Below are 428944 nucleotides of genomic sequence, written 5' to 3' on the forward strand. Positions count from 1 at the left end.
TTTTCTGATTATTTTCAGGATTTCTTTTTCCACATTTCCACCCGTACCACATAGGGATCATGGAAAGAATTCTTATCAGAATTTCAGATTTGTTTGAGGGGTCTGAAAAGCAACATTTTTGTTTTGTGGACCCCCTGAGATATTCTTGACCCCCTCCCCAGGAAAAACTCCTAGCACCGCCAGTGAGACGAAAATAATGTTTTGGAAAGCAGCACTGTTGACCCTTCATATGATTTTGCAGAGGGAGTCAAATATGTCATGAACATATAGCAGTTTGGAAAAAAAACGTTCTTTGTGATCACAGAACAACGACAGCAACAGGGTATGATAATTTAACTTTAGAAATCAAAGAACGCTCCCACAATACAACCTAATGAGCGATTTCGAGCGTTCCACCAAAAGAGGAAAACCTCACCTGGCTGTAAGCCAAGTGGGCCGCCATGGCTTGTTTTTGGCTTGGTTGTTAAAAAAAAAAAAGACTGGAAACGGGAAGCGGCTTGACTGGTTTAGGAACACACATGCTTCCTTTGGCTGGGACGCCCTAAAGAAATTGAACTTATGTTTGTGGTCCGTACTAAATTTCCTTTAAATAGTATTACGACATGGCCCTCATGGGTAAAAAGTCCCTTCCCAACAGAATCGGCTTCTTCACTGCAACCTGATTGATTTCTTTTTTTTGTTTGTTTTTTTTTTTTTTTGGGGGGGGGTTGAGATTGTTGCCTTTCAAAAGAGAGTTTGCTATGATGTATCATAGAGTTGATATTTGCACTTGAATTGTTATTGCTCATGTAAATGTCTGGATTTTGTATTGTCTTTTTAAATGAATGGAATTGGTGTTCTTATTTCCTTGTAACTTGTTTGTTCATGAATGCTCACTAGCAGCTTAGCCCATAGATGATGATACACATGGCGTTATCGACAGTAAAAAGGGAAAAAAAATGTATAGAGGTGAACGCAACAAGTTTGTACTCATTCTCGCCCAAAAACACTTATTGAAATAAACACCCTGTATGTCAGCTTCATTTTAAAAACATGTTTAATGTGTGTAAGGCAGAGAAGTCTTGAAGTCCAAAGCTAATTTTCCATCTTCTGTTTGCTTCTATTATGCTGGTCTTGGACTGACTAATGTAGCATCACGTATCAGACACCATATCGGCTCTGCCATTTAGTGCGCCGTGCTAATAAAAAAAAAAAAAAGGGGGGAGAAAAGACGAGTTAATTGTGTTAAGAAAAGGATTTACGATAATAATCCTGTGATCGATTCCACCAGAGTTGTTGTCTTACACGTGCGTCTACATTTGGGAAGGCTGGGACTCCACTGACCGTCGTCACCACAGGTGACTGTGCTCGCACCCACCGCTGTGTAACCATGGCGACAGTCAATGTCGATCGTGTCCCGGTGTTGATAAAGCCTGGTGTGAGCTCGCGTCCAGGAGGCGTTGGGCACTTTTGGAGATGGACATGTGATTTCTGTGGAGAAACTCCCAACTTTAATTCACTTTTCTTCATGGCAAATTGTAAATAAATTTGTGTAAAGATGACCGTGTGGACTATTTGTGTGGCAGACCTCTGCATGAAGGCGGTGTGCTCCATGTGCTGTTCTCCATGCACCATATGACCTTGTTCCCCAGGAGGGTCCCCGTGCGACATTCATACACAATCACACTTTTGTACTTGTACGATGCTTCCTCGTTGCCGTTTCGCTCTGCGTTGGCCACCTCTGGAGGCTCGTCGCACTCCACCGCTGGAACGGAGAGTAAATGTCGTAAGCACTGTGGAAAGCGCAAGAAATGTCATCGCTGCACCTTCACAAGAGGGAGGGTGACCATCCCAGCCGAAACTCATGCATTTCCTGGTTCGCCGTCCGAAAAGCTGAAACCTGGTGACAGAGTGAACACTCACAACCTGTCCAGCGGTGCTAAGGGGAGATTGTTTGAATGTCTCACCCATCATCACAATGAGCTGTAGCAATGTCTCCAAATTCTATGCCGGTATACGAAAAGCGTCCGTTGCGAATCTCCCCAGCAGAGCCACACAGCATCCCTTTACAGAATTGAAAAGAGGAAAACTATTTCATGACGCCAAAACCTTTCCATCCTGTGATTGGGTAGTAGTCAAAACTACAGCCAAGCAATGCAAAGTAGAGATTTGCTCATTAATACATTTCATTTCACCTATCAAATAAGAGACCATTGTAATGTTTATCCTTTGCTGCTTCTCTTCAACTTGAACTTTTTGTCTCCATGTAGTAAAGGGAATCACAATAGGGTGTGGATTTAAAACTAGGGTTAAGGTTTCAAACTAGTGTTAGGTTTTAAAATTCGGGTTTCAAATTAAAGAATAAATAAAGGGTTCATTGCACAATACTTTACATTCTCGCATCTGGGATCGAACCAAGTTCTTTCTGAGCGAGAACCCGTGGCACTACCGAGTCAGCTATTTCGACACAGCAGCTTCAGGCCGTCTGCACTGTTTTGTACAAGTGATGTGCATTCCAGTTTAGTGAACTCAATCTTTAGAATCGGCTCACTCACAATATTTGTTCAAAAGAATCGTTCACCGAATCGTTCACTACACTTTCTTATTTATTATTTTTTCTTTTTTTTACCTCATGTAGTGTACCTATTGTAGTGTCCATGAGGTGTACCTAATCACGGGCCACTTCAATAGGGAAAAAGCTTAAGTGAAAAGTGCCACACCCGCCCTCACCGCCACCTCCTGATTGGCTGTTTGATCTGTGACATCACTTGGACGCTCCATCGTTAAGTGCACCTGCGTGAAAAGTTTTTGGTCATTTTCACGTTCTGCAGGAGCTAAAACTTTTCACGCAGGTGCACTTAACGAGGGAATCACACAGACACTCCATTAGGTACACCGCCATTTTTAAGTGTACCTAATAACAGGCCACTTTATTAGGGAAATATCATGGTCAAAGGTCACAGGTGTCAAGCTTTAGTCCTTGGGGCCGCATTCCAACATGTTTTCCAAGAGTCCCTCGTTAAGTGCACCTGCGTGAAAAGTTTTTGGTCATTTTCACGTTCTACAGGAGCTAAAACTTTTCACGCAGGTGCACTTAACGAGGGAATCACACGGACATTCCATTAGGTACACCGCCATTTTTAAGTGTACCTAATAACAGGCCAATTTATTAGGGAAATATCATGGTCAAAGGTCACAGGTGTCAAGCTCTAGTCCTCGGGCCGCATTCCAACACGTTTTCCAAGATTCCCTTGTTAAGTGCACCTGCGTGAAAATACTTTGTTCATTTTCACGTTCTGCAGGAGACAAAACTTTTCACGCAGGTGCACCTTATGTATTTACACATAAATGCTTGCATTTCCAAAAGTGGCACACTTACGTATAGGCTCAGAGCTGGGATCGAACCAAGTTCTTTCCGAGCGAGAGCCCGTGTCACTAACAAGTCAGCTATTTCGACCTGGCAGACCTTGGCTGTTTGCACTGTTTTATACTAGTGCATTCCAGTTCTTTTAAGTGAACTGAATCTTTAGAATCGGTTTGCTCAAACTATTTGTTCAAAAGAATCGTTCACCGAATCTTTCGCTACACATTTTTATTTATTTATTTTTTTTATCATAAAATAAAATGATGTGGCGGGCCGTATCTGACCCCCGGGCTTTGGGTTTGACACCTGTGAGGTAGATAATCAACATCACTACAATATCTATTGAAAACAGGCAGAGTAGATTAAAGACAAAATAAAATAATCATATCTTGTTTTCCAGTTAAATAGAAATTGAGCATTTATGAGGGGGGAAAAAAACCCTAACGTGCAGACGTCCTCCCGTGGCCAAACGTGGAAACGACAACTGTCTTGAATTAAATCACACTAGAAAAGAGGCCACTTCTGGCACAACCGTCACATTCTTACTGTTGCATTTGAGTGTCAACGTGGTCCAGGTTCCATTGACGCACATCACTGACAGGCTCCCCGCGGATGCGACCAAGTTCTCGGCGCACTTGTAGTAAACTTTCTCCCCACTGTCGAACTTGCTTCTGGTGCTGAATTTGTTGTGGAGTCTGGTGGATGGATACTTGGGCGGTGCTGCGCATCGCTTTGGAACCTCGGCTATGTATTTTAAGATTAAACGCCATCCGACTGTCGGGTCCAATGACTGGAATGTGTTACATAAATAAGAAAAATACACTTACCTGTGTCAAATAATAAAAAGAATAAACAGAGAATAATGCACACAATGGTCCTCATGATGTTGATTGCATTCAGGTAGACTGAGGATAACAAGTAGACATGGGAGGATGATGGCAGTATTTATAGAGGGCTGACCCCTCACCACCCACATGCGAGAACGGGCACACGCACACACAAACTCGGGCCGGCCAGGCTACAATTACATAAACACAACATACTCAAATGGTTCAGCAGCATCTTGATGTATTTGGCTATTATAGTATTTATCAGACAGCATCTTTGAATAATAGAATGAAAATTAAAAAAAAAAGAATCAATAAAACAAAAAATGTGTGAAATGCATGCAAATTTAAAAAATACTGTACAGTACACAAAGATGAAACTTGATCCTTATACTTTTCCCGTGAGCTTATAGTTTTAGATGACACTGAAGTTGTGTGCTTAACATCAAAACAAGTAAATTTGAGTTCCCAGACAGTTTTCAGACACTGCAGGAACAATACATCATCGCATGCCCTTGTCACTGTTAATCAAAGTCAAAGTCTGACAGTCAAGCAAACAAATGGCTTCGACACAGTTGTAGCTCATTCAAAACGGTGGTGATTCTTAAAAGCAAATTTGAAAACAAACAGCAACCAAACCAAATGAATCATGCAAAGGGAACACATTTACACTGCACATCTGAAAATAAATATTTCATTGATTCAAGTAGATTTATCATTGATTGCCTGTAAAATACACAGTTGCTGGTGTGATGCCAGCATGTGTGATACTTTAGAAGTAACATGAAACCAACCATAGGTTAGATGTGTATAAACTTCAAACAACTAAAACCAAAGTGTAAAATGTTGACTACCGTGATTTTTGGACTATAAGTCGTGTTTTTTTTCATAGTTTGGGGGGGGGGGGGGGGTTATCGACTTATACTCAGGAGCGACTTATATACATATATATATATATGGTTTTTTTTTACTTTTTTGGGCATTTTATGGCTGGTGCGACTTATAGTCCGAAAATTACAGTAGTCATTATTTTATCATGGTCATTTTAAGGACACTACTTCAAAATACACCTTGGAGTGATAGGAAAATGAAGCTTCAAATTAGCTCCAGTTGTTATTTTTCTTTTACCTCCCTAGATGGCACTCTGTTCAAAATTGGACTGAAAGCACATCAACTTATCAATTCTTAAACCTATTTTTGAAACCAACAGTGCCATCTAGAGCAGTTAAAAAATACAACTGGTTCATAAAGCAATTTTGAAGCTGAATTTTCCTATTATACAAAGGCACGAGGTGCGATCTATTCCTGACAATGCAGAAGGTAATTCAAACAATCATATTTAAACGCGTGTCCCTTATCTTTAAGACAACATTTCTACTATTTGGTAGACTTGATTACACTTGATTTTAGGGTGCACCATCTAAAAAGTTTAGACACCTATAGGACAGTCTTAAAATAATTTATATTTAACAGCAATAGTGATCATGAAGCCTCATGAAGTACTCAAAACTTTTCCTTAAATCAGCATATCTACATTCACGGCTGCCATTCCATTCTGGTGTGTTGTTTCCTATTCTATGTAATGAAAAGTTAAAAAGAGGGATAGATGCGGTGAGCATTAATTTACATCATCCGTTCTTAAGAACAAGGGGAAGTGGCAGACAAAGGGACAACAAAGATACAGAATAGCAGGGGACAAAAACAACACTCTAATTGCATGCTTGACGGATTTTGCCATGTTTGATCAATTACATGAAAATGAATGGCCCTTGCATTCTTCCATTTTTATGTGTGCGTCCCTAAATCAAAACAATAGTTAGCTGTTTGTAAACTACTGGATGGACACTTAGTTTATATAACAGACCTGTACAGTGATTTTGTTGAGGTTGCATGTGGCAAAGAAACATTATTGGGGAGGTGCAAAAGCAGAAAGTACAAGGGGCCAGACATTTGATCAGTGATGAACAAACGTCAAGACTAAATTCAAGAAACCTTTCTTTACGTGCCAGCACTGTCCTCTGTGTCTCCTGCACTGAAGCCGTTCAGGGAGTCCTGCATGAGGCAAAACGGGAGAGCTGAGGATTTAGCGAAAACACCGCAGCAAGAGTCACACAAGCATAACTTGTTCTAATTTTGACATGTGAGCTCACTAGCCAGGGTTAAACACTCCCTGTCTGGACGGCAGTGACAAACATTTCATTTTCAGTTTCGCCTCCCTCCCAAATTCAACACTGACCTCACATTCTCGCTGTTCTACGCCCTCCGATGCCTCAGGAAACGGCATGCTGGATAAAACGAGAGTCTGGGACGAGCGAGGCTGCGGTGGGTTGCCGACGCTGTAGAGGCGAGGCCGTTTGATCTGGTCGTGGCTGGACAGCGGCGTGAAGCTATTGCGCCGGTAGAAAGCTGCCGGGACATCTTTCCTTATGCGGTCCTACTCGGCGATGGCAGACACACACCACAGGAACTTAGTAACATGTTTTACTATTATGTCAAATGATTTGGATCTCCCATAGTGACCCAAAAAAGCACACTGAGTGTTTTCTCTGCTGTTATGACATTGCACCAAAAATACAAGCGAAGATGACAGTCAGCTTTGAAAAGTGAGGGGGGGGGGGGACATCAAGCTGCAGTGTTCGGCAGGTTACGCGGCTACAAAGTGCCAATATCCAAAAGACATTGAGAAACAAACCAAAACTTCTAACACCTCCCCAAAGTCTGAAACATTTGTGTGCTTTGGAAGCCCGGAAGCCATTGTTAAGGTTGCTCTTGGCTAAACGTCCCTCAATATGTTCATGTAGAGCACTCACTCTGTCTAGGACTCCAGGCTGAACGTCTCACTGCAAATAACAAACAATTATGACCAGAAAACAAATTTGGAGTTGTTCCCAAAAAAGGTAGCAGGCGCAGGCTGTTGTGAGCTTGCACAAGTAAATAAACAGAAATACAATGCGGCAAGTATGTCAAACCTGCATCAACAGGAACATCTTTTGGACTCCAAAACCAAATAGTGATCCAGAGGTGGCCTCTGTTCATTTTTGATTAGGAATGTTTTCAGGTGACACACAAATAATCCTCATAAGACATAATGGAAAGCTTACTAATGGTCTGTCCCTGTGAGTGTTGACAGCCTCCACCTTTAGGTCAAACATATCCACTTTACAACCTAGCGGCGGGGGGCAAGAAAAGACATCTTAATACCACAAATGGATACGACGGATGTCAGGTTCAACTGACTCGAGAATGGTGGGGGGGGCTTACCATAAGCCACAGGGGTGAGCTTGAGGACAGTGTGCAGGGGACACTTCAAATATGGAAGATCATCTGTGGCCACAGAAGTACAAATCATTCATTTTGTGCAGAGAAGAAAATCACTTTCTGTGCCTCTTTTTGTGTATATCAACCCCCACCCAGAAAGATCATGTTAACTGGAATGGCTTCATTTCATGTTCAGCAGCAAAAAATAAAAGAACTCAGACGATGAATTTGCGATGCTTGTGAAAATCCCCGCAAGGATTCGTGGAATGTAAACTAAAAAGTCCGGCTCGACTCAATATGATAGTTATTTTTTTCGACCTGCGCTCTTGTCCAGAAAGTAAGCAAGCAGGCAGCGCATGACGGCTTGATGACAGATAACCAGCACGTTGCCCTGCCGCTCCAGCTCCATGATAACCGGCTCCAGACGCTGCACCAGGTCCTGATAAGACTAAAGCCAAAAGAAACACAGGTGAGTTAAAAGCAACAGAGGTGAATTTATGAAATGGAATATTACCTCTCCTCCAGGATAGCGGTAGTGATACTTGTCCTGGTACCTCATGGCGTACTCATCTGGGTGCGTTTCCTCAATGGTTTTGTATGTCATTTCTTCACAAACTCCCTGAAAAGCAAGGCCATTAAAGATGACTGACTCGCGGTAGGTTATGCCCGTCGGACATACAGCATCTATCTCGTTCAGGATCTTCCACTGCTCGTAGGGAACGCCAAGCTCCTCTGCAGTTTGAATGGTGCGCCGCAGTTGACTGGTCCAAACTTTTAGGTCTGACAGACGATGTTCTTCTACAAAACCCTTTAGTGCCACAGAAAACTAAAAAAAAAAAAAGATTTAGTGAATTTTTAAAATTTACATGTCAAAGCAAATTCTCCAGATTATTATATATATATATATGATATTTTTAGAATGGATTATCCAATCTATTATTCCTACTATTAATTGAATCATTTTATTTTGCACGAAAGAGTATTACAAAACCATTTTTGCAATTTACTGTTTATTTGTTATTGCTTAGTGATGAAAACAAGTAAATAATATCAAACAAGCGAGATTAACGTTGTCCTCACCAAACTTCTTGAAACTGAGTCAGTGAGTGGCGTGGTTATTGATTTCCGTTTGCAAATGTCTTGTTTTGATAAAAGACAAAAGATGATCTCATGAATTAATACAAAAAATAATGAATAATTGCTATTGAGAAGGACATTAGAGGATTTGGACCATTCTAAAGTAAAAAATTCCTCTAAACGATTACTCGATTATTAAAATAGTCGATTAATTTAATAATCGATTACGTGTCAATTAATCGATTAATGTTGACAACTCTAAAATCATGTTTCGCTGAAACACAAGAGTGAGCTCAGCACCTGTTTTCCTCGGTCTGACAGCTCAGAGTCGCCGCCAATGCGTCCCTCCAGATTGTGATGGCTCTCTCCGTGTCGACAGAGGTAGATGGAGTGGGAGTGCACGTGGATGTTCATGAGGTAGTAGACTATTTTGCTCTGAATGTAATCCTGCACTCTGTTGACCAGGAAACGACGGCCGACGTTGATGACCTGAATAAAGGACAGGCTCCTACAAACACAAAATGACTATTTGAGTCTCGTAGAAACGTACAATAACTGAATAATAGTTTTAATTATTATCAGATAGCTCAGGGCTTAAAAAGGTATCCTGGAAGTGTGTGAATACCAGAATTCTCATAAGTAACTAACTATAAAAGTGTACACAAATGACAACCTAATACTATAGGAATCTGTCTCCCTCTGCTGGCCATCTTTAGCAAAATCCAATGCCATGTAAAACATCTTACCTGTCATGTTCGTCTGGATCCAAAGGCTGGTAAGTTACTTTATAACACTCTATCCTCTTGAGAAAATCGCCCATGACACTTTCTCTGTCTCTCTCTGGGTAGTCTGGACTGGACACCTTCACGTCCTATAATTAAAAAATATATATGTATATATATATTTTTTAAAGCAAGCCAAAAAAAAAATTAACAGATCATTATGTTGCCAGAATGTAACTTGAAGGTCGCAATACAAATTTAGTTAGTTTTTTTTTTCACCCAGTCTAATAAAAATATGATTTTGTTTATTTAATCACCAGGATGTTTGCAGCAATGACATCTGGATCATCACAAATGGATTCCACAAAAAACACCTGAAAGGAAAAAAATAGATATTGTAAAATGATATAATACCGTACAATTACAATTAATCATCAGTCGGGTTTTGACCTTATATGAATTATCCTTCGCAAATTTAAGAATGAGTTCCCTCCTCTCCCTGATGGTGTTGGTAGCATCAAACACCTGCACAACAAAATAAAGCATTCAGCCCAAATACAGAAAAACCTCAGACATAGTGTGTTTTTGGATGGTGAAGAGAAAATGAAGCTTCAAATTTGCATCACGAACCAGCTACTGTATTTTTGACACCTCTAGATGGCACTGTTGGTTTGAATAAAGTGGTTTAGGAAAGCATACATAAATACACAACTAGTTCATGAAGCAGATTTGAAGCTTCATTTTCCCATCACCAGTTTTTAATATTCTTACCGCAATCTGCCCTCCTTCCTCATTCAAGTAGGACTTGACATCTTGTAGTGCCACCAGAGCGCATTTTCTGTTCAAACAAAGACGATATGAATATTTTGGAAACACACAACCTGTCTTGTTTGTTTAACGTTTGTTCAAGAGCTTGCCGGGCGGGTTAGTCTTACGCACTTTCTTATTTGCATGGCTTCTTCGTTGTCATGTCTGAAAAAGTCATAGGACTTGTACGACTTCACGGCTTGTCTCCTATAGACTCCAAGGTTGAATACTGTGTGGAAACCATACGAGAGTGTAAAAAGACAAAAAGCATTCAATGCGGTCACCTTCATGTTGACTGCCTAACCCTACTAACCCGTTCACCTGCATTCCAACTGTGTTGACATAAGACACTATCACATAACCTCTTATGCTGTACAAGATGTGAGTGAAGGAACGTCTCTGAAGATAGCAATACTTGACAATTCATAACAAGCAAGTCACAGCATGTGAGTTCATGGAGGCTTTGTATTTACTCATCATGACTTGATACCAACCTTTAGTTGGCACTCCAATCCAATTGAGGTAGCGCGTCAGCTTCTTGGACATGTAGGTTTTCCCCCGAGCAGGCAACCCGATCATCACGATCACAGTTGGAGAATTGGTCATGTAGGAGGCCCAAGCTGCAAAATAATTTTAAGAACAAACTAGCTTTAATTGTTTAGCTGTGGCCTGAGAATAAAGGTGCCGCTGTACTTACTCCCCTTTGATTTTTTTTTTATTCTGTTCTACAAGTGATTTTATTTACATAAGGTAATGTTCCATCTTGCACATTTGTGTGGTGCTACTGCTAATATAAAAAAATAACTCGATCCTAAATTAACCCCTTTTATTGGATTTTTCTTTTTTTATGAGAACAAACATATCGGCATGCTGGGGAATAACACAAGTCAATGCAGCGTATCACATTTAGATTAATGTTTCACTGCATGTTTGTTGATTAACTTTTTAGCCACCATGAGTAACCTAGTGGCACTTTATTGAAATGAATAACAAATTGTTTCTACCCAAACACGATTTACCTGTTTCCATAAAAGCAAGACAAATGTGTATCAAAAATTGCCTGACAAGACCAGACTTGACCCTAATCCTTAAGGCTGTCAAGATGAAATCATTCAGAAAAATTATTCAAGGAATAATTTTCACTCCATCTTGACAATCGCATTTCTTCTGGTTCTGAATGACTCACCAGTGGTAATTCGCTTGGGTTATTATTCAACGTTGAATAGTTAATACTTGAGAACCTCAACTGATTTCACCTTTAAGGCCTAGAGGTACAGAGGGGAAACTTACAGCACTTTTTCTCAGTCCGTTTGGACTCCATCAAGCCGTCTGTCATGTCTGTAGGTCTCTGATGGCGGGCAGCCATGGCGAGTCAGTTTGCTGATGTTCCCGAGTCACTGTCACGATGAAGTCAGCATCTTTCTGTGAAGGATCCGATAATATGGCCATACAAGGATAGATCAGTGCAGCCAGAAGCAAGATGTTAATAAGCAGCATGTTATTATGGAAACATTTGAAACATTACAATAAAAGATAACGACACATTATGAACGATAATAAGCAATACAATGTTACAGGACATTAATTGCAAGATTAAAATGACCACTGTTAACAGCAATATTTGTGAAAGTTTTAAGTATGTGCATGACGATCAAATGCGCAATAAAAGATACGAGCAGACATCAAATCTGCTCGAGAGACTTTAACTGTCCTAAGGAAACCGGATTTCAGTTTTATACAACATTATAGTGACAGAACAAAAGCGCTTGACAGCACGGAAAGAGCAGACGTTTTAAAACTGACCAGATCTATGGCAAGTGTCCCGGAAAGGTTCGTTTTTTTTCTTTGTTAAAGTGTCCGCATCAGTTGGCGACACCTTCCTCTCGTCGGATGTTTTCCTGCTCCTCCTCCTGGCGTCTTACAGGAAGTTCAGCGCGCTCAAATTCACCTACACAACAACTACAAAATCCGGCAAAAGCGTCAAGTTAAAAAAAATTATATCCTCCAAATCTAAGATAACACTTATTTGACTTATTCTAATGCAGGGGGCATTCGAGGGCGGCTTTTTTTTTTTTTTTAAGGTGCCGTCTGTGGTGTTTAAGATGCACAGTATACTGCACAGTACACTAAATGTATACAATATATTATATACAATATATATTGCATATATTTTGTATATTTCTCTTCACTCGCCTCTCTGACCAATTGGGGTTCCATTCAACCAGAGCAAAACATACATGCAATATGAATTACTTCATGTTGGAAAAATGCTAAACATGAAGTATTCCTGTTTTTTTTTAATATAATCAATTATAATTATGTCAGAGGTGATTAAGTTGCTTTACCCCGCTGAGAATGGCGACTTAATTACAATAAAATTAATTCACCATTTATTTTTATTGAATGCTAAATTTATATTTAAAAAAAATAATTTTATAAATGTTTTGACCTACTAATAACAAGTAATTTAATGAATCGAATGACAAACAAACACACACATACAAACACATTCAACGTATACTGCACAGCATAAATACAAATTCATGTGTATGTGTGTGTGCACCACACAGAGAATAGGAATTAAAATTGTCAACCATAAAATTCTGAGGGTGAAGACATAACGTCTCACTTTTATTGTGAAGGCTACTCGGCGCTTCTTATACCGTAGCATACAGTACGTACTTTGTTTATACATCTTTGTCAATGACGAAAGATTCACAATGCAACCAGAAGGAGGCGCTATGGCCTTTATTTATGACGGAAGGGGCCCGATCATTGGTTCTCCTGTTGGCAACCTCAGTCAAAGGAGAATTATGCCCATTCTACTTTAGCTACAGGCGCCCTTGATTTCTTAGTTGAGCATGATTCGGATATAAATTCACTTACTTGAAAAGGTAATTAGAGTGTAGCTGTCAGAATGGAAATATGTACATCTTGGCTACTTCACGGATTTATTTTTATTTTTATTTTTTAGACATTCAAAAGTCTCACGCCTCTGGTGAGGGCATTATTTTCTGCTAATTTTGCATTGCTTTGCAACAACAGTGCACTCTTCTCATTTAGACCGCACGTATGATTTTTATATATTTAGCAGAAATGTAATTTATATTCCAGACTCAGTATTTAGTAGAAATATGGTATTTTGTCTCAACGTACAAAGAAGGCAAAAGGGGGGAAAAAAAACAACCTCAAACAGTTAGTGGCATGTTCCACTTTAATTCGACAAGTCAATTTCTGAATGGAATTATGTCCGGTTGCGATCAAAACGTTTTATGCTCGCAGAAACCAACCTTATAATGTCAAACTAATACACCATAACATTAACCAAACCACCATCTCTAACATATGTGCTTAGTTTGTATAAATATACGCATTTGCCAAAGTTTTTGCTCACTTCATGTTGCGCAATCACCGTGCCGATAAGTCCAAGGTGAATTTGCAGCTACTATGGACGTCGATTAGCCAGCCCAAATTTGATTTACCACGTTGCATTTAAGAAATGGTGGCGAAACGGCACATTGAAAAAAAATCTGACTCTAGAGTTGTGCCTTCGCAACATGTGCCCATTTTGTAGCCCTTGGAAACTTGGCAAATACAGGTAAACAAATTGCCCGTACTCTCATGACCATAATGAAAATGAATAAAGGGATCCGTCTTTTACGCACGTTTCCAGGACACTTCACAGCAGTCCACATTTACAAAACACATCGAAAGGAATACTCGTTCGAAATGTATTTTTACACGTATGAAAGCCATGCGTTGCGATTACAGTCAGGATAAAGGGACTATAGCTTATGATTATATTAATGGGAGCAGCTAATACTTTAATTAAAAAAACAAAAGACCCAGAATGATGACCAGGACATGTAGCAAAGGGATGTTTAATGATTTCTTCGGACAATGAAACGCACATGTCCGCTGTTGATGTAATACAAATTAAAAAATAAAATAAAATCAACAAGAATGAGATGCATTGCCAACATTGACAAATCAATGTTACTGGGCAGGACGTGGACATTGAAGTGTAACGCGGGGACTGACCAGTAGGGGGCGAGTCACATCTGATTAGTGGCTCGATCCTTCGAATGGGCTTCGTGTCAGATTCCACGCGTACCATTGGAAAATTTGCAAACAACCTTTGCTAAGACTCAGAAGTACATTAAATAAAAACATATTCAAATGACACAGATGTTGGTGACCACTACTTCCTTGGCACAAAAGGAAATCGCTTGCAGCACCGTAAGTGATTATAATTACACACCTCGTTTGAGCTAGAAGTCATAAGATGTGTCATACTAGGAAGGGGAAACCACAGTTATTCATATTCTTAACACGGGTGGGAGTGAAAAGTGGTAGGAAAAAATGTCTGCAAAATCTATGCATGAACCATCTTGTCGGTTAAAAACATTTTTATAATTTACTTGGTTCGCATTTGCGATTGTTAAAAATTTCCATTTGATTCATAGTGGTTCTTACTGCTGACTTTAAGCTTTCAACCTGAGATTCAAGTGAATAAAGATGTGAAAGGAAACATTCATCCTTCATGCCAAGAAAGCCTCACATGGCCAAGAGTTAAAGCACTTAAAACTGGGCATGTCCTGCACTGCATGCACTGATGAAACTCCATTTTGTTATTGCTTTTCCATTTCCTTCCCAGTGGTCTGAAAACTCCCACACACTTGTCTGGTTGAATGGGAATGACTTATCAAATGGGTGGGTGGCTTGGTCCCCCTACGTCACATGTTGCAGCTAAAGTCATAATGATTGGGCGAACAAAATAAAGACAAGGAAAACTTGATCTGAGGTGAAAGTGCAGTGATCAAGTTGGAATGAGCTGCAAAATGCATCCGTGCTATACATTCATTACCCCAAAGCTCATTGGCTGAGCAATGCTCCCAAAAATACCACCTAAGAAACAAACCCAAGGAATGTGAAGACTTAAATGACGATAATCACAAACACAAAATGTGTAGAGTGCGTTTGTGAGAGAAGGTATGGGGGGAGTGAAGTCAAAAATCATTGCTTTGGGTGCTAATATATCCTGACAGTACATGGACTTCATCTATATAAAAAAAAAAAAAAAAAAACTACCTTGGTACTGAACACGCAGCTCGTTCTACCAAATAATCAGGTATACAACATTTACAAAATGAACATCTCATCTTAATAGTGTTGTTATACATATATATATACATATATATACACATATATATATACATATATATACATATATATACATATATATACATATATACACATATATACATATATATATACATATATATATACATACATATACATATATATATACATACATACATATATATATATATATATACATACATATATATATATATATATATATACATATACATATATATATATATATGCGCTACTGCCTTCCTCTGGTTCTCTGCATTCCAAACCTCATCGCATAACTTTTACACGTACAGCCAAAGAGTGGCAGCCATATACAAATAGAGAACAGGAAGACTCTGTGGTCAGTGAGTACGCCTGCAAGTGTATCCTGAGTGTATGGAGATGGTAGCTCACGTCGTAAACCAGGCAGCCACAACTTGTCGGTCCACTCCCGAGAGTTGAGAGACGGTAAACTTCTGCGATACCAAGATTCTTCACCGTGTCCTTGTCTGGAAGGTACTCGCACATTTCAGACGGGCTTGATATATTTGGGGAGAATATCACGATCATAATGTCAATAATCATCCTATGAAACATCTTGCATGGTTATTTCTCTGTCCAATGTTCGGATCCCCATATAGAACCGATGCATCAGTTCGGTCTGGGATTGAGTCGCTGGAGTCAGTGGAGACGTGGATGACGAGTGACGGCCCGCTCAAAGGCGAGTCTGTGCCTCCGGGACATAGATTTCGATGCTGTCGGCGCTCTCCGTCGCCGAGTTCTGCCGCACAGACGCGGCGCGCTTGGCTGCCATCAAGCGTTTTCTGGCTTCCTGTCGCTGCTTGTCCACAGCGGAGTCCACGCTTCTGTCCTTGCCGGCCGACAGCCTGAGCTTCGATTGCTTCTTTGGCACGAATGCTGGGAGCCGCTTGTTTTCAACCTGAGGAGACTTAGAATTAACGTCCCCCTTTTTTTTTTTTTAGGGGAGGGGTCCAATTTCGCCGACAAAATTCACCTCTGATTTCTCAGGAAGTTGCCAGTTGTTGGTTTTCAATTGGTAGAGGTCATCAAATTTCAGACTGATGTCTTCTATTGAGAGCTGCAGTAGATCCCAGAACCCGGCGAGGTCCTGCGCCGTTGGCCGTGGGTTGGCATTCACGTTCTGATGGGAGATACACGACTAGAATCAATGAATTGGCGGCTTTGAGCAGAGCGGCGCAGGCATGCATGCGTCCCATTTCAAGGCAGTAGAAGAAAAACGACAAGTCAGCCATGAGGTAGTTTCAGTCTCTCACCAGATTTTCATTACATAGTCCCCTGAATTGCTCAAACTTTTGTGATATGAGGAGCTGGGCACTGCCGACTGCGCTGCGGATCGTCCCCAATACTACAAAGGAGAGAAAAAAATCGTTAGAACAAACAGCTTGTCATGAAAAGGCCTAAATATGGAGATGGGTAGAGTTGGCGGGCTGCATCAAGAGCAAGGAGAACGTGAATGCACACTAAATATTGTTGCAGAAAAGTAAGGAAATATATATGAGCACTTAACATTCTGTGATGGTAAAAGGATAATTTAGAAGACGTTTATTAACTCAGGAAGGGTGGCAAATCTCTATTCTGCTGTTTGCCACCTAATATTAGCATGGAAATAGAAATGCATCGTTCAGGTCTGCGGAGAGCTGGGACGCCTGATAATCTGATGGAGGCTCTCAAGTGAGTCGGCTCTCAACTCATTCATATTTCACAAAGTGCAATAATAGATCTGCCTAATGGCCCGAGTGGTATGCTGGGAGTGTTTCTCCCACCTTTTTTTAAGGGGGGGGGGGGGGGGGGGGGGACATGAAAGTGAGCAAACAACAGTAATCCATTCCTCAACATGTTGCTGAATTAGTGACCTTATCACATCTCCTACCTTCCTCTGACAGCTTGTTGTCTTTGGTCTCCTGCTCCATTTGTTGACACCAGCCCTCCATGCGACCCGTTTCCGCCTGCAGCAGCTTCAGGAACCAGTTCCCGTCTCGGAGACAAGCCGGCGTGCCGCCTTGTGCCGTGTCTCCTTGGGCGTTGCAGTTTCCGCTCGCCAAGCTAGCATCTGGTGGCGGCAGTGACGAAGGATCCAAAGCCGGGTCCAGCGTCAGAGAGGGTGGGGCGGACGTTTGGGATGGAACTGAGCTTTGTTTAAAAGACGTCTGTTCCGTGGCTTTGTCCTTTGCATTGCAATTTGTGGTTTTGGGGCCGGTGCCGTTGGCTATGCTGCTTTCGGAGGGTGCGACTTCGTGGTGCTCCTGAGGCTCAGTCTCTGTGTTTTGTCTGGAGGCCATGCTGCTGTCCCGGCTAAGGCTACACAGACACACAAACATCATCAGTCTCTGACAGGCACAAAAAAAAACAAGACAATGACATCATGCCTCCAAAACGGACTCCTCACTACCACTTTGAGGCTTCTCAGAATACCACAAAGCTGACTTGCACGATCCTCTACTCTACTACACAGAAGCGCTAACATCAAGGTCAGCGGAAAGTGTTAAAATCTGGGTCATTTCGGATTTTCTTAAACATGGCACCACAAATGCAGGTTCCACAAAAGTCAAACTATTTTTTGAAACTGAAGTGGCCGTTTATGCCAACCTCTACAACCGCTACATGATGCTATGAAATAACTCCATTTCGCAAGGAGGCTGAATGAACTATTTCAAGTCTCATCAAAACGTTTTACATTCAAAAAAACAATTTTGCATTGCAGAACTATCCTGTCATATCTGATCATTTTGCATCTGCACTTACGGCCTGCCGTTCTCCACTTGAACTCCAATCGACTGGAATTTTAGGGGGGCGGTCAAGGCTAAGATTTCCTCTCTTGGAACAGGTTGAAGGCAATCCACCTAATAATTAAATACAACAAATTATTTTTACCACACCCTCTGGAAGTAATAGATTGGCAATCTAACTTGCAAAACTCCCAATATACAAAACTGAAGCAAGAAATCTGACCTGAATTCCAATAGAAGATAGCTTTCGCTTGGGTGCAGTGGGGAGCTGCTCCAAAGTGACGCAGAGGCTCAGGGTGTCATTTTGGGGCTGAATAAATGTTGAAGCAGTGGAAGAGGTGGTGGGTGGAAGGTCACGAGGAGCTGGAACCGGGGCCACAGAGGCTGCGGTGGGTGCAGGGGCGGCAGCAGCAGGCTCAGAAGTAGGAGCCTGCTTCCTCTTAACCAGATCGCTAGTGAGGATGCTACAGAGACTCTCGGAGGAATTGCTGCGTTCGGATTGGCTGATGGCTTCACTGACGTGGTCTTGTTGCTCAAGGTATGTGTCTTGGGCCGACTCTGTGCTGCTCTGAAGTGTCACTGAGATGAGAGGCTTGGAGGTGGTGCGGGGTGGGACTGGAGGTGGAGCTTTCCTATTGTTGACTGCAGAGGGGGAGAAGAAAAAGATAGATAAAAGTGTTTAAAATGACTTATTCTTGCTTACAGAGACCTGCCATAGGTTGAATGGCTCAACGTTTGCAATGGTTTGGGTAAAATATACTGCAAGCTATAAGGCATTGGATTCAAGCAAAAAATAAAACCATATCTGAAATTCTACATATCTGAATGAAAACCTTCACTTTGTCCTTATTGCTGGCTGCCTCTATCAAGTGCAGCAAAAGCTGCCACTATTTGTCTTGTCAATCTGCTGCGGGTTAGGTTCCACTGACGTCAGTCCTACTCTCAGGGGATCGTCCTTTGCATGCTACTCCTTCACACTCCATTAACATCTCTGCTCAAAGTTATTTTCAAACAAGTCTCATGACCCCGAATAATGACAATTTAAAAACTTATTAGGCAGGTGAAATAGCTAGCAAGACTTTAGAATCAATAATGATGCTTGTTGAAATAACCTGTGTTCCTCTAGTCAAAACAATAGTGACTGTCGGCCCTATTCTCAAAGTACAAGGCTAAACAAAAAGCTAGCAACACACCGACCGAGTGCACAGATTAAAATGCCAGTCAAGGTATATAACCTCAAGAAAATTGCATTCATTTGTGCACAGATTAAAACGTCACTCAAGCTATATAACCTCAAGAAAATTGCATTCATGCCATTTCCCAATCTTCAATAGATGGGCAGGTGTTTGGAACATGGGAGGAAGTCGAAAATAAAACACATGTAATTAGGTCGAGAACATGCAAACACTACACAGGAAGGCTGAAACAGAAAAGTCAAGTCGATCCATAAAAAGGATTAAAACTGTAATTTGGGTAGTGCAACTCAACACTATGTACCGCTACCATTTCCATTGACAGTTGGAAGATTTAATTAGGGTGTTAAACAAACATCCAAGCAACGGCACGGATTGTTAAGCATTTCCAAATGGACTCAGATCAATGTACACAAACAACCAACTCACAATCCCATTGTGGCAGAAATTTATAAAACTATAGATATGAGCCAAGCATTGTATTAAAAGATGATAAAATATATAATGTCAGCAGTCCTTTGCTAAAATACAATGGCTTGCTTCCAAGTGTAGATTGAAAGGTCAAAACATTGCTGAGTAAAGTATCTGAAAAACAAAACTAATCATTGCTTCAGAACAACTGCAGCATAAATAATGCACAACGAGAACATTATAAAACTGAACAAGCCCCCCCCCCCCCCAAAAAAAGCACACTTGATGCTGTTTCAGAGTTTTCTTTCCCACCCCCAGTCAATTCTCATGACAAGCAAACCAACACTTACTGGTAAATCCTGTTGAACTGAAGATAACACAATAATCTGATCATGGATATCAATTTCAGGATGTGAAAACAGGCTGCAGGCGTGCACCTGGATGACCTGGTATTATTTACATACAGTTATTAAACAGGTATATGGCATTGTGTTATTATAAACTAGGGATCTTTGATACCATTTTGATACCGGTACGAGTACTCAAATCTTGAATCAGATACGATACCACCAGTATTTTTAGACATAAAAGTTCCCCCCAAGAAGCAATGACAACTCCACAAGTATTTGCTTTGGAGTTTACTGTGAAACTAGTGATGCGGTCTCCCATTCAGTTGAAAGATGACCTCATCAATGAGAGAGAGGAAGTGTGTGTAATAGTTCTGGATGACTCATTGTCTCACCATGGTGATAACTCAGACAAACTGGGATCAACCCGGCCAATACAAGAAACACACCTTAATTGAAGTTTAAAACATAATACCAAAGTGGACGATAACAAAAGCTGCACTTCCCAAAACAGGTTAAACAATCTTCATCAAGCTAACAGTTTGCTATTATTAAGTTTTGAGTGCACATCCCTCTCGGGCGGTCAGGCAAGGTTTTTTTTTGATTGTTTTTTTAAAGAGCACTTATGAATTGAAATTGCACTTTCACTTTCAGTGTACACAAAGCAGGGAGCTGGACATTATTAATTCAGTATGTAACGTTAATAACCACGAAACTGCGATTGAAAGTACTCCGTTCAATTCACCGGTTTGCAAGATGAATCTGGCTATCTGAAATATGATTTATTTTATCCCCACGGCAAACGCCAAAGTTTACTGAAAGAAAGAATGAAATTCTTAATAACATACAATATCTGAAAGTTCGGGTTAAATCTTGTCGTCGCATTTGGAGACCGAGCCAAAATTATGATAGTAGTCACGATGGATTGCAAATATTAGGCAAAATATTACGATCGTGACGATTTCAACAGTTTTTTTACCTTCTATTGACGCCTGATTGTCTCGTTAGCTTGCGATGTGCTAGCTTTAGCTCGCCCCTGTCACGGTGTGCTGTTGCCACGCAGCCTGCAGGGCATTTAACTTGGAGTAGCGTAACCGGGGCCATTCTACGCCGGTTGCTAAACGCACCCACAAAAGTGTCAGCGTTCGCCACGTTCACGCCACGCTGACAAGGGCGGCCCATTACTGCCAGCATCCTCGTTCCTTTCTTCACCCATGAAAAGCTAAGCTACGTCAACCCCACAATACAATTTGTGTTAACCCAGGATAGCGTGTTTCAGCTAACGCGCGGGTTTCGTCTAATACAATGCACATCTCGAGTGAGGAAAATACAATGAAATGACCTACGGTTTCATCGGCGGGTCGAAAAGCATGACTCTATGTCCATTCTTGAAACAGAGACGAGGAGAAGCAGATGGTGAAACGAGCGCTGCCATTAGATACACGGCGACGATGTGAAAGAGGATTTTGTAGTTCACGCCCTACGACAAAGATTGGCATACACGTCTCGTCTGGATTTATTTCCTGAACAGCGATTGGACGCTTTCATCAACGACGTCACCGATGTCCACAGCCATTGGTTCATATGTCATCGTAGCGCGCTCTCAACCATCGGTGAGCTGTCGCGGGAATGGAACCGATATTTCACGTGCGGTGAATATCGAGCGTCAGATTTAGATTTTTTGTTGTTGCTTATGTATTATTTTGCTTTTTCGGTACACGATTCGACACAAAGAAATAATGACAATTCCTGTAACCTCTCAGAACCTCTCACAAAAACACAAGTCTCCTGGTAACACAAAGCATACAGTAGCAACATGTTGCGGGCTTCTGCAAGCCAAAGGGGAAGCGTTACCACGGTTACAAAAATAAAGGACATTCTGCTAATCATTTTAGACAAAACCCTTACATTCTGATTTCCTTTATGACTGCGGAGGCTATCTGAAAATGTTTTTTTTCTGCCATCTTGAGTGAGATTTATTTATATTATCTATATAAGTACACTGAATTTTTGTTGAAGAAGTTAAAATGATTTGGTAAATTCACACACTGACTCAAAACAGGCAAAGCACTCACGTACATGGATGACAAATATAGTGTGTAGTAATTTCATACTGGGCTAAAGGCTTGTGAAATGTGATGATGCTTCACATCCCATTCAGATTTATGTCAATGGCCTTGTTGCCTTTTCAACAACCACAAAACGGAGTACTCCACAACATAATTAGGAAGAGAAAATTGAAACCTGCCTTGAAATCAAACAAGACAGTCACTGTTTGAAAAGAGCATAAGGGATCTTAACTCATGAACGCAATCGTCAAAACGCCAAAGTCCTTCCAGATGAGCTGGAAAAAGTATTTGACACCTAAAAAGTATGTTATTGTAATCCATTGCGACATTATCCACAGTTTGAGTATTAACTTAAATAGAATTTAGTTTCTAAAAATGTAAATGATTAAGTGAAAACTGTACTGGATATAACAGTTAAATAAAAAAATGTACTTCAAGCACATGATTTTATTGGATTCATTACAATGGTATAATATAAATAATCAATATACAATTTTCAGTATTGCATTTTTCATAATGTGGTGATTGAATGATTTTCTCTCTTTCTCTGTTGTATCAATGTTGATCAATGTTATCAATGGGTTGAAAAATACTCACTGGTGTTTGAGTTGTAGCTTTTGGCGGTGGGCGGTGGTGAGTCGGAGTCTACAGAGGTCGTATCTTCATCCTGGGAGCAACCAGCCTGGATGGCCCTCAGATAGCTGTGACTTCTTGACCTGAAGCAGCTAGGTGCAGGAAGGTCCAAGGCGTCTACTGCCTGTGATTCCCCCTCACAGTGCGGAACGGAGTGCCCAAAGCCACGCCCGCATACCTGAAAGATCGTGTGCAGATTCACACGCTATGGACAGAAGGTGGACAAACTAAGAAACATACTAGTTACACCTTTAAATGCTTTCTGCTTGGGTTTCAAGTATGCATTGATGAAAACGAGCATTTTGCTTTTTTAAAGTCCTTCAGTATAAGCACTGATTGTACACTGTTGTTGGGAGGGAAAAAAATATTTTTGTTACTAAAAATAATAGTGGGATGGATTAAACTGGAGGCGGTGAGTCATTTGATGATGTATTATTCTGTCTCTATAGAGACATCATGGAGATTAATAATTAAAAACAAACAATCCTCCTCACTATCGTTATCTCACAACAATGTATTATATTGAAAATGAGTTTTTTTTTATTCTTATGTATAATGTGTGCCTTAAATGGCTTAATGAAGGTTGTGAAACACTGGTGTAAAGTTCCGTCAGACATTCATACCTGAGCGGAGGGTCCTCTGGCCAAAGTAGCGGGATAATAGCTGAAATCTTTATGTCCCGGCGATGTCTCGAGTGGGCTCACCAGGCAGTCTAAGTTGTCCAGGCTCCGATTTGTGGACAGCTCTTTTAGAGAGGGCAGAGAGCTGTGAAAGAGAGTGCAGTGCGCCAGTCAGCTTCAGAGAGGGCATCCAGAGTGCAGTGCAGAAAAGTCTTTAATATCCAGGAGAAACTTAAAATCCTACTCCAAAGTTCCCCTGGGTATTTTTAGATTAAAAACTGAGATGTGTGAAGAGTGACTCTTGGGTTTAAAATAGCAGCACAGAGGAAACATTCATTTATGAGAAAATATGCTTTCATAATTTGAATTGTCACAACTATTTATGGCACGTTTCCTCTGTTCTGGACAGCAAAACTGGCACCAGGGAAGTTTGTGTGCACCAAGCAGTGGCGGGACTTGAGGGGCTGCCATGGTCACTTTGCATGATATACAGAGGAAAAAAAAGGAGGGAATTCTTGTGGAAAAAATACATTGCAGAGTGAAGGTTCAAGAAGGCAGAGACAAAAAAAGGCTGGGGGGGAATGTTTGACCAAAAATGATGCTGGATAGTGGGGGTGGGGTGGGCAAGTGAGGTGGGCTTGACTCATTGGTCATACAACCTGCCCATGGATGGCACTGACCTCAGATGCTGCATAGAGCATGCACTCTGTAGTGGAGCCCAAAGAAAATCCTCCCGCATGAGAGTGTAGCAACGAGGCCTGTCGGTGTGGATGAAGGGGTAAATCACATGGCAAATAATCGCCTATCCTCGTTTTATTTCATCGTAATATGAATACCTAGTTAAACCAGGATCAGACGTCCAGGGGGCCCTCGCAAAAATATGTCAAGCCCCCCACGCTACGCTGCTGCAAGCAATACAGCGCTACTAGTTTAGACAAGTTACAACACGTGACAGAATGATGATGTCACGCGAGGCCTAACGCTAACTGCATAAAGGGGGCGCCGGTACTGACCATGATGCTGCTATACGGCCAGATTTTTCATTTTTGGCTAAGTGTTCCCCCCTGCTGTCTAGTTTTGGAAACGTGAGGAATGCCACGCTAACGAGTTCTTTTCTGCTGGACTGTAAGAGAGGGCTACGTAAAAATAAAGCGTAATTATAAACATGGCTCTTGTACTGTGAGACTGACTCACTTGCGTGCAGGTGGAGGAGGCTGTTGTTCACTGAAGGACTGCTGAGTGGCCTTCAGATAGCTCTGGCGACGAGCTGCAGATTTGGGTGAAGGTTTGGGGCTACCCTCTGACTCATCGCTGTCCTCCGTGTCTCCCATTGCTTTTACGTAGCTGCCACTGCGCATCCTCCGACACGGGATTTCTGTTCCCTTTGCCCGGCCGGGTCCTAAAGTGCAAGACCAGTCCCCAAGAGGAACCTGAATTTAAGAAACACATTTTTAGTTGTCAATGTAATCCCGATAATGGCACTCATTGTTCGGTTGAATAAAGATTTTGAATTTGTTTTGTGAAATATGATTATGGAGGCTGTGAAATGAAAGACTTGCAACCAAAATAAGCATGTAAAACAAAAACAGCGCATTGACGAGTATGGTAAACACAAGTTTTCAAACTCAAATTTACCAAGAATAATGATGAAGATGAATACTCACTGGTACTCCTACCTGAAGGAACTGGTTAGCCAAATCTTGGTGACACGACTTTGTTTTTAAAAGTGTCCTGTTCACTGTAGCGGAGCCTTTCTGCAACACTTGCCGGGCCTGATTGAGGGTGAGATTAGACCAGGATCCCCTCTTCACCGATGTATCATCTTTGCTTCGAGCTCGTTCCTCCGCTTCCTTTGATCCAACTTGTGATACCGGACAGCCCAGGAGCTTGAGGTCACTGCTGCTTTTCGACGACTTGAGAGAATGTGCAGAAATGGTGTTGTAGCCATGTGGGATATGTCTCGGGTGGGCCTGGCTGTCCGATACTGCTCGACCGAGTGTCATCATGCACAAGGGGTTTCGGTACCCGACAGCAATGGTGCCAGCTTTGCTCGTATCGCTGTCAAGAGCGTTGTCGGAGCTCCACAGGCCTAATGCATTTGGCCTTGATTTCTGCTTTGATCCTTCAGTCTTAGCCCTATCTTTACTCTTGCTCCTGTGGGTCGCTCGACCACCGTCCTCGCTGGCTCCGGTGATTGCGTTTCCTTTAACCGAAGAGTTTTCCAGGGATTGAGATTTGGCAAAGAGCTTCTGCACAGAATGCATCAGGTGGCGTATCCGTCCTGGACTCTCGCTACGTTGTTTGGACATGCGTCCTCTGTGAAACTGCAAAGTGCTGAATCCGTCCCGCTGCTGTGGCAGATGCCTTTCGAGTTGATCCAAGATGTTGGATGGTAATCGATTCATTTTGGCCGCCGCAGCAGAGGAGATGGTGGCCGATCCGCTCGTGATCATGGGAGCACCGGTGAGACCCAAGCCGAGGCCCATACCCAGCGATAAAGAAGTGGAGAGCGTACCTGCCCGGCTGCCCTGCCCGCCTCCAGCACAGCCCTGGGGACAGTCCGACTGCTCTGTCTGCGGGATGAAGCTCAGACGAGGGAAGGTGCCACTATTGGACATCTGGTTGAAAGGCAGCAGGCAGTCTGAAGCCAAGGTGGTCGGGCTAGTTGGAGGATACTGGTGGAGGTGAGGATCCAGGGTCCCATAGTGGTTTATGGTTGGGCTCAACATAAAGGAGCAGTGAGGGTCAGAGGTCAAAGGGCAGAGAGGTTTCTGCGGGCACCCTGCCGGCTCACACGAGTCAGAGAGATGTCGACTGCGGTTGGCTCCTAACCCTTTCATGATGGCTGCTGGGTTGTCTTCAGCGCATGTCGCTAGTCAGTGCAGCAGAGCTGGAGTGCTCATCCTGCAAACAAAACAATACACGTAAATACCACCAGAGGGCGTTTGAGTGGAGAGGCCAGGGTTTTGATGTGACATAGCCACTATATTTAATGCATACACACATTTAGAAAGAGCCAGGAAGGGATGGAGAAGGGGATTCTAAGATGGAGGGCAGGTTAAGCATTAAAACACTGTGACAACAATTAGATTAGGATAAGACTTTCTGTCATGAGCCCTTTTCCGATCATCACATCTACTATAATACTGTATCATGCTAAGAAAAACACACCAAACCAGAAGGTTAGAGACCACAAGCACAGAAAATCAGAGGGCAAAGAAAACGAGAGGTCCTCCTCAAGGACATTCATATTTTTAAAGCCGAGCGAGAGTCACATTTTATCTTATCTTATAAAGCTTCCTAATTCACCCAGCACATGCATTTGATTCCCTCTAAGAGATGCTGTCTGTATCATAGTGGAGTGAGTCACTGATCAGTCAATGGCGAGAGCCCTGTTGCCACCGCCGGCATGAAATCTTGCCCGGGAGCTAAATGTGAGGCGCACACATTTTCCCGACACTGTTGCTTTTGCCACCTCTCACAACTCTTTGACCTCGCATACAATTGCCCTTGCTCGGGAGCAGCCACTTATCTGAGTCAGTGTTCCTGGATGGACACAGCAGTGTGCTGACAAATGCACCAGCGTTTTACAACATGGTCACATGCTGTATCTCATCCGCCCCGTGTCCTGCAGGCGCCACCGCTGACACACTGACACACACCTACCTACACACTGACGCGACGCAGACATTTCTAACCTTACGCCCACCAACCTACTGCACTGATGAACCCACGTCAACATCACAGAGCCAAGATGAAATAATGTTCAATGTCGGCGGCATTTTCTCACAGGTTCAAAAGATTTTTTGCAAGATGGACGTCAGCAGGCTTCTGTGTGACGACATGGCGAGTGGAATGGATTCGTTTTTTTGGGTAACTGCCCCTTGTAAAGCATGTATGCACACAAAAGGAAGCAATCGTTGATGGTTGGAGTTTACTCAGTCACTCTTGCTTGTTCACCGAATAGGATTCACTTGTCGATGCGCATGCAATTCATTGAAGCTCAAATGACAGAAATGTTCAAAACATGCTGATAAAGGTTCACTATGTTCCCTTTGGGAGAAGGGTTGGAATGTGGAGGAAAATTCCTGGAAAAATAGGAAAATACCCAAAAGTCAATTATCTGGCCTGGCACGGGAGGTCCAAGCATGTTTTATAGGAGGCACTGCCCCTACGGCCCCCCCCCTAGCTCTACCAGTGCTGTCTTTGCAAATGAAGAGTGATGAATGACTAAAATGATTGATACCATTGACTGTGATAAGAGCTAATACTAATATTACAGAAATATCACAGTATGTCACGTGTAGGCTAAACATGAGAATCGGATTTATTTTTCTAGTGTCTTTAGTTTTAATTTCTGAATATAACTCTCTATTTCAAGGAGCACGTCTGTAAATTATTATAATTGGTCTACACATCACGCTGATACATACACTTATTTGAACAGATGCAAAGTGGACCGTTACATTTATTTTTATTTGGCATCCAGCACAATACTGTTGCTAACCAATTTGTATATTAATATAAAATGATTTCTAATCATTTATAGAGGACAAGTGGTAGGACTAGTTGATAACATAATACATTCTGGACCCTGACACCTGAATTTGCATTAAGATTTAAAATGAGCAATTTTATGTAATTATACAATAAATCCTGATTATTTTAATAAGAAACAATTTGTGGCAAATGGAATACGTAGGCCTTTTCTTTTTCCTTTTAGCTCTAAAGCAAGAAAAAGACAAATGACAAAGACAAAGAAAAAAATGAATCCCAATGAGATTTATTTTTCCTCAGAGGTTTACCATGTAACAAATGCGCTTTGACACAACAATGATCCTCACAGGGTCGGTGAAATTACTACTACTTTATCACATTCACCATCATTGGCCCACTGGGAAGTACATAAGGCCAAGCAGACTCTTGGTGACATATAGCTTCAGTTGGCTTCATGCAACGCCTGATAACAAGCAGAATCACAACTATCGGACTGTCAATTGCCAAAGCAGCCGTGTAATATATGTCTCTTGTAGTCATGTACACCCCCCCCCCCAACCCTCACCTCTAGTAATGAGCAGAGGAGGGGAAATTTAAGTATCGATTTGGGTCTTGCTCCTTGTACAAAGGGTGAATATACAGCTGCTGTGTATTGAATTGGCTTGTCTATGTCTCAGACAGAGCCGACACGACATCCTTTTTCCTTATTTCACATCCGTCTGGTTTTCGAACATTTTTTATTTGTCTTTATTTTTATCTTATGTCATAAGACTTATGACATCAAATCATTCGTGTCATCTTTTTTTTTTTTTTGCACCTTATTCGACAGCCTGTGAATAGATGGCTGCTTCCCACCAATCGTGTAAGGACATGGTCCACATCTATGGTAACTGACACTTGAGATGAGCCATGCGTTTCCCCGCTGTGCTTTGAGAACCTTCTAGTAGCCTGTTAGTGATGTCATCTGTGCTTCCTGCTAATCAAATCAAGTGTTGTTCTTTGCAGCCTTTCCAAACCACAGACAATTTTAATGCCCAATCTGCGGCTTGTTCACTTAACATGTGACCAAACTGCCTTTTCAATTATTGGTCGGCGGGCTTTATATTTTAAGTATATTTAATGTATAGTGGTCACAATACATTCTTTCGAGGTGCAGTCTACATGTTTCATGAAACATTCAAATTTAAAGTGAAAAAGCCACAGATTTGCTTTCATCATTGTTGTAATCTGACCTATTCTTTTTTTATATCATAATTATTTGGGAGAATTTTGTAAAGATGTCAACAAATGCTTAAAAGAGTTAACTGTAATTGAACTCCATAAATAGTCTTCATATTAATTCATGATTTATTTGCCTTTATTTCAAGGTGATCTTAACCTATAAAACCAAAACTTCAAAAATCTGACATTTTGAACTAGAGATTAGATGAATTATACATTTGAAGAGGACTTTGAAAAAATAACCGCAATACAAATCACAATACGATATGCCTGGAGAAAAAAAAAAATGCAAAGAGAAGTTTGTGACTAAGATGCACAGCTCAATACCCGTAAATTCAAACATGGTTCATTTTGCCAAAAGGTATATAAACAGCACTGGGCTGCTTTTTCTTGCAGTGGGAATTAAACTGCCGAATGTTGGTCAGTCACATTGATCGAGGAGACCCCTACTGTTAAAAGGTTGGGGAAAAAAAACAAACAGAAGAAGCGGGTACCGCACGACTAATTCCTCTCACTAATGAGGTAATCAGTCGAAAAAGAGGACGACCGTTCGGATGTCATGATATGATAATGTTGCTCTGAATGCCAAAAATGCTGAAATATTCCGAGGTAAGTGCATTTGGCAGTTATTGGATGTTCATCAGTGCTTTGGCCATTAAAGCAATCCCCTCTTTTCACCTCTTGCACGCACTGAAGTGTAATTAGAGAGAGAGCTTGTGCTTTTCCCTCAGGACATTTGCCAATCTGACTTCACTGCTTCTGCTTTCTTTCGACATGCTTCTGCTCGCTTTTGTGTTTTTGCATTGGCTGGCCACACGGGGACATGGAGGTCTCGATTTCAGGCCAAGCACACAGCAACGGTCGATTAAGTAACCATGCACATCTATGTTTTTGTGGCCCCAGAAAGCATAGAGCAGAAAATGCACGTGTGCCTGTTGTGATCTGTGATTAAATGAAATTTGCCTGGACACTGGGCCCCCGGGGAGTTATTGCATGCCATCGGTTATAGCTGGCAGAGTGAATCTCCGCCAGTGCTCGTTTAAAAGCCTGTCATAGCTTTAATGGTCTTGGGGGGCTTGGTCTTAAATAGGAAATGCTTCGGTCTATTCTAGAAAGAGGCAGGGGAGACAATGGTGTTCCATAGCGAGCAGCACAATTTGCTTTTTTTTTTTTTTTTGCTTCCAAACTGTTGGGGCTAAAGCTTTGCAAGCTGGATTAAATTAGATCAGTTTTATGTTGAGCTGTTGGGGTTTATCCTTCTCAATGCATGCTGTGCCCCCTATTTCAACCGGCCCTAAATTGTCTGATGACATGCACGTTATATTAACACGCAGCAATATCACCGTTAGCATTGTTTCTACATTTCTATGGCTTGCATTTTCTCTGGCGACAAATTATCATGCTGAAAACGTTCTCCGAACTCAACATTACAACCGCAACTAATGACGCCACATCTAGAACAAAACGCTCTAATTTAATTGAGCGACATCAAAGGTATCCACTTCTATTAGCATAATCTCAAGACTTTTGGCTCCATCGTATTCCAATCTGGGGTCTCATATTAAACGGATTTCTTGGAGATTGTCACACACAAATCCCATGGGAGAGATCGAGCTAGCTGTCTCCAGCTGCTTAAATTGGCTCCAGCACCGAAGACAAGAAGAACTTAATATTCAGCTTTGCTCTCGCTATAGCATGAGTGGGATTAGAGCATCATCAGCAGGCTGCAGGATTTAGGACTGGGTGTGTACGCAGTACGGCCACCATGACTAGTACCTCTGCAGGAGCCACAAGCTGTGTTCGAAATGACCTCCTTTCCACTATATAGTGGTCAACAGTATATATGTTTATATACCTACGGGATATGTTGATAACACCCCCAGAAATCTTGAAAAAGATTTTAAAAAAATTACAAAAAAGAGAGTTTGACTCCTTCCTCAAAAAAATTGAACATTTTAAAGAATATATATGTTGGAATAAATCTGCAAGTAGGTAAATCCACTTCCATAAAATCAATAAACATAAAAAAGAAATGCTCATTGAATAATAATTCAGCTCTTTGAATCTTGGCTGTCTTGTTTTGCTTTTGCTGTTTTGCTCTTATTGGTGACTACAAGCAAGACCAGCACGAAAGCACAACAAAATCATTTTGGTCCATGCAGAGTTGTCTAATTATGGTGACTCAAAGCTGGCACAGTGAGGGATGGACATAATGGGATCAGAGAGAAAGCTATGGGATCACGTTTATAAAGCAGTATACTGTCAGGTATTAAAAAGGATAGGATGTGATGTTCTGGATGAGCCTGTGTGCTATTTGATTGGGGGTGACGGTTGATGCCAAAAACATGTTGACATTATTCCAATATTTATGAAAACATTTCGATGGATTAGAGAATTTACTAAATCAATTGCAAATTCTGAAATGAAGATTAAGGGAATGTCTAATGGCTCATGGTGGGGGGTTGTTTTCATGAGAGATTCATCAGGCGCGAGAAATTAGCAATTCCCCGTTTACCTATTATGACAGTGATGTAACCTATGTATCAAAATTTTCAATATATATTTTTTTATGGTAGTCTGTGTGAGTGTGCACTGTATCAAGAAACAGACATGATGAAAAGTCTTATGGATCTGAGGACAGCGGGTGGGCAGCGCCTTAGCGCCCTCTATTGACAATTGGCGTTCCTGCTGCTAAAGTGTTAATATTGCACAAATGACTGGGGCTTATTATTACTAATTACCCATAATTCAAAGTTGCACTTGGGGCGACAAATTGTAGAGAAACGTGGCCGTAGACATTGCATTGTTTCATTTAGTGTAATTAAAAGATTATTTGATTATAACAATCAATCATGTGGGACGAAAGCAAAGTTGTTTGTGTCATTACAATTGACAGCAAAGTCAAAGGTGTGCTTGAGCAGACAGCGGTTTTTCAGGGGAAAAAAAAAATTGTGAGCATCCATCCTTACAGGATTGTAAAATGCTGTAGGACGGTGTGTAAAACTGGGTCTGTCTCCTGGGTCTCCTGGGTTTTCTCGTCACCCTGAGTCATTCTGCTGTTAGGCACTCAAAATTTTGTGAAAATGGGCAAGCAACCGCTGAGGTCTGGTCTTCAGTGCAGCCCTGACGTTTGTGCTAGCAGCTACTCCATTTGCTCTTGGCTGAAAAACTAGACTACAGTATCAATGAGAATTACAGTATAGTGTCACTTTGCTTGCAAATTTGTCTTTTGTTTCCCCAGAAAACATGAAAAAAAACAATGAACGACTAGTCATATTTTAATTTCATGGGTCGAAGTCAATGTTCTGTTTAAGGATGTAGGCAATTTTAGCAACTCAGATGTCATCATGAGTTTTTGCTGTCAAATGTTTAGCAACTAACTCATCTTGGGCAATTAAATGAATGCGATTACTCAGTACGTTAAAGGAATTAAATCTCTATTGTAGATTATTTTAGCTCTTGAATTCAATGTACTGAGTGAAAAGAAGAGTATAATAAAATAAGATGGAGAAAAAATTCTTTGTATGTGTGCAGTAATTATGACATGAAACTACAGTAAATAGAAACTGTGGATTTTACATTTCACAGCTTCATTAGATTTTTTTTTCATCTTTCACTGTGCGTGACACTGATATTGAATAGTTGACATGATGGCGTGAACACAGACATTCCTTCTCACGCTGTTGGCAGCTCAGATTGTGTAGTCAAGTCACAATGCTCGTGACAACAATGGTACAAGCGTCGTGTCATCACATTGCCATTCCACCAACTGGGTGATATCGTGCTCCTGGATAAACAAAAATAAGATCCAAATGGTGGAGTGTTTTATTTAGAAAGATTGAGAAAAAACTGTGCATGTAAAGCTCCTCAGAGATTTAAGTTATTATGAAGGTTATCCATCTGTGGCCATTTTTATGAGCCTTCTGTTCTTTACTTAGAAGGCCGCCTTGTGTTGACAAAGAGCCGTATTGTCCTAGTGGCGCGTAAGTCCTCTTTAAGAGCCCAGATTTGTCTACCTTTTCATTTACGGGGATTCTCTTGCCGCTCCTACGCAGAGACACCGAAAAGACGACCTATATTCCTTTTTCCCCCTCACCATTTTTGTGAGCAACAAATCGTTGATTTTTGACCACATCACCGTTTGGGCCCCAGCGGAGCTCCGTAGCTGCTCGATTGCCGTCGTTCACCGGGCACGTAAGTATGGCTTTGACCACATTAAACTCGGCTGCGTGCTAAACCTGTGACTGATGAACGCGGAGTAGGCTACGTTTCCCAAAGTAGTGTCGGGCGGGAAGGACACTCATTTACCAGATTGATGGGCCACTTTATTGCCTGCCACCTCTCTTCCGTCTCTCTTGCCATCCCATCCTTGCCCCTCTCCCAGACCTATTTACCTCTCTTGCCTTGCTGGCATACAAACACACACAATGTAGATTCATGAAGTAGCCCTTGCTGTCTTTTACAATGTCAACACATCGACACACAAACGGTCACTTTAGGTATTTTAAGTGCGTTTCCAGTGCAGTCCCACACAATAGTTCCATCCATCTATCCATTTTCTATACCGGGGGTCGCGGGCGTGCTGGAGCCTAGCCCAGCAGTCATCGGGCAGTAGGCGGGGGACACCCTGAACCGGTTGCCAGCCGATTGCAGGGCACACAGAGACGAACAACCACCCGCACTCACACCTAGGGACAATTTGGAGTCTTCAATCGGCCTACCAAGCATGTTTTTGGAATGTGGGAGGAAACCGGAGAATAAATAAAATAAATATGATAATTATGATTATGAATAGATCAAGTTTTGGTTGAAATTGTCACACGGAGAGAAGCCATTTTATTAATCATAGAACTTTTCTGGTAATATATAAAGTAAAACATGGAAAACCAGATCCCAGCAGCAATCTCACATGGCAAATCAGATCAGTGATCAGCTGGAAAAGTGCTGCCTCATCCATAAGTAAACGTTGCCTCTCTGTACACTTGAGCTCATCCACACGCAAAGATATGACACGCGAGTATCTGAAGAACACATATGATAACTTATTAATAAGAATAAGTAGACCATAAATTGCAGATGACATATGGCTTTTGATTCCCCTAAGCTTAGTAACAGGAGGAATAACACATGGCGGCACAGATGTGGCAGCCAATGCCACTGAGCTCACTGCACCTCAATGACCTGAGAGAGATCAAGGACACTAAATAAATCAAAACAACACACACTAAAAAGGTTACTTTGGAACCCTTCCTTCTCTTTCGACTCACCAGAAGCACTCACACCAATGTCAAAAGCTGGATATGACAATGTAAGTCTTGTTCTCTTTTTTGCAAACTCTCCTCTGAGGTGTTTGGGGGCCCTCGGCAACGAATGACTTTTTAAGGTTGCAGCTCTGATGCTGAATCGTGCCAGTACTGTATTCTGTTTAGACGGATGCTGCTTTTTCAAGGTCCACATTAATAAGGTGGTGATCATTATCAATTTCCCACAGGTAATCATCAATTGTCACATTGCAGGCATCAGCAGGCTTAATGCGGCATAGCAAATTGCCCTGTGATGAATGAAAACAAAATCTAGTCTGTACCCACGGCCTCTGTGCTCGCTGTCAGTATAATGTAGTGGTGCAACACACCAAAATAAAGAACATTTGATCCATTTTTAACACAGTCCTCAGGGATGTACAAGTTTAGCAAATTTAGCTGTGTTGAAGATCTTAAAAATTAAAGAGGTCAACCCCAACATTTTCTTGATGATAAAATGTTGTATGTGGCCCTACTTGTCTAAACACAGATTTCGTGGAATATGGGTTAAGCAGGAGAATTCACCCCTTTTTACGCGTACATCTCAGTGGGTGGCCATTTTGCCACTTGCTATTGACTGAAAATGACGGCACAGTTGCCAGGTTTTAGGTAACAACCAATCACGGCTCACCACCAGAAGCTGTTTAATTATTGTTCTTGTAAAAAAAATATGTATATACAATAAATGTTTATAATGATGGACTTCATCCGAGCTAAGCTAAACTCACTTGAAATCAGTATTGTGTGCTTTGACCTGCCTTGAGGGGATTTTGGGAAGGCGCGAGTTCAATGTCGCCCACCAGAAGAGATCAGCACCACGGACAGTTCCACCAAGACAGGCCGCTCTCCCTGCCAGTCAAGTCAAAGACGGCCCGGCCGGCTGTCAGCTTAGTACCAGGCAGCATTAGCAGTTCGGATCTCTTGACACTCTATGGAGACTTAACCTCAGCTTGAACTTCATCATGTTACATCCTCTCCAGCTGTATCTCATTTGTGCCTTTGGTCTCGTGTGTCAAAGGTCACATTGTTATTACTGAATTGCTTTTTAATAAATGTCTGCCCAATTGTAAAACATGAAGCCAACCCTAAACACCATTTAACGATAACATTTCAATTGAAATTAGGGGAAATGTGATTGTATGTATATCAATATAAGAAACGCTAATTTTACAAAGGTGAGCTATCAAACATTTCAACATTAAAACACATCATGGATAATAACAAGCTGTAATTTAAAAGCTCCATGAGGTCTACTCAAATTGAGAAGATTATACGCACATGACCTAGAAAGCCTTCTTATTCTTTGCACCGCCAGATTCATCTGAATTGACAACTTTCAAGGCAGCAGCGGGACGAAAATGGGAAAATAAAGAATGCAAGCACGAGAGAAACAGACTGACAGCCATAGAAGATTTTAGTGTGAAAGATTTAGTGGGTGGGAATGAAAATGCATACAGGAAAAGAATGCTCATCTCCTCGACAAGATTCTTTTGGCTACTTCACCGTGTTTAAAACTAAATTAAATGGGTAAAAGCCACAAAAACACAAGGCCAAGTTACAAGAAGCACAAAAAGATATTTTCTCAACTGCAGAGCCACAGATTTATTACGTGTGGTATTTGAGAATCCTATTTATTGCACAAATCTTCATTCAAGATTGTACAACTGTAAAGACTTGCAGAAGTGGATTTTGTTTCCATCATCTAGCACAGGTATTTTAATTTGCGTCTTTTATGCGTTTAGACGGTTCCTGGCACACTTACACTTGTTGCAGCCATTATATTAGCCACAAATTCTGCAAATAATTGTCATAAAATTGAGTTTGAATGACATAATGCAATGAAAAGCAATGATTCGTTGATGATCCATCTCCAAGGAGACGCGAACGAGCCATCTTTTACAAAATCGCTCCACTGAGCCACATCCAATATGGCGGCAGCGGCCTTGATGTACTCAACGCAATAGTATACAGTAACAACAAATATATTTGAGCAACGTAAGTACTGCTGAAAGGGTCATAATAATAATAATTGCCCCCCGTCGCCACCATTTCATGTCCCTTAATTAAGTCTCATAAATCAGCCTTCTGGATGGACATGCATGTTGATATAGCGCAAAGGTGCTTAAAAGATAAAATAAAAGCTCCGGACAGATGACTTAGGTTAATTCGACACAAGCGCCCACCTCAATTGAATCATGCAACAAATATTCACACGTCAGTACACGCTGACCTCTTTCTACAGGCACTGCCAAGTAGGCTACATTGTAGCTCTTTGTGGACTGGTGTGTCATGAAATATAGCCTCCAAAAACTCATTAAGCAGAAGATGACTCACTTGACTTTGGAAAAGGCATGTGCCATATTAACCCGTTCATTGCCGTTTATGACTATAGATGTCAAACATCCATTTGAACTAGGCTGGCATTAAATGAGTGAATTTAGCTCAGACAAGTGTAAACTCAGCTTGCTAGTCACTTTCTAAAGATGCTTAGAATGTAAAAACTCGGCAAATTGTTTTGGCGCAAACAAATTTCCTGTTTTATTGTGGTAACATTGTTAGCATAAATGTAAATCATTTACATTTTAATGACTGTTTTACCCGTTTTAGTTGTGCTCCAATGTAGCTTGTAAAATATTTACTAAACAGGCTTTTTTCTTAATGTTCTCCCAAAATATTGACAACCAAAAATATCTGGGGATATTTGAATCAGAGTAGAAGGACATCAGAGTGCAAGGCCTGCGACCATTATGGTTTTAATCTAAGTGCACAATTGCGTCAGCTCAGGTTTCGATAGCTGAGTGTGCAATACAACTGGACACATTTTGCTCCTTTCTAATATGTTTCTGGCGCCCAGAGGAGAGAAAGTAATAGAAACAGGTATTATCTTCTCCTATTTCATCCTCCTCAATTGCACCATTATTTTTTACCAAGATTCCATGTTGTGGTGAGTCTGTCACTTGCATTTGGTTTAAGCTAGCAAAAAACAACAACTTGTCACCAATTAGGGCAAGGAAACTGAATGACTGAGAATACAGTCACGCAAAGTCACATCTTGTTAATGATTCAAAATGTCTTATTCCATCAGCTTTCACTTTTCTTGATGAATATTCCAAAATCTATAATTGGCATTGGTTTTTTGGGATCAATGCTGATATTGGCACAGATTGTTCTACACGTATTGATGGTAGTTGGACAATGTGTTCAGATCACTTCATCAACTTGTCAAACTGCGACTGTGTTTTCACAAATATTGCCGGTTAGCTCCTTAACGTTCCCATTTGCAAAATAAGATTCTGCAACGGTTACATTTTTCTCTTCATCCTTTGTCAATAATTTGTCGAGCAACAAACAAGTGTCACCAGTAAGCACAATTGCTGCATTTGCTGAAACAGCAATAACTTGACAATTGTCCCGACTCTAAATAAGACCATATTTCGCTGATGGTGTTCGTATGACTTTCTGACAAAACACTCTATTAAAATTATGTTACAGAACGTTAGTTGTATTTACATTTCATGCCTTAATGCCCAAATCTGATTTAATGTCCATAATTTTTTTATACTAATAGAATTGCCGCACATTCGCTATTACTGCGCACATGCCCAAAATAGGAATTAAAAAAATGTACAGCGGTACAAAAACAGAAGCAATAACATCTAGCTGCAACAACATAATAAACAGATATTAATATAAAGACAATAATAATCTGTCCAACATATTTATTTCTAGCAACGATTCAGAGCATTTGTCATAAATTAATATATTGCCATAGCTCTTCCCCTCTTTATGTCAAAATATTAGTGAATTAATCGCTATAAGGTGGAACGGTGACACACTGGTTAGCACGTCCACCTCACAGTTTGAAGGGTGCGGGTTCGATAGCAACTCCGGCCTTCACTTTGTGGGGTTTGCATGTTCTCCCCGTGCCTGCGTGAGTTTTGTCCGGGCACTCCGGTTTCCTTCCACATCGCATAAACATGCTTGGTAAGCCGATCCAGAACTCCAAATTGCACATAGGTGTGAGTGCGGATGGTTGTTTGTTTCTGTGTGCCCTGCGATTGGCTGGCGACCGGTTCAGGGTGTCCCCCGCCTACTGCCCGATGACTGCTGGGATAGGCTCCAGCACACCCGCGACCCCCGTGGGGACAAGAAAATGGATGGATGTTTGTAATAGTTCACTTGGAACTTCCGGCAATCTGTATTACTTTTCAACAAGTTGTTTTCGTGATCTAAAGCTCCAACACATTCAAATTGCTCCGGCTCAAGTCAATCTGAGTGCAGGCTCACGAGGCTGCTTGCCTGCACGACCGTCGTCGTTACATAATATGAACATTGTCGTCATTTCGGATTTGCAACAGGAATGGGAAAAGGAAGTGATCCGACGCTTCGTATGCCTACTCAGACAAGTCACCTACCGCTCCATGCCAAAAGGGAGGAAATTAATGGGATGTACAGTGTGCAAACCACTTTTAACAAAAAAGAGCAAACGTCTAATTAAAATGTGCAAAGACCTCATGCTTGCTTCACCATCTTCCATTGAAAGGTGTCCTTCAGACACTCAGGAGACTTGCTCGTCCAGTCCATCACATTGATCCTCTGCTTCTTTCGCAAGGCGGCGGTCGCCTTGGAGGTGTGTTCGTCATGTTGAAAATACTGTTGGGAATAGCTAATTAAGGCCAATGCAGGTATGTCATGCTATACTGGACTAACATCAGTTGCTGTGTAAATTTACACCGCACTTTCATTGACCGCTAGTCACTGTAGCAAAGTGCCATTTCTTCATTGTTGTCTCAATGTACTATATCATTTATACTTATATACATATTCATATAATATATGATATCATCATTTTGTTAAGATAACATAAATGCAAGCCTTCAAACAATGGTGAAAATAAATGGCTGACTCTGAAGCGCGCAGGTTGATTCTGCATGGCCTTTAAAATAGTGAGAGGAGGATAAAAGTCACTAGTCACTGCAGAACACAGCATACAGTTGTTTCTTCTGCCTGAATTCACAAGTGGCCAGGCTGCTCTTTCCTTTGCTCCGGCTGCATTCAAACACGCTAAGATGCTCAACACAGGACTGTATTGTACATTTATGAGAACACAGGAGAGACTGAAGGTTTACTGGAGCGTTAGACACCAAGGGGGGTGGGGACTAACTAAAAAGACTATGACAAGCAGCCCTTAACTGCTGAGCCACTATATGCACCACTAGAAATACACTTGCCGCTTTGTGGGCCTTATCTATTTTTACTGCCTTTATCACGGGTCATTTAAGGATTATTAATGCTTAAAAAGTAATTGTGTGAAAATAGTCTGACACCTTCAAGATTCAAATGTACAGTCTTGCGTAACGCTTGAATATTACAGGGTCAAAACCTTCCAAATGAAAGTATTAAAATATGTTGCGTGAGACAGACAGGTAATTCCTGTATCATTTCCTGTTTGTTTGAAGAGGTCAAGCCTGATAGACATGAGTATCAGTTAACTGTAAACTGTATTTGAGTTGAGCGGCACCATCCTGGCAGACAACAATTTTTGCGGCAAATAGGGCTTCACTAGCGTGTGAAATGCAAATGTATTTGTAGCTACACTATTCTTATGTAACTATCTTTGAGGAAATAGTTATTGCATAATTTTATTTAGACAAGTGCAAATAAAATTGAAAGTAGAGGGATCAAGACTAATCAAACTGTTAACCAAATTGGGTGGACAGAGCTCTGAAGGGAAGCGCGTGTCAGCTCCAGTGGTGCCGTTTCAAAAGCCCTCAAGTCGCACACACAGCAGAACTGCGATGCAAACAACACTTTGAAATGACAAACTTGTACTTAAGCATTCGGGCGATGGTTGAGGCAACCTCCTTGCTGTCATGCTGCTGCAGCGGCGCAGTCTCCGCTTTATCGTTTGTCATGTGACAGCATCTGAATCATTTGGCCGAAAGGGGAAAAAGCCCACAGTTGCTGCTAAACTCACATGACAAGTAAAGCAAAAGCAAAAATCTCTATTTATTGGATAGGAATTTTTGGTCACACTCCATGGGCTTTATTTTCCACAGACTGTGGGTCCTGTAGTTCACATCTTGAATGTGATCCACGTTATGCTGACTTTGCTCTGGAGTTTTTCAACAAGAATACAGATTTTTAATTCTGCTGCTTGCAATCTGGTCCGAGAGCTCTGCCAAGGCAAAATGAAATCGAAAATCGCAATGGTGCAGCAGTCTCGTCTAAAATCAGCTCATTCACATCAAGGCTATCATGGTGATCAATGACACCACCAACCAAAATGCACAGCACGGACTTCGATCCTTCAATGTGAACATGAAGCAGGAATGCAGAGCCAAGTGCTGCAGGAGGAAATAAAAGCATGTGGCAATTTGTTAACCTGCCCAATTTTATCCCGTGGCCTTTGTTGGGAATTGTGTGATGATACACTTCCATTTGGATCAAGTGTGACAGCATGAACAGCTATTAGATCACGCAGAGAAGAAAACAGTACAGAGGTGAATTGTCAGCGCTCTCAAATGATTCAGCACGCCTCTCAAGTCTCACCTGCAATACAAACCGATCGCAGACAGTAACGCTCACGCTTGCATGTGCACTCCATCATTATTATTACACACAGTGCGCACTACATATACAATAAATATTTCTTTTTGCCACCAAAGGCTCATTTTCCCGCAGTCATTTTGACACAATATCTTTTGATCCTCAAAAACACATTTTCCCAAAGGTTCATTCATAATCAGCTTCACGTGTTGCGTAAGTCTGGAAGAATTTCACTTTGAGACAACACGCAGGAGCAGAAGAACACTTAATGGCTTTTTATGGCACCATGTCAGACATGAAAATTGTTTTGAGCCACACTGTTGGTGTGATTAGAACATTTTCAGAACCCGAGGGGCTGTTTAGGTTTGCTGAAGTGTGCAGCTTAACTAAAATCTAGGTGCAGTGCTGCTAAGAAGTCTCTGGTGTATTTCACTTTCAGCAAATTCCAGTACAGAGCCCAGAGCAATCCTCTGTGCGCACTTACATTGCTGAATGTCTCACATAATGTCATGCGTGCATTCAAACAGAGAAGTCCGTACAAGCACAAGGTTGGCTGCTAAAAGTTAAGGTCAGACAAAATGATGGCTCCCCGCACGATGCGACGGGCACACTGAGTCTTTGTGCTCGCTAAGCTGTCGCTCATTCAGTTGGATGAGGAAGTTACTATATATAGCTTCGTCTTACTTGCCCGTCAAGTCCTTTCTCTAATAATCAAGCTGTTTTCTGGAAAACGTCTATTTGCGGTTCCAATTGTGCTGTCACGTACCGGCTGCACAATTGGCTTAGTAATACGGGGATGATCTTCACATCAAATTCTGCAAGCCGTTCTCAAGAATAGCATTCACCATTTCGGCCATTCTTTATTAAGCTAATGCAGCCAATGAGATGACACTTTTTAAATGTTATTCGGCCATCATGTACATATGTGGCCCATTTGCTAAATGTGATTAGGTGAATCAACTCTGGCTTCCAGTCATTTATTTAGTTCCAAGCAGCAACTTTGTTGACAGAATTTGGGTATGTTAACCAGTACAAAGTCAAGGCCCGTATGTTTGTGTGGCATGTCCCCGCACTCGAAGGCGGAGGGAGGCTACCCTTTCGTTCACCGGGGTGAACCCCAATGTGCAGGCACCCAGCCGGGGGTCAACAAGTATGCCCACACCTGCTCGACGCCTCTCACTGTGGGCAACTCCAGAGTGGAAGAGAGTCCAGCCCCTCTCAAGAGGGCTTGTACCAGAACCCAAACTGTGTGTGGAAGCAAGTTCGACTATGTCTAGTCGGAACCTTTCTGCCTCTCACACCAGCTTGGGCTCCTTTCCACCCTGAGATGTGACATTCCATGTCCCAAGACCCAGCTTCTGCAGATGGGGATCAGACCGCCAAGGTCCTCGCCTATGGCCGCCGCCCAGCTCACTTTGCACCCGACCCCTTTGGCCCCTCCCACAGTGAGCCCATGGGAAGGGGCACCCACCTTTCCTTTTCGGGCTGTGCCCGGCCGGGCCGCATGGGTGAAGCTCGGGCCATCAGACGCTTGCCTTCAAGCCCCACCTCCAGGTCTGACTCCAGAGGGGAGCCGCGGTGACCCACGTCCGGGCGAAGGAAAACCAAATCCAATTTTGTTAATCGTCATAAGGGGCTGTTGTGAGCGGTGCTTTGTTTGGCCCCTCACCTAGGACCCTTTTGCCATGGGTGACCCTGCCAGAGGCATGAAGCCCCAGACAACATAACTCCTCGAATCATTCGGAAACGCAAACCCGTCCACGACGATAAGGTGACGACTCACGGAGGGGTGATGTCAACATTCCAGTTGAATTTGCAAACACACTATAAACACTTGTGCAGCTAATGAGCAGCTAAGATGCCTCTAGTGCGTGCTTTTATGAAGCTCGACTAGCAATTTAAGACTTCTCCCAATAAATGAAGTACTAATATGACATATGGTGTGGAGAACAGGGATATGTTTTATGTTTTACTGCGATATGTTAGTTGATTCATGACTGCAAATTGATTGGATGGCATTAAAAATAAATGCAGTGACCTAAAGTATTCAGTGTACAAGAGGGACCCAATTAGTTTAGCGCTTTCAGAGGCCTGCGTCTTACTGGACATTATGACTGCAGAGTGGTGTCTTTTCATCATTATAGAGATGACATTTTTAAAGCCACATTAGAAAAGAAATCCATAATGAGAAAGCAATTTCATATAGTCAAACACAATTATGTACTGTATGACATTTTTGTTTACAATTACATGTTTGAAGTATCATTTGCGAAAAATGTTTTCATCCAGCAGTTGAATGTAAATTACTTGGTTTATGTACGTGTTCCCCGCAATGTAATAATCTGGAGAATAAATTATATGATGATTTTGGGTGCAATGCTTCTCTGAGAGTGCGATTCTGGTTTGATTTTTCTTTCCAGAGAGACGCAGCATCACCAGATTTGAAGGTGACATTCTGCTTGCTCAAAGCTGCTCGTACCTCTTTGGTCATCAAAGGTTTGTTGTTAGCCCCTGATGTGGCGATCGTGGTGACGTCATCGTCTGCGTACATTAGGATGGACGCCCACGTGGTAGTCTGTGTGTCCATTCTATTTTTTTTAAACATGTTCCTTCAAAGCAGTCTTGTAGCGACGACATCCCTCACGCTATTCTTGATATTGTTTGCAAAATATTATTGTATTGTCAGCTACTTTATAACTTCCCACCCTAACCTTTTTATTCCGAGCTACAAACAGGAGCCACCTTCCCCCCATCCTGGCCCCTAAAACTGACCCACTGAACTGGACCTATCATTTTTTTGTCTGACACTCACTGTGCCAAGATTGAGTCTGAGAATTTAAATACACAAACAGAAAGTGCTAATGAAGCAAAGACAAAAAAATGGATGGATGGATGGATGGATGGATGGATGGATGGATGGATGGATGGATGGATGGATGGATGGATGGATGGATGGATGGATGGATGGATGGATGGATGGACGGATGGACGGATGGACGGATGGATGCAGGACTCGGAATAACAAACTGCCAGCACAATGTAACATAACTGCCAGTCAGCAAACCAATATGACAAATAAATTGCCAAAAATAAATGTAAGAGTTGAATGAGAGAATATAAATGACAAGGCGACGCCGCGGTTTGATTTATAGGCCTCTTCTAGCAAGCAGCAAACGCATTACCAAGAGAACTTGGAGGATAATATGTCAATATGTCTCACTGTGAGCACATGACGAACAAAATAGGTGCGTGTCAGTGTCTCTGAGTCATGCCGGGAAAAATTCCCAGCCCTGCTGCGAGTGTAACATGGAGCAGGTGGGAGGTGGAGGAGGGAGGCTGCGAAACCACAATGATGTGATGTCTTGAAGTCAGATTTAGCAGGAGAGGGCAAACTACGCAGCGGGGGTCTCAGCGATCACAGCTCGGCAAAGCCCGGCTTGCCGGACGTGTTTATTACATCAATTCCTTTGGTAGTTTCACGCCCCCGACCCCTCTTTGTGCTGCGTGGCCTTCGGAAGCGAGCAAAGCATGACTCGGGGAGCTGATGCTGTGAAAGCTAAAAAGGGAACATTGCATAATCAGGTGACTTTGCAAAGGCAGTGAGGTTTCATCTTCCTGTCATGTGGCTGATGGCTGAATGAATGAAAGCCAAGAGCGATGACTCGGCAAGATATTGTCCGGGGTTTATCCTTGGGCCAAAAGGGATGGACAAAAGCTGATGTCCTTGAATGTGCAGCGTAACAATATCGTCTTGCGTATTATTGACCCCTTTACTCAGATGCTTTGAATATCAATCAAGAAAAAAGTTGAATTTACTTTTTGAATCATTTTTGTGACCGCACTAGTACTGACCTAATCGACACTTTTTTTTTTATAGACAGCCTGATACTTAACACACACGTAGAGTCGCTATGGTTATTCATTAAAGGGCGCAAATGAATTTTGTGACAGTTGCTCAAACAAAAGATTTAAAAATAGACAAAGGTTTTAACATCATCTTGTGACAATGATATTATCCTTACTGTAGCAGACAGGTTACAGAAAAGTGGACAACAATTACGATGTGAGACATCAGTCTGTCCGTTCATCCATCCAGCCAGCCAGCCAGCCGTTCTTTCATCCGGCATAGGTAAATCCCTTCTCTGTAGAAACATTTGAGGGTGCTAAAAATGCTATAGCATAGAAATGATTACATGACTTGAAGAAACTGCCAGACTATTAAATCTAAAATTAAATCTAAAAGGCAGACTTGACTTACTTACAGTGACAGAGCCACAACGACAAGCCATTTTTAACGTTCGAGAACAGAACAAGATAGAATAAAGAAAATCGTGTGTTGGCTCTATTGAAACTCAGCAGGCCGTTGGCGGAATAATGGCCAGCCACTGCGGCGCAGTGTCACCCTCGAGGGAACTTTGTTTTTTGTCGTTTTTGTCGACGTCTACCTCCATGGTGAAATTGTGTGACCTCACAGCCGACTCGCAAGCCCTTGGAGGCCAACTGAAAAGCGTCCCCGGCTGTTTTAAAGCTGTTTGCTACTTTCATCACTGGAAGAGCTAGGATTTTTTTCTTGGGGTCCATGAGTGGGCCAAGAATATCTCAGGGGTTTGCAAAATTTTTTTTTTTTTTTTAAACAAAAAAGTCTTCAAAAAATGCTGACCAGCCATTCGGACACTACACTAAATCAAGACTTGCCTTTATACTGTAAAAATCCATGAAAGCAAATAATGGGAGTGAAAGATAAACCACATAAATGGGAGGGGGGGGGGGCTTCACTGTATAGCCATAAGAATCATGAGTTATCCTCCTTCAGGTCATGTCACTCATTCTTGGGAGGAAACAGCAGCGGCGGTCTCTAATCAGCCATCCGGGGAAGAATGCGGCAGTTAGGCAAGCAGCTTGACTACAGTAGTGGCATGGCAGGTTCAGCTGAAGGAGAGATGCTAACACCCATACTAATGAGACCCTACGCCGCTCACTGAATGGAGGGGGATCACACATACGCACACACTTTCATAACTACCGGAGGGACTTTTATTTTACAGATGCCCCTTCAGAAAACTCAAAAAGCATATGTCCTCTCAGAAGTTCTTTGAGATAGGCAGTGGTGGGGAATGAAGTGCAAATACAGTCAGCTTATTTTTTTTAGCCAGCTTGTCATGCATGACTATGAATTACTAGATATGACTGCAGCTGCTTAAGAGTCAAGTCAGGTTAAAGATGGCCCCTAGTCATGGATATACACTCAGGCCTTTTTGCATTATGTCTGCAAGTCATCCAGGATGCCCAAATCTCCAGGATGCCCAAATCTCCCGAGATGGAAAGGAGCATCTCAGTGCCACATGGCTTGCAGATCTTACACAACAGCTGCCGCCCTCCTGCTGTGAATTATGCAACGCTTGTGTGTTCAGGTGCGCTTTCCCAAGAAACGGAAACAAGGACATATGAGGTCAGCGGGGTGAAGGATGGCTAAGGAATGAATTCCCTCCCTGAATATAGCAAACTGACAGCTTGTATGAGCTGCTTGCTGACGAACACTCCCCGGGGAGGTGGGACATTGTGATCTAAGGAGGAAATCTGCGTGTTCCTCGAACTTTACGTGTACACCAATGAAAGGAGTCCGTTATTTTGCAGGCTTCATTCAGTTGCGGCAGAATAACTTGCAACTGCTTCCCCACAGGACAGGGCACATGCTCGCAATGCCCTGAGCGCCAATCCTGGAACTTCTCTGACACACCAGTATGTATGGTTAACACTTTTCCAATAATTATTGAATGTTATATTTGAAAAGAAGGTTCCAGTCTGACAATATACTGTGGTCTATCACAGGCATAGGCAGCTGCCATTATTGTATACTGAGATATGGAGGTTTTTTTTAATTGTCTGTAATTATTCATGCCATTTTGAGTGCTTCTTAGCGTCATTCTAAATAATAAAACTGATATAAGGACGAGTTGAGAAAGGCAGTCATCGTACTGTATCTGCTAATGCAATTGTTCACTTTAAGAATGTGAGAATGTCAACTCATTGTCATGCAAAGCTCATCGTTAAAATCAAGCGGGCCAGATACAGTACTTGTGGATTAAAGAAACAGGGATTACCAAAGAATGAATACATTGTTTGACAAACTGAAACTCTCCTTAAAAGCAGACAGAATGAGTTCCGAAAGTACGAACGTGTAGTATTTGTCAAATTTTCTGGGAATGCTAACCAAACAGGAGCACTGTTTTTTTAACTACAGTAAATTATTGTACAATTATTTCACACCCTGACAGCACGTGCGATCATATATCACCGGGCTATAATGAATCTCCCCCATTTCACAAATCAAAAACCACATAGAGGTGCAGAGGGGGCAATAAACCCTAGATTGAGTGGTGTCTCACAGACCAGTCCTTGTTTTAATCAGCAGAAACTATGGGCGGGCATCACCATGGCAACCGTTTCAACTGCAGTTAAACCCCTCCTGATAAACACACTGAATACGTCCAGCATTCCTACATTTCAAATTTATGTAGCCCTAAAAGCTATAGTGCACAATAATGTTTCCAGTACTTTAACTATTATTTTTTTTGTCACACACACACATTACCACCGTCATATGTGGGCATCGAACTCACGGTGTCGGCAAACAGGATAAGCAAGCCCCCCCCCTACACCATCAGCCACTCTGGTACTTTAACTATTGATTCCCTCATACTACAAAGTAACATTTAGTTTTAGGAGAATGTTTTTTTTAATAGTTTGACACGCTACAAAAGTAATTAAAATAGATATCCCAGACCATTGCTGCTGTTATCTTAAACTAACACAGAGCACTCTGTTATTATGCAAGACCTATGCAAGACAATTTGCACATGCAGGATTAAGACAAAAACAAGTCTTAGTGTGTGTGCGCGAGTGCATGTGTGTGTGTGTGTTTCTCCCTCCTGTCTCCAAACGAAAGTTTAGTCTAAGGAGCAATTCACAAAGAGCTACAATATTTTTCCCTGAGTTCGTCCAGACGGATGTTTACATCCGCAGTACGTCTGGGTCAAAGTCAATAAATGTGGAAAATAATGCAAGTAGAATTTGGCTTTGTGTGTGATTATTAGTTGTCTTACACCACAGGTGTCAAAGTCAAGGCCCGGTGGCCAGATACGGCCCGCCACATCTTTTTAGGTGGCCCGCAAAGACAAATTGTGCATCAAATTCATATGTCAATTTCTAATTATTTTCACTTTTAAAAAATAGAGATATTGTTAAGAATTTTCATTACCATTCTTTTTTTTTAAATACTTTTCTTTTTAAATATTTGATTTGATTTCAATATTTCATTTTTAAATATTTGAACAGTTTTTATTAGTCTCTGTTTTGACAACTACTTATTCATCAGTTTGTTGTGTAGCCTATACTATATATAGTAAATATATATATTGTATATATTATATACAATATGAGACGTTAACACATTTATTTGGGTTGACAATTTTAATAATAAATAAAACATGTAAAAATAAGTTTGACATGTCTGTCTTACACTATTCACAAAAAAGTTAGGGATGAATTTAAAATGCAATAATATATTGACAGGTGAAGTTATTTTGTCCTGCGCCAAAGCTTTGACTCCACATGGACAGTACATTTTTTTTCTTCACGTCTTGCTCTCTAATAAGTAACCAAAAATAGATGTTTGCTCTATGAATTGACCATTATGCTTGCTGGTTCAATGAATTCTATGGTCGTACTGTAAATGGCACAGCCCCCCAAAGATGTAAAAACGGGCTCATTTGGATTTACGTGAGAATGAGGCGCCTTCTTTAATCATTTGGTTCATCACTCTGCGCTATGTTACGAGTTCAAACTTTACGTCATCTGGCCGTGGATGAATTCTGGTTGCTTCTAAATGCACTTAACAGTTTCTCCTTCCACCATGTCAAGGACTGTGGGCCTCTCAGGTGCCAATTCTAAAGGGAATGAGAGGTAAGGCTTCGACTGGCAGTGAATCAAGTCGATGGTGTTCACGCCCATAACGGCGCAAAACTGCCTTTGTGAAAATACCAAAACTTGGTCTAACCTGCCTCTGCGGAGATTTAGACCACGCCTCATGCTAGATTGGCACTAGGCATGAAAATAGCGCTCAAAGTGTCACATGGTCTTATCAGCAGGTTGCAGCAGAGACTGTAAGAATCACAGAAGGGCATAGAAGTGGATGACCTTGAAAATGATATTTTTATTGGATTAAAACACATGCTGTGTATTTTGCTGTTTGGCTTGTTTAGAGAACAACGAGTTGTGCAAAAATGACAACATGCTGAAATGTTATGCCAAAGGCAAATTTCCTTTACTTTTAGGGAGTAGTGTATGCAGATCCATCCTTTGTTTTGTTTTTTAATTCAAGCAGAACAATGTCGTGAAGTATATGAAGGGTAATGTTTCACTAGCCATTGGTATTGTGTACAAACACAACGTGGATAACTAGCATGGTCAACATATCAAAAATAATTTAAGACTAATTTAGGACACAGTACTGTAGAAGTGAATAGAAACAAGCAAACCTGACAGCAAGTGGAGACTGTGAGATATTTGTGATTTGAAAATATAAATGAAATAAATAAATGAAAATGCCAATTAAAAGGTGTGAGAAACAAAGCAGCGTAGATGTGAGACTCCATATGACATATTTTTCCAAGAAAAACATGTTTTTACTCCCTCAATGGACATCTTTTCACTCTTTCAAATTGTGCTTTGAGCTGTTAGGGCATCCATATTTGCTTTGGTAGCTACATAACGTGATTTATATTCATCACCAAATAAAGCACAAGTGATAACATGGATGATTTTTCAAACATACTCATTTCAACTCATTTACTGCCAGCCTAGTACAAATGGATCATCTATAGCCGTCAAAGTCAGTGAATGAGTTAATATGATGCAACCAGGCTTAATTTTTACTTAAGAGGGCCTCATTGATCAAATGTCAGCGTCTGTATCCACCACGTTCATGATGCATTAGTCATCTCTATTGACAACTATTCCAATTTCATATCATGTTCGGCGTGCAAGTTAAGGACACCCACAATGTCAACATGACCGATGACATGAAATGTGGTGTCCATATGGCACCGTGTCACAGGCGCACCCGGGGTCAAGTCTTGCTTTGAGTGAATGTAATGAATGATGGTGGCAGAAGGCGATGTCCTGTGGTGTTAATCTTCAGCAAGCTCAGATCTGATCTCTGACTGACCATCAAGGCTCATGTCTATGCAACGTGACTCCATATTGTTATCGTGAGACTATCACAACTTGCAAATAAGACTCCTTTTTTATATACACAAACACCCACAGACACAATCAGCAAGTACTGCCCAGGAAATCCAAGTGAGGGTTACACAAATTCTCTTTGTAGTCGCAAAATAAAATATCCCCAAGCTTTAAGGATCACCCTGCATCCTTTAGCGTTGCTTATCTTTTTCTTTGACACAACAATTGCCCCTCAGTCATGTTGCGCAACTTCTCCCTCAAGCCTGTTTTGCCCGTTGGTTATATAATAAAATCATTTTAGGGCTACTTATTTGTAAACTGCAAGCGGAGCAAATAGCTACATTTCCCATTCATCTGTTTTCATATTTGCGTTTAATTTGTATTTCTGTTTTTCTGCAGCACATTACCGACTGAGGAAACGATTATCATTTGGAGCGCCACAGAGAAAGTGAAATGAATAAACATCTGTTACTCGGAGCTCCCTCTCAATGGACACACGAGACATAATTAATCACCGAGGGACAGAATTTCACAATTGCAGCACACTGATGTATTTGTCCCTAGCGAGGAGCATTTGATTTAACATGCAAATTTGTGTCAGAGGATCTGTACAGTGAGGCAGCTCACGAAGTGGCTTAAAATGACAAACACAGTGTGTGTGTGTGTGTGTGTGCGTTTGCGCGTGTGTGTGTGCGTGTGTGTGTGTGTGTGTGTAGGGCGTAATAAACCAGGTGCATTTCATTGATCTATTCTTAAAAAACATTGTCGCTATATTCTGACTGTCTGCTGTATGCACACTTGCTCCATTTTTGCTCCTCTTATTTATTATGTTATTTGTTTATTTATTATTTATTCATCACTCTTATTTATTTATTGTTTGTGCCTTCTTGTTTTTATTTTTTGTGTTGTTTACTTGTATATATATTGTGTAGTATGTCTTGTCACCGTGGGATAGTGGGAATGTAATTTCGATTTCTTTGTGATGAAATTGACAATAAAGCAGACTTTGACTTTGAATTATTTTCGTGTTTAATTTTGTACAGTTACTACACAAAAGAGAACCATTAGCACAGGTGCTAATGCTAACATCACAGGGAGTGATTGCTTTTCCTCTATTATAGACCGCAAAATAAGGTGATCACTTTGGGGGGGTGGTCACTTTGTCAATGACAGTTTTCTCTTTATCAGCAACTTGTTTTGAAGCACTTATTTTAAAAGTCAAAGTGTTGTATAATGTTACATAAGGGTGCCTTTGTATGCTTTTATTTGTCCTTGGTCCACTGTTATTGTTCTCATACACGCTCAAATGAAGGAAGTTAGCCGAGCATGGTGATCTGTTGGCAGGAAAGCGGGAAAGGTCATTGGCTCTGCAATGACATCAGACTTTAGTTACCGCCGGGCAGTGGCACACACAAAAGCAGGGCTGTGAGAAAGTATTTGTAAGGTACTCAAAATAATAGTAATAATAGTTTTGAATGGTAATTTTAGCTACCAGGCCCTGTGCAAATAAGTACCCCTAAATGTTCTGTAAGAAGTGGTTGCTTCAACCTCAGCAGCAACAACGGAAATATATTCTATACCTGGTGAAAAGTATTTCACAACTCTGTGGAGATATTTTTGACCCACTCTTTCTTCCAGAATTGCTTCTGTCCAACGACACTGGAGGGTTTTCCAGCCCGTATGGCCTTTTTATGGACAGAAGTTGACTTACAGGTGTTGTTTGTATCGTTCACCTGCTGCAGCACTTCATCTTAAGCTCATGAACAGATAACCAAATAGCCTCCCTCAGGATTTTCTGGTAAAGAGCAAGATTGATGGTTCTGTCAATCACAGTATGTCATCCAGGTCCTGAAGTAGCAAAGTAGCCCCAGTCCATCACACTACTGTTGGTATGATGGTCTTTTTCCTAATACAACAAGAGGCCAAGTGTTTTTTTTCCCACAATTGGCCAGGTAGCTTTGATTATTTTTAATTATTAGATCAATTCATCATTTAACACTTGCATTTTATATTCAATTGGGTTAACTTTAGGAGTTTACCCAGGCTAGCCCTGTTAGGTTACACAAACTACCATGTCAGTAATTCTATGTATATATCACTTTAACTTTGTTTACATTTACTGTCTCGTGACTGTGTTCATGGTGACACTCAACATATCAGGAAGTACTTGTTGATTCAAAAGAAAGTTTTAAGCTTGGATAACTGCTTGGTTTTAAATGCAATAATTAAAAAAATGTTTACTTGACTTGCACAATGAAACCGACCGGTCAAGATGTATACAACAAAAAATGCCACCCTCTTTAAAAGATGAGACCACACCATTTGGTTCTCCACTTCAAGCCTCTCAACTATAAAATTGAGAGGGTGACAATGAGACAATAGCTGAACAGATGGAGCAGTAAGACACTTCTAACAGTGGTAAGGAGGAAGTGTACACACAAGTCTACGCACAAGACTGAACTCAAGTTACACCGAGGCCTTGTTGCTATGGTAAATGTGGAGGAACAACAGCTTGACATGATACATCGAATGTATTTGAACTGTTTTATATCTAAGTCAGGACTTAACATGCAGCAAACGCATCAGTCATAGATATTCAACTGAAATTCCCAATACGGCTCTTGCGTGCGATTGCACACTACTATAAAGCTCCACAGAGAATTTTGCATTGCATTGCACCACCTATGGTTTAACAGGTATAACCTGGCTGAAATATTGAACACAAGGTACAACAGAGGCTTCTCTCTGTTGTGTGTGTCGTGGCGTTACACCCACCAAACACAGCCAAGAGAGAAGACAAGATAAGGGGGAAAGATATGCAAATAAGACAGTTAGCTTTAGCGACATTCTTCTGCATCTCATGATGCGATTAATGTGCCCCAGCATGGGCAGTCACAAAGTGTATGAGAAGGCCTTATAATGTTCTAAGACAGTAGACAATATTCTAACACTCTGTTAAAAAAAATCCTCTGCTCTTATGAGACACACTTTTGCTTTCAGGGGGAAAAGGGTCAAAAGTAGAGCATCTGTGCCTTTCTAGTGACTGTTGTATGTTCTCCTCATCATCAGGATTATTTCAATAGACTGTATGATGCCTTTTCTGACAGCATTTTTTTTCTTTTCTCCTCTATGCTTGACTGACAGCCTGTAGCTATATGTCCCACCCAAGGTCATCTGGGATAGGTTGGCCCTGCACAGTCTGAGTGTGGACGATTTACTTACAGTAGATGCAAAAGTGGCTACCTCTTGTTATTTTGACAACTTCTTTCTTGGCCAGGAACCTGGCACACCTCAACAACAACATCCATGCATAAACCTAGAGCATAGAAAAGTATACAGAGTCCATCTTGGTTTGCTTTTCTGAATATCAGCGTGTCCGCCATATTTGATGTGGCAAACTAATGCATGTGTAATTGACTGAACTTCAAAAAGCCACATACAACAAAGTGGACAAAGGTATCTTATTCATTCATTTACACACGCAAATAAATTTGGGAAACAGATTGGCACCCAAAACAACATAACTGTAGTTTTTAAATCTGGTCATTCATAAAGTTAACTTGTCAAAATGTATCATCACAGTGTTGATACATTTGTACTAGCTGTAAACAAAAATAACAAAATAACACAGAAAATAATACATACAATAATTTCAATCACAACTATCATTTATTGCAAATGCATCTTGCCCCCATGTATAGATTCTGAAACCAGACCAGGTTATATTTGTCAGAAAGAACAAATCTTCAGCTGCCAATCATTCAAGGTGTCTCAGAGGCTGATTACCCCCCCCCCCCCTCCCCCCCTCCCCCCCTCTGTGCGCCATCCACAGGTTTGCGGTCCCATCCTGCCGATGAATTATTAATCAATCTTCCACTAACAAACGAGCTTTTAATTGTCGAGATTGCTGTTTGACAACAAGTAAAACACAGGCCTCGATCCAAACAGGCTATCGATCAACACAATGCAGCCTCGTCAACAACAGCAGAGGAGGCGAGTGGTGATATAAATCAACCCAGGCATGCAGGACCAGGCAAACTAAAAATAAATCTAATCTCCCCAGGAAATAAACTTTGAAAGGCAAGTTAATTCATTTTATTATTTCAAATTCTGCATCAAGTTGTGCAATCACAGAAACCTGCATCACTGCGCCTTTCCAAAACTTGCCTCGAGGCCACACACGCATGTTGCGAACGTCTCCCATGCAGATATTTGCCTCAATCCACAGACTGGGCTGAGGTTCCGAGGAGCATATTTGTACTCCATAGGCATCCTGAGCTGAACCTTACTTGCCAGGATCATGCAAACAGGCTGTCGGCGTCACACGCACCTACAAGTCTCTGCATCTTGCGCGCTCCTACACTCGAAGACGGTGACTTATTCGAAACGGGAAATCGGCCGGTCGACGTAACATTGCAGCCTGCTGAGCTCCCATCGATCATCGGGGGCTTGTTTGAAATGACCGAAAGGCGCAACGCCTGGCGTGAAATCAGCAAGCGTACCTTGCTTACCTTTTATTGCGATGAGCTGCAGATGTTGCTGCCTGTCACACGCCAATAGTTATCCTCCTCTTGCATGTCGAGCAAATCTCCGCCAAGCGACTCTTTCTATCTCTACAAGGTAAACAACACGCCCCAGTATCACGGCGTGGAAAAACGCAAGAGTCACTCTATCGAGCCGCCCTCCGCTGGATGCGGCTCAGCGGCGCACAAGCTCCATGGCGGCACGGGGAGCTCTGTTGGGAGGCTGCCGCTGATGCAGCAGCCTTTTACTCCGACGAGACGTGGGATGAGTGCGCTGCGGGTGGGGGTGGGGTGGGGGCGTCCGAGGGCCCACGACTCGGCCCCCGAAATCAACCCAACGGAGTCATAATGACGGTTTCACAGTGGATGAATCACACCACGCGTGCGTGTTTTATCAGCAAGTCGATCAGAGAGATCTCATCTTGGATGATTCAGCCACACCAACAAAGTGCCAGTATGGACAATGTAGAAGCACTCTAAACATTCCGGAGGAAGAAAAGCTCTCATATTTGACTGTGTTCTCTGTCTTTGTTAAGAAGAGATGCTCAAGTCACTTTTTGCAAGTTCAAGTGCTGCATAAAATTCATTTGAAATCTTTTTAATTGGCCTTTTAAAATGAGTGAATGCATTATTCCCCCCAAAAATACATGACATGAAATGGTTTCATATTTATTCCACAAAGTTAGTGATCACAACATGATGAATGTATGATGTTGTCAAGTTATGTCTAATTATACACGTTTACGTTACACGCATCTCAATTAGCGCTTACTTGAGTTCCTCTTTGACCAAATATTGGTTGCTGAGCACAACACCAAAGCAACTCATGACCTATCGTCAGTTTACACAAGTTGTACTGTGTTGAACTCCCTTTATAAATCCTTATCTTTGGTACCCTTGAGTGAATCCACGCCAGTCAAATGTTTCAAAGGCATGAATGCATGCAGCATCAAGTACATAAATCGGACAATTTTTTTGAATAGCGGAGTAAAATCCAGGAACAAAGGGTGGCTTGGATGATTGGATAACACCATGACTAATACTGTAATAGTGTATCTGATCCAAGAGTGCATATCCTAAGGGGTGTAAAAAGCCGGCCAATGGCTTTCATCTTTCAAAAAATAAAATAAAATAAATCCACGTCACTACGGCAAAGTTACCAGTCTGATGAAAACATGGAGGCTTCCCCCAGTGTCAACAGCACATCTTAGCAAACCAAGTTTCAGTGTGTGTGTGTGTGTGTGTGTATTATTCCCATGGCATGTAATTTCTCTTCTTCCAGGATTGACATAATTGACGTTAAAATCCAGGCGGTTCCTCATCCTCGTGCCCCCGAGATACCATACCAATTATTTGTCTCTGCGGGAGAAACCTATTTGTGAAAGTCCTTCATCCCATTGCCGCGGTGCGTCACGGTGCTGCTGCATCTTTTCTGCTTTCCGTCTGGACAGTTGACGGAGAAAACATTGCCCTCATCACTGTGACCCTCTGGGGATTCTATGGCTGTGGGAGGGTTGTGACATCGCAGTTGCCCCCCTGCAGAGAGAATTCATTCTAATTTGGGGGCGTTAACAAGTCTGTAGATATGCCCACGGCTCGAGCAAAAACACAAACTCCATCCTACTGCACACACAAGTGGAAAACATCTTCACTGTGTAGTGTGAACAATTTGTGTTAAATTATGAGTTATATTACGAGTTAAGTTAATCCTCCTTAGTGCATCTATTTTTTGGGAGACCTTTCATCTTTAAAGCAATATTCTCCATGTTCATTTATGAGGTGACTAATTGGAAACATTTCTGGCTTTGAGTTTGTCATCCACTTTCTCACTCATTGCTTGAACAGATGAAAAAAAATGGAGCCAAAGAGAATAGCACTTGATCTCAGAGGTGTTTTCTGTAGTCTTATATGACACTGGATCATTTGCCCATCTCTTTTCACACGACAATATTACCCTGAACATGCCATTTGGAATACACAGAGAGAGTGGGTTGTCAGGGGCCACTGACAAGAGGATGTTAGGTGGGCGAGTGGCATTTCATCATACATTTCATGTGCTCTAATCAATGAGCACTCAGTAGTAGAAGAAAGAAGGGAGAGGAGAGCCAGTAAGAGCGCTAGGCAGCATTGAGGATAAAAGAAGCCAAGGAGAAAAACAGGAAACCCAAGGAGGTTACATTGTTGTGGGAGTATAACAGAGTATGGGCAAGTGTAATGGAAAAATAAAAAACTGTGATATAAGTACGCAGACAGTTATTTAAGAACAGGCACACGCTATGAAGACGCACATAAAAGGCAAAGCAAAACAATGGAAAAACTGAAGAGCCTCCATTATTCTATTGCACCCATCAATTAAAAACTGCTCCCCATTTATCTGAGAAGTGAGCAAACACATTTCTTTAGTTGGGACCAATCTGTATATGAATCCACTGACAACAGAAGGCAGGCAACAATCATGCAGCTCCGCAGATGGTTTAGCAAAAATAATCTCTAGCAACTACTGCCTTGGTTTTGCAAATGGGAAAAAATAAAAATGTAAACATTAGAGTGAAATGGAGGCATATAGAAATGTTTGCTTTACCTTATACAAAAGTGTGATTATAAGGAATCTTTTTTCTTTTAATAGGCTGGCCATTGACTGATTGCATTGTGGGTCCTCTGATGTGCACCAGATTAATGAACATGTGCTGAGCGCAGTCAGGCAGAATATATGGCAAGCAGACCATGAAAACATGGTCACAGGGCTAGACTGTTCCATTTGGAAATCCCTTTTTTTTTTCAAAGTTCATAAATAGCTTGATACGACAATGTGGTTCAGCAGATTTTACTATGGAGCCCTGTGTTTCTATTCTTCTGATTCAAGTTAGCATCATCTGACAATCAATTTCCTTCATTACAGCGGAATGCCAAACAAGAGGGAAACAAGAGGGAAATGACCAAAAACAATGGCCGACAAAGCAAAACAATCTATCATGAATTCTAAAGTCATCAATCAAGAAATGAATAGGAAAGCAGATTGTATTATTTGCAGGCCAAAGGTCGAATATCGAGAGACTGGTTGTTTCCGCATAAGCAAAACTACTTTTGAATGACGACAAATAGCATCGATGACCAGAGCCTGAAGGGACATTTTGCCTAATTCATATTTAAAATACCCCAGTCCCTCTGACCATGAGTACAGAGAAGGCCAATTGAATAGAGATTGGTCACGCAACTGCCTATTATATGGCAAATATGACTCCCTGCCTATTGGTATAATTCTGCCATCTAGTGGCTTCATATTTACCTTTAGCAAGGACAAAATTGAACTGCAATTATGGAAGTCGCCATTTCTAATGTATTATTTACGGGTGTTAATTTTTTATTGGAAAACTATTTGTGTAAAATACGTGCACTGGTTTCCAACTCACGTTTATGTACACCGGTCACGAATGCGTTGATCGGTGTTTTAAAAAATATATAGGTTTATCATAATGGTTGTGGTTAAAGTGCTGTAAAAATGTTACTGTATAACAGTAATTTAAATACAATTTAGCAGAAATATGAAAAAACTAACTTCCTGTGTATTATTATTTTTTGTTGCGGCGACCTGAGAGGTGCGCAACTGTCTGCGGGTACATGTGACCACAAGGGGTCACTGCAGGTGTACGACGTGAACGCGCAGCGCGCAGACAGAGCGCCTCAACGTCTGAGCGTAATTTATCCTTATTGGGAACGTGCACACACCAGAGTTCATAAGCTGAAAACAACCCAAACTAAGCTGCATTGTGTTATTTGGGAAAATATTGTACCTTTTAATTTAAATTCATCAATTTTTGTATGTTGTAAAGGTTTTTCACCTTGATTGTTTCGCTCAATAAAAACCCGAACAAAGAGTGAAATCCCAGTCTGGTCAAGTCTTTCCTTTTCAAGTGTGGAAACCCATGAATTTAAAATACACTTTCTATTTTTATTTATTTACTTTTTAAATACCAACTATTCATTGTACCCGTCTTTTCAGTTTGGAGAAAAATAGCGAAGTTGTTTCTTTTTTCTGTCAGTGGAAGTAGCGCACGCGAGGGGCGCGGCCGTCGAGAGGTCAAAGTTGAATTCAATCTGGCTTTTGTGCAAAGCGGAAGAGTGGAGTCCCATCGAAGCACGGCGTCTTTTCCCTCTTCCCCGGATCCTTTTCAAAGTCCCTCCCGAACCTCTCCCCCTTCTTCCCTTGTCACCCTACCCACCCCCTGGACATACGTCGACGGACGGTTCGGGTAAGCGATCCAAACGCGGCGGCAGGGTGTGCGTTTGGGCGCTCTTTTCCCTTTAGCTTTGCTAGGTAGACTGAAGGACAGCGAGAAGTCGCTGCTCCCCATTGCTTTTGAAGGCCGCGGGTTGTGACTATTTCCTGGATGAGGCAACGATTAAGCTAGCAAGCCGGATGGAAAATTACCGGTTATGCTAACTAGCCGATCGAGCGTGCAGCTTGTCGCTGCCGCTCGTGATGTTTTGTTGGTATATTGTCAAAAAAGCCAAATAATTATTTGTGAAATAAGGCATAATTTTAATTGGAATCCAGTTTGTATAGTCTGGTGTCGAACTTCCATCTGCCGTCTGCTTGCGTGACAGACAGATTGTGATGTAGACTTACCTTTTAAGTGGAGGTGTTACCTTCCCATTCGAAGCCGCCTGCTAAGAAGCTCTTGGCACGAACGCACTCGAATCCCAGGTGATAAAACAATCGTTGACACTTGCAATAACCGGATAGTACTAGTAGCATATGTCGCTTCTGCTTCTCGGTACCATGAAATAGCCGGCGCCCCACGTAGACAGCGGGTCATTGTACTGCCGTGAATGGGTGGACTCGCGCCAGTCGAATGCGAAATACAGTACAGCAGTCAAATGTGTCTATCTCCGTCATTCGCGGTTGGAAAGTGCTGCAGAAGTACTTTGTCACGACTATGCAGCATCGCACATCTACACCTCTTCGTAAAGAAACACTTCAACTTTTTACACAGCTTCAGTTGCTTGAATTGTCTTTGACATTGCTGTTTTCCACGCTCTTGCAGGCACTTGGCCTGTGACCAAAGATTCACTCGTGTATATCATATCCAGCTGCATCAATGGACTCAAGTCTCGTTGAAGGAGGACTTAATGTCACCTTAACTATCAGGTTACTCATGCATGGAAAGGTGAGTTGTGGCTGCAGACTTTTAAGAGCTACCCATTGTCCCATTTGTGCACTTATAATTTACTTTTTGTCTGTTTGTTCCGTAGGAGGTTGGAAGTATCATTGGCAAGGTATGTTTTGCGCATTTAAATTAATCTTATGTACTTCTCACACTCCTGTTTGTTATGTAAATGGTTTTTGTCTCCTCAACAGAAAGGAGAGTCAGTGAAGAAAATGAGAGAAGAGGTAAGATGCAAAAAAGCAATCATATGATTCCACTTGTGCTTCATCATTTGCTACATGGCTTGTCTGTACGTGCAGAGTGGTGCCCGCATCAACATCTCTGAGGGGAACTGTCCAGAGAGGATCATAACCCTGGCAGGACCCACCACCTCCATTTTCAAAGCGTTCTCCATGATCATAGAGAAACTGGAGGAGGTTTGGATGCGTGAACTACGTTTGATGATGAGGCGAGATTCCGCCGGTGAACTTCAAGCTGAACAACTTGCGTGTGGCTTTCTCCCTCAGGACATCAGCACCTCCATGACTAACAGTACAGCCACCAGCAAACCACCAGTCACCATGCGCCTCGTTGTACCTGCCAGCCAGTGCGGCTCGCTCATCGGCAAAGGGGGCTGCAAGATCAAAGAAATCAGAGAAGTGCGTCTTCATAATCTGACAACTCCTATTGCATTTGGTCCGCTCAAGTGTCCTCTACCAATCACAGTGCACTTTGCAATTGTTTTGCATAAGAGGCAAATGACCATTGAGAGGATTCAAACAAATGTCCTCTGAAGTAATACATTTAAATTGTGATAACACCAGATTTTCTCAAATCGACACCGTGCCTCAATTCATTCATGTTGTACATGGGAATAAATAGCTGCAGCAGCTTTAATGAGGTATTTTACTCCCTCAGCCAAAACTAGCATAATCCAAGTCGCCCGTGTCAAGTTTTTTATTCCATGTGGTTGTTGGTGTCCACCCACAGTCAGCAGGAGCTCAGGTACAAGTAGCAGGGGACATGCTGCCCAACTCAACAGAACGTGCCATCACTGTTGCAGGGACTCCGCAGTCCATCATTGAGTGTGTCAAGCAGATCTGCGTTGTCATGCTTGAGGTAACACCTCTTGAGGGTGAAACCACATTTTAGATCTGCCATGTTTTACTGATGTACGTATATATTTTTAATCATTTTAATTGTGTCCGTTTCCTCAGTCCCCTCCAAAGGGAGTGACCATCCCATACCGACCTAAACCCTCAGGCTCTCCAGTCATCTTTGCAGGTGGTCAGGTAGGAATGTCTCTGTTTGGCTCTCTACAGTAGTGGTTCTCCAACTCGGGATCCGAAATGCTCATCTCGTAGTACAGATGAAGCGAGACAATATTTGCAAACTTCACACAGCCAATAAGGTTTGACAATTTGGATGTGTGGTGACGTCAGCACAAAAGCGGCAACACTTCCTTCCACTCGTGCCTAAAGCACTTAACTTTACCCACAGGACAGCCAGTCGGCTTCGAATGTAATCGACTCAAATTATTTTATTGTTGGGTTTGCAGTCCTGTCCGCCCGTTAGTCCCGTTTGTTTTGTGGGGAAAGTTGCCTTTATAGCACTTTTGTATTGGGCATGTGAGGACCTCAAGGACAGAACCCTGATGGATATTGAAGTACACTGCGTGTGACACCGTCCCAACCTCCTAAGTGCTTTTCTCTCCTTGCAGGCATATGCTGTCCAAGGACAGCACGCCATTCCTCAGCCTGATGTAAGTGAAGGGCCCTCTGTAAGTGATCCAATATATTTGCAAGTTTGCGCCCGAGATGCTTCATCCTAGTTTTCCAATCACCTCACGTTGCCACGTCCCATTTAACGTCTTCAAACAATATCAATCCGTGTCACGACCCAGGGAGAGATAATCCATTTCATTTGTTCCTGTCATTGACGCCGGGCTGTAATCACCAACATGATATGAGTAGTCTGTTTTCTGTCCGTCTGTCCCTCTGTTGGCTCCGTAGCTCACCAAACTTCACCAGCTGGCCATGCAGCAGAGTCCCTTTCCCATTGCGCACGGCAACCAGGGCTTCCAGGGTAGGCGGGCAGCCGCTGCTTACGATTGGTCCTAATGCGTTCCGCTTTGTGACCGTCTTTCTTTGCAATTCCGCAGCTGGGATGGACGCCTCTGCGCAGACTGGCTCACATGAGCTCACCATTCCAAACGACGTAAAGTCCCAGTTGTTTTCAGTCGCACAATCCTCAAACCATGTCTTTCCCGGGTTTCGCTCTGTGCTCACATTACTCTTATTTCTCCCAGCTCATCGGCTGCATCATTGGGCGTCAGGGCGCCAAGATCAACGAGATCCGTCAGATGTCGGGCGCTCAGATAAAAATTGCCAATCCTGTGGAGGGTTCCACAGACAGACAGGTCACCATCACCGGCTCCCACGCCAGCATCAATCTTGCAGAGTACCTGATCAATGCTCGGTAAAGTTTGCCTCGAGCGTTCTTGTGCTTAAACAGTTCAAAATGGTGAGTTTGCAGCTTTCTGTTTTTGTTTTAACAGGCTGACCTCGGAAGCCACCGGACTCGCAGCCAACTGACATGGAGGAGCCTCATTCGCATCTGATGTTGCCCCCGCCCCGACTTTTTACCAAGAGGTCCCTTATTGAACTTCATGCAAAAATACTACGAACTCACTGTCTCCTCTGTTTGGGTTCAATACGCCTCGGTTGTAACTATGGCGTCATCACGATCACGGTATGCTATTTATTTATAAACTTTGAAATTCCCATTACAATAATTTCGAAAGACTTTTTTTTTTTTTTTTATGTATATCTTTATGGTATCGATAAATGTTCAAATGTTTTAGAAAAATCTGAAAATGCATAAACGTTTTTTTATGTCAGATTTTTCTTAGAAAATGTAAAAATGAAGAAAAAAAAACACTAAACATTATAGATGGACTGTTCTTTCCCTTCCCTTTTGAATATATTTATTTTTATTTAAGACGGCTCCTTGTAAGAAGAGAATCTATTGATGATATTTGGAGCTGTGCTTCTTGAGCAATGCATTGAGTTTGACGGGTTTTTAACGGGTCAAGGCCTCAGTTGAAGTCTATTGCAGGAATAATTTGGAAAGTTTGCCATTGTATGAATTTGAAATTGTTCGGTCTCACCTCACCACCGTAATTGTCATTCCTGTGTTTCATCAGTTTTAGTTCTTGATCATCAAATTTTAACTTTTGTTTTGTATTGCATTCTGATGTGGGCAGGTGGGTCTGAATAAGAATTTTTTTTTTTTTCTCTTTTCCAAATTTACTAAAGACCATACTAATTATGAGGATAACGTTTGCAATGTTTGTTTTAAATAGAGAAAATATTTTTTTTAACTGCTGGGCTGGGGAATGCTGCAAGACTACAAAAGATGTTGGTCTTTCAAAATATATTATGCTATGGTAATAAATTATGATAAACTAGAAGGATAATAGAATAACAAACACTAGTTTTCTCAGATTTTTTTTTTTTTTGCCTGGGTCAGATTTGTATTTTTATTCTTTGCAGGATGAAGAAACTCACGTTTTGTGCACGATTTCAAACTATTGTAGATCTGGGTGCATTTAAATTGTTGAAGGCTTAAAAATGCAGAAATAAAAAAAACAAACATGTGAGATGCTTAACACATTGTTTTACTTACCTTCTTATACAGAAAAACACTGGCCTTATACTAAGCTTAGGTTGGAAGCTTGGATATATTGATCATGGCAAGAATCAAAAAGCACAAACCTTGTTAACCAATACATTATTTATTGTAGCTCATATTTTTTTTCTTTTGATATACTTCCTATATTACAGGTAAAATGTGCAATGCAGTATAAAAACAAAACATTTCTATTCAAAGGATACTTAACATTTCAACGAGTGACCACAAAGTGCTCTACGTGTATATACTTGACCAGGCAGGCTACTCCTGCAGAAATCTTAAAGGGTCGTGGGGGACCGTGGAGGTTTTTATGAAGGCGACCAGTCCTTGAAATTCATTACAAAAACACATTCACGTTTATTAGCACCTGCACCAGTAGCGTTGCTATTTAGAGAGAGTTGAAATAAATGTTGTCCTGGTTCAGTGCATGTCAGAGGAAGGTGTTGCCGTGAGTGCAGGCATGACTTGACACTCACCAAAGACAACACTTGGGACTTATTACTGCACAATCACAACCTTTTCATTCCACGTGAACCAAAAGGACTCCATTCCACCACAAATCCGACAACCTTTGTAAAAACCTCACGCAAGTCTTGTGTGCTAGAATTATGTTTTACAACTCAGACCTCCTAAATCTTCCATCCGTTTTCCCCTCCTTTATAGTGCTAACATTTATTAACATAAGGAACAGAGGAAATACTTTCAGGATTAAAAAAGTGTAAACTTCCACAAAATATAAAACTGATACATTCAAATCATAAATTATAAACATAATCATGCATTTGTTCACAGGGCTGCAAACCATTTATTCTTTTCTTTTTTTTTTATAAATAAAATATTTCATGGTTATTTACATTATTAGTATTTTAATGCAGTAGTGTATGGGGGTGTTCCCAGAGTGGGGATGGGGGTGTGAATGAAAGGTACCTATTTTGACTACAAAGAGTAGATGTCTCTATCAGAATATCACCCAAGCTGACAAAAGAAAATCAAAAGAATGTCAGTCAGGTTTGACAAATGTGTCACGTGCCAGCCAGTGCGCTGGGTAGCCCTCGTAACTTTGTGTAAAACGTGTCATAGCTGTGACCCCTCGTGACATGCCGCACTGGCCGACCCGGTGCACTGTGACGGTGACGGTTTAATGTATGCAAGTTAGAGGTATTTAAGTCCAGGTGTCTATGGGGGTCCTGTGTGAGACGCCTGTGGTGACCCTTGATGGGCTTGAGGGGGCGGCATCCATGCTCCAGCACTGGGAGGTCGGCTCGGCTCCCCGCTGCCCGACTGGTCCAGCTCGGCACTGTCGCAGTCGGAATCGTCACAAAGGACTCGACCCTGAGAAGAGCGTGGAAGACGTTTGTTAGACTTCTCAGGAAGAAAACATGGCACTCCTTCCTTTGGGGCCTGTGGGGGAGTCAAGGATTTCTCAGGGATCCACAAACCCTCAAAATTCTTCAGAAAATGTTTCATTATACAGTATGTTTCTTAGCGAAGACGTGTACAAATTTAGAAAAAAGAATTAAATCAATCATCTGGTCTGGCACCTGGGGGGTCAGCTCCCCCACGGGCCCCCCCCTCTAGGTCCGCCAAAGATGCAGAGCTCAAGCGTACCTCATTTGGATTCTGCTCGCTTTCCAGCTTTGCTTTGGCCTGACCCAGCATTCCGTCTTTCTCTGACAGGCCATCGGAAGCCTGCGCGGGATCCGTGATGTCTGCCGGGATCTCTGAGCCCTGAGAGAGGAGGTCGTCACTGCGGTAGTCCAACTTGTCATCCGTGTTGGTGCTGACCACATCGGGGGTGCCGCTGTGGGAGTGATCTGTAGTATGGCCCTCCTCGCCATCCGAAACTGACAGGTTCTCCGAGCTGAAGGTTGACACCGACTGACACTTGGTGATACTCGTCGGACGTCTGAGGAATGTGACGCGGTTCAGGTTCAAAATGATTATTTGAGCTCAAAACGTGTGTCCGAAAAATGAGTAGATTACTCACCGTCTCCGTGGTAACTCGACCTCACTGTCAACCTCCCCCTCCTCTTCTTCTGATGACACCCCACGTCTCTGTAGTGGCCATAAATTGTTAAACAGAAAAGCATTTTCTGGGCAATTCCGGGACCAAATTTTGTCCTCTTACCTGTTTTCGTGTAATAGCTGCCCTGTACAGAATGGCCGAAGGTGTGAGGTGCTGACTCCCAATTCCCCCTGAAGCCCCCCGGGGCAACCTCACAGCGCCTGCTCCGTCCTCTTTATCCTCGCCTCCGTCATGAGGCAGACGGGGAGATCCGAGAGATCCGCGTCGGGCCGCCGCCCCCCGCCCACAAGGTGAGTCGGGGCTACTCGAGAAGGGGAACGATGCTGCATCCTCGCTAGGAGTGTCGCTGCGCGGGGGAGTTTCAGTGAGATCATCCAGACCGGCGACCCCCACCTCCGATTCCCCTAATCCCGCAGAAGCGCCTCCTCTTTGGAGCGCACCCACAGGGGGATCCTCTTTTCCCTGGCCGCCCACCTCTAGCGTGGTGCAGATCAGGTCAGGGCCGGAGGAGGATATCTGCCTTTGCTGTTGCTCGGGGCCGTGGCCCCGCAAGGCTGCAGAGGGCTCCAGCAGCTTCTTGGCGGAATCAGCGGGCAAGCTGTTAACCTGGGCCGCCGTCGTCTCTCTATTGGGAGACGACTGATTGGCTTTGAGTCCTGCCAGATCTCCACTGCTGCCTTTGCCAGGCTTACGGTGGCGTGTTTTTACCCTCCGAGACCGACTGGGAGAAGTGGAGGTTCTCGCGGGGCAGTTTGGGATGGTGACTTGCATTACGGAGGAATCCATTTTGGGAATGATTACCTCAGACTTAAGGATGTCTGGCCTGAAAGAATAGGGAGGGAAACAGCAAATCAAATATATAATCCTCACTGCAGAGAATGAGTGTTTGGTTTGTTAACTGAAATGAGATCGCACCGCTTTCCTGAGGGCAGTTTCTGTGGGACATTTCTCTTCTTGATGAGCTTGTCCATGCTGTTGGAAGAGCTGCTCTGCCTGGAGGTGTGGTGTTTAAAAAACCCCGGATACTTTTTATCCAAAGACTGCTCCCTCCTGCAGATAAACATACGGCAAGTGACTTTGTACAAATTCCGTTCACGAGCCAAAGACAAAACGTTTGAATTCGGTCGAACCTCTGCAGCTCTTTTTCTTTGAGCTCCAGCTGCAGCATGACGGCACTGAGCTCCATGTAAAGGTTGTTAGCTCTCTCCAGTTTCCTCTCATAGTGTTCACGAATGTCTAAAGCATGTCTGACACAAGGGGGGAAAGCTGGGTGATGTCATCGTGCATCCGCATGAGAGACTTCCAATCCTCAGCAACTGGCATGCACTCAAGTCACTTTCATTCGCCCGCGGGCATGGACAAAGGAGTGACATCAAGAAATGGCACAGACTCCGTGACAAGGGGCCTCGTTCGTGATGTGTGCGCAAACACGGTACGAGCACAACTTTCCAAATGGAAAAAAAAAAAAAGCCCCAAACCTGAGCTCCTCTCTGCGTCGGTTGATCAACTCCTCATCGAGTCGGTGCAAACAAGTACCCTCGGATTTAATCTTCTCAAAGTGCTGTTTCACCTCCTCTCGCCATTCAGCCTGATGTGAGCAGATTTTGTTTTGTTTTGTTGATCAGCTGCATATAGTTAGAGGCTGACTTGAGAGGTGGTTCTCTTTTGTTGGCACACAACAAATCAGATGACTAAGCAAGACCGTGTGGGTGATTGGCTGCGTGCATCCACATATACTGTAGACTGGATGTACATTATACAGAAGCAAGCCTGGGTTCTTTGCAATATCCAACCCATAGCCAAAAATTCAGACACGCCCTTCAAAATCAAAGTCTTCTTAGAAGAGAAACATTCGACCAGGTTTGTCAACGATACCTGCGACTTGAAGTACGTCTCCTGAGGAGTAGACAGAACGTCAGCCGACGCTATGTCAAGATGGAGAAGGATCTGACGGAACGAAGGCCGGTTCCTGGGTTTGCAGTTCCTGCATAAATCCAGATTGAACACAATAACCATCGTTTCAGCTTTTACTGTATCTATTTATTTATGCCTCTAATCCTCTGCTCTGCCTCACTTCCAATATCCACTAATTGCCCACCAGCATTGTCTGAGGAGGACCTTGAAACCATCGGGGCAGCTCTCAGGTACGGGCAGCTGCAGGCTGTTGTTTCCCACGCCCCAGATGATGGCTGATGAATCTACATCTTTGTAAGGGATCTCTCCGGTGAGCATCTCCCACAGCACCACTCCAAATGACCTTAAAGTCAGGTTCAAGCTCCAATAAACAGTCTCACGAGAAAATCATAGAGAATGCAAAATCAAAAATAAATGCTAGTAGCAACACTGACTAGACGATTTGGAACGTTATCCTCACTAGAAAGATAGTCGGTTACAAAGATGGCACCTACCAGATATCGACCTTTTCTGACACGGGCTCATTCCGGATGACCTCAGGAGCCATCCAGGCTACGGTGCCTGCAAAAGACATCTTTGTGCTCTTGTCACTGAGCTCCTTTGAGGTTCCAAAGTCCGAGATCTTTACCAGGTCATCGTGTGTGATCAGCATGCTGGAAAAAAAAGAATATTAAAGTGCTTTTACTGTCAAATATCCTGTTCTTGATGATACGGTGCAGAAACATGTGTTTCTTGTAATGCTACTTTTTACCCAAAAGTACAAAAAAGCTACGTCTCCATGCGTAAGCGTCAAATATTAGCTAGCAAGTTAAAAAAGTGAACATTTTCTTTGTATTGATAAATTTGGACAACCAATTGTAGCACAATGCTACCTCTGCTGGTTTGGAGTGTGACAAACGGATGACAGAAAAAAAGCAGCCTTATAAAATGTAATGGGGTGAACTTACTTTGGGGACTTGAGATCTCGGTGTATGATTTTATGAAGGTGTAGGTAGTTCATGCCTCCTGCAATGCCCATGGACCAGTCAACCAGGAGGGAGGGGGTGATTTTACGACCTGCCCTCAGCACCTCGTATAATTGCCCTTGGGCACAGTATTCCATCAAGATACAGTAACAAGGAGCCTGGGTACACACGCCCCTAGACAAAAACACGGCAATTCCATGATGATCTGGTAAACAAATTGAATGTAGGAGAACTGGAGGAGAACCTACTTGAAAGTGATGATGTTGGGGTGCTTGAGCTTGCGAAGATGTTTGATTTCAGTCTCCTTGATGTCTCGTACTTTCTTCACAGCCACATCGTCTCCGTGGAACTTGCCGAGGAAGACGGCACCCTGCGCCCCGCTGCCCACCCACTGCAGGTCGGAGATCTCCTCAAATGGAACCTCCCAGCTTTCTGAACAGAGACCGGCAAATAGAAACAAACTAAGAAGAAACATTCCGTTCGTTTCAGACCCTCCAATATGAGTCAATGGGTTCGGAACGTGCTTCACCACAGAATGGGCATCTTGCAACGCGCAGGCTGACAAATTATAGCGATTAATTAAACAATTAATCAAATTAATTAAACAGACAAACAATACTGTGATTAGCATAATTAGCAGTGTTGTTCTTGTTGAAAGAAAATGAATGGATCTGTCTTCCACACCTTAAATAACAGAGTTCTTGGCCACTAAAGAGAAATGCAGCAGGCAGAGCCAAAGAGAGAAGCGAATCTATTCTTCATGAGGTCCACTGAAGTGTGAAGCTCTCTGGAGGCCCGTTTTAGCATTCAGTCGGGCCTATTTGGAAATGTTCTTACTTCATTTTAGCTGGTCGACGAGTCTAAGAGTGATGATGATGATGTAACCCTGACAAAACTGAGGAAATATGTTTTTGGCAACGAAGAAAACAGGACTGCTGTTAGCATACACTTGGAGTCACTATATTTAAAAAACAAAGGCCATGTCCAAAATCTTGAAATGCTACTAGATTGAGACCTGACTTTCAGCTGTCACATCAAATGACTCCATACTGAAAGGGTTGCATGCTCCAAGCAGACCAGAAGAAGCTTTGCCATGCTTTTATTTCCAGGGTCAATTAATGCAGCCCAGGTTTCCAAGCAAACACGGTGAAGCGGCATTTAGCTGTTATGCTACACGCAAATCGAATAAGTGATATAAGCTCCAAGTATGAATGCTTTTAAATCCAGGTTAAATACAAAAATTTATTTTTCGCATTCCATCCTTTGATTTTTTAAAAATTTTTTGAAATTCAATTTTGTTTTTTCTTCGCTCTTTTGGTTTTGAATGTCTTTAAATCTTTGGTTTGTAAATATATTTAAACATCAATCTTCATTCTTTTAGTATTTTAACAAAATATGAACTTTTGTTCTCTTTGCTCTGCCTTTGAATATCTTTGGCTGTTCACATTAAATTGGCTTGTGTATAACATGTGCCAATATGAATTGCTTTGCCTTACAAACTATTTGTCACGTGGTGCCAAGCATCCCGAAGCACAAAATTTACAATATCACGTACCTTCATGGCTATGCTTGTGCTCAGTGGAGTAGGCCTTCCCGATCATGGTCCACACAGGTTTTAGGCATCCAAACAGACCCTCCAAAAACCCTCCACTACCCGATTGAAACCGAATATTCTCCGAATGGCTCCGGACGGCGCCGGCCTCCGGACTGTGGCCCGCCTCTGCCCCACTGCCACACTGGCAGGCGTCATGTTCGTGTAGTTTCAGCACACTGTTGTCAAAATGGCCTGAAGGTCCATCACTGGGCGTGGGACTGCTGCCTCCCGGTGCCCCCGACCCACCAGTGTCAATTGACAGCACGTTTCGGAGGACACACTGTGTGGGGGTCAGGTCCGTTTCCGGGGTGCAGGCTGGGGTGTCACCATCAAGTCTTCGATAAGGGGTTTCTGATACCGGGGTACTGAAGCCTGACAGGGAGGGGGAGGGGGCACGGGGCTCATGGATACAGGTCCCACTCATCAGGGGTTTTCCCAACCCAGCAGGTTAGGGTGGATGGTGGATGGACAGTGGAGAATATGACCTAAAGGTAAAGATAATGAAATGCATTGTTATTAGTGAAACACATCTCTAATTCAAACAACAGGAAATTAAATCTTGGTAGCCCAGTGGTAGTACCATGGCAGTTAGCATGTCTACATCACAGTTTGGTTTAGTCGGCCTTCTCGTGTGTGGAGTTTGCCTGTCCTCTTCATGCTTGCTTAGATGTTTTCTTACAGCTACCTCCTTCCACATTCCAACAACATACATAAGGATAAGCATATAAAATGGATGGATGAAAAAAAGGATCACACATTTCCAAAAAGTAAACCATGTCTGAGTCGTGCAGAAAATCCTCATTCTGCTGCCTATGAATGGAAACTCGTGCAACCTGCCCAGTGGAGCTATCAACCAGAGTGGAAATGGGCTTTATGAATGAGTCGACGAAAGCATGGTGCTGCTGCTGCTGCTCTGTTACCTGCACTTCTTTGCGGAGATGACGGCACACAAACCCCCACCACCCCTAACCATGATTCCATGCATTAAGTATGTGCATGCCTGGGAAATGATGAATTGCATAATCGTCCCCGTGAGGTTGTTTGTGTGTAGGAAAAGAGGGGGGGGTGGGGCTTATGCCCATTTCACACAGTAAATCCCACAGCGGCTCCATGACTTGGACTGCACCGTCGCATAAGAAGAACCACGGCGAAAAACAGAACGTAGAAATCAGGGAATAAACAATCAGTGGGCCTTTGAGATGCGCGTACTCGCGCGCGCGGCCATGCATGATGCATGCATGCATGCATGCAGTAAACTCAATCTTAAAATAACCGACGATGTGATGTTGACAGTCAGTAGTCGAGGTGCAGCGTGCATTGCAAGCCACTACGCTGCGTGCCAAGTCAAAGTGCCGCAGCGTCGGTACATTTACTCAATGTTGGCACCGGCGCAAATGATACGGAATGTGCGCTTCCTCGTCACACACATACGATCTTCAAGCATGCAAGCAAGCATCGTCGATGGTTCTTCGTTCGTCTATAAACGGCATCGTTTATTGGTGTAGCGTGAGCGGCGCCGCACTGAACCTCACGCGTGAAAGCACGCACTGTGATTCCAGACCTGGCGTTTCGTTAGCATTTAAGCGGTCAGGACGACATTCCCATACCTTTCAGCTCGCTTGTTGTCGCGTTGTCAAGTGAAAGGCTGGGCTCGGCTTCCTCTTATCCTCACGATGAGCAACCAATCGTCCCCCCCCCACCCCCCTCTCGCGTCCGTCTCTTCTATTTCTCGTCCTGTAATCCAGCAGTTTTATGTCGCCGGGACGGTTCCCAGCGGGCAAATGTGTATCGATAGCTGGGGACCCATGCAACGTGCAGGCGCGCTGGGTTTCGTAGGGGAGGAGGGAACTGTCTCACTCCCAGTGCTGAATTGACGTCACGTAAGTGACGGGATGCGCCGCGAGAGGGCGCTGCATCACCCCCAAAAAACTGTATTGCTGCATTTGGTTTACCTCATGGCAGCGGAGGTGGCAAAAGTACTCGCACTTTGTACCTAAGTAGAAGAACAAACTTTACAGTTAAAATACAAGAGTATGTACATTTACTTGTTTAAAGAAAAAAAAAAAGGGTTAGGTTCTTGCTTCTCATAATCTGTTGCTGTTGTCATTAATAGTCCCTGGTTGACATTTCTCTCTACTGTCACTGTTTCTTTGTACTAAAATCTTAATCAATCAATTTAACTTTTCTTTTATTGCTTATGTAACTTCATTTATTACTGGTTATACTTTTTATTTATGTCTATGTCGTTTGGAAAGGTAACCAACCTTTTTTGTGAAGGTAAGGATTTGAAAGTACATATATCTGCTTTCAAATGTCGCAATTATGTGTAAAACATGGGCAAAGAAAAGTAAATACTTGAGCCATGACATTGTTTGTATCAGTCTTTATGCACTGCTAACATTTGTCCTCTAGAGGGTGTTGTTTAAATTTACAAGAAGGAAAACATTACGTCCTGTTTGTTTGTTCCTCCTGAGGACCCGTACGCCTTTACGGATACCAGCATTTCAAGTACTAAAAGTAAGTGTGCAAAGACTTTGTTTTGTATTCATCAGAAACATAGCAAGCGTCATTTGACCTGGCATATGGTTATTTAGATTTCTTATGAATCAAAACACAAATAATATGAGCCGTACTGTCATCTTTGTCATTTGGCTGCTAAAGTGTTAGCGTGGCGTAGCAATAGCATAAGCACTTCGATGGTGTGGAACGGTTGTAACAAACAGTTGCGCTTCATTTGTACTTCAGGATTTGTTCCAACTCCTTCCAAAAGATGTGTTCTCTGGCATTGTTTAACCCTCCGCTTCCCCCTGGACAAACGACTCTGTGCGAGACCAACAACGAGCTTCTGACGGGGAGCAACGCGGAGGAGTGGCTGCAGCAGGTCTAACCTAAAAAAAAACTTTAGACATATCTTTTTTCCTCAGAGCTAAAAAGTATTATGATTATATACAAACTCAGACATTGTTCACTTGTCTACTAAAATAAAATCATGATATTTGCACATGTTGACAATTTTGCCACATATGCCCATTAAACTTGTTTACAAAACAAGTAAACAACAATAGAACCACTGTGTCGACAACTTACTGCCACGTGCTTTTTCAAATTTCACGTCAAGCTTTAATGGGGCAACATTTTCACGTTCGGGCAGACGCACCACACATCACTATGAAACTGTTTTTAATTTTTCTTCAACCACCCTTCAAGTGAGTGAAATAGAGTCAAATGTCACTTGTGATTACGTTTGATTGGTGAACAGCGCCTGAGCGAGAAGTCTCACATGAGACACAAACAAATTATTGTATTAATTATTATATTATTATATGTATTAAATTGCAATAAAATAACATGGATAAAAATAAAAGCAGCTAATTAAATGTAGCTCTATGTCGAGTAAAACACGTGCATCAAAACTACTCTGCCAAGTACATTTTACTTTCCGTTTTTATATAATACATTGTGAACTGCTGCTAGATGTATAAATATCTCATGGTGACATTGTATGCTCTCGCCAGGACTCAAGTCCTCTGAGTTTGTACTTTCCCCGAGACTCCCTCAAGCTGCACAGTCGCACTGAGAGCAGCAGCAAGGCGGCCTTCTTGGACCACTCCGAGACCTTGTGGATGAGGAGTGCAGCAGCTTGGTATGCGCATTGCACCCTAAATGCTGACATGACGCAAACAAGATTTCAGTCAGAGTGAAGGTTTTATTCCTGTTGTTTTTTTCTTCTGAAGAAGTTGAGTAGATATTGTACAAGTTCGGTCAGGGTTGTTTTGGAGTGTTTTGTAGGGGAGGAATAAACTATTTGAAACTGTGACAATTGTTATGGATGTTAGAAAAGGTTTCTTTGTCTTTCAGGCGTGATGGTGGTTTTACAGGGCTGTTAAATGAAATCGCTAACTCCCACGAAGAGGGTACGTGAGTCATGATGAGTGAGGCGGGACATATTCAGTCATGTATATCTTCTACTCCTTTTTCCACAGTGCCGAAATGGTTGTCTGTGAGTTCTGGGTGCATCCTGGCATTGCTGCAGAAAATCTCCTCTTTTCACAACTCCTTGTTCCCTCATCTCACAGTAAGTGAGATCTTGGATCAATGGATCTTACTGATGTTCGCTGCAAAGCTGAAGTTTGTATCTGTCTTGTGGTCCGTAGTTGAGCAGCGAGGACATGATTGCAGAATTTTCACAAGCGCTTCACTGGTGAGTGAGATGTATGAAGACTCTAGACTTTAGGTCGAGTCCAAAGCATCTCGAATGGACGGATGGGTCACATCAAATTTTTAAGCTTTAGTTGATTTAGAAAACGAGTTTAAAAAAAAAAAAAAATCACTCTGTACAAATGTGTAACTGTGTGTAATCGGTACGGTTTGTCAGGTCAGACTGTGTGGTGCGAGCCTTTGCTTGGCATCCTCACACAGATAAATTTGCCGTTGCCCTGCTGGATGACTCAATAAAGATCTACAATCCACAAAGGTGACAAATCTCCAATGTTTGAAAGATCCTGAGAGACGATGAAGCTTTTCTTCATAAAACCATGCCTTTTGTTTGTTTTAGCGGCACGACTCCAACCCTGAAGCACCGTCTCCAGAGGAGTGTCGCGGCAGTGCAGTGGAAGCCGCTGTGTGCGTCTGGACTCGCTGTGGCGTGCCAGAACTGTTTACTGGTCTGGAATGTGGACCCTTGCTCGCTGGCCACCAGGCATGTAAATGCGGGTATCGCATTTATCGCATCTACTAATGGCAAATAGCACATTGCTTGTTTTTCTTTGTGGTGAAATGCCCCATATGTCTCTGTGAAACAGGCCTTCGTCCGGATGCGCACAGGTGTTGTCTCATCCCGGCCACTCGCCAGTCACTTCCATTGCTTGGTCACCCAACGGTTCTCTCCTGGTCTCGGCCTCGCCGAAGGACACAGCGATGATGGTACAAGGTTTCACCGTAGTTCACAATCATTTGGTGGAAGTGCTAAATTGTCAGTGTGACTTGTTTCAGGTATGGGATGTCGCGGCCGAGAGCTGTGTGCCTCTCCAGCGCGTTGGAGGTGGAGGGGTCAGCTTTCTGTCCTGGTCCACAGATGGGAGCCATCTTCTTGCCTCAACATCATCTGCGCTCTTCAGGTTCAAAATTCGAATCAGTCTCATTTGTAGACTGTCGAGGGTTAATCAGAGTTACTTTAAATGTTGATAAGTTATTGGTCACATTAATGGTTGAAAAAGTTTACATGTATTTATCGTGGTTCAGTTTTTTTTCTACTTGCTAAAATCTGCAATTGAACAAGCGTGTGTAGACTTTTTATATTCTCATCAAATGGCTTCTGGTTATTCTTTAGGGTGTGGGAGACCAAGAGGTGGACGTGTGAGCGTTGGCCATATGAGAAAGGCCGCTGCCAGGTAAGCATTAGCGCCACATTTTAATCACTCTCATTTCTAGTTTCATTACAGCAAAGCAAATTTTCTTTTATGCTTTAGTCCGGCTGTTGGAGTCCAGATGGGAGTAGACTTCTATTCACCGTACAGGGAGAAACTGTTATCTACGCTCTCACCTTCACTGAAACACCAGGTTGCTACATACTATGTACAAAATTGGGATAGTGCCACACAATTTGTCTTTCTAAATCAAATGGAGTACTAAATGTTGGTCCAGAGTCTCGGCTTAAGAAAAATGCAAAGTAGCCAAACAAAGTGTGTTTTGGCTCGACTGTGATTTTATGATTGTTTAATAGGGGTCCTCACAGGCACAACCAAAGGGTCACCAGTGGCATCAGTGGTGGCCGACCTATCGCAGACAACCTTTAACACATCCCAGGGAGATGTCACGTAAGAGCTGTCATTTGAAGCAAAAGACCCCAAAAAAAACGGGTATGAAAAATATGATAATGGGAGTCTCTTTGTGCAGTGTCGGTGGAGAGATCCAGTCTCTGACTTGGGATCCGAGAGGAGAAAGACTCGCTGTGCTTCTCAAAGGTTTGCTTATCTTCACATTGACTAATTTACAGTACATTCTGGATTTTCATTTTTTTTCTTTCACTTTATTTTTTATTGATTCAGGCCACATAACACAGAAAGTCAAGACGATTAGGAAACGGGAGTTTGGGGTTTCAGTCTGAACAGTAATTTTAATCGATGCAAGTTGCGCCTGAGTTCTCGACAAGCTATGAAAAAAGTGACTTTTAGTCACAAATATGCTAATGAGAAAACTGGAGTATTGTTGACACTACGTACAGCAGTTGCTCATTTTTATTGGCCTTCCAGGTGATCCACAACTAGACCGACCTGCAGTCATTCCCGTCTTTAAAACCAGAACAAAGCCCATTTTCGAACTTTTGCCATGGTAGGTGTTTCCATCCGTGGTTGCCTTTCATACTTGTGCGCTGGAGTTTCTTCAAAGGAAATTTATCCAAATGGTAAAATGGGTTTCTGTTTTCTATCCGTAGCGGTTTTGTTCAAGGGGAGCTTGGTGCCCAACCGAGACTGCTGCAGTTCCACCCGAATTTTCAACACGGAGCTCTGCTCACTGTGGTCAGTAGTCCCCTCGATTCGACTCCTTTTTAGAAAACAATGTGGTGTTTTCTCACCCCAACTGGCTAATGTATGGTATCAAATGTTTGGCTCCATAGTGTTGGTCCACTGGAAGAATTACCCACGTGCCTTTCTACTTCCAAAGTGACATCCGTCCATTTAGGATCAATGGCGGTCCGTCGCTACCACGCCCTCAGGAACATTCTGCCGACCTCATCAATCAGTCGCTCTTTACTGAGCTCTTGTCATGACCATCAATCGCATCATGTCACAAATATTTTCCATCAAATTAGCGTCAATAAAATGTATTGAATTCATTTTTCAACTGATTCCTGAAGTCAGTTTTTTTTTAAATTAGACAAAACTATGGAAAATTCCATTCTGCTATCATAACTTGGGATAAAATGACAAAAGACTATTTGTAACGCTTTTCATTTACCTAGTTCCTATATGGACGCCTCTCACAATTATATCTCTATATTACATATGATTCTTTAGAGACAACAATCCTTAGCCACGCACTGAAAGCGCTTAAATTCAAATTTGTCGCAATATAAATGTTTCACTTTATAGCTAATGTTAGCTAGTATGATCTAAAGAAAGAGAAAACTTTCCCACGCCTGTGATATTTTTATTGAAAACTCAAAGCAAAAATCAACTTCTTCATTCTGTTTTCCTTTTATTTCCAATTTACATCAATGAGAAGTGTAACAAAATAAAAACAAAACGGATCATAATAAAATTAATTTAAAAAATGTACACACCCTCACGCACACAGAGGCGTCCCACCCTGGTTGTTATTGAGCCACTTGGTTCAGCTTTGGTGTGTGTGGACTTCAGCAGAGGTCTCGAAGTGTCCCCGGTCGCCACCTGTCTTACCCGACGGCCCCCACTTTCTGCAGGGAAGGGGGGGGGGGGTTGTGTGAGCGTGGTGTGAGGCTAGTGGGAAATCGGGCTGGGGTAGAGAAGCATTTGCTACCGACTATTACAGAACTCATAGCACCTTCTGAAGAGAGAGCCACCTGAAGCAAAGGCAGGCGTTTGGATTTGAGATGTGTTTGTAGTCATCTCTACATTTTTGTTTTTCAGCGTGAGGTAGCTTCAAACCATCTGGGTGACTACAAGAAATGGCGAAATTGCTTCGGATTTTTGCAGAGCAAATTTTGCACTAGAGTAATGGGCTGTGAAGGGGTACAAGACTTTGGAACATACACCCCAAATGTGACCTCACTCTCCAAAAAGTGTTAGTGTGCATATAAACACATGTACACACATAATGTGGAAATACACATCAAACCATCTGGTTGCTTATAAACACAGACCTTTACAACAATAGAACCAAGGCTTTATAATACACAGTAAAGGTTTTGCTCCTGCTCACGATGGACAGGCGTGGAGTACCTGGAATATTTTCAGAATATTTTATTGGTCTACACGGATTCAAAATGCCATATTAGTGTGACAGGAGGGAACAGGGAGGGAGGTGGAGTAGGACTGGGACAGAGGTTGTGCGGCTGTTCTGTAGTGGAAAGGGGCTTGTCGTACTTACAAAGTGAAACCCCTCCAGTCCTACCTCATCTCTGCCCGTTCAAGTGAGACAATAAATAAGTGACATCAAGTCATGTTTCAGTTCTCCACAACTTTTGCTCAGTCCCTCTTCCTCCGGACTCATACCCGTCAACAGTGGGCCATGACTGGAAACATGACTGGATCTCAGGAAGCGTGTTGACAAAGATGTACACTTATTGCCGATGCCCTTCAGTGCTAGCATCCAACTTGGAGAGCACTTTGTTGTGAGATCAATTTTCTTTTCGAATTCCAGTCTTCTTTATTGTGGAATTGTGTGTAGTGTTTCATGGTTGAGTTTACTTCGTTCCTGTTATTCTGGGGGGTTGGGGTCACTGTGATATTCCACTTTACAAGAAGCAGACTGGGCCTACATCCACGCCAAACTCCTGATCCGCTCCTCCGATATCCATAGGAGCAATGTCCACGATAGGCAGACGGGAGGTTTTCTGTGTTTTGTACTCAAAGACAGTTTTGCCCCACCGGCCTGTGTGTTTCTGTTGCCGCAAACGAAAAAAAAACAAAAAACATGTCACCTTCACTCTCGTTTACACTTCACGGAAGGTTGTTTTCTATCTGGCATCTGCACTCACCTTGCAGCCATCTTCCAACACGCTGTATGTGAAACGGCTGTTGCCTTCTGCGCGGACCTCCACATCGTTGGAGCCCTGCAGCAGCAAAGCCTTCTTCAGGTTGCCTGTGGCCTGATCCATGTAGGCGATGCTGTTCTTGCAGTGGTACGTGAGGTTCTGGGAAGCCTCATTGGAAAGAAGCCTCAAGAAGGTCAGTTGAACACTGGCGGCGTTGGCAGCAGGGCCATCCTGGGCGTAGCTGAACTGTAAACAAACAACCAGGGGAGATGATTAGCTACTGTCATGAAATGCTAAAATGATCGCGAGGTTGTTCAGGTGCACTCACGTGGAATCCTCCATTCATGGTCTCTCCAAACCAGATGTGCTTGCGATCATTGCTCTTGCTGGTCCACCAGGACTTCTTTGGTATCTTGGCAATAGTTGGGTAGACGCAGGTCTCGCCAGTCTCCATGTTGCAAAAGACCTTGATGGCATCAGCTATGCTTCCAATGTTGGGGTCAACCCAGTAGTCACCTTGAGAAATGGAAGAAAGCCGTAGAGTTGAATTTATAAATTTCGCTATTACTTCGGGTACACGTGGCTAAGAAGAATTTGGCCTGTTTTTTTGGTATGAGTCACTGACAATTTGTATCTTCCTTTATTATGAGAACCATAACCCTTAATCCGACCTATCCACCTTTGTTTGTTTCGATTATTATTTGACTTGTCACTGAGGCTGAGAACAGATCCTTGTGGCACTCCAACATATAGGTGTGTATTTCCCAGAGTGGATCAGATAGAAGCACTGACTAATGCTTGAGTCCTCACAAGTTAGACTTTACCTTTATATGCGATTCGTTTTTATTTCTGTCGTATATTTATTCTTCTACGACAGCAAATATACTTACCGCTCTTCCATTCAGGGTGGCATAGTTTGAGGTCTCTGCAAGAGCGAGCGGGGTTCTTCTGGGAGCCATCGGGGCTGCGCAGGTTCTCAATCTGGTTGTTGAGCGACTTGAGTGTGGAATCAACCTCAACATCGTGCTGTCTCAGGGAACTGGAGGCCTCATCAGCCCTCATGTATCTCAGTGGATCGGGAGACTTTTCAGTCTGACCCAAACCAGCGAAGGCAGACATGTCAATGCCAGGGCCTGGGGGCCCAGGAGGACCAGGGGGTCCAGCGTTTCCAGGAGGACCCTAAAGAATACCCAAAACAGCAAATGAACGGGAAATACTATGTAGAAGAAATAACATGAAATGAAACTGAGATCTGATTCACGTACGGCTGGGCCGCCCTCTCCAGAGCGTCCACGAGGTCCAGGTGGTCCAATGGGGCCAGGCTGTCCGTTAGATCCATCTTTGCCAGCGGGTCCAGTTGGTCCAGGTGGTCCCTAAAGAAACAGTGTTAAGCCAAATGGAAAAGTGGATGATGTAAATGTGATTTCTAAACTTTGCATATTGAGTATAAAACCTTCCTTGGTTCAGTGACGACACCCAAAAATTCCAAAGTATTCCAAATGTACTTTCAGCTTCCCTGTATTACTCCAATCACTTCCAGACCACTTCCCTTATTATGCATGAAGATAATTGATGTGGTGACATTTCCCTTCATTCCTCTTATCATAACCCTTCTGCTTATCTCATCTACAAGAGATACTACAGCCTATTCTGCCCCCCAGGCCCCCCGCCCCCCCATGAGTGGTTACCCCCTGTCTGTCAACCTCTTTTCCTAATTACAAAATGCCTCCAGTGCTCATCTTATCACATGGACGGGGAATTAAGTCCTCGCACTTTCCTGTCCCCATCTTTGCCAAGAATTGCTCAGAGTGCACCCTGTGACCCTCATTACCATCAAATAGCACACGATGGAAAAATGTACGTGACTCATTTTTCACACCTTAGCTCCGTTTGGTCCTGCGGGTCCAGAAGCGCCAGCATCGCCAGCGGGACCCTGTTGGAACAAATGAAACAGATTAAGCAACAAAGTGAATGCAAATTAAAGATGCTTAATGGTTATGAGTTCCTTACGGGAGGTCCAGGAAGACCCTGCAAACCAGTGAAGCCACGGTGACCTTTCTGTCCTCTCTCGCCAGACTCACCACTCTCTCCCTTATCTCCACGTGGTCCTTGGGGTCCCTGGATTATAGGAGTGATGTCTCAAAATTCACAACTTAAATGAAGGCATCATCTTCACTCTAAAGTAGATTTTCATTTTAGATACTCACAGCCATTCCTCGTGCGCCTGCGAGTCCGGGAGGTCCAGCAGGTCCTTGTGAACCCTAAAGAGGGATGTTCTTTCTTGTTCACATTCAATGTAGTGCATTTCTCCTCTGCTCCTATGTTAGCTTTTTAGAAGTGTCCGTTTTTCCTGTGTTACTCACAGCTTCTCCTCTATCTCCTTGCTTGCCAAGAGGTCCAACAGGGCCAGGGGCACCAGGAGCACCGGGAGCTCCAGGGGCACCAGAAGGACCAGTGTTACCTCGCTCTCCCTATCGGAAGAAGAGCTCATTGACTTAGCTGTTCTTGCCATAAAGTTTCCCTTTTTTCTCTCAGATTTGAAGAGCTTGTACTATTTTCTCTCACCTTGATTCCAACAGATCCATCTCTACCAGGTGGACCATCTGATCCAGGAGTACCCTGAAACACAGACGGATATAATGAATACAGTATTACCTTTTGTGTATCCATATAGATCCACGTAAATTATGTGATTGATATGTCCATCTGTCTCTGTATTAAAGTTCACCTCTCTTCCAGTCTCTCCAGCAGGTCCAGTAAGTCCAGGGGGTCCTACAGGTCCAGGAGGTCCACGGTCACCACCGGAGCCAGGAGATCCTTGTTTACCAGGCTCACCCTTGACACAAATTCATTTTATACTTATTGTTCTTCTTTGGTGCCCCATCGGTGTCCCAGAATCATGGTCTCTCTCATGACTTGAGAATATTCATAATTATAAGAGCGATATGATTTATAAGATGCAAATCAAAAGAAGAAAAAAATTGGGGCAGTGGATGTTGAATAGTTTTCAAATGCAACTACAGTATGTAACAAAAAAATCCAGAAGGAATCAATAACTTACAGAAGGTCCAGGAAGACCAGGGAAGCCTCTCTCTCCACGCTGGCCAGGCAAACCAACAATACCACGAGATCCAGCCAAACCCTGAGGCCCTGAAGGTCCATCAGCACCCTATACAGAGAGACAGCATATGAATCTAGTACAGATCCTCTCCTGGCAGTAAGAGTCAGTCGGAAAGGGCAACCCACAGGGGGTCCATCTTCTCCGGGCTCTCCCTTTTCTCCTTGCGCACCAGCAGGTCCTCGAAGACCAGCATCTCCTTGTCTTCCCGGGGCCCCTGCATCACCACGGGTACCCTTTGGTCCGTCTTTACCAGCGGGTCCAGCAGGTCCAACGGAACCAGGGTTGCCCTGTGACAGAGAAAACAGCGTTGGTCAAGAGGAGTCATAAACAGAACTTTTGAGATCATTTGGAGATACTTACATTAGGTCCAGGAGCGCCTACTCTACCAGCAGCACCAGGGAAACCAGTGGCACCCTGTCAAAGACGGAACCGCTTGTAAATATAACACATTTTTACATTGCACTATCACAACTGGTTATTCTGTTCATCCTGCCCTTGTAAAATTTTCTTGAGATGACTTACAGGAGCTCCCTGAGCACCACGTGCTCCTTTAGGACCAGAAACACCAGTTGGGCCCTGACAAAGAGAAACACCACACATAAGTACTGTACTTATATCTCATATAGAATCACCTTCTGTGGAATCAGATTCAATCTGGGGCTAATTCTGAGTACCCACCACAGGTCCGGGGGCTCCTGATGGTCCCTGAGGCCCTGAAGCACCAGCCTCTCCCTTCTGTCCGCTCTCACCAAGCTCTCCCTTGACTCCAGGCTGACCATCTGCACCCTGTATGTATCACACATGGCAGCAATATTGCTACGTTTGATAAAGACGACTTTAAGATGAATGTTTTGTGAGATCAAATGTAAAGTAAATATAAATATACATATACATACAGGAGGTCCAGCAAAACCAGCAGGCCCAGGAGGACCTCCCTCACCACGGTCACCCTGTAAAAGGTTAGAAGAAACTCAATCAAATCAGGCTGAATTGTAACAGGATAATACAAAGCTCACTGATCAAAACAAACATCTAATGACAACAAGTACAAGCTTACAGGTGCACCACGAACGCCAGGAGCACCAGAAGGTCCTGCAGGTCCATTCTCACCCTGGGTAGAAGAAAAACAGTCAGGCCGATCATAATAACTTACAACTTGGATAGTGTACTATACAAAAGGGTGTATTTAAAATGGTGTCCTATTAGCATAGCAGAAATAGCACCTTGGCACCATTTGGTCCAGCAGGTCCAGGAGGACCAATAGGACCGGTCAAACCCTGAGGAGGAAGGGAAAGGACCCGAGTTATTGATGTTCATTAATGTTTAGGACTAAAAAAAATAATAATTAAAAAGCACAGCATCGTTGTGGACTCACTCTAGAACCATCCTTTCCAGGAGCTCCTTCAGGTCCCTTTGCTCCATTATCACCCTGTTGGACAAAGATAAAAAAATGTTCATCATACATATTGCCATAAGATAAATGTGAAAGGATTTTTGAACAAGAAGTAACGACGCACTCTGTCTCCTTTGGCTCCTGGGATTCCACCGGCTCCTCTCTCTCCGGGCATACCCTGCAGGCCAGGGGGTCCCTGGGGTCCTGCAGCTCCAGCAGGTCCAATGGCTCCCTAAATGACGATCAAGGTAATTTTGATGATGAACAAAAATGTTGGTGGTACAGACTGAGGACACTATTTTAGGTTGTATTCAATAAAAATGTTTTGGATCCTTACTGACCTTGGGTCCATCACTTCCAGGTGTTCCGGGAAGTCCGCGTGGTCCTTGCAGACCCTGAGGACCAGCGCCACCCCTCTCTCCAGGGAAACCCCGTTCACCCTGTTTGGAAACAGGTAAACTGAATTAGCAGGAGCAACACAATCGTTATCATGCCATTTATGTACGATGAAGAGGTAAAGGTGTTGAAATTGTATTTCTCCTTTAAATAAGAGAAAAGGAAGATTAAAACGTACTCTGGGTCCAACAGCACCAGGAGCTCCACCTTCTCCAGGAACACCCTGCAGAGAGAAACCAAAAAAAGTTGCAATTACCACTCTGACAACAACATCACACTTTGTAGTATGGAGATGTTGAACTGAAAAAGTATTCACCTGGTCTCCAGGTTTTCCAGCCTCCCCAGGGGAACCAGTTGGTCCAGGCAGACCCTGTTTGACAAAAAAGGGACATTTTTTAATATATTGTGATTATCCATCTTTGTGAGAATAAATATAGTGTTAACTTTTTGAAAACTAAGGTTTTGCAGCAATTTGGGATTGACTGGTACACCTGTACTTGGTTACTATGAAAACACTGTGAGGTTTTGCATCTAGATCTCCATGTGTATTTCCCTAATGGGTCAACCATACATGTGTAGGATAATAAGCAGAGATACATTCTTAGCTGGGAGGGACATTCATTGTGTTGGTCCTCAATATGATTGTAGGGTTTGATGAAGGAACTAACCTGGAAGCCAGAAGGTCCAGGTGAACCTTGCTCTCCTCTCTCCCCAGCGGGTCCCTGAGAAAGAAATTGGTGTTAGAAAAATAATAATTAAAAAAAGTTAATATAAAAGACTTTGAAATCCAATCTTGTTCCAATAAGTTCCGCTATTTCATTGATTTTATTGTTGTTGTGAGACATGTAAAATGTTTGATAATGCCACTGCTGGCCATAAGATGGCGGCACTATTTTACACTTTGTAAGTTTGAAAGAAGAAGATGGAACAGGAACTAGGTCACCAGTACTTCAACATCAGCCTAGTTTATTCTGAAAATGAAAATTAAAAAAATAACATTTAAAGTAATCATTTGAAATCCTCTGTAATCCTGCTTTTTTCATCTAAAGAAATGTACATCTTTGGGCAAGATTATTGATGTTTATCGTGAGATGACAAGTTAAACGTGTTAGCTGGAATAGTCTTGAAGAGATAAGCAATCTAGTAAAGTGAGAGAGAATGACACTTACAGCGGGGCCTGGCGGTCCGGCTGATCCAGTCTCACCATCTTTTCCGGGCAGGCCCTGTTCAAAGAGGAACACTTCAGTTAGCATTTCACTAATAGAATTTGATAAATCCATCACTGTGCATGAAAGGCAGGTAGAAAACATTAGCAGTAGAGAAGGAACACTTACTCTCAGACCAGTACGGCCAATAAGACCTTTCTCTCCAGATTTCCCAGGCTCACCCTGTTGAACACAAATCAGACAGCCTTAGAAACATTCTCAATGATGAAACACAAAAGTAACTGGGATTTTTCTAATTCTATCCTAACAAATTTACATTGGCTCCTTTTGGTCCAGGGAATCCCATCACTCCCGGCTGTCCACGGGCTCCCTGAGGACCAGGGGGGCCGGGGCGACCATCCTCACCAGCGGCGCCCTGTCATGATCAAATACACAGATGAAAACTGAGAAACAGATTTTGCTGCAGATGTAAAAAAAACATTAAAGTGTTCTGGCTGGTCAACCATTTTAATTATTTATTCATTATATTGATGATCATGCCTCAAGGAGGAATTCCACTTAGTACTCACAGAAGGTCCAACTTTGCCCTGAGGACCAGTATCTCCAGGACGGCCAGTAAGACCCTGCAAAATGCAAAGCAGTTAGTCAGAGCATTTCAAATATTTCACTAATTTGTACTGTTGATGTGAGGCAGCACTCACTCTTGCTCCAGGAAGACCAGACTCTCCTGTGCGTCCGGGGTCCCCGCTAGCACCTTTAGGCCCAGCGGCACCAGCAACTCCACGGTCACCTGGGGCACCCTGAAGAACACCAAAAGTCACAGTTAATTACAAGTGTCACCAGTCCAGCAGCCAATGCAGCTCAACAACGGACCCACCTTAGCACCAGCAAGACCATCTTGACCAGGGAAACCACGGTTCCCAGGAGCTCCCTGGAAGGATTAGCGACAAAAAGCATCATCAGAATTAGAACAACATAACTATATCAGGTTTTCTTGCGAGATGGAGGCAAAGCCTACTCTCTCTCCGGGAGGTCCGAGTGGTCCGGCAGCTCCGGGCTCTCCTCTTGCACCTCTCTTTCCTTCCTCACCAGCTGGGCCAGGTGCACCTAGGGGACCAGCGGGGCCCTGGAAGCATCAGGTTATATTACTATAGCAATTCAATCATGTTGCAATATTTAGTCAAATATAAATCCAAAACCACTTACAAGTTCGCCCTTAGGTCCTGCTTCACCTTTGAATCCAGGGAGACCAGGGTCACCCTAAGCCAGACATGAAAAGGAAGAAGATGAGTAATGGTCAACAACTTTCAAAGCTTTACAAATCAAGTGACTCACAGATTGTCCTTTGGGTCCCAGGGGGCCTGTTGCTCCCTGTGGTCCAGGGGGGCCTCGGGGGCCAGGGAAACCAGGGGCACCAGCAATACCAGGACCACCCTTGATAATAAAATGAAAAAAAAAACAGGACACAGCAAAAGTCAAAACTGAGCCAACACACGTGCTTCACAATGTATTCAAATTGAGGAGCGTGGACTTACAGCAGATCCTTTGGCTCCAGGAATACCATCAGTTCCGGGGTTACCCTGTTAGGCAGTGATAAAGGACAACATGTCATAATCAGATCATGAGGACAGTTTGAGGTCATTACTGGTGTGGACGATAATAATGACAAACCGATGCTCCGGCAGGTCCAGGAGATCCTGGAGTACCGGCCTCTCCACGGGGACCCTGTTGGCCTTCAGCTCCGCGGGCTCCAGTAGGACCAGCTTCACCCTGCCAGGATACGATGACAACATTTGTACCTCCACAACAAGCTGTTTTTTAAAACATAAAGTCCACTGGAGGTCTGTACACACCTTGGCTCCTGGAGATCCTGGGAAACCTGGAGCTCCAGCAGGACCAACAGGGCCCTAGAGACAGAAGGGCAACCTTCAGGTTAGTGCTGTGTCATTTAGAATTGAAATAATTTGAATGAGTTAAAAATATGACATACAGGTGGACCAGCAGGACCGGGCAAGCCATCATTTCCACGAGCGCCCTGTGGAGTTGGAACAGGAAAGTCAGGGAAGAGAAAGGAAATGATGCTTGGACAAAATAAAATAGAGACGAAAGCTCACTGCGGCTCCAGAAGCACCGGTTCGTCCCCTCTCGCCTGGCAGACCGCGTGGACCCTGAAATGTTGGAAAATCAAGTTGAGTTGAGAATCAACCAAAAAGCAATGAATGATAATTATCACTAGTGAGAAGCACTCACCATGGGTCCAGGGGCACCGTTCTCTCCAGAAGAACCAGACTCTCCCTATTAAAAACAGCCACAAGATTAAAAATCAATCAAATGCAGGGACTGAACGATGAATACGATTTTGAAGCATTGTACTCACCTTTGCTCCTGCAGCACCGTTCTCTCCTTTCGCTCCATCTAGTCCAGGGTGTCCCTACAGTGAACAGTGACAAGATTGCTCAGACCTCAATGAGGAGCGTCACATTGCGTCATAATGCCCTTTTCACGAGGATGTTTTTGATATCAAGGAGTGATGCCCACTTACTCTGTGTCCTTTGATTCCAGGAAGGCCAGGAGTTCCGGGGAATCCACGAGCTCCCTGAAATGAAAGAATCGAAATTAGATCTCGCTCCAGTTTCCTCGCATGATGTCACCAAGTGATTGAAGTTCATCTCCAACCTGAGGTCCGGCAGGTCCACGCTCACCAGCTTTGCCAGGTTTGCCACTCTCACCCTACAGTGAAACAAGTTGAAGGGTTACAATTGAATGGCAGCAACTGGTAACGACTGTGGTTGAAGGATGAGAATCCACAATGGAATAATAGGGAGCGCAATTTTCTGTCCTGCCATATTATGACTGCTGTCTCAAATTTTGAAGATCCTTACATCACTTCCTGGTTTTCCTGAAGGTCCAGGTGGCCCACGGGGTCCCACTGCTCCCTGTTTTGAAATAAATGGGCAGTGAGCGTCATCTACGAAACAAACTTTTAAAAAAATACAAGCATTGCTGACGTAATATTCATCAACCGCTAAACATAAACGTTGGTTATCTCAATTATTAGAGCAATTGTGAGTACTTACAGCTGGACCGGGCTCTCCAGCCTCGCCAGGGGCACCCTGAAAACCTTGTGGCCCCTATGTGAAATATAACGTATATATCAGGAAATGTACTTAAGTAAAAGCACATATAGAAGATTATTTTTTCCATGATTTGATTTTTGTGCGATGATAAATGCACTTACAGGGGCTCCGCTTGGTCCAGGAGGACCACGGGGACCCATTGGACCCTGCAAGGGAAACATTCAATGGTAAATTAATTTTGTAAAAACATGGATATAACAGTATTAATGTATTTCTCAAGCACCGTGAGAAGGATGTCTTTTCACACTTAAATTAAGTCGCAAAAAATATTGTATGTAATTGTGTGGAATGAATTATGTGTAAAATTCATAATTGTACATTAATACCAAAAAAATAGACAAGAATCTGTGTATGATTATGACGTTGACCGCAAGAGGGCAGCATTTCAAACATTTCATTCAGCATGTCGACTTGACGTCGGAACTGAGCGCAAAACAGGATGCACATGTACCATTGGTCCCTGCATCACTCCCATCTGAGCACCTCCAGCCTTCTCATCAAAGCCTGTAGACATCTGTGCAGCAAAGTTCTGAAAAAAAAAAAAGTTTTACACTAAAGGTACACTCACTGTGGCTTTATTCCAAGTAACACATACCTGCTCCAAGTTAAACAACAACACCCTTTGAAAAGACATTTTCTTCCCATTTGCACAGAAAACAGTCATGGGATTGAAATATTGGCAACATAGATTAAGACTCACCCCTCCAAGTCCAGGGGGTCCAGCTGGGCCAGCTGGGCCAGGGGGTCCAGGGTTTCCGGGAATCCCAGGCTCTCCATCCCTTCCACGAGGTCCAGCGTTTCCCTTGGGGGGGAAAGGATTACATTAGCCTTCAGTCACAAGTCATGTATTGAAGAAAAGACAAAGCTAGTGCTAAATTAGTATTTCTGTTGTTTTCTGAAGTCACAAAAAATGAACCAAAATTTGAATAAATTATATTATTTTAATCATTTTATTTCAGGGGTAGAATTGAATGATCTGTTCAACTAAGTATGTAGTCGATTTTAGCAAAGGAGAAAAAAAAATCAATATACTTATCTGTAGTGCGTCAGTATTTGCGTGAACAAGATAATAATAGTACACTTGATTTATTATTATTTTTTTATCTCCTACCTTGTCACCCTTTGCACCAGCCGGTCCACGTCCTCCCTGGTCACCTGGGGGGCCCTGCAAGAACAAAATAGTTCGACTCAGCAGCTTTCCAAGTTTGGCCAACACTTGCTCAGGCCAGCAAGAAAGAGCTTTTAGCGACCTAAAAGAAGGCCAAAAGATGATGATATTTACCATAGGGCCTGCTGGTCCTCTTGGTCCTACAACCTGCAGACAGAAAAATAAAATGTTACAAATGGACAGTAAGCAGTCCTTTGTCCAACAGCAACAACTTGATGGAGATTTGATTGGACAGGCCAAGTTTGGCTAAAAACATCACCTTTGCATGACCTCTGCTTGAACTGACTTCACCTGACGTGTGTGCGTGTGTGCTATGAAGCTGCTGAGAGGATCTAAGAGGATTTGATGGGGTTCACTGCATTCAAAGAATGTTGGATTTTGCTCATTTATAGAGTAACAAGGCCCCCATGTAGATAACCCGTAATGATCATAAGCCCCTTTAGGGGGGCTTATTGAGCACTACAGGGATAAAGAAAGGGACTTTATGTGGATGATGAAATGAAAGGGCATAATGGGACATTAAGGTGAGTCACTTTGAAATCTTTAAGAGGTGCAGGATCCATTGTTAGTCCAAACAATTGTTCTTTCGTGTGCTATTATCCTGTTTTATAAATTGCATTTCAGCCTCCAAAAGGATTTACTTACATCTGCAATATCACCTGGTTCACCTTTTTGACCCTGGTTGATAGAAAAAACAATGTTAGTAAGCTAAAACTCAACTTTAGAGAAATAAGAAAACTTCATATTGAATTTTCCCAGTGGCTCACCCTAGCGCTGATCGTCTCTGTCGCCGATGGGTGGGTGATGGGAAAGAAAAATCAACATATTTAAAAGCATTTCAAGACATTTTCTGGGTTATTTTAAAATTAAATTCTACTGTTGAATTTGAAGGGAGGAGAAATCATCAAATATATCATGATGTAATAGTGACCAAAAATCCATCTTAGTTAGTGGAGCTGAAGCAAAAGCAAGCATGCAATGTGATGTGAGGATGATAAAGATGAACTATGATGGTGGATTTAGCTTCTTTAAGATAAAAGATGCCAACAAATGGCATCACTTCACTCCAACCTTTCAATCATGGTCTGGTTCTATTAGAACCTTGGCAGAATACCTCCTAGCTTTGTTTGGGTTTTGTATAAATCTAGACCACTTTGACGTCACACTGCAGAATTAATACAGTGTGGAACACGACTGTAGTGATTAATTTGGACTTTAACTCATATTCCAGTTAGAATCGACGTGTATGTCCGTCAATGACAGTGAATGTATGTGGATCCAATTTAAGTGAACTGTTCAAAACGAGTGATTAAAAAATGACACGAGTGCTAATCACGCAGCCAGTTTGGATCATGCAGCATTCTCCATTCGGTAGCGTTAGCAAGGGTGAGACAAGCGGAAAGAGTAATTTATTTATTTATGGCTAGGTGAATAAATAAATTACAACCAAAGGGGGCACTGGCATCAGCAGGGCACACGGGGCAGCACTCTCCAGGTGGGATGACAGGGTAGGCACACTCCTTCATCTCATCGCAGATTATCTCATCACACAGAACCGCGCCGCTGTCACACACACAGATTCGGCACGGCTCTGGCTTCCACACATCCTTATCGTGATACAGATGGCCGTCCAGGATGCAGCCGTCTCCCGCCTCTGTTGTGACCAGCAGGGCGTGTGTGGAAGGGGTGAGAGGGGAGGGAGGGGGGTAGGCAACGAAACAGTTCCAGAGAAAGTTAGGAGAAGTTTTAGCTTTTTAGATGAGCATTTGTTGTTTAGAAATTGCTTGGGAAAAGGAGGATGTGAGGTGGCGGGGGCATCATCAGGGTGAGATGGAAGGTGCGTGGTTTGTAAGTCACACAGGTAGTCCCTGAGTCTGTAACAATTCAAAGCATTGCAAGGTGTACAAAGTTAAAACAGTAAAAGAGATTCAATTGTGTGACTGAATGGTTTGAATGACATTTGCTTCAACTAGTGCTGCTGTGACCCACAAACACAAGTTTGAATTTTATTTCACAAACTTACAAAAGCTAAAACTTGGCATTTAAGTTGCTGTGTCCAAAGCTGGAGTGATTTTTTTTTTTTTTACTGTGTACAGTACCCAACGTGTTGGGCCTCTACTGCAGCTATGAATGAAACGCTCTTTCAGGAACACTGTGCCCAATTGACAAGCTGCTGCCTTAGGTAAACAGCGAGGTCTCCAAAAATTCTCCATCTGGACCACATAGTGGCGTCAAGCACCCGGACAAACACGCCGGCAACTTAAGAAAGCCTGATTTGTTTGTCTGGCCAACTGCTAACTGCTGCTATTTGCTTTTTAGGAGTATTTGAGGTGTTGAAGCACAGCATGAAAGTTGCCATCTACTCCCCAGCCAAGATTTAGAATGGAGAAAAATACACTGAGCTATAAATTGTGTCTTTTATCCGTCGGCTTCCCACTCAATTCATAACCGCCACTGACTTGCTGCTCCCCTTTGAGCCTGCTAGGCTGAGGTCACACACACTGTTGAACCCTGACATTTCCCATCACGACAACAATCATTTTTGCCTCCAAGCTGAACCTTCCTGACTCTCCAATTACATTCATAGCCAAGCATCCTTGCTGTAACTTTGAAACCCAACAGACAGGTGTCCCCCTCTGAGGCAGCAAAGTACAACCTTGAAGAATTTTGGAAAAACCTTTGTCTGTACAGTCGGCACTGGGCGAGTACAAATGAGCACTTGTTCACCTGCTTGGCCATCCCGCACAGACAGACCTTGACATCCTCACCGAAGCTACAGAAGGAAAAACGGAATACCCCACTCCCTTACAAATTCACAGTATTTCATATCGTACTGCAGACTTCAATCGTCTCGTAACTCTTTGTCCAAAAGAGATGCTCGTCATCATGTTTTTTCTCTGTAAAAACAAAAGTTACAAAAAGAAGAACGAAAAGTGGACTACTTACGGCCCTCCTCTTGCTGACATCTGACAGCAGCCAGTAAAATAAGTTGGGATGCTACAAGTAGCAGAAGAGTCCTTGAATCCACAAAGCTGAACATGTCTAAATGTTAGACATGCAATAGCTCGGGTGAGAAATGAAGGGATGGAGGAGACGTTGAGTCACTTGTGTGTTGAATGTGTGTTCCCGGAGACGAAAGGCACCATGCAGTCAAACCCTCCAAAGACTAAGTGGAATCCAACGCGGGGCCCCAGCTGGCACTCTGCACCCACCGCGTCAGGGCAAGCACCGCGGTTTTATGTCCACGCTGTCTTGCATGGATCTTCGTATATTCCAAAATGCCAGTCCTTCCCCCAGACCCCCTGTCGAGCTGAAACCCGAACCTCATATCCCTCCCTCAATTCAGCACCGTCTACTCTCCCAGGGATTTCTTTTTTTTCTGCAATTCCTTCTTCCCTTGACCCGTTTGGCCTGGCCAAGAGATGCACCTTCACTTGCAGCCGATGTGGACGGCAGAGTGCAGACCTTTTGCGATATCAACTCCAGTACAACAAACTTGAAGGATGGGTATTCTCAAATTTGTTAGTAACTATGAAATATCGAGTACATCGAATAAAATTGAATTTCTGGCTTGAGCCAAGCCGTGGGTCGGCAGGGTTGATTGTTACGTCTGTGGATTCAACTTTTAGACAATGTGTTCAACTGGTCATTGTGTTATGTTCACAGTCCAGTCCAACTTTCTGTGACGTTGCTATGTTTGGACAGAGGCAATTAACAGGAAGTTGTGATGAACAGTAAAACATTCGATGAGGAACTCATTGATGAGGTTTGACCACATCTTGCGGAAACATTTTGCTTCATTTTTTTCGAAGATTTGAATCAGATTTGAATTTGAATCAGCAGGCGCATGATTTAGCATCTTGCCTCATACATTTCTGTCACTATTGTATTTTGCGAAGCTGCAAGGTGATGAAACGTCCGCGTCATCGTTATCGCAAAGCGCCGTGTTAGCTCGGGCCAGGTGAGCAAGCTTGAAAGCGGGTCTTTGTCAGGCAGAGAGGCCGCGTAATTCCAGGGTTGTGACCTTCTGGCATGCGCCGTCATTCCACATGAAGCAAAGAAAGATTTGGACTGGATATCCTCGCTTTGGTTAATCACTTTTATGGGACACCGTAGCCTGGTTCACAGCTTACAAATCCACAACAACTAATGTGCTTTAGCTATGTGGTTTAATTAATTCAAAAATGATAATGAGGTGCGCTTGGGTTCAGGAGTTTCTCAGCTGAATTGGTAATCATAAACTGTGTCATGTAAAAAAAAAAAAATACGTCAGTTTAAATCGCCGTATCGACCAAGCAGTAAACTCATCGCACAAATGTAATATCGCAAAGAACGGAGAGCATCGACTTATGACTGCAACCCTAATGCAACAACAGCCATGATGCTAAATGCGAATCATATGCAACCTAAAGAGGGAGCATTATAATAATGTAGTATTAAAAGTTAATTTTTTTATTTCATTTCTCCACATCCCTTCTCTGTGCTGCTCTGACTGTACACTGCCGTCTGCCATCCCCCAGCATGCACAATAGGCCTCTGTGTGCACGGCGGCCCGCGGAATGCTGCGAGATGGCAAGGCGGTGGGATAGCTGCATGGTGAGGATGGGGGTTGGTGGGTGGATGGGTGTGCAAGCGGAATGGATTTAGAAGAAGGGAGGGGGGCCTTCTTAGGAGGTAGGGGAAGAGATGGCGGCGGCCTGAGGGTGGGGTGACGAGGATGTGATGGTGGGTGGGTGGTGATCTTTCACGACTGTACTGCTGCACACAGGCTCCAGGGGTCTACAGGGTGTCTAGGTTTCGGCATAACGGCCACAGAGCAATGAGGTGCTGCGCATCGGAGCTATTGGCTCATGCACTATACACATGGCCGTGGGGGTGTATCATGATAAATGTGACCAATAGACTCTCATGTGAATTATTGAAGGATTTTCGGAGTGTCGCTGATGCTCTATGAAATTCTGTATTCATCACACATATGTATTCGAATGGAACATACGTTTTTCGAAGGCCAAGTTGATGTATGCATAGACTACAGTCTGAACTAAGTGTCAATCAATCACAGGCAGACGGACAGTTACACTCACATTAACACACACATGGACTTCAGCCTTGAGTACCACGGCATTATGTGACTGCTCCGTTAAGGTAACTGAGTGGCCAGCATGTAAGATGGTTCAGTAGGTAGGTAAGAAGATAGCTTGTACTTCAAACAACAAAGAGATACATTACGTAAACTATAATACAAAATGTTATCTGTTTGTAAATGAGTAAATATGGTATAATGTACACGGTATCGTGCTGACCGACTGTAATCTTTAGCTAATGCCCAACGTTGGGCTGAGGCCACTAAAGCAACTCCTCAGCCAGTCTTCACTTTCCTGAGCCTGAATCAAAGCCGCGGGTCCGGTATGCTCCTTTTCCTGTGTGAGGTGTAGGGGGAAGAGGTTAAGTTTGTGCAGTCTCGGTGAGTGTAGCGAGGGGGGCTTTCTCACACAAGATGCAGGATGAAGGGACAAAGGTAGTATTCATTGGCCCAGGAATGGAAAACATTTTGGGCTGAAAACAGAGAGGGTACAACCGGCTGACATAGGACGCAGAGGCTGCGGGAGCCGCTCACCCCCTTGGACAAGTCGCAGGTCCAAAAGTGCTCGATAGACCTCCGGATGCCTAATTAGGGCCTGAACATTTGGGGATAGATGAGTGTAACTCAGCTCCCAAATGACATTGGTCACTGTCAACATGCTTCAAAAGTGATGACGATACGCTGATGATCATGATAACCATTTTCATCGACAATTTTTTCTATTCCAAAGTGTGAGTTGCTATAATTTGTCATCCTAAGAAATGACTTCACTTATGATCAAGCTACTTGTGGCCTAAATCTTACATAGCCCGTTGGCCTATTCTAAAAATAGGTCATCAGGACATTGTGATTTTCTAGGAATGCTGTGAAAGTGATCATTTGAAAATGAAGTTTCTTGCAATGATTTACAGAAATTACGTGATACATATTAATTTTCATCTGTTTGTGTAAAATCGTTATGATCACTGTCTTCACATTAACAGATAACATTAATTATTAATAATATCATCAGGTCATTTGCGCACATCTGTTATTTCAAAAGTGTGGATCAAATTGGTAGCCCTTCACATCCAAGAAGTAGCGTTCGCTTTGCAAACGGTTGGTGACCCCTGCACTAGAGGAAGCGTCTCAGACACATAAATGTGAAGTGTCCTCTCAGGAAGCCAGCCCAGAGAGCGCTTCTGGAGTGAGGGCGCTGCCTAGAGGAGGAACATATTAATGTTCAGTAAAGTGATCTCACCATGAGGTGTCACTACAGGATCTGAGCAGCACCACTCGAGCACTGCAGTAAACTACTTGCTCATTCCACTTATGATGATGATGATAATGATAATGATGCCCATTACAAGAGCTGTGTGTTGAAATGTGCCTTTGCAAAGGTATATATGTGACTAACACTGTCAGAGTTAGGAAGAAGAAGAAGGAAGTCAGGAAAAGCCTACAAGAACTCAAGAACTTCATTTTCGGGGTTAATCTATGGCACTTTAAATGGTGGGAAGTGCTGGAGAGTTATAAGAGTTTTCATGATTGGTAGTTCTCAATTTTCGTGAGTTTTTTATTTAATTCAGTTCGTTTTTATTAGTTTTTAGAGAAAGTTTGCATGTTTTTATGAGTTTTATTTGTTTTTATATATATTAATATATATATATGACTATATAGTCATAGTATAGAGTGGCGGTGTGTCCTATATATATATATAATATATTTTATATACTATAGTATGGAGCACAACAAGAAAAAAAATGGTCTCAGTGTTATGTAATAAATTGAAGTATTAGCGACAATTCAGTTGACCTTCCTTAATCAGTAGCTGCGGATGTACAGCAATATCAAAATAAATATGTTTATAATAAAACTTGAATGCTCGTGTATTATATTAATTGACAAACTTGAGAAAGGGGCTCTTTTTTGCAATAGTTATAGCTAGTTTTAGTTACTTTTATTGACTTACTATGTAGTTTCACGTCGTTTCGTTTTTTATCTTATTTTGTGAATTTTTAAAATTTTGTTTCATTAGTTTTTGTAAATTATAATAACCTTAGTGTGCTGATTTTCATTGAACAATAATGTTTAGACATGGATCATCTGATTACAAAACCAAAATAGAATACGTGCAAATATTTGCAACCCACATCTAAAATTGAGATTGCGTAATCATGACTCAAAATACTTCCCATTTTAGTCTGTTGTCAAACCTCATGTGTATTTTGCAGTAGATAAAACTGCTGCTATAATATTTGACCAATCCGGATAATGAACGGTAGCTCAAAGTATATCCATTTAGTCTCTGCAGCTGCTGTTGATTATTTACCCTGGCATCTCAACCATCACGCTGCGTGGCCCTGCCCCCTTACAGCAGCATGGAGTTGAAATAGCAGCTGCTTAGAACAACCCAGAGCACTGGGTAAAGTAGTCTGGATCAAGCACTTGATGGGAGGGGGGAGGGAAATCGACTCCTTTCAATTATCAAGAATTAAGGCCTACTTATCACAATGCATTGTCTGAAAGCTCTGAGGACAGCCAACTTCCAACTATTTAAAAATGCTGGACTCACTACCAGAGTTGGAGCTGACAGCAGTGTTTTGTCCAAGACGCAGCAAGCTGCTTTTCTGCCCTGTCGGGTCACGGCATCACCGCACACCCACAGAGCCCTTCATCAGCACACCGGTCCTGATGTGGACCCAGGACATACCAAGTAGGTCATCACAGGCCACACTTATGTTGTTATAAATGAACACTTTTTGGTGAAAGTAATTTCACCATCTGGAAAAGTCATATACTATACATACTATACTATATATACTACAATAGGCCATTCCTTTAATGCTCATACTGTTCAGGGTGTACTGCATAAGTCACTGTCTAATTTTTTTTGTGTAAATAGGTTGATGTCCAGTATGGAGGACCTTCTTTTCTACACCATCACCGACGGTAGGGAGATGATCCCCCTGTCGCAGTTCATATCAGTGAGTAAACAGCAACCACACATCGCCTGTGTCACATTGGTTTGACTTTTCCGTCACGGACATTCTGTTAATGTACACAAGCACATGTTCCCCTGCTGCCACTTGTGTTTCCTAAACACACCTCTGACATGTGTGCCAACTAACTTCAGGAGACATTCAACAGCCCAGTATAAAAATACATCGGCAGTTCAGCCAAAAGTCATGTGGTGTCTAAGTTTTTTTTTTTTTTTCTTTTCATGTGATAGATATAGTGGTGTTGACACAGTGGTAAAGGACACTACAGCCAAATGAATTGAGCTAATTTCTAATTATACTGAAAGAAATTATACTGAAAGTATTTTTCCAAAGTGTCCAGTTTATTGATCACATTATGTAAAATCAGATCTGGTGAACTTTGTGTCGACTTTCTTCCTTAATGGAACATTCTGGGTACCTTGGAGAAGAGATCCTTATGTACACAGTTGGTTTGCTTGCGCTCTTCGGATGACTGGATGTGTTTGTAGAAGTGATGCAAGTCGAAATAGTTAGTTCAACTAAGTGAGATTGCGCACAGACAGCAAACAACTGGCATCAGTAGTTGCAAAGACGCACGTTTGTTCTTGTCCTTTTGTATAAAATATGTTGCTGCAAGAGTTTACAGTTTACACAGTAGAGGAACAGCTGAGATGATAATGTGAATAAATAAATTGTGTAACTTCATATAATCTTAAACCATGGAAAAAATATTTATATTTTGCCGTTCTTTAAAATCATGTCACATGTCACATATCATTGAATTGTTATTTTAGTATTTACAAACACAAAACTAGCTAACTAAAAAAAATGCAATGTTTTACAAAGTCATTATTTTGAAATTTTGACCTTCCATCCCATTCCCCCACCTCCTGAAATTTCTTTTTTTGCCATCCATGACAACTAATGCCCCTTGACCCCTCCACTCACTATGCCAGCTGAGCGAATCTCACGGCACACTATAACTAACTAACTAACTAACTAACTAACTAACTGACTGACTGACTGACTGACTGACTGACTGACTGACTGACTGAATACATACATACATACATACATACATACATACATACATACATACATACATACATACATACATACATACATACATACATACATACATACATACATACATACATACATACATACATACATACATACATACATACATACATACATACATACATACATACATACATACATAATGATGATATTTCTGTATGTATATGTAACACATATAACAAGACAACCCTTCTTTTTTGGTCTGTACAGGCTTTGCGAAAAACAGGTCTGTGGACCTCTGACCCTCGACTACGTGACTGCATGCGTCAGATTCGCAAGTTCACACTTGACTCCCTGGAACCAGCCATGATGGACAAAACGTTCTTTAGAAGGTATTTAAAGTGTCTTGGCTCTACTGCAATGCGCTCACGTGCTTCTATCACTTTGAACCTGTCGGTCATTCCGTGAATATGAAAGGATGAGTAACGTTGCTGGGCTTTCTAGGTTTTGAAGGTGATATTTAGGAAATGTTTTGGCGCTTGTGATATTTGAGGAGCAGAGACTGACAGAGACAAGCGTTTCGAGGCGACAGCTCTCACCAGAAACTTTTCACATGCTCAAGGGCCTCACGGAAAGGCTGAGATCCATTACGTAACCACGCTCAACACTTCCATGTGCTAACCGATTGCTTCCCAACAAATGGAGAGAGAGAGCGAGAGAGCGAGAGAGAGAGAGAGAGAGAGAGCGAGAGAGAGAGAGAGCGAGAGAGAGAGAGAGAGAGAGAGAGAGAGAGAGAGAGAGAGAGAGAGAGAGAGAGAGAGAGAGAGAGAGAGAGAGAGAGAGAGAGAGAGAGAGAGAGAGAGAGAGAGAGAGAGAGAGAGAGAGAGAGAGAGAGAGAGAGAGAGAGAGAGAGAGCGAGAGAGCGAGAGAGCGAGAGAGAGAGAGAGAGAGAGAGAGAGAGAGAGAGAGAGAGAGAGAGAGATGGAAGACAAACTGGTTTTATGTGTGCTTTATTGTGTGTTCGTTTTTTTAAATGTCTTTACATTTTCTAGCAACTCAGGTTTGGAAGCGTTTGAAATATAGATTTTACCATGTGTTGTAAAATCAACTTGATGGTGAACCTAACCCATAATTCATAAGTATTAAACATAACATATTATATTAACATAAAATATTGGCATATTCTATTATTGTTTTGTTATTAGTAATGATATTATGATATTATAAAAAATCAGGGCAGATTTGGAATTAGCACTGGGAAATTCTAGATGCATCTCTGATTGAAAAAAAAAATTAAATACGATTGCGCAATTCTTTTTTTCCGTGTTCTTGTTTTTTAACTTCAACTCTCTAATACTTCTGCAGGTGTGTGGGTAACAACATTATGCTGCTGACTAAGGCTTTCCGAAAAATGTTCATCATCCCAGACTTTCAAGTGTTCACTCAGAAGATCAATGAAATGTATGACAGTGCACAGCGTCAAGATGGAGGACAAGTAAGTAATAGATGAAATTTTTACTACAGCTATCATTAAGAAAATTGTACATGTGTATCTAATGTAGCTAACATGCTACCTAACAGGAAGAATGCACGTCATTGCTCATGTCTTCACACAGGTCGCTAATTATATTCCTCAACTTGCAAAATTCAGCCCTGACCTTTGGGGAGCATCTCTGTGCACCATCGATGGACAAAGGTAACCATCTCCTTTCATCAAATACATGAATCTATTTGAAAATTATTCAGCACATGCTTAATTCTTCCGTGTACAGGCACTCAGTTGGTGACACCAAGGTTCCCTTCTGTCTACAGTCGTGTGTCAAGCCACTGGAGTATGCCATTGCTGTGCATGAACTGGGCAGCGAACACGTCCACCGGTTTGTGGGCAAAGAGCCCAGTGGATTCGGGTTCAACAAACTGTCGCTGAATAAGGAGGGTAAACCAGATTTTATGCTCATTATTCTTTTTTACTTGAAAAACTGAAGCTGTATATGCAACCATATTCAGTTTAGTGCACCATCTGGCGCTGGTTTCCACTGTGGAGAGTATTTGCCATCTCGTCAAATTCTTACTCTTTGTGCATAATTTTCAAGATTTAATATCAAGGATCATCATACAAATGTACAAGTATTTTGCTTTTTTGTTATAAATCATCATCTAGAAACTGCCTTTTATTTGTTCATTTCTTCACATTATCTTTGTCTGATTTTGATATTTGTTTGATGATCTAAAATATTACAGAGGAAAAACTATGCAACATTAGTCTGTATTCCCTGACAATTTATGACAATGTAAACATGCTCTAAAATTTACTACCAAACAGTACACCCGCCCTAAAAAAAAAATGAAACCAGGTCCTACAACTTTTGTTTTGCTAGATCCTGACCCATTACAACACTTCTTGTGATAAGTGGTTACAAAGTAAATCTTTGAGGACGAACTGATAACATGCTGCCATTTGTTGTGCAGATAGACCACACAATCCAATGGTGAATGCTGGAGCTATCGTTATCAGTTCTTTAATAAAGGTAAACACTGCATGCCTGTCACCAGTAGGTTAAGTTTTTTTTTTTTTTTTTTTAGAAAATGCACCCTGGCCTTAACTTCTACTGTGCGATTTAACATTTTCAATTACAGGCATTGATATGATTATCTATTTATCTTTGGTGCAATGGCGATCTGATTTCTTATGAAAGATGAGTAATTTTGGTGACTATTTTTCTAACCCGGAAGTAAGACCTGGGCATGTATTTAGTCTGCAGTAAAGCAGGAGCTCCTCACATTATGACGTCATACAGTGAGGTTCCGGTCATTTCTTTGGATTGGGCGGGGCTGTTGCTTACAAAGCGAGCAAGAATGCTTCAAGATGAGTGAAGGGAGAGAAACGACCCTGGTGGTGGTTTTGGTGAGGAATAGATCAGACAGATTTCTTAACCAAAAACTGTCCGCAAAGCCATCTTATTTGTATTTGTCTTGGCAAAGTGTCAGCAAACACCCAACAAGCTCTTCTGGCCAGTCAGTTGTTGCAGATGCTGGACTTTGACCATCACCGTTTAACTTGATGGACAACAAACTTACCTGTGGGCACGGAAAAACATTGTGTGTATTTGTTCCACCATTTCATGAACTTTACGTTCACAGCTGACGAAAGTTAACTTTGGGTCAGTTGTGAGGTCTGTGTGGGAGGGGGGGGGGGGGGCGTGGTGCTGCAGACCAATCGGAGCATCCACAGCAGTCGCGCCCTTGTCAGTTATGTAGATTTTAGTGGTTGTATAAAGTGTCATATAAGGTAGAAAAAATGTGTTTAACTTATGCACTATGTACTGAATATTTAACTGAGGTGTACCAGGCAGCAGTTAATAAATATGACATGGAAATTATGACGTCATGTCACCAGTCAAAGTACGCAAACACTGCCATCTTGCTTGGTAAGAACTTGGTTCAATCCCAGGTGTGAAAATATGCAATTATTTAATTAATATTTTTTCAAAAACTGTCACTGTCATTTACAAAAGAAATACAATTTAAAGAATATTTAGTATTTATTTTTATTCAATTATTTGACTCTCCATACATATATAGGAATAGAACTTTACGTCTTTTGTTGTAATAGAACTGATTTTAATATAGAAGCTGGTGTAACACTTTAATGATTTTTGTTGGTGGTGTGGCTCGAGATTTTTTTCCAATGAAAAGGTGTGTCGTGAATGAAAAAAGGTTGGGAAACACTCCACTAGAACATAACATTTTTACGTTTGTCTTTTTTTGTTTGTTTTTTTACAGCCTGATTCCAAGACAGCAGAGAGATTCGACTATGTGAGTAAAGTGTTTTTAGTTTCATTCCCTGTGTTTCCACTTCCCGCAATGGCATCTGCTCACATCGTTTGCAGGTAATGGACTTTTTGAAGCGTACAGCGGGATCAGAGTATGTTGGCTTCAGCAATGCAACGTGAGTATCAGGAGTACCTGCTAGCATTTTATTATTATTAAAATTATGATTAATTATTATTATTACTATTATCGCTGTAATGTGCTCACAGGTTCCAATCAGAACGGGTGACGGGCGATCGGAATTATGCAATTGGTTATTACCTCAAGGAAAAAAAGGTAAGTTTGTTAAGTTTGTTGCTTTTATTTCCGAATGAATTACTCATTTTTTTATACTTGTAGTGCTTTCCCGAGAACGCTGACATGATCGATGCCCTCGATTTCTACTTTCAGGTGAACGTATTTCTGACTCTGTTGTGACTGTTGCCATATTAAATCAAATGTATTGATTTTGAAGAGCTAAGTCTCAATGGACCGATACATACTGTATGAGTTCTTTGCATCCCAGCTGTGCTCCATCGAGATGACGTGCGAGTCGGGCAGCGTCATGGCGGCCACGCTGGCCAACGGCGGCATTTGTCCAATCACTGGCGAGCGCGTGCTGAGTACAGATGCGGTTCGGAACACGCTGAGTCTCATGCATTCCTGCGGGATGTACGACTTCTCCGGACAGTTTGCCTTCCATGTGAGACTCTCTTTCAAAGGGCTCACCCAACAAGAGTTGTTTCTTTTCCATAGATGGGGCTTGTTTGTTGTTCTTTGCAGGTGGGCTTGCCCGCTAAATCTGGGGTTTCGGGTGCCGTGCTCCTGGTGGTCCCCAATGTCATGGGTATGATGTGTTGGTCTCCCTCGTTGGATCGTCTGGGGAACAGCGTGCGAGGCATTCATTTCTGCCAGGTACGTTGCAGATTTATCGATGGTCCTCAAAAAAAGTGATTGATTCAAATATTTGTTTCGTAAGGAGCTGGTGTCTTATTTTAACTTCCACAATTACGACAACCTGAGACACTTCACCAAGAAGCACGACCCCAGAAAAGGCTTAGGTGACGAGCCGGTGAGTTCGCAGCCAGGTTGCATCTGGTCTCAAGATCAAAACGTCTTCATCTTCATTTCCCTGTCCATCCTTTAGAACCAGTCCATTGTAAACTTGATGTTTGCGGCCTACAGCTGCGATGTCTCTGCTCTAAGGAGGTACCAGAAGGGTTCTTAATTTTTCCTTCCAAAAAAAACCCAAAACGTATTGGAACCGTTTTATTTCAGGAATAAATGTGTTTTGTTTTGTTTCTCAATTTCATCTTGACCTAAAATAAGCTTTCTTTTGAGTTTTTCCTGGCAAACAAAGTCAGTGTTTGTGTCCCATCTTTTCTTGACCTGCAGGTTTGCTCTTTCTACTTTGGACATGAATCAGAGAGACTACGACTCTCGAACAGCGCTCCACGTTGCTGCCTCAGAAGGTGGCTCACTTTTAGTCTATCCATCCATTTTCTATACTACTTGCCCTCAGGTCAAGGGTAACTAACAGCTTACTAGTCTGCGCAGGGTACACCCCTTAACTAGTCTCTTATCTGACACTTCCACAAACCTTCTTCTTCTAGGTCACATAGAAGCTGTGATCTTCCTCACTGATGAATGTAAAGTGGATCCTTACATCAAAGACAGGTAGATGCAATTTATAATGTACCGTGCATTAATTGGTGTGATATTCAATAAAAGCCATCACCCAAAGTTTTATGGTCTTATGGCATGGTGCTCATTGGCAGATGGGGGAACACACCTCTGGATGACGCCAGGCAGTTTGATCATCACGTCATCGCCACCATTCTGCAGCAGTACCAGCTTGCGTACAGTGGCGGGGAGCCGGCCAGCTTCAAGGAGGAGCGGAAGTCCACCATGGACACACTGAACATCATCAACTGAGGGACCAGACCAGGATCAAAAGTAAAGCACTTGAAAGGAAGATACGGGATGAATGTTGGATTTTAGATGTAATTTGGGCAATCTATGCACATTTCCCGGTCAGAAAATTAGGTACACTTGGGCATACAAAAGATCCATGAAAGCGCTGTGGATCATGGAAAGTGTAGTATAGAGTAACGTTGCACAATATTTTATGGTACTGTACTGTGGAAGAAGATTTAATTTCATTTGTGATATAACATGTATAGGTTTATGTGCTGTATATACTAATTGTAGGAGTTGAGCTTGTTTAAATAGCGATAAAAAGCCAATTCCATTCCGGTAGTTTTATTTGTCCTCCCTGAACAGATAATGTAAATCTCAATTTGACAACATTTGTGATTTTCTGTAAGAGCTATTACATGTAAAGAAGCTCAGGATAAGGAATAATATTCTGAACTTCTGTTACGCACACATTGTTACTTCAAACATTTTTAGTAGCTTTGTTCAGGCTAAGTTTCATTGAAGTGTGGCAGAAGACAATATCCTTCATGTTGTTCTCTTGTATAAAAATGACACGATGATGTGAAGAAAACAAAATTGAAGTGATGCTCTTTTAATAAACAATATACAATATTAACATAACCGTGTGTGTGTGTGTGTAGCACCGGAAAAGTTGATCAATGCATGGCCTGATCAACATTAACAAGCTGCGTCAAAATTGATTTGACAAGCCTCACTTGTGAACACTATTATATGAGACAGTATTAGATAATTACAAAGTTAATTTATGGACACAAGTAAGGAATTAACAAAATTGGCTCTTGAAAGGAGACTTAATAATGTTGGATGTTATATTGACTAACAATCCTATTTCATGCAAGCAGAGCGCTCTTGACTCCCAAGTGCCCAAAGTTACTATTTTATTTTATTGTTTTACTTATTGGCAGAGCTAGAGGGGGGCCGTGAGGGCACCGTCACCCCCCCCCCCCTTAAAATACACTTGGACCAGAGTAGATAATCGGCTTTTGAGTGTTTCCCAATTCTTCCAGTAATTCTTTTCGGCATTTCCACTCATCCCACAAAAGGAACATCTAATGAATCTTAATCAGGGTTTTCTGAATAATATTGCGGACCATCTGAGATAACCTCGCCCCCCTAAGGAAAAAAATCTTAGCCCCATCAGTGCTTACAAGCAGTTTCTTCGTCAATGATACATAACCCAGAAATTGAATGAGCAAGCTTATGATCTGCTGACTAAGTGAACTGAGAAGCAAAATTGGACGATTAAGGCACTATAATGTCTTTGCGTGTCAGCGAGGTGAGCTATCAAGTTAGCATGCATGTCAGATTAACACACAGCAAAATGCTTGAACGGGACACTTTTTGTTGAAATCACCCAAATCAGTCCTTTGCAGGCCTAATTGCGCTATCCCTCGAGACCCTCCGGCTCTGTCAAACCCGAGTGCGTGAGCAGCTCCCCATCCCAAAGTCCAAACGCAGGGCAGAGGGGAATCTTGAAGCGCCCCCTAATGGAATGAACGATCTTTTGTTTCTCAATGTCGACCAGGCCCAGAGTACCCGTTTCGAAGTCCAGCAAGATTCCCACACGGTCCGCTTTGCCCACCAAGGTGACGGGAACGATCTTATTGTTGGTCATGGCAAACCACTTGCGCTGAGCATAGCCAAACACCCATGAGGAGCTGCTGGTACCCACGCAGTCGTCGCGGGACATCAGCGCTTCGGCCACGCCCACGCGAAACTCCTGGGACCTTTTGACCGTCACCTCCCAGTAGTGGCGCCCGGCGGTGATCTTCTCGTCGCCAAACACCACGGCCCAGTCACGAAAACGCTCGGGGTTGTCTTGCGTGTGGCTGGGGTCCAGACCCAGCATGCGATAAATGACGCCTGTGTCTTTCTTAAAGAGGTCCAGACTGCTGTGAGCTGTCTTCTCATCAAGGCGGAACTGCAGGTCTGCAAATGAGCCAAATTTGCTTTTACTCTGCATGTTAATAAATTAAACCCCGAATCAAAATATATTCATTATTATTATCATTACTATTATCATCATCTTCATTATTATCATAATTATAACTATTAACCTGGTGAAGATAACCTTAGGCACATGAGAAAATACGAGGGCATATTCTGACTCAACGCTACAAATCACCTAGAAAATTTTATTTGCATCTGCGATTAAAAACAAAATCCTAATAATCTGTTGACCAGTGTAAGTCTCTCTTTTTTGTATTAGAACGACTAATATACTCATCTGAATTCACAATCCACGTAAATTTGCTTTCTAATCTACAGTACTAACCAATAAACAACAGGAAAAGATATTTGAAATGCGTCGTTTTGAATCAGAATAAAAATTTTACGCATCAGGTTGGGATTAAAAATTTGCAAAATTATCCAAGGCGCTGTGCAGTCTCCTACCACTTCCGGCGCGTTCGAGCGAGAGAAACATGAGCGCCTCCTGACCTCCGAGCAGCTTTCCAAGTTAACGTATGTTTTTTTGTGTGTGCAATTTTGAAATGTTCACTTACTGTTCGCAGGCGACGTAATGAATAGTCTTCTCGCCGTCCAGAGAACAATTTTTGGTCTTTGTCTCGCTGAAATAAAGTTGACAGTTCGTCCGGCCAGACAACACAATCGAGCAACGCTGCCCGGTAACGCCATGTTTACTTGCTCATTGCTCAAGCGCTCTCTTCGCTTCCGTTTTTCTTGTTTACCAAGACTAACTGACGTTATCGCCCTCTGCAGGCACGGGGGAGAATAATCAACAGCACCATGGACAGCGACATTGCAAAATCTGTGGCGTCAATTTTGCAGTCCGGAAGTTCCAAAACATAAGAACGGAAGTGCACTAAATAATAAAATTCGTCGTATAAATAAATAAATAAATAAATAAATAAATAAATAAATAAATAAATAAATAAATAAATAAATAAATAAATAAATAAATAAATAAATAAATAAATAAATAAATAAATAAACAGTCAAGAGTTCATTGCTAAAACAATACCAGTGTTGACATGTCAACATGATGAAATGTACTATAATGAGTGAGTTATTATGACTGATAAATAAATAAATAAATAAATAAATAAATAAATAAATAAATGAATGAATGAATGAATGAATGAATGAATGAATGAATGAATGAATGAATAAATAAATAAATAAATAAATAAATAAATAAATAAATAAATAAACAAACAGTCAAGAGTTCATTGCTAAAACAATACCAGTGTTGACATGTCAACATGATGAAATGTACTATTATGAGTGAGTTATTATGACTGCATCTGCTTATAATTATGTCTAATATTCCAAGCTTGGGCCAGTGCCCCAGATAAAAAGACCACATTGCAATATCTGAAACTTGGATTATAAAGACTCTTATGTACTTTCAAAAATCCTGATTATTCGGACACTTGCACACAAAAAATAATCACCACGTTGTTGTTGTATACAACTTACAATGTCACTCTTGGTTTTTTTTTGTGGTAGCAAAAGTCACATATAGAAGTGTAATTATGGAGCTATGTGACGTAGATTTCTGGTTTAAAATATCTGGCTATTATTAGTCTGTTCAAGACCTCCGCCACTGCTGCTATTGCTGTTTACTCAAACACACAAGAACGCGTACACGCAACCTCTTGCGCACACACGAAACCTCCCGACTCAGCAGCGACCGCAACAAGCAAGCATCTCACACGCACGTCCGGGAGGAGAGAATCCGGACGTGAAAATGTTCTCCACCAAAGAGACACTGGTGGTTTTAACTCTTCTCAAATGAGCTGAATTGTCTGGAAGGATTTGCAAGTGTCTTGGTTATTTTTTTTTTCGTGACGCGCAGACACCACGCGCGCTCCACTGCACACAGAATCGACGATCAAATGTGCAGCCCAATTTCGTGCTGCGTTCGCTGCACTTGACACTGACTCTTTGTGCTTATCGGGACTTTTCTGTCTGGTCATACCCATGTTGGTTGAAAATGGCGAGACGGCTCCGTGAGTGGTTTTCTGCGTGTCTGCACCTGCGCAGGTGGACGGTCGGCGCCACAGGTGAATGAATGAGTGAACGGAGGAGTGGGTTGACGCTCTCGCTGGCATCGAACGTTTGACCTGCACCGCGGCGCGACGATGGACCTCAAGGTGGAACGGGAGGAAATGGACGGCGATCACCCCGCACCGATTGAAGTTTTCGCCCATAGGTCCACCCTGCACGGCATCTCGCACATTTTCACCTACGAGCGCTTCTGCTTCCGACGCTGCCTGTGGCTCGTCGTCTTTTTCGCCTCTCTCGCCGTGCTGCTTTTCGTGTGTGTGGACCGGATCCATTTCTACTTGGAGTATCCACACGTCACTAAACTGGACGAGGTCGTCAGCCCGATCTTGACGTTCCCCGCGGTGACTTTGTGCAACCTGAACGCCTTCCGCTTTAGTCGCGTGACACGCAACGACTTGTATCACGCAGGGGAGCTGCTGGCGCTGCTGAACCACAGGTAGCCTTCACTTACTTTGCAGTACGGGCGGCTCGCTGGGCAGCTCCTTGAATTCAAAGCTCATAAAATAAGTTTTTTTGTGTGTGTCTCTGGTGACATAATTCCAAACATAACAATTGGGTCACTGTCACATTTCTACCACACATCAAGTATCATGCCTATTATTTACCAACGAGCTTAGGCTTAGTTGTTGATGCAGTGGGGGCGGGGTGAGGCTTTGGGGGGGCTTGCGCGTGCTTCAGTTGGCAGTAGCCCCCCCCCCCCCAACCCCAAATATTTGGGACTTAAACTGTGGAGTCCGCCATGGTGATGCAATCCAATTGAGACACTTAAAATGGCTAATTTCAGCAAAACAAAATGGGGGTGTAATGTGTTTTATAATTGTTTATCCTTGGGATATTAGGCAATTTTTAAATGACACCTGGGTTGTTTTGTTAGTGTGGCTGGGCTCACAGGAGCGAACATAGAAAACTCTTGTTTTCTCTGATCACAAAAGGTGGCAAAAGCCGTGAGTTAAACGTTCATGCATTTAAAATCACCATGTTTGCAAAACCTGAAGAACAGATCTCAGGAAGGAAAAAAAATGTCCTCTTGTTTCTGGGATGTTCAAGATGCAGCTTACCTGCTAAATAAAAGAAGAGTTTGAGTTGAATATTGTTCGAGCAATCATTTCAGTGTGTGAGATCATGCACAGAGGGCTGCCTGAACACACAAAGTGGGAGAATGCAAAAGTAGCGAGGCAGCTTGCGAGACTCGGAGTTGTAAACTCCATTTGCGTGTCGAGATCATACCACTGAATCAGGACCAGAGCAGCTTTTTTTTAAGGTGTTATTATTTGGAATGAATGTTTGAAATTAGACTGTGACATCGCTGCCAGCCACCACAGGGAAGGTATTGTTCACTGTTCCGAGAAGACTTTCATATGAAGGAATTTAATGAGCTCAAATTTGACCCGACCCTGTCAAACCCTTTCAAGATCAACCTGAACAGAAATTTAGTTCTTCCAACCTCAGTGACCTTTTGACTTTACAATGATTTTCTGCATGAATGGACAAGACGGCGCACTTGAAGAGAAATCTCTCCCAGAATAGCGAATGATGTTACGGCTGTGTTTTACTTTTCCATGCCGCCAGTTATCGCAAACAACAATGAAGGTTAAATATATTAGAAAGAGAAACGTAGCTCGGAGCTTGAGGTGACGTCATCCTCTGATGAGCTGCCGCTGCAGTGATGTTGACAGTCTGGTGGCGGGCGGCAGATTCAACTTGTATCACCAATCTTTGAAGGTCTGGATGCACCCCACCATTGCACATTTCCTGGGAGGAAAAAAAAACCACTAGGCTCAGAAGCATAGCTAACACTAGCTCATTCTCCTGCTTAAGAAGTGAGGCAATTCAAATGCAGGTGGAATCCGAGTAATTCAAGTCTGTTTGAATGTCGTATTTGCACGAAGGTCCGCAGCCGATGCATGCGCGGCTATTCAACTCGCTTTTGATGCGAGGCGCTGCGGCCAGAAATTTATGAGCTCCATTTGATGAAAGGAAACCTTCCCGGGGCGAAGTATAATGCCGAGGGTGATGTGGGATATTTGGCTTCCTCGCTCAGTTACTCGGCTGGCATTTAACACGGACCAATGACGCCTGGTGGCATGCACAAGACAAATATCAAGACATTTCACTGAATGCCAAATTCCTGAATCCATACTGTGATTATGTGGATGACTGATTACGATTACCTCTCAAATATATAATAGGGCAGGAAACCACGTAGGCTAAAGCCGAGAGCTACTGTTATTAAAAGAAAAAAAACAAACGATCGCGACATACAGAATGTTTCTATGAGGGGCCGTTAGGGATTAACTTCTATTTCCTGAAAGCTATTGATCTTAAGTTTTTAAAACAACAATGCATACGCAGTGTATATTCTTTTAATCATTGGGCTGATTAATCAGTCTTTTTTCTGCCAAAATCCACCATCGGCCTCAAAAATAAAATAAATCAGTTTGGTTTTGACAGAAAAATTTAGCTTAACAAAATTCATGTTTTTTTTTGTTTTTTTCCTCAAGCTGTTTGACAACTGAAATGTCAGTACTGGAATAAAATTAGATTTTTATGACTCCTTACTGCTACTTGGGTTGAATTTCACACAGTTGACTTCTAATCAGGCAAAATGATATCATTTCCATCTCTAAACGATGGTCTACTTTAGGTATGAGATCCGAGACGTGCATCTTGTGGAGGAGAGCGTTTTGGAGAGTCTGAAGGTCAAATCGGACTTCCACAACTTCAAGCCGCGACCTTTCAACATGTTGGAGTTCTTCGACCGCACCGGCCACGACATCAATGACATGTTGCTCTCCTGCCACTTCCACGGCACCGAGTGCAGAGCCGACGACTTCAAAGTGGTACGTTTGGATATCATGTGATCTTTATTTTATTCTTGTGAGTATAAATATAACTTTGTTGATACTGTCATGGGAACAATGAAAATCAGGTCGTAACATTTTTCATTTGAAATCCCACAGTCTGAAAGTTGTATTGATGGTATTGATGAAGAGATAGCTGGATTACAAAATGGTTTGCTGAAGTGTGTTTTGAAGATTTTACTCTGTTGTATTTCATCACACAACAAATACATTTACATTTCTGGAATTATAATTCACGGAGTCCTTTTAAGTTCTGTTGATCTGTCGTATTTTGCTGCACAGTTTAGTCAACCCCTCCGGTCCTAAGCAAATGTTTACACCTGTCTTTTTCATCTTTTTAGTGTTTGCCTCCTCTGTTTGAGAGTGAAGTTCTGTATAATTAAACAATTGTGGAGAGTAAATGAAGTGAGTAGCCTGTCTACTGCGATCATGACTGAAGAGAGACATGCCTGTACTCGGGTGAAATTGCAAGGCTAAACGGCAACAATAAGACAGAAAAGCCCTTTTTGTTGTGCAACAATCCAGACTAGGTAGATCCACTTGTAAAATTACTCACTGAGCTCAAGCTGGGGAAATGGTTGTTGTTGCTTAGAGCTGTGAAAATTAAATTGATTAATCGGCAACTATTCGATTATCAAATTAATCAACAACTATTTTAAGAATCGGGTAATTGTTCCGAGCCATTTTTAAATCACTAAACAATATCAAATAAACAATAATCGGTTAATAGACAGTAAAAGGGGGCCTAAAAGATTGTTTCTATTTCCATGCAAAATAAATTTTTAGCCGATTAATCGATAGTATAATCGATTCTAAAAATATTCAGTAGTGACAACCTGATAGTTGTTTTTGAATATGAGCAAACTGACACAACATCTCTTCTTGGGCTGCGCCCCGAAGTGGTTGAGTGAGTGGATGAACATTCCCCTCATAAAATTTTAAATTAAGGGATGAAACTGTTTTTTTTTTTGGGGGGGGGGGGTTCAATACAGTAAGCTCAGCTCACAACACAGACAGGACTCTCCAGTAATTAAAAAAAAAAATCCTAAACTGAGTGAGGATTTTTCCCCAGCTTGTATATAAGTTCCTTCATTTGTTATCAGCATGACTCAAAAACTACTCTACCAATTTTTAAGTAACTAAAGCAGTGTCAAGATGAAAAGATTTTTTTTTATTTAGAGAATAAAGGAATTGAGACTTATTTCCCTGTTCGCTCGGGGCTCAAAAACGAACGTTCGTGCCATGCCAGACTCGTTTAAGAAAGAAAACTCCAGTCATGCGCGCAGGTAGACTGCACTTCCTGCTAGACTTGCACTTGCAACAAAATAGGGACTATGATGTTACTAATTAGTACAAATTGTAAGATTAGTGATTAGTAGTATCAGTAATCAGTGACTGGGTATCAACGTACACCAGCTCCACCACACTTGAAAGTGATGAAACCATCAAATTGAGCCGAAGAGCAGATGTGAGGTTTGGGCTGCTGCCGTGCTGAGTTTCCCCTTCGATGTGGTTCACTGATCAAAAGTCTTGAAACTTTAAGACTCCTTAACCTTTTCTTCTCATTTGAGACCAATGTATAATTGATGTGAAGAATGTGAAGGTACACTGGCAGCCTGTCGACTGTGATCAAGCCATTCCGGTGGGCTTTGAAGAAAACGCTGCTCGATAGGAAATTACATCTGTCCACAACGCAGGGGGAGAGGGGAGGGGCTTCCCCCCAGAGCATTATGGGGCCTTTATTTCCCTCCGTAACTACCCTTTGTTGCCTCAATCTGTGCAGAGTTCTCTCCAACATGGACTCTCTTTGAAGACGCCTTAGATGCAATGCATTGGTAATCTGTTCATTGTTTTGTTGGCGCGGCACTGGATGAATGAAGAAAGACGGGCGCCCCGATTGATTTTTGGTGTCGAGATCAAAGGAGGTGGGGGCAAAGACGCTGATAGAACATTCTGAAACATTTGCATCGAGAATGCTGAGTCCAAGCGAGATGGTCGACTTGCATGTTAAGCTTTTTCACCTTGAAGCTAGAAACTGTCACGTTTCACAATGTGTAGAGCAGGAAGAGGGTAAAGTTGAGAATATGCAGTGGATGGATTTGAAATGTTTTTGGAGCATGATGGAATATCAAATCGCAAGGCCAAGACAAGTCGGTCGTTTGTGAGTTTTGTCTTTGTTCCTACTGCCAGTTCCAACTTCTCTTTTTTGTCAAGTTGTATACAGATGTAGCGCCAACAGCAGAATGAACTAAATTCCATATTTGCAAATCAGATCCCAACCGCATGCGGGGGTGGGCATGAAATAAGATTAATTCCAGACGATATCAGATCCATTTGTATTCATTCTCTCACTTCCCCGTTTAAGTTCGCAATTGCTATCTCCCCGGAATTGCTTACAGCAATAATGTCGTAACCGCAGGCAGCGAGACACGTTGCTATTTTTCCCATTTGGTTTTTCAGCTGTATTAGCATGAGGTGAATCCAATAGACTTGTCAACAGAAACAAATGTCAAATGCTGCTCGCTGCAAAGCGGTAATGAAAAATATAGTCTTTAGGGATGAAATAGAACCACAAAGGTTGCATTGATGTTTTTGCACATACTCAGCATGACGCGCAGGTCTGGTTTTCAGTTTGAGTGCTCTTAAGCTCAAAGTGTTTGGCCCCAGTCGGAATCATCTTATAACAAGCCCGTAGCACCCGCCGGCAATCTCTGCCGTTGCTTGGAGATGGAAGTGAAGCACAATCCTTGGAGAGGGAGCCTTCCACTTCCTTGATGGTTTGAAGGGACAGATTTGAAAAACTGCCCAGCGGCTTGTGGGTCAGCAAAGCTCCTGAACATGCTAGCATCGTCCAAGTCATGTTACCGCTTGTGTCCCCTGGTGCCCTCTCGCCAGCTTCACTTGCATTCCTACTTAGTCGAAAGCCCTGTGCAGCGAATCCCTCACGTCAGCCCCCATGGGCATGACAATCCTCATTATGTTTTCATGTCAGGCTCTTTACTCCCTTCCTTCCTTCCTCCCTCCCTCGCTGACTCTCATGCTTTCCCCTTTGTTCTGCTTATTCGGGTGATGTCCCCATTTTCAATTAGGAGTTAAGGGCTTTGCAGGCAGATAAATAATTCGGAATGAGTCCAGCTATTTTCTTTTTTGGTACCGCTTAATATGTAGCTCAGCAGAACGCACGTGAAAAGCTACATTGTGGACTGGTCCACCGTTGAGTCCCTGTGACAGACCACCATTCAAACTCACATCCCTGACACTCCGCCTGCAACAAAATCAAGCTTGTAACTTTTTACTCACAGTGAAGATATTAAGCAGCAAATCTTTGAAACGACCTCGTTAATGTTAATTTCTCAGCACGCACTTTGGTGATAAACAAACACAGGTGGCGGATTAAAGTCATATTTGCCACACATGCTGAACTTGGACTATTTAGTGCTGACCACCAGCAAAAAGTCATCAGGAGCTGAAGTAACCACATTTCCTAAATCAGCAGGTGAATAGTTTACTCAGGGCTCATAAAGGAGACTAATCTTATGCGCAAAAGACATTCGTCAGCGGTGGGACTATTACATGCAGCAGGAGTTGAAATTTGACTTCACCAAGCGTCTTTTAAAAAAGGACCTTGAGAAAGACTGACAGTGCTTGTTTCATTGATTTCTTTGTGTTTGTTAATGAAACAAATACAACAAAGTCTTTAGGGGAAGATTAGAAAGTGTTCTTGGTGACAGTTTAAAGATTAATAACAAAAAAGTAGCGGAATACGACAATACAAAGTAGGACAGCTGCATTTAGTCCAACGCCAATCTGCAAGTCAGCAGGCAGGTTACCTCTGTTAGTTCAAAGTCACAGTGTGTTTTTAACTCATTCACTACCGTTGACGGGAATAGACGTCAAACATCACTTTGGCTGGCGGTGACTGAGTTAAGTTAGTCGTACCGATTATGCTCAACTTGAAGGTCCTGGAGATCATTCCGTGTTGTTAAAAGGCGGACAGCCACGCAACTCCGGCTGGTTTTCTAGACTGATCAGTAGTGCCGCTTCATCACGCTCTATTTGCCCAAGCCGGTGAGGGGATGGCGGGGGGACGAGAGGGGGGGGGGTTGCTTTTTATGAAAGCATTTTGGACCGAGTGATGCTGAAAATAGCTCAAGTGGTCTGCATTGCTCTACCCATGGTTTATTCATCTTGAAGTTTAGTGCAGGTGACTCTGCAAGTCCAGGCTCTGTTTGCTAGCTTCAGTGACATGCTGACTGAAGGAAAGCAGGCAGACGCCCAGATCCCACCTCGCGTCACCTCACCTCAAATTCAGCTCGATAGTTCTGGATGAAATCAGCTACAGGGTGACAGCGTGGAAGATTCCAGTGGCCGGCATGATGAGCTTTTCCTGTTTATCCCCGCTGAGCGTTGCCAAGGTCACCACGTCAGTCTGAATCGCAATCATGTGTTTCAATATTTCACTCTGTGTGAATGGGAGATCACTTTGATGGCATGCAGTAACAAGCCGCTGGGTAAGAGAGTGGAAGGAATGAAGCTTTGTAGCGGGAATTTAAGGGAGAGAGGAACAACATCTGTGTGGTTAAAATGGGTTACCCAGGCACGCATGTTGTTTTTCTTCTGTTTAGACTTTGGGAGAGGGAATTACAGCTTGTTTTGTTTTGATTACAATCACTGTACAAAAGCTCCCCGTGTGGGAAGGTGGATTTAGTGACGACAGACATTTGGAGGAATAGGTACGGCGAATTTGGTGCAAAAAAACTGAAGGCCAAATGGAGGCAAGGAAAGAAAGAAGATTTAGCTGCAGGCGAAAATTAAAAGTTATAATTAGGGTGAGAATAGGAGGAGAAAGCATCGGGAAATAAGGACAAGGCCGGCTCTGCGCGCTCATCTGACTCGGGGATAATGAGCGGCTTATTTTATAATTCAGGAAGCGCCATCCCAAAACGCTGGCTTACATTAAACGATCTTTAAATGTTAATGCGGAGCTCGGCGATGTCAATAATTTGCCGAGAGCTGCTACAGCGCACACACGGAAAACAAAAAACACACAAGATAAAATGCGGCGGGGAGCGGTGGCATTCGGCAAGAACAACAACTGCCTCGTGAGAGATTATCTGACACACTGATTAGTATTTCTTCGATGTGCCCTTTCACTTTTCTATGGGCTTCGGTCTGGCAGCTCCTCTGCAATTACTGAGCGAATCTATTCACTGACTTGGCCTGTAGCCTGAGTTTGGCCTACTGTTATTTTGAATCTTGTCTCTGGGAAAACTTCAGACGTGCCCACGGAAATCCATCTTCAGAAGTCAAATGATGAATGTATGCTCCACAACCACATGGGAAATGAAAAACATCATTTCCTCTCACTTCGGGGCGATATGAGGCAAAATAGGCATTAGCGGCTAATGAGTGATGCTATGACTGCCACCTAGAGCAGAGGACATCAATCACTGCAGCAGGCAGCCACGCTTAGCAGCGGCAGGTCCAATTGGCCGTCACGAAGATGAAGGTGGAACCAAGATCACGTCGTCTTTTTTCTAAGTGCGTCCTTTGAACGCACCTGTTTAAGGTAGCTGAATCTCGCTTACTATGCACCTCCAGTCTTCAGTCACCGCTCCACCTCATTTACGCCCTTGTGCTTGAGTAAAAAGGAAATGGCATTGCACTTTGCCACAGAAACTGAAAGAACAAGGTTGAGGGAAATGTACGTGGGTTTTGCTCTGATGATTCAGTTCCTTTATTCGTTTTATGTCCCCGCGAAGCTTTTTACTACCGTGGTGAGTCAGATTGAAAATGATGCGACCCAATGCTGCTCAGCTGTAACCAGCTGTGATCTCCTCACTATCCAGGGACAACGGGGACAAGATATCAGTCCTGACATATTGCAGTCCATAAAGTTTATGGGGTGAATTTGAAAGCAAACAGACACATCAAGAAAATGATGGTGAACATTTGGAGAAGAGGAAGAGGTCGCAGAGGTTCAGAACGTGGCGGCTGAGTGATTGCTATGGCAAAGGTCAAAGTTCACTAGTTCAGATTCACGGTCAAATCAAGTGAACATCTTCAAGTGCTCTGATGAGTTCTGTCACGGAGAGAAATTATGCGCCGGGGCTAGAAGGTTAATTGAAATATGAATAACTTTAGACAACAACCTGCTTGGTAGGTCATTTTGTAATCACAATTACCCCTTTTACTTGCAAATGAGCTCCTCATTATAACGTTATTGTTGCCTAGCAGCTTTGTGTGGTCACCTCGCTGCGACTCATTAATGTTGGTCTTGTTTTAATCATACGTTGATGGAAAGGGAACGAATTACGTTTGAGTGGCATTCACCGTGGAGATCATTAGCATGAAAAGACACACAAATGAGCTCCACTGCAAATGTTCATATTTAGATATACAAAGAGCGACTCTCACTTTTATTATAATAAGGATAGAATTTCATTTTTTCAAACATAGAATTATTCAGATGAAAACATCCTGCTATTAAGACATCCTGGCACTGTTTTAACTTGTTTCTTCTTTAAAACATATTCTTTCTGCTGAAAAATATGTACAATAGCCAAAAATATAACCACAGACTATGAACATGGAATGAAATTAATTGATGAATAGATTTATCATTCTGTTACTCGAGGGAAAAAGAGCCAAAAAACGGGAGTGGCACAAGAAAAGTGAACGTTCCCATGATCGATTGAAACACTGGAATACTGGCTCACTGTGAAAATGCTTTTGCGCAAAGCAAAGAGAGACAAAGAGCCAAAATTATAAAGGAGTTTATTCACAAGGAAACAAAAAAAGACACAGAGGGGGAAGGAACGTGCTAGAAGGTGACCTAAGACTCAGCGGGAAGTTGCACCTGGGTCTCTTTTACACGGCACACGATTCCTCTTGCCCCGAAGCTTGTTTTCATTTTAATTAATTCATCTATTTTCATTCAGAAACAGTATGTGAGTAGCTTGGCGGTCCTAGGTTTTTTTCCTCTGCAGAATGTGAAACTCATTTGTTAGTTTTATTTTTGCTTTTATTAATTAAATACAAATAATCCTAAATCAGAGTGATTTATGTTTTATTTTTAAATTGAGGTCATTCTTGCAGACTTTTCAACCCCCACATTAAATTTAAATGAATGAATGAATGAATGAATGAATGAATGAATGAATGAATGAATGAATGAATAAATGAATAAATGAATAGATGAATAGATAAATAGATAAATAGATAAATAGATAAATAGATAAATAGATAAATAAATAAATAAATAAATAAATAAATAAATAAATAAATAAAACATTGGTTTCATAGAAATTGTATGTATCTAGAGTATGAGTGGTATCATACTCGTATTGGTATCAATCTGAAAAAAGTGGTATCGACCATCCCTAATAATGCACAACTAATTTGGTCTGTGAGCCTGGTTCCTGCATTTGCTGTTGGACTGGTTTGTTCTACAAAATGGCCAAAAGATCGAATAGTTGTACCCTGCTACCAATACGTCTCTGGAGGGACAAACAATATTTGAAAACCAGCATTGCTTGGAAGGTCCAATGTATGAAACCAGTCCCATCCCAACCCACACAGAGCTAAATAGTTTTAATACTGCCACCCAGGTGATGAATCATAGAGGTATGCCAAAAATACACCAAAGAGTACTCCAATGCTCAAGTACGCTACGCTAGAGTGTTGCACGCAAGTTGAGGGTGAGTATATTTGAAACACATCTGTGTTCACCTTGTGCATCTATGCGCATCTTCAGTTCTGTGCCATGCTGCCATATGTCCGTATTTTCATCTCACCGTTGGGCAAACTGCCTGTGACTTATTCACACGGCTTTCTCTTAGAATGCGGTCACGCTCGCACACAACACCCTGAGCCACAACAAAGTCCACAGAGTGCTCAAGAAATTAGATTGCGGCTCATATATTCTGTGCACTTCAAAGATGACCCGGAAAAAATAATTGCTATAAAGTGATGTAAGCATTCTAAATCATTTCATTATGTGACTATTGAATGAAGTCAGGGTAAATTATAAGAAGAGCTGCGCTGTCTCAAGGAAGTGATCTCTGAGAATCTTTGCTGAGGTCAAGTAAGGGAAATTAATACATACATCTAAATCGTAATCCATTTCGGGCTACTCTTCCCACCTCTGGCTTTTAAATCATCAACATGGAATTGAAAGACATAAAGAGAGAGAGAGAGAGAGATTTGCTGTCTACATCTCTCCATCACTTTTGAGAAAATCATCTTTAATCCTAGTTAACCCCACTGTCTGCCACCTAGAATGTTGTCAGATGTAATCACGGAATGTCTTGCCTCTGTGACTGGCCTCAAGGCTGTTTATGTCTCCATGTTTACTCAGATATGCCTGACGAGGGGTTGGTGCACAGTGAAATCGCAGCGCAAAGAGCTGTTGCTGTGCCTGGGCCTGTTTCCAGCAGAGCTGGAGCATCTATACATGTCTGTAGATCACGAATGGACGTGCAGGAGATTAGTGGGTGGGGATTCAAACATGCATGTCGAAAAACCAACAAGTTAAGGCATCCTAGAGGAAATGTGAAGAAGTATGACGTATGGTTGTTTTTATAAAACTGCTTTACAATTCAGAATTAATTAGCAAAACTCTGGCCGATTGTGATTAACTTGAAAAGATTGATCGGTGAGATTTAATTTTACCGTGTTATTCATCTTTTATACATTTAGTTGTCATCTTCATGCTTTTTTTTAGGTTGCTTTTTGGATGCGTCGAAAGAGATGAGCACTTTATTTATATGTGTTCATTCATTTGACTCCTGGATCGTTTTCAGTTTGTAAAATATACCTATACATTGAGTGACTTTTTATGAGGAATGAATTGACATAAAATATTCAAGAAAATAGTTTTAACCAATACTGCAGCTTGACAATAAATGGCGTACTGCTATAAATTACACTTGGGGGGAAAGAAAACACTCATTTAAATGTGTTTTAAATTAAAGCTGATAATTTGCCTTGGACAACCTCTGAAGTCCCTAACGTGATTTCATTTCTCCCTACATCGTCCGCCATTACTTCAAACATCATTCTAATTTATTGCATTTCTCACGGGCCAGATGGTTTATAGTGTTGGAAGCAAAGACAGCTGCTCTCCTAAACAACTCCCTACGGATTAAAAGGAGCCATCTCAACATTAGCCATGAACATATTAGATGTCGACTCAGCGACTTTTCCTTACAACCTCAACCTTTTTAGCCCCTTGTTGGAATATTGCCTTGCTTTAAATGATAACATCTATCAAACGCCACAAATGTACGTGCGAGTAAGTTGTGGATGAGCCCAATTGATGAATGGATGGATTGACTATAACTACCATAGCATACCGTAACATTGTTTTTAACAAGAAAGGAAACAATTTAGTAAATGTGTTACAGTATTTCTAATGACTTACTCGATTGACTCTAAAGAAAAACACACGCACAAAAAAACGTGGGATTTAATAAGCCGTCCTCATATTTCAAGAAGAGTAACGCTCATCCGTACACCCACCTAGTCCCCTCAAGTGCCCCTATCGTCTCTGAGGGTGATAGGTAGTGAGAGGCTGGACAGAGCCTGGGAATAGGATGAGAGAGGCAGAGCGTCTCTACTGGCCTGTGAAATATTCATCAAATGAAGCAGAGGTGGGTGGGGAAGTGCGGCAGGAGATAGAGACTACTCCACAAGGCTAAAGCACGTCAGACTTTTCAGATGAGGTGAGGCAGGCGAAAAAAACATGACCAAAGAGAGGGAGGAAATTAGTATTTTTATCACTCGACATGAGCAGCTTCTTAAAACCCAGAATTGTCGTAGCCAAACTTAAAGGAGGGTTTTAATTGATGTTTTGTTGGAGCAACTGGCATAAATTTCACATCATGGCCTCAAAGTCAGGAGCGAGTTTAAAAGTCTTGTCACAAACCGCAAGATCAATCGTTAGCCTTAATTTTGACTTTGAGCAAGGTTTTACCCCTTATATTATGATGCAAACAAACTAAGATATGTCCATCCAGTCTGGCTAGACTCAGCTGAATTTTGACTCTTATGAGTATACCAAAGTAGAAAAAGTAAATGTATATTTTGCCACTTGCATTCGACTGAAAAGGACATCACTCTTGCCAAGTCTCAGGTCACAACCAATCACAGCTTAGCTTCAGAAAACCGCTGAGCCGTGATTGGTTGTGAGCTGAGACCTGGCAACTGTGATGTCATTTTCAGTTGACAGCAAGTGGCAAAATGGCCGCCCCTGAGGTGGATGAAAGCAGAAGGATTTTGCCTCTTTAATTAATATTCCACGAACAAAACTTTAATCAGAAGATTGTGTTCGACTAGTTGGACTGCACAGAACATACTATTACAAACAAAAGCCGCAGGGTTCAAAACTTGAGCAAAAAGTAGCGGTTTATAATCCAGAGATTACGGTATTTATAATTACTGCAAATTTATGGTCAAAATGATATGCTTATATCTCTATGGACGTGTATAAATGCTGAATGTGTAAAGTGTACATATGTGCTTATGTTTGCATGGATTATATATAGTATATATAGTAATCGTAATGAACATATATATGGATGAATGTGTGCATGCATTGTTTAGTGTTTGTGTGGGTGTCTCATGACTGTATGTATGAACTTCAATGTTGACTACGCCAATTTGCCTTTTATTTTGGGTGTCTTTTTTTTTGTTAATATCCTTTTGCCCACCAAAAGGGCAGACAATATAAGACCAGGCTTCATTCAGCCTTAAGTCTGTACCCCTTTTGCTTTTAGTGTGATCTTTAAATAAGATATTTGACTGACTATTGCTGTGTGGAAATAGCAGAGCCAAATTAAACTACCGTGTGTTTGAGCACACCGTGTCTTCAGTCCATGAAGGCGTATTTAACATTAGCAATGTCTCCTTGGAGATGCTTGATTTTGACTTCTGGGTCTGAGAAGGGCATGTTGAAAGCATCATTAAGTCATTTGCATTTTCAGTCTCACTGAGCCTCTGGCGTTGATTCTCTTACCTATGATTTATTTTTTCAATGGGGTGTCGCGCTCTCTTCCAGCCAAGAATGATTATCACCTTGGCCAGTCAGCAGGGTAATCAAACATTTCAGAGTATTGGGTTGCTGGGTTGCCGTGGAGCTGTTTTAATTGTTAGTAAGTGGCATGGACTGTACATTGATGTGGAGTTTGATATTACAAAATCAGGGCGCATAATATAGGCAAAACTGTCTGTCTTCACCAACATGCTTTAAATCAGGGGTGTCAAACTCATTTTTTTGGCGGGCCGCATTGTAGTCATAGCTTCTTTCGGAGGGCCATTATGACTGTCAACCCAAATAAATGTATGAGCACCTCATATTATATACAGTCAAAGCTACAAAAAAAACTGACAAATAACTTGTTTTCAAATCAGACGAGTAAAAACTCATCAAATATTTAAAAATATACATTATTAAAAGTGAAGACAATTTGCAATTCTAGTAATGACACACGCATTTGATGCACAATTTGTCTTCGCGGGCCACATAAAATGATGTGGCGGGCCGTATCTGACCCCCAGGCCTTGAGTTTGACACCTGTGCTTTAAATCTTCCAATAATACGAAAGTGTTTCCATAAACGCGAGAGCGCTAATGGAATGAAGTTACCCTGGCGGGACCTCTTTTAACAGCTGTAGAAAATACCTTGTTAACTGGATGGGAAAATGCAAATCTAATCTAATGATCTAAGTAAGACATGCATATTGATGGGCAGTATGTTTAATAACAATAGTGCTGTACTGTGTGTTTTTAAAGGCACTCAACCGGCAAAAATGCTCATGAGGGATAACTTCATTTATCCGAGCCCTCCGATGGGTCCTTTGTAAATGAAGTGCCGAAAATTGTGGGGGGAACCAACTGTAAAGTACTATAACAAATTACAAGTAAAGTTTATCGTAATTATTTATAATCACCCATGACTACAATGATCTGTGATGTCAATTTTTAACACTTGCCTCATACAGTATGCATGATGTGCAATGCACATGTGCTTTGTGATTTATTCATTCCTCTGAACAAGCATTTGCAGGCTGCGCACGTGTTGGATGCTTTTTCACATATCCCATCTCTGCTGTCACACGACCGACCATTACGCAAGACATGACGCGCCCTCACCGTAATCAATTGTGATGATGCTGAACATCATGCACCTGTCATGCCCGTTCAATTTACGTTTATGCATGGCTGACTTGTTTATGAGTAACAGAACATGCAGGAAGTGTTTGCAGCGTGCAGCGTAGCCTACAGTGATGGGCTGAAGCTGTTCTGACAGCAGATTAGTTTCAAACAGGATATCGGTTTCCTTTTTAGGTAATTAAACAAAAAATTCAAAATACATCACAAGTTTCATCAAATGTCCACACTTCTAAGTATGATTGCATTATGTGAACAAGCCCACATTTTGAAAAATACCTGATGCATGATGTTACGGGGTTTCAGGAATTGTTGTTCATTATCCATAGCAAGCTCAATGGACACTTCCGCAAATGTCAGCGTCCTTGAACTTGTTTTTTTCATCCTAATTAGGTTAAGCGTGTATCTTTCCACCCCTTTCACTTTAACTCTTGCTCACATTGCATTGCTGCCCTCCCATATTCGCCAACATAACAACCCCCCCCTTTGATATGTCACATTGCTTCTAACGTTTGTAAATAGTGCAGCCTTTCTTAAACATCAAGGCATCAATCTTCCTGGCAGGTAAGCTTGGTCACCATGGTAACATAAGGGCGATGAAAAGGAATGCTCAATCACCAGCCTGCAGGTCTCTATAACCTCACTGAGATGAGTTTTCTTCACAAATGCAAGAGTAGGGGAGTTCAACCCAATTTCCCCCCTCTTTCCGAGTCTTCAACGTTTTTTACTTCGAAAGGTTATTTTCCTATACTACACGTTGAGCCACGAATGGAGACAAACAGTGCCCTCTAGCGGAACTACTACTTAAATAAAAAAATAAAAAATTAAAAAATTTAAAAAATAAATAAATAAATAAATAAATAAATAAATAAATAAATAAATAAATAAATAAATAAATAAATAAATAAATAAATAAATAAATAAATAAATAAATAAATAAATAAATAAATAAATAAATAAATAAATATCTATCTCTGCCCTGGTGTATCTTTCAGATCTTCACTCGCTATGGCAAATGTTACACCTTCAACGCCGGGGGTAATGATCGCCCTCCCCTTATTACCACCAAGGGGGGGATGGGGAATGGGCTTGAGCTCATGTTGGACATTCAGCAGGACGAGTACCTGCCTGTCTGGGGAGAATCGGGTGAGTTGGAACACTTTTTGGGGAAGGCATACTGGTATGGTGGCTGTGTTGCAATGACGTCACATTCTTTCTCAGATGAGACATCATTTGAAGCCGGAATCAAAGTGCAGATCCACAGTCAAGATGAACCTTCTTTCATCGATCAGCTCGGTTTCGGTGTGGCTCCCGGATTCCAAACTTTTGTCTCTTGTCAAGAACAGAGGGTAGGAACCTTTTCTGCTTTTATTAAGTAAATCCATCCAGGGTCGCTGCACTGGAGCCTATGTTAAATAAATGTATTGTTTATTCCATTTTTTTTTTTTTTTAAATGATCAAGTTGGAAAAAAACATTTTATGCATGGTTTCAGCTGATATATCTTCCACCACCATGGGGTGACTGCAAGGTGACACCCATGGACTCCGACTTCTTTGATACTTACAGCATCACAGCCTGTCGCATTGATTGTGAAACGCGCTACCTAGTGGACAACTGCAACTGCCGCATGGTGCACATGCCAGGTAGGAAATCTTCCATCGATTACTACACGCTAAAAAAATTTAATCTATGTGTTGTGGATTTCTTTATTAAGCGGTCATAAAAAAAAACAAAAATCCATGCAGTAGGCCTGTCAACAACAAAAATAATCACTATATATCCTTGTGCACCTAATTCATGGAAATAATGATTATAAAGTGCATTTTCTGCAAGACCTAAGCGACTTCTCTTTGTTCATGTGTTGCAGGCGATGCACCCTACTGCACCCCGGAGCTATACAAAGAATGTGCTGATCCTGCTCTTGGTAAGAAAGAGGCTTTGTTCAACTCTCCCATACACCCATTCTTGTAAATGATATCATGACATTACCTAATTGGACCAAAAAAAAATCTATTCGTCTATGATGCATTTTTTTTTTGCCCTCTAGATTTCTTGGTGCAGAGAGATAATGATTTCTGTGTGTGCGAAACACCTTGCAACATGACCAGATACAGTAAAGAGCTGTCCTTTGTGAAAATCCCCAGCAAGGCCTCTGCTAAATATCTTGCCAAGAAATATAACAAATCTGAGCAGTACATTAAGTAAGTATCAACAGTGAACAATGAGTCATTCAGATTCGAAGATTATTGACTTTTTAAATGTGGAGCCGGTGCCTCCCCACCCGTCAAGCATAAAACTAAGTTATTAAAAAAAAAATGCTTTAAATTATAAATATGAATTCTTCAGGGAAAATCTCCTGGTTTTGGACATCTTTTTTGAGGCTCTCAACTATGAAACCATTGAACAGAAAAAGGCCTATGAAGTGGCCGGACTATTAGGTAACAGTATTATGTGAATAATCTATTAATGAGTATATAGTCAATGTGTACTTAATGTTTTTAACTTAATTATCATGCACGGCTTGATTGAACTATTCCAGGTGATATTGGTGGTCAAATGGGACTTTTCATTGGCGCAAGTATACTCACCATTCTGGAGATATTTGACTACCTTTATGAGGTGAGTCATCTTTGAAGGTGTTCAGTGGATATAAAACGTTTACACACCCCAAATGCCAGTTCCAACAATTTTAAAGCGGTCTAATCTATGAATGTGGCCTTAACTCAGAAACAAAAACAAAATTATGAAAATGGAATTATAAATAGACAACTGAGATAACAAAGTTGCACAAGTGTGCACACTTTATAACAGGGGATTATTTATTCTATAATAATTATCGAAATAATCTATATTCTATATTTATTCTAGATTATTCAATCTATTTATTTTTAAACTAAATATGGCATACTTGGCACATTAAGATACTATGTGTACCAGGCAGAGTTTAAATGAACGAATGATGCATGAATATTACAATTCTGCCTCTTTTTTAGTTCATCTCAGAAGTCACATCACTGGTGGGCTATTTTTAGAACAGACCAGAAGGTTAATCACAATGTTCTTGTGAGCTTGTACCCTCTGGCACCATGTGTTGTCGTTGCTGTTGTTCTTAGGACAATGCACATTAATCAACATTGCCGAAAGGTATCTGCTCATCTTTGTCCGTCCTCCAACCCTCGTAACTGCTCACCCATTCCCAGTTCAAGTTATAAGTCACATTAATGGTAAAAAATGTTGCAATAATTTTGGGCTCGTTCTTTTCCAAAGGGGTTGTCGACTTTTTATATCCACGGCAGTTGAGTCTGGTTTCTTTAGTCACTGACCATTCTGTTTTTATCGTCTCAGGTGATAAAGTACAAACTGTGTCGCTGCTCTGATAAAAAGCACAAACACAACAATGGTCAAGGCACTGTGCTCAGCCTTGATGATGTCAAGTGTCACGTCAGTAACTTCCATTAAGTGTCCAGAGTCTCAAAGCTTCTTCATGGACTTTGCTCAGTGCTCCGCTCCCAAACTTGTGGCAGAAGCGAAGAAAACAACGTTCTTGGCTCAGCCTCACAAAACATTAGCATGAACAAAAGTGATGCGTTTGGGTTATTGGCTTCAAGAGATTTTGGTTCGTGGTTAATTAATTGTGGTAAATCAACATTTTTTTAAGCCATCCTTACTTGATGACTTGCATGTAATTTGCATTGGTAACATTTCATTTTTATTATCATGCTATCAAAGATCATATCTTCCCCTGTGAAGCTCCTGAAAACATCTTGATGTTATACCGTTATTCTTACGGTTTTCTACCTCATTGGCCAAATTGATTGCAAGTGCGATTGGTAAAAATGGGCAAAAATTCCTAAATTGGCACAGTCAACATTTTGCAGCATGGCAAAGTAGTATGCTTTCATCAGGACTTCCGAACGGAAGGAGATGCGTGTGTCGCACTGTGCTGCAGTTTCAAACGTGACAGGTTCACCTGCAAGTGAGGTTGCACCCAAGTATGTTGGTGGTTGAAAAATGCAAGTGCCGAAGGCTGACGCTGATATCGGAAGAGCAAAGGTTGTTTTCCAGCAGTGCCTGTTTGAAAGTTTCTCTCTTGCAACATTCCCTTTGCATATTATTTATATTGTATATAAGTCATCAATCATTCCCATTGAGCTCAATGCAAAGGTCCGACTTTGAGACCATCAGCTGACATGAAAACACGAAGCAGTTCTTTTGGATCGTAATGCCGTTGCATTTGTCTAAATTGTATATGACTGTGTACTCCATTTGCTATTTGCGTCTCTGTTTTCTATATGATGTCATCTGTAAACAATATGAATATTAAGATTTCCTTTTCAGTTTGGTGGATCTGGTCAGAGCGTTTTACTCACTTATTTATTTATTAATATTAATCAGATACTCTCTTTGCTTTTAAGTCTACGAATACTGTACGCAACTCACATAACTTGGAGATACATGCTTTCATGGAACAGTTGTTATGATGACATGATGAATACAAATGATGGAATTGAAAAAATTGTTTCATTAAAGTTCAAGTCGTAATGTTATCTTTTAGTCAACCTTCTGTCTTCTGTCTATTTGTTACTTCCAAATTTTGTTTGCACTTCCTGTTTATCTTCCTCCCTTCCTCCACTCCAAGTTTTTCTCAATTCAGAAAAATAAGAGGTTACAGAGAGGGTGTTTATTTTTCTGAAGTTTAACAGATGTCTCTTTATAGAAAAGTATTTACACTAACTCCAAGGTCTCAGCAGCCGTACTTGAAATAGTGCCACCATGTTAATAAGCAGTCTGCTATACAATAAAATCACTGTAAGCATGTCAGAGTAAATGCAGAAATCACCGTAAGCATTTCAAAATAAATGAGGATCATTTTTATTACTCACCTTTTAACCTTTTGTGTTGAGTTTGACACTCAGATTTCATTTTTCTAAACTAAGCTGGTTTCTTTTTAAACCCCACAGAACACCAGCAGACTGCTGAATCTGTACTTAACAGTTCTTCCACAACTCTCTGCCCTCTTGTTCAAGTCTTGCGCAACAAGGTTCTCTTTATCCGAGTCCTGCAACACTGAAGTTTGGATGCTACACTTTGTGACTTTCAATGTGCTGCTTATATTTAAGCAAGAATTAATACACACGACTGAGGGATTAAATACAATATTATAATTCTAAAGTTCTAAAAGCACCATTAAATTGACCAACTAAAGGCAAAGTCATGCAAATAATTTTAAAGCCATCATTAGTAGTCCATGTATTATAAAATACTGTCAACTTGGTAAACAACATGTATAAGTCAGAAAATGATATCAATCTCAATTGGACGCACACAATTTAAAATCATGCAGATTTTCAATTTTTGATTTCAAGTGCAGAAGAGAATGAAAAGATTGAATTAATGATTAATTCAAAAACGGAATTAAATTGGCGGGGAAAATCCATCTTATTTAAAGACTTTAAATCTATGTTTAACACTGCTGTCTTAATGATCTCAAAGGGTAGGTTGCTTGTGTAAAGATCCGTTTTTGTGACTAGTTATTGGAAATAAACGTCTAAAGGTTGCGTCGAAATCAATGTAAATAATTTGGAACATAAGATGATGTGCCAGGCCAGATCTGGCCCATGGGCCTTGACTTTGACACCTTATCGTTTTATTATTATTTGACATTTTCATGATGACGGGTTGATAAAGACGGTACTATTTCCTGTCATATTTTTGTTTTAACCCGGATAATAAAGACAAGCGAGCTGAGACTTTTGTCCGAGTTACTTTGAGCCCACTAACCTCACGTCGGACTCGATGGATGAATGAATGACCAAGCGGGGTTGGAGCGTCGATAGCAATGGGCGGTCCATGCGAAGTGCACGGCTAGTGGACATCGGCACATTTGGCAGGCTGGCAACTGCTTGACTGTTGTTGCATAACCTCACGAAGAGTTCTCTCACTCACGCACTTACTCATCGATTTGCTTTTTCACCATGGCAGCCGCGAAGAAAGTCTGCATCATCGGATCTGGAAATTGGCAAGTAGTAGCGGCGATGCTTCAATGTCTACCGAGCGAGGGAAGGAGGTGCTAGATCGGGCTGACTTCAAAACGCGTGGCAGTCTCCACTGTATTCCCCGGTGCTACTTTTGTTAGCCCAATTAGCATCACCGGTCGACCGGGTGTCAACAGCTAGCTAACCAGCAGCTTTTCTCATAGCATTTGCTTCGCTAAAATCTCTGTGGTACTTCGCCATTCATTTGACCGTGTCGTTCAAAAAAGGATTTTTATTTTGCACGCTGCCTTTTTGCTGACTGTTGGTAGTTTTTTTGACACCTGACTCGACCACTGTGTGACGTCATACATCACAGACCGTTCGTCCAGTCACACAACTTAGCTCTCAATTATATATTCAAATATGCAACTGAGGTGTCATTTTAAAATGTTTTTTGTTCATGGTTAGACAAGTGATCGTGTATATTGATTTGATAACGCTGATCATTTTTACTAAGTTTTGTAAATCAGAGATGCAAATTAACCCTTTTTCTGCCCTGAAATCTGCCCTCATTTTTTTCTGGAAACTTAACTAAAAATCTATGATGTGCAACCTGTAATAATTGTAAAAAAAAAAAACATGATCAGTGTCTTCACATGGATGAATATCATTATTTCTAGGTTGAGCAAATTTGGTATTTCAGACGTGTGTCTCCAATTGCTGGCCCTTAATATTAATCAGTGCTCAAGACGTAGCTCTGTTTTAAAAAAGCTGGTCAACCATGCACGAGGTGAACAGCTTTAATCTCCATCAAGGACCTTCACACCAACAGAATTTTAATGTGACTAACTAAATATTTTGGGGTCAAGTCAAAAACTAACCATACATTATGAACAACACAGGGGCTCTGCCATTGCCAAGATAGTCGGCGCCAATGCCGCTCGGAATTCCAAATTTGACAGCACGGTAAAAATGTGGGTGTTTGAGGAGTTGGTGAATGGGCGCAAACTGACTGAAATTATCAACACTGACCATGAGAATGTGAAGTACCTTCCTGGGCACAAGCTACCTGCAAATGTGGTAAGACCATGTTGGTTTCTTATCATTTACCAAAACATTTGTGGGGATGTTGGTTTGGCCTTTTTGCTATTGCATGAACGCTTGTTAGAATGCACATTTTACTTCCTACTATGTAGATGATTTCTGTCTGTCTCTCATAGAATTTGATAGCGCATCACATAAATGCCTCAATGTCATTTGTCTTCAGCTGGCAGTTCCAGACTTGGTGGAGGCAGCCGGTGATGCAGACATTCTGGTGTTTGTCATCCCGCATCAGTTCATTGCCAAAGCCTGCGACGCCATGAAGGGCAAGATAAAGAGTGACGCACTTGGCATATCTCTAATCAAGGTTTGACTTTGCGGTATTACTGCTTACCTGAACACGACTTCTCGATTGGATACGCAACAACTTTTTTTTGTAGGGTGTTGACGAGGGGCCCAATGGACTGAAGCTCATCTCTGATGTGATCCAAGAGAAGCTTGGCATTGCAATGAGTGTGCTGATGGGGGCCAACATTGCCAACGAAGTAGCGGATGAAAAGTTTTGTGAGACCACCATCGGTTTGTGTTTATTTATTGCTTGGGCTTGTTTTGTAGGCCTCACTCTCACCGTGTTTGCTTGCCCAGTCTTATTGAATTTTCATACCACATATTTGAACATTATGTATAAGACTTAACTCCTTTTTGAAGGTTAATTATTTTTATATGCTTCCTTTTTCTGTTATCAGAATAAGACAAGAGATGGCTATTGGGCATGTAATTAATTTCAGTTTGGAATGTCTTACAGAGTTGATAAGCCTTGTGGAGAGAAATCAAAGTTCAGATGTAGTAACAGTCTCAAGCTGCAATTTTAAAGCAGCCATTCATGCATCAGAGAGCTGTGTTTAACATTGAAAGTAACTTGAAGAAAATGTTCTTGCCGGTGTAGGTTCTAAATTGCACTTTTAAGCATAGGTTGTTGAATCCGCCGTCTATTTTCTTGTAAAACGAAAGAGCAGGCTTGTTTGGATTCACATGTCTGCAGTTTGAGTAACATTTAACACAGCCTGCTTCTTCTTTAAGCCAAACCATAACTGAAGGCAACATTAGCTCTGGTAATCATTCTTTTCAGAACTTGGTTGGGTTTTTATCTTTCAGGATGCAAGAACGAAAACCACGGGGCTTTGCTGAAGGAACTCATGCAGACCGACAACTTCCGCGTGACTGTCGTGCCAGAGCATGATGTGGTGGAAATCTGTGGCGCTTTAAAGGTGAGCTTTCGGCACAAAATGTCAGCTGACATTATTAGCATTTACCACATTACTAGTTTTTAACTCGTATATATTGTGAATGTGGAATCGTTACATTAAATATCCATTGAATTCATGAGAATTGAGTATTGTGTAATATTGAATAACATTGGAGCTTTTCTCCTCTCCATATGGTATAGAACATTGTTGCCGTGGGAGCAGGTTTCTGTGACGGTCTGGGTTTCGGGGACAACACAAAAGCGGCAGTAATCCGGTTGGGTCTAATGGAGATGATCGCGTTTGCCCGTATTTTCTGCACTGCCGGGCCTGTGTCTTCTGCAACCTTTCTGGAAAGCTGCGGCGTCGCCGATCTCATCACCACCTGCTACGGTGGGCGCAATCGCAAAGTGGCCGAGGCCTTTGCAAAGACGGGCAAGGTGAGTGGGAGGAATACACCTCAAGTGTGTCTGAGTTTTTATCAAGACGTCATTTTCTCTCTGTCAGTCCATTGAAGAGCTTGAGAAAGAGATGTTGAACGGTCAGAAGCTGCAAGGACCGGCGACTGCGGCTGAGGTTTATCTCATCCTCAAGCATAAAAATTTGGTGGACAAGTAAGCCAAGCATCAAACACGCAACCCAACTTGGGACAACCAAATGGCTAATTTTTTTACACTCATTGCCCTCCATCAGGTTCCCACTATTCAATGCTGTCTATCAGATCTGCTACCAAGGCCATCCAGTCGCAGAGTTCATCAGCTGCTTGCAAAACCATCCAGAGCACATGTAAAATGGAAAAACACTGACCAAGTGCCTTCTACATGAAAAGCGTTACCACTTCCGTCATCTGTTACTCATCCAAAACGTGAGGCGACCAGTCACTCCGCAGCCGCGACGCAACGCAGTGGCCCTCGTGTTCACTCCATGGAGACGCTACATAACATTTGTCAACCGCTTCGGCCTTAATTCAAGTGCTTTTCATTTCACGAAATCATGCTGAAGCTTGAAAGATTTTGCCCTACCCTGTATTAAGTCCTGATAGACCTTGACCAAATCCAGGCTCTTAATGTCATACTTGACTTCTACCACTAGGAGGCTGTCACCGGTGACTTGGCCAGATTTATGGGACATAAACGCATGCATTCAAATTCAAACTTCCAACAGATATGGACAAGATCGATGAAACTAGTTGGGAATGAGGGGGAATGATGATGATAATAATAATAATGCCGTCCAGTGGACACCTGTCCCATTACCTGAAGTTATTGCATCATCATGTAACCCTGCTTCATGTCTTTGTAGCTTTTAGTGTCCGCAAATCATTTCCTGTCTTGTATTTTATATTAATCACGCCCGGCAACTGATTTGACTAAACGCAAGTGCCTTTGAATACACGGTTGCTACATTAAGTCTCGGATAGTGCACCTATTTGTGCAAAGCAAATACTTGCTTCTGAAATGTCCATCCATTTGTTAACATGACTGCCTAAGCGCGTGCATTTTTAAATGTTATGTCAACATTTGTCTCTGAATAAATGACTATCTGGGAATTGGTGCAATCATATTTTATCCAAGTTACAACTACATACAGCACCAAAGTAAGAACTGCGGATGTTAAAACTTCCAAAATAGGAAATCAATCCAGAAACATTTTGGGTAAAATTAGATGCAAACGCCGTTTGGAAAATACTGCTGTCAGTTGAAATGATTTATAACTGAAATAAAACTTCTACTATGAAACCTGCTCATAAAGAAGCATAAGTAGTTTATTACGTAATACAGTTTTGCTAGCATGACATGACAGAAAAGAGCAGTGCACCACCGTAGGGCATTACAAGTACAATCAAAGCTGACGTGTAGACCTGCTTCATGATTTGTAGAATATGGAAAACATGGAATGAACTTCAGTAAGTGTGAATATGTAAACTGCTGTAAATGCTGCAAAGATAAAATGATCAGCACTCTCCTGTGTGTCTATTTACAAGAGCCATTGGGTTTTTTTGGCCACAGGCAGAGAAGGCAAAAAAGCTCCACTAAATGTGATCAACAAAATGCAATCAAAGCTTTGTGGTATTACAATCACAATGATAGGTTTTTGCTTGTGCACAGTCCTTCCTGTGTTCCACTCTACTGCAGTTACCATCGTTTTTGGTTTGGTATAAGACTTAAGTGAATGTGTTAGTTGCCTCGTTAATGAATGATAGGGAGCATGTTTATCAGACTAGGTCCCAAAAAAAAAAAAATGGTTTTGTTTCCAAAGTGAAGTGAATTTAAATGTTCCCCACAACCAATCACATAGCGGGATAAAGTCCTGATTGTCAGCTTTGTTAAATTGCTCACACTTCTAATAAAGTGGCTCAGAGGAAAAACCTATTTACCTGAGATAAAATAACCAGAGCCACCGAGTGGAAGTGCGTCACTCTGTAAAGCGCTTCGGGACACACTAACTCACCAAATATGGCGCACCCCTCAAACTATCGAATTTCTAACTCAAAGTTTGTTGGGGTTCACCCATACGTAAGTGCCTTCATAGCGGAATCCAACTCGCTTTACGAGGTCATCTGCTTCTGCCGGGCCCCGGCTAAAAGAAGAGGGAGGGGTGACTCTCAAAAGGTGTTTTACTTCCAATTGAAGACATAAAAACTGTGACTAACCTTCCATATTTGTAAGGGATAGGTTCTGGCTTCTCCTTGTCTATTTGATGAAGGAGTGGAGTGAAGATCCTCCAGGCTTCCTTTAATTCATCACTGTAGAGGCATTAGAATCTTTCATTGTACTACTTTTTTAAAGGAAAAGGCACGCAAACTGCTTCAATGCCGCCAAACGTCTCTAAAAACAGTTTTCAGGTGGTAGCGCCGACTACAGACCTGCGTACAAAGTGCATCTGACTTCCGCAGAAGACATCCAGAATGAGACGTTCATAGGCATCTGGTAGCTTCACATCCTACAAAAAAAAACAACAATTATTTTGTTTTGCGAGGCCGAGCGCTTATTTGCAACGCGCGGTAGGTAGCACGAATGAAACCCGTCAACGCATGCCTTGTATCTGCTCTTGTAGGTGAGGTCCAGCTCAGTTTCCTCAGGGCAAAAGTACACGCCGGGTTTCTTGCTCATCATCTTGGCGTAGACGGCTTCATTGGGTTGCACGCGGACCACCAGCTCGTTCCGGCGACACTGATTTCCAAAAATGTCCCCTGGGACATCGGTGAATTGCAGCCGCACCTCGGCCTTCCTCTCGTTTAAAGCTTTTCCGCAGCGGAGGATGAAAGGAACGCCTGGGGAAGTAGCAGGCGTACAAATTTGGATCAGAATACGATAGATTTGTCAGTGTGGATGTTTTCTAAAGAGCCACACAACTTTACCATCCCAGCGCTCGTTGTGCACGTAGAGCACAGCTGTGGCAAATGTGGACTGAGTCGAGCCTATGGGAACGGTGGGATCATCGCGATAACCCAATTTGGCTTCTCCTTCCCCCTCTGGGTCACCCACATACTGACCCAGCACCACATCTGACATTACAATTGGATTGATGCATTTCAGCACTTTGACCTTTGAGAAGAACAAACATGAAAAGAATCAACCATGAAATTCTATATTGCGGGGCTAAGAACAACGAGTACCGCACTTTTTCGTCCCTGACATCATCAGAGCTGGTGGAGGCTGGCTTCTCCATGGCAACCAAAGAGAGCAGCTGGAGCAAGTGGTTTTGCATGACATCTCTAATCAGGACAAAGAAGAGAAGAGATTGCAGAAAGGAAGCTGCGATGCCTGCTGTGTGGCACGTGATCTTGCTGATTATTATGAGAGCTGATCATGTGACCTAATCACATCTCTTCATCGGTGAACGGCCAAGAGAATTGAAACGCGGCGCAATGGCATTCCGGCCTCTCACCGGATGATTCCAAAGTCGTCAAAGTAGCCTCCTCTTCCCTGAGTGCCAAACGGTTCTTTAAATGTGAGGACCACACAGGCCACACTGTCTCTATTCCAGATTGGTCCAAAGATGCGGTTTCCAAATCTGTAACATCATCACATCGAGGGTTTCGTCAAAGGCACGGCACGCAAAAAGCACAGCTGTTCATGACAGCAAGCTCCTTTTGCTGAATGAACGCTTTTGGTTCGCTGTGAGACATTAACCTGGTGGAGATGATTTGGAAATAAATGCCTTCATTTAAGAACAGGTAAACATGATCATGTCTTATGATGTCAGATCCAAAGTTTATAGTTTGCAGTGATGTCAAACTGCATTGCCTGAAAAACTAATTCAGATACTCTTGTGACCTTAATTAGTTACATAAGGAAGTCATTGTATGTATTTTTTATGGGAAATCCTAAATTGCAGAATTTTCTAATACACCCAAAAATGCAACATTTGTTATTTCTTACCTGAGCACCATAAGGTTCTGCACCATTTCCTTGCCAAGGTAGTGATCTATACGGTAGATCTGGTCTTCGGTGAAAAGGGAAGACAGGTGAGCGGACAGCTCTTCGGAGCTCTGAAGGTCGTGTCCAAACGGCTTCTCGACAATCACTCTGGTCCAGCCTCTACAAAAACCAGATGGGAGAACACATCTTTTTGCCTTTATTTCCTTCAAAACATCCAGTCGCACACAAATGATAAAGGAGGGGGAAAAAGTGCACACTGACTTTTCACTCATACAATGGTGCTTGATGTTCTTGGTAACGTCGTGGTAAACTGTGGGTGGCAGTGCCAAGTAGAAAAGCCGGTTTGCTTCGGCTCCTCCCGGCAAAGTGAGGATGTGTTTATTGAGATTGGCGAAGGAATCTTCATCTGCATACTTTCCGCTTATGTACGAGTTTCTGCTGAAGAAGACTGACAAGCGATCTGCTTCAGAGTCGGTCACCTAGGTCGGGAGATGGAATGCCGGTGAATCACAACCAGGTGACATTTCCGTTATTACCAAGAGCTTTGCTACCTTAAGGTACGGCATGCAGGATGCTCTGATGGCGTCTACCGTCAGGTCAGAGCGAGCAAAGCCGATAAAAAATGTTTTCTCCGGGAGGAGACCGTCTCTGAATAACCACCTGAAAGACAACTTTCAGAAGTTACTGAAAGCATAACAAAGTTATGGCATTGCAATTTTCAATATTACTGCATGTAAGGATTTTTCCAAGGTTATAAATTGACTTACCAGAGAGTTGGGTAGATTTTCTTCTTGGCCAGATCACCCTGCAGGTCCAAACACACAAATGTAATGTTGAATTTAAAATATTGTAAAGGTTGCCCGGCTGAACTAAGTCATGACTCAACAACACAAAGACGGCCTCTAGCGGAAACGTGTGCAAAAATAAATTCTTATGGCTAATGGGGAAAATGCTCAAACTGGGTTCAATGATTTATAGACTTTAGCGAACCTTGTGTTTACTTGTTAGTTATTAGTAGAACAAGCATCAATGAAATAAAAAGCATTTACACCAGTAAACAGGTTCAACTCGAGTGAAACAACACATGCTTTCCATTTATTTATTTATCTGCTAGTAGAGCGGCCTGAAAGGAAAATGCTGACAACCAATGACCTAGCAAAAAACACAAGTCAACTAAGAGCAAACAAAGCAAAAGAGTGAAGTGGTAACCCTGGAAGGCAATACTTAGATCCTTACGCGGCAGAGAAAGTGCTCTTTTGACTGGACAAACAAACAAAAAACAGAAGAAAAAAAACGGACCTTTAAAGTTTCACTTCATAAGGCCACAAACAATCTTAGTTAATTAAGTCGCTCCGCTTCCTCTTCGGGCCAGCAGGTGGCAGTAGTTTGAACGAATTCCGTGATACTCAAGTCCAGCACTCGAAAAGTAACTCAGTTTAGCCATTAGCCATAATAAATAGTGACATCACGAGATGTCAGCAAATATTATGAGACTTCAGCGAGTGTTTTTTTTCCTTTGCCTTTTTAGCAAAAGAGAACCAGTGGTGACAAAATGAAAATCATGATGATGAATGTAACTGCCATTTTGACAAATACATTTGACCGCACTTTCATTAATCTTTCATCCACAAATGAGACACAGATCAATTTTGCTCTTTTCTTTATCATTCTGAAATGGTAAGTCATTCCAACTTCCAGAGTTAAATTAGTCAACAATGCCTTCAAGGGTCTTCAAATGGCCGGTGCTATAGTGACATTGCAGAATGGACGACATCATCCAAATTCTGAGCTTAGAGGAACCTTGAGGTGTTGCTTTCGAAACCTTGGACTACTGAGCCACCCTTTTTATTTGGAGAAGCTCAGCGAAATCACTTTCAACATTTCCTCAATCAGGTCACGTGCAACTTTTTTGGTATTTTTGAATACTTACAACATACTCTTTCGAACATCTATCTATTTGTACAAATGGATTTATTCAATCCACTGTAGTTAAGTGGTTACCCAAGTGCACATCTGGAAAGCACTGGTTAATAGATAATTAAATTAGGATGCAGTATGTCCAAATTACGATATCAAAACCCAAGTAACATTTCAAATTCATCTTTCAGTATTACTCGTGAAAAAAAAATAGATTTTAGATTGCAAACAACCCAGGCTAAGTTTCACTTGTTTACAAAGCTGTCTCTCAGATGGGTTCTCCAACTCTGCTTTCCTATTAACTGGGGCTTTGGCGCCATCCTGTGGCCTTTTAGAGTGTTACAAGTCACACTTCAATTCTCACCGAAGCTCCCATGATGATAAATACATGAACGTCGGAATGTCGGAACTCATGATCGTTGTGCAGCTCCTTCCTCAGCTCTCCAAACACCTCAGAGCGAGACAGGGGAATGGCGCTCATTTTCACTATAAAAAGACAGCAAAGAGGACAAAGACATGTGAAACTGAGAATGGATGGATAGTTAAAAACTTCATGAAACAACAACCCTCTCTACATTTCAACACAGATAGATATCTGTACATTCTACTCTTGACATTAACTAAATTCGAGGGGTATCTTTCTATCTGTTGATGGAAAAAAACAGAAAGGGGTTAATTAAAAGAAAAACAGGAAACCCATGGAGGAATACACACTGGCAAGCATTGGCACAACAGATTTGGAGAAGCAAAACATTCAAAAATTTATTTTCTTGTTTAATTGTGCGTACTTTTTACCGGCTTTGAATAGATTGTATCATGCCATGGGAATGCTGTATTACTACAAGATTACTTCCTCGTCCATTAGAAAGAAAGTGGCTGTGTAGGAAATTCCTCCACTTTGAGTGATAAGTAAAAAGTTGGACAGTGCTTCCTGGTCTACTACGATTATTATTTGTTAAGTCGCTTCTGACAAATAGCAGGTACTAAACAACGGACAGCACGTGGGTTTGGGCTCAACTAACTAACAGTCACTACAACTTCTACAAATAGCCAAGACAAAGTATAATGATATTAGTCAAATCCTGCCCCAAATCCCCGTATTAAGCAGGGATCAACCTTTCCGCTGAGCACCTTTATAGGTGACGATTCTTGTCCATCATTCAGGTTCCCTCATTGAAATCAAACGCTAACACTGGTTCGTAAAAGTAAGACAATAGCATTTTTGGCTTCTGCGGTTTTGCTTTGCATGAGGTATTTTGCAGCTGACTGCCAACCGCGCTCACTAATAACAAAAATCGCCGTGTCATCAATGCTTAGCTTCACGTGCTCTTATGACAACACAAGCTGCTTTCTTCCAAGCTAGCATGTACAAGCTCGGCAAAAGCCCATTTCAACAAAAACAAAGTCTTACCTACGTGCCCGTTCTGGAGAAGACTAACAGAACACACGTTGTTGGCGGGTAATTAATAAACGCGAAAACGCCAGCGAACCGGGTCGGCGCTTTACTTCCCTGTTCTAGTGACAAGGCAGAATTGAGCGATATTATTGGTTTGTAGAAACTCACCAGCGCTCGCTCGAGTTCCCATTGCTGCCGGATGACGTCACGGCCTTGCTGGTGGGCGGGGCGACAGTGTACAGTGTAAGCCTACTTTGCTCGCTCACGCCACGTGCGCGTGCACGAATAGTCCTGCAAAACCATCAACTGTAATCTTTTTATGAACTATTTAATAATTGTATCATATGTTCCGCTGGGTTTGTATCAGCAGCCCACGAGTACTAGGTTGACAGAAAGACAACAACTGAAAAATAAGTAAAAATAATAGAATTTAAAAAAATTCACAGTGAAACAGTGTATTTTTGCATTGCTTTTCTAAAATATATCAAATACGCACTCACATCTGAGCTGTACTTAACTCGTGTTTGTTGCTATTTTTCTTCAAACGTACTAACATGAGTGCAATTGTGTAAACAACAATATTTGAAACTACAAAAAGAATAACCCCAAACAAATTCAGCAAATTTGTCATTTCAAGAGTGTGTAGGGATCTTATACACCTTTGCATTATGAGTACCCAATAAGTATCTCTCAGTTTCAATTTAATTCTAGTATGACTCTAATGACACCAACAGAATTGTCTCAAATCAATGCTAAATTTTGTTACATGCAACGTTTGATATATAATTAAAAAGAAAAACATTGATATTAAACATGTCTTTTGTTCACATGTGTTGTAATACTGTGCTTGAATAATCTTCCTAACTTGATTTATACAACATCAATACAATCATTGTGTTAAATGTGCATAGGTCACATTCAAATCCACAAGTATGCAAGTAAAATGAATCCGTCACACTCCAAGGAGGAGCCTAAAAACAAAAGTAGATTTGTCCAATGACTCTTTAAACGGGTCTAAGGTTCTTCCTTTTAGATATGGCAGAGCCAGTCTGACTAGTATGAGGAAATGAATTTCACAAAGTGTTTCATCATCTATAGGTGACTTAATAATGGTTGACTGTTGCTACAGCTTGTGTGCTTCCTCAGCAGCTCGCGATGGCTCTTAAATACCTCTTACAAGATACTTGTAAAGCCACGTGTTCGCGAAAATAATAGAACTTGTTAAAGATTGTCTGGAAAGTAAATGAAGGGTAGCAGCGGGGTGGGCAGTTCTTCGGTTTTGTGTTTTCACATTGCCACGGGTCAGTACAGTAAAAGCTGCCAAACCGGTAAATCACGTAGGGAATGTAACTGCTCATATATTGCACTGTCAAATACTGCACCTTTTATTGGTATATACTAATTCTTAAACCATTTAGTTATCTGGCCTAAAATGTCCTTACATTTCCCACCACTACATTTATGCAACACTTATCAGTAAAAAAAAAAAACATACAAATGAGCCATTGATCCCTGTTTTAATTTTCTTTCTTCAAGGGGGAATTTTATTTTTCTCTTTGTCATAGTCCTCAACTCTTGTCATGTGGCGCAAAACACGCCCAATCCCACTCAGGAAAAACACAAATAAAACAAGTACGGAAGGTTATTTATCAGGCCTGAGCAAAAATATTGTTTCAGTTGTGTGGGGAGAATATTCTTCTCCTGCTTCCGCAAAACATCCCAAGAGTTAACAATGAATAGAAGTCCGTGGACAGCCAATAGAAATAAATACATACGTACAATGCACATTTTTATAAACGCTTCTCCAATCTATCTGCTTCTATGACCCACTCTTTATTGGTCACACTTTAGTTGGTGTTCCCCATTACGTTGCTGTCTTCCGGCACTCGTGCAACACCTGATGAGCGACAAAGCAGAGACTGAAAGCACATGGCTGCACGAGCTGGCTTTAGTCCAAACTTTTTGTCGCTGTTGGAGTGGCAAAAGTCGAGTCAGGGCTTTCGCTTGTGGCCCAAAAAAAAACATGGGCGATGAGCTGTTGCACGGAGAATATTCTCAACAAGCCCTTTTTCTTTTCTCTCCATCAGCAGTCCAGAAAGGGCCAGCAGGCACAGTTCCAATATAGTGTCATTCTAATAAATGTCTTATATTAACTTAAGGCAATCAAACTCAGCCGACAGCACAACTGTTTCTGAAGGACTGGGAAAATAATACGTGAACTGAAGAATTTTTATCCTGAAAGAAATATGTGCAGCCTCCAATCCCCCCCATCCACTCACCACATAGTGGTATAATACCATGAAATATAGGTATCTTCTGTTCTCTGCTAAGTCGTGGAAAGGAGACATCACTTCAAAGCCTGACTGAGATTTACAATACTGCGGGAGTGTCATAAAAAAAAAAAAAAAAATCAAGAAGCACAGTGAATCCTTCAAAAATCTGTTCACTATATGTGAGCACACATCAGCCAGCAAGTTATTACTTGCCGTACATGATCGCACCAACGGCCAGCGGAAATACCGCGTCGTATATTAGGTCGGAAAAGCAAAATTCATTGGCTGCATGTTGAGCGGTTGCTTTCCGTGAGCTTGAGCTTTACCACTGGCGTTTAACAAGAAAGCGTGCTGGTCTTTGATCCTTTCACTGGAATGGAATCATCAGAATAAGCGTTATAATTAATCATCATCATCATAACATTAAGAATATACAAATGATGGATACAGAAGTGGTAGAAATTCCCCAAAGCAAAATGAACTGAAGATAGCACAATAAGACATGCTTCAAAGCGATTATGTTTGGCAAGAAAGCAGTTTTGCTGCAGAATAAAAACCTCACAGTGAAAATAGTTATGCCCCTCCAGGATTACAAAGCACAGTATTCAGTCAAAACAAGATATACTTCTTTCATTCTTCTCGTTTTTTAATCAGGCTGCGCCAAAATCTTAAACTTCTCTCCCCGATTCCTTCGCAACTGCCCGCTCGCAAAGTTCCCGCGTTTGCATCAAAAATCAAACCTCCAAAAAAGGGGAAAGGCTCCAACTCTGGAAAAAGCAACCAATGATGTTGTGAAACAGGAGCTTGAACCCGAAGCTGAAGCTACTTGCGCTCCTCAAAGAGCACAAATAAAATATTGAAAATAGAGCCATCTTTAAAAACATCCTCCGTCATCTAAAGGTTGAGGGCACGATGATAATTTAGACTTAATGCGCTTTGCTGCCAGAACGACAGACAGAAAATAAATATTTTTTTTTAAATATATTTTATGAAAACAATAAAGCAGTCTTTACCGCCAGCAGCTGGGCAAGAAGAAAAAAAGGTTCAGGCCGAGCAAACAGGCGGCGATCGTTGCTGACGTTTGCCAGAACATATCACAAAACATGTCTTGCCTTGCTTTTAGTAAATACTTTCGTCTTTGGTCAATATAGTCCTCCTCATTTCATCGTTATATTCATACACAAATATGCATGTACGTACACACTTATTATCGTGTGGTAAACTGGATATTTGTGCACGCACTTTATGTAGTCACACTTTTTCATAAAGGACCTTTTGCACGATACATTTGAAATTGAAATAAATAATTGATCCGGAACTAAAATACTATAGTACCTCTTCTTAATTCATGTAAAAACATAAACAAAGTCAAAGAATGTAGCCTTATGTACAGCATCACATCTTCTTTTTGACACAGGCTAAAAGGCGTTGATTTGAAATAAACAGACTTTGCATCTTTCAAGAAGCCCGACAGAGGCTCGACATGAGAAAATAAAACGGCTGTCCTTTGAGTTGTGCCGCGAAGGCTGTCACGTGAGACATTTTTTTCCTCTCTTCAAGGACGTGTTTTGTCCTACACTTTCCCCCCCTCCTGGCTTGGGATTCAAGTGATGGCGTTTGTGGTTGGTACAGCCATTTGCTCACCCAGTGAGTGCTCACTCAGCGGTGCTGTGTCCCTGCAGTATAGCAACCTGCTGTTGCCGTGGCTGCTAACTGTTGGGTGGCCCGTCATTGAGGAAGTAGGTGGTCATTTCCCCTTTACCTTTGACCTTAACCACCCCGCGACACTCCAGCACATAGCCTTTACTTGCCAGCACCTGGTGGAGGTCTGTTGTTACCTGACAACAGCACAAGACAAGACATGAAGCTGAAACCTTTTGTCAACTTTAAATGAACTTTTGTTCATTATTGTGTTAGATAGATAATGAAAGTCTTGTGCAATTCACATTAGCATCAAAGCTACTAGCGGCCTTATTCATGGTCCGACTTTATTATTGTTGCCTGCAAAAAGGCTCGTTGGTCAAATAAAGTAACTGTTAAAAACTTGTTTTGCTAAGTATTTGTTTTAAACTGTCCCATCAAAAGTGTTTCTAGACAATAAAATACAGTTTGCTGCTATGCACAAGGTACATTTAGGGAATTAGAAATTATATTAAAAATGTCTCTAAGATGGTACTGTAATGTCATGATAATACGGGGAGTGCGCCTTCTGCTGGGGATATGTGGTACAGCAACCCCTCCCACTCATTTTCAATGTGGAGGACGTCTTTTGTCTTTTTCAACTTTTGAACCCAATGGCCGTAACACTCAGACCCAACGTCGACTTCCTCATGTTGAGGATCCTCTTGAAAATGAGCAAGTTTCTCCTCAAATATAGTGCTTGATTAGCAAAATTGCTAGATGTTTTGGGCCTTGTCTTCATTCACGTCAGATGTGGGCTAAAGCCAATCCAGAGCGAGGAGATGACAAGCAGAGGCATGCAACCCACCTGTATGCAGTCCGGAACGCCTGTGCTGTCCATCCGGCTGGCCACATTGACAGTGTTTCCCCAAATGTCATATTGAGGCTTCCGTGCACCAATGACTCCTGCTACCACTGGTCCAATGTTCAGACCTGGATATTGAAGGGGGAAAAAAAGAGTGCACGACCCATTTTTTGCTATGTTGGATAGAGAGAAAAAAAAAGATACATCTCATCTCGTTACCTATCTTCATCTGGAAGTTGTTGAAGGAATGCTCATTGATGTATTTCATCTGCTCCCTCAGTCTCATGGCGTAGTCGGCCAGAGCTGTAATGTGGGTTCGACCTTCTTTGTCATAGGTGGAGTCATTGAGGCCGGAGGCGGCCATGTAGGTGGAGCCAATGGTCTTGATCTTCTCCAGCTGCCTGTATTTCTCCTCACTGATAATCTGCCGATAAACGACCCACAAAAGAGGTGAAATCTGTCGTGTCACTGCAGCCTCGCCGATATTCGTACCTCATCAAAGTCAGCAATGATCTCATTGAGCAGACGTAGACACTCCACCCCCTCATTGTTGGCCTCCAGTTCTACGTAGAACTCTGAGAAATTGCTTATGGAGGCAAACATGACGGCCACGCACTCGCAGGACTGGTAGTAGAGCTCATCGTTCCGCCGCTCACGTGCCAAGAAGTGAGCAGCCACGTCTTTAGGCAGAATATTGTGCAGGAGGCGACGGTTGTAAGCTTGGAGTTCCTCCATCTCCTCCTTTTCTTCAGTGGCCTGAGAGGGAAGGTTCTTTATTAGTGACATTTGTATTGAATGTTTCTAGTTCGCGTGTTTTGAGCACGCTTGTAAAACGAATCTGTCGTGTCAATAGTGTGTGGTGAAATAAAAACAAATTAAAGCTGAGATCAGGACCCCCCCATACACATCAGGGACATGGGATAAATTTGCCAGGCGGAGGACTAGATGTATGTACTTTGGGCTTGAAGGAAATCAGAACATCAGGACCACCTATGAGTCTCAAGGGTGGGACCTTCATCACACAAAAACATTTTGTTCAGTTCTGACTTTGTGGGGCCAAGCTTTTACGTTCTTTGAGGAATCAACAAATATAACTGTCTATTAGCTACGTGTGGTTCTAGTTTTGTTCCAGTGGGACGAAATATCTGGGACACTTTAATCTTAGAAGGAACACAGAAAGTTGAAGTTTTAGCATGACGCCCTCTTGTGGGCACAGAAGATACCTGTAATTTCCACAGGAAGTCGAGGCGTGCAGTCGATTCGACCTGCTGCGCGTGCAGGTACAGTGCCAGTACAAAGACTGTGAGGATCACCGGCGTCATGACCCTCAGGGACACTTTGGTCACAACAAATGGGCTGCGAAGAGGATGGACGACATGTAACAAGCCGGGAGATTAAGCTGACAATTGATAGAAATGCAAAATGGAGGCATCTCACCACTGGTTTGTAGTTTCATTGAAACTGGACCTAATTTACAAACACAAGGAAATTAGCTCTTGAATAGTTTTAAGAAAAAAAATACAATTTCAATAATATTAGAATGTTATTGCTTACCACTGAGTATTTGTTTCGTTTAGATCACTACAATGACAAGAGAAAACCAATATTAGAAATCCTAAAAAATGATATCTTCTACGAGAAATGAGTGACTTGCAAGAAGTTCTTGGTTGAGGTGAGTCGCACCGGTAACCCCACCACTACCCGCGTTGAGTTTTAAAATGAATGAATTCTGCCTTGATCCATGAACATGAAATTTGAGGAACAATTGGAAGAACATAATGAAACCCCATCCTGGTCATCCCAGGAGAGGCCCTCATGTGGCACTTACATGGCATTGGAGGTGACAAAGAGGTCTGCATTGTCGAAGAGTGCTACTTGTGGCCACTCGACCAGCAGCAGGAATGTGAGCTGGATGAGCAGCATCAGAGCCAACTTGCCAATGCTGCTGATCTGCAGGAACACTGAGCAGGCCAGCAGCGTCAGCAGCACACTGTAGCTGAAGTACTGCCGCAAAGAGAAGAGCATCTTCAACTACGGAGCTCGCAAATGCAAATGTGACATTTGCTCACTCGCTAGAACCAAAGCGGTTAATTGGAAGTGCACGACGGACTCGCCATGGAGTCACCGCTCACCTCGGGAAAGGGGCAGGAGGGGCCTTGACTGGGACAGATCTCCAGACCTCCTTCAACAGACACATTCAATCGGCGGATCACACAGGGCGTCACCATGGCTGCAGATGTGTTGGACTTCTCCGCAACACACTCCACTAAGCTCTTGGTGTCACATGCAAACTATAACAAAGCCAAAGACAAATACTTCCAGTGCCGTTTAATTTATTGTGTGTGTGTGTGTGTGTGTGTGTGTGTGTAGGAAGCGATTTGGATCGTACCATGTTGACAAAGGCAGAAATGAAGACGAGGATAATTGTGAACACTCCAACTAGAGTGCTGTTGGTGCGAGACTGGACAATCTTCTTTGAAACTGTCTGCATTGCAGCAGGAAAGAGCTGTGAGACAAACCAAAGGAATTGTGTCACCTCAAATCCACAGTGGAGAAAAATTGCCTTTTTTTTTTTTTTTTTACAAGCTCTTCTACCTTAATGCAAGAATATATGGCACAGATGAAAAGGATGTTGGCCAGGATGATGAAGATACTGATGTAAATTCCCAGCATGACCGGAGTGCTGCAAGAAAGAGTAGAGTTTGAGAAACATTGAGGATTATTTCTCTGCTTATTTACTCAACAGTGGAGAAGACACATTCATCGTTTAATTGCATCACACGCATCATTAAAGTGAAGGCCACTATTTAATTATTATTATTATTATTGTGAAAGCTGTCAATCATCTTGAGTTGTTCGACAAACACCACTCAAATATTTGTATTTGATTTGCCTTAAAAAAATTGTGTCGATTAAATGTTAGTCATAGAAGTACTATGTTTTCTTGCTGGTACAAATTGTGTGAAGGGGGATAAATGTTCTGGCAACAGTACAGTGCGTGTAAAGACTGACATTTGTGGAGGCGAGAGAGTTTTTTTTAGACTTTCAGTCACTCCCTCACTCTGCAGTGTCTGTGTACATTTCGTCAATAGAAAGTCTACCATATCAAACAAAAATGGGTTTAGTTTCCTTTTGAAGAAAAAAAAAAGAAACTGATAACTAATGTCATGAAAAATATTTTTGTAAACCTGGACTAAGATGGATGGGAGTGCAGTTAAATTATACTGTACTGAAAGTTTATTTTAGGAAGTTTCCTCTTGGCCTCAATTCCCTGTACTCCATTGCGTTTCTCTGAGTTAAGTGCATGGAAATAAACAAGGCTAGAGATTTATTTATTTTTTTCTTTCCAGAATTAACATATAATATACATTCAGAGTATGTGTAAGTTACTCACTGTGGAAAAATAACAATCTGTATGAAGGATATGAAGCAAAAGACTAGTAGCGTGCAAGCCACGTAGCCACCAAAACGATCATCCACTTTCTTGGAATACTGAAAAAGTGAAGAAGAAAAAAAGGTAAGTGGAGGTGAGCTTTATACAGCATCCGGTGATGTTTAAATTAAAAAAAAAAAATCGTCTCAGACCTTCTTTTCCAAACTCGAGGTTTGAAAAGTGAGTAGAAACTTTTTAACATGGTCTTTTCTTAGCTGGTCGATGCTGCGAGCATCAATAGCACGTCCCAGGAATTCATCCACCTCGTCCTCCGGATTCATTGTCTCCTGAACACAGCGGCTGAAAAAGGAACAGATGGTAAGAAGAAGAAGAAGAAGAAGAAAAGGGGATGCAAACAGTTCATCACATGTTTGTAAGACGTCTTACTTGTCTTTACTGGAGGTTTCATCGATGCCCTGAAGAAGACAAACACGGTACTTCAGAAACCATAACATCCGTCCTAGCTCTGTCCACACTGTTGGTGGAAACTCACCATTTGTCTGAATACTTTCGAGTCTTTGGTCCTGGAGAAAGTTCTGTCAGGGACCCAGCGCGGCATCAGTCCCTCGTTGGAGTTGGCTCTCGTCCTCTGCATCTTAGCCATCATCGCCTTTTCTTCCTTCTGTTCGGAGAGAAAAACATGAGGGCTTTACCAACTGCTCTCATGCTGAGAGCAGCGCAAGACATAATTGTCATAAGTGTTTCTCAGTTCATGTTCTTACTGACTTGTTCTAGTATCTCATTGACTTAGGAAGTGATGCTTGTCTTTATAGTTACTTGTTTTTATGGTAAAAGCTTGTTGGAACAATATTAATGAGAAAGAAGTCAGAATTTTCTTCTTCCCACTCCTTTTTAGCCATTAGTCTTTATCGTTCTTGTATTTCCTTATTAATTACGATAGGAAATAAGGATTGAGATTGTTTATCTCATTGTGTATTATTGTAACATGCTTTGGGCTGAAATAAATGCTGACATGTTAAAAAAAAAAAAAATCCTCATTGACCCGCTTTTGGCTGCAACCGAGGACCAGGAAGGTCTCGATGCTGTTCTCCTTCAGGTAAGCGTTCCGCTCGCCTCCGAAGCCTGGCTCCACTTCGTAATCTCCATTGAGATATTGCAGGGTGGCCTTGGTGATGTGGATCCGTCTAGATGGCGACATAAGGATCAGGTATCCCATAATAACCAAACTTGAGTCCACGCTTGCTGTCAAAAAGTGTGCGAATTCTGCCCACCCTGCTTTGCCTCCCGCTTCCATGTGATTGGCCAGCGTAACGTCGTTTGACCATACGTCAAACTGCCACTTCCGGAGTCCCAGAACGCCGCAGTGGACGCGTCCGCTGTGTATGCCGACACGCATGTTGACGTTGACTCCCGTTACCTCGCGCACTAACCTGAAGACACAATGGTGTGATATTTCCCCACTGCAAGACAAACAAAGTGTTTCATTTTGTCGTTCTACTCACGAGATGGCCTCGATCATGTCCACGCCCATCTCGACGCAGCAGTGGGCATGGTCCGCACGGGGTTCGGGGAGCCCAGACACACAGTAGTAACAATCACCCAAAATTTTAATACGCAGACAGTGGTTCTCCTGAAGAAGTGATGGGGCACAAGTGAAGAAACAAAATTTACTCAGAAGCATCTACCTGCTTTTCTTTCGTTTTTCAAACACAAAAATTTGCGTCATCATCGTTTTTTTTTTTTTTACCATTTATAGTTTCAAACTGTTGATATTATTTTTAATATATGTACATACACAATGTAATATAATATTTGGCAAAATGCAGAATTTTAACCCAAGTCTTGTATTACATTTTACGACATTATGCAGGAGTATCTAATGTTACATTTGTGAGGTAATAAAATAAAGATTAATAAACATGTGTCAAAATAAGACAGGTGAGTGCGGAGCATTACTGAGGCCAGTTTGTCGAAGCGGGCAAAGAGCTCATTGAGTGTCATGACCAACTCCTGAGCCGTGCACTGGGAGGCCAGGCTGGTAAAACCCTCGATGTCGGCAAAGAGAATACTGAGAAGGACACAAGCAAGAGTTTTATTGATAACATTTTGTTTTGGTGATTAGCAAAACATCCAACCATCCGTGCAGCACGAGTGTTTCTACTCTAACATCCCTTTAGTCAGCCACATAGCTTGGAATATTGAGGATGAAAATCAAATCACATCCAATCAATGCACATGACAGAATTACATTTCAGGATGAAGAATAAGTTTGTTTCAGATAGTGAATCTGCTCCTTGTGTTGGCTGAGTGCTGTAATTGAATGTGCGCCGAGGTTCTTAATCTTTGGGGATTATCTTTCCTTGGCTGCTGGTGATTAAGTATTCCCTCACTAGTGTTAATTATGCTGCACTCCACCAAGCCACACTAACCTGTGTCTGACTGTGTGTGTGTGTGTGTATATGCGAGTACTACGTTGTGACCTTGTTATTCATCATCGTTATCCACATGCTGCAGCTAACACCATCATACATGAAACCACCAGAGTGGAGATTTTAAATCAATTGAGCAAAATGAGATTAAAGTGTGTGACATTGTGTGTCCAGACTGACCTGACATTGTCGTGTTTCTGGATATAGATTTTATGAAACATCATGTCTTCCTTCTTGGCGTTGATGTCAGCCTTCATCTCCATGGCAACATGCCTTGGCAGCACTGAGAGCAACAGACGTTCCTGGGAAACATGCAAAAAAAAAAGCAGAGTGCATCACTTTCTAGCTGTCTATGATCTACGGTATGAGTGTGTCGGATGATTAAGAGAGTTAATTCATAGTTTAAAAGTGTGAAAAGACGCAATGCAGTAAAGGTGTGAATGCAGTAGAAAGAAAATAAACTCGCTTGAATTTTACCTGGTATTTACAAGGTCATTTTGTACTTGATAAAAAGAATGGAGTATTCAAGAATAAAGCATTCAACATGCAGGGATGAATAGGCTTGAGTGTACGATGGCAGTTTTGAGTAGTTGACTTTTGATAGTTGTTCAACATTTACAAAAAAGTGGGACAAAAATAAGAAATGCTGAAACACAATAAGATGATGAAGAAGGGAAATGTCACACATTTCCCGCCGATGTTATAGTACCTGTTGCTGATTCTCCCTCTGCAGATGCAGTCTGGCCTGGATGTATCCTCGAGTCTCTTGGAAGGCTTGTCTCTGGGAAACCTCAGCAGGGTAGTGGGTGCAGATTCCGATGATGTTGGTGCACAGGAAAATAAGGACGTTTGCACTCACCTATCAAGAAGGGTGTGGGTGGAGGATTATGTTTGAAAAACATCGTGAAAGAGTGCAGTTGCATTCTTTTTCTAAGCTGTTGGGGGGGGATTCCGAACATTTACACCAGAGGTAACTTACCAAATATTATGCTGTCATTAATTACATTTTCCCACATAACATGGAACAAAACATTAACTGGTGACACATTTACCCTGCTCTAAATTTGCAACCCTGTTTTTTTTAGGTTACGCCCATTTGAAATTGTAATTTATTCCTGTTCTTATTATGTCTTCAATGTTCATTCATATCTGCATAGGCTTTCTAGTAACATGTAACTGTAAAAAGTCTGATCATTTGCGGTCCATAATAAATAAAGCCGACAAAGACATATTCAACTTCTTTTTTTGTGGGATTTAGTTAATTACATGAAGAAAAAAAAAAGTTGTGTGACAAAAACAAACAGTGAAAATATGGTGTCGTCTGTGATATTATGTGGCCTGGTGTTCAAGTTTCCATTTCATCGTGGGAATTGCTATTGACCCATCACTTCCTTTAAACATCTTTATGTTTGAAGAGTGAACGTGACATTTGGACACTGATAAAGCGGAGGGGGGTGTCGGGGGCTTTGGGGGCTGGACGCCAAAGAAGCAGGATGGAGAAAATACATCCTGTATCAAACATTAATAAGAAGACCAGCTACATTGGACTGGATTGTGTCAACTGAAAGGGAAAGTGGAAACAGGCCAGAATCCGACTATTCTTTCGTAGGAAAATAAATAAACACTATTGTGATTTGAAAAGGTTTCACACTGACATCTCCTGGGTAGAGAGGGGAACACACAAAGGCCAAAAGCGCTACGCACGTTCACAAATAAAGATGAAAACAGATCTCTTTCTAAATACTTGTAGAATAATCAAGAGAAGGAGTTCCTCTACTGTAAACACCCGCACTACCTAAAAAAAAAAGACAGTCAGCTCTCTAGTACCTGATAATGAATAGAATAATAATTATAGTTAAAATACGAACGCAGTCATGACAAAACCATGACTTTGGTTTTAATTTGAAAAGTATAGTGATTACTGTAAGCCACAATTGAAAGATTCACTTAAATTTGGGGATTTTTTATTTGTTTTATTTTTCGACATTATAATGTAGGAAATGAAAAATGCATTGAATGAATCAATTAAAACGTATTGTCCATGTAAGTTAAATAAAAGTGTACTTCAATAAATTTTTAAAACATTAACATATAATTGTACTTAAAAGTTAAATATAACTGAACTGTACTTAAAACATACATTAATATATATTTTTTTGTATTTGATGTCTTCAGTGTTGTAATAAAGGACACAGGTGAGAATGAACGGTACCAAGAATGGATGATGAATAATCTGTCAAACACTCATTAGCAAAATAGCCATAATAAAAAAAAAAGTGAAGATTTGGACAAATCATTCGTGATTTTACATGTAAGGAAGATTACAACTTTTGTTAAACAAACATTCTAGCCAAACAGGATGACATTTTGTTACCTTGCGAAGTATCACAAGACAAACAATGTAAAATAAAGTTGACTCAAGACAACAGCTAGTGGAGAAGAGCACGGGGTTACAAAAAAAAAAAAAAAAAACGAACATAAATGACGAAGTTGAAGACATCAAGTGGCAATAAGCAGGACGAGGAAGGAAGAAGACGGAAAAAAAAGAAGTGTGTGAGTGAGTGATATCTGCAGCGGACAGATTTAGGCCGCGGTGACATGAGGCAGATGGCCCCGGGCGCTGACTTCTGTTTACATTTCACTTGCTATTCAAGCAAAAAACCAGCCAGGACACCAAAAGCGCTGCATGATGTTTGTCTGCAGCGACAGGTAAGTTGGTCTTAAAGTGCACAGGTAAAGACTTGAAAAAAAAATCCTTTCCTTCTGATAGGCTAAGCGCTATTTGATGCGATGAGATTCACCCCACATGCTTCTCATGTGTCGTGTGCTAATTGCTTGCTTTTCTCAAGAGGCTAAGGGCTTGTGCGTTTGCAGAGTACACAGGAAGCTCCCGTGTTTACGCAACAGCACCTCTTCAGGAGCTTAGCAGCGTTTACCTGCTACTTGTCTCTGCGAGTGCTGCGGCACCTGTGCACCTGCGCTCACACATCACTTTGGGCCAATACCATTTTAACGCAGCACCGTTTGGTTTATGTTTATTTCACAAGGTGAAACTAGATCAGTAATGACATAGTTCCATGTTGCGATGGCAGACGTCATTTCCACCGAGTACAGCCAGCCAGGACAGGACCACATCCTAATCCCCACATATCAAAATGGCATTATGTAAGAGATGTTCTCATTTACATAAAAAGGACAAGCAGCATAGATGAAATATAGATTAAAATCTTGTTGGGGTTTTTTTTTTCATAAAAAGCCTCCATCATATTAGGCAATGACTCAATAAATGATCAACTCATTACGAAGTGAAAATATTGAAAATACAACATAATCATCCAACAGGCATCCTCCAATTGTTTTTGTGCGCTAGAGTTGCCTGGTGAAACAACTTTAACATCTGTCAAATGGCAAAACATAATTTTTTAAAAATACATTGGTGTTTTGATTGGGTCTTTTCCCTTACTTGTTCACCCATCTGGTTGGAGTTACACTTGTGTCATACAGGGTGTTTTTTTGTTGTTGTTGTTACTGTTGTACTGCCACAAGTTCCGGCCTGACACACTTTTGGCACTTATAGAAAATGAAATATACATATATATATATGACTGATGATATGATGATATATATATATATATATATATATATATATATATATATATATATATATATATATATATATATATATACACACACATATATATATATATTAGTACATGGGAAAAAAATTAACGGTGCTCATAAAGAAAAACATTCCTGCAAATGCTGATCAGAGGAGGGAAGATAAGAAGTTGAATATCTCTCCATTCAAAATACATCTCTTTGGGGTGAACATCCCAATAAATGAAACTGCAGGATGTGCACGCTGCATCTAATACAACACTTCCTTTTGTTGCATCCGCAAGGATAAATCCATCACATGGTTTATCTTAGTAGACCTGCTCTCCGTCTCCTGCGATGTCCCTTTTCGAAGCTGGGCTCACACAGCAGAGTCATTAAAGATCTCCACAGCATGAGCGAGGGGGCCCGGGGTGCTGATTTCAAGTGCAATTCTCATTCGCTCCATGCGTGCGTATTTTTGCGCGAGGTTCTGCACAGTGTTGGTCCGAGACTCACACCCACGAAAACTGTGAATTATCATCCAGGCTGCACAGCTTTCACTTAGCAACTATCACCCACATTCCACGGCTTTCCTCTAAAGAGCTGCAGACCCCCCCCACCACCTGGGTTCAGGGCCGGTGGGACCATCCAAGGAGAAAAGGCCACTGATGACTCGCATGGGCTCATTAGAGCAGCATTCCACACTGCCTGCTTATAAAGGTTGGCACTGCTTTTCCACTTGGCTGAAAACAAATGTTTCTCATGATGTTACCGTAGCCACCATCAGTCATTAGCACCATCACAAGAATTTTGTCTTTTACTTTGGATGCAAATTGGGATGTCCGATACCACTTTTCTCAAATCGATACTGCTAAAAAAAAACTCACCAAGCAATAAACTGACAATCGATTAATCACCTAGCTCTTGTCTACTTTCTCAGATTTTTCGGAGAGCACAAATTAAATCGAATCATGTTGCATTAGCTTTTTGAATTCAAGCTTAAATGCAACTTGTCCAGTCATAACTTTTGCCTTTGAGAAGCATCTGGAACTCTTTTGAACATCTGCGTTAGATCAGGCCCTGTATACCACACCACAGAAGCCCAAACACAATGACAGCGCTCCAACCGGGCTTGAGCAGGTTGCAACTTATCTTTGCTTGAGAGGTTACTTAATTCAATATGCTTTCATTTCATTCATTGGATTCCCCACCTCCTCCCCATGCACACTTGTGTCACATGATCCTTGGTGAGCACACTGAGTGTGCCAAGCATCTGCCGGGTTTGTGTACGCAGCCCCGGCCTCGTGTCTACAAGCGGCGCTCACTAAGCCTTATCACAAATGACCAGAACCGCACTCGATAACAAGCCAGGCCCCGCCTTCACACTGACTCTGCAGCTGCAGGGTGTTTGTGCCTGCTTCAGCTGCAAAAAGTTGGGGAGTAAACAATTATGACTTATAAATCCAAAAATTGATCATTAAAATTTTCAAAAGATCTTCCAACTATAGTATTTAGTTGTGCTTTAATTTGACTGTGCGTGTGTTTAGTTTTGTTTTGCATTGCCTGCTATTTTGAAAGCAGCTATATTGTTAATAAAAATCCAATTCTGTTTCTTTTTTAGCCAAATGTGTTTTATATTCACATCATTCTCCTTGTGTTTCTTTTCCTTTTCCTTCCTTGGGACATGTGAAACATTATGAAACCTTGGCAAAATGCTCAAGAATACTTTATAGATGCTTATAGTAAATACCGGTACAGCGAGTGAGTAATTTAAATTGACATACAGTGTTCTTCAACTAGCGATCAGATCGGTGACGGGTATATTTAAGGTATATTTTATATTTATCTGATTGGTGATCAGCTCTAAAAATTATTCGTCACACTTGTACACAACAATTTCTTGTCCTTAATACACAAAGCGTATCCGTGGATTCGTTCAACATTATACACAAATACAGTGGCTGTGAAAATATATCTTTTTAACAATCGAAGCAATAATTACCAAAAGTTTAACAAAATACTCTTGTCTATTGTTGTACATTTAGTTCAGTTCAAAAGTCTTGACCCTTATCTTGATTTGTTGTTTTAGCTATGTGGCAATGAGCGTTTATGATTAGCATATTACTCAATTGAGCAGATCTGGGCAAAGTACACCGCAAGTTGGCAAAATCTTGTTCCTTTTCAAATGAGAATCTGTCCTTCTCAGCTATGCTTCTGTATATTTGAGCAGGGACATGCTGAGGGTCCTGGTAGTGCCAAAGTCTTCACCACATATTTCACTTGGCAATCATGCCGGTGTGACTTCTGTGGAGAGAGTGTGACTACTAAAGTGTTCTGTCACTGGACTTGCCAATGTGCTTTCATTTAAAGAACTGCAAAATATACTGGAAAAAAAACTAAAAAGCCTTATCAAACAAAAAGCTTGAGAAAGGATTTCATGTCAAGAAAACTTGCATTTTGAAGGTTTGCACGGCATTGAGGTTAAAACACGTGCCTACCAAAGATGAGCTTCAACTAACATCCAGTGTGTGGTTCTGTCTTTCTTGACTCCTGACAACCCCTACTCATATGACCCATGTTTAATTATGGACCGTGTCATTACGACAACAGTGGGGGTAGCAAAACAGCAGACAAGCTCAGAGCCCTCGCTCGTACGTTTTTGGCCTTCTGTATTCAAAGTGAAAAGCGGGAATATGTTTGGAAAATATTATTCATCAACTCGTGTGTTTGTCTTTTTTTCCTGGAAGGGGTTGAAATGACAATAACCAAACTGTACACCAGTCGAATGAACTGGGTCTCGGCAGCTTGAGTCATAACTGTTTCCATGGCAACCGCTGGACCAAGAGAGCACAAGCGCAGAGGGAGACACTTAGCAATGCTGTTTATTCCCCATCATTCTCAGAAGTGATGCTGAACTGGTACTTCATTTCCAGACTACTGTGTGAAATGTGTGTGTGTCTATATATATATATATATATATATATATATATAATATATATATAGAGAGAGAGGCGGTAGTCGTAGTAGTTGTAGTCAGCAGCAAAGATCATAGTTGTGAGCCATGTGTACCCGTGAAAGGTCTCCTAGTTAAAATGCCGTTGCCACGTTAAACGCACAAATTATTTATCAAGCAGCCAGTGGAGGAACTGCGTGCGGAGAATGTCAGATTCTTGCTGAGTCCTCCCGCCCACCTTAGAAGCTTATTGTACAGCTGTAGCTTTGCAGAGGTGATCACAGATTGGCACTTGCTCCGCTGGGATCTGCTAAGACTCCCATCTTGATGCATAATGCACACGGGCACATTTTCACACCACTTGCATCTGTGAGGCTGTGAACAGCTGATGGGATTGAGAAAGTGTAACGTTTCATTTTAATAGTTTAATCATTCGAGTCGGCTTTTTTAAAACTAAGCAAACAACATTGTGGAGAGTTTTTTTTGTAGACATATTTTGAAAGGAGACTGATAACCGATATTTGGAGATTTGGAGTAAAATTGATAGTATTGCCGTCAATTTTGAACTCCTGAGTCTTCCACTACGTGAGCATTAAAATTAAAATGAAAGCTCAGAATAGAATTCAATATTAATCAAGTTCTATTTTATCACAGTTGTACGTTTTCTTCTGAAACAAACGAACTAAAAAATGAACCAGGCAAAAGTTAAAAACACGACCAAATCAGATGTTTTCATTCAGCACATGTAGAATACAGTGATCCCTCGCTACTTCGCCTTTCGTTTCTCGCGGCTTCACTACAATGTGGATTTTTGTCCAAATTAGAAAAACATTTAAAAGTCAAAATAAATTTTCTAAATTGAGGAAACATGTGTCTAACCTTTAGGACAATGTAGTATTGCTCCAAATGTTCGTTTACATTCCTTTAGAAATCCGTTTCCGCGTGTTAGCACAATCTCGAATTAGATTTTTCCCGCTAACTCGTTAGCCTGCCCAGTACTTCTTGCTGGTGACCGTACTTTGCGGATTTCACTTATCGCAGGTGGTTTTTGGAACCAATTATCCGCGATAAACGAGGGATTACTGTAATACAATAATCCACATCGCATTAAGATATCAGATTGCAAGTGTGCAATTGCTGACTTGCACATTCCCATTCTGATAGCAGTAAGATATCATTTGTCGCCCCATATTGACAAGCGGACTCTTAGAAACATTGCATATCTTGTCCCAAAGTCTATGAGACTAGAGGAATGATGTCCCCCAAGCAGGGCGGGAATCTTCATACTACATATCTTGACACAAAGTCAACATAAGTGTAGCTAAACCTGAGAGAGTGACTTGTCTGTTCCTCTAACAAAAAAAAAAAAGCTCCATGTGACCCAACGGTTAGCTTGAAATGCCAATGACTTTGTTTCTTTGTTTTTAGCAAATCTCTCAGGCTCTTTTCATCAACAGCAGCTTCGTGACAAAGCATCCATTGTTTTGGGCTACAAAACAAACACAGGCTACAGGAAAATATTGTTTATCAAATGAAGCACCCACTAAGAATTTTCAGACTCTTGGAAATAACTTTGCAATACGAGCTTTTCCGACTAAGAAGCTTTTCCAAACAGCATACTTATTGTGAATCACAAAAATATCTGTGATTCACAATAGAAGCAAATGTCAGCTCACCTGTTCTTGAAAATAACCGAAATGAATCATTTCCAAGAATTCGAGCCTCAGATAGTCCTGTGAAGAGATAAGATTCACTTTTGCCTTGTGTGTGTGAATTAACCAAATTATATTTCTTGGTCCCAAATGGTGTACCACAATGATTAATTTTAGGTTCTCTTTGGAACCTAAATATCAACCAAGTACTCCAATTCTCGTTAAAAAGACAGAATCTTAATTCGTATCTCTACACATAGCCATGTTGTTTTTCAACTGTAATATGTGTGTGTGGAGTACAGTATGTGCTGGGTGTGTAAGAAGTGCACAACACTGGCTAATTTGTTTCAGATGTGAGGACTGAGGATCCGAAAAACGAGCAGAATGATGAACTCGATACGTCATTGTTACAAGTGGGTGCATGTTTGGTCGATTATATGCATGTGCAAGCCTCTCAAGTTAAACAAAGAGGGTTAAACTCGCCAAAAGTAGCCAAAGCCGATAGCAATATAGGTCATCAGTAAATGGGTTTGAGAGTTGACAGGAATTTAGGAGGTTCCATTTCAAGAGCCAACCTTGTAATACCAGTCATCAATGTAAAAAAAATAAAAATCATGTCACATTATTTCCAACAGCCAGTTAACACGTAAACAGCCAGTCTAATAGATTTGGATGAAATCCGCAAGAGGGATTGAGTATGGCTAAAAGAACACAATTTAATTTGGAAAAGAAATCCGCGATGCAGAGAAGGCGCGATAAACGAAACGCAAAGTAGCGAGGGATCACTGTATATTGTAGGCTAGCTAAAAAAATTAACTTTTATAACTGTAATGAAATTCTGACATTACGTGACACAAATATTTCAGACTTGAGCCTCGAAAAAAATACCATTATGTATTCATAGGATGCTTTTTCCATTTGTTATAATACATGGTTGTCATTGCATGACACAAACTTTGCAACAGCATAACCACACTTCTGAATCACAACATTAACAAAGCTTTCCTTCTTAGAAGTCCTTTTGTTTTAAAGTGCAGAAAGCAAAAAAAGAGGTATCTGGAACCATCACCACTGACGGAAACAAACCCAGTGGGGTTAATGAGTAAGTGGAGAAAGAGGAAATACACCCAAGTGAGAAGCGGTGATTAATGACACTGTAAAATTGTGCCTCATCGGACACAGGCGGCATCGCTGAGCCGCAGTTATCTCACAGCATTCATTCTCTTAACGAAGGCAAACATTGTTGAAGGGGTTGATGGATTGCACTAGCGTATATTGTGTGCCGGATGTGTACCCTCTAATTGCAGCGTTCCCACGAATGCGCCTCACGTGGCTTTACTTCATTTAAGGATTGCCAAACCTCACAGTTAAGATGGATATTCCTTTCTTTTTATCGCTATAAAAGTAGGGATGGGCAACTACCACGACCAGCCTTATTTCAGCGTAATGTTGAGGACTCGTACTGGTATCAGTTTGAAAGAAACAAGTGGTATTGAAAATCCATGACAGATCCATCGTACTCTAACCCCCAACCCGACTTGTCTCGTCGTCACCATGAGCCTTCCTATTGGGGAAATGCACAAAGCAACTCTTGTGTGTGGACACAGAGACCTGAGTGACCCTGCTTAATATCATAGTGCTCTCCCACTGGCAAGCACAGAGCCGTCCAGCCGAGGCAACTTCACTCGGCCGGCTGACCTTCAGCGAGCCCCCGGGCCCTTGGCGTGACGCACGAAAAACACGCTGTCCGAACAAAGCACCTCAGTCTGTGTCAGTTTGCGGATGTGACGTGGTGATAAACATGGAAGACATTTTGCAACAATGTCTCTTCACACAATATTAGCCCATAATAAATATTGTGGTGAGATTTGAAACCGACAAATACATATGTACGTTATGTGCATGTATGTGCATTAAAAAAATCGATTTAGGGCTACAACTATCAGTTTTGATTATTTTGTTGATTTGATTATTTTTTTTCAAGTGTTTTAATTTCTAACCCTTACTCAGAAAACTGATTTTATTGCAAAAAAATATACAAAAGTTTATTTACTTGGGATTCTATTAGAGATTTGGTCTGTAACAGACAAAATAAGCAAAAATGTTGATTACTGCTCTCCAAAGTAATATCAGATTTAGCAAACAGTGCCAAATGTCTGATTCTGAAAAAAATAAAAACACAAATATTATGTCTGATTTAATAGAGGACTACATAAGTCTGATTATATATATATTGCTGAAAGGCTAAAATTTCGAGGAGGATAAAATTCCGTAAATATCAAAATAATTATTCATTTAATAATATATTAGTGGTCAATTAAACACCACATTTCTATGTATGTATTTTAAAATAAATAAATAAACAAATTAATCTCACTCTGTGGAAATGCTAGTTTGATGCCAGAGTTATACAATATTTCATTTTTAACGAGAAATTGATCCTCCTATAGATGATTTGTTGTTCTTGAGACTCAATCAACAGCTCCTCTGCTGGTTACAGCCAAGTAGTACGCTTCATTTCGTAGCAAAATAAGCAGTTTGGATGATGAATGAATGAATGCTTCAGAATGTTATGAGTAAGCAATTAATTCCACACAATTGGTGGATTTTGTTATCATTTAAGCACTTGATTGATTGCACTACACATCCCTGTAAATTTCCCACTTGAAATGGCAGGATGACATCAAATGTGCTGCTGAGTCAATATTGGACTACTATAGTAGCTTAAATGTCCTCTCGGCTTGTTCCTCTTTGTTTTGTGTGCTCTAAGTTCAAATGTTTTTCATTTTTCACACATTTCACTCCCAACACCTTAGTATGGAAGGTCTTGAAGAACAACCGAGGAACTAAAAAAGTATCTCCAACTGTCGGGTGTGAAGCTTTCTTACCTGTTTCCAAAGGAATTTGTCCTCCTGGTTGATCTGCCAGGTGGTGACCACGTGTATGATGGACAGGACAGCTCCGCTCAGCACCGCCGCCCTCATCCTCACAGGCAAGAGGGTGTAGATGATGTAGATGAAAAACACAGACCACCAGATGCCCTCTGATGCGCTGCGGGGTGCCACCATGAGCACCCCAAACACTTGGACTGACACCAAGACGCCAATGACCAGGTAACTGACCATCCACATGTAGTCCTGATGGAAGCCGTTGCGGTTGCACACCACCATGAGAGCCATGAAAAGCGCCATTGCCACCGACAAGGCGGACGAATAGGCCACGTGAGGGGCGGCGTGGACACAGTGGAAGGTCAGCATGATCCCGCACACAATCACGAGGACCCCCATCAACATGGTCAAAGAGCTCTGGTTGAGCCTGAAGAAGTATCGCTGGTAAAGGCGCTCCAGTTTGCGGGACTGGAACTTTTTCGATTGGAATACCCGCACCACCCTGAGCCAGCAGTCGGCAGCTGTCACCACGCCGTTGGCGCCGTCGTCTCCCATGTCGCCACCTCCTCCGTTGCACCCGCCTTTCCGGCTCTTCAGCTCCCCGTCCTCAAAGTCCAAGTCCACGGATTTCAGCCCCACCCCTTCCCTAAGTGGCATGGCTCTCTTTCCGTAGTGGTCCTCCTGCCATCCGCAACGGGCGCCAAAGTTGCCCCCGCCCCCCATGGCCCCCGCCATCCCTCCACGGTGAGGCTGGTGGAGGGGGGCCCCGGAGGGAGGCTCCATAGCATCTGGATCCCGCAGACAGCTCATGTAACGTGGGTTGCAGAGAGATGAGCCTCCCCTCCGTTTGGACTTCTTGCCATTGCGCTCCCCCCACGCGGTCTTACGGTCATCCACTCTGGCGACTAGGAAACCACTGAACCAGGACATTCTGTTCCAACAGAGTGAGTGACACAAACAGGTCAAAATGGGGACAAATGCGGACATCTCCAGGTCATGCTGGAGTGCTTTGGCATCTCACCTGTTGGGGTTCTGGTACATGTCCCCGCCCTTTCCTTGGCAGCCGGCTCACTCATTTATACAAAGTTTCGAAGGGGTGACTGGGTTCTCGGAGCCACGCTACAGGGCTGAGAGTGACCGGATGGGGCCAGGATGTGTGCCACAAAGCTGCGGGTGTCGATGCCCGGTGACGAGACGGGTGACAATCAAAGCACAGAGGTTTGCGAGAGGACCGTTCTCTGCTGTCAAGTCTACCTCCACGGTTTTCTCAGGGTCTAAAGGACACATTTAAATATAGTACACAAACAGAGACAAAGAGTTACTCAAACATGTGACTGGCTACGACTTTACACGATTAGGATTTTTTAAAGGATCGGCAATCTGATCAGAAGATGTACCAATCTATCAATCCAGTCAAACAATTTATTTACTGTACTGCTGACCCCCACTGAGCATCATGTCATCAGAATTATGTTTACATTTGAAGCTGTCTCCGTTTCTCGAGGAGGTAATCGGTTTATTATTTTGGGCATAATCTGCTAAAACACTTAAGGCACAGCGAGTTATTTCATATTTTTCTACACTATTTGAACTGTTGAAGAGAATTTGTTCAAATCATTTTTCATGTTCATTTTTGGAAAAAAAATACTAAAAGGATGATTTGCTCCATACCAAGGGTGTTAAACTCATTTTTTTCACGGGCCGCATTGTAGTCAGAGCTTCTTTCGGAGGGCCATTGTGACTGTCAACCCAAATAAATGTATGAGCACCTCATATCATATACAGTAAAAGCTACAAAACAAACTGACAAATAAGTCATTTTCAAATCAGAAAAAAATATATATTATTAAAAGTAAAGACAATTTGCAATTCGAGTAAGGACACACGAATTTGATGCACAATTTGTCTTCGCGGGCCACATAAAATGATGTGGTGGGTCGTATCTGGCCCCCGGGCCTTGAGTTTGACACCTGTGCTCTACACAATAGAGATGAACCAACACAATTGTCATCCCTTGCAAAATAAGGCACTCCTTTTGGTAATGCACTTTGATGGAACTTTGCACTTGCAGTTTATTACCAAAACTGATGATAAAGAATGAGTGAGTAATAAATACAGATAAATGCCACTGGACAACAGGACTCTGTCAAGATGAATATCACAATCAGAGATAATATTCACCATGGCAAAGCTGGATATGAGGGCCTTGCCGCACATCCTTGAAATCACAAAACGCTCCAGAGTCCACTTCGAATTTCAATGCCGTATATTCTGTCACTTGTTTAGATGTTCAATAAACATACAAACAAACGAAAATCTCAATTCTTCATTTGCATAGCAAGGATGTTCTCCATCATCGACTCATTGTGGTTTTCATCTGAGCCCTAATCAAGCACAAGGGGGAATGTAAAGTTCCCACAGAAAATGTCTAAATATTTCATGGATACAATTTTTGTAAATTTGCCATTTAAAATGTGTGTGTCGTGAGTTTGTGTCGTCCTATTTCTGCAGTAGGCGCAGTGGGTTCACTTTGCACTGCCATAGAAACCATCCGTCGTTTTAGCACCTGGATTACTGATATCAGGCCTGCAGACTTGCATTTTGAACCAGGGGGGAGCATGCTGTGTTGATGAAGCAAAAATAGCATTTCCTCGCTACATCTTGCCTGCCTGCGCCTTCTCTGGCACGTCCAAGCTCCCCCTCCGCCTCCTCCTCCTCCATCGACCAGATTCAAGGAGACACCCCCTCCTCCTTTTCACCCTCGCCGGCTTCGTCCCTCCTCTCCCCTGCACAAGGTCGACCGGCGTGGACCCACTCGCGTCGCGGTGGTCGCTGTGAGCACGGAGGTCGCTCGGGAGGTGGGCGGGGTGGCTTATAAGAGAGGGCGTGGGGCTGACTATCCCACAGGGGCCATTTTTAACCGGACTGCCGCTACATTGGCGCTAACTCCCATATCCCCCTACACACACAAAAACAAAGTCATTCATCAAGCAGTTTTTCGACGTGATGCCCAAACCGGGCTGCGCATCTTTTGCTCTCGTCCAGATGTTACCAAAAAAAAAAAGGAAAAAACATCACGCGATCTACGGGGAAATAAATGTTTCATTCTGCTTGAGTCAAATAGGAATGATGTGATGTAAATGGAAGAGAGGGAAAAAGGCCACGCGCAGGCCGTGTTGTGCGGGACCGCATTCAAACAGCGTAGGCTTCTCGTTACATAACAGCGTGGCCTATGTGACAACCATAGCGGGGACCATTCGTCCAGCGGGCCAGTGGACCGACACAGACACGCCGCGCGCAGCCATTTAGCCTTTTCTATTCAAGCGCATCCTCGAAATCGTCTTTAACCAGCGACACGTACATGCAAATGCTACTGCACATTCCTCAGCATCAATTCGTTCTTGATCATCTACAAACTGCACTGGAAGCGACGTCCAGTGTGTGTGTGTGTGGGGGGGGGGGGGTATTCAAATGCATCTGTAGCCGCGCGTCTATGGTGAGTGACAACAAGAAACACAACAGCCCGAACGTCTACACAGAGACCGCGGGTTCTTATCGTCTGAGTGCAAAACATGCACCGGCCGCGTCTCCTTTGCCAACAAGCAGCAGCAGAATGGCGGCCTCCAGCTATGTCATTCACTCCACTTTGACGGAGGGTCGCCAAGCGGTTCCGTGCAACAGCTTCGGGATCGTGCGTTTGACATGTACTGCACATGTCGGTTTGTCATTGTGTGCGACAGCTGACATGGGAGCAAGACGCGGACTCACCGTGATCATCTCCGCGACCGCAGCGGACAAACCAATTCGGAGTCGGAGGGAGCGTTCAGGGTGGAGGACCATTGGTGGGGCTAGTTGTCCACGGACGGTGCCGCTGAAGTGGTCACCCTGTGTTTCGCCTCCTGGAATCGTCTTGCTCCACTCCCTTGCATCTCCTCCCCCCTGACCCTCTCGGGCTCCGAGCACCACTGTCAAGGCGAGGGAGGCAACACGAAGGAGACGAACCACACTTCCGTGTGTTTCTTTTAAAATAAAACTCGAGCGTGGTGTTCACTATCCTCAGACCGACCTGGCCCTCGCAAAAATTATTCTAATTGCACTTTCTGCTCAACAAATTTTAACTTTTCTATTTTTTTTTGGGGGGGGGCGCTATTTCTGAATCTCTTTGATTTCTCTCTACCACATCACCGTGACAAAAAACAACAATCGTATATTTTCATTTAGAGAAGATTTACTCACATGGGCAAATTAAGGTCTCTGTGTAACCGTATAGTGCCATCTAATTGGTATATAAAATTAAATTTCACTAAGGTATACGGTGCAAGATTGGGCTCGTCGTAATGGAAGCTCTTGTTTTGAAAGACCATCTCCCTATTATTTGGTGTAAGTGGGTCGAACTTTGCCTAGTTGGCGCAGCTGTCCTCAGCCATGCGCGCCTTTGCCCAGTGCGCTCGCATTTAGGAAGGCGGCACTCCCTCTATTGGTGGAAATGGTGTATGCAGTGATCCGTCCTCACCTGTTTGAGGTGCCATTTCATTATTCTTTCATTTTAGTTTATACCAGCAGTGTTTTGGGCAGAAGTACACCCTGAACGGTTCGCCAGCCAACTACAAGGCACATATAGATAAAGAAGCATTCACACTTCCAATTACACCTGGGGACAAAATCAAGTGGTCCATCAGACTACCATGCATGGTTTTGAAATGTGGGAAGAAACCGGAGCACCCTGAGGAAACAGGCATGGGGAGAACATGCAAACTCCACTTAGGAAGCCAGGAATCGAACTCTGCATTAGTGGGTTCATGCAACTTCCAAGCAAGCTTGTAAAGTAGCAGAATAAATCTGTTATCTTTTTGGGACACTCAATATAATTGCAATCTGTTACAGAAAAAAAAAATCATGTTATCCTTGACTGATTTATATTCATGGATCAAAAAGTGGTATGCTGCAACATAATATATGAGAAGCCTTAGAACATGTATAGCTGCTGTATATCATGTTCAAGTTGCAAACTTTGAAAGTTTTTTTTTTCCTTGGTTTAATCAAAAAGTCTACTCTTGAATTCATATTCAGCTTTCCTCCGTGACACTTGCTTAGCGCACTGGAGGGGAGCCGCATAGGCACTGGAAATATCCTTGGACCCCCTGAAAATGGATTTTTGGGTATTTTTAGGTTTTAACGGGAATTGTCTTCTACATTTCCATGAAAATAAAATTGAACTGAAGGCTGCAGTTGTTCAATGGGCTCAGGTACATAATTCGGGATATATTCCCAGCCAGTAATCCATACAAATCTCACAAATGGTCCTGGATGATTTTCTTCCCACTGCACTTTCCTGATTATATGAGAGAACATGATGTTCGGCACCATTCAACCAGAATTACAAAAATAAAAAATAAACTCCCAGGTAACCTTGAGAATGATGGTTATCCAGTCCGAAGAATTCCGTAAACTAAGGTATCCTACAAGTAGCCTGCCCGAGAATCTGGTGCAGAGTGATCTCCACACCTCCCTCACCTGACAAGCACCTGCATAAAAACAGTGGAGAGCAGTGGCAACACATGGAGAGATTTTACAAGGACCTTAGCTAGCAGTTGGTGGACCCACTGGGGTTTTTTTGTGACGTGTAGTGCTAAACATGTGCCTTGTCTCCAAACTTGCCCACCTTACCCTCTACCTTACTCTCACTCTCCCATGCATTATTTAATTGCCCTGTCTAGAGACATAGTATATATATATTCTATATAATATATTTAGCCCTTTGGGCCAAGGGGCAAAAGGTCATGTGTAATCAGTGAGGATTCTTTTTTTCTTTTTTGCTGTGGTGCACTTTGTTTGGGTAAGGATGGGCCTAAGTAAGGGAAACCATGTTCTGTATCTTTTTCCTTCTTCTTATTATTATTATTCAAATATCACTGGTCGAAGTTCTACTATGCTCTTGGTCCAAAAGTGAAATGAGAAGGTATATCTAGGCATGGTGGCCATATTCATGAACCATATTGGTATCTGACATGAAAAGATATTATCAAGCCATAAGTGAAACCCATCGTCAAAACCACAAATTGTCACATCGTCGATGTCAAATACCCGAATACACAAAGCCACATAACATGAATTAAAATGGAGATTTAAAAGGTAAATGATCACAACGGCTTGTCACCTTTGCCGTGTGGAGGCATTTTTCATCAATCTAAACCAGTTGGACACCCCCGGCATGGAGGCACTTAGTATGGACCTGTGCTGGCAGCCTCAGCTTCATCTCCTCCAAGGCGCGTCATTACATAGCTCCTCTCCTCTTCCGTTGCCACTGCTGCACGTTTTTGGTTGTTGTTGTGTGGTTTTTTTTTTATGTTTGTTTGTTTTTACACGACGATGATATCGATCGCCTCGCCATGCATCTTGGCTTCGACGCGCTTTTGAATCACTGATGTCCATGTGTTTGCTGTCGCCTACTGCCTCTCCCCACCTCCAGTAACCCATGTCCGCGTGCATTCCGCCTCCTCCTCCCCGCGCCCCCGCTCCGCGGTGCCCGCTGTCACCATGTCCACTCCGCCTGTAGACCCGCTGTCGGCTGTGGAAAGCGGCCCCCAATCGCACTATTTCCAGGTAGGATTAAAGAGTTGATTCGTTGTGTCTACTTGGGGTTGAAAATGACGACGTCGCATTTTGACAGAAGCTACTTTCTTCTTTTTTTCCTGCAATTGATGCTCGATCGACAAAAACAGCGGTATCGTAATGATGGCCATCTTTTCACCTAAAATTATAATATTGGTGCATTTGCCGGTTGTCTTTCGCTGTTTTATAACGGCGTGTTTTTGCGACAATATGAAAGGAGCAAATACTGCTGTGATGATCTGCCTCACCTGTAGCCTCAATTTACAGGGCCTTTAGCATTTAAGCTTACTCATTTATTCAATCTTTGACTCTCTTTTATTCCACAAACTGCCAAGTACCATATATCACATAACCTGCATCCTTCTGCAGTCTTAATTTGTGCTTTGAGAAAAGCTGCAGTTCAAGAAAATAGCTGCTCTTTTCCACTCAGCCGCTCTTAAAAGGCTATTATACGGTTCAAGATGATATCTGGGTTTCGTGTTTGAAGCAGGTACCGACACTCAAAACGACAGCTGACGGTTTAATGCCGACGCCGTCGATAAGTATTTGGATGTCTTAAAAATGTCTAATTAGGTGATCAAAAATGCTTTAATCACGTGGTCTCAAAATATTAAACAAAACAAAACAACGTGAGTTCTTTCTAAACCTAAATATACAGATTATATCTTGTAAAAGTCCAATGTCAACTTGGCACTAAGCAGCAGTATGGGCTTTTGCTTTGTGCAGTTTGTTATTTCAATTTATATGAATAGAAACAAAAATCCATCCATGTATTTGTTGGCCAATTTCAGCTGGAATTGCGCAAGAGGTGAGGGAACAACCAGACTGGTCGCCCGTCAATCGTAGAGCACATGGCCATGCCATGAGCACAAAAACAGATGCCGGATTTTGAACATTGCGCTTAAAAAAAATCCCAATGGTCCTTTCTTCTCTTTGACCGACATAATAGCCATGATTTCCAAAAACAATTTTAAATATGGACTCGTCAGACCACACGTCACTTTTCCAAATGCGGATGATGAGGTTGATGAGGTCAGATGAGGTTGAACTAGCTGGCGTCTTTTCTGGGTGTTGTTGATAGATGGATTTCGCTTTGTGAGACTTTCAATTTGCATTTGTAGATGCAGCCACAAACTGTGTCACCTGGCTATGGTTTTTACACAATTATGCTTTTTTTATTTAATGCAGTGCCGCCTGACAGATCAAAGGTCACAGGTGGGCACGGGTCTGCTAGCTAAAGGCTAACGATGTGCCATATATGCTGGAAATAATGTCATGTAAATTTGATCAAGGATTAGACCTAAGAATCAACGTGTTAAAGAAGCAAATAAACAAACCTTACATTATACTGATATTGGATGAGGTGGATTGGAATGTTGATCTGTTGAATGTATTGCTGTTTCTTTGTGTTTTTCCACAGCTGCCCAGGAAGTTGCCTAAACGCAAGAGCCGCTTCAAACGCTCGGATGGCAGCACGTCCTCGGACACAACATCTAGTTTCATCAAACGGCAGGTACAAAAAAAAAAGGCTTTCATTACTTTTTTCTTCTCTTCTTTTCAACCTTTAATTTAACCAGGTTGCAAAAATCTGACATTTGTAATTTCCTTTGCAAGAGTGACCTGGCCATCGAGGCAGCAGCACATAAGAGTCCATAATATCACAATCTAATCATATTTGGAATCATTGTTTGTAATATTCACGGCTTGGTTGTCTGATGTGAGTAGAGATTGCAGGGCCATTTTGTGCCATGTTAAGAACTAATTCAGGCTTGAAAGAAGTCATGGGAGGATGGCCTTAGATGTCTATGCTTATTCTAAAATATGAAAACAATAAATGTTTGTGGTATTTTTTCCATGATCAATATTTACACCACATTAGATTTCTAAATCATTAACGTTTCCTGAGTTGTAGTTTTGACTTTGATCAGGAGAGGGCTACAACGTGCTTAAACATGGTACTCCCAGCAGAGAATCAATTTGTAATTAAAGTTTTTGGGGTCAAATGCACGATGGGCGCACTCTAAATGTTCCTTAGGTGTGAGCCCTATATCCACAATTCAGGTTCATCATGAGAATAATCTAGAATATGATGGGGCTAACCTTGTGCATTGGTACCCATCATGTTTTTGATGTTGAGAAATGCTTGCTCTAACATGCGTGTATCATGTCCTGTGGCAAGAAGCATATACATGAGGAAATGGGGCAGCTGCAACAAAAGAAGGGGAAAGGCTGAGCAGACACCTTCTTCAGGCGGGAGCATTAGTTATCTCGATCGGAAGGGGGGGGGGGGGGTGTAGTAATGACAACCTCCAGATCCCCTGAAAATATTGTAATGGCGTGAAACATTCATGACGTTCCCTTAAAGGAGCGTGGGTTCGACGCTCGCACGGGCGGGCCCCTCTCAGTCATTTCCTCGTCTCCCTCCACGCAGGCGGTGGCACCCAAAGGTGATCTGACAAGATGTGTGCGATGCAGAGCGAGGCCATTTCCCCCAACTGAGCAGATACTTTCTTGTCTGTGGTGGGGTGGGCTGGGGTGTCCATGGAGGAGCTGTGGTGTATGACTCATTTCTGCAGCAGCGTGCTGCCATGAGTAGTACTGAACTGTTGCTAGGCCTTGAATGCTCCCAAGTTTTTGGAACAAATCGGTTGTTGGGATTAGGTGAGGTCGCTGGGGTGTCGTTTGGGTGGGGGCAGGGAGGGAGGGGGGTTGTATCAATCAGATTGTATGGGAGGGAGGGAACAGTTGCCGGCGACTCTGCCACATCTGACTTGTCCGTCCGACTTTGTGCACATTGTCGTCTTCACTTTTTAATGACGCTTTTGTTGCTTCTCTCTACCTACTTTTCTTACTTCCATTTTCCTCGAGACCACCCTCCCCCTTCCTCCCCACTCAGAATGATCAATTGACATATCTTGACTTTGATATTGATAGAACCACACTGTGATTTATGGCATTGTCCACCAGAAAGCTATACACGTCATTTTTTGACATTGAATTACGACTGTGCAGTTAATAGAATTTTCTTTGTAGATATTTGGTGACTGGATTCTCAAATCTCTGACGCTTGCATTTTTTTTTTTTTTGCTGTTGGGAGATGAGGAGAGCTGTTTCAGCCTCCTGAATAATATATTCTATTTTTGTCCATAATCTTTTTTTGCAGCAAATGAAACCACATGAGCATGCAGTCCTGGCACATTATTTGACCGGAACGAGTTCTGCTTTTGTTCAAATTCTGGTACATATTGCTCTTCGAGTTGATTGTGACGGCAGTGACTCGTCTGTAGGAAATTGGGCTTTGGAATCGTATTGTCGTTGGTTTTAGTAATTGTGAAGATTAGAAAGAGAACGTCTTGAACACAGAAATGCAAAGGAGCCCGCTGAACCCATTTGCAGTACTAAATAGAAAAGTTAGTCTTGGTTTGATCTGTTGTTTTGCGCACAATGCAGAAGCCAAACTAGGATGGGTCCTTAAACCGCAAGGAGTGAAAAATGATGGCAGGCATATATTTTGCTAATGAGGAGATGCCTTTGGAGAATAAACAGGGCAAGAAAACGGATGTATATGTGCTGCACTGTGGGGGCTGATAGGATGGAATGGGGCCAAGCAGGCGAGAAGAGGAAGCAGTTTCCTCCTTTGTGCTATATTTGGTCTTCCAGAGGATGGCGGGTGTGGGAGAGCAGCACATTGTGTTGTACGTACACACAAGCTCCCCCGTGAGCGTTTCGGGGCGAACAGACACCTGCAAAGGAACACGGCAGCACAAAAACGCGGCACACGCTCGATCTGGCGTCGCAATGCAAATCAGGAAATGACTGCATAAAGATTCTCGCGTTCCCTTGAACCAGGGGTCGGCCGATTCCTATACCAGTAGACCGTCGGATTCCGACCTGTCAGCAGAGGAGGACCGCGAGGCGTATCGGCGTGAAGCCGAGCGCCAGGCACAACTTCAGCTCGACAGAGCGAAGGTAGGATATCAGTTTATTGTTGTTGTTTTTTTTTCCTCATTATTTTTTGTGGCACATGAAAACAGAAATGGGATTAATGAAATATCGATTGATTGATTGATTGATTGATTGATTGATTGATTGATTGATTGATTGATTGATTGATTGATTGATTGATTGATTGATTGATTGATTGACATCAGGCAACTTTGTGTTTTCCTGCTAGTCCAAACCTGTGGCTTTTGCAGTCAAGACAAATGTGAGTTACTGCGGCGCTCTGGATGAGGACTGTCCTGTACAAGGAGCTGCAGTCAACTTTGACGCCAAAGACTTTCTGCACATCAAGGAAGTGAGTGATTCCCTCCAACAAGCTCCTGCTCTGCATTCAAACGGCACATATTTGTCTGGCGCTGATACGGTCGTCCATTGAACAGAAGTACAGTAATGACTGGTGGATCGGCCGTCTCGTCAAAGAGGGAGCTGACATCGCTTTCATTCCCAGCCCGCTACGACTGGAAGCAATGAGACTCAAGCAAGAGCAGAAGCAGAGGTACTTCGGAATCATTGCCGGGGTGCAGGTGGACGGAATATGAATTAACAGAAATAGAGCAGTAGAAATTAAATTACAATGCTACAATAACAACACTGTATAATAATACAAATGTTGTGATGAATTAGTTAACCATATCAATGTACAAACTTGTCTTTTTTTTTTTAAATTGTGGTTTGGCATCGCAGAAAAATAGGGGGCAACTCCTCTAGTTTAGGTGACATGGTGACTGGGAACTGGAGGACCACACCGCCGTCTGCAGGTGAATGTAAGTATTACACCGGCAGCCTGTTGGTCACATTTCTGCCGGTGTTTTTGATGAATCAACTGAATCGCTTTTTTATTTTCAAAAGCTAAACAGAGGCAAAAACAGGTAGGTTTATTCAAGAATCTTTATGACGTTTCTTGTGGTTGTCCTTTCCCTCCAACTTCCTCTGCCCACCCTTTTTTTTTGTATCCGTTCTGCGGCGATCATCATCTCTTTCACCCTTTGCCTTTCTTTGTGTGTGATAGGAACATGTCCCTCCGTACGACGTGGTGCCATCCATGAGGCCGGTGGTCCTCGTGGGACCGTCACTCAAGGGTTACGAGGTCAGCGTGCCGTATCGAACCTCTGGCCAATAGCGGAACGCAAACACGTTGCACTAAAACCACCACTGCTCCATTAATTGTTGAAGACCGTTTTATTAAATGTTCTTTTCTTCTGTCTTCCCTCAGGTTACAGATATGATGCAGAAAGCCCTTTTTGACTTCCTGAAACACAGATTTGAAGGAAGGTCAGCCCAAATCATCATTTCCTGATTGCCTTGTTTAATCAATGGGGCCCAAATATTGACTGCATGTTTTTGCTACTTCCACCAAAACCGCAGAATCTCAATCACCCGTGTCACTGCCGACTTGTCCCTTGCTAAAAGGTCCGTCCTCAATAAAAGACCCATAATGGAGAGGTCCAACACTCGCTCCAGTTTGGGTAAGAATCCCACTCAAAGGATGGGCACTTTTTGAGGACTGAATATTTGTGGTTTATGCAGCAGAGGTTCAGAGTGAGATCGAGAGGATATTTGAACTCGCCAAAACGTTACAGCTGGTGGTTCTGGATGCGGACACCATCAACCACCCTGCACAGCTCGCCAAAACTTCCCTCGCACCTATCGTTGTCTACGTAAAAGTCTCCTCACCAAAGGTACCGTCCTACAAGAATGCCCTTTTTGTTACGCAGTGTAGAACAACTCTGCCATTTTGGCTCCTTTCAGGTACTCCAGAGGTTGATCAAGTCCAGGGGGAAGTCTCAGAGCAAGCACCTGAATGTGCAGATGATGGCCTCAGACAAACTTTCTCAGTGCCCCCCTGTGAGTGAACTATCATTTTTTTGGACAGAATATTTGAATGAGCTCCAATTTCCAGGATTGTAAAATGTTTACCATTAATATGATCAGGCTGGGGGGGGGGGGGGGGGGGCAAAAATATGTATAGGCACATACAGTATTCCCTGTAACCTTTTTATGATGACTAGTTGGTTCACAATGATGTTTGAACAACAAGCTGCTGGCAAATCAGATCTTAAAGTTATTAACGCCTACAAATAAATGTCTGTAAACACAAAACACCTAAATGTTATTCCTCTCAATATTCCTCTGTATTTAATGTATTTAATATTAATGTATTTTGTTAGCTGTCAACATGAGTGGTGGCTTTGCCAAATGCACAAGGCGGAACAGAGCAAGCAGCAATTAACTAATTATTTTTATTGACTCAAGAGAGCTGCGAGAATTACACACCGACGAGTAAATCAATTGCCTAAAAAGGAATGAACATAAACAAGAGGATAAAGTGTACTAATTACAAAAGAGCCACTGTTGCTCAAACACGAGGGCTAGTCAAGAGTTGATTAGGATGTTGGAAGGCGGTCTCCAGGTCACCGCCTTGCATAATCCGCAAGTCTTCCTTGCAGTTCACTTTAAACATACTTTGCATATGCCAATCACCTCCACAGATGACATCAAGTCAGATGTGTTCACGCCCACAACGGCGCAATTGCTTTGCTTGAGGAGCACCAAAATGGGCATCACAATTTAAATCCTGTACAGCCTTTTTTAAGTTGCACTTTTTGTCGCGTGTAGGATTTGTTTGATGTCATTTTGGATGAAAACCAGCTGGAGGATGCTTGTGAGCATCTGGCTGAATACCTGGAGATATACTGGCGGGCCACTCATCTCCCAGGCACCTCTCCTCTCAATCCTCTATTAGAGCAGACTCTGATGACCCCGCCGTCCGCCATCTCCAGCCTCCAGGTGAGTTGCTGCTCACCGGTCGAGAGTGTCACGATGTTGTCGCTGTTTTCAATGCCTCCCAATTCTCCCTCTCGTGTCTTTGATATAATTGTCTCCGCTTGTGTGTCCTCTCGCTCATCCATGCTTAACATTTTCTGAAATACAGGAATTAATTGAATGATGGCTTTACCAGCTGGGGTGAGTAGTGGGGTACATACAACACACACCTATGAACACCTCAGCCAAACATGAGAGTATTTTATTTGTGCGCCGCATCCTTCCTCCTCTCCTTGAGTTGACGGTCTCAAGTGAACCAACACTTTGAATTCACCGCAATGAATGACACATGGGAGTCTAAAATGACTAAATGTGCGTGTCATTTGGCAGATTCTCCTCATTACTTCTTCTTGTCTGTCGACCCCTTTCCACGCATGCCACGTAAATGTGCCGATCCTCGCGGTGGCACATGACTCTATCGGGAATGTGTGTACTTCTTGTTTCACAAGAATAGTGATAAGAACACAAGAGAGTATGTGGACACTAACACTGGTGCCATATGGCCTCGCCATTCTTTCCATCTTCACCGTTTGACTGGCATTTATTTACTTTGGTGTAACAATGACAAAACTTTGCAAACGCCTCGCTGAAAAGGACCTCACACAAACTTCAAATCCACACACTTTGAGATCATTTCCCAGCTAGGTCTCGTATTGTCTGTGACATTCAAAATACGCTAGCTAGACAGATAGAAAATTGATTCATGCCTACCCCCACCAATTCCATTTCATTTCTGCAAGCATTTTTTACACATCCATTTGTGTCGCAGTGTAGCACCTTTCCCCACCTCACGTTTCCAACTCAGTTTTATGCATTGAACTAGAGTTGTCAAAATTAATCGATTAAAAAAATAATTGACAACTATTTTAATATTCGAGTCATCGTATAGAGCCATTTTCTACCTTAGATTTGTCCAAATCCTCCAAGGTCAGCCGTTCAACACTAAATATTATTATTTATTTATTTATTTTTAAAACAAAAAGATTATCCTTCTTGTCTAATCAAATCAAGACCTTTGCAAACGTCTGCTTTCATTTTAGAAAATAACCTAAAATAGTGTCTCTCGTCTTTCACTTTTGTTAGATTTGGCATAACATCAATCAAAAATGACTAGTTTAATAAGATTAAATGACTACATTGCACGTTTAATTGAAAGACCCACAACGCACAATATAGTATATAATTTTTTTTTTAAAGCTGCACATATAGTAAGTCCTCCTTCACATGGTGTTTGCAGTCCTTTTGTCACCCTTCTTTGTTTGCATCCATCAAAACTTTGACGTGGCAGAACAGCTGCAGAAAGTGTGAAGCCACTTGTTGTCGACTTGTGCCCCATTAGTCAGTCTCCTTTTGCTCTCCCAGAACAAGAACCAGCCGCAGCCCAGTGAGACAGTAGAAATGGAGGCTGAAGAGCAGGAAGAGGAGGAGGAGGGGGAAGAGGAAGAAGAGGTGGGCGAGGAGGCCGTTTCCCCCTTGGAGCAGGACAGTCTCATGCCTTCGGACGAAGCAAGCGACTCACTGTCTCACGGCCAGAGGGGGAGCCCGTGTCGACGTGGGGGAGAAGAAGACGAGGAAGAGGAGGAGGATGAGTACGCCTCTCCTTGCCACGGCCGCACGTACAGGGGCATGTACCCCGCCCGCCGCGGCCACGCCGGCGGGCGCAACGCCAACAGCCACGAGTCACAGGACAGGCTGCTTCAAAGTGAAGCCCAGCAGGGTCACAACCAGAGGAACAACCGCCAGCGCAGCCGCCCTTGGCCTCGAGACACCTACTGATGAATCCCCAAGTCCAGGTCTATTTTTAGAGCATCACTTTCTCTCCACCGAGGGGACTTTGTGACATCTCTGGGCAGATTGTCAGCTTGTCAACAGGGCTCCTCTGCAATGGAATGTCGTCAGGCAAACTTGCTCTGCTTTGCCTGTGTTTCTCTATTGTAGGATGTCTCCGTAAACCGGCCTTAAAGCAAAACGTGTTAAGATATCTTTACTGTTGCATGTGTGACTAGAGTATCATCATTTTGAGACTATTTGCACATTGATGCCAGAACTGGAGCTGAATGATCTTTACGGCAAAACTAATGCAGGAATGCTTATTATTGAATCCATCGATTGGAGACACGAATGCATTTTCGGATCGTGTAAATACGAACGGGCACCCTAGTTTAGTTACATTGCTTCTTGATTTGGTCGCTTGTTTCAGGTATACGCTGCCACCTGCGTTTTGTCTTTTTTTTTTTTTAACTTAGGAGATGGCGAATGGCACATTGCAAGTGTGAAGCTGCAGTACATTACCGTGTCACCATCAGTGCATCTCTCTCTCGCTCTCTTCCTCTTCCGCTCTCTCTCTCTCTCTCTCCTCACACAGTCAGCATCTCCTCCCTCTTTCTTTCTCCCTCTCGCTGTCTTTCTGCTATTGCAAAATCACTCACTAACACCTCAAAAAAGCTGATGGGCACAGAGAATGTAAAATTGTTTAAAAAAAAAAAAAAACACTAAAGGGAATGTTGGTGCCCACATTGCTTGTTTACATTGACCCATCCACCATACACCATACAAGATGCACGCTACTCAATGGCGGCTTTCGTGAATGTACGTTCGCATGGGCTTGTGGTGTCTCCGAAGCACCCCGTCATCCGATTGTAGCACATCGATTGTAGCATCCCCCGGGTAACGTCGCTATTCTTTCCGTCATCATCGCACCCGCTTTGTGTACTGCAGATTTACCACGGCCGACCCTCAGGTGTCCCTCGGCTCCATGTGACAAGCGTGCGGCGAAGGACTCGCAGCTGTAGCACTTGCCCGTGACACGTCATTGTGTTCTTAAGCCGTCAACCTGCGAGCGTTTCACAGGGTCCGTACCGGCCGATTTAATTACTCGGTTACTGCTTCTATGTCGCACATGTATTCAGCGTTGTACGTATATTTTGAAGAGGATAAAAAACGGCATGATTGAGAAAAAACAAAGACAAAAAAACTATGCAAGTGCTGCATGAATTCTGATTATTTTACCGTTAAGTATTTTAGTAATGCATCGTTTCTGGTTGTGCCCGGTGTCTTGCAGTGATAGTCGTTTTTGGGGCGCTTTCCTTCTCCACTTTGAACTTACGGCACTCTTACTGCCCCCCCCCAAGTTCAAGTTGAGCTTGGCGCTCGCATACTTGACGCACTTTGAAAGTCCTTCACTGAAAATAAATGATGTCCTGCATGTCTTAGTTCTACAATTAGCTATTTTCATTCTATTTTGCCAGAGTGGACCAATGATTAAACAACTGATGAAGCGGTTGAGGTTTCTTTCCAATTTATGAAGCACAATTTTTACAAGGTTATCGTTTAAGTTTCCTACGTCTTATTCTGTATGCAATACTAAGCCTAACATTGAAAAATGAAACGCCTTACACCATCTGGACTTCCTCTTTAGTGTGAGTTGGAAAAGAAAAAAAAAAAACAGAAAAAAAATTGCACTACTTTTTGGGGATGGTTGCTTTGTAATGCAATAACTGCACTAAATCTAACCGTGTATCCATCACACTACCAGAGTGTGCTAGCGTGACAACACGCCTCTTCCTGCTCCTGATCAAAGGGTGTACAAAGTGAGACATTTCCTGCCTGATGCTGTAAAGAATGCTTTCTATTTGAAAAATAGATTTACAATGCGAAGAAAATTATGACCAACAAAATAAACACATTTTACGTATTTAAATTGTTTACGCCCATTTTGTGTTTCCTATTAAGCCCATGTTCAAAGGTGTACATTATTAAATACCATTGCTTTACGTAGCCTTTCCCATTATGGTTTTCTTTCAAATTCACACCATCTCAAATTAAATCGATGGGGGGGGGTTACTCAAGTCTGTTAAAAAAAAAAAAAAAATCTGATGCAAGCATTTGCTGATGATTTATTCACAAGACTGACAACTCGTATTCATACAAATACTTGCAATTAAAACTAAGAGCAAAAAAAGTAATTGGAGAGGGAAAAAAATTAACTATTGGTCTGTATGTACCCTGACTTATTTGCAATATTGCCATATCCATCTTTCTAACCACTTCCATCACAGATCATCAAGAGGAATATGACATTTTTGATGACGTGCACTGAATACCCAAGACATGTTACCAAATTTTAAACAAGTTTAAAACATAAAAAAGACCTCAAGTTAAGTCCTTTGTAGATGTTCAGGCAAAGATTGTCTCCTCTCGCCTCTTCTTGGTCAAGATGGTTCCAGGTTTGTGCTGTGCATCCGGGTGGTTAGCCAACTCTGGCGGGCAATTGGACACGGGGCTCTCTAGGATGGCCTGCTTCAAGTCGTAGAAGACAGCAGCGTCCTCCTTGGTGAGGAAGGTCAAGGCCACGCCGCTCTTACCAGCACGACCCGTACGGCCAATACGATGGATGTAATCTGGGGGGAGGGGGCAATCAATGGAATGTTACTCGAGTGATACGATAAAAGCAAATTACAACGGAAGGCTACTCAAGAGAGCGCAGTCCGGTTGAAAAAGTCAAACTGGGTTTGACTGAGGTTCCATTTGTTAGTGAGAAGGCTATTCGATGATTCGACTTCAGTAAAAGACACAATGGTGGAGAGGTGCTTACCCTCAATGTTCTTGGCCATGTCGTAGTTGATGACCATGGACACGTCGTGGATGTCGATACCTCGGCCAGCCACGTCCGTGGCCACCAGAATGTCTTTGGCTCCCGCCTTAAGGTTGGAGAGAGCAAACTCTCTCTGCTCCTGACCTTTGCCGCCGTGCAATGTGCAAGCGTTGTACTGGTGAAAAGAGATTCTCAGTTACTGGAAATTGCAACATGAACATTTACATACAGAGATGATTAAAAAGATGACATCCTCTGTTATGAGCAAAACGATCACAGGTTTAATAATCCACAATGACTTACGCCCATCTTCTCCAAGGACTTGGCCAGCACGTCAACGCCCTTCTTCTGGTTGACAAAGATAATGATGGGGGGCTCGAAACCATGCGCCAGCACCTCCAACATTTTCTTCCTGTAGCACAAAGATCACATGAACACGTTAAGTGTTGGAGCAGCAAATACGATGCTGGCTGTTTACGCCACGAGTCTCACCTTTTCTCTCCCTCGGACATGAGCACCACTTTCTGTTCGACTCTCTCGTGAGGTTTGCCAGCGGACCCGATGTAAACCACGGCGGCGCGTCTCAGGTAGCTCCTTGCCAGTCGCTCCACGGCGGGAGGCATGGTTGCCGTGAACATGACAGTCTGCAAGGCAACAAACAAGCAATGGAAGACAAATGGCGAGAGAAAACAGCAACGACGGGAAGTGACATACCTGTCTGTATTTATGTTTCCCAGACTCAAAGTTCATGGTCATTTTCTCGGGGTCCTCGGCTTCTTCCGTGTCCGGTTTCTGATTGGTGACTGGGATATACTCCAGAATCTTTTGGACGTCAGGTTCGAAGCCCATGTCAATCATACGATCGGCTTCGTCCAGGACCACGTAAGTGCAGCGGCCAAGGACCAGGTAGCGATTCTCCAGTACGTCGATCAGACGACCGGGTGTGGCAATAACAATCTGATGAGAAAATGTTGTCAGCATTGATTAGGTTTGGTTAGCTAAGAGTTGCCCTTCTATCCTCCTTATCGACAAGCCGTTACAATAAATTCCCGTGGTACCTTGACTTACAAGCTTCATTCCCACCATGCATCAATATCCCCCATTGAAATGACTTGAAATGGCATGAATGAAGTTAAAAGAAGGGGTCAGCCGGGTTGGTTTACAAAACGTTCAAGCCCTTTTCACTTTGCACTTTCATACGTTCATCTCACCTCACAGCCCATCCTGAGACGGAAGCCCTGGTCCTCCCTGGAGATTCCTCCAATAACAGCCACAGTGCGGATGCCCAAAGGTTTACCAAATTTGATCGTTTCCTCCTCGATCTGCTGCGCCAGCTCACGAGTCGGGGCCAGGATCACAGCGTAAGGACCTTGGTCCGAGTCCTCGATCCTGTACCAACGACGAATGTGAGTTGTGCAGATGAATCAGCGAGCCGAGATGTGTACAGGGGTCACGTTATATCACCTGTCGATTTTCGGAAGGGTTGTGATCCAGACGAGCAGCGGGATGAGGAAAGCGGCCGTTTTACCGCTGCCAGTCTCGGCCACACCGATGATGTCACGATTCTGTAAGCCAATGGGAATGGCTTGCCTCTGAATAGGGGTTGGATCCTGGACATTAGGAAGAAAACATGTTGCTATTAGTAAATAAACTCAACACAGACGGCAGTCACAGAAAGCACATATAAGTCTGAATTTCAGTGTCGGCTGACCTTGTAGCCGCATTTGTCGATGACCTCGAGGATGTGTGCCGGGAGCTGGTACTCCTTCCAGTTCCTGATAGGGTTTGGAATTTTCCCGCCCTTCGTGGTGATGCTGTAGTCCTCGCGGAAGATTCTCCAATCTCTGTCAGTCATCTCGTCCAGCTTCTTCTGCGACCAGTGCCTGTCGTCCCAGCGCTGCTTGGCTTCTTTCTTCCGCATCTTTTTCAGTCTCGTCCTGAGAGCGCAGACGACATCGTGTCGAGACAGATTGTGAGTTGGGGTCTCAATGCGACGGCGGGGGTCATTGAAAAATGTAAACTCACTCTTCCTGCTCCTTTTCCTCCATGGTACGCCTTTTCTCCATCAGGTCTCCATAGAAACGTGACTGTTCCCTTTTCTGCTGTTTGAGGTCTATGCCGGCGATGAAGCCGCGTCCGTACAGCTGGACCGAATGCTTTTCTTTGTATCTTTAGCAACGACACATTGATCACCCCCCCCAGTTCAATTTGACCACATATTGAAATACAGGCATGTCTTACACACATAGTGTGAAATCTGACTTACATGGGGTTGTAGTCGACCGACGTGTCTTCAGAAGCATCCCACTCAAAAACAAATTTCCTGTCATTCAGGTGACGTGTTCGTCGACGTTTCTTCATCCCGCCCAAGTAACGTTCCTGGCACCGACACATTTGCACCCTTAATCTTTTTCTGTATCTCTAGCTCACAATCCAAATAAAATGCTAAGACATTTCCAACCTTGATAGCCTGCAGTTCTTTGCCTTTGTCTTTTTCCTCTCTTATCTTTTGCCGCCCATCGTCCTCCTCGTTCCCATTGCTCTCCCGCTCCATCCGCTCTCGTCGTTCGCGTCGCTCCCTTTCCTGCGGATCCTCTGCAAGACACATCGCCGGCTCGTACTTACACCGCCAGCGTGCAACAAACGACAGAAACCGAGTGAACCAAAAGATGACACGCACCGAGCATTTTTCGTCCGATGTCTTGAAAAACCCTTCTCCTCTTCCTCTCATCCTCCACCAACTTCCTCCTCTCCTCTGTCTCTTGCTCCCGCCGCTTCAGAGCCTCCGCCTCTCTTTCTGCTTTTGACAGGAACTTTGGCTGAAATGAGTGCAAAGATATGATTGAAGAGATGAGGGAAGAAATGGGCTTTGAATGTTTTTTTTGGTAAACTCCCTCCCTACCTTTGCCTCCGCTTCTTCCTCTGCCTTCTTCTTGGCGAGAAGCTCCTCCAAAGATAACGGCTGCACCTGAAAAAAGGAGAACAAGTTATACCTACAGTACAAAAGTCACAGCAGAAAATTCTTAGTCAGACCCCACCTTCTCTTTTTTCTTATTGTCATCTTCTTCTTCCTCAGGTTTGCCGTCTTTCTCGCCCTTTAACTTGGCATCCTTTGACTTGGGTGAGAGACTTCTTTGGAAAAGGGGACAAAACAGTGTTGTAAGGAACTCAAGACCATGTTTTATGGTGCAGATGTTTTTCTAGATTATCTTATCCTCACTAGTGTCACGAGTCAATTACACTCATACGTTCATGACGATTTATATACCTGGAGCGCCGACTCCGATCACGTCGATGGTTGTCTCGGTCCTTCCGGCTTCTGTCTCGGTCCTTGTCTCTGTCGCGTTCCTTTTCCCTGTCTTTTAGGCGGCGGTCTCTACAATCATAATTCAAGTCAAACGAGGAGACAAGTTGAAGCACAGCCACGCACAAAACGGGTGAGTGGGTTGTAGATACAGTGGTTCTCAACTGTTGTTAGCTTGGGAGCCAGTTTTGTAAAGGTTTTGAAGAAAGAACGTGTTTTGTTGGAAAATCGCCAGAGAAAACACATAAATTGAGTAGAATGTTTTCAAAGACATTTTCAAATGAATTTGATGAACTGGACTTGAATTGTGGTTTACTTCATATGTTCTACGTGGGATCTTCGTACGCCTCTTTATTGTCCCGGAATAATCAAAATAAGAATACACGTCATTTTTCCCAAGCTGTCCGTGATCCACCAGTTGAGAATCACTGTTGCATTCATGCATTGGGATACCTTTCAATAGATTTTGAGCGATTGCGTTCTCGAGATCGACGGCGTTTGCGTAAAGGTGATGGTTTCCGATCTCTTTCCCGCGAGCGGCTGCGTTTCCTCTCCCTGTCTTTGGTCGCTGAGGAATCAACATCTTTCTTCTCTGAGGAATCAGCTGCCATCTGCAAGCATAAAGATAACATGGAGATAGTTGAGTGTACTGTCTTCATACGAACAGATATTTAATGACAATCCTTAATATTTGGCACTTCATATATAAGCATCGTTTTTGTTTTGTTGGACTTAGAGTCGGTCAATAAAGATATCATCATTTGAAATCCTGCATGATCAGACCAGTGTAAATTGCAAGCAACACACGATCGAAATAAATGCATGACTTCATTTAAGCTTCTTAAATGTCAAAAAGCAACAACAACGCAACAGGTCCCTTTTAAACCGATGTTTCACTTCCACCTGTGAAAATATACTTTAGCTTAATGACTGCCGTGCGAACTGTGGAGCAGCTGAACTAGCACTTGAAAGTAGAGGGCTAACAATTAAGTAACGGGCGAATCCTGCATCAGAAAATTCACGGATGTTCAGCACTGATCTTATTATCAAGTCGAGTGTTTAAAAGTAATATTTTCATCTTACCGCAATCCTTTGTAAACAAAACGCTTGCGATTAATGTACGATTCAAGACAACGCCATAGCGCTCGACGCAAGGAAAGGCAACAAGGATTTGTGGGAGTTGTAGTATTGAAGTACGTCAGTCCAATTTCTAGTCTCAATATAAAACTACGTTTCCCTACAAGAGGAAGCTAACTCAGGGCCATGTTTATGAATACCTAAATGCCTGTTCAAAAAAAAACAAGCTGCAACTCTTCTCGTTTCAAGCACATGGTGGCGACCGTGTTTTACGTATAATGAGCATTTGTTAAAGTGTATATTTTGTTGAAAGTAAACCACTATTGGCGCCATTGAAATTATGCACATCTGTTTAGGTATGCGATTAAATTTTCAAAAAATCATTGATTTACATGAAACCAGCACTATCAGACAGGTATTTGAAAGACGATTCCGATGGTGTACGTACTACTATATCGTTTTCTTGTGAATTTGATGTTAATACAATGCAATGTTGATTATTCGTCATCCGTCATCATTTTAAAACTATAATGACAATTAAATAGACAATGTCAACAGAAAATAACATGAAAGTCTTTTTTTAGTAAAGTAACCTAATGTATAAATGTAATGTGAAAATAATACAATACAGCAGTAAGGCAACAATAATGACTATTATTGCCCAACATAATTTTTGTAATAGTTGTTTTTTTAGGGAAAGGTGTTTTTCCTTGAATGTATGTATACCAAAAAGTTTGTCTTAGTTTTATTTTTAATAAAAACAAACTTAAACGTCACCGTAAAAAAATGCATATACAATTACCGTTTTTTTCCATGTATAATGCGCAAAATGTAACTAATTTATTGTTCTAAAATCTGGGGTGCGCATTATACATGGGTACAAAAAAAAAAAGAATTTCTTTTTTTTTTTTTTAAATCCGGATATCATACGGAGGCCGCCATTACAGATGCGCTTTCTTCTCTGCTGTTCACTTCAAACACGCTCCATACGAACACAATGCTCTCGTATCAGACGCTTGCTAGATCACCTGCTCGTTTGCTGTCACAATGTACCCTACACAAATCCGAAACATTTCTTCGCTACTGAGTATGCTAGCGAGTGATACTGACCGGCAGAATAACATCCGGTTGTTCCCAAAGATGATCTTTTTTCTGAAATAATTTTACGTTCACGGACTTAAGTAGGAGTCAAAATTTGGGTGCGTATTATACATGGGTACAGGCTTTTTCCCAGCATCAACATGCCATTTTTAGGGTGCGTATTATACATGGGGGCGCATTATACATGGAAAAAAACGGTAAGTGGAAAATTCGCTCATTTTTATGTTCAACCAGAGGTCGGTATTGGCTGAATGTAACTTGTAATCGATAGTTAAGTTGAAAATAAAGTAATCAGTAAAATAACTCATTTACTCAAGTAATCAGTAAAGTTACCTTTTCAAGCTAATTGTGGCACCACTGATATTGGTAGGTTGTCTTTTTTGATAGCTCTTGTTTTCCTTGAGAGGTATCAGCCGTGATTATGAATCACTCACCAAGAATGCAAATTGCTTTGCAAGCAACTTTTCAGGATTAGAATGACATGAGTGACTACAAATAGTGACGGCTACTGGCGTTTGATGCAGATGGCTCTGCAGACTAAAACAAAGACCTTGAAAAGAAAACTGACTGAGTGTGCTGATTCATATTCTGTACTTGTCTTTCCCTCCGCCAGAAGATCAAGAGAAGGAAACATTGCCCTTCTGGAGGGAAAGCAGTGTCCGTTGACTTGATGTCTTGAGGTAAAATAAACATGAGAGTGAATGAACTGATGAAATTCACAGTTTGCCTGAGGATTTATTTAAGCACAGGCATTAATGTCTCATTTTTGCAATTTGCTGTGTCCATACTCTATGCTGCTACCACACCATAATGTTACATTATGTTACGATCACCAAGGTTGTTTTTGTTAAAGAAAAAAAAATGTGGAAATAAATTCTTACAATTTCATACAAGTTGTCATGTTAGGAGATGAAAAAGCAGAAAGCATTGAATGCCCTGACTGCATGCCAATGCACTAGCTGTGTACAGAGACAGAAAGTATCATTAAAATCAAAAGTCCAAATACATGTATCTCTAAAAACCTGAGAACACGCTAATGCCACAGCAGATGCTGTGCAACATTTCTGAAGACTCGCTTTCCACATTTATTGTTAATTACATTTGGCTCGCAACATTGTTCCTGTCTGGTTGCATTTTGTTGGCATTTTCTAATGTTGACTACTGTCTGAATTCATATCCGAAATGTTTAAAATTGGAGTTTCCAGATTATACCAACTGTAGTCATTTCTATACCGATGTAACATGGAAAACATGTTACAGATCATCAAACATTTAGCAGAATGTATGTATCTGAAGTTCCATGGCAGGATGGCACAAAGCCTAACTGCAGTCCACCCCCAATTCAGGCAGCACTTGTGCCCCAGCTTTAGCACCCCCCCCCCTTCCCCACCTTACTCCCCGATGCCCAAGCAAGCCTGTCTCATTGAATCCCTGGAAGAGCACTCACTCTTGACATCCCCTCTGGGTGTGCCAAGCTGGGCACTGGGACATTAAAACAAGTGCATCTGTATCAGGACGTTTTCCATTTGGTGAAGGTGAACAGGAGGGCATAATGTGTTACGTATCGGAGAAGTCTCTATAATCCCTTGCAGACACATACGGAGTCTTTGTTTTTCCGAGCTGATGGGCAGCGTGTTCACAAACATGCCTCACTTACCCCACTACACTGGAAATATTCAGAGCAGATGACATAAACTGCTTAGTATAGTACGCAACACATTTGACACACATGCATTCACCGCTTCACATGTCTGCATGAATGCCCCGTGCTGCAAATAGTGCACAGGCGGCCCTGAACTAATGTTGAGAGAAAGAATAATAACAATTAAGGCTATCACAGCCAGCAGAAGCCATCTGGTTAATAATCATCAAAGCATCTGGGTTTATGGTTAACGATGACTTGGATTGTCACAGTGCGTCTCACTTTCCATGTTAGATGAAGGAATGATTTGAAGCAGACTTTGGGTGCCTTTTTTTGGACAAAGAAATCCCAAATGTAAGCTGACATATGTAGCCCACTGTAGACACAGGTGAACCTAGCATGAGGATAGACATCTTAGTGGCTCTGAGACCTGAACCACATAATGACACTCCGGAGATTGTCTCTTTCCACCCAGCTGAGCCCGATATATACAACCCCCTACCTACCCCCACACCGCCCCATTTCCAAACGCAGATAGGACTTATGATGGTGTCAGTGCAGCTGTGGCACTGCTCGCTATTTTGTATGTGCGCCGGCTGGCAGGGGATGTGAGGGAATGTGATCTATATGTCAGTGCAGATAGCTAATCAGTAAGCAGGCAGCATAGTGTTGCAAACCCCCATCAGAGCCCAGCACTTGCTTTCTCTGCCGCTGTATCTCTCTTCAAAGAGACAGCATCATCGGAAGGTGTTTATTTATCCGTAATGCCACGTCTGATAGATGATAATAAGATACGCAGCGCAGCGTCCATTTTACTCTCAGAGGGTTTTTGATGAAAACAAAATTCGGACAAATTCATCGCTCTTCCGGGTCCCTGATCCGCAACTGGCTCTGCTGCAGGTTTTGGTCCATCCTGGAAAAGCTAAATGTCAAGACTGCACAGATCACTTGTTCTAGACAGTTCATTATTTTGTATCAAACTCCCAAACCTGTGTCGTGGTTGGCCTGCACAAACCTTCTGTCATGCATGGCTTGAAATTCTGAGATTGTTCCCGACATGGTGGAAATTGTTTCTATTAGCAGTGTGCTCGTTACATTTTCATTTCCTTCATGCAAATGCAAGTAAAAACAAATTATGGTTCAAAACGTTGAATTCCTCAAACCTTTTCCAGGTAGTAACAACCCTCCATTAGAGCACGAAATGATGGTGTTGATGTGGAGGTGGTCTAATAAACGTGTTGAGCACACGTGTGCGTATGTATCATGAGAGAGTGGCAGGGCAGACAGAAAGCGAGGAATCAATGTTTGCGCAGACAAGATGACATTTATCAGAGCGCGTGTCACTGTATATCCTCGCAAGTGATATCCCCCCGTCGTCGCACTAATGGATAAGAAGGGCACGATCGAGTCACCTTGCTGCTGTCCGTATCCTGAGCGTGATAGCTGAGGAATGCCAAACCTTCAGCCACTGCAGACTGTGGTGGAGGTCCTGATAAGATTTCGTGCAAATCAAAGGAAGACAAAGCAAATGCAATAAAAGGAGGTGGGGCAGATCATTGGTTGAGTCAGGAAATAACGCAAGCATGAAAAGGATGCAGATCAGAGTTATTTGGGTTAAGTGTACCTTGTGGCATTGCTAATTAATAAGACTTCATGTGTACAAATGCATAAACAACAAAGACACATTCAGATATTGCACTGCAGCCGTATTCTTGATTGACACTTACTAAAGCTAACAGCGGTAGAGAAGGACATGTTCATTGATTTTTTTTTTCATCCCACAGTGAGGAAATCATATTTATTTATTTATTTATTTATTTATTTATTTAAATTGGCTCAAACTTAATCGAAACTGGTTTGATTTTAAATTGAAGAGTCGGAAGTTTAGAGAAATGAGGAAGGCTGCAGTCCACTTCAGAAGTATTGAAACGGCAAGGTTAAGATTTTGTTTTTATTGTGTATTGAAAACATTTGGGTTTCAGATCAACAGATAAATATAAGACACAAGTTCAGAATTCCAGCTTTTAATTAGTGCTATTAACATCTCGATAAATTAAACGACTCAGCATAGAGCAACTTTTGTTTCAAATCACCCAGATTTCAAGCGAGCAAACGTTTTGGAACCAACATTATTGAATTAACCCAAAGTGAATAACACTGAATTTTGGTGACATCACCCTTATTTGCAATAATTGCATCAAGCCTGTGACCATTGACTGTTGCACTCTTCATTTGAAATGCCGTTCCGGCTTCATTGTGTTAGCACTGTGTATTGGATTATGTTGTTCCAATACTTTTGGAGGGGACATGAAATGTTATAACCTTGACCAAAAACAGAAAGGCCATATTTTGACTTGCTTGAGACAAAATAGAAACAATGCTGTTATCCGGTGCCAAATATCTTTGGTCTAATTTGATAAGGCTTCTAGAAAACATGGTTCAAGAATAAAATAAAGCTGATGTTAAAAACCGACCAGGAAATGTGCTTTTACAGTATAACACGTTGAGCCCAAATGGGATTTTTTAAATATTTTTATTTAAATAAAGATTTGAAGATGAAAAATAGAGTATGGCAATAACAAATACAGAATTCAGTCAATAATTTAAGACATTGTCAACTTCACTGAAACATTCTTTCAAACAAGCAAGGGGAGATATGTAGAGGAGGGAAAAAGAGCAAGGGAGTAAACAGATAGTTAGTTTTAGGAAACTGGATGCTCTAGAAACGGCTGTGGAATAAAACAATATCATTTGAGCTGAAGGTGCATTTGAGAAGTTGTTCCATTTGTCTTCTCTCGCGCGCTACCGATTGACGTCTTTCAAATTGTGTTCTTTAATAGGAGACCACGCCACCTTTGCCGTGGCTTGGTCTAATGCTACAAATGAAAGGTGATGCGCCCTCTCGCAGAATCATCCCTCTATCTCTGCGCAAGGCAGGAACCCTGCACTCTGTTGCTAGGCAACATGTTAAATTCCAGTGTTCTCCATTACCAGACAACTCCGGTCTTCTTGGTGCAGCCCTACAAATCATCCAGTCTTCCATTAGCTTAGCTGTCAACCGACGCTAATGCCAGAAGACTCCAGTGAATACAACAACAGCGACAGCTAGTGAAAACACTCAAGAAAGCAAGCCGTAAAGAGAAATACGAGGATATATTTTTGTTCGGAATGCATATTCGGGAACTTGAAAAGGAAAATGGAAAAGAAAAAGGTGGAAAAAGTCTTTCTGCAAACAGGACCAGCCCATTTGAGTGATTCTGCTTCCACCCCCTCCTTGGAAATCAGCATCTGCTCAGGACGTTTGTGTTAATGCTAAAAAGGCAACACACGCAAAAAAATGTTGCATAACCAGCTACAGGGCAAGTTTGTTCGAAGATCATGTGGAAATCAAAAACAATATATGTCAAAAGGAACGTTTAATGAATGTTGCTTGGATGTGGATTGCGGGCGTCTGGAGATGACGTGCTCGCGCCCGCCACTAAAATCAAGGCCTATAGTTATCGCTGCCACGACGCTGGACGGCTCACGTGAGCGCTGAGTCGCATCTCATCCCTTGAGTACATCCTCCCACCGCCTTTGCCAATCGACGCTCGTCTTGCTAAAACCGCTAGCCTTGCTGCTACTTTCTCCGCTGTCAGCTTTAATCCGAATGAAAAACAGCAAATGGGTAGCAAGGGAAGCAATCGTTCAAGGACCGCTGTTGAGGGAGCTTTCGCACTCTTGCTCTTTGTGCGCCACGGTGCCACACACATGAGAAGGCATGAATGTCGCAAAATGACAACACTTACATAATATTCAGGGGGAGAGCAGCATTTAACCTTTGTAAGTAACAGTATTGGATACACCTGCACAACATGAGCTCCATAGGGCCGCATTGACCTTTCCAAGATAATGTTGATTGTCTTTGTCGGACTCTGGATCATTCGTTTGGCGTTATACCACGTGGGGTCGGACTAGTGAGACAGTATAGTGTGTTTTAGACCGAGACTCTGTGGCACGCCTAAAACAAAATAAAAACAAGGTTGCACCAGTGATTCTCTCTGTGCCAAACGTGTAGTAGTTTCGTAAATAAATTTTTGTTTAACCGAGCCTGAGTCTGTTATGCTTGTATATTTTAATTCATCGAACTGAATTTGTTCCACATTTCAATGCCATTGTTCAGTATTGTAAAGGAAATGCTATTTGCACTTACAAAGGATAAATTTCATTTAAAGCGAAAGTTAACCCAAAAAAACGTCTTTACAATAATATCTTGTATGTGACCCCACTCGTCTAAAGATGGGACTCTGATTAACATTGCGTTTGTGGAATATTAGTTAAGCAGCAACATTCAACTTTTTTTTATCCCTCTCAGGGGGGGCATCCATTTTGCCACTTGTTCTCGACTGAAAATGACATCACAGTTGCCAGGTCCCATGTCACAAGCAATCACGGCTGAGCTTCAGAAAACTGGTGAGCCGTGATTGGTTGGCAGAGAGCTAAGCTCACCAAGATGAATCAAGCTCTCTCGTTTTTGCTCCATATTCACTCGATTGTGCAGGTGTACCGAATGTGTTGCTATCGTTGCCTTCCAGACAGATGGATTGTTATGGCGCTGCTATTAGATTTCCAAATGGGGGATAATTAAGGTGATGCAGCAATCACCCTCGCCACTTAGATCTTGCATGACCTCCCTTACACCAACCTTGCAAGGATTGGAGCTTGTTGATCTGTCTCGGCGGCAAATGGTCAGAGTGTATTAGGACAAGTGACAGGGGGGATTTGGGGTGGAGTGTCTATTCTATTTAGAAACCCACATCACTGTGATGAACCGTCAGCAGGTCACTTGTCCTCATGTGCAACCACTGTGTGTTCACATGATGGTGCAGCTCTTTGACTTCTCCTTGTTGAAAGTGGAGGAGATAATCTCCGTCTTACTGGGCAGGTGTAGGAGTCTCTTGGAGAGACGGCGAACTGGGCTGGGCTTGTCGGCCGGTTGGAGTTTGTTCATGCAGGCCAAGGCGGCCGCACGGAAAACGCTGTGGATGCTCTTCTCTGACGTGAAAGCTGAGCACTCCAGGTACGCTTCGGCACCGAGCTGCTTGGCCCAGGAACAACCCTGCCGTGAAGCGGATACGACTTTGACTGTCGAGCCTCGCTGACTCACAATGGAAGCAAAGACACAAAAAGGAATTTGAACACACCTGCTCGTGGGAAATTGGCGTCTGTTTCTGATTGGACAGCTCCATCCGTGTGCACACATCTGTGCGCAGGTCCGTCTTGCAGCCTATTAGCAGGATCCGAGTACAAGGACAAAAATCCTGGATCTCCGCTTTCCACTACAAAACAGATTCCGTATGTTTTTTTACGTGATGATATGGTGCATGTCCTCATATCCAACTTTCATATTCACGGTGTAGCAGCAGTTACCTTCTTCAGCGCGTTGTCTACACTGTCTGGTCTGCTGATGTCAAAGCATAACAGCACTGCATCGGAGTCGCTGTAGCAGAGGGGCCTAACGTTGTTGTAGTACGGGGAACCTTAAAGGGCGGAGGAGGATACAAATGTGGCTGATGTCTATTTTACACATTGTTTTTAATGTTTTACAGTGTGCAAACAGTGTAATGCAACATCGAGGCATATTTGAAGCATGTTTAATGGATTTTTGATTGATTTTCGACTAATCCCTACGTTAGACTGTCCCGAACAACATTACAATAGTGGCTTCCACTGAGCATCACCAAGATGTTCACTGCCTGACCTCAAGCAGATTTGGATTCAGAGGTGGTCATGAAAAAGGTACAAACAGCTTTTGGTATGATGTGGTAGCATTTTACACTACAACCACAAGAGTTCACAGTTTTGAACATACTGTATTTTCGTCTTTATAGGAATTGTGTCAATCATAACAAAATAGTCACAGCCGCCTAGTGTTAAATCAGGTGGACAATCTGATAGACAAACGGACACCTATCTAGAAGCTATTTTAAGATTCAGGAATGCTCTTGTGCTAAAAAGAGTTTGACAGGATGTCCGCCCTCCATTGTCTTGGCTCTGCTTCACACACCAATACTAGGATCTAATTTCTGACACTTTTCCTGGGTTGTGTAAATATGAGGATATATAAATCTATCAGAAACGGATACTACAAGACACGTACAAGTGTTTAGCTAAAACCTAGCCACTGCATCTTAAAGAGGAAGTCCATTCTAAAATGTTCTTTGTCAGAAAATGTTTTATGCAGTTCAACTGGTCCAAACAGTTTTCTGATTAATGGAATATGAATTAAATGGACAAAATCCACCTATTGTTATCCATCTCAGGGGAAGGCGATTTTGCCACTTGCTGTCACAACAATCACGGCTCACTGAAGATGGGCCATGATTGGTTGTGTCCTGACAACTGTGATGTAATTTTTAGCGGACAGCAAGTGGCAGAATGACCGCCCCCTGAGAAAGACAAAAACAAGTCGGTTTTGCCCCTTAACTCATATTCCACAAATGCAATATTAATCATAATGCTCCGTTTAGACTACTAGTGGGGGCACATACAACATTTTGCTGTTCAGAATTTTTTCAGGTTGACTTCCCCTTTAAGACAACTCATACACTTATGTCAGTATCTTCAGCTTCACATAACACCAAAGGAATGATGTAAGGCCTGAGAAAGAGGAGGCAGAGAAATCGAAGAGGAGAACAATGTCTTACACCCACTATGACCCGGCTACACATTAAAGGCAGGGTGCCTGCCTGCCTGAGCAAACCAAGCACACACACAAGCGTTAGTTGGACAAACATGAGCAAATTCGCTGAATGGGCCGCAGACAAAGTGAATGATCGGCTGTCCATGCGCTATTAGAAGCTGTAACATAAAACAAATAATATAACATAATGCATGCAGACTCCTAAATGTGCTATGTCTATTGTAAGATCTATTGAAAGGAAAGTAGTAAACAACATGTGGAACTTTGTTGCCACGGAAAATAACACTTATATGATGCTGACTGACCAGCATGTTTTTGCTCAGCGGAGGACATAGACACAAAAGCATTCTTTAGCTGCCTAAAACAGAAGGTGCGAGGAGCTCATGAATTTGTTTTCTCACAGTGTTCTTCACCGTCTGTTCTCGTAATAGCATACGACACATGCGTATACCCACTTCCGCCCCCTGCATGGCCCAGGCAACCCTTTCTCCCCAGTAATTTAAAAAAAAAAAAAAAAGCCTTCCACGAGCCAACTGGCACAGGTCAACCTCCTCCGAGCAGAATGCCGCAGTCGATGCTGTTATGAAAGAAATCCATGAGCGAGTGGAAGGATTTTATCTTATTGATCTTATTTACATAACACTTTTCATTATGTCAGTGTGCCATGCACTGCGTTTTACCCACTTAGGAATTCAATTTTCAACATGGGAAGGGACCACAAATGGAAGCACAATCTAACTTGGTTGATAACTGCCCAAAAGCTTTTATAATAGTATAACATTAATTATCAAAATATTAATATGAGGATAACTTTTGCACGGAATATTTTTGACCTGTATGGTCATAATAACGAATGAATCAATAAATAATTTTAATGGTTGTATGGAATTGATTGAAGCAAGCAACAAAATAACCACATACTGTATTTTTTTTCCATCCATCCATCCATCCATCCATCCATCCATCCATCCATCCATCCATCATCCATCCATCCGTCCATCCGTCCGTGCATCTATCTTCTATACCGCTTATGCGAAAAATTACTATTCAACAGCACAAAACAGCTAAACGAGAACTCATTTTGATTTTTTTTTTCCTCACAAAAATCGACTCTCAAAAATGTTAACATTATTCAAGCACTTTTTTTTCTACATATTCTAAATCTGCAAAAAATATCCAGTGTAAGACAAACTAAAACATGTCTATTTTAAAATACATATATTTTTTCAATGTTTTTTATATTTTGAATTTTTTGGGCCCCCCCCCCTCATTTCACTTCAATTTCTGTGGAAAATGTATAATGTTAATTAGCAGCAGCCTTTTATTTTTTTTTGAACTTTTTTTTTAATGATTTGGGGGTGTTGGTAAAAAAACTACTTCTGCATAAGAAACCCCTACTCGACCATGCCAGAATGAATAATCCAGGAACGATTTTAGTGAACACCCTGTGCAAATGGAGCGCTCAAACAGACGTGGCACGCATTGTTTAACAAGCAATAAAAAGGGGACTGACATACAGTAACTAGATGTGTAAGCAGCACTATTGATATAGCACTAAGTAACCTGGTGCTTTATTTGCAAACCATACTGGTCTCTGGGCAGACTGTCTCAGTTGGAAGGTAAAACCAGTCACTCCAAAATCAGCAATGGATACACAAAGGATCTCATGAGTGGTTTTGATGCCAGAGGGAGAGCATGTCTAAATATGAATACATTCTTACCTGATGTGTCCCAAAGACTGAGCTCAACACGCTGGCCGTCAAGCTCCATAGAGGCTGTGTAGTTCTCAAACACAGTCGGGACGTACGTCTGGAGAGGAGGAGGAGGAGGAGTAGACCTTTATGTAACTCATGTTAAAACGAGAAGCTCTTTTTTTTTTTTTTGCATTACGAGATGTGGCGTCGTGTCACTCATGACTAATAATCTGTTCTCGCTTTCACAATACAATATAGTTGATTTACTGCCTGTCATTGGGATAGCCTGCGCATTTCTAGACCTGTACCTTCAAGATGCATGTGGCAAAATATAAGAAGCACATTGTAATCCTGCACCACAATGGACCAAAATCACAATATGATGTTGCTCTTAGCGAAATGAATTCCTATGACGATTTTAACCATTATCAGTGTTTTTTTTATTAAAAATCTCATTCGATTTTTCTCTCATTAAATACGACTGAGACACACAGATAAGTATCTTACATTTTCCAATTTGCATCATGAAACTAAGTTTTGGCATTGATGCGAATGATGGAGACGTGGAAGTAAATTTGAGTCCCTGCTCTGGTCATGATTACTGGCAAAAAGGATGACAATGCCGATGGCTCCTGATGTTGCTGATGTTGATGATGGCGTGGTGCAGAAATAAATCTCCTACCTCTGGGTAGCAGTCCTTAGCCAGGACCTGAAGCATGGCCGTTTTACCGCATTGGACATCTCCAACCAGCACCAATTTGCAGCGCGCTACAAAGGGCTGCGGGAGGCGTCTCTCCTTCATGCTGGTTGGGGATCAATGATGGGGGGGGATTAATCGGCAGCGTCGAAACTGGCAATGTTCTAGATCCACGCGGTGGTGGCTTCTTTTCGGGCTGATGCTCGGTGATAAGTCAACGGACCACTGCGGGATTTTTATATGGTGACGCCAGCCAATGAGGACGTCGCGTGTGTGCCTGCCTGCGCGAGCGCGAGGGGCGTCGTGCAGGAGAGTTAACGACCCTCCCATTGTTCAGGGTCAGGAATTCCACATTTATCATTCCTTTAGATTTAACAAGGAGCAACTGAACTCTGTACAATCTGTAGATTAAATCAAATGGAGAAGTGTTTAAGAGAAGACTGCTGCTTTTAAAAGGTGCAAACATTCACCTTCGATGCACTCGTTTTAATCTGAATTCCTTTTAGCTCCTTAAAGTGCATATAGTCGTGTTTTCGTGCAAAGAGCAATCATTTCTGATTGATTTTAACTGAAGTAACATAAGTGCAATGCATCAGTGTCATTTTTTTCCAAACATGTAGCATTGTAATGTACAGGTTCCAAATGTTTTTATGTCTTACAAGGAACAGGCACCAAATTGCGCCTAGGTGTGAGTGCGATTGCGGATGGTTGTTCGTCTCTGTGTGCCCTGCGATTGGCTGGCAACCAGTTCAGGGTGTCCCCCGCCTATTGCCCGAGGACTGCTGGGATAGACTCCAGCACGCCCGCGACCCCCGTGGGGACAAGCAGTATAGAAAATGGATGGATGGATTTGGGATTTGTACTGCCTCATATATGTTTTATGCCATGTGCAATGTTGGATGTTTCCTAATTGTCAATTGGGTGACCTGATGCCATGTGTTTATAGAACAAGTAGAATGTGACTGCTGTTCAAATGGGGCAAATGTGGCGCAGTGCTGCCTTGCCAATCGCAAATAGATGACAGATGGCTCCGTTAATCACAGTAACAGTGAATATTCAAGTGTCAAGCATTTTGAGAGGAAGTAGAGCATGATGACTCAAGCACAACATAATAATGACTGTTCAGCTGTCACAGAAGCCAGTGGCTTTCTGTTTTTCCTGTTTGGTGTGTGTGTGGGGGGGCAAACCCCCCATTTTTTATGGTAAATATATATCAGAGGTTCATCTCTTCTTTTCTCTCTTTGTTTCAACATTTAACGAGTTCAAGCACACACCAAAACGTAATGTTTCATTTCTCTCCACTTCTGGACCCTGCATCTTGGGTTGACGATACCCGTGCTGTTTTTAAAACTGGGTGAGCAGTCTTACGTTGCCCTTTTATTGTTTATTAACATATTTTTTTCTTTTGAATACTTTCATGTTCAATTTGAATTCATGTGCTCTTGATTACGTTTGAGCCTATTAGTACATTAACTCCATTAAATTGTCAAAAGTGCATTTCAACTCAAAAGATTTTTCAATAGATTGTATTCTCCTGCCCTCTATGGGTGGACAACGTTATTCTTTCAACACGCGAAACGGCCTGGTATTTAAATACAATGGATTTATACAACCTGGGTGTTTCTCGTTACACACGAAAATATATATATTAAATTATTTTATTTCAGGGTAAAATACGTAGTATACAGTGATCTTTGTCTTAATATTTTATTCCTATTCCAAAGCGCAATTTACAATTTAGCTGCGTGCTTACACCAACGCGACACTAGAAGACGCAAAGTCTCAGCTGTTGCCATCTTTGTGAGCGGTAAAATGAAAATAAAAAGCAACTGGGTGCCGGCACATAGTGCTGTGTACAATGCCATACAATTACAGTCAGGGAAGTGGGAACAACCTCTTCCACAGTACATTTTTCTTTGTTGTTGTTTTTAATATGACGTATTGAAAGTAAACGTTTGTATTGTTAAAGAAAAAATCTCGTAAAAATCAAATGAGAAATAAGCAAAATAGGATAGGCTTTGGTGTCAATGCATGGCTTTTGCTATGGAAGTCGCCCCTACCAACATGGCCGAACTGTAGACTACAAATCCTACAAAGCAAATCTACCTCTACCCACAGTGCATATCGGTACCTCGTTTACATAATAAAAGTCAGCTCAAAGTAGAGGACTGGCAGTTAATTAGGTATTTTTATTAGCATTTTAATCAGGTATCTTTTGGTGCAGTTAGGTCATATCTTATTATTACATTCTGTGAGCATGTACATTTTACGGGCTTGCTTGACAACTTCCGCCTACGTCGTTACTCTGCTCTTTTCTCATTGGCTTTGTGCTTTTTGCTGAAGCATTTTCCCGCGCTTTATTCGAGGCAAAGCAGTACACCGAGGGTTTGTGATGAAACTTGTCAATTTCATATCGTAATCGCTGTCCCGAATATAGCGCGAAATGTCGCCAGTATCATCTTCGTTATTGGATTATGATCCAGCTAGTCTACCGGATTTACTACCGCTTTACTACCGACGACTGTTTCCATTCTCACAGTACTACCGCTGGCTCAACTATGGCGGAGGTGAGCGCCCCTGCAGCTTTTGTTGTTGAACATGCCTAGGTTATGTCTTACTCTTTTTTCATTTACAATTTTAGTGCAGAAAAACTATTTCCAGAACCGAGAGTTCTCCTTCACCCTCAAAGACGACATCTACGTCCGCTACCAGTCTTTTACCACACAGAACGAACTGGAAAAAGAAATACAGAAGATGAACCCTTACAAAATCGATATTGGGGCAGTCTACAGCCACCGAGTATGACAGCACAATTCTGGAGGGCAGTGTTTCACATCATGTTAATAATTTTCTGTTGGTTTGGCTCACAGCCCAGTCAACATAACACGGTGAAGTCTGGAACCTTCCAGGCTCTGGAGAAGGAGCTGGTGTTTGATATAGACATGACCGACTATGATGATGTCAGAAGCTGTTGCAGGTCCTGCATACGTCCATGTTCAGTATTTTACCCCTATTGGCCAGGGATTGACACATATTGACCCTCTGTTTGATCACAAACTTTAATTACAGTGCTGCGGACATTTGTTCCAAGTGCTGGACTCTGATGACCATCGCAATACGAATCCTAGACAGAGCGCTCCGAGGTATGTCACGTGTTGTTAAGGTTCTTCGATATCTAAAAGAGTATTGACTTTGATGCAATTTGTTTGGTGTGCAATATTCTAGATGACTTTGGTTTCCAGCACCTCCTGTGGGTTTATTCTGGCAGAAGAGGGGTTCATTGTTGGGTATGTGATGAAGCTGCCAGGACCCTTTCGACATCAGCCCGATCCGCAGTGGCAGAATACCTCAGTTTGGTCAAGGTAAATGATTCTTAACAGGAGTAAAGTACGTCTAGTTAGGTTGCAACGGCGTACTATAACGCATCATGTAATATAACATTTTAGAAGTAACTTGACCAACACCTCTCCTAAATATCGTGGTTGGTTATTTCACAGGGTGGTGAGGAGACTGTGAAGAAAGTGGTGCTGACAGAGCCAATTCATCCCTTTATAAGGCATGAGCAAGTTGTTTTGATATTTTCCCTTTACCTAAAGTCAACACTTTTTCATCTGAGTTTCTATTTGTACTTTGAACAGAGAATCACTGTCAATTTTGGAGGGATACTTTCCCATGTATGCCCTGCAGCAACAGGACATACTTGGCCGCAAGGAGTCTGTAGAGAAAGTGCTGGCTCTTGTGCCTGAAGATATCCTTCTCCTCAGATGTGTCTATTCTATCTCTATATTTCATAGCTCAAGGTGAAAATGACAGACCCTTAACATAGGTCTACATGTTCGAAAAGAGTTGCAACAAAACTTCAAGAACGAGAAAAACCCTGAGAATAGGTGGGAACTCATCGTGGAACAAGCCAGCAGGAAACAGGTTGGTGATTCTGCTTATACTTACCTTGATGGGATTAATGACATGCTTTTTTTTTCTGTCAAGATGACTGCCAAGAAGGGCCAACACTTTGAGAAAGAGATCATGTTGCAGTATTGTTACCCACGACTCGATGTGAATGTTAGTAAAGGTGTGAACCATTTGCTAAAGAGCCCTTTCAGCGTCCACCCCAAAACAGGTAAATGTGAGGGAGTTTCCTCTCCTGGTGATGAGTTGCCTCAATGTGACTAAATCGCTCTCGCTCTCCTCTCTCTCTTATTTTCTTTTTTTATGTTTTTAAAAATCATGATCAGGGCGCATCTCGGTTCCCATGGACCTCACAGAACTGGATACGTTTGATCCCTTGAGTGTACCCACAATCAGGCAAGCAACAATTTTATATATGATGCTCACTATTGATACAGTATTTTTATTCCGCTAGTTTACATTTTTAAATGTCGTTGTAGTTTGATCTGCAACGAGTTGGATCGGGTCAAGGCGGGTGAGGTAGAAGATGAAAATGTAGAGGGCAAGGAAAATGAGGAAGAAACTGCAGAGAAACGGAAAATCAGAGGTGACAAAAGTCCTTCTTTTGTTGTTATTTTTTAGGTCATTCAATGTTTTTGTGGGGAAAGTGAAGAAATGTGAAAGTCCCCACACCTTGCACGTTGCTTACCCTGCAAACTGATACCAGTTACTAATTTCTCCAATCAAGTTAACTTGGAATTAGAGTTATGATGTTAATAAGTAGTTTGATTCAATATAACAGAAAAAAAAGGTGTAGAAATAATTATCGGGGATTAATTGATCATTTAAAAAACATTTCTCTGTTTTCCATATTAGTGTTTTTGGCATGTCATAGTAATCTAAAAGTAATACCAAATGACGGCTCACTCCACTCGGATCTTTTCACAGATTACAAAAGAACCAGTCTGGTTAAATACATCAAGTATTTTGATAAATTTTTGGATGGCCTAGCTCAGTCACGGAAAGGAGAACTTCTCAGAAAGAGTGGTATGTATTGTCTGACAAAATCAAGAATTACTGGAGTAACACTGTATTCAAGTCATGAATTTGCTATTTTCCTTTTTAGATCTTCAAAAGGATTTTTGAACTGACGATTTAAACATCTTCCTTTGGAGCGACTTTGTTGCCATTTCCCTGATCAACAATGACATCATTACTCTGATCCGATATCTTTAACTCTGTACAGCCAGCAACACATTCATAATTAAACCTTAAAAATAATCTTGTTGTGACTATATTATGTTGCTTGAGTTCTACTTTGTGAAAATGAGTCACTGTTGTAAATAGTATGTTGTAGTTGCGTGTAGTTGCGCCCTGCTCCAAACCTCGCCCCAGTCATATTTCACCGTATGCCTTTGTTAAAATGCATACACAAACACTGAACGTCTCATTGACTACACTTAAAGTGATATAAATTGCAAAGACTTGGTCAGGCTACAATTACTTATTGCTGAAACATGAATGATATTGCATTGCAACTATTTGTGCAGGCTATTTGCAACATAGGCTGCGTATTTAATTTGGTTGGATTGCCTGAGTGAAATGTATAGTGTCGCGCATATATTTCTAATATAGTGTTTTATATAATTTGTGCACTGAATTAATTTTTGTTACTCTACCTCTATTGTATCTTATGACCCCCCCTCCCCTCCACAGAATTTTAATTACAAAATTCAATGTGAGATAAAGTTTGTGTTTGTGCAACAAGTCTATCTAAATAAGTAAAGATGTCCAAAAACTGAGAAAATAACAGCAGTATATTTAAAATATTACGATTCAAAACATAAATAATTTGATACATATTCAGATTGGGCAATTTACGATTTTGGGGCATTCAGCGTAAACATATGTACAAGAATTTGCTCGTAACCCGGAAAAGGAAATTTGCTTTTAAACCGGATATCCGCCTGCAACTGAGGTCAAAGGCTCTCTCTCGCAGCCATCTTGGATATTGCATCTTAAGTCGGTGAGTACCTCCGTTGTCAATCTAATGTCATCCAACCGTTTCACAAACATTACAGTCTTCGTAAACATCCGCAAACGTTGACTCAAAGTAGTACTGTTAGTGGGTAACACCATTTCCCCATTGACTCTCCCTCTTGTCGTTAGTATGTGCGCTTTTTATTGCTGCCGTTAACCGGCTCAAAATGGGGGAACGTGATGGCTCTAAAGTTTACGTACAGCCTTCCAAGGCCCCATTAAAAATTACACAACGCGTATTGGCTTACAACAATTGACAACTAGTTACCCGTAGTCAACTGTTGCTTCAGGTAAAAGGTAAAGATAGGTCTGGTCACTAGCGTTCCAAGTCGTCTGAAATAAGTTGTTTACAGGCTAACATAGCTAAGTGAGCAAGGCTAGCTAAAGCATGGCTTGCTCTACCGGCCCGACAAGTAATAGCAACAGTAGAATATATGTAAATTATTGTCCTATAAATGGAAGGCTACCCCCTCTAATATCCACATAGCGATGTGTATTGCTCATGGTTTTGCTAATGAAGTAACACTGGTGTCTTTTGCTAGCAACCATGCCTGGCGAAGCAACAGAAACGGTCACGGAGCAGGAGATGCACCAGCCACAAGTGGAGACTGGTTCGTATATGTTAAATTGTCGTAAGCATGGATGTCGTCACGAATGCTGTATCCAAAAACAGCACTCGTTGGGGTCCTGGTCTGTACTCGATGGTGCTTGTAAATGACCTAAATTTGGGCACTTACTTTTGAGGGGGTGAATTGGTGTAAGATGAGTGCTTGTGTGGGGCGTGCCGTATAACAGGTGATGGGCATTTTGACTGTCAGCTGCTAGGTGCTGCACATTTGTTGCTGGCTGTGCACCAGAGAGTAACCCAGGATCCTTGAATTCATTTAGAGTGTGGTGTTTCACTCTCACAGCTTTGTTCTTGAAAGCATGTTGGGTGTATTGTGTGCTTACCCAGGCATTTTCACAACTAAATTCGACTTATGTATGCTTCAATTTAGTAGTGTGTGATGTCTTAGCCACGGGTTGTTGTTACCTCTTCAGCTGTAATTTTTAATCAACATTTAATAAGATAAAAACCCACATTGTAATTTAAACATTGTGATACTTCTGCAAGCTTTAAACTTAAAATGGGCTGAACATTGTGTATGTATGTAGCATCAATTTTTTTTATTATTACTAAAATCTACACTGATACAATTCCAAACACAAATATACATTTTAGTTCAATTTTGACGTTTTATCAAAAAATGTTGTTTTTGTAATCAAAATTGCTCTGGAAACTTCACTTGTGTAGCAAGCATTTTAGAATTCAGCAATAAAACAGCAGGTTCATGACGCTTCCTTCATTGGGCTTGACTGTGTTTGAAACAGCCTCAATTAAAATTAGTCCTCCATTCTGACTCTAAGCCTTCAAGATTCTTCTTCTTCCTCCCGGTTGTCCACAAATGTATTTTTTAGCCACAAAACTTGGTTCCCCTGGTTTGAAGTCCTCAAGTGCATTGTCACTTATTTTTGAATTACTACACCTACCACACTTGAAAAGATTGACTCAGACTGAATAAGGGACAAGATATGCACCATCCTAAATGAGCTGCCTTTAGCCACGGCCAACCAATGCATGCTGGAGTGTTGCAACATACTAAATGCTACCCGTTTAGCAAAGGCGTACCCAGGAATTTTTCCAGTAGGGGCGCGCGCCCACAGGAAAAAAAAAATCTAACATCACCCACGCCGTTCGCTGATCGCTAAAACAACATCCGGGTCCGGAAGGCAAACGGTGAATGGATAACATCGCACACATAGAATAGCGCAAGACCAAAAGAAAAAAACGGCATGATAATGAAGAATCGAAAAAGCTCTTCTTTTTTTTTTCCAACCGGGGCGCAGGGGGTCCTAACCGGGGCGCTGCCCCGGCTTGGCTACGCCACTGCCCTTTAGCCTTCTATTTTTATTACAATATCTGAATTAGTCCGACTCACAGCTAAAGCACCCCCTGAGTAAATGTTTTCTGTGTGGAATTCAAATCTTTGCATTTTGAACAGTGATTTGCTTTGAACAAGTGTAATTCTTGGAACCCTCCAAAAAAAAATTTGCATCTTGGTTTGGTCACTTAACCTGCATGGGAAATGATTCCCCATACCTGTTTTCAAAGAAATTAAAGAATCTGTTTTTGTTCAGCAACACCTCCTGCCCCAGCTCCCACCCAGCAACCTCAGACAGCTTCTGGCCCTGCAAAGCCAAAAGATGCCAAAAGTGCTAAGGGTTCTTCTGCCCCAAAGGCTGTTCCTAGCAGAAGGAAACGCTCTTCTATGTCTGCCTCTTCCGCCTCTCCCACCTCGCCAAAATCAACTTCCTCCTCAACTCCCTTGTCTCCGGTTCAGTCTCCCTTAGCTTCCTCACCTTCAGCTCACCCCGGTACTCGTTTTGCTCCTAAAGTTGTGAAGGCTGGCAAACAAGATAAACCCAAGAAAGGGGAGGCTTTTGTGTCTCAACCTGTCACCCAGGATGTCAAGGTCATTGAAGAAAGCAAAAGATCTGTGCAGACTAAGCGAATTGTTGATGCTAGGCCTGTCCCAACTGAGCCAAAACAGACATCTGCAGCTGCTGCAAAGCCTGTTGCAACCCCAGCAGCCCCTAAAGTTACACCAAAGTCTTCTCGGGCAGCTTCAAATTCTCTTGCTTCTAGCCCTTCCAAATCTTCTACTGTTACTCTGATGACACCTGTTTCTCTTCTTGCTGACGATGATCTCCCGCCACTCATTCCACCTACAAAGCCAAGCAAAATATTAAATCAAAATAGTCCCGTTGGCCCTATAGAAGTATCTAAAATAGAAACCAAACCCAAGACTAACATAGACCCAAAGACTATGCCTGCTCAGGAAGCTGTTCCTGTTAAAGGCCTCAAATCTTCAACTGTCACTGCTGAGACCAAAATATTCTCTCAAACTAAGGTCAGCAGCTTTGAGATTAAGCCAGCCCCTCAGGTCAAACCTGCTCCTGTGGAAGAGGGAAAGCCAGATGTTCAGGTAGCTAAGCCAGCCGTCCAGGTCAAACCTGCCATTGTGCAGCATGTTCCTGTGAACGTTACCAAGCCTGCCACAGGGAACGTTGCCAAGATAACCCCAGAAGACAAGGATGTCAAACATGGTCCAATTGAGGCCGATAAGCGACCTGTGCAGCAAAAGCTTGAGCCACTGTTGGCTTCCAAGCCAGCCACACAGGATATGCCTAAACCTATGCAGGCTGCCAAGTCATCCCAACAATGCAAGACTGCCAAGCCTGCTCCTGCGGAGGGAACCAGGCCTGCCGCTCAGAGTAAAGAGGTCCCTGTGAAGTCTGCAAAGTCAGTTGCACAGGACAAATCCTGTCTTATGCAGGCTGCTAAGCCAGCCCCACAAGACAAGGCTGCCAACCCTGCTCCCATGGACGTCACTAAGACCGCTTTGCAGGACAAACATGTCCCAGTGCCGGTTGCCAAACCAGCTCCTCAGGACAAGGCCGGCAGGGATGCTCCTGTGGGGGCTACCAAGTGTGCCAAACTAGGCCCACAGGAGAGATTCGCTAGCATGAAGGCTACCGAGCCAGCACCACAAAACAAAGCTACCAAGCCTGATCCCGTGGAGACCACCAGGCTTGCAACTGAGGACAAACATGTCCCTTTGGAGCCTGTCAAGCTAGCCCCTCAAGGCAAAGCTACCAAGCTTGTTCCCATGGAGGCTACTAAGCCTGCGACTCAGGAAAAACATGTCCCGTCACAGGTTGCAAAGCCTGCCACTCAAGAAAAATCCACTCCTGTGCAGGCTAAGGCTACCAAGCCAGCCCCACAAGACAAGGCTTCTAATCCGCTTTCTGTGGAAGCCACCAAGCCTGCCTTGCCGGACAAGCATGTTCCTGTGCAGGCCGCCAAGCCTGCTTCTCAGGAGAAATCCACTCTTCTGCAGGGTACCCAGGCTGCCAAGCTAGCTCCACAAGACAAGGCTCCCAAGCCGCTTCCTGTGGAGGCCACCAAGCCTGCCTTGCACGACAAGTATGCTCCTGTGCAGGCTGCCAAGCCTCTTACTCAGGAGAAGTCCACTCCTATGCTTCCTACCAAGGCTGACAAGCTAGCTCCACAAGACCAGGCTCCCAAGCCGCTTCCTGTGGAGGTCACCAAGCCAGCCTCGCAGGACAAGCATGCTCCTGCCCAGGCACCCAAGCCTCCCTCTCAGGACAAATCCACTTCTGTGCAGGCTACTAAGCCAGCACCACAAGAGAAGCTCACAAAGCCAGCACCTCAAGAAAAGGCTGCCAAGCCAGCCCCACAAGAGAAGACTTCCAAGGTTGCTTTTGTCGAGCCCACCAAGCCAGGCTTGCATGACAAAAATGTCCCTGTGGAAGCTACCAAGCCACCCCCTCTGGGCAACGCCACTACTCATGTACAGGATGCCAAGCCAGCCTCACAAGAGAAAGCTGCTAAGCCTGCCACTGTAGGGGACACCAAGCCTGCCTTCCAGGACAAGCATGCTCCTGTGCAGGCTCCCAAGCCATCCCCACTAGACATGACTGCCAAGCCTGCTCCCCTGGGGCCTCCCAAGCCCCAGGATAAACCGGTCCCAGCGCAGGTAGTCAAATCAGCTCCTCAGGACAAGGCTGGCAAGCCTGCTCCTGTGGAGGCTACCAGCCCAGCTTCGCAGGGCAAATCTACTGCCATGAAGGCTTCAGAGCCAAACATGCAGGATAAACCTGTGGTGGAGGCAGAGAAACCTGCTCAAAAGACTGAACTAAAGTCTGTTGCTGAAACTAAACCAGTTGTTGAGACCAAATTGGTTGCTGATTCTCCTGTCAATGACTCGACTTCCCGTAAACTGACTTTTGCTGAGGCCCTTGCAAAGCCTGTCCCTGTCCAACCTGATGTTGAGTTACTAAATTCTGTCACTGCACTCAAAACCGCCCCCGCATCTGATAAAACCCCAGGCCAGGTGGAGACTGTGATCAAGAATAATGCTGGTATTTCTTTCTTTTCTTCTTTTTCTTGTTGCTCTATGTCCTCCTGTCACTAAATGTTTCGTTTACCTGATGCCAAGGAGTCAGCATATTGTTTAAAGTTCCTTCAAGTTTGAAGCTTGAAACCTCAATATAATGTGAATAAATAAATGTATTGTCAAGGCTTTTTTTGCTATTTAACTGCTGAGTTTTTTTTTGTTTTGCATAGCTTTTCTCTACCTTTGACAGTGTTTAAATGCCTTACATATTTTAGGGAGTGGGTGGTAGATACAATTTACGAAATCTACTGTACAGCGTGTTGAGAAAGTTCCAGAACAAGCAAAAATGTTTACTATTGTCATTGTGCCAGGCTGAATTTCGAATATTCTTGCTTGTTTCTTAGATAACTTTGTTTTTGGTCAAAATTGTAGGTTCTGGTACAGAATCGGACAGTGATGACTCGGTCCCTGAGCTGGAGGAACAGGACTCTGCACAGACACAGACACAGCAAGCACAGGTAAGGTTGATGCTTCTTTGTTGGTATTTGCAACATGATGCCTTTTGACTCTTGGATGATGATTTAAACAGTGACTTTCGTTCTTCTGAGTCTGCTGAAGCCACCTTTTCTGTCCTGAGAAGAGTTTTTTGTTTTTTTTTAATTAATGTTGCTCAGTTTCTGAGTCCGTATTAATGTGGAGGAACATTTTGCTCGCTGTAGCTTGCAGCTGCTGCTGAACTAGATGAGGAACCCGTCAGTAAAGCCAAACAAAGCCGCAGTGAAAAGAAAGCACGAAAGGTAATTCTGTTAAAGAGCTGACATTAGTTATCTGTAGTCAAACGTGGCTACCCGAAGACACAAATCATGTGGTTTTGTTTTCCTTTCTAGGCAATGTCAAAGCTCGGTCTCAGGCAGGTAACAGGCGTCACCAGAGTCACAATTCGCAAGTCCAAGAACATCTTGTTTGTCATCACCAAACCAGATGTCTACAAGAGCCCGGCGTCAGACACATACATTGTGTTTGGTGAAGCTAAGGTATGCAGCTGTGCAATTACACATTTTTATTGTTTGCCGTCTTGTTTCATTGGTGGGAGTAAGAAAACTCTGTTTTCACTGTTTTGTGATTTTCCCAACTAACCTAATTTCTCCCACCCACCCTTTTCCAACTTAGATTGAAGATCTCTCTCAGCAAGCCCAGCTCGCTGCGGCAGAGAAATTCAAGGTGCAGGGAGAAGCAGTTTCAAACATCCAGGAAAATACACAGACGCCAACAGTACAGGAGGAGAGCGAAGAGGAAGAGGTTAATATGACTTAACATTAGGCACATGGCAAAAGCCTCTAAAGCCCATACTCAACCCCCCCCCTTTTTCTCCCATCCTGCCGTTTTAGGTTGATGAGACTGGAGTTGAGGTCAAGGACATTGAACTCGTCATGTCGCAAGCAAACGTATCTCGGGCAAAGGCTGTACGGGCCCTAAAAAACAACAACAACGACATTGTCAACGCTATTATGGTAAGTTGTGGACCTTCTCTTAAAGTGGTTCAACTTGAGGAAGCCTTGTTGAATGGTTTGCTCAAACAACTCTCCGATGATGATTAAGACAAGACTTTCGTTCTTCTGAGTTTAACTGAAGCCATTATTTCTGTCCTGAGAAGAGATGCTCTCGAGTAGTTCAGTTTGCAAAGAAGTAATTATTGTTGCTGATGGGTTTTGTTTTCATTGCAGGAGTTGACGATGTAAAACGGACCCCAGAAAGAAGTGTTTGATGAGAGGTTGCTGATTCGATATTAGCTCATTTATAGACTTTATACACAAGATGGAAATTAAAACCTGACTTAAAAATAAGAAAATGTTGTTTGTGTTCATTTGTGTAGGAAATAAATTAAGTGATTTGTCAACATTGAAGGGAAAGCAAGCAGGTATTGTAATTTATATATGTAAAACATGTATTAAGCAGACAAAAATCAGCCTGTTTTTACCCATCTCAATTTTATTTTGCTACAACTTGCAGTTGACTGAAAATGACATTACGGTGTTTAAGTGCTAGTAAACAACTGTTATGGCTCACCTGTTTTCTGGGTTTGGTCATTCTTAAACTGAGCCGTGATTGGACTGGTTGTTAACTGAGCTCGTGGCACATGTGAGCTCCTCTTAAGTTCACAGAAAGCACTTTTTTGTTTTAAGATATTAAATGTAAAGACAAATACTTGCGCCATCAAATTTCCGGGAGGTGAAATTTTAACGTTTTACTGCTGAAATGGCTGCACGAGTGCTCCATCCCTTTAAGCCCCGCTTAAATCTTTAAGCGATGGAATGCCTTTAAAATATCTGCAAAGTGGTCGAGTGATGGTGAGGAGGTAAGTGAAGCAAAGAAAAGAAAGTCTGGCTTGAGTGGAAGTGAATAGGGTGAAGACGAAAGGAAGAAAATGGGGAAAAAAGTAAGTTGGTTTTAAGTTAAGGTTATGTAAGTTGGATAAAACAAATTATGAAATTGAAAATTACATATCATATATAAGTTAGTTTGAAGTTCACACGGGTACCATGACAATAAAACTCCTTTTTATTGATTATTTTGATGTAATTAATTTGTTTTTACATCTCTGATTTAATGCATTTGTTTTATTGCTCTAATTATTTGCAGTTGTTATTAAAAGTATTGTTGGTTTTTTGGCTGTGGAACAAATTAAACAAATTACAGCGTATTCTTGTGGAAATGATTTATACAACATATGACTTATTTCAACATACAAACGAATCAAATTCGTATGTCGAGGTTTGACTGTATTTCATTGAATGGTTGAAATGCCAAATCTATCAGACCCCTCCAAAATGTGCCATTCATCCTGTTTCGGTGCCTTGAAGAATCAGAACCAGCTTTATTGACCAGTTTGTGCATGCCAAACAAAGAATTTGACTCCGGTTGATCTCAGCCTCTGTACATTTAAGTGACTAACAACATTTAAGTGGCAAGAACAGGATATTATTGGCCAGTGATGTCTCGAGTGGTCTGAGTTCATCAGAGCAACAGCCGGGGGGAAGAAGCTGTGTCTGTGTCTGCTGGTTTTGGCGTACAGCGCTCTGGGAGTAGTTTGAACAAACTGTGACCTGGGTGAGAAGGGTCTGTAGAGATGTTACTTGCACGTTTCCTGGCCCTGGACAGGTAACAAGTCTTTGATAGATGGGAGGTTGGTCCCGATTTCTTTCCCGTAGTCCTGATTGTCCGTTGCAGTCTGTGTTTGTTGGCCAATCCAAACCAGACAGTGATGGAGGTGCAGACGATAGACTGGATGATGGCAGTGTAGAAGGTCTTCAGCAGCTCCAGTGGCAGGTTGAACTTCCTGAGCTGTCTCAGAAAGTTTAGCCTCTGCTGGACCTTCTTCAGGACAGAGTCTATGTGGCCGGTCCATTTATTGTGGTGAACCTTTTTAATTCAAGTCAAGTTTATTCATATAGCCCTAAATCACAGGCAAGTCTCAAAGGGCTTCAAATGATTAAACAAAAACACGACACCTTAGACTCTAAGGCTTAGAGGCATTACTATAAACCCTGTGTGTATTCTCACAATGAGTACGCCGCTGCCACCTTGTGTGGTGGATGTGCAATTACATTCCTTTTTTTGAAAGGGAAAAAATGCACCCGCCCCACTACATGAGAAGGACTGCACTATCTACACCAATTAGATAAAAATGATACAATTATAGCAAAAAATGTCAATGATTTCAAAATGTCTTTTCTTTCCTCAGACGCAGTGATGTAAACTCAGTGACTAACTGGAATGTCCCTCTGGTTTGGGAGGGAACATTTAACCCGGTGGTAATTGATGCAATCTATAAAAAAACCCTTTATATTTATGTCTACTTTTATGATTTTTTTTCACTGCAAAAGCACTTCGTCCATGATGAAGTGTCAAACAAATACAGTAGTTGGATTGTTGAGGTATTTATTGATTGAAAAGAAAAAAAAAACCCACAATATGTTTTGAGTCCTTACCAGGTACCACGCCATAATTAGATGATCTTTGTGTATTTTCCAATTTTTCTTTACAACATTTTATGACCAAAAGTAATGGCAGCCTAGAAGTAACAATAGGCTTTTTTTCATAGGGGGCATAGGACAAGAACAAATATATAAAAGTCGAGCTCTGCCACCTCGATAGCCGACAGCACCCGACGCAACTGTGGCTGAAAGCTCTAGAAAGGTCGAGTAGGGCCGACGTGCGCCTCCCTCCTTTGCTATTCTCAAACCTACACTACGTAACTAACCTACGCGCTAGTTTCACTCACTGGCTGCCGTGTGTGGCAAGCGTTTCTTCACTCCGCAGGAAATAAGCGCTCTTCACACAAGACTTCTGTCTCCGAAAAAGATAATGACATCACGTCAAGAGATGTAAGTTGTGCAACACACGCTCGGGGCTCAGGCTAAAAAGTGGAAATATCGCCCGTGTAGCCGGCTAACGTTAGCCGCCCGACAACATGCTGCGGTAATGGCGGGAGGCTGACTGGCCTTTACCTCGGTGAACTGTGAGTTAGCATAAACTAGCTAACTCTTAATTTCAGACTACTCTTTTATATACTGTGGCTACTATCGTTCACTTGCTTTTGTGAGGTTTCGTTGGGAAGGAGACTACTTCCGTATGACGTTCCGGCGTATGTCAGGTGCACCGCATGGCTCAACCAAGTCTACTGTTAGCTTTGCTAGCACACATAATTCATTCAACGACATTCGAGCCGGCCGGTTCCAATGAGGATCACGTTTGTGGCTAAGTTAGGGCTACGGCGTGGTGGAGCTTTTACGCGGAGTAATGTTATAGAAAATGTGGAGTTTATTAACGGTTTTTTTTTTTTTTAACTGAATGCAACGTATATATTTACATTGTGAATGATTTGGCTCACGGAAGCACGAGTGTAGAGAAGTGGAAATCAACAACCAGCGTTTCAGAATTTTCAACACTCCAGGAGCTTTTCGCCGTCTTTAATACCTTTACCCCAAATGTGCATTTTTCGTTTGATTAGCAAATAAATGTTTTGATACCGAGGTCCACGGTAATTTGACTCTGCTGTCACCTGATACTGACCAAAATGGAAGACTGTTACACCTGAACTGTGTGCAGTGTAATGCATTCATTAGAATTAAGTAATAAGACAAATGTGAATAAGAAAATGTCTGATTGCTGTTTCTTTGCAGGTATCCAGCAAGTGCCAAGTGGTACGATAAAAGGGACTCTGTTTTTATAGAGTTCTGTGTAGTGGACAGCAAAGATGTAAAGGTCACTTTTGATAAAACCAAATGTGTTTTCAGGTATGTATGTATCACAATCATTGTGGACAACTAGACTGTGTCCGCTAATATGGTTTTGAAGGTTTTGGTTTTGAACTGTCTTGATGGTTTTGTATCATAAACTATGCCACACATGCATTGGAACTTAAATGTCTTATCACTATGCTAAAATGTTTGCTTGTCAAAGACAGTAGCCAAAAGCTTCGAACAATCCAAATACAGTCTTCATATACTCTTAATCTAAGGTGGGCTCAAGTTAACAGTTGTTTAAATGCACGAAATTTAGTAACTTGAATGATAAGTAGTGATGGAAAATGGAAGCGTCTAATTTGCATCTTAAACCAGCTGTACTTTTTGTCTCATTTACATAGCACTGTTGGGTTAAATCAATTGTGTTGAGAAATATCAAGTGAGGGTACCTCCAGCTCAGTGTTGAACAGAGAATTCCAGCCACGATTAAAAAACAAACAAAAGAAACTGGTCCATGAAGCAAATTCAAACTTTTGTTTTCCCATCATTAATCATGGACAAAGTGAAGCCGTCCTCTGTAATTGTCTGTTTTCCCACAGTTGTGTTGGAGGAACTGACAATGTCAAACATGAAAATGAAATAGAACTCTTTGATGCTATCGATCAAAATGTAAGTATAGTCGGGATACGAGCAAAATTATACCAAAATTGACCTTTTCTTTTTAACCTCTCACTATCTGTCCTCCTTAAATGCAGGAATCCAATCACAAACGCACAGATAGATCTGTGTTGTGCCAATTGCGGAAAGCAGAGGTGGGCAAGTCATGGCCGAGGCTTACCAAAGACAAGCCTCAGGTTGGTTGTCTTGTCAATCTGCCGTCCGATTAAAATGTACATGACCGGTTACATGCCTTTTATGTGTCTCCACAACAGAGGTGGCTCACTGTTGACTTTAACAACTGGAAAGAGTGGGAGGACGACTCTGATGAGGAGATGGGCAACTTTGATCAATTCTCAGATGTAAGCACTCAAACTGTACATTATGCTTTTGTGTGTGCGTGCAGTGAAACTCCCATCAAACAGTCCAGCACACTAGAAGCCAAATATTCTGAAAAGTGTGTTAATTTAACAGAAAACAGCCTGAACCATCATCATAATTGCAGACAAATGGATGGACAAATTGACTATGTGCATTTTGTGTCTGTGTTGCCATTACCAATGATGGGTTGTCCAAGTGTGATGGTTAGCGTCAACTCTGCCTGCCCTAATGCAGGCAATCCTGTACAATAGGCGAGACCGCATTCTTAAAGCGCCACTAAGTGTCAGTATTACTTTTAAAATGTGACTAGAAGGGGTTCACAGCTCTCTCCAGTGTATTTCTAAGCTTCATCTGTAATGTGTGAGACCTAAAGGTGAAGATAAACTAATGGAGCAAGTTTCCTTATATGGTAAAATGTAAATCTTCTGCTTTGTGAAGATGTCAACATAGCAAGGAAGAGGTGAAGACAATTTCAGTTTTGTTTTCAACTTTTTCCACTTTTATGTTCCAGATGATGAACAACATGGGAGGTGATGATTTCCAACCCGATCTAGGTGGTGACGATGTAAGATTCAGTTTTTAACCATCTTCATCAATGAGATTAGTCTCAATTAGACGTTTTACATAATTTTTTTTTTTTTTTTCCCCCCAGGATGAGTCTGCAGACAGCGATGACGAAAGTAAGACGACCTTTCCGTTCTCACTTACTGATGGAAGCTTGTGAGATGCAAAGTGTAATTGTGTTTCTTCCTACTTTCAGAAATGCCAGATTTGGAATAGAGGGTCTGAAAATCTGGAAGGAAAGAAACAGAAGATCAGCAGACAACGGAAGCAAATGAAATCAACACTTTTACACTTTTTTAAAGGCAGTGGAAAAACAACTAACATACTATTGTCAGCCATAATTAAATGCATATAGCCTCTGCTATCCGCTCCTGTGAAGGTCGACATGCATGGTATTGTACAGTGCAGGTATCTCCACTTCCATTTGCTGTACTGCACGTCAGGTATCTTGCTTTACTGTTATATGACCAACCAAGCACACCTTCATAGATGGAAAAGCATGTCCTCAATTGAGCAATATGTGTTGATCAGATTGACTATAACAGAATTGTGGATTATGATCAGTAAAATCTCTGTGAAATGTTGTGGTTTAAATTAGGTGAATAGTGTAGTTTCATTTGGTAAAGAAAGGAAAAAAATAGTTGAGGTCCCCGTAAGCCTTCCATGTGCTGTGAATTAGATGACCAGAAAGCCGGTCTTTTGTTTCTGTAACTTCATTTTCCTGCTTACATGTTTCCCCTTACTCGTTGTTCATATAAAATCATGGCAAACATGTTTCATTAATCTGTCCAATGAGTATCTAATTGAATATTGTAAATGGAATCCACCCCATTTGAATATTTTACTGGTCCTCTCTCCAAATTACTAACATACTGTACACCCAGCCTGCAGGATCAAGTTGAAATCATTTGCAGACGCAGGCGTGAAGCTTGGTTGTGCTTCAGCATCACTTCTCTGACACACACACACACACACACACACACACTCGTTCTGTCTCTAGAACAAAACCTTGTTGGAGAGATGCAGTGATGTGTAATGACCAAATTCTATTTGCACTGGCATCAAAATGTTTGGGGATACATAATGTTGCATTACAGTGGACATTCATTTCTTTTTGTCTACATATTTCTAATAAACTGTTTAAGAAATCTTAGATACTCTCTTGCTCATTGTAACAATTGAACGGTTGTGACGCAACTGACAAGGGATGGGGAACCGGAAACCTTGTTTGGCTCGTATAAGCTTGTAGTGGTAAAATGATTGATTTCGCCATGCGTCACAGCAATTGACTTTGACACATCACCAGCGGTGCAACAAGTTAGGTGCGCAAAGGTTTATAAAACAACTTGGTGAATCCGGAAATTCCGAGGTGATCGTGACGTTACATCACCGCTTACTGACGTCAATGCTTGAAAAACCTCTTTGGTGGAACTTTTCATCACTTTCATCTGTTGTCGTTCTGCAGCTCACGTGTGCGTGACAGGGTTTCTTATGTTAAAAAGAAAAAACAAGGGGTCATGTTTCTTTAGCTGGCGCGTAAACAGAAACTTCCTCGCCTTTTCCCTCTCGCCGTTTGCAACAAAGTGGAACGGGTACACTGCACAAATCCCTATTTTCATGCTGAACTACTACAAAATGTAAGTACAATATCTGCTATACCCGTTAAGTCCCAACTAAAATTGCAATTATTGACGATAATTTAACATGTCTTTAATATGCGTATTTGCACATTCTTTGTGTTTTTTTGCTGTTAAATGTAGTGTGGCAAAGACGACATAACTATTGTAAAATCGTTTTACTTTGAAGCAGTGGCGTATTTGACCGGATGTGTGCTATCATTGAGGAGAATTTACGCAATTGATCACTCTCCGTAATCATGGCTGCACAGGACCATACCAGCCATGTTTGCTAATTTAAAACCCAAAGGTTAAGGAAGAGTTTATTATTATTTATCTCGGTGTTCAACTCTCCGATTCCTGCTACGACGTGTGGTAGTGACACCTGTGCCTTCGAGATCCGCGGCATGTGAGGTTTGCTAGTTCTGATTGAGAAAACAATCCAAGTTTGGAAAGCGCAATGTGGAAGGATGATGCTCTGTGAAAATTGCCCGTGTGCGTTCGCCGTAAACAATGTAACTTCATCAGGCAGCTAGCTAACGTTAGCCGACGAACAAAAGGCAACGCGCACCCAGCTGTTAAGTGGCGAGTTGCTGGCCAAATGCACGCTGTGGTATGCTTACAATTGTATCGGTAGACTATACTGGCGGTCTTCGCGGATACAAACCAGCGTGGTTATGGATTCACTGGACCCGCAGCCGGGCTGCTGTTGGCTAACACCGAAGGAAGCATTGAGTGACTAAACGTAAAGGATGCTATCGGTTAGCTTTTTTTTGGGGGGGGGGGGGGTGCATTCGTTGACTCGCTAGTTTCCATTGTGATGATTTACCACAGTAACCTTGGAACTGTGAGTGCATATGTTCCCGGTGTGAATGGAACCACATTATACGCTTTCTTATCGGCTTGAACTCTTATTTAACACGTCTGAAAACAAACGAGCATCGCGCTGCTGTGAATGGTTTTCGTGAGAATGAAGCTAGCGCTCAGCTAACGCTGTGCTCGTAATGGCCTCGTTGAATTAGGAAATCAAGTATTTAGAGGGTTGCTTCGTTTAGTGCCAAGGACATAAATCAGGCCTCTTGGCTGAGTGTTGTCGAATTGATTAATCACTTTGTTATGAATCGGACGAAGCCGGGTCTTGCGTTAGCGTTTATCATGGAGGTTGTGTACATGTTTAGCGGCGTCTCATCAGCCTAAATGACGAATGTCTTGTGGGCTTTAGTCCGCTTTAGCGTTGCGTGTGGCTGGGCCTTGCTGGCATCTGTTCCTCGCTGTAGTTGGCTGCGACATTTTGACGCTTGTTTGTTAGGAGCAAAATGGTGCTGACAAGAGGCGTCACTTTTCAACTATGTAAGGCAGTAAATACGCGACAAACATGAATGCAATTAAATAACACCAGTGGAGGAAAATTGAGGCGCGTCTGTTGAAAATCTTGTTTCGTAATTTCATGAAGAAAAACAAAAGTGTAAATGGTTGCGCTTTGCTTCCTTCTCGTGTGTTAACGTGTTTGTTTGTTTCAATAGATGGAGGCAAATAATCATTTCAACTATGGCACCCATTCCTCAGCAAACTCAGGATCGAAACGTTCCTCAGGGGATTCTCTTTATACAAATGGTTCCTCCATGAGTTTTCCTCAGCAAGGAAAGAGTGAGTATCATTAAGGGGATGGTGAAATTAGTTTTGCTTTGGATTCTAAAATTTGACTGCAAATGTGTCCTGTACTTGACAGATATAAATGGCGAAATGAATGTGAACGGCATCACTACTGTACTCGGGTCCAGTGCACCTGCTTCCCAACCACCTTCCAGTCCTTACCCACATATCGGCAACCACCACCAGAGCAGCATGGACTACCTGTGGGGAGGACATCCTCAGTACAGTCCAACCATGGCCACCTCTCCAGGGCATAGTTTGCACCAAAAGCAGCCGGCACCAGGTATGGTGGCACCTCAGTCACAACATCACTTCCAGGCTCAAGGACCGTACCAAGGGAATGGGGATATGGAGACCCCCCAGCAGTCACCAATGGCAGGCCCATCAAATATGCCCCCAACCAGCAGTCAGTTCTGGAACAGAAGTAACCCTTCCACTCAGGCCGCTGGTTACAATTCCCGCAGCGCGTATGGGACGTATGAGAGTCAGTCCCCTCCATCACAGCATCACCTCCATTCCCACCTGCGGCCACCCCTTCACCTCCCGCAGCAATATGGCGTAATGTCAAATGGGATGCCGTACTACCAGCAGCACCACACAGTTCTGCCAACTCCCCAGCAGACAAAACAGTCTGTGGGTCCAAGGTTGCAAAATTTTGCACCCTCGCATGACACAGAGAGGGGACCCTCAAGAGCAGTGTCGTCATCAGCGACTGTGGAGGATGGAGGATCTCTCATGAGCAGGGAAAAGCCCACCCATGGTAGCAACACATCTCCTTCCATGCAAGGTGAGCACTTGACTCAAGCACAGCGGATGTCAAAAATATATTTCTTTGATGATATAGATAAGAAACCTGAACAAATCGTTTCAACACATTTTCCATCAATAATGTTACCTATAAGATGTGTGTGCGTGTCGCGCCCGCATGTTTGTATGAACGTCAAAATGTTGGTGTTACCCTTTTTTTTTTTTTTTTTTGAGTCAAACTCAAATCTATAATGTCAAGTATACATCGCTTTCGTTTTGATGTGCACGTGTGTCAACAATGCAAGCAAAAAAAGATTCAATTTAGATTTGTTTGCTCTGGTGTCTTTCCTTTAGTGGATACTAGAGAGGACGGCAAGGAAGCAAACGCAGATGGTAATCGCTCAGAGGAGGCAGCTGCCAGACATACAGTTGATCACCACGAGAAATGTGAAAAGCCGACTGCCCCACTACCAGAGGGCATCAGAGAAGCTGGAGCAAGCACACCTCCTCGCACAACACTCACTGGAAACGTATCTGCTGCAACAACGTCTCTGAATAAGGTGTCTGCTGCGTCGACTGTTGAATCTCCCATGGCTTCCTCTCTATCCACTATTGGTTCTTACCCTGATGTCGAATCTACTCCACCCAAGGCATCATCAGTTCCTCCTCCCAGACATTCCTCACCTCCTTTCCCTCCTGCTACCGAGATAGCACTTCCGGGATCTAAACAGCTGTTGGCAGGGTCCCCTCCTTCCTCTTCCCCCGCAACACATCCAAAGTTTTGTCCACCTCCGGGCTTGACTGACAGTGTTTCTGGACATCCTTGGGTTTCTTCGTCTTCATCTGAGTCTCAGTTGCATCATTCAGTTTCTGGACCAAAAACAGCTGTCTTAGCACCTGCCGTAGTGTCCACATCATCTTACGCTGGTTCTACACCCATCTCCTCTCTTCAACAAATGGTTCAAGGCTCCAAGATCCCTCTGTTGTCTGCTGGAAACTCAAACCCATCAATATGTGATCCATCAGGTAGCGTCTGTTCTTCGATCACGTCACCATCGGGAGGGTCATCTGCTGGCATGTTGCTCCCATCACATGGAATGTCTTCTGCTGGCGGTAAACACGCAGCCATGCCCCAGCATGACTCCTTGTACGCGGCGCCAGCTGTCGGCTCTGGTCAAGCCATTGCTTCTGTGTCACCGCCACCAGAGGGGCTCAATTTACCCTCCCAGCCAGCCCAGGAGGGACCCTCATTCACTGCCCTACCTCCACAACCCACGCAGGGCTCCAGGGTTGCACCGGTCTCTTTCCCTTTCGCCTTGACATCAGTGCTTCCCGCAACATCTACCGAAATGATTCCGAGTTCTGATTCTGCGCATCATCTTTCCACGCCATCTCCTGTCAGCGTCTTAAATCAGTTGCCTCTGTGGTCAGAACACCAAGGTCTCAGTACCAAGGAGAAAGGCTTAGTACTGAGAATGGGCACAATGGTGGTAGACTGTCTCCCTCATCTCGAGTCAGGCAAAGTCAAGATGCACAAAGCTTCCGACCCTCAGAAATCGATTGATCTTCCAGAACAGCCTTTACTGACTGAGCGTCAGCCCAGCAATACACAAAAGGGGCCAATGGCCAGAGGCAACGTTGGTGATGTGCCAAATGCAGAGCAAACCCCAAGCAGAATTTCGACGCTTCTTCACCGTCACAGTGCCAGACGCTCCTCCCTGACTTCTGAAACAAGTTTTGACCACTCTTTCCTCACCACCTCCCGATATGGTGACAGCTCAGCTTGCAGCACGCCGTCAAGACTCTATAGCAGTTGCCTCTTAGATAAGTCCTCGGCTAACACCACCTCACGCCTGCATGACTCCAGCAGCTTTGGCAACAGCTTTCACCTGGGAAATGACACGTCCCATACAGAAGAGCAACCATCTTCTATTTATGAGACCACGAGAGACGGCAGGTTGTCGGTGGACTTTTCAAGTCTGAACTCCACCCACGAAGCGCGGGAGTCCATGTCTTCTATGAATAATACTTCATTTGGGGCATCTCATCCACGTCACCAAGGTAATATATATTTTTTAATTTATTCAGTAAAAAAGGAATTTTGGTGCTTGTGTTTTTTGTTTTTTTTTCAAAAGTGATGCAATTAATTGCACATGATAGTGCTTAGAAAATAACGCAATGTCTTTGTTCATGGACTGAAGCAGGCTGGCCTTTCGTAGGTCTTCATGCAGCAGACACGGAAGCAGTCAGTAAAAGACCCACAGCAATCGAGATCGTGACTCCGCCAAGCTTCAAGATGAGAGATGAGAACTTCATTGCCTTCAGCACCCCGGCACAAAGACTCGCTGTACACCCGCTGCAGCCAGTCACAGATCAGGTGTTGTCAGCCACTGGAGGACGCCTGAAAAACAGAGGAAAATCTTGCAAACCGCAGTCGCCAAAGGCTTTATGGATCAGTAAATCAGGTAGTCAGTCTTTATATTGGTTATAAAATGTTGCTTCTAAAATCTTTGCATAATTTGCATTTCATTATTATTTTTCAAGCTCCAGAGGAGGTCAAGAGAAAACCCCGTGGTCGAACACTAAAGGTGGAGAAGATCAATGCTGAAGAAGGTGACATCAAAGAGGAGGGGCCCAAGAAAAGACAAAGAAAAGCGTCTCTTAGACCAGAACAGGTCCAAGGAAAATGTGGCCAGACTCCGCCTGAGGAAATTGATTCCATCACAGCCGCCATCGACGCGGTTCTTGCCAACACGTCAGCCATCAGCTCACCCTTTGACAAGCCCAAGACGTTTAAAAGGACAAAGAAACAGGAGCAAGATGGAAAGAACACGACCGCGTCTAAAGACGATGCTGGAGCAGCTGCCAGCGATGCTGAGGACAATGAAGAGGAAAGTGCTACAGCAGGGAAAGGTAAGAAAACGTCTTGGTTGAATAAACCACCATTTTAACATTGACCCTCTGTGTGTGGTAGTTTGATTTGTTGTTTTTGTTTTGGGAACAGGCGAACCTATCAGGAGGAGGGTTGCAACTGAACAGCAGGTCCAGTTTGCGCTGCTTCATGGGTAATATGCTTGTCCCTGGTTACTCGGACTATAAATAAAAAATGAAGAGCAGATTCATATTAGATGAAGTTGATTGAATTGAAAATATCCACTTTTTGCGTCTCGTAGAGTGACTGCAAAGGAACATTTGAAAGCCTTTGACAATGATGTAACAAAGCTCTCTTGATAGATGGAAGCGAGAGATTCGCGTGAGGAAGTTGAATGATCGCATGAAAGGCGAAACCTGGTATTACACACCTTGCGGACGAAGAATGAAGCAGTTCCCTGAAGTTATTAAGGTAATTTTTGCACACTCCAAACATCCTCTGACACAGTTTTAATTGTTATTGACAGACTTCATTGATCATGCCCTTTTGTGTCGCTCAGTACTTGAAGAAACACCAAGGTGGCGTTGTCACCAGAGAACACTTCAGTTTCAGCCCGCGTATGCCTGTTGGAGACTTTTATGAAGAACGGGAAAGTCCTGAGGTTGTTCACTTTCCATTTTTATACCTTGCCTTAAATAAGAAGATTCTGTATTTGGTCACAAAGTGCAAGATTGCAAAACATCTGACAATGACTCATCCTTTCTTCATGATGTGTGCAGGGTGCGAAGTGGTTTCTCTTGGCTAATGAGGAAGTTCCTTCTATGATCATGGCCATCACTGGCAGGCGCGGCCGACCGCCGAACCCGGACAAAGAGAAACCAAGCAGGCTTCGGGGCGTGAAGGCAGGCCAGCCCCGCCGGCCAGGTAGACCCCCCAAACCCAAGATGATTGACTTCCTTAGCAAAGTTGATGCCAAGCTGTTGAAGAGACTTGAGGATAAGGGTGAGTGAATGAGGTTAGACTGGAGGCGGGTTCTATGTTTGGTATGACGGCTTGTACTTTTGTGCTTTTACAATCTTGACACAAGGAACATGGCTTTCATGTTTGGAGTAAACTAATATTGCTGTTGCAGAATCACTCACTGAAGACGAAAAGGGGAGAATGACAAAAATCAAGAAGAAGATGAAGAGAAAGGTTTGTGCTTAAAAGTGCTTAGTCATTCATTGATGGGTTGTTTTGATCTGATGTTGTTTTTCTGATTTTCTATGAATCACTCAGGCCAGAATAAGAAGAAGGGAAGATGCACAAATTAAAAAGACAAGAGAGGACAAAAAAAGAGCAAAGGTATGCTGCTCAAAATAATTATCAATGACATTGAATCATTGTTCGCTAACCACCGTTTCCGTTACAGCAAGAGACCAAGAGTTTGGAAGTGAAGGCTGAACCTCAAGAGCTGGCAGCCCCTCAGTCAACTGAGCTTACACCCCAGTCTGTCAGTGAGCCCAAAAAGCCCGGTAGACGAAGGTCCGTCAAAGTTGAGGTTCCGCCTCCCGTCCAGCAGACGGATGAAGAGAGAATAGCCCAAGGCAAGAGGGTGCTGAGTGCCCGCGGTAAAGCCAAGGCTCTGGCCAAAGCGCAGGCCGAGGCAGAGGCAGCAGCTCGGGCCGCCCTTGCGGCCAAGAAAACCGCTGAAAGGCGAGTGCAGACGCAGAGGCGGCTGGAGGAACGCAAGAGGCAACAGCTCATTTTAGAAGAGCTGAGGAAACCCACTGAGGACATGTGTCTCACTGACCACAAAGTGAGTTTTTTTTTTTTTTTTTTTTTTTAACCCTCACCGATTGCTGAGACGAGCAATTATAATGGTCTTTCCCTTTGTAGCTCCTGCCAGAGCTGTCCCGTATCCCCGGCGTGGTTCTCTCAGGCACAGCTTTTGCCCACCTCCTGGCTGTGGTAGAGTTCCTTCATGGTTACGGAAAGTTGATTGGCCTCAACGTACCCAAGGACATCCCCAGCCTTGCGACCTTGCAGGAAGGTCTGCTCGACATGGGGGAAAGCCAGGGGGAAGTTCAAGATCTGCTAATAAAACTCATGGAAGCTGCACTCCGGGATCCCGGCCTGCCATCATATTATCAAGTGTGTAATGTTGCTTGAGTTTTTATTTTTTTAAATTTATATGAAATTCAGCCTAAATGTTTTGCGTTCTACTTTCCACCATCAGTCAGTAAAGATCCTTGGAGATAAGCTGGTTGAGCTCCAGCTGACCCGCAGCACAGTTTCCGAGGTACTCCGCATCTTTCTGGAATCTCATGGCTATGAGACAGAGGTGTGCAACATGCTGAGGACAAAACCCTTTCACACCCTGCCGCCCGAAACCAAGGCAGCTGTGCTCGGTTTTGTGGCGGAGGAGCTCAACGGTAGCAACGTAGTGACAAGGTTTGAAGAACATGAACATGTTTGGTTTTAATAAGGTGTTCCTTATTAACTAAACTAAAACGTTTCTCTCATCTACATAGTGACATTGACAACACACTAGAGAACATGACGACCTACAGGAAGAACAAGTGGATTATTGAGGGGAAACTTCGCAAGTACGGCACACAATCTTACACTCCAGATTTAGATAATATCGTACGATCGTGAATAGCACTCAGTTGTTGAATAAATTCCTTCCTGCAGGCTGAAGGCCGCACTGGCGCGTCGCACTGGCCGCTCAGAAGAACAACTCTGCATAGAGGAAAGACGACGCAGTGCCCGAGTGGCTGAAGAGGAGAACCTCTCTCTGGAAGAGAGTGTGGAGAGAAGCAACCGCCGTATTCGCAAAGAAGAGCCCAAACTAAGTGATGTATGTACGCGCTGAAACTACAAATGCTATTACTGCACTTAACACTTTTTTTTTTTGTCTATAGAGTGAAAGCCCTGCAAATGCCAGCGTCCATGACCTGGAAAGGCAGATAGATAAGCTAACCAAGGTAAGGTCAATTCGCTTCAGACACGTAATTAAAAGTGTCACATGGGAAATAGTCCTTGACTCATTCATTGGTCTTCTACAGCGACAAGTGTTCTTCCGTAAAAAGCTGCTTCAGTCGTCACATTCCATGCGAGTGATAATGTTGGGCCAGGATCGTTATAGGCGGCGATATCTGGCTCTCCCTCACCTCGGAGGAATCCTGGTCGAGGGTCCTGAAGAGCTTCTGAGTGAGTTTGAATGAGTATGTAATTATGAAAATTGACTTTGAATAATCATTGATATTTTTGCTTTATTGTCCGTGTGCTTTCATCACAGCCTCCGGGGATGTTGTTATAGCAGAGGTGCCAGTCACTTTCCTCAAAAAGGAGCCCAAAACTGAAGAGGTGCCCTTGGCCACGACGCCACCTCATGCCATACCTTCCTCACCAGCCTCCGAGACCCCTCAAGCCCAAACATTGTCCCCAGAGGAAGACTCGCTCCCTGGTACCGCGTCCCTAATGAGCACCCAAAAAGGACGAGGACGGCCCCGAAAAATCAAACCTGAAGTGGAGCTCCACCTCCGCACGGCAAAGATTCGCCGCCAGCGGCGAAGTAGCGTCAGATTGGCGGAAGAAGATGGGCCGGCGTCTCCGGTCACCACGTGTACTCAAGACCTCTCGCAGTCTGCTTTTCTCAGTTGGCTCAGCCAGTCGGGGCATGCGCTACCCAGTGACGCCTACACAGCAGAGCCTCTAGAGGGCAGTCAACCAGAGGAGAGCGTGAAGATTGAGGCAGATGATCAGAGCCAGTCGTTCAAACAACCAAGTGACGAAAACCCTCAGAGTGAGCCTCAGGTGCCAAGTACACCACCCACACTTGATGCTCCACTAATACAGGTTGGATGCTGTTTTGACAAACCTAGAGAACATCTAATAATGCGTCGAGTAACAATGACTTGTATTTGCATTTTGTCTCAACACCTCAGTCGGACGCAGTCACAGCATCCATTGGCGAAGCACCTACTCACCCAGATACCCCGGCGGCACCAGAGGAAGGTCCCGCTCTCACACAAATGCCCTCCATTCCTGATTGTTCGCCTCCACCGTCTGCTCCCCTTCCTTCTGCTCAAACCCCCCCTACACCACGGACTCCGACCACCCGCGCCAGGCCGGGTCGCAGGCGAAGGAGGGGCAGTAGAGGAAGTAGCCCCGCTCGGAGGGGCCCGCGTGGAGCCGCGGCCAAACGCAGAGGGCGCCCTCTCGTTTCTGCTTTCCAAGAGCTTGAGCAGCAGTACTTTATACAGTTGGTTGTGAAGCCCATACCAGCATGTAAGCAAAACGCGCATGTTTAATGCCACTGTGCAATATATTGGTGATAATATAAATTCAACTCATGATTTACTGTTTAATCGTCCTTGCAGCAATGGTGCGTGGCTGGTGGTGGATCAAGGATCAAGATGAGCTGTTCAGCACACTACAGGCTCTCCATCCACGAGGCATCAGAGAAAAAGTGCTCCATAAACACCTAGCCAAACACATGGAGAGTTTAACGGAAATGTGCACCAGAGGCATCAGTGGTGAGCAGGAATGGAGACACTTAAATCTCAACAGTTGAACCGATTGAGTCTTGAATTTTAAATTCTCTCTCCCTCCAGATCCAATGTTTGAAATAAAGGAGGAGAAGAAGGAGGTACTGCTACAGGCTTTGCAGCAACCATGGCAAGTACAGGACAAAGCAATAGAGACGGACAACAGCGCCCTACGGTGGGTAGAGGACCTGGAGCAGCGAGTCATTGGTGCTGACCTTCACCTGAAGGTGAGAAACTGCCGCGACAAATGATCAACTTGAAAGGAACATAGACGTTAGAGCAACACATTTAAATGCTTTTCTCCTTTTTTCTCTTTAAGGCCCCCCCTCCTCAGAGTATAGTCAACGACGTAGAATCTAGCACAGAAGCACCAGCTGTAGAATTTCAGGTAGTCATCAAACCAGACTATTATGCTGCAGCGCACTATTTATGCTTAACCTCACAATCACTCACTCGTTTCCTTTTAAGCCCTACACAATCCCAGAGCGGGACTCCACCCGGACTGACCTCCAGTACTACGAACACGACACCGACCCGCGAGATGACTGGATCGTCCGAACCAAGAAGGAGTGGTCTGGCCTGCCTCGCATCGCCACTCATCCGCTCGACTTGGCCGTGCTACGCCTTGCCAATCTTGAGCGTAACATCGAGAGGCGCTACCTGAAGGAGCCGCTCTGGAACCCAGCTGAGGTGATGCGCCTCGCTCCTCTCACTCCGACGCCAGGAGAAGAGCAACCTATGGATGTCATTAGGTAGGAAGGCGAGATGCTGCTCGGGGGGCGTATGGGCGTAATACAAAATCTTTGTTTTTGCTCTTTATTTTTTCTTCTGTCCTAGTTTGGAAAGTGAGATCACATCCAGACTCAGAACGTGGCGGCAGGCCTTGGATCGCTGCCGCAGTGCCCCTCAGTTGTGCCTGTGTTTGCTGCAGCTAGAGAAAGCTATTGCCTGGGAGAGATCTGTGACTAAAGTGGTAAGAAAGTTCACAAACTTTACTCATAAGTGGGCAGGCATTTTTTGAACCCCTTTCTTTAACCAAACTAGAGGTGTCAAAAAAATACAACTGTTTCATGAAACAAATTTGAAGCTTCATTTTTCTGTCAGCCATCCCCAAAATGAGTTGGCAAATAAACGCAGAAAATTTGGTCTCGATGGACATTAATAATTAATATATAAGCCTTATAAAAACATGCCACCTACATGCCCAAGCCTACTCTCAGCTCAAATAGTTTTTCAAATTTTCCTTTCGACCGTCACTCTTGACTCCAGACATGCCAGATCTGCAGGAAAGGTGACAATGATGACTGCCTGCTGCTGTGCGACGGCTGCGATCGAGGCTGTCACATGTACTGCCTGAGGCCCAAGATCGCCCAGGTGCCTGAGGGAGACTGGTTTTGTCCAACTTGTGTTGCCAAGGTCAGAACCCGATTAAGGAGCAGCTTGAGACGAGCTCGCTTTAGGAAGTGGTTCTTTCTTCACGCGTCAGCATGGTTATTTGCTTCATGCCTCAGGAGGAAAGTGCATCACCACACTCAAAAAAGCGCACCAGGATGAAAAAGAAGCGTTATGAAGAAAACAGTTCAGATGACGATACAACAACTCGGCGGACCTCGGGTATGGCAACACGGCACAAAGAGGCATCGACCAACGCATCGGCGGCGACCTCTTCGTCTTCGCGGCATTCAGGAGAAAGCGGGGCGGCCAAGCGGCGCCGCATGGCAACGCGTAACCAGCCGGACCTCACTTTCTGCGAGTGCGTCCTGCCTTTATTCTTCAACGGTGCTCTATAGTAAATTGGTATTAATCCCCTCTTTTTTTTGGGGGGGGTGGTGTAGGATCATCCTGATGGAAATGGAGGCTCACGCAGATGCTTGGCCGTTCCTCGAGCCCGTTAACCCCCGCCTGGTGCCGGGCTACCGTCGCATTGTCAAGAATCCTATGGACTTCCTTACCATGAGAGAAAGACTGCTGCAGGGAGGGTAAGCCTGCGCAAACTGAGCGATGTTAATAAACGCTACAGAACTGGAAAATCATCAGATGCAACTCCATCACGTCTGCTTCCCAGGTACTGCAGCTGTGAAGAGTTTGCGACAGATGCTCAACTGGTCTTCAGCAACTGTGAGCTGTTCAACGAAGACACCTCTGAGGTGGGGATGGCGGGACATTCCATGCGGCGCTTCTTTGAGAGCCGCTGGGCAGAGTTCTACTCGAACAAAGAGAAATAGAACTCTGCAAGATTCTCACCAATGGTGAGGACTGTTGGTGCTGTCACCAACCCTGCAAGAGGTGTTACTAAGACTGTCAGGTTTCTCCAGCTATGTGTATTCCTCATCTAAAGGTCTTTTTTGGTAGGTTTTTTCTTTTGGGCTGGGCTTTTATTAAGGCCTGCAACTGATCTGACTTGAATTTCATACACAAACACCCTCACTTCAGCCCCTGTGTGTGTCCTCACGCCACTCCCTTTCACAAGTCCGAATTTGGGGTAGACTTTGGGTCAGTCTCCCCTCTAGGACAAAGACTCTAAATATGGATTTCCCTTGTTCATTGCGTTTTTCCATCTGAGCGACTGCAAACTGGACCTGCTTCGTAACACCCATTAAAAAAAAGCCAGGCCATGTTGTACCTGTTCGAATTGTAACGTGGTTTATGCCTAGGTTTTTTTCCCCCCTCAATATATTTTTATTATATATTCTATATATAAATATATATATAAAGATGACAATAGCTGGGATTATTTAATAGCAATAGTGTGTAGTTAACATGTACAGGTGAACTCATAGACTTGTCTAGACGATTATATGAAAAAGGCCAGTTGATCGAAAACAAACCATGAGTACAATTTGTGCAACCGCTACTTAGCCGCGCATGCACGTTCACGCTGCTGCTGTGTGAAAGACACTGGTGGACTTGTGATGGTGGGCAGTGTGTGTGGATTCCACTCTCGAGTGACACAGCAGGCTGTACACTGAGTGTATAGAAATGTGCTACTTGCACTAGTTTGTGCTTTAAGGATCTGTTGTAGGGGCAACCCACGCTGAACGCTTGCTCTTGAGACAAGATGACAGGTTTGTTTAAAATGCACCTTGACTTGAGTATTTGTCTGAAAACGTGCAAACATCCAATTTTGGTCATGTTAAGATTGTACAGAGTAGAAATGCAGAAGAGCTCCGAAGTACTGGCTACATTCTCACCTGGTTACATCCTTCTTTTGCATCACTTTATGTGCTGTGCACGAGTCAGCGTTCCATGGGGCACTGTTATGGGACTGCGGCGGGACTACACCGCAGTCCACTTTTTATTTAAACTTGTTTCTTACACTGACCTCTGATCAGCTTGTAGAATATACATATTATTCCTATTCAAAAAGATAAAAAAACAAAAAAAAGGACCAGAAAACCAAATGTGGTGTTACGTGACTTTTTCATAATGTACAGTTTTGGTGACATTAAATTTTGTTCCTTTATATTTTTAGGACCAATTCATTTTTAACGGGATGTATTCCAAGACTCTGTTGTATTAAGGTGATGTAACATGTGTGCATCTGTAGAATGTACTGTGAGTTGAATAAATAAAAAATAAAAAATATCTAGTAGTTTTTGACTTTGTGGTCTAAATCTTTCCAGCAGCTTACTCTGTGCATGTTGGGAATGTCAGACCATCATCTTTGTCATCTGAAGAAGATACACCATCACCTTCGTCATCTTCAGAAAGTGAGTATACCGGTCAGTACTTTATCGAAGTAACAATGCACGCAGTAGCTCTTCTTTTGCGTGCAATTTTAACAGGCCCATTAAACATTTCAAACGATCTCTGATCCACAATTGTTTAGATTTGACTGGTACATTTTTGAAAATGTACCCAAATTTCAGCAATCACTTGTATTAGAAGTACAGTGATAGGAAATTGAAGTTTCTAATTTGTTTTATGAATAACCTATACGTTTTGACTCCTCAGATGGCACTGTTTGTTTAAAAAAAAAAAAAAAAAGGGGGTTTAAGAATTAGCAAGCCAGTGTATTTTCAGCTCAACGTTGAACAGAGTTTCATCTAGCGTGAAAAAAAAACCCCAACTGTTTCATGAAGCAAATTCAAAGCTTCATTTTCCCACCAGTGTGTCTGGTGCCTTGCAAAACTATTCACTCCCCTTGGCTCTTCAAGCATTTTCTTACAGCCACTAAATGATGTCTATTTGATGGACAGAGATGAGCTTTAAACCGAAAGCCCAGCTATATCGATTGTAGTCATAGGTAGAGCCTCTCTTTCAAAGACCAGTTTCTACATCAGGCTTCAGTTTTCAAAACCTCGACTTGTTCCAAAATGTCTTAAAAGTCCAAATAACGGTGACAAAAAAGTGGTGGAGTGCTTGTTAGGCCTCCATGGAGCGTCCTGTCTCAAGCACATGTTCCTTCGGGAGGGTGCTGCCATCACTGCCAGCTGCTCTGCACGTTTAAGTGGGAGAACCTCTCACCTTGATCCTTTTCCCTCACATGCACAAATTCAATCAAATGCCCCAAAATGAACAATTCAATAAAATATCCCTTTCACATCACTCTATCAAATCCCCTAGTTGGCACTTTGTGTGTGGCAAAATGTGTCATTGTCAGCACTCTGGGCGGAGGGGGTGGAAAAACTCCCCACGCCAGCGGGTTCTAGTGTGACACCCCCCAGCCCCTCACTGCCGTGCCCGCTCTACACATTTGGACTTAGTCCCACAAAAGGGGGGATAACAGTTAAACAGTTGCTATGATAAGAAGGGGCTAATCCACCTCATAATAGGCCACCTCTAACCAGTTCATTCTGGACCCTGTCTACCAGATTGACACCCCGGATCCAAACAGCCCGTGATGCGGAGGCCCAAACAGAGGATCCTCCGCATCTTATGTTATGAGATTAACGGCATCTAAGTGATGCTGCACAGGACCCCGTTTGTCGCTGAAACATGGAACTCTCGTGTCCTTTTCATCTCAAACAAGGTGTATGTTTGTTTGATATCCACGATGAAAAAAAAAAAAAGCTTGTCCAGGTGGGCCAGCACAATAGGAACCATGGCAACAGCATCATAAAAGGGTCTCCATGGAGATCAGAGCGACACTGGACAAGAAGGCTAATTTGTCCAAATGATAATGGTTGTTGTGAAGGGGCATCGAATTTGGGTTGTGGGTCAAAACAGGTATATATTTATTTATTGCTTTTACTTAATGTGTAATAGTGTGCAACAATATGTCCACAACCATTATGTAAATATACCCAAATCATGAGAGAACTGGATAATTATATAGAAAATCTCTCTTCTCTGGAATAATCTATTTCATTGATTAAAAAAACAAGAACAAAGAAAAATTGGTGTTAAGTATCATTGCGGCAGTATATATTATATTATATTATATTATATTATATTATATTATATTATATTATATTATATTATATTATATTATATTATATTATATTATATTATATTATATATTGCAAAACATACTGCATTCTTTTTCTTGAAAATAAATGATCCATTCCTATCCTGCTTGACACGTCATGGCATTGAATGAGCTAAAGGAGCTCCCACAGGAAAAAGAAAAAGAAAAAAAAGAACAGCAGCAGCTACGGGTACTGTGATTTAAGATGGAAATGATTGACATTTATGACAACCTTAGCACAACAAAGCAAGGAAGTTGTTTTATTTTTTGAAGTTGTTAAAGTCGTCCCAACTTCAATTACTGATTTAGATTCCAAAAATACGAGTTGTGTTTTTTTTCGGTGCACATGTGACTTTGGAGGGGAAAAAGCAGGTTACAGACCGCTGCTATAGACAAACAAACACCTGCCTCCATTTGAGAGTCTTCAGCTTATCCGCAATACATCATTTTGAAATGTGGGAGTCAGCCAGAGTGTCTATCACTTTTTACCTTCCACAGTGCCTCCTCCAGGTACATCCTGCACAAGCCTGTCAAGTAGCCACAATCACTTTGTAACAAATTGCTCAAGGTCACCACCGCAGTGTTCCGGATGTAAGTGTGTTAGAAAACAAACACTTTAAGGGCTATGATGACTAATGTGTGCAGACACACTTTACAGACTTTGATATAAGGAGAGAGGTGGGTGTGGGGGGTGGGAGGAGGCTGCATGGTCTCACCAGAGGACCTCTCAGACTCTAATGAGGGTTTGAGCGGCGCCCGACGGACGGACGGACGGACGAACAGACTCCATCGAAGGACAACGCAACCTCCTGACCGCAGCTGGGGAGAGACTCGGTGGATGTGAAATGATGTGGCATGAGGTGAGCATCTTCTGTTATTGTCTTGTTGAGCTTTGCTTTATGTGCGTGTGTGTGTGCTGGGGTGAAAAGATGTACGTTTCATCTCTATTTCTAAACAGTACTTTTAAAGTTGCAGATTGTCTTTCTATTAAATTATCCATGAGCCCCCATTATATCCAGTACAATATGGAATATTTCCATAATCCACCAATTTAATTTCTCGTGAAAATGTTTTGAAAAATGTCCAGCTCTTTGCCAACAAATACACATGCAAGTAACTGTTGGTGCCTTCATGTGCATCTTTAATCATCCACAAACTCTGCTTTGCGTCTTTGCACCGAGAAGCTCCGTAGCCGTCAGTTCTGGCAAGCCATGATGGCGGAGCTGATCGGCACGCTGGTGCTGGTGAGCGCTGTGCTGGGTGCTTCCGTACCGGACCGTGACGAGACCCCGGTGGGACCCTTGTACCCAGCAGTGGCAGTCGGCGCGGTGATTGTCGTACTGGGACACTGTTTTGGGGAAATAAGCGGAGCACAGGTATCACAGTTGACATTTTGGCTCTTCATATTAAATTCTTTTGAACCCATTGTGTGCTTCCTGCTCAGGTCAACCCTGCAGTGACTTTATCGCTCCTGGCCACACGAAGGCTGGATGTCCTAAGGGCTCTCATTTATATTGCCGCCCAGTGTTTGGGGGCTTTATTGGGGGCCGGGGCCCTCTACTTGGCTTTGCCGCGCAAAAGCACTGCAGGCTACTTTGTCACCCGGGTTTGTTCTTAGAAAATCTAGTACAAATGACCAATATGCCTGTTCGCCATCTATATTCTTACGTTGCGCCTCTTTCTTCCTACTCAGGTGCACGATGAGTTGAATGCAGCACAGGCCCTTGGCATCGAGGTCTTATGCACCTTCCAGTTGGTTTTCACCGTTTTCTCAGTTGAGGCCCAGCGACGAAGGGAAAGCCCAGAACCAGGAAATTTGGCTATTGGACTGGCACACACTGCAGGGGTCATGATAGGGGTGAGGAGCAAGCTTGTTACTGTTTTTATCTTTTGTGTATGTTACATGTCATCAGAAATACTTATACAATATGAAACAATCCATCGTCCATCCTCTTCCGCTTATCCAGCCGGGGGGGTGAGGTTACGAGGGGGTAGTAGCTTTGACAGGCAATCCCAGACTTCTTGCTCTTTCTCCAGCCACCTCATTTAACTCTTCTGGTGGGCACGTGAGTGGACCAGTTGGGAGATAAAGTGAGGACCCCCAGAGCCAGCTCCCAGTGGGATCAACCTGGAACACTTAACCAGGGAGGCACGCAGAGGCGTCCGAACCAGATGTTCGAGCCACCCTATTTGGCTCCACTCCATGTGGAGGAGCATCGGTTCTGCCCACCTAGATGACTGAGCTTCTCCAAGGGAAACTCATTTTGCCTGTTTGTATCTGGAATTGAGAGCGTCGCCTTTTGGGTCAGCTCTTTCTACTGATACAACCCTGCCCCAAGGAAGCTTTTAATAATCTCAGGGACTTTCACTCCAGTGACAGCAAAACCCAACTCTCAGTCCTCAGACTCTGCATGTCGGTGGATTCAGAATTTTTCTTTGAGGACTCTCCCCACTGACTCACAATATCCAGGGTTGAGGTCAACACTGCCTCATCACCACTTTACATTTCACTCCGATGCTTGTTTGTATATTTGTGCCCTCCAATTCGATGGTGACCAGGCCAGGGTCTTCTGGGATAGATCTTCATAGCTATAGAAATTGGTGAATGCATGGATGGATGATTTTCGACAATTTAATAGCTAATGTGTTGTTCCCTTGGCAGGCTCGGTTCTCTGGTGCCAGTATGAACCCTGCTCGCTCTCTTGGTCCGGCCATCATCATGGGATTTTGGGAAAACCATTGGGTGAGGAATACCAGCTCTAATGTGTGGTCATATTGGACCCCTAGATTAGGTCTCTTTTGAGACCTAAAAGAATGTCCGGGGGGAATTTCAAAATCGCCCAGGATTTTGTTGGACAGCACATTGCCAATAGAATTGCCACTCCGTTCCATTTGACTCAATTCCAGGTTTTTCTGCAATGCTGAAACAAAAATGCTCGTTCGTGGAGGAGTTGAATAAAAAAAAAATCCGTGCTTTCGCCAGGGTTGTGATCCCTATGAAGCTGAGTGCTTGACATGCAAGGCAGGCACTTATGTGTCTGTGGCAAATAAAGGAGGACTGATGAGGAGCCCTTTGTTCTTCTTCAAATGCTGCACCGATGGCTGTATTTCTTTTGTCTTTTTTTACTTAGTGTACCACTATAAAACTAGATAGTGTTAGTGTAAATATATTTTTGTTATTGTTTATGTTTTGTGTTATTCGGGCCAATAAATGTAATAAATACAGACACTGTCATTTGTGTCATAACATATGACACAAATGGCCCCTCCCCATAAAATAAATAAATAAATAAATAAATAAATAAATAAAAAAAAATAGTGCCCCCCCTCCTAAAAAAAGGTGTCCTCTTCTTCAGAAACCCAAGTCTGGTCACCTTATGAATTCCATAAGAAATTAGATCGCCATGGGTAATTGTATTTATAGATCCACAGAAAGCTTAAAATAGCACGATACACCTCCTTTAAATATTCTGTCAGAATCTTTTTACTCCATGGAACGCTTTGTTCATGGATCATTTGTTTTTTAATGGGGGAGGTTTTAAAAAGTCTACAATGATCCACAATTAAATCATATTCATCAAATAATACCTCTCTTGCATGGTCAATCAAATCAGAGCGGTTCTATTTTTTTATGCTTTTTTTGGTGTATTAAAAGAGTGTCTGGTATCCATTTCCATCCACCTGCAGGTGTATTGGATCGGACCGGTCATCGGAGCAGTACTGGCCGGTGTGTCCCATGAATTCCTCTTTGCACAAAGCGCCTCTCGCCAGAAGCTGGTTGCGTGTATGATGTGCAAAGACATTGAAATCGTGGAGACGACCAGCATGACTGGCTCGTCCCTGTCTACCGTCACTCAGAATGCTGCCAGAGCCAAACAGGCCCACAAACAAGACAACTAAAGTGTGAAAATGCAAATCAGTGCGATCACATCTGAATGTGATGTCTCATATTTGCATCGACCGAGACCACGTTGTTATATTTTCTGCTGTCACATTTGCAAATCATTAGACGACACAATGAAGGCTCATCAAAGCCTTCCCGCAAACAACCCCACGCTTGTTGTTGTTGTTGTTGTTGTGTTGCATCCTGAGGCCAGGAAGGCTTTGAAATGCTAAACAACTCTTAGATTCTGCCTATTAGTATGTGTTTCTTCTGCCAGCCTTTTTGTCCACAATCAAACAAATTTTAGCGTGGTGGGGGGTCATATTCAGTGGCAATCTACTTTGTTATTGGAAATTGACACTATTTTGTGTGTTTGGGCATGTGTACCAGAAATACGGGGCACTGTGAATATATTTATCTGAGTGACTACATTTTGTAAGCAAACCGTTTCAAACAGGTTTCATGTCCATTGAGTTCAACATTAAAATATTTGATAGTCGTCTTTACATTACATTTACGTTACCGTAATTTTCGGACTATAAGTCGCGTTTTTTTTCATAGTTTGGGGGGGGGGGGGGTTGACTTATATACATATATATGTTTTGTTTTTTTCACTTTTTTGGGCATTTTATGGCTGGTGCGACTTATACTCCGGTGCGACTTATAGTCCGAAAATTACGGTACATTTTACATCATGAGTTAGAATTAGCTATACAGTATTTGTGAAATTGTCTTTTTTTGCGAACCATGTTAGTGTTGTGTTTTTTTCCTTTTCCTATAAATACAGTTTATTTTGCATGTATTGTTAATTGTGAGTCAGAATTGTTTGTCTTCTATTATGTTTGTTTTTTCGTCCGATTTGTACTTTCTGTAAAGCACTTTGTATGCAACTTATAGTTGTTTTGAAAGTCTTCTATAATTAAAGTTGAGTTGACTTTCGAGATGTTATTGCTGGTTGTAAAAGCCGGGCCATGTCCCGATGAGTCGAGCCCGCAAAACAAGTTGGATCTACAGTAATCTAATCTACACAGCGCCAGAATGTGCACAAAAGCCGTAACCACGGCGTCGCTGCCAGCATTTTACATTGTGTGTCTTCTTTCCAACACGTAACGGCAAGCTCAGCAATCTGCATTCACGCTCCCCTCCCACCTCCCTTGGGCAGAAAGAGGGCTCTGGACTGCTCAGTAACCCCACTGTGCACCCTCTGCATCCCCACTACACCTCTGACTCGCCCATAGAACCTTCACGGCTCTGCTATTCACCGTTTTATGAATAATCTATGTTTGACAACAAGAGTCACATTTTTTCATGACTTCCAAACACTTTGCTCTTCAGAGTCCCTTTGTTGGTTTGCCAATCCCAAAACGGAGTCATCACCTTGAATGTATGTGTGTAGCATGTTTGAAGCTTAGTGTGGAACCAGGCAAATGCAAGAATTGGCTTTATGTTTGTGTCTTGCCCGTGAGCGTCCGTAGCCCTCACGCGTGCTCCACACAATGCTTTCACGGGGTCAGGTCTTTCGCTTTATGGGTCACTTCCCCGCTGTTGGCTTTGGGCTCTTCCGTCCGGGGCCTCAACTGTATTATGTGTGCGCGTGCGTGTATGTGTGTGTCCGTCAGCGTTTGTGTCACAGTTATGATATGTCAACAGATTGACCTATGCCCCCAAAGAGACACCGTCCACCTCTGGGCTCCAGCTGCTCAGCACTCAAGTTTATCCATCTTTGGATGAAAAAAAAAAGCACTTTTGGTTGTGCCTTGCCGCTGATTTCAGAGAAAGTTTTCGTTCGACCGCTTTCAACAGGCCTCTTTTGAGTGTCGTGCAAAGGTGGTGGCGGGCAGCTGAAAGGTTACATTTGTTTGATTTGGGATGTCTATGGATGCCTCTCCCCTCCCTCCCTCAGCCCTACAGGGGGGGATTATGGCGTCATTTGTTGGGGCCCCCGGAGGGTGTATTATAAAGCCCCTGTCTGGCCCTCTCCGCTCTGTCAGAGAGGCTAAAGGTTTACCGGACACTGTACCGGTCGATCTCCCAATCTCTCTCGAGTTGATGCCCACCATCTCCTGATCTTACCTGAGATTTGTTGAGCCGCTCTCCCATTCCACTGACACCTATGTCTTTGAAACAGGTGGACACAGGTGGCAAACGAGCACAGCAAAGTCACACCGCTTGGTGAAGATCCCGTCGGTGGATTTTCTTAATTCTGGTCACAGCTGACTTTCAGAGGACTGAAAAAGTTGAACCTTTATTTGATTGCTGCGCAAGAGTTGTCTTCTACTGCTAAAGAGCAACCATGTGGGAGTTCCGGTCCATGAGTTTTTGGCGGGCGGTTTTTGCAGAGTTCTTCGGGACCATGTTCTTTGTATTTTTTGGTCTGGGCGCCGCCCTGCGCTGGACCACCGGGCCTCATCAGATTCTACATGTGGCCTTGTGCTTCGGTTTGGCGGCCGCCACCCTCATCCAGTCCATCGGCCACATCAGCGGCGGTCACATTAACCCGGCTGTTACCTTCGCCTACCTGGTTGGGGCCCAGCTGTCCCTTTTCCGTGCTTTTTTCTACATTATCGCCCAGTGCCTCGGCGCCGTGGCCGGCGCTGCCGTGCTGTACGGGGTCACGCCTGGCAACATGAGGGGCAACCTGGCAATGAACACGGTAAGAAGCCACCGAGGAGTCGACTAATTGCATTTGAAGGGCGGGTAGATTAACAGAAAAAAAATCCACGTGTCCGCAGCTGCAACCTGGCATCAGTCTGGGAATGGCCACCACCGTGGAGGTGTTCCTCACCATGCAGCTTGTGGTGTGCATCTTCGCTGTGACGGATGAGAGGAGAAACGGTCGCCTGGGTTCTGCCGCTCTATCCATCGGCTTCTCCATCACCATTGGACATCTCATGGGGGTGAGATGTGCAAAAACGCGGACACGAGGAGCTCGTGCGAGTGTGACGGCTGGGGTGCTTTGTGTTTCAGATGTACTACACAGGTGCCGGCATGAACCCCGCCAGGTCCTTCGCTCCGGCGGTCCTGTTGAGAAACTTTGTCAACCACTGGGTAACATCTCTGCCTCCTCATTTGCTGTTGTTCACAGTGCGTTCTAAAACGTGCATGTTATTGCAGGTCTACTGGGTGGGACCCATAATTGGCGGTGCCATGGGAGCCCTCCTGTACGATTTCATCCTCTTTCCACGTATGAGGGGTCTCTCCGAGCGCCTGGTCACGTTGAAGGGCAGTCGACCCCCGGAGAGGGAGACCCAGCAGGACACCCGCGGGGAACCCATCGAGCTCAAGACGCAAGCCTTGTAAACCTGACCCCTCCCCCTGGCACCTGTTGACCCACCTGGGGCTGTCAAATGAGGGACAGGGCCCCTCCTCCACTGCGCACGAAAGCTAACAACGCGACAGTCTCCCCCTTCCAACTTCATACTCTGTATTCAGAAGTGGACTTTGTGTTAGTGATAAAAGGCAGGCCTGCTTGTCTCCTGTGATGGAGAAGCGCATGCAAACTGGGAGGGTGTTGCTGCTGGGGGGTGAGGAGGGGGGGGGCAGTCAGGCTAGGATCAAAGATGACAGTGCAGGTGGTGGTGCAGAGCGTGGGTGGGCAAGACTCTGGGTTTGCGCTTCTTTCCAATTTAGGCCAGTGAAGACAGGCGTGGTTTCCTACATGCATTTCACATAATCTCCGGTGTAGTTTTTTTTCCCATCGCTTTTTGTTTTCTGCACTTCAGACACATGACGGTGATGTAAGATTACATTTGAATACAATTTTGCATTTTACAAAAGGCTACTTTTTATCTGTGTGTGTGAGAATTGTTGTGTGTGGGTGGATGTGAGTGTGTGTGTGTGGCCGCTTGTATATGCAGGTGTGCAAGTGTCTTTGCAGCTGTGCATGCGTGCGTGTGAGCGTGTGTGTGTGTTTGCTTGCTAGCGTGTGAGAGATGAAGATTGCCGATACAGTACCTCTTTTTTTCTCATTTTCATTGCAGCTCGACTGATTTTGTACCAATCACTATTCATTTATGTAAGCCCTTTTCCAGACAAGACACACATGGCTTCTGCGCACTGGGATATTTGTGATGGTATCCATTTTTACACAAACCCATCCTTATGCATTGCCCCATCTTAACCAGCACAAAAGGAAATCTGAGAATTGGTAGAATTGGAAAGGTCTGTACACTACAGACCAACAGTGCCAGCTTTACATTGAGTCTTTTGTTATTTGATCCTAACTGGGATTACAAACGTGTTTCAATAAACTTCCACTTATAATAAATATGCACATATTACATTTGTTGGGTCATTTATCCATCTTTTGTTTTGCGGCAATAAAGGCTTTTGGCCAGAAGATGGCGAAAGTGAATATCTCAATCCTGCATTGCGTATCCATACAACTGCACGGTGGCATCTTCAGAGGCTGCGTTTGAAGGCAGATGACGTCATGAATGATACAAAACAAATGCACTTTTTTGGGAGGGATATACAACATAAGTCACTTATGCAAAAGTCTCAAGCAAGTCTTGAGTCATATAACTTGCAAGTCTCAAGAGACCTAAATTATTGTGGGAAAAGAGAAAGAAAGTCAAGTCAAGTCAGCACCAAAGGTTCTTAAAAATGCAAGTATTTATGTGTAAATACATAAGGTGGCCCCGCCCCCATGTTGGCGGCACAAACCAATGGATCATACCCACTACCGAGGGGGCGGGGTGAAATCCAGTCGAGCTAGGTTTAGGGTTAGGGCTAGGGTTACATAGGGTCAGGGTTAGAGCTCGGGTTAGGGTTAAGGTTAACAATGACCTGATACCAGGTCGAGATAGCCGGCTGGTTAGAGTCACGCCCTTCTGATGTGTAAGAACCTGGTTCGATTCCAGAGGTGGACGTGTATTTAAATGTACTTTTATAACTGAAGGCTTGCTTTGTACACACATATAAGTATGCACAAATGCAAACAAGGTTGGGGACTACTACTCTTTACCATTCGCGTGAGCTGCTCCATAAAATCATATATGTACCGTGCCATCCCTACAATAAGTATGATGCTTCCGTAGTGGTTAGTGCTCTGGACTCTCAACCCAGTAGCTGGAGTTCAATTCCTGGTGTGACTAATTATTTTTTTTTTTAACCTCGTGTAGTGTCCATGACGTGTACCTAATCACAGGCCACTTCATTAGGGACAAAGCACTTGGACACTCCATTAGGTACACCGCCATTTTCAAGTGTACCTAATAACAGCCCACTTTATTAGGGAAATATCATGGTCAAAGGTCACAGGTGTCAAGCTCTAGTCCTTGGGGCCGCATTCCAACATGCTTTCCAAGATTCCCTCGTTAAGTGCACCTGCGTGAAAAGTTTTAGCTCCTGCAGAACGTGAAATGACCCAAAACTTTTCACGCAGGTGTGTTTAACGAGGGTACCTTGGACAACATATTGGAACGCGGCCCCTCGAGGACTGGAGGTCGACTCACAATCTTAAGGACTTAAGGACAACTTAGGTGCCCAATTATAGATTTGTAAAAATATATATATATATTATGTTTTGCAGACCCTGTGAGATAATTTCGCCACCCTCCAATGCCTCCCCTAAGAAAAAAAATCCTAGCGCCGCCAATGGAGCCAGATGTGCAATTTATTCATCGTATCGCTGACATCTAACCAAGTCATGCAAGTGTGAAAGCGGAACACACAAATTACCTGCAACTCCTACAAGTTGACAGAAAAGGATCTTTCAACGCGTGAATGATCTTTTCCCTTTTGAATGTTTTCTTTCAACATGTTTCATCCGGTTTCGAATCTGACCTTTACCTCCATGCCCTTGGATCGATGAGTGTATAAAAAAAGTGTGACTCATGCTTGCTTCCTCCAGCTCAACATCATTCCACGGTGATACTGACCTCAATAACTTACACTAAAAAGAAAATGCGCTCAAGCCTTCATATCATAGGAAACATTGCTTTTATTTTGCATATTCTTACAAAGTACTTAAGATTACATATGGCTTCTTTTAAATAACAAAGGTGGCTCCATAGAAACAAGAGATGCCAATCCAGCTTCACTTAAGCATGAGTCCCATTCTAAAGCTGCCCGAAAAAAAACAAAAAACAACCAACTCTGATTACAACAATGAGCTGCAAGAGAAGCTTCGACCTGACACTGGGATGTATTGCATTGCTCCGCTCTCCTTTCACAACAAAGCAATTTCGAGATGCAACATTTACACAGTTGGAACTCAACCACAAAAATCTTTCTTGTTCCAACCGCAACAAATCTCAAAAAGCATCCTGCTTCAGCCTCCCCCCATAAGAAAAAAAAGAGCATAAATCCAGTGTTGTCATGTCCAACCTAATTTAGCATAAGAACCGAAATATCACCTGAAGTCAGGAACTACATCAATATATGCAGGTAGGATAAACACAATAAAATTTTCAAATGGTTATCGGAGGATAGAGATGTTTTGATGAGCCCACCAAGTCAGCTAAGTTTAAAGAGGTTAAAAAAAGTAATCATTGTGCTGCCGCTTTATGTGTTCTCCATCCTCTGGGCCCATTTATTCTCGTCCCGAACTGGACAGTACTAACATTCAGGTTGTATGAAGAAACAAAATAACACTTTTATGACTTATTACAACAAACATAAAAAAAAGTCAGGAGCGCTTTCAATAAGCCCTTTTCAATGACGCCACGTTGTACCGACACATCGCTGCTCACTGAGCGCAGTAGTGCTGGTACACAAGGTTCGGAATGGTGACCTGCGGGGTGGCAGGTAACGCGGAGATCATGGCCAGAGGCGAATAGGTGGCGGTGGACGGAGTTTGCGATGCGACCAGAGCGTGAGCTGACATTCCAGGTGAGAAGTTGTAGCTCAGGTAGGGCAGTGGCGACGGGCTGTACGAGTAGTGTTCCAATCCAGAGGGAGTGAAGCAGGGTGGGCCGATGCTGGACTGCAGTAGCATGCTGGGCTGTAGGAACGTTGGAGGGTAGATGTAAGGATGAGCCAGCCTGGTGGGACAGAAGGGACATGATGGTTCATTTAAAACAGAAACACAAGGGTCATTTCAATACATAGATTGGGAAAAACAGACACAAAGATTATCTAGAGCATAGGTGTCAAACTCAAGGCCCGGGGGGCAGATATGGCCCGCCACACCATTTTATGTGGCCCACAAAGACAAATTGTTCGACTTCATGTGTCAATAAATTTCAAATTGTCTTCACTTTTGAAAACTACAGATATTGCTAGCAATTCCTATTACCATTCATCTTTTTCAAATATTTGAACAGTTTTTACTAGTCTTTGATTTCAAAGTTAGTTATTTACTAGTTTGTTGTGTAGCTTATACTGTATGTAACATAAGGCGTCAACAGTTCTAAGGGCCCTCCAAAGGAAACTATGACTACAATGCGGCCCGCGACAAAAATGAGTTCTAGATTCTAGAGCGGCGATCTTGTGTAAAGAATTTCTTTCCGACTTGATCTGGGCCGACAAATGTAAACTTCTTAACTACAATCACAAATCTTACACAGTGTGAACACACAGTTCAGGGTGAGCACATCAAAACACACACTGCAAGTATTTTCTCAGTGTGTGGGGTCTCTCACTGAGGTGGGCGCAATCTAACAAAGCCAAGTATGGCAAATGGCATTATTTCAAACAGTTCCTGCAACTTTACATCACAAACCTGATGCTAACCATGGCGGTGAGCAGTTGAAGAGTGCTGTTGCTTACCCCTAAACACACTCCGCCTGATATCAGGTGTGCAGTTGTGCACACAACAAATTGGGCCATCCGGCTGTGTACACAAAACACACACTCAGGCTTTTCACATTTCCACACACATCTGTCTCCGAAGTTAAGAGATACAAGATTCGACTCTGCGTATGTACATGTTCATTAAAGCCCATCGATTGCAACTAAATAATTATGAGTGGTTGTTTGTTGAAAAGTGCTCGAAATGTTACGTTTTCATTTGCCACTGAAAAGATCATGTGAGATCTTTTCAAGCGCAAAGCTGTTTAGTCAAATATATTCCAGAGGAGAGTTCGACGTTCGCAGTCTGCTAAAAATAGAATCGAATACAACTTTCTTATCACTGTTACAGGAACACTTGAAAGTATGGCACGTCACATTTTGAAGCATTAATGTAAAATATATTCCATTCAACACTGTGCTTTACGGTGATGAGGTCGGAAATTTGATTGAAGTTTTTCAAAAAGTTCTATTTGAGTTCAAGAAACTTTCTGTACAATCTTGACTATGAAGGGGAGTTTGACATGGGTCTACAGCGTTCTCTCTTTTTTAGAAGTGGCTTTGATCGACTGTATCAAATTCTAACATGGTAATTGAGTTACTTCTTAGTAATTAGGGTGTTGATTCATTGTATCATTTTGGTGATTTGGGCTAATATTGGAACTTGGAGGATTGATTTTTTTTTTCACCACTAAAATATAAAAAAAATCCAAGGCATTTATCTGTCGAGAACCGTTCTAGTCCTAATTGATTTGCAGGATTAGTAATCAACCTCAGTAAACTAAGCGTGAATACTATTGAGGTTCTTAATGATTTCAAGAAATTCTTGTCTAGTCCTTACAAAGACAGTATGTGTCGTTGTATGCTAGTTGACTATACAGTTAAATGGCGCCAGGGAGAAATGACCAAGTTGAGTTCCAGCACCTTGACGTCGTTTTGAGCTGAAGGCTACTGTTGGTGACAGGAGGTGTTGCGCTGGAAAGTAGCGAGCGTATCGGACCTCTGGAGCTGCTTGCTGAGCACACACCTTCATCTGAGTTAACTGCAACCTGGGGCCTACGTTACCCACATACCCATGTGCTTCATCAGATAAATAACAAAAGACAAGAAAAAAAAATCCAAACGAGAAAAGCAAATGGTGCACCCCCCCATCCCTCACCCCCTTGGCATCTCATGTCTCCTTGCACGCGCAACGACTCTCCCGAAGCAGAAGCGCAGTGTCATTCTCGCGGCGCCGTGCCGCCCGCAGTCTGACTGATCCGATGCGACAGCCGCATCGTACGAGAGCGAGCGCTACGCCTCGCCTTTCGCCGACCCAGGCGACGTTGCTGGCTGTCAAACGCATATTTATACACATGATCAGTATTTGTGTTCTTTTTTTTTTAAATGTACATCCGAGACAAGGACGTCTTAGTCACGTGCAGAAAAACCGAGCTTTGAAGACCATGCGAACAACAGGGTGCACTTGTATGTATGATTGCGTAATTGGCACAGCTGCATAGGTGGACGCTAAATGCTAACAGACCCACGAGAGCAGAATAACCTCCACAGACGGCATTGGGCCTCGTCTCTGTAGGTTTACTCCCTTCGAGCCAACTTCCTCTATACTCACACCCCAACGCACTAGGAAAGAGGTGGAGGGAAGTGATTAAAGGCAAAGGGAGGGGCGGGGGGGAGACCATTGGGACACCTTGGGCGAGAGAGGAGCAGGAGGAGAGGAGGAAGACGTTCAAGGTGAAGGATCAGCCGTCATATATCCCTCATGCCTTAAGACAGTCACGCTTTTAATAGTTCAGATGAGGGATGCGAGGAGAGTGAGTCAGGGAGAGGCGAACACACACACACACACAGACACACACACACACAGCTTGGGGGGAGGGCAAGCGACGGAAGGGCCAACGTTCGACTTGGACACTCGGGCTGTCAACATGCAAATTTCACTATGGGCTTCAAATTGAGAAAATGTCCATTACAGTTTCTTGACACAAAATGTCAGAAGGAGTTGAGAACATCATAGATTGAAACGCCTGCAAACCATGAAGAGGGATGGGGGGGGGGTGGGGGGGGGGGAGACAGCATCATCAGTCATTTCCGCCAAGTTACACAACTAAATGACACTCCGTTCATTCAACGATAGCTAAACTGAGCATATTGAGGGCTCTACAATTTGTGATAGATAGCACTGAACAATTGATCATTTTGAGAAAATTGGGGGAAAATTGTGATCCATGGCGTCAGGCTTTGTGCAAAAATTGCGACTCGCTCTTTGAAGAGAATCTCCGTCTTAGACTTTCAATCAATCAATCAATCAATCAATCATCACTTACTCATGGATTCATCTGGGTCAGTGTCAACGCCCTCATCATTCGTTCAGAAATTGAAGACTGCAATATTAATAGCACTTGCAGCAATTGAGGTTTTTAATGGACTTTTTTGTAGCCTTGGGATGAGAGCTTGGCATCTCGAAGAGGGGCAGCCCGCTAACGTTCTGCATGTACTGTAAGACTATTGCAAGGTCTCACGGCATCTTTGCGCTTTCTGGAACTGCTCTGGCAATGAATCATATTTCTTGTTTCACTGAGTCATTGGTCTTCTCTTGGGGATGTGGAGGCTGAACTTGTGTAATACAGACACCGTTCAGTCTAAGGGCACACCAAGTCCGACAGTCGGCCGACGTGCTGCACCCCATGCCAGATGTCACATACAGAAGCCTTTCCACCTTTGATCGCGATTGCGAGGCGGTCCCCATTTTGCAGCAGTCAAATCTACATCATCCGCAAATAGTGTGCAAATAGGTTATGTTCACTCCCACAACGGCGCGTACGCCCACCAAAAGAAACAACTCCACCCTTGCAGGCATTCACTGCATTTTGTGCCAGACGTAAGAGTACATATTGGGTTGAGGTCAGGGTATTGTGTTCCTTCATAACATTCTCATCCCAAACTTCACTCATCTTGCCTTTAGCTGTATTTTCACCGACTAGTTATAAAAAAGAGTGAATCGATTAAAAACTCGGTGCATTTGTGTGTGTGTGTGCACAACAGTCTGACTAAGTGGCTTGCTGCCTCAGTGAAGCCCAAGTCAACCGTGAGTGAAATCCAGAACCCAGTGTCTCGTGTGTTTAATAGACCAGAGGAAGCCAAAGTCAACCTCACAAATAGAAACATTGACTGATATCAGTCAGCCTTACCCGTAGTGCCTTTGAGCCCATGCAGGATGAACTTGCTGGACGGGAACCCCGGCAGAGAGACCTGCAGAAATGAGAGGCGGCGGTGAGACAAGGACTGGCCTCTCTCTCTTGCTGCTTGTTCACATGGCAAGCGAGTATAGAAGAATATTGCTGACTGACTGCCAGTCCCTTGACACGCGACGTCTGTGACCTCGCTGCCTTCAAGGTTCATCAGGAATGAGCCGAGGCTGAGTAAGACTTCTCTTCATTCCTCCAGACATTTGGCCCTCTTTTGTGGCTCATCCCCCCACACTACTTTCTCATCTCTTTTGTTCAAACGTACACGACATAGAAGTCTTTCTTTTAGGTTGCACAAAGAGGGAACAGACGTGCTCTTATTTCTTCCCATCTCGCTGCACTCACACACACAAATAATACCAAGCGCTGCCATCTCCCATCAGCAGCACGCTTGCATGCGTCACGGCGCGGGCCAGCCGGCGAGGACACGCACTCAGTGGTAGTTGGCTGTTTGTCAGTCGCACCTACACGAAAGCGGGGAAGCTCCAAAGGGGGCTGTCAAGGTCTGGTGTGCAGCAGGACGTTGTTTGGAAAACGCAAAGCATGTGCTGTGGTGGTTCACACTGAAAAGGCCCGGCGGCACGCAAGCTGTGCATGAACCCGAGTGGAAAACGTACCGACAACAAAGACTGGATGAATGGTGGTGATGAATATTTTACAGCACCAGCTTGACTTTTCGCTGCATTTTTGGGGGAAATAACTGCCTTCATTTCATGGAAATTTTGTCCTTAAATTCCAGAACCAGTTTAAAACTGAAAGATGTGAGTTTTGTTATTTAGGAAGGCAAACAAAGTGGTATCGAATTTTCCTAAAAAAGATCAAATAAAACTAACATTAGAAATAACAAAAACTAAACAAAGCGTGTTCCAAAAAATAAACAACCATCAAAAGCTAACGAAAACTATTCAAACTTAATGAATTAAAAAAACCATAGCAAAAAAAAAATAACAAACCAAATATAAGGAAAAATCCCAAACTATGATAACCCCGTTATCTAATGAATGCAGTAAGTATACATCTTCATAGGAAACATTTATTTAAACATTAATACGCAGCGAAACGTGAAGATAAAAGCACAAATTCCAGAGAAATCCCAAAGCACAGAATATTTTTGTTACGGTTTGTTACTATCCAGCACTGTGCCAGGCAGAAAGGAAGTTTAGCAGGGATGTGATTGTCGGGAAAACACACTTACTTGTGCGTGAGCCGCGTGGCTTGGCTCCCAAATACGCCAAGTTGACGTTAGCTTTTCTGCCGTCGATGATGGGGTTAGTATCCTTGCACGCCTGCTCTGCGGCCGCGCCGTCCGCCATGGTCACCTGTTGACAAAACATCCCGCAGGTCAGCTCCAAAAGCAAACCAGGGTTGGAATAGTTGGGGATTTCTACATACTAGGTTGTTTTTATTTCTTTTTTTCCCCCCCAATATTCTGGATTCTCAAATGTTTGTTTGGCTTGAAAGTTGTTAGTTGACAAACACCAAAGCAAAGAATTTTTTACAAAAAATGGTTGTACTTAGTTTTATCAATGGCATTTATTTCATCAACAAAAACACGTTTTAATTTTGGTCTCTTTTGTTAACTATAATAACCTTCGTATGTATCCCCACCCGCCTCTTTTGTGCTCTTCCACGGGCGGCCTGCAGGAAACTGATGTCCTTGTCTTTCCTCTAAAAAAAGACTATGGTTGACAAAAATAGACGAGGAGGCACAAAAACGTGCATTGAGATGCTTCAGCTGCTTTTCAACAGCATGTTAAATTAGCGTAGGGTGCTACAGTACGTGGGAGTTTTTTTTTTCCACGGATTGGGATGAGCAACTGGAATCTACCTTGAGGGAGTGAGTTTGAGGAGTGGGCAGATAGCGTGGGAAGGGGAGCTTTGAGTGTTTTGAGCTCAAGGTCAAGACACGCAAGCGCAAATAGATGTTCAGTGTGGAGTTTTTCTGCAAAGTGGTGGAGGACGGTAAACTGAGATCTGCTGGAATTCACAAAGGATGAAATACGCATGCTGTAGCTCGGTAGAAGTCTCGCTCACACGCCTTGGCAATGTGGGCGGACAAAATGAAACTAAAGCCACATTTCAACCAAAACAGAGGGGGAAGGAAACCTACAGTTTGTGGGCAGTAGTTTGCCAGGATTTACTAGCCCACCATTCAAAAGTGAAAGTTGTGACCAAGTCCCGGCTTATTTTGCATAATAGCTCACTTACTGATTTTATCAGAAAAAGGCAGATTTACTTGGCTAAAACTACCATAGTTCTAGTTAAATTAGTTTTGTGATCAAGCTGATAACTCATTCTATTTGAATGTCAAGCAATTTTTTACCTGTTTAAGCGAATTGAAATGCCACCTAAAAAACGGTGCATATTATTAAAAATGAAAAACCAAACTGAATAGTTAAAAAATGTAATTAAACACCACAAGATGACCTAAAAATAAACAATTTTAATTACTGTATGCACTGTAGTATTTAAATGTTGAACGTGTATTTGTAGGGGGCGTGGCCTAGTTGATGATGTCAGACAGGCATCAAAGTGTTTTGGCCATGAGCTGTCTAGAGCAGCGTCTTGTCAGTGTCCTTATTTAAAGAAAAAGAAAAAAAAAAAGAGTTTGAAAACACAGCGGCTCTCCTTGCCTACATGCGAACACCTCAGTTGTTCAATTTCCCTTCACTTGACGGTGCAGTTTGTGAGCTTTGCTTTTATGTGTTAATGCTCCCAAAGTGACATCTCGCGTAATGTCATGCATGATGGAGAATGGTGACTCAGTTCATCAAAGACCCAAAGGCTTTGGGGCAAGTGGGCAAATAATGAATGACACACTTATTCAAAATAAGTCGATGTGACTGGCACCAGCACATGCGGCGGAATGGCAGTCGACATTAATATCAAAGGCACCAAAGAAGACTAAAAAGATTGAATCCTGCAGAAATAGACGATGGTATACTTACGAAACCGTATCCTCGTGACCTGCCCGTGTGTTTGTCGGTGATCACCACTGCCTCGACGACATCCCCGAAAGTCTCGAAATATTTCAGAAGTGAAGCGTCGCCGGAATGATACGGCAAGCCGCCGACAAAAATCTTCGTGCGAGTCGTGTCTTTCTCCACGGCACCGGGATTCATTGTTTCCACGGGAACCCCGACCAACTGCCCTAAGAACAGCGGGGAACTCATTTGTGGGGAATTAAAACGTCAACAAAAATAAAGAAGAAAAAGGAGATTGGGAGGGGGGGGGGAAATAAAGCACGCAAACCACAACAACAAGAGGTTACAGTAACGGAGGCATGATCAAAACACATGAACACACACCACTTCGCGATGACAAGTGCGAAGTGCTGGAGCGGAGCCTCATCTGCTGTTCCGGATGGGGGGTCGGTTTAAGAGAGAAGGCGGGCTCATGTGCGCGTGCAGTCCAATGGACTCGCCGTGCGTCTAAAAGACTGGTAAAAGTACAACGATTGATTAAACTCCTTGGCTTATTTTCTCTTAAGCACTCCTAGGAAGAAATAAATCTTTCACGCACGCCTAACTCTCTGCCGCGACTTTTTTAATTCTATAAAAGTGTGATAGGTACACTTCTGTATAATGTTGCATCCTCAACATTAATTAAATAAAACAAGCAAAGTTGAACTTATGACAAAGGATAACTTTAATAACATTATTTCTTAATCCCTCTCTGCCATTGTTGAATATCTTTCCATGCTTTTGCTAAAGAGTTTGTTCACTGAACTTTATATTTATATTTTGTGCTCTCTAGTGTGTGTGCGCATACTTGGTGGAAAGAAAACCTTCACTTAGACTGGTACCTAAGTGCGCACTCTGATGTTGACAGCGCCACTGCAACCTACTGTAGTGGATGTGAAATGACACTTTCTTCTATCAATCCATCCATTTTCGGTCCACAATTATTTGAATGGACACTCAGAAGTTGTTGCTTACATGTTGGTCGCTATGATGCCGTCCTAGCAACAAAAAAAGTAAGTTTGCAAACATGTCTTTTTTTCACCTTTTGTCTTTCAACTTCAAAGTAATGAGTAAAAAAGAAAGCAGAGACATACGGTTTAAATATAAATTTGTATTTACAACAATATTAACATCAAGAACAAGGTAAGAAAAAAAAAGGAAATGTACATCCTGTAATAAGCTGTATCCCACATTGTGTTTGTCTTTTCTCTCTCTAAGAGTTTCTTCCGTGTAAATCCAAATGTTGTTTGAATATTTTTTAATTTGGGCTGTGAGGAAAACAATGTTTCAAATTCTTCCGCTTTACTACATCTCAAATCTCTTGTAAAGCAACAGCACCACAATTTGGGCCGGAAGAAAAGTAAAATCCTTAAGAAAAGAATACAAGTACGTACCAAAACTAGATTAATTTCCACAATTTGTTTTGTTTTGTATAACACAGTTTATGCAATTATATTCAACATCATAGGCGCGACAAGAAAAGCCCACGAATACGATCTAGTTCAGGAAGTGTCTCTAAGCGATGCAAAACGACAAACAAAAACTCTTTGGATTGAGCACGTCTTCATAAGTAGATTCCTAAAACAGAAGCTTCACATGAAAAAAAAAAATATATATATATATATATATATATATATATATGAAAGAAAGAAAGAAAATAATTTCAAAGGGGAAAATTCACACATTAAAAGACTAACATGATATTTAACTGATTTGTTGTGCAGGGCTTTCATGATAAATCGAAATAGTTGACACTTTTTGAGGCCTAGCGGACCAAATGGGCTCTTTGCACAGAATCTTTCACATTTAGCCGAAATTCCGTTATTCAACATGTGCTTACAGTGCTTGCCCAAACTGAGCATCAAGGATGTAATGTACATCTTCCTCCAAATTACCAAAAAAGCAATTTATAGAAGAGCTTTAGGATGCATCTATGGATATGAGAACAATGTTTGGCCGTTTCCCTGTTTACCAAATGGCCATTTGTTGTAAAAAGATGCGTTCAATGGGGACTACCATGGAGGAATACACTAAAAGAAAACCGATGCCCAGGGTAAAAAAAAAAGATACACATTAAAAAAAAGTTTTGCATAAATACTGCAAAGCTACTTTGTGCTACTTAAATGCACAACTTTGGCAAACCTAAGTGTTATTTCAAGAGGTCAGAGTAATCGGTGGAATAATCGATTCTAAAATGTTTTGTCAGTGACACTACAATTTTTTACGGCTCATACTCTGTACGCTGTTTACTTAAAATGAATGAATAGACGGCTCGTGTAGTTGTTGGTCATGGATATGACATCACAGCGCTGTGTGCAAGGAGCCCATTGGCAAAATCCAGATTACCGCTATCATTTCTTGTGAGTCACATCAACACCCCTACACAATGATGAGGCAAAAACAACTCTCTTTGAATATATTTTAAATATAGCCCTGCAATTTTTTTTTACCTTTTATTTATTAGCACCTCTATATCAAAGCTTATACCCTAATAAAATAAAAATAATGATTTGAAAATTACAACAAAAAGTGCTTTTTGAGAGGATGCAAGTGCAGTCTGAAAGAAATTATACATGTACTGCTTTCAAAACAATTTCAGGACTTCTTTTTCCAACCAAGGGTTAAAGTCTTTCAAATAAAACATGACCTATGATGGAATAAGACAATTAAATATTAAGCCTTGCAATCTGTGCAAAAAAGTATGTGATCTACAAAAGCATATATACTATAATTATATACTTTATAGTACATTTGAAGAATATTTACAATTACTATTAACAGTTAAAGGAAATCCAAGAAGACATTGTGTCTAAATACTGCAGTACCGCCACTTTGAGGAACTGATGCTTCAACACAGACGAGAACCAGGAGGAAGGATTATTGCTAGAAATCTAGTTATCTTACAGTGTGGATTTACATGCACATCAACTTGGCCACTTTTCAATTTCTGTATGTTCAAACAATGAAAATTTCAGGTAACCAAAATATCTTCAACTTTCTGATTTAAAAAAATTTCCTCTGGATTGATAAAACCTCCTCCTCTTGAATCTGTATAAATATACGTCAGTTGTGTTTTTAAAAGGATCTTTTGTTTTTTTTTCCCCGCCCTCAATTTCTAGTCTTATCATAAATTGGTACACTGACGACAAAGTGTTGTAAAATCTGTGCTTGCTACCTTTCTACTGGTTCCCACTTAAGAAGGAGATTCTCAAGCCCATTTTCAAAATATCGCCCACCCACCCTCAAATGATCCAAACGTTCAAAAAAACTGGAAACACCTTCTGCTCTGGGTTCAAACTCGAGTAAAGGCCTCTGTCGTGCCACAATCCCGTTGATGCCGGCCGGCCTCTCCTTAAAGTGCAATCAGCCAACACGTAATTCAGTTGTACGCTAGCCCGCCGAGTCTCGGAGGATGAAAGAATGTGCTGCTTCTTTCCTGACATTCATCTGAGTGTCACAATCCGCCGGCTTGCTTCGGCTCTACAACCATCGTTACTGTCGGCACCTCCGTCGGAAGCGAGGGAACTTAAAGAACGGTACTGAGGAAAATGCAGTTACACGGTACATTCGACAAAGGAGGCTTTGGAGCTACACATGAACGAGCCATCCATCCAGCCATCCATCACTATCCATGCCATGAGCTCATTGTGCCCACTGACACCGGCCAACAAGTGGAGCGTGTCTACGTGAGCACCTGTTTGGACAGAAATATCAAACTGCACTCGGCGGGGTTTCGCAAAGTTATCTCAACGAGTGTGAGTGAGTGTGTGTGTCACAGTGTTTGTGAAATTTCCCCACGTCTGCCCTCCAAGCCAGAAATCCAAAGGCTTGTGACCCCAGTGGTGTGTTTCCCACACGTCAATATGTCCTCCCATGAAGCTCAGCAATATTTCTAGGTTGGGTAGAGGGGGAAAAAAACAGAAACGGGGTCAGTTGTGCATTCAAATCAGAAGAATCAGAGAATCATTTTCATTTGTGCACCTACTTGATCTTGCCCCATCATGCGCCCCATCACCATTGGATTCATTCCCATCTGTCCTCCCATCTGACCCATGTGACCTGTTCCTCCACCAGTCGCCATGCCACCGTTCATCATCATGCCCCCGTACTGGGCCGGATTTCCTTGCTGCCCAAACTGCTGCTGTCCCGGAGGCACTTGTTGGCCAAACGGCTGCGGAGGGTACGAACTGAAATGGGAGCAGACCAGATTTCAAGATTTGCATCGATGGCATCGGACAACCGTGCTGGTCATTTTGCGCACCTGTTACGTCCCATGCCACCCTGTGACCAGCCCTTCATTTCCGCGCTCTGATACACGGGACCGCCCTGTTGGTGTTGTTGCATCATGGCGTTTTGAGTCCCCATGCGGCCCGTCATCAGGGCGTTCGGAGGACTGCCGGCAACAGATGGGCCAAACGAGGGCTCTCCCTGCTGACTCATACCTGGAGAGGTACATTGAGAAAGAATTGCAAGAATAAATAAAGAAACAGCAGAAACACACGCGCCACACTACCAACTACAAAAAGACTTGAGGAAAATTGTCTCCTTTAAAAAAAAATAAAAAATTCCGCAAGTGGGACACAGTTCTCTGAACCTGGTGCATTTCTGAGACTCACCACTAGGTAGCAGCATTGTTCTGCTGCACCAGTCAACTCACCGTAATTCCCTCCATAAGCAAATTGCTGCGGGCCAGGCTGACCCATGTTGGGTCCTCCCACACTACTGTCCATGCCGCCAGGGGCTGTGACATTAGGCGGAGGGCTGAATCCACCTGCAGCTGCCTGTTGCTGCTGCTGCATCAGCATCATCATGCGCTGCCTTCTCATCTGCATGGTCACCATCTCCCTGCTGCGCTGAGCCATCATCTGAGCATTCAGGAAGCCCTGCTGGCAGAACAACGGTCAGAGGAAAATCTCCTGTATCGAGTGCCAGTAAAAACGGGAAACAATATGGATTTGAAAATTAATTGTCAATAGACGTGAATGCAAGTATGAATCTATATGGGCCGATATGACAACATTCAAATTAGAGTCTGGAGGTCTGAACAAACCTAAGTGGCCTGTTGTTGACTGGTGACCATTGACAGTAAACTTTCCTTTTTCCCTACCTGTCCAGGTATGCCCGCCTGCATAGCAGGCCTCATGCCGGGGTTGCCTCCAGGGTTCTCCATCTTCATGCCCATGGCCTGCCGTGTCTGATTCATGAACTGCAAAAGGTTTCCAATTGTATTAGACAATTGGTAAATGTAAATATCAATGAAACGAATATAAAATGCTTGTCAAGATTTTACTCCTACCTGCTGTCCCTGCAGCCTTTGTTGCAACTGGAGCCTCATGGGTTTGTTAGCACTCATCATCCTGGGCCTCATCATATTGGCCCGGGGATGCCCCAAGTTCCCCATTCCACCCATGCCGGGGAAATTATTACTTTGGCCCATTTGTGACAGCATGGGTCCAAATGCGCCTTGCTGAGGTTGGCCCTGCATAGGATTCCCTCCATAGCCGGTCTGCATGGCGATGCTAGGGGGTCCGGGATAGCCTTGTCCATAAAGAGGTTTCTGGTCCAGAACCATGGAAGGTTCTTGTCCCGGAAAAGGCTCCAATGATTGCTCTGCTCCCTGCGTCTGCAGGAACAGACAGAAAAGGTATTCCAGCGAGCTGATCAAGCTTTTATTGATTCATTTGGTGTTCGTTAATACGGCAGAGTGGAGTCTCCCTGGGCTCATTTATCTCACTTCAGACATAAACCTTAGAGTAAAAATAAAATATCTGAAATTAATCACAATTACGAGTCATGACAAGAAAGCTGCTTTTTTAACCTCGAGGGTTCTCCCAACCCCCAACTCAGAGACCGTTTCATCTCTTCCTGTGACCTACCTGACTGACAAGGTCCGGGATGCCGAGGGCCCTGTCTATCTCCTCAAGCGCGGTGCCATCTGTGTTGTTCAAAAGCGAATCCAGCTGGTCTAGGAGCGCTCGCTCGTCACTCTGACCCTCGCTGGTTGTGGGCGGCGCCAGAAGTTCATCTAAAGTGTTTGCAAACTGGCGTCTGTGGCAAATGCACACGCAGATTAAGTTTTGGGTCCTCGAGGACAAAATACAAACTGTGAGGTGGGTTCACCTGTTGCTTTCCATCCCCATTAGAGGGTCAGGCCACGAAGGATTGTGGTGGCCTTGCTGGTTGAAGGAACCCACACTCATCATCATGTCAGTGGAGCCACCTTAACCACAACGCAAAGTTGTTTTTACAAATACAAATCGCAAGTAACAGTCAACGTGAACGCGACAACATACCCATATCCATGAGCTGCTGCTGTAGCATAGACCTGGAACCTGGGTTACTGTTAGAGCGGCTCACCATGGCACCTGTCATCATTCCTTTGCTACTGTTGTACTCCATGTTGGGACGCATCATGGAGGGGTGAACCGATGAACCCACTGGACTGGGACTGGAGCGGGATATAGACCAGTCTCCGGATGCCCCCATGGGAGACCTCTGGGTAGCCATAGCCCTATTGATTGGTCCTGATCATCAAAAATATAAGCACGAGAATCAGTCACGATGGAATTCATTTTAGAATTGCACATGAGATAAACCAGCAGATTTGAAAAATAAATCGTCTACACACCCATATTTCCTGGATAGCTGTCTGGGCTTCCCATCATATTCTCCTGCTTGACAATCATGGGCCGCCTTGCTCCTCCTCCAAGGCTTCCAGAAGGCTTCCCATCTACGGACAAGGTCCTCTGGAATGGCACTCGAGGCCCTGGTCCCAAACCTGGACTCGCTAAGTCAATGAAATATAAACATTCGTTCCATATGAGAATAATGACTTGAGCAACAGAAATTCTAATATCCTCTGTGATCACACCAATCGTGTGATGAAATGACTGACAAACAGATATCATTGCTTACCCTGAAGACTGTCATCAAGGCAACCCTGGGGTTTGCTGCTGACAGTGGGCCCAGCGCCTCCTGCCTGATCCGGGTAAAAATCAGAGCCGGTCCCTCTAAGATCCCCCAGGATAGACTCAAGGTTGTGCAACTGGAAAAGAAAATGTAGTAAGAATTGAGTCGAGGTCCAAACAGATACTTGTTGATGAGGCAAAAACAACAACAACAAAGCAGGGTTTGAACTTACGTCATCAGGTGGTTCTGACTTGATCTTGCTCTCATGATGTTCAGGAACATGGCCCGGGCCACCACGTGAAGGACCGCAAGCTGTCGCCGAGGGTCCCTTGCCTTCTAGCTCCTCCAGTTTGGGTTTGATGTCCACTGGCTCTTTGGAATCGTCCTTGTTGAGGAGATAGTGGAGAAGGGCATGGGTCTTCTCCTTCTTGGGGCTAAGCTGCTCCTGCTTCGGTTCAACGATTAAGCCGGAGCCGGTCCCAGACCCCGGAACTCCGGAACCTACTTCACTGCCCTCTTGGCCGCCTAGTACCACCTTGCCCGTCGCCTCCGCTGTGATCTTCGCTACTTCATCGGGTGTATTGCCATTCTGGAGTAGCTTGTGGAGAATCTTGTGCTTTTCTTGGAGTGATCCTGTGTAGCTGGCTGAAGCCGACACTGCCCCCAAGCCACTCGTTTGGTTTGAATTGGCATTAACAGAGGAGGAGGAGGACACCCCAGTGGCTGAGGGGCTAGTCATCCCCCCAGTTGGGTCTTTACTTTCGGAGGCTGCTGGAGTACTACTGTTGTTTGACGGTTGCGGAGCAGGAGGCACTGGAGGTCCACTTCCACCCATTGCGAGCTCCTCAGTTGGCAAAGTCAGAAGCTGCAGCAATTTCCGATGGCCCTTACTTTCCGGTACCCTTCGGTTTGGCTCCGGTGTTACTGCACGAGTCTCGCCTCCACCATCTGCTAACTCTTTAGGCGTTGTAGCTGCCTGGCTGTCGGGTCTGTCTCCAGAACCTTCAGCCTGTGGATGCTGATGATGGTGCAAAGGGTGGGGATGCTCGGCAGTCCCAGGCCCTAAACCTCCTGCTGGGCTTTTGGGCCCATCCTGACTCGGTTTGGCCATTTGGTTTGGCTGAGAGGAAGAAGAGGAGTGGACACTTGGAGAGCTATCTGGTTTATGGACTGGCGAAGGAGACATCAGCGTGGAGGGAATTGAGTTCCCTACTCCTTCACTGATGGCTTGTAAGGCATTAAGGGAGCTGCTGGAGTAGGTTGTGGTGTTCCCACCGCCTCCTCCTCCACCGCTGCAAATGCCACCCATGGGAGAGTGCATGCCTGAAAGAAAACCGCAATACAATCAAGTGGGCGCATTGACAAATGTACCGGATGTCAGAATCTTTAACGAGAGCCGCCTCACCTCCAGGAGAAAACTGATTGGAGCCCATCTTTGGACTTCCTCGAGTCCGGGGTGACATTAGGAGTCCTGACTGGGGAGCGCCCATCCGAGGGCTTCCTGAAGGGCTGTTCAAGCCACTTAGCCCAAAGCCTCCGCTACTCTGAAAGGGGGGCTGATGCTGGTGGTGCTGCTGCATGCCTTGGTTTGGGTTATTCATGGGACTCATCTGACTCATATGGCCCATCTGACCCATCTGCATCATGCGGTTACCCATGGCTCCACCCCCAGCCCCACTACTTCCTCCATATGCAGAGCAGCCACCCATCTGACCCATGTGGCCCATGTGGCCATGCTCGTTCATTCCGAAGCCCCGGTTCATGCCGCCCATGCCTCCCATCACCATCCCGCCACTTGGGTTCATGTTCATTTGGGCATTTGGGTTGGGGGCTCCCATGGGCTGCTGTCTCATGCTGTTGGGCATCATGTTGCCGGCCTGAGATGAGCGGTAACCATTGGGTTCTCTAATTGGAGAGAGAAAAGCAATCATGAGAAAAAAAAAACTTCTTTTTTTTTTGGTAGTTTGTATTTCCAATATCTAACCTCTGAAGGAGATGAGTCGAGATGAAACCTTGCGGCTCGTTGCTCATTGGATGCCGGTACAATTTGCTCTTTGTCTGCGCTGTGACCGGCGTACCGTCTGACAGGGAGAAGCGATAAAGCGGCGTCTCGGCGTGGCCTTGCAGAAAGGCTGCACAGAAAAGCCGCACGTTAAGCCAATGGTACAATAACAAAAGCCGTCGTGATGGTTTGTTTGGAATTGTGTAACGCACCCTCGTGATAGTGGCGTTTGTGGGACCAGGGTTGCCCATCACTATGCTGGAGGAACATCTGAATGCAACGCCTCAATAAATCCTCCCAGCCTGGACGCACTGATGCTCGCAGAGAATTCTGGTCAATCTGGATTAGTTTACCTGCCAGGGCGAGAAGAGAAAGGACAAAAGAAGGAAGAGAAAGCGAGAAAAGTGAGAGGGATCAGTCACACTTGAAGACATGGTCTTTTGTAAAACACACTGTGTAGAGAAGGTCCTCACCTGAAAGCTCATGCCTTGTATTGAAGCTCTCCGTTCTCTCCATAGCTGTAACCCGACGGGCCACGCAGATCATACATGACTGCAGATCTGGTGAAGGGAGAGAGGATTCAGTAATGTCTTATTGTAGGGTCATCATCGTTTTTACGGTCAAAGGTGGCCGAAAAGAGGATTGCACGCAAAAGGTCATGCTTTACCTTCACCCTCCTCAATCATGGCCTTTGGCTGCGTAAGGGCAAAACATTGCATGGTCTCATAGCGTGGCCCTCCTGGTCCCTCCTCCATAGCGCCATGGGGGTGGCCAAATTTGACAAGCATTCGGCAATTGAAGGTGTGACTCTTCTGTCGGGCTGCCTCGTTTCCCCACGACACTCCATTTACTAAAAAAGGACAAAAATGTGAATTCTTCCCAACGCCCGGCATTGAATAAATGAATGCGTGTGTATTTTCATAGTTGTCAATCAAATGTCACAAAAACAGTGGGAGAAGAGAGTGACCATATTAAAACGTGCTTCCCCCGCATTCAGATTGAGAAGCAGGTGTCTAGCCTGATGTTCGGATCTCGGCTAAATGGACCATGGGATTATTTTTGCTAAGGTGTCGATTTCCAATACCTCCCCCCTAAGTGTACTCTGTGGCGGCAGAAGCCAGCTACACTGTCATCTATCCTCATTAGGGTCCTGACTCCTCATTACGCTCACCGACACCAACACACACACACGTGTACATCTGTGGCACGGTAAGTCAGAGCAGGGGTCACCTTCAGAGGAGGAGGAAGACAAGAGGGAGGGAAACTTCACGGAGAAAACAGAAAGCATCTAGCAAGGTCTGTGTGAAGTCACAAGACCTTGAATTGTTGGCAAGATGTTTCTGTCTAGCAGGTGGCTGGGAGGAAATATGGACGGAAGATGTGTCAAGAGGGTAGATGGACAGAGCAAATGGCGCTGGGGAGGGTTTTTTTTTTTTTTCATCTTGGCCAAGAAAGCCCAACACAGTCAAAGTGGATAAATAATGGCCGTCAAAAATTAAAAACCACCAGCTCAACACAAAAACACACACCACATTCCTGTTATTGAGTGTGGGAGTTTTTGTGTATTTAACTGTGGATGGCGTGGCCAGTGGTCATCCCGCAGGAATGTGCAGCGAGAGGTCATTTCATTCACAGCTCCGGAAGCCTAATGATGGTGGCGAGCAGCAGAGCGAGACACAACGAGGGGTGGGAGTGCAGACACAAGCATGTTGTAAAAATGGCCAAGTGTGAGATTCGGCTTATTAGAAAGTCTAGAGAGGTATAGGGAGAAAGAGAAGATGAGACAAAGGCGGGAGGAATAGACAAGGGTGCAAGACAACAAAAGGACCAGATCGCTTTTGCTTCAAAGTAACGCCGCTGTGCTAACTGAGTGGCAGGCTCAGTCAAACAAACATTCATCCGCCATTAACTTCACAGTGCGCACTCACGGGGCTCATCAAACACACCAACTAATATCGCCGTCAGCATGTAAATGTAAGGAAAGACACGTCAGCACATACAAATTCAATGAAGTAAGAGGAGCGTGCCGAGGTGCATTATTCAGTAGCAAGTGTTTTCCAGATGGCTGCCATGGGACCTGAATAAAGGCCTGTTTGACACTGTCTGGACCACTGAGTGTGACTGACGGCTGCGCCACACTGCCTGCTTCGCACTGAGTGGGTTGGCGCTTCCGTTCAGTCGCATGTGCGGTTATGTCAGGTGTGTTGTGAGTTCTCTGAAAAGACGCTTCCCAGGGGGTTCCCTCATTACGACGAGGAGCATAATCCATAACTGAGTGCCCGTGAAGTCGAGTAGGCGTATGCACTCGGGCGACTCGGGTTTTTTACCTTTGCACTGTTGATGACGTCAGGTTTTATTTCTGAGTAAAAATACAGCACCGTCACATAGGTAATATCTTACAATCAACTTATGAGTATTAAAGTATTGGGGTATCCCAAATATAGTGATAACATATAACTAGTGATCCAAAAATGAAGCTTCAAATTTGCTTTATGAACCAATTGTTGTATTTTTTTGACCAATCGCGGTGGCACCGTCGGTTTAAAGAAAGAGGTTTAAGAAATGAACAATCAAATGTGCTTTCAGCCCAATGTTAAATAGAGAGTACCATCTAGAGAAGTCAAAAGAAAATACAAGTGGTTCATAAACCTAATTTGAAGCTTCATTTTCCCATCACTACAAAAAATTAACCGCAACCAAGGACTTCGAGTGAGATCAGAGCTTTACTGGGACGACATGAGAGACATATGTGCGTGCAAGTTTGAATCTCACTGTTGGTCTTGGGCAGGTTTTTGTGGAACTCCTCCCTGTCTTCTTCGTGTAGAATGTTGTAGACGCTGGTATTGATGAGCTCGTCCTGCTTGTACTGCAGGTACTGTGTCACGTTGTCCGACACAAACACAATACTGCCCTCTCGGTTCACCACAAACAGGAAGCCATCCAAAGCCTGGTGGCGCAGTGACAGGGAGTCAACACTCCAATCGAAGGTTGAACTGACATTGAGTGAGGAAGCTAATAGGACTCACCTGCAGCAGAAGAGGCCCTAGGTGGTCTTTGTCAATGACACCCTGACCTGTTGAGGAAACGTCCGATTTCTGAACATCGTCGCTGATGGAAGCCTTTCCTGTGAGGGGAGACAATGAAATCGAGTTAAAACACATGGAAAAACCTACTGGCATTCTCCACGAAAAGCTAATCCAGCAGGGGGCAGTGTTTCTCAAGCATCAGTATCTTCTTTTTTTTAAATGAATATATATTTATATATACAGGTAAAGGAGGGAGGCATATGAGGGGGCAGGTTTCTTTAAGGAGCCCATCAGGAAGAATCGAGGACTGGGTGCATGTGCAGCAGGTAGTAGTCGTCCTCGTGCTTTTTATATTCAGTGTCAGACTCAGAGGAAGTGTCTGGTAGGTGGAGAGAGAGCGTGGGAGAGAGCTGGAGAGGCTCTGCAAGCCATAATGGTGCAGGGGCAGGAGCCCAGGCACCTGAAATAAGGGTGGGGTGTGTGTGTGTGTGGGGGGGGGGGGGGGGGATGCTGGGAGAGGCAGCCAGAGAAACAGATGGCTGCAATAATAAATGATACCAGGGGAAAAATGCGCTTGCCGTTTGGTTTGTCGCAATAGTAGCCGCTCGTTTGGATTCGGGGGGTCAATAATACCTTCGCAGCAAGCGAAACAACAAACTGCCTGAATTGGAGTACTGAAAAGTTAAGGCAGGAAAGGAGAGTAGAACTTGGAGAGAAACGCAAAAGATACTGTAAGCAAACAAGAGCGCGCAAATAAAAAGCTGCATAACAAGCATGTGAAAGTGAGACAGGGAAAAGTAGAACAGGTAGGAAGCGCGAGATGAGTCCAAAAGCCTCCGTCATGTCTGTCTCCACTTCCTGTAACTATGGCAACCTGTCAGCAGCCAGTCAGGGCCAGCTGTAGCCTCTTCCCCTTCCTGTCGAGGTGGCAGACTCCAACTGAGCCCCACCGAAACACAACAACCACCACCACTAATTTTCCCCTCTAATTAACCTTTAACTTGCTTCTAGCTGAGAGCCAAAAATATATATATTTTTTAACTAATAGAACCAAAATGGGAAATGCAGCTTTAACATAACTAATTATTTGGAACTTTGGCAGAATGGATGTGATTACCTGCAAAACGCTCAGATAAATGGTCTCTTATGTGGCTAACTAACAGCTTACACACACACACACATGAATGACAGGTTCACAAAAGCTCGGTGCAATGTTTCCTCACATCTTCACAAACAAACAGTTGACGCTATGAAATGAATTACTGATTCACCCCCTGCACCCGGGCTCTAAAGTGTGTCACGACGATCGTCGGCACTCTCCACGACACGTTATGTCACGCAACATCCAAACAATCAGTCCCGTCTACTCACCCTGCTCTTTGATCTGTCGGATCTGCCGCACCGTCTCTTTGAGGATGGCGCATTTGTCCGGTTTGACATTGAAACTGTCGATGTCGCTGAGGTTAGCCGAGATCAGCTCAGCCAGCTCCTCGATGTACTTGCTTTCTTGCTCCCGCCGCTTCCTGTCACTCCTGCAGGTGGTAACGTTCAGGAGTTTAAAAGAATGCTGCGAGCAACGGTCCATCATGGCCTGTTTATTTGATGCGCTTCCAGTGTATACACTTGTATGTTTGAGATGTGCTTGTTTGCGTTTGTTCATAGTTTAGCTTAATAAGGGGCAAATGTTGTTTTCCTAAAAGCAGCATATCAACATAGTTAGAAGAACATTAATTCTAGCTGCTGGTGAAATCAACCTGGTTTTGAACGAAATATGTTCATTTCCATTCATTTTAATGAGAAAGAATTGCTTTGGTCTACATATACTTATATATACTAATAGTTCATGAACCAACACTACATTGTTATCCAAAGACAATATTTATTCCCGAGGCATTTCTTCCTTCTCCTTAAAACGATAGTTGAATTTTTCCGCAGCCAAAGACCCATCAATAATTTAAGACAAATCATTTCATCATTTCGAGCCAAGAAGGAAAAGCTGTCTTTGGAGTGGGGCTTTTCTTGACCAAGCAACTGTTACTGACAAACCAACCAATCATTTTACACCAAGACACTACTGACCAAGAGTCTTTAAACCTCATTGAAAGAATCACACGATCTGTTGAATTTTGCTGATGCGTCACACTCACCCGAGACCAGGTGTGTCGCAAGTGGAGAGTTTGCGTTTCCGGTTTTCTGAGATCACAGTTTCCATGGAGTTCTCCCCCAAACTGCTCATCATGAACACATATCAGCACCTGCATCAAGGCAGAAATAACATTGATAATACAGTTAAGGACTTTGTGAATAGCGAATCCTCCTTTTGAAGTTCAACATGGGGCAGGTTGTAAATTGTAATTATCAGGACAAAATATGCTCATATCACGCATCTCGTAATCAGCTGGCGGGGGATGACAAACACAAACACGTCTGCCCGGCCGGCCTCTTCGGCAGAGAGAACAAACAGGAGTTTATTTATTTGTGTATTTGTGTGCGGGACTGTGTCTGTGGAAGTTCATCAGCTCATATGGCGCTGTGTCTCACACCCACACTCGCAGACACATACAGGATTAGCAGTGTCTCTGATGAAAAGCCACGCTGCACAACTAACCCCGTTAGACAGCCGTCTGTCTCCCACAATGCATTACGTTTCGTCTCCAGGAAGTGAGCTGATAGAGGTTGTTGGGAGGCGAAGCAGATGGAAAAAAAGGAGGAGGAGGAGGAGGAAGAGGGACGGACGGAATGGACGATATAAGAGAGGGAGGGAGGGAGAAGCCGCCGCTGTGACTTGAGCTCTGATTGGTCACTTTCTTTGCCACAGCGACAGGCACTGGGGAGAGGTAGGAGGAAGAGGGAGAGTGAACACAACTACAGGAGGAGACATAAAAAAGAAATACCAAGGAGAAAAAGGGGGCGGGGGTAGACAGGCATGTCAAACAAACAGGTGAGAGGAGAAGAGGAGAAGATCCAGGCATCCTCGTAAGTGGCAGCGAGTGGCCTGAAAGCTACCAGTAACCCTCTTAACCTTCACAGCCATTTCATTTCATTGATTACATGGTTATCCTCTGACTGGAGGAGCGTCTCTGCTGCATAGCAATCCGGACCAATGGCAGCGGGGAAACTCAAAATGTTTTGTTTAATTCTCTGAATACCAGAAAAGTCTGAGTTGAGTAGTGAACAATTGGATTATTAGGTGGATTAAGTTCCGTTGGTGGTGCTAATTCAAACAATTATTGGCCAACTCAGGCATGCCTCCGAGTCCAGGTGAAACTTTGGTGTTTATACACGAAGCAACAAGAAGGAATTCATACCAATCTTCCGCTAACCATTTCCAGATTCTCATGCTGAATTTCATTTCTGCTTTTAAGATTTTTTGCTCTCTTCTGCATCTCCTCCCATCTGTCCGTCTTTCCACGCCTCACCACCCTGCTGCTTACCATAAGACAATCGGCACACTTGCTGCTGAGGAGGTAGAAAAGGCAGAGGTACAAATTCAGGGTTGGACAAGAAGTCTCGTCGCCGCCCCTCGATCCCCATCCCTGACTGCCAACCCTGTTGATGTAGCTCTCCAAAAGGGAGTTGCTCTAATTGTGGAGTGAATGAAACAGCCCCGGAGAATGGTTGATTAGGAGACTGCTGAATGCCTGGGGGATATGGGTCACCTCCAGCCTGGCGTGGGCCGCCCGCTTTTTCCAGTGCAGGGATAAAGTCAATTACACGCCACAGGCAGTGGGACCTGGTGGCAGAGAGGCAGCATGGCCATGCTGGGCACAATGCAGCCGCAGCGGGGTGGGGCAGTGGGACGAAGATACAAAGGAAATAAGGATATAAAGGAAATACGAGATGCTGAGTTAAAGAAGCCAAGCTAAGACTAAAAGGCCAGCGCTTGACTGAAATTTGCTCGGCTCCAAAAATGCGCCGAAAATTCTCAATAGAAGGAAGTTGTGGATGCCAATAATGAGGAATTGCTAACACAATTGTGATCATTTACTTGTAAACCAGTTCTATCAAAACGAGAGAGGACAGCAGAGGAATACCATCCGTGAGAGTTGGGGAAGGAGTGTCAGTGGTTGTTAGGCAGCTTGTGGCTTGTTCGGAGGAGCAGATCTGATGTCTTATAGGCTTAGCCATCACGCAATTAACGTCACAGATTGACACAGTGGAAAATGCAACACGTAGGTGGGCAGCACTTTTGAGGGCCTGTCCGATAAGCTCGCCTTCACACTGCTTGAGACTTGATCGGATACAAACGTCTGGTCTGAACTAAGGATGTTTGATTCCACTTTTTTTCCAGACCAATATCGGTGAAGACCAGGCACTGGTTCCACTAGTAATTTTAATCCGTAAAATTTCCCCCAAAAACATCTTTTAAAGAAAGCGCTATAGTATATGCCAATAAAGCAATTTTCTATTTTTCTAATTTCTAGTTCCTGGATTCCCACCCATCCCTCGTCTGAACTGTTACAGTTGCAATGACAGCTGTCCAATACATTTTTATACACATTTTGAAAAAAAAAATAAAAGGGGTTTTTCTCTCTTTAAGTAGCAATAATTAGTGAATAGTGTGACCTTAGCCATGTATGAGTAAACCCAACCTTTGGTGGCAAATTTAAGCCCAGGCTGGAATTTCCTGTTTTCACTCTTTTTGTGGTAAAAGGATAAAACGATCATACCAGTCATTCTTTCGTAATCTCAGTTGACACAGGCACAAGGTCCCATTGGCCATACACAGACCAGCGTTGCACCAGGGAAGCAGGAGTGGTAAAATCCCAGAATATTTAGAATTCCAGCATTTAAAGCAAATATGAATTCCAAAATGGTCCGAGAGTTTTTTTTAGCGATTGCGCGCACTAAACCGGACACTAAAACGATCACACATTGTTCATTTCAAGTGTCGATTTCTGTTAGCGTTCAGCATAATGTAGCACGGCTCAACTTCTTTAATGTCTATCCATGTCTTCTTTAGCAGGTCATGTAAAGCGCACCTAAAGTTTGTATTGTGTACTCGAAAACTAACTATTATCAAAAGTTTTACTATAATAATATTCTCTATAATAAATATAATATAGATATAGAATAGAAACATATAGGTATAGAATATAATAAATATTCTCTATAATAAAAATCTGAGATAGCTCAAATAAATTTGGAACTATCATTTACATACAGTACAAATGATGGAATCAGGTGGAATTGTTTATAGACAAATAGCTGACAAATCATATTAAAGAGAATAAAACAATGAGTTATGTAATGCATGTTACCTATTTAGAATAATTTGCTGGAACGTCATCATATTCAATCATCATATTTAAAAAAAAATAAAAATAACTAAACTCATATAAGGGTTGATATCTATTATATTTAAAAAAAATCATGTTCATAAAATCACATACTCTAAAAAAAGAATATTTAAAAAAAAAAGAATAACTGAAATCATATAAAGGGTTAGTGTTGTCAATAAAAATAAATAATTAATAAAACCTACAGTAAAATCTAGCATGCTAACACATTTGACAATTTTCCTTTAAAAATGACTACTGATGGATATGTTTTTGTTTTGTTTTAAAACGGAGAAGTGATGTTGTACAGCATGTTAACTAACTGGTCAATTATTGTTCAGCACAGCCATCTTTTGAAAAACATGTCACTTCCTGATCACTTCACTCGCTCAAAATTAACCCCCGCCGTACTCGTTGCATACACCTCCTCGAATCTACCCTCGCGCTGGCCTCAAATGTATTCATCCTGTTATCTGTGCAATAACAGAGCATCGGCAGCAGCGTGTGAATGAAAGCCAGTGTGATTTAGTTAAGTCTGCGCACGCGCTCCCGTGGTGTCACCTGCCGACGGAGGTAAAAGATTAATGCTCTCCTTCAGCCACGGCAGGCGGAGCACAAGAAATAATTTGATTTCTCCTCCTGTGTATATGCTGCCTCCCCACACTTCATTTTCTCCTCTGCCTGAAAAGCATCCTTGTTTTTTGTTTTTTTTTGGTTGCCTCATCTTGGAGCCGCCACTGAGTAAACCCGCCTCAGGTCTTGACGGAAACCCTGACAAAGATTCAAACCTGCCAACACACCTCCATACAACATCTGCATTAGAAGAAGCGCGCGGCTCTGTTTTAGGTCGGGATGTTGCAAGAATGTGGCAACAACGAGACACTCTCTAAACCTGGTCCACCGTTGCCATGCCAACCACGTGGGATAATAGTTAGGGCTGAAGTGATGGACAATCAGACCCCCACCTCCCTGACCGCTTCTTATGGTGACTAGTCAGTGGAATTTGGTCGACAACGAAATGTGAGTAAAAAGGTTGAACGCTTGATATTGTAACAACTTACTATACTGTTGATTACAATATAAAGGAAAATATGAGCTTTAGATGTCATGAACAAAAACACATGGAAAGTGGCCCTCATTCAATCTCAACCATGAGCTAAGGGATGTTGAAATATAATATGTAGTAACATTACAGTTAGTCCCGTTAAGCACTTTCTGAAACAGTATCACAGTAAGAAAGATAAAAGAATGTGGATTAAAAGCAGAGCAATTCTTAAGACACCCCTAGAGCAAAAAAACAGCCAATTATTTCTCCAATACTACAAAATGAACACAGCTCCTGCATATTCTTTCTACTAAATGGCAAATATTATATTATGCTTTGTGGCTGCAGAGAAATAAAAATATTTTACGGGCTAATCCCTGCCACTGTCATGCGAAAGAAAACCTAATAGGTTAATTTGTGTCAATTTAAATCATGATAAGATTAAGAGCACACGTGTGTGTGTGTGTGTGTTTAGTCGCACTATAAGTGCATGGTTTCCACAATCACCGGCGCGATCCCACGGGGGAATCGAGTGTGTAACCATGGAGAGCGCGGGGCGTTTCCATGACTCCCTGTCATCTGTAAAGCACACCAGCAGCATCTCATGTTCACCTTGTCGCTGTGCCTCCGTGCGCGTGTGGTCACATTTTAGGAAAAGGTTTACAGGCCAGCACACCAAGAGTGTGTGCCTGACTGGTCCGCACAGTGTGTGTTTACATGTGTGCATGTGTTTCGTGTGCTATTGACCGTCAGCGACCTGACCGCTGGCTGCACTCATGATTAGGAGCAGATGGGGACTGTGTGTAAGTGTGTGTGCGTGTGTGTGTATTTGAAGGAGTGGGGAGGCGGCTGCTCCACTTTAAGTGATGTATGGACTCCAACACACCAACAAAGACCCTCCTTCAGCCGACGTGTTTCCTTTTAATTGAGATGGGAGACAAATGGAGTTGGAGAGCGTCATCTTAAGGCACGTGTGAGCGGGAACTCCCGCTCCTTGTTTTAATTTGGAAAAAGCCATGAAAATGGAAGATGAAAAGGCTGCAACACATTATGATGAGTATGCCCATTTGTCGACATGGCCCTCGATTAGCGGCACTTTGCTGTATGAATGTCTACTACGTGCTTGCATTTCAACAAACGCTTGAGCAATAAATACCTTACCCAACAGCATCTTCCTCTTGTAAAAGCGGTTTAAAGATGCAATAAAGATGCAGCTCGTTTAAAGTTTACTGGGGATGTTGATGGAGAAGCCAATAATTGGATGAACGTCAATGGAGGATTGCATCCCAATGCCAATGTTCAGAATAGCTGATTTACCACGCCGCCAAGTTGAGGTGACATTATGTAATACAGGACGCTTATCACTGACTGTATTTCTATTTTTTTTTTTAAACATACAAGCTGTCCTGAATTGCCCAAATAAAAAAAAGTAAAAAAAAATAAAAAAGTAAAATAAAAAAGTCCATGTTCTGTCCACTCATGTTTCTTAATGCCGTTTACCCACCACTCCTCTCATCCAAGTGCTCCTTTGTATCTGATTTGAATTCTTTATTTTCAATTTTTCCACAACTTCTGCGAAAACCACAATACAGTTCCGCTATACGGAACAAACAACAATGGCAAATGTCGCCTCAGTTATGAGGCAAATTTTATTGGAGTGGAGAATGAGGACAGGGTGAGATCAGACCAAGTCAGCAAAGAAGAGTGTGGACTGTGGAGTAAAAATCATGCAATGTGAATGTGATATCAAGTAAGTGAAGTTATAAAGGCATGAGGCGGCCTTAGAAGTAAAGCTTGACGAGTTTATTAGTTAACTTTCATCTTTGCAAAAGTCATCAAGCTGCATTTAGCATCGCAAACCTGCAGTGTGCCGAGCGAGGGAAAAGGCCACGCCAGCTTTTGATTGAATCTTAATCCTATATTGAATCCTCTTATTAAATTCAAATCCATGTAAAGCTCTTAATCAAACCTGATTAAATTTCACTTGAAACATCTACAGTGCAACAAACTAAAGTTATAAATCGGTGATGCTCCCAAGATTCACTTGAGATCTTTAATCACCTTTTGTTGACAAAGATGGGAGATATGGCCAGACTTTATAGAGGCGGTCTAATTAGTGTTAGGTGCCTTTAGCTAAACTCTGAACATTACACGAGTAACAGGAGGAATAAAATGCTGATTTTTAGCAAGGGAACAGATGTCGCCCTTTCTAATAACATTGTATGTCGCTCTCTTTTTTTTAATGCGCTACTTCATCTAAATTATGGGGAATCCTGATTCAATGAAAAATATACATACAGGAGGACGTGCAATTTGGCCATGTGCTTCCTACTTATGTTAAATCAAAACAACACCAAAAAAAAAAAAAAAACATACAATGGAGCCTCAAGTTATGAAATTAATCAGTTCTGTGAGTACATCATAACACTGATATTTACAACACTATTAATTATAATTGAGTGAAACACATGGCGTGTTAAAAAAATCCACATTAAAACATTCTTTTCTTCTAAAACAGTGGCTCTTAACCTTGTTGGAAGTACCGAACCCCACCAGTTTCATATGTGCATTTACCGAACCTCGCTTTAGCTAAAAAATAAAGAAAGAATTTTTCAAATTCAAGACATACATGTTTTTGACTGGTGCACAAAATGAGCCGTGCATGATCGAGAACAAAACCAAGACAATGCATGAACTCAAAACAAATTGCATAACTGCAAATCTGCTGTTGCCTTTGCGAGATATGCGTCATCACGAATTTACACAATAAATCAGGTGTGTTCGGACCTCCGCAGTGGAGTCACCGAACCCCTAAGGTTCGATCAAACCCAGGTTAAGAACCACTGTTCTAAAGTCATTTAACCAAACGTAAAATCAATCTTATTTGTTAGTTTTTTTTAATCGGAGAAAATATCTCAACATTGCTGTTCAGTGTATTTCAACACAACATGTCTCATTGATTTGCTGTCTATCCTCTGTGATGAGCAAGACAAAAAAGCAAAACTTGCGTTTTAGGGTGTTTCCTGATATACTACAACACAGCAGACACAGATGTGTACAAATCTGCGTGTACTCAGGGAGAATGAATGTATTGTGCGTGCTTCGAGCCAACAAATCGAGCGATGACACTGGAGTAAAACAGGAACTGAGCCACATTTTGGCTCTTTGCCTGCGCTTAAACAAGTCCGACAAAAAAAAAAAAAAATTAAAATCAACTCCTAGCTTATGTATGTCTACGAGCAACCCAGTGGGCAGCAAAGAGGAGGAGCTCCGCTAAACTAAGCTTTCAAATTGTGCTTGTTGAAGTTCAAAATGTCACACTGAGGAGCAATCATTAGAAACAACGAGCTCTCAAGTTGAGTGACAACTTTCCATCTTTAGAGAGCAATTACTGCAATCACAGCGCACAACCTCACACTTCCAAATGAGGGTTGAGGAGAAAGAGTAGAAGCAAAGTGCATGACTTGCTGAACTGTGAATCTCATCCAGGCAGTTAGTGTGTCTCTGCTGTGGGCCGACATCACCTACATTTGCATTTTCAAAACAGGAAATAGGTGCTTGCATGACTCACTCTTTCCAAGAAGGTAAAGGAAACCAAAGTTGCAAGGCCAACATTTACCAGTTAATATCAAATAGTGGACTCAGAAAATGAACCAAATAAAATGGCTTTATGGCTTCATTCGAGGGACGCAAAACACAACAAGCACTTAAACCGAGAGGACGAGTGCAGTTCTACGAAAAACTAAAAAAAAAACGGCAGACCAAGATAAAGAAACAATAAACACGACTAGTGGTGGTTGGAGGGGGACCAGGACCACCCTTATCAGCGTCAACCCAAAAAAAAAAAAAAAGGCTTGCTAAGTAATACACATTTGCTTTAGAGGGTCACTGAAAAATACACAATTGGACTTTAGGAGATGAAAACATTGCTCCAAACACGCTTTTCCCAAACTCATCCCTGATGAGAAGAAGACCAGTTGGCCATCTTGCGACCTGCGATTAACTTGTTCACTGCCAGCCCGGTTGAAATGGATCTTTGACCATATAGACTCTAAAACTATTTACTTTAGGCTTAATTCACAAGAAGAAGACGAGTGACAATAAGCAAATCTTCTACAATGCCACCTCAGCAGCCTCACCTGAACTCAGCACTCTTCCAGGAATCCATCAAAGTTAAGAAATCCCCAGCGATGAGCTCTCTGATGACAACTCTCCCTGTTACCAACAATAATTTCTCCTTCTTCCTCCCCCTCCTCCTTCTCTTCTGTCTACGTATGCACTTCGACTTTGCTCTAAAGGTCAGTTACAGTACTGGACGACCTACTGCGGTGACAACTGCCCCCATGGAACCAATAGTCGAGGGGTGTGTTCGGGACGGAGTGGTTTGTGTGAGGCAGACTTCTGGTTAACTTCCCGTTTCTGGCGAGTGAAAACGTAATTTTGCAACACATCTGCTGTGTCTCCTTTTATTTGACCTGAAATGTCTCAACTTATGAACAACTGCATCCATTAAAACAGAATGTGACAAACCTCGGCAGCCATTTTGTCTAATACTTTGAAAAAAGTCAACAGCACAGTAGTACACTAAACGAGGGCTGCCAAAAGTGATTATGTTAAAACCCTTAGCTGAACTTTAATCTCACATTTGAGTCACACTTGCCAGGCATCAAAGTGCATGTTCTCAACAACAACAGCAAGTCTTCCTGGAGCGACTCATTACGCCACGTGAGGACGCCTCATGGCGGAAATGAAGCGTTCTAAAGACAGTACGCAGAACCCGGGGAAACGAGCCTGATAAGATAAAGACTGCTCAGCTCATGTTCTCGGCCGCCACCTTCGGCTCCCCCTGAAAGACACCAGCGCCAGGAGCACCCACGTTGTCTTTAAAATATTGTCGTCATCATCTCGCTACCATCGAGCAAACAAAGGCAACTGCCAAAATCACACCATCCTGCTTAGTTGCGAGCTACCAATAGAGATTTTTCTACCAGCTTACTGAATTTTTACACGCACTGGTACCCAATATTGGTATTGATGCAGCCAGAGTCATTACGGTCAGGGAACAGTGTGTCAAAATTTAAAGTGAAGGACTACTCAAGGTATGCGGGGAAAGGAACACTATTTTTCACTGATCGTATTTCTGAGAGAGTGAAAGGGAAAAAAATCAGTCAGACATTCGAGTGGGAATGTGACATGGGTCCACAATACCCCATTGGTGCTGTTTTAGCGAGAAACCACAAAACCATATGTCTACAGTACTTGTTACTTCTTCACTCTTTCTTTTGGCAAATTCACCAAATAAACACAAGAACCTCTTGTTTTGTTCCTCTTAGTTGCTAAACGAGCTAAAAAGACACAGTCTCTAGGAAAAAAGGGGTGATGTATGGTGGGAGTGATTGCAGAAGAGAGGGGGGAGAAATACAAGAAGATGCTCCGGAACACACACAGATACGGCTACACGCACACACACACTCTTAGTGGCACATCTAAATCACATTACCTGCCTGCCTGCTATCCATCACTCCTACAGACGAAAAGCACATGGCAACCAGGCGGGGAAACTGCATGGCAACATGTGAACGATCCCCCCCCCCCCCCCAAGCACCCCCGTGTGTCAGTCACCACTCCATGATGCATACACATACTAAATACTTCCTGCTCAGAAATCACGTTGCACGGGCTACCTTGCCGCACTGGTTGTAAACTCATACTCCACTACAGAGTAAATCATCAATTCCACGGTTGTTTAAAATGTTAAAAAAAATAGAGGAGGAGAAGGCCATTAGAGAGTGCACTGCACGGCCCTCACCTAATGGGAGTGAGTGCCTGTATGGATCTAATCGGCTCTTTCCTGGTTGAAGTAATTAGCTGGCCGAGTCCAGAGAAGTGAGGTGGGAGGAAGAGGAAGGTAGCGAGGGACGAGACAGTCCTCCAAAATTGTCGAGCACTCCATACATTACGAGGCCATATGGCGCCCCCGGTGTGTGGTGGGAGGCAGAGGAGCAGCGCTGCTCAGCTCTCATGCGCTCAAGCAGGTGTCTCAGCCTCCACTGTAACCCCCTCCCCCCATCCCACTAGCTCAGTCTGCTTAACTCAGTAACATCCACTGGCTCACCTCTTAACCCACTGTCTCGCCCTCCGGCACCCTCTTCATCCCAGTCGACTAGTTCTCGTCCCCTCATCACTGCATTTAATCCAAAACAATAAAGACAGCTATTTTGACAAATGTGGAGAACAAGAAGACAAGAGGGGCTTCTTTAATAGAGCATTTGCACATAAAGCAGAGAGCTGCTCAAGATATCATACACACAAAGCAGAGCCCCATCCAAGGCGTTTGATGTGTAATGAGAGAAACGATCAGCAGAAAGAATGGGCTCTTCCCGCCCCACTGCTCAGCCGTCAAAGCGGCGGTTGCAGGCTCTATTTATACATTCGCTCCTCTTCAGATTTTCTTTACTATGGAGCAGTGGGTGCCCGAGAGAGGGGTAGTGGGAGGGAGGGAGAGAGAGAGAGAGAGTGAAAGAGAGAGAGAGGGGGAGAAAGGGGGAGAGAGTATGGCACACGTTCAAGAACATTCCTTCCTGCTCTTCTCTCCCCATCGCTTCCTCTGCTGCTTTGCTCCCTCAGTCTCTACTCCCATCCCCCTCTCTGCCTGTCTCCTCCCTCTCTATACCCTCCCCCTCAGCCTTTTCCTGCTCAGTGCTCCCTCCCTCCTCAGTAGACTATATGCAGCAAGGCAAATTCATTGGGGATAAAGAAACAGCGAAATACAGCTGGAGCATGGCGGTGGTGCGGGGGGGAGTAGCGATGCTTTGGACTGCAAGGAAGCAAAAAAGCTGCGTAAATGGTGGAATAACTGGATATGAATGGTGGCATAGGGAGGAGCAAAGGAAGGCAATGGGAGGGAAGGAGCGCTCGCTAAAGCGATGGGCGTTCCTCAGCTTGCTCCTAGTGAGGTCAAAAGTTTACCATGGTTTTAATTTCACCTTTCCGCAGCCAATCAGATTGACGCTACGGCTGTGTAGACAACTTTGACCCTCGCAGAGAAGATCTACTAACAATATTGAGACTCCGACTCAATTGTTTTGTTCACCCATTGAATTATGTATTTGGAATGATTCCGAAAAAATGACTATTCTCACCAAGCAACTACGGTGGCTCACCCTGCTTAATACCAGCGTGGTCAGCAGCGGGTACACGTGTGTGCATGTGTGTGGGCATGTCAACGGAGCATGTGTGTCTCCGAAGGGGGAGAGACTGCAGTTTGATCACAGCATCAGCGAGGGGAGGGGCAACTCTGCAAAGTAAGCGAGCAGAGAGTCAGCATGGCTGCTGTCGAGTGGAAATGCTTTGGGCCTTTAAAGAGACTTGGTGTGTGAGTGAATTTTCAAGAGCCTCTCCACTACGTCATTGTGCATATGTTTGATTAATTAACAGGCACAAACACGGACTATGCTCCCCTGTTGTTCAATTCTGCCATCAACTGTACAACTGGCTGTTTCCTTCATACAGAGCGAAAAGGGAGGGGCGGGGAAGCTCTGTGACGTGTGATCAATGTCCAACACGTGTTGAGATTATAGGGAGAAGTCTGTTTGCTGATTATCAGATGATCAGAAGTATCAGTTTGCATGCATGACAAATTACATCTCCCAAGGCAGCACAGTGTTTTCCTCAAGTTCCACCCGCTTCCTCCCACATTTCAAAAACTAGTGCCACCTTTGTCACTCTATGGGCCAACATCACGCTATGTACAAAAGTGGGAGGGAGCATAATGTATGTGCATCTTATAGAGCGAATTTTATATATATATATACAAAAATAAAGAAAGTTAACATTATTTTACAAGAGGAAAGTTACCTCTTTTATATTCTTGGGCAAGAGGCCCATTGAGGTTTAAAGTTACACACTGAGCACTTGTGATGCAACAATCTCAAGTGCCCTGTGCATTCTACTGCTCACTCAAATCCCCTTGTGACACTACAACCACAAAGCTATCCCATCGGTGAAATGTAATCTTCCCCTAAAACTAGTCCTTAACCTTTCTCCGGGACCTTATCCTGTTTGTTTTGTGGGTAAATAGAAACTCTCTGCACCAAAAACAAACAGCGCACATTGTTTGTCATGGGACCACAATCTCATCGCAACAAGCTGCCCTCCCTCTTAACTCCACAGGCTGTATTTCTCTTCTTTGTGCAAAATGAAGTCTGTCACGACAAATGCTCAAAGGGGAGCAGTCACCCCCTGGTCAGAACAGAACAGAACAGAACTGAACAGCTTCAAATTCGTGTTGGTAGCAGACCAGCTTTCAGTGACTAAAATATGTCATTGCCATGTGGAAGCGGGATCACCAACAATGTCCATAAGGCAGGTGTCAAACTCAAGGCCCCGGGGACCAGACCTGACCCGGCAACATCATTTTATGTATCCCTTCAACATGCTAGCCATGATTTGCCAAAGTAACCAAAATAATACATTAAAGAGGTCTTCAAGCTCGGGGGAAGGGTTTTTATTTATATAAAGACTGCTTGAAAATATTTCAAAACAAAAGCGGTTCTGAAAAAATATTTACAGGAGCACATATCAATTCAGTTTTACCTGGTTATGTAGTGATTTGTGAACGTTATTATTCTCAGGGCTTACAAATATTTTGCTCACCTAAAGAGTCATTTGTGTAGCATTCATAGGAATAAGTGTTTTGTTACTTAAGCACTAATGTAGTAAGAATGCATGTTGTTGTTTTTATACCAGTCATATTTTTTGGTGATATATATGTTTTTGCCCCTGCGGGTTTACGCTGCTCTTAATACCTGTTCAGCTAAACGCAGAGGACTGTAGAATTGTTACCAACAGAGAACCGGTTGCAACTTAGAACCAGTTCCACATTAATAATGCCATCAGAATGGTCTACCTCCAATGCTATCAAATCGTCTAAACAATTTTGAGATGAGAAGACTGCCTCAGGCATTTTGAGAATATGCCGGATCATTTGTGGACTTTGTGTCAAATAAAATTTCTGGGGTGTGGCGTGTTCAAACGTATGTGTACAGAGCTACCGCTAGTGCTACCGTTGCTGCTAAATGTCCAAGAAGACCTCAGTTGAGGACAATAATGTGATGTTGACGTAAATTATAGCTTGCATTTGACACAGACACATTGCAAGCAATATTCTTTTTTTTTTTTTTAAGTCATAAACTTGAGCTACGTCCTCCATTTTATTGAACACATTTTAGGTAATGATGATAACGATTATGGCACAGCTAGCGCTCAGGCATCGGTCCTTCCGGCTTCAAGTCAAGTGACCCCTTTTATGCTTGCGCTAAGGGAATGAGGTGGAAGGAAGATAGGATGAATGAATGTCAGTGGGACTCGGCTGGGTTGGGACAAAAAACAACAAAAAAAAAACACAGTCCAGGCCTCTCATCATTAGCGGAGTGATTTATCTAAGTTTTACAAACTTTTTTTTTTTTTTTTTTATAACAAACATTTAGCGAATGTTAGATAACATTACTTCCATTAACTCAAAGTGGCGCCCTCGATTATCCAAATGTTTCAATCTGCTTAGCGGCAATTACATTTTGCCGGTCACTCTGTCCTGTACTTTTGAAAGCCTGCAATGTCTGTGTCTCCTCTTCATTTGCCTGCTGCTGTATTAACCATTCAGCTGTTCAACTTGCTGTCGTTACAGTAGTGGAGGCTAAAGCAGCTTCTCTGACAAACATATTTGTGATTTTTGCACATTTTGAAGTATTTCGGATAAGATTCTTCAGTTTCTTTACACTCACGATTGTTACACATTCTTATCGCTTCAAGACTATGAAACTAGCAGCAGGGTGACGGACTGTACTATATCCTAAGTGGCTCAGTGAACTGCCACTGAACCAATGGGGCACTCACTCTAGGGAAAAAGGTCGGCCAGTTTCTGTAGGCTACCATATGTTGATTGGTCCAGTTTACTGTCTAAACTATAAATGGATAGTCCTTTAGAGCTAGAACAAAGTCAAGGACGGGTTGTCAATCCTGGTCCACGGGGTCCCGCGTCCTGCATGTTTTGTATGTCTCCCCACTTCAACATACTTGATTCAAATGATCAAGATCATTATTTTGTTTCTGAATACCTCGCTGATCATTTCAATTAGATGCGTTACAACATATAACACTGAAGCCCAAGGACCAGTATTGAAGACCCCTGATGTACAGTATGGCCCCCTGGAACTAGAACCTTTGGCCTTTTCACCCATCCTCCTCAGACAGTTTTTTGTTGTCAGCTTGATTTTCAGATTGCTTTTTTGCCTTTGCTGTTGTCATGGATCGGCAAATGTGACTAACATTTGAATGCATGCTTAGAAGCAACAGCTTCTCCGCATACGTATGATGTCAGAATATGTTGTCACTAGTGTGTTCAGCAAGTGGATTTCGACATATTAAACCGTTTTGGACGACGATGAAATCTTTTTACAGTAGTAAAGATTCAGTTCCACTACTTTTCAATTCAAAGTGGCTTGTTTGGTGAATAGCAACAGTCCTCACCCATTTCTCAAGTACCTGCTCACTTTGAGGTTAACACACGCCAATTCAACTCAGGAAAATGTGCAAAGACCAAACTGCTAAATCAGCAGCCATCTTCAAAGGAGTTGAGAAATAAACTGCTTCAGGTTTTTATTTTTTATTTTTTAAGAAACATGCCACATTTGGGCACAATTTCAAAGATGACAGCTTCATCAATGCAAGCTTTCACACTTGCAAAAATTACATTTGGTGATTTAAGGCCACACATATGCAGACCACAAACTGGTCAACCCAGTTGCGAGGTCAGGCAGTGTCATGATGAAGGTGGATGTAAAAATAAACAAACAGAAAAATCAAAGCACACTGAGAACCAACTCGAGACTATGGCATTGCGCAAAAGGCTGAACATTTTCCCAATTGTGGGCATGTTTGGGACATATATCTTGACTGTAGGTCAAATTTAAAACATTTCGTTGTCTTACCTTTATCTATGTTAGTTTCCTGCGCAAGTCCTCCTTTTCATCTTTGAGTTTCAAAAACGCCTTCCATCTAAACTGAGATTATTCCCAGTAAAGAAAGTCTGCCTTTTAAATCCAATAAACGTTCTGAGTCTTTTACTTGCCGTGAATGATCTTACCACAGACACAGTACGCACACGCTGCAGTGACTTTGTCACCTCCCCCTCCATTTGTGAGCTATACAGTCCGATGAGATCAGGCTTTATTCTTACAAAGTCAAAGAGAAGGTGTGATAGCAAATTGGCAGAGAAGAAGATGGTACTGTGAAGCTATGTGCGCTCTCTTATGCCCTCCCTCCTCAGTGTGGATGTCACCAATGAGGTAAAAAAAAAAACTCCAAAGCAATAGACGGCGGTCGACTTGTAGGACACCACTGAGGTTGTGTTCAAGTGGATAAGATGATGCATTTTAGAACAATGCTTGTGGACGCACATCACAAAAATGACTTCATGGGGTCTTAAGGTTTTTATTTGAATAATAAAGTAATCCTTTTTTAATAGGTCGGCTCTGGACGAGAATGTGACTCACTCAGTAAGATCATGTGACAGTCTCCTAACGTGACAATACTCAACGCAACACTGTTCTCTGCTTAACACAAGTGGCCGGAGCTAAAGGTCAACCCGCAAGTAAATAATTAATGGCTTGTTTTCTTTTTTGCTCTGCCCCGCTGCTCAGTTGTCTCTCCTCTGTCTCTTTCGGATTGATGTTTACTCACTTTGCCTTCCATTAAGACCTTTTTTTTCTTCAACCTTCAGTCTGCCTGCACCCCCCCCCCTTTGTTTTCTCTTTATTGGTGTGGACGAATGTGGATATTGCAAGCCTCCATGGGTTAGGGAGGCAGTGACTGCTTTAATTATTTACTATTACGTTAGCTTGGGCAATCAAATAAATAAAAATTATGACCGCTGAGAGAATTCTGGCATCTCACATGGCTCTGTCCATACCTATGCACAACCACATAAACAAATGGATAGCGATACGTTACTGTATAAAAGGCAGCCTGGTAATAAAACATTGAGTCCTAATGGTAAAAGTAAATAAATGGGCCCCAGTCATGAGCCACTGCCCTCAATTGATGCATTAAACAGTCTAATTGCTGTTGAGACAAGGGACCTCCTGAAGCACTCAGTCCATAAGCACATTTAGAAAAAAATAAAAATAAAAAAATAAATAAAAAAAGGCATTGCACCAAAAAATGTTAACATGTTGACAATCAAAGAAATATATATAAATTTTGGATTAAAGTACCATAGTCTTCGCTATCAACACGCCATTTATTGAAAGAGCAAGAACACCATTCACCCTCATATCTTTTTAAGGATGTGCCACAAGCTTTCAATAGGGTTGAAGTCAGGTTTTTCTTCCTTTAAACCCATGGCTTGCATAATAATTATTGTACAGCGAAAGGCAAAGTTCTTGTTATACCATAGCAGGAAAAGGCTGGTTAGAAACTACCATCCTCATTTTGCTGAGGTAATTTTAACACCTTCACGCACTTGAAAGGGGACCTCTCTATCTCACTCACCATTATTTAAGAACCAAAACATCACTCTGTTGTACCTGCAGTCTTGTGAAACCAATGATCTAAAACTGTAATGGTTATTCCATTTAAAAACTAACCGGAAATTTTGAACACATTGTAGTCTGGACCACATGAACCATCTCGCTCTAAAACTAATCAAAACATTTGATTACAGTAGATTCCACTTTTTTTCCCCAATTACAAATGATGGAAGGACAGAAGTAATCCCAAATTTGATTTATCACCCATGAGAAACCCAAACAATGGCTGTTAAAAAGACCCCAGAGAACACCACTCCATCTTTTTCCTCATTTTGCATCAAATAAATATTAATATTCTACTCCTTCCCCATCTCTTCATAGAGACAGTCACTGTTGTTTACTATATGTCTCAGACCTCAGAGGAATAACGGTTTATTATGAGAATGTGAGAACGAAAGTGGCGTAGAGTGCTGGCAAAGGAAAGTTGATCTAACAAATTAGCTCTCTATGCTACCTAGCCAGCTTTACAGTCTTGGATAGTGAAGGTAAGACAGCAACTGGGCTGTGTCCTCATCCACGAGCCTAATCCACTGTCCTGTCTGTACGTCATGTGAAAATCTCCTTAGTCACATGTATGTCACGGAGAAATTCTATCTATCTATAGAATATAAATATAGTGGATGAGTGATAAACATAACTGTCATATCACAGCACAATGTGACTTTGGAAGAGAAGCAAAAAAGGTCGTCGGTCAGACGCTATTCACTTGGCCCGCCACGCTGCTCCAAATCATGGTGACGACGTGGGTGTAGCGGACCTTGGAGGGGCTATCAGGCTATGCTGAAATGAGTGATGTTGCTGGCACTGAAGAGCGGATCTACTGGAAGGAGATGATTACGTGCGTGCGTGTGTGTGCGTGCGTGCGTGGCTGGGGCAGAGGAATAGTGGCAGCAGAGAAAAAGGCAGGATGGGGGTGAACCAAGTTGAGGTGGTGGTCACGTAATAGACGGGTTCAGGCAGAGTTGAAGCTGCTGCCTCACCGATCTGCATCTGGTAACATTTACCTCAACTTTGGCTCTGTAAATTTATTTGTGGGGGGGGGGGGGGGGCACGTAAAAGGCATATTACAGGTCTGGATTTTTACAATGGAAAATAAGTAAAAACACAGAGCAGGCCTTCTTGAAGCCACACACCTCCCTGTGAGGAACCCATTTAATAAGCGTCTATTAGCTTAAAGCAAGGAAAGACATAGGACTACAAGAGTTCTACTTGAGGATAATGCAAACAGTCCATGAACATAGATGTATGAACAACCAGTTGCAATAAAGAATTAATGTGAAAATAATGTTTACTTCTAGGTGCAGTGTCAATAATATTTACATCATCCTTGGCCAATGTATTATGTGCTTAGCGCTGTCAAATATTGTACTAAAAAAAGTCAACTGTGTAGTGTTGGGCGGGCGGTGATTATCTGAGTAATCGATGGAATCAATTATTAGAAAACAATTTGTTAGTGAAAGCCCAAATTCAAGCGCAACTAATTTTTGTTAAATCTTTTTTTTTATTTTTTGTGTGTGTAAAAAGTCAGAGATTCATTCCAACCTAATTTGCTTTTAACAAGTAGGGATCATTACCGATATACAGCAAACCTGGAAAGGAGGAGAGGAAATCCTGGTTAGTCTTTTCCCGACTAACAGGATAAATATTTTAGCAGAGCCTACAGAGCCACATGTGCATGGGTTCCTTAATTCTCGTTGCTTTAAAAAAGAAAAAAAAGGAAAAAAAAGGTGTGTTGGGGTAGAGGATGCCGTGTATGTTCACTTGCAGCATGTCACTCAAGTGCCGTCTTTCCATTGGTCACTTGCAAGTAATTTTATCATTGCCTCTTCTCGCGAGCATCCTACAGTGTGTGCTGCATGATGCTCAGTTCGGCGCCGGATGAACGACCTTGAGCAGGCGCGAAGGGTTGCGTTGCTGTGGCAACCAAGCCTCGCGCAACCAGTAACAGCTGGATGCTACAGCACGCCGGGAATTTTTGTGGGTGTCGCTGCTTTATTACAGCGATTCTTCCCCTCTTGTTTACCCCCTCCTCTACCTCCTTTCCTCATAGTCTCTCATTCATCATCTCTGTTCATGCAAACACACGAGAACACAATCACTGACACAAAGGAAAGCCTGACTCCCCCGATAGTACTGATACAAACTTAGCTTGAGGACGCCACTTGAGAAATCAAATGGAGTCCTTTGTGTCTGCGGAAAGACAGAGGAGAAGAAGAAGCGTCCACGAGAAGAGCTAAACGACAGAAATCCGGAGCCATGAGCGACTAACAAATTCGCGCATGAGAAAGGCATCGAGATGGCCACTTGACATTCGTCTCAGAGCAAAAATGAAGCGAGCAGAGATGGGCTGTACTGAATCACTCCAGCTAGAGAAAGGAAAAGTGAAACCAAGAATGCGCTGTCAGTAGTTGCCCTGGCATTGTGCCCACTCACAAGGCTTTGCTCATTGGTTTGCATGTCAGCAATGCACATTTTAATGAATGAGTTATTTTCCTGCCCACAAACTAAACATTTTTCTATTGTGCAATAATCATAAAAAGAATATTCCTTTATTCGGTTACATTAATTCCTGCATTTATTCCTGTATGATTTAATTCCTAATTTTTTAAGCTTTGCGATGTTCGCATTTCTTAAGTACCACTGCAGACGGGAATTCAAAATCTGAAACTATAGCGTGAGGATAAAATTATTCATCCTTGAAATATTTTGAAAAACATTTTCAAATTGAGTTTATTAAATCTATTAAATTTTGGACTTTGGATGAAATCAAGGTTGGATGTATGTGACCTGGTCATTCATACTGAGAATATGTTTTCCAAGACTACATATGAAGACCACCATGGTTGGATTTGAGACAAAAAAAAAATAAAAATTGAATCTGTTCAGATTGTCATTGAAAAAAAATAAAATAGATACAGTTGACAATATGGACAGAAAAAAAAATCCCATCTGCGTGGGATTCGTCTGCAGTGTGAACCTCGCCTCACTGTGCCTACTAAACAAGCCGGTTGCTGTCTCCTCCTGTCTTAAAGTACTCACTGCTTCAGACAAAACAAATACTGTGTGAGGCTCATACCGTTTGCCCCCGAGACAAGTGTGCTGATGCAAAGCTTGAGGCACAATGAAATGATCAACTAAAGTGAGTTTGAGATTGTACCACTACCCTGAATCCACGTAGTGCTTTATCTAAATGTGCACTGCAAAAATGAATACTCAACAGTTCATTTCTGCAGTGGGGGAAGCGAAAGGAGTACATTGGGAACTCACTTTGGTGGCTGGATAATCCACGCCTTGCTAACTGATCATTAATCAACAGAGTAATGAGAACGTATACATTTATTTATTTATTTCAAATGTACTCCACTGCCTGTGGGGAGCTCATTTGAAAGCATGCACTTTTGAGCCATTAATGACTCAATCAGTCTGTTTGATTCAATAGCTTTTAATGGCACACAAGCAATGAATTAATTAACAACATTGACAAAATAGCTCCAATCACCTTCAGGAGGGTTTCATCCTCTATTTTGCCAGTGTTTTCCTTTGAAATGCATAGGTTAGTTTTGTTAATATGGCCCAAAAACATGCTACGACTCTCAAAAAGGACAAATAGGCATGACGGCATTAAATGAGGCAGAGAGGAATCGGCCACTGGACAGGAGCAGGACAAAAAAGAGTGCGCTCCCCCCCCCCCCCCCCCCAAATCATTTCAATAAATAAATAAAAGAACCACAGAGCTGAATCGATGTGAAGGAGTGAAGATTAATTCCTGTTTAACACATCCTGACATGGAGAAGGGGCCTCAATAACAACAGCACAACGGTCCGGTAGACACACACTGCGGCTGAAGGGGGTCGGGAGGGGGGCGAGCCAGAATGGAGTAAAGAATGTGGAGCGTTCGAGTCAGAAAGCTCCCTGATTCCACAGCAGAGGACGCCGCACAATAGACCAGGCGAAAACAATAGAAGAATTCCAGGTAGAATTCCAGCAAGAGGCTCCACCTGTGCCCCTCCTCCCTCCAAGATTCCCAAGCCGGTGGTGGGTGAGGACCAGGCGGCTTCTCAGCCCTGCCCCCAGCGCCTGACCCACTCGACAGCATCTTCTGCTAACCTCTGTCCCCATTTTCCCCCTTAATTTGCGCAAACATCATGCATCACTGTCCAAGAACCAGCCGAGACCTGAGCCACAGGGACAACTGCGGGTCCGTCAGATTGTGGCGCTGCGGTCGCCATGCTTCTTCACTTGGGAAGTAGGCAGCCACGCCAGATGATGTGCAGTGCAACTGTGTGCTGTTCACATGATTTATAATTATTGAGGCCACTGCACGATTGATTGGTCTGTAATTAGATTGCTCTGTCCGTTTTTAAACTTCGTCTCAAAGCACATTTTTATTCTTTTGCTTTTGACGCCGCATTGTTTTAGTGTTTTATTGTATTAACCGTTTTATTGTTGTTAATTTATTGCTTTAACTATCTTTTTTTTTCCGTGTCTGTTTTTATTTTTATTTCATAAACATTGTGTGCAGCTATGGTTGTTTTTAAAAAGAGATCCATATTGAGTTAAATATTAATTATACAATATAACAGAGTCCACTTATAATAACTACCAATTGTCTTTAATAAAAATATATAAAAATGAAAGATTCTTGCAAACAATCAACAAGAGGAAAGAGGGGGTCACTACTTGCAATGGGGATACGAAGCTGTTTTGTTTATTTCTTTATTTTTGCTTGTGCAACATTGCGGAGCCTAATGTTTATTTATTTTGTCTTGTATACAATGTGGATAATTCAAGTGGGTAGGGTTGTCACTCGGAAGTAAAGCTTAGACTTCCTCCTACTCCTTTTGAACAGAGGTGTATATTTTTTGCTGTTGTTTCTGCCTAATTTTATGGAATAGACGATAGGCGGATTTCTATTATTGCAGCATTAAGTTTCCTTCAATAAGTAAGGCTCAATCTTTCTAGGCCATAAACATTCAAGTGTAGCACACAACTTCAACCATCCAACAGGTGCACTTGATCATCATGTTTATCCTCGGATAAAATAATAATCGTGTTTATTGACGTCATTACACGTCACATAACTACAGTATGCTTCTCTTCTGTTACAACTTCCTGCTCGTATTCATTCATAGTCGTCTAACCGAGATTGAGCGCAACTATACAGAGCGCCTTTAAAGAGATGCATTAGAAGGACAAATTCAAGCAATGCTTCTACTACATGCCTCAATTTGACTTCCTTTTGGTTTACACCCAATGTGTGTGTGTGTGTGGGGGGGGGGGGGAGTATTTGAGGGGATTTACGTCCACATACACACAGCACTGACTGACAGACTCTGACTGACAGACAGACTAAGGTATCAAGCAAGAGTGCTCCGGTGTTACAGAAGTGCAGGTGCACGGCCGCTGTGCTGCCCCCTGCAGATTTACACAGCGAGACGCGTTCCGGATGGTAGACTAGAGTAGATGACATACTGTACAGCAGACACAACAGGGGTAAATACATTTAAAAAAAATATATATAGGGACACGCACACGCTCTCATTACGCTCACAGTATTCTCAATTTAACGCACACGCACACATACTTTACTTTTTCCATTGCTCCCTACTCCGTCTCTAGCAGACAGGCTGGCAGCATCTTTTCTACAAATCGCACGCTTGCAACAGCAAAACGCAGGCAATACACGCAGTGTAGGATACGCGCGATCGTGCGCGTTCACTCATCAGATCAGCAAACCTTTCGCTCCCTCAAGTCGCTACCGTGCGCCGTGAACAGACTGTCTAGCAAGCTGCCAGCCGATCGCCGCTGTCAAACGCGGTCAAACGTACACGTCTCACCGCACGCTGGTCGCGTGCGTGTTTGCTTTTAAAACATTAACTTCGAGACACGTTCTGCAGAAACACTTGCCACCAACGGCGTACGTGTGTAAACTAGGCAGCTGGTGTGAAGTTCACTTGCCGAAATAAATATGCAAAAGGTTTAATCGTCCCGACTGCAAAGTAGGAGATGAAATGTTCAGTGTCATTTCGAAGAGCGTACCGCACCGATACTAATTTGCGTGCACTGCCGCAGGGAACACAAGTAAGCGGACTGCATTTCCGTGCAATATCACATCGCTTACTAAATGAAAAGTCTGGTGAAATATGTGTCTGAATGTCAAAAAATACATTGGGAGGACTTACCTTGTGGACGTGTCTCTCTAACGGATCGATAATTTCGTCTTTACACCATTAACTCTCCGCCATCTTCGGCACTGTTTGTTTAAATGAGAAACACTCCCGGAGCCTAACGAAGCCAGTTCTGGAAGTTGAGGCGTCGCAGGGGGTTGTGGGTAGTGATGTTTATTTGTGGAGAGGGTCAAGGTTACCGCCTTGCTGTTCAACCAGGAAATGGACTACAGACAGACGACACCACCATGCTGGAGAACGCAGGGGAGATGAGGGGCTCACGGGGGCGTTCGCTGTCTGTCTCGCCGCTTGCAGACGGGTGTCAGCGACTTCAGCAGGTCGGCCAAAGGTGACAAGGTGGAAACCTTCACTTGACCTTTAAGCAACTTTAAGCAAATGTCGGGCTTGGTTGGGGAAATTGCTTTGTTTTATACTTTTTTTTTTTAATTGACATGACATGTAAAGTTTAATTCAGTAACAATTTTTTTGTCCATATAACAACAAATGAGAAGAGAAAAACGAAATTAGATCAATTCCAGTTCTCTATTGCATTATCGTCAACAAAAATTCTACATTTACATTCCGGAGTAGACAAATCATTAACAGACTCCAAAAGAAAAAACGAGAGTGTCAATTTGTTTTTCAATTTCTTGTTGCCTGCAAGTTTGGAAGACTCAACGAAACAATCAATATCCATGAAAATACCTTAAAACATGGCATTATAAATCTGAAATTTCCCCAAGAGAATAAAAAGACCAACACTATTGCACATTCCTGCATTTTGTATACAAAACAAGTCATAATAATCTTACCCTCAATCTTTATGGTATGACTAGTCTTTGGAGAAATGTATTTGTTGACATATTTCCAGAACCCAATTGCATTCACAAAAAAGAAGAGTCACCTTTTCTTTGTCAGTCTTACAAAATGTATATTATTATCTAACTCAACAAGGGACAAGCCACGTTTTCCGCCAGTTTGTTGAATTGAGAGTTCCATAAAATTTTCATCCAAGGGATTACTGTCCCATGATTTTAGCAGCACTTTCTAATAGTACTGTGTTCTGTTTTGTTTTTATGGACGATAGATATTCTTGATACGTAGACTTGTTATTTAATCAAAACTTGAGTTTCACCGTCAGTCAATACCCCTCGGACGTTTCCAGCCTTCTGTGAACTAAATTTGTGTGTTTGACTGGAGGGGCTTCGGCTCCTCTAGGCCAACCATCTCTTAAAGATGAGACCCATATGCAGCCTCCATATGTGAGCTGGTGGGTCCAGCATGGAGCCCTGACGTCTTTGCCAGGTGGCCTATGAATTGGGACGCGTCGACACAGGGGCCTGACTGCTGCCAAGATACACTAAGCAAGGGACAGACAGCAGCAGAGTCCGTCGCCATGGTGATACCAGGCAGACAAGAGCGCAGATAGCTGGATAGATGCACACACACGGACACACAGTCAATATATCCTGTTGTGACAGTGTGAAGGCAAGAGGATGAGAAGTGAAGAGTAGAGTGAGAGAGAATCGGGACAAGATGATGAGATAGCGGCATTTAGTTTAGAGTAAGTAAAGGAGGAGATCACAGATAATGATAAATGCCGCCTATTTCCTGGAGAAGGGTAGCTCGAAACACGATTAAAGAAAGGAAAAAAGGCAAAGAATAAAACTACAAAGAAAGGAGAAGCTTTGGAATTAATGTGGTGCAAGTAAAGTCGGACTCTGCAAAAAGTGTCTCAGAAAGTTAGCGATGAGCAAAGTGCAAGACTACAGAGAGTAAGGAAATGCTGAAATGGGGGTTGTGGTGGAGGTTTCAAGTAATTAGCCTTATGGGTCAGACTTAATTCATCAGACAAACTGAAAGGGTCTGCCAGGAAGAATAAAAGGAGATTAGAGCATAACACAATGAGGGACTCAGAAATGTGACTGTTCTTGGAAAGTAAATTTACACAAGCAGGACTTTTAGAGTTTAATAACGACGTTTTGAGAAGGTGCCTTAAGGTGTCTTGGACACGCTTTTTTTTTTTTTACATTACCGCTTAGAAGGTCCATTATACTTATTTTGATACATTATTACTTCAGCAGAAATGTTTTTTTTTTAATGAGACACCTTTCAAAGTGTAGTGGTTGCCTCACCTGACTTCTCTGCAGGCAGCGTGGATTCTCATTCCCATTCAGCAAACTCGACATGTGATTCACGTGACTCGTATAGAGCTGTGAATCACATCACACGATCTTTCTGTCACCCTAAACAAGATCAGTGGTGGAGAAAACTGATCAACGGGCATCATGTTATTGTCTGACATTCCACTGAACAACATACAGTAGTTATCGCTGTTACATTTATTAGCAAGCTGGCATGAGGTTTCAATTCCGAAGTTAAAAAAAAAAAAAAATCTTTATTTACCTACATGGGAATGATCATTGAGAGATTTTGGAGAGTGTAGTGTGAGGTGTGGGAGGGTGAGAAGAAGAAGCTGCTTAAAATTCTTAACAGGTAGAGATGAGGTTTCAGGGGGATAGTGGAACAGCTAATGCACTAGCACGAACACACACACACACACACACAAGCACACAATTTCAGTATCACCGTTGATAGCACCTTATGTGGGCACTGACGGTGAAGTGAAATTTCGAGTTGAAAGACATTTATAAGGTAGCTGGACTGGAACGGACACAGGTATGTCATCTCACTAATCCACTTGGGTAAGATTCATACAGATGTAAACAGGTAAATTGGTTGTTTTAGGGTTGGGTCTTTATTTGTACAAATGCATTTTTGACAATCAATCTAACCAATTGCATAAAACATGCGTCCAGAGCACAAGTGCCTACTGGAATCCAGTTCGCACTCAGTGAGTAACCACTCCCGAGTGACGCCCTTTGTTGTCATGGTAACAAAAGCTCGTATTTTGTTTTTTTTTACTCCACGTACAGCGATGGTTATTATAAATAAAGTTGAGTTGAGAACAGCCAAAACAGAGTGATTTCAACTAGCATAATAAAAGTGTAACGATTACGATACCGTCAAATTGAATTTAGGACCCCAAAGCAGGCTCAACACAAAGTGTTCAACAATGATTAACGCCTTACCATCAGCAGTGAAAATGTAATGGTTGACAGAAGGTTGACTTGAAATTAATATGAACAAATCCTATAACCAAACTGCCTGCTTTTTATTTTATTTCCATTAGCTTTGATACCTGTAATTCAAATTACGCAAACTTTTTAATAGGAGCAGTCATATAAACTACATTTCAATTTCCAGAAGGAAAATGAGGTTTTCCACAAAGGCAACATTTGACGCAACTCCAACAGACTTGCTTTTAAGAGTGTGATGATGTCATTGTTATCACTAACGTTATTCAAGAGACCAATAGTTAGCACTCCACTGGACAATAAAGGTGAAGATGTTGCATGCATAGAGTGAATTACAATACATTACAATTAAAAGACTTGTGATGAGCGCAATATATCTCGGTTAAGAGAATAAGATGAACATGCATAAAATGGCCCCCGCCCCACCTGACCCCCACCATTGCACAGCAATGAAAAGTTACAAAGGAGGAAAAGGATGGACTTTAGTTTTATAATTCTGTTAATTGCTTCTATTATCTTGGGCATTATTTGACCTTGTTAAATTAAAGTGTGCCGTATAATAAGACAAGTCCGCGAATGTATAAAGGGCAATGACAGTTCTTTCCATCCCCTCACAAAGGTCAGCTCTGTCAAATTTGTGAGGATTTACTTTTACTAGACCACATCACAGAGTTTTGCCAGTGCGAGTCGCGCTCTGGTGATGCAACAACAGATGTGACGGCGAGCATAATATTTGTTATTTAAAGGTCGTAGATGACCACAGTGTATCCAACTGGAAATCCTCCAATTGCTTATGATAATGTTAGTGGTGGAGAGAGAAAAAAAAGTCTTCAAATTCACTTCATAAACCATTTGTTGTATTTTTTGACTCCTGGAAGGCACTGTTGTTTTAAAGAAAGGTATTTAAAAGATGGCAAGTTTGTGTACTTTCAGCCCAATGTTGAAGAGAGAGTGTCTGCAGGTGTCAAAACACACAACAAATGAAGCAAATGGTTCATGAATCAATTTTGAAGCTTCATTTTCTTATCACTGAATGATGTACCACAAAAGTAATTCCACACGTGAGGTCAACTTCAATGAAACTTGATCATGATATTTTTTTTTCTCATTTCAAAAAATTGGAGAAGACAATCCAGATTCTTCTTATTACAAACAAAAGGTCATTTAATGTCATGATATGATTACGTCATATTATTGCAACCACCCACGGACGCATACAAACATATTAAATTTAGAATTCTCTCTTCAACCACTTTTAATTACTTCTGCCTATTTAGACGAACAGTGATTAGTAATTATGTACTTCTCCTGCTTTTATTTCTGTCAATTCTAAACATAACCAGATCAGTCTGCCCTGCTTTTTTTCCCTGTTTTTCCTCCCTTCGCTTCATTGAGCATGTCTTCCTAACTCCCGTCTCCCTTCTATTCCCAGGTTTCAAACGCCTCCAGATGTTTCCACCCCTTCTCTACTGTCTGTCCTTCATCGTTGCACACCTGCTCTACTGGCCACCTCAAACACTCCCCCTTGGTCTGCTGGCCCATAAATAGCCACGAGGTCAGGAACATCTTAGGTCAGATCCCCTCTGTGCTTCCCCGTGTACTGCAAAAAAAAAAAAACTGTCTCGGAGAGCAGCTGCTGCACAATTTGCTCATCTGAGACAATCAATGAAAACAATGCCGGAGGACTACAATCTCTTACAAGAGATTATACACACACACACACACACACACTCACACACACAATCCATCCCAACTAATTGGTAGCTATTTGTCTGCAAGTCTGGGATTACATGTCCTATTAAATACAGAATTTAAAATGAGCTTTGTTAAATAAGAAAGTACTCCACTTTTAATGAAGTTAATTTATATGGAAATTACACATAATACTGACAATTCACAGAAAGATTTATCCTCGTTGGTTGTAGGGGCGGAATTAATAGGGAGAGTATGCTGTCCCCACTTTTATCCTGGACACTTTGCCTCTCAAGCACACTCCAGATCATGTATGTTTGGGCTGTTGATGAGTTTGTGTGTGTTTGATGGAGAATGTGTGTGTGAACTCCCGTCCTTGTGGTGACCCTGCAGAGCTGGACGCTTTCACCCTGCCTCTTACTGATCCATCACGCTGTCTGCACGGCCTGAGAAAAGCCATTACTCTGGAGCAGCAAAACATGTTAGTGCTAAAATGCAGGTGTGTTTTTTTCGGAGAAAAATGAATTCATTACAATCGATGAATACACGCGTCATGTTTGTGTCACACGTTAAACAAGATCGGTGTGGACACAAGGCCAACGTGGAAAACACACCCAGATTTAGATTTATGATGCTAAATGTCATCTGATTTACTTGATTGACAGCTGAGGACTAAATCAATGAAATCAAGCTAGCCTTCTTGATAAGACAATGTTTCATTCTTTCTCACTCCGGCAAATGATTTATTAATGCAGCTTTGTGTGCAGTGATGTCCCTGCTGACGGCTTGTGTCCATCGGGCAAATAAAGCTCAGCAACGTCCTCTGGTGCCAAGAAGAAGGATTAAACCAATAAATCCATCGGACCGTCTTCTCTACTGTACACTTCTTATCCTCCTCACTCAGGTCATGGCTGATCGCCAGCCAATCACAAATAGACAACGAGTCATGTAATCAAAACGATGCAATTGGGAAACTAAGGATTATAGCTAAAAAATAAATAACTTCACAGATAGAATAAGATCGAATATGAACTCAAAAAAAGGTGCTTCTGCCTTTGTTTTTTAAAAGAGCCCTATGCAGGGGCGAGGCTACATGATAGTCATGACCAAAATGTTGTATACCTAAAACTTTCCTGCTAACATCCACTAAATAAAGCCCGACAAAATTTTGCTTTTGTTGTGATTGTGTTGAGCACATTTCTACAGACGTGTGCATTTAAAAGACCCTGATTGTAGATGGTATATTCTCATGTACACGCACTTTTCGCCATCTCTCTGAATTGTTGGCCAAATCTTTTTTGGATATGCCGCTACACCTTGGGTGCAACTATTTTATAAATTCACCCATGATGCAAAAGTTGCAATGTTGTAAATAGTTCACCGGATTCTAATTGTGTAATGAACACAAATCTTTATCTAAGGACTACATTTAAAAAGGTGACAAAAAGGTGATGAGAATACAAGAATTTGCATAAATATATACCATATTTATATATACCAACAGGCCATTTCAGAGACAACATAGTATTCAAAAAAGAAAATGCACAATCATTGCAGAACAGGCAACAACATAAAAATAAATCCATACAGGAATGAAATAATGCAAAAACTTGTCTTTTTTTTGGAAGCAAAGGCATTTGCGACTGTCTGCTGCCATTGACACAAAAAGACAGGTCGATGTTTTTTTTTTAAGAATCTCGAATTTATGAATCTGCCAACTGTGTGTATTATGTGTATTTTTCAATGCAAAAGAAATATTTTGAGCAATTATATTGCACATGTTGTTGTACGGGCTGCAGTGAAGTTCAGAATGCAAAACCAAATTGCAGACTGGATAACTGGGGTTCTCAAATTATGGCCTGTGGGCCACATACGGCTTGCTTTGCTCTCTAATTTGGCCCACCAAGCACTTACATTATTAACAATTCTGATATTTATGTTGCATTCATTTGAATAATTATTGAATTGTTAACTAATAATTTTCTTTTTTCAGAAGCCTGGAAATGAACTTGTATATTTTCAAGCATTTATTTTGTAGTCTTTTATGAATTAATTTATTTTATAAAATTAGACTGGTCAACATTTTTTAATAAGAGAAGGAAGTAAATGCTTCCAGATGATTTTGCTTTCACTTTGATTTAAAATGTGCTATACCCCCCCTCCCCTCCAGCTCATTAGGTTTTCTTAAAAACAAATTAGTAAAAATAGCATTATGTATTTTGCAATATTTTTTAATTAAAGGTTAGGTCTAGCATGGATTTTTTTGCTGAAATGTTATAGCTATAAATAACAACACATGGTAAAATTTGTATAGCACAAGCTTTTAGGTAAAAAAACCCTCTAAAATCTAAAAAACCCAATGTGATACGTAAAAAAAAAAAAAAAAAAAAAAAAAGGATTCTTTTTTTCATTTGCATCAAAAATACATTTAGGGCCAGGTCAGAATTTTTTTTTTTACTGTTGACCAGATATTGTTTGATCAATTATGATTAAATTACCTAAAACAGAAGACAAAAAATGACATTAAGCAAACCGTTTTATAAATTTTAAATAACAATTGAAAATAAAATGTAATCAGTTTTGCCTCACCAATGACCTGGCCTACATATGTCTCATTTAAAAGTCCAACGTAGCCCTTGAGCACCAAACTTTGTCCACTTCTTCCATAAATGTTTGGTTATGTAATTTATTCCATTATAGTTGCTGAATTGGGTCAAAATTCAAATCAAATTAAGTCTTTAAATTAAATATACACCCACAAAACAATATAGTATACAACTACAGCAAGCTTCATTCCTGGATAAAACAATTTGAATGCAAAACATATTCACACTGTTTAGAATAACAATAGAGTCTAAGAGATGCTCGCAATATAAAAATAGCTTTAAAATCTGACACTTATTAGTTATTACAGTGTAGGGTTCCTTTTATATTTTCAACAGTCTTCTGCTTCTCCTTTCATTGTGAGACATGCTCAAACTAACCCTTGCTGCCCAATTCCCAATTAATTGAACAAAAGGAGCAAACGGGATTGGGATTTTCACTTCTTGCCTGTTTTGTTTCGACACCGAGACTACAAATAAATTTGGAATGCCTTCTCTTCACACGGCAAGGTCCAACAGGACCATTTGTGTGACTCTCAGTGAAGCAACTGAAACACAACCACAGGCACTCAAAAGGGAAGGTCGCTGAGGTCTGTGCAAACAAACATTTAGCAACTGGAATTTGCTAAACTCTTTTGTAACTTTTGCCCATTACACACAGAGTGTCACGGGCATGTTTTACAGTTTGCCGGGGATCAGAGGAGGCAGAATTCAATTAACAGATCCTTACAATTCATGCGCTGCACGCAGGCTGTCATTTTTTTTTCCTTTAACACACAACTAACAGACAAGCACATTTGTCATCATCAAAATTCAGGCCAAGTTAACTTAATACAAGTACAATAGGCAGAACACACACGGACACACTTCTCTTTTCTTATGCGAGGGGAACAGTTAATGCCTTGATTCCCTTGAATGTGAAATGAAAAAAATGAGAAGGCAAACACAAGCAGAACAAGTGATACGACACACTGACATGATATAAGGACACTTGAAGGATTGTATTGGTTAGGTTAACTGAGCACATTTGCTATGTACCACTGGTTATAATAACCATCAATAGTCTATGATAAAATAAATAACCCTCTTGCAGCAGTTGTACAAAGGCCACTGAATGCTTCTCTGTGTGTGAGAGATAGAGAGGGAGAAGGAGAGAGAGAGCGAGCGAGCGAGAAAACAACACAGGTAAGAGTTAGCCATAGTAGGTTCAAACCACCATGCATTGACGTCGAAATACACTAATTTCTTGCTCAAATGTCGACTCATGCTGATAGTTATTTAGTTGATTTAACTGTATGCATACAGTGAAGCCTCAGTTTAACTTCCAGACGTGGATGGGCCCCCTGAAAGCAAGGAGAAGTTGAGAACCAGGCTAGTGAGGAACAAACTGCAATTCCAATGAAGTTGGTATGTCATGTAAAAGTAAAATAAAATGTGTCTGAATAGTTTGCTGATGTTATGGAAAGTAGATTAGTTGATTTGTTGGACTATTTTCTCATGCAGTTATCCACAAAGTGGATTAATAATTATAATAATGCATACTGTATGTATGTGGATAATAGTAATGTTTATCAGTTTGAACATTAAATATTTTGTTTTTGTAATATATTCAATTCAAGAGTACTGTAGGTTAGAAAAGATTGACAAATAATTGTATTTATTTACCTTTTACATGTTCCAACTTCATTGGGTTTGGAGTTTATAAATAAAACAAGAAAAAAGTGCCTCAATCCAGTGTTGGATTTCAAAGGCACTGATCCCCCATAATAGCAATGAATGATAATTAGGTCACAATTTTGACATAGTAGGCTACCTAAACAACACCACTATTATATGTTGTTGTTTTTTTCTGACAAAACCATCATTTCTAGTCCTGTGCAAGAAAGGGTTTTGAGACATGACCCAGTAGCCAGTTCACGTAATTAAGGCCCAAATGAAAACAAACAAACAAACAAACAAACAAACAAACAAACAACCTTGTTAAGTTCATGTGTAAATTAACACTTCACATAAAGTTTCATTGTCAAGAAAATAACACGTGGACTCATTCTGTCATAGCATAGGATCATGGTGGTACACAAAAGGACACTTCTTTTTTTCTTTTTTTTTTAAGAGTGAAGATTTTTCAATTTAAAGATTCAGACCCGAGTACCGCCAACCTCTAATGAGCAGAGAACATAGTTAATAACTCGCAGTGAGTTAACTTTTATAGTTAAAGTTAACTTAATACCAAAGAGTTTACGGTTATGTGAGGTTTCTTCGTGTGATGTAGTTTAGATAGCACTAGACACATTGCTAAGTGGTGTATAGAACATACAGTATGTCGCCGTTCCAGCCGTTTGTCAATTGCACCATCTTTATGAGTTTTTAACTCTTCTTGCCCGAGGTGAGGCTTTATCGTCAGGCTTCACGATTCCATTGGCAGCTCCTGCCAATGAAATAAGGGAACAAAACCATCAGGTTTTAGAGCAATGTTTTCTACATTACAATAGAGAAAATATTTGACAGATACCACCAAGAAACTGAGGTGCAGTCTCTCTATTGTAACGTAACCCCACCTTGAGCTCTCTGTATATATTTTAGTGATGGGAGTCGAACATAATTAATAAGAGGCTGTGCAAATAATTAAAAACCTAACGTAAACAAACTTGTGACATTTATATTGGAAAAAAACCTCACCCCTCGTGAGCTCCCTTTTGTGAGGTTTGCTCTTTGGGCTGGCTGTCTTCTTCTTCGATGCTTGGTTCTGGCTATGTTCCCTCCATTTCTTCAACTGGAAATTGATGAACTTCCACATCATCCAAGCTTGAGTCAGGCAGATGGCTGCCAAACATGCCATCCTAAATGCACACAACACACACAGACGCACACACACACACACACACACACTTGAACTTACAACTACACATATGTGTACAAGTAATTTGTAATTTTGTAATTAACTGAGATAAACCGTTAACAAAAGACATGGTTTGATAACCGTAAAGACATTTGGATTTTGTCATGCTATTCCACTCCATGTTGACTAGGGATGGTGGGCATACCAGTAAATAAGTCCAAAAATAACAATTGAGAATTGTGACAATTGTTTGCAATTGATTTTTAATAAATCACTTCTTTAAACACCAATCAAGCTCCATCTACTCTGCTATCAAGAAAAAACACACTGCAAAATGCTATTGTATTATATCTTTCCACAGTGCTGTACTGTAGTAAATGCACAAAACAACATGTGCAGATACGTCAGACGAACAAACACACTTATGGCAGTTACACTTGCCTTATGGTGAGCACATTAAAGTTGCCTTCCACAAGGGAAAAGCCCTGGTTTTCTGTCCGGGGCAACCCAAAGCCAAATGTCAGGACTGACAGAGTGAGAGTGAGGAGGCGTGCGATGACAAATAGCAAAGCCCACAGTGTGAAACTGTAACCAGACAAGAAAAACAAAATGCCATGACATTATACAACGTCGTTTAGGTCACAGGAAAGTATGCCGCCACCTTAAGGGAAACTTATGAGATGTATGAATGATACCCCTTCTGCTTGTTCTCATCACTGAAGTAGAAGAGACGTGAGGCGTGGAACAGGAGCTCCACCAAGTAGTGAGGGACCAGCAACACAACTCCGAGTCGGTGAAGGCTGAACAAATGAGAGCAAGCATAAGACAGAGAAACCTGCACTGATTACCGCTTCCATCTACAAGTGGGTTAATTATTGGTCTCTTAAACTTCATAAAATCGTGAATTATTGGAAGGTGTTTGACCTAAAAATAACAGGGCCTCAGAAGAGAAATTTGACATAGACCGTAGCTCACAAAAGGACACCCCATTAACTCTGCAATATTGTCTTGTAGACTGAAGCTGTCCAGTTTGGTTGGCATGGCCAATGGAGAGAAAGAAAAAAAAAATATATCAAAATATGAAAAAAAAAAACCCCTGCTTATCTGCAAAAGGTTGACTGCAGTTTTACATTGTAATTTCACCAATTACCACCAGATGGCAGATGTCTTAACTGTGCTTACAGTGGGTCTATACTACAATGTGAGTGGGACTGATCATTTTTGGCTGGCTTTGGAATATGCAGAACAAACATAGTACCTCAATTAAAACTTTGAGTGAATGGATTTTTGTGCCAAAAAAAAAAAAAAAATCAACAAAATCAGTTCTCGCACTTTTCTTGTTCAGCAATTTAGTGCTAAGAAAAAAAAAAGTTTGCCTCAAACCCTTTCCTTTTGGGTTAAGCCCGTGGATCTTCTACTCATCCCTGAGATTTGGTGTGTAGGTTTAGTCAATTAAAATCACATCATTGATAACGTAACATGTAACAAAAACCTCGACTTACTTTAAGATGTAGGCACCAGTGATGTGAACGACATAAAGGCAAATGTAATAGAGTTGGCGGGGGATGTCCTCCTGGAGACAGAAGACCATTCAAAAAAGGTCAGTGACATACTTGCTAGGGTTAGTTTTAAAGAAAATATTAATTGGTTTGGTACTTTCAGGTTGGAGTTTGCATTTGTAAACTTTCTATGCTTGTCTTGGTTCTCTTGTAAGACTCAATTTTCCTCACACAATCCCAAAACATGCACTGGGAATTTTATATATATTTTGATACATATAAATTCAACTGCACCCGTCACAGTCGTTAGAGTGCAATCCTAACTCAAACCTTCCTTAAATCTTCCAATCCTAACTCAAACACATGGACCGGAAAATGCAAACATACAAACGTCTTACAAATGAACCTTACCTTGCGTACTTTTTGAAAGTACAGCTCAGGAAGTGCATGGAGCCAATAGGCAATTTGGCAAATGTAGAAAAATTTGACCTGAAATCTGAGCAGAGGAGTTAATGTGTAAATATGTAAATGTTAACCTGGGTACCAACCATTTGTGTACAGATAACTATTTCCGATATCTTTATTTTTTTAATGACAACATGGAAGGAAATATGTACGTACACCATGTGAGTGTGTGGGTAACCCTCCCATAGGAAAGTGGGATTTTTCGCAAAGTCCTCCTATCAAAACCAAAAGATGGAAAAATATATATATATATTACCGTAAGGTAGACGTGCAACCAAATAAAGAGAGTTGTGTTTTACCGCTGTCAATATGCTGCAGCCCCAAATGAAGGAGAACAGGTAAAATGCTGCCAATTGCCCTGATTCATTGAACTTGCTGTGTTTGGTTTTTGATAGATGTAACCTTCTGTTCATTTTCTGAAACCAAACAAAATGAACACATTAAAATGGCACATGACATAAGCAGGTGAATTGAGAGAAACATGATTCTACTCATTAGAAATTGGTATCGTTTTTTTTTTAAAGCCAATACAGTTAGTGTGCGTGTGTCTAATTAATCCCCATTCAGGTGAAAACTTCCATATTCCACTCCCAGTGAACATTATTGGGATCTCTGTAGATTGGAAAAATCTAAATAAAAATGTGATCTCAGTGTTGCTATTTGATTATAGCTTGAATACTCACATCAAGAATATACTCTTGTATCAGGGCATGAAGGATGACAACAATTAGAAGGTAGAAAAACACAGTGGCTACATCTTTGGGACCATAATGGTAAAGGTTCACTGGATCGTTCTTTTCATCTGGGGGGTAAAAACAAAAGAGATGAACAAAAGTAAATGAGCAAACTGAACCTCAAGTCTAGTCATGATCACCAGACATCAAGTCTTCTACTCACCAAGAACTTCTGTTACGTTGTACTGGACTGTGATGAACATGATGGAAAATTTTGCTGTGACCTGGAATGTAAATAAAAATCTTCATGAACTACCTACGTTGTTGGAGGTAGTTCGTTTTGTGGATTGTGTCATTATGTGACAAAATGTTTTAGAAATATTAATAGGACAATTTGCAAAGGCTCAGACATAAAATAAAAGTTTCAATGAAAATGGGAAGTCTACGCATTTACGTTATTATATTATTTTATGTTAACTATTTGGTATTTTGGATGGCAACACAGTGGCCGATTGGTTAGCACGTCCGCTTCCTTCATAATTCAGAGGTAGTGGCTCCATATCCGGGCTACGGCCTTCCAGTGTGGTGTCTACACCAGGTTGTGATTGTGTTTCTTCCAGGTTCTCTAATTTTTTACTTTGAGTACATAGAAAAGTGCTATATAAATGGAAAGGGTGATTATTTCCTCCCACATTCCAAAACCATAGGTGGTAAGGCGACCAGGGCAGGATGTACCCTTTGTGACCCTGATAACAAACATTGAATGCATGAATACAAGGTGAATATTTTGGTAGAGTTGATAGTTTCAATTAATGATTAAAAATGTGTAAACTTCTTATCTTGCATAAGTAATGAGAAAAGAGCACATGCAACTTGCAACCTCGTATGTTTTATTCTCTTGTTTATTTGTATTTTTGCATTATATTCATTCACGTTGTCCTGTCATTTTCCACTATTTACTGATTCAACAGCAGGTGTTCACCGTTTATGACACCGTACTACAATTCAATGTAAAATTCCACTCACTGTACTGCCAACAAAATGCCATGCAGTGTGTATTAATGCATTTATTGTAGTTTTTTTACACCTTGATATCACTTCCACGTTATATAGGCCCCATACAGAATCCATGTGCTGTCATGTCAGCTAACGGAACCTCACAGAAGCTAGGCGGCTAATAAACACGCTTGCATCCATCCACACAGTACAGTACCTCAAACATCAGGCCTAGCAGGATGATCATGGCCAGGCAAGAGACCATGTCGGCGTGGTTCTGAATCACAAACTCATGGCTGAGCACAGGTGGGCTCTTGTTCTTCTTGCGGAAACCCATGATTCACAGGCAAGGGACTCTCAGCCTCCTCCTGCTTCGGGATGCCGCCGCGACTCGCACCGCTGCTAGCCTGCGCTGCGCAGCCGATGGATGATTGCTTCCTCCCTTAAGGGTTGAATTCTCCCCCGCAGTCAGCACAGACAGTGGACTACTGCTCATGTGTTCCGAAACGTCGTAGAGAACCAAGCATGAATCAAAGCGTAGTTAACACCCTTAAAAAAAAGAAAAAGTAAAGACAGATGAGGTCCCTTACTTTTTCACAGCCCAATCATGTACCGCCCTGTTATTGACGTAGAAGAACCCACGACAAACAACGTGCGTTGCTTGGAACAGACGTAAGCGGCACATTTACACATTAATATCTCGGATGAGCATGTTTGACGTTTTGTTGTATTTTATTTCATTATGTTTTTAGTGTTGATGTGAAAATGTCAGGACTCATGCAAATGAGTCGAACATACTAGTTTAAGTATTTTGTCAATTAACACCCCGCCCCCCATCAAACTGAATCTCATCTTCTGACTCCTTCGGTATTTTATAGTGTCCTGATTTTCCAACAAAAAAATAATTATGAACAATATCTAAAGTCATAAATGAGCCACGAGGCGTGTTATGGAAGTGGTCGCTCCCACCAGCAGGGGGGGCTGTGGGTTCGTCAAAGCTTGATGTCTACCACCACCAAGAAAGCCTGAGCCAACCGAGTTACCTGTTGCCATTTTCATTGCTTATTTTCCATCTTTGCTAGTTTCCTGATTCTTCATCCTGTACCTCCATTGTGTTTTGTCAACAGAATCAAGTGATTGTAAGAAGCAGAGTAGCCTATCGATCAGCCAATCGATACGATCGAATGCCCGAGATCAGGTAAACAATGGAGCGACCTGCGTGCGGCTGCACTCAGGTAACCATTTTCCCCCCTGACAATGCATACTATTTGTGAATTTAAATGGTTGCGTAGTATTCTTAAATTTGCATCTGAAATGTTTTAAAGCTATTGTATGGTATTAGCTATTGAGTTGCAGTCGCTTGACATTGTCTCCCTTGTTTGGTTGCTAGGGGTCGGTGTGCTGCTTTAGCTTACCGTAAAACGTTTAGAATTCATTTGATATTATTTCGTGTAAGTGAACGAACCCTTAATGGCAAATTTGTAGGTTCTAGCTCCACTATAGTGGCTCACATTGCCTGCTACTTGTAGTTTCTAATTTGAGAATGTCATTCAATTCTGTGACATGTATTTATCTATTCAAATCACTTGTATTCTATTGTTTGCAGTATAAATATGTGGCAAGGTAATTTTATGCAAATAAACACACTGATCATTATTAACAAACAGTATCCCTAACATTGTTATCAACAAAAAGGGAATACATTATTTTGCAAAGGTGCCACTGTAACTCAAGTTTGCAATGAATGAATGAATGAGTTTTATACTTTATTTACTCTTGTTTTGAAATGTAAAAAAATCTGTTAGTGTCACTAATGTCCAACTTGAAACACAAATGCCACTTAGTGGCAGAAAAATGACCACAACACAAATTTATAACAACCTGTTCCAAATTTCTTTGCAACAAAAACTGTTAAAATATTTGGCGAACGAATGTCTTTGTGACTGTGACCTTGAATTAACACTTACAAAAACAACAACATTAAGGCCATTAACCTTCTCTGTGACATACAGGCTGAAGTAGCAGTAATCCTTTGTTACTACGGGTTTCGTTCCCCCAGAGTGATTTATTTGAACATTTTGTTTACTTTTCGAAAATATTCATAAATCCCCATAACATTTAATTTCCTGCACAGCTTGGGTTGTTGGCGGTTGTGACAACCGGAAGAAATTGAGGCTGTGGCTTCAAAAGCTATGATATGAATATGCACCCTGGTTATGAGAATGCTAATGTGATAATCGGTTAAATTCCAAGTGCCTACTTGGGGATGAGAAACACGGAAGGATTCATCTGAAAATATTAATTTAAGAAGACCACCTAAATGTTAGTTTCACATTAAGTCCCACTCAACAGACGGGACACTAATCTAGCATTGTCCTTGGCATGCAGCTCGGAAGGATTGTCCCGTTTCTACCTATTCATATCTAAGCCTGGTGTTTGCAAGAGAGAGTACACGTAGATGTCTCAGAATCATACTATTTTTAGTAAAGGTTGCAGTTGTTTTTTTTTGCAAGATCTTAAACGTGCAATTCATCTGAGGGGAACATAGGTGAAAAAAAAGTAAGTGCACTAAGCATCTGCCCACCCCTATCCAGTAGCTATATATACACACACACACATACACACGCACGCACACACACCCACACACACGCTCGCACACAATATTTTTTTGCTTTAATGAGTAATTTCTTAAGCCCCAAACAAAAGTGCACAGACTTGCAGTTTGGCACCCGTGGATTTGTGTTGTTGTTGTTTTTATCTAATTGGGGTTTCCTCCCATTTTACCTCCACATTTCATGGAAAACATAGAATTTTTTATCAGTGTTTATTCAAAAAAAGTCAAAGTCAAAGTCAGCTTTATTGTCAATCTCTCCACATGTCACAACACACAAAGAGACCGAAATTACGTTTTTCTCTATCCCGCGGTGACGAGACACATAACACGATAGACAAAATATTTGGGTATGAGAAAAAAAAAAACTCTTTTTGCATTTCAGTAGGCCTCAGTCATATGCAATCTCATCCCTTGCCAGTGGTGGTAGTCCATTGTATGTTAATTTTGTCATTAGCTAACAATTTTATTAGATAAACAAATGAGATGCAGTGAAGAGCAGCTCACGATCATTCTTTCAGTGCTCTTTGTTAAAAAAACAACAACTATGCACATATGTTCATATCCTGACTGTATTTTTTTGTCATAGGTGAAGAGCTCCAGCCTGTCATCGCACTGAAAATGGCCAGAAGGGAGGGAGGAGTTTAAACAAAGGCCCTCTCCATAAAAAAAAAAAATCAGGCTTGTTCAGAGTAGCCACGGCTGGTGCTTTGCTTCAACCTCTACGTGATCCTATTTCTTCCTGCAGAGGCAAAAGAAAAGGCAACTTCTACTACGACCTGCTGTTGGAAACAGCTCACTTGTGGTTTGTATGTCCAAAATGTTCATATTAGTCCTATTACGATGTTTTTTTTAGGCCTACTAGTCTGCTTATTTCTCATTCTCTGTTTCTGACACTCACAGCGCTGCCCCTGCCTGCTCTGAACAAAGATAATTACTCAGGAAACATTTCGACCAATCACATGCTGCGTATCTTCTTGCCTGCGCGGAGAGCAACCAGTCAGGATCGGGCTAACAACACTGGGGCCTGATCGCCTTGCTTGAAGAGCGGAGCCTTCCCCGGCTGAGGGCTGAGAGTGTCCTCCATGTTTTTTAAGTGTTGACATAACAGTGTGTCAGGCAGCCATGCATCCACAGAGGTAAGCTCTGTCTTTATATTCTACCTCAAGTCTCTCGTTACAGCATGGCTTCCTTCTCGTTGTTGTGGTGACTGTTAGTTTCAGGACGAATGTGCACACATTGAAATCAGTTTAGTGTGCAGGGGGAGGAGGAGGAGGAGCTGGGGTGGATTGGAGGCCTCGCCAGGCCTCTGCTTCACTATGCTGAGGCTGAGGGTGGGGGGTTGGGTAATGACTCTCACCCTTGCTCTCTATCTTGTGTCTCAGGGTCACATGGGTGTCCCCGACATGCAGGCTGCCATACAGGAGGAAAAGTGGACCATTGCAAATCCTTTTTCTTTCTTGCGTTTTTTTTTGTTAGATTTGAAAATGGCACCCACATCGCCTTCCCCAGTATTGTAGCCTGGCAGAGAAAGAATGGGGGATGGGGCTTGGGAGCAGCAATAGGCGGGGTGGGGTTGTTATATACCCTTTGTAGGCTCGATGTTGTTTTCCTCTGCATCATGCCAGGCCAGGGAGTAGACACGCTGGGGAGTAGAAGTTGATTATCATGGATGATTCTTTTGAATTTTTGCAAGTATTAAAGCTGCACCACATATGTTGGCATATGAAATGGAAAGCAAACCTCATTTGATTGTGCTTTACCTTCCATATATGTGGAATGATCCCCTACAAAGTATATTTGAAGTCTGGGGTGTATTCTCTTTCGATTATTCCTTAAAAATTAAGACAAACATGGCGGTTTCCTTGATTTACGGGCACAGGCCTCGCGTTTACATTCCAAGGCAACACCGACTGCGCTGCACTATTGTGAAACTGCTTCTTCCTCTCTCTTATCCTCTCACAGTGGCCATTTTGTGCTCGGGGCTCTTTTTCTCGGCTCATGTTTTACTCCTCGCACAGATGACCAGACAAACATCTTTATTGTGAATGTAGGTTTAATTTCCTGGCAAATCCCTGGGGGTTATTAAGGTCAGTACCACATGTAGTGTTTTTTTCCCCTGCACTTTAATACAGATCAATTTATTATCATTGATACAGTCCAGGAGGTGTCACTTTGTATTTCTAAATAGAGAGCAACGGTGTATTGTTTTTGACTTGGGCTGTAAGATGTAGATGAAGGATTCATTGTATTTTATTAGCTCGACAAAGTGAATGTTTCTTTGTCATGCCAACGCCTATTTATAACTACAATCCTTAAACCAGCCATTGTCATAGTGTTGCACCGACTGACAGTAAATGCACGTCATGATGTTGGCAGCAAACCTTTTGCATCTTATTTTCCAGTTGTTCCACAAAGCCACTGCGGTTGTATTTGATCCACGTATAGTCTCCCAAAGGGCCTTTTAAAGTCTTCTCTGTCTTATGCTATCATAATCAAGAAAGACAAGGTACAATGAGGGGAAATGAACTGTCTTGTGTGTGTGTGCGTGTGTGTGTGTGTGTGTGTGTAGGGGGGTAATCTCTGCATTGCAGCAAAAAAAATTGCTTTTGAAGAGAGGAGCCGGCACACTGTGATCCGTGTGGCATAACTCAGCCGACCAATAATGTTCCACCCCGTTGGCCCTCCAGCCAATTGTAAATGCAGCAGAGGTTAAAGATTGACAAGCAGAGGGAGAGCAGCAGCGAGAAGGCCCTTCTGGAAAATTCCACAGCCATCTTTGATTCAACCTTATCTAAAATCCAGGTCAATTCTGTTCTTCTATTCAAGCCACTCTGAGCTTATTTGCTAATGAGGCCTTGTTTTGACGTTGCAAAGCTAATGGACTTGTATTTTGATTTGACAAAATAGACCGTTACAAAATTTCTTCATTGTAAAAGGATTCTTGACTTTTTGCATATGTTCATTACATATCTTGCTTGATTTGTCTCTCCGTTGTCCGTTTCGACAAAGCAAGTGACAGTTGTTACAGGAGGGTTCCATAATGCAAACCTGATCATCTCCCATAAGGCTTCTGTGGCAGGGCGGTTGGGATGTTTTTATGTTGAAGTTAGAAATCCTATTTGCTTCCCATTTGTTTTATAACACAATAATCAGCTCTTTTGAGAAGCTACTACTTCAATTATGTGCTTGTTATACTTATAGTGATGTTATAATAATATTTTTTTTCATATTGAGTAGTAGTTGAGAGACTGCTGTATTCAAAGGCAATGAGAAAAAAAAGATAGGGGAATATTTGCTTAAAAGGCATTTTGCCAATATTCTTTTGTCTATGTTTTTAGCTTGTATCTTCATAATTAACTTTAACCAGTTTTTTTTTTTTTTTTTGCAATCTCCACAGAGGTTTCTGGTCCTTCTGCATGGATGTGCCAGTATCTGAGTCTGAGCCTAAGAGTGGGGGATGGGGGAGAAGGGGGAGGGGAGCAAGCTGTGGCCTCCATTTTCTGTGACGAGAGAACCCTGCTCGTCTCTCACAGGAGTGGAATATAAAGGCACTGAGTCAGGGTTGTTTCCTTTTTATCCGTCAGGTACGACTTGCACAGAGGAATCCTGTCAATGTGTTTTGGAGCGTGCGTCTGTGTGGAATTTATGCCAGAATCAGCCGAGGATTTATTTACCTGCGCGTGTGATGGATCATAGCTGCTGATCTGAGAATGCCCTTTCGATCACTACACTTTTTACATGCTAAATTTCTCGTTCTTTCAGGAATGTCTTTTCACGGCTATCACGTGTCTGTGTGTGTGTAGGGGTCACGGGCCTTTTGTTGAGCAGCTCTGAATCGCCAGGCAAAGGCAAATGTTCTCTTCCGTGCATGTAGCAGGGGGACACTGCTAGCGTTGATCTTATTTTCGTGTGGGCCTTGTTTGTTCTGTTAGTCCGGAAGAGGAAGGCCCTGGAGGCGTTAGGGTGTGTGCATGTGCGAATGTGTGACTGTTGACGGGATGAAACCAGATCCCCATGTGCCACAGTATTAAAGGAACTCTGCTCTACCCACAGCAGACCTATACGATACAATGAAAATTTCTTTGGAAAAGTTTAAAAGCCGACTTAGAATGTCTGCTCGGATGAATGTTTGTAGGAAGTGCAGTCTTGACAATGGTGGATTGCTATATTGTCAACTGTCTTTGTTCCTTTTTTGGATGAAGGGCTTGCGTGGGTTTAATACATGATAGAATTATATTTGAATGTTTATTGCAATTTTGATTCAGAGCCAGTAACCCAATGAGTCGATCAACTTTGTGAGAATGGATATTGCCTGTTGGAAAAGGGAACAAGATAAAAATAATACAAATCTTATCTTGGGATTGTGCTTGATGTTTGGTCTGTAGCCGATAGATTCAAGTGCACAGAGCAGTCTCACTGGTCAAGGAGGTGACCTGCTAGTTGAGTGTTGTCTGTGGGGTCATGAATAAAGATCATGTTGCAAAGCCCTCTCATTCTTTCAGAGGAGGAGCAAATGGTTTCACATTCTTAACTGTTCCTTTCATCTCAAGTAATAACATTTTAAAAAAGGAATTTGGAAGTCAGTTTGTCAAATGTGGCCTGTGTGTGTCCTCTATTAAACATGTTTGATGATAAATTATGGCACACGTAAGTCTTCAGACCCCTTGCTGTTTCTCACATGAAAACGTGGCCAATGTAAGGAAGCTGTTGCTTTCAAAAAATATATTTTAAATCAGTTGCACTGAACGCTGTGAACCATAATGTCTTCTGAGGGAAGGAGGCACAGAGCAATGCCATGTTAAAGCCATGTTTATCTTTCGGAATAGACGGGGAGGTTGCCATGGCGACCGTTGCCATTCTCTTTCCGCATGGCGAGCAAATTGCATCTGGTTTGTTACCGACGACTGGAAAATGACTTGAACTAGGACCATATGCACTCTCAGAAATTCTGTAATGTAATTCATGAATGTACAGTATAACAGTGGAAAGCTGTTGACAGATCCTCTGGGGAACCTGATTCCCGAGGTGGCGTTCCACTTGTTTACTGTTAATGCCACCATGGTTTTGGAACACCCTTACTGACTCTCTTTCTGTCCTCGCCTTTACTTGCTTGGTTCTTCTTAGTCTGGCTGAGGAAGAGCTAAAGACAGAGCCGGATGTGGTAGAAGGGATGGAGGCAACGGCACGGTCTAAAGGTAAGTGACAGGTCTCAGAGCTCAGTTTCCATTTACTGTAGTGCCTGTATCCGATTGTCTGTGAATATATATTTTGAGTAGTCCTATTCACTGAGCACTTAAAACCACTGCAGATGTACAAAAACACAGCGAAAACGACAGAAGCCTCATCAGCAGACAGCAAAACACTAACGTCGACAACAATAATAAAAGAAAATACGGGCCCTTTTTGTCTTTCTTTTGGTGTTTTCGCATTCATAACATCATGATTATTATATTTCATCCAATTCATTATTTTTACTTTCTACAATCATTTAGATGGATTATCCGAAGTTGTAGTATTTATGAATAAAACAGACACCGTGTCAACTGAAAGACCCAGCAAGGAATAGCACAGCTACTAAATTTGACAGACATGCTAAACTAGACTTGCCCCAACACAAAAATGGAAATGCATTTTTTTTTATACTCTAGTGTGAAACGTACAATACATGAGAACCACACTGAGAAATTGCCATACTATAGTATTACTACTGTCATTATGATGATAATAATTTTGTTACACAACAACCACGTATGCTCTAATTATAATGTTTTGATCATTTTGTGTGTTTTGGGAAGCAGCAAAGAAGTCAATTGTTTACCAATCCTTCATCTCATGTATGATGACCTGTTTCTGCTTCTGTTTGTAGCCCCTGATCCCCCAGGGTCAGCAGAACGCTCCCTGGTACCACAAAAGAGGAAGATCTCCAGTCCCACCCACTCGTCCAATGGCCACTCTCCAACTGACACCTCCTCCAGTCCACTCAAGAAAAAAAAGAAACCTGGAGCTATGAACTCTAGCAAAGACCAGGTAATGGGACCCAGTCTTTCAAAATCTGGTGTGTTGGGGGTGGATTTCTCAGGTTAGACTGCACGTGTGTCCCTGAATAGCAGCAGCGTTTATCCAAAACGTTTTTAAAAAGCTCTTTATTGGTTCTGCAACCAAAGTGAAAGATGTAGCATATCATGTAGTATGTGATACTAAATGCTAAGCAGGTTTGAATGTGACTTAAGTTGGACACAATGTGTTTGTACCTGCTGTGTTTTATGAAAAATGCATGGTCAATGCAAAGTGCATTTCTACCTTTATACTAGTATACTTGATATAATTTGCACCTGGTGGTTTTTAAGAGTGTTTGACATGTGACATCAACTTTGGTTCAATCACTTTTTATGGCTGCTTGATCTTGGTAGGAGCTAAGATTTAACGTGACAATATTTTTGGAAAGTCAATTTGTTATCAAAACAGGTTTATTTCTAAACAATCAGTATTAGCCCGCATCTAGTAGCTTTAGTAAGTCAGGACCTAAGATATGTCAAACGATCAACATTTATCTTGACACGCTCATCCGTAAACCTGTTAAACCAGTTGTCTTTGACCCATTGTTGAATGTGTCACATGATCAGCTATTTGAGATGAGCTACTTGAGAGTTTATTTTCTACCATTGCTTACTTGGCCTACCCTGCTGTACATATTGTTGCCTTATTTTTGTTGCACTGCACCTTTTTGTGTTCCTGCGTGTTTTTTGAAACTTGCCCCTTTTTTCTCTTGCCTGCATTTCAGTCAGAGCTAAGACATGGTCCCTTTTACTATATGAAGCAGCCATCACTCACCACAGACCCTGTTGATGTTGTACCGCAGGACGGCAGGAATGACTTCTACTGCTGGCTGTGCCACCGCGAGGGCCAGGTGCTCTGCTGTGAGCTCTGCCCCAGGGTGTACCACGCCAAGTGCCTCAAACTACCAGCTGAGCCTGAGGGCGACTGGTTCTGTCCTGAGTGTGAGGTATCGCAGTGGATACGTGCACGTGCGATTAAGGGAAAAATTGATTGAAATCCCAATTAACAAAAACAATCATTAACTGATTTGTTTTTTTTTTTAGACGTACTATTTATTTAAATACTAAAACTCAACTTTAAATTTGAGAGAACAATTATTAAATCAATAACAAAGTAAATGGTGTATTAAGATCATAGCAATACAATACAATTAAAAAACAAAAAACAAAACACCCGCTGTTCCTGCTGTGCGTGCTTTGACCTCTTAGGGGAAGTTGTTATTTGTTTCTTCACAGATTAAGAAGTTTTTATATATTCCTTTGAGTTACTTGACAGTATGTCTTATGACAGCTTTTGTGTTGAATACTTGTTCTTTGAAAGAATACCACTCTTGGAACTCAATGATAATTTTCTACAAGTCTGTTTTTATGGTCATGACAAGCTAAAGTTGAGATCACCATTAAATTTAGATTAATTGCCTAGCTGTGTGTGTGTGTGCATGTAAACGTGTACGCAAATAAGAAAAAAAAAATCATGTCATAAATACAAACTTGCTAATATTGCTATAAGTATTGGATTGTTGCATCTTTAATTGTAAGCCAGTATAAGAAATGTAATTGGCGCAAGTCATGGGTGATCAGGCTCTCTGCTGTGTTTTGTTAAGAGTAAATTCAGTAAATCACTCTCATGTGTTGCACCTAAACTTTTGCGTTTTGGGAAATGTACAGAGCAGCATTTCAATGATCATCTTATTGTCATTTTGTACACCAAACAAAAAGTAGTTAATGGAACATATAGATTTTCAATCAGGCCAGTCCTTGCTTGTTAATCTGTCCTTCATGAAATGCTTCCTGTTGTTTCAGAGAATAACAGTTGCCGAATGCATTGAAACACAGAGCAAAGCCATGACCATGTTGAATATAGACCAGCTCTCTTACTTACTCAAATTTGCACTCCAAAAGATTAAGCAGCCTGGGGTAAGTCATCAGTAGAAATGTTATTGCAACTGCGAGAAATATAAGCTTGAAATAATATCCAAACTCTTTGTGACGAATCCATCCCCCCCCCCCACATTTGTTCATAACGAGCAGACGGAGCCCTTTCAGAAACCTGTGTCCTTGGAACAGCATCCTGACTATGCTGAGTACATTTTTCACCCCATGGACTTGTCGACTTTAGAGAAGGTAGTATGCATTTATTTATTATGTAAAAGAATCATGGAAAATATTGAAGTATTCCCCCCATCCCCACCCTTGTTTCAAACTAGAATATCAAGAAGAAAATGTATGGCTGCACTGAAGCCTTTCTTGCTGATATGAAGTGGATCTTACATAACTGCATCATTTATAACGGAGGTAAACAGTTCATACAATGTTTGCAAATGATTGCAATTGGAAAAAAATCACATGCTGACTGTACTTGACAATTGATTCCAGGCAATCATAAATTAACAGCAACAGCAAAAGTCATTGTCAAGATATGTGAGCACGAGGTAAATATGCTCTATTTGAATCATTTGTAAGTCATGAATGAATGTAATGTTTCTCTTTCTCTGTGCTCTTCTTTTAAGATGAATGAGATTGAAGTATGCCCTGAGTGCTACCTGTCTTCCTGTCAAAAAAGGGACAACTGGTTCTGTGAGCCATGTGTACGTTTTTGGCATCATTTTACAATATATGTGTGTGTTTAATCTTGATTTTGAATGTTATTTTGCAACACCAACAGAGTCAGCCGCATACATTGGTCTGGGCTAAACTCAAAGGCTTTCCCTTCTGGCCAGCAAAAGCTCTTCGGGAAAAGGATGGGCAGGTTGATGCACGTTTTTTTGGACAACATGACAGGTGAGCTAAAAGACTCCCGTCTGGGTTTTATTGAGGCCCAGCAAAGTATGGTTAAGTTGTGTTGAGTTACATCCTTCTGAATGTTGTCTTCCTTTCTGTGCAGAGCTTGGGTGCCCATCAACAACTGCTACCTAATGTCCAAAGAGATCCCTTTCTCCGTAAAGAAGACAAAGAGCATTTTCAACAGTGCCATGCAAGAAATGGAAGTTTATGTAGAAAACATTCGTAAGAAATTTGGAGTTTTTAACTACGCGCCATTTCGAACTCCTTACACGCCCAACAACCAGCTCCAAATGTTGCTGGATCCTTCGAACCCCAGCGCCGGTACAGTCAAAACCGAGAAACCCGATAAACTGCGCTTTAACTTTGATTTAACCGCATCTCCGAAGATGGTTCTTAGTAAGAGTTCCACAACCGGTGGGATGAATCGGAGGGTCTCCATGACGGATATGCCTCGGTCCCCGATGAGTACAAACTCTTCGGTTCACACGGGGTCCGACGGAGAGCAAGATACAGAAAAGCCCAGTAGAAATTCTGCTTTACACTACAGTACCGGAGAGGAATCCATGGACTGTACCGGTAATTCCTCCTCTCGCTTTACACTCACTCACTTTACACGGAAAGGTAAAATTGATAAGATACGTTTTGTCGTGAATGCAGCATCGCCTGTCTCGGGAAAGGTTGGTCCAGCAGGCAGCTTGACGGGCAGCCCAAAGCCACTCAATCCGAGCTTGGTGCCCAAGCAGGAGAGGCCGGCATCCACGGGTGGGATCCTCAATCTCAACTTGGGTCAGCACCACTAACGCATCTCACACAAACCAAATGACAAATGTCCACAACGGAATGACAGAATTTTCTTTTCAGATCGAGTGAAAGCCGAGATGGATCTGAGAGAGTTGAGTGAGAGTGTGCAGCAGCAACAGCAACAGCTGCAGCAATTGGGGCCAGCCGCCCTCCCCACGCCAAAGAGACCCATCAGGAGTCTCGACAAGACTATTGAAAGCTGCAAGGCCCAACTTGGTAATTACAAACGCATGATTATAACTTGCATTGTCCACATTTTAGATCAGTTTAAGCAACTGCATTGAGTAACCTTATGGTAATCTCTGCACAAGTACGCTAATTTAGATGTTGTAACAAAGGAGAAGAGGGTCTCTGGCTGTATGTTTAATTGGATGTAGATGGAAATCACTTTGATCTGCCTTTTGTATGAATTGTGCTCCACAAATAAGTTTGCTTTGCCTCACTGTAATGTAAAGGTGGGGAAGGAAAGGCGTTGTTGACGATGGACATTGCAACCGTTTATTCAAATGCCAGCGGACCAGTAAAACACGTTAGGACCCTTAATATAGAAGCTATTGTTTGTGTATAAAAGAAAGTCTTCACTGCGTTTGGGTAGGTTAATGTTGTTTGTGTCGTCACCATGGGAACAGAACACTGCTATCTGTCAATATTCAAATTACCGAATACCTCATTGTTTAATTAAGTCTTGTTGTATTAAGTCAAGACTCAATATAGCATATACCATTATCAACTGTGTTTTTAAATTCCTCTTCTGCAGGGATAGATGAGATTTCTGAAGACGTATATAAAGGTGTGGATCATAGTGACACTGACGAGTCTGAGAAATCGGACTCCAGCGATAGCGAGTATGCCAGCGACGAGGAGCACAAGCCAAAAAGCTCTGTACAGGATGAAAAGGGCAAAGCGGATCGAAAGCGGCCCCGAGCAAATGCAGAAGCAGAGAATAAGGACTCAGTTGGAGGGATGGTGGAAAAATCCACCTCTGCAACCCAGCTCAAAGAGAAACAGGGCAGCAACGGACAAGAAGAGGCCCTTCAAGAAAAGCCCCGAATGACCCAGTCTCAGCCCCTCCCTGACAAGCCAAAGGCCCCGGAAGAGAGCAGAACACCGAATGCAACAACATCAGCAGCAGAGCAAGACTCTGATTCCGAAAGAGAGCTGGTGATTGACCTCGGAGATGAACACGGAGGCCGTGACTCGAAGAAGTCAAGAAAAGACACGGGTAGCTCTTCTACCAAAACCTCTAAAGAGGCCAATACTGTCAAATCGGAGGGTAAAACATTTTATACATGATTCCCCATGATTGCACTTTGAGGGAAAATAACATTTGAACCCTGTCCCAATATTTGCTGTTTCCCAGGAAAAGTAACCAATTCCACTACGGCAACTGCACCAGCTGCTTCCACCCCGAAAGATGGCTTGCAGTCTTCCTCGGGTGCTCTCAACGCCATTCCCACTTCCGCATCTGGTCCGCCCAGTGCTGCCTCAACCACCAGCGGCACTTCCAGCACTCCCTCTGCCTCTGTTGCGTCAACCTCGCCAGCAGTGAAGAAACAGCGCCCCCTGTTGCCCAAAGACACGTTTTTGCAGCGAGCGGTGGTTTGGAATCCTACCAAAGTGCAGACTTCCTCTCAGAAAAGTCACGTCCAGAAGCAGCAACAGGCAGAGCAGTCGACTGCACAGTCGCAAGGGCAGGTGCAGACCCAAAGTCAGTCTCAGCAGAATTCTTCGAGTACACGCTACCAGACCAGACAAGCAGCCAAAGGTGTTTCTACACGCATGGACATTGATCTTCATAGGATATTTTTGTGAACATATTTAAAATCTTTCTATTACTCTTCAATCCATCTAGTTCAATCGAAAGATTCTCCTCAGAGTGCTGGCTCATCTTCTTACTTGTCGGGAGACTTGCCAATCCCGACTGCTTCTGCAGATGTAGCTGCGGACATAGCCAGATACACAAACAAAGTAAGTCCTCAACTCGGACTACTTGCAGTTCAATACTGCTAAAAGGGCTTGATTACTCTGTTATTTCCGATTTATTTACTGTTCAAACTCTTTCAAACCATTGACAAGATCTGACAAAACCTTTGCAGATTATGGACTCAATAAAAGGAACGATGACTGAAATCTACAACGACCTTTCGAAAAGCACTACAGGAAATACAATCGCAGAGGTGAATGTTTTCCTTGATTGCCCGTGATGTCACCTTACAAGAGTTGCTTTTAACTTTTGTTCTTCCACAGATTCGACGGCTGAGGATAGAGATTGAGAAACTTCAGTGGTTGCATCAACAAGAGCTGTCTGAGATGAAGCACAATCTTGGTATGTTTTATATGGCGGATAACAGCAGTCAACAAAATTCTACAGGGTTTTTTTTGTAATTAGAGACACTTTAGTAGGTGATATTTTTGGGGTGCCGATTCCAAATCTTGTGTTTTTTTTTTTCCTCTAGCACATCAGGTTTTCATAATGACAACAAAATATGCAATATATTTAAGAATTAAGGGTTGTGTTTGGCAACACGTGGATTTCTTTTATGAAACATCAGTTATAAATGTTATCGCATGGTGATGTGCTAGAAAAAATGCAGACATTTCTGAAATCCTTTGCAAAAATAATGCCTTCTGTTCTGAAAACATGAAGATGATGTTTACTGAGAGTAGAAAACATTTCTTTGTTGTCAACACAACCATCCCACAGAACTAACAATGGCGGAGATGAGGCAAAGTCTGGAGCAGGAGAGAGAAAGGCTGATAGCGGAGGTGAAAAAGCAAATGGAATTAGAAAAGCAGCAAGCTGTGGATGAGACGAAAAAAAAGCAGTGGTGCGCCAACTGCAGAAAGGAGGCCATCTTCTATTGTTGTTGGAACACCAGTTACTGCGATTACCCTTGCCAGCAAGCCCACTGGCCGGAACACATGAAATCCTGCACGCAGTCAGGTAAAAAGTCCATCGAACCAACTTTCCAGTTAAGGCGATTAATTATCAGCAAAATAAAGTTTTTCGTCATCATTTATTGGCTGGCTCAAAACCCCAAACATTTTTTTCTTGTGTTTTATCATTGTATTGATTTGCTATGTCCTTCTTGGTGTTCCCAGCTTCAGCTTCACAACAAGAACCAGAAGTTGAGCCCAACCCAGACACTTTGGGCAAATCCACAAGCAATTCCCCGGCCACACAAACTCTGACTGCCCCAACAGGGACAGCCATACCCGCCTCATCATCATCATCCATATCCGACAAAAGCAGCTCTCCCACATATATTGATAAGAACAAGGACAGTGCTGGTGTTACTGTGACATAACTGTCACTCCACATTGTGGCATGTATTTCAAGGCTGCTGCGGACCGTGCGATGTAACACTTGGCGCTTCAATGTCTGCTCCGTGATACTTTTGGTTCCCATCCTAATTTCAAGGTCCTTGCTGATTCGTCATTGTTGTGACATAATTTGGTTCTAACAAAACAAAAATGATTATCTATGTTTCCATACTGCAGTTTTGTTATCAAAATGTTACTACTTAATTTCCTGTCCAAACAAGATGGTAACTAACTGCAGTATATTTGTTACACTAAAATGGTTCATTGCTGCTCGGAAATGCTTAAAGGCTGTATTTTGTTTGTTTGTTTCGTTCATCATCACACCATGTGAGATGCCGAAACAGCCATGAATAGTTGATTCTCAATTACCATGGTTGCATCAGTTTTCTGGGGTTTGTAACTTTTTTTTTTTAATCATTTCCTTTTTATGTCAGTGGTATTTTTTTCATTCCACATTGTACAGGTCTAAAAAAAAACTGTGTGATTTATGAAAAAAATCTAAAACATTTAAATGTAAAAAGTTTTTGTAAGAAGATACACAAACAATATTTATTATGTTTTATAGTATGTTTTGATGCAATCACATTTTTATGTGTCGAACTTTTATTTGACCTAAAATATTCATGAATGTCAGTACTGGGTGAAGTCTGTTAAACTGTATTTCCAAAGTTAAAGTTAATTCCGGTCAGACTGTTTGAAATGTGTATACTTGAATAGAAAGTATGTTTTGGCTGGTTATGATTACACGAGCATGTCCAATTTTTGTTTGTGTCGTTCTTGTTTACATATTGTAAATACAGTAAAATGACTCGTGAAGAAAATAAACATGTTCTCGATATTTTGGTCCTCGTTGATATCCTTGTTAAATTAATTTCTGGCTTACTATCTTTACCGTCGAACCTGAATGAGCAGCAGTAATGACGTTTCTCACGTGACAAAACGCAAACGGAAGTAGGTCGCGGGAAGTCGCAGCGTCGTCTCGCGATGTCCTGAAAGTGGAACAAGGCAGAAAATGGATGCTTGTGCTAGCAAGCCAACAGGATAATTCCAAGTGTTAGTTGGATAATAGTCCACTTTTGTCGGAGGTATGCGTTCTGATTTCCACATGGCGTCCACGCAAAACAACACACAGCCGTTAAAGGTTAGATTTGTCTTAGTACATTAGCGCATCCTCGCAGTTAGTCCAGCACCTAAGCTGTTAGCCAAGCTGTTCTATAATGTCGACTGCTTTACTCGTCTGCTCAACTGCTTTTTTTTTTTTGGTGGAATTTCGAAGTATTTGTGGTCAAGCACGCTCCACTTCCTTTCAAATGGCGGAAACTCGATTATGAACACGTAACTACAATGCATTGTATTCATCATTTGGTTAATCAAATGTCTTGACGTTTCAGACAACAATGATTTAGTTAACGATGATTAGATGATTTGCCATGTTGTCACCTCCAGAAGTGAAAGTAGCTACTAGCTACCAGAATTGCGACCCCAGAAATGCTACCCACGTTAGGTATCAATGGGAAGTATGTGCCCACAGTATACAGCCCGGACTGTCTTGCATATGTTGAGCAGTCTTCACAACAAATACCGACCATAGTCGTCTGGTTTGACTACCTTACACGTTCAGATTTTAAAGAGTTAATTTGATTATGTTTCAATTTATTTGGGGAAAATCTATCTGGCGGAATTTCATGTTATTTTCTTATGGTAAACACAGCTGACATTTCAGAAGTTCTCTTGTGAATGTTAATGTATCGTTTTCAGGCCCTTGAAGTTTCAAATGTGCATGTTGGATAAATTATGAATATTTGGTAGATTGAACTGATATGCCTTTCTCGAGAAAAAGTAAAGTGATATCTGACATAATTGAACTTTACGATTGAAGTGACCTTTGAGCCACTCAATGAGCTAAAATCAGAACCCCATGTGTGTTTAACTAACTCAAATATACATAAATTGTGTGTAAAATTTCAAAGATTGAATTACATGACACCAGCATTTTAAGGAAGGTATTTTAACAGATTTTCCAGTGAGATATTGTTTTCCTGCGACAAATATTAAGAAAGTTATGAAATCAGTGGAAATGCATTAACCGAGGTTGAGGTTTTAGTTGTGACCCCACCCTGTTTTTAAAAGAATCAAAACTTCAAACGTTTTAAACTTTTTAAAATCTTTTATCCGTTTATAAAAACTGCTATCCCTGAAATGCTTGCTTCACACAGACAACGCATAATGATGCTAACTATTTGTAATTGATTAGCTAATTCGGTAATTTCCATCTCCATGGCAAATGATAGGTAAGTAGTCTCAGCATAACGATTTGAAAATTTAAATGAATATTGAAATTTTTAACAGCACACAATGTGAAAGTCATAATGTACACATGTGAACTAATATGAACATAGTAAAATACAGGAACTAAGGCAAAGTAATTATTGCCCTAGATCTTTTTAATATTGGTGCCATATGTTGTAAGTAGGCTTTTTTGGGGGGTTGTCAGTTACAAATTTGGGAAATGTTGACTGACCCGTTAACCACGTGTTACTTGATCTTTCAAAAAAAAATTGAAAGTTGTACTTAAAACAATGACACCTGTTTGACATCATTTTTAGTGGTTCATCATTGCAAAATGCAGTTCGACACGGAAAACCGCGTTTCCGCCGTCACTCAAAATGCATGATCATGACTGTGGCTTGTTGAGTGACCTTTTTCTTTTTTAAATAGCCAATCAGTGGCAAATACACACAGGCCCACGTACATGGCCACGTGTAAATGGCAGAAGGACTGTCCAGGTTGGTCTGCAAGTCGCACGATCCAATGAGAACCCGCTTAAAACGCTGCCAAATGTACGAGTTAAACATTATGTCTAAACAACTCAGTCCAGTCCGTGAGACGCAATACGAACCAGGAGGGCCTAACCTCCGTCCCTGACGCACAAAGTACACACTGGCCTGTACATTCAGGCATCCACTGTCATCAATTATATATGTAAGAAGACTGGTCATGTTTGAAGGGAGAGAGAAAGAGTGGGCCTCCTGCACCCAATCGTCGAGCAAAAGTCGCGACCAACCTTTCCACTTACCTTCATTCCCTTTTTCTGGAACATCATTCTTGTTAGCATGAGGTGAATGAGATGCTTTTTTTTTGCACCCATGTGGTTGAAGACCAAAGATGGACAGCTCTCAATTGGTTATTTATTAGTAGTTGTGCCAGTATGTACCTTCCTGAGTGCATTGTAACTTTTGGAGGTATACTGAGCATCAGTCGCAGGTAGGTTCAAGGATCCATTCAACTGGAGTTTCACAACTTTCTTCTCGATCGTCCTGCTTGTTTATTACATTTAGCTAAAATCACATCCTCAAAGGACAAAAGGCCTGGATTATCTGAAGTATGACAAATTTGAACTGGATTCCATCTGTTTGGATTTTTAGACTTTTTCTTTACGAGTAAGATCACAGGACAGGCACCGTTTTGGATACTAAACGGTAGGTAGTGGAGTGGAGGATGAAAATGAAAGTGACTGACAGAGTTGGCATAAAAAAAATGTCTCATTCATTTGTCATACACTTGCAGATGCACTCGTTTAAGGCTCGCCCGCAGCCTTATAAAAAATAAAGCTTCAAAACATCATCATCATCATCGGTTTAAAGTCCGCTTTCCAGGCGCCGCTGGGTTGGACTGGATTCTCAATATGACTTTCTTCCACCGGAGACGGTCCATGGCCATATCGTGGTTGAGAGTCCTATACTGAGAACATTTTTGGAGCAAAACCTTTTACAGCCGGATGCCCTTCCTGACACCAACCCAAGGGGAAATTGATTTTCTGTAGGGGTCGACTCCCTTAGCCCATTCCTCTCTCGAGGAGTCCACTGGGCAGTGGTACTATTTAACCCATAGTTGGGGGCTGGTTCGTGGGCACCAGGGCGTGTCCACACACCGGTGGGCCTGCGTGCCGCACGTCTAGGGGCCAAACCTCCTCCGAGTCCCTTGTAGTTTAGCCTGTGTCCGTGTTGTACCCAGTTACCATGTGTCGCCGCGTGGAGGCACTACATAGGGCTTGCTGTTAGAGAGGGTATGTACTGGCAGGGAAAGACTTACGCACTCGACTCTCCTGTTCGCATACTGCTAGCCAGCGGTGAGGGTTGACAGTGAGAAGTGACGTGCACTGGGCACTCCACCAACACACTAGACGCATCATAACAACCCGACTTGGTCTTGTAAAGTCAGACACATTCAAAACCCACGTTTATTATTACAGGACCTTCATGAATAAGGTGTTTGCAAGATATTAGCAAGCCTGTGATCAGTGCAGGGTTCCACATTAACGCGGGCCAGGTCTCACTCTTCGACTGTGCAGGGCCACTCTACGCTTCAAGCACACATTTCATAAACAAAAGGGATGAAATCAACACATTTTCACTTTTTAAAAATATATAATAGTCGATATTTTAGGTTTCGTACCCTCCAAAAAATCTGTGATTTTGTTTTTATAACCACACTTTTTTTTTATTGACAAGGAATGGCTTGAATGAGATATAAAGGCTAGAAAATGCCAAATGTTGAATGTTCAGTTGAAAAATAAAACTATACAAAAGTAATGTTTTCATAAATAATACTGTATCAAGACACTCACTATGAAATAATCATTGAAATTTGACGTATTCTATAATGAATATGCACGGCCAGTGCCGGTTCTACTCGAGCGACCACCCAAAAGGCTTAACTTGGACCCTGGAATGTACCCATGAGTGCTTGACTAATGAGTGACACCTCGTAAGTCACGTTTTTGATTTCTGATCGGGTGTATTTCCTCGGATGCGCTGGTTTCTTCTACAGTAAACTTTTACTATTCGTGGCCTACGGGGACTTGGCTGGCCCGCAAGTAGTGAAAATCTGCATTTAATTAATGGCCATTTCTGCATGGGGATAAAAAGTCAATTGTATCTACTTTTTATCATAAGATTAAAACTCACATAATGTCAACATGAAATACTCTGTTTGAGCAAATATTAAGGCCACCAAGGTGAATTCTAATTTGGCATCACTGACATACAAATTGTTGAAATATTCAATTTTAAATCTCAACATGGCAAAATGTATGTCAGCATGCTGAGATAAAAATCAGGGATGCTTGGCACCACGTGTTTTCAGAGTATGAGTTCAAGTAGTTACATTTGAGTACTCACCATGACTTAGTACAGACCTTGATAATGTTGCTGCTATGTGTTGCAATTGTGATGAAAGTTTGATTTTAGTCAAATATTGTGCAAAAACATAATACGGATAGTTAAACTTGGCATAAGCTTTACTCAAATTTAACACTAAAAAATAACATCTTTATTGACATTTTTAATGTCTGACATGTTTGCTCACATGCATTTAGTCATGAAATAATATTGGCCAGACAACTAAACTCATTCACAATTACAATTACACCATTGCCCGTGTGTACATTAAGCAAAAGTCAACTTTTCCATTTCTTTAGGGGTGAGCGATTGTGAATCAATGTAGTGCGTTTCTCCCTGATGAACATTTTTTTATGAACAAGCTAAATTGAGCTTTTTTGAAAGGTTTTGGATGGTGTGAGACTACGTATTTTTCGGACTATAAGTCGCACCGAAGTACAAGTCGCACCAGCCCACTTTTGGGGGAAATCTATTTGACAAATTCCAACACCCAGAACAGACATAAACCAGCAACAACGGGTTAAATGATACGGTATGCTAACGTGACATAAACACAAACGAGGAGCTGAGAACAGGCCTGACGTAACAATAACAGTGATTCGAATAACTATAACACAAAGAACACGTTTATTAAACCATCTGTGTCACTCCAAATCATTAAATCCATCGAATTCTTTGTCCGTTGTGTAAACAACGCCGCGTGTGCGGTGCGCCGCTGACGTTGGACTCGTCGTCAGTTGCAGTTCAACTTATTCCACAGGCCCATATAACTAGATATAAACTATATATCAAATAACGATAAGATAAACAACAATTTTATCGAACGATCCGTGTCTCTCCAAATCATTAAATCTATTGGAATCTTCATCCTTTGTGTAAACACTGGCGCTTCTAACCCCGGAAGTGCGTGCGGTGCGCCGCTGATGTCAGTTGCAGTTCAACTTATTCCACAGGCCCATATAACTATCTATAAACTATATATCAAACTATAATATAAACAACAATTTTATCGAACCATCCGTGTCACTCCAAATCATTAAATCCATCGAAATCTTTGTCCTTTGTGTCACTTAACCCCCCCCCCCCCCAGACAATGTGAAACTACTAATAACTAGCATGAATAACAAGTTTGTCAAACCTGTGTCACTCCAAATCATCAAATCCTTCAAACTCTTCATCCTCTGTGTCACTTACAAACTTTGTTTTTTTCATTTTGCTAGGACTAACCTTCACTTTTCGTCAGTCCCTTACAAGTTTCTCACTAATTTCTGTCTGCTGCTCGATTATCGTTTTCGGCTGCATATTTTACTACTTGCGGTTAGTAATCTGCAGAATATGATTTTCTTTTCGGTGCCATTTTTGCTAAGCCCTTCTCAGTTGATATGAGTTACAGCCAATGGTGAATTTATCAAAGCAGGTCTAGAGCACCGTCATCTGGTTTAGTCTGAAAATAACATGTGAAGTGAATCTACTTCACAATGATGGTGTGAATGTGTGTGTGACCAAATTTTTTTTTTTAAATTTCACAAAAGTCGCTCCTGAGTATAAGTCTACCCCCACCTAAACTATGAAAAAAGGTGCGGCTTATACTCCAAAAAATACGGTAATTTTTTTACTACCGCTGCGAAAGCCACGTCATGCACATGGGCACACATACACTGCTGCCATTCTGTCCCCTCACCATTCATTAGCTCTTTGCCATTTTTTGAAAAATTCCCCTCCATTCAGTTTTTTTTTCCAGCCCATACAATATATTCCAAGCAAGTTGATAATAGCACTACGTAAATTTAGGTAACAACTATTATTCAGCTTTCTGCCGGACTTTCAAAGTGAGTACCGTCATTTCTGGACTATAAGCCTCACGCGATTATAAACTGCATTTTGGTTATTTTCATAAATAAGCCGCACCGTACTAAAAGCCGCATGTGCACACGAGTTACTTACAAAGACTATACACAGAAAGCCTTTTTAAAGTTTTAATAACATACCTTATCATTTCTTTCCAAGCACTACCTGTGATGCGGCAGTAATACCGCAGCACCATGGAAGTAACACAGCACTAATAGGGCTGGATAAAAAAACACACCGGTAAAAGTGACTGATATGCAACGGTAACAAAGCAGCAACACGGTAGCACAGCACTAACAGGGCTGGTTAAAAAAATATACCAGTCAAAGTCACTGAGAGCCGTCTTCATCTTCCTCCTGTGCACTGAAACCATCGAAGTCTTCCTCCTCAGTGTCCGATTGGAATAGCGTCCGATATACTTCGCCACACGCCACTGGCGGATGGACATGCCATCAACACACCACTCTTCTCTCCAGTGACCGTGTCACATACCCCTCTGCCCAACAAAGCGATGCCGCACAACAGCGGCCCACAGCCTTTTTACGAGTGTATAAGTGATCAAGTCATCACGAAAATCATGAAAAAATCCATAGATACACCGCATCAGACGACAAGCCGCCGGGTTCAAAGCTTGAGAAAAACGCAGTGGCTTTTAGTCCGGAAATTACGGTAACTACTTCCAAAGTTCAGTCATCTTTGAAATATCTGATGAAAAAAGAGCTTCTGCTTTGTTTTAGAAGGGACATGTTAGATAAGCACAAGTCTTATCTAAACATACTCCTACCTACCATATTAGATAAATAGCATTGCAAGTACAAAAATGAACACTGCATAAATACATACATATGGAATAAAATATAGTGCTTCTTTTTCAAATGAAGTGTTTTTACCGTCATTTGCATTAAAGCAGATGTGTTTGAGATGCACGAAGCTGGCACCTAGCTTGATGAATATAATCAATTCTATAGCCTCATCCGAATGAGCCCTTTTCACACTGCACTTGCTCTGTGTCAAAAGTACGTGGGCTCATATCAGGAAGTGTTGACTGACAACAGTTAACCCCGACTTTGCTCATTTTGTGACGGAAGGAAGGTCAAAATTCTGGTTTCTGAAACATTACAAAAAACCCGTTCGTATGCGTGAGTGAATTACTCTGATCAATCGGGGTCTCCCCATCGAGACCGCAACGGATGAAAGTCATGATGCAAATTGATGTCATTTCCGCTTCTTACTTTCTCCCATCAATAAAGGGCATTGTATCTTTCACCATGTCAGAGTAACGAAGTAGTGGATTTCCTCCTCCCTACAAAAGTGTTGTGCTGTTTTTTTTTTGTTGCCATCTTTGATTACCTCTGCCTGTGTTTGGTTGAAAAGACCCAAGATTTCTTGCGGGTAGAGCATTCAGAGAACACAAATGATTGCTTCCCTCAAATGAAATGTTCCATATGGGTTTGCACGACCAAATGATCGGGTTACAAAAGGACTTACCCAGGGGTCTTACTTGGGTTTTTAGAAAAACTGAATATGAGCATGGCCTTACCCAGCCGGAATATTGGAACCGGTTTTGAAACTGGGCAAAGGGCCACATGCAGCCCGGGAGCCACTGGTTGGTGAGAGCCAGTAGTAAGATAAGTTACGGTTTGCTGGTCCCTGGTAAGAATAGGAGATTGATCCTATGGTGAAAAAAGCCGGTGACGCATTTGGCTTGAGCGCACTTCAAAGACGTTGGTGGCTCGCCCTTTTACGATTGCCTTCCCAGCCTAATGGGATACGGGGCATTAGAACCCTTCACAAATAATCCTAATTTTACTTACGTAAATTGATCAACATATGAAAATTTGCATATGGCAATTTCAATATATTGGGGCTCATTGGGTAATGTTTTTTTAAGTAATATAACTCGATGGATGGTGTGCTCAACATTTATAGGTTCACAAAGGGGGTCTATGTTATTATAATATACCGTTGCACTGATATACACAAATATATAAAGTGCATAAGAGTTGGAATATTGTGACACATTTTATGTTGTGTCTCTGACACACATATGCGCACACACACACATATACACAAACAATTTATACTGTTGACTTCGAGTCGTTTCCTGCATCACTTCATTTCACTCATGTGCTAATAAGTAATATACTTTATTTTGGACAGCCTTGATTCATTCCAATGGATGTCAGTGGGAAACCAATGGACAATAATGCAGGCTCAGGTAAAGCATCTAATACTATTCTTTGTTGATTGGCCAATCCAAATGATTATGAGTTAAATAATCTGTATTTTTGGGTATTGTGGTTTATTTTTGTAGAAGAGCAGCAGAACCAATCAGGAGCTTCAGATGATAAACCGGGATTGCCCCAGCTTAGAAAATCTTGGGGTTTCAGGCGATCAACTTTAGCTCGACGTGAGTTTATGGAAGAAATTGGAGACTTAAACCACAGCCCTCCGCCTCAACGACGAGTTAGAAGCCGTCTCGCACGGCGAACCCAAGCCTCCAGAGACGACAACGCCACCCCATCTCCTCAAGGACCTCGGACTATTTTAGAAGACCTCGATTGGTCCGCTTCGTCCTCACCTGTATCCGAGGAGACAAAACCGCCGGCAACCTCTGCGGAAGGGTGTCTCGATCCAAACATGTGGCAAGATTTCGGGTCTGCTTTTCATACCGCTTTCACACTTCTTGGTGGGGATGAAGATTTGTCTATGGAAAATTCTCAAGATTTGCCAGTCCCTGATATTTTGAGAGTTGGTGATGCCACGGAGAACCCTCCTGCAGAGATCGTAGATGACACAGAGGTGTCTGAACTCCGGGGACCTGCAGACAAGGACGGAGCTGACGTTTCAGGCCAAGTGGCACAAAGGGATGTCGAGGATGTAATTTTAATCTCAAGTCAAGAAGAGGATAGCGATGACATGCCTTTGATACAAATCAAAGAGCGGCCGGACTGTAAAGGCACACAGGGAGCCAGAACCAGAGCAGGTGGAAGAGGAAAAGCTCGAGGAAGGGGGAGGGGGCGCGCAAAGGCTAAAGGCAAAGCAAGGGGCCGAGGAAGGGCTAAGGCATCGGACCTTGAGGCTACTGGGGCAGATGATGAAGACGACGATGATGTCATACTTGTTAATCCATCGGATACGCTCTCATTTCTAACTCTGAGTCCTGTTGCGCAAACAAGTACAGACTTTATTCCCATAGGCACAGATGCCGATCAGAGTAATGACACAACTCCGGGCCAGTATAATGATGCACCAGATGAGAGGGAGGGGAAGCAGGGCGACGGCGTCTTTAAAAATATTACCGAACGTTCAACCTTATCGGACGTCAAGGGTTCCGACCCCGATGCTCTGTGCCGCATCTGTCGGCAAAAACACACCAAAAGGTAACTTGTGCGTCACAGGTCTCCCGAGCAGAGTTGTTGCGCCCTCTCCAAATGATTCGTTTAATTTCCTGATTTGCCTTCATTTGGTCCCGTCTCTAGGTTCATGATCTCCTGCGACAGTTGCCAGGAGTATTTCCATGGCGACTGCGTTGGTGTCAGTGAGTCAGAAGGCGCTAAAGAGTACATTTGTACACCTTGCACGACAAAACAGCTGAGCCACCCCCAGCCCGAGTGTCACTCCCAGAAAGATCCAGAAATTTCTTCCGAGTGTTTGTCACTCAGTCCTAATGAAGAACCAGAGGGGAAAGCGGAATTGGAGTCTCTGAAGGTTCGGCTTTAATTTGGATTCTAATTGTCGCAGTGGTTAAGAAATTCCCCACTTCCCCTAATCACGTATTGCTGTTCCAGTTTCCGTGCGCACACCCTGGCCGTACATGTCTCATTGAATGACGATCAATTTGTAACGTGATTGTTGTATTGTTTCAAATTGTCCTATTGAAGTCCGGTCATAAGTTGCCAATCTGGTTTCAGAAGACTGTAAAGTTGGAGGTGAATCAGGTTCCTGCAATAAAGCCTGGAACCGAACCTGAAGGGGAGATGAAGGCAGATTGTTCTGGTCCACTATGTATCGGCCCGGGATGCTACAAGCCAGCATTGCGGGAATCTGTTTATTGCGGCACCGATTGCATCGTGCAGCATGCTACTGTCACTATGAAGTCCCTCTCTGACACTAAGGTGGACACTCCAAGAGAGCAAGTGCAAAAAAAAGCCACACCTGTAATACCCACTGCAAAGGTAACTCACTCAAGTCATTTTGAAATCAAAACATAGTTTCAACATAAATGTTTAACGAGAGAAAATGTCTTCCCCTCAGGCTCAAAGCACTATTAGAGTGTCTGCGAGGTTAGCGGCAAAAGCTGAAGAGTTGCCGACGGAAAGTGATGGAACGCAGACGGAGACTCCGTCATCCATAGCCTGTGACCCCACCCTAACTGGTGTTCAGGCCTCTCCGCAACCATCACCTAAGTTTAACACAGCGTGTATGTACCATTCGCTACTCATCATCATCACAAATCATACATACAGCAGCCTATGGCACGAGTAACACAATCATGCACACTTATTCAATATCTGTTCGTTGTTTGGGGTCATTAATTCATGACAGGGGTCAGGAGTTGGTAAGTATATGACAGTTAGGTCAAATGTAGCCCAGGATGTACAGGAACACAATCTTGATTTCTTTTTTTTGGGGGGGGGATGCCTTTGCATTTCAAAGCACATTAATTTAGACGTGTTTTGTGAAAGTTGAAAATGAAAAAGGAAAGCACAGCAGTGCTTGTTGGGATTTTATCCAGTGGGCTTTAAATGGATTCCAATTCATATCCTAACACTGGGGAATCGTAAAAACATGTCAACGTGTCTCACCTGAAGAAATATTTGCTTTTTTCCCCCAAATGATCGTGTTTATTGCTCAAGTACAGGCCATTTAGCAGCTATGTTTCATGATACCAATGTACTCTAAGCTGATATTTCCACATTTGGACACTCAGTACACGTAAAGCTCGGTTTAATGTGCGGAAAGCGGTAGAATTATTTTTCAAATTCAGCCGCATGCTAGAGTATCCTTCAGAAATTATTCACAGGAATGAGTCATTTGACCACAGAATACATCAGGGGTCACCAACTGGTCCTCCAGACCTTATCCAAGCTACTCCTACCCTTGTCGGGCATCTGGTTTCTTTTCTTGGTTCTGCAACTTGCACACTGCCAACGCTGCTTCTCATCGCAATCAAGCTCACTTTCAATCACACATCATCGCTGGGTTTGTTAGGAATTCTCGAGGGGGAGGAGAGTAAAGTTGCGATCCATGTGACAATGAAAGAATTTGGATTCTGGTTACTTTGTCACAGCCGACATGAAGTCCTCCTTCCTCTGCAAAGGAAGTTTATTTTCTCCACAAGTTGCAAACTTTAAACATGCAGAGGATCAGTTCAGTTGGCATTCCCTTGCCGTCTTTTTTCCCCCTCACAGTTTTTTTTTTACACACTACAATTCTTAAAGGGGGGAATTTAGCAAGTGGTCTAATAGCTGCAAACACCCCCACCCACCCCCACCATCCTCTATAAAACACAGAAGAGCAACACCATTGACTGCAAGAAACAACAACACTTAACAGTCTTGACAGCGAGCCACCGGTCGCACACAAACGCAATTATCATGGCACATCAACTTCGTCTTGACATAACAGACCACCCATCTATCTCCAAGGTACAGAAAACCAGAAACACAACAAAACACACTATACAGTGGTGTGGCCCATTTGATGCGTACATCTACTTAAAGCAAGAAACTGTCACAAAATCTTTTATGATCTCCTGGAACAGTCAAAATGAAATAATTACATCACAGATCACATTTTGAGGCAAACCTGGAATCAATCATCAGTCACATCTTTGCATATCATGCCACTGGTGCCTTTTGAGGACACAGTTGGGTTCCCGACTGAGCTCTTGGTTGGCAGAGGGCTCCTCTGTGGGTGCAGGCCACAGATTTGAACAAGTCCCTGTTGGGATCAAGGTCAAGCGAGTCGTACATTCTTAAAAATGCAATGTCACCACTACACACGCTGACTTGCTGCACATGGGAAGTGCAACACTAACAAACATGACAGTTCTCGAGACATGGCTTGTGAATTTGGTCCTTTTTTTTTTTTTTTCGCATACCATACATATGTACCAGGTCTTCTGGTGCTTGGCTATAATGCCTCCTTGCACTACACACACTTAAGATCACAAACATTGCCTGTCCCTGTAAAGAAGAAAAAGACAACCACACATCACTATTATGTTCAAAGGAACCCTTTATTGATGAAATGATTGTTTTATAGGGAAGGTGTCATAGGTCAGTTGAGCAGCAGAGTGACATAATGGTTTGCACGTCTGCCTCAAAGGTGACAGGTTTCAAGGTTTGAATCTCAGCTCTGGTATTCCTTGTATGCCGTTTGCATGTTCTTCCTGTGCCAGCATGTTTTTTCTCCCGGTTCCCTTGCTTCTTTCCATGTTCCCCAAAGCATACATGTTCTGTTAACGGAGGACTTAAAGTTGCCCATAGATTGTGAATTTAAATTGTCTTGGTGTTTCAGGAAACTAGACAAGAAACAGTATATCTTTAATATTTGTTTGCACAACTTAACTATGAGTCAGTCACTGGCATGTTTCAGTTCCTCCCTAGGTCAAGGCTCATGGAAGACCACATCAGAATAGTCCAATGTTTTGCTCATGGCCATTCAAAAGTAATTTTAGCTGTGTGTTTGAAATCATTTTCCTGTTGGAAGATACATGACCTGTCACTGAACACGTTTTCTGACATCGGGCAGCACGTGTCTGTTGAAAATATCTTGATAGTCTTGGGAGTTCATTGTACAGATTCAAGGCACCCTGTGCCATATGTAGCAGCCTCCACATGTCACCGTCGTGACCCTAATCGTTTCTTGGTAAGCTTCATTGTTCCGTCTGTGGACATAGTCAATGTCCATAGGACATTTGCCCAGAATCTTTGTGGCTTGCCATCATGCTGTTTGGAAAGTTCCACTTTCTACTTTAATTCTCTGGTCCATATATACACAATGCCACCCAACAGCATAGTGACTGACCATCTCCCTTTTAAATAGGCCAATTAACAGATCACAATTTTGTCGACACCGGCATTGCTTTACAGAAGACACATCATGAACATGTCAAACGGTCAAATTGATTTTATCCTTCTGTTGAACCATAATTCAAAACCAATATTTTTTTAATTTTAATCCCATTTACACATTGTTTTTATTATTTTGTTTTAACCACCGTGCGTTTTTATTTCGTCAAAAGAAGGGTACCAAAGATTTTCTTCAAATGTGTACATGCACACGCACGCGCGCGCACACACACGCACTTACCCCCCCCCCCCCCCCCACACACACACGCACATTTCGAGTGCATGAAAACGCATCCAATGCTTTTGTATAAAACAATTGAAATCTCTGCATATGAAATGTATTATAGTCATTGCATCTAGTATGGTTAAAATCAATGGCTTAAAAATGACTCAAGCAAAAATATAACAGTGTTACGTCATCGCCCTCTAGTGGACATATATATGTTGCGCAACCTCTGATGACATCTATGTATAGTTGATTTACAAAACGTACGTTGTCTTATCTACAGTTTAGAAGGTGTTCTGCCCAAAAAGTTAGTAGTTAGTTCTAAAATATAATCATCCATGAGATTTATCGTTTTACTAAATATACGCAATTAAGATAGCATTGTAAAAGTTGCATTGTGGGAGAAAAGCTGTTTTTGAATGTTGCGCCTCAGTAATTTCTTAACTGTCAGGGAAGCACAGATTGCTGGCTCAACTTTGTGTTTGGAAAAGGTGAACTGAGTGTTTTTTTGGCTACAGAGCAGTTTACACTCTGCCGGGCTTCTATGAGGTCTTGATCTAGATGCCCAATTTGCTGTTATTTTTAACAAATGCGGTTCATTTGTAAATTCAGTATTAACAAAACCAATATTTAAAGTGAGCAAAGTTATTTTGTTAGATATCAGGCCACTTTCTACAGAATACTATTTAAGTATTCTGAGAGTAGGCCTTTTCATTCTTAGCTCTTTTGCTTTCCTATACGGCTGAGGTTTGCATTATTCCGTATGATCAATCAGGTACTATGATATTCATCAGTCTATGATTAAATGATCTCAGCTTCCCCTATTGAGTTTGCACAGGTATAGCATTAAGATGTGGCACGATGCCATGAGAAATAGCAAACTTCTAGATTCTGCTTTGTTGTAATCTAAAATCTACATTTTTCTGCAATGATGTGGTTTCTTGCTGCCACTGAGATTTTTTCGAAATCACGCTCTAATTGCTTTCTCGCACCGCACACCATTCTAAGTCATTAATACGTATGTTATATTTGAATATTATTCAATTGGCCTTCCGTCATCAATTAATCTCAGTTTACTTGCATCTCTGATTCAAAATATAGCAAATTCTTTTTGACCAGTTTTATTGTAATATCGTTAATGTTGAAAGGCCACAGACATGCTTCCACACATGCACACACCGAAGTAATTATTGTCAAGATGGCATTTGGACCTCATGAGAAACAGATGCTCCAGCAACCCATCTATCCATGATCTGAACTGCTTGTCCTACCCAAGAGCTTTACTTTAGAACAATGGTGGCCAGTTGTTGATTTTTCCGTCTGCCATATGAGCAATTAAGCTGTCAGAGCTGTCAGATCAGCAACAGCCGAGCTTAATGCTGCTCACATGTTGATCACATGTTGAACTCGATGTGGCTAAGACTTGTTGCACAGTACGGAATGTCTCTGTTGCCATCAAGCAATGATACTCACACAATGTCATGTTTTTCCCACCCGACAGCTTCAAAAGAATGTAAACAAAAAGACACTGAAACTCCCCCAAAACCACTTTCAAAGGACCCCTCCACAGACACATGTCCCTCACTTCAACCTGTGTCGGAACCAGTTGTACCACAGAGTACCCCTCATAACAGCACGATGGAATCCACAAAAAGATACACTTCAGTTGAAACAACTGAAGGATCAGATCCCGCCGTACCTCCCAAAAGAGCAAAATCCGCTCCAATTCCGGCCTCACAATCTTCGACCACATCTGAACACAATTCGACGGGGAGTGTTTTGAACTCTTTGGCAACATATATAATACCAAAGAAGCAATCCGGACTTCAGCCGTCTTCGACGGTAACCTCATGCCAAAAGCCTTCGGCCCCGACCCTGCTGAACGAGACCCGGAATCTGCCCGTGCCACCTGCACCAAGTGCGCCGCCCTCCAGACCATCTCTGCCTAATAACCAGGTCAGACAGAGCATCCAGCGCTCCCTCACAGGCATCCTGTCCAAAAGGTAAATATATTCAGCAATGCCAAAATCGACAGGGAAGGTCGCAATTGGTACATAACATATCGACTCGCTCTTTGTTTGTCAAGGGTTTGTGACTGTGAGGAACTGACCATGTCTGAAAGTGATGCTGTCAAGCTCGTTGCAAGCATTGAGATGGAGATGTTCGACATATTTCGCAATACAGACAGCAAGTACATGAATAAGTACAGAACAATTATGTTCAACTTGAAAGATCCCAAAAACAAGGTTTGCTCGGTTATGAAGTTGATTTATTTATTTTATCTGTTTATTATCGAAATTGTAGGCGCTGTATATCGAGCAATAATAATTTATGTATTTATTGATTTACTTCTTTATGTATTATCTAGATTGTAGGTGCTGTATGTAGTGATGAGTCACTTGTTTTTTTTCTCTAGGGCTTGTTGTATCGAGTTGTGCAAGGAGACATCAGTCCTTTCAGACTAGTCAGGATGAGCCAAAAGGACATGCAGGGTACCAAGGCCCCAGACAATGTAAAGGACACATCACGGGTAAATCCTATATCTGCTGCCAAAGAAAAATAAGGCAGGCAGTGCAAATGAATAGTTTTCCCCTGTGATAAATAAAATCCTGTTTGTTTGTAGGTTAAAGATGCCAAAGCATCCGGTTCGTTGCCGCAACCTGAAGCTGTGAAGGTTGATCTTTCCTCTTTAAACATCCCTAAACCCGAAGCTGTGAAGGTTGATCTCCCATGTTTAAACATCACAAAGACTGAGAAAAGACCAGTAGGCAATGTGAGCATTTATCTTATTTCAAGTATGATGTTTTGACATCATTATTGGTCTAATGACATTTCACGAACGTGATTGACTTCCTGTGTTGAACGTTTTCACCCTGCAAACAGAAGAAAAGTCTTCCTACTCACATTCTCAAGAACAAAACAAGTGAGCCAACCAAAGGGAGTGCATTGCCAGATGTTCTTACCTGTATGCTTAAAGACACTACCTCAGAACACAAGGCTCACCTGTTTGACCTCAAATGCAAGATCTGTACAGGTGAATTCAACAAATCTATTATAAGTACATCCTCCCATTCTTACTTATCTTAAATATTTGGTTGCTATCTTTGTTTCAAAGGACAAATAGGGGAAGACCAACCCCCAACCAAAAAGACGAAAGTGTCTGAATCAAGCACTAAACATTTTTCACGGTGGAGAAAGTCTACAGGAGACGACTCACCTCTACGAGCACCACCTGACTCACCCGACACACCGGATTTTGATTATTCATCATCTCCTATGTTCGACCCATCTTCCCGTCTTGTTATTGACACAAGCGACTTTGCTGCGGTTGAATCTCCTGCCTCTCCCATTAGGGATTCACCAGCCTCTCCCACTTTAGAGTCACCTGCTTCCCCTGTCATGGAGTCCCCTTCATCCCCAGATACTTCTAAAACTTCATCCAAAAGATCATACACGCCCGTTGTGATTCCGGCCGTCTCCACAGTGACAATTACGAGACGTGACCCCCGCACTGCGGCCAATAGAAACGCCGCTTCTTCGTGTAGCGTCCCTGGTCCTACAAATACATTGAAGAACAAATCAGCACCTTATAATTCTCTTAGAGAGGATAGCTCTGCTTCATCATTTGTACCTAAATTGCCCGTTCCACCAACAAAACCATTACCAAAATCTATCCTAATGAAGCCATCCTCTTCGGCTGATCCCCGACTCTATGGCATGTCCTCAAGGTATTTATAGAAACATATGCTTATGATGTAATAATATTCGTTATGCGTTGTAAAATTGTGTGAAATGGCTCAGGTGTGAGTATGGATTCGTTTTGTTGGATTGTTTTCCAGAAATGTCATCTCTCAATCTCCAAGCAGTGGTGAAACGTCACAGTTCCTGGCCAAACAAGAAGTCATGTGGAAAGGCTTCCTCAACATGTTGACTGTGTCTAAGTTTGCTACCAAGTGCTATTTGGTATCAGGATCTGCCGAAACACTGAAATTGGTAATGTTTTTGTTTTATCGTATCAGCTCTGTCATTGTTTGTCACTAAACTATAAATACATTTCTTTTTACCTTTAGGAACTACCCGATAGCATTGAAATTGGTGGACGAATCATGCCTCAAACAGTGTGGGAATATGTTGCCAAGCTCAAGACCAACATTTCAAAGGCAAGCACCATAGGCACTCAATCCCAATAGTACTGAAGCAATGATCTTGTTCCTTCATTTTAGCTGTAGATGAAAAAATGCTGATATTTTTCTATTTACCGTGATGACTTAATTTAAATGATACATTTTTCTGGGTTGTTTTTGTGTGTTAGGAGTTATGCGTGATCCGTTTCCATCCTGCTACAGAAGAAGAAGAGGTGGCATATGTCTCGCTCTTTTCGTACTTCAGCAGCCGAGGGCGTTTTGGTGTAGTTTCCAACAACAGCCGTTCCATCAAGGATGTCTACATTGTACCACTTAGTGGAAAGGAATCCGTTCCATCCATTCTGCAACCCCTTGAAGGACCAGGTGTGATATTGCTCTAGACACTTTTTCTCACTACAGTCTTTTCTTTATCTTAACTAGCAACATATTGTTTGCATGGTTGTTTAATGTTTACGTACTGTGTCTTTACAGGACTTGAAAAGAACCGGCCCAATCTTCTTCTTGGTTTGGTAATTATCCAAAAAGCAAAACGTTTCGGAAGTGCACTTCAGGAAATAGAAGAAAAGAAAACAAAAGTTCTCCCTAAAGACCTTATGTGGATCCCAAAACCTCCAGTCCTCTACGGTTCTGACAAATTGGAGGTTTTCCAACCCTATGATCCTGAGACCCCTGCAAGCACAACCCCACCTGACTCGCCTCCTTGTCCTGGGTCAACCTCGAACTTTTCTTCCAATGCAGAAGGACGCCCATCGCATCTGACCCCTTTTAAATCAAACCCCACCGTTTCTACCAGAGCTCTTGCTGCATCCAGCCAATCCGCATCTAGTAGCATCCCTGATACAAACGTCAAAGCCCCCAATGTTAAATCACGATCAACTATCTCGGGTGCATTGTTTAAAGATAAGAAAGGTCCTGACATGGTTTCTAATGAGGAACGTTGTACTACCAACATGTCAACGATGAGCGCGAAGGTAACTGTGTTTTCTGGCTCAATGATGGATCCAATTGTTCAACAGTATGGACAGAAATCTAAAGTCAAAGATATTCAAGTGGAAGACAAATTTGATCGCCCTTATGACCCAGAAGAGGAATATGACCCAGCACGAGGATATAAAACAGTTTCTTCACAGAGCAAAGGAAAAAGTAATTTGGAAGAGCCTCCATTAAAAAGTGCTGTGGATGATGATGTGGCCTATGATCCAGAGGATGAGACTATTTTTCAAGATCTCCAATGTGAGGCAAAGAAGACAAATCAAACTAAAATGTCAAACCCTCCGTCGTCAGTTGCGATTGCCGCAACGGTTGAAACACCGTCTTTAGCCAAAACTCCACCCCAAACGTCGTCTCTCCCTTCCGTTCCACAGAACCTTCCCATAGGTACGGTAGTCGTCTCAGCTGCTACGCTGACTGAGCAGCAGCGAATGCTTGAGGAACTTAATAAACAGATTGAAGAGCAAAAGCGGCAATTAAAGGAACAGGAAGAGGCACTTCGTCAACAAAGAGAGGCTGTTGGTATGTTTATGGCACAATTTTCTGCTAGTGATTCCATGAAGTCTTCTCCCTCCAAGCCTCTGCCTCTCAGTCAAGTCGCATCCCTTCCAAGTGGTACGATTCACTTAGAGTCCAAACATTCAGAATCAAAAGAGTCAAAGCCGGAAGAAGCCAGCAGTCTAACAGAGCCTGCCGCTCTTCCCGGCAAGGAGTCACAAACTGATCGGCAAAAAGACAAAAAAGCCATTTCTTCTTCAAATATTACACCAGTTACAGAACAAGCTGAAGTTTCAGACAATGGAAACGAAAATGACAAATCTTCTTCTGCCGGTGAGATTGAAGATTCTGATGTACCTTATGATCCAGAAGATGACCTTTTCAATGAAATCCAAGAGGATGTGTTTCAAGGAGGTACAGCAAATTTTCAGGATTCCTTTTTACCCCAAAACTACGCCTCTTCAATTTCACATCACAGCAGAAGGCGTAGGTCATCACCAAAGAGACGAAGACATCGTGAAAGAGGCCGGTGCAGAAGTCCATCGAGCCAACGTTCTGTTTCACATTCCAGGAAACACAGAGGAAAAGATAGACACAGAAAAAGTGAAAGGGATAGGTCAAAGCATAGAAGAGACCACTCTGAACGGCAGGCGCGTCACCGTAAATCGCACAGTACTCGGCACCATTCCCATGATCGTAGGAGGTCAACGTCCTCTCCCATGGAAAATGATTTGATTCCACAAGCACCTGAAGAGTTCAGGGTATCCCCTAGTCCCACTGAGAAACAAATGCATGTCCCTTTAAAATGTCAGTTGAACCCAGATGCTGGACAACTTGAACATACTAGGGCATTGAATACCCCTCTTTCTATGATAAATACCAGTGATGAACATAATTTAAAATCTAATAGGTCTGAAGACTTTTCACAAGAAAATGTACCCAATTTAAAAGTTGAAACATCACAACAAGCAAAACCCAATGATCCTTTACAAAACAAGGCCAGTGGGCTTGATAATGCAGTTAATGTTCCGTCTCCACAGGTGAATAAACAGCCAGTAACAAGTGGAGATAAATTTGAAAGTTCGATTCCCCTCAGAGAAATTGACCCTCCCCTCCGGGATTCCCCTGAGAGCCCTGATCCCGATCCACGGTTTGTGGAACCAAGTGTTGTGGATAATAATCCCTCAGATGAATCTCACAAAGTCATATCTTGCCAGACACAAATCAATAACCTGACACCAACAGTGGAAACAGCAAAAGATTGCCAGCTTTCTGTAAACAAAGCAACTTTGGTGAACAAACATTTTGAAGGTACATCAAATGTTAAGAGCATTATTTTGAGAGCGCTTAATATATGGGGTTCAGATTCAGGAGAGCGAAATGTGATAAAGACAGAGAGCGAGGGTCAAAAGTATTCAGAAATATTGAGTCAAGGGGGTGGACCTTCAGATACAACTGTGGAAATAAGCACAAGTTCAGGCCCAGAAATAAGCCGTGTTCGAAAATGTCCAAGACCGGGTGGTCATCCAGCGCAAGATCCTGAAGTTCCTCGTCTAAAAGTAGATCCGCCAGAACAACCAGCATGCAAGGCAGGTGTCATGAATATTGGGGGTTCTCAAAATCAAGACAGAGTCTCAGATTTGACAATAACAGGTAGTAACCCCGGTATCAAAAGTAAGACTTTGCTTCAGGATTCTCAGAAACTTGGCAGAGATGTAAACATACAACATCAAGAAAGTACTTTAATGTCGAATTCATCCACGTGTTCTGACGACAGATACCTGCAGACAGCATCTACATTATTGTCAGATGAAAAGCGAAACATTGAAAAATGCTTGAAAGGAGACAAAGACATATCCATGCATAGACCGGGACTAACTATAAATTATGGAAATGTTCAGTCCAGCATTTCCTCTACGGGACAAGACGTTCGATCTGCACACCATTTCAAAGAAACACAGTATGATATTAGGATTGAAAGGAGTGTGCATAGTCTTGACATGACAATACGAGAAAACCGACACGGTATTAGACAGCAAAATGTAGGCGAAATATGTTCGTTGGGGCCTGGTCAAGGCTTTAGTCGTGGAGTTGACTCACATGTTCCAGACAGAGGCATTAGAGAAAGACTTACAGGTAGCAATGATGTAAACGTTAAAGGAAATAACAAACATGACCAATGTCCTAAGGGAACTAATGAAAATAATGCTCAGCAAAACCAATATGGGATTTCTAATATTCAAAAAGCCAATTGGAGGGCTGAAAGAACCGGTATGGGAGTTAACAGCAGTCAAAGTATAGAACACTTTGAGTGCAAGACAATTGATTGGAATTGTCCAATTGGAGATTCATTAGGAAAAGGGCAACATGGACCAGATGAAAGCAAAGTCCATCAGCCTGGCTGGAGAGGTACGGCAATGGAAAACCAAGGTCTTGAAAAAAGAGTCAGTATTAGTGTAGACCCTCGTAAACCACAGGTTGAAGTGGGAGTGCCAAATGTTGGGCCTGCAAAGCACGATAGCAGAGGACCCGGTGGTTCACGTGGCACTGGACCTAGGGAAGGGAAAATTCATCCTAAAAAAGAAGTTCCAGTATCTGACAGGAGAGAACTGGGTGGTCCAGATTTCACCAGACCACGGGGTGATGGCAGAGGACCCAATATGTGTAACTGGAATGATCCCGAAAGGTTATGTACTGACACGAGAATTCCTTTACATGATAGAAGAGGACCAGGTGGTAGCAATTTCAGATCACAAGAACTAAACATTGGAAATCCAGCTATGGCCGATAGTGTTCTTAGTGGAAGAAAACCTGATATGGAATTTCAAAGCACAGAAGGACTTGCAGGCTCACATTTCAGTGGGCCAGGGAATGAAAGGAGGAGGGAATTGCCAATCAACTGTTCGGCCATTGACAGAAACACATCTGAATATTCTAATTTTAGGGCGATAGAGCCTGGCATAGGAGAAATGGGATTGCCAAGAAATAATCAGCGAGGGCGCGCATTTAAAAGAAGTTCAATAGATGGTCATGTGCCTTCTGCTCCTTGGGGAGATCGACACGTTGATGAGTTAGGCCTTGATAGGCTCGAACCTAGTAGACCAACTTGGGACCCTCAGTCAGAAAGAGGGAATCCAAATAGGGAGGTAGTCTTGCATGACTGGAGAGAACCAGATATTAGGGGACCAGAACCTGAAAGAAATCATCCAGGGCCCGATAACAGAAGACATCAACCATTTATGGAACATAGAATGGTTGAAAGAAGAGGTGAAAGAAATCATTCGGGGCCTGATAACAGAAGAAATCAACCATTTATGGAACACAAAATGGCCGAAGGAGGACCAGAAAGAAATCCTCTGGGGCCTGATATTAGAAGCCAGCAACCATTTATGGAACATAGAATGCCAGAAGCAAGAATTCCCAACAGACCAGGGAATGAACATTTGGGTCCAAACACAGATTTCCCCGGGCCTGATAGGAGACATCCCGATAGGCAAGAAATGAAGTACGGCAGTGTTTTTTCTGATAGAGAACCTGGCCCGGATAAAATGTTTCCCCAAATGAGGGGCCCAGAGTGCAACAGGAGAAGTCCACCTTTCAGAGATGACTTGGAGTATGAGAGGGAAGGTCAAGATTTCAGAGGGCCAGTATGCGAAATTAGAGATCCACACATTGAAGGCTTGGGGTCTGACAGACGAGAACCAGAAGACAATGACTTCCAAATGATGAATTTTGAGAGAGATCAAGGGGGACCAGGTCCCAATTGGAGAGAAAATGGACCATCGTTCATGGGACCAGGAAACAGGCATAACGACAGATCAGGTCGAGATGGTAGGCAAGATCAAAGGCATAGAAGGAAATGTCAGTTCAAAAATAGTCATCAAGCCAAATGGAAAGCAGCAGATTGCAGATACCCAGCACCAGATTGTAGAGGCGCAGACGCTGAAATACATTGGCCAGATGAACGGGAAACACATTTTGAAAATGATTGGGACCATCATGATGACAGGTATCCTCAACCTTTTCCAGAGCGTAATGATGATTTTGAATCTAATACCGAGGGGCCTTTTAACGCTCGCAGGGGCCCTATGATGAGAGAGCGAGGGCACATACCAGATCGGACACCTATGCTTCCTGGGCCTAGAAGATCTTGTGAAGATGATTGGGGTGGTCCTGGGTTTAGGAATCCAAGGCCTTGCCAAGATAACGATGATATGATGTGTGCTAGACCTGACAGATTGGGACCTGGAAATGACTTTAGAGAGTCTGGTAGAGGGGTTGCTGAGCCAAGATGGGGATCAGAAAACATGGACTGCAGACAACCAAGCAATGAAAGGAGAGTTCCAGGCAGTGGTTCAGATCGTTTCGGTGTTCAAGAGGGTGACAGGCAGTCACAAAGACCAAGAGGTCCAAGCATGGAACGGCCATGGCCTGAACATGCTAAAAACAATTCATTCCAAAACAGAAGAGAAGTTGAGATGCAGGACAGCTACGAGCGAAGAGGAATGGGAGACGCAGATGGTCGATACAATGAAAATCCATATGATGAAAGGGTTGGTGATGCTAGAAATTTACATCCGAGAGCAATAGAAAGCAAGAGGGACGATTTAGTGATGAATTGCCCATCACCAGGTCACCAAGGATCTGAACCTGATTTTATGATGCAAGACTCTGACATGAGAGGATTTACTCATAACAAAATGGATATGAGAGGGGCACCTGACAATCAAAGACTGGGACACGGGCCGGGTGGTTGGGATACAGACACTGAAGTCCCGACGTGGACTCGAAGAGGCGAGGACAAGAGAGGCCCAGTTTTTGACTCGAGGGAACCCGATTCTAACATAAGGAACTCAAGACCGTACAAGAGAGGATTAGGCATCCGAGGTAGGGGTCTAAGACCTAAGTATCAAGCAGTCCGTGGTCCTCAAAGGGATAATTGGGGTAGTTCAGAAAATCCACGAAGTCAAGCGGAAATAAAAACTCCAAAGCCTCGGGCTGGCTTGCTGCCCACTCCAACGGTAAGCCGCTTAGGCTTGCCAAATCACAAAATGAACAATCCTAACATGTTGGGCACAAAACAAAAACAAAATAGGCCACCTCATTAACAGGTAGTGGAATAGGGGTCGATTATTTCAGCAACAAAGACAAAAGCTCAAAAAGGTCTTGCTGAAAATGGCAGAGATAAGCGTAACAAAAGTGACAAATCGGAAGCTAGTAATTCGCGTCCAAAAATTCAAGAATAATCATCGTATTGGTTAATGCTTATACAGATAAAATTGTTTTTGTAATTCTGTCAACCAGAACGGTATATAAGTGGGAAGAGTTCATACCTTAATGAAGATTTAACAAGCTCTAAATGCAAAATCAATATGGTGACCACAGAGTGAAATCTCACCAGGTTTTTCTGTTAATATTTGTCTTGCTTGTTTCAGTTGTAAAGTTATTGAAGACCATTGATGATTCTCTTTAATTGGGACAAAATGTGTCTAACCCACTTGTAAAGTCAGATGATGGAGCATTTTCATGAAGATTTAACAAATGTTTGTACATAATTGTATATGTTTAGTTTATAGTGTATATGTTGCTTCAGTTGATGACCCTTTTACAACAGAAAACAATAAAAAATGGCCTCTCTTTTCCTCTTGGCTTTTGATTCTTTTTATTATATATATTTCTTTTGCCCTGCGGTCCTCCTGCCTGGAGTTTGCGTGCCCTTTATTGTCCATTGTTGAGAGCTTAATTGAATTCTCTATTTCTCTGTCCTGTCTCCTCTCCCCCCAAATTAATCAATGGGAAAAAGTGATATTGAAAATGGAAATATATATATATATTTTTTTATCCTACAACACCTATTGAGTATTCTAGACATTAAACACAACCTGCTAAATACTCTACAGGAATAGAATACATTTTTGTTATTGACAAATTGGTACAGCAAAACACCCAAAATCCCAATTTCAATGGAGTAACGTAATGTAAAAAATAGACAGAATACAAAGATTTTCATTATACAACCTATTGTTCTATTTTTCTTTCTCAAAACTATTGTTTAATTTTTCATTTGATGCCTGCAACACTTTTCAGAAAAGCTTGGCTGGGGCAATAAAAGCCTGTGAGTTGAGTTCTGCAGGCACAGTGTCCCGATTTGGCTTGACCCCGATATGTGTGTGTTGTCAGGGTTTGTTTGGGTTTTACATTATGAAACGCAAAGTACACTAACAGAGACTCTGGATTGTTCAGCAACTTAAGTTTCTACATTAAGCATTGATGGACAATAATTCCACCTACAAAGCTTCAACATTTTCTCTCAGTTCCCAAATGGTCATTGAGTGCTGTTAAAAAGCAGGTGATGTAACACAGTCGTAATCGTTCTGACCCAGCTTTTCGGGGACGTTGTGCAAGCATCAAATTCAAAATAAGTGAATGATTGTTAAGTATATCAATAAGTAAGTGAATAATAAATAAACACATACATAAATACATACGACCGTGACCCCTCGTGAGGATAAGCAGTTCAGATAATGTTTTTGAACTTGTCCTTGTTGTATTTAGTTACATATTTGTATTCTGCTTTTATGTTTTACACAATGTCCCAACTTCTTTGGAATTGGGCATTGTACGAATAGGATAAGACGGGGTCTACTTTTCAATGGAAAAACTACAAGTGAAGATAACGGGATGCTTCAGTGAGTCAACCATGTGCACCTAGTACGTTTTACCACAAGGGGGCGACAGCATTCCAGCACTTAATGACGTGACGTCAAAATGAGATGGAATTATTTTGATTTGTAGACCATGAATGCAATTAAAACAATCTCTGCAACTGTGATTTAGATTTAAGTTTTTTTTTTAAAATTGCACACTGGTTTGTATTAGACAATTATATTGATTGATTTAAAAATGAGTCTTTGTTACTATTATTTCTACAGGTTATAAGAGCACACCGCAGATACGACGATAAACAACTTTTTTTTTGGAGTGAATGCGTTCCAAATTAAAACGATTCGAAGCTGTATCGTTTTTTGTTTGTTTGTTTGTTTGTTTGTTTGTTTGTTTGTTTGTTTGTTTACACACCAAACTGACGCTACGAAGTTAAAAAATTTGGAAAGGTTGTCAAAGTGGAGACTGGAGAAGTAAGTAATGACTTAAGTCACGATATTGATGACTTGTTAATGGTTTTTAAATTTGTCTCGAATTTTGATGTGAGGTACACTACCGTTCAAAGGTTTGGGGTCACAATATTGTTTGGGTGACCCCAAACTTTTGAACGGTAGTGTAAAGATTATTATAATAAAATATTATGAATTAAATATTATAAATTATATCTTATATTTGTATAAAATTATATATAATCTATGAATATAAGTATACATATATATTAGATTTTTTACACAGAAGATTATATATATAATCTATAAATAATTATCTAAATAAATATATACACTACCGTTCAAAGGTTTGGGGTCACCCAAACAATTTTGTGACCCCAAACCTTTGAACGGTAGTGTAGTTGTTTAGTGTTGAACGGTAACTGGCGGCCTAATATGAAGTTGCTGCCCACGTATATAATATAAAGTGAAGCTAAAAAGATAGACGTAGGCGTCCCTAAATTATAATCATTAGTTAAACTGTTGACTTGAAAAGTAATCTCGTTTTCACGAGTAAATGAGAGATTTGATCATTAACACCGAGTGACACCTCTTAAACGGGACGTTTGGCGAGCCAAGGCACGGCTAATTTGGAGCAGGTAACATTTGAATTAAAATTACATTAGATGACTTAACTTTTATTGTATTCAAAATACATCTCTAAATCTCCACCACGTTATGATTTGGATTCAGATGGAGCCATTTGAAATGCAGCAGTTTGATTGGATTATGGCGGACCAAGGCCATGGTTGGGACTACCCTGAGGTGCCTAACAATGCTTGTTCCATGGATAGCCATGCCATCTCAAACTTTGGTCAGCCCAAATTGCAGACAGAACACAAAAACGACGCCATATTGTCTGCAAGTGGGGACAAAAAATCTCAGAGGCAACCGTGTCCATCATCGGCTCTGGAAAAAAGGTCAGACACCCTACTTAATTATGTAAACATAACTTTGAATATATAATAGAAATAATACAAATATAATATAAATTGATTTCTTTAAATAATGTACCAAGTAAAGACAGTATGAACATTCACCAAAGAGCCCTTTTCCATCCTGCTTGTGTTGTCACATCTCGTCCCCGGTTATGTGCATATTGTCATAATTTCTGTCCATGTGCCTGTGTGCTCGCCCCTCCCCTCCTGTGTGCCCATGATCAGTGTGATCATTCCCTTCTGCCGCTTGTTACCTGTCGTCTATTTAAGTCCTGTCTGCCCCTCACTCCCTTTCGGATCATTGCCGTCACGTTTGTTGTCGTTATGTCTTGGTGTCTCCATGTCCTGTTGTTTTCTTGTCTCACGTTGCGGTCAGTCAGTCTAGTTATTGTTTTGTTAAGTCATGTCAGTTTTGCCGAGTCTGTTAGTTTTTTCTCTCTAATAAACCCTGGTCCAAGCTGCATTTGGTTGCCCCTGCTCCATTCCATGTGTTGTGTTTCAGTTTGGAGAGTCCAGACCAATGGTCTTTTGAAGGGCAGACTTCTGGAGAAGATCCTTTTACGCAGTACTGAATGGACTCCAATATGACAAATCCGATTCAAATCCCAGGTGATTTGTTCCCATTACCTTTCTACTAGGGTTTATTAAAGTATTGTTTTAGAGGTGCAACAATTAATTGATTAATCGGTACCTAAGCAATTACTAAATAAATGCATAGTTATTTTGGATTAATTGTTGAATTACATCTTTTTAATTTAAAATTGTCCAAACCCTTTGAATGTCATCTTGTTCAACAGTCAATATGCTCTAACTGCTGTCATGATTATATTTGTGTTGAATCAAAATAAAACATGAGCTTTTACTTTGAAAAACAATGATCAACATGTTACAAATCTAAACAGTATTTGAATTATAATAGTTTCAAATTGTTAGCACAGAAAACCTAAATGAATGTCCTGTTTTTTGAACAAAGGCATAGTTTAATTGACAAAATAGATTAAAGTCAGTCTGATTTATTGTCAATTTCTTCACATGTCAAGACATACAAAGAGATCGAAATTGCGTTTGAGTGTTCAAATAATCAGTTGCAGCCCTTTATTTTGTGACACACTATTCAACTTTTGAAGCAATTTTTTTGTGATCTATTTATTTAAACATGAAGGGTGGGGCTGTGATTTAAAACAGTGGGGGGAAAAAAAATCCAATTTCATTTGAAGACCATATTTTCCTGCCTTGAATTGTACCCAATATATTGTGCTGGTTGTTAAATATACAATGTAAATATATTTACTACAAAAGTGCAATGAAAAAGCAAATCAATATTACTTTAACTTTGACCCCTGGTGTATATTACAGAGAACAAGAAACATGCTGGCTACAGGACAATCGGCCACCATTCCCAAGTGCAAAAGAGCAGCACCGAGAGGACATCACGCATAAAGGAGAAACACAACTGCAGAGAGAGGGAGCGCCGGTTGGTGCTACTCATGAGATTCTCCAAGCATTTTCTTTGCAATGATAGATTGTGTGTGCCTCCCATCTTAGTTCGTGACGGAGTTACTCATTCAGTGCCAGTCCAGTTAAAATCGAGCTTTGACGTCTATAGATGTCAATGGCAGTGAATGTGTTAAATGAGTTAGTTATCTCGAGGTGACACAAATGTGCTCAAGTACAGATACTTACACTTTGCATTAGGCACTGTCTCTGCTTTCTCGCAGGAAGAAGATCCGTTCATTGTGTGAAGAGTTGAACCTTTTGGTGCCGTTCTGTGCAACAGACACGGACACCATCTCCACACCTGTGCCTTTCTCAAATACATCACGAGAACAGATGCCAACATTGAAAATGTGAGTGATCCCTCCAGCAAATGGAAACAGACAGTAGTTAGATTTTATTGTCTTGCCATAGGGCACCTCAGCCGTTCCAAGAAGCCACCAAGATCCAAATGTATTCTTTGTCCACAGTATATACCACAAATCTGCTTTTAGAACCAAACCCTGACAACTGCAATGTAGTTCAACGTGATTATTTTTTTTCCTTTTCTTTTTTGTAACTACCTGCTGTTATCTGACACCCTTCTCAGGATTTTTATAGGTTTACTTGTCAGAAATCAAGCAGTCCTGAAAGCCAGCACCAGTGAGTGAGACAGTGTTCCACTTGGAATAGGTCAGTGACCTTCAAATACTTCATCTTGTGTTCTTTCAATCCCGTCGTGATCAAATGGGACATTTGTTCAATAAATTGATCGTTGTTGCATATCTGCAGGTATCTTCACTGTTGTTCTGTTGACTGTTTGTGAATTTTGACACATTGTCTTTTGAAAATGTTCCCACTTGTTGTTTTCAGTTATTTGAGTCTTACATTAATCTGTGTACAGCTTCCACGCCATATGTAGAGAAGATTAAGGATTTACTGAAAAGTGGCTTTATTTATTTCTTACAACATGTCGCTGTATCATCTATCAAGCATACAACAGTCACCCACAAATAATAAATAGCGTTTAATTGTTTATGTAAAAGTTACAGCACTGCTAGTACATAGTGGATATGGTCATTGTAGAATCCAACGTCAAAAAAAAGGGAAAAGAACTGCACCTAAGGTTTCTGAATTTATTTTACAAAGTCTGATTTCGTCATCCACAAGTTTCATTTGGCATTTGATTCTAAAAATTCAACTTCAAATGTTACGAAACAAAATTAATACTAATGAAAAACAAAACAGCTGGGGGTGTGTGTGGGGTGGGATATCGCTATTGTCAGAGTTGACCATAGAAGTGGGGGCAAGGACAACATGTACAAGGGTTTTATTAACAAAGCACTCATTCTTTTTTAGTTCAAAATTTGAAAATATTTGGAGCGATTGCTGATGGTTTCAGCACGTTTGTCCATTCAGCCATCTTACTTCTGGATGATAGCCAGATTTCTGAGGGAGTGGGGGGGCTCTCTGTTGCTGTTCTTGTTGTCACATGTCGGACGTTCATCTGTTCCTTCGAAAATGTCACACGTCGATGTTTTCCTTCCAACTTGTGATATGCGTATTCAAATAGAGATTTTTGTGAACATGTCATTAATTCCATCATCTCCTCCCTTTTTTCTCCCCACCTTTTTTGTTGTTGGTTGGAATGGAAACAGGTGGCAGGAAACAAGGTTTAATAGTTTTTACGGCTAGATGATTTCTCCGCAACTGACGCTCCCTGACAGGCTGACGTGTCACAGATTCCAGGAGGTCCTTGGTGCCCAGTCCTACCTACCCTGCCATGATCTCCAGGCTCACCTGGATCTCCAGGAGAGCCATCACGGCCATCTTTAACAATTCCCAGGACTCCGGGAAGACCTGTGAGAAGTATACAATTATTGTGACAAAGACGAGTCTTGTATTTGGTTGTGGCCCAACCTCAGCTGAATATGAATTTGTGCCACCAACTACAATTTTTCTTTTCCACTGTTGCCATGGGGTATCAGGGCTCAAATGTCAGGCCACATACTGTACCTTGGTCTCCTCGGTCTCCAACGGGGCCCTCGATTCCTTTGCCAATGGGTCCCTTATCACCCTGCTCACCAACGTCACCTGTTGTCATAAAAGATTGTTCTTGTTGATCGTTTACAGGATCATTATTTTGTTATTTCAATGTTCAGGTTGATTCACACTGCACTGACAGTGTAGTAACTAAATTATTGTGTTTGTATTGCCATGACACAACTGCGTAGTGCCCAAAATGAAACATTTTAAATTTGGGTATCGCATGCTGTTATAACATTTGATGATAAAGTGACAGCAAGTAATTTTTTGCTGATGTCAAAATGAAGCTTCGAAACTGTTTCATGAACCAGTTGCTGTTTTTTTTCCCTTTTTTTGCTCCTCCAGATGGTGCTGTTGGTTTACAGAGAGGGCTTTAAGAAATGGCAAGTGAATGTACTTTCAGTACAATGTTGAACAGAGAGTGCCATCTAGGGAAGTCAGAAAGCAAATTGCGATCCAGCCAACTCTCTCTCCAACAGGCTCTGAAACTGCTCCCTGCTCATCGTCAAGTTCACATTTAAGTACTAGTCTTTATAAGATTGGAGCTCACAGTTGACTCTAAGCTCCCCCAGATCCTGCTGTGCCTTTACAATCAGATGATACCATTCCCTTTCTTTAACTGTTGTTTATTTTCTCCTCTTCATTCTAAGCAAAGGCAGGGCTTTCTGTTGTAACAGGGAAAAAAAAACATTCAAACTATTTGCTGATCGGTCGCTTGGCAACCAGCGCCAAATATGGTCAACCTTGCACTTTCCCGCTTGCTGTGTCTTTTGCGAGCTTTTCATTTTGTATTTGATTCTCCTGTTCAGCATACAGATGCTGCATACGTTTTAAACCGCCATACCTCTGGTACCAGGATCTCCAAGTTCTCCTGGCAGGCCTCTGTATCCTGGAGGTCCACGGGAACCCGGGTGACCGACGGAGCCGGCTGATCCCGGCTGTCCCGGAGGTCCGGCTGGTCCCGGCCGGCCGACCATCCCTGGTGACAGAGGTCTGCGAAGATTGGCGGCCAGTTGTGCAATCTGATCTGCGGGGTGTGGCAAGTCATCAGACACTCAATTACCATCTTAGATTTCAACACCGGAAAAAATGTGAGCGTAGATCTTCACCATCGATCATCGAGCCGCACAACTCTCTGATGTGCTGTTCACTTGTGAGTTTACCCTAAAACACAAGAGTAAGATTAAGTTAGAGACTAAGTGAAACATTTAGTTTGGTGAGCTTCAAAATCAAGCACTTACAGGTACACCTGTCTTTCCAGCGATCCCAGGAAGACCTTGTTCTCCTTGGAAGCCCATTAGTCCTGGTTTTCCCGGGGGCCCTCTTGCCCCAAGTTCTCCTTGTGGCCCATAGACACCTTTAGGTCCCAGCTCTCCTCGTTTTCCTGCCTGTTTAAGAATAATACATCAATAAAATAACTTCTTTCACATCTAGTGCTAACGTAAGCTGGATCTAAAAATATCTGAAAATACATCACACGGCACTTTTTTTTAACAAACAAAAAAAAAAAATCAAAGAATGTAGGAGCATGAAACTCATCAAAGCTGTGCTTGTAATTACACAAATTGTTCTGCACCTTCATGCTACTCATGTCTTTCTTGTGCTACCTAGGCAGTCAACGATGCTGAAGAAACGATGCCTGGCTCTAATTAATCCCATTAAACCTGGAATGTGAGGCACTGGCTGCATACATGACAATAAGGTCATCAGCAAACCGAGAAAATAACACGTACTGTCATGTCATCAGATCTATTGGGGTGTGAAGGTTGGTTGGACATATTATCGACATACAAGCAAATGTTGCCCACCTGTCCTTTTTGTCCAGCTGGTCCAAAATGACCCTGGAAATAAAAAAGAAACCAGCAATAAGCATCCTTCTAATAATTTTGGCAAACATTTGATGAGGATACTTACCGGTTCTCCGTTTTCTCCAGGCAAACCATCGCTTCCTGCTACACCCTACGATTACAACACAACATCACCTACATTTGTCCTAACAACACAGTAGATTAACACAAAGCTTGAACTTTGACAGAAATATGTACCATGTCTCCCTTGGCTCCCGAAGCTCCAACCGGCCCCTGTGAGATTGGGTGGGGGAGTGGTGGGGGGTGGGCAGAACATAAATGAGAGCAATGTTGAGACATTTGTGCATGAAGGTAGGGCTTATTGCTGCGGCAGTGAGGTGGGCAGGTTGTGGGGAAGGGGAAGGGATATAAAGACCATCTTTGTTCTGTGCTTCTTGGCAGGGGATGACTTGGTTTTTTAACTTTATCTGGGCAACACTTCTACTTTCTTCTGCATCCACTAAGGTGGGGATGGCCTGGGTATTGACATCCCTGATATTTTGCAAAGACACTTATTGAGATCTATATTGCTTCGGATGTTGAGCGAGGGTGTGCGAAGAACTCACTCTTTCACCAAACCCTCCTCGGATCCCTGTTGGTCCTGGAAGACCTGGATCCCCCAAAGTTCCTGGAATGCCCTGCGGGACATGAAATTCTGTAAAATGACTGCTAATGTTAATTTTAGCAATAGCAACAAAAAACTGACATAGGGTTTGCAATGACCTGGAAACCTTTCACTCCCTGAGGTCCTTGGTTGCCTGCAGGTCCAATGCCTCCCTGTGGGAAAAACATAGAGCTTACTAACTAATGCTAATGTTAGAATCAAAATGGTTAATAGGACAAAATGCGCTCTGGATGTTGTTTGTATCTTTTTTTTTTTTCCTCTCCCGTGCCCCGGCACAAAGACTTGTTTGTCCAAGGATTCACCGGTGTGAATACCTCCTACAGTCCCCGGCCATCTATTAGTACAGGCGCCACAGTTGCATACTTCTCAACCTGTAGCAGTGCAGCTCACTAACTTGCATTTACAAAATTTGACAATGCTGCATAGTCTTAGTGAGTTTGGATGTTGTGCGAGTAGACGTATTTGCACAAACTCACAGCCACTCCTCTGGGTCCACCTATGCCTCTCTCTCCCGGTACGCCGATGTCACCCTGTGGGAGAAGATGAACGGCTTGAGAAACCGGATGCTAGCTTGTTCAAACTTGAAATTAGCAACACGTCGGAGAGACTCAGTAACTGCCCGGCCGCCCACCAGATACATACAGGAATACCTGGCTCTCCAGAGGGTCCCGTCTCCCCGGCCTTTCCTGGGTCACCCTGGTGACAGAGGAAATCTTTTTTTGCATGGTTCTTCCTAATGCTCAGCTTTTGTCAGCTTGCATTTGTTTTAAAACTTACAACTTCTCCTTTGGATCCTTTGCTACCAGCCTTTCCTTGTAGACCCTGTGGAGGAAAATATATTCCCAGCGAACTTGTTTTCTTGTCAATTATTGGACGGAGGACACGCACACCCAAATGTAACTGTGACTTACAGGAAGTCCATTTGGTCCTTTTTCTCCAACTACCCCGTGTCGCCCGGCATCGCCCTAGCCAAACACAAACTGTGACTGTAAGATCAGTTTCAATCGGACCGTGGTTTGCTAAGATCACAAGAGGCCCAAACTGTACCTTCTCGCCATCCATGCCCGGTGTGCCATCTTTGCCATCTCTGCCAGGAATTCCCTGTGATCAAATCAGACATTTCCTTGCTCTTCTTTTATCGAGCACGTAAGAAAGCATTTTCATCAGGCGCTCACTTACGGGCTCGCCTTTGGGCCCGGCACCACCGACGGCTCCTTTCGGACCAATTTTACCCTGTTCGAAGCATGTGCGGGTTTACTATGTGATGTTTACAAAAGCCTCTACACCAAATTTATGGCTTACAATTTCTCCTTTGGGACCTCTGAAACCTTGAGGACCCCTTTCTCCAGTATCGCCCTGGAAGAATCAGATGAAACACAAGCAGCTATTTATTGATGGGACCGATGTTGACTTGTGGCTGTAGATTATCAGCTCAACATTTAAAATTTTCCAAAGTGTTTCAGAGCTAAAAAGAGACTCACTGTCTTTCCGATGAGGCCGGCAATGCCAGGTTTGCCTCTGAACCCCGGCAGACCCTACGCACAAACGAGAGCATAAGGCCAAAGAGAACACATACGAAGCTGATTCGGCGCTGTTTCTTACTCTGTCTCCCACAGGTCCCATAGGACCTGGCAAACCTCTCAGACCACGTGGGCCCTGAAAAATATCCACGCAGCATTATGAGACAGTCACCATCAAGAATCCTTTGAAATGACCTTACCTGTAGGCCGACTGTTCCTGGAAAACCTGGGGGACCTGAAGGACCAGCGTCACCCTGAAGACAAGACACTGAGTAAACCAACAAAGCGGCACCATCTGTGTCATGTACTCACCTTCTCTCCATCTTTCCCAACTTCTCCCTTATCTCCTTTATGGCCCGTGTGACCCTATAAGAAGAGTCCCAATATTCAATGCCGTGTTGCAATTCTTCTCAATATAAATACTCACCTTAAATCCTGGCATCCCTGGAGGACCAGGAGGACCAGGGGGGCAGATGGCAGGACACTGTTCACAAAAAAACAACAACAATGAGTTTTCCATTCTTGAGGCAACTCATTCAGGTGCATCATTGATTACTTACCAGAAGGTCACCAGTGAGATCTTGGAGAGTACCAGGAAGACCCTAAGAAAAAATGTTTTTTCATGCATGTGCTTGACCAAAAAGTGGAAAGGTATACAAATAGCCGCAATGTTTGCACTTACAGGTGGCCCGTCAGGACCAGGAGGTCCTGGAAGACCTGGAAGACCCTCAGCACCCTGGTGAGACAAAGGAAATTACAGTCACCTTGGATGCCCACCTTGTGTAGACACTAGAGGTAATCTTTTTTTTTTTTTACAACACATCACCATTGTGAGCTTCTGAAAACGGTTAACAAGGCATTGCAAATCCATCATTTTCATTTTTAAAAAAAAAAGTCTGTGTATATTTAAAGCACTTTAAATTGATTTGTTACATCCCTGGCGTAGCAGAAGATCCCCTCGTATCAAATTAGTCATATCGGATTGACACTCACCACAGGACCCATTGGTCCGACTCCACCGGGCAACCCATTGGTCCCGGGTAAACCCTAGAAACAAAACACATCAAATGTGTCATCTTTCACATTTGTTCTTCTTCCAGGATTCAAACAAATAAAATCCCGAAACCTGACGAGAGTACTAAAATGCTTTTATACTCACTGGTGCTCCCGATCTCCCTCTGCCCTACGGAAAATATAAGAAGTATTACCGGCGCAAGTTCTGCTTCATATTGTGTCAGCCAGGGCATGCTGACTGAAGTCCTGTTCGATGTTATCTTGGGCTACTTACAGCAGGTCCAGGTGGCCCAGGAGGTCCCGGGTCTCCCTGTGGAGAGACACACCAAGTGTGATCAGCCACTTGAAATTGTGACCAAATAGTAAGAGTAAAATGATGCTAGAGTCTTAAAATAATATAAAACAGGATTACCCCATATCAGTGGCCAAAAAACAAACTCTCTAACTCTTCATTTAATCTTCTCCCAGCTATATTTGTGAAAGCAAATGTCCAAATAATCACAGGGATGTTACACTTTGCTCATTGGCTGCATTCCTCACAAACGGATGCGATGTGACTTCAGTTGCCCTTGTTTGTTTTGTTGCGATGTAGATTTGCGTACGCGACCAACATGCTCTTGTGGTTTGCTAAATAAGTGTTTGAAAGCAGACTTGGAGCATTTTCCTGAACTCGGATTGTTCTTTGGAACATTCTTAATGTGCAAGTAGAATTAGGAAACACAGAGCCTCGATGGGTTCCTTACCCTCAGTCTCTTAGAGTGATGGGAGGGGTTAACATTCCGGGCCGGATTAGAGAAATAAAGCTGATTCTGAAACCTCATTAAAAGCGTTCAGACCACGAGGCAGAGCCTGCTTGACAAATCGAGCTTGGCAGAGGGCATGTGGGCAGGAAACAGACCTCTATCCTGATACAACCTACCGATATACTATTTGGACCATAACTGATCTGAATTCATCTTTGCAATGTATCACCAACCAACAAGCCAGACTTACTGCCTCCCCTGGAGGTCCTTCCTTCCCAGCGGGACCATCAGGACCAGTCAGACCCTGAAGAAAAGATGGATTTCATAATTCTGCATGCCCTCTTGTGATATTATGTATTCTTGAGAAGTAAATAAGAAGTGATTCTTTTAAAGATTGAAAGCATTCCAAGAGGACAACATACGTCCACCCCCGGAAGTCCCGGCAATCCTAGTTTTCCTGCCACTCCTGGTTTTCCTGATTTTCCTTTGGGGCCCTGCAACAAAAATAGAAAACATAGTCAACAAAAATATTTGTCCGTTTTACTAAATGGGGATGATGTAAAATCAAAGATTTAGATATACTGTTTCTATAACGGCTTAAATAATACACCACAAAAGCCCCAAATCTGAAATCATAAAATTTTTTTTTATTTAATTCTTACAATTTGTTGTGGAGATTCAAACAGACAAGAGAAGAACCAAGAACTACACGTTACATGTAAAATACACATCTGATAATAAATACTCACAGCTTTGCCTGCCATGCCGGGAGGTCCGGGCCTACCCTGTAATTAGGAGACATATCAGCTAAATAAATTATGCCTTTTTTACAGAATGCATGATGTTAAATTTCTACATGCTTTGGGGGAAGAACAATCAAAGCTATAAATGGTCATGTGATCAAACCCCTCCGCTGGTTTTGATGGAGGGGGTTGAAGGTGCAGTGGAGGAGGTGTGACTTGAAACTCTGGATGCTCGCACACAGCTGGGGAATGTATGAATAGACCCTCTGTGTGCCTTCACCCGACTGCTGGAACCAAAATATCTACAAATAAAATACTCTCACATTGCCCCACAAGGGCACATTCACAGACAGCGCTTTGCGCCAATAATCAATGTGTGTAGTGTGCAGCAATGTGCACAACTTCAGGTTAACGAGAATTTTACAGATAGGTGGCAACTGGAAATGGCAACTTCAATACAACTTTGACAGAAGTTGTCCATAAAGTAAATCGATGCACACCGCTTGCCAGTATTGGCATGAATATAATTGTGGGCTGGGCTGTGGGCGGAGCCATAGTGACAAAACGCTTAAGAGCAAGAAAATGCGTCTTGAAAAAGTGCAAAACAGGACTGGGAAGTATCGAGCTTACGAGGGATGTATACTTTAAAACTCACATTATATAAAGTTTTTTTTAATATATATATTTGAAGAGCCTGTCAGGAAACTGACCAAAGTGTTTTGTTTGATTTATGGGCAAGTACCGATACCAGGTACTGGTGTCGATACCAGCCTTATTTCAAGGTATCAGTACTTGCGACAAATACTGTTATCATTTTACTGAGACTGAAAGTAGAAATTAGAAGACAGAAAATAACCATTCATTTCATGTGAGTTTTAAGAAAAACTGCTATATTAGAATATATGTCAGGAGGGTGCGGGTTCGATTCCACCTCCGGCCCTCCCTGTGTGGAGTTTGCATGTTCTCCCCGGGCCCGCGTGGGTTTTCTCCGGGCACTCCGGTTTCCTCCCACATTCCAAAAACATGCTTGGTAGGCCGATTGAACACTCCAGATTGTCCCTAGGTGTGAGTGCGAGTGCGAGTGCGAGTGGTTGTCTCCGTGTGCCCTGCGATCGGCTGGCAACCGGTTCAGGGTGTCCCCCGCCTACTGCCCGATGATGGCTGGGATAGACTCCAGCACTCCCGCGACCCCCGTGGGGACTAAGCGGTTCAGAAAATGGATGGATGGATGAAAAATACTAATGTATCAATACTTAGTATCATTTCTTGTGAGTTTTTAATAATTGAGTAATGGTATCAGTCTAAAAAAAAAAAAGAGCTGTTGAACAGCCCTAGTTTGATTACTGGGATAGTGGCAATGACAATTAAAATGGAGAGTTGGGCAGGTTAAAACTAGATGAGCTATTTTAACACACACATTGTATACAAAGGTCAACTCACATCAATGCCGTCCCGTCCAGGGGGCCCAGGCGGCCCTGCTGCCCCAGGAGATCCTCGAGGGCCAGGCCTCTGTAATACAAAGTAAACGACGCATCATACAACCTGTCAGCATGCTACGGAATTTATTTTCAATGATGAGAAGTTAATGTGACTCATCCATTCATCTATTGTCACTAAAGCATGCAGATATGAAAATCTAAAGAAAAAAAACACATCAAATCCCCGATTCAGACTGGATTGGTCCACCGGGCTGAACAGAGGTGGTATTGTGTAAACTCCCCTCAACCTGTACATTCCACAGGTTGACGAAAAACGGAACCAGGAACAGTACACCACATTCATTTAATGAATGGATACTTATTAATATCATGCACTTGTCAAACAAATGCAAGACCAGGGGGATGAGATGACATTACATTACGTACACCCCTTACATTTTGTGTAGTTCAGAAAAGCAAATATTTCATGTCTCATGAACTTGCTCCTTTCCTTTTGGCCAGAAATCAGCACCAAAATTGCACATTTATTTGAAGTTTAACTGACTCCACAAGCACCTGCTTTCACCACCACCAAATAAATCCCTTTCTTGCTATAAATGAACAATACTTGTACACCTAAGTATTTGGTTGTCACCTATATAAATATTTACGTCATAACAATCAGAACCAATTTTGAATTTTGCAGCTCCGAGGGGGATAAACAACGAAGCACCACCGATGAAAGCCTTACCTGGCCTGAGGAGGACGTCAAAAGCTGGCACAGTAAGAGCACCCACAGAGCCGAGAAGGTCGTCATGACTCCCGGCTCACTCTCCCAAGAAGTGTTTCAGGCGTACAAAAAAAAAGTTCCAATCCAGTCGCTGGTCTTGGCTCGCTCGCTCCCCTCCCCGAGAGTCCGACTGAGCCTTCGTTCACCTGAAGGAGCGCAGCTCCCGAATAACGTCCTCTTGGCTCTCCGATCAACCCGAACCTCCAGACAAGTAGGAAGGGGCTGAGCACAGTCTGACTTGACTTGCTGCGGGTGAGGGGAGTGAGGAAGAAAAGAAGACTTGACACTTGATGAGGAGGATGGAGAAAGGCGAGTGGGCGGGGCTAGAGCATTTGATCGTTGACGATCCAATTTCTTGCGGTGGCGTAGAAATGAAAGTTGCGAGTGAGCATCATTTATTTTAAAGCAACCAAAATATGCATGGAGTGGCCATCCAAATTGTGAGCTTAATATTAAATGGCTTTCAAGTATGAGCAAAACAGGGCATCCACATTAGACAAAAAAAAAATAGCAACTGTATCAATGTGTCAGAAAATATCTTTATTCAGCTCTTAAACAGTTGGAGGAAAAGTGACATAAAAAGAACTCAAGCTGTATTTTGTTAATGTTTTAAATCAATCCTATTCACAATGAAGTGCAAGAGTTGAGGGGCAAAAATACAAGCACCCTGGCAAACAGATTCCAAAATACCAAGAATCAAAATACAGATTTGAGCTAAGATTGACCACTTCTGACGCAAAGGCAAACATATATTTTCTAATACAATCAAACAGTCTGTCACATTTTTGGCGAGGTTTTCTGTTGTCCAATTCCCACAAGAGTGAATGCAAACAATATTACCGAAGGATAACATTGGTGACAATAACTCGAAGAAATTGTTGAGTTCAGCGTCAACACAAAAACAGCCTGCAAAGGGAAACACAACACTTCCAAATTCAGTGCAAAAACATCTTGTAGAACGATATGACAATAAAACAGAAAAGCTTAATTATATAGTCTATCAAGAAATGGAATGAACGTATTTTAATGTTGTGATTCATTTTACTTTCGTAACTTCATTCTTTTCAAATGTATGCTTCAATTTACTTGTTACGCACGTTTAATTTGCTGGACTCATTAGGTCCACGTGCAAAATAGGTAGCAAGATGGCACCTTCCGAGCGAGTTGGCCTGAATGTTTTTATACAGCTCCACTGTATTTTGCGGCTTTATTGTGCCAAAATCAGATTTGACCAACCTGAATGCTGCAGTGCTTTTATAGACTCCAAAATAAATATTAAGGGTTTTCAAATGATTGTTTCTATTAGCATGGTGATAATTCCAAAGAGAGAATTTTTATTTTGTAGGTAGGGGTAAGTGTGGCAAATCTTTTTGTATTTTATTAGATTTTATTTGCATCAGTCCAATATTAGGAAAAGCATTTTTTATAATTAAGAAATAAAGACGCTGCACATTTAAGTGGTGAAAAACCAGCTATGATTTCAAAGTGTCTGTTTACCAAATAATAAGAAAAAAATAATAAATGAAAATGTCATTCATGCAATGCATTTTAACAAAAAGTGAGGCTTTCTGTACTTGGGCCGACTCGACTTTAGCTGCGTTCACACTTGCAGTCCCGTATCCTGGTCCAGTATAAAGTTTGGGGAAAAAAAAAAATGACATGCTGATGCTCACATATTTCTACCACTTTGCTGGTGTTCATGCAGGCATTTCTCCATCCTCAGAACAAAAAAAAAAAAAGGATTTACTGAACTCATTCGTGATTTTCAGTTTGCGAGGTTAAACACATTTATCACATCACAAAATGCTTCCAAGAAGTATTGTGACATAGGACCGTTGCGATGGCAAGTGTGAACGCAGCCTCGAGTTTACAGTACATCAATTTCCAAATATACAGTGACTGCGGTCGTAGCGCTTTCGCTCAACACTGGACAATCTTGGCCCTTCCTTACGATCAATCAGACTCAAATTCACCGGACAGTTGGGCTTAAAGTACGAGGAACTATTCATGTGTTAGCCACATCTGGATCTAAACTCGAAGGGTTGGACTCCATGTCGACATCCTCCACTTTCTTCTCAGTTGTCAGTTCATCCCTGGGTTGACGGGCACTCCCGTTTGCGTGCAGCCCTTTGTCCTCTTTGTCTGGCACTTGAGTAAAATCAGTCCTTGGGATTTTTTCTTCCCTGCCTGATGAGAGGCAAGGTGAGTGTTTTGCAGTCTTAAGCGGCGTATGAGCAGGCGAGCTCATTTGGCTGAGGGCGCCGTCACCCGCACTCTTTCCCTCTGCCTGGCCGGCGCTGGCGTCTGGGGCGGAACCATTGCTCTGCATTAGCGAGTTATCTTCTCTTTTCTTCTTCGGTGGTTTCTCCGTGTTTGAGTCTTGGTCTGTTTGCATGACGTTGTCTGGTTCCTGTCCGGCCTCCAGTGAGCTGTTTGTAGCTTTGAACTCGATGTCGGCACCGGGCTCTGTTTTGACGCTGGCGGTGTCGGGCGACTGATCCATTTCATCCGTTTCATTCATTGAGTCAGTACCGTTGCCTAAAGTGTTGTCGTTGGACTCGGAATTCCCGTTTCTGATCGTCATTTGATCTTCTTTTAGGTGAGGGGGCATCTCGGTCTGATTGAGTTTGTCTCGATTTGTTTCCGTCTGTTTCTGGGCCTTGCCGGCATTATCCGCTTCCTCCTCTTTGAGGTGAACCCCTTTTTCACCATCTTTGATTTTAGCCCTCGAGCAGATGTCATCCTTGCCGTCTCCGTTTCCGACGGCTTCGGGTCGTTTCTCGGCCTTCCGGAATTGTTTCTGAATCTTTCTGGGACACCACACAAATTTATCCTTTGGCTCAAAGTGAAGGTAGGCGAAGCGCACAAGCTCCTGGCGCTTTTGTTTGTCCAGAACGGCAAACAGGAAATAGTCGAGTACGCTGCGTTTAACACTACTGAGGTTCTTTTTGACCAAAGTCTCTTCGAGAAAGAAGTGCACCAGCGGGGACTGGTAGTGCTCATAGCCGAGCTCTCCCAAGCTCTTCAGGATGCGTGTGATGCGCAGGTTGTTGTGCATGTTTCTAAGCGAGATGAGACAGTTGAAATTGAAATGACCACCCAGAAATTTCAGAGGAGGCCGCTTTGTGACATGACAAAAACTTTTAAGCTTTACCGCTCAAGGTTCCCGAAGCGCTCTTTCCAATTCTCTGCTCGTGTCACTTCACCAATGTCTTTGTTAACCAGGCGGATGCCGTAGAAGCCCAACATGAGTTCATAGGACTCCACAAATCTCCTTTTGGCATCCTCATTTCTCTTGAAGGCCTGGGAGGAATAAAGAGAGGGCAAGAAAAAAGGGGGGTGAGGCAAAGCTAAAGCAGCGTGGGATTCTTTTAACTACAAGACACTCACCTCAATCTCCTTCTTGGTGAGTTCCGAAGCCATGTAGTTGACCCCTGGTTCCCGGAGAGGGAACAGCCTGATGAAAGCAAGAACACGGACGCTCAACATTGATGAGTAAAGCATAAGGCCACCCCACCGCACCCTCTTGTGTGACACTTTAATTGTTCTTTTCTCACTAAACAACCAAATAAACAAGAGTATAACATTTTATTCCATCACTCGCTGGAATAATTGTTTCTACAAATACTACAACAGGTATGCTAAATGTGCAACGAGCACGCTAGCTAGCAATAAAAAGAAAAATTGCACATACCACTGAATGTACGAGTGGACTCTCTCCAACCTTTTGTAGTCATTTTTCCACTCTTTGAGAAAGGATTCAATGTAGACCTCTATGTCATGTACGAAAATAACATGTCAGTGTCGTTCATCCTTTGGCCAGAATATTGTGGTTTGATTTAAGTAACATACCATCCGGTGCAGAGGGGAATTTATTGAGGTAGAACTGCAAGTTGTTCATTTTGTCCTCCGGGCACTCGTCATCTGCAAGATTCTGACAGGGAAACAGAACCGCATAATTTGAGTCCCACACAGAGTCTGATGATGGATTTGAGGGTAACTGTAGAGAACTTACAGGGTATCCTCTTCTGTAGTTCTGCATGTCCTTTGCTGCCCTCATGTTCCTGGGCGGGTGATGCCGCTGTGAACCACCATGGCGGTGAATAAAACACACACCAAGCATTTAACCAATATTTCGAGTGATAAACATCACGGATTATGTACAGTATAACTCTGGTTAGTTTTTCTGACTAACTGCAAGAAATTGTAAACATAGTGAAAAAAATAAAAACACAAATATAGAGCAAGATTTGAACTCGTTACTTCTTTACGGAACCAATTAAAATTTCAGTTTTGTTGTTGTATCATATTAACAGGAAACATGCTAACTGAATCCACTTAATCTTGGGTGACCAGACGTCCTCTTTTTCCTGGACATGTCCTACTATTGGGCCCTAGAAAAATGTCCAGGGGGAAGTTCAAAATCATCCGGGATTTTGTTGGACTGCCTCAAACATAGTAAATGTCCAGTACATTGTCAACAGAATTACCACTCTGTTCCATTTCACTCAATCCCAGGTTTTTCTGCAAATAAGTCACACCGGCCCTTCTCCTCAAATCTAGTCACTGTGCTACCAAGTAGGGTGGGCTGGCCAGTCTACACCGAGTGTTTACAAGCAACGCCGAAACGAAAATGCACGTTCGCGGAGGAGTTGAATAAAAAAATTCCCGTGTTTTCGCCAGGGTCGTGATCCTTATGAAGCTGAGTGCTTCTTGACATGCAAGGCAGGCACTTACGTGTCTGTGGCAAATAAAGGTGCCGACCCAAGAGGAGGAATGAAGAGGAGCCCTTTTTTTCTTCTTCAAATGCTGCACCGATGGCCGTATCTCTTTTGTCTTTTTTTACTTAGTGTACCACAATAAAACTAGTTAGTGTTGAAGTGTCCTCATTTTCAGAAACCCCAATCTGGTCACCCTATTTAGTGTGCCACAATAACACTCCAAAATGTCTGTACACGTAGTGTAGTCAGTGTTTTTGTTAGTGTAAATGTTTTTGTGTATAAGTGTGTTATTTTGTGTTATTCGGGCCGATAAATGCAATTACTATACAGATACCATGTCATAACATATGACACAAATACCCCCCCATAAAAAAGGTGCCCTCTTCTTCAGAAACCCAAATCTGGTCACCCTACTTAATCTACTTTTTGGTTCAGCAGATACGGCAGTTATGCATCATTTATTTTCCCCGCCGTAGAACAAACTACGATCAAATGTCGCCACATCCAGCTCAAAAGGAATAGTCACTATATCTTCGAGGACACAATATAGCCTGCTAGCCTAGCTTGCTAACTAGCAAGATAGCAGCTAATATTTGCGTTGCACCAAATGCAGCAGCAACAACAACGTTTTGCCAATTCACCCGATTTAACCCCGCGGCCTCACAATGACAAGTCAAGCTTTAATTTCGCGTTTTAGAAACGCACTAACCGATACAAGAGTCCTCGAGCGACGAGGTTGACCATCTCCGGCCGCCTCCTCTCCATCACTCTCGGTGTCCCACGTCGAGTCGTACTCGCACACACAGTCGTCCTCCATCACTGCCAAATCGACGAAAGCCACCTAAAGCTAGCCGAGCTTGCTTTCCGATAGAGATGTGCATGGATCCAGCTCCACTGACACGATCGCTCAGGTTAGCCGAGGACAGCACTAGACAGCCTCTCTTCGCAGGTCTTCCATCGTCTGTCTGTCTCTCGTTTTCATTCCAGGCGGCGGTGACGTCTTCGCTCAGGTGCTCGAGTGGGCGTTTTAATCAACGCACACAAAATGACACATATCATTTATTAAGGTTGAATATAAGAGGGAAGAAAGCTGTTTAACTCCATGTGGTGGACAATCATTCGAATGATGGCTTGTGCGTATAAAATTAATTTATAAGAAACATTATTCATTCACATTCATTATCAATTATTTTGAAGGCAGTTGTTATTATATAAATCGAAGTATTATCTTCTTGTGACAACTATTAGGAGAGTTATGATTCTTCAAAATCAAATCTAATTTTAAGATTTAATTGCAAAGTCAACGAGGTCGAGATACGGATACGCTGGCATGACGTCATCGATCATTGCGTCATTTCCGTGTTCAAGGCGCTGCTGCTAACGTGTAAACACAATGGGAACGCTCACGTTTTACTTTCTCAATAGCCACGAAAAAAAGGTCCGAACGCCTACAACTCAAACAGAGTTCTAAATATGAGTGCGTTTGAAAGTCTGAAACGGAAAGTACAGGCTTCATTGAAAAATAAAATTGACGAAGTTGAGGAGCGAAAGTAGCTAGCTCGGGAGCTAATTTTTCTGTACCCAAGTACCGTTAACTATTATTAACTTAGCTATGTTGGAATTAGTACCAGTTTGTTGATTTTTTCCTGACTTAATATATTAAAATATTTTACAAGTTCGGCGAGGGTCCAAATAGCTGATGGCTTCCTGTTGCTGAAGCAGACCCCAACGACGAGAATCAGATTCAGGGGGATTTAAACCTGATAGGAGCTGGCACATGTCATCTGGTGATCTGGATTCCTCTGGATTTTATAATCCTACTCAACCATAACATTCTACCATAATTGTTTCCTGTTTTCCACTTTATGTCAAGTGATTGTTTCGTGTTACATAATTGTGTATTGTCATGCATTCTTTACACACAAGCATAAAGTGGCTCTAAACAAATTGAAAAATTCTGTAAATGCAGAACCCAAGTTGTTGTACATGGACATTATTTTGTATGCCCATCATAGCCATTCATACAAAGTAAAGTTCATACTGTAAATAATGACCTTGTTTTCAAAAATAGACGTGGATTTTGTAACTAATTTACCTGAAATGCAAATTAAAAACCCGAAATCTTATTCTAAAACGTCCTCTGTAAATTTAGATTCCCTTTTTCATGCATACATCTACCAAGGCTAAAAACTTACAAACTTAGTGGTTTCAACAAACAATTAGGCCCATTCTATCCACAGTTGGACAGGAACCAGTGAGCTGCATTTATACAATACAGAAGTATAAATAGAATCACGTACCATTACTGGAAATTCATCTTCGACGGCCACTGGTGTGAGTTTCTATTTTTAGTCCTGGTTGCTGTGGAAACTGGAGGGCTCAACAGTCAGAGTAGCTATTTAGTCTTGCTGCTTTATCACTTGTGCTGTTTACTCAATGAGGAGGGAAACATTTGTTAATATACAGCAAGATGAAACAATTTACAGAGACCCAATTGGATTGCGCTAATTGGAGATTAGGAACAAATTTAGACATTTTACTGTCGGAGTCATTCTTGTAATGAATGCTGACTCGAGCCAAATGTTTGTCAGTTTGAGATACAACGCTGATCTTAAAAAGTACGCACGCACACACACACACACAAAGGTTTCAAGCACTGATGAGGCAAAAAAAGATTAACCTTCATTAGGCCAAAGTTGTCAGACATCAACACTAGAGTGCATGCATTTTATTTGTTGGGGACTGGTGGAAGACTGGAAACGGTATCACAAAGTAAGAATGTTTAAACGTTTGGGGGGTGTCATGGGGTCACAGAAGGATTGATGCAAGTTACAGCATGAGGTAAAGGATTTGTAACTTCACTTTAATATTTTATTTTATAACGATCTGTTATAATACGTTATGTTCACCTAAAAAACAGTAAGGTGTTCTAAATGTCCCAAATATTTGTAAGTTAAAATATTGGCGTTCTTATTGTAATTTTTCGACGGGAGTGTACAATATACGTACGGAATACTGGATAGTTGAAAATTGGGTAAATATCACCCTCAAACTCACCGTGTCCGTACTTGCTTTTGAAACAGGTAACCATGGAAACCAACATCCTAATGGCTCTGTATTTAAAGAACCAGCGAATGTAGCATTGCATTTATTTATTAACCTGAAAATGCGTGATGATACACTGACGTCATTATAAAAGCAAATATTTAAAATGTATTTCTTTATTCGTCTTAACCCCACGCCACGAGCACTCTTGCGTCGAAAGCAGCAGTCTGCGTTGGTTGCAGCCTTTCTGACACGACTCGACACCACACGACATAGCTCAAACTAGGAAGTTGCTGTCCATGGTGCTGATGTTCGCCCCTCACAATGAAAGGGCCGACTTGTTGCGACTCACTCACGCACGAACACGAACACGAGCACGCACGCTCTCTTTACACACTACCGGGTGCTTGTTTGCGCATGCGAAGAGGAAATCTGGGACCACTTGGCTCTTTAACAGATCACCGTGCGAAGATTATCAACAGCCCCCCCTCCTTGTCGATGTAAAACACGCAACAGGCTGCACCACCAATGTGACGAGGAGCAGCAGGCTCCCACCTGTAACAACGCCAGCGCCGAGGATGAAGAAACAAAACGTCCGGACCTTGTCGCTCATCCTCTGCATGCTCTCCTACTTGCTGGTAGGCGCCGCCGTCTTTGACGCGCTTGAGTCGGAGACGGAAAGCGCCCGCAGGCGCTACTTGGAGCAGAAGCGCAACGAGATGAAAAAGAAGTACTTCTTCTCCGAGGACGACTACCGAGATATCGAGCGGGTGGTACTGCAAGCGGTGCCCCATCGAGCCGGGAGACAGTGGAAATTTGCCGGTTCTTTTTACTTCGCGATTACAGTAATCACCACCATCGGTAAGATGGAATTGACATTTTAATCATGCATTGGTGTGATGTCACCCGCAATTCGCGTCATGTGATACTGGCTTTGCGAAGCCGAGGCTCAGTTTAAATTGAAATTAATTGATAACAAGAAGTTTATTTTTGTGGTTGTTTTTGAGGTGTAGAAATGTACCGTAACATAAACCGTGAGTCGTTCAAGTGTCAAACCCATTTTTGTCACGGGCCACAGTTATGGTTATTTATGATGGTTTTCTTTAGAGGGCCGTTACAACCCAAATAAGTGTATGATCGCCTCATGTTATACCCATAACAAAGTGATAAACTTGTTATGAAATCAGAAGCCAGGCCAATCAAAACTGCTTGTTCCAAATGTTCTTTAATTTTTGTTGCGTAAAAGGATTTGGAACAAAAATAAATGTGAAGCAGAGGTGCAACAAGAAATTTGAAACAATGTCTTATGATTCATCAACAAACTAATCAACAAAACAATTCATTAAAAAGAATCCTTTGTTACAGCCCTAAAGTGAATACAAATTGTAATTTTGTTTATTTTAGCAAGAAACTTGAAGACAGCACACAATTTGCTTTCATCAGCCCGTTGAAAAGATGTGGCGGACCCATCTGGCCCCCCGGGCCCCGTGTTTGACACCTGTGTCTTATTTGCTCTATGAGAGGGGTGGGTGGGGGGATCCAACTGCAAGCTCTTAATTGATTGATTGATTGATTGATTGATTGATTGATTGATTGATTGATTGAACTTTATTCATCCAACCATGCATGAAAATTGCCACAGTATTTAACCCCTCTTAAGACATTCAGTTCTTTTTTGCAAGTGTTTAAAAATTGTAAGTTCACGACCAAAACTCATTGCTGCCTCTCATTTGAAGGTTACGGTCACGCAGCACCAAGCACAGACGCAGGAAAGGTGTTCTGCATGTTCTACGCAGTCCTGGGAATTCCTCTGACTTTGGTCATGTTCCAGAGCCTGGGAGAGAGGATGAACACATTTGTGCGCTATCTCCTCCAGAAGACCAAGAAGTGCCTGGGCTTTAAAAATACAGCGGTGTCCATGGAGAACATGGTTATCGTGGGATTCTTGTCTTGTATTGGTACACTGTGCGTGGGGGCTGCCGCTTTTGCTCACTTTGAGGGATGGAGCTTCTTCCACGCTTACTACTACTGCTTCATCACCCTCACTACGATCGGCTTCGGAGACTTTGTGGCTTTGCAGAAAAAGGAGGACCTCCAGGAGAAAACCTTCTATGCGGTTTTTAGCTTCATGTACATCCTGGTAGGACTTACAGTCATAGGGGCCTTCCTGAACTTAGTGGTGCTCCGCTTCCTCACCATGAACAGTGAAGACGAACGCAGAGATGCTCAACAGAGGGCATCCCTGAAGAGAGACAGAGGCCTTTTAGATGGAGCTTCCCACCTTCATGCTATGGGCGAGCGCAGCAGGAACGACTGCAGGGAAAGGCACAGTTACAACGCAGCGTACAGTCACAGCCAGAGTCCGCTGTTTGTGCCAATGGAGGGGGGAACGAGTCGGACCAACCTGATCGGCTCGTCGGCGGACAACCACGAGCGAGGGGGAAGCCCCTGCAGACTGCGCTTGGAGGTGACGCCGGACGGATGCAAGCCGGAGTCGAGCCTCAGCTCGCTCTGCTCCTGTGTGTGCTTCCCCATGGACATTTGCGATAGCCCCAGCAGTCAATGCAAAAGCAACCATGTCAGATCTGTCTACTACAACTCAGTCTCCTATAGGATCCACAGCAGCTCCCCGGGCTCCAGGAACAATACAGGACTGTCTTCCCCAGGAGCAACGCACTCACCAGGGCGTAGCTTCCAGGGGTTCCCTCGAACAAGGAGAATGTCAGTGTGAAGGACGATTTATAAGCGCGTTTGCTCATACAAGCGATTTTGTTGATAAAGCACACGACTGTCAATGATGATGATGTCGCACGTTTTCCGAGTGCATGCTCAGTGGAATGTATTGCACACAATGTGTATGCATGAGTGCTTCTGTGAGATAGGAAATGTCTTCGAGTCCACATTTTTGTCTCCCGTAGCATGCTTCTAAATAAGGAGGACAAAATGCAAAGAAAGGCACCCTATATGATGCGTGCATTTCGCACGACAACCAAGACAAAACATACAGTAATTAATGCCTCTTTAGAGATTCACAACTTCGAAAAAGCTTGAATTATAAATACTGTTCAAGACTGTAAAGAACATGATTTGCTCTTGTATTGGATGCCGTTAGTTTGTGCTTAATGATTTGACGAATGAGTGCGTACTTTAAAAATGAAAAGGCCTTAATGAACTTTGACACAGTAAATGAAAGCTGTGCCTTTTTTGCTCACAGAATTTAATATATCTTTGTAATACATATCAAGAGGGGTGGTGTGAGTGTGTGTTTGTGTGTGTGTGTGTGTGGGAGGGGGTCTTATTGTTCGCACTAGCATTCATGCACTTGAATGTAAACATTGGTTCATCCTTTAATAGATGCAGTAGATACCTGATGCAAAATGTAGCATGATACAGTAACCCTCCCAAGATCTTGGAAAATACTTTCGGGAGCTGGCGGTGTTGACTTGAGATTTGATGTGTCTTGTTATATTGTTTTATTAAACAAAAGCGCAACATCAGCAAAACTACTGTAATAGGTATGCTTTTTATGAGTGTTATTGGACTTTTTTCCCTGCGGGGAGGGCAAGGATATCACTGGGTCCCTGCAAAACATTTTATTGCACAAACTCCCCAAAAGAGCTCTAGCTCAGTTGGTGGGGTACGAAAGCATCCCTGAAATGAATCCCAGCACATCTAAAATTTGATCCATCTAAAATTTCATTCACAAATGAATCAATCAATCAATCAATCAATCAATCAATCAATCAATCAATCAATCAATCAATCAATCAATCAATCAATCAATCAATCAATCAATCAATCAATCAATCAATCAATCAATCAACGAATGAATGAATGAACGAATGAATAAAATTGCCTTCATTCAGGATGTGGGGCAGGTTTTCTCAACCACTCAATACCAACACATTATTATTTTTATTACTTATCACTAACCATGTGATGTTAAAAGTCGAGATGCTACCGGATAGCTTGGAAGTACTGGGAACCCATTAGAATGTTTACTCTCCTCTAGGGAAGGATGTTATGTATTTAAATTCAAAGTATCATAAGAAATGAGAATTTAAGAAATATCAATGCACCTAAATGGATCGTTCAAGCTTGATGGTAGAGAATGAAAAATAATGCCATTAATCTAAAAGATAATAATGTGCATTTCAGCACCTGTCTGATTCACTTCAGCATCAAGAAAACAATATTGAGACAATCCCCCCCAATATGTTTGCTGGACCTCATTTTCAAAGAGCCTAAGCGTGATTTGCCTACACGCAGGTTAACATGTAGCGTGTGGAACTCGATAATCATCATTTTAAAAGTTGCTACCGATTAAGGCAAAAAAGGAGCTTTCAAATGCCACTCCTGACTCGACTTTATTGTCGAGCATCAGTGTCCTGCTTCTGACAGAATAACTTTGAGAAGGGCGCCCTCTACAGGGGACAATTCTCCATTGGGGATTCTTTAGAAAGGTGAGGTTATCTATTTGACCGCTAGAGGTCAGCATTTACCCACGTAAAATCTGTCCATCAACTCAAGCTGAAACAACACAAAAAAACATTTCACATTATTTACGACACATATTTATGCCATCGTGGTGTGGTGACAGTCTAAACAAATACATGTTCGTCCACTACATATCTAAAGTGTGTAGATATCCACATTCTGACATATTTTATATAGTTTATAAATGTGTATAGATTTTTTTTTCCTATTAAAAACGCACTGGCAAATAAAATTTGGAATATACTGCACTCTGGGTGGAGTTAACATGTTCTCTCAGCATTTAGCATATCTAGACCATATTTAGCTCTAACACCTGAAGCAGAAGTCTTCGTTATTTTCAGCCTGCCGCCAAAAGACTGATGGCATCGTTGAGACTCCCTGCAGTCTGCACCATGGGAATGACACGGCGCGGGATTGCGCAATTGCTGCTGGCTTGTCACACGGCCAACCTTTCGATTTGTTTACAGATGCAATATGTCCATCTTGGCTGAGTACTAAAAGAAGCCAGGGGAGCTGGTACTTGCCAGTTTATTTATTTATTTTAGTCTCTCTCTCTTGTTTTTCACTCTGATGACTCCCTCCACAGGGAGCATTTGAAGAAGAAACACACTTTCATGGTGATCAAACATCAAGTGTTCTCTGGAGTAATTGAAGATTGTGACACTTTTATTGTCTTCTGCTTGATTTATGTCTGTCTGGCTACATAAAACATTCCGGTCTCTTTTTTGTTACACATCTTATGAACATTTTCATTGCACGTTAGTTGACTTTTTGATGCACCCTATTGATAGCACTAAAATGCTTTCATTGTAATGTTCCAGCGAGTTTTACCGTAGGTTTCCAGAGATGCCTCAGTGTTCCTGCTGAAAATAGATATCAGCATTCAGCATTGTGTACTTTCCAAATTTGTGACCCACTTCATTGAAAGATGCTCGATACAACACTCAAAGAGGAAAGACGTGCCAATGAAAGGAAAAGATGTGCCACATGAACTGATGTAAACTGATCCTCAAATATTACACAAGTCAATACATACACCACTGATGTAAATTTTGCAAAATATCAAGTATGACGATGAATAATACTGATATTAGTATAGATATTTCTTGAAGGAGGTTCAGCAAATCATTTCATGTTGCGTTAGTTTCACAGTTTAGTTGCTTTCTTTTTTACATATGTACGTAAGTCCATAGAGGTCACAATCCACTCTAACAGATTTATTTGTCATTGTTCATCTTTAATAGTATCATTAAAATGTCATACTTGTTCTTCTGGTCTCTTGGCAGCAAGCTAGGAACTTTCCCCTGTAATGGGCTCGCTATTGAACATTCACTGGTAATTGAACAATAATGAACTGCTCTGTGACACGAGTGTGTATATGCGTGTGTGTCTGTAAGAAAATGTGTGTGTGTGTGTGTGTGTGTGTGTGTGTGTGTGTGAGATTGATTCTGAAAGCAGCCTTTGAGGTCACACTATCTGCAGGCTCTGTAGACGTCATGTAAAGCTCAGTGGACTAGTGGTAGAGTGTCCTCCCTGAGACTGGAAGGTTGTGGGTTCAAACCCCAGCCGGGTCATACCAAAGACTATAAAAATGGGACCCATTGCCTCCCTGCTTGGCACTCAGCATTAAGGGTTGGAATTGGGGGGTTAGATCGCCAACTGATTCCCGAGCGCGGCACCGCTGCTGCTCACTGCTCCCCTCTCCCCCAGGGGATGGATTAAAATCATACGGGGATGGGTTAAATGCAGAGGACAAATTTCACCACACCCAAGTGTGTGTGTGATGATTATTGGGACTTTAAAAGAGGGTCGAGATAACTTTTAATTATGGCCTATAGAGGGCAATGTTGCATCTTATGTAACGAAATCATCGCTCACTTCTGGGTGTTCAGTCCTACTCCCACTCTTTGCTCAATTTGATTGTGATGTGAGTTTATGCTCAAAAGAACATCTATCTAGTAGTTTATTTTTTCATATGGTGTCAAATATCTTGAATGTCTTAAATAGCTATACTACAATCCAAACTAATTCTGATTTTTGTTGTTCTGACATCAAGAAGTACGGGACAATGAAGTTTCAAATTTGCTTCATGAACCAGTTTTATTTTTGACTGCTCAAGGGTTTAAGAAATAAGAAAAGGTCAGCCTGCTTTCAGGCCTACGATGAACAAAGAGTGCTATCTAAAGGACTCAATAAACACAACTCAATACCTAAGTTTAAAAATGATTGTTATCTTTTTTTTTTAGATGCGACTTTTTTTTTACTTTGTGGCAAGTCACTGAAGATGATGTAATAGTTCACTGAATTCCATCCGAGCAGTTTTAAGTCAACTCAGTGATGTCATCAATGTGAGTGTGAAAGGTTTGTCTCTGCCCACGATTGACTGGTTGAGTTGAGAGTGCCTTTTCCCAAATGTCAGATGTAGCTCACTTGTGACCCCAAAAAATAACAGGTGCTATACAAGATGGAGTTTGGTGCACTTTTGCCGAAAACCACCAGTCTTGCCAGACGCCTCTCCAAAACCTGACTTTGCCAGTACTTCACCGTAATAGCCACGCTGAAGTTTTTCCTTCAGCACAGATGGAGAGCAACATGAACCCAAAGGGACCAACCAGGCTTACGTCCAAAACATTTTTTTGTGTGGGCAGGTAAAATGTTTGGAGAGTGATGTGGAATGACAACAGGCCAAACATGACAAACACAATATCGCTTTAAATTTTGCACTGAAGGAGCGACAGGCAAAAAAAGATGGGGGTTGTGTTTTTTAGCCAACGCAATTGCCAGTGATTTATGCAGCAATTTGTTTTGCTGAAATGGGTTGAAATGGATTGTAATAGTTGTGCTTTCAGGAGGTGATGTAATGGGTCAGCGAACCTTCTGATGAGTTGCAGTTGTGACCGTCATTTTCCTCTATCGCGGTGCACATATGAGCTCTGATAGTATCCATCATTCATTGCAGTTTTACAAGTTCAAAGAAACCATTCATCAAAAAATATAATATTGAAAACAAACAAACAAACATGAGCTGGCTGCAGGATCATTGAACAAATTGAGCAAAAAAAACCTCAAAACTTGATTTCATGACTGTTGACCCGTCCATGTGCCCCAAAAACAAATACTCACTCCCCCCCCCCCCCCCCCCTTCACTTTAATTGTCAGATGAAGTGACATTAGGTATACAAATTCTTGTCATAGTGCATAATGAGGCGACAACAGTCAGTGAAGTCGATTTGGCACTCGATAGCGATCTAATTACACAGCGTTGGAAATGTCAAGTGCAGCCTAAAGGCCTCTAAGGAAGGCAAAGGATCCTGTTAAGGTGCTGCGATAAAAATATGGAAGTGCTGACAGTATAATTGAACAATTTAAAGCACACAGCTGATTACTGCACACATGGTCCCCGAGGATGTGGCTGTTTTTCACGTACTGAAGCTGAGCGATATGCCGTTTGCGCTGCTGCGCATTATCTCGCTTTGACGACCGACGCCTTCAAGAGTGACTACTACAAAGTGCTGTCACATTAAAGAGAGCAGCCTGGAATTTGGCTTGGCAATGATTTTAAGGTAGCAAAGTGTCTTTTTAGAGGCAATGTTATGCTCTCCTCTGCTATGAGTGATACTGTATAGAAAGATGCTCACTGCATTTAGAGGATGGAAGTTAGGCCGAGAGAGGGCAGAGAGAGAGAGAGAGAGAGAGAGAGAGAGAGAGATTTTTACTTACCGTGTTGGCCCGAATATAAGATGAGTTTTTTTTCATTAAAGTAAAACTGAAAAAGGAGGGGGGGTGTCATCTTACCCTCGGGGTCTAAACAAAGGCTTTTTACAAACTTGAGTCTTGAAAAAGAGGGGGTCGTCTTATAATCAGGGTCGTCTTATATCCGGGCCAATACGGTAATTGATTTAGCTTAACAACAAACAACCAATCGGTTTCTTTGAAAAAGTGGACGATGAGAGCAAAAAGGATCAAGTGTTAAATGTAAGAAAATACAGTAACAGGTGCTCATCAAGCTTAGTGAGGGACCATTTTAATTATTCATTGTTTATTGTGTGTGTTTTTTTTAATATAATTAGCAGTTTTTATTTCATTTGTGCATAGCAGCACGCTTTTATTTTATTGTTTTCAGTGGGGGAATTTAAAACTGATGCCAATTCAAATTTTGTCTTTCTTTGATTAAAAACACAACAGTGAATAAAAAAGGCTTTGACAGCCTCTGTGCAACCTTTTAACATTTTAGTACGTGGCACAACACGGTAGGTTCATGACTTACTCTTGATTGGTCGACAGTTAATCTTAAGGGAAGATATACTGTCGGAAAACAATCACACGGACTCAATATAAAGATTTCAAGACACCTAACACTTGTACTTTTGAAATGTTGGATGAGCTTGGACATAAATATGCAAGTACGAGGAGATTTTACTCAGAAGTTGGGGGTGAATGTGCTTTGAAATGATCTCAAGATCGATGTGCATGTGGATGATATTTTTCTCAGCACGGGTGCACTTAACGCTGAGAAAATTACCGACCAAATCCACCTCCCCGCTCCTCTGCTTTGTGACTCGTGCACTTTGATGCCTTCCTGTAATCTCTTGGGTTCTTTGACACCTTCCGCCTATTCTTTTTTCTTCTTCAGGTTAACCATTAAGGAGATGAACATCAGACTGCTCAGACTTTGAAGTAGTGCCAATAAAGTGTGCGGGGGACAGCTAGCAGCGGGTGGAGGAGGGTACATTAAAGAAGTGCTTGAGATAAATAATCATATTTCTATGCACCCACGATGCTGGAAAAGCACCATCTGGGACAGGCGGTGGATTTGCATTACAATATAAATGGGAAGTTGCTGGAGCTGAAAGGGTGATGTGAAGTCATTCAGCCAGCCCCCTCACTCACTGACAGGTTGCTTCTCCGTCCCTGCGCCAGGCAGCAGGAAGGAGCGAGGCAATTTGTTGCCACACGGTACACCGGTGTATGTTTGTCGCTCGACTGACCCCCCCTCCTCCCCATCCTGCTTCCATACTATCGCCCCCCCACCTCATCTTTTTCCAAATGCCACATCTCTGTACACACGGAAGAGCCTGATAGCATATGCACCAGTAGCTTCCATTTTCAGAGGCGATCTTCAATGATGCTCCCATAAAAAACACAAGTAAATCAAAAGTGCTGGGAAAGGTGCCGGTGACATGGAAGTCGAGCTTTGAACTCGCATACTGTAGTGTTTGTTTGCTTGTTTGATAATGGTGATGTAGAAATGGGTTTTTAAAGTTCATGGGACCTAAACTTTAATATAAATATTGGCTATGTTGTTCTTTTTTATGAAAACCACAAACAACCTTATAGTTGTCAGGTAGCAGCAGGGAGTTTATGGAGGCCAGTAAATATTTAAAGTCTGCTGAGCAAGGCTGTCGAAACAAACTGTTAGGCAGCGTGTGACATTTGGCAACTATGGTGGTACTCTTGAGGGGTTGACACATTGCAATTCAAAATTTGGTGAGACCAAATTGCAGACCAAATTAATAGTCAATAAGAAAATGCATGTGTGACCTTTCACCCCCCAAAAAATGGTTTCTGGGTTTTAAAATATGATTCTCATTGTCATGATCTGTGTTTTTATCCAGATTTGGTTGTTTCATGTTATTTTGCTTTCTTCTGGTCCATGTCTTGTCCTGTTGGTTAGGTATTTTATTTCCACCTGAGCTTGTCACCCGGGTTCTTTGTGTCTTCCAATCAGCTTCGTCAGCCACTTGCGGGGTGTTTCTTGTTGTCTCGTCAATTGGCTTGTATTTAGCTTCCCTGCTTTCATACAGTTCTGTTCAGTTCCGTTCCGTTTGCTGTCAGTTGTCGTGGCTCACGTCCTGGTGAGTCCCACTTTGACTTTGTTTTGTGGACTTTGTTGATTGTGATTTTTTTTTAATTCCTTGTGCTTTGTTAGCCTTCCTTTTTGTTCCTTTGGGACAATTGCAACATGTTTTTGTGGCAAAACAAAACAGTTACATTTTTTAAATTTTCAGTCTGTGGATGTTTTTTTGGTTGCGCAATCCAGTTCCTATGTCACTTTTACTAGGTGGAACTGGAAAGGATTAAAGAATTGGCTCTGACGAACAAACTGAGTGAATCACAACATTTTAAAACATTTGCAGGCAAGAGAGAAAAGTGTGAGAAGTCAAAAATTGCTGAGTCTGGCCGGTGTACTGTATTCTCTATAAGCCTTTGAATTGTTATTATATTTCCAGCAAAAAGTGTTTTTGCAGCATGCAGTGGCATTGTCAGTGTAGTAGTTATTCACAGAGCTGACATTGGCAGTTGTATACTATATACCGCATCAGCCGTTTCCAAACTTTGTGTCAAGTCAAGAATTGTGTTGTGGGTCGTAACCATCTATCTATATTTTCGGCTTGAGCTGACAAAACAAAAATGGCGCAACCCTGCTAACTGAGCCGAGTGTCTATCTGCATGCTTTTGCAGGGCCAAACTTTTTTTAATCTCCGTGTAATATCACATTTTGAATATTTTATAGACCAAGGCACAAGTTTGCATGTCACAGCAATGCAGATACGCATCATGTTCAAATGACTGAGTCTGCTACAGTGACTCAGGAGTAATAAGTGTTGGAATTGTCTCTAAGTGGTATACCATGTTGATGAGTGCGCCACAGGCACTGAGTATTTATGTTCATTGGCCATTTTTTTTCTTCTGCTCCATGGTGTTTTTTTTTTCTGCTTGACTGATCATGTATTCAAGAAACAAGAGATTACAGCTCTTGAATAAAACTTTAATTAATGACTCGGATGGGCTAGCACATTTCTTCATGTAGGCTCTTTTCCCCATCTTTCATGGCATAAATATGCAAAGAAGGACAACTTGACATTAAAATAGGAACATAACATTGGTAACCTCTCCCACCTATCACGAGTTTCAAGAATTGCATAACATGCAGCTCAGTGTTGACAAAGTGACGTTTTGGAGAAGGCCGGATGTAATGATGGATGGCCAAAATGTGTCCACTGCATTAACTGTAAAAAAGACAAAATTTGGACGTGTGGTTTTCAGAGTGTTGCCAACTATAATTTACTGTGATTGGCAGGTGACCGGTCCAGAGTTTCTCGCTTGCCCATAGCTGGTGGCCATCGTCGCCTCCGCTCTCGCACGGCCTGAATGTAAATGCTGCAGAGAATGGATGGATGGAAAGTTCTCCTAAAGAGAAATACAACATTTTGATTGCAGATTGCTTTGAACACAATTTGTCTTTGGATGACCATTTCAGGTTTGTTTCCTGACCAAACAATCTGAAAATCTGCAGCAGTTGAGCTGTCTACAGTACGGAAACATTTGGAATGCGATAGACTCAAGAAAAGAGACTGTTTTTATGATTGCTATTCACCACACAATAGGTGAGGCCAAACGGCATTATGCATGGGTACAACAATTTATGAAGAAAATCTCCCTCGAAATAAAACTTGAAAATCTTTCTTCTTGTTTGTCGTCAATTGCGCATCGCATTCAGCCATCCTGCCAGACACACTTAGTCAGTAAAACTCATAATTGACGACACATCGTTTGATGCGATGGCTCAATCCTGGATGGTGTTATTGTCAAATATTGTTTGGTTTTTAATCTCCATCGCAAACCGGATATCATACGGAGCCCGCCATTACAGATGCACAGAACGGATGCGCAAGACACGCCAGCTATATAAAGACCGAGAGTTCAGTTCTTTACCTAAATGCGTACGTATTACAGGTAATATTTTATTTCACAACACTTTGCCTTGTTCCTTTCTTCTCTACTGTTCACTTCAAACACGCTCCATACGAACACAGTGCGCTCGTATCAGACGCTTGCTCGATCACCTGCTCGTTTGCTGTCTGTCACAATGTACCCTACACAAATCCGAAACATTTCTTCGCTATCGAGTTTCCTAGCGCATGCGCAGTGATACTGACCGTCAGAATACCATCCGGTTGTTCCCAAAGATGATCTTTTTTTCTGAAATAATTTTACGTTGACGGACTTTACGTCAAAATTTGGGTGCGTATTATACATGGGTACAGGCTTTTTTCCAGCATCGACATGACATTTTTAGGGTGCGCATTATGCACGGGGGCGCATTATGCAGGGAAAAACACAGTATCACTTTGTCTGCTATGATATATTTAACTGAAATTACTAATCCAAACAACCAATGATTTATAAAGAAAAATCATGAAAATGATCAGGGGTGCCCAAATTTCTGCATACGACTGTATTCAAGACGCATGAGCAACCCTATTTTTTGGTTTTTGTGGCTGTGCCTGTTTTCCTTCCCATGGGCACAATTTCCAACCAATATTTCATCTTCTCTTCCAGCCATTTTTCTTTGGAGGAGTTTGTACAATCAAGCAAAAGGCCACTACAGTAAAAGTGCTTCAAGAAAAGTCAAAGTTATAGCTGTAGCCTTCAGATCATTAAAATAAAAAAGCCAACTCTCTTTTGTTCCCTCGGAGAGTGTCTGCAGCTAATTTTTCCCAATGTCTGTCAAAATGGTGACAACCGAGGCTCTTTGTTTTGTGTTTTCAGGTTGCACACTTTTTAAAATATATTTTTTACCCACCTTGTGGAAGACATTTCTTTAAACTCACGGGATCAAATATCTCATGCTCATTTAAAAACAGTTTCATCAAAGGATGAAGCAAACTAAGAAGCAAACAGCTATTTTGTTTTTTTAATATAAGCGATATTAAAACATATTGGACTTCAAATAAGCATACACATAGAAGTGACAATATTCCCTTGGTTAAGTTGAAGAAAGTTTCCGTAGAGTTTTCTTTTTTCTCTTCACTTTCCCAAACTTTTCATCCTCAAGGCCCAATCGCCTGTGCCGTGATTTTGCCTTAGCTCAGCCGATACTATTCTCAGAGCTGTACTAATTGTTAGTTTCGCTCTTTTGATTTGCTTCATTTAAAAGGTCTTTGGTTAATTTAATGGATCGCCGGGTGAGCTTTTCAAAGTACTGCTGGGTTTAGGCGGTAATCAGACATAATGAATCTAAAAATAATCCAGACAAAGCCAGTTGGTTCTGCACCAGTGTGATGTGTCCACAAAGTATCTTAAGATCAGACACATCTTCTTGCATTTGAGCACGTAACCTCCTGATCACCCGAAAGTTGCCTAGAGGTGCTTCTGTAATTAAGATTTGAACGTGCCATTTTAGTTCCGAGCATACACTTTCATTTCGTACATTTTCAGGGGCCCTAAAAAATGAACAGTTGTGAAAAATTGAGCTTTTGTCATTGGACGTCGCAGCCTGGCAGCAAGCCAGAATGAATATCCGTAAAGGACAAATCTCCAATAACTCATTTCTGCAGGGTCAGAGGGTCTGACCAAATATCTTGTGTGTGTGATGAAGGACTCAACCCCAAGAAATTTATAGACTAGTAGGAATATAGTGTGGCTATAATTTCTCTCCTGACACACTGATTCCTGGGGCGGTAGTCTGAGTACAGCATGCACCGGTCACCAGCCAATTGCCTGCCACACATCGACAAACAACACCTACAAACAATTTGAAGTGGTCAACCGGTCTCACATGCCATGGTAGGAAACTGGTGCACCCGTCGGAAAACCACACAGGCACGGGGAGAACATGCAAGCTCCACACAGGAAGGCTGGGGCTGGAATGTTTCAGAGGCTGTCATTAGTCCATCCTCACCTTTGTGCACTTCAAACTGTCTTTTCAGCATAAAATAAAAAATAAATAAACCATCTATAGAAAAATAATACAGATATTATCAGTAACTAAGTGTCCTCTGAATTTGCCTATTGTCATTATATTTTCCTGACTGTAAAACGAATTGACTGATCATTAAATAATTAATCTCTTGGCGTTTTGGTTGGCGAGTAAGATTGATGTGAACTCCCCAAAAGGCAGTAACTGACCTGTGAAGCTCATTGTGGTTCAACTGCACTAAGATATTTTGTGTGTGTGTGTGTTAAGTCTTTGCAACTTCAGACTCGTACATCAATGTCAAATTTTATTTTACATTATGGCCACAGTAACCTTCCACCCCCACAAACACACACTTGCTTCTGTTATCGGCCGTATCATCACCAGAGGCTCCACAATTTCCTTCTCTCCATCCTCCTTTTACCCTCCTGCCTTTCATTTCAAACACAACACCCTGTCCCTGCATTTACTCACTCTTTTTATGATGAATTCATAAAAATCACGCTTTTAGAAAACTCATTACAAACTATCTCTGTCTGTCGGTCTGTGGCTTTCTTTCACAGACAAAAACAAAAGCAGCGGTGCACTGATGTGCAGCGTTTGGCTGTAAGCTTTTTGTGGCGCCTAATGATAAGGCTATCAGCACTTAGCTGAGTGATGCACTTACTGAGACTGTAGCTGTTTTCTCCTTCCACAGCACTCGACTTTCACACTGTATTCAGCGCATTATGCATGTACATACTTTCGGGCATTCGTCCTAAAATCCTAATAGCAGCGTTTTTCCGGTTGAAACATCTAACGCAGTGGTGTCAAACTCAACACCCGGGGGCCAAATCTGGACCGCTTTGTCATTTTATTTGGCCTGCAAAAGCAAATCCTTTGTGAACCAGAATTTCATGCGTGATAAAGATTAAGGTTTGTATTAATCTTTTTTACAGCAAGTTATTATCCTTGACTTTTGAAAGCAATACCAGTCGTCTATAGATTTCTTTTGTATATGCAATAATACGATGAAACCATTAAACATTTATCCGATTTCCCAGTCACAGTCAGTTCCCCTCTGAGAGGAGCGCTAACAACAAAGTGAATCTCGAGGAACATGGAGGAAGCGTCGGAAACACTGCGCTAGGGACGATCTGTACATTTTTAGCTTCCCAGACAAACCGGATTGATCCGACAGTCGGCCGTGACAGCTGGCGTCACACGACAAGTGGAATGGCTACGGTTGATGCCAAGCTACTCAAAAGAGTGACTGTGAAACGTGGTATAGGGCATAGTTAAGCGGAATCTGATGCACAACTATGGCCAATTTGGAGTTATCAGAGAACATATATTGTTATAACGCTGGGAAATACGTTTGATCCGATTGGTAGAAGAATGGAAGCAGAATGGAGTTGAAGCTACCTTATTGTCCCTTCTTTTTCTAATTTATTTTAGCGATGAACATTCAGGAGCCACGAAGGGCTGGACAATGGAAAAAGCAAACAGACTAATTGTCCGGTGTTGATGCCGAATAAAAGCAGCCGCTAAATTGACCGATTGGAAAAATGCAGAATTAGTCTTCAGAAGAGATGTGGATTCGGGAGATTGTGACTTGGACTGGAATTGATGCAAGCCACTATTTTGATCATGGCTTTTGTTCTTCACACACTTTTGATTGCCATGTTTGTTCAGCGTCTTTCAGACAACAAACTAAAGGCTTGTGCTTGGAAATTGTTTTCTTTTCATATTCTGCATTCATGCACAGTCTTCTGCTGGCATTAAGTGAGCAACTGTGCAAACATCTGTTAATTAGCACTAAACAAAAAAGCGCAATAATTAGCTCTTTCATTATTTGGTCATAAAACAAAGTATTGGACAAATAAGTTTCCGTTTAGTGCCCTGACTATCTTTCGTTGCCCTAAGGTAGTTGCTTAGATTGATCAACAGATGGTGTGTAGCAATAAAAGTCTGCATTTGCAAGAGATTATGCAGAAAATGTTGAATTACCTATTGATGTAACACTAAACTGACGCCCTCCCTAAACCATTTTTTAAAAACAAAACAAAATAACAATAACAAACAGAATAGGCAATTTGTAGCAGTCAAAGATTATTAGAAACTATGGCGGGTATCAGCCTGGCTCAACAGCTTGTGATTAGTCTGCCCACTCTTCCTTAACTTGGCCGTCAGAAAAACGTTTTCATTTGTTCGCAGCACAACAGCCTTCTGATATTACCATGGTCAAGGCTCTCTTCCTTCTTCTCGCTGAAAGCATTCAATAATGATGCTCTGAATTCACAGAGGATGTTCGACACAAAAATAAAATATCAATTTGGTTTCCTTGTAGCCTTTTTTTTTTTTTTCAAGAATTCAATGCACATGCATGTTTTCTAAAGCTTCATTGACAATATGTTCCAAACAGCTGTGGTTGCCCCATTTCAGGCCACTGTGGACAGAACACGATGGCCCTGATACAAACTGTCTGTGATTCCAGCAGCTGCCTGGTGAGATGTTTAAATTATCAGAACATTTGCTACAGCAGTCCATGTACGGATGTAAACTCTTGTCAGTCATTGTAAAAATGAAATGGACATAACAAAACCTAATAACATAATACACCCCAACACATTTGCCGCTTGTAACTCTTCAAAAAGCTAAGCCGAGTGTTTAATTTTCCAAAATGCCCACCGCGGCGTGCCTGATTAGTGTTGATTGTTTGTGAATAACTTTAGGATGGAGCAAACTAATATAAAATATGAACAGAGTGGCAGTGTACAAGTAACTCCGTAAACTGATGTTTACTCTGGTGCCAGGCCTTGAACTTCATTTGACTCTGCCTGGGCTGGCCACAAGGCTACCCGGCATCCATGTTCTAATCGTAGTGAGCCTTGACAAAACGTAACAGTCCAGGAGGGAACATACTGGCCTCCGTGCTAAACTGCGGTCAGAAATGTGATGTGCCTTCAGAAGTTGGCAACCCCGTCAGACACCCTCATAGACTGTGAGAAAGCAAGAGTACAGATTTGGCCATTTGGGGCATTCGCGGCTTCCGGAAACAGTGTAACCGTAGCATACTCCACAAAATAGGTTCCTGACACACCACGATTAAACAAAAATATTTGATTTTCTATGATTCTCAAGTTGTAGAATACTCAAGGCTTTAAAATACCATGATATCTTAATAATTACGTAAAGACTTCATAAATTACACATTTCAATTTTCAAAGATGGCAATTAAGAAACTTATTAATGGTATTTTAAGGAGACTGTTTTGATCAGGAGACTAGTAATGCTACGTATATAATATAATTAATATAATTAAAATAATATAATTAAAATAATATATTGCACTCTTCTGCATGGATATGTGAGATGTTCTTCCTTTGCATATTATGATATATACTGTTGAAATATACACACCTCATGTCAGACTTACACACGTCAATAGAATAACACAATGCTGCATTTGTATTTTTTCCACAGAAACAATCTACTGTGATCATTCTCATTTTTATTAAAATCCTAAATAACTCTTAGAAATGAGCTGACAAGGTCTGGCGGTGTCCTACAGCCCTGCAAATGACCGCATGAAATAGAGCCAGGCGAGTGAAAAGAAGACAATTTTCTGCTGATGATGAGCACAGGTAAAAGTTCCACTGGGGTTGCAGATTTGTCATTTTGCAGTGACCCCATAGGTAAGCGCAACGTGTCAGATGGGATTGACACCGGAGCACAACGCACAAGGGGACACGTCTACTCTGTAATGGAGGCAGATTGAGTGCACGCTAAGGATGGCTGATTGGGAAATGAATAGCTTGTGAGCAGATACCCTGACTGGGTTTCATCATCACTCCTCATCCACCATTTCATTTTTGGATCCGTCTGTTTTATTCTACACAAGGATTAAGGTTTATGGAGGATTTGCAGAGCAGACATCTATCCGATACTACGGGACGCTTGTGGGGTTCAGCCAGTCAAAAGACAATCAAGATAAACACAGGAGCTCCTGCACCTACTTGGATGGTGATAATATCCAGGAAAGAAATCCATGTTAAAACTCTGAGGAGAGGGTATTACACATTGTACACAAAACAGCTTATTCTTTTCTCCACCACTTTCTCAGGGCCTTCTGAAACAACCTAATCGGTTCCCCTTTTTTGCTGTTTTTCAATGCCACGTAGTCTCTCCAGTTCATTCATGCATCTCAAAATCAATTCATATTTGTTATATGATGACCAGTGCATACCTATAATAATACTACGTATTTGCTTTGTTCAACCATCTCAATATGCGTTGCGAACGCAATGCACATGAAAAGCAGCTGCAGCTGAAATATCCCCTCAGCTGTTCATTACCTCATTTATTATTCACGTAAATACAGCCTTCTGTATCTTCCTGTCAATTTGTAAACACTGCATCACATGTCCACTTGTCTTCTTATTTATGCATGCTTTTTTTATTTTTATTCTTTTACAGCAAGTTTATCAATCAGTCTGCTTCAGCAACAGAAAATGGAAACCGGTTTCTATGGAGACAACAAATCTACCATGTATGGTGTGTAATATATATTTGCACGGCAATTTTCTGCTTCATTGACCCCAGAAGTCTAAGCTGGCAAATAACTAGACAAATAAATAATAACACAATCCTTCACTGCCAATTAGACCATGAATGCACCTACAAGTTCATGCAGTTCACGTCTAAGCGGAAACAATGAACCTTGAAATGAAGCTACCACTCCGTGTTCACGTTTGTCCTCATGCCTGATGACACAAATGTTTCTTAACAAACTGATAGATAGCGAGATATAGAGACAGATGGATAGATAAGCAGGACAGACGGGAAGACGTTTGTTTTTATGGCCAATGAAAAATCCAACCCTGATAGGATCCTATTAACCTCTGCCTAAATTGGCCGATATAAGCTTCGTCGAGCCTGAAATTGTCACGATTAAAAAAAAAAAAAAGAAACCAATCAAGTCAGAGTATATTTAATTTTCTCATGTGTTAATTCTATTATGGGTCGACAGTCATGATTCTCATCATATCTTTGGGGGAAGTTTTACTCAAACCATTAGAAGATTCTCAGTCGCATTCCATTTGATCTAATAGCTACCATCATTGAAATGCCGGTTCACCACTTTCATACATCATCACATGCATCATGATCATCCCAAGCACCCACTTTATAATAACTGTAACTTCTCACAACACAGGAGATGATCTCACATCACCGATCAACAATGTCACAGCGGTGGCGAGGTCCTTGTAGGCCATTGCTGTAGGATGCTTCTTATCAGAGGTTCAATCGCGGAACGCTCTAGCGTGGGAGTGGATGAATGGATTTATAGACAAATGCGTGGATGTTTTAAATCATGGGTGACATTTACCAATATGTTGAAACATCGTCTGTCACAGTCTTGCATTCATGTTGCTTGCGATTGACACACCCGCAAACTTTTATTATTCTAAACCAAGAAACGGATGTGTCACTGAACATAATAAAAGTAAAAGTACTTTTTTTCGGCCTTACACTAAATGTCAAGCCATCTTTACCACCAGGCAGCAACAAGTGTTACTTAGAAAAAAAGTTGTGCTTATAATTTGGCTGATTTTTATTTTATTTTTGAATAAAAGAAAAGAAATTGAGGATAAATCATTCACTGTCCTAATCTGTTTATTTGCTGTTAACCAAAGTGCACGCGCAGTTTGCTAATGGCTCTTCAAGCCAATCTGATTCTGTTTTGGCTTCAGATGAAAATGATATTCTCATCAGTTGTTTCTGGAGCCCAAACACAGACTTTATAGTTAGCAATTGCCCGAGCAAAATGCATTGTTTCCCCAGTGATATGATTGTGAGCCTTGGATGGGACGGGGATTGGCCACATCTCAAGACAGCTCTGAGGCTTCGCTCAGCGCCATGCTTTATAGTTAAGTAGCTAGCAAATTGGAAAAGTGGCTTTATCTAATTAGAAAATACATTCTTTTAGCAAGCAGTCCCCCCCGGGCACACTCATGATTATTTAAACTGGCTGAGAGAAGCAGCAAGCAGCATTCAGATTTCTATCTGATGCTCAGCATGGTAAAGATGATTTGCAGCGGATATGCTTCGGCTATCATCGTTGGCTTGTTCTTCTCTTCACCTTGTTTCTCTCTTTAAATGTAATGCTCTCTTTTTGACTAGGCTCCCCAGGCTTCCCACATCACTATTGTGTATTAAAAGGCTAAGTAATATTTATCACGATGCCTTTTCCATGCAGACAATTTCCATGCTGTGCTGAAAATTCGCTTGCAGATTGTCTCAGCGTGTTGTTCCTGCGTATTAACGTTTCAGGTTTTGCGGCAGTGGGTGCAATTACCAGAGGAAATTGTTTTAGGCGTTAGTTCTGAGCGGTTATCTAGGATGTTATGAGTTGTAATTGCGAGCTCTATATGGTTGATGTTTTTTTTTTTCTCATCAACTCGACAGTCGGTACAATCGTTGCTCTGTTTAATGTGGGACGAGGAAGACCAAAGCCCAGAGGGATTAATGGCAGACAACAGCGACCAGCATCCGGACAAAAATGAAGCTGTAAGTTGTGATCGAATAAAAGATTGAAGTTGTGCTCTATATTTTAGCGTCTTTGTTCCTGTGCGTCCACCGTGCCTGTGCTGTGTGCAGCAGTCTGTGTGTGTGTGTGTTCTCTTTGAGGCTTTTGTTGGTACACTCAATAGTCTCTTGCTGTCTTGGGCTACAGTGAGCTCTTGTCTCGCTCAGCACTGTTAATGAGGCCCCTGGGGATGGACCTGGAGGTGTGTGTCCACTCATATGTACTCTAAACTTTTACAAACCTGAATGACTGCACATGTTTGTGCACACGTGCACGTAATTGTGGATCTGCTTTCATTTATAGGATTGTATTTTGGTTTTTACGCTGCTACAGACTATACGGACTGAAATTAGCCGTATTTGCTAACCTTGGAGGTAGCAGCTCTTAATACACACCGCAGAACAAAACCAGATCATCTCATTATTATGTGACCTTGACTTCACTGGCGATGCTGTGGTATTTGCAAACTCAGTGGATGTCTTTGTCTTTGCACTGCAGAAAATGTCAAGGTTGGTTAAAGACACAAAAACACAAACTCCACAGTCATCTTTATTGGTCAAATATGTTTAAAAACACACACAGAGTTTGTCCGAAGGTTTATGCCACTCGTGCACAACAGTAAACAAGGCACTAAGACGATGCTGTCCAAACTACAACTTGGACGCCATTTACAGCTCACCATCCATTTTCTTGTCAGGCCGGGACAAGCACTAAAAATAACGTGAGCCGCAAAAGTGTATCCGTTGAAAAAGTTGGGGGATGTGAGTGACACACAGACACCAGAAAAGCAGTCTCCAAATGCCAACTTAACATCAGCCAACTTTGTTTGGTTTGGAATCAATTGTTGTGTTCACTCTCACAACGGCGCAAACGCCCATTTCTACCAGCATATGTCTACAAATTTACCAAGCCAACCCCCCTACCCCGCCCCTCAACCCATGTGCACAGTTTGACCTCACTTTGGGCTTGAAGAAAAATGTCTTCAACCAAGTCTGTTCATTTTACCATGCAGGAGTTGTATATTGAAGGTTATATCCAAGGTTATATCTTGCCTGGTGCAAGATACCTAGACTGAGCTGTGAAGGCAGAGAGCAACAGGAGAGAGAGAAGATGCCTACTTATTCTCATGCCTTACTTGGTGATGACAATGCACAGATGGAGAAGAGTAAGATTTTATCTCATTGCATCATGGAAAGAATTCTGGCAGGCTAACTATGACAGATTAACTGGAGGGAGCTTCAAGCTATAGTACGTGTTCATACACTGTGTTATTTTTTTGTTTTTGCTGCTACATCAATTAAAGAAATAATAAAATAAGTGCCAATGCTTGTGTCATTACTGGCTTAATTACAGGATGTTGTGATCTTTGATGAATTTAACATCCGATGAAGGTCTCTAAATAAATTATTTAAATTCTAGGACATTACAAAATTGAAGTGCATGACTAATCAATTGAATACACCAGGAAGAGAAAATTTGAAATCCACATTTTCAATGGTTAATTGTGCTTCATAAATGAAATTCAAAAGAAAAAATGTCAAGTACATCAGCAAACCAATTCGGCCAGGTGCATTATTCAAACATGCAATGGAAAAAATATTAAATAAAATATAAGCTGACTCAATACAGCAATTGAAAATTCAGGACTCTCCTGCATTAGTTGCACCTCTGCTTCACACAACTCGATGCTACTTTGATTGGCTTAACGAACTGTCCTGCCACTCCAAATGTTTCTTTGAATTTGATAGGTTGGTAATACAGTGAGTTCTGTCTTTCTGTTGAAAATGTGCGAATTTTGTGTTGGCGTGTGCATGTACTACCATGTCTAAATGAACAAGATGGTGTTAGGACAACTCATGTAAATCACTCTTCACTTTACACTGTGTGTGCAAATCAGGTGTAATCGCACTTCCTACAGGAGGTGATTTTGGGACTGTATAATATCAGGTCTCCATTTTGCACTAATTTCAACAGTTAATAGTGAAACATTTCAAATGCATAAAGTTCGCCAATGCTCACAACTTGTGTTTGAAGCAGTTACATGTAAATAAGTGTCCAACTGTGCAAAGTATTTGACAGCCTTTTTGCCTCAAGATGATGTGCACATTTGTGGTGCGGCGAGGTTAAATTTAGACCAACGTCAAGTCAATCATGACCACAGCAGCGTAATAATGTTTAATTTATTGCCGAGACTGCTGACAGATGACATATGCGTTTTTTCAAATCCGGAGATGGATTATGGTTTTGCTACATTCTGCATCACTCCCACAGGTGAGATTTAATAATGAAAGAATATTAGCACTGGGGATCATTTCAGTTTGCTGAGTCATGGATGGATGGATGAAAAATACAGCCCATGTTTTATTTGTATAATTTCTCATCAACTATGTAGGCATTGTAAGTCCTTGGAGAAGATTGATGTGTTATGAAAAGACCAACTCGATTTTCAAAAGAGCTTAAAGCATTCTGACGAGCAACAAAAGAGCATCATTGGCCCTTGCTTCCCAACCAGTTTGTGTTAAAGATGGTGGCGGAAGCCAGAATGAGCTATCGCATTTTAATTAATACAACCTGAAAAGGCCGTGACCCATCAAAATGAAATCTCAATCACTAAAACGCCTCCAGCTTCCCACCTATTTCTGTCTGCCGCAGAAATCGGCTGGCTGAGTTCCACCTCAGACGACAAAGTACATTACCGTTTTAGATGGGCAACTTTATCGAGTGAGATTTGCCACTTGAGGACGTTTTTGTCTTCCTCTAAGCACGGCCTTGATGTTTTTTTCCTCCTGTCTTTCGTTAAATACGATGCAGCTAAAAAGTGCCAGATTTCCCTCCATTTCTCTCTCATTTAATCACAAAAACATTCTCGGCTCCATCGCGCTGCTGACACCACAAGAAAGTCCAACATGATGAATGGAAGAAGGGAGGCCTCCAACTTTTTTTCCCCCTGACTTTCCTGCTCCAACTTGAAACAGCGGACCTGATCTTTTGCTCTTTTTGTCATCCCGGTCTACTGCATTGACCTTCGGGATGACAGGCGGGTCGGCGCAACAGGGTTGACCATTGACCGGCTCACGGCTTGGTAATGGTGGGGAACTTCCTGCCACCCCGGCCAATTAAGGTGACTGTGTATCACAGATCAGAACTTTCCATGGGCCAAGCTGCTGTGCTTTAATCTCTTAATACCCGCAAGGTGACCCAATGGCACCACAAGACAGAATGCCCTCAGTGCCCTTCAAATAGGTAGGGAGGATGATTTTAAGGAAAGGATGCAAGCCTTGGAGATACAAGACAAAAGAAATTCAGGGATATTCTGGGTGTGAGGTTCTGGACTTTTGTACCCAGTTTGGACTTTTATCGCAGATCAGTGACTGTTGGTGACAAGCAAGTGCAATGCATGACTCAGAATGTGTCCGAATGTCATTTCCATTCTAAATCATTCTGTTTTCATGCATCCTCTTGAAATATAACAGTGGCAGATGTGTCAATATGAGAAGGTCTCACTCCGGTGGTTCCTTGGAAATGAAAATGGATGACTTGTAAAGAGCGATAGTAACTCTGCAGACACACCATATGCCTTCGTCTCTTCCACTCAGCTAATTTATTGACTGTGGATTTGTTGCAAAGGGAGACTTACTGCTTTTTTGAGAACACATTGCTTTTTCCATCTGGAAGTTGATTCTTCTTTGCATTCAGTAAAATGCATTGAAAGTGGCACTCAACAGACTTCAAAAATATATCCAGTCAAGAAATGTTGGAATGTGAAAGACATAGGTTTAAGTGAAGCAGCTAACTTGCACATTTAAAGCAGTATTTTTACAGTACATTGAGTGAGCTAAATTTGGGATTTGCATCTTCAATGCAGATTGCATTGATCATATTTTCAATTTGATTAATTCCACACATATAGTTCTAAATACTCTACAAATATGACTCTTCATGAATAAAAAGAATGCGCATTTGGGTACAATGAGTATATTTTTCTAGTCATGCCTCAAATTGGATGCTAATTACCGAATGGATTTCAAAAGAGAATATGTGTCAAATGTGGTTACTAATGATCACCCTTGAGTTAGTCACGCCTTTGTTTTTGTAAAAAAAAAAACCATTACACTCACAAAATGCCGTGTGATTTTCTTCCACAAGAATGTTTTCTCATTCCCCATGGTTGGTGGATTTATTTATTTCTTGTTTCATTATTTTATATATTTATTTATTGTTCAATTTATTTATTGTTCTATTTGTTAAACACCTACCCACTACAGATGCATGATTTCTTAGATTTTATTTAGGTAGCAGTAAAGACAGTTAATGCGCTCCCCTCTACTCTGCAAACCTTGATGCAATCGTCTGAACTCCTTCCAATTTCCGAAGTGATCATGCATACTGCTTCTGTGGAAATAAAATCAGTTGCTCATGGCTGCAAGAAGTGGAGATATTTAAACGTTGCTCTATGAAGACAGAGGTTACGGGCAGTTAGGCTCAGTGGCGTTGTCGGCCACTCGCGTCCTTTCCAGCGTGGCCCATCAATCTGTTTGGCAGGTTCTCATTGAGACATCCCCTGGCAGGGAAATACCAACGTGGCAGTGTAACATTCTGCTGGAAAAGTTCAGCATCAGCTGTGAAACCGTTTTAGTATCTCCAGAATAGCTGAACAGTGGCAGTGCATCCTTATAAAAAGCATATTAACATATTAAAGGTTGTAAAACTGACAATAAAATCTATGGACTCCATCTTGATGATGTAGCTCTCAATAGTAGCAACGGAATGAATCCTGGAGCCCACAAAGCCATTTTGTGCTTGCAATTCACAGAAAAATGCTAACCAAGTGAAGCTTTATCATGCAATATATGATACTGACCCATAACACACAACAAAAAGACTTCAGCGGGGGGAAAAGTGGGCGGGCTTAAACTGTCCAAGTCAATCACCAGACCTTAACCCAATAGAGCCTGCATTTTACCTTCTGAAGATGATAAGATTTTGAAAAACATAATCATGACCAAAGACAGGCAAAACCTGATTCTATTGCTGCAATTTGACAGAACTGAAATTTGCCAATAGTAGGATAAAGACTACCGTTTTTTTCCATGTATAATGCGCAAAATTGAAGTAATTTACTGTCCTAAAATCTGGGGTGCGCATTATACATGGGTAAAAATTATTATTTTTTTTTTATCCGGATATCATATGGAGGCCGCCATTACAGATGTACTTTCTTCTCTGCTTTTCACTTCAAACACGCTCCATACGAACACAATGCTCTCGTATCAGACGCTTGCTCGATCACCTGCTCGTTTGCTGTCACAATGTACCCTACATAAATCCGAAACATTTCTTCGCTATCGAGTTTGCTAGCGCATGCGCAGTGATACTGACCGGCAGAATAACATCCGGGTTGTTCCCAAAGATGATCTTTTTTCTGAAATAATTTTACGTTTACGGACTTAAGTAGGAGTCAAAATTTGGGTGCGTATTATACATGGGTACAGGCTTTTTTCCAGCATCAACATGCCATTTTTAGGGTGCGTATTATACATGGGGGCGCATTATACATGGAAAAAAACGTATATTTTAGTTCGGATAAAGACCATATTTTAGTTCATCACGGTGGTTCAAAAGAACCACTTCACTGCTGACGCTTTGAATCAATATCGACTGAGGGATATCCTTCCTTGCCTCTGTGTGATGTGTTTGGGGCTTTGGGTTAGGCCTCTGAGGTTTGGACGGTAAACTTTAGATTTAATGGTTTAGTCTAACAGCTGACCGTGTTGGCAGACGTGGGTGTATATCGTCATCCTTGCAAAAAACAGGAAAGGCAGAGGGGAAGTCTCTCTCTCTCTCTCTAGTATGAGATGCAGCATGCGATTGGACTTGACAAGGAAAAGAAATGAGTGATTTTCATCTCTCCCCTGAGGGGCCACGTTCCGTGAGTATCCCTTGGCTTCAGTTAATAGCGAGATACAATGCAACAACCACCGAGGGAGGTGATTGCTTTGCACGAGTAGGAAAAGCCTGACGGAGTCTCATGAATGCACCTCTGCTTTTACTGATTGATTGCAAGATGCTGAGCGCGACAGTCTTCCAAGGTCAAGACAGAAGCTGTGGATTCAGGAAAAGGTTCACACCCGTCAGATTTGGGTTCAGGCTAAACTTGTATGCATAGCAGAGGCAACATGAATAAGAATGAGGCCGTAATAATCTGAAAGTCAATTAGTAGTAATTGTCATCTTTGGAAAAAAGAATGACAAACCATGGTGTGCCGTCAATTTGGCAAGTCTAATATTTGAAGCTTTAATTAAAATATATTTTTACATGAAAGTTTTTTTAAGCTAATGACACTTTCCAGATAAAACCACACCAAAATGGCCCCATGCAATTTTATTCAAAATCTCTGCTGTGAAGGAACTGTGTGACATTTTGAAGAATATTACTCATGAGGGAAATGTCAATAACAGTGTCGTACCTTTTTTTTCCCCTACTCCATCACTCCATCATAACTTGTTGCATGGAATTAACTTTTAAGTCAGAAATACAAGGACAATGAATAAGCAACAACCCTCAGCGTTGTACTTTGTACACAACAACACTGAATGAGATCACATTCATCTTTTTTTTCCTTTATAAATTAAGTCAGGCAAAGGTTGACTTCAGCAAAAAAAAAACTGTGACATTACTTTGACCACTTCTCATGTGTGGCAGACGATTATCTCTGCAGGTTGTCATACTCCTGCTTGTAGTAAGGACAAAAAGGATGCTTTCCGGCACAGGGACAAAGCACGCAGCAGGCTTGTCATTGGAAGCATAGAGTCTCCCAGCATGCACCTCAAACACCACATCTTACTCACAGCTTGGTGGCCAGCTGCCCCCTTCGGGAAGGAACAATGGAGCAGCGGTTTCTCTTGTCCCTTTATTATTTTCTTCCCATCGATGCGGGTCAGTAAGAAAAACGTGAGGAAAAAATATAGAATTACGCTTCGTGAAACAAAAAAGTGAAATATTTGTGTGTTACAGCACCCTGAGTGTGATTATCGTCAAATGTTGAATTTTTGACATCCAGGAGAGACACTTGGATCCAAGTCAATCTGAATTGTGTCTAAATCTCATTTGTAAAAAAGCAGGGGCACTGATGAGTAAAGTTGAGCAATTTCCATGGAAATATATGGAATAAAGCTGTCGAAAAACTGTCGGGGGCTTGTAGGTGAATTTTCAAAAGAAAACCTGTGACTAGTTGAGTGTTTCTAATGAGTGATTTGTCAATTACGGAATGGAGATGTTCTTCAGTTTGCCCTCATATCTCGTGGAATGCAGCATGTCTCTCACTCCCTCACCCCTTCATAAGTAATTGGGGGACTAATTAAGACATGATGGCATAGCCTGAGAGTTGTGTTGACTTAGAGGAGAGAAGTACAGGTTCCACTAATAAGAATCCTGCAGTGAACACATCAAATGCCGGGACAAAAACTTAATTATCAATGGGCCCATCTTTGTTTTGCATCATTGCCAGGTTGAAATCGGTTTTATTTTTTGGATGTGTGCTTCAAATCCTTGTACAAGCTTCTTATATGACCACAGAATGCTCATGGACACTAGTCTGCCAAAACAACTGAAGGCCTGTTCTTGAGATACACAAGCAGAATTTTAACAAGATAAACAGCAAAAGCCGATGAAAAAATTACTGGTTGTTTAGCTTCATTTTCGATGGAATTTTCTTTACAAATAAGTCTCTGCGTAGCACACTGACTTTAAAGGGAATGAGGGTAGCCGCATTGGTCAACTGTGGTCACACCCACAATGGCGCAAAGGTGCCTTTCTAACTTTGCTCATCTGGAAAGATACCCAAAGAAAGAAAATTCCACCAATGAGCACAATTGGACCACAGAACAGTGAACCTTGAGTAAGAAACAAATACTTTATCACAATCACCAAACTTTGCTGAGGCATTTTAACTTACGTAAAAGGCTTTCACTGTAGTCCAAAGCAACAATTAAAGGGTATATTGGGCATGATCCTTCCTATTATCTTTGCCTTGACCAGTTTTATCCAACAATCTGTGTTTACAGAATGCTCTCACCAAACAGCGATTCATCAGGTCATGACTACTCCGCAAGATGTTTAATGTGAAATTAAATTCATTTAAACATGGTGGAAATGGAACTCACGCTGTTCGTGTTCCTTTTCTCTCAGTGCAAGCGAGTAGCACAGTCTTTACAAACAGCATGATAGATGACACAAAGCGCTGGAACTGTGCAATTGTCTGCAACATCACAGGAGCTGCGCCAGCCTCCCCACCCACCCCGCTCCCTCTTGATAGCACCTATTCAACTTGCAAGCAGACGAACCGACAGCTTGTCAACATGGCTTTTTATCTCGTACCCCAAAAATCGCACCACAATCAAGCGTCGTGAAAAAGAAAAAAAAGTGAAGCCAAGCTGTCTCCGTAAGTGCTCTACTAGTTAAACATAGCTCACAAGCCTCTCACATCCTCATTTAGACGTCGGCTTGTCACATGGGAGGAGGTCACCTCGGTGACAGTGACGGGAGGGCCCAGACGCCAGACATGCTGTCAGAGCTCGTTAAGGTCAGCTCATTAAAGAATGAAATAAAAATGGCTAATAGAAAGCATAAGTGAGAAAGTAATTGGAGGAAAGGCGCCACTCTCTAGCTTTGCCTCCTCCTCCTCAGAAGAAGGTGGCAAGGGAGACGATGAAGCGATGTGAACCCGAGCGACACGGCTATGCTTTTTCCCCACTAATGATGATTCTTTACAGAATACGGATCAGAGCTTGAAGAACTTGTCATGTGTCGCCGAGCCAGGCGCCGTCTCGCCCCGCATTTAGCTTAGAGGAAGCCGCAGATCACTAGACGGATGGAGACGAGCGTAGGAGTGATTTAAAGATTTGCTCGTGGTGTTGGTGGGAGGTGTGCGTGTGTGGAGGGGGGCAGGTAGAAGCGGCTGAAGTCGCTCCATCCTTGTCAGAAATGTGTCAGATTGCAGATGAGAGAGGAGACGCATACGTGGAGATTTGATGCACATATGCCTGTACACGTTTGATGTCAAACTGCAAATTGTCAATCACTGACAATCGTGCAAAGATCCCCCCCGTCCGAAGATACACAAAAAACAGAAACATATAACTGAAAGACTTGAACGGCCTTTCTTTTCAATTTATAATGAAGCAAATCAAGCGATTGAGTTATTTTCAAAAGCTATCTATTAATAAAGGGTGCTTGGATATGGGAAAGTAGATAATAAACAATTACAAATGCTTCAATGAATAGAGCCAATTAAAACTTCCCCAAAAATGTTCAATTCATTTCTGAATAATTATCAGTCTGACCTTGAAAAACAAATTCACTTAAAAACAACATAATTGTACAGCACCACATTAAATATTCAAAGTGTCATTCTAATCTTTTTTTTTTAAAAGGAGGGGGTCACAAAGGAGGAAATAAAAGATACATTTCATTCCTGGGAGAACATTATACAATTTAAAATCATGATGCAGTAGAATGTACCATCCCTTGCTTTACCTCATCTTAAACGACTATATAATATTTTTTATCCCTGGTTAGAAATTAAATCGGTGAGATCAGAGATCCAAAAATAACGTTTATATTGAAAATTAACTTGAGTAATTTCCCCAAGGCTGTTAACCATTCTAACTTAACCATTAAGGGTGGAGTTAATCCACACTCCAGTTTTTAATCATTCGGCTCCTGAACCAGTTTAGTACCAGGGCTTGTACGCACCCTTAAAGATGTGAGTGTTGCGTTAAGATTTGAGTATTTTGTGAAATAAAAGCAAACCAAGCAGAGTGATTATACATTTGCATAATATTGTTGAGTCTAAATGCCATTTTTCCAGAGTGCCATACAAATGATGGAAATGTATCCTCTAAAGTGCTAATGATTATCTCATAACAATGTGTCAATTAATTTCCCATTAATGGGCACTTAGAAAAAAAAATCCCTTACATTTAGTAAATTGGTACACCGACATCTCTGAGAAATGCTTCCTATGGCTCTGGAGAAGCTTTATAGTGTCTGAAGATAATAAAGATGATAGATTCAGGCTTAGAGATGTTTTTTCTATACAAAACCTATGACATAAATTGGGTGCCTGGGGTTTTGAAGATGTGGGAAAAGCTTACAAGCTCTAATGATGGGGAGGGAGTGTATGTGCACCGTGGCCAAAGACTCAGGATATGTCTGTTTCTCTTCTTTCATATTTCCAAGCTCTAAAAAACATTCATTCGTCCATTTCAAACACAATCTCTGGAGTAGACGCTAACATACAAAAATGAGAAGAAGCTCCCAATGGCATCCTCTGATGAGGGATGTGGTAGCGCCCAAGAATATGTTTTTGTAGCCCATGTTTGTGTTGATTCATTGAAGGCATCCAGGTCAAGGCAAACCAAAAAAATAATAATTTTGAGTTGAGGCAGAATCTTGATGCAGCATTTTATTTTCCACACATGATGAGTAAAGTCATGTCTATCATGGGAGAGTGATGCATTTGTGTAAATGTTGACTCATTTTGTCTGTGGAATAAAAATGAAAAACTGTAGAAGTTGTAACTTTGTTGAAGTTCAGTTCTGTTGTTGAGGTTTTGACCTTTTCCTTTGTTTAGTATGCCCCTTATTGACCAGGTAGGGCTACTGCGTGCTCTCCTTGATGGGGTGAAAGGTCAAAAGCAAGATGGCTGCTTTGACCCAGGTAAAGTGGCAATAAGCTAGAAATGCAAGCAGGAATCTCAGTGAGATAAGAGTTTTAAACGCAATGATGACAGGTTACACATTATTAAAAGCTCAGTGTAGTTTATTCAACTCAGCTTAACTCTCCAACATCCACAACTTGAGTCCTGACCTCCTTGCCTGAACAAACAAATGGTGAGTGAATGCACTGAAGCCCTGGTGAGACCTTCAGCCTTTTCTTTATGATCATTTGAAATTTGGGGGAAAGAAATGGCACAAATATCATGTCCATGCCAACCTCTGCATAAGTGATTATTTTTCGTGTTTACTTTACACAGATGCTGTGAATAATTGTTAACTGCCAAAATGGAATTTAGGTGAGGGTTATAGGTAATCTTCAATTTGAAAAGTTCTTTAACGTCTTCCTACTCCTTTTCGAGCTGTCCTAATTATTGTTTAAGTTATTTACGACTTGCTTGGGACATTTTGTTATTGTCCTGTTTTCTTTTTCCTTTTCTTTTTCCTTTTATACGCAGTCTTCATGAATGTAGAGGAGATTGACTTTTAAAACCATTTTAACTTTTAAATGCACAGCAAAATGTGTACAATCACCTCACCTAACTCTGAACAGTAGTAGATACCCATTTTTCTATAATATAGCGCCGAATGACAAGAACATTATCTTGAAGCTCTACAAGATACAGCTTTTGTGAATTCCAAAGAAAAATATTTCACTGTATTTTTAATTTGTCCCCTGCTATTCAGATGATTCAGCAATATACAAATTAGGCACAACCTTACAGATTTTCTGCAGAGTCCCCGGGTGGTTTTAGCTAATCCTTTCGGCCAGATGTCTGTCAATTCTTCGCCCGCTACAGCTACGTGACATGCAGAAGGCAAAGGGAACAGTGATCAATTTCAGATATGGGCCAGTGCACCGGGTTTACTAACACAAGAGATTTCATGGACTGTTAGAGGTATTGAGTGGCCAGTGGATTAGCTCACACTTCACATTAACCCTGAAACTTGATGACAATGAGCCACTTAAACGGCATCACTTAGACTCCGATAGCGTCATTGACAATTGAGACAAAAGAGGTGACATATAGCATTTTAAGAGAAGGAAAAAAATCAGACATACAATTAGATAATTATTTATCTGATGGTTGCTAGCAAAACCTCTCGTTGACAGTGAACAAAAACAAGAAATGTTCTTTTTTTGTTTCCTCATTGTTTTTATACGATGAGAGAAAACTCAACATGTGTTCTTTTCTTCTTTGCAATAGCGGCACTTTCAAGTATATTTCTTACAGTACTTCCAGAGTGCATCATCATCCATCATTGTGACTTCACAATGAGGACTGACTGCGTATTTTATTTGCTATGTTCGCTGACAGCAGTGGTTTGCCGTATCTTGTGTTCTCATGAAAAAACACAGTACGGGGGGAAAACAAGAAAAGTTAAAGGCGATTTAGAAATTCAACATTGCCTTTATCTTATTTTCCCTGCCTTGTTTTGCTTTTGTTTGACTATTCACTGAAGTGGCTCAAAATACAATAGTATCCAAATGTTTGAGGTGTTATTTTTACTTGGGTTTGCTGTGCTGAATCCAGATGGAAGTGTTCGTTGCAGGTAACCATGCTGCTACTGTGCTTTTCACTTTATTACAGAAGAGAATTTCAAAATGCCACCGTTTATGCTCACTGTCTCGGCTTCATCAAATATGATTGTTTCAAGACTCCAAACATGGACTCACAGGGCAAGAATGACGACAAACAAATGGTTATAACAATGGGTTAGGGTTATTGGTGTCAAACTTAGGGCTCAGGAGCCAGATACGGCCTGTCTTTATTTTATGTAGTCCGCAAAGACAAATCATTCATGTGTTCATGTGCCAATATTAAAATTACAAACTGTCTTCACTTTTAAAAAATAGAGATGTCGCTCTCAATTTTTATTACCATTCTTTTCAAAATATTTTATCATTCACTGACCTATAATTTAAAAAATAGTTTCTCATCAATTTGCTGTGTAGCCTGAACTGTATATATTATGAAGCATTCATACATTTACTTGGGAAATTATGACTACGATGCTGCCTGCAAAAAATGAGTTTGCCACTCTTGGCATATATAGTACCTGGTCTGTAAACAAATTTAAATAGCTATATTGTGTGGGGGTAACTTAGCTAGTGTATATATAATATGTGATGCATGATGGAACTGGAACAGACTCAGCTTCCACCTGCTTTTTTCCTTAATTGGTCCTCTTGTTTTTTTTTCTTTTTGTGCGGCCTAATTGAAATGTTTCATTTTGTCATGATTTATAGGAAGACATTTCCAACATATTAGTGGGGGCTATTCGAGAGGTCTGTTTAGCGTTATGTCATTGAAATAGACCAATTTTGGCCGTTTGACAGAGGTGGTGCCCACCAGCCATTGCCGCTAGTAGGAATCGAGCCCCTTTGCGGGTGTTCCTAACAGACAGTTATTGGTGTTACATTGTTAAAGCAGTGCTTATTCAGTGATACGGGTCAATGTCAGCTGTCCCCCGAGGCTTCCCTCAGCTCGCGGGCTCTAAGCAATTGTCTGCCATGCCTACCATTTGGTGACGTGCCTGGACCCAACCACACTTTGTGCTCACATTTAGATGTTCTTAATTAGAGGTTTAAGGTTAGTTCAAGTGGGTCCATGGTGTTACGTGACCAACATAACAGATAAGCAACTTTCAACTGTTCATCTACTTAACCTACAAAAATAGGACAACCTCACTGTTGCACTGTTTTTTTGTTTGTACTTAAAACTTAAGGCCTACAGTTACAGATGTAAATCTACATTGATTTCAATCCTACTTGAAATGGTCGGCTAATTGATTGATTATATATTTTTTATAAAAACTGTCTTTAATTTTAACTTGAAATCTGAGCCCTTCAGGGTTTCTAGTCTTCCTTGCGCATGTTTTTATTTTCTTAGAATTTTTTCTTCATATGACATTTATGTTGTTTTGTGTGTGCTAAAGAAATAAAAAAAAAAACTTAAATAAATAAATAATGCACAATACCAACCACAGAAGGTGAAATTACAAAAATACTAGACTTTCTTCAGAAAACCGTAAATGTAATCCAAGTCAAGGTTGATTGAATAAACACAAAACAAAAATATGTTCATTGTTCTTGATTATCCTTTTTTCTATTTTAGAAACGCATAGAAACCATACAGAGTCGTTTTTAATCTAGAGCAGTAGTCCGCTACCCCGAATCCCCCAAATTGCTTAAATTTCCTCCATCAGTAAGTTTTAATTTCAAAGTTGGTCGTTTGCTTGAGGCTTTTTATTTGCCGACAGTGTATAATCTAGTTAAGAAATGAGAGCATCTTGCATGAATTTGTGCAGCATTCTAGCCTGAGATCCGCACTCTAAACTAAGATTACAAACACTCCTGATCCGTTTCTAAACAGATTTGTGCAGGCCCTTCTGTCGACAGTGAGATGAAGAAAAAAAAACAGTGATTATTGGAACTACACTCACAACATAGCTGTTGTAAACATAAGCTCACATGCATAAGAAAAGCATCTCCGTCATGTGCCAGGACTGCACACTAGGTGTGCATGTTTCCTTCCCGTGGCTCCATCACAAGGTGTTCAGACTTTTATTTACCCGAATTGATTTGCTTGCTTTTAGGAATGCAAATGAATGTTTGAGGCTGCAGTTTAGTCTGATGTAACATGGCGTCAGGCTCATCCGAGGTGCGGGTCAGACAGATGTTCGGCCCGTAAACCACTGTAGAACAGTCCCTGTAGCCAATGCACGAGAGAGTCTATTACCTGTTAATCTGCAGTCGAGGACTTGAGCTACTCGGGGTGTCATCTTTTGCGCAACTTGTGTAGAAGTCAAGAGGTTTTTCTTTGGATTAGGTACCAAAGGACAGAACGAGCAGTTCTTCCAAGTCCTCATATTATAACCAAATGGTGCTATTTTTTCTTAAACGGTTTGAGAGTTGGAACAATTAGGCTTAATAAATATAGTTTGAAAGAATGTTGAAGCCAAGCTGCATATTTTACATGAAATATACAATCTCATCGAACACCGCTAAATAGAAAGAAATAAATATCTTAAATTTTTTGCTGGTGATTAGATTCTAGAACTGAGAGGATCCCACGCTGCCCACATCGAAAATGACAAATGACAATTCATGATGCTGATGTAAAAACAATTTGATATTATTATGAAAATGCACTTTTCCACAAAAAAGGCCTTCTTCATTTGATAAACACTTTACTGCTGCCCGGTTGCCTCAGCCATGGAAAAAAAAAAATCAGCACCACTCCTTGTGAGCGTGCATGTGTGTGTGTGTGTGTGTGTGTGTGTGTGTGTGTGTGTGTGTGCGTGCGCGTGAAAGATCATACCTCATCTCATGTGCTTTCTCAGCATCCCTTACTCTCCCATGAACCCTCTGATGATATTAGATGCGTGCCCTCCATCATGCTCACACTCTGTCATACTTTTCTCTGGACCCCACTTACCTTGCTCCTTTTTGGTGTGTCTGTGTGTGAGAGAGGAAGAGTGTGTGTTTGTACAGCACTGCTCAATGTGCTGTGACAGAATAAACGCTGACATCAACACTTGTTCTCAGAAGGTCACCTGAACCTTTCTTCGAGCGTATACTTGCTTCTGTACACAACACACAAGACTTTCCCCCCTAGGAAGACTTTCCTCCACGCAAGCACGCAAGCATGCACAGATGGATGGCCTGATGGATGGCAATCGCTATAGCTCGCTAGATACAGTAGATGATTGATGGATGGATGGATGGATGGATGGATGAGCACAAAATCAGGACTTGGCGTTGCGACCCCGCATCCCACGCATGCCACGCCACTGTAATTAGCAGAGCGAGGAGACGGCTCTGACAAAGCCGACTGTTAATGTCACTGCGGAAAGCAGAGCGGTATTTGTGTTTATTGTTTCTGCTGCTGTTGTAGCTCATTATTTCATGTCCACAAACAAGCTTGACCTTTGTGACAATTTGTAATCATCAGCGTAGCAGCACACCCACAAGGATCGTTAAAACCGCACTCCAGAGTGTCAGATAGACGCATGCAGAGGATGAAATCCATGGTAATATCTCTGGAAAGACAATATGCCACGACTTTGCACAGGCGCATTATCAATACAGGTATAGACAGAGAAAGTTGGCTGAGAAGTGGGCAACTTTTCCATTTACTGACGAGAACAAGAACCTGTAGTGGTTGTTAAGTGTTGGTTGGGATTATTCACATAGAGCGAAAGGAAACTGAGCAGTGACCAGGGATAATAAACTTGCTGATTCTCATGAATTTAAAGAGGCTACTTTACAGGGTTAATATACATAAATGCCTTCTTAGCAAGCACACTTTCACAAGACCTGTCATGCAGATTTTGCTACATTTTCCAAATTCTTCATGGACACGCTTTTATTATCATCGCAAACGCTTCCCGTTAGGGAATCACAGCAGCCTGATGAGATAACAGAGGTGACTTTCAAAAACATACATATTATTCACAAGCAATTTAAAGTAATACACAGTCCACCCACGCACATATTTTCAATGGCCAACATATGCACTGTAAATGTATCAATAACTAAATCATAATTCTCCTCATGGCATCAAAACATTCCAGTATGTCCATGTAATTGAATGAAAAATGTGTTTCTCAACAATGAAGGTAATTATTAATTAATTTGCACCTTATTTGCCAGCTTGCAGCTATTTTGCACAAGATCTTGCATATTTTACAAAAATAAATACCGTATGTCTAAGAGCATGACTTTTCAATAACCGTTTTTTTGTGTCAACCAGCGAGTGCTGTGGCCCGAATCTGAATAAAATCTTAGCAGACTGCTATCAAATGTTTTTTCTTTTAGCCGCTAATGCTCGGCTGATTAAGGCTGTAAAAGAGTTTCTAATCTCTGAGACTTAACATCAGTTTAAATTTCTTTTGAGGCTGACATGGAATCAGAGCCCGGCGTCTCCTAACAGCCTGTCTTCTAATGTCGGGGGAGTAGCCTTTGTAAATTCGAGGCCTGTCTGGAATTGTTAGGCGAGCGAAGGTTTGCCCGCCTCGCGAGGACCGTCGCCGCCAGGTGCCGACAGCGCCGGCTACGAGGTCAGTCCATTGTTGACTGATGGTCGCTCGGCTAAGTGCTCGGTTCGCTATCACTTTGGGAGAAGGCGGATTTAAATTTGCAGGCTTTTAACATAATGGGCCCGATGGAGATCACAATGAAATAACAGTTCACACAGAAAGTTAGATTCTTTTTTTTTTTTTTAAGAATGTCATTAAGTTTGGTAGGAGATTTATCACTCGTAAACTGTTGGACCAGACTTTTTTTTTTTCTTTCAAGATAATTAATACGAACAACACCACATGAATATAAAATGCTGTAGAACTGTAACAGAAAAGCAAAATGAAAATCTCATGTACTCAGCCTCTGAAGTTTTTTTTCAAGACAGTTTTCAGGTGAAAGTGCCGATGTTAGGTAACTGCGTAGCTGATTTTAAATGACAGGAAGAGTACAAAGTAAGTCAGACTCGTTTAACACAAAAGCAGAAAATTAGGTGGCGTATTGTTTTCGGAGTCCAATTCATGTGATGTGTTTCAACTTATTTTTAAACTACTGAATTCAAAAGAAAATAACTCTGTCAAGATCTTTTTGTTTTGCAGTCCCATCAAGTCCCAGTCAAAGCCGGTAAAAATCCTGCCGCACGGTTTTTATAAAACACCTTCATTTCTCTTTTTCCAAGGAGGTAAATTAAATGTTAAAAATGGATGAAGAGATTTTGCAGGTGTGACTGACTGCAAAAATCCTACTGTAGGGTTTCTTGTTTAGCCTTCATGTGCATCCCCAATGTCAGCAGGTGTTCAGAACACCTGGATCGTGGCGGACTGGATCAGGTTGAGGGACTCATGCAGTGCAGCAGATGAGTTTCCTGTAATTGTTGATCCTGTTATATCTCTTCATTTTGCTCTGTTCTTGTATCTCTTTATTTTATCTCGCTTTTCCGTCTTTCCTCTTTCAGATTCTGTCATTCACACCCTCAGGAGTGGACTCCAATGTTTGAACAGAATCACTTTAAATGTTTTTTCCTATAGGGGAAGTATTTTGATAATCTTTTTGTTTTGGTGGCAAACATTAACTTCTTAATGTGAACTACAAACAGTAAACAACAGAATCGTGTTTCTAAAATATTGAGCAATTTGGCATTTTAAATAATTCTTGTCGTTAGCATTTGTATAGTGTGCCGCAAATACGGTTTCCTACTGAGTAGAAGTCAATATTGAGATCTTAAAATCCTTGAACTTGAACACTTGGAGATAGAGTAGTGTTGGGAAAAAAAACAAGTTTGTACGGATAATTTCTGTCTAATTTTGAATCGCCGAACGGACTGGTAAGAAAATTCTCACAGTTACATTTCAATGTCTTCAAAACGAATCGATTTGTTCACAACTTTCCAAAATTTGGCTCAGACAAGCCTACTTGTCCTTTTCACTTGTTTTCAGTTATAGCATATGCGTCGGGTTTCAAAATACCTCTTCTGGCCTGTTCAACTTGATGAAATGCAGGCGTCTCGGGAAAATTGCTTTACGTTCACGCTGGAAATGGCAGAACGGTCCTGTCTGAATCACGATTTATATTTGTACCTCGTCCATCTGTTTGTCATTAATGACCTACATAGTCAAGGCAGGTCAATACACACACACACACACACACACACACACACACACACACACACACACACACACACACACACACACACACACACACATAATGCGTCTGACCCAACCTGTCAGACGTGAGCCATTCCAGCGCATTTGGCGATGTTTGGCACAGCTGAACCCCAATTCACCTTGCGGATTCTCTTGTGGCAGTGGGGGTGTTGGGTGGCCTGTCTCTCCAGCTGACACCCACAAGGAAAGGAGGAGCTGGCGGAAGGAGAAGCAGTGGCAGCATGAAAAGCTCCAGAGATGACCCCAGGACAAAACACTTTGCGAAACATTGCCAAAGAGTGACAGGAGTGATTTATTAAAAACACACAGATGGATTTTAAATTGTTCATCAAAGGGTCTCATATGAACATAACGTAGGAGCAACGTATTAAACATGCTCTGATATAACACTAAGTCACTTTGTAGATAAATTGTGAGAATATAATCAATCATTAGTTCAGCATTCAACCTTTTGGTCGCAATATTATTTATGAGATTAAAATGAGTGCCTGAATTAAAAAAAAAAAAAAGTTGGGAAATTCTGATCTAGTTGTTAAAAGAACACTCAGGAAAAAAATATTTTCATATTGATTGTGGGGTTACGACTGAACGAGTTTGAAGTTCAGAAGGCCATCAGGCAATGTTTTATTTTGCAACTAGCAAACCATTAAATCATATCTGCCTCAATGGAGTTTGCCTAATTTGAAAGAATATTGTAGCTCCCAGAGACTGAATGATTTTGCATTTTTGAATGATGAATGTCTCTCTAGAAGCTTCCAATGAAAGAAACCAAGACAGCTTGGGGATGTAATGCCTCTGTTGGCTATCCTGTAAATATTGAAGGATCAGGGTGCTTTGCTTTAATCCGTGTTTATTGATCTTGATGTGATTATGCTCTCTGCCGGAGGGATCAATGTTTTTTTTATTTTTATGATGAGGATAATCTCTGGTAATCATGAGCAGTCTTGTATTTGTTTGTCTAGAAACACAAGCAAAGCTATTCAATGTTGCTCCCAAAGGCTGTGTTTTTTTCTTGTTTTATTTTTTCACCGTGAAAAATCAAACTTGATAAGGGCAGAGCTAGAAAAAACAGCTCCAATGCTTCCGTCACTTATGTGCTCAATGCCTCCTGTCTGGTGAAGAATAATCAATTAATGATAAAAACAAGATTACTCATGGAGGGCTATTGGAGGTTACAGTAAACGTTTGCAACCAGATCAATAATCCACTTTAAGAGCATCATTGTGTGTTTCTGTGTACAGATGGACAAAAAACAAATCTCGAGAGTATACTAGGAATGAATAAGTTGGAGTAGCATTGGTATATTTACTCTCAACAATCCATTTTATTTATTTTGTTATTTTTTTTTAACAACTGTATGACATTTGTCGTCTAAAACTCATTAACAGAATAAAATGTATTAGCAAAATGCAAAGTCTTCATTGGAAAAGAGCTGCATTTGTAATGTTTTAAATGTGGTCCTTAATTATTGCTATTAACCTGTCCATTAACATCAGCGTGTGTACCTCATCCTAAGTGGGCAATTATTTTGTAGGTCGGGGTTGACGATAAGCATGACATATCTCAAAGATGCAACTGCTAAAAGCTGCCCCCGCTGACCCCCAGCTCTGAGTAACAGATAAACACACAGCTTTAATTACAAAAGACAACAAAGTGTGGGTTAGGGCTTGTGCGACAACACACCAACAACGTTGTAAGACTTTGGGAAGTTGAGCTAACACTCTGATTTCATGATCACGACACACAACTGCTGACACAGTAGGTCAGGAACATTATATATAGACATTTTAACTTTCTTTGAAATGAAATCAATCCAATCTCTACCAATCATTGTGCTTAAAATCATTGACTTTACTGAGCAATAGCAGGCATACTGTATATTTGATGCAGAGCGACTAAAATTCTGCCAATCAAATTTATGCCTATTATATAATATGATTAAATGTGTTGTTAAAAGTTTGCTGGAAGGTTTTAAAATATTGCAACTATTGATGTCAAATGCCGGGGATGAAAATGGTGTTTTCCATATGTAGTATTTAAGCTAATCAATCTATTGAGGCAGAAGTGCCATTTAAAATTCCCATGTAATTTGTGGAAATGTAGTTTGAATGTTAACTTAAACTATCAAGTTTTTTGGTGTCACTTGCTTTTGCTAACATGTTAGTGAAGACTTGTAGTAGATATTTAGTATTACCAAAACACAAAGATTTTTTGATTTGATTGAATCTATGATGATATGCAACAGTTGCACGTCATAGATTCAATCAAAGACATTTCATAAGCACTGGAGGTATGCTATAAATAAGATTACACTTATAACATTATGTTTTATTTTTCACTGCTTAGCATTATCCCATCAGCTATGATTGAAATATTTTTTTAGCCTCTGTAGAAGGTCAGAAAAGTAATTAACCTCATATTGCGTCTCAACAGAAGAACCGAGACAGCGATCTTGCCTTTTTTTTTAAGGCCTTCACGCAAGTTCACATGAATGGATGTGCACACAGATCAAAACAATAAAATCGCATTTGAATGGATAAATGAATGGAACATATACGTATTTTATCGCCAATTTAAAACAATGGACATAAAGATGACATTAACACGTCGTTTACTATTTATACAGCTCCAATCCATTTCTTTACAAACTGAAAAACGCTTCTCACTAAGCAGCTGTCTTTTCAGCTTTATGCCTGCCCTCCAACCATCTGCTCCCCATTGTCCAACAGTTTCAATTTAAGAGAGTCACTAAAGTGTTCAGGAGATGGTTTTAAGTGTGGCAGTATTTCCGATCCAGTGTGTAGCAACTGGAGGCTCCTGAGTGATTTTTTTGCCGTGTTCTTCCATCTTTCAACCGTCTCTGATATATATATACATTTATTTTTTTTCCATAAAAAAGATTGTTACATCACATAATGGTAGCCTAGAAGAATGTTTCCCTTTATCTTGGGATTGGCATGGGTGTGTCAAGTGTTTATAGAATCAAACACTGACATAAAATTATATATATATATATATATATATATATATATATATATATATATATATATATATATATATATATATATATATATATATATATATATATATATATATATATATATATATATATATAACTATGTTGTGGTCAAGCCAAAACGTGAGATCTTGAAACTTCTTTTCTCAGCGTTTGTGCACACAGCCAAGGAGATTCATCATTCGTTCATTCATTACAACGCTTGCGTCACGCTGCCATTATATGGTTTACATCGCAGGAGATGGATATTCACTTTCATGCATCATTTAACCAGGAGATGACAACCGAATCCAACATCAACTTGCTTGCTCAACAAAATCCGTGAACATCGTTCCAAGTAAAACTTGTATCGTCTTCTAAAGAACATCAGCAGTTGGGGAAGAGAAAATAAAACTTGGTTTCATACACTGTACATCTCGTATGAACAAACTACTGCTTAAAACTAACTTTTGTACAGGCTCGGGTACTAACACAATAAATTCAAACCTCAAGTGGATGAGGTCAAGGATGAGGTTTACGAACAATGTTGGTGACCTGCTGATACAGACTTTACGGGGGTGGGGGGAGGTTATCGGAATGGTCTTAACATTCTTGCTGCGCGTAATCATTGTTGCACACGTAGGCAGGAGTACCACATTCTCTATCATCTAATCACAAGTGAGTAATTGATGTTGTAACCTAAAAGATATTTCATATTTATTACATCAGACCACTATCTGTGATTTTTTAATGAGTTGTGGTATTTCTTCAATCAAGACAACAAATGTTTATTATGTAATCACGTTAAAATAGCTGCCCAGGCAAGTTGTCCCTCGGCAGAGATTTTGTCCCCGAATTCTCAATCATCCAATCACAGATCTAAGAGCGCTTGAGTTTGTGACTGACATCGTGAAAGGAGTCTAAAAATCGGATCGTTTTCTTCTAGAAAAATAAACCACTGACTGTGTGATTGAAAATTAAAATGTAGCATCGCCTTAATTAGTGTAATTATGTTGAAAATAGCTGCTCACCTAATCTATGTCTGCTAATCTACTTCTTCTTTGACAAACACGCTCTTTTGTTTGAGGTTCAATGTAAAACAATACAGTCCTGTTTATGTGGAGTCTCTAAACCTTCCAGATTAAAAAACAAAAACAAAGTTTCCGTTTTTTTTTTTTTAGGCGCATTGTTTGGGGAGTCGCTGACTGTAATTGGTTCACAATAACTCAGTTGATTCAGGTTCAGTTGCGTCACTCTGATTGCGTGAGGCGCAACTGGCCTCGCATGCAGTTTGTGTTCTCTAACAAGAAAAAAAAAAAGGGTGTGACCAAACTTCGGGAGATGATTAGCCACAATGCGCAGCCAAAATCCAGCAACCAATCGCAATCCAAACACTGTTTGTGCGATGGGAATTGGTCTTGTCCTTGGTACGCGCAAATCAGCATTTAATGTGTCCTGATACAAATGCAGCATGCTGAGTTAATATTTTTCTTCAGCCTCTCTTGAATTGATCACCGACTCATTTGGCATCTGAAATCTGAAAAAACATCAGAAGGAAACGTTTGCGCTTCCATCTCTGTGGCAACTTTGAAGATGAAAACAAATGCCATCAAAGTTTACTGAGCAGTGCAGCAAACAGATCCCCAGTCTAATTGTATGACCAGTCAAAAATACTGTAAATTTACCCAGCACCTCAAAAATTACACTTGATGTCTATGTGATAATAGTAGAAAAAGACATGAAACACAAAGAGACAAACAGAATCTCTGTGTGAATAACCTGAAAATGTATTACAGAGTCTTTTGGATTGAGATTTGCCATGAGGGAAAGTGGAAAGAGTGGAAAGTGATCACACCCACTACGGGAAATGCTTTTAATATTGACAGTTTTATGAACTCTAGCGGTAGACCAGCCGAAGCTGAAAAATGACTAAAACACCTCATTAATTTCTTATCCAAATCTCAAAAAAGCACATGTGATTTGGGTTCTATATCATTTGTTTGGTTCAAAGAGAATGACAGTGGTGGTTTCTTTCATTTTCTCCGTGATGTGGTTGTTGGTGGGATCACATCACTGAAAGATTTCAAGCCTTCAAATAAATGCGAATTGGAGTAGATTTGACATTTAACTCACCCTACATGTACTTTGCAAGTCTGGATACAATTATAACAATACGTTTTGATAGAAGTGGGAATGAACACGAATAACATGATTAACTTTTTCCTCAGTGGTGCAGTTATTCATTTCCCACCATGCTATTTACGCATTTGATTCTTTCATAGAGAAGAGCGTTTCAATGGAAAGTCATTAAAATGAAGCACATATTGCCTGGAGGGGCAACATTTCTGGTATTATTTCTGAAACACGTTTAACACAACTAGGGAAGGATTTTTTTTTTCCTGTTCCTTTGTCAAGTATTGTAGCTACCAAATATAGGCCAGACATAGTGGATGGTAAAGATAATAAGGTACATGTTGGACTCAAACTCAGTAGTCAGCCTCACTGTTGAGATTTAGGGAAAAACAAAATGAGAATCGTTTATACAAAGGACTTCATTTTTGGAGCGCTCCTTTCTGCCGTCAAATTCGGAAACCTTCTGGTCAAAGTTAGCTTCTGTAGTGCAGCGCGGGATGACATCACTTTAAGAACATATCTCGGTGGCGGCAGATTTGGAAGTACAAAATCCCACATTCTTGTGTAACTTAAACACAACAGAGGTTGTAAATTGAAACAGAACATTTTTCCTCAGATTTTAGTTAGCTCACATGGTGAGAATGATGAAGGGTGGATTGTGGTCATTATGAATCTGGGGGTGCAATTAGTCCCCCTATCCCCCGAAACATATACGGCTGGCAGTGTTCCAACTGATGAAATTTTTACAACGCCCCTGCAGAAAAAATAAGATATTGTCTTATCTAAAATGATGAAGTAGTTGCACTATAATAACTGAAGAAAATGCACAATTATTCCAGAAAATATGCTTGAGCAGTTCAGTGGTACTATGAATTATGAACCTCGTGGTCTGTGGAGAAGACTGATGTTCGAATTGGAAAAAAAAAATGAATAGGAGAGCAGGAAGAGAGGGGAGCGTCTTACTTAATGGCGCCATGGGTGGCGAGTTATTTCAATCATGCCCTGTGACTTCTCCGAGGGTCACGTAAGCATACGAGATGAACTGAGCAGTGATGGGAAAAAGAGGGAGAAGAAATAATTAGCCCTGGCCAGTGGCATACCTTCTTCCTGTGAAAAGAGATGCAACTCTCATTTCGACCCTTTCGGCGGCTCAGCATGACGAAACACGTCAGAGCTAGGGAGAGCCTCCTCCCTTGTCCTCCGCAGCTGGAGCCAGTAATCTGACAGCCGTGTCTGTTAACCACATCTCCGAGCCCATTCTTCACACTGAAAGGAGAAGAACGCACTTCTCTCTGGCTGCTTTTCCCCTTTTCGTATCTACTGAATTTGATCAGGAGGAAACAGGACAAAGTGTCTTGCAAAAAGACATGAAGACACTATATTTAGTAAAATAGCCTTAATGTGAAAAGCTTTAGCATGTAAATGAGAAATGATGCATCATTGATGCAATCCTCTCATACTTTGCATTATTACTCGCGAAGCATTGATATGATCATAAAAGAAATTCGAAATCTACAAGATGCAGGACGATGCAGGGATTGGTTTTTAAAATTAGCAGTGTGAGGTCAAACGGATAGGAAGCTTAATTGTCGGCTTTCAAACCAGGTTGAAGTTGCTGACAAAAACAGCGGAATGGAAAAAGTGAAACCGAGAACAAGAGCTCATCATAAGCTTGACTGCCTCTCGCTGGAAAACAATCATGCCGGTTTTCAACCTAGAGTGTTGTGTGTTTTGTTTGAGGGCCAAAATTAGCTTCTGAGATGAAAAGATCAATGAAGAAGTAGAAAGTCAAGTTCCAGTCTAAATATGTCCACCCTTAAAAATGCTGCCTTAAAAACAACTCAATTTTCCTTTAAAAACTGGACACATAATATATATATATATTTATATGTATAGTATATATAGAATATTTATATACTATTTATGTACACTGCTGGAGGTGGGCAAGCACAGTGCTTGTCAAAGGCTGAGCAAAATGTCCATTTCACTAATTTATTATGAAAATAGAGCTATCGCAAGGCATCAAGAAGAAATGTGAGCATCAAGATCTGACGGTACACACCAACCGGCAAGAATTTTCTATTTGCGTGCCGTGCCGCCTGACTGTCTGCTCCACCTGTCTTTTTGCATTTTCTGTGGTCATCTCCATCATTCTCCAACTGCCTGTCTACTCCACTTTTGATCACTATCACAGTTGTCACACAAGGTTGGCTGGTTACATGATGGTAAAAGTAATTGTAAAGTTGTTCCATGTTTTGTTGTGACATCCCACCGACCCTCCGTTTCCTCTCTCTTGACCCAACTGACCTTGGAAGCCCCTATGAGTCCAAAACATTTGAGAAACTTTAAATATAACACCTGCTATTCAATCAGAGGAATAACACACAGGAACACACTCACAATCATACATATGTGAACCTGAAAACATGTTTGTTAGACTGTAGAAGGAATGCAGAGATGAGGAGTAAAACCCGCACAAACCTGTAAACCATGGGTGTCAAAGTCGAGGCCCGGGGACCAAATCCGGCCCACCAGATCATTTTATATGGCCCGTGAAAGCAAATCATGTCTGTCAATTTCAAAGACCCTTGTATTTTATAAATATTTGTCATGTGTAATAAATATATGTTTTTACAATAACTTCTATTAACAATAACTGAACAAACTTGTCATCTGATTTCGAAGTGAGAAATCGTATTTCCTCCGAGGAAAGCTCTAGCTACAAACTGTAGTGGTGCTCACTCTAACTTATTTGCAAGAACCACACGGGAGACCGTATGTCTTTTTAGCACTTGCAAGTGGAGAAAACGTTTGTCACGGTAGCATACAGAGATGTTCGAACGCAGTCTGACATACTAGGCCTCTCGCAAGGGCATATTCATTGAGAGAAAACAGGGTGGGGGTGAGAGTGGACGAGAGTGGAGACGTTTGGTGGTCACCTCAGCAACTGGTTAATCAGTGCAGAGGGTCTTAGCTCTTTGTTATACAAGGTTGTGGAAACAGAAACAGTTGTGGAGCATTTTAGATAACTAAGCCAGAATGTTTCCACACTATTTGGAAAGTTTCAACAACTCAATGTGGAAATTTTCCAGAGTCAAGGAAAGGTGAAAAATTTTAAGAAAGTGAATAATTCTAGTCTACATTCCAACATAATCATACGATCAAGATAATTTGTCAACCCTAACATAAACCAAATTTCTAACCAATCTTCTACTGCGCTGCTCTGTTTTAATTCTCCATTATCTATCTGTGGATTTTGATATTTGATATTCCATTGCTGTAATAAGCAGCAGATTAATACAGTTTTATCAGTGATTGTTGCAAAAGTAAACCATGTAATTGTAATACAAAGGATGTTTTGAGCGGAATGCTGATGTGTTATGGTTGATAACAGGAGAAACATATCAACTGACACCATAGGTCGATATTCTTTGTAAAACATGAAACAACCTGATTGCACCAGAGCAGGTTGCAATATTTATGCCTGAATTTTGGAACCTCTGCTTTTTAATGGGTTTTTCACCGATTCTCCGACATAGAGACTTCAGTACAATTGCTCTTGTTCAAGTGACGGTGATGCACACCAACATTCATCCAGCCAATCATATTTTTTTACCAAGGCCATGCAGTAATTCAATGCAGGTGTGAATTTTTCTAGTTTCATGAACGCCCCGTGGGAGCGCTTTGTATGGCCCATATACCGATAAGTAACAAGCAAGAGTAATTGGTTTTCCGAGTATATTTAAAGATATGGGACCTTGGTCGTTAATGCCCTTTCTCAGAAGCCCACCCATCACCGGCATCACTTGGAGACAGACGATGGAAGCAGACACGATAAAAGAAATGTGCAGATTAAAAGCAGAACATGCTCACAAAACTGAACATCAGTGATGTTACTGGAACATTTGAAAATACAAATCAAAATGATGGGGGCTTAATAGTTGCCGATACTGTTGAAATGATGAAACGAGAAGGGCCCACTCAGTTCAGTCAGAATATGTAATGAATGTACATTGCACCCCGGCACAATTTGTCTAACGCCACCGCAAATATACAGCAACATCAAAACAGTTTTAAAACTGAGACAGGAAGATAGATTGATTTCATCTTTGGGGCGTTGCTATTAAAATATGTGCTAAATTCTTTGACATTGCTCCATTGGATCAAATTGGCAGAATGACGAAAAATAAATCATCTTGGCTGTTTTGTGCAGCATATTCAAATACACCTATTGTTCTGTTTGTGTCCTTGCGTTTGCTTTGTAGGCCGAGACATTCTTTTGAATTGTTTTTTTAGACGCTCTGGTTGGCTTGACATTGGTGGCACTGGCCCCTTGGCCCTGCCCTCTGCACGCCCCTGGCTATCGGGATCTATCTTAGTAATTTTGTTCCCAAGTGTGACAGTTGTGACAGAATTACCTCAGGACATAACAATTTTCAAATAAAGATGTATTGTATGTACATTATAAGTATACATAAAAAAATACCATTCACAATCAAGTCCATCATTTTCTCCTAAAACAAGACTCTCATTCAACAGCTTACATAATTAACACATAGATGGAAGTCAGAAGAATAATTCATACTCACCATTTAAGGCAAATCAAAGCTGTGTGGTTCTTTATGAATCATGTTCGGTGACAGAATAACGGAATGTGAACAGAAGCTTATAATTTGTGGATGACGCTTCCTCCGCAGTAAGACAGTTAATTGAATCCTGCCTTCCAATTTCCAACTAATTGCACTGGAACCTATTTTGAATCTGAAATGTATTTTATTTTACCAAGTAGACTCCATTGATGTGTGTGTGTGTGTCTTCTCATTTGCATGTTTTTCAGTATGTTTTGTGAATACATGATGGGGGGAAGTAGAAAGGTTTTTTTTTCTGAAATTGTGGGCTAGATTTTGTGTGTTGGATTTGCGTCTGATTGTTTTCCGTAAATTACCATAAACAGCTGAGGATAAATCCTTAATTGTTTTTCTCTGTCTATTTACTGCTGAAACACCTGCAGCATATACCGCAGTCTCTTGTGAATTCCCACAGATTGCTCATGATCTCCTACTTCTCCAGAGAGTCATAAGTAGGTCGGCTCAAGGGGCACAGTCAGGGCAAAACAGAACGATAGCAATGCTTTACGCTCAGTTTAGAAAGTTGACTTTTTGTTTTCGACACAGTTGGATGGTCACATGATGATTTGACCATTGCTGGGTCTCTAGATCATCCTAGATGTACTTTGTTCATCCAAATCTGAGATCCTGTGGGTATAATTCTCTGCTGGGTCCTTACTCGCTACAGAAGCCAGAACAGATGGCTTACTATTGACATGCAAGGAAGCTCGCGAATCTAGACCACTGTATTATTTGTTGCTGACGAAATGGGAAAGAAGTTTAAACTGGATATTTTTTCATAGCTGTTGTATGTTTTTGGGGTTGATCAGCAAACAAGCAAAACAGAAAACCAGTGAACGACATGCATTGTTTTTACTTCAGGAAGTGAAAGGTAAATGTTATTTGATTAGCCCTAACCAGCAATTAATGATAATGAAATTTTAATATTGGCCTGCTAAAAACAATACATTCGGACTAAATTATACATTCACTGCTCCAACATCAAAATCTGATCTTCACTCGACTAACATTGTATTAATGGATTCAAAATATGAGTTAAATATTTATTATTGCAGCCAAATTTATGTACAACACCATTTGATAACATAATAGAAAAATAAAAAAAATGTTGGGAAGAAAATTGTAGTTTGCTTAGTGAATTATTTATAATCATACTTGTATGTTGTTCTTGGTACAGTACTTGCTGAAATCTATTATTCTGCTTTGAGGGCATCACAAAGAAACCTAAGGAATGTCTCTTGTTACTTTTTAGTGCATGATTATGTAGGTGAATAATATGTACAGCGCCGCATTTTTGAATAAAATGAAAGACTTTCTGTCCATCTTCCCTCAGCAAACCTTATCAGGTAATTAACGTCATGAATGGAAGTTTAATGACCTTTTTTTTTTTTTTTTAATTTAAAGGAAGTAGAATTAAAGATGGTATCTTTCCATGTAATAAAGCAGGGGGAGTCCGGGTAGGACGAATGGCAAGACTGAGCATCAATGTCATCTTTCTGCTGATCAGGCACTGAGACTCCTGCTCATGCATTATGAGAGCCCCTTTAGGCTAGAAAAACTTTGAGACACCTACTGACTTGCAAAGCTGCGCTGCGGCACAAATGCACAAACCCTATAATCGGGCCGTGGTGAACCATTTTCATCCATGGATCGATACAAATATTTGAAACAGAATTGTTTCAAAGCAAACAAACGCAAAATGTGAACTGCATTGACTGTGACTGAACCATGGCTTCCCCTGAGTCTCTCCATTGGTGAGTCCAAGCCCTCGTCTGCCTTTCTTGCTGCAGTTGTGGACCTGTGGATTCATCCGGTGCGGGTCGGTCCAGCCCCCGTACCTGATCCTACCTCCAGGGTCAGATCTAATCATGATGGATGACTCCTCAGGGATGTGAAACAGCCCCACTTATTATTTTGGGGGGCATTTCATACATCTGTATGTCGAAACACTCAGGAAGAGCATAATCTTCCAATGAAATGTGACCTTGTTCAGGACTGCACATTGATATGGTTTGATGAGCAAAAAAAACAAAAACCCCAAAGAGGTTGGAGAATAGATAAAAAAGTGTAGATGTGATGATAGAATAGAGTGATTGTCGACCGAAACATTGGGGACAAGGCCCCTAATCGCTCTTGATGTCATGTGGATGACCTCCCAGCATACAGAGCATTAATTCATCACCCACAGCTCACAACCAACAGCAAATGATACAGTGGTCAGAAATAGAACTTTTTCAACCACTTTCTATCACCTACTACGCTTTGGCTTCTGCTAACTGCACTCCACTTATGTGGTGAGCCCGTTTATTAATATAGATGTGTTTCAGCTTCCGGTTTCAGAGTTCATTTCAGCGGTAGGCTGATAAATAATGAAAATAATAAAATTGAAGAAAAATTACACTGTGTCTTAAAGGCACAAGGTGTTTCTGGGAATCAATGTTGGCGAATTAAAGAGCAAACGGAAAATGTCATTTGCAGTGAGGTAACAAGCCCAAAGGGGACAGGTGTGACGACTTTGTGCAGCTCGGCAAGGTCGACAGTCCAGAAGTGCTTTCTGTTTGGACATTTTTAAAATTTCAGCAGTGTTTCACCACATCATGAACATTTAATGAAATGATTCTTCAGTCCAGCACTGCGCAGGTTTGTACTCATTTATAATAGAGGTGAATGGCATGAGGGTTGTACAAGCAATAGGTCTAAAAAAAAAAGTCCACACACCCGTGTTGTGCCAGGTATTTATGATTTTGAAAAATTGAAAATATACATTTCCAAACTTTCATCCAACATTTGAAAATCGTTTGGGGAAAAAACGTTTTAATGGGAGGAGCAACACCAACTGAGATAATGTGGTTGCACAAGTATGCACACCCTTTTATACAGTAATTGGGGATGTGGCTGCTCTCAGAATTAACCATCACATTTAAACTTGTGTTAAATGGAATCCTCTGTGTGCCTGTCTCAAAATAAAGTTCAGCTTTTCCAGTTTGCTTTTCCTGAGATTTGTTTTAAATTGCATTTTATCTGAAGCCAGAAGAATTTGTCCAAACTCTGATTGCTATTTGAAAGTGGACATGAATCCCCCCACCTTGTTGAAGGCCCCAGTTCCACTTTGAATGTTTTTTTTTGGTGATAAGCAGTGTTGTGTTTCTGCCAAGTGTACAGTACCTTTTGATATTCTTCACAAATCTCAACCTTGGTTTGATAGTACCATAACACATTTTCCAACCTGTTTGGGAGATTTCAAGTGTGTTTCTGAAAATGTAGCCAGCCTTGGATGTTTATCTATGTAAAATAATGCTTTTGTCTTGCCACCATAGCCTCAACATGAAAAAGATTAGATTTTTGTCACGAGTACTAAACCGCCACTTTGTGCCAGTAATTTCTGTCCTGTTCTGTGTCAGCTTCTTGGCAGCATCCTTGGCCAGTTTTCTTCTGGCTGTTTTACCAATCTTGGAGGGAGCTCCAGTTCTTGGTAGTGGCACTGTTATGCCATATTGTCTCTACATGATGAGAAAATGAATGATCCATCCATCTAGTACAGGGGCCGGCAACCCGCGGCTCTTTAGTACACCCCTAGCGGCTCCCTGGAATTTTTGCAAAAATGCGTAATTTTGTTGTTGTTTTTTTTAAATATGGTTTTTATATGGTAATCATGACACAACTATTCTTATGCTGTAAAAATGTATGAAGTTGTAAATATACTAAAAATACAGAATTTAAGAATGACGCCAAATGGGAAAATCGGGTCATAGCACAGGTGTGTTGAAAACAGGTATGTGAGTGATGGGCCATGGATTCAAAAGGCAAAAAGAGAAAGATTCCTGATGAGAACAGAGGCTTAGAGAAAGAATGGACTCAACTATTTGCTTTCATTGCCAATGCTGAAGCATTGCCTGCATGTTTGATTTGCAATGAGAAGTTGTCAAATAACAAGAAGAACAATTTGGAGCGACATTTTCAGCTAAAGCATGCTAAATTTGCTGCCGATCACCCAGTTGCAACTGAGAGGAAACGTGCAATTGCAGTGCTGGTGGAGAAATTTGAGGACCCAAAAAACACTTTCAAGAAGTGGATTGCATCTCCAATCTCTTCTACTGATGCAAGTTTTGTTGCAGCCCGGGAGATAATAAAGTGCGTATTTTGGGACTTCCAAAACAAAACCGAGATCATTCATGCCTCTCCGCACAAACGATATCACCGATCAGCAAATCAAGGACATGAATTCAGCTCCATCTTTTTCTCAATTGCCTGTGATGGATGAGTCATGTGACGTGACCGATATCCAACAGACAGCTCTGCCATGCAGGTACGTGAACTGTAATGGGCCGCAAGAAGAAACGATCAAATTGATACAATTATTTTATTTTTTAAATAATTTTAATAGTAGGCATACAACTTATGTGTTGACAGTCTTTGTTGCATTATAAAAGGCTTTTAGATTTTTGCAGCTACCGACAGGTATGTTTTTTGGTTTTTTTGGGCCAATATGGCTCTATGAACATTTTGGATTGCTGAATCTCTCTCTCTCTCTCTCTCTCTCTCTCGCTCTCACTCTCTCGCTCTCACTCGCTCTCTTTTTCTCTCTCTCTCTTTCTCTCTTTCTCTCGCTCTCTCCTCTCTTTCTTTTCCCCTTTTTCTTTCTTTCTCTCTCTCTCCCTCTCTTTCTCTCTCTCTCTCTCATTCTCTCCCTCCTCTCTTGCTCTCTCCCCCTTTTCTCTCTCTCTCTCTGTCTCTCTCGTTCTCTCCCCCTTCTCTCTCTCCCTTCTCTCTTTTTCTCTTTTCCCTTTCTCTCTCTTTCTTTTTCTCACTCTCTCTTTCTCACTCCTTCTCTCCCTCCTTCTCTGTACCTCTCTCTCCCGCCTCTCTCCCCCTTCTCCCTCTATCACTCTTATTCTTGCTCTCTTCCTCAGCGTTTATGAATTTCATAATATATAATAGACACCTGAGGCAATCCATAACTACAACGTTGAGGAAAATGAGTTTGACCCTAAAGCTAAGATGTTCATTGTATATATTTCTATTCAAACATACCGTTAAAGGCCTCCTTTACAATATTTGTTGTGTGTACTGCATGGCCAAGCGATCCCACCCTTTCACAACTCATCTGTATGCAGCCCACTCGTGTCACGTATGGCCGACCAACCGCACTCAGTGTATCTTTTGCGATACTCTGTACAGCGTGACTGCTGTGTCCGTGTCATCTATCATGGGATAGTGCAACCTTGCTTTAAAAAAAATCATATTCCAGTGAATCAGAATTCAATTCCAGATTCCTCCAAGACAACAATACATCTCGCCTAGATTCCACTCGGGCCACTGTCACTGAGCCACCTGACTCATTGGTGCCACTGTAATTTCTCAATCGCATCTCTGGCAGACACGTGATGAAACATTCACTGAATGAATTACTTTGCCTCTGGATGGAAAAAAAAAACTCCTTGGAGGAAGTAATTTTAGATGCATGAAATCTAAAGGTGTTTACACACATTGTTTGCATTGTTATGAGTGTGAAAACGCCAGTTTTTTTTTTTGGTTTGTTTTTGAAATATTTATGTCAGCCTATTCATACACAGCAGACACGCCATTGTGTGACGGGGAAAAGCAAGCTCAGGAGTGAAAGCTGTGTGCTGCTATTTTTTTTGCTCTGATGTGTTGCGTTTTTGATTGCTTCCATCTCCATTTTGGCTGTATTGAAATGTTGAATAGCGGTAATGAGATTGGAGCTGAATAACAATGATAGTATTCCATCATACATTACGCTGTCGCACACAATGCTGTGGTTTCACACTTTCCTGTGATTAGAGTTACAAATTTAACACTTGTTAGGTGTAAACAACACTGTTGGGGATTATTTCTCAGGCGTGTGGAATAATATTCAGAGTGTAAGCTTCCTTGATGCATGCCACTTCCGTAACGCTCTTCATCGTCGCATCTGCTGTTTATCCCATGATCATAATCTTTGTACAAAAGAAGCATATTAAATTATTGCAAAACACATTTCAATGACAAGGCGAACGCTCGAGAAAAAAAAAAGTATATATTTATATCACGAGCTCGGAGATGTACTCTTTTGTTTTCAAATACTAATCCAATGGCGATGATTGTGTTATATAGGTTATTCAATACAGTGATTTCTGATTTTCATTTTTTACGGTTCACACGTTTACATATTAGTAACTGTCTTGTGTTCGAGCCTTAAGATTTACAAGGCCACATATCTAGGTGTCTTGTTGTTATGCCAACGCACTGCTTTGAGAACCATTACGCTGACTACATGAGCATGTGATTTAGGGCACACAGGTTCTACATAAACCATTTGTATTTCTTGACTCTCTCTATTCTTAACCTCTGTTATTCAAACCAACAGTGACATCTAGAGGAGGCAAGAAATAGAACTGTTTTATGAAGCAAAATTGAAGTTTCATTTTCCCATTGAAGTATTAAATGTAAACTGACACAACCATCTGCATTTCGATTCATTATATGGGTCATTCATGATAGTAATTATGGTTAATAATGATCCATCAGATTTATACGGCGCTTTTCTGGACACTCAAAGACGTTTTTTATCGGATACATTATTCGTGCACATTGGTGAATTTGAACAGAAACTGGTTTGCATTTTACACTTTATCAAAGAGGTTACTTAAAAACAGCCAACGAATTTTTAGCAAAATAGAATCTTGACTGTGGCAAAACACCTTGAGAGAGAGAAATAACTTTTCTACTGAGTGGGAGGTGGAAACAAGTGGGAAATAAACCAAATGCAGGCACATACTGGCATCACAGAAGGCAAGGTATTTCAGTATGAAGACACAGACTTGTATTTGTAGATAAAGGTTCCGAAACGGAGACAACAGAGGACAGGTGAGACGTGTAAATAGATGAAATGGGAAAAAACAAAGATAAAATGCTTTGATAGGACAAATTGCCCTTTTGCCCCTGTCTTCTCCCTTCTTCTTTGAACGGAATGAAATGAAGAAGAAAAGTGTTAATTGTCTCCTAGAATAAAAGCAATGCACCATGAAAAAAAATGCCTGAAAGAAACCAGTCAATTTAATAATAAAAATGTCATCAATATGACACCTGCTAGTTCTTCACATCCTCGGAACGTTTTACATGTAAACTGTAGCTTTTGTTTTTTTATGGCAGTACATTTTTCTTTCTTTCACAAAGCCGCAGAAGTGTAATGTATATTCATTAATTCAATGTAGCCGACTACTATAGTAATATTATATATTTTAATTAAGAATTGATTATTATGTAGTTACAGCTACTGGCCATTTTCAAAATAAAGCTACCATAAGAATAAACATGAACATATTTCAGAGACCCGCCCTAGGGATATAATATGTATGCTTTTAATTTAAAATGAATTTAGCTCAAGCTCCTGTTAAATATTCATGAGTTCATCCCCAGGGCTGTAAGAGATACAGCATATGGTCATTGTCTCATTGCTTCTTTTACTCATAAGGCTAAACTGGTCGCCACTTAAGCACTCCCACAGTTGTTGAGAGTCAGGTTCACTCATTGGGCAAGTGCAAACGGGCTATTTTTAGTTGTGTATATTTGTTGGAGCCCATTACTGATCAGCCAAAGTTCTATTAAGCCCTTTGGAGCTCACGAGGGAGCTTCAGAAGACCTGCTTAAGATGACAAAAGAAACGCCTTTAAAGCACTCCAGCACTTCTTTGTCTGAGCGGAGATAGCCATCATTTCCCTGTCTATTCAAAGGCTTTCAAATGGTCAAAGGGAAGTGAATTGAATTTACCCTTTATATTTCTTAAGCTTATTCTCTAGCTCATTTTCTTTCAGGGAAGAAGTTTAATTTTCTCCCTGTCTCTTATGATTTGAAGAACTCTTATGATCTGCTTAATGTCGCCTCCAGATAGGCATCTTGTCAATAATATAACCGATTCCATATGAGTCTTCATAATATTAAATCAACAGCTGCTCTGTTCTAATGATTCTAAATATTACTTTAGTGTTTTGTTTGTCCCGTTTGGGGCATGGAGTGAGCTGTCAGTGTTTCTTCTAAAAGAGTGAAGAGAATTGTTCTGTCATAAAGTAAGCCTCTAGTGCTGTTCTTTGTTACTCTTTAAACAATGTTTTCCGCTTCAGATAGAACTGCTGCATTTTTAGACCTCACACAGGGTCAGTAGCTTGAAGCTTAGCGAGAGGTGAGGTCACATAATACTTCTTATCTTTGGTCATTTGTATGCTGTAAAAGGTGTGTCTTTTGTAAGCGGTGTGGCTAAAAGTGAATATTAAAATTTGCGTTATTGGGAGTCAAAACATGTGCAAGTCCGTACTTGCGTCTCATTTTATTGTTTTTTTGTTGACACCTGCTTTCCCACTTGAAGCATATTAGGGGATGTTTGCTGCATCCTACTAATGCTGGGTTTTGTCACATCATGGACTGTCCGCTCATGCATTCACTGAATGAAAATTGTAATTGGGTTCTGCGTCATTGCCTCCAGATGCTCAAGAGCAACACAAACTTGTAACGTGGCCACCCAGCTGCTTACGCCTCTGTGCCTCATCCTGCTACACCACACCCATAATGTGAGTCAGGCGCAATGAGTGGTTCCCTTTGGGCAATAGACTCTACTGTCATTCCTTAACAGAATGTCAAGGCTAGGCGTGGGTGAAAACAGGCTTCGTCAAAGTACGGCCCGGGGGCCACATCTGGCCCCTCCCTCAGTTGCTCACCGGTCCTTGGTGTGACCACATGGATAGCCAAATAATAGATAGCTACGACATGTCTGCAGTGTTGCCAAGTTAGCAAAACATGTTTTGCTTACAGCATATTAAGCAAAAATTCTGAGAATTCCAGTAGCTGCTTTTTCGAAAAAGACAGCAGAAATGACAACAGTGCTCCTACTAATAGCAATATTTTTGTTTCATCATGTATGTATTTATGCTGTCACTATATTATTGATATAATACTTTCATTCTTATCTCTATATTTTCAAATGCTGCCTAGGAATGGCAGATATGTGTTGGCAGCTGGTGCACAAAATTAATTTTTCCAACAGAAAGATGGAGTTTTTATTACCTCTTATCATTTGTATTGCATTTTGTATTGTTTATGTACATTGTATTATAATAACTACATACATACCATATCTACACACAAAGCAATTTATTGAAATGAGACAATATGCGTTTTCAAAATTGATTCACAAATAAATCACAGATTTGCGGTTAGCCTTGTCTGGGTGCATGAATGAATGAGATACATGCAGTAGCTATCATGATTGTGTGTGTGTGCGTGTGTGTGCGTGCGTGCGTGCGTGCGTGTGCGCAGGTCCATTGTGTGAATGATTTGACAACCTACAATGTAAAAGTCACAATAATGAAACTGTTGCATGTTTTAAAACTAAATTAATTTTCCTTACCTACAAAGAAACATTCATCCATCTGTGATGTTTTTGAGGAAATGGGAAGCTTGAGAAGAGCCAGAATCAAACCCAGAACTCCTGCCTGTGAGCCAAACATGACCTTATAAGTCCATTTTATTTTTACCCTTGGTCAATGATGATTTTATTGAAGTATAGTAATGCAATACATCTTCAGACCTAGTGAATATAAATACCAAGGAATAGTAATCACGGAAAGGCACATTTTCTAAATACTTGTTAAACTGTCGAAAATGTTCATTTTCTTTATTTGGTCCGCTAAAGTCTCTAGTTTTATATGCCCCGACCTAAGTTATCCAATTATCCAAATTGGAGGAATAATTCACCGTCTGTCAAACACAGCACTCTTTCACCTGTGGGGTCAAACCAATGTTAACCATCCTGCTGGCATAATGATACATAAAAGGTACCCAGCAGAATATGAATGTGTGTAAAGTTTCATCCACTGCATATTTTCCTGGTTGAATCTAATATCATTGCAAAGAAGTTTGTAGTCCACGGGGAGTTGAAACATACCCTCTTTGCCTTCTGATGCGTTTCGACGACACTGCATTAAATTCTTTCCCGTGTTGTATTTTCTAATAAATGGAGAAGCCAATAACATGGATGTGCTTGGCAATGAATTATGGATCTGTTGCTGGCACTGGGTGTGGATATGAAGTGCGCATGCAGGGGCCAGATAAGGCCAGATTTACACCTTTAGCTGCCAGGCATGGAAATTGAGTTTGAGGGAGCTAATAAAACAGCCTCTATTGCTCCTCTTTGCATACAATACATGTGTAATGGCAAAACGCATTGTGCCTCTTGATCAATAATGTGAGCCCTCTGTACTTTGGGTGCTGGACTCGTTCATAGTTGACTAGTACACTGGAAAATGAGCGAGCTAAACACATGAAGTGACGTCATTGTGGCGAGTACCAGAAGAGTTTTTTCATATTGTGAATTAAGAAAAGAGATGCATTGCTTTGACCCACTGAAGAAACAGACAATTTTTCCTTAAAGGCTGTGAAAGCTTTTGATGGAAAATATGAATCCTCCCCCGCACGTCAAACTTCCAGCATGATGGGCTCCAGCAGAGGCGACGAGACAAAACATTAAGCAAATTACTTTGCAGTTTGTTTGTTTCTTTGCTTGCTGTTTGCCTTTTTTTTTTTTTTTCGCTCTTGCTCCAATTTGTTTCCTTTTTCCCCTAGATGCGTTCGTGAAACGAAAAGCTTGTTAAGAGTTCAGGGTGCATTCTCACATGATGGTGGGCTCAGTTAGCTGTGTTATATTTACTTTGCTTTGAAGCCTGTGAGTGTGCATATTGTATTTATTGTTGGTTAAGAAACTTTAAACTCGATGCGGATTCATTCATTCATTGGGGAAATTGTCTTTTTGTGGCAAGACATGCGTATTTTATCAGGTGAAAATACAATGACCTGTTTTGATTTGTTTATCACATATGTCCAAATGTTAAATAAGTCCAAATACCACCGTAGACAACTGATGCCTTTTGAGTAATCCCGTATTGGCCCGAATATAAGACGACCCTGATTATAAGACGACCCCCTCTTTTTCAAAACCCAAGTTTGATAAAATACTTTTTGAACACCAAATTTAATTTATACACAGAAAATAATTACAGTACATCTGAAACAAATGATTATAACAATATATTTGAGAGAAATAGCATGCTATTTTGTCTCATTCAAATCACGCAAAAACTGTCTATCACGTCTTAATATCTGAACATTTAAATATGTAAACTAAAGTGCAATCACATTTGCAAATGAATGGCTTCTGGATTTTGAAATGTAAATAAATAAATAAATATTCCGGCCAATACGGTATAAATTTCAAAGCCATCGAGGAAAAGCTTCTCGATTTTGTGACACTGAGTTAACAAGTGAGTTACATTCTAATGATGAAATATCACTTAAAATCCCGAAAGATATACGTGCAGTCAAATATTTGCTAAAATGATAACAAATACAAATGTCTCCATTTCCCATTTTTGACAGACTGTGAAAAATGAAAACTCTCAGCCCGTGAACATTTTGTACTAGTTTGCCCGACAGATAGCATAGTCTTATTTCCGACCCCCACTTAACATACATCAAGGCCAGTCATCCGTTTCCTGGACATATTTGTTGTTAATTAATTACCTCCCTGAAGTCGGAACAAGCGTCCCATGCCGAAATACCGCCGGACGTTGTGTTCTCATTTTGTGCTTCCCTCTGCTCTCGCTTTGGCCTCTTTTCCACAAAAGACGATCCAAGGAACATCTCTTGCCTGAAGACGAGCTTCAGGAGAGTGGCCAACACACTCTTTGGAATGTCATGAATAATGCATGCCAATGTATCCAATATATGGAGATAGACTCACTGACTTGGGTGAAGAGACTCTCAGGGCAGGGTGGTAAGGGAGCAAATCTTTTAATAACTTAAAGGCCAAAATGTCACATTGCTGGAAAAAAAAATGTGAGAGTTGATAGCTGACTGTATCATGTTGATGGATTTTATCACCACAAGCTTCAGCTAGCAGGACAATGCATCATGGGACACTATGTGCTGATATTTACTAAAGGGGGGTTGTTGATGACAACAGATCATTTCCTAGATTTTGAATGGCAGGAGATAAAATAAATGGAATGAATTTAATTCACTTTGACCACATGGGCACATATGGGAATAGTAAGAAAGTCTTCGGCCCATAATTCACAATCCTAATGAATCGTCAAGATACCAATATTATTATGGTAAACATGACGCATTGCAAGACAGTCAGGGACTTGCAAAGTGCCGGAACACTTACAGAGTGAGACCAGATGATTTGGGAAGTAAACAACAATGTCAAAACAAATGCACTTGTCTCACTAATGATATTGTTGTTTCTAGGCTTGCTTCACTTGATCTGCTGTAATGAATAAACTACACGACAGTTTAGTGCAGACTGGAGTGAGCACTTATGCTCCGTTTCATTTTTATTTTTTCTTTAAACCACAATACATAACATATTGTGTAATACATTTAGTGGCTCTATTTTAGATCAGCTAGGACACTTCTAATGTTAGGAGAACTTCCAAGTTTTGCAAAGAAGTACTGCAACATGTTTAAATTCAAACTGAAATTAAGATTCTTCTCCCAGTCTGACTAATGTGATGGCAACGGACCCATGAATGATGCTTGACGTGCCTGTGTAATTTTTTCCTTTCCGGTATGGGTAGTAGTGCAGAAGAGCTACCTGAAGGAGTTTTTTTTTTTATAACCAAAATGTGAAACCTGAAAAGCAACATCATCATTATGCCCAGATAAATAAGGCCCAGCATTGGTAATGGACGCGGATGTTTTTGTATGATGTGAGGCAGATTTACAAATTTATAAGACAAGCAGAGTGATGTATTTTTCCTTACATTAGAAGCCAGATAATAAAAATATGACTTTTTTTTCACACACACACAGGTGGTTGAGAATGAGTGTATCAGCCATTACATGTTCTTACATTGTTTACCAATGAGGCTCATTTGCATAGAGGTTGTTTCTTTGTTGTTAGAATTTTCAACACATTGGCAACAGATTCAAGCTGAAATCTGATTGGATAAAAAAAAATAATAATAACACTCACAAAAAATAATAGAAGCACTCTCAAACCTAAAATGAGGACAAGCGGCGAAGAAAATATATTTTGTTCTTGTTTTGTTTACACTGTTAGGACTTTGTAACTATTTTAGATGCTCTATAAATAAAGTCAATATTATAAACTGTCAATTGACGATTGAGATTAAGGCATTTGCTGACACTCGTTTTTCAAGACTCATGCTTCTAAAATGACAGTGATGGTACTTTGACAGATATGGACGTTAATTCATAATTCAGAGCCTTCAAATATTCTATGACTTCATTGCTGGGGTCAAAGGCGGCGCAGTCGCAGCGTGATTAAGATGCAAGATGATGATTGGCTACAGGGGCTAATGATGTTGTTACTGACTTGAGGTCAACCTTGGTGACAAGGTGACTAGGTAGGTCAGTGTGCTTACAAATGAAAAGCAATATCACCATGAGGTGCAAATCTGCTCAGTTTCTCTGTCGGCTGTCAAAGCTTGGTCGAGAGACGTGCCGCAGCATTAAGTGCATCGTGAGGATGGCGAGTGTGGGTGGAAAACGGATGTGGGTCATTTAAGTGACAATGAAAAAAAAAAAGTTGTTACTGACTGTGAAAGCTTACACCAGATTATTGCAGTCATTTGATAATTTGGGTCTTCAGTAGGAGTGCGATAAAAGCGCAACGGCCATTAATTTGACCCCAGCATCCAATTTTGTCTTTGCTCAGAGGCTATTTGGTTTTATCATTTCTTTGAGAAAGAAAACTTTATTTTTACATTTTTGTCCCACTTTCTTTAATCTTGCAACAGAGTTGACTGAAACTCTACATTTCACTTCCTCAGTCCATAAATGACTTTTTATGGAAAAAGCAGAGAAGACATTTATTTATTTATTTCATTTTATCAGTTCATCTATCAATTTTCTACAGCTCGTTCTCACTGGGGTGATAGTGAGTTTATCCCAACTGAAAAGCAGGTCCCTCCCTGGACTAGGGCTGTCACTAACGAATATATTTTGAATCAATTACTAGATTGATTCCTTCATTGATTATATCGGATTTTTTTTTTTTTTAATGAAAGTGTATTGCAAAAGTATTTCCCCCCATTTACTATTGTTTATTTGGTATTGTATGATAAAACAATTAAATAACAATTAAACATCAAGAGGGATTCATGTTGTACTCACCAAACATTTTGAAACGGAATTAGTTCCTGGTGCGGTTATTGTTTGCCAAAGCAAAAGCAGACATTTGCAAATGTCTTGGTTTGATTTCACAAAAAAAGATAATCTGGTTAATTTCATAAGAACAAACACAATTAATGAATAATTGCTGTTGAGAGGCTGACATTAGACTTTAATTCAAGGGGAATCTTTTTTTTTCTCTAATGGAATAATCGATAATATGATAATTGATTATTTGTCGATTAATCAATTAATTTTGACAGCTCTAAAACTAACCATGATTCACGCTTGTATTCACACCTGTGGATTAATTTGAGCCGTCAATGAATCTCAGGATTTTGGAGTACGGGAGGAATCCGGAATAATCTGAGAAAAGGGAGAATATGAAAATGTCTCACATTGGTCAGAGTTTAGAGTCTAACCCTGAACCTCAGAAGTGAAATTTGCCAACCGCTATGCTCATCAATTCATATTTGATATAATTCAGTTGTATTCATTTCAAGACGTCAGATTGCCTATTAATTGTAATATCAAAAACCAAAGCATAATTTTTTTGCCCCTACTTGGCAAAGACATCTTGTCTGTGCAGTGACCTTTCATGTGGTGTTCACTAAAAGTGAAGTTAAGTCTTAAACTGCCCCCACTCAGATTAATGAAATAGTCTGCTGACAGCAGATTTATGAGCGTTTTCTTTTCAATTACCAGCCTGAAACTAAAAGCGTTTCTAATGCAATCCACTCTGTTTTTAACCGCATTATGTAACACATCTTAACATCGGAGGGTTTCTGGTTGGATTTGATGAAATTTCACGTGGGAAGTAAAGCAAATGTGATCGACTAAAAGGATTAGAATTCCAAACTGAAACCGTCTCTGGCAGCCCACAAACTGCTGAGTCAGCCTATGTGGGAAGAGCCGGCCGGCACCCGCTAGTAGGGTAAACTCTATTAAGTATTGAGCTGCATTTTAAACAGTTTAACCTTAAGTGATGATATAATAAACGTATGTGATAAAACAGTTTTAAAACACCGCAAATAGAAGCGTTGTACATTTTGGTCCGACATTTTCCTGTAATTTGTTGTGGCCGGGGAGTACATTTCTGCTCACAGGACAATCTCTGTGTACCATCCTTTATCTCTTGAACAATAAACACTTTAATAATTAAATAAATCACTGCTACTGTAATATCCACTGAATTTCAACCTGAGTTTTTTCATAGCATATGTGATTTAACAAAAAGCTTCCTTAAATAAAAATAGATCTCCCGTGAAAATAATTCTTTTCAATTTTGCACCCTGAAGGACATTTGGGTTTATCTACAGAACATCACAGTTAAAATCAGATAAGGTGGGTTTGTACTGTGCAGTGTACAGAGAAAAAGTCAACATTAAAAAACAACAACCCTGATGATGATTTAACAAATGCATTTGATTGCATTTGAGATGTATTGATTAATAAAATCCCTGTTTCGGGAGTCTTGGAATTTGCTCCTTATAACTACCAAGTTGCTACTCTAAAAAAAAGCTCCTAAACTCCTAAAAGTTCTATCAAGCCTTATGTCATAGTGATAAACAGCCAACCAGACAACTGTCTTGCTATGTGCTTGGCCTCTGTAACACTGACTCAGAGAAGTGACCAAAAGGGAGAAAACAGTACCTAACAAATCAACCTCTGACATTACGTGGTTACAGTGGGCCATCTTTTCTAAGACTGCTTTTAAAATCCATACGTATCATCGGACACTCAACCTTATTCCCTGAAAGTTTGCTGGAAATTAGATGCAAATGTACTCTACATATTGTATTGATTTAACCGTTGACCTTTGCTACTTTGGGCATTTTGTCTTTTGGAATCAATATGGCTTCTCCTCAGATGCAGTATAGTCATTCTTATATGTGTGAGAAACAGTTAGTTGGGTTGAAAATTCTGCGCTGAAATGATCCAAGCTGCTGTAAGTTCAAGACGTGCAACTTCAATTCAAAGGTGCCGTAGCCTACTCATGTAAATATTGACTTCAGTTCAGCACTGGCATCTCTGACTCATTTTGGCTCTATAAGATATCCTGCAGACAAGAATGTGGACTATAAAAATATGGCAGAATGGCTAAATATACACATTTAGATACATACTGTATGTAAACATGCATCAATGGATAGGAAAATGTTACGCTGAAATTGTCGTCAGCAATGCTGTCATGAAGTGAATTTCAAGCTCTGTTATTCTGGGTCAAATTAAAAAAAATCAAGAACCATAAGAGAACTACTTTATGTACGTATATGTGGGTCTCTTCTGTAAATGAAAGGGATAAAAAAAAAGCGGATGGTTTCGTATTTTGAAGTTCAAAATGTACGGGAAATACTTAGATTAGCTTCTGAGATTCAACATAGACATTTTGATTTATGTTATAGTGACGGGTTAATGCGACACACATTCAAAGGCTTGGAGAGGAAGTTAGACGTCAGAGGAAGTGTACGTCTTCTTCAAGGGGACATGTCGGTTCCGCTTGAGCTAATAAAAAAATATAGATGTGACAGAATTCCTCGAGAGATGGCTGGTAAGAATTCTCAACTGGATTCTGAGCCAAACCATAAATAAATTGGCAGATCGGTGAATGAGTGAAGGGAATATTAGAGGAAAGACATTAAATGATCTTAAGATGAAAAGCAACACTGAATGATTTATTTTTTTTATTTTTTTATATGCATTTCTGCCAAATCTTCTCCTCGGATTTCTTTGGTCCCACTCCGCCTGGTGTCAACTTGGATGGAATCAACTTGGCAGCAGTCTTGTCTGCTGGAAAGTCTTAATGTCATTGTGATAAGTAGCCAATTAGACAGCTTGCTCCTCAGTGTATATGTGACCCCGACAACAAGTTTCCACTTCTCAAGGCCATGTAGAAGTTTTTCATTGTATTGTTTGGTCACAGGAAGCCAATGAGAGGTCAGAAATATATATATATTTTTTTTTATTGTGGCCAACCTCAGGCAGACTTTTACAGTAAATGCTGTTAACTGTTGAAACTGACGGAAATAGTCTAAGAATGGTCAATTAAATGTTTTTTCTATTAGTCCCAAAACATATAATAATAAAAATAATAATAATTATTAATAATAAAAGTATTTGATTATTTGTTATTCTCCTTTCTTTTCATCTATTTATTTATTATTTTTTTAATGTATTTTTATATATCAATTTTCATTTCACTGGTGAACTTTTCTTTACATGATCAGTATAGAACAATAACACCTACAAAATCAAGGCCAATGTTCACACATAAAAATGACGCATGCAGAAAAATAGTTCCACCACAACGGACTCAGTTTTATAATTTAATTACCATTTTCCTTCATAATCTCGAGTGCCAAGAGGGTTATGAACAGGGATATTGCTGTGATAACTTCATAGGTTGGGCATTAGTAGATACATGCATGTACATTTTGGTGACAATTGCAGTTTTAAAATATTGTTAGCAATCTTCTCTCAGCCTTTCACACTGTACTAATTATCGATTTTGGCAATGAAAAAGGGGCCTTCCAGATCCATTTAACTATTTATAAATTTATCCAAAATAGACTTGTTATTAAAAATGAATACTTGTTTCATCTTACTCAGCAAAAAGTACACAAAATGAGCTTGTTAGCGACACACATGTACCACATTGACTCATCTTTTGATCTTTAATTAAATTGTGTGACCAATCAGTCAAATGCTGGAGATGCATTTTATTTCAGCAGAACCACATTTTAAGGTTGTCTTGGCTGCCTTCAATGAGATTGCTGAGTGAGTCAGAGGCATGTCGGTGTTTTTTGATGTACAGTAGGAAAAATGACTAATACCAGGTGGTGGTGGGAAAAGAGTTCAGACATCCTTTTTTTTTTTTTTTTTCTTTCCTTCTTCTTTTATCTCAAAAGCCTTGCGTCTTCATTTGGAGGTCCTTTTCTTCTAACAGACACATGAATCTGAAAAATTCTCTTCTGCTTGCAAAGTAAGCACTCTCCTTTGAAGCAGGCATATTGATAAGCCTCTCAGTGGGCCTTCTCTTCATCCCTGATTAGAATGATTGATTTTCATCATTAGCCCAAAAAAGTCGACAACATTCGTCTAAAAAGCTTGGGGGTGAAATATCACCTTTAGATCATCTCATAATTTAATTTACAGTCCAGTAAATCAGCATACGTG

The 428944-nt window shown here is 42.0% G+C and overlaps 31 protein-coding genes, 1 long non-coding RNA gene and 2 other non-coding genes across 68 annotated transcripts in view; 18 read left to right on the plus strand and 16 right to left on the minus strand.

Moving 5' to 3' along the window:
- scube3 (signal peptide, CUB domain, EGF-like 3) overlaps window positions 1–1541 on the plus strand; it is a 60027-nt gene extending 58486 nt beyond the window's left edge. For all 4 annotated transcript variants that reach the window (XM_061296971.1, XM_061296979.1, XM_061296988.1 and 1 more), the window contains one exon: window positions 1–1541. This exon is cut by the window's left edge and continues 1539 nt beyond it. The gene's annotated coding sequence lies outside the window, so the exon portion shown is untranslated.
- Window positions 708–4248, minus strand: LOC133166775 (membrane cofactor protein-like). 2 transcript variants are annotated; one of them, XM_061297034.1, is made up of 7 exons: window positions 4171–4248; window positions 3890–4087; window positions 1947–2043; window positions 1806–1879; window positions 1568–1744; window positions 1285–1470; window positions 708–1178 (listed from the first exon to the last, which is right to left on the minus strand). In XM_061297034.1, the coding sequence occupies exons 1-7, from the start codon at window positions 4223–4225 to the stop codon at window positions 1141–1143; spliced, it is 825 nt and encodes a 274-aa protein (XP_061153018.1). In that variant the 5' UTR covers window positions 4226–4248; the 3' UTR covers window positions 708–1140. The 2 variants fall into 2 exon arrangements, with proteins under 2 accessions (XP_061153018.1, XP_061153009.1); XM_061297025.1 differs by having other exon boundaries at window positions 708–1470.
- Window positions 4249–4394: 146 nt separating this feature from the next.
- Window positions 4395–11977, minus strand: LOC133166763 (6-phosphofructo-2-kinase/fructose-2,6-bisphosphatase 2-like). 3 transcript variants are annotated; one of them, XM_061296997.1, is made up of 16 exons: window positions 11838–11977; window positions 11325–11456; window positions 10529–10654; window positions 10167–10263; window positions 9999–10065; window positions 9678–9752; window positions 9545–9601; window positions 9252–9376; window positions 8806–9013; window positions 8108–8254; window positions 7943–8047; window positions 7747–7876; window positions 7432–7494; window positions 7272–7336; window positions 6407–6604; window positions 4395–6222 (listed from the first exon to the last, which is right to left on the minus strand). In XM_061296997.1, exons 2-16 carry the CDS (start codon window positions 11398–11400, stop codon window positions 6169–6171), a joined length of 1593 nt encoding a protein of 530 aa, XP_061152981.1. In that variant the 5' UTR covers window positions 11401–11456; window positions 11838–11977; the 3' UTR covers window positions 4395–6168. The 3 variants fall into 3 exon arrangements, 2 of the variants coding, with proteins under 2 accessions (XP_061152981.1, XP_061152995.1); XM_061297011.1 differs by lacking the exon at window positions 4395–6222 and adding an exon at window positions 6981–7010 and having other exon boundaries at window positions 6463–6604; XR_009717851.1 differs by lacking the exon at window positions 4395–6222 and having other exon boundaries at window positions 6463–6604; window positions 6981–7336.
- A 1922-nt stretch (window positions 11978–13899) lies between these two features.
- Window positions 13900–54654, minus strand: dlgap4a (discs, large (Drosophila) homolog-associated protein 4a). The gene is made up of 11 exons (XM_061272231.1): window positions 54536–54654; window positions 24879–26118; window positions 24409–24644; window positions 23218–23359; window positions 22559–22799; window positions 18165–18583; window positions 17958–18055; window positions 17086–17513; window positions 16469–16560; window positions 16189–16335; window positions 13900–16113 (listed from the first exon to the last, which is right to left on the minus strand). Exons 2-11 carry the CDS (start codon window positions 26052–26054, stop codon window positions 15889–15891), a joined length of 3204 nt encoding a protein of 1067 aa, XP_061128215.1. The 5' UTR covers window positions 26055–26118; window positions 54536–54654; the 3' UTR covers window positions 13900–15888.
- Window positions 54655–55202: 548 nt separating this feature from the next.
- LOC133149903 (uncharacterized) lies at window positions 55203–59430 on the minus strand. The gene is made up of 2 exons (XR_009713691.1): window positions 59175–59430; window positions 55203–56083 (listed from the first exon to the last, which is right to left on the minus strand). It is a non-coding gene; the product is annotated as an uncharacterized LOC133149903 (long non-coding RNA).
- pcbp2 (poly(rC) binding protein 2) lies at window positions 58635–63364 on the plus strand. Of its 3 annotated transcripts, none has more exons than XM_061272120.1 (13): window positions 58635–58797; window positions 59593–59715; window positions 59801–59824; window positions 59907–59939; window positions 60015–60131; window positions 60222–60353; window positions 60685–60813; window positions 60912–60986; window positions 61415–61474; window positions 61707–61779; window positions 61856–61911; window positions 62003–62172; window positions 62252–63364. In XM_061272120.1, the coding sequence occupies exons 2-13, from the start codon at window positions 59647–59649 to the stop codon at window positions 62286–62288; spliced, it is 975 nt and encodes a 324-aa protein (XP_061128104.1). In that variant the 5' UTR covers window positions 58635–58797; window positions 59593–59646; the 3' UTR covers window positions 62289–63364. The 3 variants fall into 3 exon arrangements, with proteins under 3 accessions (XP_061128104.1, XP_061128106.1, XP_061128105.1); XM_061272122.1 differs by having other exon boundaries at window positions 61415–61456; XM_061272121.1 differs by lacking the exon at window positions 58635–58797 and adding an exon at window positions 58971–59252.
- Window positions 63365–63643: 279 nt separating this feature from the next.
- Window positions 63644–70310, minus strand: map3k12 (mitogen-activated protein kinase kinase kinase 12). Its single transcript, XM_061271567.1, has 13 exons — window positions 69848–70310; window positions 68541–68724; window positions 68275–68466; window positions 67822–67980; window positions 67512–67670; window positions 67289–67397; window positions 66892–67001; window positions 66544–66660; window positions 66329–66463; window positions 65516–66236; window positions 65375–65442; window positions 64996–65293; window positions 63644–64719 (listed from the first exon to the last, which is right to left on the minus strand). The coding sequence occupies exons 1-13, from the start codon at window positions 70308–70310 to the stop codon at window positions 64564–64566; spliced, it is 2871 nt and encodes a 956-aa protein (XP_061127551.1). The 3' UTR covers window positions 63644–64563.
- A 1996-nt stretch (window positions 70311–72306) lies between these two features.
- On the plus strand, window positions 72307–76729 carry aaas (achalasia, adrenocortical insufficiency, alacrimia). Its single transcript, XM_061272034.1, has 17 exons — window positions 72307–72403; window positions 72632–72767; window positions 73402–73529; window positions 73745–73800; window positions 73870–73961; window positions 74041–74087; window positions 74262–74360; window positions 74442–74585; window positions 74689–74809; window positions 74879–75003; window positions 75216–75276; window positions 75355–75445; window positions 75609–75702; window positions 75782–75849; window positions 76138–76216; window positions 76320–76404; window positions 76503–76729. Exons 2-17 carry the CDS (start codon window positions 72657–72659, stop codon window positions 76653–76655), a joined length of 1554 nt encoding a protein of 517 aa, XP_061128018.1. The 5' UTR covers window positions 72307–72403; window positions 72632–72656; the 3' UTR covers window positions 76656–76729.
- Window positions 76730–77014: 285 nt separating this feature from the next.
- col2a1a (collagen, type II, alpha 1a) lies at window positions 77015–92192 on the minus strand. Its single transcript, XM_061272033.1, has 53 exons — window positions 91888–92192; window positions 89709–89725; window positions 89587–89619; window positions 89056–89088; window positions 88885–88938; window positions 88474–88575; window positions 88225–88302; window positions 87875–87919; window positions 87714–87767; window positions 87519–87572; window positions 87313–87366; window positions 87179–87232; window positions 87014–87067; window positions 86887–86931; window positions 86751–86804; window positions 86627–86671; window positions 86490–86543; window positions 86308–86406; window positions 86172–86216; window positions 85972–86070; window positions 85843–85896; window positions 85655–85762; window positions 85514–85567; window positions 85338–85436; window positions 85206–85259; window positions 84953–85051; window positions 84805–84858; window positions 84640–84693; window positions 84139–84192; window positions 83787–83840; window positions 83649–83693; window positions 83416–83514; window positions 83199–83306; window positions 83057–83110; window positions 82905–82958; window positions 82739–82792; window positions 82578–82631; window positions 82360–82467; window positions 82204–82257; window positions 82042–82095; window positions 81807–81968; window positions 81622–81729; window positions 81289–81396; window positions 81126–81179; window positions 80924–81031; window positions 80768–80821; window positions 80571–80678; window positions 80440–80493; window positions 79826–79933; window positions 79451–79739; window positions 78889–79076; window positions 78564–78806; window positions 77015–78467 (listed from the first exon to the last, which is right to left on the minus strand). Exons 1-53 carry the CDS (start codon window positions 91979–91981, stop codon window positions 78321–78323), a joined length of 4266 nt encoding a protein of 1421 aa, XP_061128017.1. The 5' UTR covers window positions 91982–92192; the 3' UTR covers window positions 77015–78320.
- A 4212-nt stretch (window positions 92193–96404) lies between these two features.
- On the plus strand, window positions 96405–105440 carry LOC133149992 (glutaminase kidney isoform, mitochondrial-like). 2 transcript variants are annotated; one of them, XM_061272244.1, is made up of 19 exons: window positions 96405–96719; window positions 96909–96990; window positions 98275–98396; window positions 99370–99499; window positions 99621–99700; window positions 99777–99940; window positions 100474–100532; window positions 101788–101820; window positions 101895–101953; window positions 102045–102111; window positions 102175–102225; window positions 102341–102517; window positions 102598–102729; window positions 102794–102886; window positions 102962–103023; window positions 103210–103286; window positions 103428–103491; window positions 103593–103770; window positions 105299–105440. In XM_061272244.1, exons 1-18 carry the CDS (start codon window positions 96517–96519, stop codon window positions 103747–103749), a joined length of 1812 nt encoding a protein of 603 aa, XP_061128228.1. In that variant the 5' UTR covers window positions 96405–96516; the 3' UTR covers window positions 103750–103770; window positions 105299–105440. The 2 variants fall into 2 exon arrangements, with proteins under 2 accessions (XP_061128228.1, XP_061128227.1); XM_061272243.1 differs by lacking the exon at window positions 105299–105440 and having other exon boundaries at window positions 103593–103972.
- Window positions 104329–106439, minus strand: spryd4 (SPRY domain containing 4). Its single transcript, XM_061272245.1, has 2 exons — window positions 106278–106439; window positions 104329–105702 (listed from the first exon to the last, which is right to left on the minus strand). Exons 1-2 carry the CDS (start codon window positions 106408–106410, stop codon window positions 105158–105160), a joined length of 678 nt encoding a protein of 225 aa, XP_061128229.1. The 5' UTR covers window positions 106411–106439; the 3' UTR covers window positions 104329–105157.
- A 519-nt stretch (window positions 106440–106958) lies between these two features.
- Window positions 106959–127331, plus strand: LOC133167065 (acid-sensing ion channel 1-like). The gene is made up of 10 exons (XM_061297592.1): window positions 106959–108241; window positions 110450–110645; window positions 123833–123983; window positions 124059–124186; window positions 124331–124481; window positions 124706–124762; window positions 124886–125039; window positions 125185–125276; window positions 125378–125457; window positions 126184–127331. Exons 1-10 carry the CDS (start codon window positions 107880–107882, stop codon window positions 126295–126297), a joined length of 1485 nt encoding a protein of 494 aa, XP_061153576.1. The 5' UTR covers window positions 106959–107879; the 3' UTR covers window positions 126298–127331.
- Window positions 127332–128559: 1228 nt separating this feature from the next.
- Window positions 128560–133393, plus strand: LOC133167071 (glycerol-3-phosphate dehydrogenase [NAD(+)], cytoplasmic). Its single transcript, XM_061297607.1, has 8 exons — window positions 128560–128857; window positions 129716–129893; window positions 130081–130221; window positions 130295–130433; window positions 131010–131122; window positions 131302–131538; window positions 131606–131712; window positions 131792–133393. The coding sequence occupies exons 1-8, from the start codon at window positions 128814–128816 to the stop codon at window positions 131886–131888; spliced, it is 1056 nt and encodes a 351-aa protein (XP_061153591.1). The 5' UTR covers window positions 128560–128813; the 3' UTR covers window positions 131889–133393.
- On the minus strand, window positions 132843–139082 carry LOC133167056 (glucose-6-phosphate 1-dehydrogenase). Of its 2 annotated transcripts, none has more exons than XM_061297571.1 (13): window positions 138965–139082; window positions 137765–137886; window positions 136251–136288; window positions 136035–136143; window positions 135745–135962; window positions 135484–135642; window positions 134990–135115; window positions 134723–134816; window positions 134460–134646; window positions 134137–134372; window positions 133965–134041; window positions 133752–133844; window positions 132843–133678 (listed from the first exon to the last, which is right to left on the minus strand). In XM_061297571.1, the coding sequence occupies exons 1-13, from the start codon at window positions 138984–138986 to the stop codon at window positions 133588–133590; spliced, it is 1572 nt and encodes a 523-aa protein (XP_061153555.1). In that variant the 5' UTR covers window positions 138987–139082; the 3' UTR covers window positions 132843–133587. The 2 variants fall into 2 exon arrangements, with proteins under 2 accessions (XP_061153555.1, XP_061153564.1); XM_061297580.1 differs by lacking the exon at window positions 138965–139082 and adding an exon at window positions 138812–138958 and having other exon boundaries at window positions 136035–136167.
- Window positions 139083–140296: 1214 nt separating this feature from the next.
- On the minus strand, window positions 140297–164428 carry LOC133167041 (adenylate cyclase type 6-like). Of its 2 annotated transcripts, XM_061297552.1 has the most exons (24): window positions 164236–164377; window positions 161489–161741; window positions 160468–161398; window positions 150087–150236; window positions 149558–149679; window positions 148905–149016; window positions 148451–148578; window positions 148220–148378; window positions 147991–148132; window positions 147481–147609; window positions 147375–147403; window positions 147140–147287; window positions 146949–147046; window positions 146150–146237; window positions 145944–146060; window positions 145687–145845; window positions 145383–145558; window positions 145109–145135; window positions 144992–145021; window positions 144778–144910; window positions 144047–144310; window positions 143774–143978; window positions 143558–143682; window positions 140297–142907 (listed from the first exon to the last, which is right to left on the minus strand). In XM_061297552.1, exons 2-24 carry the CDS (start codon window positions 161506–161508, stop codon window positions 142779–142781), a joined length of 3621 nt encoding a protein of 1206 aa, XP_061153536.1. In that variant the 5' UTR covers window positions 161509–161741; window positions 164236–164377; the 3' UTR covers window positions 140297–142778. The 2 variants fall into 2 exon arrangements, with proteins under 2 accessions (XP_061153536.1, XP_061153543.1); XM_061297559.1 differs by lacking the exons at window positions 160468–161398; window positions 161489–161741 and having other exon boundaries at window positions 164236–164428.
- A 2517-nt stretch (window positions 164429–166945) lies between these two features.
- On the plus strand, window positions 166946–177752 carry LOC133147785 (voltage-dependent L-type calcium channel subunit beta-3-like). Its single transcript, XM_061271352.1, has 14 exons — window positions 166946–167070; window positions 168500–168592; window positions 170929–171048; window positions 171254–171376; window positions 171462–171577; window positions 171766–171845; window positions 171931–171950; window positions 172091–172168; window positions 172295–172353; window positions 172447–172547; window positions 172609–172760; window positions 172831–172926; window positions 173698–173868; window positions 175267–177752. Exons 1-14 carry the CDS (start codon window positions 167005–167007, stop codon window positions 175678–175680), a joined length of 1689 nt encoding a protein of 562 aa, XP_061127336.1. The 5' UTR covers window positions 166946–167004; the 3' UTR covers window positions 175681–177752.
- A 35-nt stretch (window positions 177753–177787) lies between these two features.
- ddx23 (DEAD (Asp-Glu-Ala-Asp) box polypeptide 23) lies at window positions 177788–183013 on the minus strand. 2 transcript variants are annotated; one of them, XM_061271350.1, is made up of 17 exons: window positions 182886–183013; window positions 182256–182413; window positions 181767–181874; window positions 181537–181627; window positions 181401–181466; window positions 181179–181317; window positions 180960–181093; window positions 180765–180877; window positions 180524–180667; window positions 180210–180435; window positions 179963–180108; window positions 179710–179887; window positions 179213–179455; window positions 178991–179142; window positions 178802–178910; window positions 178499–178673; window positions 177788–178304 (listed from the first exon to the last, which is right to left on the minus strand). In XM_061271350.1, the coding sequence occupies exons 2-17, from the start codon at window positions 182411–182413 to the stop codon at window positions 178081–178083; spliced, it is 2406 nt and encodes an 801-aa protein (XP_061127334.1). In that variant the 5' UTR covers window positions 182886–183013; the 3' UTR covers window positions 177788–178080. The 2 variants fall into 2 exon arrangements, with proteins under 2 accessions (XP_061127334.1, XP_061127333.1); XM_061271349.1 differs by having other exon boundaries at window positions 181537–181630.
- A 5111-nt stretch (window positions 183014–188124) lies between these two features.
- Window positions 188125–194935, minus strand: LOC133150367 (rho-related GTP-binding protein Rho6-like). Its single transcript, XM_061272850.1, has 5 exons — window positions 194681–194935; window positions 194026–194113; window positions 191032–191141; window positions 190806–190940; window positions 188125–190720 (listed from the first exon to the last, which is right to left on the minus strand). The coding sequence occupies exons 1-5, from the start codon at window positions 194798–194800 to the stop codon at window positions 190475–190477; spliced, it is 699 nt and encodes a 232-aa protein (XP_061128834.1). The 5' UTR covers window positions 194801–194935; the 3' UTR covers window positions 188125–190474.
- Window positions 194936–196919: 1984 nt separating this feature from the next.
- prim1 (DNA primase subunit 1) lies at window positions 196920–199864 on the plus strand. The gene is made up of 13 exons (XM_061272950.1): window positions 196920–197262; window positions 197337–197494; window positions 197566–197672; window positions 197765–197838; window positions 197921–198057; window positions 198193–198251; window positions 198334–198443; window positions 198528–198619; window positions 198683–198815; window positions 198931–199000; window positions 199084–199190; window positions 199532–199630; window positions 199710–199864. The coding sequence occupies exons 1-13, from the start codon at window positions 197139–197141 to the stop codon at window positions 199727–199729; spliced, it is 1290 nt and encodes a 429-aa protein (XP_061128934.1). The 5' UTR covers window positions 196920–197138; the 3' UTR covers window positions 199730–199864.
- A 665-nt stretch (window positions 199865–200529) lies between these two features.
- naca (nascent polypeptide associated complex subunit alpha) lies at window positions 200530–207650 on the plus strand. 2 transcript variants are annotated; one of them, XM_061264729.1, is made up of 9 exons: window positions 200530–200609; window positions 201166–201234; window positions 202802–205609; window positions 206017–206102; window positions 206304–206381; window positions 206472–206618; window positions 206755–206883; window positions 206973–207095; window positions 207309–207650. In XM_061264729.1, the coding sequence occupies exons 2-9, from the start codon at window positions 201171–201173 to the stop codon at window positions 207321–207323; spliced, it is 3450 nt and encodes a 1149-aa protein (XP_061120713.1). In that variant the 5' UTR covers window positions 200530–200609; window positions 201166–201170; the 3' UTR covers window positions 207324–207650. The 2 variants fall into 2 exon arrangements, with proteins under 2 accessions (XP_061120713.1, XP_061120724.1); XM_061264740.1 differs by lacking the exon at window positions 202802–205609.
- On the plus strand, window positions 206152–206225 carry LOC133150587 (small nucleolar RNA SNORD59). The gene has a single exon (XR_009713804.1). It is a non-coding gene; the product is annotated as a small nucleolar RNA SNORD59 (small nucleolar RNA).
- LOC133150588 (small nucleolar RNA SNORD59) lies at window positions 207166–207239 on the plus strand. Its single transcript, XR_009713805.1, has one exon. It is a non-coding gene; the product is annotated as a small nucleolar RNA SNORD59 (small nucleolar RNA).
- A 2161-nt stretch (window positions 207651–209811) lies between the features above and the next one.
- On the plus strand, window positions 209812–213585 carry LOC133168141 (prostaglandin E synthase 3-like). Its single transcript, XM_061299450.1, has 8 exons — window positions 209812–209969; window positions 210768–210881; window positions 211430–211499; window positions 211586–211684; window positions 211763–211849; window positions 212380–212433; window positions 212521–212548; window positions 212629–213585. Exons 1-8 carry the CDS (start codon window positions 209950–209952, stop codon window positions 212646–212648), a joined length of 492 nt encoding a protein of 163 aa, XP_061155434.1. The 5' UTR covers window positions 209812–209949; the 3' UTR covers window positions 212649–213585.
- A 154-nt stretch (window positions 213586–213739) lies between these two features.
- Window positions 213740–227447, plus strand: baz2a (bromodomain adjacent to zinc finger domain, 2A). Of its 10 annotated transcripts, XM_061299440.1 has the most exons (31): window positions 214847–214895; window positions 215572–215695; window positions 215778–216488; window positions 216803–217008; window positions 217099–218509; window positions 218650–218913; window positions 218993–219361; window positions 219453–219513; window positions 219683–219791; window positions 219880–219981; window positions 220100–220322; window positions 220453–220514; window positions 220599–220664; window positions 220732–221118; window positions 221199–221453; window positions 221539–221753; window positions 221834–221908; window positions 221997–222162; window positions 222227–222289; window positions 222371–222515; window positions 222604–223163; window positions 223253–223595; window positions 223688–223843; window positions 223922–224082; window positions 224175–224243; window positions 224324–224607; window positions 224693–224828; window positions 225125–225271; window positions 225367–225608; window positions 225691–225834; window positions 225921–227447. In XM_061299440.1, exons 1-31 carry the CDS (start codon window positions 214869–214871, stop codon window positions 226078–226080), a joined length of 7443 nt encoding a protein of 2480 aa, XP_061155424.1. In that variant the 5' UTR covers window positions 214847–214868; the 3' UTR covers window positions 226081–227447. The 10 variants fall into 10 exon arrangements, with proteins under 10 accessions (XP_061155404.1, XP_061155397.1, XP_061155379.1 ...); XM_061299420.1 differs by lacking the exon at window positions 214847–214895 and adding an exon at window positions 213740–214069 and having other exon boundaries at window positions 216803–218509; XM_061299413.1 differs by lacking the exon at window positions 214847–214895 and adding an exon at window positions 214248–214358 and having other exon boundaries at window positions 216803–218509.
- Window positions 227448–229338: 1891 nt separating this feature from the next.
- Window positions 229339–233690, plus strand: LOC133149988 (aquaporin-4). The gene is made up of 6 exons (XM_061272238.1): window positions 229339–230125; window positions 230450–230641; window positions 230710–230871; window positions 230959–231123; window positions 231928–232008; window positions 232953–233690. Exons 1-6 carry the CDS (start codon window positions 230111–230113, stop codon window positions 233163–233165), a joined length of 828 nt encoding a protein of 275 aa, XP_061128222.1. The 5' UTR covers window positions 229339–230110; the 3' UTR covers window positions 233166–233690.
- Window positions 233691–235152: 1462 nt separating this feature from the next.
- Window positions 235153–237416, plus strand: LOC133146658 (lens fiber major intrinsic protein-like). Its single transcript, XM_061270569.1, has 4 exons — window positions 235153–235801; window positions 235881–236045; window positions 236116–236196; window positions 236263–237416. Exons 1-4 carry the CDS (start codon window positions 235442–235444, stop codon window positions 236446–236448), a joined length of 792 nt encoding a protein of 263 aa, XP_061126553.1. The 5' UTR covers window positions 235153–235441; the 3' UTR covers window positions 236449–237416.
- A 1658-nt stretch (window positions 237417–239074) lies between these two features.
- LOC133150445 (RNA-binding protein 38-like) lies at window positions 239075–247522 on the minus strand. Of its 2 annotated transcripts, XM_061272980.1 has the most exons (5): window positions 247439–247522; window positions 247079–247281; window positions 245326–245449; window positions 244074–244134; window positions 239075–240134 (listed from the first exon to the last, which is right to left on the minus strand). In XM_061272980.1, the coding sequence occupies exons 1-5, from the start codon at window positions 247479–247481 to the stop codon at window positions 239840–239842; spliced, it is 726 nt and encodes a 241-aa protein (XP_061128964.1). In that variant the 5' UTR covers window positions 247482–247522; the 3' UTR covers window positions 239075–239839. The 2 variants fall into 2 exon arrangements, with proteins under 2 accessions (XP_061128964.1, XP_061128965.1); XM_061272981.1 differs by lacking the exon at window positions 247439–247522 and having other exon boundaries at window positions 247079–247425.
- Window positions 247523–248184: 662 nt separating this feature from the next.
- On the minus strand, window positions 248185–284260 carry LOC133146373 (nuclear receptor coactivator 3-like). 5 transcript variants are annotated; one of them, XM_061270080.1, is made up of 22 exons: window positions 284124–284260; window positions 261178–261285; window positions 260402–260562; window positions 259031–259128; window positions 258777–258951; window positions 256672–256854; window positions 256478–256564; window positions 256217–256357; window positions 255987–256134; window positions 255408–255907; window positions 254235–255325; window positions 254009–254138; window positions 253722–253880; window positions 253387–253617; window positions 253214–253313; window positions 252970–253141; window positions 252390–252716; window positions 252201–252299; window positions 251751–251979; window positions 251355–251535; window positions 251079–251280; window positions 248185–250985 (listed from the first exon to the last, which is right to left on the minus strand). In XM_061270080.1, the coding sequence occupies exons 2-22, from the start codon at window positions 261267–261269 to the stop codon at window positions 250974–250976; spliced, it is 4518 nt and encodes a 1505-aa protein (XP_061126064.1). In that variant the 5' UTR covers window positions 261270–261285; window positions 284124–284260; the 3' UTR covers window positions 248185–250973. The 5 variants fall into 5 exon arrangements, with proteins under 5 accessions (XP_061126064.1, XP_061126073.1, XP_061126083.1 ...); XM_061270089.1 differs by lacking the exon at window positions 284124–284260 and adding an exon at window positions 276343–277082; XM_061270099.1 differs by lacking the exon at window positions 284124–284260 and adding an exon at window positions 270855–270895.
- A 6104-nt stretch (window positions 284261–290364) lies between these two features.
- zgc:113278 (Translocating chain-associated membrane protein 1-like 1-like) lies at window positions 290365–298623 on the minus strand. Of its 3 annotated transcripts, none has more exons than XM_061271919.1 (12): window positions 298565–298623; window positions 298192–298462; window positions 297202–297262; window positions 296988–297106; window positions 296604–296720; window positions 296461–296519; window positions 296251–296335; window positions 295843–295913; window positions 295036–295140; window positions 294782–294925; window positions 294181–294341; window positions 290365–293929 (listed from the first exon to the last, which is right to left on the minus strand). In XM_061271919.1, the coding sequence occupies exons 2-12, from the start codon at window positions 298309–298311 to the stop codon at window positions 293859–293861; spliced, it is 1113 nt and encodes a 370-aa protein (XP_061127903.1). In that variant the 5' UTR covers window positions 298312–298462; window positions 298565–298623; the 3' UTR covers window positions 290365–293858. The 3 variants fall into 3 exon arrangements, with proteins under 3 accessions (XP_061127903.1, XP_061127904.1, XP_061127900.1); XM_061271920.1 differs by having other exon boundaries at window positions 290365–292844; window positions 293819–293929; window positions 298192–298612; XM_061271916.1 differs by having other exon boundaries at window positions 298192–298612.
- Window positions 298624–298973: 350 nt separating this feature from the next.
- LOC133150248 (MYND-type zinc finger-containing chromatin reader ZMYND8-like) lies at window positions 298974–314391 on the plus strand. Of its 3 annotated transcripts, none has more exons than XM_061272663.1 (22): window positions 298974–299209; window positions 301175–301394; window positions 301489–301724; window positions 305713–305783; window positions 306455–306615; window positions 307448–307591; window positions 308448–308561; window positions 308676–308768; window positions 308852–308939; window positions 309021–309076; window positions 309155–309232; window positions 309310–309425; window positions 309529–310004; window positions 310086–310214; window positions 310290–310445; window positions 310987–311502; window positions 311590–311994; window positions 312082–312197; window positions 312326–312406; window positions 312477–312555; window positions 312934–313173; window positions 313332–314391. In XM_061272663.1, exons 3-22 carry the CDS (start codon window positions 301711–301713, stop codon window positions 313535–313537), a joined length of 3339 nt encoding a protein of 1112 aa, XP_061128647.1. In that variant the 5' UTR covers window positions 298974–299209; window positions 301175–301394; window positions 301489–301710; the 3' UTR covers window positions 313538–314391. The 3 variants fall into 3 exon arrangements, with proteins under 3 accessions (XP_061128647.1, XP_061128645.1, XP_061128646.1); XM_061272662.1 differs by having other exon boundaries at window positions 298975–299209; window positions 307370–307591; XM_061272661.1 differs by having other exon boundaries at window positions 307370–307591; window positions 309529–310214.
- Window positions 314392–314500: 109 nt separating this feature from the next.
- On the plus strand, window positions 314501–339161 carry si:ch73-181d5.4 (uncharacterized). Of its 3 annotated transcripts, none has more exons than XM_061272658.1 (16): window positions 314501–314638; window positions 322742–322799; window positions 322896–323964; window positions 324064–324292; window positions 324496–324759; window positions 324839–325004; window positions 329388–329889; window positions 329973–330132; window positions 330303–330416; window positions 330510–330659; window positions 330770–330920; window positions 331002–331614; window positions 331726–331879; window positions 331957–332046; window positions 332199–332394; window positions 332503–339161. In XM_061272658.1, exons 2-16 carry the CDS (start codon window positions 322757–322759, stop codon window positions 338625–338627), a joined length of 10026 nt encoding a protein of 3341 aa, XP_061128642.1. In that variant the 5' UTR covers window positions 314501–314638; window positions 322742–322756; the 3' UTR covers window positions 338628–339161. The 3 variants fall into 3 exon arrangements, with proteins under 3 accessions (XP_061128642.1, XP_061128641.1, XP_061128643.1); XM_061272657.1 differs by having other exon boundaries at window positions 314534–314694; XM_061272659.1 differs by having other exon boundaries at window positions 314534–314694; window positions 324499–324759.
- Window positions 339162–344016: 4855 nt separating this feature from the next.
- col9a3 (collagen, type IX, alpha 3) lies at window positions 344017–354080 on the minus strand. Of its 2 annotated transcripts, XM_061271977.1 has the most exons (33): window positions 353789–354080; window positions 353060–353128; window positions 351626–351661; window positions 351299–351370; window positions 351127–351180; window positions 350408–350443; window positions 350279–350302; window positions 350113–350166; window positions 349802–349855; window positions 349680–349721; window positions 349547–349603; window positions 349432–349485; window positions 349320–349373; window positions 349202–349255; window positions 349081–349134; window positions 348902–348955; window positions 348779–348832; window positions 348647–348700; window positions 348511–348564; window positions 348377–348421; window positions 348242–348295; window positions 348076–348129; window positions 347698–347751; window positions 347541–347612; window positions 347173–347208; window positions 347042–347086; window positions 346936–346968; window positions 346369–346515; window positions 346237–346291; window positions 345972–346154; window positions 345098–345175; window positions 344710–344941; window positions 344017–344630 (listed from the first exon to the last, which is right to left on the minus strand). In XM_061271977.1, exons 1-32 carry the CDS (start codon window positions 353852–353854, stop codon window positions 344757–344759), a joined length of 2037 nt encoding a protein of 678 aa, XP_061127961.1. In that variant the 5' UTR covers window positions 353855–354080; the 3' UTR covers window positions 344017–344630; window positions 344710–344756. The 2 variants fall into 2 exon arrangements, with proteins under 2 accessions (XP_061127961.1, XP_061127960.1); XM_061271976.1 differs by having other exon boundaries at window positions 344017–344941.
- A 266-nt stretch (window positions 354081–354346) lies between these two features.
- Window positions 354347–359557, minus strand: ogfr (opioid growth factor receptor). The gene is made up of 7 exons (XM_061271978.1): window positions 359258–359557; window positions 357843–357908; window positions 357680–357761; window positions 357522–357600; window positions 357218–357284; window positions 356982–357130; window positions 354347–356889 (listed from the first exon to the last, which is right to left on the minus strand). The coding sequence occupies exons 1-7, from the start codon at window positions 359363–359365 to the stop codon at window positions 355833–355835; spliced, it is 1608 nt and encodes a 535-aa protein (XP_061127962.1). The 5' UTR covers window positions 359366–359557; the 3' UTR covers window positions 354347–355832.
- A 2614-nt stretch (window positions 359558–362171) lies between these two features.
- kcnk15 (potassium channel, subfamily K, member 15) lies at window positions 362172–364378 on the plus strand. Its single transcript, XM_061272488.1, has 2 exons — window positions 362172–362454; window positions 363330–364378. The coding sequence occupies exons 1-2, from the start codon at window positions 362172–362174 to the stop codon at window positions 364322–364324; spliced, it is 1278 nt and encodes a 425-aa protein (XP_061128472.1). The 3' UTR covers window positions 364325–364378.
- The last annotated feature ends 64566 nt before the right edge of the window (window positions 364379–428944 follow it).

This window comes from Syngnathus typhle, linkage group LG2 (genome assembly GCF_033458585.1).
Source record: "Syngnathus typhle isolate RoL2023-S1 ecotype Sweden linkage group LG2, RoL_Styp_1.0, whole genome shotgun sequence".
Taxonomy (NCBI): Eukaryota; Metazoa; Chordata; class Actinopteri; order Syngnathiformes; family Syngnathidae; genus Syngnathus; species Syngnathus typhle.

Bases quoted from the DNA above. Each gene is read 5' to 3' on its own strand.
- aaas (XM_061272034.1), top strand. From the start codon at position 72,657: ATGTGTTCTCTGGCATTGTTTAACCCTCCGCTTCCCCCTGGACAAACG. The intron at 73,530-73,744 runs GTATGCGCATTG...TTTGTCTTTCAG, and splicing joins ATGAGGAGTGCAGCAGCTTG to GCGTGATGGTGGTTTTACAG. The intron at 73,801-73,869 runs GTACGTGAGTCA...CTTTTTCCACAG, and splicing joins CGCTAACTCCCACGAAGAGG to TGCCGAAATGGTTGTCTGTG.
- spryd4 (XM_061272245.1), bottom strand. From the start codon at position 106,410: ATGGCGTTACCGGGCAGCGTTGCTCGATTGTGTTGTCTGGCCGGACGA. The intron at 105,703-106,277 runs GTAAGTGAACAT...GCTCATTTGCAG, and splicing joins CATTACGTCGCCTGCGAACA to ACCTGCAGTTCCGCCTTGAT.
- LOC133149988 (XM_061272238.1), top strand. The intron at 230,642-230,709 runs GTATCACAGTTG...CTTCCTGCTCAG, and splicing joins GGGAAATAAGCGGAGCACAG to GTCAACCCTGCAGTGACTTT. The intron at 231,124-231,927 runs GTGAGGAGCAAG...TTCCCTTGGCAG, and splicing joins CTGCAGGGGTCATGATAGGG to GCTCGGTTCTCTGGTGCCAG.
- LOC133167065 (XM_061297592.1), top strand. From the start codon at position 107,880: ATGGACCTCAAGGTGGAACGGGAGGAAATGGACGGCGATCACCCCGCA. The intron at 124,187-124,330 runs GTAGGAACCTTT...GCATGGTTTCAG, and splicing joins TCTCTTGTCAAGAACAGAGG to CTGATATATCTTCCACCACC. The intron at 124,482-124,705 runs GTAGGAAATCTT...CATGTGTTGCAG, and splicing joins CCGCATGGTGCACATGCCAG to GCGATGCACCCTACTGCACC.
- ddx23 (XM_061271349.1), bottom strand. From the start codon at position 182,413: ATGGCAGCTGATTCCTCAGAGAAGAAAGATGTTGATTCCTCAGCGACC. The intron at 181,875-182,255 runs GTATCCCAATGC...TTATGATTGTAG, and splicing joins CGCTCAAAATCTATTGAAAG to AGACCGCCGCCTAAAAGACA. The intron at 180,668-180,764 runs GTAAGTCAGATT...TCGTTGCTAAAG, and splicing joins TCGGTCGACTACAACCCCAT to ATACAAAGAAAAGCATTCGG.
- ogfr (XM_061271978.1), bottom strand. From the start codon at position 359,365: ATGGAGGACGACTGTGTGTGCGAGTACGACTCGACGTGGGACACCGAG. The intron at 357,601-357,679 runs GTATGTTACTTA...TACATGACATAG, and splicing joins ATTCCCCTCTGCACCGGATG to AGGTCTACATTGAATCCTTT. The intron at 357,131-357,217 runs GTGAGTGTCTTG...TATTCCTCCCAG, and splicing joins TCACCAAGAAGGAGATTGAG to GCCTTCAAGAGAAATGAGGA.
- dlgap4a (XM_061272231.1), bottom strand. From the start codon at position 26,054: ATGAAAGGGTTAGGAGCCAACCGCAGTCGACATCTCTCTGACTCGTGT. The intron at 18,056-18,164 runs GTCAGATTTCTT...TTTAATTATTAG, and splicing joins TATCTTCTATTGGAATTCAG to GTGGATTGCCTTCAACCTGT. The intron at 17,514-17,957 runs GTAAGTGCAGAT...GTGTCTGTGTAG, and splicing joins CAAGTGGAGAACGGCAGGCC to CCTTAGCCGGGACAGCAGCA.
- prim1 (XM_061272950.1), top strand. From the start codon at position 197,139: ATGTCGCCAGTATCATCTTCGTTATTGGATTATGATCCAGCTAGTCTA. The intron at 197,263-197,336 runs GTGAGCGCCCCT...TTACAATTTTAG, and splicing joins CTGGCTCAACTATGGCGGAG to TGCAGAAAAACTATTTCCAG. The intron at 198,058-198,192 runs GTAAATGATTCT...GTTATTTCACAG, and splicing joins AATACCTCAGTTTGGTCAAG to GGTGGTGAGGAGACTGTGAA.
- LOC133146658 (XM_061270569.1), top strand. From the start codon at position 235,442: ATGTGGGAGTTCCGGTCCATGAGTTTTTGGCGGGCGGTTTTTGCAGAG. The intron at 235,802-235,880 runs GTAAGAAGCCAC...ACGTGTCCGCAG, and splicing joins GCAACCTGGCAATGAACACG to CTGCAACCTGGCATCAGTCT. The intron at 236,046-236,115 runs GTGAGATGTGCA...TTTGTGTTTCAG, and splicing joins CCATTGGACATCTCATGGGG to ATGTACTACACAGGTGCCGG.
- LOC133168141 (XM_061299450.1), top strand. From the start codon at position 209,950: ATGACATCACGTCAAGAGAT. The intron at 209,970-210,767 runs GTAAGTTGTGCA...GTTTCTTTGCAG, and splicing joins ATGACATCACGTCAAGAGAT to GTATCCAGCAAGTGCCAAGT. The intron at 211,685-211,762 runs GTTGGTTGTCTT...TCTCCACAACAG, and splicing joins TTACCAAAGACAAGCCTCAG to AGGTGGCTCACTGTTGACTT.
- LOC133166775 (XM_061297025.1), bottom strand. From the start codon at position 4,225: ATGAGGACCATTGTGTGCATTATTCTCTGTTTATTCTTTTTATTATTT. The intron at 1,745-1,805 runs GTGCAGCGATGA...TCTCCGTTCCAG, and splicing joins TCACCCTCCCTCTTGTGAAG to CGGTGGAGTGCGACGAGCCT. The intron at 1,471-1,567 runs GTCTGCCACACA...GTTTCTCCACAG, and splicing joins CACACCGCCTTCATGCAGAG to AAATCACATGTCCATCTCCA.
- LOC133167071 (XM_061297607.1), top strand. From the start codon at position 128,814: ATGGCAGCCGCGAAGAAAGTCTGCATCATCGGATCTGGAAATTG. The intron at 129,894-130,080 runs GTAAGACCATGT...ATTTGTCTTCAG, and splicing joins ACAAGCTACCTGCAAATGTG to CTGGCAGTTCCAGACTTGGT. The intron at 131,539-131,605 runs GTGAGTGGGAGG...TCTCTCTGTCAG, and splicing joins CCTTTGCAAAGACGGGCAAG to TCCATTGAAGAGCTTGAGAA.
- LOC133146373 (XM_061270080.1), bottom strand. From the start codon at position 261,269: ATGATGAGCAGTTTGGGGGAGAACTCCATGGAAACTGTGATCTCAGAA. The intron at 256,135-256,216 runs GTGCGTTACACA...TTTTCTGTGCAG, and splicing joins CAAACGCCACTATCACGAGG to CCTTTCTGCAAGGCCACGCC. The intron at 251,980-252,200 runs GTAGGGAAAAAG...TTGTTCTGCCAG, and splicing joins AGGCGGGCATACCTGGACAG to CAGGGCTTCCTGAATGCTCA.
- baz2a (XM_061299359.1), top strand. From the start codon at position 214,869: ATGATTTACCACAGTAACCTTGGAACT. The intron at 219,982-220,099 runs GTTGTTCACTTT...TGATGTGTGCAG, and splicing joins AAGAACGGGAAAGTCCTGAG to GGTGCGAAGTGGTTTCTCTT. The intron at 222,516-222,603 runs GTGAGTTTGAAT...CTTTCATCACAG, and splicing joins GGGTCCTGAAGAGCTTCTGA to CCTCCGGGGATGTTGTTATA.
- zgc:113278 (XM_061271919.1), bottom strand. From the start codon at position 298,311: ATGGGTTTCCGCAAGAAGAACAAGAGCCCACCTGTGCTCAGCCATGAG. The intron at 297,107-297,201 runs GTGAGTAGAAGA...TTTACCCCCCAG, and splicing joins CAACGTAACAGAAGTTCTTG to ATGAAAAGAACGATCCAGTG. The intron at 296,520-296,603 runs GTAAAACACAAC...TGGTTTTGATAG, and splicing joins GCTGCAGCATATTGACAGCG to GAGGACTTTGCGAAAAATCC.
- LOC133149992 (XM_061272244.1), top strand. From the start codon at position 96,517: ATGCATTGTCTGAAAGCTCTGAGGACAGCCAACTTCCAACTATTTAAA. The intron at 101,821-101,894 runs GTGAGTAAAGTG...CATCGTTTGCAG, and splicing joins CAGCAGAGAGATTCGACTAT to GTAATGGACTTTTTGAAGCG. The intron at 102,226-102,340 runs GTGAACGTATTT...TTTGCATCCCAG, and splicing joins CCCTCGATTTCTACTTTCAG to CTGTGCTCCATCGAGATGAC.
- naca (XM_061264729.1), top strand. From the start codon at position 201,171: ATGCCTGGCGAAGCAACAGAAACGGTCACGGAGCAGGAGATGCACCAG. The intron at 205,610-206,016 runs GTATTTCTTTCT...TCAAAATTGTAG, and splicing joins TGTGATCAAGAATAATGCTG to GTTCTGGTACAGAATCGGAC. The intron at 206,884-206,972 runs GTTAATATGACT...CTGCCGTTTTAG, and splicing joins AGGAGAGCGAAGAGGAAGAG to GTTGATGAGACTGGAGTTGA.
- si:ch73-181d5.4 (XM_061272658.1), top strand. From the start codon at position 322,757: ATGGATGTCAGTGGGAAACCAATGGACAATAATGCAGGCTCAG. The intron at 331,880-331,956 runs GTAATGTTTTTG...TTTTACCTTTAG, and splicing joins CTGCCGAAACACTGAAATTG to GAACTACCCGATAGCATTGA. The intron at 332,047-332,198 runs GCAAGCACCATA...TTTGTGTGTTAG, and splicing joins TCAAGACCAACATTTCAAAG to GAGTTATGCGTGATCCGTTT.
- LOC133166763 (XM_061296997.1), bottom strand. From the start codon at position 11,400: ATGGCTGCCCGCCATCAGAGACCTACAGACATGACAGACGGCTTGATG. The intron at 7,337-7,431 runs GTAAGCCCCCCC...CCCCGCCGCTAG, and splicing joins GCTCACCCCTGTGGCTTATG to GTTGTAAAGTGGATATGTTT. The intron at 6,223-6,406 runs GTCAGTGTTGAA...TGCCTCATGCAG, and splicing joins TAGAACAGCGAGAATGTGAG to GACTCCCTGAACGGCTTCAG.
- LOC133150248 (XM_061272661.1), top strand. The intron at 308,562-308,675 runs GTAAGTCATCAG...CATAACGAGCAG, and splicing joins AAAAGATTAAGCAGCCTGGG to ACGGAGCCCTTTCAGAAACC. The intron at 309,426-309,528 runs GTGAGCTAAAAG...CTTTCTGTGCAG, and splicing joins TTTTTTGGACAACATGACAG to AGCTTGGGTGCCCATCAACA.
- LOC133150445 (XM_061272980.1), bottom strand. From the start codon at position 247,481: ATGAGGCTCCGCTCCAGCACTTCGCACTTGTCATCGCGAAGTG. The intron at 247,282-247,438 runs GTGTGTGTTCAT...CGCTGTTCTTAG, and splicing joins GCACTTGTCATCGCGAAGTG to GGCAGTTGGTCGGGGTTCCC. The intron at 245,450-247,078 runs GTAAGTATACCA...TTTTGTCAACAG, and splicing joins GGTCACGAGGATACGGTTTC to GTGACCATGGCGGACGGCGC.
- LOC133167056 (XM_061297571.1), bottom strand. From the start codon at position 138,986: ATGGGAACTCGAGCGAGCGCTG. The intron at 135,963-136,034 runs GTAGCAAAGCTC...CTCCCGACCTAG, and splicing joins CCTGCATGCCGTACCTTAAG to GTGACCGACTCTGAAGCAGA. The intron at 133,679-133,751 runs GTTAGTCACAGT...CTCTTCTTTTAG, and splicing joins ATCCCTTACAAATATGGAAG to CCGGGGCCCGGCAGAAGCAG.
- LOC133167041 (XM_061297552.1), bottom strand. From the start codon at position 161,508: ATGTACCAGAACCCCAACAG. The intron at 148,579-148,904 runs GTAATGCTCCGC...TCACTTCTTCAG, and splicing joins GCTTCGACAAACTGGCCTCA to GAGAACCACTGTCTGCGTAT. The intron at 146,238-146,948 runs GTGAGTAACTTA...TCTTTCTTGCAG, and splicing joins CAGATTGTTATTTTTCCACA to CACTCCGGTCATGCTGGGAA.
- col2a1a (XM_061272033.1), bottom strand. From the start codon at position 91,981: ATGTTCAGCTTTGTGGATTCAAGGACTCTTCTGCTACTTGTAGCATCC. The intron at 86,932-87,013 runs GTGAGTACAATG...TGTTTTTAATAG, and splicing joins ACGGTGCTGCAGGAGCAAAG to GGAGAGTCTGGTTCTTCTGG. The intron at 86,544-86,626 runs GTATGTCATATT...TTCTGTCTCTAG, and splicing joins CCGGTCCTGCTGGTCCACCT to GGCCCTGTTGGTCCTGCTGG.
- pcbp2 (XM_061272120.1), top strand. From the start codon at position 59,647: ATGGACTCAAGTCTCGTTGAAGGAGGACTTAATGTCACCTTAACTATC. The intron at 59,825-59,906 runs GTATGTTTTGCG...TCTCCTCAACAG, and splicing joins TTGGAAGTATCATTGGCAAG to AAAGGAGAGTCAGTGAAGAA. The intron at 61,475-61,706 runs GTAAGTGATCCA...TTGGCTCCGTAG, and splicing joins ATGTAAGTGAAGGGCCCTCT to CTCACCAAACTTCACCAGCT.
- kcnk15 (XM_061272488.1), top strand. From the start codon at position 362,172: ATGAAGAAACAAAACGTCCGGACCTTGTCGCTCATCCTCTGCATGCTC. The intron at 362,455-363,329 runs GTAAGATGGAAT...TCTCATTTGAAG, and splicing joins TACAGTAATCACCACCATCG to GTTACGGTCACGCAGCACCA.
- LOC133150367 (XM_061272850.1), bottom strand. From the start codon at position 194,800: ATGAAGGAGAGACGCCTCCCGCAGCCCTTTGTAGCGCGCTGCAAATTG. The intron at 194,114-194,680 runs GTAGGAGATTTA...CCTCCTCTCCAG, and splicing joins CTAAGGACTGCTACCCAGAG to ACGTACGTCCCGACTGTGTT. The intron at 191,142-194,025 runs GTAAGAATGTAT...CCGCCCTTTAAG, and splicing joins CAGTCTTTGGGACACATCAG to GTTCCCCGTACTACAACAAC.
- col9a3 (XM_061271977.1), bottom strand. From the start codon at position 353,854: ATGACGACCTTCTCGGCTCTGTGGGTGCTCTTACTGTGCCAGCTTTTG. The intron at 348,296-348,376 runs GTAAGTTTTAAA...CTCTGTCACCAG, and splicing joins AAGGATCCAAAGGAGAAGTT to GGTGACCCAGGAAAGGCCGG. The intron at 347,209-347,540 runs GTGAGTTCTTCG...CCAATCTCACAG, and splicing joins GAGGAGGGTTTGGTGAAAGA to GGGCCGGTTGGAGCTTCGGG.
- LOC133147785 (XM_061271352.1), top strand. From the start codon at position 167,005: ATGTCCACTCCGCCTGTAGACCCGCTGTCGGCTGTGGAAAGCGGCCCC. The intron at 168,593-170,928 runs GTACAAAAAAAA...CCCTTGAACCAG, and splicing joins CTAGTTTCATCAAACGGCAG to GGGTCGGCCGATTCCTATAC. The intron at 172,548-172,608 runs GTAAGAATCCCA...TGGTTTATGCAG, and splicing joins CAACACTCGCTCCAGTTTGG to CAGAGGTTCAGAGTGAGATC.
- map3k12 (XM_061271567.1), bottom strand. From the start codon at position 70,310: ATGAGTGGGACCTGTATCCATGAGCCCCGTGCCCCCTCCCCCTCCCTG. The intron at 68,725-69,847 runs GTACGTGATATT...GTCTCTGTTCAG, and splicing joins GCACAAGCATAGCCATGAAG to AAAGCTGGGAGGTTCCATTT. The intron at 65,294-65,374 runs GTGAGTAATCTA...CACATTCCTCAG, and splicing joins GTCGAGTTACCACGGAGACG to ACGTCCGACGAGTATCACCA.